Genomic DNA, 576,716 nt, shown 5'->3' on the forward strand with positions numbered 1-576,716 from the left:
ATAGGCTTTAAATTAAAAGCAAAGGCTGAGGATGTTTCACCCATTATCACTGTAGCTGTGACAAGTGGCGACAAATCTACATGCATCCCCAGACCAGTGTAGTCTACATTTAGCTTCTCATTCCCATCTGTCCAGAGCCCTGCACCTTTGGCAGTCAGGGGAGCTCCATGTGCAGGCAGCAGAGCAGGATGGTCACACAGTGATCACTGGAGACCAGAGAAAGTTGTTGAGTCCTTCCTTTGTTGTCTCTGTCTTTATTGCACCTCATTTAACTTCTCTCTTTGGAAGCCTTTTCAGGTGCATAGTCATACTGTGGGTGGGTGTGAAAGACAATCCCTGACAGGGTGGCTGTGGATCACATGGGGTAGGTTGAGACCATTCTGCGTGTCCATGCAGTCATAATTAATGCCGCATGTCCACGCAGTCATAATTAACCCAAAGATTTGCCAAAGTCAGTTTTTTACAGGACTGTGGATAGACCACTGAGTGCTGTCGTGAGAAATGGAGAGAGGCATCACCCTCGAGGGGATGCAGGCAGGTCCGGGGATGCACAGCTTGGCAAGTGCATGTCAGTGCCCTCTACCACCTTAGTTGGCCCCCCTTCTGCTGGGAGCAACCAGCACAGTTGTGTGGAGTAAAACTTGGGCTTTACTTCATCCCCACCTCTCCTGTTCCCCATGACATCTTGTTGTAAATCAAAAAACATATGACTTCTCAGACTTACATTGCAGTTCTATAAAACAAACTGAAAAAAAAAAAAAAAAAGCCTCTCCATCCCTTGTGTTGGAAGATGGTTGGTTCATCCTCAGGATGTATTTTAGAACTTGTACATCCATTGCCCTGGTGTGTCCCCTGAAACGCTGCCAGGAAGTTCTCATGTGCCATCTTTCTACAGTCAACTTTGATTTCAAAGTTTAAAAACAAAAATCTGTAATAAGTAAGGTAAAGTTGATAATCCCATTTATAACAGATATATCGTCATAGTCCATATCCTACCAAAATTAACCCATAAGGCTCTCTCAAGGATCGTTTCCCAGCATTTTCCTCCAGGGCTGGTTCTCTTTTCCAGCGATGAAGATTTAGAATGAGCTCCGCAATTTCTCAGGCTATCAGTTTGGGCCAAATCATAATAAAATTAGATCTTAGCTAGCAGAAAGATTTATGTGTTACTTGATTCTAGAGAGAATTATGCTCACACCTTTCTTCATTCTCATCCATCACACCCAAGCAGTGTAGGTACATAAAATAATGCCATTTGTATGTCAGTAGCACTGTCTCAACCAAGGGTCAGAAAATTACAGCTCTGGGCAAAATCTAGTCTGAAGCCTACTTTTGTAAAGATTTTATTGGAATACAGCCATGCCCTTTTGTTCATGTATTGTCCATGACTGCTTTCTTACTATAAGATCAGAAATTACAAAGAGACATTATCTAACTCACAAAGCCAAAATATTTACTATCTGGTCCTTTATCTAAAAAAAAAGAAAAGAAAAAAAGTTTTAAAACACCACTAATACACACTATCTTTTAATATCAATATGAACTCAATTTCTGGTCCATACCCCTATTGTGTGATTATGGGTAAATTGCCTTTCTGCACTACAGTTTCCTCATCTTGTTAAAATGGAGGTAACCATATCTCTCTGAGATAGTTGTAAGGATTAATTTAGTTAATAAATGCAAAGCACTTAGAGCCAGGCTTGGGACATGGGAAACACTCAGCAAATGTTAAGCTTGTTTGTCAAATCAATTGATTTTTTTGACCCTAAACATATGGCCCTATTACCAAGGACCAAGACATATTCAAAGCACTTGCTATATTATTTTGTTTCATTTTGGCAAGAACATGAAATAGGTCAGGATCCTAAAATCTCCCTTGACAAAAGAGTAAATACTGAGCCAAGGGGAGGAGTTTTTAATAAGTCTTCTTCTTGATTAGCATAAATTTGAGTCATTTTTTCAAAAACAGGATGGAGATTTTCTGAACAGATAAGACAGTGCCATGACGATTGATTTCAAGAGCAGTGGAAGGCACAATGTCCTGCAAGTAGTATACTTTGCAATATATTACAGAAGCCATTGTGGTCTAGTGGATGTTTAATGATCAATAATAATGATCAATAACACATAGGGAACAGATAAATGTATTTTCCCATAGCATGTGAACTCAAGCACCAAAGAAATAGAATATCTACCTGGTTCATTTCCCCATGGTTCAAATATGAAATTTGAAATGTATATTTTGACATTTAAACCAGGGGTTGGCAAATTTTTTTCTATGAAGATAGAAAATACTTTTGGCTTTGAGTGTGATCTAATCTCTGTTGCAACTGTTCAGCTCTTGTAGAACAAAAGTGGTCATCAAAAATCTATAAATGAATGAGCACGCTGTATTCCAATAAAACTTTATTTATAAAAACAGGTGGCGGCCAAATTTTCATATCCAGGATTTAAATAATTACAAACTGTATTTTTCTTCCTTGTTTATCTCTCTCTCTTATTCTTGGGTTATGCCACCTATTTACCCCATAAAGTGTTCTCATTTGCCAAGAACATAAAGAAGATCTATTGGAAGGAAAAGAGGTATATTGTGCTATCTAAACTTCAATTTGTTGTGTCAGAAATATTTTTATTTAATTGGCGGCTAGGGGATGAGTAATGCTGTGTTCTTCTAATAAGTCAAAATGAGATTATGAAACACTAATGGATAAAGAACCTATAATGGACTAAAGCTTAAAAGTTTCTCTGAACTCCGTTTCTTATTCTCATATTTTGAGAATGAAACTGAAAGGAAAACAGATAAATTGCCTAAGTAAATAAGTCCAGTGCATAAATTAATTCAGTAGTGTAGACTGTTTATGCTCAATTGGGCATCAGCAATTATGACAACTTGCTGTTTAACACTGCCTATATATATATAAGTACATAAAATAATACCATTTGTAGGTTAGTAGGACTGTCTCAACCAAGGGTTGGCAAATTACAGCTCTGGGCAAAATCTAATCTGAAGCCTACTATATATATATATATATACACACATATATATATATGTATTTTAAAATAATTTCCGTGGGATATTTTTGACATAAATTGTATATGTTTCTGGTACACAACTTGATCTGTGCTTATGTATAGAAATACTTTCTGAAAAGATCACAATCAAGAGAAATGACTTATCCATCACTATATAGTTACACTTGAGTATGTGTGGTAAGACTTAATTTAAAATCTATCCTTTTAGAAAATCTCAAGTATGGAATCTAACATTGCTAACTATCGTCACCATGCTGTACATTCGTTTTACAAAATGTATTCATTCTGCATAACTGATCCTTTGTACCCTTTTACTGATATCTCTCCATTTTCTCTCCCTCCCAGTCCCTGGCAACCACCATTCTACTCTCTGCTTTTATGAAATCTGCTTTTTTAGATTTTATGTATAAGTGTATCATGTGGTATATTTTCGTGTCTATCTTATTTCACCTACCATAATCTCCTCCAGCTATTTCCATGCTATTGTATACGGCAAGATTTTCTTCTTTTTCATGACTTAATAATATTCCATTGTTTATACCACCTTTTTTAATCCGTTCATCTATCTATGAACATTGAGGTTGTTTCCATAACTTGACTCTTGTGAATAGTGCTGAAGTGAACATTGGAGGGTAGATGTCTCTTTAAGATGCTGATTTCATTTCTAAAGACGTGAGTATCTTCTTAAATATGAGATAGTGTACTCTCCAGAACATGTTAATTAAATATTCAAATCATCTATCAAACTATATTGTTTTCTGATGCTACTTCCATGAATGTCCCAATTCGTCTACTTCCCACGTTTTTATGAATGTAGAAGAAGAAATATATTGAAAACCTCTGATTATTAGCTGAACTCCATATCTGCATGAACTGAAACATCAAAGTTTAAGTCAGAAACTCCAGGTAGAGCCTGTAAAGTTTTAGTTACTACAGGCTATTTACCAGGGAACCCAAACTAGAGCTCAGGAAGAAAGTCAGGGAAATCCTGAGTGTCATCACAACTAATCCTCTTGTCCCTGGCTCATGAGAGAACCTCTCTGGCCTCCCCCAAAGTTCAGAAAGTTTTAACTTAAGAAGACCTCTTTGCTTTTTTCCCGTGCTCACCATGACTTTTTATTTTTAACTGTTTATGAAGCATGACGCACATATAGAAGAGTATCTATACTATAAGTAGGCAGTGAGTTCAATGAGTTCACAGTGCCAGCTCCCCTCCCCCACCCCTATCCTCTCTCCTTCCCGCTGCCATCACTGCCCTGCAATGGTCAGGTCATCCTGACTTCCACTGGCGTAGGTTTGTGGAGCCTGTTTTGTAGTCTGTGTGCCACCTCATACAGTCCAGGGTCACAGTCCAGCCCCCTAGATTCAATATATTTGTAGGATCATCCATTTTGTCACATGGAGCTGCTGTTGGTTCTTTTCCATTGCCATATGGTATAAATGGTGGTGTAAATATACACCACACTATTTATCCATTCTATTGTCCATGGCCCTTTGGGAGTCTCCCATTTGGGACCATTAGAGATGCGGCGGCTGTGAGCTCCCTACTGTGTGTCTTTGGGGACCATAGTTGCACATTATCACTGAGTGTGCTCCACAAATGAAAACACTGGGTCATTGCATCTGAGAACACTCAGCTTCGATATTTTCTACCAAACAGTTGCCTGAAGCTCACTGCAATTTTTAAATAACAAATTGAAGGTCCTGCTAAAGGCAGGCATGTGGATGGCAGCTGTGATGACTGCTGGCATCACACCTAAGAATATGATATTAGAACAGAGTCTTGTTAGCACAGGGGCATTGCTGAACCTGGCAAGACCACAGTGACTAGTTTTAACTACATACACCTTGACTCACCAAGAATGTCAGACCACGACCAGTCAGGGTTCAATCCCTGGCTTCACTCAGTGGGTTAAGGATCTGGTGTTGGTGTGAGCTGTGGTGTAGGTCACAGACACAGCTTGGATCCCATGTTGCTGTGGCTGTGTTGTAGGCTGGCAGCTGTAGCTATGATTCAACCCCTAGCCTGGGGGTTTCCATACGCTGTGAGTGTGGCTGTGGGAGTTTCCATATGTTGTGAGTGCAGCTCTAAAAAGCCAAAAAAAAAAAAAAAAGGCAGTTTAAAGTACTTCAGAGCCTCAGTGGGTCTGGCACAAGTCACACGTCAGATGGCTTCCAAGGGAATGATAAGAGTCAGAGGCCCATGTTTTAGGCTCTGACTAAAGGTCAGATTCTTCCTCAATCCCTACATGTTTCTTATCTTTGGAGTAACTTTGAAAGGATCACAGGAGTTCCCTGGTGACCTAGTGGTTAAGGGTCTGGTGTTGTCACTGCTGTAGCTTGGGTCACTGGCCTGAGGACTTCTGCATGCCATGGGCATGGCCAAAAACAATAAAAAGAAGGATAACATCTCTCTCTGCATTTTAGATATGCAAAAACAGAGGCAATTAGACGCTAACTGGACCTTTCCCAGTACCATGTCAGCAGGTAGTAAAGCTCTGACCTTCACCAATTCCCTTTCCATCATCCTGCTCTTCAGTCAGGTAGGATTGGCAGAGGGTACATGTAAACCACACACAAATACAACAAGGACAGCTGGAAAAGGATAGGATGGTGGTAGGAGCAGACATACAGTGAACACCAAATGGGAAATCTGCAAAGAAAAACCACCTATGAAATGGGGCTGATGGATTTCACCTAACTTGTAGAGGCCCAGCCAGGGGTTCTTAACCCAGCTACACACAGAATCACCTGGGGCCCAGGCTTTAGTGTCTGTTTGGTTTGGGATGAAGGCCCAGCAGCAGTGTATTTGAAACATTTCCCAGATGATTCTCTGCTGCCAGAGTTGAAAACCACAGATTGAGATTAAATGCCTTTGTAGACTAAGCAATTAAATCTAAATCATGAACGTAATTTTTTTAAAAAAGCATATATGTGAAAGGGATCAACAAACTGCGTACTGTTCTACATATGGCCCTTTAATGAAGAGATAAATGGAGAAGAGCATAATTTAGTAAATAATTGGACACCTGGTCCACCGGTGCAGGGAAAGATCGAGCGTGTTGAAGGCTACTAAGAAGAAGGAATTTTTTGATGCTATGATTTGAAGCCAACCTTTCCTGGTAACTGGCCCATCACATGCTCTCTGGCCTCCACCGTACATAAAGGAAACTTGGAGTGAAAAGAAGCCAGCTGTATAAAGAGGTGGAGACAAGAGGCTGTCTGAGTTTTGGAGTCAGCCATACCAGGACTCCTCCCTGGATTGTTCTGCAAGTGGGGTAGTACCATGATTTCAGAAAGTAATTCCCAACATATTTTGGTGTGAGGCTCTAGGATTTGTCAAACCACACTGGAATTCACCATTTATAAAGAGGCTGGAACCTTAGAATTTTCGTTTTCAATAAGCCAGTTTTTAAAAGGAATTCTCCCCACCAGAAGTGCATTTCACAATCAGGGACGACACCTCTTTCAGAGCTCAGAGCTAAACCACTGTGTGAAGATACATACTTGAAATATGTCAGAGGGGAGCAGTTTCAGACACACACACACCGCATACATACACACATGCATAAATATACATATACGCATGTGCACATATAGATGCATGTACACATACATAAATACACACATAGAGTACACATATGCATGCATGCATACACACATGTGAACATACGTGTACACATGGATAAACACATGCATATACACACATAGACATACACATGCATATACACATATACGCATATACAATACACATATATACACATACTTACAGGTATATAAGTGCTTATTACTGTGAAAGTGACACAATGTGTAGCTTACAAGGTGGACACCCTTGTAACCACCACCATGGAAGGAGCTAGATTTGCCAAGTACCCCCGGAGCCCTCCACCTGTCTCTTCCCAAACACAACCTCTGCCCTGCTACCCACAAGAGGAGCCACTATCCTGACATTTATGGTAATCAACTGTTTGCTTTTCTTTGTTGTTTCTCACCCAAACATTAGAGTTAGCATTGTCTATTCTTATTTTTTAATATTCTTTAGATCTCTTTCCTCTATAATTTTGTCTGTTCATTTCTGTTTCCCTCCATTGCTCTTTATTTCCTGGGGAAACCAAGTCATCTCTTGTGGACTTTGCCTCAGCCTGTGCTACCTCCCACAGTGTGCTTTCACATCTGTGTCCCCAGCAAACTGGCTGCAGATCCAGAGGCTTAATCACATGCAGACCTGGTTGTTTGGGGGAAGACGTCTTTTTAGGTGGTGTCGTGTTCTTCATCAAAAGATCTGCACTATCTAATTTTCTCTTTATTTGTGGAAATAGCCACCGACTCTCAGTGCCTACATCTTTAATTCATTAGGAGTAAATGGTGATATTCTAATTCTTTCATTCTGTCTTCATTTATCTGTTGAAATATTTCTATACAAAGAAACTTCTCTTCTGTGATTTGGTTGACTGGTGGTATGGTTTGTAGAAAAAAGGATAAATGCTTGGGACTTCATTTTATTTACCAGTGGTCAACATAAAGAGACAGATCTGTAGCATTCTTCCAAAACCATCCTATTAATGTTTTCTCTCATTAGGAACTCATGAATACAAACACATTTGACCAGTTTCAATGTATCATTTAGTTGTGATTTACAATCTCTATTAGGAGAATGTTTTCTGGCTACACAATGGCCAAAACTACACCTATACAGACATGATCCCAGGAATGTGGAGCAAAACCAAAGGGGTCTGAAGGTTTCTACCCATCCACCTCTGATCCTTGAAAGTCCTGTGGCCACAGGAGGGAAGGTGGCAGATTAGAGTGAGTCCAGGTTTCAGAGTGGCAGGGGACCTTGGTTTGAATCTTGGCTGTTACTCCCTAGCTGTGTGACCTCGTATTTCTTCCTAAACCTCTCTGAAACTCCGTTTTCCTCATCTGTAAAGTGAGAGGAACAATGTTTGCCTTAGTTCTAGGTGTTGGTTGAGAATATGCACCAAGCACATGGCCCAGTGTCTGGCCCAGTGTCTGACCCAGAGTAGGGATTTGATACAAGTTCCTTCCCTTGCCTGACCTTCCCTGTAAAGCAGTGAGAAGGCAAGCCTGAGAAATGCCCATCCCTTTGGAAAAAAATTGCTCAAAGATTTCAGCCCAGTGCACGTAGTTATTTTTTTTTCTTCTCTGTCTTCTTTTTTGTTTTCACCTAAAGGAACTTTTCATTATTGCCATCCAGTAAGATGTTCTTTCATTCTGTTTGTTTTCTGAGGCAAGTTAACTGGTAATTCCTAGAAGCTTCTTAACTGTCACACAAACCAGCTTCTCCAGCTTTTGAAGAGGGTCGTCTTAACTAGAGTGCCATGTGCCTCCCAGGAAGAAGAGAGGCACCCCTACTTTCATCTCATTGAAAGGATTCCAGCTTCTAGGGAGGGCAGTTTTCTCTGGCTTTATTTCAGAAATGATGTGACAGTTGTCAGCCCTGATCTCCCCAACACATGCACGCACACATCCCACCTCTCACCTTGCTCTTTTGTTTCCCCTTAAGACTCCTGTAAAAACCCAGTGTGCTGTTTTTCATGTTCTGTGTTTCCCCAAATTGTTCCTTTTCACTTGTGTAGCTTAGACAGCTTAAAAATTGCCATTTATTGGGAGTTCCCACTGTGGTGCAGTGGAAATGAATCCAACTAGTATCCATGAGAATGCAGGTTCAATAGCTGGCCTCACTCAGTGGGTTAAGGATCCGGCATTGCCGTGAGCTATAGTGTAGGTTGCAGACATGGCTCAGATCTGGCATTGCTGTGGCTGTAGCTGTGGCTATGGCCAGCAGCTGCAGCTCAGATTCAACCCGTGGCCTGGGAACTTCCATGTGCCGTAAGCGTGGCCCTTAAAAAAAAAAATGTTTTCAAAGAAAAAGAAATTCTCTCTAGGAATAGGAAAGCTGTATGAAACCAGATGCAGCTGGGTAGGGCCCAACTAGTGGTTTCCCCAGGCTGGATGACTGGGTGACATCTGTCTACCTGTAGGAAAGGAGAATTCTGAGGCATTCTGCTGTAGAGACAAAAAACCTCATCAACACTTATATGTTTGTTCGTGAGCATAGTAGAAAGTCATTTCATTTGTGAAGGCCTGATGTTGCAGTAGGGTTTAAGTGAAGCTATGCAGAGAGTCAGGTGCATGTTTGCCTCTGATCCTAAGGAAGGCTAAGAACACACTTCTACTCCCAATTTATAACATAGAAAATCTAGGCTCAGAGAGGTGAACCAGGGTCCCAGAGCTGCTCCCACTCCCCACCCAGTGGTGTTTTTGTCACCCCATTCTAGGCCTCCAGTTCTCCCAAGGAAGCACCTTCACACATGCCTTGCTCCCCACTGAGAGGTCTCCTGGCCTCTACACTTGAACTTCCCACTGACGCAGGCACTTGAATCCAATCACTTACCCTTTCAGTCAACCCATCATGCAGTGTATTCATTCAATTCTAAGTACTTTTTCAGTACCTAGGGTTTGTCAAGCACTGTGCGCCAGTGTTGTAGCAAACAAAATGCTCTCAAGGTGCGTATAGTCAAGTGGAAGAATAATTTAGATATAGGTATACATATATAATATGTTTATGTCTGATGTTTCCTATTAAAATTGACTCTTAACAATCTTCTCTCCTGTAAGGAAATTAATACAACTAAAGCCCCTGGGTAAGAAAGTCCATGTATACCCATACATCATGTTGTAGTAAAGAGTAAGGAAGTCTCAAGTAACTTTCTTTTCATATTCAGTTACTACTGTAATAAAGAAAGAAGAGCGTGTCCAAGCAGAGAGTTGGAGAATAAGCACTTAACTGCTCTGAGTTGTTGGGTCAGAGCCATTTTGTCTTTACAATTTAACATCACACTAATGTGTTGTTTGGGCTATAAAATCAACAATGTACTTTACAGAACTTAATGCATCTCTTGGTGTGCAGACAAAGATCTAAGAGGGTTTGTTCCTTTTTGTTGCATCTCACTTGCCAGCCAGCTGTACTTTGCCCCCTCCTCCCTCCCACATCCCAAACCCATGTTCACAGAGTCTTCAAATAAAGCATGCTTTTGTTTTTGAAAATGGTCTTTTCTGGACAATTGAGTTGGCTCATGAAATCCACAACTTCAAGGCTTCGGGAAGTCCCGTTAAGTTTGTCAAAGAGTGTACCCCTGAATGGTTTTAGAATGCAGGCTTCTACATGTTCACCCTGCCAACTCATCCAAGGTTTTAGGATTCATACAAAGATAGCCAAGTGTGATCCTTGAAATGGAAGAAATATTAATCTAGGATCAAAAATAAAAGTATATCTATATAATGCAGCACACATATTTCATTTTAAAGCTATTGTTACTAAGCTCAAAGAAGACATTTGAGAAGAGTGTGTTGATTTTTCATTTTTTTCTATAGACAATTTTAATAGGGATATAAGATTATCTTAATGCATCTGTATCCTCTTACATAACAAGAAATCCACTATTTAACATGTTTTGTGAAACCCTTGTGTGCGGCCATTGATTAAATATTGTATTTGAACTGCCTTCGGACTCTTTCACCATAACTCTAGCTCAACCAGTCCTTTTGACAGCTGTATTTCCCTAACTGCATGCTTCAGCAGACACTACTAATAGACAATTTTCTTCTGTTTAGCAAAACAGAAAAAATTTTCTGTGTATAAGAATTCATCTTGCAATAGAATTAATCTTAGCTGCTGTATTTTTAACCAATATTTAGCAGTTACCAAAATTCTCTTGATCACTATTGTGAGTCTTTTGAAGAAAGCACTATATACAAGAAAGAAAACTAACTTATCCTGAGGTTACAAGACCCACATTCAAAAGCTAACTCAACCATTTATTCCTTATTTGATATTGGACAGTCAGCTCTTAAGTGGAAATGGTCGTTCATGGTCTTGACTATCTAATGGGGTCACTGATGCAGGTCAAGTGAAATGAATAAATAGCACTTGAAAAAGTGTAAAGCAATGAATTATGTAAGACATTATTATCTTTAGGTTTTGTTTTTTTCCACTTCTCACACACAAACACACACACACACATACAATGCTTAACAGCTCTGCAAATCTATTCCTTTTTAGTTGTAATTTATGCTCCACTTCCAAAAAAGTGTTTTAAAGAGCCAATATGATACAAGACACAGACATAATAGAATCAATCAAACAAGGATGCATGAACAGCAACCAGACAACAGATGAGAGAAATTAGAAACCACAGGCATTAAAGAAAGAAAGAAAGAAAAAAAAGAAAGAAAGAAAGAAAAAGAAAAAAGAAACTACAGGCATTAAGCATAAAATTCCCTGAGCTTCCAGAGACAAAAGGGGAAACACTATTTGCATGGCTTTTCTTTTTTTTTCTTTTTTTTTTTTTTTTCCTATTTCTTGGGCCGCTTCCGCGGCATATGGAGGTTCCCAGGCTAGGGGTCTAATCAGAGCTGAAGCCGCCGGCCTACACCAGGGTCACAGCAACGCTGGATCCGAGCCGCGTCTGCAACCTACACCACAGCTCACGGCAACGCCGGATCCTTAACCCACTGAGCAAGGGCAGGGACCGAACCCGCAACCTCATGGTTCCTAGTCGGATTCATTAACCACTGCGCCACGATGGGAACTCCTGCATGGCTTTTCCAGTCCAATTGAAAGAACCCTTTTGGTCCTTGCAGTATACCACAGCTAAAATAGGCTTCATAGATCATTACCAAATTCTTTTTTTAGGAAATCAAGATCTTTATCAAAATACCTCATTTGGTAAAGTGCTGTTGCTACTCATAAAACTGATTAATTCATTGTGAATCAGTCTTGCTCAAAGCTATTTTAAGATAGTGTTAAATGAAAGCTGCCTTTCTAGTGCTCTGTCCACACCTTGAATGAATGGAAAAAGTCCTTAGGGTTTAAGTCCTATGTTTCCATAACATGTTTATCACATGAAAGGTACGCATGTTCCTGCCATGTCTGTATTTGTATATTCAAAAATCGCCCTACCTATGAGTTGGGGTAATAGTTTTTAACATTTTTCCTGGATCTTTAGTGATATCTGGACCTCAGAAGTAATAGAGGAAGTGGGAAAATGAATCAGATTATTACCAAATTACGATGTACACTTAGGTTCAAGTTGAGGAGGAAACTTCACTCTAGTGACCCATGAAGTCCTAGAGGCTACATCCTTCACCAGACAGAGCCTCGTTTTATAGTCACATAGCAGGGAGTTTATTTCTAAGCTTTGCCTATATTGGGTGGCTTTAAAAGTAAGGTCACTTGGTGTATCTAACCTTTAATTTCTCCATCTGTAAAATATGGGTCTGCCAAATCCATCTTGCACAGTTGTTCCAACTATTACAGGTACAGCACCTACCATATACATGTTAATCCACACATATGGGGATAATTTCACCCTTATCTATAGATCCAACCCCCCAATTTTCCAGAATCCAGAAACATGTCTCATAACTTACCAAACAGCAAACTGTTGTCTAAAACTCAAGCATAATCTGACCTGAACTGATGTGAGGCTATTTAGAGTCTTTTGACTGTTAAGTGGAATTTTAAAGCAACAGCAGAAATGTTTATGCATTTGGTTATGGAGCACTGCCCCAGACACCACTGGGATCCTGCATCACAAATATGATAGCACACTAAAATGCCTTTCTAAACTCTGAAAAATTCTGAGTTTTCAAACATACCCAGCCCCAGTGGTTTTATAAGGGATCAATGACATATTTTATCACTGGGGCTGCAAATTTCCTTAACGTCTACCTTATCAGAACATGTATTGAAAAGGGAAATCGGAGTTCCCGTCGTGGCGCAGTGGTTAACGAATCCAACTAGGAACCATGAGGTTGCGGGTTCGGTCCCTGCCCTTGCTCAGTGGGTTAAGGATCCGGCGTTGCCGTGAGCTGTGGTGTAGGTTGCAGACGCGGCTCGGATCCAGCGTTGCTGTGGCTCTGGCGTAGGCCGGTGGCTACAGCTCCGATTCAACCCCTAGCCTGGGAACCTCCATATGCCGCGGGAGCGGCCCAAGAAATAGCAACAACAACAACAATAACAACAACAAAAAAGATAAAAAAAAAAAAGAAAAGGGAAATATACTCTTCTGCATCCCTAATACAGAATGACTTCCCTAGCCTTGTCCTATTTGTCCTGAGCTCTTTGGATTTGGGCAAGGTTTGTCTTTGGTCGTAGCCTGATTCCCCTCTGAAAGACTCAATAGTCACAAAATTCTTTCTTTCTTTCTTTTTTATTTCCCCAATACATTATTTTTTTTTCTACTGTACAGCATGGTGACCCAGTTACACATACATATACACATTCTTTTTTCTCATGTTATCAGGCTCCATCATAAGTGACTAGACATAGTTCCCAATGCTACACAGCAGAATCTCATTGCTAATCCATTCCAAAGGCAATAGTCTGCATCTGTTAACCCCAAGCTCCCCAATCACCCCACTCCCTCCCCCTCCTCCTTGGCAAACACAAGTCTATTCTCCAAATCCATGATTTTCTTTTCTGTGGAAAGTTTCATTTGTGCTGTATATGGGAATGTAAGCTGGTATAACCACTTTGGAGAACAGTATGGAGGTACCTTAGAAAATTATGCATAGAACTACCATATGACCCAGCAATCCTACACTTGGGCATGTATCCAGACAAAACTTTCCTTAAAAAAGACACATGCACCTGCATGTTCATTGCACCACTATTCACAATAGCCAAGACATGGAAACAACCCAAATGTCCATCGACATATGATTGGATTAGGAAGATGTGGTATACTACTCAGCCATAAAAAAAAAAAAGTTACAAAATTCTTCTTCATATTGAATTGAACTCTGCCTCCCTATAATTTCTCCTACTTGTCTCTATTCCTTAGATCTGAGAGAACAAGGAGAAGCCAATGCCCTCCCAAGTGACTGTGTGTCAAATACTTGAAAAATGTTATGCTCTTTCTTAAGTCTTCTTTTGTACAAGCAAACAATGTCATTTCTTACACCCAGTCTTTAGCTGATGCATTTCCAGCCTGCTTCTAAGCTTTCTTTATTTTGTCTGTTTTCCACTTACTGTGTTTGATCTAGAATCAGAAGTATTGTGGTCTCTGTCCTAAAAACTGTTTCCAATGACTGGTGATCAACATCATCTCTCTGGCCCCAAATAGTCTTCATAGGGACTGAAGTTTTGTACAGTGGATGGTTCAGGGCCAGTCAAATTCTGAGTCACCCATTTACTAGACCTTAGGTGAACTGTTTAAACTCTCAGACCCTCAGTCTCCTTATCTGTAAAATGGGGCTGATAAGGTGAGCTTTGTGGCTATAAGAATTGAAGGTACCCCTAAGAAGAGTCTAGCAGTATACCTGATGCACAGTAAGCAAGTAATAAATGGTAACAATCATAACTAGAAATGTAATAAATGACCCTCCTCTTCCTCATCATTATGCTTTATTGCTCTCTTAGGTTGATACTGGCACTGTCAAAATTCCATACACACCAAAGACATCAATGGGTTTATTGTTAGGTCTAGTCCATATGAAAGTAATCTGTCATTGTGAAAATGTAATTTGTATAATAAACAGTTTCTGCCAGCCTTAAAGGGAAGTCACGGGACTTCTTTCCCTCCCTCTTCCTTCTCATTTGAACAAAATGCAGCTTCTAGGACAACTTGATTGACACAAGCACTCAATTCTGTATCTTTCTGGCATCTCTGTAGAGATTTACATTAGAAATTCATTTTTCCAGCCTAGAAACCAAGTGGATTGCAGGATATCTTTTTTCTCATTTTCGCATACTGTGTGAATGTGTACACAGTAAAGCCATAAATTATATTTTGATCAGTGCCAAAAACTTAGTGCCAAAGAATGTCTTTACATTACTATTAGCATATGTTGTATCCCATAATTAAGCAGAATTGGCTTGTAGATGTGTTCTTCTGAAGACAGAGCCCTCCTTTCATGGGAGCATAATTGGAATGAGCTATTGCTCTCATTAAGTGACTTGGCAATACATCACCAGTGTGACCTGTCATTCTCATGATGCATTAGTGTAATTCATCAACAGGGTGAATCCCACTAATAAGGTGTTGCTCCAGAGACAGACCTACCCCAGGCAGAGAGCATCCAGGTGCAGATGTAGGTTGACTATAGCCCAAGGCCCAAGAAGCTTTATGTAATGGATTCCCCTATCCTTCTTTGAAGTTTAGCTATTTTTTTTTTTTTCAGCCATGCCTGCAGCATACAGAAGTTCCTGGGCCAGGGATCAAACCTGCATCACAGCAGTGACCTAAGCCACTAAAGTGAGAACGCCAGATCCTTAACCACTGCACAACCAGGGAACTGCTAAAGTTTAGCTATTTTTAAACTATCCAAGTAAATGCCCATATGTCCCCAGACTAGTCTAATTTTTTTTCCTTTCTGACCAACTCAGAGTTCTTTACTGGTCCAAGGAAATCTAGCTTTCATTCCTTTGTGTATATGATTGAGACATTTGGTTCTTTACTGAAAGAGTCACACTTCAAGAAACTTTAGTTTCATAGCTAACACTGTCAAAGTACTTCTGGATTTCTACATGCTTTATAACCAGCATGATTGTAAAATGGATAAGTTTTTTTAAAAGACTCGTTCATTGATGCCACTCCAATAAAAAGAAGATAGGAGATAATGTTACACTAAATCAAGGCTTTGCAACTAGTAGATAAGGCTTAAAGAGCCAATAATCAGCACAGGAGTACAGACGACAAACCACATTATATATATTAAGTCAGCTAAGAGACTAGATTTTAACTGTTCAAACCATTAGAAGAAATGGTAATTATTTGATGCAACAGAAGTGTCAACTTTTGCTACAGTGGCAACCATACTGCAGTATAAATCTGTCAAATCAATACATCATTCACCTTAAATTTAAACAATGACAATCATATCTCCAAAAAGAAAGTAAAAGATTCTCTGCCAAAAAGAAGAATTCAAGGCTAACATAGATAGTGCAATTGAATATTATATTTACCTCTGAGATTCCTGGCAGCAAAATCAAAAAGGAATGGAAAACATTTTGTTTGGAAACTTTCTAATATTAAGAGGATTTCTTTGGATTCCTATCTAAGGAAACTTAAGGAACTTCTTTGACTTTACCTTCAATGGTAAGATCACTGAAAATTTTCATAGTGATTTCATATTCTCATCCTATGATAAAGTCAAGGATATATTATAATTAAAACCTATTCATTTAAGGCATTTTCTGTGAAAAGCAAAGCTGATGTGGTTTGGGCATATGATTTACTTTAGGAATAGAGTTAGAAAACTTGTGGGGATGAATGGGGACATTTCTTTCTACTATTGTCCTCTAATACCATTTCTCTCCTCTGAACATTTTTTAAGAGGTGGATAACAACATACAAATTTTTTAAGCTTTATGGAGATATAATTTACAACCAAAAAAAATTCACCCTTTGTAAGTATACATTGTGATGAATTTTGGTAACTGTAAATAATCATGTAACTACTGCCACAATCAAGACATTGAGAGTTGCCATTGTGGCACAGTGGGTTAAGAATCTGACTGCAAGGGAGTTCCTGTTGTGGCGCAGTGGATAACGAATCCGACTGGGAACCATGAAGTTGCGGGTTCGATCCCTGGCCTTGCTCAGTGGGTTAAGGATCCGGCGTTGCCGTGAGCTGTGGTGTAGGTTGCAGACGCGGCTCGGATCCCGCGTTGCTGTGGCTCTGGCGTAGGCCGGTGGCTACAGCTCCGATTAGACCCCTGGCCTGGGAACCTCCATATGCCGCGGGAGCGGCCCAAGAAATAGCAACAACAACAACAAAAAAAAAAAAAAAAAAAAAAAAAGAATCTGACTGCAGCAGCTTGGGTCACTGAGGAGGTATCGGTTCAGTCCCTATCTTGCCACAGTGAGTTAAAGGATCTGGCGTTGCCGCAGTTGAATCAGACTTTGCAGCTGCACCTCAGATTCAGTCCCTGCCCTGTCCTGGGAACTTCCATAAGCTGTGGATGTAGCCATTACAAAAATTAAAAAAAAAAAAAGACATCAAAGAGTCTTATCATTGCTGAAAAGTCCCCCCCCCACCACCATGCTACTGGGCAGTGGGTCACCTCTCCTGATACCCCACTATCAGCAACCACTAGTCTCCTTTCTGCCACTACAATGTTGTCTTTTCTAGAATTCCAGATAAATAGAGTACACATGTAGTATTTTGAGTCTGACCTCTTTTATTTCACCTCTATGTTGTTGTATTATTTATGTTTTGTTCTTTTTTTTTTTTTTTTTTGCTGAGTAGTATCTACTTAGGATGTCTTTTTGTAAGAAAAGAGCTTAAAGGATATTAAGAGCAGTTGCTAGATAGAATATCCATATGAATTTAATAAGAAACATAGAGGTGGCAGTATGTATTCTTGCTGAAATAGAGAGCCAGTGCCTTCTATTCCAATATACACTTTAGTCCTTTACCAGGGCAAGCTTGAATGCTAAGTGATGGCAAGAACTGTGTCCCTAGCTTGCTTTCATGTCTGCAGTATCTAGACCAGTGTCTGCTTTTACCAGGTGCTTAATAAATCACTGCTAAATGAGTGAATGGAGACATTAATAGACACTCGTCATCCAACTACAACAGTCACATGAAGAGAGCAGTCACTCAAGATGAGGAACTGTAAAACACAAAGGGGAACATTACACTCATTACCACGTATTGGGCACTTGTCACAGAAGTGCTTGTAAAGTGACACATATTTCAGGTTCCTTACAGACTGGTTTTTAGCTCTATCACTTGGGCATTTTTATTAACCTTTCATGAAGATTTTAAAAGTCTACAAATAATAAATGATGGAGAAGCTGTGAAGAAAAAGGAATCTTTGTATACTGTTGGTAGGAAAGTAATTGGTACAGCTACTATGGAAAACAGTATGGAGGCTCCTCAAAAAGCTAGAAGTAGAACTGCCATATGATCTAGCAATCTCACTCCTGGGCATATATCCAGCCAAAACTTTCATTCAAAAAGATACCTGCACCCCTGTGTTCATAGCAGTATTATTTACAATAGTCAAGACGTGGAAGCAACCTAAATGTCCATCCATAGATGAAAGGATAAAGAATATGTGGTATATATACACTGTGGACTATTACTCAGCCATAAAAAATGAAAAAATGCCTTTTGTAGCAACATGGATGGACCTAGAGATTATTATACTAAGTAAAGTAAATCAAAGACAAATATATGATATCACTTAGATGTGAAATCTAAAAAAATGATACAAATGAACTTACACAAAACAGCAATAGACTCACCGACATAGAAAACAAACTTGTGGTTACCAAATGGGGAAAGGAGAAGGGATAAATTGGGAGTTTGGGATTAAAATATATACACCACTATATAAAAAATAGATAACCAACGAGGACCTACTATATAGCACAAGGAACTACACTCAATGTCTTGTAATAATCTATAATGAAAAATAATCTAAAAAAGAACATATAGGTGTTCCCTGGTAGCATAGTGGGTTAAGATTGGGTGTTGTCACTGCTGTGGCTCAGGTCGCTGCTGTGGCATGGGTTTGATCCCTAGCCCAGGAACTTCTGCATGTCATGGGAACAACCAAAACAATAAAATAAAATAAAGAAGAATATATAGGTGTGAGTCTATACATATATATAAATCATATATATATATATGTTATATATATATATATATATATATATATATGCCATACACCAGAATCACTGTGCAAATCAACTATATTGCAAGAAAAATTTAAGCAATATAAATAAAAAATTCTTTGTGATCCTGTGTATTTTATCACAAACTCCCAACTTTGCGATAATCAACTGTGTACATTTACGTCATCCTATCCTTTTAGTTTCCCTAAAACTATTTATAAATACATAGTAATTTTCTGAATCATGCATTCTCTTCATTTCCATGATTTCTTCTAAAGATATAAAAATATAACCAAGGAATGATGCACTTGAAAGCAGAACACCATAGAATGTTAACACTTAGAGTTGGTTTAGTCTAATGAATGTCCTCCTTTGAAAAGAAGAAGAAGCTGAGTCTAAATTGAGTTACCCCATTCATACATTTGGTGGCAAGTATTGTGCAACTGATGATAAATTTGTTAATAGCCTGTTAATCCCAATCTGTAAGCAGCTAGTTTGAAGAATTAAACTGAAAGCAAAAGAGAGATCTTTTAGTTTGCTTACGTGTTCATATTCAAACTTTGTGGAGGAGAATTGGGAGTGTGCAGTCTCTATTATACTGAGTGGTATTTTAGAACATGTCAAGGAAAAAAAAAATAGCTTTCGTAAGAAGAAGCTACATAGCTTGAATTAGAATCCATGTCAAAGCAAGAAAAACAAAAGAAGGCAAAATTCTGTACCAGAACACCCTGAACCTCAACTCAACCAGATATCTTAACAGATGCCAAAATCTATTAATTATATATGCCTTAAAACAAACCTTTATTTGACCTTTAAGATATATTCTCTCTGCCAAATCCCTAGCTATTCCAGAAATTAGGTTTTCAGATAGAATGCTTGTCTGAAATCTTGATAGGTTAATTTCAGCTCCTGTCATATACCTTATATATGAACATTAACATTCTCCAGGATTTGGATTCAGCAGATTAAAAAACTTTCAGATGCAGTCCCCAGTAATGCCCTGAATTTTGTAGATCTAATGAACCATTAAGATACAACATAATTATGTTAGTATTCAGCAAGCTGATACCTAAACCAGCGCTTTAGACACCCCCTTGTCACTAGATAAAATTCCAGCTTGTTCCATCTATCCATTCACCCACTAATGCAAAAATTATTTTTCAGATGCTTGCTAAGTGCCTAAGTGCTACAACACAGGAAAGAGTAAATACTCTGGTGGGGCAAGGGGAAGAACCATGGATCTCAGTGTGTGAAAGGAATTAAGGAAGGCCGCAAGAGAAGGTGGCTTGTGAGCTGGTCCTATATGAGGAGAAGCATCTTAGTAGCTTAACATGATGAAGGTAATTACTGGAGCTGCAAAGAAACTCAGAAAAGGGCATAAGCAAATTAGGTTCATTTTGGAAGGACATAAATTCTTCCAAAGAGAGGAAGTACTCATCAGTAGGCCAAAATGACTTAGTCATATTTCAACACCAAATACATGGAACTCAGCATCATTTAAGATTCTATACATTCTGGAATCCTTAAATTTCCAATAAGTATTATGCCATAACCACAGTGGTGAAGTCTCTCAAAATGAGATATTAATACTACAGAATGCCACCAATTGACCTTTTTTTTTAAAAAAAAAAAAAAAAGCATTACAACTCCTCGACATAGATGATATAAGCACGCACACATACACACACACACACACACACACACACACACACACACACACTTGTGATAGCCATAGCCACCCCAAAATTGTGACATACTCATTTCTGATTAATTTAGCAGTATGATGATAATTTTTGTTGGATTAAAAAAAAAACCACACAAAAAAAAAAAACCACAAAAAACAAAACACATTTTGGGAGTTCCCATCATGGCTTAGGTGTAATGAACCCACCTAGCATCCATGAGGACATGGCTTCAATCCCTGGCCTTGCTCAATGGGTTAAGGATCCAGTGTTGGTGTGAGCTGTGGTGTAGGTCGCAGACCTGGCTCAGATGCTGTATTGCTGTGGCTGTGGTGGAGGCTGGCAGCTACAGTTATAATTACATCTCTAGCCTGGGAATTTCCATATGCCACAGGTGTGACCCTATAAAGACAAAAAAAGGCAAGATTTGAACAACTTAGCACCCATTACAGATTTTTTTTATTGCAAAATTTTTTGGTCATCTTCCAAATAAGAATGCTTTTATTACCCTTAAAACCAGGAAGCATATAATAAAAGTAATTTTTAAGTATCTGGTGTTTTAAATGTTTGTAGGATGACTATAATCAATCAAGATAACGGTAACCTTTTTAGGCAAACTGCCCATATGAACATTCAGTTTTATATGATGCATAAAGGGAAGAAGTTTCACCTTTCTAAAAGTTTTGCCATTAGATTTTTTTAATGTTGTATTTTTATTTTGTTCATTTAGATCAGTACAGTTATGAATAGCTTCAGCCTTCACGTTTCCTCTATAAAAATTAGGCACTTCTATTACATTATCAAAGTGTATTGTATTGCATTGCATTGTATTGTATTGTACTTTTTGCCTTTTATGGCTGCACCCATGGCATATGGAGGTTTCCAGGCTAGGAGTTGAATTGGAGCTATAGCTGCTGGTCTACACCACAGCCACAGTAACACGGGATCTAAGACACATCTGTGACCCACACCATAGCTCCAGCAACACCGGATCCTTAACCCACTGGCCAGGGAACAAATCCATGTCCTCAAGGATGCTATTTGGGTTTGTTACCGCTGAGCCAGGATGGGAACTCCCATTATCAAAGTTTATTTTAATTGATAGTACAAGAGCCTTTATTAAACAAACAATGGATTACAGTTACTTTAAAATAGCAGTGAAGTAAAAAATAAAAGTAAAATAGCAGTGAAGTTGCTCAGATTTCAGAATAATTTCATTTTTACCCTCATATAATCCCATTACAATATTTCTCTTAGGGAAAAAGTACTAGAGTCAAGCTCCTTTGAAAGAGAACTTAAAATCAGCTTTATGATGAATATCCCAATCATTTTATGAAGATCTATCTCTACATAAGTTTTCTTAGGATTTTTTTTCATAGGAGAAAAATCTCAAAAACCTGCCAATCCTTATGTTTTAATATCATCTATAGTACATATATGACAGGTGAACAAGTACATCTGCTGAAGTACGTGAATTTGATTTTACATTCAGCTTGTCTCCAAGCAGGTTGCCTGCTGCCTGAATTGCTCATGATAGTCAATCAAAAAAAACGTGTCTACCTTCCCTTCTCTGGCAGGTTACCCTTACCTCCATGCCCTGTTTATCAGACTGTTCTGTGATGCAAACACAAGTAGACACAGTAGAAACTGATCAGGATGTGTCAGGTTCAGGAAGGTTGAATGAGGGGCTTTTGAGGACCCGGGCTATCCATAACTATATCTCAGAAAGACTTCATTCTGTGACTTTTCTCTTGAGTCAGGCCGTGTCACAGTGTAAGGGACTTGTATACAACAGCCCACTTTCAACCTTAGCGTGATTATTTTTGATAAATTTGATTAGGTGCTTTGTTTTCTTTGATGAGCCCAATTAGTCTACTTATTGTTTCAAGCTCTAGTTTTTATTCCAGAAGCTGATGTTTGGGTACTGTAAAGATATTGATTAGAGAGAGTCATAGAACAGAGAAAGTATGCATGCCATTTTTAATAGTTGGTTATTTGATAGGTTCCTAAGGTCACTGGTCAGGAATATATGTGGGTTGAGACAATATTTAAAAATTAAAGACTTGAGAAGTTCCTTTGTGGCTCAGTGGGTTAAGGATCCAGTGTTGTCACTGCAACAGCTCAGGACATGCTGTGGTGTGAGTTCAATCCCTGGCCCAGAAACTTGCACATGCCCCAAGTTTTGGGGAAAAATATATAAATAAGTAAAAATAACAAAGACTTGAGAGAAATAAACAGAAGTCTGAATATTTTACCTTGGATTAAAAAGTGGAAATATTTTCAAAAGAGTAAGCTATGCAATGAAATAGTCAAATCATCAGCCTGACAATTTGACACAGCATGGAAGATATAACATTTATTCATCCAAAATGGGGATATGTTTGATATTAATTATAAAAGTACAGCAGAAATTTCATATTGTTCATGAGAATAAATCAAAGGTTCCTTTTATTGCCATTTCTACTCCCCATTCCCCAAAGTTCACAATTAGGATCATACAACATGTGTACTTCTGTGACTATTTTTTCCACTTCATGTAAGTAGAGTTGACCCTTGAACGATATGAGTTTAAACTGTGTAGGTCCATGTATATGTGGATATTTTTCGGTAGTAAATACTGCAGTCCTGTATAGTCTGCTGTTGGTGGGATCTATGCTTGCAGAGAAACTGCAGACACAGGGGGCTAACTATAAATAATGCAGATCAAACCCCACCTTGTTCAGGGGCCGACAGTACTCCCCAGGCTCTTACATTGAGATACCCTCAGGATGTAATGTTTGAGTCTTGCATGGAAGATAAAGAAAGTGGCTCACTTATACTTCCTCCAATTCCCATCACACCATATTTTGTTGATTAGGTTTGTACTATAAATGTTTATGGCATTTGCATTCTTTGTAATCATAATTTCCATAGTGGTTTATCATTAAGTGTCTTCTAAATTCACACGGGCTCGGTTCTCACTGATCATCCTTTCATTTTACATTTTCCTTTCCCTGAGATGTACATCCTCTTGACTCGTTTCTTGATAGATTATATTCTAGTATCAACTCAATTTTTCCAATAGGTCACTTTTGTTTAGAATGACTTTGCCTTTAAAAGTGATTGAAATCTTGGCTAGATGTATTACTTTTGTTTTTCTTCTAGAAATCAGTAGACATTGCTTCTGTGCCTCCTCAGATTATGTGTTGCTCTGGGGAAATCTGAAGCTAGCCTGATTTTTATGTTTTATAAGTGATTTAATACTTTGTCGCAAACCTTCAGGTTTCTTTCTCTATCCTTGCAGTTCAAAATCCTCACAAGACTACATCATGTTGCTGATTATTCTCTCACTACTTTTTTTGTCCATGCCTATGGCATGTGGGGTTTCCCTGGGCCAGAGATTGAACCCAAGTCACAATAGTGACAACATCAAATCTTTAGCCACTAGGTACCAGGGAACTCCTCTATAATTATTTTTTATTAAAAACTGCTGTGCCATTGGCTCTAGTAATTTCTTTTTCATAAGAATTTTTTCTTCTATTATGTCTTTAAAAGTTGGTCTTTTTTTGTTGTTGTTTGTTTGTTTACTCATTAGTTCAGTTCTTTGAGGATTCTCTACTCTTCCATACCTAATATAACTTTCATTGATTTTTAGTTTTCCTTTGCATTTACAGCTGGCCCCTGGACAAAACAGGTTTGAACTCCCTGGGTCCACTTACATGTGGATTTTTTTTTTCATTAAATATAGTGAAACTTTTTTCAGAGATTTGTGAGAATTTGAAAAAAAACTCACAGATGAACCACATAGCTTAGAAGTACGAAAATTTTTAAAAATTTAGGTGTGTCACAAATGTAAAAATATATATAAATATTAGTCTTTTGATTTATTTTTTAACATAAAATATACACAAATCTATCATAAAAGGTTAAAATTTATCAAAACTTATGCACACACTTACATGGCATCATTCACAGTCAAGAAAAGCGTAAACAAATGTAAAGATGCAGTATTAAATGATTATTGCATAACATTAGCTACAGTACATACTGTACCAGTCACCATAGTAGCTTGGGAGCCACCTCCTATTGGATCATGGTGAGCTTAAGGGCTGTGAATATCCCTGCAACACTCATCAGCTTCACATGAGCAGTTCACCACTCCAGAATACTGCATATCTGTTGAGATTAAAAAAAAAATGATCTCTCTAGGTTCTCCCATATTTTTCATTGTGTTTAGTGCAATACCATAAACCTTGAATAACACCATGCAACCCATTTGAGGTGCCATTAGTGGTGCTGTACGTACTCCCAAGAAGCAGAGAAAAGTCATGACAGTACAAGAAAATGTTGAATTGCTTATGTACCATAGATTGAGGTCTGCAGCTTTGATGGACACCATTTCAAGATAAATAAATCCGGCATAAGAACCACTGTAAATAAAAAAAGAAAAGGAAATTTGTGAAGCCATCACCACAGACACACCAGTAGGCACGAAATCCTTGCACTTCTTGTGAAACACTTTTTTATCTTGTATTAAAAATACAAATTTTATGTGGGTGCAGCATTTCTAGAAGAAAGGCATACTCTGTAGACCCTAATATGAAAAATAAAGTCATAATATACAACCTAAAGCAAAAGGAAGGTGTAGGATATAAAGCTGGAGATTTTAAAGCTAGCCCAGGATTGTTTGGTAATTTTAGAAAAAGGTTTGGCTTTAAAAATGTCAAAGAGTTCCCTGGTGGCTCAGTGGGGTAAGGATTCAGTTTTGTCATTGCTGTGGTACATGTTCAATCTTTGGCCTAGGAACTTCCAAATACCATCAGTGCAGCCAAAAAAAGAAGTCAAGATAACAGGAGCAGCAGCTTATACCCTCCAAGAAGTGACAGATCAGTTCCCAGGCTCCATTAAGAAAATCGTTGAGAGGAGTTCCCATCGTGGCTCAGGGGTAACGAACCCAACTAAGATCCACAAGGATGTGGGTTTGATCCCTGTCTTCACTCGGGGGGGTTAAGGATCTGGTGCAGATGGGACTGGAATCCTGTGTTTACTGTGGCTGTGGCACAGCTGTAGCTCTGATTCAACCCCTAGCCTGGAAACTTGCATATGCCACAGGTGTGACCCTAAAAAGCAAAAAATAAAATAAATTTTTTGAAAAAGAAAATTATTGAGGACAAAAGATTTCTGTCTCAACAGGTTTTTATAAATGCAAATGAAAGTGCCCTATGCTGGGGGGGGGAAAAAAGCCACAAAGGATATTCATTAGTAAGGAAGAGAATCGAGCACTGGATTTAAGCCTGGAGGGTTAGGCTAACTCTACTGTTTTGTGCAACTGGGGTCGAGTTTATGGACAAGACTGCCCCCCTCTGTAAAGCTGCTGACCCTGAACCTAGAAGGGAAAAGATAAATACCAGCTGCTAGTCTTTAGGTTAGACAGTAAGAAGGCCTAGAAAACAAGGGCCTTTTTTTCTGGATTTGCTGCTTTGTCCCCGAAGTCAGGAAGTACCTTGCCAGTGAGGGACTGCCTTTTAAAGTTCATTTGACATTGGACAGTACCCACCTGCCACCCATAACCCTATGAATTCAGCACTGAAGGCTTCAAAGTTGTCTGCTTGCCCCAAACACGATTGCCTCTAATTCTGCCTCCAGATCATCGTGTCATAAGGATCACCTGTAAGGCTCATCACACACCATGTTCTATGGAAAGGATTGTCAATGCTATGGAAGAGATCCCAATCAAGAGAACATCATGAAAGCATGGGAGCATTACCTCATTGAAGATGCCATTGCTGTTATAGCAAAAGCTGTGAAAGCCATCAAGTCCAAAACAATAAATTCCTGTTGGAGAAAACTGTGTCCAGATGTTGTGCATGACTTCACATTGATTTGCAACAGAGCCAGTCAATGAAATTGTGAAAGAGATTGTGGATATTTCAAAAAACAGGTGGGGCCAGGCAGGAAGAGGGATAGGGATGCCCAGAGTTTCAAGGCATGGATCTTGGAGAATTAAGAGCTGACAGACACCACATTAGAGGAATTAACAAGATGACTGACAAAGATGAGGGCTTCTGAACCAGTGCCAGATAGTGAGGAAGAAGAGAGAGATGAAGCAGTGCCAGAAAACAAAATAACATCAGACAATCTGGCAGGAGGTTCCGATTACGCAAGACTACTTCTGACTTCTGTGATATAAGTTCTGAAACTAAAGCAAACAGTGAAGAAGTATTGGTACCATATAGAGACATTTTTAGAGAAATGAAAAGGCAACAAAGTCAGACAGAAATTACTATGTGTTTCTGAGAGTTACACCATGTGTGCCGGCATCTCCTGCCTCCCCTTCACCTCCTTTACCTCTTCCTCCTCTGCCACCTGAGGCAGCAGGGCCAACCCTTCTCTTCTTCTTCCTCCTCCTCAGCCTCCTGACGGTGAAGAGGACAAGGAGGATGCTGGCCTTTTAAAGGATCCACTTCCACTTAACGAACAGTAGACTCTCATCATGGCTTGCAGTCAATAAACTCGTCTGTTGTGTATGGGTGTGAGTGTCTTTGTGTGAAAATCTGTTAACTGCAGGGCAAGAACTATATGACACATTTTTGTGTCATCATAATCGCCTAAGTTTTCATTGTGTAGAACATCATATGCAAGACTTGTATTTCAGTGGACAGCGTAACATTAACTAGGTATTCATTGTCTTAACGTGTTATAACTTTGCTTTCAAAGACTTAAATAACTACAGTATGCCTCTCTCTTGCCAGTGGAGAAATTGTATCAGCCTATCATCCCAGGTAACTGGATTTTTTTTTAATGTAACCATGTTTCCAATATTGTATTATGACTATGACTGTAATACTATATGCTGTAAAGATTTTATAAGGATACATTCATTAGTGTATAGACCAGGCTGCCATGAAGCTAAGGTTTTGATTACATTAGGCTACCAAAAAGCAATCATGCTGCTTCTTTGTTAATGCATGAATTAGTACACCTGGAATAATATGAATTTCTTTTTCACATTATCTTTTCTTTTTCTTTTTTCTTTTTTTTTTTTTTTTGTCTTTTTGCTATTTCTTTGGGCCGCTCCCACGGCATATGGAGGTTCCCAGGCTAGGGGTCAAATCGGAGCTGTAGTGCCCAGCCTAAGCCAGAGCCACAGCAACACAGGATCCGAGCCGCGTCTGCGATCTACACCACAGCTCAAGGCAATGCCAGATCCTTAACCCACTGAGCAAGGGCAGGGACCGAACCCGCAACCTCATGGTTCCTTGTCAGATTCGTTAACCACTGCGCCACGACGGGAACTCCCTCTTTTCATTTTTGATATCTAATGTTAGTAATATGTATAATATCTATGTATATATAATAAGTTTTGTATGACATAAAACAATATGGATATAGGTACTGACAGATGATCCATCTTGTAAACAGATGACTTAAAATATCACTAAATACAGTAGAGTACTGTGAATGTATTTTCTCTTCCTTATTATTTTATTAATAACATTTTCTTTTCCTTAGCTTACTTTATTGTAAGAGTACAGTATATAATACAAATAACATACAAAATATGTGTTAATCAAAGTTTATGTTATTGGGAAGGCTTCTGGTCAATAGTAGGCTATTAGTAATTAAGTTTTCATGGAGTCAAAAGTTACATGTGGAGTTTGGACTGCATAGGGGGTCAGCATCCCTAACCTTTGTATTGTTCAAGGGCCATCTGTATGTTATTATCTTATGCTTATCCTCCATATGATTGCCTCTGTTTTTAGCAGGGTCCACTGTACTTTTGGCTGTTTCTGATGTGGTTTCCTTTTATTTGATAATGGTTTGTTGCTTTCTTTAATTTCTTTCCTAAGCATAGTCAGATTGTCTTTCATCTCTTTAATTATCTTATCTATTCTTTCATCAGTTGTATTGATCCTTAGGTATTCTCCCCACTTGCCAAAGAGACCACGGATCCTTCCATTTTCCTTAAGAGATAGAGGAATATTTACAGTCTTCCTTATTTCCATGTGTTGATGGAAATATGAAATGTGTTGATTGTCTCTTAGGTACCTTCTTGGCCTATTGCGGTGAGAGCTAAGGGAGTGTCAAGGTATCTACACACAGATGCCCCATGTGGATCCTTTTTGGGTGCTAGTCATGTGTGTGCGACTGTGTGCTCACCACTGGTGTAAGCAAAACTCCCATGTAGGGGGTGGGTTGAGACCAACAAGACACTCTCTCAGTAATGCACTTTCTGCTCTAGAAGAAGATTTCTCTTCTGGGAGAACAAATCACTGAGGCAGAGGTTAGAGTGACTCATGGTGAAGTTTTCCTCATAAAATTGCAATGGGTTTCTCTCCCTTTTCTTTCTTTCTTCTTTGTTTACCTGTCTCCAGTAAGTATCTTGGCTTTGCAAGGATCCAGAAGTCTCCAAAGAGATTTCTTTGTCCTGATGTCCTGTCCACTAATTCAGCACTCATCCCTCTAGGGGAAAAACCATTACCTGGGTCTCTCAGTCCCTACTAACTCACCTTCAGAAAAATGTGTGCCCTGCTGGAGAAGTTTGCAAGAATCTGTTGGCATATTTTTTTAATCAAAATGGAACAAACATCACTGTCAGGCAAACTGTCTTTGTAGCCTATGATTTGTGGTTGTAATTATTTTCTAATTTAATTATGAACTCTATTTCCTACCCTTTTTAAAATTCCTTTTGTTTGTTTCCATGAATTTCAGGAAAAAATGATGCACATAACTTTACTTCATCTCTACTTGTAGGAATTTCCTGTGACTTCTTAAAGGTGTACAAAATACAAAGACCCCTAAGTTGAATTTGATAAATGTGATAGAGTCCTTTTTCAAATCTCAAACCAGTAGAAAATTGTAATTCTCCATAAATTACCATCATTTGCAATGACTATTTACAAATTAGTGTCTTTTACTGATACTCTCCCACCCTAATATGTGGGTTAATGTTCCACCCTAGAAATCACTGGCTATACTGGGTAATGGTAAAGAGATGTGTGGACCTTTTGCTACTATTTTCCTATCGAAGATAAAGTGATAGATGTATATGTCAGTGAAATTAAGTTCTGTGTTTTAAATGGGTGTGTTTTTAAAAATGCAGCAGACTTTTTCTCCCTAGCAGTCATTGTTAGAAAGCATTAAATTGAGCATTCAAGATTAATTCTCTGGCAGGTCAAGAGGAGAACAGCATGCCGCCAATCCTACCTTAGTGTTCCTTCTTAATGTCTCCAACACAGTGTGAAAAAGTAAACAGTTGTGACAAGAGATGTAATGGATGAGTTGGATGTGACAGGTCACCCCAACTGAAGTTCATCCTCTCCTTAAGTATAGTCTGTAATGAAGTGGACTATAGTTTTTCAGATCATCAAAGACTTGTATTGTAAACCATATTTCTGGAGTAGGGAAGGATCTTGAGTAAATATATTATGAATGATGGTGCCTAGTGACACCAAAGGAATAAAAACAAATAATGAATAAAGTATGCATATCCTGAAGTGTTAGCCTAGGAACCCCTGGTCTTAGTGAGATCCCCTTCTCCTTGCTACATTTCTACTGCCGTTTTCTCTTATATAAAAATACTCTATTTAAAATGGTTGAATTTCTCGATAAGTATTTAGAGGAGAGAGTGATTTCATAACTATTGAGAACAGTAAGCTTGTATCATTTTTCCCCCCAAACCCAATACATCTCACACCTTTTCACACACAGGGAACACAGAGATACATAGACATGAAGTGAAGTAGTGGTCCAGCTGTCCTCCATGGAATTGTAATTTCATGGAATTATAGATAAAAATGGGATACTTTCCCTATCTCCCACTAACCCTACAATTTCAGGGAGATAGACTGATAGGAAGAAGTCAAAATAATGCTGTATTCACTGACATAAACTGTTACTCAAACCTGAAGTAGACTATTTCAAAGTTAAATTCTTTAGTCAAGTTATATTTGCCTCATGGTTAGTTTTTAACAATAACTATCATTGTAGTTAATATTTATTTAGTAGGTATATGTATCAGGCCCACTAATAAGCATTTTGCACACATCATCTCGTTTAATTTTCCCAGATGGGAAGCATTCTTTTCAGTTTTTAGAAACCTGAGGTTTGTTCTGGGTGATAGGATGAAAACCATAGTCTTCTGGACTCCAATACCCACAGCCTTTATTTCTATCCTCTGCAGTTGCAGTGCTGTCCTTTACGGTAGCCACTAACCACATGTAGCTATCGAGCACTAGAAATGTGGCTAATGTGGTAAGAAACTGAATTTTAAATTTTATTTAATTTTGGGGGGCTGAGCCTACAGTATGTGAAAGTTCCTGGGACAGGGATTGAATCTGCCCCCCCACAGCAGCAACCCAAGCCACAACAGTGACAATCTGATCCTTAATCTGCTGAGCCACTAGGGAACCCCTTAATTTTACATTTAAATAGAGCTACCATATTAGACAACACAGATCTAGCTATTTTCAAGATTTTTTTTTAAATTTTTGTTATGCAGCAGTAATTAATCAATATTCTGAATAAGAACTATGATATCTCTAAAGTCCTTGTATCTATCAGAGTTCCCTTGTGGCACAGTGGGTTAAGGACTTGGCATTGTCACTGGAGTCACTTAGGTCACTGCTGTGGCATGGATTCAACCCCTGGCCCAGGAACTTCCACATGCTATGGGCGAAGTCAAAAAATATCAATAACACTAAAATAAAATCCTTATATCTAAACTATTATGAAAATAAGAATATCTTTTACAAATACAGAAGTTGCTCTATAAGTTTATTGGTTCTCAGCTCCTAGCAATACCCCCTCCTTAAAACAAAGCAAACAAGTATTTAACATACAGTTTTCCAGAACAAACTGACACTTTGCTGTTAATATTTAAGGGTTATTCCAGAAAGACATTTGGAAGTAAGAACATAACATTTCCAGCATGTTTAGCTAAAAGGCTGTTCATCAATATACAGGAGACCAAAGCAATGCCTGCTTTTCTTAGGAAATAGAAGAATTCCCACCTTCTTTAAAGTTAGTTTGACTTATAACCACATCAGTCCTTCTAGTTTAGAAGCACCAAAGGCAAGGTCTTTCTTATTACTGACTCTCCTCCAGCATATCTAAGGTCAGACCCAGAAATCCTTGTAGACCTTTCGTGTTGCTTCCTCTTGGCCAAGCAACACTGTTAGAAAGTAGTCAATGCCCTGAGACCTTTTAGGTTATTCCTTTGAGCAGTCAAAACTGTAATAATAATTATCACTGTAAGAGTTCCAGTTTTTCGACATTTTGTCAGCAACTGGTAATTTTTTTTTTTACCGTACCCATTCTAGAGTGTCACGGTACCATTCGTGGTCTAAATTTGCATTTCCCAAGTGCCTAATGAAGTTGAGCATCTTTTCATGCCTTCACTTGTTATCCATATATCTTCTTTGAAGAGTCATTTCAACTTCTTTTGTGCATTTTTGAATTGGGTAGATTGCTTTCTTTTTGTTGGATTTTAAGAGTTCTTTGTATATTCAGCTCGTGAGGTCTATCCTGGAGATGCGATGTGCAAATATTTCCTTCCAGTCTTTGGCCAGTCTTCTCTGTCTCTCTCTGTCTCTCTGTCTCTCTCTCTCTGTTTCTCTCTCTCTCTCTCTCTCTCAATCTTTTTAGGGCTGCACCTGAAGCATATGGACGTTCCTAAGCTAGGGGTCAAGTCAGAACTATATCTGCCAGTCTATGCCAAAGCCGCAGCAACACCAGATTCGAGCTGTGACTTCAACCTCCACCACAGCTCATGGCAGTGCAAGATCCTTAACCAGCAATGCGAGATCCTTAACCCACTGAGCAAGGCCAGGGATTGAACCTGCATCCTCATGGAGACTAGTTGGGTTCATTTCTGCTGCGCCACAATGGGAACTCCCTTTTCTTTCTCTTGACACTGTTTTTCACAGTGCAAAAATTCTTAATTTTAATGAAGTCCAATTTATCATTTTTTTCTTTTGATATCATGTCCAAGACTGCATTTCCCAATAAAAGTGACAAAGATTTTCTTCTGAAAATCGTATAGCTTTATGTTTATCTTTTTTTTTTTTTCATTTTATGATCTCACCCATGCCTTATGGAAGTTCCTGGCCAGGGATAGAATCCAAGCCACAGCTACGACCTTTTCACAGCTGCAGCAATGCTGGATCCTTTAAGCCACTCCACTGGGCCAGGAATCAAACCTACATCTCCAAGACCCAACTATAGACTCAAGCCGCTGCAGTCAGGTTCTTAACCCACTGGGCCACAGTGGGAACTCCTATGTTTTCCATTTTCAAAATTTTGGCAATTTTAGTTTCTTTCACATTTCCAAATAAGTGTTAGAATAAGTTTCTTGGTGTCTTTAAAAGAAGATTCTCAATGTGATTCCATTGAGCCTATAGAACTATTTGGGAAGAATTGACATCTTGACAATACATAGTCTTCTCATCCATGAACATAGTATATCTCTTCATTTATTTAGGTTTTCTTTGAGGGGTTTTTTTGACCATTTTAAAAATAATTTTCAGCATACATCCTGCCCACGTATATTTTATATTTATGTTGAAATTTATTGATGCTATCATAAATTGTACTTCACAAAATCTTGATTCCCAAATATAGGAATGCAATGGATGTTTTAATATATTGACCTTGTATCCTGTGATCTTGCTAATATCACTTATTAGTTCTAGAAGTATATATGTGTATGTTTATAAATTCCTTTGGATTTTTCATATAGGAAATCATCTCTTGTATGAATAAAGACAGTTTTATTTCTTCCCTTCTAATCTGTATGCCTTTTTCTTCCTATATTGCACTGACTAGGACTTCCAGAACACGTTGAATGAGAATGATGAAGACAGACATACTTGTCCTGGCCCCATTATAAGGAAGAAAGTACTCAGTCTTTTATACTAAAATATATATGTAAGCTATAAAAATTTTAGATATGCTTTATAAGAGTAAGGGCATTATTTTTATTCCTGATTAGCTGAGAGGTTTTTTATAAATATATGTTGAATTTTGTAAAATGATTTTTCTATATCTATTGAGAGGATCACGTGTTTCTTCTTTAGCCTGTTAGTATCATGATAAGATTGATTTTGAAGGGACAAAATCAGCCTTGTTTCCCCAGGACAAGCCCAACTTTGTTGTGATGTGTTATTCTTTTTATATTCCTCTATACTATAATTTGCTAGTATTTTGTTGAGGATTTTGAGGTCTGGAGGGGATATCAGTCTGTAGTTTTCTCGTAATATCTTTCTCTTGTTTTGCTATCCAGGTAATTTTGGTTTTAAAATATGAATTGAAAAACATTACTTCCTGTTCTATTTTCTGGAAGATATTGTGTAAATTGCTGTTATTTCTTTTTTAAATATTTGTTAGAATTCAGCAGGGAAACCGTCTGAGTTTGGAATTTTCTTTGAAGGTAATTAAACTATAAACTCAATTTCTTTAATATCTATAGGCTATCCAGGTTATATATTTCTTCCTGAGTAAGATTTGATAGTTTGTCTTTAAAGGAATTGTTTCATTTCATCTCAGTTTTGGGTCTGTAGAATATATAGTGATATCCTTTCTTCATTCTTAATATTAGTAGTGTGTGTTCTTTTCTCTTTTTTGTTGATTAGTCTGTCTAGATACTTATCACTTTCATTAATCTTTACAAAAAACTAGCTTTTGTTTTTATTAATTTTCTCTATAAATTTTCTGTTTTCAATTTCATCTATTCTGCTCTTATCTTTACTATTTCCTTCTGTGTGTAGGGGGGAAATATTATTTTTCCTACTCCCATTCTAGAGTCTCCAACTGGGCCCTAAAAATTGAATTGACAAAAGACAGATTAATAAAAGATAAACATAATAATTTATTTAATACAAGTTTTGCATGAAACAAGAGGCTTCACAAGAAAAGTAATACCTGAATAAATGGTTAAACCTGAGCCTTTTAATGCTGGGTTTGGTGAAAAGTAGAAAGTGATGGGAAAGTAATCATAGGAAAAAAGGTTCGGCTAATCATGGTGAATGGTTGGCAACTTAACAAGGCCTGTTCACTCAGACAGTACTCTACTCCCTCCATCTCCAGAGATAAGGATGCTCCTTTCCATCAGATATAGGAAGGCCCCTCTTACACAAGTGTGCTGGGATGTTTTTCAGGGGAGAGTGGGGGTGGTTAGAGAGCCCTTCCAGCATTTTTGGCTTCTATGACTTTCTTCAAGGAAGGAAGGAAAGATCACAGAGTCCCAAACCACTTGCTGAAAAGACTGTCTTTTACCCAATTTATATTCTTGCCTCCTTTGTTGAAGATCAAGTGACTGTAGGTGTCAGGGTTTATTTCTGGGTTCTCTATTCTGTTCCCTTGGTCTCTATGTCTATTTTGGTACCAGTACCACACTGCTTTGATGACTGTGGCTCTGTAATATTGCCTCAAATCTAGGAGAGTTATGCTCCTGCTTGGTTTTTTTCCTCAGGATTGCTTTGGCAATTCTAGGTCTTTTGTGGTTTCATATAAATTTTTGGATTTTTTATTCTAGTTCTGTGAAAAATGTCATGGATAATTTGATAGGGTTGCACTGAATCTATAGATTGCTTTGGGTAGTATGGCCATTTTTACAATATTAATTTTTCCAACCCAAGAGCATGGAATATCTTTCCATTTCTTTGAATCCCCTTTAATTTCCTTGATTAAAGATTTATAGGAGTTCCCGTCATGGCACAGTGGTTAATGAATCTGACTAGAAACCATGAGGTTGCAGTTCAATCCCTGGCCTTGCTCAGTGGGTTAAGGATCCAGCGTTGCTGTGAGCTGTGGTGTAGATCACAGACATGGCTCTGATCTCACATTGCTGTGGCTCTGGTGCAGGCCAGTGGCTACACCTCTGATTAGACCCCTAGCCTGGAAACTTCCATATGCCATGGGTGTAGCCCTAGAAAAGACAAAAAGACAAAAAAAAAGATTTATAGTTCTCAGCATATAATTCTTTCACCTCCTTGGTCAGGTTTATTCCCAGGTATTTGATTCTTTGGGGTACAATTTTAAAAGGTATTATATTTTTGTATTCCTTTTCTAATATTTCATTGTTAGTATACAGAAATGTGACTTATTTCTGAATGTTAATCTTATATCCTGCTACTATGCTGAATTTGTTAATCAGTTAGAGTAGTTTTGGGGTTGAGTCCTTAAAGTTTTCTATATATGTAGTATCATGTCTTCTGCATAAATTGACAATTTTCCCTCTTCTCTTCCAATTTATATACCTTTTATTTCTTTTGTTTCTCTGATTGCTGTGGCTGGTACTTCCAATACTCTGTTGAATAAAAGTGGTGAAAGTGGGCATCCTTGTCTTGTTCCAGATTTTTAGCCATAAAAAAGAACAAAATAATGCCATTTTCAGCAACATGGATGGAAGTAGAGACTCTCATACTAAGTGAAGTAAGTCAGAAAGAGAAAGACAAATACCATATGATATCACTTATATCTGGAATCTAATATATGGCACACATTAACCTTTCCACAGAAAACAAAATCATGGTCATGGAGAACAAACTTGTAGTTGCCAAGGGGAAGGGGGCAGAAGTGGGATGGACTGGGAATTTGGGGTTAATAGATGCAAACTATTGCCTTTGGGATGGATAAGCAATGAGATGCTGCTGTATAGCACTGGGAACTATATCAAGTCACTTATGATGGAGCATGATAACATGAAAAAACAGAATGTATACATATATGTGTGACTGGGTCACCCTGAAGTACAGTAGAAAATTGACATAACACTGTAAACTAGCTATAATGGAAAAAAAAAAATCACAGTGGCCTACCTCCATTTGCCATTTCACAGATTCCTTCAGCTTAAAATATGCAACATGCCAAGGTGCCATGTTTTGGGGTAGCATGTTCTTAACCTCTCCTTTGCACCTGTTCCATGTCTGCATGGTATGGGGGTGAGCCTAGGACTTATATCCTTTTATAACATAGAATTCAAACTCTCCTTCTCCAGTCTTCTCTTCCCTGGGATCTTCCCCACACTCTGGTTCCAAAGGGACTCCATTTCCTCTTTCCTCTGGCCAGAAAGATGGGTTTCTCCCCCTAAACTCTTCCACTTTTCTGAACGACACCATTGGGTAAATCAATAAGAGATTGGAGGGAGGAAAAAAAATTCAAGGATTCCCACACACACGCTTTGGACCTCAGGGACCTCTTTTTCTGGTTCCTCTGGCCAGAGATGTAATTTTTCTTCTTAAAGTCTTTCTATCCATGCCGAAGCAGCCACTGTGATGTCACCACCACATTAGTTCAGCTTCATGGCTGGGACTATGCACAGAATAGGGGTGGGTGAGGGAAGAAAAAACCTCCAGGTATTCCCCCCTGTAACTTCTGGCTCACGGGGGCCCCATTTTCTGGTCAGAAAGAGGAGTTGCTCTTAATGTTTGCTCCTCGTACCCATTGCATTGTTTTGGAAATTCAGCACTTGAGCCCCCATCTGTAGATTCAATGATACTGGTTATTCTTCAAGTTTTAGCTTTGCTCTCTCTCTGTTTGCAGAGCATCTACTTTGCAGAGTCCTCAGATACTTGCTAAGCTCTGTCCGGGTGCTCTCCTTATGATAGGTACAGACAGAGTCTCAGGCAGACTAACAGCATCTTGGCAAGGATTGTACAATCTGACCATCAATATTTTTTTTTTCCTTCTAGGGCCAAACGGGTAGCATATAGAAGTTCCCAGTTTAGGGGCCTTGGGGTCCAATCAGACATACAGCTGCTAGCTTACACTACAGCCACAGCAACCCCAGATCCAAGCCGCAGCTGTGACATAAACCACAAGTCACAGCAATGCTGGATTCTTAACCCACTGAGCAAGGCCAGGGATCAAACCCGTGTCCTCATGGATACTAGTTGGGTTTGTTACCACTGAACCATGACAGGAACTCCTCACCATCAAATATCACAAGCAGAATCTTACTCAGAAGACTAGAGAAGGTTCTGGAAGTTGGGCTGAGAATGATAGTAGCAAACAATTAGAGACATTTGAGTGAGTGAAGATACTGAACTGAAGAAGCAGCCTCCTTATCCTCACCAAAAGAGGCTGGATATATTCTCAGAGCCCCAGCAAGGTTGAAGAATGTTTATTCTTCATCATGATTGAAGTTCAACTGCCTTTTCCCCTTTTCTGTGTCTGTAACAGTCATCATGCTTTTTCCTCACTTATATCGCAGACAAAACGTTCCATAGATGTAATAAGCAAGTCTGCTGTTTCATGTGGTTAACCACTTTTCTCTAACTTATTATGGCCCTTGGGTAAGGTTATAAGATAATAGGGCAGAGTGAAGAAACACACACACAGGTATACACATGGGGTGGAAATGTTTTGTTACAAAAGCCCTTCTTTGGCTACTATTCACTTTTTCATTTGTGCATTAAAATAGAAATAGAAATCTCATTATTTTCCCTGCATCACTTGTAACTGTGAAAAAGCAATACCAAAAAGTGATCCAATACTTATTCAGATTCAAGAGACATTCCTCACCTCTGTTTTTTACATTAACATCAACTCAAGAGTCAGGAATCCAACATCTCCAGATATCTTACAAGATCATCAACACCAAGTACAAGTAGACTGAGCAAAGGGTACATGTGAATTTTTTAGGGATCTTAGTTTTTATTCCATCTTTTTTGGCCTTTCTAAATATTCTCTTTGTATATTCCTCAGGAATACACATTTCTGATTTTTTATTCATGATGTGGTTATCTCATTGTATGAATGATCAGCCTTCTATTTATAGCTTTATGCCCTGCTTCCACTCATTCAACAAATATTAATTGTGCCAAGAAACAATGCTAATTGCTAGAATTAAGAAGTAATAAAAACAACAGATGTGATGGATCAGGGGGTACCCCACCTCCTTTTACTCATCAGCAGTGTTTAAGTTCCAGGTAATTTCAAAGACAGAGCAATCCTCTTTATTGTTACCTCAAAAATAACAGATGGGTAATAGCTTGCTTTTCCTTTCTCTGGTCAAATATTTATTCCACTGATTTTCTTCTTCTGAAAAGTCCTGACCCCTTGAAGTAAAAGTCATGAACAATATCTAAGTGGCCATGATGTTACCAGTAAAAAAGAATTGAAGGAAAGGATGGAGCAGAAGAGCCAGTGAAGGAGAGGAGGAAGGAGGAAAGAAAGAGGAGGAAGAGGGAAGGAAGAATAAGAAAATTATTTTTCCCTCACTGTGCACTTAATCAGTATGGACGAGCTGGTGCCACACACTATTAATATTAATATATGTGTGTGTGACAGAGAGAATAAATACCAAGTCTTCCATCAACATCCTTCTGCTGCCGTTTCAATGATCTAGCACTGCATGTAGAATTTAGTATTTGGTAGAGAGTATAAGAAAAAAAAAAAAAGATCAGAATTCTTCCTGGTGCAGCATATTTTATGAAAGGTGCTTGGACCATCTTGTAGTTTAGATATTGTTATTATTTATCTGGACGATCTTGTATTAATCCTTCTGGTTAATATACTTTTTTAACATTACAATTTTCATTAAAAAACCCAGAGACAATAGCATTTATCTAATAATTGTCTCCTCTCTTATCCTTCTGTTTCTCTACCTAAACACTGCTCTAAATACAAGCTATAAGCCTTCCACTATTGAGCTAATCAGACTTTCCACATTTTGATATTTTTCTGTACTTTTGGTATCGCTTGAAAGAGAGTATCTTATGCTATTATCATAATTGCCATCTTTCCATTTAATAAAGTTCTCTTTTTATCTGAAAAGATTTCCTTTAACAGTTAAAAGCTTTCCTGCCTTAATACCTCACTGCAGAAGGACTCTGAATAGAACAATACTCAGTATACTTTGGGTGATCTATTTAGAGAATTTGGTTACTAAAGAACCAAAATGAAAAAAAAAAGAACCAAAATTATTTCATAATAAGTTGATGTCATTCACTAAACACTTTCAGGGTAGCTTCCCCAAGCAACATTATAAAATGATTTTAAAGTAGCCAGAATATAATTTTAAAAAATATTCTGGTTTTTTTTCCTTTCTGTCATTCATTTTCTTCTTTTCACATTAATATTTCAAATAATATATGGCACTTTCCTATTGTAAAGTGAGGCAAAACTATACTCTAAAGAGTTCTTTATTTTACATAGGCTGGTAATCTTTGTTTAAAAATTATACTGCAGGAGTTCCCTCTGTGGCACAAAGGGTTAAGTTTCCCAGTGTTGCCACAGCTGTGGCATAGGATGCAGCTGTGGCTCAGATTCCATCCCTAGCCTGGAAACTTCCATATGCCACAAGTGCAGCCAAAAAAGAAAAAAAAAAATCTATTCCAAAAATACAGTGATGTATATTTAAGCTTTTGGACAGAAATTCAAATATACTTTTTCAAAATAATAGCTTTATTTAGATATAATTCACATATCATACTTTTTAAATTGTTCTATACAGTGGATTTTCATGTATTCATAGAGTTGTACAACCATCAACAATGTCTAATTCCAGGAGTTCTCGTTGTGGTGCAGTGGTTAACGAATCCGACTAGGAACGATGAGGTTGCGGGTTCGGTCCCTGCCCTTGCTCAGTGGGTTGAAGATCCGGCGTTGCCGTGAGCTGTGGTGTAGGTTGCAGACAGCGGCTCGGATACAGCGTTGCTGTGGCCCCAGCGTAGGCTTGGCAGCTACAGCTCCGATTCGACCCCTAGCCTGGGAAACTTCATATGCCGGGGGAGCAGCCCAAAGAAATAGTAAAAAGACAAAAAACAAAAACAAAAAACAAAAAACCATGTCTAATTCCAGAACATTTTTATTACCACAAAAAGAAACCTCATACCCATTAGCAGTCACTCTGCATTCCACCTCCTCTCAGTCCAGGCAATTGCTGATCTACCTTCTATCTCAATGGATTTGCCTATTCATTTTAATTGTCTCATGCATTATGTGGTCTTTCATGACTGGCTTTTTTTACTTATAATAATGTATTCAAGGCTCATTCATGTTGTAGAATGTATCGATACTTCATTCCCTTTTATGGCCAAATAATATTCCACTGCATGGATACAATGTTTTGTGTATCCATTCTTCAGTTGATGAACATTTGGATTGTTTCCATTCGATGGCTATTATGAGTAAAGCTGATATAAATATTTGTATACAAGCTTTTGTGTGGATACTTATTATCAATTCTCTTTTTGTATATCTAAGATTAGAATTGTTGAATTATATCATAGCTCTTTAACTTTTTGAGACAACCTTTCTTTTTAGAGCCACATCCATGGCATATGGAGGTTCCCAGTCTAGGGGTCAAATTGAAGCTGTAGCCACTGGCCTACACCACAGCCACAGCAATGCCAGTTCCAAACCATGTCTGTGACCTACACCACAGCTCATGGCAATGCTGGATCCTTAACCCACTGAGCAAGGCCAGGAATCGAACCTGCATCCTCATGGATGCTAGTCAGATTCCTTTCTACTAAGCCAGTATTGGAACTCTGAGGGACAACCTTTTTAACAGCAGCTACACAATTTACTTCTCACTAGCAATATATATTAGGATAACACACTCCAAGGTAAAGCTATCTGAAATAAAATATCAACCCTTTCAGTTGGCTAGCATAATATCATTAGACATATAATGAGTCACAGCAAAAGGAGTATAATATTAAAAATGTGTCACTGTTTCCCGAGCATTATCCAAAGGAGAGATACGTGTACCTGAGATATGCAGATCAAAGATATGCACTTATTATGCTGGATAGAGAGTGCAGAGAAGTGAACTCTTCTACACTGTTGTTGGGGATGTAAATTGGTGCAGCCACTACAGAGAACAGTACAGAGGTTCCTTAAAAAACTAAAAATAGAGCTACCATATGATCCAGCAATCCATATTCTCCTGGGTACATATCCAGAGAAAACCATAATTCAAAAATATACATGCACACCTATGTTCATAGCAGCACTAGTCACAATAGACAAGACATAGAAGCAACCTAAATTTCTATCAACAGATGAACAGTTATACACAATGGAATACTAGTCACAATAGACAAGACATAGAAGCAACCTAAATTTCTATCAACAGATGAACAGTTATACACAATGGAATACTAGTCACAATAGACAAGACATAGAAGCAACCTAAATTTCTATCAACAGATGAACAGTTATACACAATGGAATACTACTCAGCCATAAAAAAGAATGACATAATGCCATTTGCAGCAACATAGATGGACCTAGAGATTATCATACTATATAAGTCAGAAGTAGAAAGATAAATACCATATGATATCATTTATACGTGGAGTCTAAACAAATGATGCAAATGAACTTGTTTACAAAGCAGAAATAGACTTACAGACATAGAAAAACAACCTCTGATTACCAAAGGGGGAAGAGTGGTGGTAGGGTAAATTAGGATTTTGGAATTAAAATATACAAACTACTATATATAAAACTGATAACCAACAACCAAACTACTATATATAAAATAGATAACCTGCATAGCAGAGGGAGCTATAGTCAATATCCTATAATAACCAATAGTGGAAAAGAATATGCAAAAAGAATATATTCTCAAACAACTTCACCCCCCACATTTGCAGACACAGTAGATCAAGAAAAATATGAATTTTCTCTGGGGACAAGGACCTGGATATTTAATTTGTTATCAGGCCACGATGTGAATTCTTAGATCTACAGCCATCTCAGCAGTAGCTGGCAGTGGGCAATCAGAGATCATTCCTTGTGACAAAAACAATTTCTTTCCCTCATACCTTAAATATCATTATGAATTCTTCATGGGACTCTGTTATTATCTGCTCTGTGTCACTTTTGTGAATTTCCTCCCCTGCCTTCCTCATCCCTCAGAAAGGGTGCAATTACGAATTCACGAAACAATTGAACTGCGAGTTTGAAGCAGCATTTCACCCTTGGCAACCAGAATCCTTAATCATTATGCACCTTGTAAGTGAAAAAATAAAAGCTAATATTTTATAATGATGAATAAGAGTCAGTACTTGCCATATAGGGCTTTCACAGAGCTGATAATATGGGCAAAAATACCCTATAATTATAAATTTTGGCTGCAGATAGATTTTATATCATATTAGAGTGGTTTATGCATCACAATTTTGCGTATTAGTTAAGCTGCTAAAGTCCAAAGACAACTGGAACCTGGTCTTTTAAATATACAAATTACTGAAAAAATTAATTAAAAATGTTATTTTTTGGAGTTCTCATTGTGGTTCAACAGGGTAAGAACCCGACATTGTCTCTTTGAGGATGTAGGTTCAATCCCTGGTTCACTCACTGGGTTAAGGATCCGGTGTTACCACAAGCTGTGGTGTAGGTTGCAGGTGTGGCTTGGATCCCGAGTTGCTGTGGCTGTGGCATAGGCCGCAGCTGCAGCTTCAATTCGACCCCTAGCATGAGAACTTATATGTGCTACAGGTGCGGCAGTAAAAAGAGAAAAAAAAAAAAAAGATTTACTTTTATAGCTTTGGTCTGGGCAATAAAGGTCACTGTGCAGTGTGTGTGTTTGTAAATTCATTTATAGCGTTTCGTAAGATTTATTGACTTTTTAGTAGGACTTCTTATAGGTGCATTTTTCCTTCTAAATTTGTGACTATCTTTTGATCTATTTTGTAAATGTCTATATGGTTATAAATATGAGGAATGGTGTTACACATTGGCTGATCAAGACCTTAATTGTTTCAACAAGTGGGCGAAAGTATATATGTGTGCATGTTTAAACACCAAACCATGTAGTTGTTAGTTATGCAGAAATATTTGTTGAACCATTATTGTGTACTTGCTACTCTACTGTGATAGAAGCAGAAGAACCAATATTCTACAGAAAAGATGTGGCCCCTTTCTGCCATCAAGGAAATGCCAGTCTTTTAGAAGACAGGAACTAAACACACATACATGAACAGTCTGCAGAATATGTATTATCTTTATCTGCCCTTCTCATATTCCTTCAGGCTAGAAAACCATTTTCCTTTTTTGTGGCACCCGTGACACCCACACGATTTCCTCAAATGCAAGGACAACAAAGAGGGAAACCTTGTCTAATCATTAAGGAGGAATAAAGGAAATTAAAAAGCAATGGGGAGTTCTGTTGTGGCACAGTGGAAACAACCCGACTGGTATCCATGAGGATTCGAGTTCAGTCTGACTGCCTCGCTCAGTGAGCTAAGGATCCAGCATTGCCATGAGCTGTGGTGTAGGTTGCAGACACAGCTCAGATCCGAGTTGCTATTGCTATGGCACAGGCTGACAGCTGCAGCTCTGATTCGCCCTCTAGCCTGGGAACTTCCATATACCACAGTGTGGCCCTTTAAAAAAAAAAAAAAAAAGCAATTGATTAAAGAGGTAGATCCTATCAAGGGTGTCAGTGTTGTGTTAAAATTTATACAGAAAAAAAAAAAAAAAACACTGTCCTGAGAAATACCTCATAATCAAACATATAACTACAACTTTAGAATCTTTAAATATTTGAGCAAACGTTAGCCAAAATTTATGAGCCACAGTTCAAAAAAACAAGTCCTCTTCTCATAAAGGATATGAGGGTATCAAAAATAAAATTTTGGGAGTTCCTGCTGTGGCACAGTGAGTCAATGATCTGGCTCATCTGTATGGCATTGCCAGTGTGATCCCTGGCCTGGTGTAGTGGGTTAAGGAATCAGCGTTGCCACAGCTGTGGCATAAGTTGCAAATGCAGCTCTGATTGGATCCGTAGCCCAGGGAACTTCCATATGCCGCAGGTGCAGCTGAAAAAGAAGGGGAAGGAGGAAGGGAGGGAGGGAGGGAAGGAAGTTCTGGAGTTCCAGTCATGGCTCAGCAGTAATGATTCCTGAATAGTATCCATGAAGAAGGACACAGGTTCAATCCCTGACCTCGCTCAGTGGGTTAAGGGTCCAGCGTTGCATGAACTGTGGTGTAGGTCACAGACGTGGCTCAGATTTGGCGGGATGTGGCTGTGGCATAGGCTGGTGTCTACAGCTCAGAGTTGACCCCTAGCCTGGGAACCTCCTTATGCTGCGGATGTGACCCTAAAAAAGAAAAAAAAAAGAAAGAAAGCAAGAAAGAAAATTCTGACTATGTAATCAGTGGAGCAGAAAAGAAAAAGAAAACGCCAGAAACTAATTTAGCTGCCTATGGAGTTTTCTAATGATCCTGTATGTTAAAATGGAAGATGTTTAAGTATGGGGAAAGATAATACCCAAGGATGAAAGTAAAGAGAGTACCACAGCCTATTTTTGAAAGGTCTTGGGTGGTAGTTTATAAAGTTCTGTCTTAGCCTGTTTCATTATACACCATTATCAAGAGCTTAGAGGAGAGCATTGGCTTCACACTTGTAGTAATTGTCTCTAAAAAAAAAAAAAAAATTGCAAAACTAGGACTGTTCCAAAATCTCTTGAAAGCCTGGAAAAATGGACCAAATCTTACCAAGGGAAATGTAAATTGATCAAAGCAAAAGTATATGATCACATTCAAACAACAGCTGCCCCTAAATGGATAGGGAATGAGCTTACCAGCAGCACTGGTGGTGGCTGACAGGAAGTTCAGCATGACTCAGCCATGTGCTATGTCTGCTTGGTAACTTCATCTGATGCTCCAGTGCACATCAAAGGTTGTGCTAGTGAACCACACTTGGAGTAGCCTGTTCCGTCTGGGGACCACATTTAAAGGGAAAAGTTGACCAACTGGAATATCCAACCAGCACAGGGGACTATGATAACAATGAAAAGGTGGGTAAAACCATGCTCATAGCAAAAGCATGTATGAAGAGGGCTTTTATCCTGGAGAAGAAGAGTCATGAATACATGGAAAGTGACCTCAGGTTCCAGATGGGTTGATTTATGAAAAAGTGATTATGCTTGATCCTGTCTGGGAAAGTAGAACCAGGGCAGAAGAGTCGGAACTCAGGGGCAGCACCTTTGGGCTGAATACTGAGATAGACCTGGAGAACATCTAAAGTTGTTCAGATAGGAACTTGGCTTCCTCAGGAAGCCTATGCATTAGAGATGCTTACACTGAAGCCTCTTGCTCCAGGTGTGTGCTTGCTGCCTCCACCTTCCAGATGCTGTCTGCCTCTGTGCATAGAAGTCCTCCCAGACTCTCCCTTTCCTTCCTGCTTCTATTCATCCATCCCATTTCCTTCCATATTTCTCAGGCCCCTCATTCCTTCTCAACCCCCCAGGCCTCCTCCATTACTGTATCAGTGCCTATCCAAGCCCATGCCTAGAGATACACCTACCTCCCCCCTAGCTTTTCAGTCTGGAAAATTCAATGTTTTCTTTTTAAAATTTTTTTTATTATAGTTGACTTACAATTTTCTGTCAATTTCTTCTGTACAATAAAGTGACCCAGTCATTCATATATATATATATATATATATATATATATATATATATATATACATATACACACACACACATTCTTTTTCTCACATTATCCTCCATCATGTTCAACCTTTCCCATCAAAGTCCACATCACTGTCTAGAATTTCACTCAGTCCCTTCCTCAATTTGTATCACACATTCCCCAAATGAGCCACTGAGGTTTCAGGTGTACCTGTTAGAGCAGTTGTCATTACCTCGTCTAATCCACCCATCCTCAAATAAATACTTTGGTAAAGATGACTCCTCTATGTAAATAATACGGAAGATGTTAAAGCCATTCTGACTTTTATTTTAAACAAAACTTACTTTTATTTTATGCATGAATCAAGCCATCTCCCTTCTCAGCAGAGTCAGGGCTGTGGCCTCTGCTGCTGCTCTCCTATCAAGGTAGGAGATTGGAGCTTCTTTTCTGGGCAAGGGGGTGGAGGGGAAGCATTTTTTTTTTTCTCAGGTTTTGGCACTTGCATATCCATGATGGGGGCCAGCCAGCGTGGAGCCAGCTTCTCAGCCTGCCTTTTTCTCTCCTGGGTTTGTTTTTGGAACTTTTCTTCCCTTTCTCCTTCCCCCAGTGGTGTAAGTTCATGTGTGGCTGGTTTTCTTGGGCACAAGGCCCAGCTGAATTTCAGCTTTGTTTGTTGTTTGTACTGACTTGAGATCAGCCTCTGATACCCAGTGGTCAGAGTTCCCTGGGATAGGGGATCCCAACTGCATTTTTTTAGGCCTGCTTGGAAGACAGCAAATGCAAGAACACCAGGGCTTTGCAAGTCTGGGTTCACAGAGAAGAAAGCTACAGTACTGGTGCGGAATAAGAAATACACAGATGTGTGTTTTTGGAAACTCCATGCTCTGTTTTAAGCCAATAAAGAATTCTTTTCTTTTTTTTTTTTTTTTTTTTTTTTTTTTGCTTTTTAGGGCCACACCCACGGCATATGGAGGTTCCCAGGCTAGGGGTCTAATTGGAGCTACAGCTGCCGGCGTACACCAGAGCCACAGCAATGCAGGATCCAAGCCATGTCTGCAACCTATACCATAGCTCACGACAATACCAGATCCTTAACCCAGTGAGAGAGGCCAGGGATCCAACCCACAACCTCATGGTTCCTAGTCAGATTCATTTCCGCTGCACAATGACAGGAACTCCCCAATAAAAAACTCTAATTGAAAGATTTGTCCCAGATATTGGCCTACTGTTTACACAGAAACCAAATGACCAAAAAGTTCACTGAGTTAGGATTTGTTCACACTCCTTTTTAATGAGAGAAAACAGGCCCCTCAAAGGGCACAATCCCACAGACTCACCAGGCTCTCACAAAGAAGCCCAAGAGTCCACACCCCAGAAATAAGAACAAACCAGTATTGAACCAAGTCTTAAAAACCAGCCCAGCCTGATCCTTAATTGGCTTGGATCTCCCCCACTCCCCATTCACTTATCAGAGGAAAAGGGAACTTATGTCTTATGAGAGATGCCGTCTAGAGTCTTCTCCTTCAAGTTACCCTGGAATTGATTAGTTTCAATGTGCAGAACCATTCATTCACTCTGATCTCAGGTTTCCAGGCCCACCACCAAGGCTGGCTGACTCTGGGCAAGTTGCTTAACTCTGCTCATCCTTGGCTACCTGATCTAATTAATGAGGATGATGGCAGAGCTCACTCACTGGTTGATGTACCGTGAAAATCAAGGGAGATGAGAACAGCAGAGCTTAGTCTTCATCTTAGCTTAGAGGTTAAGACCATGGCTTCTAGAGAATCCCGGCTGTCACTTACTGAGCAATTTAGGGCAAGTTAACCTCTCTGTGTGTCTCTTATTTTATCTGTAAAATGGAACTAATAATAGTGTCTGCCTCATAGGGTTGTTATAAATTAAAAGAGTTAAAATTTATAAAGCACCCAGAGTCGTTTCTGGCGGGAACTGTATGCTATATACGGATTGGTTAAATAAACCCTAGTACTTGGCTCATAATGAATGCTTCAGAAGTGCTCATTGCTATTGTCCTTATAATTTCATGTCAATGATGGTCATGACCACCACGGCCGCAACCACCATGGCCGTGACCACCACCACCGTCAATCTCTTATCACCTTCCTCAACCCTACTCCATTTGACCCTCTGTCTCTTTCCATTCTTGAAATTCCCTATTCCCTTGACTCCTAGGATCCCACTCATGCTAGTTCTCCAGGCTGTTTCCTGCTCATTTCTCCTCCTCCATCTTTTTCAAGAACTTCTATTTTTGGAGCACATCTTACATGCTATGGTCTCCCAGGGTCCTATCCTCAGCCTACTGTTCTTCTCATTTGTGAGTGATATCATCCAGTTTTGTTATTCAAATTACCCCCCATATGCTGATGACAGCTCCTCATTCCAGATGTCAAAGCCATTTCAGTAGTCCAGGCCCCTGAAAGTTCCAGATGTGCCTACTTGGCTGCCTGCCGTGTCTCCATCTGGTGGTCCCAGATCACTCAGAAGGAAATTCGTCATCTTCCCTCTAAATCAGCTCCTCCTCCTCCATTTTATATATCATTTGTGAGGATGTTGATGTCCTGTCACTCAAGCTAGAAGAATAAATATTGATCTGGATTCCATATTTGTACTTGAGCCTCACATCCAAACCATCACTTGTTCTGCCAATTTTACTGGCTAGTATTTCCCAGATTGGTATTGTTCTTTCTCTTTGCATTCCCAGTGCCTTAATTCTGCCTCCACCACCTCTCACTTTGACCTCTTATGTAGTCTCCTTCTTGGCCTACCTTCTTCAAGCTCATCTTCCATCTAACTATCCCATTAATGTTTCCAAAACACAAAAATAATGCTGTTATTCCCTGGATTGAAGCCCCTCTGAGGCTCTCTCTTTTACAGGCCAATGATGACTCCCTATTATAGAAGTCATATTATCTATTGCAGCCTCGTCTCCAGTCATTGCATCCTCAGACTTTTTTCACTGGATCAATGAGACTGGTCTTTATCCAAAGCCACCAGAGTACACTCACTATACTGGTATCCACTGGTATGACCAATGTCTACTGGTCATGCAATAATACTTGGCTCAGTCATGACCCCTCCCAGAAGCTTCTCTCATCCCCATCACTCCTCTCGCTTTTGACATACCAGTTGGATTCTACCTCTGTATTAGTTTTACAACAAAGCACCACAAATGTACTGTTGTTAAAAAAAAGAAAAAAAAGAAAAACAACCACAATCTATTCTCTTACAGCTCTGCAGATCTGAAGTCTAGTATGTGTTTCATGGATAAGGATCAAAGCTTCAGCAAGGCTTTTCCTATTCTATAGGTTTCACATAAGATCTGTTTTTTTTTCCTTTTTCAGGTACTACAAAGCACCTTCATTCCTTGGCTTGTGGTCCCTTCCTCTCTTCAAGCCCAGCAATGGCTGGTTGAGTTGCCCTCACATCCCATCATTCTGACTTACTCTACTGCTTCCCTTTCCCACTTTTTAGGACTCTTCTGTTTACATTGGACCCACCTAGAAAATTCAGGATCATCTACCTATTTTTAATTAAAATTTTTTGGAGTATTTTGACTTAAAATATTGTGTTACTTTCAGGTATACAGTGAAGTGAATCAGTTATACATATACCTATATCCATTTCTTTCAGATTATTTTTGTATATAGATTATTACACAGTATTCAGTAGATTTCCCTGTTCTGTATAGTAAGGTCCTTGTTATTTGTCTATTTTATACATAGTTGTGTGTATATGTTAATCTCAACTTCCTAATTTATCCATCCCTCCCCACATTTCCCCTTTGGTAACCACAAGTTTTGTTTCAAAGTCTCTGAGTCTGCTTCTATTTTATGAATAAGTTCTTTTGATAATTTTCATTAAATTCCACATGTTAGTGATCTCACGTGGTATTTGTCTTTATCTGTTTTACGTCACTTAGTATGATAATCTCTAGGTCCATCCATGTTGCTGCAAATGGCATTGTTTCATTTTTCGATGGCTGAGTAATATTCCATTGGATCCATGAACCATGCCTTCTTTATCAAATCTTCTGTGGATGGACATTTCGGTTGCTTCCATCTCTTGGCTATTGTAATAGTGCTGCTACAAACATTTAGGTGCATGCATCTTTTCAAATTATGATTTTCTCTGGATATATGCCAAGAAGTAGGATTGCTAGATCATATGGTAGTTCTATTTTTAGTTTTTTAAGGAATCTCCATACTGATTTTCATAGCAGTTGCACCAGCTTACATTCCACAAACAATGTAGGAGGGTCCTAAGATCAGCTGTTTAGCAAACTTGATTCCTCTTTGACATATATGTAACATATTTGTAGATTCTAGCATTAGGACATGGACATCTTTGGATGTTATTCTGCCTACCGCAATGTCCCTTTCCATGTTCACATAGAACTCTATGCTTACTTCTGTCATTCCATGCAATAAATACTGTCATAGTATTTTGTGTGTTTTTTTAATTGAGATATAACTGACAAATAACATTGTGCAAATTTAAGGTGTACAACATGTTGATTTGATATATTCATATATTGCTGTAGTATTTGTATATTTGTCAGTCTCCCTGACTTAACTTTGGTTTTCTTTAGGGTCTATTCATTTTTTAATCCCTATATTAAGAACAAATAATAGACCCTTAGTAAACATTTTGGATCATTCAAATACTTAGGAATAGCCTAACTTCCCTTTTGGGATCAGCACAGATGAAGAATTAATTGGTGCCCAGTAATTAGTTATTCATGTCAATAATTCCACTTCATAGTTCCCATTGTCGCTCATTGAAAATGAATCTGATTAGCATCCATGAGGATGCAGATTCAATCTGTGGCCTCACTCAGTGGGTTAAGGATACACATTGCCGTGAACTATAGTGTAGGTTACAGACGGGGCTCAAACTGCCATTGCTGCAGCTGTGGCTATGGCCGGTGACTACAGCTCTGATTGGACCCCTAGCCTGGGAACCTCCATATACTACAGGTCTGGCCCTTAAAAAAAAATAAAAAAAGAAAAGAAAAGACAAATAATTCCACTTCTATGAAAATTGTTCAACCAATATATGATGTTAGGAATATACATTGTATTACTCTTATTGCTATACTAACATTTACTGTGTTTCTTATTATATATCAGACATTGTTCTTAGTGGTTTTCTTATGTTAATTCATTTAGTTTCTATGACAATCTTCTGATGTAGGTACAAGTATTGTTGTCCATTTCATGAATGTAGAAACTAAGTCAGGAGACATTAACTAACTCGCCTCGTGTCAGCCAGTTTAGTGTACAGAAACCCTGCATTAACCAGTTTGCTCTGCCAACTCAAACAACCCCTTCTGTGGCCAGTCTACATAAATGTAGTTAATTTGAAATTTTGTTTATTTCTCATGAAACTCAATAGCCTTTAGCCTCCTGGGTTTAAGGAAAGAACTGAGTGAATTAGCTGGCTCCATCTGAGATTTTTCAGCCAGGCAACTTCTAAGACAGATGCTATGAACCTCAAGTGTAAAAATGAGCTGCATATTATCTTTCAAAGCCATCTTGGTCTTTGGGAAAATCCTTGAGCCTAACTGTGAGTCCACGCATGATCATTGTGTCAGCTTGATGAGAGCCGGTCCCAGGGGAAGGCTGGCATGCCAGGGAGGAGAGATGGAGGGAAGGAGACCTTAAATCTGTGGTTGCTTACAGCATCTGCCTTTGATGCTGTCTCTGGGGGACGTACTGATCGCCTCCACTCAGTCAACAAAGTCTCTGTCTTCTCAGCAGTTCTGAAGGCGGAGAGCCCTGGAAGGCATTTTGCTCTGACAAGAGTATTTCTCTTAGAGCTCTGGAAGGGAATAGAAGCCATCAAAGGCAAAGGGGATTAGGAGCTTGTTTTGTGCAACAGCAACAGAATTCCTAAGTTTCCAGGCAACTCCCTCAGTTATATCCACAGTTCAAAGAGTGGTGAAAGAAACTAACATGAGTTGTTCATTTGGGTACTATTTTTTTCAGAGGATGATCTTGTTGTGTTGCAAACAACTTTGTTGAGAAAGCTGACGATATTTTTCACTGAGTTAGAAGCTCTTGCTAGACAGTAACCTGGTTGGTTTGTAATCTGAGAAAGTGGAGAGAAAAGTTTGAAGGACTTTAAGGGGACACCATCATCCCAGAGAATGGTGGGATGCTTTGGAGAACCTTCGGGGGAACCCTTCCCCTTCTTTTTCCTCCATGCTATAGACACGGTGGGCAAGAGCCACTCACCTTTCTCATGTGGGAAAATGGCTGAGGCCAGGCTTCCTGCCAAAGCTTGAAGGATGTTTTGTGGATTCAGTCTTTGTCTTGGTCTTCTGTTGCTATCATCCTCAGAGAGCTAACTGAATAACATGTTCACAGTTAACTTACCAAAATCACGTGTTGTTTTATTTTAGTTCCGGCCAATGTAAATGTTTATAAAATTTTAAATTTATGAAAATCATATAATCAGAGTAGAGAGGGAGGCCTTCTCCCTCTTGGCCACCTCAAGATGACGGACTGATTTGACCTTGAGTCAGTACTGATGAGGCACCTCCATTTTACTCCAACATTTTTTTTCTTTTTATGGCCATATCTACAGCATATGGAAATTCCTGGGCTAGGGGTCAAATCGGAGCTGCAGCTACCCACCTACACCACAGCCACAGCAACACAGGATTCTTAACCCATTGAGTGAGGCCAGGGCTCAAACCTGCATCCTCATGGAGACTAGTTGGGTTCTTAACCCGCTGAGCCACAATGGGAACTCCCATTTTCTTCCAACTTTATGTATAGAATCCATGGTATTAATTTTGAGCAGCTGTGGCATATTAGGCATTGTAGATAAATGGTGGCAGCCCAGCCTTGTAACTGTTCAAGCAGTGAAGGCCTCTCTTTAGAGGCCAAACAGTGGCCATTAGTCCCACCCTGGCCCCCAGTGCACTCCCTCTGCAGCCTCAAACTGATACGGCCTCATCTCTACTCAGGTGATTTCACTGATTTTATTTTTAGTCTCCCCAGGTTTAAACTATTTCCTAACCCTTCCACCTACTTCTTTGATCTGTCCTCATTTTATCACCTCTTGTTTTTAGGAATAAAATGCCATGCTTGACAGTGCGGGTTAGAGGCTGGAATTCTCCTGAACCCATCCTTTTCCACACTTGACTGAATTTATTTTTATTCTATAGAAAATATGACAGGAGCTTTTTGAAGAGAGATGTTTAATATTTGGGAATTATCTTGAAATACAGTTATTTAGATTTGGGAATTTTCAGAGCGGGAGTTCATCCTGTAGGAGGAGAGGGCTATAATTTGTGGTTACTCCAGTATTTGGTTAAAAATATGGAAAAAATCAGGCATTCCCTTCGTGGCTCAGTGGAAACAAAACTGAGTAGCATCCACAAGGATGCAGGTTCGATCCCTGGCCTCACTCAGTGGGATAAGGATCTAGCATTGCCGCAAGCTATGGTGTAGGTCACAGACATGGCTTGGATCCAGCATTGCTGTGGGTGTGGCGTATGCTGGCGACTACAACTCTGATTGGACCCCTAGCCTGGGAACCTCCATATGCCACTGGTGCACGTGGAAATATATATATATATATATAGACAAAAATCAGACTCTTATATATGATTTATATATGATAAAGGCATAGAATCAAATGCTGTCATTTCCAGTGTTTATGGATTGAGGTATTCTGAATTAACCATAGAAGTCCAATATGGAAAACTGACAAATGTATACCCATAATGCTAAAATTAATATATTTTCTTTATTTTGATAATTTCTCAAGGTTTCTGACAAATTTTAGGAAGGTTATATTTTTTTCCTAAATTCTCTGTGGTTCTAATATCAAATTTCTTAAAACTGTATCCTTGAATCGTAAAAATTTTTACCAAAATTTTATAACAAAGAAATTACAGGTACACCCATGGACCTTTTCGTTTAGAGAAGATTTGGTGGCCATCATTGGTTTTTAGAAAGAGCAAATGTATCCAGCATTAAAGGGCTTATGATTGGATGTAGAATAAATGAATCTCAGCATCCTGTTGGGTGTGTACATATGCAGATAAAGGCCCTAGAAAGTGCCTTACTCCCTGGGGTCTTCCTTTTTGTTCATAACATTTCTGATTCACAGTCTCCCAGGAAACGGAAACCCAAGTGCTGTGTGCTGTACCTAAGCAAGTCTGTGTTTTCCATATCATTTCCCCAACTCAGATCTTAGACGAGGTGTATTTCAGCCCTAGCCCCCAGCTGGGTCATTGCTTTTGATAAATCCCTGTCTTAGGAATTCAAGAAACTTGAATTTTAGTCCCCTCTCACTCTGTTGCACTCACCCTTCCTCCCTCAGGGCCTTTGCAATTGTTGTTCCCCTTGTCTGAGATGCTCTTTACCCATTGTTCAATTTTTTCATTTGATTCTGGTCTCTCTCAAACATCACCTTAACCTAGAAGCCTTCCCTGACAGTCCTGTATAAAATAGCTGCCCTTCCTCATACCTTAGAACCCCTTTCTCCTCTTACCTACTTTATTCTTCTTCCTGGTCCCCACCACTACTTGATATAGAAATTTTTATGCAGTTGCATGTTCACTGCCTGTCATACCCCCTCATCACCCATTAGAGCAAAGCTTTGTCCCTTTGTACAGCTAGAATCTGGAATAATACTGAGCACACGAGTGGTTCTCAGAAAGATTTGTGGAATACATGGATGTGATGCAAATATTTTCTTCCAGTAGTATGTAAGAATGCTGAATACTAAAAGTGATTATGACTTGCTTTGTTCCCTCAAGTAAACTGTCAGGCCAAGACAGTTGGTGTTGTGGAAGATAATTGTTCAGGTATGTTCCAAAATATATCTCATCTTTGGGCTATTAAATCATAAGTCATTACAGCCATATCGCTGGGTCGCTTCAGAAGAACACAGAGGAGTCATAAAAATGAGTCCATGAATCTCCTTAAATATTCTGAACTGAGAGATCACAAGCAATAATCTATCATTTATTGTTCCTCTAACATGGATATCCTGTAAGGTCAGTGGATCATTGACCAGCACTCATCACTGAGAAGCAGTAACAAAGACTTTAGACCTGACTGCCTGAGTTCAAATTCCATTTCTTCTGCTTAATAACTGCATGGCCCATGGCCAAGCTGGTTATCTCCTAGTTTAAGCATCAGTTTCCTCAACTATAAAATGGGAATACTAGCAAGACTTGCTTTGTAGAGCATATGTGAAGATCCAGTAAGTCTGTACATCTGTACTGCTTAGCACGGTAACTAGAATATGGCTGGCGTTCAATCACTTTAAATTGAAGAGCAGGAAGAATGACCAGTTATTAAAATAACAGTATAGCGTCACTTAACAGTTATTTTTAAGGACGTTATGACTCTGTTGTTAGATCTTAAAAGGTTTTTTAGCAAAATATCTATACTCTCCTTGACATTGTCATGTTTAAATGGTCAAGGATCTTGAATAAAAAATTCTTCAAAGAAGACATACAAATGGCAGCAAGTGTATGAAAATACGTTCACATCACTAATGATTAGGGAAATGCAAATCAAAACCAAAGTGAGGTACCACTTCATATCCATTAGAATGGCTATTATCCAGAAACAAATGAACAAAAACCAACAAAACCCCAAAAATAAGTGTTTGTGAGGAGGTAGAGAAATTGGAATCTTTGTGCATTGTTGGTGGGAATGTTAAATGGTACAGCCACCTGTGGAGAGCAATGTGGCAGTTTCTCAAAAAATTAAAAACAGAATTACTATAGGATTTGGCCATTCCACTTCTGAGTATAAACCCAAGGAATTGAAAGCAGGGACTCAAACAGATATGTTCAGAGCAGCATTATTTATAATAGCCAAAAAGTAGTAACAAGCCAAAATGTCCATAAGCAAAAGAATGAATAAACAAAATATGGTCTATGCACACATGAAATATTATTCAACCTTTAAAAAGAAGGAAATTCTGACATATGCTTCAATGTGGATGAACCTCAAGACATTATAATAAGTGAAATAAGCCATACACAAAAGGACAAATGTTGTATGAGTCTACTTATAATGAGGTACCTAGAATAGTCAAATTCACAGAGACAGAAAGTAGAATGTTGGTGGTCAGAGACTGGGGTGGGGGAAGGTAGGTGGGATGGGGAAATTGTGTTGGTGGGTGCAGAGTTGTGGTTTCGGAAGATGGAAAAATTCTGGAGATGAACAGTGATGATGGTTGCACCACAATGTGAATGCATTTAATGATATTGAACTGTCCAATTAAAAAAGTTAAAATGGCCAATCGTGTTTTATGTATATTTTACCACAATACAAATATGTGCATTTGACCCTTGAGCAAGTTTGAACTTCATGGATCCACTTATACCTGTTTTTTTTTTTCACTAAATACACACTACAGTTCTATATATTCCACCATTGGATAAGTCTACAGATGCACACCCACAGATACAGACAGCCAATTGCAAAGTTATACGTGAATTTTCCCCTTTGTGAATGGTCAGCGCCCCTAAACCTCAGTGATGTTCAAGCATCAATTCTGTGCATGTGTGTTTGTTTTAAGGAATGTCGTGTTTGGAGTTCCCATCATGGCTCAGGAGAAACAAATCTGACTACTATCCGTGAGGACACAGGTTCAATCCCTGACCTCACTCAGTGGGCTAAGGATCCAGCCTTGCCATGAACTGTGGTGTAGGTCCAGATGCAGCTCAGATCTGGTGTTGCTGTGGTTGTGGTGTAGGCCGGCAGCTGTAGCTCTGAGTAGACTCCTAGCCTGGGAACTTCCATAAGCCATTGGTTGGGCCCTAAAAAAGACAAAAAAAAAAGTCATGTTTGAGGCAAATGGAATGTGTCAATACTGGCTCAAATCCACCATGGACCTAAAACAGAAAGTCTATACACAGGACTTACTGGGAAAGAAGTAGGCATGGTATCACACCCTGTTAATTCACACCTGGGTAACACATTTAGTTTACAGCACACATAAACATGCCTTACCTGATGATGTTCTCACAGCCCTCTGTGCAATGATATTTTTCTTATCCCTATTATGCAGATCAGAAAAACGGATATCAGAGGAAGTGTGACGTGGTACCCGAGGTTACATTACTAGCAAGTCTGGCGTCGGGATCTCAGCCTCAGGAACCCTCTCCCATGCTTCCTCCTCTAAATCAACCCACTTCTTGACCAGATCTTCTTTCTTTCCTTAAATGAATCACCTGTTCCCCTTGTCAGGGAAATAGAAGTAATTCTCATGCCTGGGCTGGCAAAGAATCAAGGGCATCTTATAAACTGTTTTACAGTTTGTAAAGTGAAGTTGTAGAGATACTGCGACCACCACCAATGAAGGACCATGGCTTAAATTTATGATCCCTTCATTTTTGTTAGGGTAAATCAAGAGACACTGGCAAGCATTGAAGAATGAGATATAATATCAAGAGAGAGATGGCAGCGAGTTTGCCTTCCCATGGGCATGATACGGTTTTTCACATGCAAATTAAAGTGCTAACCAAAAATAACTGGCTGTTGGAATGTCATATAGGATAAGCGTGCCAATATCCCCAGCCTATCATCTGAGATGTGTGTCCCCAAAGATTGTCAGTTTCCTGAACCGAAAGAAGTGATCAGGAAAGTTTAGTCATGTTCCTTGGCCGCGGTCCTCTGCTTTAGGAGAATTTGGTGCTTTCTGTGTTTCTGGGAGAATTAAGTTGATACTGGCATTCAGATAATTTGCTTTTGGAAGAGTTTCCACAGAAAGGTTGTCAGTAGGTGAAACAATATTTCCATCATTCCTACAGCATGATTCTTTTAAGCATCTCAGAGCAAGGCAGTTGCTCTCAGATCCTTGCTATTCCTCAAACTCATTCTCATCATATACTTAACATGCAAGGCAAAAATTTTCTCATACAATGTAGTAAATCTATCTTATAAAGGAAAACCAAACACACAAAGCACTTTTTTTAAAAGATTAATGTTCCTGTGCTTTTATTGTCACAAACCACTGTCTGCTGAGGTTTTTTTTAATGTCTAATCTTGCTAAGCATAACATGAATAAGCAACAGCACAGTTTAAAATTAAAATTCGTGTCTTTATCAATCTACAAATTTTCTATCATCTACCTGGTTGGGATAGTTCTCAGAACTTCTTTTCATTGTTGGATACAGTGGCCACTAGCCATGTAGGGCTATTTAAATTGAAATATAAAGTAATTAAAGTGGAGTTCCCGTCGTGGCTCAGCAGAAACAAATCTCACTAGTATCCATGAGGACGCAGGTTCAATCCCTGACCTCACTCAGTGGGTTAAGGATCCGTCCTTGCCGTGAGTTATGATATAGGTCACAGACATGGCTCGGATCTGGCATTGCTGTGGCTGTGGCGTAGGCTGGCAGCTGTAGCTCTGATTCAACCCCTAGCCTGAGAACCTCCATATGCCGCAGGCGTGGCCCTAAAAAGACAAAAATAAATAAATAAAATAAAGTGAAATAAGAGCTAAAATTCACTTTCTTAGTTATATTTGCAACATTTTTAATACTCAAAATGTTCAGCCAGATTTGGCTGGAGGCAAAGTATCAGGCAGTACAGACATAGAATGTTTGGTCTTTGCAGAAAGTTCTATGGACAGGTCTATGCATGCTTCAAAGATCTGTTCCTGTTGGATTTTGTGCCATCCTGGTCACATGGAGGGGCTGGTGGGAGAATCCAACTTTGCACCACCTGAAACAAAGCTGGCATCAGCTGGTCAGGGCTGGTATATGCCATGATCTCCTTCTGTGGACACCAGTAAGGTGACTTTGCAACTCACCTCTGTCTGTCTAACAAAAACGTCTTGAGGTCAAGATCATATTGCTGGTTTTCTCTTCACCTCCTCAATAACAAAGGCCCTCCAGGGAGTTCCCGTTGTAGCTCAGCAGTATGGAACACAACTAGTATCCATGAGGACACAGGTTCAATCTCTGGCCTCACTCAGTGGGTTAAGGATCTGGTGTTGCTTTGAGCTGTGGTGTAGGTCTCATATGCAGCTCAGATCCCATGTTCCTGTGGCTGTGGCATAGGCCAGAAGCTACAGTTCCAATTTGACCCTTGCCTGGGAATTTCCATGTGCCTCTAAAAAGTGGTATGGCCGTAAAAAGACAGGGAAAAAAAAAAAAAAAGCCTCCATAAGAACTTGGACAAGGCAGTTATCTCAGGCAGGTCTGTGAACACTGAGTTTTCTGTAAGATCACTCCAAATTCTCAACTACAGAGTGGAATGACCTGGAGAGCTTCTGAAAATGCACATTTCTGGGTCCCATCCCCCAAGAGTCTTAATTATTCTGGTTTCCAGTCAGGATTTTCAGAAATTCCTCCAGATCTTCAAGTATGAAGGCAGGGTTGAGAACAACAACCCTGCCTGAGGTGTTCCTCGAACCTCAAGTAGTTTTATTCCAAGGCATGTCAGTCCCTGGATCAGCCATGGGTAGCACCAGGCAGGGACACAAGAGACCCAGGTTCGATTTCCCGCCCTCCCTCTGACTGGTTGTAGACCTTGGATGAGGCACTGTCTGCCTGGGCCTTGAGATCGTCCCCTGTTCATGAGAGGGTTGATTATCCTCACGCCCAAATTCTATCAGTCTATGCAATACCAGTTCCTACTTAACCTGATCAAATAGGACTCTTCCTATTAAGTCATGGGAAGAAATCTTCCTTCTTTTGACACCCCAGTTAGTTCCCAGGTACTTTATACCCACTAGAAGCTGATGCTATACAAGCCTCCGAGATCCCTGAGCTTGCCAAACAGCCCCAGACTATCTTGGTGTTCTGGGGGAGAGGCCACGGACACAGAGTGGTCCTAGGCACTGTTCAGAGTTCAGCTGAGGGTTTGGTGGCTTCTCTGTGGATTTACCTGTTGTATCGAGTGCAAAATCGTCACTGATGTTTGGGCCCCTAACAAAGAGCTCTAGCTGGCCTCAGCTGGTATGCATGATATGCGAATGCTTCTTTTTATGTCCCAAGTCTTTCCCAAGGCTCATTTGTGCAATCATTCCATTTCCTTCTCCAGAAGTTTTTACAGCCAGCCTTTAAAATCATCACCTAATGGGAACTGAGTTGAGAGTTATATTTACATGTTGTTCTAATCTGATTATGACTTGAGTTTCTTCCCTCCTGCTTTTTGCCAAACCAGGCTGGCTTCTTAGAGGCCACCTAATATGTCTTGGAACAGGCCCATCTCTCATGTGGTTAGAAGTGACATCTCCCAGCTCATCCCATCAGAGACAGTGATGGGATAACACCTTTCAAGGTGACAGTGTGTGTGACGGCAGGCAGAAAGGAGCGTGTGCTCACTGGCAAAGATAAGGAATGGGCTATCATTTGGTTTCATCACCATAACTGCTCATGGCTTCAAATGGCCCATGAATCACCCTGTAAGTGCCTCAGAATAGGGAAGCAGTTGCTAGCCAGCTCTTGATTCCCCTATTACAAATATTTCACTTCCTCAGTATCTGCCTGTCTCCTCTTATAATCCGCCACTGAATGTCTGGGCAATGCCTGGCCATCCAGCTTTTAGAAAGATCCTTTCCAAGCAACTCCAGGAGAGGGCTGCAGCCCTAAGCATGGCATTTAAGCCTCCACTCTACTCTCAGTGAATCCTTCTGGCCTGCCCCCGACCCTGTCCCTGCTGCTAGCCTCAGCAAGGATGTTTCTCACTCTTGGCTCTGGTCACATCATTTCATTGGCCTGGAGAACCCTGCAGCCCAGAGCTGCCTGACAGACATGTATCCTGTATCACCAAGGTATCATAAACTTTCTCATCACTGTGTTAAAAAGAATAAGCTAGAGAAATTCATTTCAACAATACGTTTTATCTAATTCAACATATTCAAAATACTCTTTCAACATGTAGCCAGTATAAAAATCATGAATGAAATAGTTTACATTCCCTGGTTCATACAAAGTCTTCAAAATCCAGTGTGTATTTTGCAGACATAAGATATCTTAGTTAGCCTAGACTCATTTCAAGTACTCACACATGGCTGATGACTATAGGTGACCCTGCTGGACAGGGCAGTTATACTCCCTCCCACCCTCCTCACCAGGTTTCTCCAGCTCACCTTGGAGGACTCAGATCAGGAACTAATTTTAGAAAGCTCAGCCCCCACACCCAACTGCTCAGTGGTTCTCAACATTTGCCACCCGTGAGAATCATCCAGGCTGGTGTTTAGAGAGAAGATGAGGCCTCTCTGCAGATCAATTGGATCTGAATCTCACCAGGATCCAGGCTTTGTTCAATGGGAGAGGGAAGTTCAACTCCCCAGGCAATTCCAGTATATAGCCATGGCTAGGATCCACTCTAGACCTAGTCAGTCACTCAGTTACCCACCCTTCAAAGTAATATTAGCTGAGCCCATTCCAGGAAGCAGGGGGAGGCACAGGAAATAAATAAATACATTGTGTGCAAAATGGTTCTCTATACTGCAAGGAAAAGTGAAGAATGACTTGCCAGTGGGGAATTTATACGGGGTCATCAGGGAAGGCTTCTTTTTCCCAGGGCTGCTGAGACAATGGGGAAACCAGAACAAATTTCTGGAGCCCTGCTGTCTGAAAATAAGACCTCAGTCAACCCTGCATGTTAGCTGTAATAATGCTGTGAAACAAGCAACCTCCAAGTTTCAGTGGTTTATGACACCAGGATGTTTTCCGTGGTGAGCTGGGCTCTGCAGGACCTTTCCGGGCTCAATGGGATTCGGACTTGTCCCAAGGTGCAAGCTGAGTTCTGCTTTGCTCCTCATGCACCAGCAGCTGCCTCTTTACACAGTCTTCCCAGGATGGTGGCAGAAGTATGAGGGGCAGGGGCAGAGGAAGCACTGAAGGTGGCTTAAGGCCTAGGTTTAGGACAGGCACACCATCACTTCTCCCCACATTCCACTGACCAAAGCAAGTCAGTAAACAATCTGGACAGCAATGGGGTGGAAGTGTCCTGTACCTACACTGACCATGGCAGGGCCAGCAGGGCAGGAGAAGGTGAGCCAATACTCAATGCCCTATACTGTCTAAGGATAATTGGGGGCCTGGGGGAGATCTTTGGCTTGGCAGCTTTAAATAAGACCTAAAGCCTCTTGCCCCATGCTGGCATGTACTCCTTCAGTGCCCTCTGAGGCTCTGTACCATCTCAGTCACTGCACTCACAGGCCTCCATGCAGCACCCTTAAGAGTTCAGAGTCCTGACTCTTGCAGTTCTGGATTTTTTAGCACCTGGCTCACTGCCTGTAACATTCAGAAGCCACCTCCCTATACCATCAGCCACAGGAAGACCCTGTGCTCTTCCCCCTTTGATAATATGTACCACCCTTAGGATCATGTATGTTCAGCAGTTTTATGCCCTACAGCCTAGAAGCTCCAGGAGTACAGTGATTGGGCCCACTCTGTTCCTGGCTGAATCTGAAAGCCGTGCTCAGGGACTCGCTAGCATCATCAATGTTTGTTAAATTGAATCATATTACCCTAAAATTGGTAGCAAAGTCAGAGCCATATAGAGGGTCTCATAGGAAATGAGAACCTCCCTAGCTCACTCAGTTTCCTCTTTAAAGTGAAGTTGGTGGGCTCCCTTCATGGCGCAGCAGAAACGAATCTGATTAGCCTCTCTCCGTGGGTTAAGGATCCAGCCTTACCATGAGCCGTGATGTAGGTCTCAGACACAGCTCGGATCCCATGTTGCTGTTCCTAGCCTGGGAACCTCCATATGCCGTGGTACAGCTCTAAAAGACAAAAAATAAAAATAAAAATAAATAATGTGAGGTTTGTAATCTGAAGTTTACATCATGGGAGATTATATAAGGATTAAATAACTCCTGTCAAAGCCCTAATATACATGTATATCATAAAAGCTCAATAAATAATTTGGTCACCTGTGGAATGGGAATATAAGAAACCAAATGAAGTAAAATATAATGGAAGGATTTCATTAGACTCATTTCATACCTTATTTTCCCTCTCTTACAACTATGGAGCTTGTCAAAGTAATCCCCAGGCCATTAGCTGCTACTTGAAAATTTTGGGGCAAAAGAAAACTGTCAGAAGATACTGCCCCTCTAAATTCAAAGAGTGATCATTGAATGAACACTTAGCATGGGAAAACAAACCCAGATCAAAAATCCATTTGCAGACACCTGACAGAGAGCAGGGTCTGGGGTAGGAAGCCTGATGGCTATGTGAAAAACAAGTTTTGTCAGATCAGTCTTCTCTCCCCATATGACTTGTTGACAGGTGTAGGGATCAAGAGAACTTGACCAATACGGTGTATCCTGACATTTCATAAACTGGAAATTTATGTCCTACCTCAAGCGCTGGTCATCTTTTCTGCTTGATAAGACTTTAGACAGGAAAGGAGAAAAGAAGAGAGGACAAAAAAAGTGAATGAATGGATAAATGAATGGATATTTGCATGGTTCAAAGTGTAGATAAAGGACATCTCTATTCAAGGCCAATAATAATAACAGCAAAGCCTATATCCATGTATTATCAGGTAACTTCAAGGAGCAGAACAGAGGCTTAAAGCTGTAAGGTATAAATTAAGATGGCACTGGTGAGGAAGAATTCAGGTGAGTTGTCTTAAGAATCCGCTGACTACATTGTGGAGTATTTGGGGTGGAGGGACATAGAGTCCAGGACCCTCTCAGCCACCCTAAAGCCACCCTGCACACCTCACTCAGAGAGCTCCAGGGGGGCACTTGCCAGAGAATTAAAGTAGTAAAGGGAAAACTTATGCATGAAATCTATGACTCAGAAGCCATAGGAGAATTCCTGCCCAGCTGAGTTTTCTCCAGATCACAGAAAGCAGTGGCTCTCAGACAGCAGTTTGTGAACTGGATTGGCCTCAGACATGAACACACAGGTGATTTTGCACCTCCTTTTCAGTCACTCCACCTCCCCCAAACACTGACTTCTGACAGCCTGCTTTTGTCATTTGTATAAATGGAGTTATACAGTATTTTCTCTTCCATGTCTGCCTCCTTTCACACATACAATGTTTGAGAGACTTAGCCTTTTTGTGCAGCTGATTGCAATTGTTTCGTTGTCATTGCTGCAAGGATGTAGTGTTACATTCGTGTGTGTTTCTTCATCCTGAGGATGGGCATTTGGGTTGCATCCACTTTGCAGTCATTGGGACCATTGTAGCTAATACCCATCTTATACATGCCTTTGGGGGCACATGTGTACATATTTCTGTGGGGTCACCTTTCTAGGCACCTGTTTAACTAAAGCTAGGAAATGAAATCCTCAATAGGTTTATTTTAAAGATTAAATGAGATAATCAATGTGAGCCTTTTGCAAACTTTAAATGTGATGCAGATATAAGAATTGCCATTTTCAGGGACATTCTAGTGTACCGTTTTTGCTGTACCTATCAAAAAGTCTAGCATCTTTCTTGAAACATTCCCTCTCTACTCTCAGGTTTTCCAAACCCATATTTTATATAGGATTTACAGCACTAGTTCTTGACTGTAGGCCAACATACACGGGTACACCAGTGTCCCTACTTGGGGGTGCTGCCGTATATCTGTTGACATGCAGATTTGATTTCTGCCACAGCTGAAACTCCATTAGGTCACAACACCCTCTATCAAAGAGAGACTGAGTGGGTCATATAAACAGGTGGAAACCAAGACAGAACCTACTCAAAGTAAGGGTAAGAGGGAGAGCCAAACATCAGGCCAAGCACAAAGGAAATTTATATATTTACCGGATTGTATGTGAAGTTGGCCTTACAAGCCTTTAAGAGAACAGAGTTGGGGCCGTGACATTCTGCTCAATCAGAAACACTAAAGGGACCATGTGTGAGAGCTAAATCTTTTGCACATTTAGGGGAATTCCAAGGTATGTGCCCATGGTGTCATTGTAATGATCCTTGATTTGTTTAGTGTGCAGCTTTTCTAAAACATTGAAGTATAGTTGATTTACAATGTAGTGTTAATTTCTGCTCTACATCAAAGTGATGCAGTTCTATATATATATATTCTTTTTCATATTATTTTCCATTATCGTTTACCACAGGATATTGACTATAGTTCCCCGTGCTATACATATATCCATCCTATATGCAGTAGTTTGCATCTGTTAACCCCAAACTTAGGGTTTAGTTTCTTTTAGGGCTCCAAGCGTGATACCACCATTTTAACGTTTGCACCCCAAACAATGTGCACCAGTGGGAGGTGCACTTGTAGCCAGTTATTGTATGTTCCTTCTCACATGGTGATGACAGCAATGCTGTACACTTGCACTAGGCTTTACGATTCCCATAACCCTCCTTCACACACCATCCCCTTGTGTCTTCACAGCCACCTGGAAATGGGGCAGGGTGTAGAATGTTTATATCCCTATTTCTCCTAAAACTGAAACTCAGAAAGTTGGCCTATCATATCCATGTGTCCAACGTCATCAAGTAGGAGGAGCAGACTTGCATCTTCTGCCTTCCCTCTGCCTCTCACTCACCACATGCCTCTTAGATGTGTATTCACCTCCCCTGCTTTACTATAAATGCCCTAAAAGCAGAGGGTACCCCTTATCCCATGTTCTGTTTCTCTTCGGCATCTACTCCTACATCTTAGAGTGGGTGCTTAAAGTTGGGATAAGAAACTCTTCTTCAGAGGCCAGTTGCAGGTTCAATAGGTTGCTCTAAGAACTCAGAATTGTTTGTAAAGAATAAAAGGCATTATTTTTTTAATAATTTTATTTATTTCTTTGGCTGTGCCCATGGCATGTCAAAGTTCCCATGCCGGGAATGGAACCTGCACCACGGTGGTGACAATGCCAGAGCTTTAACTGCTAGGCCACAAAGGAACTCCAAAAGGCACTCTTGACTGAGACAAGACCTTAAAGAATCTTTTGTCTCTGCAGGTTAGATCTCAGAGCACATCTAGGGAAGAGGCAGATTATTATCCATCCCTGGAAAAAGTATTTCTTCCTGGCAACTTGAAAGGAAGATTGGGACCTAAAGGGAGAAGATGGGAGAGATTAGAGTGTCTCTGAAAAAATATGGTGGATGACCAGGACTCAGGAGGAAATAGGACCAGTGATAAATTCTCTGTGGTGAGGATGCTCAAGTGCTGGTGAATATCCTATTGTGACTCAGTGGAAACTAATCAGACTAGTAACCATGAGGTTTCAGGTTCGATCCCCGGCCTCCCTCAGTGGGTTAAGGATCCACATTGCCGTGAGCTGTGGTGTAGGTCGCAGACTCGGCTTGGATCCTGCGTTGCTGTGGATGATTTTGCCCCAAACTTCGGTAAAATGAGATTATATATCCTGTGTCAGTGGTATTTTAGGAAATTGAGGAGGAGGGATTAGGTCAGTCTTTGGTCTGAGAAGGGAAAACAAGAGGTAGAGCAAGTGCTCCAGGAGGCAAGCCAGGAAGAGAAGGTTGAGAGATGAGTCAAGAACAGGACAAAAGTCTCCGGAGGAATGCTTAGAAAATTCGGGAAGGTGACAAGACTTGCTACAGAGCATGGGATATTGGGGGGCAAGTCATTTTAGTTGGATATTGAAAAGGTGGTGACCCCAGAAAGCTGGCAGTCTTGAAGACAAAAAGGTTACATCAATATCTATTAACTTTTCCAATTACAATTTCCAAAGGTCCTTCAATCTTTGAGAAGTTCACAGAGTTTTATTTTTTCATCTTCCATTGTATTTGCTGTTCCCCTGTGATCTCCATCTGGTCTGTAAATGACCAGATTTAACTTTCTTTGCTCGCTTGCTTGTTTGCTTCATAAACCAAGGACATATGCGAAGCCAAGAAGCCTAGTGATGTGGGGTTTTCCTATACTCCACCCGACCCTTGGTCTTAGAGTTTTGTGTGGGTGTGTGTGAGAGAGAGAGAGAGATGTGTAAGGGAGAGAATAAACAGGGTCACAGAAAGAAGGAAGATCACTTACCAGCTTAGGGATAAACTTGTTTACTCTTAAATATATTTTTATTTCAGAGTCAGCAAAAGCCAGCACCATCATGCCTATGAGACTGCATTTGCATTTATAGTACAAATAAGAAAAATGAATTCTAGCTGGAGCATGTCCTCAAAGAGATTATAAATCCACTCTTGACTGGAGCTCTAGGAAGGACTTGGGTTGGTGTTTGAGGATGTGTGTTGCAGTTGTAAGTTAAGGCCAGCAAGACATTGGGAAAGGAGCCAGTGGAGACGTTTCACCATGGAAACAATTTAGGCACAGACAGCCATCTCTTTTCTGTGGAAAACTGCTCGTACCTGCTCACTTTGTAGACATTTATTCCTCAATGAAGTTTGGCTTCTGGTGGGTTAATAATTAGATACTCTGTGTGTAGTTCAAGTGAAGGCCACTAGCTATGACTTCACTTTGGCTGGGGTTTCCCTGTAATCCATTTAGCAAATTAAAGAGATTACTTTGATTGGTGCCATTATCTCCTATTCTCTTGCGGGTGAACCACTTAACCTGTGCTTAATTGAAAGAGATAGAGAGGGTACAGTAACAAATACAATCAAAAGGAAGAGGCAATAGGATCTGTAGGCCAAACAAATGATGGCACCAGGCTAACAATAGCAGATTAGAGGTGAGATCAATTAATTAGAAGCTATTGTAGGCGTTGGGTGGTTGCCAAGGTTTCTAATAGCCTAAGCCGTCATGCCAGCTCTGTTTAGGAGGATTTTAATGACTGGGAGTTGATGTGGCTATTTCAATAATTACCTACTTTTATAATTACTTCATTAGAATACTAAATGTATTACTTCAATGAGAAAGTTCTTCACTCCCCAACACGTCCAGCCAGAGTGGAGGCTACATGTTCCCACAGAGAAGCCTCCTGTTTGGAAGAGGCAGTGGTTTGGAAATAATGGTGCTCACGTTGTGTTAAATAACATTTATGAAGTGCTTACTCTGTAAGGCCCTGGGCTAGGTGCTTGGAGTACAGAGATACTGAGGCCACCTCTTTGGGATGGGTGCAAACATAATTTCCATGCAATTGTGTGAAGACTAGAATAAAATTGGGCAAAGGGTATGCATCCATCAGTTTAATAGAGGAGAGAGCAGTCATTCTAGTTGTTTCAAACAGAAAGGGATTTAATATAGGGAATTAGGTTCCAGATCTGGCCTTTCATTACCCTATTGACCCCATCTCTTTCCACCCTCTCCATCCTTGGCCTCCTTTAGCCACGCTGGACTCCTTCCCACTCCATGGATTCCCCAGTCACACGCCCACTGAGAGGCCTTTCCACTGATAGTCTCCCCCTCCCCCCACCCCATCTAGAATGTTATTCCCTCATGGCCACCTCCTCTTCCTTCAGATATTTCCTCAAATATAACCTTTTCAAGTGAGGCTTACCCCAGCTGCTGGATTTTAAATTGTCACTCACTCTCACTCTCAGCACTTCTCGTTCCCCTTTCACTCTTTTACTTTTTCTGTTTTTCATAGCATTGAATAATGTTTAAAATACAAAATATTTATTTAAATATTTATTGGTTATTCCACACACACAGTAGAGTGTAAATTCTACAGATAGGATTCAGCCTCTCAATCACTAATGGGGCCCCAAGGACCTCAGTCAGTACCTGGACTATAGATGGTGTTTGATAAATATTTGCTGAGTGAGTTAAGTGCCTATGGCATGGCTGGAGAGGCCACTGGAGCACTGCCCCAGTCCAGTGGGTGGTGAGTCACACCACCACAACTGCAATCCATAGCCTAGGCAGCTGTTGCTGATATAGCACAGTGCATCCCTGGGGCGGGGTAGGGGGCTTGCCACCACAACAGGTGCATTTGGGGAGCTTCCTTGATGCCTTTCCTGCCACTGGAGGATGGCCTGTGCTTTGCTTCTACCTCCCAAGCCCCTAGGAAGACAAGCTGGCAAAAGTAATATTTATGTTTTAAATTTCTTCAAGTAGAAGGAGGTATAGTGAAGGCTGGGGAAGCCAACCCAACCATCGCCACAGGACCTTAAGGCACAAGGAAGAGGGCTACTATTCTCCCTTTGGATGGGCAGCCTGGGGATGAGGGCTATGTGATGGGCTGTGGGTCTCACAGCAGCAAGTAGGATCTCTTCATCCCAAAGCCTTTGCTTCACTCCACATCACCTCTGTGGGCTACTCACAGCATCGTACTAATAAGACCAAAGTCAGGAGCTGCTCAATGGGTTAAGGATCCGGCATTGCCATGAGCTGTGGTGTAGGTCACAGATGTGGCTCGGATCCTGCGTTTCTGTGGCTCTGGTGTAGGCCAGTGGCTACAGCTCCGATTAGATCCCTAGCCTGGGAACCTCCATAAGCCACAGGAGTGGCCCTAGAAAAGGCAAAAAGACAAAATAAATAAATAAATAAGACTAAAGTCAGGAGCTCAAGTTCCCAGGGAGATTCTGCCCTGCCCTAGAATTATGGCCGTAACCCTCACTTTTGCCAGCATGGACCCAGACCAGAAAGCAGAGCTAGGCTTAGAGAAACCCATCTAAGAACTCAAGAGTAGCAGGTCACAGCATGGCCGTCTCTGCAGTAGGTTCTTTGTTATCAGGCCCAGTCCACTTAGGTTGAAAACACTCAGTGACTTCCCTCTCTATTTGGGGCCTGACCCCAAGTAGGAATTCTTAGGTTCCTCTGTATCTCAACATTGGTGTCACATCCACCTGACAGGAGGCCGCATAATTGCTGAAATTAAAGCGTAATACCTGACACCTTAGAGGTGGCTTGCCAGAGTCTGTGAATATTTATTTAATGGAAATGGAGTAAGTATGACCTTGCTGGGTCAAACTGACTGTTTCTCTCCCTGACACACCTTGTGAAGAAACAGAAAAATTTTAAGCTGTGGATCAATAAGATCATTTGCTGTGGGGCTGCTGTTCCTAGCAGGATTATTCCATCATCAGGAAAAACCTCGAGGGACCAGTTGTGACTGGCAGTGGGTTAGGATCCAGTCAGATAGGACTAGGGATACAGTTGCTAAGTACCTCTACTGCTGGGCATTTGTATGGTGAGTGGGACAGGAAGCCACCTAAAATAACTCTCAATGTGCCCCCCTCCTGGTACTCACTCCCTTCTTTAACCCCATCCCCTTGCATGTGGACAGTGGACCTGGTGACTTTTCTGCTAATAAGCAACCTATGTGCAAAAGTGATGGGAGGTCATTTCCAAGGTCAGGTTATAAAAGACTGTGACTTTTCTTCTCTCTCTTCCAGGCAATCTCTCTCTCTCTCTCTCTCTCTCTCTCTCTCTCTCTCTCTCTCTCTCTCTCTCTCTCTCTCTCTCCCCCTCCCTCCCTCCCTCCCTCTTCCTCAACGTCAGGCTTGCTGTGATAAAGCAAGGAGCTGTGTTGGAGGGGCCTATGTGATCACAAACAGGGTGGCCTTCATCCAGTATCCTTCTAGAAATTGAGGCCCTTGATCCTCAAAAATAGGCAGGAATTTGAAAGTGAATCTTTTCCCAATTGGGTTGGGTCTAAGATGACTATGCCCCAGTCAAGACCTTGATTGCAGCCAGTAAGAAGCCTAGAAGTGGAGAACCCAGCGAAGCTATGCCCAGATTCCTAACCAAAAAGAGCTATGAAATTATAAATGTTTAAACCATTAAGCTCTGAGTAATGTTTCACACAGCAATAAATAATATAATGAGGGGGACAGAATTCTAAAGTATGAATATGCAGCGCCCCATAGATTCCTGGGCATTGAAAAGGTAGGTAGCAAAGTGTCTCAAGATGCTTAGTAAAACCACTAGGCTGTGCATTCAGGAGAATTCAGAACTATCAATCAAACCTTGACTCCTGTTGGAATACTAATTACATTTTCCAGTGCCCTTAGAGCAGCTCTGTGAGCTAGGTGCTCCAGGGTCCACTCATTCATGTGTTCACCCATTCCTCCCCTCCTGTAGTCACCTATGTATCTCCTGAATTCACTGTGTCTGAGGCATGGAGCTTCCAGTTTGGCAGGTAAGAGCAGCATTGCCTCAGTGATAACAACCAAAACCTGAGATGCTTCCCAAAGTAAATGAAGAGTCCTAACAAAGGAGCTTGACCCCTATCAGGGTGGGGCCAGGGCAGGCTTCCCTGAGGAAGTGACACGGTAAATATTGAAGAATGGGTTGAGAGGTGACCTGGGGAAGGAGAAGTGTTCCCACCAAAGGGAATAGGATATGTGGAGGCCAGGTTCTGGGAAAGCCAGGTTCAATGGCCCTCACGGTGGCAGGCTGTACAGAGGTTTGTAGGATACATAATAGGAAGCCATTGCAAGAGGCCACTTGGTGGTGACATTATCAGATTTGCACTTTGGAAGTGTCACTCTGGCTGTGGTGTGGAAAACAGTGGAGGGGAATTTGATCTCAGAAAATCAGTGAAGGTGCTCTTGCAGGTGAGAGAAGTACACTAAGATGAGGGCTGGGGGCTGGAGAACATTTTGAGAGAAACTTCTCCAGGTGAAGTAGGCAGGTGGAGTGGTGAGTTTTGGAGGTAATGCTGAGGCGGTGTAAGGTCTATCTCCACCTTACAGATGATCACGTACAGAGGGTGACAACTTGCCCAAAGTCAATGGCAGAGCCAAAGAGAAGAGCAAGATTATAGATGCTAAACTCTGTCTTAGACAACTGGGCTTGAGACTAGCCTTCCTCTTCCTACTGTCTCCATCCCTGTGTATCCCTGACACACACATACAAATACATTTGTACAGGCTTAAGCAGGCTATGTAACGTGGTGACCTCACAGACCCACATTCACATATCCGTGCATGCGGGCACACTCACACACACACACAAACTCAAATATACTTTCGAAACCCACTTTTTCTGCCCTCCCTATTTTGTTTCCTTTAACCCCTCTATTTCAGCCAAGGCCATTCTCTAGCCACCCTCTCCATCTGATGCATTGCTAACTCCTGACCCTTCTCTTGCCACGTCTCTCGAGTAGAGCGCCAGATTCTCTTATTCCCACTCTACTGCCACCCCCCAGCATGTTTGCAGTAATGGTTTCATGTGTCTCCTCCTCTCCAGCCTCTTTTTTCTCCAGTGTGTCCTGTACAGGGTCACTGGATTGATTTTTCTTCAACCACCTCTTTTGTCAGAACACACCCTGCTCAAAGACTTCCTGTGCCCTCACTACCTAAGCCTACAGCCCAACTTCTTCCACACGCTAGATGCAACTCCTTATGACTTTTATCTGTGATTCCTGGTTCCCCCAAATTTGCCAAATCTTTGTCCACCCCTAATTGGCCATTTGAGCATTTTAGTAATAGCTAAGCATCGACAGAGCTCTTTGCCATGTTCACAACAGCCCTGCAAGGTTAGTGTTTTCACGTTTCACAGAGGACTAAATCAAGATTCAAAGAGAACTTTACATCGTGGTAAATGGCACCTATAACTCTTTCAATACTCTTCTTTAAATAAACCTACGTTTTATAAGCAACTTTGTATAGCATGGCCACAAATGAAAAAAATCCCCATCACTTCTGATACTCTTTCTCTTCGTTAAGGGGAGATTGGAGAAGTAAAGACATATCACAATTATGAAGACTTTCTCCTGGCTAGACTCAAAAACTATGGAAGAGGCCATTGGTTTCCTTTTTTTTTTTTTTGTCTTTTCTAGGGCTGTACCCATAGCATATGGAGGTTCCCAGGCTAGGGATCTAATTGGAGCTGCTCTGCCAGCCTGCTACATAGCCACAGCATCACCAGATCTGAGCGGCATCTTCGACCTACACCACAGCTCATGGCAACACCGGATGCTTAACCCACTGAGCAAGACCGGGGATCGAACCCACAACCTCATGGTTCCTAGCTGGATTTGTTAACCACTGCACCACAATGGGAATGCCGCCATTGGTTTGTCACTGTAGGACTGTTTTCCCATTTGTTCTTGTGAACCTCATACATTGATTCACATTCTCCAAGTGACACAGGTCTCATATCTTGGGCAGAATTGCCTTACTGATATGCATATCTCCTTAAACAAAGTTAAGCAGCCATGGTGCTCCGCTATAGATCCTGGCATTCTCTTCCAGTGGACACTAAATGCATTCTCCTTCCTCCACCCAAAGTTCATTCCTGGCACAGCTTTGTTTTTTCCATATCCTCCGTATTCCCAACCACATTTCTTCCTATGTTTCCACTTTTAAGGAAGAGAAAGAAACTATATTTTTGGAATAAGCAATTTCTTTACAGAGATTCCCAAGCCTGCACTCATATCAAAGCTAAATCACCTCTCATTCTAAGGGATGTTGGTCCCTCAGGCCAGGGCTGAGGTCATTAGCAGGGCAGAAGGGGAAAGTGTGGATGGTAAATGCTTTCTTCATACATCCTGATCCACACACAAACCCTCAGCCTCCCTTAGCATGGGGCCAGCAGCCCATGCCCAGCATCAGGAGTCATTTTGCAAATTCCAGTTCCTTTTGTAGGAGTTCAAATATTTTTATAAAGCTTTCCCCTTTGTCAGCTGATGAAATGCATGAAAAACAATTTGTAAACCACAGTGTTCTACATGAATACAGTCTCCTGTATTTCATGTTTTTCACTATTCAGATTATTTTGAAAACTAAATTCAGGAAGGATGCAAAGAGACATTGTGAGAAATGACTGTAGCTCACGGTAGAGCCATCTCTCTTCCATTTGTTCTTAGCTAGAGTCACCTAGAGCTCAGTAACAGCAGATCAACGGTGATCCCAAACATTCAGGCAATACATGTAGGATCACAAATTTATACATTCAAGGTTCATAGTAAAGGGGCAGGGGAAGAAATTTTTCAATATTAAATTATCCACAAAGCTGGTGGCTTTTAAAAAGTAAAATCTATATTGAATAAAAATTAAATACTGTGTTTATCCAGCTAAAATATCACATTTAGTGGTAAACGTGAGTGGCAAAATACAGTAAACATTGCTAAAAAATTCAAGCTGCAAATATGGTAAGGCTGTCACAGGGGACTGTCTGAATGGGTTATAGGCAGTACCGCGTCTGGCTGTCGATGGTGTTTTTACTGTAGCCCCGGCTTGGAGAGAAAGGAGGGAAATGGATAGGATAATCTGGAATATAAAAAATAAATAACTAGCAGCAAAACAAAGAATCTAGAGAGACTTTGGAGCTGAGTTCCAAAGCAAATTTTAAGGCAGCTGAACACCACTTCTCCACCTAATCACATAGGGCTGGTGGTAGAAATAACTGTAAGCCTTTCTAAGGTGACAGAAGTAGAGAAAACACAGTGTGCTATTCTCTTTGGCGCAAAACATTCTCCATATTTTTGCTGCCCCTTGCAGTGAAATTCCAAGTTTTGTTCATTCAAATAACCCATGAACCCAAGAGTTGACTTGGGCCAATTTGCATATGTGAGGGACTCTGCCCCAGGTGGTATCCCTTTGGTGAATGATTATCTGGAGATGCTTCCATTCCTGATCCTCAGCAGAAATGCCTACAACAGAGACAATGAAAGACAGGCATCCCAGAGCCTCCATCTTTAAACAGAATTTGTCATGCTTTGGGGCTGTGCATTGTCTCCTAAAGATTAAATTTCTGTTTTCAACTGTCCCTGTGGACACTGAAACTTTACTTCTCCTTAACCCTCCCTTTTATGCAAGTTCCCATTCAATGGCAGGTTCCCAACAGGCAGAGGACCAGAACCCTCTGTCACTCCTCATTCCTTACACTTTGCCTATATCTGGAGGCCTGGACTTCTGGAAAAACAATCTCATGAGCCAAAAGTGATGTTAACTCAGTTATACTCTCCCACCACTGAGGCAGTACTCCATGGCATCAAAGCACACGCTGTTGCCTGGACCAGCCAAGAAGCCTGTTCAGATGTGCCCGGGAGTAGGTTAGAGCCCAGATTTGGAGCCAAAGCTGTATTCAGATATCAGCTCTCTCTCCCACAGGCTGTGGAATCCTGGTCAGGTTCCTTAGTGTGTCTGACCCTATAGCCTCATTTGCCAAAAATGATAAAAAGACTTCTTTCACAGGCATGCCGTGAGATTGAAATAAAATAAGTATATAAAATGCTGGGTACAATGGTGGACCACTGGGAAATGCTTTGTGTACTATGGACTGTCAAACAGATGGAGTATCCATTACCTATCCCCACCACCTGCCCCTCCAGCACAGAGAGTTACCTTTCTAAAAGAACAAGGTTGGAGTTCGCTGGTGGCTCAGCAGGTTAAGGAATCTGGCATTGTCACTGCCTTGGTTCAGGTCACTGCTCTGGCATAGCTTTGATCCCTGGCCTGAGAACCTCTGCATGCCACAGGCATGACCAAAAAATAAATAAATTAGTTAATTAGCAATAAAAGGCCAAGGTTATACACAGATGCCTTTATTGAGTATTTGTGTAGATAGTCTGACCAAACTGAGCTGCAAGGAGGTTTAGATCAACAGAATGGTATGTCATCCTTTACTAAACCTCCTCAAAAAGGGATTCTGTTCATCATAACTCTCATCCACTTGAAATAACCTCACTTGACTTCATTAAGCTTGAGGAATTGCACCTCTCCTTCACCCCTCTTCCTCAGACTTACTTACCCTTTACGGCTCAAGAGATAATTGCTCTATTAACAAATGTTTATAGCATAATAAAAGAGTAGGAGGCACAGGATTTCTTTTCTTTTTTTTCTTTTTTCTTTTTTTTTTTTTTCCCCCTGTCTGGGCCATTCCCTTCAGTTTCTTGGAAGTACTGGACAGCAATGGAATAAGCCATAAATTATTTTTGGAATTGAACCAAAGGATTCATTTTTCAGCCACTTGCAGACAGTTCTTAGCCAAAAGCCTCCAAGACCTTGTGGGGAATGAGACTACCAGGAATTCCGAGTGGCTGACAGGCTGTCACCACTTTCTGAGCTGTGAAGAAATCCTGGCTTTACTGGAAATCAGGAAAAGGCTCTGGCAGGTAGTGGCAGGGCTGTGGAAACTCCCTCTGGGGCCTGGGGTGGGGGTTGGAGAGAGACTTCTGCAGAACACACCCCTCTTCTTGGGGCCAGTGAAGGGTCCGACTGTTCCAATAGAAATTTCTTGTAACTATGTGTTACGGGCTGAACTGTGTCTCCTCAAAACTAAGGGTTTGAAGTCAAATATCCCAGCACCTAACACTGTGACTGACTGTCTTGGGAGAGAGACTTTAAAGAGATCACGAAGGCGACTGAGGTCACTGGGGTTTGCCCTGATCCAGTCTAAGTGGCATCCTTTATAAGATGAGAGTAGGACACAGGCACACATGGGAAGAAGACCATGAGAAGACACCCAGAGAAGAGGCTGTCTATGAGCCAAGGAGAGGGGCCCTGGAAGAAATAGCCCTGCTGGTGCCATGATCCTGGGTGCCCAGCCTCCAAACCGCAGTTGAAACTGCCCGGTCTGTGGCATTTTGTTAGCAGGCTGAGCTGACTAACACACTGTCATAAAGGACACGGGCCACATGTCCTGACTAGGGAAGAAGGTTCCTTCCTGGTCTCCCTCCTCTAGACACTCAGAAGATTTTACAAAGAACTCCTTGAGACCAGGAGGCTGTGAAAGGGCACATGGTTTAGGTTCAAGGTCAGGAGGGCCCCTACCCATGCAGTTCACCTCCTTGAAGAGACGGTGCCTTATGGGTTGACCCCCTGCCTCTTGAGCTGCATTGACCTCTTTCTAGGGCACCCTCCCCTTTTGAAGGGCTTGAGGCGTGTGTTCACTTCCTGCTCACTCCTCGGCTTCCTGCTCACCTTACCTCCTCTCTCCCTCTCCCCTAGCACGTAAACTGTGCTTTGTCTTTGACCCAGCAATGTTTTCCCTGAGAATTACCTGTGAAATTACCCTGTCATCAATTCCCAAGCCCTCTCCCCACCTCTGACCCTGGAATTTTCTATGGCCAGCTCATAGGGTAGGGGAATGGTGACAAGACAGCATTGTCTCTAAGATCCCTCCAGAATTAACATGCCGAGATTCTAATCCACCTGCTCAACAAAGACATGCACAAATATCCCCGTTGAGACACCCCCATCTCTCTTCCATGGGATCGTGAAGGCATGGCCATTTTTGAAGATCAATTTGAGTGCCAACACTTAATGCTGTTCATTCTGTAAAAAATTTAAGCAATACGCTATACTTTGAGAAACCAGCCATTAATGGTCCCAAATAGGACCATGAACATTCCTTTGTACTCCTATTTTGGAAGGGCTGTAAAAATGCTTACCCAACATCTTGCATATAAGAAGTCATAATTTAAGAGTGATGTGTGAAAATGCTTGAGCCAGATGTTGGACTTTTTTTTTAACAGACACGGCTTGTTTGCACACTGCCTTTTACCCAGTGCTGCGTTTGGCCTCTGAGGGTAACTAAGAAAAACCTCTGAGATTGTTGGAGGGGAGCTTCACCTGCCAGTCTGGGCTGCAGGATTGCTATAGCAACCAAATATAAATCAAGGAAATGGCCCCTTTTGTAAGTTGGTTAATAGGCACAACATGCTTCTTTAGAAAATCCAACCATTCTTTCAATAGACTTTGATTGAAAGTCAGCCTTTTCTTCAGACCCATTCACATTCACATCTAGTAGCAGCTTGTATGGCTGTCCACAGGCTAATTTATTACCCTTTAAAGATCTGGCAAAGAAAAAATGGCTCTCAGAACAATGTTTACATTCAGAGGCATAAGCACAGAGCCACAAAAGACCATCCTTTTGTTCTGAACTTGGAATATCAATCTTTAACCTGGGACTTTAACTTTTCCCCCTCTTAGGGGGTTCCTCTCATTAAATTTTTACCAATTTAATACGACTTTGTTTCTGATACGTGGGAAGGGGGCAGTAAGCCTCCCTCCCATTGTCTGGCCAAATCTTGGTAGAGATGAACTGTTTCTCAGACTCCTCACTCTTGGCTTCCAGAATCCCCTGCCTCAGGGACTGTGGATAAGGGAAGTTGGCTTTCTTGTCCCAAACAGAATTCAGCTAATTAACCAGACTACAGGGAGGCTCCTCCCTCCTCTTCATGAAGCTGGGCAAGGGCCCTCTGTGGATGGGTTGGCCCTCTTACACCCCCATCCCACCAAAATGGAATTTGGAAATAGATCCAAGACATGCCCAACCTGGGTCCAATCCTCCCAAAAGTCACAGAGGGTAAAGGCAAAGTGGGGACCCACCAAGCCCACCCCTCCTGTGGCCTGGGTCACATCACTCGACACACGAGCACATGCTCTTAAGGGGGGCAAAAACGCCAGGCCTTGTCTTCCTTTGAGGGAGGGAGAGAAGATGGGAAAACGCCTATAGAAAGCAACCTTTGTTGTTTTTGAAAGTCGATGATGAGATGGACAAGTACTTCTAAAACAAGAGGAGCTTGCGTCGCTCTGCCAAGCTTCACATCCCGGTGGAGCTGGATGAGAGAGGACTTAGGCGAATGTGTCCCTCCTTAGCTTTCTCAAGTCCTCAGGAACCCACCTCTTCAGAAGCCAGATGCTTCAGGCGCTCCTTCCCCCCCACCAGGCAGCTGTCCCCACTGACAAGAGAGCAATAAAGGGTTGATTTCCAAATGTGTATGTTTAAATGTGCCCTTTACATTAGTGGTAGCCCTGGGTTATAAGAAAAAGCTGTCTCCTGTTCTTCAGGGCTGGTCCCTTAGAAATAGCTTTTGCCTTAGCTTTAGCCTGAAAATAACTTTAGGGTCTGTGAGATGGAAGGGCCCCCCAAAGTGTAACCCAAACTAAGCCCAGTGTGTGAGAGAGCCCCTCATGAAGAGGAAAAGATCCTAGATGGCTGGCAAAGGGAGTTGGCCCACCATTCACATGGGACCAAAGGCGTGGTGATCTTTGCCCTATGGTCGCAGCCAGATTAGACAGTCCATGCATGATTTTTCCACCCTCTGCCTATATCCAAGTTGAGACACACTTTGGAGAGTCAATACAGTCCAGTAGTCAACCTTGTGGGCAAAGGCACCAAACTGTCAGACGCCAGCTCTGCCCACTCACTGAAGTTTCCTCATTGTAACATAAATTTCTAATAATACCTCCTTCATCAGGCTGTGAAGATCAGTGTGTTGCATAAACCACTTAAAACAGAGCCTGTCCTATTATGAGCCGTTGCAATTTAGTTGCTGTTAACATTGTAGCATATTGATACTATCTATGGGCTACAAGATGAATGAACATTACTGAACACACAACAACCGAACACACAACAAAACTTGTTCCAAGTTGAGGTGACACTGCAGAACACTGGACCAAAAAAAATAATAATTTTCTAAGACTGGAGTTACTCCATTAAGAAAATCAGCTTGTGTCCATTTCAACACCTCATCCCATTTACCTGAAACCATTATCACTTGGTATCTCCATCCCTGTCCACACTCCTATTTGACAGAAGAATCTCAGGCTCTGGAGTTCTGGTGGAAGATGCTGTGGGGTGTGTGTGTGTGTGTTGGGGGTTTTTTGCTTTTTTGTCTTTTTAGGGCAGCACCCATGGCATATGAAAATTCCCAGGCTAGGGGTTGAAGCAGAGCTGTAGCTGCTGGCCTATGCCACAGCCACAGTGTTACAGGATCCAGGATGCGTCTGTGACCTACACCACAGCTCACAGCAACACCGGATCCTTAACTCCCTGAGCAAGGAACCTGCATCCTCATGGATATTGGTTGGGTTTGTTACTGCTGAGCCACAACGGGAACTCCTGTGTGTATGTTTTGTGTGTGTGTGGTGTGTGTGTGCTGTGGCTGTGCAGTATGTGTGTGGTTGGTATGGGTGTGGGTATGTGGAAAGGGTTGTGGTGTGGGGTGTGTGTGTGTGTGTGTGTGCCTGTGTTGGAAGGGTATGTGGTGTGTGTGGTGTATGTTGTGTGTATGTGTGTTGTGTGTGGTGTAGGTGTGTGTCCTGTCTCTTCTCTGCCACCAGAATGAAGAACTGGTTCTCCCCACTCCCCTTGCCAGTCTCAGGGCCACAACCTAGTTGCATTTTTGCAGCCCTGTCCCTGGTTTCATATGTATCACAGAGAGGAGTGGTCAATCAGGGCTCTGTCCTGACCCTAATCATTTTTTCAAGGGCTTCGATCCCTGCAATGAGCCTCCTCAGTTTTGGCACAAGTATCAAGGAGACAGTACACTCAGAGGAGGTATGGAAGAGATACTCACCAAAGAATCCACCAAGGAAAATGCTACCTATTTGCCAGAAAAGAGCCCCACATCCATAAGAAGTTCATGAACAAATTGGAACTTGCCAAAAGAATCAATCGAATTAAAAAACTGAAGAGAACTGAGATTTTAAAAATATATATTTTGCTTTTTCTGTTAAGAATTAAATTTTAAACTTTGGGTCCTCACCAAGGAGGAACATTTCTAATGGGAGGGTTTGGTTTTGAAGAGAGACATGTTGTGCCCCAAGAACTGAACTTCAGTACATACCACGTGACCTTAGGCAAGTGCTAGTCTTGAATTCATTCCAGCCGTCGATCACTCAGTACCCAGTCAGGAGAAACACACACTATTCCGGTTACTTCTCACAGAGGAATTCAATAGAAGGAATTGGTTGTACAGCTTACGGAAGAGCTGAAAGAGGAACAAGAAAGCTGGGACAACCACATGTCAGCTTCCATGGGGAACAGAGGTGGGGGGAGCAAATCCCAGAGGAGGTTTAGTCACCCCAGAGAAGTAGCTCAGGCAGAAGGAGCCATGTCTAGGCTTCTCCCCTCCTCTGCCCCTGCTTGTGGAATCTTCTGGAAGCCAGTTGGCAATGTATTTCCACCTTCACAATATCCTCCCCTCCTGCTCCTGTAAAAAGTAAAGGAAAATTCACAGGCTTTGCTGATTGTCTCTCAGATTCATTCCCCACCCCTCTTCCGCTCTGCTTTTTATCATTGGGGTTCTATGGCATAGAGGCTGGTAACCCAGGCCCAATTAGCCCTGTGCTATGGAATCAGTCCTGTCCTCTAACCTCATAGGACACTAGGAAGTATTTCTATTTGTTTTCCCCTGAAGACATTCTTAATCTGTTCTTTTTCCCAAAAGAACCATCTATAACCCTAAGTGGTAGCTCTGTTTCCATCTCCCTTGTAACTTTCTTATGCTAGAGGCAACATAGTTAAGAATCATCCTTGGATGGCCTAAGAATCAGGTTAAGCCCTTGGATTCACATCCTGGCTGTACCTGCTGTGTGATGTTGGATAATTTAACTTCTGTCTTCCTCAATTTCCTCATTGTAAAGTGAGATTAAGAAGAGCCCCAATCTTTAGGCATTTTCTCTTCAATCTGCCTAATGATGCAGGGCTGTGTTCTTCCAAGTATTAACTGATATTTTTCTGAGGTCCTGTCTGAAGTTCTGATAACTCAGTGACCTGACTTTAGTGCTGAGTAGGATGATACCTGAGACTTGTTCTGCCTCCCTGTCAACTGAGGTACCAGTGTGCTGATAGGAGATCCAACCTACTTATGAGGCAGATTGTCAGAAGCAGAAAGGGATGTGCTGAGAAGAACTTCCATGACCGCTCACCCCATCACCACCAGCAGCCCCTGGAGGATCTGCAAGTATCAATAGGCAGAGCTTTGCCTCACATGCTAGAGGGTTTCTCAAAAGGTTGTCATGTTGACCAACTCAGTAAATATCCCTGGCTATTTTTTTATTTTTAACCCAACAAATTTTTTATTGAATTATAGTTGTTTTACAATGTGATGTTAGTTTCAGGTATACAGCAAAGTGATTCAGTTATACATACATATTTTTTTCACATTCTTTTTCCTTACAGGTTGAATATGGAATATAATTCCCTGTGCTATACAGTAGTACAGAAATATGTCCTTGTTATTTATCTATTTTATATATGGTAGTATGTATCTGTTAACCCCAAACTCTTAATTTATCTCTTCCCCTGCCTTTCCCCTTTGGTAAACATAAGTTTGTTTTCTATGTGATCTTCTTTCTGTTTTTTAAACAAGTTCATTTGTATCTCTTTTTTTTTCTCAAATTTCACAAATAAGCAGTATCATATGATATTTGTTTTTCTCTTTCTAGCTTACTTTGCTTAGTATGATCATCTTTAGGTCCATCTATGTTGCTGCAAATGGCATTATTTCATTATTTTTGTGGCTGAGTAATATTCCATTTTTATATATACCCCATCTTCTTTATCTATTCATCTGTTGATGGACATTTAGGTTGTTTGCATGTCTTGGCTATTGTAAATAGTGCTGCTCTGAACATTGAGATACATGTATCTTTTCAAATTATGGTTTTCTCTTGATGTATGCCCAGGAATGGAATTGCAGGATCATATTGTAATTCTTTTTAGTTTTTTAAGGAATCTCCATACTGTTCTCCATGGCAATTTACCTACCCGCCAACAGTGTAGTTCCCTTTTCTCCACACTCTCTCCAACATTTATTATTTGTAGACTTTTTGATGATAGCCTTTCTGAACAGAGTGATATGATACTTCATTATAGTTTTGACTTGCATTTCTCCGATAATTAGCAATGTTGAGCATCTTTTCACATGCCTACTGGCTGTCTATATGTCTTCTTTGGAGAAATATGTCCTTGGCTATTGACTATCTAAGAAAAGTACACTCAAGGATGCATAATCCAACATAATATAATAAATGCTGAGACAGTTAAATACCAAAAGAGGTAAAATTCAAGATAAGCTTTGAAAGAAGAAACTTAGAAAAAGATTAGAAGATGAAAACATCATGAAATGTCAAAAAAAAAAAAAAAGAGAGAGAGAGAGAGAAAGAGAGAAATCCTCTCACAGCAGAAAAGCTGAAGGACAAGCAGCCATAGAGTGTTCCCAAAAGACTTTCTGGGAATGAGGGTTTTGCTGGAAGCTTCTGCTTAAAGGAATATTGAGCTAGCCATATCCATAGGAAAAGGTGGATGGCAAATAAGTTCACCACAATTTTCTATCTTAGACCTCAGGCAAATTATGTCCCAGTGCCTCTGTGACATTATCTATAAGATTCTGATTTTTTTTTTTTTGGTCTTTTGTCTTTTGTCTTTTTAGGACTGCACCCAAGGCATATGGAATTTCCCAGGCTAGGGGTCAAATCAGAGCTACAGCTGCTGGCCTACACCACAGCTCACAGCAACGCTGGATCCTTAACCCACTGAGCGAGGCCAGGGATAGAACCTATAATCTCATGGTTCCCAGCTGGATTCGTTTCTGCTGCGCCATGACGGGTACTCCAAATTCTGATTTTAATTGTGCCTCTCTCTTGACACTGATGTGATGTTAAAATGAGTTTGTATGTGAGAGTACCTAGCATGGTACCTGGCAGGTAGTAAATATCCAAAATGTTTAGTTCAATCATTTTTAAATTATTTGGTGGTAAAGGTTTCGTGAATTATTCAAGGAAGAGAAGAATAGGAGTGATCTGGATCACTAGAGGAATAAACCTTATTCTACCTAGGAGTGTCAACTTATTCCCTGTCTAGGTGAATTCAAATTAATCCAGTGATTCTCAGCATGGCTCCAGCCTGACCCAAGAATTAGTCCATGTCATTATTACCAGTTATAATTTGGAAGTCCCATGACTTTTGTTTTCTTCAATCCATGCCATTGGTGCAGTGAACCGGCCGTTTCATTAGTGTGTCATCTACAGCAGTGCTTTACTTCCCAGCCGATTTGGAGAGGATGTTTCACTGGAACAAGGAGCTATTCCTTCAGTATCATGGGAGGTCTCGAGGCCCGTGGACCAAAATGGTTCCTGGAGACTGCATTTGGTATCAGGCTCTTATTCCCCATGTGGCCATCATCTAGAGAAAGAGTTAGATAGACTGCCAAGTAGCTCAAGACTCGGGCCCTCCATCTAACTTCTCTGGACTCCTAAGAGTTCTGTGTATAAAAACTTTAGGATACCCATGCGCCTCTGTGATGGCAGGCACGATGGTATGGGCTTAGGTACCTGTACATCTTTCTTAGGAGAGAATTCATTGCTTTCTTCATATTCTCAAATGGTTCACAATAATAACTTGTTTAGGATAAAGTCAGGAAATTAAAGTCTAGATTCCCCACCAGCAGAATGATCAGACCAATAACTGAAACAGTACACTGGAGAAAGAAAGGATATTATAATCAGTTCATGTAACCCTGCAACCTCCCCCTCCTGCCCCCTGACATTGCATAGGGAAAAAAAATGAGGATCCAGAAGCCGCTTTTCTTTTTCCCAACTTAGAGTTTACTTTTAATTTTATTTTGGATTTGGACTGGTCAAAGGCTTTACTGCCTTCTCTACAGAGCTGTAATATAATATGAACTTGTAAGAACCATGGTTTGTTTGTTTTGTTGTAATCTGAAGCAGCTTTTATCAAAAACCTAATTCATGAGAAGAAGATAATCATGTACAGGAAAAAGCAGATCTTTGTGAGTTGTTGGGTTTTTTGGTTTTGTTTTGTTTTTTTCCTTTCCTTTAAGATATCAAGGCTAGAAAGAATTTTTTTTCCTTTTGTTTTGTCCCCTCTTACAAGCAAGAGTCAACCCAATTTTTTTTCCTCGTCCCCCAGTCTAGTCTCACACATGGGATTAATTAGATAAGACAAAGCTCTTGAAAGAACATTTGTCTTTATCCACGAGATGGTTTTCAGAATTTTTTGAAGTTGTCCTAGCATTTCTACTTTTTTAGAGGCTTTTGTAATGACAGATAGGCTCAACTGCTCTTAATGCCTGGTAAGGCAAGCATTTGCTATGTGTTGTGTATCTGTCCATATGAGAAACATTAATTTTTAATTTACTCTGTTTACCTTGAGAAACTGCCAGTGGATGATTCAGATATTCCGAGGAAAGGGGCTTTTCTTTTGTAATATAGGACAAAGGACAGCTAAGCCCATGTTCTTTCTTCAAAGCGGAAGATCGGACAGAGGCAGCAATAGTGTTTATTTGTCCAGCTTATAAAAGAGCTGTTTTGATTATGTAAACATTCATATAATTTTATTAAGAGTTGCTACCACATCTTTTCATCCCGTGTATGCTTAAAAACCGGGCTTAGATACAGGGATAAAGCACCAGCATGAACTGTTCCCATATTCTTTTTACTGAATAGCGCATTGTGTGTCTAGCGTTTAAGAAACAAATCTCAGGACAATGATTTGGGCAGTGGTGAGTTTAGGCTGATTTGGGCAGTGGTGAGTTTAGGCTGGTCTCTAATTTCCTGTCCCAGGTGTGATACCATGTCAGGAATATCTGCCATCCTCCTCACCTGTCTTGAACCTGGGTGCCCCAGGAGGCTGGATGCACGGGATCTGCTGATTCCAAGAAGGAGCAGAACGTCCCAGCTTCCCTGGGAAAGATCGGAATGAAAACTAGAGATTTCCATTTGGGCTTTCTAATAACTGCTGTAGACAACCTGATTTAGGGAATCAGAGGCCTCTTCAACTTTCCCCAGGTTATCTAAGAACTACCAGGGGTTTGCTCAGATGAAAGAGCACAGTCCTGATTCCAAAAGCCACGAAGGAACTGGAGGAATCTGGGTGATCACTGATGTTGCAGCCTTGTGAGGCCTATGGCAGGGCTGCCCTGTCCAGTCATGCTGATGGGCACTGCACACGGGCAGCACATCTCAAGGGCCACTGTTCCCATCAGGATATCATTGACTTGTGCGGTAATTAAAAGGGTTTTTCTGGAGAATGGCCTTAAGGTGACTTGTTCTAACAAAATCGTTGTATTAGCTCAGTTTTAGGTGACATTAAAATAGTTGTTATTATTCATGCAGGCTTTGTTTTTATAGCAAATAATTAACATTTAGTGAGCATTTACTGGAGGATAGTGGTTAATTGCTTTTGACCTCTCCCTTCAGGACAGGCTTCTTAACACAGGGTCAGAGGATCCATCAGCTTTGAGAGGAAAACAAACAAAAAGTTGTGTCTTCATTATCACTTACTCCTAACTGAAATTTAGGATTATAGATGGAGGCAACCAACCACAATACCACCAGCAGCACCTGTGATTTTTTTCATATCACATTTAAGTTATTGCAGTATCTCAAAATACTACTCATGCTTATCACTATTTCAAAGTTATGCTGATTTGAAGACCTACCACTAATATGTTATTTAATGAGTTAATCAAGAAGAACATCTATTACTATGTCACAAATTTAAAAATATATATGTTAACTGTCTTTGAATAAAACTGGCTTCCTTTATGATACCATAGAGTTTATCTTATGAAACCCTGTTCTGAGAAGGTGTTCATGAGTCTCAAAGCCTACTGAAGAGTCTGTGGCACAAAAATCATGTTAAGAGATTTTGCTTTGCAAGTTCAAGTCTAGGAAATATTAATTCCTTTCTCTCTCCTCTTGGAGAATCATTTTCCCCTGGCTCCAACTGACTGTGGAAAGTCGTAATAATTGTGTGAATCCACCTGAACAGTTCGCCTCTGTGTCTAATTGCCATGCAACATAATTATGACTGTGCATGGCATTAAATATATGTCAAATCAATTTTTAGTTCATTTTCTTTGATTTCAACACCCAACTTGGTTCATTTCAGCAGATTTCATAGTGTCATAGTCTTTGCCTTAGTGAGATGTGGCTGGGGAGCGGATGATGTGGCATAAAGTCCCTTGAGAACCACGGCTCTACAATTTACCTTTCTTCCACTATCTCTGCTACAGCTTGTCTGATAAACACTCTCATGTGACAACAGATGACACGTTTTCTACGAAATGTCCTTGCATGATCATTTGTTCAGCACATGCTCCCAAATGTGGAAAAGAGATTAAGATGCTGTACAACATGGCACAACTTGTAGGTGGTACTTTTTGTTTTGTTTGTTTTTGAGGGGTTTGTTTTTTTTCATTTGTAATAGTTTTCATTGAAGTATAGTTGATTTACAATGTTGCAGTAATTTTTGCTGTATCTCAAACTGATCCATTTATACATATATACACACAGCCATCTTCTTCTTCTTCTTCTTCTTCTTCTTCTTCTTCTTCTTCTTCTTCTTCTTCTTCTTCTTCTTCTTCTTCTTCTTTTTCTTCTTCTTCCTTCTTCTTCTTCTTCTTCTTCTTCCTCTTCTTCTTCTTCTTCCTCTTCTTCTTCTTCTTCTTCTTCTTCCTCTTCTTCTTCCTCTTCTTCTTCTTCTTCTTCTTCTTCTTTTGGTCTTTTTAGAGCCACACCTGCAGCATATGGAAATTCCCAGTCTGGGGGTCCAATCAAAGCTGCAGCTGCTGGCCTACACCACATTGACAGCAACACCAGATCCAAGCCAAATCTATGACCCACACCACAGCTCACAGCAACACTGGATCCTTAACCCACTGAGCAAGGCCAAGGATTGACCTGCATCTTCATGGTTACTAGTCGGGTTCGTTACCACTGAGCCACAACAGGAATTCCCACACACCCATTCTTTTCCACTCTTTTCCCATACAGCTTATCACAGAATGTTGAGTAGACTTCCTTATGCTATACAGCATGTCCCTGTTGACCATCAATTCCATATACCTCAGTGTGCATATGCCACTCCCAAAATCCCTAGATGGTGCTAGATTGACACTCTCCTTTTCATGGGATGCAGGATGATTTCCTGTGCACACATGGCCTACGCACCCCACATGGCCTCCCAGTCTGACAATTAGTAGAGATGATTGAGTCTCTGAGTCATTCACTCCAGGGTCTAGAAGAAGGAATATGACTGTCCAAGCCTGATGTCCTCTGAGGTTCATTTGGGAATCCAAGGGGACCAGGTCTTATGGCACAAACAGTCCTGTGGGGTCCCCTGTGAGTGGAGGGCAGTTCTCTGAGAAGAAGCAAAGGAGCCAAAGCTTTCTGGAAGAGGGTCTGAAAGGCTTAAACAGGAGGGAAAATAATGATTCTCAGGGAAGCCATCCAGCCTGTGAGGATTGACAGTACATCCCCTTGATGTCTGGTACTGAGGCTGGGCATGAAGACCATGCTAGCAGTTCTTGATATTTTCAGATATCTATGCAGGGAATCCAGTAGGGCCTTTTACGTGAGTGACTCTGGTAGACAGTTTTTATGTACATCATCTCATTTAATCCTCAGATTTTCCCAGGCTCCACCTGCCAATATTTCCCTGATGTAAGTCTCCTTTTTGGAATTCCCTACAAGACTCTAGACCTCCCCTCTAATGCCAGCTATTTCCATGAGTCCCCAGCTTCACACTCAAAACAGTTTCCTAGCCTCTCCCATGAGTGTGTCACTCTTACTCACCAACTTTTTCCACATGGGTCATTTCCCTTCTCTTCTGCTTGGCCCCCTTGAATCATGGCTGAACGCCCCACTGTTTCTACTAGAAGATGTTTCTCCACCTCCATGATCCCAGTGCTGATGCCAGCAGTGCTACACCTGTGCCAAAGATTCCCTCCTCTGATCCAAAACTGGTGCCACCTCCCCTGTGGTCCAAGCCATTGGCAGTAGGAACATTAGCAGTAGCCAGTGCAAGAGCCTCAGATGCTGGGGACAGGAGCACGAGGGTCTTTGTCCTTCTCATCAAGACCAGGACCTTAAGTCCCACTGAGATTCTGAAATCCTGAACATTCTGAAGCTCTGCTGGATCTCTAATTCAAGACGATGGCTGGAACACTTGCAAAAAATCAACTCCTGACACATACCTACACACAATGAAGAAACAAGAAGTGTAACTGACGAACACATATCCATGCTCCACAACAAAACGGGAAGCAGGGATGTTTCCCACTAAGTAGAAAGAGAAGAAGCAGATAGATCCTCACATTATTAGCAGAAGGTGGCCATTCTTACACCACCTACAAGAGTTGTAAGTAACTCAGCACCTCCTAAGAGCCAGCCACACACAAGGCCACAGGACCACCAGGTCAAAACAGGCCATGCAAGAGGGCGTCCCCCTGTGGAAAATGAGCACAAAACTGAGAGCCCCAGGACTGTAGCAAGACCAACCCCACAAGAAGGAAACTGTGTGTTCAACAAATGGAAGAACCAATACCAAATGCAATAGAAATTCCAAGTAATTTTAAATTTAATTTAAATTAAAAAAAAAACTTAATAGCCTCTGAGACCTAAAGGAGGGGAATCTCGTTACTAAAATCAGAATAGGTTATAATAAAAAATAAATAAACAAACAAACAGAAGTTTCCTGGAGTCTCAGTGAGTTAGGGATCTGGCATTGTCACTGCTGTGGTTCAGCTCACTGCTGTGGCATGGGTGTTTGTTTGTTTGTTTCTTTTTAAAATTTATTTTATTGAAGTGCAGTTGATTTACAATGTTGTGTTAATTTCGCCTATACAGCAAAGTGACTCAATTATACATACGTATACATTCTTTTTCATATTCCTTTCCATTGTGTTTTATCACAGGATATTGAATATAACTCCCTGTGCCCATTACAGTTTATCACAGGATATTGAATATGTTCCCTGTGCTATACAATTGGCTCTTGTTGTTTATCCATCCTGTATATAATAGCTTGCCTCTGCTAATCCCAAAGTCCTGCATTGGTGATTCAGTGGTAGAATTCTCACCCGTCAAATTCTCAGTCCATCCCTCCCGCACTCCCCTTCCCCCTTGACAGCCACAACTCTGCCCTCTATATCTTTATCACATCAGCATCTTTTTGGGGGCAGTGCCTGGGGCATGTGGGAGTGCCCAGGCCAGGGATCGAACTCATGCCACAGCAGTAACAACATCAGATCCTTAACCCTGGCACAGGTTTGATCTCTGACCTGGGCACTCCTGCATGCCTTGGGCATAGCCAGAAATTTTTTTTTATTTTTTTTATTAATTTTTTTTTTAATTTAAAAAGAACAGAGTTGAAAAAAAACCCTCAGAGGTCTTAGAAATGAAAGTTAAAATTATGAAAGTTAAAAACTCAACAGGGAGTTCCCATCGTGGCGCAGTGGTTAACGAATCCGACTAGGAACCATGAGGTTGCGGGTTCGGTCCCTGCCCTTGCTCAGTGGGTTAAGGATCCGGCATTGCCATGAGCCGTGGTGTAGGTCGCAGACGCGGCTCGGATCCTCCGTTGCTGTGGCTCTGGCGTAGGTCGGTGACGACTACAGCTCCGATTCGACCCCTAGCCTGGGAACCTCCATATGCCGCGGGAGCGGCCCAAGAAATAGCAAAAAGACAAAAAAAAAAAAAACTCAACAGATAAGCTGAATAGCATACTAGACTCAAGTGAAGAATAAATCCCTCAGCTGGAAGGTAAATAATGAGATGGGAAGTATTTAAACATAGGTTATGAGGAAGTTCCCGGGAAACACAGTGAGTTAAGAATGTGGCGTTTAAAAATAAAAAATAAAAAAGGTTAAGACACCTGAGGACAGATCCAGAATTTCCAGTATTCATCTAATAAATGGTATAAAAATAGAAAGTATGCAAAAAAGGAGAAACAGTGGCCATGAACTTTTTAGGACATGAGTCCTCAGCTGAAGCTCACACAAATGCCAAGCTGAATAAATGCAAGTGAGTCATAATCACAGTGAGATCTTACTTTGCACTCACTAAGGTGGCAAAACCCAAAAAGTTGGACAACAACAGGTGAGCAAGGATGTGGAAACAATGGAACCTCATGCATCACAGTGGGGATTTTAAATAGTGCGACAGCTTTGGAAAAGACTCTGGCAGTTCTCACAAGTTAAACATAGAGTGAGCATATAAGCCAGCAATTCCACTCCTAAGACATAGCCGTGAGAACTGAAAATATGTTCACATAAAAACTTGAATGTGGAGAGTTCCCTTCGTGGCTCAGCAGTTAACGAACCCGATAGTATCCATGAGGACGCAGGTTCAATTCCTGGCCCTGCTCAACCAGTTAAGGATCTGGCATTGCCGTGAGCTGTGCAGATGCCACTCAGATCCCATGTTGCTATGGCTGTGGCTGGCAGCTAGAGCTCTGATTCTTTCCCTAGCCTAGGAACTTCCATGTGCTGTGGGTACAGCCCAAAAAGACCAAATTAAAAAAAAAAATTGAATGTGGGAGTTCTTGATGTAGCACAACAGGATCTGCAGTGTCCTTGCAGTGTCAGAATGCAGTTTCGATCCTGGGCCCAGTGCAGTGGGTTAAAGGAGCTGGCGTTGCCACAGCTGCAGCCTAGGTCGCAGCTACATCTCGGATCTGAACCCTGGCCTGAGAACTTCCATATGCCGCAGGGAAGCCAAAAAAAAAAAAAAAACCTGAATGTGAAAGTTCATGCGGCATTCATAATAGCCAAAAAGTGGAAACGACCCAAATGTTTATCACTTGTGAATGGCAAAAGAAATGTGGATGAATGGATAAACATAAAATGGAATATAATTCTGCCATAAAAAATACCAACACATGCTACAACATAGATGAACCTTGAAAACATGTTAGGTGAAAGAAGCCAGTCATAAAAGACCACATACTGTATGATTCCATTTAGACGAAATGTCCAAAATACATTAATATGACAAAAAGTAGATGAGTGATTGTCAGAGGCTGCGATAGGGCAAAATGGGGAGTTACTCTTCGTGGATACGGGTTTTCTTTGGGGGATGATGAAAAAGTTCCTGAGTTAGATAATAGCGATGGTCACACAACTTTGTGAATATACTTAAAACCACAGAATTGTATACCTTAAGCAGGTGCATTTTATGTTATGTGAATTATATTTCAATTAAACTATTAGAGCAAAAATTGAGTCCTCACCAAAGCTGGGCAGAGGGCACCCTAGGGCCCATAAGGAGAATCCCTCTCATTCAGCACTTGTGTGATTTGGTACTGTTCCCCAGACATGAAATGTGTATGTATGTAAGAGAGAGAGAAAGAGCTTGTTCGTTGTTTTGCTGCAGCCTCCATCCTCAGGGTCTAAGAGGCTGGCCTGAATAATAATATGAGGATAACCTGAATAGCAGGCTGGATGCCCTCCTTAAGATGGCTCTGACCCGCTGGGTCCTTCGGCACCTGTGTAGTTTCCCTTCCACAAACAGTGCCCCCAGCATGCACAGTGGTCCAGCCAGGAGTCTAGTCCACTCAGAAAACTTTGGGAGGTGTCCTTATCTCCATTTGCAGATGAGAGAAACCAAGCTCACTGGCAAACGCACACTGTGGTATCTGCAATGACTGGTCAGTGGGGGACCTGCTATAGAGCACAGGGAACTCTACCCTGTATTCTGTGATAATCTATATGGGGAAAGAATCTGAAAGTGAATGGATGCATGTACATGTATCACTGAATCACTTTGTTGCACAGCAGAAATTATCACAACATTGGAAATCGACTCTACTTCAATAAACCTTTGAAAATGGAAGGAAAAAAACACAAAGAAAATGGACCTTGATTTTAACCTCACAAGTTTGCCTACCCCCTTTAATCGGATTCTTCGAATTGCTCTTCACAGTGAATCCTTCTTGGCTAAATTTGCCACAAGCTTTCCTGCTTACTGATAACCACAATTAAGCTAGAACACGATTGTTGACAATAGCAAAGCTGAGCTTCGAGTAGTTTTTTGTGCTAGCCCAAAGAGTAAGTAAACCAGAGGGCCTGATGGGTGAGTGCCTCCAGAAAGGTCTGAGTCCTGTCTGATTTCTAGTTTTCTCTCTCATCCCCCACAACCTCAGCCAGGCGGGCACCCACGGGCACCCACCACTGTGCTGAACCCTCATCACGTACAGAAGATTCTTTTCCACATGGTGGTGTTCCTCATCTCTCTCCCCATGATAGACAGGGTATTTAGTGCTCAGGTTTCCCTCTTTGTGAAGCTTAGCTACAATAACAACTTACCGCAATCACTGGCAGAATTTCAGTAGAGATACTTTTGAGCCCCATAAAGCCACTGCCAGCCTGGCAGAATGTTTTTATTTAGTTTGGTTTGATCTTGGTTTGTTTCTTAATTGCAGACTGCTGTGTCCAGGATTCAAGGATGAATTGTGACCGTGGGTGGCCCACTGGTTTAACAAGGCTTGTGAATACTGTCAGGTCAGAGCCGGTGCAATCTTGAGGCTTGGGGGGTGCCTGGTATGGAAAAGAATACAGCATAGCTCCAAAGTTCCAGAAAAACTGAAAACATGGTAGTTCCTCCTGAGTCCATCTCACCTTTGCCACAGGACCCACGGACCTGCCCAAAAACACATTTAACCCCCTTTCCTTTGCTAAACTTAAAAATAAAATATCCTTTTAGCAGTATTTTTTGCATCTCCGCTCAAGCAAAAGAAATAAAAGCAACAATGAATAAATGGGATTAGTTAAACTTAAAAGCTTTTGCACAGCAAAGGAAACTATCTATAAAACAAAAGACAACCTATTGAATGGGAGAAAATATTTACAAATGATATGACCGATAAGGGGTTAATATTCAACGAATATATAAAGTTAAAATTGGGCAGAATACCTGAATAGATGTTTTTCCAAAGAATACACACAGATGGTCAATAGCACATGAAAAGATGCTCATCATCACTAATCATCAGGGAAATGCAAATCAAAACCACAATGAGATATCATCTCACACATGTCTGAATGGCTATCATCAAAAAGACACCAAATAGCGAGTTCCCGTCGTGGTGCAGTGGTTAACGAATCCGACTAGGAACCATGAGGTTGCGGGTTCGGTCCCTGACCTTGCTCAGTGGGTTAACGATCCGGCGTTGCCATGAGGTGTGGTGTAGGTTGCAGACGCGGCTCGGATCCAGCGTTTCTGTGGCCCTGGTGTAGGCCAGTGGCTTCAGCTCTGACTAGACCCCTAGCCTGGGAACTTCCATATGCCGAGGGAACAGCCCAAGAAATGGCAAAAAGACAAAAAAAAAAAAAAAAAGACACCAAATAAATGTGAGGATGTGGAGAAATGGGAACCCTCATACACTGTTGGTGGGAATGTAAATTGGTGCAGCCACTATGAAGGAAAACAAAAAAGTGTGGAGGTTCCTAAAAAAAACTAAAATCGGAACTACCATCTGATCCAGAAATTCCACTCCTGGATATATATTCGAAGAAAACAAAAGCACTAATTGAAAAAGACACGTGTACCTCAATGTTCACAGCAGCATTATTTACAATTGCCAAGACATGGAAGCAACCCAAATGCCCCTCAACAGATGAATGGATAAAGAAGTTATGACATATATATGTATATAGGTGTGTGTGTATGTGTGTGTATATGCACATACAATACTATATATATGTATCTATCTCCTTATAGCTTACTTATTTTATACACAGTAGTTTGTACCTCCTAATCCTTAATCCCATTTTCCTTCTTGCCTCTCCCCTCTTCCCTCGAATATAACCTTTCAATTCAGTTTTTTCATTTTCTTCCACCCAGGAGTGGAATTGCTGGATCATATGGTAACTCTATTCCTATTTTTTTAAGGAGACTCCATACTGTTCTCCGTAGTGGTTGCACCAATTTACATCTCCACCAGGAATGTAGGAGGGTTCCTTTTTCTCCACACTCTCTCCAGTTTGTTATTTGTAGAGTTTTTGATGATGGCCATCCTGACAGGTGAGGTGGCACCTCACTGTGGTTTTGATTTGCACCTATGGCTCCATCTTGAAAGTCCTCCAAAACCTACCCACTGCTCACCACCTGCACAGGTACAAGTTATCATTTGACCTGCCTCGGTGATTGTAATTATCACCCAGTAACTTTTCCTGCTTCCACTCTCGCCCATACTGACTGGCTTCCAGGGTCATCCTTTCAGATTGTAATTTCAGCCACTTTTCTGCCCTATTCAACCCCTCTAATGGCTTCCATCACCCAGAGGATTTAATTCAAAACCCACCAAGTTCTGCCAGGACACACGAGTGATTCAAACTTTCTTCATAGAGTTTGACTGTTCATATTAATAGAAACAGCTAGCATTCAAGTGTTTATATGAGGCACTGTTCTAAGCCTCTCACAGGTTTTCCATGTTAAAAAACTGTGGCACAAAGAGGTCAGGAGATTTCCACCAAGTCCACTGGCAGTAAGCAGTGAGGTAGGATTTGAACCCAGACCACCCTCTGGATCCCAGCCCCTTCTCTAGACACAGACCATACCAAGATGTGCAGCAACCCATGCCGCCAGACCCACATAGTAATTGCAAATCTTCCAGTAAGAAGCCCGGCTCTATTTGTTGTCTTATGTTTGCAAAGGCATCAATGTGTGACTTAAACCGTAGGTGGAAAGATTTTAAGGAAAGAAAAAGAGAAAAAGACTGGAGCCTGAATTAATTAGGGAAGTCCAGTCGCCCAGACAGCAATGCCTGGGAGCCAAGAAATTTGTTTTAAAAATATGATCTCTCCCAAGCTGAAGATTACGTCAAATATAGGCTGATATACCACCCAAAAGGCAAAAACCACAATTTGCTTGTTTAAAGGTTGTTTTAGGTTGGCTTGGCTGCTTCTCAGAGCTGCACCACAAGCCGTGGGCTGCAGTTCCTGGGCAGGAGTTGAAAAGTCATGTGGAAAAGAGGTGCTGTAGTCCCCCCCTCGCCCCCCAGACCGGAGGCTCTCTGCCTTCGGAAGTGCCCTGGGATCCAGACATCGTGTCACCACACTCCCTACCCGCAAGGGAGGAGAAGGCCCATTTGTGGAGTAGGACAAAGAGCTTGGGCTCTGACCAGAATTCCCTCAGGACGAGGAAAATGTCCCCCAGCAGTGTGACCGACAGGGATGGAGATGGGTCTTGGGGGATCAGTGTCACTGAAGAGTCAGGAATGGGCGGCAAGGGGTTGGTTGTTTGAAACAGTCACTCATTTCAGGTGATTAAGCCACCTGGTCCCCATCTTGTTTTCTGGGGCCCAAACTCCTCTGTGGATTCTGCAACATGAGTGACATGTGGATGGCCTACCTGGAGCCTATTGCCTCTGGAGAAAGGAGTTTAGGAGGCTCAGCCTGGCCCCTCCCCAACTGTATTACACAGTTGTTAATCTGAAACCATTGAGAACACGGCAAGGAGAGGCCATGACACTCCGGGCAGTGGCAGCGCTCGTTTTTGGCAAGCGGGAGTGAGCGCGCGGGCGTTGGGTTTCTTGATCAGGTCTCTGTGGCAGGCTGGCTGCCCCCCAGGAAGGCCTGGTATCCCTGTCCTCTGCGTGAACCTGCCTGAAAGGGATCCAGGAGTTATTGGGTAATCAGGACTTGTCAGCACCTCGGTTATGCAGGATGGTTCAATCCGATAATGTGAATGGGGCCTGTAATAGTGCTGATGAAAAGCGCTCCAGTTTCAAAAGGGCCTTGAATGATTTTTTGTTCATTTTCTGTTTACATGTAATGTGTTATTGATGTCATTACCTTATAATACAGCAGCTTGTTTCATAGAAAAACCAGGAATTATTCATTCTTTAAAAAAAAAAAAAAAAGACTTAGAAGAAGAAAGAAGAGAAGAAAGAAACCCTGTTACGTGAGGAAAATTGCATTCGAATGCTGCAACTGAAACATATTGATTTTCTGGCACCAGACTTTTTAGATTAAAAATGCCAATACTAAATCCTTTCATGACCCATAGTTCATATGAAGTTCGCATGTCATTTACTATTATTCTGTGCGGGGGAAAAAAAAAAAGCTGAATCTTTAATGAAAACATAGTTGGAAAGAATGTCTGCCGTTTCTACAATTTGCATACCATTATAATAATGCCTACTCACCAGCTAAGCATCCTGATAGTGGGGTGGGTTGAACATTTTTGTTAGTTCAAACCAAAAACCACGTGTCTCTGTTAATTCTCTGCCTGGCTTGGCCTCATCCTGGGTGAGGGCCATGCATAGACACCCTTGCATCATCCAGGCCATTCAGGTTGGCGTGTCAAGCTACGCAGTGGTAAGATACGTTCCTTCAAGTTCTATGAGTGTCAGAGACCTATGCCTTGCTCACTGTGATCTGGAAAACATCCATGGTACCTACTAGTTGTTAAGAACTGTGATATAGCCATATAAGTTCCTGACACAGTCCTGATTTTGCTGCATAGTTACTGCTAATCTCAGAAATCGCTGGGCCAATACATCAAAACCTCTGTGACATCCCTGGTTGCAGTTTTATTATGCTGCATGATGATCCAGGTTTGGAAGTCAAGCGAAAACGTCTTTCCTCAAAAACCATTTCCTTTTTCTCTCTTCTTCTGTGTTTTCAAGCCATTTTCACAAACCCAGGTGTCTTTCCAGAGTTCTCTCTACATCTTGCTAAGCCAGGGACTCTCTGGTCTTCTTGTCTTTGGACAGAGATGAGCACAGTCTCTAATTTTCTGGCCTTGGTGTCTTTATTGCTAGGAGGAGGATGAGACACTCAAAGAGTATAGATTTCTTTTGTAAGCAGCTTCTCTAACTAGAATCGTACTTAATGTTCACAGCAAGGGTTGGCAAGATCCACAAACCAAATCCAACCTGACGTGATGCCTGATTTTATAAATAAGGCTTTATTGGAACACAACTGTGTCCCTTTGTTTGCATATTGTCTATGGCTCTACAACAGCAGAGTTGAGGAGTTGCATACAGACTGCACGGCCAGCAAAGCCTGGAGTATTTTCTGTCTGGTCCTTCACAGAAAAAATGTTCCAACCCCTGGCCTATAGAATGGTGTTTCTCTGACATCTTCTCCTACATTATGGTGGCCAAGAGTAGGTACAGTTGCCTCTCAGAGCCACACTGCGAGCCATGAATATAATAATAGGTTATATCACGCGTTTAAAATCATGGCTTTTCAAGTGAGGTGGACTCTTAGAGACTACCTCGCCCTTCCTCTCATCTGACTGATGTTTGATTACCCTCAATAACATTTCCAGTATTGGAAGGACTATTAAATCCCCAAGCAGGCCATTCTGTATTTTGCTAGTCTGCTTAGGAATTCTTCCTTGTATCAGGTAAAAATCTAGCTCCTTGATGGTTCTTTTCATTTGGTCATATTCCTCTGCTTTGCAGGCATACAGACAAGTATGATCATTGCCTTCTCCATGCAATGATCATTCAGGTATTGAAAACTTGTTATTTTCTCCCTAAGTGTTTTCTTCTTCAAGTTAGATATTCCAGTTTACTTCCTCGGTTCCTTTTATGTTCAAGGACTGAGGCCTTTACCAATCTAGTCACGTTCCTTTGAGTGCATCAATCCATCACCAAGTACTAGTGCAATATTCCAGCTGTGGTTCCACCAATGTGGAGTTAGGCAGAGTCATCGTCTCCATCATTCTAGAATTAATACTTCGGTTACTGTAAATGAACACTTAACTTTCCTTTGGGGAGGCCACATCTCACTGTTGATTCAGACTGTATGTGAAATCAACTGTCTCAGTCTGATCTGGCTACTGAAACAAAATGCCATAGACTGGATGGCTTAAACCATAGGCACAGGTGTCTCATGATTCTGGAGGCTGGGAAATGTAAGATCAAAGTGCCAGTATATATGGCTCCTGTGAGAGCCCGCTGCCTGGTTTGTAGATGGGCGCCTTCCGACCGTGATCTTGTCCAGCCTCTCCTTGGTTGTGTGCATGTGAAGAGAGAGGTCTTTCTAGCTCCTCTTCTTATAAGGGCACTATCTAACCCCACTAGGAGGTCCAACCCTCATGGCTTCCTCTAAACATAATTACCTCCTCACTTCTAAACACCATCACACTGGGAGTTAGGGCTACACCCTATGAATCTGGGGGGACACAAACATTCAGCCCATAACATCAACTTTTTAAAAAACCCTTTCTCTAGGAAGTTATATTGCTGTTTTTCCTACTTTCATCCTTTTCCTACCCACAACCCCCCCTCCCCCACACACACACACATAGCCCTGGCATCATACCTGCCTGAACTATATCTGATTTTACAATGGAACTTGATTCTGTATCATTTGAGAGTTGCTTCTTAACTGGGAAGCAATAAAACAAATGTCTCTAAATCTTTCTCCCTTCATCCATCATTGTGAAACATGGCTTCTTCCTAACTATTTAGTCTTTTCCAACCTACTTAATCTGTTTCAAATGGAAGGAAAGTGGCTAAAACCAAATCTACCTCATGGGAGCCGCAAATGCTCTCCTACACATATTTCTGACTCACCACCTTTTGGCAGTGTGGTAACATTGCCAATGCTGGCTTCCTGTGGCTGGGCAGACCATATGATGAAAGCTGGTCAGTGACTCATGAACGCAGAAATGATGTGCATTGCTTCCATACCAAGCCTGGAACTGCCAGTTCAAAACCCTGCAACCCCCCCCTCTCTCTGGTGATTAGCAGTGTTCAAGATAGTGGCTGTTGTATGAGTCTGGGTCTCAAAATTTGGTGGCAGGGAGCAGATCCCCTGCTAAGGCAGGGTGGACATGAACCCTGAGTGAGAAGTAGTCCTTTGTTTCTGTAAGGGACTGAGATTAGTGGGCTTTGCTACATAGCCTGGCCTCTCTGACTTACACTCTCATTTTCTAGGCACTCATTCATTCAGCATTAGGCAACTCTTTGTTTGGTCTCCACTGTGTGAGAGTGCTTGGGCTATCACAGTGAACAAAACAAAAACCTCTCCTCTGGTGGAAATAGAGGGATTGGCATTTAATGCAGTGGCCACATCAGACCTGCAGAAATACAATGTGGCAGACAGAAGGAAACACATTCAGGCCGAGTGTCTTTAGATTATCAGTGAATACACTAGAGGTTGTCCAGGCTGAGAGTAGGAATGCCAGGGGTTAAGTATGGTTTGCCTCTGACCTAATATGGACTTTGGACTGACCACTTTACCTGTCTGGGTCTCCATTTCCTTTACCCCTTCCATTCATCTTTCATTCCATCCCATGCCATTCATACCAATGGTTGTCCAGCCTCTGCTTGAATACTTCCAGAAATAGGATCCTCGCCACTTCCCAAAGTAGTATTACATTTCTGAGCACCTGTGTCTACTTGAATGTTTTTCCTCTGAAGCTCTTAAGCTCAAGAAGCCTGGAGATGCAGCAGACTACATTTTGTGGTGCAACCGCCAAGGCCAGCATTTGTAGGTAAATCCATTTTGTTTGTTTTTTTTTTTTAAACTGAGTTCCTATTCTGTGCCAAGCACTGACTTGGACCAGACACTCTGGAACTTGGAGGAAAAGCATACACAATGGCCTTGAACTTCAAATTCAAGTAGACAGATAAGAGGGGCAGGTAGTCATGAGGGAACAACATAACAGTGTGTAGGTCTGAGTCAGGAGAAAGGAGGAGGATATACTCGAGCAGGGCTTCATGGAAGGCATTGGACTTGTATACAGCTTGGAAGGATTGTAGATTCTAAGGAGGTGGAGGACACCAGAGAGAGACATATCAGATAGGAAGAACAACCTTAGGGAAGGCAAGGAAACAGAGTGAGGTGTAGTATGGAAGCAGGACGTGGCCCTACTGGGCAAGAACATAGAATGAGAGTGAAAACCAGATTCTGACCAGTGCTGTGTGCAGTTATTAGACGAGGAGTCCACCCATAGAATGTGGAAAGACAGAACACCAGTCATCCAGACTGTCTTGGTGTGTAGTCAAGGATTTCTTCTTTTCCTTTTCAATTGAAAAGGCCTCCCATGGCTTTCAAAAAGAGCTTTACCAATCTGCCACAGCTGTGATAACACCAGATCCTTAACCAGTAAGCCACCAGGGAACTCCTGTTTCATTGTTGTTGTTGTTTTTTTAATTGTTATTTCCCCAATACAATTTTTTTTTCTACTGTACAGCATGGAGACCCAGTTACACATACATGTATACATTCTTTTTTCTCACATTATCATGCTCCATCATAAGTGACTAGACATAGACCCCAGTGCTACACAGCAGAGCTGTGAGTTTAAGTTTCTCATGTTTAAGTTTCTCATGTTACAACCAAATGGTTTGTCATCAGTGTCCTTAGTCTAAGGCATCTGAGGTGAAAGCCAACTGAAAAGGCACAGTAGAGAGCCATGTGTTAGTGCAGGCTATTCTGACACCAGGAAAAACCATTTTCACCTCTCTGAATGTCTGATAGGACTTTTAAAATGCATGGTAGTTCTTAGGGGCATAGGACAGCCTGATGCCTGCAGGATGGCTACTTAGTAAGCAGTGCTAGCAACTCTCCATCCTATGGCAACAACCAGATTCTACAGAGAAATAAATGAGCACCACACATGTATACCCCACTAGACACCAACTAAACCACCTTCTCCTAGCTAGCCCCCAAGTATGTCCCAGGCCATTTGAACGCCACCATTCGAAGAACTATAATAGAGGGGGCGTCAGGGTACAGAGACAGCAGTCATAACCACAACTTAGAATATTTTCCAAATTGCATCCATATGACCAAGTACACATGGGCCTTCCTAGGGCCCTGTAAAGGGGCTTCATGGTGAGAGGCCCTTAAGCCTGGGCCTCACTAACTTCCCTCTCAGTCCACTTCTGCCAGCCTGGTTTGGCCAGTAGGAGGCACTGGCAAGGGACGGGTAAGCTCCTGGCCTTTGTTCCCACTACCTCTGCCCTTTATCCCTCCCCCTTCTGGCCTGTGTTCCTTTCCATCCCCATCCCGTTCGGTTTTCAGCTCTTATAAAACATTTGTGACCGGTTGCCGTATCAAATTAATTCTACTGGATCATCTAGAATGGGATTGTTCTTCTAACTGGACCCAGAACTATACTCTTTTTCTGCTTGAAAGAATACGTTCGAAATTTTTGTATATTTCTGAATTTGGCCTAAAGATTTGTATAAATAGATCCCTTTGTCTTCAGTAAACTTTTTATATGTGGCACCAGGCTAAGCCCACAGGTTAGTCTGAGAGCCATTAAATCCACGTGTCTTTTTCATAGATTTATCTCATTTCTATTCTATCTGCTTATTGAGAGCTAGAAGAGTGTCATTTGTCTCCACATTTGCAGACACATGAAAGGTGACATATTCTATTAAAAGAAAGCCTTTATTGTGGGTGAGCATCACCCAGAACTCCCTAGAAGTACCTTATATAATACATGTAACAGGGCCAAGTTATAAAAAGTGCCAAAGAACCTAGTGGGATTAGAACTAGGAACAGAAAATTAAATTTTGTTTCATTTGGAAAAGCCTGCCTGGGGAAAATAACATATAATTCAGATCTATCAATAAAAGAGAAAAACCAGGATCGCGCTGAGGCCGAAAGAGGATTAAAGTAGCGGTGACAACATACTTGGTGTCGGCACCATAATCAGATGGTAGTAACGTTTCAACAGTGTAAACTAGACTGCAAGTTGAGGAAGGCACAGCAAATTTGTAAATGTAAAAGGTAAAAAGAAACGACAAAAGAGTATACATTGCACTGTGGAGGATTAATGAATCTGACGATGACATTTTGTACTTTTATGTCTTTTTTTTTCTTTTTTTTTTCTTTTTTTGCTTTTTAGGGCTGCACCTGATGCCTATGGAGGTTCCCAGGCTAGAGGTTGAATCAGAGGTATAGTTGCTGGCCTACACCACAGCCATAGCCACGCCAGATCCGAGCCATGTCATACCACAGCTCACAGCAATTCTGGGCCATGCTGTTTCCGGCTGAACACAGCAAAGACCTCATTGCACACACAAAAAAAGTCCAGTCTCATTTTCCTGTTGAGTAGACTTGAGATACCCAGAGAGCTGTCCAGGAGGTTCAGGAGCAGAGCTAGTAATCAATTGCCTAAAACTACAAACAAGATCTCGTTATCTATGACTAAGTGGAGGAACCCAGAAAGAGTGAAGAATCTGAATGATAGACCACAGCCTTACTGCCTTTGGATATGTACAGGAAAATGGAGTAGGCTAATAAAATATTATCTGAAAGAGATCATTGAGGAAGTTCCCATTGTGGCTCAATGGAAATGAATCCAACCAGTATCCCTAAGGATGCGGGTTCCATCCCTGGCCTTGCTCAGTGGGTTAAGGATCTGGTGTTGCCATGACCTGTGGTGTAGGTCTCAGATGTGGCTTAGATCTGGCATTGCTGTGGATGTGGTGTAGACTGGCAGCTATAGCTCCGATTCGACCCCTAGCCTGGGAACTCCCATATGCCTCAAGCACAGCCTTAAAAAAAGAGATTGTTGGGGGAAGCCTTTTTCATTAGTTGATAATAATGTGTAATTGTCATCTCAGTTATAAGTAAAAGGGGGCCTCCTACTTTAGGATGATTCTAGACAGTTCTCTGGTATAAAAACATTACACTGGCACTGCTTTCACGCTATTAATTAGATGTGCAGATGTTTTTCTTCACACCACATTCACTCAGGCTGAATTTTCACAAATGTGTAATTAGAGGAGGTCTGAATTAGTGATTTTTTTAGGACACCACAATTGTTGGAAACAGCAGACACCCTGTTGAACGGTTAACTGGAGAGCTTGAACACGTATCTCTGAGAAAAGATTTCATTTGAGTGTCTCTTCCCTCAGCAAAGTTTGTCTCTCTGATCATGGAATTGTTAATCGTATACATTTGTTAAGCTAATGAACAGATAACTCGAGGGAAGTCTGAAGTTTCTTTCCCTCTTTTTTCCCTCTTCACACATAGCTCAGTTCAGCCACCACCAGCACTCAATTTCATGCAGAGTTCACAGCCATCACAAGAGCTAGTGCAGTTTTAGGTTAAGCATATTTTACCCATAAATTGCTGTATTTGGTTCTCGAGTTATTATTGCAGTTCCTTGGGGTACATTTAAATCCACCTTATTGTAATAGATTATGGAATATAGTGGCTAATGTGTCTAATGTAAAATAAATGACTATAATGATTTATGATGCGACACTTCAATTTTATTGAACATAAGGATCATTGTACTGAAATGGATGGTGTATTGCTGGTTTAGCATAAAATACTGAATAACATATTCAGGAAAATGAATGGCTCGGCCAGTTCATAATATTCTGCCCCTTCAGCTGAGAGGTCTTTAATAAGCAAGAGTGTCATTACACTTGAAAATGTATGTATAGGTAATCCATTATCTAGAACAATGACAGGGATCTGCTCAAGTCCTTATAAAGAAGGAGCTCTTTAGAAGAAAATTCTCTGATCTTCCCAAAAGGGTGATTTCCACGTCAGCACACGGCACTTACAAAAGCGCTTAGCAGAATTGCAAGTGGCCCCTGCGTTTAAGCATTATCACCTTGAGACTCCCATGACCTAATAGGGGGATCAGGAAGATTTTGATTCTTTTAGCCCTGTCCTCAGACAATATCCTTGATGTCCTTTTCTCTCTGTGTTCATTCACCAACATTTTAACTCTTGCAATGCCCAGCACTTAGTATAATGCATGATGTGTCTTTCCTCTGCACTCGTGTTTGTGTTTGATTACCTAGTAACAAAGCAGAATTAAGAAGATCTGATTTAGGGAGTTCCATGGTTGCTCAGCAGGTTAAGGATCCAGCCTTGTCACTTCTGTGGTGTGGGTTCAATCCCTGGCCCAGGAACTTCTGCATGCCATAGATGAAGCCAAAAAAAAAAAAAAAAAGATCCAATTTAGCTGTTAATTTTTATCAACTACAATATTAAAGATGGTTTCTAGTGATATATTGGGTCAATATGTTTGTGTTCTCAGGCCTGGGAGATGAAAGGAAATTCTTCTGTGACAGATGGCAGGTTTAAATTAATGGTACAGCTCTATCTTCCAAAAAGTGGGGGGACAGGAGGAATAAGGGAATTGACGTGAGTGTTTTCTGACCCTCTCACCCTTGCCATCCTGTAAGGCTGCCATTACAGCCCACGATCCTCCTGGGATGCAGGTTGATGACAGAGGCAATTCCCACCTAATAACTAAATCCTCATGGAATTATCTTAATAGCATACATCTCATTCATGGGAAGGGTAGCTAGTTTGTCTCCTTTGGTGTGGCCATGCTGTCCTCAGGGGAGAGGAAACCAGGGTATTTTGAACCCAGCTGCTGTATACATGGCAGTTTAGATTCCCTTCTCTTCAACAGCAGATTTCGCTGCTGCCTAAGAAGGCCTGGGTCGTGATGAGAAAGTAATTTGACGACCAAGTGAACACTGTGTTTGTGGAGTTAAGGAGTTTCACATTCCAGAACAGAAAAATAATGTTGATAATAGATTCTGTACTGTGTGGATTTCAGACATTTATTTATTCAGGATACACTCTTGGGCCATTTTTTTTGGTATTATTATTGTTTTGAAAAGGTGACATAGCTTGGAACCATTCAGTGCAGAAAGTAACTAGAGATATCCTGATAACCTAACTTAATTGGGGAGGTCAAAGGCTTGTTGTATATCAGTCTATTTCTGGAACAGTGTGGATATTTTCTCTGTAATCAGCAACCCAAAATGAAAGTGATAAGGCCCATCTTTTTGCTAATGGTATGTTGCCTTTGGATCTCTTGATACATCAATCTGGAGAAGACCAAGGCGAGGGCTCTGGGATACCTCTGACCCCCCCAAGGTCCTCTGACCTTTAGAACCTGCCCACCCTCAGTTCCCAAACTTAAGGATTCCTTTCCATAATAAATTTTACACAGTCATCCAAGATAGTCAGGATGTTTCTATAAAGAACATTAGGGCATGTTCTTTGTTCTTCATGACTTCACTATTTTCCCTCCAAATGTTGCAGTAAATTTAAATGGGTCCTAAGGTCTTACCACTGCCCCACGAGACCTTGCTTTCTCTGCATTATGCTCTCACATCAGCTTAAGCTTGAGTCTCTCTCTGATCACTTCTGGAAACTGATCCCCACAGTGTTAGGACGACAGAAGAGCTTACCAGGACCCAAACAATCTATAACTTGGCCATTGCATGGCCTTCTTGCTCTGACTCCATGACTCGCTTACCAACCCCACCCAGTGTCCTGACATCTTTTCCCTTCTACCATCTCCTTGCACTGTGCTACCTGCACATCCCTGTGTTCTACATTCCTCACCATGTCAAATAGCTACTTGATTTCCTCTAAATTCTCATCTTACTTCTAACACCAAAGTAATATTTAGAATCCAGGCTTCAATTTATGTGGGTCCATGGGTAGAATTTCGAGGTCTTAATACGTTTCTCAAAAAAAAAGTGCTCAAGGGGCTTTTTCCAAAGCTAGGATTCACGTACATCATTTGACCAGAGATATCAGTTGGCTTCTTTCCCAGGGAATTCACCCAACTATTTCTTCTTTCAATCTTAAAGCATATAGTTAAGTCCCAGGTAAAGCCTCAGTGTTCATCACTTCATCCCTTCAAAACACTTTGATTTACAGAACAAGACTTATACCTGGGAAATTTTGAGGTATTCGCCAACATCAATATTTTAAAGTATTTTTTTTCTGTATATCCTCCTTCAAATTATAAGCCATATAAGCCCATCAAAGGAGCTTCAGATTTCTCTCTGAGAGCCTTGTTTCTCTGTCTTTGGGGAAATCGGCCTCAATTTAACAGGTAGACCTCCTGTGCTGTGCACAGTGGGCCCAGGACAAGTTGGGAAATCATCAAGTTGATTGAGACTGATTATACCTGAATTAAACAGTGCCAATGCCATGTTTGAAGGTATGTGTGTCACATTGAGACTGAGGACTTGACTAAAATGACTTCGAAACATCTGGGGAAAAGCCATAGGTTTATTTGCATAGGGCAGTAAGGTTTCCGCAAGCCAGAGGTAACTGAATATTTGCATTGCCTATCTTTTTTTTTTCTATCCCAAAAGTTAAAATATCTAGAGATAAACTCAACAGAGACAAATAAAGAAAAATTTTAAATTCTACCATCAGCCACAGTGGTTCTTGAAGAACTGCAAAAATACCTTGTTCTTAGGTAAGAGAGTCCAGTGTTATAAAGCTGTAACCTCTCCTCAGAATGAGCTGTAAGTTCAATGTGATGCCTCCCAAATGAAAAAAGATGTTTGGGGAATTTATGGAGGCAGGCAATCGAGGATGGATGCTGACTTGATGTAAAGGTTCTTAAGTCCATCTGGAAAAGTTAAAAAATGATAATAAAGGGGTAATAGTATAAAAAGAGGCAAAAAAAGAGAGAACTTCCTTTACATAATAAAATGCCTTATAAGCAATAGCTTTGAAAACAGTGAGTTACTGGTGCAGGATAAGCAAGATGAGTGGAGCAGTACTTCATCAAGAGGGTGTCCCCAGTACAGAAGGACAGGTAAATAACCTTCTAATGAAAGGTGGAAATGTTTACTGTTTAGTAAATGATGGGTGAGAAAACAAAGCAAGCTTCATACTTCACTTCTTCTACCAAAAAGAAAAAAAAAATTCTGACAACCCATAGAGGGATAAATGATTGTAATGGGGAAGAAAAAATTAATACCACAAAGTTGTAAAAGAAATCTTAGCTAGTATTTTATGCTAAAGAAGGGAAGACCTTTCTAAGAGTGACACAAAAGCCAAGATATCTTATAATGTAAGATATTGATATATCTGATTGGAAAAAAAAAAAAAAAAAAAAAAAACAGGCTCTCATCAAAAGTCAAAGGACAAACCACAAACTAGTGTAAGATATTTGTGATATATATTTCAAAGGTCTAATTTTCCTACTGAGCAAAGTAATTCATTTATATAGGAATATACAGGTAGGGATACACAACATATATAAATAAACATACCATTTTAGTTTCTACAGAAAGATTCTTAATATTTATGTGCTCTGGAAGGTATACATCAAATTTTTTCCATGCCTTTGGGACATTCTTTTATCTAATTTTCTGATCTTATTTTTATAATAGAACAAACAAGTATTATTTTTATAAACAAAAACTAAAAGCTATGTTGAATACTCTGTTTAACTTTGATCTATAAATCAATGATGCTTAGCCATTCTGGACACAAAAGTGTTTTTAAAGATCATGTGAAAGTTGTGGATTCCATCTCTTGACAAATGTGTCAAAGTACAGACACCCAAAATGCTGCATGAGTTACAAATCCCTGCTCTAAACTGTTCTTCTAAGGTATGTTAGTCATAGTTATCCAGTGATGCATAACTACCCCCAAATGCAGTGACTTAAAAACACAAACCATTATATTGTTCATGATTCTGTGGGTCAGAAATACCAGCAGGACTCAGTAGCTACTGCTTGCCTCTGCTTCAGGTGTGGTTGTCTGCCCATTCCTGGGGTCAGTGGACCCAGGGGACCTCACTTCCATGTCTGTGGGTGGGGCAGAACAGCAGACATGCGGTCTCTGAAGGCCTGGATCTGGCAGTCCCACAGTGTCATTTTCACCACCTCTGTTCATCAGAGCAAGTCACAGGGCCAGCCCAAACTTAAGGTGAAGAGAATAGACTTACAGTGGGAAGGATGGCATGGTCAGACAGCAAAGGACACACAGGATGGGGAATGGATTGCTGGGGCCAAATTTAAAACCAATCTACAATGGTAAGACTGAAAACCTGCCACGTTAAGCCAACAGATGAACTTGTCCATTTGTGTCCTAATACCCATGTTCAACAAAAGCAATCTAGGAGTGACTATAAGCTATAATAGTCATCTACTCAATTTAAATACCCAAGGAGTTTGGTGGTTTGGTTTTTTTTTTTTTTTTTGGAAATTTACTCAATATCCCCTCAAAATAAGAGCTAGGACTATGTGTATATGCATGGAATGGGAAAGGAGGTGCCATAACTTTGACTGATATCTTGTACTTCATGCATTTCAAAATAAAATATTTTGCCCATAATTGGAAAGCTCTAGTTTGCAAACTCTTCAGAAAACCCACAATCCAGGAAAATAAATGGCTGCGCATTTTGATGTTGGACCTCCAGGCCCACACTCAGAAGAAGAACTGCAGAAAAAACAGAAGCTCTGACACTAAAATGGATTAATTTGGTGATAAGATTTAAAAATTAAAGTTAACTTATGATCCTAAAGCCCAAGAGAACTTTCAGTTAAGTGTGTTAAATTTAACCCTAAGTTTATCTCCCTTCTAAAACACCACTCAAAACTAGTCCCTATTCCTAAATGACAGCAGAATATCAGGAATTACCAAGTATATGAGGAATGCTTCCAATGTAAAACAACAAAACAAAAAAGGAACCTAAAGAAAACAGAGATACTAAAGGAAATGGTAGAAAATAAAGAAAATTACTAAGTTGTAGTCTCTAATAAATTCGAAGATATTGTATGTTGATAAAGAGCAGAGAACTGAAAAAAAGACACGAAAAAGAACTGGAAATAGAAAAAATTGCTCAAGTGAAACAAGATGTGAAATTCAAATTTTCTTGTGGCCTCAGTTATAGCTAGATCCAAGATAAATGGATTCCAGATCACCTATTTAGTCCACACAAGAGGACATGAGATGGATTTCAACCCTCATAATCCTCATCTTTTTTTTATTTTATTATTATTATTATTATTTTGTCCTTTTGCTATTTCTTGGGCCGCTCCCTCGGAATATGGAGGTTCCCAGGCTAGGGGTCGAATCGGAGCCGTAGCCACCGGCCTACGCCAGAGCCACAGCAAAGCAGGATCCGAGCCGCGTCTGCAACCTACACCACAGCTCACGGCAACACCGGATCGTTAACCCACTGAGCAAGGGCAGGGACCGAACCCACAACCTCATGGTTCCTAGTCGGATTCGTTAACCACTGCACCACGACGGGAATTCCTGAGATTATTTTTATTTTTTTTAATTTTTTTAATTTTTTTTGTCTTTTTTTGTCTTTTTGCTATTTCTAGGGCTGCTCCCTCGGCACATGGAGGTTTCCAGGCTAGGGGTCCAATCAGAGCTGTAGCCTCCGGCCTACGCCAGAGCCACAGCAAAGCAGGATCCAAGCCGCGTCTGCAACCTACACCACAGCCCACGGCAACGCCGGATCGTTAACCCACTGAGCAAGGGCAGGGACCAAACCCGCAACCTCATGGTTCCTAATCGGATTCGTTAACCACTGCGCCACGACGGGAACTCCGAGACTATTTTTAATACCGGAGAGTGGCCCAAGTTCCTTTCAAGGGCAGGAATTCAAAATAATATGCTTGACAGACTATGGTATTAATAAAAATGATTTCCTGATTTCAGCCTAAGAAGTCCAACTTTTTTTCCAACATGCTAGTTCCACTTGTGGTTTCATCTTCCTCTAGCTCTCCTTAGTAGATCCGTAATTCCTGTTGTCAGCCACGAAACCTCTCCCAATACTCTGAGGCAATCTGAAAACTCACAATTAATATCTTTTTATAGAAATGAAAATATTTAATAGGGAACTAAGTGAGACTATTAAGAAACTTTCCCCAAATATAGAATAAAGGACAAAGGGTTTGCAAAATGAGAGGGAGGGAAAAAATTATTTGGACCAACACAGGAGGTTTAACATTTGACTATTAGTAATTCCAGAAAGAGAAAAAAGACAAAATGGATGGGAAGAAATGTTTTTAAATACAAAGTAAAGGAAAGTTTCCAAGATCTGAAGGACATGAATTTCCAGATGGAAAGAGCACAACAAATGCTTAGGTACAGTGACTGAAAAATCAGTAAATAAAAAGATCCACACCAAGGAACACTACTGGGATACTTCAAAATAACAGATGAAGACTCAGAAAGCATTCCAAAAAGGGGGGGGGAGGTCATACTCAAAGTAATTGAAACCAAAAAGACATTAGGCTTTTTAATAACCACAATTAGGAAAGAGAAAAACATAAAAGCAGTATTTTTATCATTCTGAGGGGAAGAGATTTTCAACCTAGAATTCTACACCTGCCTAAACTTTTAATCTAGTGTGAGCACAGAATAAAGCATTTTCAGATTATGCATGGTCTCGGAATATTTCTCCTTTGCACACTTTCCTAATCTGGCTCTGGAGTTTTGGCTTTATCACACAATTGGCAAATCACACAATTAATTCTGAAATACCAAGTGTCCATGAAATAGAGGATCCAAGAAATCAGAAATGTAGAACAATATTCAGATGATGGGAAAACTAAAGTCCCAGATGACAAATTGTGCCAATAGTCTAGAGAGAAAGAAGTTCAATTTAAAGCAAGTGAATGAATGGCTCTGGGAAGGAGTTCACCAAGGGAAGAAAAAAGGAATTGCTGTATTATCTGATCTATTTGACTATTGAAACTTATAAGAAGGCAGCTGAAAGATAATTAAGGATAGAAATACAGAAAACTAAGAAAATTTAATAAAAGAAGCAGTTGCGAAGTCATTGTACAAAAAATCAAAAATAATTATGGTACACTACCTGGCTCTGCTGTAAATAATGACAGTACTTAAAACATTGTTGATTTAACACAAGCTTTATTAGGAATTATAGATGTTCCTAGTATATCATTAGAAATATATATTCTTGAGTGGGGTGAGAAGGAAAATTATGTAAAAGCTAGATCCTCATGTCTCATAAAGGATATCTGCATACAAAATATAAAATTAATACACTAAGAAATATCAATATAAGAAATTTGGCAATCTGTAGGCCAGGATAAATTGCTAAAATGATTTAAGGGAAAGAGGTGGGAGTTTGGAGCATCCAGGGCAAGGGAGAGGGGTGTGCAAGTGTTATATTTCTTTTGTCACTTTTGTTTTTCTTAATAATGTATGTAACTTTGGCAAAGAAATAAAATGGAAGCATAGTGAAGAATATCCAACATGGTTTGAGTCAATTCAAGCTGACAATATTTGTTGGTCATCTTCTTTTTTCAACTCAGTGTGAGTGGTGTAGGATGTGAAGATAAGATACAGTCAGGTTCCTTGCGGGGTTACTTAGGGATGGAGACCATTAGGAGACTGGATAGGGCTCTGAGGTCCAGCCACCACCCATGCTGGGTGGCTGACTCTGGGCATCCTCTCTGCACCTCTTTCCTCATCTGTAATATGGAAATGGTAATAGAACAAACATGTCGTGCTGGCTTGTTAGGAAGATTATGTGAGTGGATGCATATCCAGTGCTTCAGTGCCCAGCACATACTCAATGCTCAATAAGCAGCAGTTAACAGTTTCTTTTAGCTGATAACACACACAATGAAATGGAGGAAGAATACAAGGAAGGTGTTTGAAATGCTTAGGAAGCAAAGCCATGGATATTTTAAAAATAATTCCCTGATAAAAAATCATTGTTAGTTACAAATCGTTATAGGACCCTGATTAGGAACAGAAAAGCTTTGCAAAAGCGATCCACCACTTGACAGACTTCCCAAGCGCAGCATGTGGGTGTGTCTGCTTGGCTTCTGTGTCCTGCGTTTTGCAGGTCAGGCCAGGTTTAGCACTTCATTACCTTTTCTTGGCTCCCCTGGTTTCATTGGTGTAGTGTGCAGTCGCCTCTTAAGGGTTTTGTTCCAGCATAACTGCTGACAGCATTCACCCCATCTGCCGGCTGTCAACCGAAAGGCCATGGAGAGTTGACTTCCTGAGGGGAGCCCTGCTGGAGAACAGATAACCCAGTCCAATAGCCAGAATCCCACATGTTTACTTTTTGCAAGGGCAGACAAGTAAATACTGAGTTTCTGCCTCTGAAGTTCTTATCTATATGTTCTCTGCTTTATTCTTTTCTTGAACTGATATTTTGTCACCTACATGACGAGGGAACAGTCTAAAGCAAAGCACAGTAGACAATGTGAAGCATCCAAGTATAGAAATTTTGTTGGACTCTGTAGTAATATGCTTTAAATAAACTTTCAGTCTAATCAATAAACCATTTGTTTATTATTTAGCCAATAAACAGAGGTTTTTAAAACATGCAAAACATACTTTGATCTTAACAGGAAGATAGGAAGTAAAATTATGTATTCCATAGGATCTTATCTATGTAAGAAGAAAAAAAAGACAACTGGAAGGAAATAAACCAAAATGTTAAGAGAGGTCTTTCTTGGTTCAAAGATTATGAATAGTTTTTATTTCCTTCCTTACTCCTTCTCTCTTCTTTTTGTGTTTATTTAGGAAGTCTATTGTTTTATCATGAGAAAAATACATATGATTTAAAAATAAGTAGTAACAGCCTCAGGATAAATAGCACAGGTTTAATTCCAAAAATATTTGAGTACTTATTTCCTAATACCATGATAAATGCTTTTAGAATTCAGTGCACTTTGGTGATGAAATTTATTGTATTCATTTAGAATTTAGTTTAATGGCATCTTATCATTGGAATTTTCCTCAGTAGATTTTATGCCTCTTGCAGGAAAGAACCAGCTCTTAGACCTCTCTGTAACACCATGGCCTGCCCAGCTCTCTTGGGATGTTAAATGCTTGTAAATATCCCAGCTTTGAAGGTGTGATGCTCTCACCAGTTTAAGGTTCTCAGTGTTACTATCCAGGGGCTCTTGGCCTTCTTAATCAATTGAAATTGATAAGAGGCCAGACCAAATTCAAGCAAGGCTTTACTGGGGCCCCTGCTGCAGCAGGGGGGAGCAGAAACAAACAATGGTTTCCCTTGCTTCCTGGCTCACAGGGAGGAGTAAACTGGTTCCTTTTATAGGGCAAGGGTGGGGATGGCTCCAGGTGGGCAGAGGGATGGTTTAGGTGGTCTGCCCACCCCTTTGGTGGTGTTGTGATAGGGGATCTGCCTAGTACCCTGCTTTTCCTTTTGCTCTCCCTGCTCTTCAGAAGTAGCAGTTGGATTTTTAGGCTTTTTGTTATATTCTTGCCCATAATTTGTCTCAACGGTGCATGTATGCAGTTACTTTTAGTCCCTTGTGGTTTCTTTGTATTTTGTTGCTCCAGATATTTGTCCAGGTGCAAGGACTGCAGCCACTGCAACAAAGATCCCAGGTCCCAGGCCCCGGCCTATTCGCATTAGAATGAATCCTCAACAATGACAGGCCTTTAGAGGAACGTGGCCCCTCTCATCCCCCAGACTCCTCTGAACTGTTCCTTAATGCCATCACCTGAATGTTAAAGGGGCTGGGCAGTACCCTGAGGATGGGTTTCCCAAGGAACGGCCCTTAGTACATCCTGTTCGGGATGAGAGGACATGACAGGGAGACCCAGAGTGACTTCTGGTCCTCTTCTCGACTGGTACCCTGCTCCATGAAGCTTAAAGGAGGAACTAGAAATGACCAGGGGGTAGATGAATCCAGGCAGAGTGTGTCCAGGTATTCAGCGACTATTTGCAAACCACCACGGATGCCAGGAGCAAACCCCTACCCTCAGGGAACCTGTGTTCCACTAGAGAAACTCCATCGGGTCCCAGGTGTTGGAACAGGTATCACTGTTAAATATATTTATTTATAGAGTGTGTGGGAAAAGGGTGCTTTGGGGCTATGGGCTAACTCAGAAAAGGCAGGAATTAGAAATGCACATTTTGTCCCTTTTTGGTATTTAGCTTTAGTTCTAGATAGGTCAACCACTAAGCCACCATCCTGCCCCCTCCTAACCCCTCCAACAGGAAATGAAAATATTAGTGCACGTTTACTGTAGAATCACCTGGGGAACCATTCCGTGTACCAACAATAATCATTTTATTTTTAGGAACATGGTTGTCTGATTCACTATCCTCATCACCACCATTGTAGCTATTTTAGGAAGCATTCAGTTCTTCAGAGAGAACTTAACAGCGTTGGTTTGAAAAGTCCCCTCCATCTGCTGGGAGGCTGAGACTTGAGGGCTTCAGCAAGGTGACATTAGCCTCATTCCTACACTTGCAGCCTTGTTCAGGCCCCTCTGGACCCTCAGCATCTTGATGTGAATTGAACACACCAGGATCATTCCCACTCAAAGCTTTTGCTTTGATTGTCCTCTCTGCCTGGAATGGATTCTGTCAAATATTGACAGGGCTCTCCCTTCACTGACCACCCACCCACCACTTATTGTGCTTAATTTTTCTTTAGAGTACTTACTGCTTCTTGAAATTGTAAGACAAATATTTACTTGTTTACTTATGTATCTGGTTTTTTCCCTAGAATATAACTTCCATGTGTATAGATTTCTTGTTTGCTCTCTTCCCATCCACATCCTGGAGCCTAAAAGAGTAGATAATGCAGAATGGATACTCAATAAATATTTGTCGAATGCATAAATGAATGAATTTAATTGAATTGAGTTTACCTAGAGATCATCATTGAAGGCCCAAGAGAATTAGACCTAAAAATCCTAAGTTACTTCTACACATAGTTAACACTAAATCTTTCACTGAATCATCGGCTTTAGAAATGGCATCACCATTACTGAGCACCCAAACATACACACATGAAGAATTAAGCAAAGTACTAAAATATAAAAGTTTTCTTGCGTCCACGTGCTCCATTTTGGTTACATAGATAATATGACCTGTAATTTCCCCTGGGAGAACTAGAGCTGTGGCAACTTGAGGTCATGTTTACTAAGGGAATGCTCTGGTCTGAGGGCCCCTGGCTATTGTCACACTGTTTGTTTTCCGTGATTGGAATGTGTGGAGGTGGGCTAGTGTCTAAATTGAATGGGTGAAGAGAAACAGACATTCTCTTTGCCACCTTTGCAGAAAGGCGGCTGGGGAATAAAGGTACTGAATTACCTGCTGTCAATTATTGATGGCTCTGGCTGGAATCATTTACCCTCTCCAGTTACATTGACATGTGGCCAAAAGGCAGCTGTCAGCCTGCTTGGTTCTTCAGCAACCTCTTATGCATAGGAAAGTTCCCAGGAAAAGGCTGAAATCAGCCTTAGAAGCTTCTGTAGATTTCTGGCAAACTCAGGACAACTTCATCATTCATAAGTTGTTATTTGTGTGTCATTCATCTATTCATTCATTTAAGTTTATCCATGAAAGAAAGTGAGGCTGATAGCGGTTTGGTTATTAAAAGAGTGAAATACAGTTGACCATTCAACAATGCCAGAGGGCTTAGGGGCCCTGACCCAGTGCCACTGAAAATCCACATATAACTCATATCCAAGGTTCCACATCTGTGGATTAAACCATTTGCAAATCACATAGATTTTTTCTACTATTGAAAAAATCCTCGTGTAAGTGGACCCATGCTGTCCAAACCTGTGTTGTTCAAGGGTCCACTATCCTGAGCCCCCCACCACTAAGATCTCCTGGGTTGACCCAAAAGAACTCCTCACCGACCCTTCCCCAAATCAGCACTCAACAGTTACTGCCTGACATAGCAGGGAGCCTCCTGGCACAGGTTAATTCTGAGTAGCAGTACCCACTACATTCCACATGAATATTTAAATATCAGGCTTCCTGAGACTGTAGCAACAACAAGACTTTCATTTGAAGGTTCTATGTCCTTTACTTCTTAACAATCCAAGGGTAGCTTAACAAGAGATGGAATTCACATCAAATGAAAATATTAAACCCTTTGGAGACATCCTATAGGAGAAACACTCCAGGGTCTCTTCCCACTGCCTTGCACTACCAAAACAAGCTTCATACCCTTTGCCTAACTGGAGAGCATTTTCAAAGAAAGGGTATTCCGGCTTTTTTTTTTTTTTTTTTGTCTTTTTTGCTTTTTGAGCCGCACCCTCAGCCTATGGAAGTTCTCAGGCTAGGGGTCAAATTGGAGCTGCAACTGCCAGCCTACACCACAGCCACAACAAGTGGGGATCTGAGCCAAGTCTGCGAATTATACCACAGCTCACGGCAACACTGGATTCGTAACCCACTGAGCAAGGCCAGGGATCAAACCCAAATCCTCATAAATACTAGTCGGATTCACTTTCACTGCACCACCCTGGGAACTCTCAAGGGTATTCTAGCTTTAACATCCACAAGTGAGCAAGGCTCTCTCCTCGCTCCTATGCAGCCTGTCTCCTGGGCTGGGATGCATGATTGCATCGTATTTCATCCCAGGCTCCCTGCACGGCACTTCCAGAGAAGGACTGAGGACAGGGTCCAGTTAATAACATAGCCTGCAATGCTTGGCAACCTGTTCATTTTCTGGAAAAGAACTTTGTCCTCGGCAGTTTCCACAGAACACTGCTTGAATCTCACCTAACTCTGGCCACCATCTCTGTGCTGTGATTTAGACAGTTTCTCAGAAATAAACTATTGAAAGGTGGAGACGACCATGAGCTTAAGACCTGCAGAGGTCCTGAGTGGGTGGAAAGGCCCTGCAAGGGCACGTGAAAAAGAAGACCTTCAGCCCACTAACCTTCGGAAACAGATGCCTAAAGTGAGAGGGGACGCTCAGGACAAAGGTCACTGACCCGAAATGCAGACTAGCTGCCACTGTCCTTCCTGTGAAGGAGGGGGATAGGGCCCCCCTCCTCCATCTCCATGCCAGGCTGATTCCACACACTTCCGAGGGCCATTGGAAGGGAAGGGAGATTTGCAGCCCTTCTGTGTTCACCTCATTGCCCTGGTCTAGGGAATTTTTCCCTGTAGGGGCTCCCCTGGTGAAAGGCTTTCACCTCCATGGGATAATAGATTAATCTCTCAATTACCTGAGTTCTAGATTCAACCACCCATCCATTCTGAGCCATGTTTCCTATAAAATTTAAAATCTGCTTTCAGGAGTTCCCGTCATGGCTCAGCAGTTAAGGAAGCTGACTAGCATCCATGAAGATGCAGATTCGATCCCTGGCCTTGCTCAGTGGGTTAAGGATCCGGCGTTGCCATGAGTTTGTGGTATAGGTTGCAGATGCAGCTCAGATCCTGCATTGCTGTGGCTGTGGCCTAGGCCGGCAGTTGCAGCTCTGATTGGACCCTTAGCCTGGGAATCTCCGTATGCCACTGGTGAGGCCTTAGAAAGAAAGAAATAAAATAAAATAAAATCTATTTTCAATACATGAGGAATGAGCCACCACCATCAAGCTCCCTTTCATAGAAAAAAAAAATAGAAATGTATATTGTTATTAGTTCTTATACCTCTGGTTTTATTTTCTAAGAACCCTGGATATGTGAATCACTGTGGTTCTGACAAAAAAAAAGAAAAGAAAGAAAGACTTAGAAAACACAGCAGTACTTTTTTTTTTTTCACTCAAAGGATATGGCTCCACAAAGTATGAAAGAAATACTTTGCCTCCCTTCAGTTTTGCTCTCCTTGGCCATTGACTTGGACAGACAGGTGATAGGACAGAAAGATTTGAGAGGGAAGCTCTGTCTTGGGAAGAAGGACGTAGGTCAAAATCCCAGCAGAGAATCTGAAGAGAGATCTTACTTTGGGGAAGCCATCACCAGAGCCCAAAGCAAGTGAAAACCAAGTGTGGATTGATTGGGCAAATAATTAGGAAGAATCAAGGCTCGTGGAATTGCTATTCTAGTGGCGGGTTATCAGAGTAAGTGCAGAGTCATTGTCATTAATCATTGACTATCAGAATTACCATCAGGAAGTCTTCTGCTAATATTCCCCTTACCACCATGAGTGCTGAGTCATGGACTAAATGGGCATTGCCTTGCTTCTCCATCTGTTTTCATTTGAAGGAACACACAAACAGCAGGAAATAATCAGTGCACACAGAAGGGTTCCCGCTACCACTCAGTTAGTACTGCCCCCAGGGTGAGCAGGAGATGGGGTTCTTGGACAGCACAGCTCTTTCCTTATTCTCATTCCCACTGTAGCATCTAAGACAGGGCCCATGCATGGACAGGTCAGAAGAAAGGAAGCAGGACATAGGGTACATGCAGTCTGGACATGTAGGTGGATGTGCACAGTGTCCTCTAGGGTGCCTTCAACCTGCAGAAAAGTGAAACAACACCGTCTATGCTTCCAGACTTCATGGCACCCTGCAGTTGGTGAAACGGTGAGTAGGAAAAGGTTATAGGACACACTGTTTAGCCAGGGTGCAAACCAGAGAGGATTTAGCCCCTATTTGGCAATTTTATTCAACAAACACTTCTACAAGAAGTGATTTTTAAAGGTCTCTGAATAAAGCAAAAAGGCTTGAAAAACATACCAAGGAAAAAGATTTGGGTGAAAGATGAACACGATTGATGTCATCTCCTTGTGGTGTGATTGAGTCCAGTAGGCATCTTTCCAGTCTTTGTTTAAATCCATGGTTCTGAACTGGGCACAGTTTTGCCCCCTTCCCCCCGCCCCCAAGGAATATTTGTCAATGTCTGGACCTATTTGGGGTTGTCACAATGGAGAGGGGAAAGCTATTGGCATTTAGCGGGAGGAGGCTAGGAATCTTGCTAACCACCCTACAATGCACAGGGCAGCCCCTACAGCAAAGACGTCGCTAACCCCAAGTGTCAGCAGTGCCAAGGCTGAGAAACTGTGGTTTCAGTGTACCTTGGGGAAGCCTCCCCTGACACACCTCAAACCACTCTAACTTCCTAGAATAGCCTCACCTCATCTGGTATTTCCCCTTTGTAGCATTTATCACACTCACAGTTAAGTAATTAATATTTGTCTCTTCCATTAAAAGTCAAACTTCCTAGAAAAGGAAACTATGTGCATCTCATTCACCACTATCTCCTAGCACCTCTCAGAGCATGTGACACATCGTAGAACACAAACACATATCTGTTGAATGAATGAATCAGCAAATGACTAATATTAGGAAATGAGCAACCTAGACACTCGAGTTGCAGTTTCACCAAGCATCTGAACTTTGTCAGGTAGGCTTGGAATTATCCTCTATTTCAGTTCAAGAAAGTGATGAGTTCACTGGTGGTATGAAGGTAAGGTGGAACTAATAGTCCTTTGTGCATATTCTTTTAATGTGTAGACTTAACACAGTATTTCCAGCACTTTAGCTCTTTATCAGCAAAGGAACTTGGATGTCAACCATGACAAAAAAAATCTCTGGAAGTTGAGCAAGGATTGATCTTGTGGCAAAGGCTCTTCAAGGGCTCCCCCAAGACCCATTTAGCCTTTGGTTTCGCCATGAAAGGGAGAAGCAGAGCAGGCACCAACCTTCTTGGTTCAGTTGGACCCAACATTAGCAAAATGCCTGTACCTGGACTAATGAGGTGGCAAGGAAGTGACCTGTCTTTGTTGGGGTCACTATACTAGGGTCTTCTACTACCTGCAGCTGAACATGGGTCTGCCTGATGCTACATCTTTCTGATGTGGCAGTTCATCTTTCTCTTTTTAATGATGTGAGAACAGAAACAGAAATGTTAGCTATCATAGTTTGACCTGAACTTAAATCTCATCTAAAGCACAAAGTAAATGAAAGAATCTAAGGTAGTAAAGACTGTGGCATTGACAATGAATGAGGAGTCCAGCCTACATGACAGAAAAACAATGAGTGCTAGGCCTATAGAATGTTCTCAGGCAATAGTTTCCCAAGTGAAAATTTGCAGTTTTTTCCCCTGTGGTCTCTAAAGTACATCATTGTGGAGAGAGAGAGAGGTATGAAAGTCTGGAGGAGGAAATTAATTTTTTTTCTCATCTCTGCTTTTTCACCTCAAGCCATAGTTCATGTATTTTGAATAGAAGGGAAGACAAAGCTCTTAATTAAGAGAAAATCTGAAGGAAAAAAACTTTATTCAAGAAAAGAGTATTTTGGGAGTTCCCATCTTGGCTCAGTGGTTAACGAACCTGACTAGCATCCATGAGAATACAGGTTTGATCCCTGGCCTAGCTCGGTGGGTTAAGGATGTGGCATTGCCGTGAGCTGTGGTGTAGGTCACAGATGAGGCTCGGATATAGAATTACTGTGGCTGTGGCATAGGCTGGCAGCTGCAGCTCCAATTGGACCCCTAGCCTAGAAACTTCCATATGCCACAGTTGGGGCCCTAAAAAGACAAAAGACAAAAAAAATTTTTTTTTTTAGTTTTGAAAAAAAAATTTCCCACACCCAGTTCTTTATTTTTTTATTAAAGTATAATTAATTTCAATACGAGTTTTTAGGTATATAATTAGAACCCAGTTCTTTAAATAAATAGCTTAGGAAATACTGAGTGAAACTGTTACTGCCTTTGCTAAGCCAGTATGTGCTGTGTTTTCCTGATAGATATATGGTTTGCTACTTTCCTAAGCCCTATTTAACTATGCAACCCCCCCCCAAAAAAAAAAAAGAAATTCCAGAGGTTAAAAAAAAAAAATCATGGGATAATTGTTACCCAATCATTTTCTCTCATGGCTGCAGTGGACCTATACAGCTCATGGCAAAGTTTGGGAACTACTGTCTTATATTATAAGGCTTATAGTGAGGAAAATAAAGGGAGTTTACAGGAAGAACTGACTGAAAGGACAGAAGAAGGCAATTCATAAAATAGAAACCTCGAGCAGACAGAAAGACACAGAATTTATGAGAGGAAAGCTTGAGTTTCCCACCTTCCATGACAGCCTCTAAGTGTGTGGCTTAACGTGGAGACCAAAGACGGCAGGTTGGCGACGTTTTAAGCTAAGAATCAGGAGCCTGGTATTATATTCCAGAAAATTCCTCTGACTGACTTGGATCACTTTTTGAAGCCAGTTGCCTAAATAAATCCTTCATTTCTTCTTTCATAAAATCGTATTTGAAAATAAGCTAGAAGCTCAAGTTGGCAGAGAACTTTTGAGCTATTCAAGAGTAAAGCAGCATATGATACTTTGTGAAAAGCAATTATGTTGACTAATTTCAGTCTGAGGTTCTGAGGATCTTGGGCAAGTCTTCATATGAACAAGTCAAGAACAATTCATGTCTGAATAATGTTTACATCAGAGGGATTACAAGCGGTCGGTTGATTAACAAAGAAACGAGCAGCAGCAAAATGCACATGCCGAAACCCCAACGTGGCCTGTGCAACGATCACAATCAAAGTCGTGATTGGTCAGAACGGGGCCCATCATTTGTGTTTCACAAGTGTCTAGTTTGATACCTAGTTACAAATTTTAAATTTCAAGTAAACAAACACCTGGTTTTTCCTTTGACAGAATCCGAAAGTTCCAAGATGTGAATCCTAACGCCGTAAACATTGACACAGCTTGGCGAGCTCCCCATTATGTAAATACCTTGTGAAAACAAACTTTGGCGCATAAAGTATTAATGCTGTTTGAGAAAAATCAGTTTTTGTTTGCTGTGTCTTTTGAAGCTAGTGTAACTCCTGGTCATTCTATATGACTATAAAAGCTCGTTGGAATCAAATCCTAATCCCGACATGTTTTTCTTGTTCATTTAAACCTTTTATATACATGTGGGAGCCCGAGAGAGTGGAAAGCTTTCAGGGCTTAAGCTTAAATTGTTTGTCGTTCTCATGCCTGCTCTCTGAAAAGTATTTGGCCTGCTTGTGTTTGTAAGGTAAAATATACATTGGTGTTCTTAAGCATTTTCTTTCTTTTTCCCTTTATGCCGGTTTATCTGGTTTACAGATATAGAGAGCAGACCTACTAAAGTTGGATTGTTACTGTGAGAGAGCAGACCTACTGAAGCTGGATTGTTTGACTTGCCACCTTGTAAAAAATGTCTATGGGAGTTGATTTGCTAGGTTAGCCCCTGACTCAAGCTTCCAAAAGAAAAAAATATTCTCAACCCAACTCAATGGTATTAAAACCCCAAAGAGCATTGAAAAAAAGAAAAGAAAAGAAAGAAACTAAACAAACACAACTCACCAAAGCTTTCTCCAGAGCTGCAGGAGTCCAACTTAACCTCTGGAGTATTTCTTGCTTTTAGTTTTGTCATGAACAAGAAGCAACTGCTGGGCACAAATTTGTGGTACTTTATTTTCCTCCAGTGGATATTACACCCATTAGCCGTACATTGGCCAATAGCATTAAGCTACATGAAATTCATCAAGGACTAAATTTAAATGGATGTAGGAAAAACTTAAAAAGATTTTTCCATATGTCAAAGCTGCAGATTGGAACAAATAAGTATTTGTTTCTCAAGAGGTGATTATGTGTGAAATGAAATACAGGTGACCTTTGAACAATACTGGGGGTTAGGAGCACCAACCCCTGCACCATCAAAAATCCACGTATAACATTACAGTCGGCCCTCCTCAGCCTCCACCCACCCCATCCAGGGCTTCAACCAACCACAGGTTGAGTAGCGTGGAGTACATGTCTAGTGGAAAACAACAACAACAACAAAAAATCTATGTAAAGTGGACCCATGCAGCTCAAACCTGTTTAAGGATCAACGGTATTGTCAGTTAGCTTTTGATGTGTAAAGAACTTCTCCACACCTAACCACCTTTAACTAGCTCATGACTCCATAAGCCTGCCTATGGGATAGGCTCTGATGAATGTTTCTTCTGATGGGGACTGGAAGTGACTGATCTCAGTTGAGTTCACCCACACATCTATGGTCAGCTGCTGGGTCAGTGAGGGACCATCTGGTCAGATGTGGCCAAAGCAAGGACACCTGAGACCTCTCCCCATGAGGCCTCTCAGCCTGGTCCATTATTGGGATAAAACTTGCATATCATTTCCATTTTGATTTATTTATTTAAAAAAAAAATTTTTTTCTTTTTAGGCTCACACCCACAGCATATGGAAGTTCACAGGTTAGAGGTCGAATCAGAGCTGTAGCCAAAGGCCTACGCCACAGCCACAGCAATGAGGGAAAGCCACGTCTGTGACCTACACCACAGCTCATGGCAATGCTGGATCCTTAACCCACTGAGCGAGGCCAGGGATCGAACCTGCATCTTCATGGTTGCTAGTCTTATTCGTTTCCACTGAGCCATGACAGGAACTCCCTCCATTTATTTTTAATCTGTCCATATATATAAATTCCTCTCGTAATTTCTTTAATTTGTGTCATATTAGAATATTCCTAAGGGCAGCATCCTCTCCTGGTTGCCTGAATTTTCTGCAGACAGGGAGTAGAGAGAAAGCCAACATTTCTCCTGACTTATTTTCCATAACTTTTAGGGTTATTTTATTTGTGTCTTTAATTGTCATCAGCCCCAAATGTTTTCAGGAAGGAACCACAGTCCAAACAAAACTAACTGATTCATTAATTAGATGGTCAAATGATTAAAAATTGATGGCTAAATGAATTAGCATTTTTATTGGATTTATTGCCTTTAATTTCTACTTCCCGTTTCCTGTACGTCTCAGAGAAGCTGACCCATCTCTGGCAGTTTTGGCCTTAGAAACTTCATCCCGAGGCCAACACAGACACTGCTGATCGATTCCACAGCCACAGCAGAATGTGCCCCAGTTGTTCCTCACCAGTTAATCCAGAAGCACAAAGTGATATTTTGATACACCTGTTTGAATGAGACTGTTTGAGGCCCTCTACAGGACTCACTGGCATTTGGGAGGGGGACATGGCCCAAGAATCAAGGTTTGAAAGCATCCACTCATCTCTCCTAAACAATAAATATTCAAATGCATATCAGAGCCCCTACTTCAGGCCAGGCCCTAAGGAGGAGACTGTGTGAGCAAAATTGAGGCCAGCTCAGCCCTCCTGAGGCTCTGATCAAATTGGTAAGAGAACTGTTCATTGTTAACCTTCCAGCTTGGTCAATAAAAGCTGTAATGCGTGTTCTGAAGAGAAAGCATTGAGAAGAGGGGTTTGAGGACAGGAAAGAAAGGTATATAATTGCAGTGGTTGAGAATGGAGGAGCAGGTTGACCAGGAGAACAGACCAGGTTACCAGGGCCTAACAGACACCATGAGGCTCCCAGGGATTCTCCTCTAGCAGGGCTCAGCCACCCAGATGCAGAGCTTTGGATACTGCCAGGACCAGGTCATACAAGTTGGATCTCATGAAATTATCAGGGCTTAAGGGAGTTTAAAACATGGGCAGGAGGAATTTCCCCTTGTGGCTCAGTGGTAATGAGCCCTACTAATATCCATGAGGATGCAGGTTCAATCCCTGGCCTTGCTCAACTGGGTTAAGATCCAGCATTGCAGTGAGCTGTGGTGTATGTCATAGATGTGGCTCATATCCTGCTGGGGCTGTAGGCTGGCATTTGTAGCTCTGGTATAACCCCTGGCCTGGGAACTTCTGTGGACTTCAGGGGAGACCCTAAAAAAAAAAAAATTCAAATAAAATTAAAAATAAAGCATGGGCAGGAGAGTTCTGAAAAGGTGAGCTGTGAAATGCATGCTCAATGGGGGATATGAGCGGAATAGGGATGTACTTCCTTTCCCTAACAGTAGACTAGACAGCAGTCTTGAGCCTGTGAAAAGGTAGATAGCTAGCCATCCTAATCTATAGATACCCCATCCAAGGACAATCACTGTCACCCACTTGAAAATGAACTCAAAAAGAACGCTCTAAAATTCCTTTTATTTCTTTTTCTTCTCTGATTGCCACATTAGGACTTTGCAACTATGTTGAATAAAAGTGGTGAGAGTGGACATCCTTGTCTTGTTCCAGATATTAGTGGAAATGCTTTCAGTGTTTCACCATTGAGAATGATGTTAGCTGTGGGTTTGTTATATGTAGCCATTATTATGTTGAGGTAGATTCCCTCTATGCCCACTTTCTGGAGAGTTTTTATTATAAATGGATGTTGGATTTTGTTAAAAGCTTTTTCCACATCTATTGAGGGGATCATATGGTTTTTATTCTTTAATTTGTTAACATGGTGCATCACACTGATTGATTTGCAAATATTGAAATATCCTTGTATCCCTGGGATAAATCCCACTTGATCATGGTGTATGATCCTTTTAATGTATTGTTGGATTCAGTTTGCAAGTATTTTGTTGTGGATATTTGCATCTATATTCAGAAGATGATATTATACATAGAAAATCCTAAAGATGCTAGAAAACTACCTGAGCTCATCAATGAATTTGGTAAAATTGCATGACATAGAATTTTTCTTTAAGTTTTATTGAAGTACAGTTGATTTACAATGATGTAATAATTTCTGCTGTGTTTCAATTATACATATGCACACATATATTCTTTTTCAGATTCTTTTCCCATATAGATTGGGCAAATAATTAGATTATCACAGAACATTGGGTAGAGTTCCCTGTTCTATACAGCAGGTCTCCATTAGCCAACCATTCCGTATACCACAGTGTGCATATGCCAGTCTCAAACCCTCAGTTCATCCCTCCCCCCACACCTGTCCCCTACGGTAACCACAAGATTGTTTTCAGTCATGGACATGGAGAACAGATTTGCAGTTGCCAAGCAGGAGGGGGAGGGAGTGGGATGGACTGGGAATTTGGCATTAATAGATGCAAATTATTGCCTTTGGACTGGATAAGCAATGAGATTCTGCTGTATAGCACTGGGAACTATATGATGAAGCATGATAATGTGAGAAAAAGGAATGTATACATGTATGTGTGACCTCACTGTACAGTGGAAAACTGTACAGAACACTGTAAACCAGCTATAATGGAAAAAAAATAAAAATCATTAAGAAAAAAAAAAAGATTATTTGCAAAATCTGAGTCTGGGGTTCCCATCATGGCTCAGCGATAACAAACTTGACTAGTATCTATGAGGATGTGCGTTCAATCCTTGGCCTTGCTCAGTGGATTAAGGATCTAGCTTTGCCATGAACTGTGGTATAAGTCACAGACACAGCTTGGATCCAGCATTGCTATATCTGTGGCATAGGGTGGCAGCTGCAACTCCAATTTGACCCCTACCCTGGGAACTTCCATAGGTTGCAGGTATGGCCCTAAAAAGAAAAAAAAAAAAAATCTGTGAGTTTGTTTCTGTTCCACAGATAAGAGCATTTGTATGCAGGATACAAAATTAATACACAGAAATCTTTATATTTCTATACACTAACAGATCAGAAAGAAAATTATCAATGATAGGCCACAAAGAATATTTTTTAAAAAGTTTTATTTTCTCTGTGTTATTTATTATTACCTTTTAATAAAATCCATTTTGATGAAATTCATTTTTCAGACACAGTGACAAAGGAATCTAAGTTAGCAGCCCCAAAGCAGTGAAAAGATGTGGCAATAATGGAAACTTCAGGTTTAGACATTTTGTAAAATCAGCAAAAGGCCTGAAAGCCTGTTTAATCCATATCATTCCAAGATTTGTATTTTATGAAGAAAAGAATCCATGTGATGCTATGAAGAAGTTCATAGAATGACTACTCCAATCATTCACACATGTTCATTCAATGCCTGCAAAACACATGGCAAATCCCGTTAACCAATACTGGGGATATCATTGGAAACTCTTCTCAGGAAAGTTCTGTCTTCTCTGGACTTACTGTCCGCAACTCTGGATTCTTTGAGAATATTCTGGTCCTGTCTTCCCAGAATTCCTGCAACCTCTGTGATTAACACAAATCTCCAAGCTGGTTCCAGTCTCATTTGGTTCACCTGTATCTCCCACTACAGTCTTCACAGGTTTCGTGATCCTAAAAGCCACATTTAAGCAGTCAGTAACCTGATAGCAATAGGTTATGAGATCCAACAGATGTTCCAGAGTTTAAATCATCCCCTTAGGGGAGTTGCTCTCATGGCTCAGTGGTTAACTAACCTGACTGGTCTCCATAAGGACTCAGGTTCGATCCCTGGTCGCACTTAGTGAGTTAAGGATCCGGCATTGCCGTGAGCTATGGTGTAGGTGGTCGCAGACGTGGCTCAGATCTCGCATTGCTGTGGCTGTGGTGTAGGCCAGCAGCTGTAGCACCAATTTGACCCCTAGCCTGGGAACCTCCAATATGCCACAGATGCAGCCCTAAAAGGCAAAATAAAGAATGTAAAAGAACACAGCAGTGTATGGTACTCGTGTCTTATCAATTTATCCTGTCAATATAAGGTATTTCAGACTGAGTTCCCAAGATATGCACAGAGTGTATACAAATGTACTTCTGTGCTAATATATATATATTTTTTCTCCTTTTTTGGCTATACCTACAGCATATGGAAGTTCCTGGGCCAGGGATCAAATCCAAGCTGGAGCTGCAACCAATGCCAAAGCTGAGGCAACCCCAGATCCTTAACCCACTCCTCTGGGCCAGGGATCCAACCAGTGCCTCCACAAAGACAAGTCAGATCATTAACCCACTGCACCACAGTAGGAACCCCTAATGTATTTTTATGTTATTAAACCATATACAGTAGCTATTTTAGGGGATGACATTAGGTGAAACAAACGACATCTTCAGTATTTTAAATTTCATGATATTAAATAAAATTGTATTCTGGTACTCACTAAAATATTATTTTCAATAATATCTATATTGGGGACAATGTTGTGACTCTCAAAAATGTGAGCAGATCAAGAAAGTGTCACCACTGCCCATTTTATTATTTGTTTCAGCTTGGCAGTTTCTTTGTAGGAATCCTTTAAACCACTTGGCCATTTGAGATAGGTTAGTGAAATTAAAACTAGGTAATATAACTTATAAATCTGCCAATGAACATTAAGTAAAGAGTAATCCTTTTAAATAAATTGAAAGTGAATGAAGGAGTGGAGATAAAAATTCAAATCCTTTGGCTTGTGCACAATGTCATATCACATAGGACACAAGACTCAAGAATCAAATGAGGACAGGAAAATTGATTGCATGTACATGTTAATAATGCTTAATGTTTTAACTCTTTAAATTACAAATAAATTTTTTCCAGAATTTTAATACTTGTATATGCATCAAAAATCAGCTGTCAGGCTCGTTAAATACTGAGCCCCAGCCCAGAATCTCTGATTCAGTCCATCTCAGGTGGGGCCCAAGAAGTTGCACATCTACCGAGTTCCCTGGTGATGCTGATGCTGCTGGTCTTATAACCACACTTTGAGAACCACTTGGATAGGTCATCTCGATATTGTATCCTCTCATGAATTTTGATACATGGAACACAAATGTAGTTAAGATCAATGCCCTCCAGAAGTGATGGTTCCCATTATATTCTGGTTTACAGGACCCATTCAAGCCCTAAATCTGTCCCCCTACTCCTCATCATCCACCACCATCCCCCAGCCATGGAGGCGGAAAGGGCCAGAGAGCAGGGGAAGGATGGCGCATCCTCTCTGAGAATGCAGCTGGCAATTTGCACTACCTGGTAAATTCATGGCCTCAGCATGTTTCCCCAGGGTAAATTAATTGCTTTGCTTTTCCTTTTCCTTTGCATAAAGCTAGGCAGATTTGTCCCCTGTTTGGACAAGACCTTGTTGCCAGCACTTTCCGAGGATGGCCAGAAACTGGCTGCTGTCTGAGGTTGATAGTGTTGTCAGGAATTCCAGGGTGGGGTATTGTCACTTAAGTTGGGAAATGCTAACTGAGGTCAACTCCAGTTCAGCTTCCTACCTACAGAATTATGGCAGGACGTGAGTTTGGCCCTCATGAGATGAATAGGTCAGCAGAAACATATTCTTGTCTTCCTAATAGCAGGCATCTCTATTTTTAAGCCTTAAGTCAGAACATATTTTTCCCCTATTTGAGATCCAGCAATTCATATCCTCAAGTGAGGTATTTTAAAAATCAAAGGAACAGAAATGAAACCAAGAAAAAGCTCAACTCGTGAAAAAATTTTCCACACCAAAATTGTGCATAAAACGTTATCACGATAGTATCTGAAATTGAAAGTCAGTGCTCTGGTTAGCTATTGCTGAACAACAAAACTATGCCAAAACCTGGTGGCTTCAGACACCAAACATTTTCTTTCATTGCTCCTGGTCCTGCAGTGTGTGCAGCTTTGGGTAGAGTGCCAGCCCCTGCTCCTTGCAGAGTGGGTGAGGCTGGAGAGCGGGATCACCCCCCCTCTGCTGGGGCCTGCATTTCCCTCTCTGTGGTCTCTGCCTAAGGCTAGATCGGGCCTCTCACAGCAGGGTGGGCTAAGGACAGAGGGCCCAGTGGGCAGAAGTAGAAACTACCAGGCCTTTTTGAGGATTAAGGTTTGAGAGAGTCGCAGGGCCAGCCCAATCCCGAAAGGCATGAATGGCAGGAAGGGAGGGGCCTTGGGGCCCAGAGCTGCCAGAGTCACAGGGACTGGATTTTCTCCTCCCTCCTGCTCCAGAGCACTTGCCTCCACACCCCAGTCAGGCTGGTCAGCAGGGCACAGAATGTCTCTCAGGACGGACGTCAGAGCCTCCCAAACAGGCAAAAATGGCTGTGATTTGATGTGACAGAACTGTCAGAGTACGAGGGCATCTCTGTTTAATATCCTGCCAAAACATTCCTCTGGTACATGCATTCTCTCCCCTGTTCCTGATGACTTTTTTCCTGCCTAGCGCTCACTGCTGCCTAACACTTCCCTAAGTTGTTTCCAGGGTTATTGTGTGTCCCCCACCATGGAAATGTTCTTGGAACGTACAACACCCATGGGAAGGCACTCAGTCCCCTTTGCTCTCTGCTGGGTGCCCAGCACCAACCACAGTGCCGGGCTCAGAGAAGGCCCTGCAAACAATGTTACTAAAGGAAGGAGAATAGAAATGTCACATTTGAGAATATGCCTTTGAGGCAGACATGGAAACCCCTAAATACATTGCCCTGATGTAAGGTTGCAGCTGGGCATGGGTCTCCGCTGCAGGCCCTGAGCCAGGCACCCCCTTGTTGCTGATGCTGGGTCCCCTCTGCTGTTTTTGGGGGGGGGGGATTCATTGTTCCCAGGTGTCAATGGACATCAATCACGGGTTTTCTGTGGAGCCTCCGGCTCCTTTATTTGGCCAATTAGGTTTTGTGTTCCTGTTTCCAAATACAGAGGTGGAAGAAACATGAACCTGGCTTTATCTAATGCCTTCGTCTTAAGGAACAGCCTCGGGTGCAGTGCTATGTTATTTCCAATTAGACCTTGGCGGTCCTCACCCCAGCTAGACCTGGTTAGTGAGCATTAGCTATTCATTCCTAAAAAGAGGCTTAACCAGATAGCTTTTCACTATGTCCTGCTTTTCACTGGGATGTAGGAGGAGCTTGCTGTCTTTCTTCCTTTCTCTCTCCTTTTCTTTCTTCCCTGCTTTGCTTTCTACCAGTCTCTATTTTTTTCTTGCTTTGTTTTTTTTTTCTCTAGCATCCCCTTGAAAACTGGGTCCTATAGGTTAGAATCCCCATTTGGGCCCAGCCTCCTGTCCATTTGCTCTTGTGATTGTGTATCGACCTCAGAAAAACAAATCAGATTTCTTTAATGAATGTTATGTGCTTGTGTCTGATTTGGTTACAAGTCACCTAGCTCTGTCGTTGGTGCCCTGCTGGTTCTTACCCATTAAGGAGTCTCCACCTGTATCCGTTCCTCCTGGCTTGGGGCACCTCATCAGAGTGGACCTAGGCTGCACTTTTCAGCTGTTTTCCCAGCCCAGAGACATCTGTGTGGTTGCAAATAAGGTTAAGAAATTGCTTTGAGAAAGCACTGTATATGTTTCTCTTGGACTGGGTCCTGGTTGTTTTCCTCCGTGGCTTTTTGTTTTCCCTCATTCCACCCCCACCCCCATTCCGCCTCTGCTTGTGTTACCAGAGTCTGATGACTCTCTCGGCCCGGCGGGAGCCTCAGCCCAGTCTGGGTGCAACAGGAGGGCATCTGGCTGAGCGTTCTTCAAAAGCATTCGTGTGAGTGCTGTTTCAGACTGCGATGACCGTAACCAAGGTCTTCAGACATGCCATAGCACCATCAGGGTTTCCTGAGGCATGTCAGACCCTAGGTGTGGAGTTCCTAGAACACAATGTGTGTTTTAAATGCAAATAAGAGACCCGTGGAGTTTGCACCTGGTATACAAACACCACTCCGTACCTCTTACCCAGAAACAGCCTTGAGTTTGTGAATCTGGAATTCAGCAATGAAGTCGTCCGGTGGTGCTCCTAAAAGCAAACCAAGGCAAGGCCATGGGCATGGCAGGACCTCAACACAAGAGAATGTGAACCCCTCTCCCCTTGGGAATCACCCCAGCTTCCTTTCTTTCTCTCTCCTCCTGAATCCCCATCTTTCCTGATGTCTCTGGCTTTCCCAAGCTGGAGAAGAAACCAATCCCAGAATCTTGGGTTTGGTAGGAGCCTCGAAGCCTTGACAATGGACCTCTACCAGAAGCTGGATTAAACCCACTTGTTATTTATCTCCTCGCCTCATATTTGGGGAGCAAGTGCATCTGTAGCTTTGCTTGTGTCTGATTTCTGTGAGCTTAACCTATCCCAATTTTTAAGGAACTTACTGTTTTCCTTTGTTTCTCTTTCTCTCCCATCTGGTTGCAGTTCAGTAACTATTTAGCTTATTGCTCCTTTTTCTTAAAACTGGTCCATTTAATGTTAGCAGGACAAAATTATTAGGCAGCTGTGAACAGGACAAAGTCCAACTTTACAAGCCCTCCTCTTCCATGATTTACTGCAACCATTTCAGTAAAAAGTCACTCATTACTTCTCCCCTCCCTGCTGGGTTATAGTGGGAAGTGTATAGTGGCCATAGTGTGTATCCTGGGAAGAATACTGGACTGAGGGCTGAAAAGTCTTGAATTCTAGACGTGGATCTGCAGATGTGAACTGTGCTACCTTTGGACATCTGATTACCTTCTTTAAGACTGAGTTTTTTTCACCTGCATAAAAAGAATAATCATGACCTCCCGGCAGATTACGGAGCCATTGAGCAACCAAGTGAAAAGCAGAAGGTTTTTATCTACTCAGAAAAGTGCTAACTGCATTTGCCATGTACCAAGTGACATTAGGCAGTTAGAACACAGATTTTATTTTATTTTTTATGACTTTTATTTTTTAACTATAGTTGATTTACAGTGTCTGTCAATTTCTACTGTACAGCAAAGTAACCTCGTCACAGACATATATATACATTTGTTTTTCTCACGTTATCCTACATCATACTCCATGACAACTGACTAGATATGGTTCCCAGTGCTACACAGCAGGATCTCATTGCTTATCCACTCCAAATGCAATAGTTTGCATCTGTTAACCCCAGACTCCCAGTCCATCCCACTCCCTTCCCCTCCCCCTTGGCAATCATAAGTCTGTTCTCCAAGTCCATGAGTTTTTTTTCTGTGGAAAGGTTCATGTGTGCCATATATTAGGTTCCAGATATAAGTGATATCATATGATATTTGTCTTTCTTTTGCTGACTTATTTCACTTAGTATGAGAGTCTCTAGTTCCATCCCCGCTGCTGCAAATGGCATTATTTTGTTCTTTTTGTGGCTGAGTAGTATTCCATTGTGTGTATATACCACATCTTCTTAATTAATTCATCTGTTGATGGACATTTAGGTTGTTTCCATGTCTTGGCTATTGTGAATAATGCTGCAATGAACATATGGGTACATGTATCTTTTCCAAGGAAAGTTCTGTCCAGATATATTCCCAAGAGTGGGATTGCTGGGTCATACAGTAGGTCTATATCTAGTTTTCACAGACTTTAAAGTGAAGGTTCTTGCCGCCTTTTGGAGGCTACTCATGGTCATCATCATTACCATCACACAGCTGCCTCTCCTGTAGTATTCAGACCCACAATAGTATGGAGCCCACAGTTAGCTCTTGGTTTCATTCGTCTCTTTCACTTGTCTGTGATGAAGCAGTTGATGCCAGTAGTAGCCAGGAAGCCAGACTCGGCGCTCTCACAGCTCTTTATTGTCACTCCTGGACACGATGTGTTGAGTCAGTGGAGTGTCCCCCATACCATAGAATTTGTCACAAAGTAGCATGTCCCCAGAAACTTGCTTAAATTAATCTACTAATAAATCATGAATGAGTTATTGGATGATGACATGTTACCCTGGACAATTTAAATTTTTTTCCTGGGCTTGGCCCTATCCATGGGGATTCCTGTGAAGGTCTTTTTTTTTTTTTTTTTTGGCCCTGTTTTATTGGATTCCAGTTAGTTTTCACTGGAAACTGATTTCCTCTTAACTCATTAAACTTAACTATAAGATGGTTAAGATTTTATCTCTGGAGATAAACTATTGGTGAGTTTTTTTGGTTTGGTTTGGTTTGGTTTTTTTGTTTGGTTTTTTTGTTTGTTTTTTGTCTTGCCCCAAGTAGATTCAGTAGTATTGTGGGGGGAAAAAGTAATTGAAACCAAAATTCAGATTATGCCTTGCCTCCCTGAGAATTCTTAACCATGGCTGGGTGTTTTCATGCTTCCTATCCCAGGGGACCAAGGGAAGAGGAGAGAGTTACGAGTTAAACACATTGGTCTTGACCCAGTTGCAGCAGTAAGCCCAGCCCTCCAGCAGTTCTACTGTATCATCTTAAGCTGCCTATGGAATTCCATTAGGACCTGAATGTATAACACAGTTTCTAAGGACAGGGAGTTACAAGATTTATGAAACCCATGAAGTAAAATGCAGTACATTGTAACAATATGCCCATGCATTTTTTCTGTGGTGTATATTCCTATTCCTCAGCCTCTCTCAGATTTTCAAATATTCTCAGAGGGAACCATGACCCTTTCCCTTCCACCACCAAAAAATAAAATGGTTAAGAACAGTTGATTGAAAGATCCTAGGCCATTTAAAGAATGTGATTTCTTATGAATAACATATTTTACTTTTCCCAGAACTGCTATGGAGCAGTAATAAAAATGTAACCCTCCCAACTGCCTGGCAGTAGACTTCCAATTAGACAAGTCTATCGTGTGACTCATGGAACTTTCTCATGCTTTTGCAGTCAATAATCAGGAAAATCCCGTGTAACTGTTTCATGCTTCTGAAGACCGTAATCAGGAAAATCCTTGAGGAGACTGTGGTTTGAAAGGATGCTAAGTCAGGTTATGGTCATGTGTACCCTGATAGTATGTTTTTCCTCTCTGGAATTTCCTCTTGGGGGTGGTCTGTGCTTCTCATTTCCAAAACTTGTATCAACATCCTCTTGGACCCAGAAGTGTAAGCTGCTAATTTATTTTATGTCATTTGTACAAAGGGGAAAAGGAACCATCATAAGCCATGGGAAACTTTCCCATGGGACAAGCAGAATCAGATTCTTAGCTCTCACCTTGCGCTGTAGACCTGGAAGCTAAATTCGCGGGTCTCCCCTCAATCCCTGCCTTGAGCCATTCTGTGTGAATGAAACTGTTCATCCCAGCCATCTATCTTGAGTGAAATGGCCAACGTACTTCACTTTGCCTTTGCAAAGTGATTTATTGGTGACAGAGTTGCGCACATTTAGGGAATGTGGAGGTGCTCAAAATACTTTTTAATACTTCAAAAACAGCCTGTGCTTTGCTGCTACTCTGCTGTCACAGGACAAAGAATGCTGTCTAGAGCTTCACGAAGTGGGGAAAGTAGGAGTTTTGAACCACAAAAACTCATCTGCAATGTCTTTCTTCCATTTTTTTTTCCAGCATTGCACAGTGACAGTGAATCACACTATGGATTGAGAATGTTTGGGTTTGAACCCTAGCTTTGCCACCCACGAGTTACGCCACTCTGGGCAAATTATAGGATCTCTGTGTCTACCATCCTCACCCAGAGAATAGAGATGCTGACACTGTCTACCTTACAGGATTTACAAGGAAAATGAAATATTTGTAAAGCTCTTAGAGGACTGCCTGACATGGACAAATTGCTATGTACATATTTTTTAAGTAAATCTGATTATGGAGGGTGATATTGGAATTTGTATGGATACATTTCACCAGGATCAAGCCCAACAAGCAGATTGCCACCACTGGACCAGTTGGTGGTAGTAGTTTTTTATTGTTTTGCTTTTGGGTTTTTGGTTTCTTTAATCTTATCCATCCATCTCTTCTGAGGGCACAGTTTTCCTTGGCTGGCTTCTCCATGCTCCAAGGGCTTTCAGATCTGAGATAATCTGATGGAATCTCTGTGTTTTAACCCCTTTGTCACACACTAAGTCATTTCAATCAAAGCCACTTAGCCTCTTCTTGACAGGAGTTTCTTTGGTGAGAAGGGTTTTGTTTGTTTTGGTTTGGGGTTTTTTTGTCCCCTCTTCCAACCATGGTTGACTTCCACTCCCAAACACTGAGCCTGATCTAACCCTTTTATTTTAATTTGAATGATTCCCCAGGCAGCATCCCCAAGTCAGTTTTGAGAAGAGCCTTTTGTAAGTCACCATAATATTCATGATTAAAAATAACTATGAGTAGACTTGAACAAAAAAGAAAGCAATCATTGTGGACACAATACTTTTCAACCTCATAATTACCTAAAATAGTTCTAATGTAAGAATAGCAAGATTCAGTTTAGTCATGCAAATTGTATCCTAGAGCCTCATGAAATAGGCTTATGCCAGAACACAGAGAATAATTTTGTTTGCTTTGTGATTAGGTCTCTTTTTTTTATGAGATGTATCTGTAATAGACTTAGCTATTATTAATTAGGAAAAAATGGTAAACAGGAACTCAGAAAAATACTCTTTTTAATCAGTCCTTACATAGAGAATGATTAGTATCACTCTTGGAAATTTCCTTTTATTTAAAAACATTTCTCTATTTGCAAGTTAATAGAAAGGAATTGTTGTAAGGATTACTGGCGGCAAGATTTATTCCTCACTGATATTCATTCTAATCACATGTAGGTTTAAGCAGAATAAATGTGTTTCCAGAAATTTTAGTGATGTAACAGAGCCATTCTGAATTTTTCAAAAAGAACTATTTGAAGAATTTTGGAATTGTCTAACCCAGTTCCTTTATCTTTGGGATGATAAACTTGAGACCCACAGAGCTCACTGATTGCACCCAGCTAAGAGAAAGCAGAGTACAAGAGCTAATTTTCTAGGAAATTACAAGAGGAGAATTTTTTAAGGTTTACATTTTTGCCTTTTTGACTTTTTGTTTATAATAAATAGTCATAGTGGGTTTCTTAATCTTTATTGAGGTGTAATTGACATCTAGCATTATTATTGGTTTTAGGCGTCCAGCATGATGATTCTATATTGGTACACATTGGGGAATGACAGCCACAATAAGTCTAGGTACCATCTGTCATCCTATAACTTTTAGGATTTACAACCTTAGCAACTTTCAGTTATGCAGTACAATATTATTGCCTATGGTTACCATGGTTACTGTGAAGTACATTACATCCCTATGTCTTTTTTTTTTGAGTTTGTACTTCTTGACCTTCTTCACCCCATTTAGCCCCCTCTCCTACCTTCTTCCCCTCTAGCAACCACAGTTCTGTTCTTTGTATCTATGGTTTTTGTTTTGTTTTGGGTTCATTTGTTTCTTTTTTTCTTTTTTTTTTCCTTTTAGGCCCAAACTATGGCATATAGAAGTTCCCAGGCTAGGGTTTGAACCTCCCAGCCTACACCACAGCCACAGCAACACCAGGTCTGAGCTTCATCTTCGATCTACACCACAGCTCACGGCAATGCTGGATCCTTTAACCCACTGAGCAAGGCCCTCGTCCTCATGGATACTAGTCAGGCTCATTACCATTAACCCACAATAGGAACCTCCCACTTGTTCATTTTTAGATTTGTTTGTTAGATTCCACATGTAAGTGAAATCATATACTAATTGTCTTTTTCTGACTTGTTTCATTTAGCATAATTCTTTCAAGGTCTATTGATATTGTCACAAATGGCATTATTTCATTCTCTGATAAAATATCTTCTTTATCCATTCCTCCATCAATGGGCACTTAGGTTATTTCCATATCTTAGCTATTGTAAATAATTCTGTGATACACATAGGGGTAAATCTTTTCAAATTGGTGTTTTTTTTTCTTTGGGTAAATACCTAGGAGTTGAATTGTTGGTTCATATGGTAGCTCTCATTTTAATTTTTTGAGAAATCTCCGTACTGTTTTCCTCCGTAGCTGCACCAATATATATTCCCACCAACAGTGCGCATGGTTTTCCTTTTCTCCACATCCTCACCAATACTTGTTATTTCTTGTCTTTTTGACAATAGCCATTCTGACAGGTATGCAGTGATATCTCATTGTGGTTGCGATTTGCATTTCCCTGATGACTAGCCATGTTGATTATCTTTTCTGCTTGAGCATCTGTATCTGTTTTTAAAATAATCTATTTAAAGAGAAAATTGGTTTGATGTGATTTACATGAAAGAGAAAATGAAAACAGAGCCTGGATTGGATGGCAAGTGTTGATGAATAAGAGGAAAAGAAATCAAAATCGTTGCATTCAAGCAATCTGCAGGTCTTGGCAACTGGAATATGAAAGCCTAAAGAAGAAGAGCTTAAACCAATATTTGGGGATTTTTTTTTTCATTTGGTGGGGAGGGGTCATGGCCGTGCCCACAGCATATGGAAGTCCCCAGGCCAAGAATCAAAACAGCCGCAGCAGTGACAATACCAGATCCTTAAGAGCTTGGCCACCAGGAAACTCCCAAACCCATACTTTGGGGGCCAATACAAGGATGCAAATTTGGATAGGATACAACTGGAGAATTTATTGTCCAGTAAAGAGAATGAGGAAACTATGTAGAAAACTAGAGTACAACGAGCAATGTAAAATTTTTCACTAGGTAAGTACAGCAGAATATTTTAGGGGATCAGAGAAGGGATGAAGGCTGTGGAGATGGCTCTCCTGCATAGCTTTAATTGATGGCTTCCAAATGTTTATCCCAGCTAAACCTTTTCCTGTATCTCCTGACTCCTCCAGCTGCCAGACAGCACCAGTTGGATATCTAAATCAGCAGAGCCAACGAGGAGTTCTCAGCTTGCCCCAGGAACCTACCCATCTCTGGGCTTTCCCACCTTGGTTGATAGAACCACCCTTCCAGTGTTCAGGCCAGATCTTGGCATCATCCTTGTCTCTCTCACACTTCCTCTGATGTGTGGGGAGATCCTATCCACTCTGCCTTAGACAATCCAGAATCAGACAGGTGCTCCACCCCAATTGCCCTGCCCCCTGCCGTTGTTCACAATTGTTAAAGCAGCCTACTGGCTGTCGTCCTTGCCTCCATTCTTTCCATACCTTACAGTGTGTCCTCAACACAACCCAAGTAAGAGCCCGTCATTCATTCCTCAGAATCCTCTCTGCTCCCATGTCTTCCAAAGTCCCCCGTGATCGGCAAAGCCTCTCGGCCTCATCCCCTCCTCCCTTCTCCTTCCCTGACTTTGCTACCACTGTACTGGCCCCCTGACTGTTCCTCTTACCTGCCAAGTAGACTCACACCTCAGGGACCTTTGTCCTGAGTTCCCCCCCAATCTGGAATGCCTTGCTCTCAGATTAGATCACTCCTTAATCATCATCAACTCTGTTCAAATTTATCTTCCAAAGAGAGCCTATCTGACCACTTTATTGAAAATTGAATTTCTTCCCCCCACCAGCACTTCTGACTCTCCTTATTGGCTCTATTTTCTCCACAGAACTTACCTTTTAGCATTCCATATAATGTAAATATCTAATTTTTGTTTATTATGTGATTTATTGTCTATATCCTCCTGCTAGAATATTAAGTTCCAAGGAGATCCAAGATAGTAGTACACCTGTCTTTTGTGTTCACTGCTGGATCCCAAGAGCCTGAAACACTACCTGGCACAGGGTGGGCATTCAGTCACATTTGTCAGTACCTGAATAAGTGGACTCATAAGGAAATGAGAGTTATTCCAAAAAAAAAAAAAAAAGGAAAGAGTGAGTAGTTTTTAAACAACCTTGAGTCACACCCACTCCATAAGTCTGATGAACCTTATGTACCACCTTCCCACCATGATGTGCATATACATATTTGCACAAAATTCTTCATCTACTTCCAGGAGGCTCATACAAACATCCTGAGACTAAGCCAAGAGTCCAAGATTAAGGGGCTGTGTTCCTGGCAGAAAGAATAACATAGACAAAGATTCAGAGGAGGAAGGTGTGGCTTGTGTTAGTGCTCAACCAGGAATCACATGTCTGGAGTGTGTAATAAAGCAGGAGGGTCATGAAGGTGAGAACGGGCTGTGCTATATAAGGCCTTCAAGTCTAGCAGAAGAGTTATTTTCTACATGATAAGGAAAGTGATGGGGAGCTGGGAGGAACCATGCCTGCGCTCACCTCCAGTTCATTACGAACCTTTGTACTCTGTCTTCATTTGCCTTTAAACAAGTGAAACTAATATAATGTTCAAAAGACAGTTACCAGCTCCCTCTTGCTGAAAAAGGTACAGGTAAGTACCTCATCATGATGACCATCAAAATGCATCCATGTTCCTATTAAAACTAATTTATCCAGTCACATTACAGTTTGGAGAATATGTCTTATTTATATCACTCTCCTACTGTTTGGTTATTAGTACTCACTTGATTCAGTGAGTACTAAGTTTCCAGTTTGATATTGTCCATCTCATGCTTTGGTTCTTTTTCTTTCTTTATCTTTCCTCCTTTTCTGCACCAAAGCTACTATCCTAGGTTTCTTCTTTTCTAGAATTTAGTATTCTGCTGTGGCCCCTAACTCATGCTTCGATTTGATTTTACTTTGGAGATGTCTAGAAGCTTCTCACCACTCAAAGGCCCCAAAACACTCTGAATACATAAAATGAGACCATCTGGGCTCCTAGTTCCTTAACCAGAATGTTCTCTGTATGTTGAAGAGGGTAATTAGGCATTCATGTTTGCTATCCCTCAAACCGAAAATATGTCCTCTGTTTTAGTTACACCTGTTATGTAACAAACCACCCCAAACCTTAGTGGTGTAAAGCCATCATTTACTATGCTCATAGACTCTGGGTTAGGAGAATGGACAGGGCACAACAGCAGTTGGCTTACTTCTGATCCACAATGTCTAACATCCTGCTAAATATACATAAATACCAAGAGTAACTTGAAGGCCGGAAATTGAAACACATGGAGAATAACTCTCTCACATGTGCCACACCTGGGCTGGGATTGTGAGATTTGAACTTCCTTGCAGCATGGAGGCCTCCAGGCAATCACAGGTGTTATGTGGCAGCTCCGCAAAACTGGACAAAGTGGAAGGTCAGCTTTGTAAGACCTACCTTGGAAACCACATGGCAACACTCATGCCATATGCTTTAATCTCACCAGGCCTCCAATCAAGGAGAGGGGGACAGAGAACCACTGCTCTATGGGAAGGTGTCAAAGGATAGTATGATCATTTCTTTTAAGCAACACACTCCTAAAAATGTAAACATCCTGGAGTTCCCCTTGTGGTGCATTAGAAACAAAACTGACTAGTATCCATGAAGTTAGGGTTTGATCCTTGGCCCCGCTCAGTGAGTTAAGGATCTGGCATTGCTGTGAACCTTGGTGTGGGTTGCAGACATGGTTTGGATCCCATGTTGCTGTGGCTGTAGTGTAGGTTGGCAGCTGTGGCTCCAATTCGACCCCTAGCCGGGGAACCTCCATATGCCACAGGTGCAGCCGCAAAAAAACAAACAAAAAAAGTAAGCATCCTTATGGAGACAGTTGGACAGATCAGGCACCACTGACTTTTTCCACATAGGTATGAGACATAGCTAGATTCACCATTTATTCAGTGCCTTCCCCAGAAGGCAACTGCCTTCTAATCATGTGAAACAAATGATCAGATTAACAGAAACAACTTATGTTTTGAGGAGCAATAGAATCTCTGTAGAATGCACTCAGATTCCCAGAAAACTGTTGGAATCAGACCTTTAAAATGGATAGAGGTGGGCATGAGCTGGACAACTAAATAGAAATGACATAATTCACAGGGAACAATCAAATTATTTATGGCTCATGGATCCTAAACACCTTTCAGCCACTCTTCAAAAGTTTACCTTTGTGATGGGGACTTGCTCTTAATCATCTATATTAAGAGTTACTATGGCAAAGAATCTGAAAAAGAATAGATATGTATGTATAACTAAATCCCTTTGCTGTACACCAGAAACTAATACAACATTTAAATTGCTGTACTTCAATTTAAAAAAAGGGGGGCTTAGTGTGGTGTCTACGTGTGTGGGGTGTCTGTGAATGCAAATGGACTCTCTGTGGGACAGAGAAAATAGGGTATTTCAAGGGTCTTGGGTGAGCAGATTTCCTCATCATTATCCCCACATTTGGAGCAGTTCATGGGCCTTACTTGACCTCGTGAGATAAGCAGATCATTCCCAGAGTGGTGGATGGGTAGTTAGGCCCAAACTTAGCCATTTCTGTTTCTGTGCAGCAGAAACTTCAGGGCTGTACCAACAGACAGATTGTCACTCTCAGTGAGAGAGAGGAAGTAGAGGATGACCCTAACTTAGACAGCCTGTTTCAAACCTTCTTTCAAGCCGAGAGTGCGTGCTCCATTGTGACCTTCCTGTCCATCTAAACACATGACACTGGGGTTCTAAAAAGACACTCAGAGTTCTCATGGGCTCATCAGGTTAAGAATCTGGCATTGTCACTGCTGTGGCTCAGGTTACTGCTGTGGCACAAGTTCCATCCCTGGGCTGGGGACTTCTGAATGCTGCAGGAGTGGCAAAAAAAAATAAAAATAAAAAGACTCTTTGCAACATTTCCTCAAGTTGGAATAACCAACAGGAAGAAGAAAAGGCAGACATGCTTATAAACATTCACTTGAAAATTGAGTTTTGTACGTTGGCAGAAAGCATTATTTTAGCAGAAAGCCCCAAGCTATGGTGGAAGTTGGGCTGTCTCCTTTGACACCAGCGTCATGGCTACAGTCACACTTTGTCATAAGAATTTTTTTCCCGTGTTCTGATTTTTGCCAGAAACTCCTCCCCCTGAAATGGCAGAGGGAGCCCAGGAATGAAATAACTTACAAGACAGCATTTCTGTTTTGTATCTTTTGTATCCTTTGACAAAGCACCTACCCCAGGGCTGAGCGCACAGTAGGCCCTCAGGAAATGCTGGTGAAATTGCATGAACCTCCTTGCCCAGGCCAAACGTGGCTAGCTTGGATCTCCTAGGAGAATTCCGGAAGAATCAGGCTGGCAGCTGATTTCCCAATACTGGGAAATTTTAGGTGACCATGTTTTCAGTCCTCCTCTGTGAAACAAGAAAATATAAGGAAATCTTTTTTAAAGATAAATTTTTTATAAATCTAATTTCTTCAAGCTAAAAGATTTCTCCTTATTCAGAGAATTATCTGACATTTTGGGGGGCATGGAGACCATAAAAATCATTCCTTTTATGAAATAGTGATGGCAGTAAATAATAGTTGTTTTTCCTTCCAAATGGCCTTCCTTGGCAAGCACGAAAAGTTGGCAAGCCATAGCAGACCTCAGATTTGTTTATTGGTTTTTGATCTTTTGATCATTCTATGAAATGTGAAGATCTGGGAACTTCTACAGTAGCAGTGAAGAATTCTGCTCTTGCCTTTTAGAGAAACTAAAGAATTCTTTAAACAATATATTTGGCAACAAAGCTGGTAATAAATAGCCCTACCAGAGTTCCCATCATGGCTCCAGTGGAAACGAATCTGACAGGTTCGATCCCTGGCCTCACTCAGTGGGTTAAGGATCTGGCATTGCTGTGAGCCGTGGTGTAGGTCAAAGACACGGCTCAAATCTGGTGTTGCTATGGCTGTAGCGTAGGCCGGTGGCTACAGCTCTGATTCGACTCCTGGCCTGGGAACCTCCATATGCCACAGGTGTGGCCCTAAAAAGACAAAAAAAAAAAAAAAAAAGCTGTACCACCTCATTTGAGAAAAAATTCAGTATTTATCATTCGTAACTAAGATGTATATTTTGTGTATAGCACTCATATACAAGCAGACAAGATCAAAAATGTTTATTGTAATAAATTATTTAAATATACATACACACTCTCTATTTTATACAGCTAAAGGCCAAAAATATACCCATAGGCAAATGAGGTGGCAATATGCTCATAAGGCATAGTGTGTGTTGTCATTGAAAGCACATGTCATCACGAGCCACTCCTCCCTCGTTCCTTTGCCTGAGCTGCAGACAGACAGACCTGGTTTTGATAGATGACTTCATTATCTCTTTCTAATTGCAAACAGATTTCCAGGTGTGTTCATTACATTTTAAATGAAATCTGCCTAATGTTACGTGATGCCAGCTCAGGGGCCCATCAGCAGGGCCTGCTGCTCTTGTCCTTTCCTTTCCTTGACCTCTCTGTCTTACCTGTAAATTGTAACAGATGATATGGATGTCTGAATAATTTGCCCCATATAGTCGACTGTGAACAGGCACCAATATGGGAACAGAGGTGGAGAAGCTGAGCCACATCGGGGTTTGGTGCTCTTAAAAAAACACAATTACAGGAGTTCCCTCATGGTGCAACAGGTTAAGGATCCAGTGTTGTCACTGCTGTGGTTCAGGTTTGATCCCTGGCCCAGGAACTTCTGCTTGCCACAGGCAAGGCCAAAAAAGAAAGCATAAGTACATATTTAAAATACTGGCTGCGTGAAATTGCCAGTTATAATTGTTTTCAATTGGGCAGTGGGAAAGTTCAATAACATCGTCTCCTCATTTTGGCTACATAGCATCTAGATGGTGATCTCAGAGAACTGAAAAGCAGAATACAGAGTAACAGTGATGAGCATATGCTTTCACTAACTCAACACTAAATAAGAATTTGGGGGCATTCCCTTCATGACTCAGCTTCGGATACATCTGACTAGTGACCATAAGGACACAGGTTCGATCCCTGACCTCACTCAATGGGTTAAGGATCTGGCGTTGCCATGAGCTGTGGTGTAGGTCACAGACGCACCTCAGATCCCACCTTGCTGTGGTATAGGTCCCTGGCTCACTTGGTAGGCAGTAGGCTCTGATCTAGCATTGCTGTGGCTGTGGCGTAGGCCAGTGACTACAGCTCCAATTTGACCCTTAGCCTGGGAACTTCCATGTGCCTTGGGTGCAGCCCTCAAAAGCCGAAAAAAAGAAAGAAAGAAAGAAAGAATTTTTGAGCTCTAGTTTTGTATACAACACTTATAGGCATTGAGCAGGAAAGAAGGAATTAGCTGCTAATTCTGCTCAGAGAAGCTTGCATTCTACTGAAACAGAGAAAATGTCATCCGTTCTTTAGATGTCTGTTGAATGCCCACCGCATTCCAGGCACTGTTCAAGGGAGCTGGGAGCACAAACAAGAATAGAGCAGATGCTGGTCCTCATGGCACTTCCATTCTACAGATAACTCTATAAAAACCCATAAAAGGGTTGCTCTCATTCCAATCCCATGGGGAAGGAACATTTGGCAGTGTTTTCTAAAATTAAAAATGGGTGACCATTCCAGCAATTCTGCTTTTATATCCACCATTAGGAGAGGCCAAAGGGACACTTGAGCTTTATCTGCAGTGCTCTTTTTATTTTGTTTTATTTATTTATTTATTTATTTTGTCTTTTTGCCTTTTCTAGGGCCACTCCCACGGCATATGGAGGTTCCCAGGCTAGGGGTCTAATCGGAGCTGTAGAAGCCGGCCTACGCCAGAGCCACAGCAACACAGGATCCGAGCCGCATCAGCAACTTACACTACAGCTCACGGCCATGCCAGATCCTTAACCCACTGAGCGAGGCCAGGGATTGAACCTGCAACCTCATGGTTCCTAGTCGAGTTGGTTAACCACTGAGCCATGATGGGAACTCCCACCACTTCTCTTTTTAAATGAGACTGTGTTCATGAAGTACTTTATAATGAACATTCATTAATAAAAGTCAATCATCAGAATACCGTAGCATAAGAGTTAGTGTTACAAGAAGGATATGTACTCCAAACTATGGAAATTCTACGAAGGAGTGATTGGTACTGTGAAGTAGTGAGGTGCCTACAGAAGGGCCTTAAATGGGAATGAGAAACCAAGGAAGTAGAATTAGGCCATAAAGTGTAAGTGGGGATTTTCTGGCTTAAGTAGGGTGGGAAGTGGGTGGAGGAACAAGCCTACAAAAGGAGCAGCTAGCGTATTCAAGGACAGTGAGTTTGGGGAGAATTAAAATAGTCACATTTGACTCAAGCATGGCTTGTGTGCCAGGCAAGTGTGGTGTGTGGGAAGCAGATACAGAACCAGGGATGAGACTGGAAAGCAGGCAGAGGCCACGACCAGGAGGGCCCTGAGTGACAGTCGGAAGAACTAGCTGTGTATCGTATAGGCACTTGTGTTAGTGTCCTGGGGCTGCCATAATATATGACCCAAAACTTGGTGGCTTAAAGCAACAGAAATTTATTCTGTCACAGTTCTGAAGGCTGGCAGGGTTGTGGCCCCTCAGGGGGCCTAGGGGAAACCCTTCCCTGCTTCTTCCAGCTTGTGATAGCTCCAGACATTTCTCGGCTGACAGCTGCCTATTCCCATCTCTCCTGCCTCTACCTAGGCCTCTCCTCCTCCATCTGTGCCTCTCCTGCATGTCCCTTATAAGGACACTAAGTCATTGGATTTAGGGCCTACCTGGCTGATCCAGGATGATCTCATCTAGAGCTTGTTCAGTTAATGACATCTCTAAAGCCCCCTTTTCCAATAAGGCCACATTCACAGGTTCTTGGGTTTGGGATACGGACAAATCCTTTTCAAAGGGTGGAGTGGGGTTGAGGGGATGGCATTCAACCCACTTTAGCGCTGACAGGGCAAATCATAAGCAGAGAAGTGATATTGTCATATTGGATTTCTTGGAAGGTGGTGTTGGCAAGTCAAGGATTAGAGATATTTCTTGGTCATTGTTAAGAGCAAAGCACCTTCCATGGTTTCTTACATTCTGCTTGTTGAAATAATGGACAAATAAATGAATTTGCAAGCAAACCAGTAAAGAAAAGATTACAAACAGTCAGAGATGAGAAGAGTGCCTGTCCTGAGGGAGGCATCCACAAAATGTTTTGGGAACAAATATTAGTCCTGGAACAAAAATTATTCTTATACTGCTGGGCTTCTACCTGGACAAAACAATGATTGAAAAGGGTACATGCACCCAGAGTTCACTGCAGCACTATTCACAATAGTCAAGACTTGGAAACAAGCTAAATATCCATCAACAGATGAATGGATAAACAAGAGGTGGTACATATACACAACAGAATACTAGTCAGCCATTAAAAAGAATGAAATAATGCCATTTACAGCAACATGCATGCAACTAGAGATTATCATACTAAGTGAAGTAGTTCAGATGGAGAAAGACAAATACTATTTTTTTGACAAATGTCATTTGACATCACTTATATGTGGAATGTAAAATATGGCACAAATGAACCTATCCACAAAATAGAAACAGACCCATCGACAAGGATAACAGACTTGTGGTTGCCAAAAGGGAGAGGGGGGAGAGCAATGGGCTGGGAGTTGAGTGTAGTAGATGCAAACTATTACATTCAGAATGGATAAGCAACGTGGTCCTACTGTATAGCCCAGGGAATTACATGCAATCTCCTGGAATAGCCATGATGGAAAAGAATATTTTTAAAAAGTAAATATGTGTGTAACTGAGTTACTTTGTTGTACAACAGAAATTAGCACAGCATTGTAGATCAACTATATTTTAATAATAAAAATAAATCATTCTTGAATTTAAGTGTTCTTTGATAGGGCACTCAAAAGCATGTGAAGCCAGTGAACCCTTACTCTTCAAATAAAGTTAATTCATTCAACAGTTATTATTGAGCACTTACTATAGATTTGTAGGTAAAGAGTGAAAATGTCCCTGGCTCTCATAAGCTAACAATCAATATATAAACAATATGTAAACCAGGAAATAGCAGAGTAATCAATGCAAAAAGAAAGAAAATATGATGGTGTGAAAGAAGGTACGCAAGAGGTGTTTGAGACCAAGTGATCAGGGGGAGGCCTCGCTGAGGAGGTGGCAGTTGACACTAAACCCTGGGAGAATCTGGGTGATGGGCATTTCAGGCTCAAAGCTACTTGAGGAACAGGACTGGTATGTTTGAAGGACAATGAGGATGTAAAAAAAGGGTACATGCCAAGGTCCAAGAGGTATAGTGGAACCACATCATTTTAAGGCCCTGCTGGCAGGCCATGTTAAAAAGTACAGGTTTGTTTTTTTTGGTGGGGTTTTTTTTGTTGTTGTTTTCTTTTTTTTTCTTTCTTTTTTTTTTTTTTTGTCTTTTTAGGGCCCCACCCACGGCATACGGAGGTTCTCAGGTTAGGGGTCGAATCAGATCTGTAGCTGCTGGCCTACACCACAGCAACAGCAATGCTGGATCCTTAACCCACTGAGCAAGGCCAGGGATCAAACCTGCAACCTCGTGGTTACTAGTCAGGTTTGTTAACCACTGAGCCATGACTGGAACTCTTTTTTTTTTTTCTTTTTTTTTTTAATATAAGCAGAATCCATTGAAGGATGTATGGCATGGTTTGATTTCCATTTAAATCAGGGTTTCTCAGCATCAGCACTGTTGGCATTTGGGTCCAGATAGTTCTTTGTTTGGGGGCTGCCCTGCCTTGTTTCCGAGTCTTGGCTGTTGTGAATAGTGCCTCCATAATCCCTGAGATGCATGTATCCCTTTGAATCATTGTTTTGTCCAGGTAGAAGCCCAGGAGTGTAAGAATCATTTTTGTTCTAGGACCAACAGAGGTTTAGTAGCTTTTTTGGCTGGAACCCATTCTTCCCAGTTGTGACAATGAAAAATATCTCCAGACGTGGTCAAATGTCCCCTGGGGGACAAAAGTCATCCCCAGATGAGAACCACGGGTTTAAATACATCACTCTCTGGCTACTACAAGGAGAACTTTTTGTAGGAGAGGTCACAGTGGAAGGCAAAAGGCCACTTAGGGGCTGTGGTGTGCTCCAAGCAAGAGAAAATGGTCTCTGACGGCAGGGAGAGAGCGAGGCAAGTGCCTTAGGAATAAGTGGCGGAGGTGGAATCCCGGGATTTACTGATGGATTAGAAATGTGGGTGTAAGAGAAAGAGAAAACTCAGACAGGGTTTGTGGCCTGAACACCTGGTAAATTGCGCTGTCTTTTACTGACACGGAGAAGAAGGACAGAGGGGCGAGATCAGGCGGAGGCGGAATGGGAAGGAAGGGCGCCTGTTCTGATCTGGGTGTGTGAGTGTGTGTATGTGTATGTGTGAAATCTCTATGACATCCTTGGAGAAAAGACGTCAAGCCGCCATTCGCTGTTCGATGTACCAGTCTGGAGTCCAGGAGAGAGGCAGGGCTCAGGGTATAGTTTCTGTATCATTAGCATGCAGATTTTTTTTTTTTTTGTCTTTTCTAGGGCCGCACCCATGGATATGGAGGTTCCCAAGCTAGGGGTCCAATTAGAGCTATAGCTGCCGGCCTATGCCAGAGCCACAGCAACACAGGATCCAAGCCATGTCTGCAACCTACACTATAGCTCACAGCAACGCCAGATCCTTAACCCACTGAGCGAGGCCAGGGATTGAACCAGCAACCTCATAGTTCCTAGTCAGATTCGTTAACCACTGAGCCATGATGGGAACTCCATCATGCAGATGTTTTTTAAAGCCGTGGTCAAAAGGCAATTTCTGAGGGAGAGCAGGAGGGAGGGAGGGCAGAAGCAGGGACAGAGGGGAGAGGTCAGGAGAGCAGAGAGGAGAAAGGGGTCCAGGACTGAGCTTGGGGTCCACACACTGGGAGTTCTGCCAGAGGAGAAGCCAACATAAGGCCAAGAAAGAGGGCCCAGTGAACAAGGCGGGTCCAGAAAAACAGACAAACATTAGAAGGCCCAGGAAAGATCTTGCTTTTGTTGTACCAGAAAGACCAGGAATGCTAAGCAGCTCCCAGAGGTCAGAATAAACAACCTTATTAGGGCTGAGAGATCCTACATGTTTCTTCTCCTCTAATCATTTCTAGCTAAAGTCCAGTCTGCTGGCCAGGTGCAGTGTTCTAAAGCTCTTAGAGAACTAATTGCTTCCTGGTCTTAAGATCTGCATTTTTGTGCAAATCAAAACCACAATGACCTACCACCTCATGCCTGTCAGAATGGCTATTGTCAAAAAGACCACAAGTAACAAATGCTGTCGAGGATGTGGAAAAAAGAGAACCTTGGTACATCATGGAATGTGAATAGTTTCAGCTACTGTGGAAAACAGTATGGAGGTTCCTCTAAAAACAGAATTACCATCTGATCCAGCAATTCCACTTCTGAATATATATTTGAAAACAACAAAAGCACTATTCTGAAAAGATACATGTGGAGTTCCCTGGTGGCCTAGCAGTTAAGGATCCAGCACTGTCTCTGCTGTGGCATAGGTTCAGTCCCTGGCCTAGGAACTTCCATATGCCATGAGGGCAGCCAAAAAACAAAAAGAAATAAAAAAACAATACATGCACCCCAGTGTTCGTAGAAGCATTTTTTTCACAATAGCCAAGATATGGAAGCAACCTAAGTGTCCACCAACAGATGAATGGATAAAGAAGATGTGGTACATATATACAATGGAATATTACTCAGCCATAAAAAAGAATGAAATCATGCCATTTGCAACATTATGGATGGACTTAGAGGGCATTATGCTAAGTGAAATAAGTCAGAGAAAGACAAAAACTGTATGATATATGTGAAATCTAAAAAATACAAACTAGTGAATATTACAAAAGGTAGACTCACAAGTACAGAGGACAAACTAGTGGTTACCAGTGGGAAGGGAGAAGCAGGGAAGGGCAAGATAGGGGTAGGGGAGTGAGAGGTACAAACTATTAGCTATAAAATAAGCTACAAAGATATATGGGACAACATGGAAAATGACCAAATTTTTATAATAACCAAAAATGAAATCTAACCTTTAAAATTTTTGGATAACTATATTGTACACATGTAACAAATAATATTGTACATCGACTATACTTCAATTTTAAAAAATCTGGAGGTCCTGCTGTGGCACAGTGGGTTAAGGAACTGATTGCAGCGGTTCAGGTTGCTACAGAGGCTGGGATTCGATCCCTGGCCTGGCAAGTGAGTTAAAGAATCTGTCATTATCGCAGCTGTGGCTGGGATTCAGTCCCTTGCTCGGCAATTTCCATATGCTACAGGCTGGGCCATTAAAAAAAGAAAGAAAGAAAGGAAAAGAAAAGAAAAGAAAAGAAAAATACAAGATCTGCATTTGGGATCTTCTTCTCTTCTGGCAATTAGGGGCCATGGACTCCCTTCCTCTCCTCAGGCAGGGATGGACCGCAGAACCTCTCACCATCACCATCCCTTCGAGCTCTGTGCTGATACCAAGCCATGACTGGTACCACGTCCAGACAGAGAAGCTATTTTTTCTCTGTGGTGGTTTGACCTTCCACCCCAGGCAATGGGAACAGATAGGCAGGAAAAGAAGGGACTCACAGATGAGAAGCCAGGGCCATACCTGGCTGGAGAGAGGACATGGTTGGGAAACTATGATATAGTAAATTACAAAAAAATAAAGGAAGCATATAATTATATTCAGCCCTTGGGTATGTTTTGAGATTTTGAGCTACTTTAAAAGTTAAGTTTCTTTGCATTCCTACTAAGCCTTCAGAGGCCCAGGCAGCAGGCTGGGCAGAATGAATGGTCAGAGTTAGGAAGGCTGGGTGGACAGAACGAGGTGTGGAAGCCAAGGACCTGTTGGCACCTAGACAACACAGTTGGATACAAAGACCCAGATCTTGAGGACTGAGGACAGATGGGCAAGTCTCAGGACCAATTGATCATCCCAGGAAAGGACTCTGCATCAGGTGAGTTCCCTGACGCAAAAAGGAACACTTCATTCTCATGCCTGATGGGGGGGAGGGGGCAGGAGACGAGGAGGCAGCTGCTGATGTGGCGCTGAAGCCTCCACAGCAGAGAACAGCAACCCCTCCCCAGTGGAATGGGAACCAGAGGACCCCCTTCCACCTGTCCATCAATCTCCATCCAGAGCCAGAGTAGATGGACCTCCTGGGACAAGAAAAGTGGGGAGAAGGTCAGAGGGACCCCTGAAGGCCATCCCCAGACCCCTTCTAGTGTGAACAGGTCCAGCCTAACATCTATGTTCTATCTTCACGCTGTACGACCTGTCTCTCCTCAGGTGTGAATGATTTTAGCAGAAATGTAGCTACACAGACTGCTTCAACCTTGACTTTGCCTAGGAACAAACTACAGAGCCACATCCAGAAAAACTCCATGAGGAAGACTCAAAGATTATTCTGTTTCTTCTTCTTTTTTCCCACCCTCTTTTCTGAAACCCATGCCATTTATTTAGTGCAGGATGCACTGGTTATCTTCCAGGTTGAGACTTTCCTGAGAATTTAAAGCAGAGAGAAATAAACCAGGTTGTCAAAAAAAAAAAAAAAAAAAAAAGATGAAAAATCATTACTCCAAGGGGCTAGCCACCAAAACTGTTACAGGGTATCTGCCAAGGAGAAAATAAAGCCTGGAAAATGATCCTCCATCAGCATATTCCACCTCTGAAAAATCGTTAGCTTCCAACAAGGCAATAAACATAAGACCCTACGCATAGTAGGTGAGCCATCGCCTTCTCAATGATAACGATGTATTTCTACCACCCTGTCGCTGGAGTTGAATTACCTCATAATGATGATCTATTTTCTGTCTATAGAACCATGAGATTCTAGGCAACATCACAGCCATTAATCCTTCACTGGGCAGTTTTCTGTACTAGATGCCATTGTTGTTTTAATAGCAATGGTTACCACCTTACTAAGCAGCTCTGCGGTAACAGGGTGATTGTTGAGTCAGGCAAAGTGATCATTCCTTGGGTCTTTCTGCTCTTATGACTAATTGTTGGGGTTCATTAAATACCATTTTACACTTTTGAGTTAAATAATGAACACATGTGTTTGAAGTAAACTTGAATATTTGGGGGTCTATATTTTGTTATCCATCAGTTAGCAGATGATCACCATCCACTGGGTGAGTGAATCTGTGCAATCCCTTAGACATAGCTCTAAATTCTATGATTACATGTAAACATGTCTATGTAGTCTGGGACACATACATCTTTGATTTTCATGATCAAAATTGAGCTTCTTTTTGTAACTGGCTATAGTCATTCAGCCTTACCACGTTTTTGAGTGAGTGATTCAAAGTATGGACTCCAAAGTCAGGCTCCCAGAATTCAAGTTTATACCCACCGTTTACTTTCTACCCTTGAGGGTCATTACTGAATCTCCCTGTGGTCCAACTGCCTCATCTATGAGATGATAGTAATGGGGAGTCCCCTTAAGAACCAGACATCGTGTCCATAAGGATAAAGGTTCAATGCCTGGCCTCACTCAGTGGGTTAAGGATCCAGTGTTGCCGCAAGCTGAGGCATAGGTTGCAGATGTGGCTCGAATCTGGCATTGCTGTGGCTATGATATAGGCCTCAGCTGCAGCTCTGATTCAACACCTAACAAAAACAAAGAAATAGAAATAACATTACAGCTACCACTCCAGAATTAATGAGGAATAAATGAGTTAATCCATGTAAAGCTCTTAAAACACCGCCTTTATTTTATTGCAGATCTGATATATTGTACTGTTTTGTTTTGTTTTTGACTGCACCCACAGCATGCGGAAATTCCCAAGCCAGAGATCAAACCCTGTGCCACGCTGTGCCAGTGCTGGGTCCTTAACCTGCTATGCCACTATATTGGACTGTTTTTTAAGAAAGCCTCAAATATGAGCTATTATTACTTACCTGTGTAAAATCAGCTACATCAAATGGTATATTTCTCACAACGCTTTTGGAGATCTTATCTTTCCTCCACCACCATAATATAGCCTCTCTCCCTCCCTCCCTGCAGGCTCATGGCAACCACCCAGAAGAGTGCCTGACATATAGCATATAATGGGGACTCCATGAATGTTTATGGCATGCATACAGTCCAATTTGTCTCAAAATGTTATCTTTTGTTGGTATAGAGAAAGTTGAGGAAAAAGAAGCTTTTGCCTCTGTGAGCAATTACCCATCCTTATGGCCTCAGATACAACCATGTCTTTCTGTTACCTTGTAATCCATGCCCTGCCCTGAAACTGAAGTCCTTCTGGGAGGGTCAACAATACACATGCTGTTCCTGAGTAGTGGAATATTTTATTTGGAAACAGGCATTTGCTGACAGATGTGTAAAAGTACGCCTACCTATACAAGTCCCCATCACCTCAACAGCTGTGCACCGCCAAGAAACCACACTCTTTCTGTTCACCTGGCATTCATGGACACTTGGATTTTGCCCCCAGGTCAACCTGTGTCTGATGCTGTCCAGCTGTCCCAAGGATTGTTTGGCTCATCACAGCCGTGTGGGTTTCCCACACCCCTGGTGGCAGCAGTTCCAACACAAATATTGAAGCCGTACAAATCTGAACTTCCATTTCCTTCTGGAGGAAATGAGAGCTACTAGGGCGTCCCTCATTAGGTGTTGGTCCTTTTTCCAACTTCTCGTGGTCCCCAGAGCCTACCCAGTATACAAGTGGGAAACATGGACTTGATGGAACTTGGGTGGGCTCATTTCACAATAATGAAAAATGCCTTGTTTTTCTTCTGCATAATCTTCTTTCCATTCATTATGTTGGCTCTTTTTTTTTTTTTTAATTTCAGTGTTGCTTGAGAAATACTAAGTGATTAATAACCCGTCTTGGTTTTGCTTTTGCTCTCGCTGGCTTGAAGAGAAATAATGTGACCTACAGATGTTTGGACAAATAGTACATTGTGTTAATGACAGATTCTGCTCAGACATGCCCCACACAATTGAGCTTATCAGCACTAAAAGAACAGGTATTCCTGGACTTTGTCTAATTGTCCTCTCTGGCTTTTCTTGTTAGACTGAATACCAACCATATTGAAAAGGAGACTGGACAAAACTGTGTTCAGAGCTGTGCACTGCTTTTGTCCCTTACAAGGCAGACAGAGGAGGAAATATGCAGATAGGGCATTTGTGGGGGTTGTGTAAACAGTTCTAACAGAATAGAAGCATCCTTACGTGCAAGGCATGTGGATGGCGCTGAGCACGTCACGCATCTCTTCATATAAATTGCTTTTTTATTTTTATTTAAAGTATGGGAAAAGGAAATAAGGTTTCTTAAGCAGATAAAAATTACCAGCCAGAGTTAATTAAGTCATCTTTTATAGTATGTGGTTTCATTAAAATTGGTGATTAATGATAACTGAAACTCTCTGGGTTGGTTTATATAAAGGTTCCGTTGGGATTGTAGAGTAAAGGAAAAAGGAGGAGACATAATTTCCAAATTGGGTTATGTTCCTGTCGACTAGAAAATATATATATATGCACAACCTAAAATTCGAGAGTTATGTTTTATTCAGTGGACAAAACTGAGGACTTAAGCCTGCAAAGTAGCATCTCAAACACCGAGAAAACTGCTCCAAGGAGGTGAGGGAAGAGCTAAGATAGAGAGGAGTTTTGCAACAAAGGGCAAAAGATTACTGTTGGAGCTCCTGCTGTGGCTCAAGGGGATTTTGGGTGTCACAGAGATGCAGGTTCAATCCCCAGTCCAGCACAGTGGGTTGAGGATCCGACATTGTTACAACTGTGGTGTAGGTCGAAACTTCGGCTTGGATCTGATAACTGGCCCAGGAACTCCATGTGCCTTGGGGTGGCCAAAAAAGGAAAACAAAAAGATTACTGTTAATAAAAGAAAAATAGATATCTCAAGTTAAGGAATTTTAGCACTTTTCTCCGTATGGGAAAATGCAAGAGTCAGGGCTCACTAAAATCATTCCTTTGATAGGCACCTCAGCTCTCTGGGGTATATCCTGTGTTTTTACATCCTGAGGGCTCACCCTGGGGAGTGGATGCCTCTGATGGCTGCTAGGTAGCAGAGATTCTTTGTTTCCTTTCTGAGTTCCCTCAGGGCTCACCAGCTAAGAGGTGGCTGCTATCACTGGTGACAGTGACATCCTTTGTTTACTGATACAGCAGCCAATATCTTATTTGTCATCCCTAGATAAGAAAATTCAAACAAGGTTAGAATTACCATTAGAAAAATATGGTTATAATTTAGAACGCAAGGTTTAGAACTGGCCAGGGGGCCTTTGAGTCACTTAGTCAACATGCCCATTTTACAAATGAGGAAAAAGAGGTCCAGGGATCCAGTCACATGGCTGGCTCTTCAGCAGCTGAGCAATAATTAGAACCCACATATTGATCTGGGATTCTTATATTTTTTTCCCACCACCTCTTCCTAGTCACTGTTTTTTCTAACGATTTTTATTTTTTCCATTATAGCTGGTTTACAGCGTTCTGTCATTTTCTACAGTACAGCAAAGAGACCCAGTCACACATACATATATGCATTATTTTTCTCCCATTATCCTCCACCATGCTCCATCATAAGCCTGGTCACAATTTTTTAATTGCAAAAATATGTGTTAAGCACATACCAGACCTAAGGACTGCATTGTGGCAGTTCAGGTGGGAAAGCAGAATGTAAGAATTCATCATGTCAGCCATCAAAGTTATGTTTTTCAACTTTGTAGGAGAGAGACAGCTGCACAGCATTTGATCTTAACAATGACAATGAAAATGAACCTTATTTGAAGTTGCAAAATCACCACATTGCATTAGCACAAGACTCTGGCATGCAGGCACGAGGGCCTTTTGCAGATGGCTTGCAGAGACTTCGTTTATGTAGGCACTTCAGGGAACAGATGGGACCCGTGATGTCCCAGGGCAGATGTGGATTTACAGCATCTCCTTCACAGGCCAGAGCGGCTCCCATCTACTTGAGGAAAGCCATGTCATGCCTCTGGACTGTGAGTCACCAGTAGAGGAGTCCTTAAAGAAACCTGTCCCCAGTGGCACCACTGGCTTCATCCCAGAGCCTGGCAATGCATCACGAGTGAGTGCTTGATGGCAGCAAAAGTTCCATTTCATTTGAAGTTTATAAAGAAAAAACAAGCATCACCCGGGAGGCTGGAAGCTTAAGGGAAAAAACCCACATTAGTTTAAATGTTCTCTGCTATTGTCATAAACCCAAGAGAGATAGTTTTTCTTTTTCCTCTAACTTGGGTTAAATATGTATGGTACCTGTCCCCTCCTCTGATTTACCTATCCCCTAGATAGTTTAAGCTCTGGAGATTTGAGAACTAAAGGAAAATACATGTAAAGCTGAGCTTCATGAAGACTCTGCCAAGAGGTCACTTCAGGGTCTTTAGTGTGTAAAATTCTGATAAAAATGTGTGTCTTGGTTCCTCCAAAGGTAGCATTTCAGCATCTCATAAAGAAGCTATCAGAGAAGATAGCCACTTGGGGAAAAAAAAAAATCCACACATGGTATCAAACAAAAACAATCAATGAGACAAATGTCGAAGCTATTCTGAGACTGTAGACTACCTGCTGTAGGACGGCGTCTCCCCTAATTATTTAAGATCGCTTGTAAAATTGATTTTGTGTAAACACAACCCTCAGCCCTGCTCGCCCCTCACTGGCAGCACAGGTTGTTGAGGATTTACTGACCTGTCGCTCCCAGTGTTACTTCATGACCACTTAATGGTCTGTTTAGATAGTCTTCGCGTGTACAAACTCCCTGCTAGCAGCTCCAGGCACCACATGCTGACAGGTAGCTGCCATGGAGATCTACAAGGCACCCCATGCCGGGGCATGCAAGACGCAGACACAGCCCTCATTTTCTAATCACATGCAGGGTTTGCTGCGGGAGCTGGGATGGGAAGTGAGGAATTCCTATCCGATACTTTCTTCTCCTTCCTGAACATGGAAACCACCTGAAAAAAGCCTCAATGCAGCCCTGGCTCCAGGTCCTAGTTTACACTCTTCCGGCGACCTGAGAGTGAGTGTATCAGATCACTTCTCTGAGCCTGGGACCAGTCATATGTAGGACAGGAAAAGTTCAGGTCCTGCCTGGCTCCTGAATTTCTTGGGAAAATTGAAGGACAAAGGGGGCATGTGGATTTTTTCGTGTAGCATACAAATGCTAGCTATGCAAATACATGATCTAACACTCCCTCTCTCTCTCTCTTTCAGTTCGTTCAAAATGGTTAGCAATTTGGGAAATCCAAAAAGCTTTTCTCTGCCTTGGGGTGGCCTAAGAGAAAAAGGCGACTGAGGCAGTCACTACTAGCAGAGAGCTTACCATTTAGGAGAGATGCATGCACGTAGCATGCACTCGAGGTGTTTATTTAACGTGGTAACACTCTGCATGTGAGATGTCTCACAACCAGCGGTGCAGCATGAATAAACAGACCTTTTCTCAGTGGCACGTGAAATTACGATGCCTGGTTCTTACACTCAGAGGTGGCTTGGTTTCAATGAAGTATCATGCTGTGGGCTCACAGAGAATTCTCATCCAGGATTGAAGGAGCTGGGGGAGGAGGGAGATGGAGTCCCACAGGGAAGATGCCAAAAGACTCTGCAGGAAAAGTGACTTTGTAAGCTGCATGGCTGGAAAATTAATGCTGAACTGGATAGGAGCTACTTTTGGAGGAAAGATCAATTTTGCAAGCATTCCATTCTAAAATTCAAGAGGTTCCTATTACGCCGAAAGAGAAATGTAAAGAAAAGAATCTGACCACTAATGGAGAAAGGGTGAATAAAAGGCGACCCTCCCCTGCCCCCCTCCCACCCCCGTCCTCTGCCACATAGTGGAACAGCCACCTTCCAGAGAGGTTCCAGAGTGGGGATGTTCCCAGGCAGGAGCCAAGCCCTCAGACGAGAACCAACCTCATCATCCACACTCTTTCCCGCGCTGTACCCCTTGGGTGACCCCAGCTCTAATCTAAACCAGAACGCTCGGAGTCTCCAGCTCTGAGACTGGCCTCTGGAGCGACCCCAACCCAATCCCAGGGCAGAGCAAACAGCCTCCGTGCAGGTTTGGTTTCTCGCAGGCCTTTGCTCTCAGGAATGCAGCTATGTCGCCACTTCCCTGACCTGGACCCTGTCATAATGAATCCTTCCTTCCCATTGAATTATTTTTTCCCTCTTTCCTCTAGAAGATTTATCCCATATGCCAACCTTGAGTGAAACTTCTTTTTATACCAGAAAAAATAAACAGGCAAGCAGGACTTGAGTGGCCAGGGTTGGGACAAAATCAAATAGCGTTTCCTGTATTTGAAAGATTGCAAAATACTCCAAGGATGAAGAATGTTGACCTAGCTTAAATGCCCGATTATAACAGGAGTTCAAAACCCAGCTGATGGCAACACTTGTCTCCTCCCCTCTTCAGCTCCCCTCCTCCTTATTTCCTGCGTTCTCTCTTCTTGCCTGGATTTACTCTGAGCTTTTAAATTTCTATTTTCTCGGTGTGACAGCTGCACACTTTGTTCTATCAAGCATGTTTAAGTCTCAGGACTGTTTCTCCTCGAAAATTCTGATTTCCCATGTTTGATCTACCTCAACCTTTCTATCTGGTTATTTCCACCCTTCTTCTTCTTGCTTTATTATTTTCTTCCACTTTATTATTTCTCTTCCTTCACCCAGGTTTCCATTTTTCTATTTGTCAAGTCATTCTACATATCTTGTAAAAGAATTCTTGAATCAAGGACACTTCTCAAATGACAGGGTACCTGCAAAGGAGAAGCTGTGCTCTGTGGCAGTTACGAGGTATAAAAATAAACTTGACTGAGGCTATCATCTGATAGCCTTGAGGCAGTAGCATCACAGGCAGGGATGCTCCAAACTTACCCTGAAAGGAGTATTGTCATTTGCCTGGGATGAGGACAAGACTGAGAAAGAAAGGGGGTTGGAGGGAGAGGCAGTGTGTATAGTGGTCACAGCCTCTGGTGCCAGAATTCCTGTGTTCAGATCCCAACTCTACTTCTAGCTCTAGCTGTGTAACCTGAGAAACTTACTTATCTGGCCTGCATTTGCCAAAAAGAGATAATAATCTAATACCACTCTTATACAAGTTTTATGAGACATAAACAAGTTCATACATTTAAGCACTTAAAACTGTGCCTATAACATAGTAAGTCTATGCATTAGGTAAGTCTTCACTATTGTGATTGCCTAAGTCACTTGAGTTGGTATTAGCCATAAGAAAATGCACATTTTAGGAAATACACCTCCTCTCTCATGTGTCCATCTGTATTCAAGTTTGAGAGGGCTTAAAAGGAGTGATTATCAAAGTTTAGGCCTTTGGACCACCAGCAGCAGCATTGAGGAAGCTATCAGAAATACAGATTATCGTGTGTGAGTGATTGGGTCACTTTGTTGTATAGCAAAACTTGATGAAACATTGTAAATCAACTACACTCTCATAGTAATAATAATAAAAGAAATAAAAAAAAACTATAAAAAAAATGAATATAGATTCTCAGGGACTACTTCTAACCCACCCCTGGCCAACTGAACTGGAAACTCTGAGAGTAGGGCCAGGCAATTCAAATTTTAACAAGCCCTTCAAGTGATTCTGATGGTGTTAAAGGGAGAACCATGGCACCATGGTGGATATTCTCTCTACTCTAAAGCTGTGTCCGGAATACCAAGTATAGGGGTTCCACCTCACCCCACCAGCAGGAGCAGCATGGTGAACATGGTCCACAGTCACGCTCTTTGGAGCAACTCAATAAGAGAGCGAGCTATGGGTGCAGGGTAGCAATACTCCACTGAGCATCACCTCTTCTGCTGCCCACAGTGGTGAATGGCTTGTTTCTTTTGGTCCAAAGGGCAGGAATCCAAGAACATATCGCAGGTAAGGAAGGATCAAAACAAGGAGATGTCGGAGTTCCCGCCGTGGATCAGTGGTTAACGAATCCAACTAGGAACCATGAGGTTGAGGGTTGGATCCCTGGCCTTGCCGTGAGCTGTGGTGTAGGTCACAGACATGGCTCAGATCCTACGTTGCTGTGGCTGTGGTGTAGGCTGGCAGCTACAGCTCCAATTGGACCCCTAGCCTGGGAACCTCCATATGCCGAGGGTGCAGCCCAAGAAATGGCAAAAAGACAAAAAAAAAAAAAAGTAAAAAGCCACATGTAGTAGTGGCTACCATACTAAACCACACAGGTTTATATGAGATCATTTCTTAGTTGAGTCTGAGCATGTATTCTACAAAAATGTCATTTAATCTATATCCCTTCAACCTCTCCGCCCAAACACACAAAATCCACTCTTAGCCCAAACATCCAGCTTGTCTTTTTTAAATGATCTGGGGTCTGTGTACCCCCAGCAGAGCCCCCATTACTACCCAGCGGTTGTGAAATTGTCTGATGGTTTTCTGAAGAGTCAGCACACAGGTTTAGTCTCTGAGAGCCAGCTTTATTGTTGTTATTTCCTATGAACCAACTGGGTGGGGTAAGAGCTAGTGGATGGACTGACAATGACAGGCTTGTCCTGGGGGTTGGGCAGAGGTCTTGGGTGAAGAATTATTAACTGCCTCTCAGCTCCTGCCTTTAAAGGGGAAAAGGCGTTGATGGTGGCTGGGCTACATAGTTGGCTGATGACAGGGTGTTAGAAATGGGGGCAGGAACCTGTTCCTCAGCTTTGTTTCTTTTTCCAAGCATCAGAACCCTGATGCTATCATCACCCCACCCCCACCACCCCGCCAGGACTGGCTTTCCTTTCCCCTCCTCACCTGAGACTGTTCTGTCCCCTGGGAATGCAGGTGCAGGGGGATGTGTGAGGTGTAATATGCTCACACCAACGAGTTATACTTGATTTCCTCTGTCCGTGTCCGCTCTTGAAAAGAGCAGTTTCCAACAGTGCAGCCTTCTGTATACTTGTAAGGGGAAAAGACCAGCTAGTCGAATTATTTTCCTTCAGAAAGCTGAAGAGGGAATAAGAAAGAAATAGGTTCCCTAGTTAAGGGCACTTCCTTCCTGCATCTGCATGCTGATGGTAAAATGTGAGGTGCACTGGGTCCCAATTACTACACACTGTATAGTATCGCCATCTGTGTTGCCTTAATACATCATAACTTTGACCTGGGGGATCACATACTGAGTGGTACCCATAGCCCTAAGGCTTGTCAGCAGAATAGGACACACATCCTTCCCCCTGTGTTTGTCCCTGGTGTACCTTCTGAGTTTGGGGGTTGGTCAGGCACCCCATTCATATGATGCCCTGGCCACGCACATCTACCGGGCATTTCTGGGATGTGCCCATTCTTTCTCCTGCGAGCTGGCACAGACTGGTCTCTTTGTCTCTGCTTGCCAAAGATTTGAAGAAAGAGATCCAGGCTCCACGGACCTACTCATGGATTCACACGTATGGAGCCCCTGCACTAAGTGTCAGTCACCAGGCAAGATGCCAACAATGAAAAGGTGACAGATGAAGTTCCTGTGTCCAGATTGGGCTGGTGCCTCCTAGCCAGATAACTTTGGGCATCAGTAAACCTGCCATGGGAAACCATGGGGGTGCCGCCTCCCCCTCAGACATGTGCTGCAGGACGTTTGGCGGAGGGACACTCAGCAGCGTGCTGGCTCGTGGTGAGCACCCCCCTCTACTTCCTTCCCCTTTAAAGCTCTGCTTGAATCGCACCTGTTTCCAGGACATGTCCGGAGCTGAGCTTGCCTAGTTAGAATTCATCGCTCCTTCCCCATCACGCCCCTCGCATGTTGCCTGAACTAAAGGAGAACAGATTTCTTTCTGTTTTGTGCCAGTTATTCACATGAACTTTAGCCTCCCTATGAGATTTCAAGTTCCTAGAGGAGACGGTCAGGTTCTGTGCTCTCTGTAAACCCTAGATCACTGATCTAAATTCTACAGATAATTTTTGACTACCTTCCACCTGCCAAGCACTGAGTTAGACAGGTCCCAGGAAGCAGGTCAATAAGCCACCTCCCCTGCCCACAGGGAAGTCACAACATAACCAGGAGACTGTATGGCTTAGAGTGTTCTCATCTGCTCAGCACCCATTCCTTTTTCGGGAAATGATCTTACCCTTCCTTAAAAAAATCATTGCTGTCGTCACTGGGATCACTGGCCCGGTCCTCACCCCCACCCTGTATCCACGCCCTTTGCCTTGTGACTTTGCTATACTGAAGTTCCCCATCCCTGGACTTCCCGCTCAGCCACATGACCTGCTTTAGCCCATAGAACAGTCTAGAATTCTGTGTGCCACTTCCAAGACCCACCAGGACTTCCATTCCCCTCCTGCACCTCTGTCACTGCCCTGAGAAGAGCTTCCCCATCAGCCTGGGGAGCAGAATAAAGCACATTGATGAAACAGGCCTGAACGGAACCCACCACCAGGAGCTTGGCCTAGCCCCGACCTAAAGCATAGATAACCGCCCATTGGCCAACATCCAGCCAACCTGCAGTTGCAGAAAAAGTAAATACCTACTGAACTTTCCCCCTGAGATGTTGTGGTTGTACGTTTTGCAACAATAGATGATCTGTATGTTGGGCCCTTCCCTTCTCTCCTTGTCCTCTGCCATGCTCCATCCTTTACACAGGAGCTTGAAGTGTGATCTGGATAGGATTGCCATCTTCCTATATCCTCCCTAAACCAGAGCCTCCGTCCTCTGTCTTAGGGTAACCAGGGGACCCAAGAAGGAACAAGCAGAATCCTTCCTTGAAACCTTTCACATTAAAACCCAGGAGAATGCTTAAGCCCCCCTGGCAAATATGATTCCATCTTTCTGGTGAGAGATGACACATCATGGACAGAAAAGAGGAGAGACTGTGACAGACAGAGGCAGGGAACAGAAACAGAGGGACACCCTAAGACCAGTGTTCAAGGCCCTAATGGAGAATCTGGGGGTCTGGGAGGGACCCTAATTCTGCTCTCCTCAAGCTTGGTGGTTCAACATCACCTGCAGTTTTGTGAGCCAACACAGGGTCCAGGGAACTTCCTTTTTAGCTTAAGTTGATTCAAGTTTCTGCAACCTTGAAAACTCTAGAGACAAAGATAAAGAGGCAATGGAGGGAGTTCCCGTTATGGCGCAGTGGAAACGAATGCAACTAGGAACCACGAGGTTTCGGGTTTTATCCCCAGCCTCGCTCAGTGGGTTAAGGATCCAGCTTTGCCCTGAGCTATGGCGTAGGTCACAGATGCGGCTCAGATCCTGTGTGGCTGTGGCTGTGGCGTAGGCGTAGGCGGGCAACTGTAGCTCCAATTGGACCCCTAGCCTGGGAACCTCCATATGCCACAGATACTGCCCTAAAAAAAAAAAAAAAAAGGCAATGGAGTCTGGGAAAGCTATCAAAGGGACACAAGGGGGGCCGGGGGAGCACAGGAAGGAAGGTCCCCAGCCCAGTTCAGAGAGTTAGAGAAGGTTCTGTAGGCAGGGGCAACTCAGCGGACACCTAAAGTGTCAGCAGGAGTTGGCCAGCAGAGATGCCAAAATGGAAGAGCCTCTGAAAGGCCTGGAGAAACAAGTTGGGGACGTGAACAAGGGCCAGCATGGGGGGGCCTTATACATCAAACTAAAGAGGTGGGGCTTCTCCTAACAGCAGGAAGGAGGCTTGATGGACCAAAGCAGGGTGGAGTAGCCTCTGAAAGGGCTTTTCTTCTGGCTGCGGGTGAAGAATGAGGTCAAGAATCTAGTTAGAAAGTTGTCGAAAGTCTCCAGACATGAGATGAAGGTCTCCTTGATTTGGGCAGAGGCCTTAGGCTTTCACATAGGGCTTACTCAGAGTCAGTATGTGACTGCAGAATTGAAAATGCAAAGGCATTTACTCAAACTCTCTTTGAGGGGGGCGGCACCTTCCACTTAAGATCACAAGGAACGGTGCTTTGGTGAGGGGGTGACTGTTGGGCCCCTTGCTCTCACTTCTCCTCCTGGGGGACTCTTCTGAACGGTACCACTAGGGATGTCACCGCCCTCGGGCCACCACCTCCTTCTCATTGCTCAAGATGTGCTGTGTTGCATTTACCCAGAATAAAATGATTGTCATTTACTTACCTAGCAGCTGTCAAAGCCTGAAATTTCATTCTGTAGGCGTAAGCAATTTTTACCCCCGGTAAATGTGGCTTCATCTCGAGTTTCTTATCTGCCAGCAGCCGTGAACAGAGCTGCTGTAGTGGCGCTTCCTTTTGCTACGAGCAACAATTAGAGACCAATTCTGCCCCAGTACAAATGCCTCTGTGAGTGATTGTCACTCTTGAGTCACGAGCTCAGGAGCTGGAATAGATTTGCCGGAAGACCTTGGATGAAGAAGCGGCTCAGTGAAATAGAACAGCACCCCATTGGGGAAAAAAACTGTTGGCTGCTCTCCTTTGGGAGCTGGCAGGGGGAAAAATTTCTGTTTCTTGGGGCAGACAAGTGGGACACTGGCTCTGGGAGAACTCAGGGTCCAACCCTTTATTGAAGAAGATGCATTCAAAAGGAATTTGTAAGGCAAAGCACTGCAATGAGCAGAATTGCATTTCCCTGAGTTGGCCTCCTTCCTCAGGCACCTCTGGATGCGAACATGCCAGCCAGATTGTACCCAGAAAGTGGAAGGGGAGAGGGTGAAGCAAGAAGGAGAGCACAGTTGGTTCCTGGGTTGTGCAGGCAATCACGCTGGTGTTCACTGGATCCACTCTCCCGGTGGTATCTCCTAGGCGTCTCCCTCCAGGCCCCAGTGTAGACAGGAACCAGACCAGCCCTGGGCACCTCCCAGCTGGCCTCCTGGATGCCAGAGGGCCTTGGCTTTGACATCCACAGGCAGCATCCCCTGGGAGGGGGTACAAGGGCTCACCACCGGGTCTTCTCCCCAACCCGGCCCGGGGGTCTCTTGCCCCATGCACATAATGAGGTCGCACTTCAGCAATGCCTTTGTTAGACCCCAATGATGTCCCCACCCTCCTGACAAAGCAGCTTTTGTGTCCTATGTCAAAATAATCACTTACCCAAAATGATGGCCAGGCTTAGAAATAGCCCTGCTTTATCCTCAGGGAATAGGGGAAAAAAAAAAAAAGAGTGTTAAATGTTTAACCTGGATTGATGAGGTTTGCTGAAACTATTGGAGAAAATGAAAACTTTCTTCAAGGCATAAATCACTGGGGAGATTTCCCTTCTCTCATTGATTTTTGGATTCGGTTAATGATTCCAGCACTGAGAGCATAAGGCTAGGTGGAAGTTAAAGAAATGGAAAGGCCACATTAACCTCTAAGTTTTACCTCTATGTTGATTTTTGACAGTGACATACTATAATTAACCTCGACTATTTTCCTAAGATTTAATTTTTTGCTGATGTTCAAAAGTATTTCAGAAAAGCTGATTCCTAATTATTACATACAGCATTGCATAAATTTCTTCCTAATTAAAAAGCCTCTAAATTCTAAATAATCAATTTACAAAGACATATGGTTTTGAAAAATTGGGCATTTAATTTCTAAAGATTTATTAGTAATTTTTACCATAGCTAATTAATTATTGTTATAATACTGTTGCAGTCAGAGTAGAGATTGATGGAATGGTACAATTGCAATTTTATTTTGATATGTCTTCTTTAATATCAGAGCATTACACTATACTTAGCTTTCTAGCCCCTTCTTAATTATGCTTGAAAGCATTAGTTTAATGAAAGATAAGAGGGCTTTGATAAGCGTACCATCAGATTTTATTTGAAAAACCATTGTCAACATAAAGCAAACAAATTGTTTTTTGCCAAAGCCAAATGAAATTTGTAGTTGGTCATAAATTAGATGACAGAAATGCCTTAAAATAAAACAGTATTTGATACAGAATTTCCTGTTAACCACTGTGGCAATTCACAGAGAACGTGGTGTGATGAGAAAGCAGTTAAACTGCACAAAGGAAGCCAGCTGACAAAAATGAATAGAACTCAACATAAACAGTGATGGCGGTGTAAATGTCCACAAACGCAGGAGATAAGTGGAGAAGTGTTTTTTCCTATTTCCTGTGAGTTTCTAGGCATTAAAGAAAACTCTAAAAAATGTTTTGGGTATTAGCAGGCTTGTCTTTGAAGTTGGAGGAGGAGAGAGCTTTTTAATTTAGTGGTAGAAAATGCCACTGATCTGTTTCACAGTAGAAACACATGATCCCTCTAAATAAACTGAAGGACAGAAACATAGAGCTGGTTACAAGAAGAAAGGAAAGGGAATAGCATGAAAGTCGCTTTGTAGAATGTGGGGAACTTGGCAAGGGGGTGCAGCAGGCCGGATTTGGGTTAGCAGAAGGAGGCACTTCCCTGAGGAATCCTTTGGAAAGGATGCTGGGGAGGTGGCAAAAATTCTTCAGCTGGACATCCTCCTGATAAAATTCCAGCTTTCAGTCGACTGGGCAACAGATCAAGTGTGGCAGCCCTGGCTTCCTTGTTTTACATGGTGACACGCTTGAGTCTTTTGTTCTGTGGCTTCTGCAGTGATATCCTTGGCTTAAATCGCTTTTGTTGCTGCTGCGGCTTTTACCATTTGTTTCACGTTTCTTCCCTCAGACTTTCCACAGCACAGCCATTCAGCCTTGCTGTGTGGCTTGGAGAAAGTTAGTAAACATCTCATAAGTCTCAGTTTCCCCTTCCATAAAAGGATGCCAGTATCAGCATCAGCTCCGCAGTGCTGTGGTGATGCTAAAACATCCAGCGTGTGGATGCCTGCTGGCTGTGCTTTGCACACACAGTGAGGAGTGGTGGGTGCAGAGGACCAGGTGTCTGATCTGTGTGGGAGGGGGGGGAGTGACATTTTTCATTCATTCATCTTATAAATACTTACTGTCCACTCTGTTTTTAGTGGGGCTTCTTTGCTATGGCTACAGAATAAATGAAATGTATAGTGTCTGTCCTCAGAATTCACAATCTAACAGAAAAGAAAGTAGTGCATGTAGAAATAATTGAAATAATAGTCTTAAGTGACAAAAATGATACAATTTAGTAACAAGTTAGATGTCATTTATTCAAGAGAAGCCAGTTGACGGATGAGAAACCAGAGCCTCACAAGCAGTGGAGCGCCGTTCCCTAGGGATCTGGGGCAAGAATGAGTTTTGTAGAAGAGGCAACACAGAAACAGGTCCGGGATTTCCCTGTGAGGCGGGCAGATCTCGCCTTCTAGAATAAGGTGAGCCTTCTGAAGCTGAGTTGGAAGGTTGTGATCAGTGTATGTTAGGATTGCTGGACAGGTGTTTCCCACAAGTGCAGGCTGACTGAGGTTGAATTCATGACATGGGCCGGGCCACAGGATGGCCTCCATTCTGTGGGTCCTGACATTTGCACTAACTTTATCAACAATTGTTCTGTGGTGGGTTGCATGGGGGCCCAGAGGGGAGAGCGTGAGGGAGCTTGTATAAGCCTAAAACAGAAGATGATAAATATTGGAGCCTTGAAAGAAGGCAGACCAGGTGGGAAGAGGACTGAAGCAGGTAGGAAAACAAGACCGAAGGTGCCAAGGAGCTTCATAGACGAGACTTGAGCTGGTGGTAGCTGGAGAGGCAAAGCGAGGCTGCTGAGAGAAGTGTCTGCAGGCTGCGGCAGACCCAGGGTTGTGCGCTGGGGCAAAGATGATCTGAGGTGTGAATATGCCAGTGGTACCTGTATGACGGTTAGTGGACACATTCACTTTTCCTCTTCAAAAATTAGCACAGGTTTTTAAATATGTATTTGGAAATCTACTCCAAATACAAACTAACCAAAGGCATATCCTATCATATTTGTCAAGCTTGGGCTTCAGAATAATAAAAGTCATCATCAAAGGAAAAAGTAATACAGTTTAAAAATTACTTTGGAGGTATTTCATTACATGTATGATAAAATTTTAACATGCACGCTCAGTCAACAAATGTTTTTTTTTTTTTTGCTTTTTTAGGGCCCCACCTGCAGCACATGGAGGTTCTCAGGCTAGGGGTAGAATTGGAGCTGTAGCCGCCAGCCTACACCACAGCCATAGTAACACCAGATCCTTAACCCACTGATCGAGGCCAGAGATTGAATCTGCATCCTCATAGATACTAGTCAGATTTGTAACCCGCTGAGCCACAATGGGAACTCCCAACAAAAGTTTAATTATTATGAGCTAGGTGGACATCTCATTAAACCCCTGATGACTTTATGAGTTTGACTTTTTCCCAGTTCAGTAAAACATGAATAATTTTGATAACAATTTTATATTGTTAGCTCTATTCTTTGTGTTTAATATACAAATTATTGAATATTGAATTTATTTTTAAACTGTTTATTGATTATCCATTCTGTCCCAAATAGGCACATATGTTTGTTCAGCAGTCAAGTTTCACATTATCATAATGTTTTCTGTATCCATGGCCAGGGATTAGAATGAACTGACTTGGGGTAAATAATCTCAATAGGCCTTGTTTTCCTCATCTATAAAATGAGCCCATCACATAGCTCTTTTCCAGCTCAAAGGTTGTGTGATTTTTGAAAATAGGTAGGCCTTTTTTTAGGAAAAATACATTTTCTGTCTAAGTCTCAAGGACTGATATATATAACCTTTAACTGAAGGTTGTAAGTTTCACATACTCTTCAACTGAAATTCCGGCTTAGATCAAGGTAATCTTTGAGCGAAGGTTGAATTTTGAATATTGTACAGTTTTTTTCTTCTTTTTTCTTTTTTCTTTTTTTTTTGCTTTTTAGGGTCGCACTCGAGGTGCATAGAGGTTCCCAGGCGACAGGTCCAATTGGAGCTAGCCACCGGCCTACACCACAGCCACAGCAACATCAGATCCAAGCCGTGTCTGCAACCTACACCACAACTCACAGCAATGCTGGATCCCTAACCCACTGAGGGGGGCCAGGGATTGAACCCACAACCTCATGGTTCCTAGTCAGATTCATTTCTGCTGTGCCATGACAGGAACTCCTATACAATTTTAAATAAAATCTGTTGCTATTCTACTTCAGTATGTATATCCATGCACTTGTTTCTGCCAAAACAAAACCTCCAGTCTGGGGCCTCACTGAAAGGGGTCAGCATCTTCCATTCCCACCGAGAGCTGAAATAATTGAGGCAGTCTCCTGAACTACAGGCCATGGTCTCAACCCTGGTCTTTCACCATTAACTACAGAAGCCACATAACCCCCCGAGGCTCCAGCATAACTCCCACTCTTATCTATAAAAGTTACATGACTAGACAGAGGGGAGAGAAAGGCCACAATAAGGCTTTTAAAAAGCTATTTAATACATCAGCTTTCACAAAGATAGACGAGATCACTAAGACAAAACAAGAAAAGATGTGCCCAACTTCGCAAGGTATTGGCACTGTTAATCATATTTGGAAATATTGTTGGCATATATCTTGGAAGACCTAACACATGTGCCATATTTCCAGTGGGAGAGGTGACAGTTTTAATGTTGAGATACACTGATAATTCCAAGCCATCATGTCCCCCCAGTAAATAAACCAAATATAAAATAAAATTAAAAATTAAAATAAACCAAAGAAGTAGATTAAGCAACCAGGTGGGGTCTAGAAGCTTAAGCACTAAAATTGAGTGCTGTCAATTCTGCCACATCCTATTACAAGGAAATCACAAAATTTCATTAACAAACAACTGCATACATATGTGTACGTGTATGCTATCATGTTATAAATTATCTACCTCAAGTATGTTTTATTTATACATACAAAATTTTAAAGCAGTATAAATTTATATACCTATGTAATTTTAGATGGACTTGTAAAAGTTTATTCAAATAATTAGCTGGTTTTGATTTCTACTTCTCCATTTCTGATTGTTTAATCTGTCATTGGAGACAACTAGAATGAATGGATCAGTAGATTATAAAATGTTTCCACATTCATTATTTTGATTTTCCCAGTTCTGTAGAGGGGGTGGGATCATTTCACCGATAAGGACTGTGATGCTAATACGTTGCCCAAGGTGCCTCAGATCATACCTATGTGGCAAGAGCAGATGTTCTGCATCTAAATTCAGTGCTCTTCACAGCACCTCGCCATGGCGCTAGGAGATCACGATCAAGTACAGGTGGGTAGATCCAGCACTTTGATCCAGGGGCCGCTGATTTCTTACTCCAGCCCTATGCATCTTCTGTGATGCTCAATGGGCCTGCTGGTCCTTGATGATGTCCTCTCCTCTGACCTCAGTTAAAACTTCAATAACTATGGCAGGAACTATAGGTTGCTATTGTTCTTTCTTTCTTCAGTGTAGCAATGTACCCATCTTCCAGACTTCTTACAGCCAGGGGTGGCTGTGGGACACAGTCCTGGCCAGCTGGATGTAAAGAAAATCCCTGGTGGGGGCTTCTAGGGAAGTATTTAAATGGAAACAGAATTGTTAGCTTTATTCTTTATCTGATCCTCTTTATCCCTCTTCTTCCTGTCTGAAATATACACAGACCAGAAGTGGTAGTAGCCAGCCTGCAAGCCAGACAATGAAAGTTACGTATTTCACTAATGGAATAGAAACACAGAAAGAGCCTGGGTGGTCAGGGCCTTGGGGAGCCTGTGGGAAACCTTACTGTCCGCCTCTGGGGGCTCATTCTAGGAAAACAGGCTCTGGCAGGTATAGCTGCTGTGACACAACTCAGTCCTTACAGGGTGACAAACTAGAAATTGGACAAAGAAAAATGGTAGATGGAACCAGAAGAAAACACATGGTTTGTCTCTCAGGCAGAGACTGTTGTATATAATCAGCAAGTCCCCCATCAGCTGCCCACCCCTGGCTAGGGTCCACAGTTAGCCCACCCCTGGCCAGGGTCTCAAGTTAGGATAAGGGCCCGCCCCTGTGAATAGTCTCAACTAAGGGTCTCAGCTGATGTTTCCAGAGAAGCGATCCTTGGGCTTGGGTTTTATGACTCTGCCACTCTATGCCTCTGTTTCTTTATTTGCACAGTGGGGACAGTAATACAATCTACCTCTTAGGATTGTTCGAAAGTTTTCATGAGGCAATGCATGAAATATGCTTAGAATAACGCCAGGCATACTGACAATTAATAATTGCTACTTGTTATCACTGATGGCTGGAATCATTACTTATAGACAAGAAGAATCAACTCCCCAAGGCACAGTCTCAGCCCTTTTCCCCTGGCCATAAACAGGGTGACTTCCCTACCCCTATTTTTGTCCATACACACTGAAATATGGGAGTTTGCCCATGGAGTGATTATGGCGGGGAAGGAAAAAAAAAGCTGAAAATACATGTTTGGTGATTTTGAGGTTCTAGCCTAAATATCAAACCTAGTTCTTCTCTTCAAGGTGGCTTTCAGTCTGGTTCAGGCAGGGAGGAGAGCCGTGTGTTAAACAGCTCTGTCCTTGTGACGTGTGGCCCAGCAGGTGCTGATAAGTAGCACACGAGGTCTCAGAGAAAGAGATCTCAATATTTGCCTGAGTCTTTTAGCAAATGTTGATTGGGGGTCTTTATCTAAATATCAACAATGAGCCAAAAAAGGATCAGAATGGAATGGAATCAGGTTCCCCCTAGAAGAGGTCTGATAGGTTGCGAATGCCCGCAGGGTCAGGATATTCTTATTCATATAAAAACCTCAGTACAAGTTTAGTTCCTGACCCACGGAATGAATTTCCCCAGTTGAGCTTTTGAGAGTTTTCTGTCTCTGGGATTTTGCTTTTGCAAAAACCACAGTCATTCAACACATCTACTCCTGGCTGTGATAAAGTAGCCTGTAGCAGACCCATGATTCTAGAAAGAACTAAAAGAGCCAGACAGAATTAAAATAAAAATCTGTTTGAAGGCATCAGAGACCTACCAAGGAATCCAAGACTTGAGGGGCCAGGCCCTCTGAGAAAGGAAGGTCCCTAGATCTTTCCCCCTCAGTAAGTTCTTCATTCTTAGTTGCATAAGGCACGAGGTTAAAAAGACAAGCAAAGGAAAACTGCTGAAGAGCAGTGTGTGGTTCTCAGAATCTCATGGTTCTAGAAGGGTGAAAATTAGAATTCAGGAAAGAGGCTCTTGTAAACACGCCAAGCTCTACCTGGAACCTCTAGAAAGCAAACCTCTGGAGATGGATGTACCCAAAATAGACCCAGCCTGAGAAAGATAAAACTTTCAGGGAGTTCCCGTCATGGCTCAGCAGTAACAAACCCAAGTAGTATCCATGAGGACTCGGATTCAATCCCTGCCCTCACTCAGTGGGTTAAGGAAACTGTGAGCTGTGATGTAGGTCACAGATGCTGCTCAGATCCCAAGTTGCTGTGGCTGTGGCCTAGGCTGGCAGCTGCAGCTCTGATTCGAACCCTAGCCTGGAAACTTCCATAGGCAACGGGTTTGGCCTTAAAAAACAATGACAACAACAAAAAACAACTTCCTCTAGGGTCAACTGAGCCCTTGGTTAGACTGAGGTAAGCTCTCCCTAGTCTAGATGTCTGGGTTTATTTATTCATTCATTTATTTAGACCACACCCGCAGCATGCAGAAGTTCCCTGGGCCAGGGATCCAACCCTCACCACAGCTGCAAACAGAGCCACGGCAGTGACAACACCAGATCCTTAACCTGCTGAGCCCCCAGGAACTCCTAGATATATAGGTTTATCTTTTACCTTCAGAGAGGATTTACTTGCTAAAGGAAGATAACATCAGTCACAGCCTCTAAAATTTTCATACAGTGTTCTTCATTCCATCACAACTTAATTAAAAACTAAGAAACTAATAGGGCCAAGAAGAAATAGATAATATAAACAGAACTATAGGTGATGCAGATACTGCTCTCATCTTTAAAGATAAGTGTAGTCTTTGTCTTTTAAATAAATAAAATAAGTATATTCAAGAATTAAATGGTAAGATGGAGAATTTTACCAGAAAACTAGACTCTATTAAAAAGAATCAAACAGAAATTCTGTAATGAATAACATTAATTGAAATGAAGATCTTAATAGGTAAGTTTAAAGCCGCTTGGACATAGGAGACATATTAAAAAAAATTAGCAGGAGTTCCTTGGTGGCTCAGTGGGTTAAGGATCCGGCATTGTTACTGCTGTGGCCTGGGTTCATTCCCTGGCTGGGGAACTTCCACATGCCATGGGCACAACCAAAAGAAAAAAGAAAAAACAAACAAACAAAACCAAGTTTTAGCATATATATTTGGATTCCCAGAAGGAGAGGAGAGAGAGAATGGGACCCAAGAAATTTTAAAGGCCAAAAAAGGCCATGAATTTTCCAAAATTGATGAAAGACATCACTTTAGGTTTAAAGAACATAATTTTAATCCCAAGCTGCATAAAACCCAACTACGCAAAGCCAATTTCATTCAACACTATTGATTTGTTCGTGGTGTAGAAGTAAAACCATGTGAAGCTTCATTGAGTACATGTGATTGAGGCTAGAGAGTGAGATAGTATTGTTAAACTTGACCTCAGCTTTGCCTTTAATCCAGAGTAAACCTGGGCAGATCAGGCTAGGATAAAGTTACGCTTGCTTAACTTTAGAACCAGAACCAAAATTAAAACCTCAGCTCTGTGATTTTTTTTTTTTTAATTTTCTCTGCAGTAAAAAGAGACTATGTCCCAAACAGTACTACCATCCTAGTAACTTTTCCAACTTTTTTATCAGTCTGATTTCATGGAAAATCTTGTCATCTTTGACTTTTGAGGGCTGGTACTTAGCACTTTTTCTTTTATGAAATCAGCCATCAACTTTATTTATTTATTTATTTATTTATTTTGAGATGCCAAGAGCTACGATCTGTGAATTCCTTTTTCTTAAAAACAAAACAAAACACTAGTTATTTTTTGCCCATAAGCTTATAGTTGAAGGGCAAATCCTCCCTAATAACTTTGTGCTGAATATTTCAGGATTTTTTTTTTTTTTTCCTGGATAGGACCCACCTGGAGCCTGTCAGAGGCTGCTGATAAGGCAGGGAAGAACCCAGTTGTGGACTGTGAAAACCTGATTAAAATTGCTTGTGCTTCCACTCCTTGATTCTGATTTGAGGAAAGCAGGGAGGAGTGATCTTTGTGAGCATGTCATTGGATTCACAGGTTGTTGTACACTTTGCTTGGCAGTCCTAGCTACTTCATTCCCTCCCGAAGGCTCTGCTCGCTGATGAGCAGAGCTGGCAGGGCACCAATTTTTTCCCTCCACGTTCTCAAGATGTGGGCTCTATGTGACACTCCAGCAGGGTTAGCTTAGCTGGCCTGGAGGGCTGTGTAGCCAAAGTAACACACTCCCTGGTAGAAGTTGACTTGCAAATGCTTATCCCCCTTTAACTCCCTGGAGCAGTGTTTTTGGTTTTTTTTGGGTTTTGTTTTTGTTTTTTTTTTCCCCAAGAGTTACTGTCCATTTACTGAAGGAGGACCAGAGAGCTGACTTACTATCCCCCATTTTTTGGAAGAATATGATTGCAGGGAATAGAAAATTGGCCCCGTGTAGAGAAGATAAGCACAAATATTCCTTACCATGCTCTCCTTCTCCTTCTTGAATAGACATTTTCTGAGCACCTACCAGTGGCAAAGTCCCCAGAGTTGGGGGTAAAGATGGGATGGGGGAAGGGAACCCTGATCAGTTAGGCACAGGCTCTGTATTTCAAGGACTGCCCAGAGCAAAAGACCTTTTTTTTTTTTTTTTTGGCTTTTTAAGGCAGCATCCATGGCATTTAGAAGTTCCCAGGCTAGGGGTCCAATCAGAGCTACAGCTGCCGGCCAACATCACAGCCACAGCAACGCAGGATGTGAGCTGCATCTGCAAATTACACCACAGCTTATGGTAACGCCAGATCCTTAACCAAGTGAGCAAGGTCAGAGATCAAACCCGCAACCTCATGGTTACTCGTCAGATTCGTTTCTGCTGAGCCAGGATGGGAACTTCTAGGAAAGATGCTCTTTGATGGTAGGTCGCTGTCACAGTTACAGTTACATGAAGCAAGTGAAGTTTTTCCAGGTTCCTGACTGGAAAGTCCATCCCCTATTCCTCTCTACTCCCTTGAGTTGTTGTTCACATCTCAAAAAGTAAAATTTGCTTGACTGCATTTTGTCTGGGATCCTCACAGTTCTCATGCCCTGTCAACATTTCTTCTATATTTTTTTAAATCTGCGGGAAAGATTTAAAAAGAGAGAAAATTGATTCTATAGGACCCGAGGAAAAAGCACAAGGAAGATGGTCCTATATCCTGTAAGGGAGACTGCAGGCCTGCTGAACTGGCATTTGCTCATCTGAGAGGTGGACCCAGATTCACTTCTCTCCCTCCTCCCTGAGACCTGGCCCCTTAGAAGCCATGGCTATATTTTAACCATCCCTTGCTCCCCAGAGACTGGAGCAGAGATCTGGTACCTAGTGGAACTCATGAGAGTTGTTAAAAGTTTTTCCTTTTGAGCCACAGGATTGACAAATAGTCTACTAGATCAATGATCCAAGACAAAGTGGCAACCATAATGTGCTCACAAACATGTTATGAGAATTGCTATAGGAGGACCTGCTGTGGCACAGTGTGTCAAGAATCTGACTACAATGGCCTGGGTTGCTGTAGAGGTGCAGGTTCCATCCCCAACCCAGCACAGTGAATTAAAGGATCTGGTGTTGCTGCAGCTGTGGCATAGTTCACAGCTGTGGTTCAGATTCAGTCCTTGGCCCAGGAAATTCCATATGCCGCAGGTTCGGCCATTAAAAAAAAAAAAAAAATTAAAGAATTGCTGTAGAGACTCACAGACAGAGAATAGACCTGTGGTGGCCAAGAGAGAGGGGAGTGGGGAGGGATGGCCTGGGGATTTGGGGTTAGCAGATGCAAACTATTATATATAGGATGGATAAACAACAAGTCTGACTGTATAACACAGAGATCTCTATTCAATATCCTGTGATAGGGAGTTCCCGTTGTGGCGCAGTCCGACTAGAACCACTCAGTAGGTTAAGGATCTGGCCTTGCTGTGAGCTGTGGTGTTGTTTGCAGACACAGCTTGCATCTGGCATTGCTGTGGCTGTGGTGTAGGCCAGCAGCTATAGCTCCGATTAAACATCTAGCCTGGGAACCTCCATATGCTGCGGGTGCAGCCCTAAAAAGCAAAATAGAAGGGAAAGAAAGAAAGAAAGAAAAATCCTGTGATAAACCATAATGGAAAAGAATATGAAAAAGAATATGATATATATATATAGAAATATATATGTGTGTGTGTGCGCCTGTGTGTGTTTTAACAGTCACTTTTCTGTACAGCAAAATTAACACAACATTGTAAATCAACTCTACTTCAATTTTTTAAAATGAAATTTAATTTAAAAAAAAAAAAAGAGGAGCTCTCTGGTGGCATAGTGGGTTAAGGACCTGGCATTGTCACTGCTGTGGCTTGAGGTCACCTCTATGGCACAGGTTCAATCTTTGGCATGCTGCAGATGCCACCAAAAAGAAAAAGACAAAGCAAAGAATGGGTATATATCAGGCACTGGCTTGGTAAGGTAGGAACAGAGACTTAGAGAACCTCTGTTCTCACCCACTTGTGTGAATGGAGAAGGAGGCACATTCAGAAATACCATCATCCAAAGCAGTGTGGGATGAGCCCAGCACTGGCGTAGCAAACACTCTAGATCTACGACGTCAAATACATTAGTCACTGGCAACATGTGGCCACTTAAATTAAAAATAAATTAACTGGGAGTTCCTGTCGTGGCACAATGGAAACAAATCTGTCTAGGAACCATGAGATTGCAGGTTTGATCCCTGGCCTCGCCCAGTGGGTTAAGGATCCTGCGTTGCCATGAGCTGTGGTGTAGGTCACAGACACAGCTTGGATCTGGCATTGCTGTGGTTGTGGCTGTGGCCAGCGGCTATAGCTCCGATTAGACCCATAGCCTAGGAACCTCCATGTGCTGTGGTTTCGGCCCTAAAAAGACAAAAAAAAAAAAATTAACCGAGTTAGAATTTAAAATTCTGCTCTTCAGTCACACTAGCTGCCTTTCAGGTACTCAATATTGACATGTGGCTAAGGCCTCGGGCATTGTAGAGCCCAGATAGATTTCCATCATCACAGGAAGGTCCGTGGGACAGTGGCTCTAGAAGTTCAGAAAGATGAGAAAATATTTGTTCTGTTGGTCACAGGAAGTCTCATGGTAGATGTGACATCGGAGCCAGCCCTTGGCAGAGGGGTGGGACATTGATGAGAAGTGGGGAGACTGTCCAGAGGGATGTCAAAAGCCAAAGGAACTGCTGGAGCCTGTGTGGTGGTAGCATCAGTACAGCAGTGCTGTGGGATCGCTCTAGGGTACCCCTGCTCTTGCTTCTTAGGTTGGCTCCATCATCTACCCATGAAGAGTACTGGCCTTGGTCCTCCCCCCTTTTCATGGGATTGCCATCTCTTCCTATGACTCTGACTATTACCAGCACGTCCAGGCATCCTGCCATACCCAGGACTGGCCACGCTCAGGTCACCAGTGGCAATGACCACCTACTTGATGTGCTTAAACTCTTTGGAAGTTCCAGGAGAGGTTGTCTGTGAGTCAGAACACATGGGAAGGCATGTGCTCTGAGGAAACACACAGCCTTCATCAGGGATGAGTTAGTTTGCTAGGGTTGCCGTGACAAAATACCATGGACTAGGTGGGACACTTAGTGTTTGACGGTGCTGAGGCTGGAAGTCCTAGATGGAGGTGTTGGCAGGGTTGGATTCCCCTGAGGCCTTTCTCCTTAAGCTGAGATTAGCCACCCTCTCACTGTAGCTTTCTATGGTCATCCCTCTGCTCACGGCCCCCGGCTCTCTTCCCCTTAGCAGGATATCAGGCAGATTGGATCAGGGCATCACCCTCACAACCTGATTTCAACAGCCTTAGTCACCTCTTTAAAGACCTTATCTCGAGGGGGAGGGACGGATGGGAGTCTGGGGTTAGTAGATGCAAAACTATTACATTTAGGATGGATAAACAACAAGGTCCGGAATTCCTTTGTGTTCCATTGTGGCTCAGCAGTTTAAGAACCCACTGTAATCTCCATGAGTTTGATCCCTGGCCTTGCTCAGTGTGTTAAGGATCCAATGTTGCCCCAAGCTGTGGTGTAGGTCACAGACACAGCTCTAATCTGGTGTGGCTGTGGCTGTGGCATAGGCTGGCACCTGCAGCTCTGATTCAACTCCTAGCCATATGCCTTGTATGCAGCAGTAAAAAGAAAAAAAAAAAAAAAAAAGGTCCTACTTTATAGTACAGGGAACTATATCCAATCTCCTGGAATAGACCACAATGAAAAAGAATATTAAAAAGAATGTATATGTACATATAACTGAGTCACTTTGCTGTACATCAGAAATTGGCATAACATTGCAAATCAACCATGCTTTAATAAAAATAATTTAAAAAAAAAAAACCACCTAAAAAAAAGATTAAAAAAAAAAAAAAGGAGTTCCCATTGTGGCTCAGGGGAAATGAATCCAACTAGTATTCATGAGGGCACAGTTCAATCCCTAGCCTTGTTCAGTGGGTTAAAGATCCAGCATTTTGGTGAGCTGTGGTGTAGGTCAAAGACGAGGCTCGGATCCCACGTTGCTGTGGCGGAGGTGTAGGCTGGCAGCTAGAGCTCCAATTCAGCCCCTAGCTGGGAACCTTCACATGCCGCTGGTGAGGCCCTACAAAGACAAAAATAAAAATAAAAAATAAAAAAGACCTTATCTCCCAATTTGGTTACCCTCTGAGGTACTGTGGTTTGAGACTCCAACACAGAAATTTAACACAATTCATCCCATAACAGGTATGAATAAAGACATCTGCCTTGCAGCCAGATCTGCCACAGCCATGAGCAGGTGACAGAGTCCCCAGCCAATCCTGTCCTGTCAGACCCTTCTGCTAGAAAACTTTGCATTGCCTGCCTCTGGGTGACAAGAGCTGGGCTCACAGTCACACCAAGGTGTCCTGATGGCAGCTCATGGCCCCACTCACCTTCCTTCTGACACCTCCGCTTTATCTTCGCTACCCTCTTCCTGCCTTTAATGTGGAGCAGTTTATCAAGTTTTTCTGGAGTCAACACTACCTTTCACAACTCTCTTTTTTTCTGTTTCTTCCAGCCACCTTTTTTGACAGTTCCCTAATCGGCTGTCTCCACCACGACTTTCCCAGACTGGTTTTGCCAGCCATGCCCTGGGCTAATGTGTGTTCCTGAAAATGCCTTCAGTGACTCTCCAGTATTTGCTGTGTTCCTTGGCAGAACCTAACCTTCTCTCTGCTCCAGGCCTCACTATAGATGAGCAGGTGGATTTGCCAGGCAGGATGAGAGCCTGACGAATACAGTCTTTAGAGTAAAACATTCTTGGATTTAAATGAAAATTACTGGCATTTTGTTTTAGTTTTTATTGAAATATAGTTGACTTATAAAGTTGTGTTAGTTTCAGGTGTATAGCAAAGTGATTCAGTTATATATACACACACACATACATATGATCTATTCTTTTTTGGATTCTTTTCGTTATAGGTCATTACAAGGTATTGAGTAGAGCTCCCTGTGCTATACAGTAGGTCCTTGTTGGTTATCTATTTTATGTATAGTAGTGTGTATCTGTTAATCCCAAACTGCTAATTTATCCCTCCCCCTTTCACCTTTGATATCCATAAGTTTGTTTTCTATGTCTTTGAGTCTATTTCTGCTTTGCAAATAAGTTCATTTGTATCACTTTTTTAAAGATTCATATGATATTTATCTTTTTCTGCCTGACTTACTTCATAGTGTGATAATTTCTGGGTCCATTCATGTTGCTGCAAATGGCATTATTTCATTCTTTTTATGGCCAAGTATTATTCCATTGTATATATGTACGACATCTTCTTTATTCACTCATCTGTCAATGACTCTCAGCTTGCTCCATAGCTAGCTTTTGCACAGCAAAGGAAACCATAAACAAAATCAAAAGCCAACCAAGGCGTTCCCGTCGTGGCACAGTGGTTAACGAATCCGACTAGGAACCATGAGGTTGCGGGTTCGGTCCCTGGCCTTGCTCAGTGGGTTAACGATCCAGCATTGCAGTGAGCTGTGGTGTAGGTTGCAGACGCGGCTCGGATCCCACGTTGCTGTGGCTCTGGCATAGGCCGGTGGCTACAGCTCCGATTAGACCCCTAGCCTGGGAACCTCCATGTGCCACGGGAGCGGCCCAAGAAATAGCAAAAAGACAAAAAAAAAAAGCCAACCTATGGAATGGGAGGAAAATATTTGCAAATGATGTGGCCAATAAGAGATTAATTTCCAAAATATACAAACACCTTATACAGCTCAATATCACAAAACCGAAGAACGCAGTAAAAAAAATGAACAAAACATCTAAATAAGCATTTCTCCAAAGACAGACAGGTGGCCAAAAAGCACAAGAAAAGATGCTCTAACATCACTAATTATTAGAGAAACTGCAAATCAAAACTGCAAACCAAAACTGCACTAGTCAGAATGGCCATCATCAAAAATTCTACAAAAAATAAATGCTGGAGAAGGTATGGAGAAAAAGGAACATGCCTGTACTGTTGGTAGGAATGTAAATTGGTATAGCCGCTATGGATAACAGTCTGGAGTTTCCCTATAAAATTAAAAATTGAGTTGCCATATGATCCACAAATCTCACTCCTGGGCATATATCCAGACAAAACTAGATAGAATTCAAGAAGATACACCTCAGAGTTTCCATCGTGTCTCAGCATTTAACAAACCCACCTAGGATCCATGAGGACACAGGTTCAATCCCTGGCCTCACTCAGTGGGTTAAGGATCCAGCGTTGCCCTGAGCTGTGGTGTAGGTCACAGATGTGGCTCAGGTCCTGAGTTGCTGTGGCTGTGGTGTAGGCAGGCAGCTATAGCTCCGATCTGACCCCAAGCCTGGGAACCTCCATATGTCACAGGTGTGGCCCTAAAAAGACAAAAGGACAAAAAAAGAAAAGAAAAGAAAAGAAAAAGATACACCTCCGTGTTCATTGAAGCCTATTTACTCACTGGCATTTGAGACATGTTGACTGAAACTGAGTTTCCTCTTCTGTAATATGAGAATAGCAACATTTGAATGTTGCTGGAGAAACAGTTTCTAATATGTACAAGGTGCCTACTTGACTACAGTACATTTTCAGTTAAAGGTATAATAATCATTACCATCCCTGACTCTACTCTGAATTTCCTCTTTCTGTACCTCTGAGCACTGTTCTACCAGCTGGCTGTGACCTCGCCCCTTTTCATGCCCATCTTAGTTCCATTCTTCAAGGTCCATCTTTTTTTATATCTGTACATGCTCACACACACACACACGCCTTCATTTCCTTTCACCCTCCCCTCTGCACAAACCAAAGGCTGCTTACATAACACCTGCAGCTCTCTGCCCAAAGGCATTTTTCCTGACCGTAAGAGCATCTTGGCTCTCAGGCCATGCAAAATGGAAGTGTCTGAAGATTAAACAGCTCTCAGAAAGGGCCCCTGGGAAGTTGGTGCATGAATCCTCCAGCCTTCTTGCTCTTTGCGGAGGATGGCTCTCAAGTGTGTTCTACACTTTCCCCCAAGACCCCTAGCAGGACTGAACTCCAGCTGCCCACGGGGCAACTTCGAAGTGACACAGCCTGTATCTGTATCACCTCCCTCACTGCCCACCACTGCTTCCTGAGATGCCCCATAGAAACTACATGCACTCAAAACCTTCTCTTGGTGTCTGTTTGTGGAGAACCCAACCTAAGACACAAACCTAACCTGTCATCTTTCATCAACCACACAGGATGCGCTCAGCTGCTCACTTCTTGACTCCTCAGTAACACCTGACTTAATGGGTGGTAAACAGTCGGTGCTCACTGCACACAGTTGCCATAGGACACTGGAGGTATGGTTCATGCAGTATCTCCAGTGCTACCCATTCTTTTTCCCTCAAAGAATCGTTAAGGGGTGATCTGCCTGACCCCAGGCAGCAAGCAAAGCAAGCAATAACAGCAAATGCCACTGTGGCATATAAAACGATAGATAACAACAGCAATAACAGCTCTGCTATTGAATACTTAGGTGGGAGAGCACCAGTGCAGCAGGTCCTTTGTGATTCTGCCTGACAACCTGGGCCCCTTGCCAAAGTAGCCTTAGCCCCCCAACATGAGCTCTCTGTCCTTTGTTCCTTGATACCAAGAAGAAAATATGTAGCTCATGAATTTCTTCTCCTGTAGCTCATGAATTGCTTCTCCTGATACAACAACAACAAAAAATTCTTTCACCTTTATTTTCTTGTTGTTTCCTCAAGAGACCATGCAACTGACTTTGCTTTTGTCATTAAGCATCTGCTCGGTATGGTTCCACGAACCTTCTCTCCCCTCATCAGATCGCGTGCCATATGCCATTTTCTGCAGGGCTTGCACATTTTCTTGGTTGACAGTCACCATAAACTTTTGCATGTCTGGAACACATTCATCATCAACTCAAGACTTTATTCAAAGTTGTGTTAACTCTGCCGTGTCATGCGTAGAAGGATCTTCCGTGAACAACTTGACTATTCAGGATTCATGGGGAATGTGAAATCCTAGAATGACAGTGGTCATTAGCATTAATTAAGGGACTATTCTTGAAATTTCTGAAGATTTGAAAGCGCTAAAGAGGGGTGCAGCGTTTAAATTGAACAAAACTTAGCTTCATTTATTGCAAAGGCCTCTGGTGGTGTCCCCTCTAATAGTATGCAACATTTAATGCCACAAATAGAACCCAGGGTCCATCACATCCAATCTCCAGAAATTTCACTCTTACTAACTCCATGGGTACCGAAGGTACTTTAATGCCTTTTATACAGTGAGGCCTTGCTTTCACATTGGGAACTGTTCCAGTGTTCTTTATTGGGAAGTTGCAACAACAGTGAAAACATGGCTAACTTTGGTCCTGGACAAATTCTAAATCAGATATGCATGGATTTACATCAGACAGTCTCTCAGTGCTACAGATCTTGATCCTTTTTTCATATTTGAGCACCATTTACACAAATCCAGTTCTTGTTTTCATCCATTCTCTTTGCTGATAATTCATCCACCAGTCCTCTTTTTGAGACTTTGTACTCTGACCAAACACGCTGTGTGGATCCCCCAGTCCTGAAATTGGTAATAGAACAACTGACTGTGGGTTACCTCATCACACAAGCAATTACAGGCTAAGCTGTGACCAAGCGGACACAGCCTGATGCCCAGGGATTCCAACTGGCTGGATAATCCAGTGGTCCTTTCCCAGGTGCTGCCCTTAAAAAGTTTTATAAAGCTGTCTCTAGAGTTTTCTCTCAAACCAGTGGCAGAATAAATACTGGCAACAAACTACCCTGTCCTCTGGTTCTCATGAACAAGGCAGTTCTTTTTATCCTGAAGTCTCAGCTGACATCAGCTGACTGTATAGAGAATTCTTTCATGCATATCTGTCTTCCTTCCCTTTGACTCTGAGCCTTGTGGTACCTATGTTACGCATAGTAAGCCATGACTTGTTTCATTTATTTATTCTTTGCTTAATTTACTTGATGGTCCCCTAAGCCCTAATAGAGAAAACCTAGGGGGAAAAAATGGGCTGGTGTCTGAGCTGAAATTCAATAGCCTAAGGGTCCTCAGATCCCCTTACTTGGGTCAATTTACAGGAGCTAATATTAGATATCTCTCTCCAACTCTGGATCCAGTGATGTCATGTTAGGTGATTCTTGAACTTGGCCATGGTCAGAGTATTTACTCCATGGAAATCAGCAAATACTGTGAATCAGAGCTTCTCCCCCACAGAGAGCCAGTTGTTAAATATTTACCAGCACACCACTGGGCAAAGGTCAGCTTATATTTGGCATAAAAATTTAAGATCTTACAAAAGCATTTGAGAAATTTTCCCAGGAATTGGAGTTTTTTTCTGTAAATTAGTGGATTCCAGCCCCTTGGGACTTGGTATCTCCACTATCTACTAATTTATAAAACATCCTATTTGGTTCTGAAATGAAATTCATAGATTAATATAATCTACCTGCATGAAACGTTAAAAAAAGAAATCATCATAATCTCCCAATGATAATGTAAAGGAAAAGTGAAATGAAAGTTATTTATAATAGGAGAACTTATATTTTAGTATGGAAATTTGGGCATGTCTCTGCTAGAAAACAAGATAAGGTAGCCTAATGTTTATATCTTTATAGAGAACCACAAAGAAAGCAGCAGCTATGATGCAAACTGAGAGGTGAGGTTTTGGCAAATCAACATGATTTTTCTGAAAGAATGAACAATTCTTAATAAAGTTCTGCACAATATGAAATAAGCTCCTCTAGAGTTCCCTGGTAGCCTAGCAACTAAGGATGTGGCATTGTCAGTGCTGTGGCTCAGGCTGCTGCTGTGGCACTGTTTCAGTCCCTGGCCCAGGAACTTCTGCATGCCATGGACACAGCCAAAAAAATAAAATAAAATGGTCTTCCCTTGATCCACAAGGGAATTGATTCTTAGAAGATCCAGAGCCTATTAAAACCAAGCAAAAAATAGTTTGTGTGTTTGGACAAGAAGAAATTTGTTTCTAGGTCCAGGTTACTTACCTTCATGGATTACCTACCTTCTAAGGTCACGTGCAACACGGGTAGTTCTCTACTGTACAAAACAGCTGACATTTCTAGCATCACCCACTAAATACCAGGAGTGCCCTCAGTCAAAGAGGCAACCAAAATATCTCCTAGAGACTCAAAAAACAGCCTAGGAGAGTACTGTCCCTAGTTGAGATCCAGTACTCTATACCAAGGTCAAGGAAAATGTCCTTCAGGGCCTGGCCCATACTCTTTCGTCTTGATGGGTTGGTACCAAAACAGAGAATTTATTGGCTGAAAGGACAGTGACCCCTGGGCATCCAGAGAGGAGGTCCCAAGCTACCCAGAACCTCAGCAAGCCCAGAAGACGCGGGGACCATTGGAAGAGACACAGGGGCTCCGAGGAAGAGGGAGGGAGCTGGAAAAATGCTTCCAGCGGGGGCAGTGCCACAGGAAGCTAGGAACTGAGGGCTGGGCGAAGACAGGATAGAGGCAGCTGACTTTGGGGAAATGGCCAAATGCAAGTGGAATCACCAGTCCTGCTTTCAAAAATTGTCTTTCATCTAGGACTTGTAAGTGGCACGAGGGATAGTGATCACAGGCTGGGCAGCCCCTGGAAATGAGTCTGTAAATTATCTAATCACTCTTGGCTTCTATTATTACACTGTGGTCAAAGTGCTTCTTGGTGGGGAATTGACAGCAATCAATTATCTAAAGGAAAATGGATATTTATTTTCTCTTTTGTCCTCTGTCCCTTCTTCCCTTTTTTCTCCTAAGTTTAATTTCTTGGGTATTTATTTAAAAGATAAAAATGATACCCTGTTATATTGAGGGCTTGTTGTTTCTTCATTAGGTGTTGCTATTAAATAAGAGACCCAGTTATGTACATGCTGACATGAGGTTTCAGCAAATGCTCTTTGTACTTTAGAGTTAAATATTCAAAGCTGGTTCTGTAGTGACCCCTGCCCCAGTCTCCCTGCCTCCCTTCCCGCCCCCCGCCCCCCGCCGTGTTTGACATGGTTGTGGTGCGGGCTCCTCACCTTCTCAAGATTGTTGACTGGAATAGTTGTTCTCAAACCTTTCAATCCAAGGATCGATTGAGAGAAATTTAAAAAAAAAAAACTGTCATTCATATGTCTCATCTATATTTTTTAAGTAAACACTTTATTGAAACATAGAAACAAGTGCACAAATCATAAGAATAGAGTTGGGAATTTTTTTTACAACTGACCATATACATTTTACTAGCAACCAGATCCAAGAAACAGAACACTGGGAGTTCACATTGTGGCTCAGCCAGTTAAGGACCCAACATTTTTTCTCCATCCCTGGCCTTACTCAATGGGTTAAGGATCCGGTGTTGCTGAAAGCTGTGGCATAGGTGGGAGGTACGGCTCAGATCCAGTGTTGCTGTGGGTGTGGCGCAGGCTGGCAGTTGCATCTGCAGCATATGGAAATTCCCAAGCTAGGGGAGCCACAGCTGCCAGTCTACACCAGAGCTACAGCAACGTGGGAGCCGAGCCGCATCTGTGACCTACACCACAGTTCATGGCATCCTTAACCCACTGAGAAAGTTCAGGGATCAAATCTGCGTCCTCATGGATACTAGTTGGGTTCATTACCACTAGGCCACTACAGGAACTCTGGCCGGCAGCTGCTTCTCTAATTTGACTCCTAGCCTAGGAACTTCCATATGCTTCAGGTGTGGCCCTAAAAAGAAAAAAAGAAAAAGACAGCTTTTTACCTCCTTCTGGTCACTAATCCTGACCCATGGGTGACAGGCATCCTAACTTATAACATCGTAGATTAATTAGCCCTATTTCTGAACTTTATAAAAATTGAAATGGCATTGTACTTTTTTGCACGTTTCTGGCTTCTCTCACTCAATTTTATGGCATTTGTGGCATTCATCCATGCCTTTGCATGTAGTTAAAATTCATTCATTCTCAGAGTTCCCTGGTGGCTCAGTGGGTTAAGGACCTGACCCTGTCACTGTTCTGGCACAGGTTCAATCTCTGGCCTTAGAAATTCCTCATGCCAGAAGTTCCCGTCGTGGTGCAGTGGTTAACGAATCAGACTAGGAACCATGAGGTTGCGGGTTCGGTCCCTGCCCTTGCTCAGTGGGTTAACGATCCGGCGTTGCCATGAGCTGTGGTGTAGGTTGCAGACGCAGCTCAGATCCCGCGTTGCTGTGGCTCTGGCGTAGGCTGGCAGCTACAGCTCTGATTGGACCCCTAGCCTGGGAATCTCCATATGCCGCGGGAGCAGCCCAAGAAATAGCAAAAATGACCAAAAAAAAAAAAAAAAGAAATTCCTCATGCCATAGCCAAAAAAATCATTCATTCTCATTACTCAGAAGTATTTAATGGTCAAATATATTATATTTATTAATTCCACCACTAGTGGATATTTGGTTAGTTTTCCATTTATGGCTATTATGATTAACCCTACCCTGACCATTTTTGGTGGTACATGTCTTTTAAGTGAACATATGTATGTTTCTATTGGATACATATGTAGGATTACAATCCCCAAATACTAGAGACTGATGTATATCAGATTTTAGTAGACACTGACAAATGGTTTTCCTATATAGCTATACAAATTTCTATTTCCATTGGCAGTGTATGAAAATTCAGATTTCTTCACATCTTTGCACACCCTTGGTATCATTTCTTGTTTGTTTTCATTTTAGCCACGTTGGTAGGTATACAGTGCAATTACATTGTGGTCTTAAATTTCATTCCCAGAAAACCAATGAAGTCGAGCAACTTTGCAAGCAAGGCTGGTTGATATTCAGTTGTACACACTGGCATGGCCAGCATTTATCCTCAAGAGTCAGTGCCTGAACTATACTGGGTAATAAATATTAAATACAGTTTTCTATGGCAGCTCCATTGAGGTATGATTGACATATATTGAACTGCATATATTTAAAGTGTAAAATTTGATGTTTTAACATATTATACACCTGTGAAATCATCACTAAAATCAAAATAATACAGCAAAGGAAACCAGTAACAAAATGAAATGGCAACCTATGGAACGAGAGAAAATATTACAAATCAAAAAATCTGATGAGGGATTAATATTCAAAATATATAAATAATACAATAACTCAGAGTTCCTGTTGTGGCTCAGTGGGTTAAGAGCCAGACATAGCATCCATGAGGATGAGGGATTTATCCCCAACCTTGCTCAGTGGGTTAAGCATTTGCTACAAGCTGTGACAGAAGTTGCAGATGCAGCTCATATTTGACCCTTAGCCAGGGAAATTCCTTATGCTGCAGGTGCAGCCATTTAAAAAAAAAAAAAAAAGAAAGATTAAAAATGGGTAAAGGAGTTCCTGTTGTGGCACAGCAGAAACAAAAATGACTAGTATCCATGAGGATGAAGGTTTGATCCCTGGCCTCTCTCAATGGGTCACTGTCATTGCTGCTGTGAGCTGTGGCATAGGCCGGAAGCTGTAGCTCTGAATCGACACCTAGCCTGGAAACTTCTATATGCCTTGAGTGCAGCCCTAGAAATAAAAATATAAATAAGGAGTTCCCGTCGTGGCTCAGTGGTTAACGAATCAGACTAGGAACCATGAGGTTGCGGGTTCGGTCCCTGCCCTTGCTCAGTGGGTTAAGGATCCGGCGTTGCCGTGAGCTGTGGTGTAGGCTGCAGACGCGGCTCGGATCCAGCGTTGCTGTGGCTCTGGCGTAGGCCGCTGGCTACAGCTCTGATTCGACCCCTAGCCTGGGAACCTCCATATGCCGCAGGAGCGGCCCAAGAAATAGCAAAAAGACAAAAATAAAATAAAATAAAATGGGTAGAGCATCTGAATAGACACTGAATAAACATTTTTCCAAAAATGACATATAGATAGATAGCCAGTGTATACATGCCATCACTTATCATCAAAGAAATACCAGTCAAAACCATTCCTTCATGGCTCAGAGGTTAAGGTTAAGGATGAGGCCTAGACTGCCATGGTTCTGGTTAGAGTTATAACATGGGTTCGATCCCTGGCCTGGGAACTTCCACATGCTTCAGGCACAGGAAAAAAAACAAAACCTACAATGAGATATCACTTCACACCTGTCAGAATGGCTATTATCAAAAAGGCAACAAATAACAAGTGTTGGTGAAGATGTGGAGAAAAAGGAACCCTTGCCCATTGTTGGCGGGAATGTAAACTAGTGCAGCTGCTGTGGGAAAAAGTATGGAGGTTCCTCAAGTTAAAAATAGAACTACCAGGGAGTTCCTCCTGTGGCGCAGTGGGTTAATGATCCGGTCATCTCTGTGGTGTTGCCAGTTCGATTCCCGACCCCATCCAGTGGGTTGAGGATCCCACAGCATACGTTACAGATGCAGCTCCGCGTCAGTCCCTGGTCTGGGAATTTTCATATGCTTCAGGTGCAGTTGAAAAAGGAAAAAAAAAAAAAAAAAAAAAAAAAGAACTACCATATGATCCAGAAATCCCACTTCTGTGTAATTATTCAGTAAAAATGAAAACAGTAACTTGAAAAGATATCTGCACCCCTATGTTCAGTGCAGCATTATTTTCAATAGCTAAGATGTAGAAACAGCCTAAGCGTCCATCAGTGGACGAACTGATTTTAAAATGTGATATATATATATATATATATATATATATATATATATATATATATATTAAGCCATAAAAAAGAAGGAAATCTTGCCATTTGCAACAACATGGATGGACCTTGGGAGTGTTATGATCAGGGAAACACATCGGACAGAAAAAGACAAAACCCATAAGATGTCACTTACATGAGGAATCTTACAAAAAGGAAAACCAAAAAACCAAAACCAAAACAAAAAAAACCCTGAACTTATAGGTACAGAGAACAGATTGGTAGTTGCCAGAGACAGGGGTTGGGGTACAGGCAAAGTGAGTGAAAGTCATCAAACGGTACAAACTTCCAGTTATAAAATAAATAAGGCCTGGGGCTCTGATGTACAGCCTGACAACTATAGCTAATAATACTGTATTATATATTTGAAAGTTGCTAAGCAAGTAAAATTAAAAAATTCAGGAGTTCCCACTGTGGCTCAGTGGATTAAGAATCTCACAGTCTCTGTGAGGATTCAGTTCGATCCCTGGCCTCGCTTAGCGAGTTAAGGATTTGGTGTTGCCCCAAGCTATGGTGTCAGTCACAGATGTGGCTCAGATCCAGTATTGCTATGGCTGTGGCATAGGCCAGCAGCTGCAGCTCTGCTTCAGCCTCAGCATGGGAACTGCCATATGCCACTGGTGTGGCTGTAAAAAATAAAAAATTCTCACTGTAAGAGAAAACAAATTTGTAACTACATATGGTGATGAATATTAACTACACTCATTGTAGTGATCATTTTGCAGTATATACAAATATGGAATCATTACATCGAATCTCTGACACTAATATAAGATTGTATGTGATTATATTTCAATAAAAAATAACAATTAACATATCTAGCACCATCCCCAGAAGTCCTTCTCCACGTGCTTCCATAATCTTATCCTACCTCTGCCTTGTCTTCCAAACCCTGACTTTAGGAAACCACTGATCTGCTTTCTCTACTGTATATTAGCTTGGGTTTCCTAGAATTTCCTTACATAAATGGAACCATACATGAAATACCATTTTGTGTCTGTCTTGTTTTGTTGTTATTAAATTTTGAAATTTCTCTGGTACTCTGGATACACATTCTTTTTCAGATATGTGCTTTTTCTCCTGGTCTATAGCTTGTCTTCTCATTCTTTTAGCAGGGTCTTTCAAAGGAAAGAAGTTTTTAATTGTGATGAAATCTTACATTATCTGTGTATATTTTTATGTGTCTTATTTTGGTGTCACATCTAAGAAAGCTGTGCCCAACCCAAGGTCATAAATCTTCTATTTTTTTTTTCATCTAAAATTTTATAGTTTTACGCCTTACATTTAGGCCTGTGATCCATACTGAGTTAATTTTTGTAAACGTGCTGGATCATTGTTTTTTGTTTGTTTGTTGTAATGGATATCTAATTGTTCCAGTGCTGTTTTGGGGAGAGGCTTTTTTCCTGGTCTAAAAAGAGGTCAAATGTCCTTATCAGTGAACTAAAAGCATAAAGTTTATGGCATAGATTTCAATTTTAAAATATATTTTAGTAATTAGTCCTAATTTTATTTTACCTTACAGTGAGGTCATTCAAATTGCCTTAAAACAGTAGCTTCTGCCAATTCTAAATTTCTACCAAGTTGTACATGGTAGTATCTTCCAAGAAATGCTTTTTGAAATATAGTTGATTTACAGTATTGTACTAGTTTCAGGTATACAGCAAAGTGATTCAGTTATATATCTATATCTCTATACATAGATATGGATATTCTTGTATTACATTCTCTTCCATTATAGGTTATTACAAGATATTGAGTATAGGTTACAGTGCTATATGGTAGGTCCTTTTTATATTTTATAACAGTAGTGTGATTATTTTAATTCCCAACCACCAATCCATCCCTCCCCCCCACCTTTTCCCCTTTGGTAACCATAAATTTGTTTTCTATGTCTGTGAGTCTATTTGTGTTTTGTAAATAAGTTCATTTGTATCATTTTTTAGATTCCTATGAGCAATATCATACAATATTTAATCTTTCTCTGATAATCTCTAGGTCCATCCATGTTGCTGCAAATGGCATTAGTTCATTCTTTTTTATGGCTGAGTAATATCTATTGTATAAATGTACCACATCTTTATTCATTCCCCTTTTTTTGTTTTGTTTTGTCTTTTTTTTTTTTTTTTTTTTAATGGCTGCTCTCATGGCATATGGAGGTTCCCGGGCTAGAGGTCAGATTGAAGCTGTAGCTGCTGGCCTACACCACAGCCACGGCAACATAGGATCTGAGCCGCATCTGCGACCTACACCACAGCTCACGGCCACACTGGATCCTCAACCCACTGAGTGAGGCCAGGGATCGAACCTGCGTCCTCATGGATGCTGGTCAGATTTGTTTCCGATGAGCCACGATGGAAACTCCTGTTTTGTTTTGTTTTGTTTTGTTTTTGCTTTTTAGGGCCACAGGTACAGCATATGGCAGTTCTAGGCTAGGGATTGAATCATAGCTACAGCTGCCAGCCTACACCACAGCCACAGCACTACCAGATCTAAGCCAGGTCTGTGAACTACACCATACCTCTCAGCAATGCAGGATCATTAACCTGCTGAGCTAGGCTGGAGATCAAACCCACATCCTCATGGATACTAGTTGGGTTCCAGTGAGCCACAATGGGAACACCTATCCATTCCTCTGTTGATGGACATTTATATTGCTCCATGTCTTGGCTATTGTAAATAGTGCTGCTATGAACATAGGGGTGCTTTTGTCTTTTCAAATTATAGTTTTCTCTGGATATATGCTTGGGAGTGGGATTGCTACATCACATGGTAACTCTATTTTTAGTTTTTTAAGGACCTCCATACTGTTCTCCATAGTGGTCACACCAGTTTACATTCCCACCTGCAGTGTAGGAGGGTTCCTTTTTCTATTATAGGACACATACAATAAAGAATAAGTGTATGCCGGGTAGAAATAAACTTTAAAATGTTGGGTCAAGGAACAGACAGTGAAGGACCTAGAGTTCTATTTTAAACAGGATCATTAGCATCTCAGTTCAAGCAACGTATTGTTCAGGTCTCCTAAAGATCTGAAGAAAGGAATGGAACAAGTCTTGCTGATATTCAAGCAAAGAGTATCCAGGCAGAGGAAAAATAAACTCAACGATGCTGAGGGAGTATATCTGGTGTGCTTAAAAAATAGCTGCAGGGGATTCTTGGGTGTATTTGAAATGAGAATTTTAGATCTTGAAGAAACCCTCAATACTATCCATTTGCAGGATTACTAGTGGATTGCTTCTTCAAAGCAAGTTCAAATGGATTAGTGGTAAATCCCTATCACAGGAATCAGTAATTTTTTTCTATCAAGGTCCAGATCATTGATATTTTCATCTTTGTGGGACATACCGTTTCTGTCACAATCACTAAACTTGGTCATTGGTTGAAATCAGCCATTAGATGACATATAAGCAAAGAAACGTGAGTGTGCAGTGCTTCAATAAAACTTATTTTACTGGATAAGCTGGATTTGCATAGTCTTCATTTTGCTGGTGGGCTGGATTTGGTTCTTGAAATCTACCAGTCTCGGAAGTAGCGTGGTGTTCGGCAGTCGTACCTGTATCTTTCAGGGGGACACAGTAGTAATTCTGCCATGGGCTCACATGGGGCACCTTAGCTGTGTATTTGCCACCATGAGTCAAAGAGCCTCCTCGTTTTACTGATTAGACCAAGCAAGTCTTCACAAGCTGTCCACGGAAAGTTAGCTCTCTTTTGTTAACTCGGTTTTGTTACACTAGCCTGCTCTCACTTCTCCAGGTTTGCCATCAATTTCTTGACCCATGGCACAGTAAGAGAGCTCTGAGGGCTTCCTTGCTTTCCCAGCACAGCCCACATTGCTAGAGCCAGCCTCAGCCTGGATGGGAGCTGATCCTAGGAAGCGGCTGATAACACCCAAACTTAGAGGTGAGTGAGGGCTTCTGCAGAGCTTCGTCACATTCAGTCACTGCCACTTAGAAAAACAGATGATAAACTCCATCTCTGAACCCACAGCATGTTTAGCATAGTTCCCTATGATTGTCTAGTCCTCTGAAAGAAAGAAGACCTTGGCCAAAAGAGAAAAGAAGGGCAGATCTTTCATGTTAGGCAGATCTCACTGAGGCTGGGCAGTTGCTTGAGGAATACCAAGATCACTGTTTCTCGGAGCTCCCATTGTGGCTCAGCGGGTTAAGGACCCATCGTTGTCTTCTGTGAGGATGTGGGTTTGATCCCTGGCTCCCTAAGTGGGTTAAGGATCCTACATTGCCATAATGTCTGGTGTAGGTTGCAGATGTGGCTTGGATCATCTGTTGCAGTGGCTGAGCCATTAAAAAAAAAAAAAAAACTTTTCTCTTTTTTAGAAATTTAAACACATCAAAGGAGATTTGATTAATTAGAATATGGACTATACTTGATTTCAAAAGAGACCCAAATTATGATGGCATAAATAAGAAGTTCTCTTCTCTCATGTGATGGTCTGCAGCAGAGCTAAATGGTCCAGGCTGGCTGGGTAGCTTTGCTCCATGTGGACATTCAGGGACTCAGGTTCCCTCCATTGTAAGGCTTTGCCCTCCCCAGGCTGCTGCCCTTATGTCTAGGGTCTCTGCCAGGTCCCACAGCATTTAAGTTGGCAGGAAAGGGGAAAGAGAGACAGTGGAAAATGGGAAATTACTTTTTCTGGAAGTGACATGGAACTTGCACACAGCACTTCTGATCACCTTTTGATGATAGCCACACCTGGCTGCCCTGAAGGCTGGGAAACACCATCTCTATCTGGAGAGATTGTGCTTAGCTAAAAGTCTATTATTGTAGATTTTTAAAGGGGTCTGTGAATTAAAAGGGAGGGTGGCATTAGCAGTTTGCCACAGAATTTATAAAAAGAGGTGAAAATTTTTTTGTCTGTTTTCACCTAATGTGTAAATAGTATCACCTCATATTACATAATACTCTTTAGAGATGTATAAATAAAAATCTTTCTCAGGAGTTCCCGTGGCTCAGAGGTAAGGAACTCGACTAGCATCCGTGAGGACAGAGGTTCCATCCCTGGCCTCGCTCAGTGGGTTAAGGATCTAATGTTGCCATGAGCTGTGGTGTAGGTTGCAGACACAGCTCGAATCTGGCATTGCTGTGGCTGTGGTGTGGTGTGGGCCAACAGCTCCGATTGGACCTCTAGCCTGAGAACTTCCATGTGCCGTAGGTGTGGCCCTAAAAAGAAAAAAAAAAATCTTTCTCATATGTTGTCCTTTAATTCTCCAACACTATCTTCCCTTGATGTAAATATTATCATTTGCGGTAGATATTATCTTCATTTCTGCGTAGACTAAGTGAGGCTCAGAAGGAGTGTGAGGTTACCAAAGCCACACAGCCACTCCATACAGAGCCCAGACCTCACTTCAGGCTCAGAACTCCACCATTTCCTTTCTTAACACCTAATTCCCTAAAGGCCTGCGTCTTGGTGTTCATCAGGTAGAAAGTCCCCTCAGAGCAGAGGGTATGACACTTTAGTATGCAAAGTACCTGATTACTTTACCCCAGCCCTAGAAATTGGCATTCCTTAGTCTTGAGTTTGAAGCCCTAGTGCTGTCCCACTTTGGAAATTGCTGCAGGGAGCTTACATTTTATTATTACATTTTACTTAAACAGAGAGGGGAGAGAGTTCCTATTTCTGTCCATTCTTTGCTTGTTTGTCTTCCCATGCTTCTATGTTAAGTTTTGGAACTCTTGCCTTCTGAAAAATCTCAGCTAATTACTTTGGAAGCATCTCTTAACTCAAAACAAAAAAGCAAACAATGATAAAATGTCAGAAACTAATTCTAGAAGCCACCATATAGACTCTCAAACAGATCTTCAAAGCCCTTGGTTGAGGGAGATATTGAGAATTTGACTTTATATTCTGCAGTTTCAAAGGGGGAAAACATAATCTTTTCACCAAAAATATTTATACTGTTTTCATGGTGTGTGTGTGTGTGTGTGTGTGTGTATGTAAATATACATACATATTGTTCCACCAACAGAGATTTCCTGGAGATTTCTATGTGGCTTTATGTTACCCTCAATTCCCACCCAATTTCATTGGGCTTTTTATTTGCCTTTTTCTCTGTCAGACACCAGGATGAATTTAAACCCCCTTCCCTCTCCAATGGCCTCTCTGATGTATTTGCTACATTTTACATTCCCTTTCCCTGTAGAATCTGATGGAAATTCCTTTGAGGCCTTTGAATCAGAAACTTTTGTGTTGCTAATAGAACTTGGCCTCATTAGCATTTCAAATCCTGCGATGTTCTGGGAGATCCGTGTCAGGTCTGAGGGCTCCCCAGCCACAACCTGATTTACCAGAACTGTTTAACTAAAATCCGCAGTGGCCAGTGCCTTTGACCTTATTTCTGCCAGCACATGTCATCAAGACATCCTTTTCAAGGATTCTAGAGAAAGACACATGCATAATCTGAGCTTTACTTTTGACCCTCTTCCTTCTCTAGATATAGTCTGCAAAAAAGCCACACTTCATGACTCTTGGATCTTGGGTGGATGATGGGTCAGAGGTAGAAGGGTGGATGGACAAGGAGTGGGTGGATAACTAGAAGGGTAGATGGATTGGTACATGGGTAATGGATGGGGGTCATGGGGGATGAAAGGTAAGGTAGACAAATGAATTGGTGAATGGGATGGATGGATGGATGGGAAGATAAGATAGATAAAAATTGCAAATCTGCCATCTTATACACTATCCTTGCCATTTAATTAACCATAATTGGTCTTATGTTCCTGAAGCTAAATACCACTTTGCAGAAAAGAACAAGCCACGTGATCTATTTTCTGCCTCTCACAGGAACAGCAGGGTGGGGCTTGTCAAATAGTTCACTGCCATTCTGACTCTGTGTCTGCTTTGTGAAATGAAAGGAACCATTCTTTTTCAAATTTAAGATATATAATACTGCTTCAATGCTGGAACTTAAACCAGGCATGTATAGCTAAATCTCCTGGCCCCACAGCCTGCGATGTGCATCCTTGTTGAAAACTACTGCCCTGACAGAAGATTCTCTGTATGTGGTACCAGAGATGGTTGAGGAGGGTTTGAGCTCTGTGTTCATGACTTTACTTTCTCCTTACAGACATTCCACTAACACTTTTAAAAGTACTTGTATCTCTGGAAATATTGTAAGTGCTTTTTACTTGTATTACCCCATTTAATATTTACCATACCCTTTAAGTTAGGAACCATTAATAACTGTGTTTCAGGAGTTTCCGTTTTGGTGCAGCAGAAATGAATCCAACTAGTATCCATGAGGTTGCGGGTTCCATCCCTGGCCTCACTATGTGGGTTAAGGATCCAGCGTTGCCGTGAGCTGTCGTGCAGATCACAGAAGAAGCTCAGATACGGCGTTGTTGTGGCTGTGGTGTAGGCTGACAGCTGTAGCTCCTATTAGACCCCTAGCCTGGGAACCTTCATATGCTGCAGGTGCAGCCCTAAAAAAAATTAAAATTAAAATTAAAAAAAGGCAAAAAAACAAACTGCATTTTACAGAGGAGGGAATTTAGGCATGTAGAGGTTAAGTAATTTGCCGGGATCACACAGCTGGTAAGAGATGAAGCTAGAGGGGGTGTTTTTGTTTTTGTTTTTAATAAATATTATTGGAGTTTATGCTTGACTTACAAGGTTGTGTTAGTTTCAGGTGTCCAGCAAAGTGAATCAGCCATTCATATACATATATAGCCATTCTTTTTCAGATTCTTTCCCCATACAAGCTATCACACAGTGTTGAATAGATTTCCCAAGCTCTATAGTATGTCCTTATTACTGATTCATTTTGTATAAAGAAGTGTATATATACCAATTCTAATCTCCCAATTCATCACTGCCCACAGGGTTTCCCCTTTGGTAACCATACGTTTGATCTCAAAATCTTTGCATCTGTCTCCATTTTGTGCATAAGTTGTTTTGTATCATTTTTTTATTAGATTCCACATATTAGTGATTTCATTTATTTGTCTTTCTCTGTCTGACTTACTTCATTTAGTATGATCATCTCTAGGTCCATCCATGTTGTTGCAAATGGAGATGAAGCTAGAGGTGAAACTCAGTTTCTATCCAGACTCCACAGTCCCACCTGCCAGGTCACACTGCCTCTCTGATCACTCAGCTCACTTCCCAGGCTAGGGGTCGAATTGGAGTACAGCTGCTGGCCTGCGCAGATCAGAACCGCCAAGTCTGCAATCTACACCACAGCTCATGGCAATGCTGGACCCCCAACCCACTGAGCCAGGCCAGGGATCGAACCTGCATTCTTATGGATACTAGTCAGGTTTGTTATCTGACTGAGCCTGCTGAGCCACAATGAGAACTCCAACTCAGCTCACCTTTTAAGCATGTTTTAAATTCTATGGCTCAACAGAATTTTCTGCAATGACAAAAATGTTCTGTATCTGCACTGTCCCATTAACATGATAGCCACAAGCCACGTGTGGCTTTCCAACACTTGAAATGTGGCTAGTATGACTAAGGAACTAAGTTTTTAATTGTATTGAATTCGAATTCATTTAAACAACTCAGTTTAAGAGCCAAATAATAGCCTCTGTTCATACAGATGATCTTTAAAAAATTAAGTGCTGAACGAGGCTCAAGGAAGGCATCTCAGCTATAGACATTAGCCTTTTCTAATCATATTAACATGAAATAATTACAAAGGACTCTGAGAATCCTTTGTGCTTCTTTCCATCCTGAAAAGAGTCTTGTGATTCTTCTAAGCGCTCTGCCAATGGGGTGGCATATCTACTCTTAGCTCGTTGGACAGTGTATTGAGATGAGACAAAACAAATAATTCAGGCAGCATAATACAGGCTGGTTGTAGCATGGTGGTGCCATTGGCACTTGTTCTCAGGAGCCAGTCTCATTTTCTATTTCCCCAAGATTGCCATCATGTATTAGGGGACGAGGGAGATGATGGAAGTAAACTTTTAAACACCATGGTCCAATAGAACTTTCTGCTGTGACAAAAATGTTCTATATCTGGATTTGGTAGTGGGGAAAAGGAGGCATAGGGGAGTTCCCATCGTGCCGCAGCAGATATGAATCCAGCTGGGAACCATGAGGTTGTGGGTTTGATTCCTGGCCTCGCTCGGTGGTCTAAGGATCAAGCATTGCCGTGAGCTGTGGTGTAGGTTGCAGATATGGCTCAGATCCCCCATTTCAGTGGCTGTGGTGCAGGCCAGCATCTGTAGCTCGGATTAGACCCCTAGCCTGGGAAACTCCATATGCTGTGGGTGAGGCCCTAAAAAAAAGAAAAAAAAAAGGAGGTACAGGGGCATGCAGGCTCATTTGAAGGAATGATGCAACCCCATACCTCTTCTTACAGAGGAAGTGAACAAAATGAGGCAGGAAAGTGGGAAATGACAAGCCAAGAGAGAACTAAAGATGGCTCTGGATGAAGTAATGAAACAGAAGAGCCGTATTATTCTTTCTTTCTTTCTTTCTTTTTTCCCTTTGTGACCATTCTGAGGCATATGGAGTTCCTGGCCACCAGGGATCAGATCCAAGCAGAAATTGTGACCTACGCCACAGCTGCAGCAACACCTGATCCTTAACCCACTATGCCAGGCCAGGGATCGAACCAGCATCCCAGAGCTGCAGAGACACTGCCGATCCCATGGTGCCACAATGGGAATGCCCGCATGTTATTCTTTGTGTAGTACATGAGTTGAAATTGGGTGAAGTTTTTAAAGGAGAAGGAAAATTAAAGTGTTAAGAAAACCCAGATGTACATGTCTAGGTTTTATAGATTCAATGAAATTGTTGAATATTGCTTTAGAACAGAGTTGGACAAAATGCAATTCATGGATCAACCCAGTCCACTCCTGGTTTTTGTAAATAAAATTTTGTTCAGCACACACATGTCCATTCATTTACATGCGGTCCTCGGCTCCTTGATACTACAGCAGCGGAGTTGAGCAGTTACAACCGAAACGCTCCAGCCTGCAAAGTCTAAAACATTTCCTATGCCCCTATACAGACAAAAAGTTCACCGACCTCTATTTTAGAAAAGTGGAATATATATTAGCAAAACCATTTTGGAGTACTATTTCATGTGGCCATCAAATTTTTAAATGCTCATCATCTTTAACCTTGCTCTATTGCTACTAAATTTTGCTCAGCAGATGTTTTCGTCACACATCTATAGGGTTCCTTCTAACACTGGAAAACTGGAAACAACCTAAATGTCCCATAGCTAAGCAGTGTTAAATGAATTACAGTGCATTCATGTAAAGGAATACTGTTCAGCTGTTGTTGTTTAATTGAAGTATGGTTGATTTACAATATTATGTTAGTTTTAGGTGTACAGCCTAGTGCTTCAGTTTTTTTGTTTGTTTGTTTTGTCTTTTGTCCTTTTAGGGCCGCACCCTCAGCATACGGAGGTTCCCAGGCTAGGGGTCTAATCAGAGCTGTTGCTGCCACCCTACACCACAGCCACAGCAACACCAGATCCAAGCCACATCTGCGACCTACACCACAAGCTCATGGCAACGCTGGATCCTTAACCCACTGAGCAAGGCCAGGGATCAAACCTACAATGTCATGGTTCCTAGTTGGATTTGTTTCTGCTGTGCCATGACGGCAACTCCCAGAATTTTTTTTAATTTAATTTTTATTTTATATTGGGGTGTAGTTGATTTTCAATGTTTTGTTACTTTCAAGTGTACAGCAAAGTGATTCAGCTATACATATAGTTATATCCAATCTCCTTCAGGTTCTTTTCCCATATAGGTTAGTACAGAATGTTGAGTAGAGTTCCCTATGCTATACAGTAGGTGCTTGTTGATAAACCGTTTTATGTACAGTAGTATGTATATGTTAATCCCAAACTCCTATTTTATCCCTCCTCCAATTCAGTATTTTTATACTGAAGTTATTACATTAAGTTATTACAAAATAATGGCTGTATTTCCCAATGCTGTACAATATATCTTTGTTGCTTATCTATTTTGTACAGAGTAGTTTGTATCTCTTAGTCACCTTCCCCTAGATTGTGCCTTCCACTTCCTCCTCCCCTTTGGTGACCACTAGTTTGTTTTTTGTGAGTCTGTTTCTGCTTTGTTATATACATTCGTTCGTTTTATTTTTAAAAATCTGCCTATAGGTAATAACATAGAGTATTTGTCTTTCTCTGTTTGACTTATTTCACTAAGTGTAATACTCTCTATGTCCACCCAAGTTGTTGCAAATGGCAGAATTAAATTCTTTTTTATGGCTGAGTAATATTCCATTCTATATATGTACCACATCTTCTTTATGCATTCATCTATTGATGGGCACCTGGGCTACTTCCAAGGTCTTGGCTTTGTAAATAGTACTGCTCTGAACATTGGGGAGCAGATGCTTTTTCAAATTAGTGTTTTCACTTTTAGGGAATATATATAGCCAGGAGTAGAACTGTTGGGTCATATAGCAATTCTATTTTTAGTTTTTGAGGAAACTCCATACTGTTTTCCATAGTGGCTGCACCAATTTCCATCCCCACCAACAGTGCATAGGGTTCCCTTTTCTCCACATCCTTGCCAATACTTGTTATTTGTGTTCTTTTTGATGATATCCATTCTGACAGAGGTGAGGTGACATATCTTATTTTTCTAAAGAAGACATAACAAGTGGCAAACAAGCTCATGAAAAGGGGCTCAACATCAATAACTATAAGAGAAATGCAAATTAAAATCACAATGATATCCCCTCACACCTTTTAATTTGCATTTCTCTAATAATTACTGACGTTAAGCCCCTTTTCATGTGCCTGTTTGCCACTTGTATGTTTTCTTTAGAAAAAAATGTCTATTCAGGTCTTTGGCCCATTTTTTTAAATTGGGTTGTACACTTTTTTTTTGATATTGAGCTATTTGTCATTCTTTTTGATATACATATTAAATATATATAATATATATGTACTGTTTATTACTAAATAGAAAAATTTGTAGAATGATGTGTATTATTTGATCTCATTTGAATAAAAACAACAAATAGTCCCCCAAAATATATAGGATAATGTGCCCAGCACCTGGCACAGGGCTCAACGTTTGATGAATGAATATACTTTTCACTTTTTATCTCTGAAATTAAACTCTGAGAGTTTATGAAAATATATTACTTTAAAAAAAAATCTGAATTAAAAGGGGGTAAAGATAGACAAGAAGAAATAGCCACAGATAGCACCCCCTTGCCCCCCACTGGGCTGGTGCCAGCAGCAGTGGCTGGGGACTGAGAACCGGCTAGAGCCCATTGCTAACACTGAGGGGCTCACAGGGGCAGGAATTCAGTGCCAAGTGAGACCAGCAGGAACTGGAGGGCTGGAAAGGCATCTTCCGTAAGCCATGCACAGCAAAAGGAGGGAGGTGAGAAAGAGGCCACAGGTATGGAAAGAGAAGGGACAGCCCCGTCCTGAGGACAATGCCTGTAAGTAACTGGTGGGAAAATTTTGTCCAGGAAACTAGAAAAAGCAGGAATCTGGAGAGAAAGGAACCAGGTGAAGGCAGGATGTGTGGCCAGCCCCCAAGGTGGGGAGACATTTCTGAGAAAGAACAAATGTTTCTGGCCCCTGAGAAGACCCGGTCTCTGTAGGGCTATATGGGTGCATGTTAGGGATATACCTTGCTGTCTGCCAATCAAAGATGCACAACACCACCAGTCTTGGTCCCTGAGCAGGTGTTCAAATGGACAGGCCAGGGCACTTTCTCGTGTTGATCAATGTTAGAATTTTCCCAGCTCCCAGCTCAGAAATTGGCTGGGTTTGTGGGTGCAAAAGCCCTGGGAACAGCTCAGCATTTGCCCTGTGCTGGCAACACACCCCTGCTTGGGCTGCCCTGATAAAGCCCACACTTCACTCAGTGATGGTCATTTATTTATTTATTTATTTGGCAGAATCGTGGCGTGAAATTGACAATGGAGGGGGACGTAAAAATAAATAAATAAAAGTAAAACAAACAAAAAACCATAAAAGAGGCAGGTGTGTCTTTTTAAAACCAACCCTGTCCACCTCCCTCCACCTCACCCCCACGTCTGCCTGCACTTTGCATGACTTGTGCCTGGGGTGGATGTGTCTGTGCCTGTGAGAATCTTTTTATTTAGACATCTCAAGGCACGTGACCAGTTTTGAACACGGCGGTTGCAATGCTGGTGCACAGAGACTACTGCTCCTTCTTCACAGAACTCTCCAGTTCAAACATGTTTGCAGAGCATGATTCATGGTGTTTCTTTCTGGATTGTCCAGTGGGTAATTGCTGTACAAAAACCAGAGAAACAGATGTAGACCCTGAACCCTGGCTATAAATTTTTGTTTTATGATTATGGGTTTCAAATGTGCTGTGTCACACTGACAAATATACGGTTACTCTGAAACAAAATGAATTTGGGGCTCAAACTTTTGCTTTCTTGCTTGTTTGTGGTTGGAAATACTTTTATTAGAGTTCCTTTCATCATTGATCAAACACAAAGAAAACAGAGGTGATGACACATATCAGAACATTATTTTATGCCTTACTGAGAGGATATTTAGGAAAGGGTTCTTCCAAATTAACTGTTTGATTAATGTTTAAAGTAGGTGTCGATAATTTAAACTTCATTAGCCACAAATTAACTAGGCCCTTTTTCACCTTCTACCTGTTCATTAATCTTTATGGTACATGGATATGTATTTAAAGAACTATGGCTGATTTGTATATCTCTCCTTAATTTTACCTGAGATAAAGAATTCAAAGGAAGAATCAAGTTTTCAAAAAGTATAAAAATTAGGTTTACGGTGGAGAAATGAAAAGAAACCAGTGGCTAAATTAGGGGGCTGTTTTATAAATTAACACTTAGATTAAACAATAGCTCTAACAGTTGCTATCCACACAATCCATTCACAATGAGAAAGGATGAAGTGACTCATGAGTACTGCTGCACTATTTAAAACAAAAAACAACCAAATTCACAATGTTCTCCTGACAAGGATTTAAGCACTGATCATTTCAAGGCTCAAGTTGATTTCCCTACAGTTAGGAGAACTGGGTTCTAAGATGAAAAGAAATTTGAAATGTCTTCATGAGGAGTTCCTAGCAACCTAGCAGGTTAGGGCCTCGGTGTTGTTACTAATGTAGCTTGGGTCACTGCTGTGGTACAGGTTCGATCCCTAGCCTAGGAACTTCTGCATGCCACCAGCATAGCCAAAAAAAAAAAAAGTATTCATGCAAAGAAAGAAAACACCAATTTCTAAACCCTTAACACACACACACATGCATACACATTTTCTTTGTTATTGTTTTTGCGCCTTGACAAAGTATTGAGGAACGATAATTGGGAGCAGTTGTCTCCCTTCCTAGATGAAGCTGACACTAGATTAAGAAATGAGAGAAAGAGAATTCGGGTGACATCATCCCTATAGCTACTTCCTTGTGCCCAGTGAGCCCTACCCTTTGGAGAGATGCTGAGCAAGTGCCATGGGTAACCTGCATACACACACCTGGCCGGGGCACTTGGTTTCTCATTTCTAACCTACTTCCTCCTGCAGTACTCTAAGTATAGCTGCCTCCTCCCCTCTCCTCAAACAACTTTTTCATCCACCTCCATGATTCTGTACAAAATGAGCCCAGTTTCCAAGGAACTCCAAGGACCTTAAATAAGCATTTGGAGCTCTAAGTCTTGCGGACCATGTAGAAATTGGCACACAATGTGGGACTTTATGTGTCTTTACAACTATCTTAATGACAGAGTGTTAAATGTTTTGTAAATTCCTCTGTGCTCCTTGCTTGAAATGTGTGCTTTCTCTGTAGTTGAAGGATTTCTTACAATAAATCTGTTAACAAAATGAAGGCCATATAAAAAAGAGAGAGAGAACAACAAACACATAGTTTTAGCAAAATCTTACCCATTTATTGTCCTGGATTTTTCAGTTGCTTGCTGGGCTGCATATTATTTGAATGTACCTTCCTGAAAGGGTCTTTGCCTTCCTAAGGGTGTGAGATGCATACTTCTCAAGTTACACCTGGAGCACCACTTCACAACTCTGCTGGCCCAGCAAAGGAGGTTGCATCGCCCATGCTCTTACCTGCAAGGGGCAAGAAAACCGGCCCCGTGCCCCCTCACCCTCCTGGTTTTGTGGGAGAGTTATTAGTCAACAGTGGAGACTCAGTAGAGGACCCAGGGTGTTCTAATTCCTCGCAGGAGCTTCCTTTCTTTGAAGTCCCTTGCATCCTTTAAGCAAATTGTGCAAAATGGCTGTGGGGTGCATTGGTTCTCCCCTTTCCAGCTTGCTGACAGGGTTTATTTGTAAACACTGCATCTGTCCTTCTCAGTGATGGCTGAAAAGCTTCTCCTTCCTCTGGGCTGGGTCAGTGTGGGAGGTACAAAAAATAACCCCTTTCTCTTAAAATTCCTCTCTTCCAATAGCCAAGTTAGGGCAGGGGCTGGCATGATGAAATGTGGCCCTTGGTGGCAGTGGTGTGTGTGTGTGTGTGTGATGACAGGGGTCACACACACACACACACACACACACGCTGTTCCAGAGCACTATAATTTTCACGTTGGGTTCTATCCTTGGCTCTGAGCTCTGGGACCCCAGGCAGTTCTCAGCCTCCCAGGGCTTCTCTTTCCCCAGTTGAAAAATAAGAGAACTAGTCCCAACTAATAGTTCTGGGGTGTGTACCGAGGGCCGCACAACACCATTTCTTTTTGTCCTCACAGTAACGCTCTGAGTAGTATATTCCTATTTTACAGATGAAGAAACCGAGGTGGAGGGGTTTGATACTGTGTGTCCCAGATCACACAGCTGCCAAGTGGTTGAACTGGGTCGGAATCTAGTTCAATTGGACTTTCACATCCACGCTTTTGCTCACGATGTTATGTTTTCTCAGACCAAGACCTGAAATCCCGTATATCTGTGCTATTATCTGTGTGTGTTTGAGGCAGGAGGAATTTTCTTGACTCCTTCATAAACTGCACGCCGACTTGGGAGAATTTTTCAGAAGCAACTGAATCCAGAAAGCTGGATGTTTACTCCCAAGCCAATGCCAGAGGGACACAGAGAAAAAGGCTCTCCGAAGGAAAGTTTCCCGATCCCGGGCTTCCCCGAGGGGCGGCTCTTCGTGCTCCAGTTCAGGGCGTGCGTGTGCTTTTGCGGGAGTGGAAAACCACACACACGCAGCGAGGAACTGAACAGACCGAAAGACGCGGGGAGGAATGTGAAGGCTGGGCGGGGGCTCTGGGGCGGCGGGCGAGAGCGCGGAGCCCCGCGAAGCGAGGCGCAAAGGGCGGGGGCCAGCGGGCGGCGGGCTCGCTGGGAGAGGCGTCCGGGCTCCAGCGGCTCCTCCCGGCCCCGCGCTCTCCTCCCGCCCCGCGCGCTCCTTCAGGCCCCGCGCGCTCCTCCCGGCCATCCCCGGCCCCGCGAGCTCGGAGCGGACACGCGGGGCGGGAGGAGCGCGCGCCCGGGTCGCTGGCCGCCCGCGCGGCGGGGCTGCTGGGAGAGCTGGGCTCTGTGAGAATCCTGGGAGCTGGTGATGTCAGACTCGCTGGGTCATTTGAAGGTTAGCAGCCCGGGAAGGGTTCACGGAAAGTTCACTCGCATATATTAGGCAATTCAATCTTTCATTCTGTGTGACAGAAGTAGTAGGAAGTGAGCTGTTCGGAGGCAGGAGGGTCTATTCTTTGCCAGAGGGGGGACCAGAGTCCCCGCGCGAGCCGCCTGAGGACGGGGATGCCGAGGACGCGCGCGAGCCGGGCAGGGCTGCTCTGGGCACCGTCCGGGTAGGACCCGCACCGCCTTCCCAAGGCTTTTGGCAGGCATCTGCTCGGAAGAAGAACTTGGGATCTTTCTGGGAACCCCCGCCCCGGCTGGATTGGCCGAGCAAGCCTGGAAAATGGTAAATGATCATTTGGATCAATTACAGGCTTTTAGCTGGCTTGTCTGTCATAATTCATGATTCGAGGCTGGGAAAAAGACCAACAGCCTACGTGCCAAAAAGGGGGCAGAGTTTGATGGAGTTGGGTGGACTTTCCTATGCCATTTGCCTCCACACCTAGAGGATAAGCACTTTTGCAGACATTCGGTGCAGGGGAGATCATGTTTGACTGTATGGATGTTCTGTCAGTGAGTCCTGGGCAAATCCTGGATTTCTACACTGCGAGCCCGTCTTCCTGCATGCTCCAGGAGAAAGCTCTCAAAGCATGCTTCAGTGGATTGACCCAAACCGAATGGCAGCATCGGCACACTGCTCAATGTAGGTTTATTTTTTCCCTTCTTCTACCAGGAAAAAAAATATGAATTGTCTCTCTTGCATGCAGTAAAGACGCTGGAAACAAACTGCATGGGTAGCCAGACAAAGGATTTAATGATTTAAGGCTGAAAGGGTGTGATATGCTGGTGTGCATATGGATTCCCTCTGCTGAAAATTTCCTGTTAGATGTTTTCTTCCCAAACAACCCCTCCCGACCCCTGCTCCTCTCCTTACCAGCCCTACAGTCCCTTGAAAACAGTTTTAAAAATGTGTGTGGAGGGGGGGGGAAAGTAGAGGGTGACCACAGGACTTTGAAACATTCTTCAAGTGAGACAATTTGACACATTTGTGCAGTTTTTACTAAGATGTGTACAGAGGGGAATTTAACTTTGCTGCTCTTTGGATTAGCGACTAGTTATGTATATATACCCCCCCCCCCCCGTGTGTGTGTTACAACAGTCCAGAGTAATTAAAATATGACATCTTCCTTGCAAGGAATTTAGCCTAATTAAGGTGGCTGCTACTCCTAAGGTTCATAAACCACCAGTTAAAGCCGCTACCTCCAATGTTTTCCTTGCGGAGGAAAGGCAATATTTCTTAGCATTGACCCTGCTGCCACCTTTCCAAGTCACTTTGTTGCTCTAAGAAGTTGCTGTTTTGCTAGAAAACTACTGGCAATGAACACCCCTTGGGCTGAGCCATCCATTATTTCCATATCTTGCAATTCAGCCGGGAACCTGGACGTTGGTTAAAAGGAAAGGAAATATAAGTAGGGTGGCCCAGTTTTTTAAAAAAATATTGACTATTTGGTTATCTGATGCTGACACGGCGCCGAGGCACTCACTGGTCAACAGTAGCCAGACTGCAGGCTTGAGAAATGACCAGAAGTCCCAGAAAATCCCACCTTCGGGTGGCTGTAGTGGGAGCCTGCAGGATGCATCCCTGCCCTGACAGTGATTTAGATAAATGGCTCAGCTATCTATCAAAATGTTTTTAGTACTTTATTTGACAATTCATTGGAGCATTAGCCTGAAAATGACATTTTAAATCTTTGTTTTCAAAGAGGTCAAAGTTTAACTGGGAGAAATTGAGTTTTCCTAATAACATGGTGGCTTATCTAAAGAGGGAGAAGAAAAGGGGGAGCGAGGGGACCATGACAAGATTTAAATTGCCCTCTCTGAAACTTTTCCTTAAGAATAAAGCCTTGCTTCTAGGGGCCAGGAAATCAACAGGTTTGGAGCTGAAAAATCAATAACCATTTGATGCCAACAGTCTGGCTGTCAGACTTAATATTTCGTAGAGCCATAACCAGGGTAAAAAAAGGAATCTTTTCAGAAGGCGCCTTTATCTTTGGCTACTCCCCAAATGCCTTTTATTTCCTGCTGCCTACTTTCCTTCTGGGAAACTCAAACTTTTACAAAATAATCTTCCAACCCGCTAAGGGATCTTTCAGACTTGTCCTCTCTGTAAAGCAGCATGAACAATTTTATTTGGAATCTCGGGGAACTAAGAGTCTCTAAAACTTTTTCTTGGGAGAGAAAATTTTCATGAAGCCTTTTTTTAATGACGGAAAGACAAAGCTCAGGACACTGGCGTCAAGCTATTAGACCTAATAGAGATTTTACAAGTAGGCATTCTTCCTTTTGTAATTAACCCTCCAAACATGCCTATTAAGTTGCAGGAGTGGGGGGAAAGCTTTGTTTGTTCTTGAACAAGTTAAACAGGAGATTTGCCTTATCTGCTGAGAGCTAGTGGTGAATGTGTCATTTGGCCAGCCGTAAGCAAGAAGTGTTGATAGCAGCAAAGTTCAGCTAATCAAAGAAACTTGCATTAGAAAAAGTAAATAAAGGTATCTGACAAAGGGATTTCAGAAATTTCAGTGTCCTATTTTTGTAAGCAGGGCAATTAGTGCTCCCTGTGGTCAGTTTCACTAGAGTTTGAACCCCAAACCTGACTCCAGGTTGCAAGAATAGAATGTAAATATCGCTTTTTGCCTCTGCAGAGTCACACAAACTGCTTTATGACTGGTTAGTTTAGTTGTTCAAGTGATTTAAGTTTTCAAGCATAAATAAAATTTCTAACAAAGCTCAGCCACGCGGTATTTGGTGCAGGTTGCTACAGCCAGTTAGGGCTTTTGAAGTAGAAGCATATTAGGGCTCCGTTTGTATAAGTACAGACATAAAAACCACAACCTTTTCCATTTGACTTAATGACTGTTTTGACAAGAAGCAGATCTGTTTGTGCTCTTAACACAGAGGAAACAGTGGGCAAGGAGAGGAAAAAATAGTACTAAATTCTAACCAAAACTATTTTCTGCTTTGAGATCCTACTAATTTTTTTATGATGTATGTGTGTGTATGTGTGTGTGTGCAGTGATTGGAGTAAGCCCTTTGTAAAACACACCAAAAGCACTCTTTAAAAGGTGCTAGGCTATTCTTTTTATTTTCCTTTTTAATTTTAAAGATAGAAAAATGATATGCCAACCAGCTGCCTGTTGGAGTAGGGCCTGTGAATTGCTTGTTCTAAAAATTCGAAGTAGCAGGTTACTAAGGGAATGTGGTATAAATAATACGATTTAAAACTGCCCCTGGAGGTGTCGGAGTCACTAAGTTTCTATTCAGATGCCTCCTGGATTATCTTGGGTTTAGGCCGCTCCAGATGTTTTCAGCATTAATTGCTCAGTGGGCATAGGATAAATCCTAATATTTGTGATCTAAATATAGTAGTTGCTTTTGGTAAAATCATGAGGGTGACAACTTCTTGGCCTTTTTCCCTGTCTTCTCCCTACTCGACACATCAAAAGGAAAAAGGGAAAAAAATCGGCCTTTTTAATGAGAAATAATCTTAAAAAAAAAAAAAAGTATCGATGTACGGTTAAGGAAGGAAAAAAAATCCCCTTCCCAAAGTGCTAGGACCTGAACTTTAAGTATTAAACAGTATCTAAATCCTCTCCTAGTGAGATATAAATTGGGGTCAAAGTGGCAAAATCAAAGATACCCTCTGAAAGAGAGACTAAATAAAGGCTGACAGCCACCGTACGAATTGAATGGGGTTTTGAATAAATATTTCGGTGAAAAGGCTCAATTGTTTTTCTAAAGTAGGACATAATTTTCTGTTCCTCGGCCACATGACAGTGGTAACTAACACCCTCAGAAAGAAGAGAAGGAAAGGAAATTCTGCTTAAATCCCAGAGAGTGCAGGACAAGGCCGCTTGAAAACGAGTGGAAGATTCATAAAGTTTTCCTTCAAAAGAAATACTGAAGTCTCGTCGGTATCCAGATATCTTGCTCCTGATGGACAATTTAGTAGCAACAATGCATACATTTAAGTTTTATTGCCAGGAAGGGGTAGATTTCAAAAAGTAGCTCAAAATGCTAGGAGAGGTAGACCTCTACCCTTCAAACTTGGGCTGCAGAATGGGTGTGAAGGCTCCCAGTTAGCATTTGATTTCCCAGACCAAACGCAAAACCCTCAGTAGATAAATGAACTGACCTAAACCAGAAGTTTTCTTCTCATTTTTGGAAGCCTGCCTTGACCGCATTTAACCAGTCGGTATTGTCATGAACTTTTCTTGAAAGCATAAAAGAAATCAGGTGTTTATAATTTACCTTCGACATGTTAAGCTCCTGAGATGGCTAAAAAGGAAAGAAAACCTTACTGTTTTCTCCTTCATACATTCTTATGGAATGTGGTTGATGGACAGTCTCAGAAGGGAAATACACAAGAAATGATAAAAGGTTATAAATTCTGCTCTCAAGGAATTTATAATCTTTAAAATAAAATTTAAAAATTTAAAGGCCAGGAATTTTTAAATTAGAAAGTCACTCTCTGGGAGGAAGACAAAGATATAACTCCAGCATGCAAAACAGAAAACTCCTCGAGTCAAATGGGACTTACTAAACAATAAATGCTGTGTTCATTTTAGTACATCTTAAAATTAATCTTCTATAGAGTTTGAGTTACATGTAAGTGCCAGTAAATTTATCCTTACATGACATTTTTATACTTTAAATGTTCTAGTATAAATTCAGTTAACTCTCAATTAAAATAGATTATTTCAGAAATGGGAGTTTTTTGATGAAGGTTAATCAAAAAAATCTTGGCTAAAAACCTCTCCAAGAGATATTACCATAGAATCTTGCCTTCCAAATGACAAGGTAGTTAAGGCAATTATACATCTCAGATTGTCTCGAATAACCCACTTTCAGATATACTGCCATGGTTCCCACATAAGTCATTGAAATATGCCAGATATTTCGATATTATGACATCTCCTAGGCTGCCCCTTGAACCCAGGAGTGGCACATAAAGTTTTTGGTTGCTATGGTTAATATAAATGAGAGCACTCTTGGCTTAATTTTTCCATTATGATTTGAAGTTCATCTTATGCTTTTGAGTCATCCTCCTGAACATGAATCCCTTTTGTGGCAAAGTGGAGATGTGTGAATAGAAGGAAGGCATCCCTTGCAAAATGGATTTAAGTATTCTGACCGTGGTTCTGATGCAGAGTATATGTGTGTATCCTGGGAGTGGGGGAGGGGCTAGAATCATACGTTGAATCGCTATGAACAAATCTCTGTCTGTTCTTGGCCAGCTTCTTCTGAAAAAGTTGGAGTTGGGGGTGATAGAGAGAGGAGAGTTAACTCAGGTTTCAGATTTATCAGTATCCTGTCTGTAAGTGGCTTGGCCTAAGCACCTCTTGTTAAATAGGAGATGAGATAACCTGCCCATCTGTAAGATCTAATAACACCACCTCATCACTCAATGTGTTGCCCTGAACGCTTCTCTTTCCTTCCTCCTTATGGTATCATTAAGAAGCGTGGTTCCTGTCCCATCCCAGCCCCTAAACCCCCCTTTCAATGAATTAAAAAATAAAGTTGCCAAAGTCGTCTCCACCTAGTAAGCAGTAGAGGGTGAGTCTGCAGGTGTTCTATTATTTATTTTGAGCTTTCAGAGCTTCTTAGATGGGAATTCAAGCAGACAGTGGAACCGCTGACTTGCCTTTTCTCTGGCCTTGCAGGGTGGGGAGCTCAAAGAGGGGCCACTCGTTAAGATAAGACTCTTGGTCCCCAGCACATTAAGGCAGGATAACAGGAACTGACGTCAGGAGACGACCCAGCCTGGCCAAGTGTTTCCTCCTGTCAGGCCGCTTGGATTCCAGGAGCCTCCAGGCTCCCTGACAGTGAAGGAGGGAGTGTTGGGCGGGGGTGGGGAGGGGAGCTAATTTTAACAGGGACATTTGTGGGTGACAATGTCCCTCATTCCCAAAAGGAGATTTCTCTCAACAGAACAAAGAGTAACTTGAGGGGAAAGAGTGATTTAAATAAATGCAGATTCTGAGATTCTTACTGCAGTTTTCGGTTGTCATGGACTAGACGTTTGTTTCCTAGCTGTCAGCAGTTTCCCTCTGAGGTCTCCTAAGACAGTCTCTCCAGCCGTCACCAGATATGATCACCCGCGAGCCTGCCAGCTTTCCATATAGAACAAAATGGGCGGGAACTCACCTTGTCTGAGTTAATCCCTTGGGACTTATATTTACTTTCCTAAAACCCCAGGTGCCTACCCTCACCGGCTTCATCTGACAGCAAGTTCAAGTCACTGCATTTTCTGCCAGCCCTGAAACCATCTGGCAGTTTTTCCTCTCCTCTTTCCTTCTTTCTTTTCTCTTAAACTCAGATTTTTTTCTTTTTCCTTCACAACTTGAGGTTTGGAGAAGGAGAAATTCTAAGGAAAGTGTCCTATTTTGTTTTTTTCAAGTGCAGGGGTTCTCAGTCTACTCTTTGCTTAGGAGTGCTTTTTTTTAAGTTTGAGTATTGAAGGAGTTATTCTCCTAATTCGATTCTGACATAGTGAAATTTGTGTCATTGTTGTTGATAGTGATCAATTACTCTTGGCCCCAGATTAGATTTTTATCAAATCAGAAAAAAAAAAAACCCTGAATTCAGAAGACTGTGGTAGAAATAATGCAGATAAGATCAGATGAGTGCATCAATTCACTTGAAAATGAAGATTCAGGTCACATTTATCCTAATATTTCTCTAATTTCCAGAGCAAACGAAGACCTCCATAATAAATAACTTCTTCAAAATATTAAAGCTTGCAGGGCTAAAGTACCTTTGTCTTGTCATCAAAGTCCATGATTATAAAAAGGCTGATGATGGGAAGGCTGTTTCAGCTTCAAAAGATTTTTTAGGGTCTGGCCTATTGGAAAGCTTGGGGGTATAATTAACTAAAATGGAAATGGAGGCAAACGAAATTTAGTTCCTGATGTTTTAATTTAGCTCAGTACTGCCATGTGTTATTGAAGAGAATTCTTAAAGGCAAACATAATTATTTCATTATGGTCCTCAGAATGCTTTCATTGGCTTTAATGACAAGAAGCTGTATAAAAAGGCATACATTTTAATTAGTCCTTCTTATATTTACTTCAGATAAATAACAAATAATTGATGAAAAACAAGTCTTTGGAATGGATGGTTTCACATAGTGCGCTGGTTACAGTTTAATGATGAAACACTTCTCTGTTGCTTTGCATTTTAATTATCCAGACATTACAGTAGTGGTGCTGTGGAGCTAAAATACTGTAGTTGCCATTTTAATACAAAAAAATTACAATTAATGCCTATGAATCGGAAGCAGGGAAAGGTAGCTAGAAGCACATCTCAGAGGAAGTAAATTGCCATTCCCATTAATTTTACTACATTTGTTAGCATTCATTTTGATCACTTTTCTCCTTTACGCTCCATCTTTTTAGATTAAGACTGCTGGGTTTCGCATGTGTTTTTATGATCACACCTCCTAAATACCGTTCTTTTCCTCTTGCTGCCTGTTTTGAGGATGTGCCTGAAAGTACCTTGCCAAATGCGTGCTGGAAATTCAGAGAGCTCTTTTTCCACGTGATAGGCACTCGTTGCCTTTGATCTTATACGAAAACCCATTTCACATGATTCATCTGTTTTGGTGTACAGAACACTAATTGTTATTATTGATTTTAAATTCCGTGACCATTACAAGTAACCCAGATGACTGGCAGATAAAGGGTAATAATCCATGGAGTTCTGGAACTGTTTCATGTTTGTCTGGAGTACTTTATGTGATCAATATTAACTGCCCCATTGAAACTAACTGCTGTATCAAATAACAGTCAATCAAATGAATGTGCTTAGAGATTATTTATTGAAAGCTTTAATTGTTCACTGGGGCCCTGCTTATCAGAGGAAACAATAGGAACTAGAGACAGGATGAACAGTTTTGGATTTACCGTGAAAGTTGGAGGATGTGATGAAGGCCATCTTTCTGCTACCGGGACAGGGTTTCCAGAAACCCATGTTGGGCTTCTAGCAGGCACAAGGTGCACATTCCCTTACAGAGGTTAGCTTACCGCCTGCATATCGAGAGCGCTCTCGAGAGGTCCATGTCATGGCTTCCTTGCCCTCAGACCGGAGGCTGTGAAGTTGTCACTCTGAGAGTTTTACTGCAGCCTCTCCGTGCGCCGGCGCACATCCATCACCCACCGAGCATCTCTCCACCTGTATCCTCCTGCGCTGCTGCTGGGCTGAGATAATGGAAATAGCCTGCCTTGACACGGGATCGATTTCTACAGCCATGAAATGGGACATGGCAGGATTTGTAGAAAGATGAGAGATAATGTAAATGAGGATTCTATTCTGCCCTGAAAACACACCGAAGTAGACCTTCTCTGGTTTCAGCGTGACACTGCGGCTTAGGCGCCTTCGCTAACCGCCACAGTGTTTGTGTAGTTGCTGTTGCTTTCCTCTGTGAAATCGTTCCTCTGCCTGTGGCTCATCACCTAGGGGACAGTCCCTCCCGGTTGTCACAGTGGTCCTAATGCGTTGGCACCCACTTACTAACCCCCTAGATTTAGTATAAATAATTGATTTTTACAGGTGAGCATTGTCATGTTTGTAGTTGTCATGGTACACTTTGCCCAAAGATGCTGTCAGGGGTGCAGCACATTTCTGTTCCTCACTGATGGATTAGATCTCACAGGGTCCTGTTCCACATGCTCCTGGGCATCTGCCATGTTCCAGGCTCCCGGATATGTTCTGTGGGGGCATCAGATGAAGCCCACACTGTCCCTGCTCTCTGGACTCGCAGTGTATGGGAGAGACAGGTCCACATATCACTGTGATACAGTCCCTTATAACAAAAGCACAAGACTCTCCTCAGGACTTTGGACCCGAGTTTGTTTATGGAAAGAATTAAAATCTACTGATGGAATTCCCTGATGGCCTAGTGGTTAAGGATTTGGCATTGTCATTGCTGTGGCTCGGGTTCGATCTCTGGCCCAGGAACTTTAGCATCCTGTGGTGCAACCAAAAAAAAATTCCACTGAGAACCAGGGCTGATACATCGGAGGAGGATCCCGTGGGTTATGCATTTTTGTCATAAGGAGCAGGCAAGACATTTTTCTGGGTTCAGGCCACACAGGTAATGTCTAAGTGTAGTTTACAAAGCAGAGTTTTAAACTCCGCAGTAGAATAAGTGCACACCTTCTGACTTGCTTCTTAAAGACTCATATGGATGTTTCTGGAGTGTTTGTTAAAATAAATACTGTTCTTTGGGGGGAGTCTGATTAGATTATATTTTTGAAAAGTTGCATCTTTTGGAACGTTTTTTTGATGTATCACTGTGTAACAAACTGCTCCAAACTTTGCAGCCAAACAATTTATGATCTCGTTATTCTGTGGATGGATTGGGCTCCACTGGGCAGATCTTCTGCTCCATGTGATATCAGCTGAGGCTGCACCCCCAGGGCTAACATGGGCTAGAAGTCATCACTGGCACCCAAGACTGGCGTGGATATTGGTTGCTGGCAGAGAGCGCAGCCAGGCTGTCATCTGGGGGTAGCTGCCTGTGCCTTGTTCCTGCGGTCACCCTCGGAAAGGCTAGAGCAGAGCTGGCCTGCCATCACTTTGACCACCTGCTGTCTGTTAAGTGTTACAGGCCAGCCCAGCTTCAGTCAGGCTACCTTGTCATGGGGAGGGACCAAGAACCCCGGGCCATCTTCCTCTACACAGCAGTTGTCACATCACATCTGTGCTTTGTAACATGACAGAAATGCTTGTCCTCTGACAGCAGAGACCAAGTTGAAGAGCTGTTGTAGGGTTTTTAGCTTGGTTTTCATCTGGTTAAATATTTAACAAGAGTCTACTCGAATGTCTGTACTGACATTATTATCCCATTCATGGGAGGAAGGTAAGATTTGCCTCTTCTTACAGGAGAGGAAATTGAGGCTCAGAGAAAGCGAGTTTGGCAGCAGTTTGATGCTGTCATCTGCCAGCTGAGTGAAGAATTCCTGGGGCCTTTTTAGGCCCTTCTAATATCAAGAAAGGACCACTGAGTGCTTTGGTTTGGGGGAAAGGTGGAAAAGAGAGAGGTAAAGAAGTGTGGCTTGGGATTTCCTCAGATTACATTGTTTCTCTCCTAGAAGCCACAGCATTTTAAATTGTGGAAGAAGCTTGGAGACTATTTCCTCTTTTGTCCTTTCGTTTTCCATCCTATTTGTTGTTGAAGTCTGCCCTGGCCCAGTCCCTTTATGGTTCACAGGGGTCAGGGTGGGGCTTAGCTTTGTGTTTCCTGAGGAATCTCAGGAAGGTGAGAGGTAAGTATAAGGTTTTTTCTATTATTCTGGCTCCCCCAGAATCTTCACCAGGAGATAGGCACCAGTGCTCTTTCCTCTTAGCCAGCCATTCGTTACTTTAAAAAAAGGGCGGGGGGAGTTCCCGTCATGGCACAGTCGAAACAAATCCAACTAGGAGCCATGGGATTGCTAGTTCGATCCCTGGCCTCGCTCAGTGGGTTAAGGATCTGGTGTTGCCATGAGCTGTGGTGTAGGTCACAGATGCGGCTCGGATTCCACATTGCTGTGGCTGTGGTGTAGGCCAGCGCCTGTAGCTCCAATTGAACCCCTAGCCTGGGAACCTCCATATGCCACAGGTGTGGACCTAAAATAAATAAATAAACAAAAAAAAAGAGAGGAGGTCCTTGATTGCCTAATGTGTTACAGATCTGGTGTTGTCATTGCTATGGCTTGGGTCACTGCTATGGCATGGGTTCAGTCCCTGGCCTGGGGATTTCCCACATGCCACAGGTATGGCCAGGGGTGGGGGTGGGGGACAAGAGAAAAGAAAACCCTCTGAGAGATAATGAGATTATGTTGATATTTTGCTATTTGCCACCTACTTTAAGTATCTGTTTGTTTAGAACTTGTGAAAATTGTGACTATTGAATGAAGTTGACGTTTAGTAAGAATGATGATGACTAGCCTCTCACATGGTACTCTTTATTATCAGCACTTTCAAATACACTTGGCTCTGGACTTCCCGTGTGGCTCACAAATACAGTTGGCTCTTCATATCTAGGAGGCCCACATATGTGGATTCAGTGATTCTCAGATTGAAATTATTCAGAAAAAAAAATTCCAGAAAGTTCCAAAGAGCAAAAACTTGAATTTGCTGTACAGCTAGCAACTATTTACATAGTATTTACATTGTATTAGGTTTATAAGGATTTTTGAGATGATTTAAAATATATGGAAGGATGTGTATGGTATATGCAAATACTACACCATTGTATATAATGGACTTGAGCCAGTGAGGATTTTGGTATCCACTGGTGTCCTAGACCAATGTCCTGCAGATGTTACAGGATGACTGTTATATTTGAAGTGCACTCTATTGTTCTGTATTGGGGATTTTTATAAACCGTGTTCATTTTGTTTGAAATCTAGTTGTTGCTGAATTATGGGTTTTGGGGAGATGTATGGGTGAACTGAAGTGACTTTCTTCAGGTCATCATCTAGTGGGTTCTCGACGATGCGCAATGCGTTTCCGTGTATATAGCAGAGTGCGGTGGAGCTGGGCTTTCCTCATGCACTGCCTCTGTGTGGGAGCAAGTGCTACAAGTTGCCTCAGTTGTTTTCATCTATACAATGGATCCATAGTGCTTACCTTGCAAGCTTATCATAAACTTTAATAAGAGAGTTTATCTAAAGTACCTGAGACCTAATGCTCAGTAAATAGATCCTCCCCATACTTTATTATGAAAATTAAAAAAAAAATTTTTTTTTTGGCTGCACCTACAGCATGCAGAAGTTTCCAGGCCAGAAGTTTCCAATCCAGGATTGAATCCATGCCATGGCACAGCAGTTACCTGAGCTACAGCAGTGACAATCCTGGATGCTTAACGCACTGAGCTACCAGGGAACTCTTGAGAAAAATTTTTTCTTCTTACTATGGCAGCATCTGCAGCATATGGAAGTTCCCAAGGTAGGGTCAAATCAGAGCTGCAGCTGCAGGCCACTGCAGAACCAGATCCGAGCTGCATCTCCACCTATGCTGCCATTTGTGGCAATGTCAGATCCTTGACCCACTGAGTGAGGGCAGGGATCAAACCCACATCCTCACAGACACTATGATGGTTCTTAACCCACTAAGCCACAACGGGAACTCCCTGAGAATTTATTTAATGCAAGAAAGTTGAAAGAATTTTACAGGGGACATGGTCTTACCACTGAATTTACCATTCAAGGTACCAGGTTTCCTGTTTCTACTCATTGCTCCTTTTTATGGTGTGTAGTTTGGTTTTGTTGATTCAGTTCCCTTACTAACCAGGGACGTCTTTGAGGGCAGATACTGTGTGCTTTGCCTCTGTCTTCCCAGTGGTAGTAAGTGTTGGTATAACTAGTATAGAACCTGGTCAACTCTCAGTTAACTGTGGTTGAATCAATGGATATAGAAATGCAGGCACAGAACCTCTTAACATGCTGCATATCAGCTCTCTCCAGTACGGCTTTCTACAAGGATGGAAACCATCGGTCATTTTGTGTTGTCCTGTATGGTCACTGCTGGCCATGTGGGGTCACTGAGCCCTTGAAATGTGGCAGATGTGTCTGAGGAACTGAATTTTTTATTCTGTTTAATTTTAGTTAGTTTAACTTTCCATAGCCATATGTGGCTGGTGGCTACTCTGTTGAACAACACAGCTTGATATACTTCAGCTATTAATATTTTTTCAATATTTGTACATACTCTTTATTTCCCTTTTCCCTTAGCCTTTATTCCTCTCTCCTATTGCTGTTCAGGAGCTGTAATTATCTCTTTATGTAGACAGTAAATAGACTGCAGGAGAATGTAAACAGAATACTGGAGGGTAGTGATTTCAGTCATTGTTTAACTTGTTTTCCTTCTGGGTGGAACTCTTTTTCCTGAGGCTTGCCAAGTACTTAGCACTTATTTTGCTAACACTGATTCTGCAGCGTTAAACCAAGATTTTCCCAGAATCCTGGTGGGCTGGACTTGAGTTCTGTTTCTTGCAGCAATCATATCGTGGGAGAATGCAATTTCTAGGCCTGTGCCCCACACCTGCGTGGTTTTCAAATAGACATAGGATATCTTCCAACCTTTTCCAGCTGCTTTCAGCTCTGCTTAAACATGTTAATCTGCAAGGAGGCAGAGAGGAACAGGCCATACTCTGGAAGCCTCAGTGTGTGTGTTCTAGAAGATACCTGCTTTCTCTCCCACAGGTACCTTCTGCTCATCAGTGTGTGCTCTACCTTGTAACTCAGTGCTGGGCACACAGTAGATGCTCAGGAGATATGCTGAGTATAGTTCAGGGAAAACGAACTTGAAATTAAGAACATCTCAAGTGGTCTCTGCCTTTGTTTCTTCGTATATTTTTGGTTTGGGGGTCACTCAAAACACCTGAAGTAAACTTGAGGGCGTGATCAGAACTTGGCAGATCCAAGCTGGCCATTATGGCAAGCCCTTGGAAACCTGGCAGCTGGAATATTGGCCTGAAAATATAAGAATGGGACATTTCCTTGAGCTTCTGATCCTCACTCTCATATCCTTGGAATAGATTTTCTGAGGGTATCTCCTGTTCACCTTGCCACTCCTCCCTTCCTTCCTTTTTGGGTCCATCCTTAGAAATGGGATGAAGAAAATAAAATAGAAATAAGACCAAGTCCACAATCAAAGGAAACTTTAAAAAGAATTATTTTTTTTGGAGTCTAGTTGACTTACAATGTTTTGTTAATTTCTGCTATACAGCAAGTAACGTAGTTATACATATATATTTTTTCTTTTTCAAATCCTTTCCCATTATGGTTTATCATAGGATATTGCTATCTGAGAGGACCTTGTTGTCTATCCATTCTATATATACTAGTTTGCACCTGCTAATCCCAAACTTCCAATCCTTCCTTCCCCCACCCTCTACCCTTGGCACCCACCAGTCTGTTCAGTCAAGAGAAACTTTTGAACCAAGATTTTTTATCCCCTGAGTGGTTTCAAATTGTGGCTGATTTTTATTAAAATGATACAATAAGCATCATCATAATTAATATTTATTAAGCACCCATTATCTGCATTTTATATCAAGTGTGTGAAACCAGTGATGTCACCTCATCCACATAGCAGACTGAAGAGAAAGGCACTGTTGTTGCTCCATCTGACAGATGAGACTCCCCAGGCACAGAGCAATTCAGGGGCCCAGGTCTGTGCTGTAGGAGAAAGCCGGTCCCAGTTCCCATCTCAGCTCTGCCTGACGTGGGTTTCCTTCCCTCTGCCAACTCTGCAAAGTTAACTCCCATTTTCTTTGCAGGGAGGGAGAAATGAAGAAGGTTGGGAGCCCCAGAACCCACAGGATAATAAAAGGGTTTCCAAGTGAAAGCTGGAAACAATACGTTTTTAACCAAATGGGCAGTTACTCTAATTGCTGTGCCCCTACTGTTCAATTCCTTTTTATGTCCTAGTTCATTAAATTATGTGCACACACAGGCTTATTATTTACAGATGTATGCACTTTTAACTGGCTCATATGAAACAGATGTTTCACGAAAGGTAACCAAGAGCAAGTGATCTAAACCCTCCTTTAGTGGGTATCAAGTGAGTATTCAGGCCCATTACCTGCAGGGTTTTTGCTATTATTTTGAATTGCAGTGTCCAGTGTGGGGAAAAGAATTCCTCCTGTCCCCTGGAGGAACAAATAAAATTACAACGACCCAATAAGCAGACATCTGCATCTCAAAATGACGGAGGGTGTGTGCAGGTGATAGGCAGGTGGTATCTGCCTGTGGGCTCAGGTGGATAGCAATGAGTTTTGTAAGCAATTTGAGAAAAAAAGACCCACTGCATTAGAGTGGACTTTTTTATTTTTAAGAGCCGTAATCTATTATATCAACCATTACAGGCTTTGAAATCATAGCTGACTGAACTATCATGCTCTTCTTTATCCAGAATTTCTTGGTTAATTGTTTTTAGATGGAATTACTCCATTGATCTTGTAGCTGGCAGGAATGTGTGCAAAGCTTGGATGGTGAATGTGATGTCAAATTACTGCCTCCCAGATTCTAAAAGAATTGGGATGGACTCTTTTCACAGATTCTTCATGACGCCACATAAATCATCTTCCATTAATAAAAACTACAGGATTAATTTCAGTTATGTATTGCTATGTAATAGACCAGCCCAAAACTTAATGGCTTAAAACATAACTTATTATTTGCTTTCAAGCTTCTGTCTTACTTAGGATCTTCCATGTGGCTACAGGTCAGATGGTTCTAGGGCAGGTCTCCTTTTAGAAGTGGACCAGGCTGGATGTACAGAATGGCTTCTCCATTCCATTTCCAGTTCCTCTGCTGATATTTCTGAAATAGCTGGAGGCTGCCTGAGCCTCTCTCTCTACGCCACCTCCTCTTGTGACATGGGCTTCCTCACAGAATGGTGGTCCCTGAGCTGTTCACATGGCTTCCCCCAGAAGCCAAGAAACCCAGATGGAAACTGCAAGCCCTCTTATGATCTAGCCTCATGAGTAACAGTGTTAATTTTGCTATATCCATTTGATCCATAAAAAAACACAGTAGCAGCTCAGATTCAAGGGGAAGGGCCTACACCACAGCGTGACTTCCTGGACATATGGGACATCAAGCAGGTCATCTTCGGAGATCACCTACACCCTAACTAGAAGTAAATGCACACCTCTTTTTCAGAACAAGGTGACATGGCCTGCTAAATTCACCTTGCCATAAACTGGGTTGCATATGTCAGTGAACAGCTATTTCAGTACTTACTCAGAATGTTGGGGAACAATAATAATCACCCCTCAAAGTCCACAATGAGATTTTCTGTTTATGAATTGTCAGGCGTTCTCTAAACAACAACCACAAAACGTTGGAGCAGAGATGGCTGAAATCATGTCCTTTTCTACGTTGAAACCTGGAAACCATCCCAATCGAAATATGAAATGGGACATGAAATATTAAGTGGCATATTAGTTTTATTGCATATATGACCATGAGAGTGCATTTTATTTTGTCTTATGGTGCTCTAAAAAAATCCATGTAAGGGATTAAAGGTATTAAAACTCCCATATTCTGCCTGGCTGTAGGCCAGGGAACCGGTCATGATAAATAATCCCAATAGACAGAATGTGTAGGAAGGAATTTTAAAATGTATTTATGATAGACATATTGACCTCCCTAACTAATAAAAATGTATACATGGGGTTAGTTTTGAAGGAAATGTGCAGACCTTACACGTTTATAGAGCATGTAAAGACTACATACACTGAAGTGTGCATCCTGAAAAGATTCCCACATCTCTGTGACATATGGCTATCATATTCTGTCTCTACCCTAGAAGCAAAGAAAAGCATGGATTTTATAGTACATGTGCCGTTACTCTAAGAAGGAATAGTTTTAATTTCCTTTATCTTAAAGCAGGGGTCAGGAAACTGAGCCAAATCTGGTCTGCTGCCTGTCTTTGTAAATAAAGTTTTATTGGAACATACCACGCTCCCCCCCCCCACCTCTTGTCTGCTTCCCTACAACAGCAGAGGTGAGTGGCTGTGACAGATACCATATGGCTCACAAAGCTTAACAGATTTACGATTGAGTCTTTTACAGAAAGAGTTTGTTGCTCTTGTCTTAAAACATTAAAAAATTGGTAGGATGGCTTACAGTAGAAACGAATGCTTTGTTTCTCGGTCATGATAATGTACATGGATTCAGGAGGCCAGTTCTGAATCAAGCTGTTTGCCAGCTATGTCACCTTGGCCAAGTCATCTAAATTCTCTAAGCCTCAGTTTCCTCCTGTGAGTAATGGAGATTGAACAACTGATCATAAGACTCATCCTTGCTCTTCTTCACCTTTTGGCCATGAGGGAGCAAGCCAGGGAATGCGATGAAAACACACCTGGAATCCTCTACCACTGTATGATGGGGGCTGTTGGCAGATTTTGCTGAACTGGCTGAAACGATCATCATGTGTTTGCATAGGATATCTATGCAGATTTCATTCTTTTTTTTAGTCTTTTTTGGTCTGTACCTGAGGCATATGGAGATTCCCAGGCTAGGGGTCGAATCGGAGCTGTAGCTGCAGCTACAGCAGTGTGGAATGGAGCTGCGTCTTCGACTTACACCACAGCTCATGGCAACACGGGATCTTTAACCCACTGAACGAGGCCGGGATCAGATCAAACCTGCTTCCTTATGGATGCTGGTCAGATTCGTTTCCACTGAGTCATGACGGGGACTCCTAGATTTCATTTTTTCACTAATTTTCCAGCCACATTTATTGAGCTCATGTTGTGTACTTTTAAGCACTAGTATTTAAAGCAGGGTTGCTGAAGCCTTTGTCACAAGCCCAGACATAGCAGCCTTGGGCACAATCAGATCCCAGCCTCCAGCTGGGGCCATTTTTGCTGCCTGGTATTTTTAGTTGTCCGTTTGTGTGGGCCAAGAACAGTGTCTTCTAACTTCTTTTTAACCCAGCATTTAGCATTGTGTCTGCCCCTGCCAGGTGCTCAGTAAATACATATCAGCAGTTGGATGTTGCTGGCTGATAATCATGTGCCCTGCCTCCCAGCCCCTGCACTGGTCCATCTAAAAGTTTGCGACTTTGGGTTCCAGAAGGCTCTCAAAGGGGAGCTGGCTGGGGGCTGGGGGGAGGGTCAAGGAGCTGTTTCTGAGCTTTCTGAGCACATGGACTGGGGATGGGCCAGGAAAATGCCAGAGGAGAGCAGTGTGGCAGTCCTTTGGGTAACTGCCCAGAGCCTGGGAGGGAAGGGACAGCTGAGTGGAAGTGTGAGGGGGCCAAGCTGACACAACGTGCTCTGCTCATATCAGCTTGTGGAGAATCTCATCAGGAGGGACAAGTGCTCTGACAGGGGAAAATGGAAATAAAGGTCAGCAAGTTGAGAAATGAGATGATGTGTAGGAGGAAGTGGGGGAGGTGAATAGCACAGGCTGGACCCTGAACCCATGACGATGATGACACTGCTGGTTCTACCTGTGCAGCAGGCGCTGGGTCCAGAGCTTTACAATGATCCACTGAGGGATATGCTATCATTTTACACAAGGAGAAATGGAGACCCGGAGACGTTAAGCAACTTGCCCAAAATCACACAGCTAGCGAGTAGTAGACTTGGGATTTGAATACAGGCAGATAGGTTCCAGAGTTCACGTTTTCCACCAAAGGGCTCAACTTGTCTCTAAGGATGGAAAATTCCCTGAAGGAAGGAATATCCCCAAAGACCCGAGCCTTGAGACCTGCTCACAGTTGGAAAATAGGTGAAAATTTCTTTGAATTACTTTTTTTCAAGTTTTCCTTAGGAACTTCTTTTTTAGGAGCTAAAATGAAAGCATTTTGAAACCATCATCCTACTCACATCAAGAAAGCATGAGAGGAGTTCCCTTCAAGACTCAGCGGAAATTAATCTGACTAGCATCCATGATGATGCAGGTTCAATCCCTGGACTCGCCCAGTGGGTTAAGGATCTGGCAGTGCCCTGAGCTGTGGTGTAGTTCACAGACATGCCTCAGATCTGGCATTGGTGTGGCTGTGTTGCAGGCCAGTGGCTACGGCTTCCATTCGAACCCTGGCCTGGGAATCTCCTTATGCCTTAGGTGCAGACCTAAAAAAACGAAAGAAAGGAAGAAAGAGTGAAAAATCCCCTCTTATGAAAGAAGAAAAATCAACAATGTTAAAGCTTTTCTCTAATCTGAACAATTCCACAGAGAAACTTAAGAATCTTTTAAAATATCCCCGATGTGTCCTTTCCATCCTATGTGTTACACAGTCTCTTGCAGTGACACAGTCATCGTTAGTCCACTAGAAGTTTGGGTGGGGACGCCTAACACACCCTGGTCCTCCTGGGAGGTGGTGATCTGGTTCTTCTCCAGGGCATCCCAGATTGGCAGACAAGGACACAAGAGTCATCACACAACTGGGTTCCATTCTTGTGCCAAATCCATTCTGGTTGAGGCAGTGTAAGTGGTCCACAGGTGAGAGAGGGAAAACGAGCAGAGGAGGGGGGCCAAGCCTTCCTCAGCCCCGCAGAGTCCCATGCTGGCGGTGCAGCCACACGTGGCCTGACACTGGGGAGTCACACGCCCTTGGGCCGCTGCCAGAGGCTCTTGGAACCTTGTCTGAGCTGCTGCCATGCCGCCTGCCTGCCGGCTGAGGCTGGTCTCTGGCAGGGAAGGTGCGGAGGGGTTCATGGGCGTGGTCTGTGTCTTCTCATTCCTGTGTTTGCTTCTGGGGACTTTCCTACGTTATTGCTCTGACCGGAAAGAAAAAGCACACTTTCTGTCTCCTTAGCATCTTTCTTTTTTAGTTTTCTGGTTTGACTTTGGGTCCTTATGCCTGGATGACTGCAGGGGTCTATTCAACATGGTCTATGTTTTCTCATACTTGCTGCCAGGGGACTCTGCCAGCCTCATGCCAAAGCAGTTCTATAGGATCTCAAGAGAGGATGTCATTGTCATCACCTGGGCCACATGCATTCTCTTGAACCCAATACCATTTGCTTGCAAATTCCTGGTTATCCACGCCCCTGTGTATGGCCTTGAGCAATTTCCCTAACCAGCCTGTGCTTCCAGTTTCTTGCCGGGAAATATTTCTTAGAAATGTTAAGACTAGCTATTTCAAGAGTTCCTGCTGTGGCACAGCAAAAACGAATCCAACTAGCAGCCATGAAGATTCGGGTTGGATCCCTGGCCTAGCTCAGTGGGTTAAGAATCTGGTGTTGCTATGGGCTGTGGTATAGGTGGCAGATGCAACTCAGATCCTGAGTTGTTGTGGCTGTGGCTGTGCTGTAGGTTGGCGGCTGTAGCTCCAATTTGACCTCTAGCCTGGGAACTTCCATATGCTGCACATGTGGCCCTAAACAGCAAAAGAAAAAAGAAAAAAAAGATCTGCTATTTCACAGGGCCGTTATGGGGGTCAAATGAATTAATTTATGTCAGATGCTTAGAACAGAATGGGGGTGGCTGCTCACCAGCAGTACCTGCTCCATAGACATCACTGTTAATATTGTCGTATTGTTATTATTTGACTGGACTCTGGAAGATTCACTCTCATTTTCTATTAGTTACATTAAGATATGGCTTACCCACCTGTTCCCATACTCTCCTAAGTAGTCAGATACTCTAGCTGTTATCTCCATGTGTTTTTATGGAGTCTTACAGTTTATAAAGTGTAAACCCTGCAGTGTGATATGCATACCTGTCATCCCCATGTCTCAGATTGGGAAACTGAGGCTCAGCAAGGTGAAGGGACCAGTAGTAAGAGTAGCATCAGGAACCAGGCTCCTGCCTCTGTCTCCTAGGACTGCATGGTTGCCACCTCTCCAGTGTCGTGGGAAATTATTTTTTTGTCCTAAAGTGTTCCCACAAGTAGCTCCCTTGTTGGTCATCCTCAGCATTATTTCTTTTTTGTCTATTTGTTTTTGGGCCACACCTGAAGCATGCATAAGTTCTGACGCTAGGGATGGAATTTTAACCACTAGGCCAGCAGGGACCTCCCTCAGCACTATTTTTAAATTGAGCCAAACAGTTCATTGTTGTTTGGCGGCAGGAGGGGGGCGCTGTCCTGTGCACTGTGGAATGTTTAGTCGCATCCCTGTCCCCACCCACTAAATGACAGCCAGAATCTCTCCAGACTTTGCCAAATGTCTCTTGGAGGACAAATTCGGTGTTGGCTAAGAACCACTGTCCTAGATTAAGGAAGGTGGAAGGGAAATGGGTGGGGGGAGGTCGGGGTGAGTACTACTTATTAAACACTATGTGCCAGGCAAGGGGCCAACATTGTCTTTCACCAACAGGAATTTTAGGATTGCCTGCATTTTTATGAAAGAGATACTAGTGCTCAGAGAAGGAAAGAAAACTCTATGGCCATTAAATTAGTAAGTGGCAGGAGAGGGATTTCAATCCAGGCTCATCTGGCAGCAAAGCCCAGTCCCTTCCCATCACTTCTTCACACAGTTTTCTGCAGGCTCCTGGCATTTTAGTTCTTTTTAGGAACCAAGAAAACCCACACAATGAGGATTAAATTAGTTTCAGTTATTTTGAGGCCACTAATATGAGTGTATACCTGTAGAATAACAACAAAATAAAATCAAAAACATTTCTTTGCAGAAAATGTCTTATTGAGTAAGTAGAGCATTACTTTGTTGCAAAAGAAGGGTTTGGCTAAATTTCTAGTGTATTTACCCTTGAATTTTCTTAGACCTTGGAGGAGTGGCAAAAATCCCTGTGTGACAAAGAGTAATTTCATTGTCATTTTTAAAAAATATCCCCCAAAGTATCTCCCCATTACTTTCTGTAAGGCTGGTACCGATGTGATTTTCAAATATATTTAAAGTATATAAGCAAAGACTTGTGTATCTGAGGTGATGTACATTTTAATCTCCTGTTTTAATCCACTGTGGGTGCAGAAAATTTGAACTGATACCAAGAATGTCATTTATTAGTGCAATAATTGCTTTTTAAAAATTATGGAACTCCTGATTGGAAGCGGAGTATGGAACTGAGTCATTTGGTGTGGAGATCAACACTTTAGGGACCTCACATTGCCATGCAATTAGCTTCATCCACACACTCCTCCTGAGACCAGTTCCAGTGTTTGTTCAGTTAACACACTTCCATTTCCGATGCCTCTCCGTTCAGATCATTAATACGTAGTTAGATGTGTCGGCCCGTTAAGTGATTCTAAGGGAGAATTTATTTGAACCTGTCATAAGCTATCTTAGTATGTCCTAGAAAATAGTGATCTAGAGCATCGTCTGTTAAAAACGTCACCTAAAACAACCTATGAGATAATTTTCGACTATGTTCCTTGAAGCAAGAAAGCATATTATAAAAATGAAATGTAGGTGTTGAATGTGTCATAGTCCCTTGGGAAAATATGATAGCACTTCCCACGGTAAAAGTCAGTCCCAGGAATGATTTCTGCTGCTGGCCGAGAGCCCAGGCAGGTGTAGGAGTGATTAGTGGGTCCTCAGCCCGGCTGCATCTCTTCTTACGGCCCAAACTATCTTGTCAAATTTAACCATGTCTTGAATCAAATCAGTGTTTGGGAAATTACAGCCATGAGTTAAAAGAAAGGAAAATACACAGCCATACAGTTCTCAAATTTGAGTAAATAAGCTGGACCAGACCACACCCAGTGATGTTTCTAGCAGAGGAAGTAAATAAGGGAGGTGGAAGATGAGAAGTTCAAAAGCTGTGGGTTTTAGTGAATATACAGTAAGCCATTTAAATCTCTTTTGAAAGGCTGAGAGTAAAGTTGGGTTTAAATTTCCCAATTTGGGATGAGTAAAAAGGACCTACTGTTACAGGGACCTCTACTCAACATTCTTTAATAGTCAATACCGGAAAGAATCTGAAAAGGAATGGCTATATGTATAACTGATTAAATTTTGCTGTATACTGAAACTAATGCAACATTGTTAAGTCAACTATACTCCAATAAAATTTTAAAAAATCGAATAATAATAAACAAATTAACCAATTCCAAGGTGCAGCTTCTGGGCCATTCCCCTCCCCTGTAGTTTAGGGGAGGGGTCAATGAGTTCTGTTCTTGCACACTAAGCAAACACTCAGCTCTTACTGGGCACATAGTAAGTGCTCAGTAAATAACAGATGCTATTAGTTCAGTTCATCTGGTGCAACATGGAACCCTCTGCCAACTAAAATCCACTGCCAAAATTCCGTGGGAGAGGAGGAAGCCTTCTGGTGAGCACAAACACAGCACAGTTCTAAGATCTTAATGCATTAAGCACTCAACAAGGTGGAGTATTTAGCCAGGACCTCTGCAAAGGGGAAGCCGACGGAGTTGCAGTGCCAAATTGACTCAGCAGATTGTCTGGGATTCCAGGGAGGTTAGGACAGTAAAAAGACATTTTTTATGTCACGGCGTCTCCGATGTTGTTAGTGTGCCATAGGAATGATCTGGAGATTTTGCTAAGATCCCTGTTTTGATTCAGAGGCATTTCTAGGGTGGAGCTGAGAGTCTTCATTGAAACGGGTTCCAGGTGGTGCTGATGCTGCGAGCCCGACCGCGCTTTGGAAAGCAAGGTTCTCTTTAAGAACTTACAAATCAGCCTTTTTGCCCAGCCCTTCTTTTGTCCTCTGCCTGTGCTCAGCACCTGTTGCGTGTGTGGTCAGAATAGCAGGGATTCTCATAACCTAGCCCCAGCCCTGGGCCAGGATCCCGGGTGACCCGGGCAAACACACACTCCTTCAGGGTCACGGGCAGGTTACTGAGTCACGACTGCCAGGGCCCTCCCCTCCCCTCCCCATACCCCGGGACTCATCTTGGAGCTGCTCAGTAATAACAAAGCCGGCCGCAGAGCAAGGCCGGGCAATTTCAAAGCCGAGTTTTTCTTGTTTGGCAATTACCTAATTTCAAAATACGATTCCCAGATTTGCAAAATCCCGTGTGTGCAACCCAACTGCTTCTCCTGAAAGATGATTAAAAGCAGGACACCCCCTCCCCCCGCTCACGGCAGGCGACTGGAAAATAAAATGAGCGACAGGACGGAGCCCCCCACCCCCACCGCCCACGCTCGGAGGCGCGTAAATTATATTTTCATAAAAGGGCCACGCGCGCACGCATGCGCACACTCGCGCAGCGGAGAATCTGGTTCTAATTACTTGTACTTTGGTTGAACTTTAGCGTTTCCTTTGACTTTTTCCCTAATGTATGTGAGCTGTGGGCCTTACGATCCTGCAGCGAATCCGCAGAAAAAGAGGGGAGAAAATCCAGACCGGCTCTCCTTGATGCCAACAAAAATGAAACCCAACTGAATGTTTTGACCAAATGCAACACTTTGCTATTCTCCCTTAATTAGCTGAAATTACTCCCTCCCACAGGGTCCCGGAGCTCTGGGCTCAAAATTCCCCCGGGGCCATGCAGGAAATGCCTTTTGCTTTACAACTTCTTTTTCTTTTAAGGCTCAGCTGCCCAGAGAGTGCATTAAAATACTGTCTTAATCATCGAAGATTCTAGTAAAAAGGCAGGGCTTTCATAACGCAGGATGCCTGCCTGCCCGCCTCTAATCAGGCCCAACATAAAATCCTGAAGTCTGTCAACATGGCTTAGCCAGCCATAAATTAGTTCTCACAGAGAAGAAGAAAAAAAACAAAACAGTATTCTGGGCCTTCTCTTAAAAATGTTATCTGCTACTTAATCTAACCTTTAGAAAAATGCCAAGCATGTTAGGAATTGTGAAGGGAGCTATTGTTAGACTTTGTGTGTGTTTAAATGACACTCAGGTGTGTTGTAACAACAAGGACATTTATACTGTGTTTTCTCAGGTGAGTTAAGTTCGTGAGTGCCAAGTCCTCTTAACAGGCAACAGTATTTGGGGGGGCTTTTATTTTGCGGGTGAATTAACCCCCAGAGTTGTGTCAGTGTTTAGGAAAGTGTGTCACTTGGCAGTGCTGGCATTCTGCTTTCCTGCAGAATCTCAGTTGGTGGAGATTTCATTTGGTTTGTTATTGTTTAGTCTGCAAAGCACCTCTGCATTTCGAGTCCTTCAGATCTGCTTCTCAGAGTGGCAGCTGAGGCCTGGCCAGTTCTCCAGGAGATAGGGCAACAATGAGAGCAAATGTTTAGAAACTTGAACAGCAGTTTGACAGCGTACTTTTATGTCTGATACAGCTCCGCAACCCACCGCTTAAGTTCTCAGCTTGTGTTTTGGGCATCTTTTTCTTTCTTTCCTTTTTTTTTTGTCTTTTCTAGGGCCACACCTGTGGCATATGGAGGTTCCCAGGCTAGGGGTCTAATTGGAGCTGTAGCCGCCGCCCTACCCCACAGCAACGTGGGATCCCAGCCAAGTCTGCGACCTACACCACAGGTCAGGGCTATGCCAGATCCTTAATCCACTGAGCAAGGCCAGGGATCAGACCTGCAACCTCATGGTTCCTAGTCGGATTCGTTAACCACTGAGCCACAATGGGAACTCCGGCATCTTTTTCTTAATTCCTTTTCTCTGGAGCTTCATTGTGTGTGTGTGTGTTTCTAGGGATTTGTTTGTATTGATCTTATCAATCTCTGGGGTGGGGGCGGGGAGGGAAATGGTTCTTCACCAGAGATAGTCTGAACATCACTAATTTAAAGCAAATGCCTTCCTCCCTGGGCCCGGAATTCTGCTGCTAGTTGCTGGTCTACACCACATTTTGAGGGGTTTAGCTTAAAGGCAAACAGGTCCTGCAATGAATTTTTCTGCAAGGAAGCTGATTCTAGCTTTACTTGCCCTCATGACAGCCACCTCTGTGTTGCGGGGATGTTGAGGTTTAAAATATGGGCTGGAAACTTCTGTCAGTGCAGGTTTGAATGGGGTGGGGGAGGGTCTTCTTTGGCAAGTGGGCAGCCCAGAGTAGCCCTCTTAGCACCTCTGGTACTGACTCAGCTCTGGACAGGGACCCTCTGAGCCAAGCATCCATCCCACCTGAGCAACAGCAGTTCCTGTGTTGGCTATACCCTGATGAAGCCAGGCAGCCCATTGGAGGCTGCTGCTGGTTGGGGATGCAGTCACCGAACAGAACTGAATAAGACAGTGAGCAAGGAAATAAATAAAAGCAGGAGGCAAAAAGCAGATCCAAATTACTCCTCAAAGACTGCTGCCCCAAACTGAAATCTCGACAGGATGGCTGGAGTGCAGTTGTTTTATTGAATGACACAAGCCTCCTTTCCCCCTGGGAAGTCTAAAAACTGCTTTTTTGGCCTGCCCGAGATCGCTGAATGAGCTAATACAGGACACGTTGTCTGCTGAGCCTGCAGAGTTTTCGAGCAAAAATTTTATCATTCCATAGACTGATTGTGCTTGCCTGGAATAAGGAACAGAATGTTTGAAGCCTCTCAAGGGCATTTGATGAATCTAACTCTAATTTAAAGGGACTAATAGATTATTGATTTAAGCAGGATGACAGTGAGCGGATCAATGGCCAGGCGCTCTGTAGCTGTCTTAAATACCAGGACTGAGTGGTGAAGGGAGCCCTTGTTTCCCACTGTCTTTATTGAGGGTGGAGAAGTGAGGGTGGGGACAGAAAAGGAAGAGAGCATGTTCCAAGTTGGCCAGAGTATGTTTTTGCTACGTTACCAAAAAGGCCAGAGGTTGCATTAAAGTTTGAATCTTCTTTTATGTTGATGCCATGTCTTGGTTGTAATTCTAGAACTTGTGTGGGCATGTTTCCTTAAGGCTAGCTTTAGCAATCTGAAGGCAGCACTGAGCTTTTTCTTTCTTGCTTTGCGTAGTTCTCAGCGTCGGGGGCCACACAGAGGAAGTAAGGGACTGAAGATGATCAATTTTGAAGGAATATTTGAATATATATAGTTAAATAGTTCTTTACCACCAATAAGAAATTTTTTCTGAAGATGATTTCTTGATAAATCTTTTCTATTTATGTCTGTAAGGGATGCATGTATGGCATTTGTAGGATTCACATTAGGAACCACAATAGACAGAATCAAATCATCCTTTAAAACAGCCTGGTCACCTCCCCTGGTCACCTCCCTTGCTTTCTCTGAGCTGAATAAGGCTTATAGCCCTCTCTGTTACTATATCCTCTTAGTGGCTCCCAAACTGCTGCAATTTGGATTCACCTGGAAATATACATATATATTTTTGGCCACACCCATAGCACGTAAAAGTTCCCAGGCCAGGAATTGAACTTGTGTGTCACAGCAGTAACCTGAGCCATAGCAGTGACAACACTGCGTCCTTAACCTACTGAGCCACCAGGGAACTCCACCTGGGAATATTTTTTAAAGAAACACTGATGCCTGGCTCCCACTCCCAGGTGTTCTGGTATAACAGGTCTGAGATATAACCTGAGTGTTAGGATGTTTAAAACTCCCCAGGTAGTTCTCATATACAACCTAATGTGAGAACCACCATATTGTATTCTAATTGTTAGTTTACTCTCTAGTAGGCCACACTTGTCAAGGCTAAAGGATTGTACCATGTATCATCCATAGCATATAACACAGGCTTGGCATGTTATAGTCACTCAGGGAATTAAACGACTGAACACACAAACATCCATCGTACAAATATGGGAAAGTTCATAGCACTACTGGTAAAATCATCACAGCCTTAATAAAAGCCCAGAGCCCACACTGTTGATTGCTTACCATACAACATTTTCATTCATGCCACTGTTCAGGAAAAGTCTTCTGATTCATTCCTTTGTTATAAGTGACTCTCATCCATAGGAAAAGGTTTTTACCAATCTTTATAACATGTTTCGGGACTCAGAGTCTCCCCCCTTTCGTGTGCTTTGCCTGAGTTTCTTGGGGATTAGGTTGCCTGCAGTTCTGTTTCCTCTCTTTGGGTGGGGGCGATGCTGGACTCCCTCAGTACATGTATTTGAAGTGGCATATTTATGGAAATTACCACCCACTTTAAAAATTCAGGCCATAGCTCTGACAGCTGAATCCAGCCCTAACAGAATTCTATTTACAACTTTCCTAGACAAGCCAGATTAGCTGTTCTACATGAGTGAGTGGAACATTAAAATACACTCTCCCCACGTTGCACGCAAGGCGGGGTTGAGCCTGGTGGTGAGGATAGGGCTTGGTCACTTGGGGGGAAGTGGAGGCCCATAAATAAAACCAATCCAAAAGTTCTGAGATTCTTTAGGGAAGAACTCACTGATGTAGACATCAGGGGTGTAAATTGACACAGCCTTTCTCAAAAGAACAAAGCATTCTTAAATAACCGTACCTTTAGAACTGATAATTCCACTTCTGAGAATTTATCTGAAGGAAATAGTCAGAGATGTGCTCAGATTAGCTGCAGAGATATTCATCATAATGGAATGTTTTGTGGGAGAAATATTTCTTGACAAGGAAACCAATTCATGACATAGTAAGTTAAACAAAGTCCCAAACAGAATCTACAGTATAATTCCACTTTGTTAAATAAACAAACAATCTCAAAACATTTATGTGCATAGTAAGATGTTTTGAAGGATAGATGCCAAGATGATAACAGTAGTCTTCTCTGAGTGAAAGGATTGTGGATGATTCTGTGTTTGTTTTCTTAGATTTTTTTTTTCTTTTTTGGCCTTCGAGCCAGGGATCAAACCCATGCCAGAGCAGCAACCCAAGCCACTGCAGTGACAATGCTAGATCCTTAACCCACTGAGCCACAAGAGAACTCCCATATAAATTTTTTATTTTTGCGGTGGCACCCAGAGCATATGGAAGTTCCCGGGCCAGGAACTGAATATAAGCTGCAGCTGTGACCTACACCACAGCTGTGGCAATGCTGGACCTTTAACCCACTGTGCTTGGCCAGGGATCAAACCCACCCTTCTGGCCAGACTCAAGCTGATGCAGTGGGATTCTTAACCCACAGCAGGAACTCCTAGACTTTTTGTTTTGTTTTGTTTTTTGTTTTTTTTTTTTTTGCTTTTATTTTTTAGGGCCACACCCATGGCATATGGAGGTTCCCAGGCTAGAGGTCCAGTCGGAGCTACAGCTGCTGGCCTACACCATAGCCACAGCAACGCCAGATCCTTTACCCACTGAGTGAGGCCAGGGATTGAACCCAGAACCTCATGGTTCCTAGTTGGATGTTTTTCCACTGTGCCATGATGGGAACTCCAGGAACTCCTAGACTTTTTTGATTGAAGTGTATTTGATGTACAATATTATATGTTACAGGTGTGTGATACAGATATTCATAATTTTTAAAGGTTATGTTTCATTTATACTTATAAAATATTGGTACTATTCCTCATGTTGTATAATATATCCTTGTAGCTTATTTTATATTGTTTTCTTAAATTTTTAACAAAGAACGACATATTACTTTGTGTTGTTTTCCTGCTGGTGTCATTATTATTCATTTGCTTTCATTGAAGCTGTTTAGTTTAGCGTGATGCATGCTTTTGCATTTGTAGCTTGATGGCTGATCTGATAAGCTTTTGTGATGTCTTAGATGCCAGCCTTCCTATACAACCCTTGCCACAATTGTGCCAAGTTACCGAGTCAGGGCTGTACTAGATTTATCTACTGGACCTGTACTACTCTAGGGAATTCATTCCAAGATTCGTCTGAATTATGAAAATACTATAATTATAGTTGATTCTGTTCCAGAGGGATAATTAATTACTTTTAAAGGGAGCAAATGAGTATATGAAAGCTAGTTGGTTTCGAATTTTACCGTTTAACAACTTGGAGGGGCCCTCAGTGCTTGGAATGAATATGAATAAGGAAAAGCTCATGTATGAATTCAACAAATATTTATTGATTTTCTACCTGCTATGTGCCAAGCCCTCTCTAGGCTTGGAAAAAATTATAAACAATTCACCTAAGTTCCTTGGTTTCACAAGAGCCATACTTGGAGGGTAGCAAGGGTAGAATATAAAATTGTAGACAAACAAAACTTTCTAAATGTAGGCAGTTAGTGGAGTATTACAGAAAATAAAATAAAATAATGAGATATAGTGACAAGGAATGGGAAGAGGAATTTTATTTAGAAAAGTCATCTCTGAGGAGGTTGACATTTGCTCTAAGATCTAAGAGACAAAAAGGAGCCAGACCTGTGAAGACCTGAGGATTTCCAGGTAGGGGACATGGTTAATGTGATACCCTTAAGTTGGTGTGAGAGCTTGCCCTGTTCAAGAGATGGAACAGAAATGCAGTGTTTCAAAGACAACAAATAAGGAGAATGGTTAAATCAGTGATGTTGCTAAAAGGTCATAGCATGAAAAGCCTTGTTGGACAAAGCAAGGAGTTTGACTCTGATCTCATCAGTGACTGTGGGAGGACTTTGGACAGGGAAGGGAGAGGGATTGATTTTAACTTTGGAGTAGTTCTCTGCCTGCATGCTTGCAGAGTGGACCTGAGGCTAGAAGAGCAGGCAAGAGAAGACCAGTGCAGAAGCTTCTCCAGTAGTTGAGGTGAGAGATGATGGCAGGCTGCTAGGCTGGAGTGGCAGCGGGATTGCAAGAATAGGGTGGGAAATTCCCGTCCTGGCGCAGCGGAAACGAATCTGACTAGGAACCAGGAGTTGTGGGTTCAATCCCTGGCCTCGCTCAGTGGGTTAAGGATCCAGCATTGCTGTGAGCTGTGGCGTAGGTTGCAGACGAGGCTCAGATCTGGAGTTGCTGTGGCTGTGGCCACAGCTCTGATTAAACCCCTAGCCTGGGAACCTCCATATGCCTCGTGTGACCCTAGAAAGAGAAAAAAAAAAAAAAAAAGGGTGCATTGACAGTCTGTGCAGGGGGTAGAGTTGACTTGCTGAAAGTTTGGCTATAGGACAGTCCAGTTGGTAGAATACATAACCTTGGAGTTTATAAACAGTAGAACAACTTTAGATTCCAGGAAATAGACTATATGTCATGATCTGGAGCCTGGAAGATTCTGGAACATTATTTGACCACTTTCGGTCACTCTCTTCACCACTTCCAGCACACTCTCTGAGGAGTTTTGCCTGTAATAGGAACAGGGCTAGCTTTTGCTTTGACTTGGAGCATAGATTGGGAGAGTGTGAATGGGAGAGTACTATAAATTCTCATTTCCCATGGATTTAGGGTGGTGAAATAATGAGGTAGAGGTTGTGTATTTGTAAATATAGAATAAAGAGCCTCATTGGTCTGTGCCATCGTTAGTGTAATACAGTGCTTTTCAAACATTAGTCATGTATTCAGGTACCTGGGGTGTTTGGTTAAGATGCAGATCTGGGAGTGCCCACTGTGGTGCAACAGGATCAGAGTGCTGGGACGCAGGTTCGATCCCAGGCCTGGCACAGTGAGTTAAAAATCTGGCCTTGTCGAAGCTTTGGCTCAGGTCGCAGCTATGCCTCAGATCTCAGCCCTGGCCTGGGAACCCCATATGCTGTGGGGTAGCCAAAAAAAAAAAAAAAAAAAAGGCACAGATCTGATTCCATGGGCTTGAGTTGGGGCCTGATAGCTTGTTTTCTTATCAGCTCTGACATGATGCCAAGGCTGCTGGTCCAAGGAGGACTCTGAGAGGCCAAGCTCTCATGGACAGGCTGTTCATGCAGCTCAGTTCTGGTGATATGCTCAAGGCCCTCCCTTGTCCATGGCTACTTTGGGCATCTCCTCATTTGTCCCAAGGAACATTCCTTCTGGTGCAATGAGAAACAGCATCCCACAGGTCATTTCAGAGACTCTAGGTGAACCACAGCTAAGGGAGACAGGAGGAGAAAGAGCCTGGGGCATGTGGTGGGCAGGTCAGACCTTGTGTCTTGGCTCTCCCACCCCCCTATGTATCCTGAACAAGTCACCACACTGGTCTGAGTTTCCTTTACCCTTCAGGGTAACATGGTGATGATGTTATCTCCCTCCTGGGCCATGTTACTCTGCCAAAGGGAGAGGCCTTTACAGTTTGTAAACTGTAAAGTACCACATTAGTGTCAGAATCCCCACTGCAGTGCCTACAAGGACAGCTTGTGCTTGTGGGCCCATCCTTGCTACGTTATGGCTGAATTGGGGGCAGAGGCACATGCACTCACTGGTGAAAAAGAAATGAACTGAAATACTTTTGGTCTTCTTTCTCCCCCACCTCATCTCCACTGTAGCGATTGAAACACAGAGCACCAGCTCCGAGGAACTGGTCCCAAGCCCTCCGTCTCCACTTCCTCCGCCTCGTGTGTACAAACCCTGCTTCGTCTGCCAGGACAAGTCATCGGGCTACCACTATGGGGTCAGCGCCTGTGAGGGCTGTAAGGTGAGTAACCAGCTTCCGGACAGGGCTGTTTTGACCTCTGTCGTGTCCCCTTCCACCAGTGGGGGAGGGGGGCTGGGTCATGTTTGAGGGTATCATTTCATCCTTGTATCTCACGGGTTAAAAATTCAGAAATTCCTACAAATGACTGATGAGGGCCAAATGTTCTAGGTCCCTTAGAATAACACATAACAGTTCTTTTCAGGTAACAAGGGCCCTCTGAAGGAGTCCTGAAAAGCATCACCCTGTTTCTTTTTAGAACATGCCGTCTGGTGTCTTTGTAGTTTTATTTTATTTTTAAATATGACTGACAATCCCCTGAATCAACTTGCAGAGAATCCAAGGTTGAAATTGGGATTTATCTTCTGGCTGTTTCCTCAGCCCTGTGGCCTTTGAATTACAGTTTTGATTTTCAGCCTAGAGGGACTTGCTACTGTATGTGCACGTCATAAATTCAGAGGAGCTGGATTTAAAATTCCAGCCTACAGAGTAGTGGAGGCTGAACATGTGTCAGAGAGTATATGGCTGCTTTGAATCAAACTAGACAATTGTAATCGAGTCCAACAGGCTTAATTGAGTGAAAGAGCTTCTTATTCTTTTAAAGAGAGAAAAGAAACAAAGAATGACTTCATAGGCAAATCCAGCTCATCCATACACAGTCTTTCGAAGGCTCTGTGGCCGCCTTGAACCAGCTTTTCCCTAGATACACAGCTTCTTTCTGTTCTCGCCGAGTGCAATTCACGTGTGTTGTTTGTGCATCTCAGTGACTGTGATGCATTGATCACTGTCAATGTGTTGGGTCATTACAGGTCCCCCCACCCCCAGCCCATGCTCTAAGGCATTTTATATTTGGCTTATCAGAGTTAGTACTTGCTGTTACTGATGTGTGTGACAAACCTTCCTAGAATGGAATGGCTTAAAGCAACACCCTTTTATTTGGCTTACAACTTGTGGGCCAGCGCTTCAGGCGAGGTTCCTTGGGGGTCTGCGTGGTCCTAATCATGCTCTGATTGGCTCTGCTCCCAATGAGGGGACCCTCAGCTCTCCTTCACATGGATTCTCATCCCTGTGGGGCTGGCCCCAGCCCTTGGCACAGGCAAGGTTCCAGAAGAGAGAACTGGGCCACTCCAGGTGTCCAGAGGCCTAGGCTCAGAGAGGCACAGTATCACTTCTGACATGTTCTGGTGGCCAAAGACATCAGCAGGCCAGTCCTTACTCAAGAGGTAGGCACATAAACTCAACTTCTTGACATGATGAGCGGTGCAGTCACAAGATCAGAGGTGGGAATGCAGGGGGAGGACAGCTGGGGTCATTTTTGCATTTGGCCTGCCACACGGCACATCCGATTGCCTGGGAACACGAGGTAGATGGGGACTCTGGAACCCTTGGCCAGCCGCTCCTCATACAGCCTGGTGCTTCAAGATGCAAATTGGACAGACTCCTAAGTGTTACTTTGCCCCTCGGGGAAATGATGTGAGTTTTCCTGTCTTTACAAATCATTCAAATAAGCATGTATTATTTTATAGGGTGAGGCCAGTTTAGGGAAATCCATTCCAGCCTTAGGAACATCTCTTCCTCTGGGATTGTGTTGGTTTGAAAGGAATGCCTTATCCTCCAGTAGCTTCTAAGACAGTGGTCCAGGAAGTGAACGCGGCAACCAGTTGGCAGCTGGATAAAAAGCGAAACATGTGTGCATCTAATTACTGGTTTATGATTGGTAACCCCTAGCTGAACCTACTTAAATTTATCTTGAGAGTTGGGAAGGTTTCAGCAGAACACCAGTTCACTTTGTCCACTCATTGTGCAATATATAAATAAATCATTTTTCTAGCACTCATTTGAAAGTTAGATGAAAAGACACTCCTTTATTTCAAAAAACTTTTAAGTCCTCTCAGGTCCAGAAAACCTTCATTTTTCTTCTAACTTAGCTCACCTATTCCTTTTCTGTCTTGGGAAAAGAAATTACCAGCATGTCTTCTTGTGCCAGATCCCAAGCCCTACACATTAAGCTGTTTCACAATCTGTACAGTACACACTGTTTTAATCAGCTCTTAGTCAGCTAATTCTCTGACTTCTTGTTTTAATTTGAGATTCTGACTCTTTTTAGGAAAAACCCCAACAAAAACAAAACCTATACCAGCACAAGCAAGTTTGATGAACTTGGTAAAGCTGTTCCGAGTCTTATTGTGGTGTATCGTATTAATAGAACTATGAGCCCGGTAAGGTCAGATGAGCTTGCCAGCCAGTTGTCCAACTTGAGGGTTTTTGAACTATGGGTAGGTCTCTGAAAATGTGGACTGCCTCTCCCCCTGGTTGTTGAGAAAGACTGGTCTGCATTTTGGCTTTCTGGGAAAACATAGTGACAAAATTCATGGAACTGAAAAACACGAGAAGGCAAAAGTATAACAACCAAAGGAAAAAATATGTAACTTTAAAAAGTTAAATATAAATTTATTACCATTTTAAAAATTACCAGAGTTCCTGATGTGGCTCAGTGGATTAAGAATTTGACTAGTATCGTGAGGATGGGGGTTCAATTCCTGACCTTGCTCAATGGGCTAAGGATCCAGTGTTGCCACAAGTTGTGGCATAGTCCCCAGCTACAGCTCCAGTTTGACCCCAGGCCCCAGAACTTCCATATGCTCAGGTGCAGCCCTAAAAAAAAAAAAACCAAAATAATAAAAATAAAAATTACCAATACAATGCAGAATTTATCATCTAAAAAAAAGAACATTAAAATAACCATAGTTCTACCCTGGGAGAAAACCTCCTCTTAAACCTCTTTTTCTATTAGTCTACGCATACTGTTATTATTTTTTTTTTGATATAATTTTTTTTTGTCTTTTTGCCATTTATTGGGCCACTCTCGTGGCATATGGAGGTTCCCAGGCTAGGGGTCTAATCGGAGCTATAGCCACCAGCCTACGCCAGAGCCACAGCAACGTGGGATCCGAGCCGCGTCTGCAACCTACGCCACAGCTCACGGCAGCGCCGGATCTTCAACCCACTGAGCAAGGCCGGGGATTGAACCCGCAACCTCATGGTTCCTAGTCGGATTCGTTAACCACTGTGCCACGATGGACATTCTTAATTTTGTTACAAGAATAGAATTTTATGTTATATACTGGTTTTAACTTTCTTTTTAAATTTAATCATCTTTTCATGACCAAAATTTAAACAACTGCATAGTTTTTATGGCCATTCCATTAATGTAGTGGTTTATGGTTATATCATCATTTATTTAATGAATCCCCTATTGTATAATTAAGATGTTTCCAATGTTTCTCTACCATCAACAATGTTTTAGTAAATAGCCTTTACATTTATCTCTGATAATTTGGGTAAATTAATAGAAGTGGAAATTCTAGGTTGAGGGCTCTGAATATTTTTAAGGCTTAAACAAATTGCCAAAATGCCCTCTAACAGAGGTATACCAATGTAAGCTCTGGTAGTCTGTAAAAAGTTAGTATTATTGAAGACTATCTATTAGGAACCTCTCCTTGTGATAATAAGATAATGAATCAAGAAACAGCATTGCTTCAGGAATTCTTCCTATCTTGAATTTGATTGTTTATAGTGGATCCCATGCCTGACACCTTTGGGGCTACCAGCAGATACACCATGGGCCCCTCGTTGACCTATAAGGGCTGGTCCATCCTTTGGCTGGAGATCAAGGTCGCTACCCTGGGCTGGGAACCCCTGCTCTAAAGTAGGATTCCCAAACAGAACCCAATTTGTATCTTTCGGAAGTAATATCCACAGTGCCTTTGCCTCTCATGCCAGAATGACCTCATTGACTGTTGTTTGGGAAATAGAACCTTCTGTCTCCCTAGGGACCAGGTGGCAGTATCAGCCTTAGCTGTTAACAAATAGGTTGTGATCTGCCTGGTAGGGAACGGCCAATGACTGCTGTGTTGACAGCATCACCATGGCAATATAACCACTAGATGGACCATAGGGATGTCGTCTTTAGGGGATTTCCAGCTATGCAATGGCAAATTTTTACAGGGGACAAAGAGTACATAAAATGAACACATAGTGTAGTTGGTCAGGAAGGTTTGACAATATAAAGTAATAAAGCTGATTTTCAGATGTCTTTATGAAACAGTTTCATTGTGCACAGCTAGAATTACTGCACAATTTTAGCCTTCTTTATATTTTACATTTCTGTTTTTGTAACTTTCAAAGAGTATGGGATTTAGAGAGAAAATACCAGGATTTGAATCCTAACTAGGCTTCTTGCTAGCTTCACAACCTTGGGCAAGCATCTTTAATTCTCTTTGTCTCTGTTTTCCCAATTGGAAAAATGGAGAGAATAATACCACTGCCTCATAATATTATTGTGAGGATAAAATGAGTTACATGAAAATATAATGAGCATATATCTGGCACGAAGTGATATATATGCTTAGTTATTGTTTGTATTATCATTAACTTATTACAGTTACTCTAGCACTCAGTGGTATAACATCAGTTATAATCTTAGTAGTCTTTCTGATAACATTCCTTTATGCCTTGATAAACACTGCCTCTTTCTTTCGAGACTCAGGTAAGCCTCAACCACTCCGTGGAACCTTCCCTGATTACCCTAGTATAGGAGCTAACAAAGTGATTCTGTAAAGAGCCAGATAGTAAATATTTCAGGCTTCGAAGGCCATATAGTTTCTGTTACAACTGCCACTGTAGCCTGAAAGGAGCCACAAATAATACATCAATGAATGAGCGAGGCCATGTTCCAATAAAACTTTATTTACAAAAACAAGCAGTGGGCCATGTTTCCTAACCTCTGAGAAAATCCATGGTGATATGTCCTGCCTTACAATTTCTAAAACTCAGAATGCTGGCCCAAAGCATTCATGCCAAAGGTGGCAGCAGCTGTTTCTGGTGTTCTGTGAGCCTCGGACGGCTGCCACTCTCACCACTCTCTGTCTGTTTTTCCTCTCACCCCTCCTCATGCTCAGCTCTCACCTCCTTACCATCCAAAGCCAGAAATTAGCAATTTCTTAATAAGTAAGCTACTTCCAGAAACACCTGGCACTTTACTTTGGAGAGGTTTGTGGAATGTATTTTATGATCTTTTTTATCAGTTAACTGCCTAATAAAAACCCCTAATGCTTCTTGGCTTAACACAATAGACATTTATTATTTGTTATAATTCTGGGCAGGTCTCATCTGGGCTGACTTGGCTCAGGCCAAGTGGACCTAGGATGGCCCTGCACACATGACCAAGGCCTGGGAGGGATGAATGGGTCCTTTAAGCTCATCACCCATGAGCGTAGCTTGCACTTATTCATGTGATGGTGAACAGGTTCCCACCAGTAAGATAGGACAAGCACAAGTGTGCAAACCTCTGCTTGCATCACATTTGCTAATGCCTCATTGGCCAAACAAGATGCGTGGTCAAGCCTGGATTCTGTGGGTAGAGAAACAGACACCATCTCCTACAGGGAAAGTGGCAGGGTCACCCAGCAAAACCGCGAGTATACCTGAGCCAGCATTTGATAACATACCACCCTATTTATTCCCTGGTTTCATGCGGAAGTATCTTCCCCAAACTGTATTCCACTCTGTCCTCCTCCTCATCATATGTTTATTGAACACCTGCTAAGTTTCAGGGCCTCTTCTGGGTGCCAGAGATACAGCAGTGAATGTGACAGGCAGGTTCCTCCTGGAACAAGGGGCAGGAGACAAGCAAATAGTTCAAAGTTGAGGGAAAAAATGAATAGAATGGTCTGGTAAAGAATACTGGAAGGGGACATGATTTGCTAGGGGGTCAGGTGAGAGCTCATGGCTAAGAAGGAGCCGGCTGGATAATAGGGGAAAGTATTTTCAGTTAGAAACTGAACATTTGCATCTTAGGGCCATTTCTTCCTTTGTTTGCTGTGTCCATTAACATCTCTGGGCTTCACCGAATCTGTAAAACTAAAACAGATCCACAAGTTTGAACGCAGTCCTTTCCCAGATGCACGTACTGCAACAGTGAACACAGTCTGTATGCTTTCTTGTTAGGGATGGTGTATGTGGCGTGGGAGTCCCTGAGGTTTACAAGTCCGTGGTAAGGGGAAGGAGAAAACTACCCTTTTTGGATACCTTCCCTGTACCAGGCACTGGGGCATTTTACACTCCTGCTTCATATAAATCTCATAACAGCCCTGCAGGGGGTAGGCTTTATGACTGCCGTTTTACAGATGAGAAAACTGTGGTTCAGAGAGGTTAAGGAGCTCAGCCAAGGTCACACAGCTGGCCTTTGCTAGGACTAAGATTGAAATCCTGTGCCTGTTTGGGAAGACCCCTCACTGCTTCGCCCACATTGAAACAGAGGGTAGGAAGCAGTGGTGTGTTATGTACTGCATCGGGGGTTTCATGGGGCAGCCAATTAAAAACAAAAACAGGTGGGAATATTTTTAAAAAGAGAAGCAACCCTACTGCCTTGATCATTTCATAAAAGAAATGAGATTTTTACATCAAGGAGTCCAAGAAGGAAGAGCCTACAGAGCAGGCTTCCCCAAGGAGGGACATGAACAGACGGACCCCACCCAAAGGCTTGCTCCTTGTTCTCTCCGTTGCCCCACCTATGGGTGGAAACTTCCGCTCCTGGAGCCAGCACACAGCCCCTGTGCGGAGCTGGGGTGAGGCCTCACCCTGGGGCTCGGAGGGATGCTTGCTCAGGGTCACGCTGGTAGCTGCCATTTAAAGCAGCTTTGAAGAGTTGAAACCTCCACTGGATCCCTCAATCCCTCAGGGTTAATTTGGTCCATTTTCTCCTCTGCCTTTGTTTTCCTCTCCTCTGAAGAAGGGAGGCCCTCCTCCCCCGGACAGTTTTCTGCTGCTGGGCTGGTTTGGGTTTTTTTTTCCTGGCAGACAGCAAGTAGTATGTTTCAGTCACCAAAAGTTTTGCAATCAGGAAGATGGATGTCTGCACTTAATTTTAGAACTTCTATTAAATACTATACATGTGCTTAGTGATTTTATTTGACTGAGGCCATTTAAGATGACATTAGGGTCTTTTTTTGTTTTTTATCAGCATCGATAAACACGAACATTATGCTCTGTTCGGAGACTATTTGGGGCTTTGCCCGCCCTTCAGAGTTGCTTCTGCTTAGAGGTCGCTGCAGTATCCAGTCCTGAGAACCATATGACACAAACCAGACAATGTCTGCATGCTGAAGTAGCTACCACTGAATTATGAAGTCTGCCATGAAGTTCATTATTTTAGGCCCTGAACTGCAAAGAGTAGGTCTCATCATAGACCCAAAGAACTATTCTTTACAAAATTGGCCAACAATGGAGAATTTATTTGTTCTCTCATTTATCAGACACTTTCTAGGAGAGTGGCTCCAGGTATAGAAATGAAAGGTTTTATGTATTTTGTTCCCAATGTTGTGTCCCAACGTTTAGAAAGTACATAGAACAGTGCCTGTTAGATAATACATACATTTTTTTAAATTTGTTTCATATATTTTTTATTTTTATTTTTTTTGTCTTTTGTCTTTTTAGGGCCGCACCAGCAGACTATGGAGGTTCCCAGGCTAGGAGTTGAATCAGAGCTGCAGCCACCAGTCTACATTCCAGTCACAGCAACACAGAACCCGAGCCATGTCTGCAACCTACACCACAACTCACAGCAACGCCAGATCCTTAACCCACTGAGCGAGGCCAGGGATTGAACCTGCGTCCTCATGGATGCCAGTCAGATTTGTTTCCGCTGAGCCACAAGGAGAACTCCCCTACATCTTAGATGTTTATGAGTGAGAGGCTGAATGTACAGACAAGGAGGAAGCCGTGCACATGCCCTGTGCTGGGACACTTGTGGTTGGGGGACTGGATGGGTGTAGAGAAGGCACAACCATCCCTCTGATGCTTTCAGGGAAGGCTTTAGAAAAGAGATGGTTTTATGGGTGCGTAAGAATTGTCCAGATGAGTAAAGGAAGAGGAGTGAAGGTAACTTGGGATAGCCCATGTGTTACATAGAAAAGTGGAAACTTGTCCCTTCTGTTAAGGAGGGTTTTGCATAGCCCTGGTTTTCTGCAGGCATCTGGGGATCAGCCGGGGAATTAAAGATGATCAGAAGGACCCTCTGTCCTTTTCTTTCAGAGCAGCCTTCCTTGGAACCCCTTAGTCCCTCCCCTTCACGTGTCCTTTGTAGCACGTATCCCAGCTGTCACTCACTGTTACAGGGTTACTTGTCTGCTGCTAGACTCTTCTGTTACACTATAAGCTGCAGGAAAGCTTTGGCTGGTTCTTTGTCCCCACTGCCTAGCATGGTGTTCTGCACACAGTAGGGCTGAATGAATAAGCGCTTTAATCATAAATTAGATCTCATATGTAGAAATTAATACAGTAATAAGTGACATGTAATATATCAGATGTGATATGTGGTAATGCTCACAGTGGTACATGACTTTATATGTTCTATCTAATTATATAATGAATTGCATCTAAATATGTAAGGTGGTTGGGATTGACATATACACACTACTATATACAAAATTAATAAATAACAAGGACCAACTGTACAGCACAGGGAAATCTACTCAATACTCTATGATAACCTATATGGGAAAAGAATCTGAAAAAGAATGGATATGCGTAAGTGTATAACAATCACTTCCCTGTACACGTGAACTAACATAACATTGTAACTCAAGTATACGCCAATAAAATTTTTAAAAAAGATATGTATAGTTTGTGATGATACATTCATAAAATTTTTATGAAACTTATAAGCAGGACAAGACCTTTGGTGGCCAAAATCCAACTCATTTTCTTCATAGTTTCTGCCTTTCACCTAGAGGCAGAAGATATAGTCTGCAAAAGATATGTTCTTTTTGATATTGTCTTGAAGCAAAGCCTTAAGGGTTAGCAATGGAAATGATATACTTGAAAACACTGTGGGCTCTTAGAAAATAAAAATCTCAACATCTAGAATCTACCTCCATATCTAGAAACACAAGACAGCTGAAACGACAATCTGGCTTTTTCTGGTTTTAGTTCCTACAGAAGGAGAAAAGTGTTTTTTCCTTCTGGACAAATGTCGCTCTAAATTGAGAGCTCATTTTGGATTAAAAAAGCAGGAAAACTCTGTCATTTTTTTTCCCCTTCTGATGTATGAATAAACAGGAAGCGGAGGGTGAATTCTGAATTAGCCTGCAATGCTATCATTTTTTTCTCATGTCGACTGAGTGAGAGTAGTTTATTTAATTTGGTGTTTTTAAGTGGTTTATAAATTTTTCAACGGTTAAAAGTTCATAAATGCTTGTTTAAATGCGTATTTTGCTTTTTCTTGTTTAAAAATATCTAGAACACTCTCATTTGCTGTTTTTGTTAAACAAGCTGCAAGTCTGTAATTTTTGGTAACACTTTCTCCCTTTGTCATACAGTAGAGAAACAAGCTGCAATTTTCATAGTTAATCTGTTGGCTTGAAAAAATGGCTTACCTCCCAATGATATCATAATTGTCTGTTTTATGAAGTTTTGGTCAATGAAAAATTTGACAAAAAATCAACTACTGTTTCTGATGTAAAGCAAATGCTGCCAGCGCGGGGGTACAAATAAGTTACTTTTACAAAATTCCTGGAGACCATCATCTAAAAAGGAATTGTGGAGTTTCCTGGTTGCTCAGTGGGTTAAGCAGTTGTCACTGCTGTGTCTCAGATTGCTACTGTAGTGTGGGTTCAATCTCTGGCCTTGGAATTTCCATATGCTACTGTAGTGTGGGTTCAATCTCTGGCCTTGGAATTTCCATATGCTGAGGGTGTGTCCAAAAAAACCAAAATCAAATCAAACCAAATCAGAAGGAATACTGACAATGTATTACGGTTTCACCAAAGTCAAAAATTTATTTTTGTCAGAGAAGTAAATGCATACTTTGAGGGTTTCCTGAGAGTGAGAGAAATTGCAGCTGAAATCTGAGCTCCCATTGTGGTGCAGTGGAAATGAATCCGACTAATTTCCATGAGGATGGGGTTCGATCCCTGGCCTCATTCAGTGGGTCGGGCATCTGGTGTTGCCGTGAACTGTCGTACAGATCGAAGATGTAGCTTTGATCCAGTGTGGCTGTGGCTGTGGCTGGCAGTCAGCTGTAACTCCAATTGGACCGCTAGCCTGGGAATGTCCATGTGCTGGGGGGGCATGACCCTAAAAAGCAAAAAGAAAGAAAGAAATAAATTACACCAGCATGGGTTATGATTTAGTTATTGGGATGCTGAACATTTCAGCCTTCTCTCTAAACCTTCTGCTGGAGAGGTTAAATAGAGAGCTGTCAGTTCTGTATTTCGTTCCCCTGGGTGAACGCTTGGCAAGAAATCGTGGAGTGGAATCGCCTGGCAAGGGCCCTCTTGTTTGGCCAGCCCCCGCATCGCTCTTCCCGAGGGCATGACTGTGCGTCCCTGGTCTTTCCTGTTCAGGGAGGTCTGGTTGTTTCTCTCCTAATCTGCATACCTATAGAAATTACAGAAACAGTAAAAATATCTTCTAATTATATTGCTTCTGAGTGTTTCTAAAGCACATATGCAGAATGAAATTCAGCTGAGCTTTGCAGCAGTTAGGAATAAGCCCTCCAAAGTGGGCCATGTTTTGTACAGAATTCCTGGCTGGTTCTGTCTTGCACACGTGATAGGCAACTCCAGTTCAGCACCCACTGGGCCCTTCGCCTCATCTGATTTTAAAGATCTGATTTCTTCCCAGGCAGACCGGAGAGGAGAGTACAAGGGAGGAGACATGGCTTCCACAAAGCCAGACCTGGAGGGTCTCAGAGCCTGAGCAGGAACTTGGTCACACCCCAGAACCAGCTGTGGGAAGGAGAGCCTAGCCATGTATGTGGGGACAGACCTAGATTAGCAGTAGGAAAGTAGTAGTTAGTTTGGTGGAGAGCTAGCCCTTCCTGCTTTAGGTGTTTTCCTTAATCCTCATAAAAATCAGAGAAGGGGGTGGAAGAGGTTTTTTTTCCCTCCATTTCACAGGTAAGAAAACGCAAGTTCTCCCATCCACCTCCCTGATGGAGAATCTGATGCTCTGGCTGCCATGGTTACTGTGGAAACCCGCTTGGCTCTATTATACATTTGTTCACTTAATTGTCCCTGAATCGTATCAAACTGTCTTTTGATTCTAAACAATTTCCATTCTGAGGGTGCTCTGTTTGGACATTTCGAGAGACAGGGAAGGCTTTCCCCAGGAGAAGCAGACCTTTATCAGGGCTTAGTGTCCAGTATCAGCCCTCATGGCAGAAAGCACATGGAGCCAGAATGACCCCAGACAATCCCTTCGGCAAGCAGACTGCTGGAGACTGACATATGTCCCTCATTAAGACAACAAAGCCACTTCTTCCTCCAGCTTTGGAAGCAGATTGCTGTCCCTTCTGCAGAGGACTAGATGAGATGGTTGTTTTCTATTTTCATGTTGTACCAAAAATACATGTCCTTGAGCACAAGAATCTTTACTAGTGCAACACAATGCTTGTGTCATGAAAAATCATACATCGTTCTAGATATTTCCTTGTTTCTGAGTTTCTTTTATCATATTCATTTCTTTGGATTGGGATTTCTCTTGTGCCGTTTATGAGCTGTGTCTTTTTTTTTTTTTTTTGGTTCAGTATTTTTCCGCTTCAGAAAGGCAGCTAGATGTGTCAGATGGATAAGCAATGCCAGAATGGGGACATTGTGGTTCTGGGGACCCTAGAACTCATCCCTGAAAAATATCTAGAAAGGGGAGTAAAAATCTGTGTGCCTCCCTTGACTGCACAATGCTCGCATTGTCTGGGGTGAAGGGGAAAGGCTGGGTGCTGGCAGTCCTGCCCCATTAAAGCCTGTTCCTTGTTCCATATTGAAAGGATGACATTCCTTTGCTAGCAATGTCCTGCCCAGATTTCTGGCACCAGTTCTGTGGCCTGCGCTGTTGCCTGGGGCATTTTTGTTTGGGTTGGTTTTGTTTTATTTCAAAAGCAGCAAAGTGCAGGCTGTGTAAGTGTGCAAGGTAGAACTGTTTTTATAGAGCTTGTCGTCAAACTTGTCAGCACAGTCAAGGTGGCCTGTCTGCCAGGGCGTCTGCTTCCTATTCAGTAGTGTCAAAATGCGAGAAGGCACATACAGTGAATGTAACTTCTTAGCTGTGCCCAAGTGTTGCTGAGGCAGCCTTTGGGTTTTAGCGCTGGTCCCCTCCTCCCTCTCAAGGTTTCATGTAATGCTTCATTTATAACAGAGATTGGTGGATTTGCAAAGTAAATAGTCCATTAAGGAAAAGCAAAATCTTTAGTGATCCTCTCCGTTCTGCTTCCACTCTTTCTGTGCTCAGAAAAAAAAAAAAAAGGAAAAAAAAATCCTTTATGTATTGACTGCATTTCTGAACTGGAGCATGTAAAATGTCCCTCTCAGGTTCTGTGAGCCTTCAAATAATGAGCGATGGAAAACTCTGAGGTAGGTCAGGGAGGGGGAGAAAACTTTGGTTTTATAAAGGGTTTTCATGGTTAAACAAATTTGGAGAAAGTAGAATGATCAGACAACGTTAATTCTGCTCTGCGCTTTTGAATCTGAAAATAGCGGCGTTCTCAGTACACAACACCACCATTCATACGGACTGGAAAGTCCCCCCAAATCATGAAAATTATCCTGATTAGTCAAACCCAGCAGGGATCAGCTGACTGGTCCTCAGGGAAATGAGAATTTCACTTCTGTATTGCACACTCAAATGGTCGGCAAGCTAGGCCGTAACTGGGGACTTTGGGAGTGGGTACACTTTTAGCCAAGAAATTCTTCTGCTGCTGCCCTCGCTTACATCACTCCTTATTAACATAAGCAATTAGTCTCATAATAATAGAACTTTAAGGGGGGGACCCACTTTTGGATATTTGTCAGTTTCCAGAATCCCCTCTCTTAGTTGCTCTTTCAACTGGTTGGTACCCTAAGTTAGAAAATGAATAGATCCAGTGCTCCATGAGATATGTTTTATTTTGTTTTTTAATTTTTTTAGGGCCACTCCTGCAGCATATGGAAGTTCCCAGGTGAGGGGTCGAATCAGAGCTGCAGCTGCTGGACTGCATCACAGCCATGGCAAAGTCAGATCTGAGCCACATCTATGACCTATGCTGCAGCTTGCGGCAGCGCCAGGTCCTTAAACCCACTGTGCAAGGCCTGGGACCAAACCCGCATCCTCTTGGATGCTAGTTGGATTGTTAACCCCCTGAGCCACAACACGAACTCCCACGAGATATATTTTGACAGCTTCCATTCTATTTGAAAGCACACTATATCATGTTTATGATTTCATCCAAAACATTATGCTAAAATGCTTGACTAGTTCTCAGTACATTTGTTGTATTGAACGGTGATGGAAAAAGTATGAAAGTCATTAGTCCAATGCCAGAAATTATGGCTGAGGGTGTTAGAAATTGACTCTACCAATTCTGGTTATTTCTCTAAAATGGAATTAAAATGCAAAATTCTCATCCCATTGTATTTTGGTCTTAAATGATTATTTCCTGTTTTAAGAGGTGGGAAATATGTTTTATTTCAATGAGCATTTGGTGCTAATTCTTACCTGTTGACCAAAAAAATTGAGTCTCATGTATATGTTGTACATACAGATATCAAATTTATTTCCATGAATATTTGTGGCAGGTGGGATCTGCACAAAATTATGAATTACATCAAAGCCTAAATTTGTCTAATAGTCACCACTGGGTATATATATTTGGTTTTAAACCCAAATAATGAAGTCATTTCTTTCAACTACATCCATGTACGGGGTGTTTGCACAGGATTAATATCATGGAACCAGTGGTTTAAGAAACCTAGAAGAATATTTTTTAATTAGTAAGTTTAGATTATGTTTTCCTTTACTATTAGATTCTGTTCTACCCATCTTATTCTTTGTGAGCCCTGGGCCTCAGAAATAGCTTTCCCATTCTCTATTAGAAAGAAGATCATTGGGAGTTTCTGTCATAGCCCAGCGAAGACAAATCCAACTAGGAACCATGAGGTTGCAGGTTTGATTCCTGGCCTCGCTCAGTGGGTTAAGGATCTAGTATTGCTGTGAGCTGTGGTATAGGTCCCAGAGGTGGCTCGGATCTGGCGTTGCTGTGGCTGTGATGTAGGTCGGCAGCTACAGTTCCAATTAGACCCTTAGCCTGGGAACCTCCATATGCCATGGGTGAGGCCCTAAAAAAGACAAAAAGACAAAAAAAAAATTAAAGAAATAATCATTGGAGGAGAGATGATGTCAGTGACCTCCAGGGAACTGATCTTGGCCTGTGTTATGTCAAGGTGGGTGGGCTGTTGTCAATTACCCTGGACAGGCCCCCATAATAGGGATGGAAACTGAAGGTGAGTTATGTTTAAGTATTTAGTAACTTATTTCAAAATAGTAAAGCTGGGGAGTTCCCTGGTGTCCTAGCAATTAAGGACTCAACATTGTCACTGCTGTGGCATGGGTTCAATCCCTCGCCCAGGAAAATCTACATGGTGTGGGTACGACCAAAAAAAAAGTAGAAAAAGATAGTAAAGAATGAAATTCCTACCAGGACGTATATAAGATAATTTAAATAAGACAGGAAAGATGATTTAGATAATTTTTTTCTTGGAGTTCCCGTCGTGGCGCAGTGGTTAACGAATCCGACTAGGAACCATGAGGTTGCAGGTTCGATCCCTGCCCTTGCTCAGTGGGTTAACGATCCGGCGTTGCCGTGAGCTGTGTTGTAGGTTGCAGACGCGGCTCGGATCCTGCGTTGCTGTGGCTCTGGCGTAGGCTGGTGGCTATAGCTCCGATTAGACCCCTAACCTGGGAACCTCCATATGCCGTGGGAGCGGCCCAAGAAATAGCAAAAAAATAAAAAAAATAAAAAATAGATAATTTTTTTCTTTTCTTTTTATGGCCAAACCTGTGACATATGGAAGTTACTAGGCTGGGGGTCCAATCAGAGCTGAAGCTGCTGGCCTACACCACAGCCACAGCAACTCCAGATCTGAACCATGTCTGTGACCTACACCATAGCTCACAGCAATGCCAGATCCTTAACCCACTGAGTGAGGCCAGGGATCGAACCTGAATGCTCATGGTTGCTATGTGGCGTTCTTAACCTGCTGAGCCACTATGGCAACTCCTAGATAAACTTTTGAAGCTTAGTATCTTTGTAACTCTTGTTTCTTTTTCTTCCAGCCACCTGGGGGCATGCAGGGGTGTGGGTAGGTGTGGTTCTGAGGCCCTGCTGAGATGCAGGCCCCTTTCTTCTCCCATCACTAAGGCCCACAGTCACTTCCACTCATAGTCCATTGACTAAAGCAGTTCACATGGCCCTACCTAATCCAGTGGAATGAAATGCAGTCCTACCATGTGTCTAGGAGAAGGGGGTAGACACTGTTAGTAAAACATTGCTGTTGTTTCCCTGGCTGTTTCCAGAATCGCCATAGTTGAGGTTCTGAATGCAGTTGCCTCATTGATATGTATGGCGAACGTGTATGGTTGGGTCAGACCTGCATTCCCAGGTAGTGGAAGACCAGTTCCCCCCCTGTCAGCATCACATTTTCCTGGGGCCTCAACAGGGGGTTTATGTAAAACCGCTTGAGTAAAAACACTCTTATTTGTGCCTTCTATTTTTTATGCCATTCTTCTCTGCTAAAAAAAAAAAAAAAAAAAAATGCTTACTGGTTCCTTAAGCATCCTTCACAGGATAAATTTGAGAAAAAATATTATTTTCCACTCAAAGTCACCTCTCTCTGAACTGAATGGATTTGGTCGTACCATATCTGTCATTTTATTTTTCAGTAATCTCCCCTGCCTCTTTGGGAACTCCCTGTCTTTATGTGAGAGACCCAGCCCTGGACCTATAGCTGTGTCATCATGGTTTCTCCTGTGTGGCCTGCTGAATCTTCACTGAGTTGAAGTGGTGGTGGCTGTCCTGACACGCCAGGGCTCCTGGAGTGCGCTGGACCTTCCTTAGTACTATCCGAAATTACCTCATTTATTGTCTACTTATTCACTGCTTTTGTCTTCCACTAGTGTCTAAGTACCATGACAACAAGGACTTTTGTAAGTCTTGTCTTCTTTTGTATTTCCAGTGCCTACAACAGAGCTTGGTAGCAATCACAGGATTTTTCATAATAAACCGAAGACATCTGCTCTTTCACTGGTGTATATGATGAATGGAAATGACCAAAACTTGAAATTCAAAACCAGTTCAAGGTGGGGCCAAGAAGTGACCTTAATAATTGATAAGAAAACAGTCATCCCTGGCAGACACCTACACACCATCTATCTCATTAGGTGGCGAACCGACCCCAAGTGTTGTTCTTACATCATCTATCGCATGCCAATGTTTGTTGAATGAATCTATTATAAACAAAATTGGAAGAGAGAGGGAAAAAGACAGACAGGATTGGTGGTACCCCATGGTTGTGTTAGTCTCTGCCCCATAATAACTTGGACCAAAGGGGCAGATAGAGGAAAGGACATTTAGGGTAATGTTGGCTGACTATGTCCTACCAGACGGGAAAGGAAGAGTGACAATTCCGGGAGGGCATCCTTACCCATGCTGTTTGCTTTCAGGAGGAGCATTCTGATCTGAGCACTCAGGAGTGTGCATAGGTATCCACCCCACTGTCCTGCTGTCTCTGCCCTACCACCCACTGCTGCACTGCTCTTGGCATGCGGTAGATGATGTAAGAACAACACTTGGGGTCGGTTCGCCACCTAATGAGATAGATGGTGTGTAGGTGTCTGCCAGGGATGACTGTTTTCTTATCAATTATTAAGGTCACTTCTTGGCCCCACCTTGAACTGGTTTTGAATTTCAAGTTTTGGTCATTTCCATTCATCATATACACCAGTGAAAGAGCAGATGTCTTCGGTTTATTATGAAAAATCCTGTGATTGCTAACAAGTGCAGGGCACACCACAGTGAAAATTTATGCAGACAGTATCTCCTGTGTAAATATAATAAATGTATTGTATGGGTAAGACAGAGCAGAATCCCTTATTTCTTGGGGTTTAAATCCTAAAATAATTGCAGGAGGTAAAAACTGTATGGGGTTGGAGTTCCCTGGTGGCTCAGCAGGGGAAGAATCAGGCATTGTCACTGCTGTGGCTCAGATAGCTGCCCTGGCCCAGAAACTTCTGCATGCCATGGGTGGAACCAAAAAAAAAGAGAGAGAGAAACAAATGTTGATTGTATACGGTTAAAATGACATTTACTCATCCAAACAGTGTGTTCCATTTACTAGTGCTGCCTAACAAACCATTACAAATGTTAGTGAGATAAAACTACATTTTTTTGGCCACACCTACAGTATGCAAAAGTTCCTCAGCCAGGGATCAAACCTGCACCACAGCAGCAATCTGAGCCACATCAGTGTCAATGAATTTTTTTTTTTGTTGTTGTCTTTTTGCCATTTTCTCGGGCCGCTCTGGCGGCATATGGAGGTTCCCAGGCTAGGGGTTGAATCGGAGCTGTAGCCACCGGCCTACGCCAGAGCCACAGCAACACGGGATCCGAGCCGCGTCTGCAACCTACACCACAGCTCACGGCAACGCCGGATCGTTAACCCACTGAGCAAGGGCAAGGATCGAACCCTCAACCTCATGGTTCCTAGTCAGGTTCGTTAACCACTGTGCCACGACAGGAACTCCTCAATGAATTCTTAACCTGCTACACCACCAGGGGAACTCCAACTTTTTTTTTTCTTACACTTTCTGTGGGTCAGGATTGTAGACAGGACTTGGTGGTGATGGCTCGTCTGTGCCTCACTGAGAAGACAGCTTTTGGCTGTGCCAAAAGTCTGAGAGGTGGTCTGGCAGGTGGAAGCCTTTGGAGGCATCTTGAGCTATGCAGCTGGTGGTCATGCTGCTTTTTGATGAGGACCTTGGCCAGAGCTATGGATCAGAGCTCCATTGGGACCTTGGCCAGAGCTATGGACCAGAGCTCCATTGGGACTTCTCATTGGGACCTCACAAGATGGTGACCTCACAGTCATCAGACTTACTCCATTGTGGCTCAGAGGTCAAAAGCAAGGTATGCACAAGATAAGGGGAAAGCCAGGTGGCCTTTTATTTGCTAGTCTTGGGCGTCCCAAGTGTCACAGATTCAGGGTAGGTGGCATCAACTCATCTCACTGGAGTAGAGCATATGGGGTGGGAGGGCATTGCTGTGGCCATCTTTGGGAAATCCAGTCAGCTGCAGCTGGGGTTCTAGTCTAAACCACAGACTCTCTCTTCAGTGAGATGCCACATGACGTAGATTGCTTGTTCTTAGGAGTCCGTTATAGGAAATTACACATCTTTATGTACTAGGAAGACACGTGGCTGACTTTGAAAAGGGGGAGCTGAGAGAGTCATCAGGCCTTTGGGTCCCACCATCCAACCTGACTTTAAGGCCTTCAGTCCCTGAGCTAAACAGCAGATGGGCCTTGCCTACCACCCACGTTTATGCTGCTGTGAGTGGGTTCTAATTTCACAGGTAACCAAAAAGAAGGAAGTATACTTAGGGTGCACATGATATCTGTGACAGCAGAAAGAGAGAAAAGTAAACCAGAAGGTCCAGGTGAGACCCAGCTCTGTTTCCAGGCGGCTATTCACCCCCTGCCCTCCCTGGGCTTGTGTCATATGATCATTATCTTATTGATTGTAAGCCACTGAATGAATTTTATTTTTATAAATGAGGATTCTAATATAAGATGTTCTCGTTCTTGTGCTTCCCCAAGCTCTCTGCCAAGAGAGTTATTTATTCCTTGTTGGGCAAGCTATTCCTGTGCATGGTCAGGAGACTGAACTCCCATTGACTTTGACTGAAATTCTCTTGGCCTCAGTTTGGAAGTTGTCTATGGGCCTTTAATTACACCCTCTGGCAAAGGAGAAAGAGCACTTGAAACATGCATAAATTCTGTACATATTTCCAAGGCTGGGCTGTTTAAAAAATGTTGTCTGTCTTTCATCTTCTTCTTCTTCTTCTTTCCCTTTGAACTTGAACATGAATTTTTGTAAAATACAGCATGTCAAGGGAAGGGCAGTGAGAAAATATGCAGGAGTATTTACTTAAAAATTACTCATCATATCCATCATGATATCCATCATGGTGCCTTCATTAGTTTTGGGGATGGTCTCCCATATTCTGAGATGAGATATATCCTCATTTAAATGGCTGCTTTTAAAAATCTCAACCTTGCTGTGCATAGTCTTATGCAATCTAAGCCCCTCTCTGGCCATAAATTTTATTTTCCTTTTTTAAATTTCCCATTAGATTAACCCCCCTCCAAACTTTTTATTAATTTGTTCCTATTTAAAATTTAAACACAGAACCAGAGCTCCTCTGTGGCTCAGTGGGTTATGAACCCAACTAGTATCCATGAGGAAGCAAGTTCGATCCCTGGCTCAGTGGGTTAAGGATCCAGCGTTGCTGTGAGCTATCCTGCTGGGCATAGACACGGCTCAGATCCCACGTTGTTGTGGCTGTGGCGTGGGCTGGCAGCTGCAGCTCCTATTCAACCCCTAGCCTGAGAATTTCCATATGCTGCAGGTATGGCCCTAAAAAAGCAAGAATGGAATGGAATAGAATAGCATAGAATAGAGTACACAGAACCATAAAATGTATTGAATTTTGTTTGGGTCCTTTTGAGTAAATATGTACTTGCAACAACTTTTTATTTTTATTTTTTTATTTTGGCATCCAGAGGTTCCTGGGCCAAGGCTCAAACTCGCGCCATAGCAAAGACCTCAGCCACAGCAGTGACAATGCTGGATCCTTAACCCGCAACCAGTGGACTCCAGCATCAACTTTTTAAAAAAATAATTAATTAATTAATTATTGGCCACACCTGAGACATATAGAAGTTCCCAGGCTAGGGATCAAATCCCAGCTGCAGCTGCAACCTATGGCGTAGCTGTGGCAACACTGGATCCATAACCTGCTGTGCTAGAATGGGAACTCTAACCACAACTTTTTAAATGATCAAATCTCATGGGTTTTAAATCTGTAGAATGTCAAAGTGTTTTGAAGGCTTTTTTTTTTTTTTTTTGCTTTTTAAGGCTGCACCTGTGGCATATGTAGATTCCCAGCCTAGGGGTCAAATCAGAGCTGTAGCCACTGGCCCACACCACAGTCACAGCAAGGCCAGATCCAAGCCACTTCTGCAAACTACAGCTCATGGCAACTCTGGGTCCTTAACCCACTGAGCGAGGCCAGGGATTGAACCTATGTCCTCATGGATCCTAGTCAGATTCGTTTCTGCTGAGCTACAATGGGAACTCCTTGATGGCTTTTAACTGTGACTCAGTGAAGCAGAACTGTGAGATTTTGGAAGTCCTCAAGTCCCTTACATGGTTTCACCTACCAGGCCTGAGCTATCTCTGCAAAGGAGGCTGGACGGTCCCTGGCCACGGAATTCATAGGCCATGTTGTTTCCACCCCTCCATTGCTGGGGTTTTGAAGGATTCACGTGGTTGGAAAATAGATTGCTTGCCTTCGTCTCCCCTCCCCCTTCTTGCATTACCTACATCGCAGCAACCAGGAAATTGGAAAAGAACCTTAATGACCCACAAACTGGCCGTATTCCTGAATAACAAAAGGTTGGTTGTGGGAGTTCCCATCATGTCTCAATGGTTAACAAACCCAAGTAGCATCCATGGGGACGCAGGTTTGATCCCTGGCCTCGCTCAGTGGGTTAAGGATGCAGCATTGCCATAAGCTATGATGTAGGTCACAGACACAGCTTGGATCCCACGTTGCTGTGGCTGTGGTGTAGGCTGGCAGCTGTAGTTCCAATTGGGCCCCAAGCCTGGGAACCTCCATATGCCACAGGTGTGGCCCCTAATAAAGACAAAAAGCAGAAAAAAAAAAAAAGTTGGTTGTATCCTTTGGAAAAGAGGTATTTGTATTCTTCACTGCAAGGTCAACCTTGGTGAGATGGAATATCACAGTCCTATGGGTCCTGCATCCCCTCAGCCTGTGTAAGTTATTCACTTACTGGAATCAGATTCTCGTTTACCCACGATCTTGGACAAGCCACTGAAACCTAGTTTCATAACATCTGAGTGTTAGGGTTATTTGAGAAACAAACACTGTAGTGCGTACCCAGTGTTTCCTTAGTGAGAAAAGCACTTACCTAGCACATACTCTGTGCTAGACACATAATTTTAACTCAGTTAAGCCTCACCATGGCTCTGTGAAGAAGCTATTACTCCCCACATTTTGCGGGTGAGACATCATTCCTGGGCTAAGCCAGAGGGCCCCAGCTTACTGCATGTTCTCTTTTCCTGTATGGACATGATTCTCCACCTGTGACAGGAGCCCCCACTTCTGGTCTGTATGCAGACAAAACTCTAGTTCAAAAAGATACATACAGAGGTCCCTGGTGGCCTAGTGGTTTGGGGCTCAGTGCTGTCCTTGCTGTGGTTCAGGTTTCTGCTGTGGCTCGAGTTCAGTCCCAGATCTGGGGACTTCCACAGGCAGCAGGTGTGGCCAAAAAAAGAAAAAAGATACATGCACCCAAATGTTCATTGCAGCACTGTTTATAATAGCCAAAATATGGAAGCAACCTAAATGTCCATCAACAGATGAATGGGTAAAGAAGATGTGGTACATATATGCAAGTGGAATATTACTCAGCTGTAAGAATGAAGTAATACCATTTGCAGCAACATGGATGGACCTAGAGATTATCATTCTAAGCAAAGTCAGAAAGAGAAGGACAAATACCATGTGATACACTTAAATGTAGCATCTAAAATATGACACAAATGAACTTATCTGCAAAGCAGAAACAGATTCACAGACATGAAGAACAGAATTGTGGTTGCCAAGCGGGGAGGGGTGGGTGGAAAGATTGGGAGTTTAGGATTAGCAGATGCAAACTGTTACATAGGGAATGGATAAACAACAAGATCCTACTGTATATCACAGGGAACTATATTCAATATCCTATGATAAGCTACGCTGGACAAGGGAAAAAGAAAGGTGCCTGATCATTTTCGGCAAAAATTAACCCCATTACAAAGTTGTTTGCACTTTTCTTACTGGAATTAGCTTTGTTAGTGGCATTTAGGATTTGGGTGTCTTTTGGGAGAGCCAGGCAGGTAAATGACTGATGTGGGCTAATCTGGGACGATAGAGAGTGGTGGGGAGTGTGACAAAGATAGCAACTGTCTCCTCACTGATTGCCACCCTGTATCAGTGGTGTTCAGGACTTAACATGGATCACACTCACCAGAATGGCTCGTTAACTGTAGATTGCCAGGTCCTGCCCCCAGAGTCTTGGGTTCAGGAGATCTGGGTGGCCCTGAGGATCTGCATGTGTAACATGCTCCCAGGTAATACAGGGTGCTGGTCCAGGGGCCACATTTGGAAAGTCACTGCCCTATGGGAATGTGGCACTTGCATTGCCTGATTTTCCAGTATTTCCAGTGAATCTTTCTACCCTGAGTATTGTGGCTCTTTCAAGGTCTTTTCTGGTTCTCAATTTGCTACTGAAAAATGCTCAGACACTACAATGATTAATCAAGAAAATATTAGGCAGAAACACCAAATCAATCTCTTTTGTAATTGAAATCTTCTACTTTTTAAATGTTGGCAACGAATTTAAAAGTTTTTAAACGACTGTGCTGGCCACCATTGAGCCAAAATAAACATATCTGTTGGCTCAATTCAGCATACAGATTAGTAGTTTGCAACTTCTGTTTTAGATGCTAAGAAGATATTGTGGATGAGAATAAAAGAAGGTTTTTGAATTTCTTCTCTGCAATTAAAAATGTTATGAGAAATTTTAGCAGAAGAAAAGCAAAGCTAGTCCAGAACCCCACAGCATGTCCTTTCCTTTTATAACTGGAAGTGGAAATCCATAAATTATTAAAATAATCTGATAGTTCCCTTGGTTAGGTGTATGCAGCCTGGAAGCTGGGGTCACTGTTGAAGGCTATCAGTCAATGACAGGCCTGGCTCCCATGAAAGGTCTTAGCAGGGCAGTGTAGCTTTCATCCTCGCCGTACCAGACCCCTGGTCCCTCTCAGGCTTGTTTCCTCTTCTCTCTACCTACATCCAACTTGCTTTCTTTCCTGGTCTCTCCCTACTTTTTGTTTCAGCTTCACTTGCACATTTTACTACCTCCAGTTGCGTTGTAGAATAATAATAGTAATAGCAGTTCATATTTTTAAGCATTTGGGCTGCCTTAGGCTCTTAACATACATTAGTTCACTAATTTTCCTAACTGCCCCATGAGATAGAAAACACCACTCTCCTCATTGCAAGATGAGAAAACATGGCACACAAAGATTGTGACTGGTCCAAGATCAATCACACAGTTAATAATGGGCAGAGATGGGAGAGTTCCATTGGTGGCTCAGTGGGTTAAGAACCTGACTAATATCCATGAGGATGCGTGGTCTCTCCCTGGCCTCACACAGTGGATTAATGGATCTGGTGTTGCTCTGAGCTGTGGTGTAGGTCACAGATGTGGCTAGGATCTGGCATTTCTGTGGCTGTGGCATGGCAGCTGCAGCTCTGATTTGACCCTGAGCCTGGGAACCTCCATATGCTGCAGGTGCGGCCCTAAAAAGAAAAAACAAAAACAAAAAACAGGCAGAGATGGGACTTGAACCCAGGCCATTCAGCAGCAGGACCCAGGCCCACAACCACTGGACTGCCTCTACATTAAGGCATCTATGCCCTTGTTTTCCCTGTGGGACTTGGGCTGCCAGGGAGGCTGAGGCCCACAACCCACACAGTCGTTTCCACTTGCCCTCTGCCTCCAAGAAGATGAACGTTTGGCTCATCAAACTTTATCTCAACACAAATATGATTATGCACAGCACGAAACCAGGTTTACTGCTCTTTGAAATGTCTGGAGTTGCCTGATGGGACTCATGCAGGATTTATTGGATCAAAAGCTTTACTTGATATGGCCTTTTAATAATCATCATTTTGGTCAGTAGCAGAGCAGGTACTCAATCAAAAATCCCCGGCATCATTGCATTTAAGACTCACTAGACCAGCGCCATCTGATCAGAATAGAGTGCCAGACACAATTCGAGTTAGATGTGTCCCTTATAGTGTTATGGTAGCCACGATTTTACAAAGTAAAAATAATATATGCTATCTGACTCCATACCTAATATATTATCATTTCCATAATCAAGTGATATAAAACCATTGAGAGATTTTTACATTATTTTTCTTAGTCTTCCAGATTTGAGGTTTCTTTCACACTTAGCCTGGACCAGCCCCATTTGAAATGCTCAGTAGCCACATACAGCCGGTGGCAACAGTGTGGACCTGGACCAAAAGGATGTGGGGGCCGCACACAGAGCCAAGCAACCCAAGGAGAAAACCCTGAAATGCCAAGTGCAGAAGGGGGAGGGCTAGAAGGCAGTTAAGAGTCAGGAAAGCATCTGGACACAGTTATTTTAAAGCAGTGATTTTGGAGGAAGATAATGGGAAATTTGGGGAAAATTTTACTAATCGGTTATAAAATCTCAGGGGGGAAAAATATATATATATATCCACTCTACTGATTTATTTAATGTTCATTTTTATTTGGAGCTAGGGAAAAAATTGCCTATACTACAGTTGAGGATGTCAGATCCTAATGAGAGAGAACTTTGGAAAGAGTTATTTGAAGACCAGAGTTAGTCCATTTGAGTGACTTACAGCTCCTTGACTGCTAGACCCTTTCAGTTTCCTAGACCAGAGAAGCATAATAAATTTTAAAATCATATTTCTTTCTTTTCTCCTAGCAAAAGAGTGCGCCTTCAGTTCTCCTTGAGGTTTGGATGCTGCAAATGAAGCATTGGCTTTCTGAGCCTTGTTTGGGTAGCATAGGGTTGGCGGGATAAGCAACCAAAGCCCTGAGATAAGAGCTCGGAGACTGAAGGATGTGATTATGAGTAAAACTTCTCTGGATGTGTAATGTCAGCAGCCCAACTGTTTTCATTCTCCATGTTAGTTAATGGCTAATCTAGAGATTGTACTGCCATTTGCTGATAGAGCACAGTTTAAAATATTTTATCATTAATGTGACAGGGAGTTGGATAAAGAAAATGAAGCGTGATTATAAAATGCTAATTATCGTTCTCAAGTGCATATTGGGCACTCACGAATATTTGCAGTGTAATTTGCTTTATTTATTATTTCAGTTTGGTTATAAATGTTAATTCAATTGCAGATGGTATGTTGGCAATTTACAGAGCCATAAAGTTATTTGGAAATCCTAATATTTTCAACCAAAATGTTCTGTGAGTGATGGATGGGCTAAATTAAAAAGCCCCTGCTCTTTAGAGTTAAATACATTAATTGGCAAGTAGGCTGCAGGGATTTCCAGATTCATACTGGCTAAGTGAACTCCTTAAAGGGGTAGAGGGCATGATTTGTAATTTAGGGTGGGAATTTTCTTCATGAGAAAGGATGGGAGGAAGGAGGTCTCTTTTTTCCTACCACTCTCGTGACGCTTCTTCAAGGCTAAGGTTTCTTTCATGATCAATTCATAGCACTAAAAACACGTGCTTGAAGCCACATTTTTCCTGTACCACATCCATGGTTTCAGAGACCCTGAGTGTTGATAATTAGGTGTACTTGTGCATGACTGTGTATTCGTGTGTGTCTGTGGGTGTGAAAGAGAGGCAGAAATTGTGTTTTCTCAAACCTCACTGATGACTTAAAAATACACATTAGTTTTAGACCAGAGGCTGCCAAAACGACAGCCCCAGGCCAAATCTGGTCCACCACCTGTTTTTGTATAGCTGAAAGCTAAGAATATTTTTTACATTTGAAAAACTTGAAAAAAATGTGAAAGAATATTTTATAACACATGAAAACTATATGAAATTCAGATTCAGTGTTCATGAATAAAGTTTTCTTGGAACACAGCCATGAGCTCTCATTTGTGAATTGTGCTGCGTTCACCCAGCCATGGCAGGCTTGAGCTTTTGCAGCAGAGACTGTATCGTTCACAGCCTCAAAGGTTTACATCTGACCTTTTACAGAGGGAGTTTGCCAAGCCCTAGATTACACCATCTAAGGTGTAGTTTCCAAAATAAAGCCTTAATTTAAAGAAAAATTCAGTTACAGAATTTATGGAACCATAAGAACTTTGGGGAGAAATAGTTTCAAAACTCAAATCTTCAGGAGTTCCCTGGTGGCGCAGTAGTTAATGATCTGGCTTTGTCACTACTGTGGCTAGGACTGGATCCCTGGCCCAGGAATTTCTGCATGCTATAGGTGCAGCCAAAAGAAGAAGAAGAATATATAATGAATGCTAAGTGAAAGAAGCCAAATACAGGCTATATAGTGAATGTGTGTGATAGTGTATGAATTCACCTGTATAAAAGTATCCAGAATAGGATTTCCCCTCGTGGCTCAGTGGTTAACAAATCTGACTAGGAACCATGAGGTTGTGGGTTCGATCTCTGGCCTTGCTCAGTGGGTTCAGGATCTGACATTGCCATGAGCTGTGGTGTAGGTCGCAGAGGCGGCTCAGATCCCGCATTGCTGTGGCTCTGGCATAGGCTGGCGGCTACAGCTCCAATTAGACCCCTAGCCTGGGAACCTCCATATGCCGTGGGTGCAGCCCTAAAAAAAAAAAAAAAGACAAAAAAAAAATTAAAATGTCCAGAATAGGCAAATCAATGGGCACAGCAAAAAAACAAAAAACAAACAAACAAACAACCCCAGAACTCTTCACATTTGAAAGCTGGGAAGGCAATTTTAAATATGAACTCTAGCTTCCTTCTTTTGTTTTGATATTGGTAGTTAAAAGAAGTGATATTATGTTATTCATGTAAATAATTTTTTGCTCATGTAAATAATTGTGTGGAGATAAATATATACATATGTAATACAAATGCTCAACATATTCTCTTTGCCCCCCAAATAAGGATAAAAGTAAAGGTTGTTTTCTTTTATTATCAAATTAAAAACATAAACTAAGCTGTGTTCCTGGATCATTCTATTTTTGTTAACAATTAAGGATCATGTGTGGAAGCACAGTAGTATCAGGAAACATGGCTCCCTTATATTACTCGTTTGGGGAAATGTCATTCTTTACTAAGAAATACTGTGCTTAATTAATTCTTGCTCCTAGGAGGTCATCTTGGGGCACTCATTATGGCCTTAATTGGTGGTATAAATCCTGAGACCCCGGAGGAAAACACATTGCGTGGTGAGGGGTCTCTGGCCCTTCGGGCGAGCATGCACCAGGGCCGTCCCATCTCGGAGAGTGACAGCTTCTGGTTTGATGGCTTCGGGTCTGGCTGCACTGATATTAGGTTTAAAGGCCAATGTGCAATAAGAAAAGAAATGCCATGACTGTCCCGGTGTTTTGCATTAAACAGTGTGAGACGACCCACTACCTTCTGACTCGGAAAAAAGATGTGTTTCTTTGAACTCCGGTTTTTCGTATTAAATTATAGTCATTATACGGCCCATCTGGAATCTCCTGCCAGGCCAAAAATCATCTTACAGACATTAGCAAAAGGAAGTTAAATGTCATTTTTTTTAATTGTACACTTTTCATTTCCATTTATTTTTTCTCTTTTATTGGAGAAAACCAGATGGGGAGGAAGGCAGGCGCCTCTCCCTCTCCGGGCTCCCTCCGGGACCAGAGGCTGAACCTTCCTGGCCGCTGCTCCCCCAACAGGCTCACTGAGGTGGTGAAGGGCTGTCTAGATGCCACGGATAATCTCTGGGAAGGTCAGGAGTTCGTATTGAAACTCACACCTGGTTGGGGTGGTGGGTTTGGAGAGTACAGACAGTGTAGGGGCCAACTTTGGGCCTTCATGGAAGCACATGCCACAAACTATATTTGATATCATGGAAGTGAAGCCCGTGAGCATGAAACGTGACGATGCTCATCCTTGCTGGGCACAGACTCGGTTGCTTTGCTGGGGTCTGTCCGCTGGATTTTGATGCAGTGCAAAGAGGACCCATGTCTGGCAGACTGGCTTTCGTCCTGTCTTTGCATCTTACCAAGCTAGACCCTCCCACAACAGGCATGACCTGAGCTCATTCTGGGGAGGTGGGAATGTGTTTCTTTGTTCAGATTCCTTGAAATCTCCAACTTTGGCCCCGGGAGATGATTTCAAATGTGTGACCTGGAACTGCAAGAATAGTTCAGCAGCTTGCCGGGTCCCACAGCCAGTGAGGGGCAGAGCGGAAACCACCTGCAGCCTTTTGGATAGACTGCCTCCTGGTGCTTTTCCTCTTGGTCATCTCGGTGCTCTGGCAGAGGTTGTTTGGCAAACTGAGTCATTCTCCTGTGTGACCCTCCACCCATCCAGATGAGCACATATTTAATGAAAGCCAAGTCAGGCACGGGATGTGATGCTGAGGATTCAAAAGGCTTATGACAAGTCTTTGACTTCATCAACCACATCAGAGTGATTCTATCGTCATGCTCTGTGGATTTGCCCGAATGAATTTCTGAGTTGCTGTGTTTGGAAGGGCCTTTTTGAATTCAGATCATGGTGAGACACTTTTTGACCACCTCCCAACATGTCCAGTACCCAGTGGGCATTTCCTGATGATGGTCTCGGGGCCCAAAAGGGAAGAGAGTGATAAGGGCTCATTTTGAATTTCTATAAATGAATCCTACATACAATTTTATTTCAATCCAGTTTCCAATCACAGATTTGTAAGTTTATTTTCTAAACCTATTTGCTTTGCTTTAAATATTTTCTTTAGTTAGGGAGTTTCTTTCATGGCTCAGTGGTTAAAGAACCCAACTAGGATCCATGAGGATGCGGGTTCAATCCCTGGCCTCTATCAGTGGGTTAAGGATCCGGCATTGCCATAAGCTGTGGTGTAGGTTGCAGAAGCAACTCGCATCCCATCTTGCTGTGGCTGTGGTGTAGGCTGGCAGCTATAGCTCCAATTTGACCCATGGCTTGGGAACCTCTATATGCCACAGGTGCAGCCCTAAAAAGCAAAAAAATAAAAATAAATAAATAAATATTTTCTTCAATTAGGGCAAGGTCTTCAAGTATCTCATCTTAGGACATGCTGGGCGACCCTGCCCCTTGTCACTCACACACAGTGGCTGCCTCTGTGCTAGATAAGTGACACTGCACTGGTCCCCTTGGCTGAGAGCCTCTTTAAGGAACCAGCTCTATCCTGCCGTCATATGTGTTTGACTCAGTAATAGACACACGTCCGAGACAAAAACAGTTAGTCCAGACTGCCCTTCCCTAGCTGCATGTTAAAGGTGCGTCCACTAAGGGGGTTACTTCAGCTTTAAATAAGACCCCATGGCTTCTCTGGTCCTCTGTATTGGAGGCAGTGTCGCATACCACTCTCCACTTTCAACAAAGGAGATAAGGTATCAGCACAATTAAAAGTGAAAAATAATCGGCCTGCTTTGCCGGTAGTGAATGCTTAAGGAACACACAGGGATACAATAGGTTTTGAATAATTCACATTCAGCACTTTTCCCCTCAATCTGTAAAGGGGGACACCTGATGCGTAAGGGCCACGGGACACTCTATCCCCCCATTCAGATAACAAGACAAGGGCCATGGCTCAGGTCGGGGTGTTTGCAGAGCACAACATGGAGGAAAAGCGAGGATGCTCTGAAAGGATGCTCAGGAAGTGAGCGCATAATAGGCACTCAGGAACCTGAAATTGCAGACTCATTCAGAATCTCCTTCGGGCGGGGGCTCTTGAATGTCCTTCTTGGTTTCTTGGTAGGATGGAAACACCCCTTTTGTGTCACTGCCTGGTGCTTTCACGGAGTGTGATCTAATGCTCGGTCCCAGTGTGTCTCTTGTACTGACTTTGTTTGAACCAGGTAAACTTCAGGGGATGTGAAAACACAATAGAAATTACCATGTGAGGTCTTCTCTCTTACTCCCATCAACACTTTAAATCTCAAACTACCCAAATCATGTGATCCACAGAAGCTTTTCTAGCCCCAAGGGTATGGCTGGTACCACCCTGAAGGATTTATCCAGCTGCTCTGTTGCCCCCACAAGTCCCCGAAGTCTCGAGACAGTCTGTCCCGCAGAAACAAAACTGCTAAACTGCTAACCTAAAGTCACTCAATCCTTTGGTGGTTCCGTGTCAGTTGGTCCTGATTTATGGGGGCCCAGCTCTTTTTCCTACACCTGCCTGTGGACATCTCCTAAGTATTCATTTGAGAAAACTCTGGATAAAAATATCAATCCTGAAAAACGTGTGTGTTCTGAGGAAGAAGGCTAGCCATGTCCAAGGAAATGTTCAGTCCTGTTTGATCTAAGGAAAATAATTCCCCAATTCCATATACAGGCAGCTGCTTGGGAGAGACTGAAGTTCTTTTCTGATGAATTCAAGATAAACACACCCTTCCAAGTTATCTTCTTTGTCCTTCTGGAGAAACTTGGAAGAGTAAATGAAGTTCCACAGAATGATCATCCAAAGAGAGCCGAAGCCGGGGAAGCACCCCAGAGTTCCCAGGGGAGCCATGGTGGTGGGGAGCATGGGACCCCACATCCATCCTCGGAAGCAGGGACCATGCCACAAGCCCATCCTGGGCAACTGAATCATTTGAGGCCCAGTGGGAAATAGCCCCTAAGGAAGAAAAGGTCATTTTGATCCAAGAAATGGGAGAACAGCTTTTCACTCGACATGTGTTTCTTCTGTCTCAAGCCAGCAACTTTGGAAAATGAAGCTAAGAGTTTGAAAATAAGGGCTCTGTGTGGAAAAATAAAACACATCCCCCTCCATCCATTAGCTGCCGTTAATTGAAAACTGGAGAACTGTCTAACTAATTGGCAGGCACCTCTTTTATGACTTGGAACTGTTTTACCCCTTCTCTTCAGTGAAATCAAAAGGCTGCTTCTCCTTTTATCAGCTCAAGTCAGGGATGAGATGGAAAAGCAGAGACGTAACACTTAAAAAATTAATTGTGTGTGTTCTGCCAAATTTTCTCTTATAAAATAGGCACAGAAAGCACAAAAGTTAAGGTCTCCAAGAGCAGCAGCTCCAAACGTGCCTTTTTATAATGCCTGGTGCTTGGGTGGGAGCTGTAATGTGCTAATTGCAGGCAAGTTCCTGCTGTTTAAAAGAATTTTACCTTTTGCGTCAGGGACCTATTCAATTTTGCATCTTGGCATGATGCTGACATAATACTGCAACATTAATTTTAAAGATCAAGAAAGAGGAGCTGGGGGTGAAATTTGAACTGATGTCTTGTTAATTTGGAGTAAGAAAGGAGGTTGGGATAAATCATGAAGTTGGCATTGCTGTCTGAATTTACAATTTTGGAGCTTCCTCTTTCCTTTTCCTTATGCTTAAAGAATTTCGGTAGTTGTTTCACTTACTGAATTCTTCTGTGCTGATCTTGCTTTTCCTCCATTTCCTTCTACATGGAATCTCCATATGGTATTTAAAAAGCAAAATAGGGGAGTTCCTATTGTGGCGCAGTGGTTAGCGAATCCGACTAGGAACCATGAGGTTGTGGGTTCTATCCCTGGCCTTGCTCAGTGGGTTAACGATCCGGCATTGCCATGAGCTGTGGTGTAGTTTACAGATGAGGCTCGGATCCCGCTTTGCGGTGGCTCTGGCATAGGCCGGTGGCTACAGCTCCGATTGGCCCCCTAGCCTGGAAACCTCCATGTGCCACGGTAGCGGCCCAAGAAATGGCAAAAAGACAAAAAAAAATTTTTTTTTTAATTAAAAAAATAAAAAGCAAAATAGGGGCTCCCACTGTGGCTTGATGGGTTAAGTACCCAACTAGTATCTGCAAGGATGCAGGATCAATCCCTGGTCTCCCTCAGTGGGTTAAGAATCTGGTGTTGCCATGAGCTGTTGCACATTTGGCTCGGATCTGGCATTGCTGTGGCTGTGGCTTAGGCGGGCAGCTGCAACTCAGATTTGAACCTAGCCTGGGGACTTCCATATGTTCAGAGTGTGGCCCTAAAAAGAAAAAAAAAAGGCAAAATAACTTGCACCGAGTTATTTGTTATGATAAAAGTTGCACATGCTCCATCACAAACATGATTAAGATACTGCCTGCAAGAGATTCCTCTTTTGAGGAAGGACATGAAGATCAAACAATTCAGTGTTATGGAATGAATGTTACTACAGCGTACGGATTCTAGGACAGGATTCCAGGTGTCCCACTCTCTTGGGAGGCTATAGCATGAACGAAAGGGCAAGGCAGGTGAGGACTTTTGAGTCTTAGGGAAGAGCATATACAAAGGCTCAGAGGAGAGAGACAAAGGACATAGGCAACTTTGGGGTAGCAGGCAGCGTTCTAAGCCATTTTGTTGATGACCCCCACGTGTAGAACACGTGGATTTGGGACACAGAGCTGTATCAGATTTCAGCCTGCAGTCACCATAGCTTTTCCATACAAGGACAGAATCCATTTTGAGAGCTGGAGCTCAAGCAGTATTTTCTCAACAAACTGTTTTTTGGGATTTTTTTGTTTTGCTTTTTTTTTTTTTTTTTTTTTTGTCTTTTTAGGGCCACACCCTTGGCATATGGAAGCTCCCAGGCTAGGAAGTTGAACTAGAGCTGTAGCCGCTGGCCTACACCACAGCCCCAGCAATGCAGGATCCAAGCCATGTCTGCGGCAACCTATGCCACAGCTCATGGCAATGTTGGATCTTTAACCCACTGAGGGAAACCAGGGATCAAAGCCTGGGTCCTCATGAATACCAGTCAGGTTTGTTACCGCTGAGCCATGAGGGAAACTCCTGAACAAACTGTTAGTGAGATTTTTACTCTGTCAGAGCAGTGTCTGTGGTGAGGAGAAGCAGAAACCTGCATCCAATAAATGCCCATCATTTTACAGTTGTCAGCCTCTCGAAGACTTGACCATGGATGCCGGACCGTCTTCCCTTCTCCCGATTCCACATCCTCTGTAATTTCTCCCTTTCCACTTCAGACTCAGGACATAACCATGTATAAAATAAGTGAGAAAAAGTCCAGCGAGAAGATCCCCAAATGGTCCTGAAAATGAAATTAGCTTGGAAAAAGTACAAAAAGTACCAGCATTCTTTTTCTTTTCTAATTTAGGTCCTTGCTAACATCACAGAACAATGCAAGTGCATCCTAATTATTGGTGTCTGTGAAGGACCTTTGAATTACTTGATATGCAGAGTTGACATGAGATGTACACTGTCCTCCACAGGCAGGTAATGACAGAGTCCAGGCCTGGCTTTGTTGATGGTGACATATTGCCTCCCAGACTTACAAGAGATTCCAAAATCCATGCTCCCCTGCAAAGAGTTGTCTCTTGCAGAGAGCCCTGTCGCCTTCTGTTTACCTTTCTCCCCGCTCTGCAGTACAGATGACAATCCTGAACTTGGGTCCAGATGAGATTTAGTAATTCATGTGCAAAGCAGCTGGGGGCTGCGAGCTTCTGGGCTGTGGATAAGGAGCTAGTCTGGTGTATTTTCTCAGTGAAAGAATTGAGAATTAGCAAACTTAGATGCATTGGCTTCTTGCCCTGTTATATTTAGAGTAATGCTGATGATAAATCGGTAACTATGGGTTTCACGGTGGAAGGGCGCAAAATAACTGACCGGAGTAATCTAGAAAACAGATGTCTTTAGTTGGTTTAAAGTAAATTCTCAAGACCAGATTTAAAGAAAGCTATGTGGAGGCCAGTGACCACGACCATTTTATTAGAGTTTTTTTCTCTCATACAGTTTTTCTTCCTACATGATTTCAACTCAGACTCTTGAGATAAGGAGAAGGATCTCCAGGATACTGTATTTGTGATATTTTGCCGCTATACAGAAATTCTTTATCTAACAGATTAGCTGCTCAACCTCATAGTCCTCAGCTTCTTTCTACTTTTTATTTCAGTGGCTCCCAAGTGGGAGTTAGAGACACTAAGAGGCATCTGGATTCCCTCCTGAATACATAGGCTTTTTGGGAGGAAAGTTTACCCATTTCTGAAAAAGTTCTTAATATCCTTTCTGCTCTTCCCAGCCATCTCCAGAGCCCTGTATCCAAGTGGGAAATAAAGGCCGATGTAGGACATCAAATACCCCTTGAATGGAATTCCCTCTGGCTTGTTCTGGGGCCACTGAATCACTCAGAAGCATTGCAGGGAGAACCTGGGGAGAATAAGTGTGACTGTGGTAAACTTGCTTAGTTTTGTCTGATCTCCAGTCTCAAAACTAGCCTCAGGGAGTTCCCTGGTGGCTTCAGGGTTAAGGATATGGTGTTGTTACTGCTGTGGCTCCAGTTGCTGCTGTGGCGAGAGTTTGATCCCTGGCCTGGGAAATTCTACATGCTGCAGGAGAGGCCAAAAACAAAAAGAAAAAACCTAGCCTCAAGGTTAACTAGAGGAGAAGTCTTACCCAAGATTTTCAGGTCCTTATGGAGGAAGAAGCTTGGAAAACTTTGCTGGAGATGGTATTACAGAGCCAGAACTGGCTGCTTTATTTACAAGACCCGATGCAAAATGAAAAGTCTCCCCTCTTGGGAGTTCCCGTCGTGGCGCAGCAGAAACAAATCCAACTAGGAACCATGAGGTTGTGGGTTTGATCCCTGGCCTTGCTCAGTGGATTAAGTGTCCGGCATTGCCGTGAGCTGTGGTGTAGGTCACAGACGCGGCTCAGATCCCGCATTGCTGTGACTCTGGCATAGGCCGACAGCTACAGCTCTGATTAGACCCCTAGCCTGGGGACTACCATATGCCGTGGGTACAGCCCTAAAAGGACAAAAAGACCAAAAAAAAAAAAAGAAGAAGAAGAAGAAGAAGAAGAAAGATTGAAAAGGCTCCCCTCTTGTCCAAAAATGGTTCAGACTTTCAAGACAATGACAGCAGAGTGATAAACCGAATGACGCAAGACTTTTTTAGAGATGGGGCTCTGTGCGGCTTGCCCAGGCCACATGCTTGGGAAGCTGGCCCTACCCAGAGCAGATCCCTTCACATTTGAAAAACAGCCAGTTTAACCAGTAGTGTTTACTTGCCTTGTGAAACTCTGTCCCCCAAATTTCATCTGTGGTTATTGTTTGTGATAGATTAGCTGCCTACCAGTTAGATTGGTGTTATAATAATCCATCAGATGTACATGATAGCTGGACACTTTCAAAAACTCTTATTTGATCTGAGGTCATGCTTTAGGATTATAAAAAGCTATTTTGCACCTAAATGAAAAGACATTTTGTCCAAACAATCTCCTCTTATGAGTTGGTCCCCAGTTGGTATCACATGGTGGCATCTCTTCCCTAGATCATGTTTCTCTAAAATAAAGAATATTGTAGGAGTTCCCATCGTGGCTCAGCTCAGGACACACAACTAGTATCCATGAGGACGTAGGTTCCATCCCTGGCCTCAATCAGTGGGTTAAGATCTGGTGTTGCCATGAGCTTTGAGGTAGGTCACAGATTCGGCTTGGATCCCGTGTGGCTGTGGCTGTGGTGTAGGCTGGCGGCTATTGCTTCAATTGGACCCCTAGCCTGGGAACCTCCATATGCCAGAGGTATGGCCATAAAAAGCAGATAAACAAACAAACAAACACTGTGGACTGAGTGTTTTGGCTCCCTGCCCATCCTGGGACGTGGAAGACAGAGGGAGGTTTAAACCTTGATCTCTCACATTGTGAGTTCAGGTTTGAAGTTAGGAACACAAGCTGGCTTTCCGTTGATGCTCCTGGGGAGTTTTAATTAACTGGGGATTAGAAGGATTGAAAGCGGTGGCCTCCAGGTCAAACAGGGGGTGAGCTCTCAGGGGTTCACCTGACAAAGTCCAGGCAGAGGCCATCACCACACTCTTCTGGAAAGACAAGTTCCCACAGAGATGATGTTTTTGCTTCAGAACCATCTTTCTAGGCATCTCCCAAACTAAAGCCTTGCCTTTCTAATTTAGGCAGGAGGAAATATGCTCAGGAAACTTCCCTTCCAGGGGAGCTGAAAAGAGATAGCTGGGCCTGAAATGCATGCTCAGGTTCCCAGGGAAAGGACAGAAGGGACCCTTTCCCAGGGAGCAGACGAGAGGTGCCTTATAGAAGCCACAGCTGTCAGACGTTGAGGTGCTCAACCTTCACCACTGTCACCCATTCAACTTGACCGAATTCCCAACAGTGGGACCCTTGCCCAGGCTGGGACTTTTTTTTTTTTTTTTTTAAACAAAAAAGGAACAGCGGTAAGCCTATCCCCCTTGGGACAACTTGACTTTCTTGGTGGTGTATGAATCTTACATTGTTTTCCTTTCGTGGCTCAGAGCAGCCCCCAGCTTGACTTGTCCAGTGTTTTCTGTGTTACACGCACGCCCACCCTCCCTGCTGGGGAGGAAGCTTTCTGTGTGTCATCAAAATAGTGGACTGTTTTTCTACTTTCTCCCTCCCTTGTACCATTGTCTTTCAGTGGGGTGAAAAGGTCTTCACTTTTCTCTTTCTCCCGCCCCAAATCTGGCTATTAATAACTTTGCAGACGTTGTCACGCATAGACTTCCACTCACTGTGGAGGGTGTTTTTTGTTTGTTTAAGGCAACGTGTTTCCTGGTATGAAAACCATGTTTCCCAAAGTAGCTGTGATGGGATTATTCCACACTTACCTCCTACTGGCAGCATCTCTGCTTCTGGCTGGAAACGGGAGTTGCAGGTCCATGCTGGCCTGACCTGGACCTTGCCACGCTGGCCGTGCTAGCCAGGGAGGGTGCCTACGTGGGCAGCCGCCTGCTTGATCTTTTTTCAAAAAAATTGACTGAAGTATAGTTGATTTACAGTGTTGTGTTAATTTCTACTGTACAGCAAAGTGACTCAGTTATAATACATACATTCTTTTTCATATTCTTTTCCATTATGGTTTATCATAAGCTGTTGAATATAGTTCCCTGTGCTGTACAGTAGGAACTTGCTCTTTGTTTATTCAGTCTATGTGTAATCATTTGCTAATCCCAAACTCCCAATCCTTCCCTCTTGCACCCCTCTTCAGCTTGGCAGCCACAAGTCTGTTTTCTATGTCTCTTTTTGTTTCATAGGTATGTTCATTTATGCCATATTTTAGATTCTGCATATAAGTGATATCATATGGTATTTGTCTTTCTCTTTCTGACTCACTACACTTAGTATGATAATCTTTAGGTCCACCCACGTTGCTGCAAATGACATTATTTCATTTTTGTGGCTGAGTAATATTCCATTTGTAGATGTATGTATGTACCACATCTTCTTTATCCATTCCTTGGTCGATGTTGTTTTCATATCTTGGCTATTGTTAGTAGTGCTGCAGTGAACATAGGGGTGCATGTGTCTTTTTGAATTAAAGTTTTGTCTGGATAGATGCCCAGGATTAGAATTGCTGGATCATATGGTAGTTCTATTTTTAGTTTTTGAGGAACCTCCATACTGTTTTCCCTAGTGGTTGTACCAGTTTACATTCTCACTGACGGTATAGGGGGGTTCCTTTTTCTCCTCACCCTCTCCAGCATTTATTTGTAGACTTTTTAATGATGACCATTCAGATACCTACTTACCTTTTGATTGAGATGGGGTTGAGATATAGCCCTTTTAATGACTGAGGAGAAACAACTAAGTAACCCTCCTGACTTTTTCTCTCTTCTCTCACTCTAAAAAGAGAAATTATCCTTTTGAACTTTGCATGGGATAGAAATTAACTCTGCAGAAGCCAAGTGCAAACAGATGTACTTCCCACACTATTTTTGGGGGTGAATTTCTCCCACCCCTTGCTTTTTTATGACTAATATGGGTCCAAGTTGCCTTTAAAAAAAAAAAAGAAGTTTTTACTTAGTGCCTTTCTTCAAAAGGTCGTGGTGCTTTCTGTACTTGGATGCAAATGGCTCTAAGGCAACTTCCATCCAAAACACTGCAGTGTGAATTCTCACAGATAACTTCATGATTAAACACAAGTCTGCAGATTGCACCATCATTTCAGAAATTAAAGATTCTTGGGCTACATTCGTGCTTGGACCTGAGGGTAGGCTCAGAGTTTTTAGGTTTTGTATTGATACCCAGAGTTCACAGTCTGCTGCAGTAAGCGGTAAAGCAACACCTCCTGAAATCAGCAATTCACAGCTTCCTGAACAATCCTGGAAGAGTGTATTCTGACCCTAGTCCTCTCCTGCACAGAAGAATTAGGGCCTTCCCAGGAAACGCCTGGTGTGGCCTTTGTGATCTAACCCAGTTTGCACATCAGCCAGCTGTTCCAGCTGTGTCACACACTCTCCTTGTCACTGTGTCTGCAGCCTGGACCCTGGCCCTTCCCTGTCCTTTCTCACCCCTTACTGCCGCTTACCCGTAAAGCTCCTTGGAAGAAAGCATGCTGTTCAGATCCTATCCCTCCGTTAGAGCTGGGATCAAGTGCCACCTTCTTGGTATTGCAATGGCCTTTACTCAGTCAATAATTTGCGTGTGCCTACTATGTGCCAGGCACTGTACCAGGCACCTTTCACTCTCTGCTTCCACACTGCTTGGTTCACTTGACTCAACACCCCTGGTAGCTTGAGAAAGGGCTGGAGCCAGGCCATGTCCATCTTTCTGTGCCCCAACAGAGCCCACCACCACCGCCCCAGCTGATGGACATTGAGTGAATGGATTGATCCATAAGGGGTCCTTGGAATCATCAAAGCTGTCTGCCCACAAGAACCTCTGTTGTTCAGAGATTCAGAACAGGGTCCTGTCCTATTGGGGAGTCTTTATTTTAAACACAAAATGGATGTTGAAAATTGCCCAGAAGAAAGCTTTGGAAGGAGTTCCCATTGTGGCTCAGCAGTAATGAACCCAACTAGTATCCATGAGGACACAGGTTCAATCCCTGGCCTCGCTCAGTAGGTTAAGGATCCGGCGTTGCCGTGAGCTGTGGCGTAGATTGCAGACTTGGCTTGGATCCCATGTTGCTGTGGCTATAATGTAGGCTGGCAGCTGCAGCTCTGATTCAACCCTTAGCCTGGGAACTTCCATATGCTGTGGGTGCATCCCTAAAAAGCAAAATAAATAAATAAATAAATACATGTAAAAAAATTTAAAAAGAGAAAGCTTTTGAAAAAGAGGTTTTGCCAGTAACAAAAGCTGCCATTCCCTGGGCACTTGCTGGGCTTGGTGCTAACACCATGTGTGCATTCCCTGGCTGGATGCTGCTCTGAGTGGTCCTGTGGAGCAGGTATCTCCTTACCCTCATTTTACAGATGAGGAGATGGAGGCTTTGGTGTAACTTGCTCACTTTCATGTGGAGAGCAAGTGGCAGAGTCAGAGTTTAAATCCATGTGAACCTGAGCTAAAGCCTAATTCTTACCACCAGCCTAACTCAAAACTCCCGCCCTTTGGAGAGAGTGAGGAATATGATGTGTGATATCTGAAAACTAGAAGGTGAAACAGGGCCCACGAATGGGGAAGAGGACAAGAAATAGAGCCATCATTTCAGATGTTAGAGGAGGGGAACCTCGGATCCCCTCAAAATATGAAGGGAGTGAGAGAATCCACTTGTCTCCGTGTCCTGTTTAGATTTGGGACATTTGACTGGTCCATCAAGGGCATTATGAATTTTAAGTATGTAGGTATAGGACAATATGCAGATTTAGAAGGGACAGTTACTTTCCCTTCTGATTTGGGGTTGTTTCTGCCCCGTGGATAGTAGATTAGTTAGAACAGTGGTACCTCCTATCCCCAAGGGAGACAGAAGTACTCTGAGTGGGGTACGGGCCTTCCATGGTCACGGCTAAGATGTGAAGGAAACAACTCTCCTGCATGTGAGTATTTTTTTCTTTTTAATTAGACCCAAGTTCTTTGATAGCAAAAGTAAAAGAGGGTGAGGGAAGAAAGGTTGATAAATCCATGGTTAGGAAACACGGTGATTGAGTTTGGGATGCAGGTCTATCATTTTGATCTAGGTAATTAGGGGTTAATTGTGTTGCTTGCCTTGATTGTCACACTCATTAGAAGTCACGCTTAGGCTGCAGAAGCCATGATTAGACACCAGAAGTCAGGGTTCACCAATAGTTAACCAGCAGAAGTTAATCAACAGGAGTCCTGATTAACCCACAGAAGCTAAAATTAGCAACAGAAGTCATAGTTAACACAGATCAAGGCTAACCAACAGAAGTCCTGATTGACGAGCCTGATTACAACTCAGATTAGTCCATCTTCTACTAACCTCAGAGAAATTTGGTTGCTTACTTTCATAAGTACAAATAATAGCATCTTCGAGGAGTACATTAACATTGAGGAATGTTTTATGGAATTAAAATGTAGTCCACCCAGAGTGTCACTCTGGCTCTGCTTTTAGCTGAGGGGGCCAATTGTTCATTCATTCCATCAACAACTCTTTATTGGCTTACCTACCATGGGTCAGGTTCTGTCCCAGCCCTGAGGATATGCAGCTGATATGTACCAATTCAGTTTTACTAGGTGTTGAAATGTTGAAGTAATTTCCTACCTGTTGTCAACTAACTATTGCCTTGAGTCTTTGTTATCCACACCCGAGTACACGGTGTTGATTCCCGGGGGGAACACATCAAGCATAGCTTTGAGGCCACTGTAGAAGCCACCATCCTGCCCACCCTGGTTCTGGGGAGCAGGCCCCCATACCTCTTCTTCTCCTCTGTCAAGGAGGCTAGAATCCCAGCAAGAAAGATGTCCTGCTTAGATGTCCCCACTTGGCTCCCGTGATACCCAGTTGTGAAAATCTCTGAAGCCCACTTGGGTCCCTGAGACTGGGCCTGCTGGCCACAGGCTGGCATTCCCTCACGTTGCCCACATAACTCCTGAAGTGGATGGTACTATTGTTTAATATTTTAAGGATCACTCTAATTGGTGTGATCTAGAAGGAAAAGCAAAAGACCCAGGTTATCTAAAAGAGGCAGCATGCATGTGTGCTTGGATCAGTCAGAGAAGGCTTCCTGGTTGAGGTGACTTATATCTTGAAGGCCGTGATAGAAGTTTTCTGTGTTTACTGGGAAAGGATATTTCTGGGAAGTGGAAGAGTAAAATTGTGGCAGCAGTGACCCTAGACCAGGGAACTCCTATATACATTCTTTTTCACATTCTTTTCCATAATGATTTACCATAGGAGATTGGCTATAGTTCCCTGGGCTATACAGTAGGACCTTGTTGTTTATCCATCCTATATATACTAGTTTGCATCTGCAAATCTCCAACTCCCTCTCCCGTCCACCTCCCCCTTGGCACCCATACATCTGTTCTTTGTGTCTCTGAGTCTGGAGAAATTGCAGCTGTTACCCATACAGGTGGAGGAGCCCTCGATCCTTTGTCTTCAAACACCGCCTCCTCCGTGGTGATTTTCTTTGCCTACAGAGGCCCCTCCTCCTCACTCGAGACTTTCCAACTTGTCCCTTCCTGGTGCAATGTATATAGCTGGAAAGGGTCTTGAAAATGAGCCACCCAGACCTTCACTTAGGAGGTGAGTGCCTGACCCCAAGGCTGTGACTCCTCCAGCCCCCAGCTTCCTTTCCAGGGCTTTTCCCCTGCACCCTCTGTTACCTCTCTGCCCTGAAGCTGCTCCTCCAAATAGGACCAAATCCTTCATCTGTACAAGCTCAGCTTTCCTGTCTTTCCTCCTCCAGATGTGTCTCTACCCATCAACCAGCCTTAAGAACTCAGTTTTGGAGTTCCCGTTGTGGCTCAGTGGTTAACAAATCTGACTAGGAACCATGAGGTTGCTGGTTTGATCCCTGGCCTTGCTCAGTGGGTTGACAATCCGGCATTGCCATGAGCTGTGGTGTAGGTCACAGACGAGGCTCGGATCCCGAGCTGCTGTGGCTCTGGCATAGGCCAGTGGCTACAGCTCCGATTTGACCCCTAGCCTGGGAACCTCCATATGTCATGGGAGCAGCCCTAGAAAAGGCAAAAAAGCAAAAAGGCAAAAAAAAAAAAAAAAAAACTCAGTTTTACTATGACAGGTTTGTTTCCCAAACTATGAGGCTCCCAGTTTTAGATGGGATGAATTCACAGCTTTAAACCTCCTTGAATCACGTAGTGAGAAACATGTTTATCTTCTCTGAAATCCCCAATAAGAAGTCTCAAGGCAGTGCCAATCTATTCCTAAGGCTTGCTTCACTCCTTATCAGCCAGGGTTCCCAGCCTTTACCAGATTTGGGATCCAGCAAGAATGAGAAAGCATCTGATTATTGTTTTGTTCAACTTCATTTTATTCATTTTATGAGGGCCTTTTAATATTGACAGACAGTGCTGGTTTGCACATTGAGCCAGAGGTTAAAAGTTTCTATTTTAAATAATGTTAAAAATAAAAGAGAGTTCCCTAGTGGCTCAGTGGGTTAAGGAGCAGTTAGCACTACTGTGGTACAGGTTTGATCCCTGGCCTGGGAACTTCCACATGCTGTGGGCCTGGCCAAAAAAATAAATAAGTAAATGAAGAATCACCCCCCCAAAAAAAATATTAAGTAGATGAAGTTTTGGTAGTGTGGGGCTATGGTGCCACATGGATGCCTGAGGCCCCCACAGTGGTGGAGCCCAAGGAAACATGATTTACAGGAGTATCCACTGCAGAGGAGGAGGGTTTAGACAATTCAGGCCTCTCTTGGGCCTCAGAGGGCATTTCTGTTTACCCAGTTCATGTATAAGAATACCTCACAGCATATATTTTAGTCAGCAAGTATTCTACCTTGGTGGGGATGATTTGCTGAAACTTAGACCTTCTCCTGAAATCCAGCCAAAACTCTGATTTGGAAAACCAAGAAGTCCTATTCAGTTACTGCCGTTGTTGTTACTGAGTTACCCGGACTGGGTAATTTGTGACATATGAAGTTCTTAATTCTCTCTTCTTCTTTCATCCAGAGGTCAAGAGGTTAGTTTCCTCTCCTCTGTGCTCACTCCCTAAGAGTTTGCTGAACTGAATATTCAGTTTTAAATAAATGGAGGAGGTCACTCTGTCCATACCTCTCTTGCTTCACACTTGCAAAGAGACCAGATCGTCCACGTGTCAGTGTTTCTCGGCAGGAGAGCCATGAAGTTTCTGTAAATTGAGCTTGTACATCTGGCAGCCAAAAGTGTCCTGTAGGTATTTTTTGCAGGAAAGGATATGTTTGAGGTAACCACTGTGCACAGATTCTCTAAGAGGTTCGGGGTATTTATAACCTGGTATTTTAGATGCTGAGCGTATTTGTAGCTCCAGAGGTATAAAAATAAACCGTGTTTTCTTGGAAAATGTGTGTCTGGGATGTGACAGGAGTTGCAACCTTAAACAAGATTTCCAGGCATTTCCAGTTGAACCATGCCAGCAAAAATATGTTTATTTAGACGTGAAAATCCTGGGGTGCCCACGTAAATATCCTAAACAAAGTGTGTTACACGAGTTTTCTTGGCTAATGTGCTTTAGCTATGAGGGCTTTTAGTTCTGGCTCCCGGAGTGTTAATGTACTTCAGAGAAAGTTGAACTCAGGTGGCGAGTCTTATTTGCTATTCAACGCATTTGGTGGTGTGTTTCTTACACTGAAGAGAATTGTTTCTAACAGAGGTAAAAGTCACATCACAATTGACAAGGTAAAACTCCTTGCTTTTATTTTATTTTTTTGGCCCCAGCTGCAGAAATGGAAATTCCTGAGCCTGAGATTGAACCCACGTCACAGCAGTGACAATGCAAGCCTTAACCCACTAGGCCACCAGGGAACTCCAAAACTCCTTGCTTTGAATACTCATAGCAGCATAGAGGTTTTGTTGGATGATTAGAAGAGAGAAAAGACAGCAAGTTTACCCAGCACTCATCTGTGTATTAACTCTTCATTCGTCTGTGTATTAAGCAGCACCCCTCAGTTATCCATCTTTGTAAAGCTGTGTGGAGAGATGGGGAGCCAGAGAAGAAGGTGGGGTCCCTGTGCTTGTGGAGCCTAAAGTCAGCTTTATTTCATCCATGTTTCACAAATATCAGGATAAATTGCTTCTTTGGTCAAAATATAATTTTCAAAAAGTTAAAAAACAGTAACTTATTCAAATAGGCAATAAGCCCATGTTGAAGATTGATTTAACACATTCATGAGGGAAACGGTAGGATGACAAAGCCGGTTCAAAGAAGGATATGAGAAAAAAAATACCCAAGTAGATAGGTAGGTAGGTAGACAGTCAGACAGACAGATAGATAGGGTGATAGGAAAAAAGAATGTTGAATATGATTGCAAAGTGACTCACAACTGGCTAATGTCCTACAAGACAATAAAACAAGAATCCCTGGTTATATTTCAACCAGGCAGCGATCTGTACTCATCTTTGCACCTGTACTAGACAAGTATGATTTGTAATTTAAAAGTTTCTACCATCTTTACGGAGTCAGGGTCCAATCGATAACAAATAGTAAGTCAAAAAGGGAGTTACATTTCCCGAGACTGTTAGATGACTCAGGTAAGCGTGTCAGCCAGTGCTGTGAATACACTGCCCACAGGAACTTCTGCGATGATGAAGATATTCTGCACGTGTGTTGTCCAGTGTGGTGGCCACTGAACCCTTATGACTATTGAGCATTTGAAATGTGGCTAGTCCAAGCGAGGAAATGAATTTTTAATTTTATTTAATTTTCATTAATTTTGACTTAAATAGCCACATGTGATTAGTAGCCACATATTGGCCAGCCCAGCTCTGATATGCCATTAAGTCAGCAGACAGTCGAGTTTCTGCCTTGTTTCCAATCTTGGATAATATTTTTCTGAACACTTTGTAAATGAAATTTTGTTTTAAATATGATTATAAGAGTTCAATGTGTAAAAGAATTTGGAGACAACTCCTTTGAAAAGACCTATTTCTTGCATGAAGCATATAATTTCTTCTGCAAATAATGCTTCACCTATTGGGTTTCTTGATAGTGGACCCCTCTGAAATAATTCTGGCCAGCAAGAGAGCCACTGAGGAAGTTAAGCCTATTTGGAAGGACCCAACTCTGCATTACATTTTCCAAGTGGATCTGCTGGGTATTAATTTTCTTTTAGAAAGATGATAACAGTCAGGTCCGGTTTTGATTAAAAGAGCTTTCTGGTTTGCAGCAAAGGGAGAACCAACTATTAATATTTCTCAAGGATTTTCAGGCTTAACTTAGTTAACGTTTTTGCTGCCATCACTTCATTACTCTGATCGAGCAGTCAACGCATTGATAAGGTTGGCTTTGATTTCTCATGAAGCTCAGTAGTTTTGCTCAGTTTTTTCATCTCCTTGCTTGCTTGCAGGGGTTTTTCCGCAGAAGTATTCAGAAGAACATGATTTACACTTGTCACCGAGATAAGAACTGTGTTATTAATAAAGTCACCAGGAATCGATGCCAGTACTGTCGACTCCAGAAGTGCTTTGAAGTGGGAATGTCCAAAGAATGTAAGTGGAGTCTCAAAAAAAATTTTTTTTTCTCTTTGCCTTATCTATAAATATGATTGCTCAGCGTCTAAAATCAAGTCGTGGAGGACCTCAGCGTGTGGAATTCAGACATGACACTGATGATATATTGCCAAGGGTAGGGGTAAACAGAGGAGACATGAAAATAGAATAACTGTGGGGAGTTTCAGATAAAACTTGAGTGGCAGTTGGTGAAAAGACAGGAGCTGGGTGTTGAGGACAGTGGGCTTCTATCCCTGAGCAGCTGCAGGCCACCTCTGTGTCTCCACATCATCACAACACAAGCGTGTCCCATAGCCACTTGGAGACAATGTTTCTCCATCTTGACAGTAGGAATAAAGGGCTTTGCTGGAGTTGATGAGAATAAAATGAGACTAGAGGCATGAATATTAACTGTAGTAGTAACGTGCCCTTTTTCAGAGGGGAGGGAGCATAAAACTTTTGTTGTCAAAGAAACATTTAGACACTTGGAATGTTGGAATTTTTCCAAACTTGATTCATCTTTTGTCCTCCCCACCATCCTCTTCTCCAAACAATTGTACCCTTTATTCATTCAGAAGAGAACATCTGAATAGATTAAAGATGAGTGGGGAATTCCCTGGTGGCACAGCAGTTTAAGGATCTGGTGTTGTCACTGCTGCAGTGTGGCTTCAATCTTTGGCCAGGAAGCTTCTGCATGCCATGGGCGCAGCCAAAAAAAAAAAGAGTGGTCCATCATCATCTGATTGTAGGGGTTTGGTCATATGTGCTTTAAATAGAGGCAGAGCATGTATAGCACCCAAAAATCATTAGTTATATTCTCTGCTTGATGCCTTCAAATGAAGGGAACAATAAAGTACCTGCAGATGGCCCGGCTGGGGCAGGTCTAAAGAGGGTGCAAGGATGTGTGCCAGGTGGGGTGCTCAGTGGAACTGCTGCTTGCCATGCAATCCTTTGCTTGGGGATCTGAGTGAGGCACTGGCCTAGGTGCTCTGAGGGGCTCTGAGATGCTGAGCCCTGCTCACTGTCTTCTACCACTGCAGGATGAAAAGCACTGTCCAACAGTAGGATTTGAAGACTTGTGTTGGTCAGAGGCTCTTGGATTTTGGAACTGGGACCTGTGTCCATGGTGGCGAAGGCCTGAGGGTGCATGACTGGCTGACTGGTGCTCTCCTGGGAGCTGCAACTAGGGGGTATTTCTTGGTGGCCTCCATCCTGTCCCTCACCTTTCCCATTGATACCCAGGGTCTAAATAGGCTTTTCCACCTCTTGGGTTTGTAGCACTTCAGGGAAGGAATCAAAGTCGGATCATTTCATTTGAATCAAGCCAATCAGTATGTTCTGTCCCAGCCACAGTCACCAGTTCATGATGAATGTGTAACCTGGGCTGGTCCCCTGAGGCTGAGTTCAAGACTCATGCTCATGAGCCATAAAGGAAAAAATGGTCAACTAGACTTCATCAAAATTAGAAATGTCTGCCATTCAAAAGACACTGTAAAATCAATGAAAAAACAAGCCAGAGGTGAGGAGAAAATATTTACAAAGCGCATGTCTAATAAGGACTTATATCTAGAATATGGAAAAGCCCTGAAATCTTGATGATAAAAAAGCAAATAACACAATTAAAAAACAAAACAAAATGAACTAGTACTCTTCAAAAATGCCAAAACTATGAAAGACAGACAGAGGTATGGCAGCTCAGTACACAGCACCCTCCCCGTGACCCTGGAGCTGAGGGAATTATAGGAACAGTTATTGAAATTTGAACATAGATTGTGGATTAGAATAACCCATTGAATAAACTTTAAAATAACTTCCTGACTTGTACCATCATGGTATTTTTATGCAAGAGATTGTTCTTATTCTTGATATCTACAACTGATTTCATTGGTCAAAAGGTGTGTGTGTGTAAGAGAGAGAGAAAGAGAAAAAAAAAATGTGGCAAGATATTAAGAACTGTGAATCTGATGAAAGGATACACAGTGAAAGAGTTCCTTGTACTATTCTTGCAACTTTTCAGCCAATTTCAAATTTTAGCAAAGGAAAATTACTAAAAAGAAAGACTTAATGATTAGAATATTGGGGCAGAAGTGTCCCGACTTCTGATGCATGTGGACAAGGAAGCTAGAGCCACAACCCCCTGGTTGCTCTCATCCATCCCCAAGGGAATTCAGCTCTAAGATGGAGCAGGCCCTGTAGGTGTGGATGGACAGAACTCAGGCCCTGACTGGCACCCCTAAATTGCTGAACCAACTGACCCTGGAACTGCTGCTTCCAGATCATTTTTTTATATTTGCCAGGAAATGCTCATTAAGGCCATTGGGGCCAGAGTCTTATTCATAATTAAGATCTTGATGAACCAGCATGGCCTGGAGCACCAGACAGGGAAGCATCCTGAGTGTCCCAGCTCTTCTGGGAGGGTCCCATCCTCTGGGGGGTTCTCTCTGCAGATGATGAACCAGGTGACCACATTTCAGTCTATTTCCATTGGTCCCCTCCACACTTGAGAGCTGTTGAATTACTTAAAAATCAGTGAATGTGAAGACACAAAGCTAATCTTTCCTTAGCTCAGGCCCTGAACCCTGCCATTAAAGAGAAAAGCATGATGCTGACCTGAAACAGGCAAATTATTTATATGTGTAAGCGAGACTCACAGGAGGATCCCCCAGCCACCCACAACTCCCCATTTTTGGTTGGACATTCTATAGATATGAATATTACTGTGGTTCTGTGGGAGAATTTCAGTTCAGGCTAAAATTATAAATGAGTAAGCCAGATGTGGACTCAGGGTAAATCAGTACTTTTGCATTTATTTTGTGTGGGCTGGAGACCCATTTCCTGCTTATATTACTTAAAACCCATATCCTGCTGCTCTGTAAAAACTGGCAGCTTGGTTGCCAATTTAAAAAAATAGTGTTTACACCCACAGGAAAACTAGTTTCAACCCTCAAGGAACTTATCACCTTAATTAGATTTAAAAATATAGAAATGGGAAGAAAATGGGATCATTATGCCCAAATATACAAAAATAAATTATTTTCTTCAGTAGGAAATTGAAGGGGAAGAAATAAACACTTGGAGTATAGTGACTGAGAGTCTAATAGAAAATTTTAGAAGTTGAAACAGAAGGAAGCAGGAAAATATGAGAATCGGTAACCAATTATACCACAGTATACACAACTGAAATGAACCCAGGAATAGTAGAGCCTCATAGGATGTTAGAGGTGAAAACAGATCTTAGAGATTGATTTTCACTCACCTCTCTCATTTGACACACAAGTACACCAGGGCCCAGAAAGATGACACGGTTTTCCTAGCAATCCCCAACTGGCTGAGGACAGAGCCAGGATTATAGTTCAAGTCTGCCACCGTCCTTGCCCTGCCTTCTCTGTGGTGCCAAGGTTAGTGAGGTTTGCCTTTAGTTCTGGCCATAGGTCATGTCAGTTCATTAGTATATATCAGAGGTCTTTGGATGCAAGTGACAGAAAGCCCAGCTCAAACTTGGTAGCAGCTGAAAAATCAGTGCATATGATAGACAGTCCGGATCACATAGCTGGAGCCAGAGGCTCACATTTGCTCTTGCAGGGGCAGGGTATTCTTATTGTTTCCCTTCATCTGTCATGGCTCTCTCTCTCTCTCTCTTTTTTTTTTTTTAATGGCTGCACATGGGGAATATGGAAATTCATGGGCCATGGGTCCAATCGGAACTACAGCTGCTGGTCTAGACCACATCCACAGCACCACTGGATCTGAGCCACATCTGTGACCTACACCACAGCTCATGGCAACACTGGATTCTTAACCCACTGAGTGAGGCCAGTGATCGAACCCTCGTCCTCACAGACATTATGTCAGGTTCTTAATCCACTGAGCCACAATGGGAACTCCTCATGGCTGACTTTTGCCATGTTGGTTTTGTTCCTGGGAAGATGTTTTAAATGGCAAATGAAGGGAGTTCCTGTCATGGGTCAGCAAGTTAAGAACCCAACTAGTATCCATGAGGATGCAGGTTCAATACATGGCCTCATTCAGTGGGTAAAGGATCCGGCTTTGCTGTGAGCTGTAGTGAAGGTCACAGATGCAGCTCAGATCCATGTTGTGGCTGTGGTGTAGGCTGGGCAGCTACAGCTCCAATTTGACCCCTAGCCTGGGAACTTCCATGTGCCGTGGGTTTGGCCCTCAAAAGACCAAAAAAAAAAAAAAAAAAATTGATGAATAAAGATGGCCACCAACAACTCCAGCCAATGGTCTACCCAGATCCCGAACCTCCTGTCCATGCCAAGGAACTGATTCTCATTGCCTGACCTGGGTCATGCGCCCCTCTGTGCATACAAGACCTTGGGGACCATGGGGGTAGAATACTGTGTGTGACTAGAGCCCAGGACTGAGGTTGACGCCACCCAGACCGCATGAGCTGAGAGTGTACAAGGAAGTGTTTCTCAGTGAAGAACCAAACAGACAGGACTCATGATCACTGTGAAATAGCCAATCCCCCAGCACTGTTTCCACTACGTTCTTATTCTTTATGCTGAGGAAGGAAAAGAAGGAAAGCAACCTCAGAATTACACTGTAGTAGCAGCTAACATACACGAGGTGTTTTGTATGTACCAGGCACTGCATTAACCACTTTTAATACTTAACACCGCTTGATTCTCATGACAACTCTTTCAGGCAGGTTACTTTTAATTCCTCTCTCCCCCTTTTTTGGGAAGATGTAGAAGCTGAGGCCCAGCAAGGTTAACTTTCTCAAGGTAACACACTTGGTTGGGGCAGTGCTGGGGTTTGGACGCGGGCAGTAATATATACTGCATGCCATAAAAAGCATCTTTGGGAGTTCTCGTCGTGCCGCAGTGGTTAACGAATCCGACTAGGAACCATGAGGTTGCGGGTTCGGTCCCTGCCCTTGCTCAGTGGGTTAACGATCCGGCGTTGCCGTGAGCTGTGGTGTAGATTGCAGACGCGGCTCGGATCCCGCGTTGCTGTGGCTCTGGCGTAGGCCGGTGGCTACGGCTCCGATTCAACCCCTAGCCTGGGAACCTCCATATGCCTCAGAAGCGGCCCAAGAAATAGCAACAACAACAACAACAACAACAACAACAACAAAAAAGCATCTTTGAAAACTCAGTGTTCCCACAGACTCACTGTATGCCTGTGGTTAATGAGACAATAATCACACTCCTTGATGTCTATTAGAGATGGACACCCTAGAAAATCATGTGCAGATTTCATTTTTATAGATCAAAGTTGGTTGTAAGTGTATAAGGGGATGTACTAGTAAAGGAAAGCCTTTGGTGTGGCCCATCAGAACAGGACAATTATGTCTTCATTTTTCTGTTCTATAAATGCTGGTGGGTATGCCTTCTATTTTCCAAGGGCTTTGTACAGGAGGGGAACTTTTTTTTTCAGAGGAGTAGCTATTTGTCAGAGCACGGGGTTTGAAATCAGTAACAGCAAGGGGAAAAAATCGATTTTCAGCTGCATTCTAAAAGTGGTACCAAAATTTTGGAAGAACCTGGAGAGGAGGCAAAGGAAGTAACATGACTTGAAGTTGAGTGATGAACTCCTGCTGTTGGGCAGGAAGCCTGGAACGATGTCAGCAGAGGAAAGTGTGCAGCAAAGCCTGAAAGTAAAAACAAGAAGAAGAAAAAAATATATGTATGTCAACAGTCAATGAACATGACGACACACAATTTGGGACTGAGAACAAGAGGTGTAGAAGAGCTTCTGATCCAGAGAACCAGCTCATTGTGTGTGGTGGGAAAGAAGTGGGTTGAGACCATGGGAGGGAAAACCAACCCTCTGCCTTCGAGTCACTTACAGAAAATCCCAGTGATGGTTCAGAACTCTTAGCCAGAGAGCAGCAAACATTTTAAAAAGGGTCAGATGGAAAATGTGTTAGCTTTGTGGGTCTTATCTTAATTCCTTAGCTCTGCCCTTGGAGCACAAAGCAGCTACAGAAAATATGTAAGCCAAGAGGTGTGGTTGTGTTCCAATACAACTTTTTTTTTTCATTCTTTAAAGTTTTATTGAAGTATAGTTGATTTACAATGTTGTGATAATTTCTGCCGTATAGCAAAGTGACTCAGGAGTTCCTGTCATGGCGCAGAGGTTAACAAATCCAACTAGGAACCACGAGATTGTGGGTTCAATCCCTGGCCTTGCTCAGTGGGTTAAGGATCTGGCGTTGCTGTGAGCTGTGATGTAGGTTGCAGATTCGGCTCGGATCCTGCATTGCTGTGGCTATGTAGTAGGCCAGCGGCTACAGCTCTGATTAGACCCCTAGCCTTGGAACCTCCATATGCCACAAGAAGTGGCCCTAGAAAAGGCAAAAGGCAAAAGGCAAAAGGCAAAAAAAAAGTGACTCAGTTATACATAGACACACATCCATTCTCTTTCAGATTCTTTCCCCACATAGATGATCACAGAATACCAGGTAGAGTTCTCTGTGCAATACAGCAGGTCCCCACTGGCCAGCCATTCCATATACCTCAGTGTGCACACGACAATCCTAACTCCCAGTCCATCCCTCCCTCCCCACTTCCCCACTATCCCCTTTGGTAACCGTAAGTTTTCCAAGTCTGTGAATCTGTTTCTGTTCTGCAAATAAGTTCAAATGAACTTATTTCCAATACCACAATACAGCATTATTTATGAAAGTGGGTGTAGGGCTGGATTTGGCCCAGAGGCTGGAGTTTTGGACCTCTACTTGAAGCAGCTTCCCCAGTGGTCAGCTGTGCCTTCTGGCTGCTTTGTGACTTTCCCCCCAGATCCCCCACCCCGACCCCACCCTCATCTGTTCTCCTACTGACACTCCAGCTTCCAGCCGCTCTGGAGCCTGCTGACTGCGAGCCTCATACCTCCACACTCTGGCAGGCTCTGTCCTGGGGATGGATTTCCATCTCCTTCCCCTTCAGATGTCCCTTCCTCTTTGAAGCCTTGCCTGAAGCCCACCCCACCCTCCGGCACAGTTATCCACTCTTCCCCCGCTGCTTCCAAGGGGGCTCTGAACCTCAGACTTCTCGTATTCTACTGTGAGGCTTCATACACCAGTGAGGGATGCTTCCTGACTTGCTTAGACACTCCTAAAAGGCAAGCATCTGGTCTTGCTCACCTTGTAGCCCCAGAAGCTAGCATGATGCTCAGCAAAGTGAGATGGGTCAGGTGGTTTAAATGTGGCTATATTAAGAGCATCTCCATGGCTTTACCTCTTGAGAAGCTGTCTGGCACAGGACTGTTCTGGGCATATCTATTGCCCCATTGGTCACCCACTGCAGCGCTCAGGCCCAGAACAAGTTATGCAACCCCCCTGGGGTTGTGTTTTCTACCTGGACAAGAGGAGCATTACCATTGACCAACAGCCCAGGTGGGATGTGAGAATGGATACTTTCCATCCTGCTTAGACAACTGTGTTTCCACAGTTGACTTCCTCTTGCCAGGTCCCTCTCCTGGAAAACATCAAATCTTCTAGTGTGTCGTCTGGGGAAGAGCCTTGGAGCTAAGCAGGCATCATGCGTGACTGTGCAGAAGAGCCCAGTGAAGTTCTCCTTGTGGCTTAGCGGGTTAAGAACCCAACTATGAGGATACATGTTTGATCCCTGGCCTCGCTCAGTGGGTTAAGGATCCAGCATTGCCATGAGCTGTGGTATAGATCACAGATGTGGCTTAGATCCTGCGTTGCTGTGGCTGTGGTGTAGGCTAGCAGCTGTAGCTCTGATTTGACTCCTAGGCTGGGAACCTCCATAAGCTGCAGGTGTGGCAGAAAGAAAGAAAGGAAGGAAAGAAAGAAAGGAAGGAAGGAAGGAGGGAAGGAAGGAAAGAAAGGAAGGAAGAAGGAAGGAAGGAAGGAAGAAAGAAAGGAAGAAAGGAAGAAAGAAAAGGAAATAGACAAAGGAGGCTCACTTTTGCCAAACCTTGGCCATGGAGTCACTCGCCAGCAAAGGGCAGGAGTCCGGGATCAGGCTCGGTATGGGAGTCGGAGCTGAAAGGAAAGTAGAAGATGAGAATTAGCCTGAACCAAGACTTGTGAGCTGTGATGAGGGGAGAGTGGGGGTCCGCCCCTGGTGCCTTTAATGCCTGCCCAGGTGCCCCTGCGCCTCTGGCTTTCAGGTCGGGTACCCTCCACCCCATAACAAAGACGTCAGGGAGGTGTCGAGGCGGCCAGCTCCTTCAGTTTCTCCTTTCCTTCCTGAAAACCACTGGCCTTCCAGTTACAACGGAACCTCTTTGCATTGCTCTTTGAGCTTATATTTATGTCATCCATACCTTTGAGGGGTAGGTAAGGCATGTCTTTGATTTTGTCTGAGAATCCGTGTTTATTTCACAGCATTTTTTTTCTATGACAGTTTCATAAGTGTTTTTGTAGAATCAAGCAATTGAATAATCTCTGAATTTAAGAGTCCCTAAGCCCTCATTGACAACTTCTCATTTGGGGCACATTGAGCTTAAAAACAGCTTTTTATAAAGTCTCTAAATTCCAATTTATACCTTAGACGAGAATGTCCCCATGGGTGGATTGGAGGCAATGAATGTGCTTTGTACAGACACTTCAGTACTTCCACACGAGGCTTTTGTTGTTCTTGGTTTCTCTCATTTCCCCTTTAATGTTAAACTTACATTAAAACAAACCTTTTGGATTAAAGGCACTTAACCTCAGTTAAAATCACTTTGCTTCATGCACAAATTATATCGATGTGCTCATTGGTTCTATGGCTGGATTTTACTGGCTTAATAACGAGGAAATTCATATTGTAGGTTGCCCCGTGCACTTGGAAAATTACATAAAAATCATCATCAGGGCACTTAATGTCTTTCTAATTTCAGTTTATTTCTTCATTTGTTCCCATGTCCTAGCCTGTTCCTACATTTCCGAGGTTCTCTATAATATTTTGTTCTGTTCAGACATGCGGCATTAACTCTGCCTTCTCCCTCACCCCATCACACATAACCCCCCCAAAAGCATCTCTCCCCAGTAGTAAGTGATAGACAAGAAGCTTTATATTTTTATGTCTAAAAATGTCATGGAAGCAGGAAAATAAAAACCGGCTGCCCCATTCCACTCGCCAAATGTAAATGCTTTCCTGCATCTGTCCAGGAGATAAAACAACAGATTCCATTTGGGCACTAGCAACAAGTGATGCCAGTGCCATCGTGGGACTTGAAGCCCCTTAGTGCTCTGACTGCAAAGGAAGTATTAAAATTCCTACAGCTTGATATTGAAAAACTTATGGTCTCTGGAGGAGACAGTTTGGGGGGTGGGGGGATGTGCCTGGGCTGTGGGATGGAAATCCTGTGAAATCAGATTATTATGATCATTATACAACTACAGATGTGATAAATTCATTTGAGTAATAAAAAAAAATGGAAAAAAAAATAAAAAAATAAAGTTCCTACAGCTTTACGTACACAGGTCTCCCCAAAGCCTGTCTCCTGGACCCAACACATTCTCACCTTAGAAAAAGGAGAAATTTTCATTGCACAACAGGACAGAGCAGAGGAAGGGACCAAGAGTCTGAGCTGGGTTCAGATCTGGCCCTACCCTCCAGCTGTCCTGTCTTGGGCAGGACATGTGACTTTGCTGCTCAGGGCCAAGCTGACTACAGTGAGGGCAGCATTGCTGGTGTGGCTTGTACCCTGGAGCTCATGAGGGGATGTGCGTATTTAGCACCCTGCCTAGCACCCTGCCTTAGCACAGGTACTAGCTAAATGGTACCAGTTCTCTCGGGTTCTTTCTCTGGTACTGGTGCTGCTGCCATGGCTGTTTATTGTTTTATTTTTTTATTTTTATTTTTTTGTCTTTTGAGGCCCGCACCCATGGCATATAGAGGTTCCCAGGTGAGGGGTTGAAATGGAGCTACAGCTGCTGGCCTACGCCACAGCCACAGCATCATGGGATCTGAGCCGCATCTGTGACCTACACCACAGCTCACAGCAATGCTGGATCCCTAACCCACTGAGCGAGGGCAGGGATCGAACCTGCATCCTCATGGGTGCCAGTCAGGTTCACTAACCACTGAGCCATAATGGGAACTCCCTGTTTTTTATTTTAATAACTATAGCCTTGATCCTCCTTTAGGACAAAAGTGAAGCATAGAGGTACTGTTCACATTGAAGTGTTTAGAACGCAGCAGCATGGATGGACGGCCCCAAATGTTATGCCACAGCGTTCAGAAGAAAGCTTGCAGGCATAGTTTCTAAAATAAATATCCACCTTCCTTGGCTACGGTGAACTTGGAGGCAAATGGCTCCCTTGCCTGGAGATGCTGGGGCATGTGTAACTAGAAAGTGGGGCAGGATTCCAGCATCGTGGAACCTGCATAGGAAAGGGTGCCTCCCTCCATCGTCAGGTCAAGGTGAGGCTGTGGAGGTCTCCAGGCAGCACCAGACCAGAGCCAAACTGCCACGGAGGCAAAGCCCCCTCCCTCCAGCATCCTCTTTCCTGCCCAGTCAGCACCTCCCATCTCTTTGCATCCTTTATTTAGGGCTCTGCGGCCTGCCTTTCCCCTGATCCATCATCTCCTTTCTTCCAATCAGATCTATCACCCTTTGGCCTCTTGACCAGCACTGCTTTTGCCATCAGTCATGTGGGAGGAAGGCTGGGAAGGGCTTGGGTGAGAATGCAATGGTCGATAGTCACAAAGCGCTTTACTGACAGCAGAGTCTTCCAGGACTTAGGCTCATCCTGTGTGCTGCATAGGACAGGGAGAGAATTCTGACCTTCAGTGTCCTAAGATTGAGAAAGGCAGAGATCCGCCTAAGTCCCAGTGCTGGCTTCAACCCACCGGTCCAGTCCCAGGTCCCAGGATCTTTTCAAGCTTCACTTTGCTTTTCTAACAATAAAGTTCTTGTGCACAGTTAATGTTATGTTTCAGTATCTTCACCCATCTTTGCTCCCAAGTCACGTATTCCATCATTTACATTTGTGATTTGATTTGGTATCTGTGCTTCTTTAATACAGTATTTCCCATAGTGTAAACACTGCACACAGTGATGTGAAATGTAATTTTAGGGAGTACTGAATTTAGCATTGAATAATATCAACTCTGGAGTTCCCTGGTGGCTCAGTGGGTTAAGGATCTGGTGTTCTCACCGCTATGGTTCAGGTTTGATCCCTGGGAGCTTCCACATGCTGTGGCGCGGCCAAAAAAAGCCATCAAGTCATATGATGATAGAGTTCTTCCCTTTTTGATCAGTATTCCCTTTCTTTTTAACAGAAAAAGGGACCAGCAACTGTCCCTACTTAGGACTAAGTTGTACAAACTTTCTTAAGTGGCCAGAAAGTACATATTTTCAGCTTTATAGGCCATTGAATGTCAGCTTCCAGTGCTTTACCATTTCTTCGTGAAAGCTTCATGAAGGAGCATGGCTTTGTTCCAATAAAGCTTTATTTACAAACTCAGGAGGTTGACCCGAAAACACTTTATTTTTCACTCTTCCCTCCTATTTATGGCCAGTGCTGCTACTTTCCCTGTTAGAGTAATACACTCAAATTATCTAAAATTTATTTAACCCAAAAAATTAATTTAGACAGAAATTATCAGAGTATACCTGCCTGTGAGTCTGTGAAAAACCATGAAGATAGTTGTGGACTGAAGTTTAAGAAACCCTGGTTTTCTGTGCCAGCTGGTCAAAGGTCCTCATACCTGGACAGGCGTGGAAAAGCGTCTTGGTCTGGGTCCCCCTAACCTGGCCCTGTCCTGCCCTCTCCCCACCCCGAGCTGCCCACAAGTGGAGGGGATGGCCCAGCTTTGCTTGGATCCTCAGGTTCATCCTGTCCTGGTGCAGGGAAGGGTCAGTAACAGGTGGATCTGTGGGGGTGGGATTTTATGCACCCAAATGAACTGGAAGGGGTGTGTGAGAAAGCAGGGAGGCTTCCAGGGTGGGTTATTTGTCTCCAAACTTCTTTTTTTATTTGATTTTGTTGAACTATAGTTGATTTGCAGTGTTAACTTCTGCTGGACAGCAGAGTGACTCAGTTATACATATATGTATATGTATGAAAAATATACTCTTTTCCATTATGATTTATCACAGGATATCGAGTAGAGTTCCCTGGGCCATGCAGTAGGACCTTGTTGTTTGTCCATCCTGTATATACTAGTTTGCCTCTGCTAACCCCAAACTCCCAATCTTTCCCTCCCCCATTCCCCTCCCCCTTGGCAACCACAAATATGTTCTCTATGTCTGAGTCTGTTTCTGTTTCATAGATAGGTTCATTTGTGTCATATTTTAGATCCCACATATAAGTGATCTCATATGGTGGTTGTCTTTGTCTGTCTGACTAATTTCACTCCGGATGATCATCTCTAGGTCTGTCCATGCCGCTGCAAATGCCATTATTTCCTTCTTTTGTCTCCCTGTTTCTGAAGAGCAGCTTGGCAGTGTTGTGGTGAAGACATGAGGGCAGATGGGATTCAGACCTCAGCCCAGCACTTCCTGGCTCTGAGCCATCTCAGGCAGGTTCCTTTGCGTCACATCTCTGTGCCTCCGCTTCCTTGTCTCTAACACAGAGATCATCATAGCACCTACCTCCGCTGGCCTCTGTGAGGAATAAATGGATTCAATTATGGCAGGGACTGAAGATGTTTCTCAGCTAAGCCTTAGCTCTCCTGCTGCCGTAACGACACGGCCTGGCCTCCAGAAAATGGCCTGTTGGAGCATCAGTATGGTCCTCAGTGACTGTGCAGGACAACCCAGACTCCTTCCAGCCCAGGGGTCCATTTATTCAAATCAAGAGGGACTCTTCAATTCGATGTTCATCCTTGGGGATGAACCCACACAGCAGAGTGCCAGCACTGGGCCAGGTGACCTCAGGCCAGGAGTCAGGGCCCTTCACCATCTCCAGAATCAGCCTGAGAGCCAAACCCAGCCGACTCAGCAAGCCCGCCCCGGATACTGGCCATTTGTGGTGCTCCCCAAAAGCCCCCCACAGGAGTTGCCACTGAGGAGAGTGCTGTCATGTGATGCAGCCTCGGGGTGGGGGTGCTGTCCTTGCCTTCCCCCCCAATCCTAACTGCCCTCCCTCCTAATGTTAGTGCAAGTCCCCAGTCCCTGTGCCCAATGCACAGTGAGGCCAAACAAACCAAAACGTCAGAGTTGGGTGCACAGAAAGGTATTATTGCAGGGCCATGCAAGGAAACAGGTGGCTTGTGTCCTCTAAATATTCCGAACTCCCCAAACCAAAATTGCAAAGTATGTTTAAAGGCAAGGCGAGGGAGGGGTGTGGTTGGTTTCTGCAAACTTCTTGGTGCAGAAATCCTTTGTTCTTGTTGCCGTCCACAGAGGTCAGGTTACAATGTCCCTTTAAACCTCCAACAAGATACATGTTAAACTTCAGAGAGGAGCTAAATCAGAGGATACGGGGGATGGGCCTGCCCTGTTGGGTCCTTCTCGGTTACAGGTTACAATGTCCCTTTAAACCTCCAACAAGATACATGTTAAACTTCAGAGAGGAGCTAAATCAGAGGATACAGGGGATGGGCCTGCCCTGTTGGGTCCTTCTCGGTTACGCTAAGCACGCAATAAGCTTCTCCAGCAGGTACAGGTAGGGGTTACCCACCCACAGTGTGACACACTAGTGGCACCTCTGTTGGATGAATTTCAAAGTCAAACTTGTTTTGAGTTTAGGGGGTGTGGGTGTGTGTGTGTGAGAGAGAGAGAGAGAGGGTGGGGGGACAGATGTTTCCTATACTGGTTGTGACCATCCTGAGGGCAGGCACAGACTTTTTTTCTGGGTGCTCAGCTTTATGTCTTGTATTAAATAGATAGTGCTGGAATGTGTTGGAGGGAAAAAGAACTTGAGGAGTAGAGATTTTGAATCAGGAAATTTGATCTTCCCAAGAGCTAGAGATTTGGATCAATATATTGATATGTTGAACCCATTTCCCCCCTTTCCTTTTTGCTTCCTCCCCTAGTTTGCACCCTGTGAGTACTAGCATTTTGGCCCTTTGATGACATCAAGCCTTGCAATCATTTGTTCTATGGTGGATGCAACCAGATAGAACTTGCCAGTAGGTCCTAACAGAGAAGATTCACTTTCTCTCAAAACTGTACACATGTATACAGTATATTTCGTCAAGTCTGTAATTTCTTTCTTTCTTTTTTTTTTTTCAAAGGCCACTCTTGCAGCATATGGAAGTTCCCAGGCTAGGAGTTGAATCAAAGCTGTAGCTGCCAGCCTGCACCACAGCCTCAGCAATGCCAGATCCAAGCCGCATCTGCAACCTACATCATAGCTCACGGCAACGCCTGATCCTTAACCCACTGAGCGAGGCCAGGGATCGAACCCACACACTCATGGATCCTAGTTGGGTTCATTAAACACTGAGCCATGACAGAAACTCCAAGTCTGTAATTTCTTAAGGTGCACTCTAATGTTATAAACCACTGGAAAAAAAAAAAAAAAAAAAACAGCCCCTTTAAACTAAGACACACTGAAGATTGAAGGCAGGTGGCAATGTCAGGGAAGGAGAGGGGGGAAACCAAATATCAGCTCTGTAAGGAAAGGTAGCGTTTCACATTCTAGGCTGGAAATATCCTCTGTTTTCATCTTGAGCTATTTTTCATTCTGCTTTAAATAGATATTGATGATAAAACCTCAGTGCCCAAAGACAATTCCTAACACAGAGAGTTGGCTGAATAAGTATGCAAGTACCTCTCAAATAGCTGGCAGAGAGCCCTTTGTTTGGAAACAGATGTCTCCGTGAAAATAGCAACGCAAAATTCCCCTGCAGTCCCTGTGTTCTGGGCAATGAACATGTCCCTGTAAGTACCTTCTCCCAGTGGCAGCAATTCTCTGGAGGGTGACCCCCTAAATTGCTCAATAAATCTGTGCATACAGTTCAGTTTGGAATTTGCCCTTCCTAGAGTGGTGCTGAGCACTTAAACCAGTCTGCCATCAAGAATATGGACCATCGCAGTGTGGTTATTTTCCTGTCCTTCTCTCTTTCACACTGGAAAACAAAGAGTTGTGTTGATCCAATGAACAAGGCTAATGGAGACAAGCATCTTTTAGTGCCAGAACCAAGAAGAGAACATTCTATTTCCTCAAGAGAAGTGTTTTTGTCCCAAATTTACACTTGCTTGTCCCCAAACTTCATTTCACCAATATAACGTACCACTGTGACTTTAAAAAAAATTGATTGTTTTATTTTCAAAGTGATTTTAGGGATTGTTTTATTTTCAAAGTGATTTTAGGACAGAAATATTCCATTTTGATGTTTGAGGATCCAAGTCCCCTCTTCTTTGCTTGTTTCTTTTGGGAGTGTTTAATAACATCACTTGGTTGGACTTAGACACAGCATTTTGATTCAGCAACACTGTTTAAATCTTTAAAAAGGAGGAAGGGATTTCACTGGCCTTTCACAATGGACCCACTCAGAAGGCAGCTGTGACATAGCCCTTCCAAAGGGAAAGATAAAAATTGTTTCTAGTAAACTCTGTCAACTCTAGGATTTAATGAGGACAGAAAGAGAAACAAGTAGGAACGGTAATGCGTGAAGGATTCCCACTTTGTGGCTTGGAAGTGTCGGGACAAAGCGCTTGAGCAACTTTGAATGGAAACTTGGAGGTGGTGCCCTAGGACTCGGAGCTCTCAAAGATGTGAAAATATGCAGCTCTGAGTGCTTTCCCTCCCCCCAGGAAGGGAGACGTCAGGACTTCCTCCTGCTTTCTGGGGCCTAGCCAATACTTGGAGGTGATCACAGGAGGATGATGGGATCTAAGACGGCAGAACACAAACCCCGGTGTGGTTTTGCAAATAGTGCCTTTGCGTGGTTCTGTGTTCTTGCATAATAGAATGATGTCCATCAAATTGAATTATGGTTCTTTACTCCACCAGAAAAGTGGACATTAAAAGGATTAAAAATACCAAGTGTTGGTGAGATGTGAATGATGCAGCTGAACTCTCATGCATCACTGGTGGAAGTAAAACTTGAGACAGAGTTTGGAAAACTGTTTGGCAATATCTACTAAAGGTAAACATACGGTTACCAAATGCAAGTTTGTCTGCCTGATGCATGGTGAGGCCAAACAAAACAAAATGTTGGAGTTAGGAGCAGAGAAGGATTTATTGCAGGACCAAGCAAGGAGAACGAGGGGCGCATGCCCCCCAAATCCTGAACTCCTCAAAGGGTTTCAGCAAAGCATTTTTAAAGGCAAAGTGAGGGAAGAGCATGGTTGCTTTTGCAAACTTCATGCTGGAATCCTTTGTTCTTGCAGCTGTCCAGGTAGGTCAGGTCACAATGTTCCTGTAAACCTCCAAGAAGGAAAATGTCATTCTCTGTTCTGCAACTTTCTATCTGTATGTGAATGGAAAAATGTTATTCCCTTAAAGGTCAGAGACTTGAGGATGGACTGTCCTATACATTTTAGGCTCTAGGCAATGAAGCAAAAGCAATACAACACAAAGGTTAAAGTAAAAGCAACAGATGCAATATGGAGTCAGATTTGTTCTTCCCTATTACAAAGGGACCCAGGGATTCCACTATTGGGAAGAGTCTCAGAAGTGAGTGCCTAGGCTCCCAAAAGATAGACACACAATGTTCACAGTGGCTTCATGCATGATAGCCCAAAGCTGGAAATAGCCCACGTGTTCATTGGTGGTAGAATGTGTCCATAAACTATGACCTATTCAAATAATGGGAAATGCATAGCAAATAAAAAAGGAACTAACTGCTGGTAAATGTGACAGCGTGGCTGAATCTCATAGACGTAAGGTTGAATAAAAGAACACGGAACAAAAGAGAAAATTCTGTATAATTCCATTTGGATAGGAGTTCCCGTCGTGGCACAGTGGTTGACAAATCCGACTAGGAACCATGAGGTTGCGGGTTCGGTCCCTGCCCTTGCTTAGTGGGTTAAGCATCCGGCATTGCCGTGAGCTGTGGTGTAGGCTGCAGACGTGGCTCGGATCCCGCGTTGCTGTGGCTCTGGCGTAGGCTGGTGGCTACAGCTCTGATTCGACCCCTAGCCTGGGAACCTCCATATGCCGCGGGAGTGGCCCAAGAGATAGCAAAAAGACAAAAAAAAAAAAAAAAAGAAAGAAAAGAAAATTCCATTTGGATAAAGATTTAAAGTGGACAAAACGAATCCAGGTGATAGAGATGAGTATGACTATCTCCCCAGGACTCTTGTGGATGCTGGATGTTTTAATAAACATTGGTGAGGTGTGTACAAAACCGTGTGTGTTTACTTTACCTAAATAAGAAAGAAAAAAAGATTGAAATATGGAAGTAGACTCTACGGCCATACCACCCTGAACGCACCTGATCTCATCTGAAATATGGAAGTAGGCTTGGAGAGGGCCAGGAATGGCCAATCCTTCCTGTGCAGAGAGAGATGATCACAGATGAGAAATGCAACATCCTCTCGGAGCAGGATCCTCCTCCCTGCACTGACATTTCTTCTGCCATTTCCTCTGATTTGGGACCTTTTTCACTTGCAGCTCTGAATACTTCAGGAGCACTGGAAATGGGATGTTATCCCTGCTTTGCTCTGAGTTCTCTGAGGATGGTTACGTAATACCTGTGATCGCTTCAACCCAAATGAGCTTCTCCCTTTGGTGCCATGCACTGCAAATTAATAGCCCATGGAGCCATTTACAGCTTCTTGTGTTTTGCAAAACTGTTTCACCCATCAAATAATAAACAGCTTAAGAAGGATTGTTATATTTAAATGTTATCATTAAATTCCTCTCAGGTATGTATGGAATCGAAACGTGATTTATGATCCAGTGTAGATTCTAGTTTAATAATTAGTTGCCATCTCTTTTTTCTGTAACAAAAAAAAAATTAAAAGATGTCTTTTCATTTTTATTCATTCATTCAAGGCAAATGGGACTTTAAAGTAGTGAGATCAGATTGAGACTAGTTTAGACAAGTTAACAAAAAGGTATGCCAGGTAAGCAGACAACCTACATCTTTTCACAGCCATCAGAGTAATTTCTCTGTGAGAATGTTCACATTGAAAGGAAAAGTTCTGGATTTACAGAAAGTCCATCTTAATATCCTTGTCCTTTTAAAAAATTTTAATACATGTTGGTGACAGAGGGAAGACAGTAAAAATGGCAAATCCTTTCTTAATACCAGTTGGCAGAATGTGAACAATTAATTCAGCTTCTGAAATGTAAACATAAAGAAATTGAATTTGTGGCTTAGTATGCTGGTGTGTTAAAAATTTGATTTAGGATAAGGAATATTACTTTAAACATATCAAAACTAATGGAAGTTTCATTTCTGCCAAAAGGCAAATATAAACAAACTCCAACCCCTTTTAGAGAGATATATTTCTCTCTTAATGCCATCTTCAAAGGATGCAAGGGAGTTTACAAAAGTATTGCTAAAAAATAATTACAACTCAACAATAAAAAGACAACCTATTTCAAAAGTGGGCGGGGGAGGGGGAGGGAGTGGGATGGATGGGGAGTTTGGGGTTAGTAGGTACAAACGATTACACTTAAACTGGATGAGCAATGAGGTCCTACTCTACAGCCCAGGGAACTATATCCAGTCTCTTGGGATAGGACATGATGGCAGATAATAGAAAAAGAATGTGTGTGTACGTATGACTGGGTCACTTTGCTATACAGCAGAAATTGGCATAACATTGTTAATCAACCATACTTTAATAAAAAAATTAAGTGGACAATAGATTTGAATAGACATTTCACTAAAGAAGATATACAAGTATCTAGTGAACACACAAAATGACAATATGTTTAGTCATCAGGAAAATGCAAATCAAAATATGTGAGTTACCACTTTATACTACATCAAAAAGATAGGCAGTAATAAGAGTGCAGAAATATTTGCAGAAATCTGAACCCTCACATCCTATGGGTAGAAATGTAAAATGGGCACAGCCACTTTGGAAAGTAGTTTGGCAGTTCCTCAAAAAGTTACACATAGAGTAATGGTATCACCCATCATTTCTATCCCAGACATATACTCAGAAGAAATGAAAACCTGCACCTCACAAAAACTGGACAGAAACGTTCATGGCAGCATTATTCATAAGATCCAAAAAGTGGAAACAATCCAAATGTCTGCTGACTGATGAAAATAAAATGTGGTCTCTCCATATAATGAAATATTATTCAGCCATAAAAAGGGATGAGGGAGTTCCCGTCGTGGCACAGTGGTTAACGAATCCGACTAGGAACCATGAGGTTGCGGGTTCGGTCCCTGCCCCTGCTCAGTGGGTTAACGATCCGGTGTTGCCGTGAGCTGTGGTGTAGGTTGCAGACGTGGCTCGGATCCCGCGTTGCTGTGGCTCTGGCGTAGTAGGCCGGTGGCTACAGCTCCGATTCAACCCCTAGCCTGGGAACCTCCATATGCCGCGGGAGCAGCCCAAAGAAATAGCAAAAAGACCAAAAAAAAAAAAAAAAGGGATGAAATACTGATACATGGTACAATGTAGATGGCTCTTGAAAATAACATACTAAGTGAAAGAAGCCAGACACAAAAGCTACATTGCATATGAATTCACCTATGTAAAATGTCTAGAATGGGCAAATTCAGAGAGACAGAATCAAAGAATATACCTGTGTGTGTGTGTGTTTATGTGTGTGTGTGTGTGTCTGAATCACTTGGTATATACCTGAAACTAACACAACATTGTAAATCAACTATATTTAATTTTTGGGAAAGTTTAATTAAAAATTAAAACATAGAGGAGTTCCTGCCATGGCTCAGCTGTAATGAACCCAGCTAGTATCCATGAGGATGCATGTTCGATCCCTGGCCTCACTCAGTGGATTAAGGATCCAGCATTGCCGTGAGCTATGGTGTAGGGTGCAGACTCGCCTCGGGTCCAGGTTGCTGTGGCTGTGGCGTAGGCTGGCAGCTGCGGTTCCCATTAAACCCCTGGGCCGGGTACTTCCATATGCCGCGAACTTTCATATGCTGCATGTGTGGCCCTAAAATAAAAATAAAGTAGAAAATTAAAACATAGAGACAGAGGTATATGAGGAGTGGCCGTAGGCTAAGGCGACAGGGGAAATCTGCTAATGGGTTTCTTCTTGGGATTGGTGGTGTTACAACTTTGTGAATATATAAAAACCTACTGAATTACATACTTTAAAAGGTCAGTTTTATAGTAAGTGAATTATATCTTAATTTTTAAAACATGAAAGGATTTTTAAAACATTGGGCTAACTGACTTATTTGGGAAAATAGGAGAATAAACCTTGGAGTCACATTAGCTCACTGAGGTATGTGCAGCCTAGATAAGTGTTCTGGTGATTCTAGTTCTGGTGATCCTTGTTAGAAACAGCCAGGGAAGAAGGAGGCAGAGACAGGAGCAATGAGATCTCAAGCAGGTTTATTGATCAACAGAGTGGCCAGGAACACTGAGCAGAGAGAACTCATGCCCCCTGCAGTTTAGGGAGCAGCTAGTTATATAGGGAAAGGGGTAGTTTCTATTTCTAGCACATTTTTGTGTGTGTGTGTGTCTTTTTGTTGTTGTTGTTGTTGTTGCTATTTCTTGGGCCGCTCCCTCGGCATATGGAGGTTCCCAGGCTAGGGGTTGAATCGGAGCGGTAGCCACCAGCCTACGCCAGAGCCGCAGCAACGCGGGATCCGAGCCACGTCTGCAACCTACACCACAGCTCACGGCAACGCCGGATTGTTAACCCACTGAGCAGGGGCAGGGACCGAACCCGCAACCTCATGGTTCCTAGTCGGATTCGTTAACCCGCAACCTCATGGTTCCTAGTCGGATTTGTTAACCACTGCGCCACGACGGGAACTCCTAGCACATTCTACTATTAGCACAGGTTCAAGTGATGGAGTCAGAAACAGGAAAGATACAAGTTATATTGTTACAATTTAACAGTTTCTTCAACTATTCTTGTCTTACAGCTTTGCCTTTCATTTGGTACAGTTACCACCTAAACTAGTAGAGGGAAAAAGGGATCCAACAGCATTCTGGTGGTTCTAGTTCTAGTGATCCTGGTGGAGCAAAAAAGCGATGCAATCAGTGGCAGAGTCCTCATGGTTCAGCAGAAGCTCCAGTTTTCCAAATACTGATGTTGGAAATGCATGTGTCCCACGGGCTCTTCCAAAGAGTGTCCTGGGAGTGTCACTTAGGCTATGCTTGACATTTTTCCTTGCTCTTTCATGGGACATCCTTCCATGTAGTTAAATCTCATCTGTTTTCCACACTGCAATTAAAAGGCCATGACTGAGCCCCCCCAAAGAAGTAACTGTGGCCTGGAAATTAAAAGGAGTATGATAGAGACGATCAGAGAAAACTAGGTGGCTCTCCTCCTTGTTTCATTGCAAATCTTATCATTTACAGCTCTTTCCTTCCCTTTCTTAGGAAAAGTCAACTATATTTTAGAATGTTTTTGTCTTTATTAGAATATAATTTGTATATCTTAATGTACAGATCTTTGGTGTACTGTTTCATAAGTTGAGATAAATGTATGCATCCTTCTAACCACCTTCCAAATCAAGGTATTAGAATGAGATGGTATGAACTTTCTGGGGCTGGAACATTCCATATCTGGATTTGGGTATTCGTTACATTTAAGGTAACTGTTCTGATGTCTGTCACCAGAGGTGCGTTTATCTGTTGGACTTCATATGCATGGAACTGTAAAGCGTGTATCATTATGTTCACAGGATTTTTTCCATGTTAGTGCATGAGTTGGTTATTTGCTCATTTTGCTGAGTAGTATCCCCCTGGATAGATAGGCAGTTCTCACCTTCATGGCTGTTTGGGTTTCTTCTAGTTTGGGGCTATTTTGAATAAAACTACCATGAACATCCTTGTTCATGCTTTGTGGGGGACATAGACACTTATTTCTCTTCAGTAAATACTCAAGTAGAATTAGTGGGTCATAAAGGACATGTGCGTTTAATTTTATTTTAAAAAATGACTCATTTTCCAGAGTGGTTTTAACTATGATTTCACACTCCATCAGTGCTGTATTCTTGTCAAACCTTGATATTTGTCTTTTTGAATTTAGACGTCTTGCTGTGTTTGAAGTGATATCTCACTATGGTTTTAGTTTGCATTTTCATGATCACCAATGCCACTACCTTTCTTTTTAAGGAAAGCTCAATTTGTTATTAAGTTAGACAATATCAAATAAAACATGTTCATATTTGTAAAAACAAAGTTTGGAAGATCTAGCTCAAAATGTTAAAAGCTATTGTAACATTCTTATTTGAGCTTATCTGTGTTGTTTTTTTTTTTTTAATTATTTAACCTGAGTGGACATTTGTTAGTAGTGTGATAAAGAAGAAAAGTTTACCAAAAAAAAGAAGAGGTTATAATTCTCTGATTGATTAAGGTAGAACCTCTGTTTTCCTAATTGTTTAACACTAAGTAATGTTGGGTACTGACAATGTTTTAGATGGAAGTGGCTGAGAACATAGATGCTAATACAATTTTGCATTTGTCTGTGTCCCTAGGGAGAAACAAATCCATTCCTTTACATTTAGACATCTTGATATCGGAGAATTATATCCATATTTGCCCCAGTTTAACAGACCGCAAACCAGGGGTCAGCAAAATGAAGCTTATCAAATCTGGCCAGATGCCTGTTTTTATCCATAAAATTTTATTGGGGCACAGCCACATAGAATTATTGACATAACATCTTCCTTGCTATGACAGTAGAGTTGAAGAGTTCCTGTTGTGTGGTGCAGCAGAAACAAATCCAACTAGGAACCATGAGGTTTTGGGTTCAATCCCTGGCCTCACTCTGCGGGTTAAGGATCCGGCGGCTTGGATCTGGCATTGCTGTGGTTGAGGCGTAGGCCAGCAGCAACATCTTTGATTAGACCCCTAGCCTGGGAACCACCACATGCCACAGGTGAAGCCCTAAAAAGCAAAAAAACAAACAAACAAACAAAAACCAGAAAAACAGTAGAGTTGAGTAGTAGTGACAGAGGCCATGTAGCCTGCAAAGCTTAAAACATTTACTCTCTGGCCCTTTACAGGAGTTTGCCCACCCCTGCCATGATCCATTCACTCTCCTTAAATTTTCTTTCTTTTTTTTAAATGATTTTAATTTTTTCCATTATAGTTGATTTACAGTGTTCTGTCAGTTTCTACTGTACAGCAAAGTGACCCAGTCATATATGTATATATTTTTTCTTTTTCTCACATTATCCTCCAGCAGTTTAGTTCCATACCAAACATATGTGCAATTTGTAACTGCACCTATCCAATTCATACAACCACTTTGATTTTGCGCCTTAACATCCTGTCTTGATAATTCAGCAGGGACCATCTAATTTCAACTTTGGACTGAAAATTCATAAACACATCCTTTCCTAGCAGCACCTCCAAATCCTTTCATGTTAGATGCAGGAAAAATAAAAGGATTTTGCTCTGGACAGAAATGTAGCTAATTGTAAAGCCATGTGACTTTTTCTTACCACATACATATGAGAACTTTAATATCCAACTGATAATTTTTTTGTCTTTTTAATTTTTCAAAAATTTTTACAAGTTATTTATTACTGTTGTTATTCCTTATTATTATTGTGACTTGATGTGGGATCTCAGTCCCCAGACCAGGTATGGAACCCAGGCTGCAGTGTTGAAAGCACTGAATCCTAACCACTAGACTGCAAGCAACTCCCATGATAACTCTTTTTTATTTTATTTTATATTTACTTTTTGCTTTTCAGGGCCACAGGTGTGGCATATGGAAGTTCCCAGGCTAGAAGTTGAATAGGAGGTGCAGCTGCCAGCCTATGCCACAGCCGAAGCAATGCCAGATCCAAGCTGCATCTGCAACCTACACCACAGCTCACGGCAATGCCAGCATCCTTAACCCACTCAGTGAGGCCAGGCATCAAACCCATATCCTCATGGATCCTAATCAGATTCATTACTGCTGAGCCACAATGGGAAATCTGATAACTCTTTTAGATAAAAGAAATAATGACTCCATATAAATGAGCTTAATTTTCTTGTCTAGAAATTGGCTTTGAAAACAATCCTGAAAGAAGGGAGAGAAAACTGTTGTAAGTAGCAGCACCAAAGTTAGAACATCTCAGAATTACTTTCTTTGTCTAACTGGTCATGTTATATTAAACTTCATACATTATAGTGAAGTGCATTAACAGTTACATCAACTCATGGCAAACTTGTTACCCTTTATCATTTATAAACTACGAAGGAGGAACTTAACTACACATAAACAAACTAGCATTCTGTCCTGGACCATTTTAAAGATGGGCCCAAGGCAGCAGAATGCCACTGCCTCCATTTTGTATCTTGTAATAAGAAGATATATATTCCTGGAGTTCCTGTTGTGGTCCGTGGTAATGAACCCGAATAGTATCCATGAGGATGTAGGTTCGATTCCTGGCCTCTCTCAGTGGGTTAAGGATCTGGCGTTGCTATGGCCGTGGTGTAGGCTGGCAGTTGCAGCTCTGGTTCAACCCCAAGCCTGGGAACTTCCATATAACGTGGGTGTGGCCCTAAAAAGACCAAAAAAAAAAAAAAAAGAGAGATATAGGAGTTCCCACTTGGCTCAGTGGTTAATGAACCTGACTAGTATCCATGAAGATGTAGGTTTGATCCCTGGCCTTGATCAGTGGCTTAAGGATCCAGCATTGTTGTGAGCTGTAGCGTAGGCCAGCAGCTGCAGCTCCAATTCAACCCCTAGCCTGGGAACTTCCATATGCCATGGATGTAGCCCTATAAAAAAAAAAAAAAAAAGGATTTTATACATTCCTGCCCTTTCCACATCTAAGGGAGTTTGTGAGAACCAAATATTGGGAGTACAGAAAAAACTGTGGAAGTGCTCCAACACCACATCAAAATGCTTGAAAAGCAGAATATATAACTGTGGTTAATTGTATTGACGCAACGCTGCAGAAGAACCTTGGTCTGGTACTCTCTCCATCAGGCAGGGGTCAGGTGTTACTTTTCTCCTGAAATCCACATTGCCCAAGACCTTCCCTCTGCACAATGCAGAACCCATCTCCAATGGAGAAATGCACTCTATGCATATTCCTGTCCCAGTAGAACTTGCCCAACCTACTTAGCTTCCAAACTTTGCTCTTCTAAAAGATACTACCATCGCTCTCAGAATTTCCTCCTGGAACCTAATTAATATGAAACCGAGGATGCACCAATCATCACCTCACATCCAAACTCATCACAGGGCTTCCTGCTTCAAGGGCAGATCAACCTGAGCACTTGGTTACTGCAGGGAGCTGAAGGGTTCTTTTCAGTTATTCCTGGTGTCTCTAACAGTTTCTACAATGTCTTTGTAGGGAAGGAATAACAAGAAATGAGATGCATTGGGGCTTTAGTTCTGCTGGACTATAATTCCTAAATGAGAAGAGAAGAGATCCAGGCAGTAGGCGTTCGTGCACCTGCCATAACCCATTTGAGAGCAGTCTGTTACCACACCCAGATCCCAAAGGTGAGACCTGGGGGCCAGCTATGCCCCTGGCTGGGTGGGTGACCTGCACAACTCGCTCACCCTCTCTAGGCATTATACATCTGTCAGACACAGCGTGGAGGCAGGTAGGATCCCTTCCAGACATCGCATGATCTGAGACAAGAGACTATAACATCCCTTTAGTTAGAGTAGGTAAGACCTCGTCATTGGAAATTGTATTTGTTTCCAGGACACAATTATAGGGAAACGTAATTGGTACCATGCTCTGCTCTTAATAAAGTAGACAGAGGGGGACTGAAGTGGTTTGGGAACACAGTGATTTGCCAAGTTGACTTTTCTCTCTACTTTCTCTTCATTTGTCACCTTTTTGTGGGGGGAGCTCTGAACATGCTGGCTGTGGCATGTTACAAAAGAGTATCATCATTTTAGAGAGGAAACACCTCAACACAGAGAGGCTAATTACATCGTCCAGAATCCTTCAAGCAGAGTGGTTGGAAGGAGGAGCTGGTCTGCTTGGTGTGGGAGATAAGAAAGGTCAAGTTGTAATTACGCATGCCTCGACCTCTAGAGATCTAGCACGAGTACTTAGAATTAAAAATCCATGAGAAGAAAGGATAACCAGCAAGGTCTTACTGTAGAGCACAGGAAACTATATCCAATCTCCTGGGATAGACCATGATGGAAAAGACTATTTAAAAAAAGAATGTATATATATATGTGTGTGTGTGTGTGTGTATGACTGAGTCACTTTGCTGTGCAGAAGGAACTGGCACAACATTGTATACTGGCACAACTCAACTATACTTTAATTTTTAAAAATTACCAAAGAAAATCCATGGAAGAAAGGATAAACAACAAGGTCCTACAGTATAGCACAGAAAACTGTATCTAATCTCCTGGGATAGCCTATGATGGAAAAGAATATAAAAAAGAATGTGTGTGTGTGTGTGTGTGTGTGTGTACACACATATGACTGAGTCATTTTGCTGTACAGCAGCAATTGGCACAGCATTGTAAGTCAACTATACTTCAATTTTAAAAATTATTTTAAAAATCCATGAGAAGATTTGACCTTGCTCTGTCCCTAGGCTTCCCTAGACTGTAGGGGGAAGTGAGAAACTAAGAATGGGCATGAACAAGCCCTTGGTGGGCACAGGGGGCTGGCATGGGCACATCTGTAAGCAGGTGACACTTCACATCCAACCCACACCCCGAGCCCCACGCCAAGCCCACTCATCACTGACATCCCACCCTTACATTTAAAGGGTTCTTCACTTAGTAGGACAGTTTTCTTCATCATCCCATGAATATGGGAGTTCTCCGGGAAAGGGGCCAGGTTAATGCTGTTGAGGAAATAGTGTTGGCTCCCAGAATTTGGCAGCAGGAGGGAAGGAGAAAGAAGGTGTGTGGGGGCTTTGGGGAAGGAGCAAAGCTGGCGAACACCTGCAAGATCTAGCCCAGAATCAACCACAGCACAAAATTCCAGTCTGGAAACTCAGCCCCAGGGGATGAGTGGTCTGCAGCCCCCTCAGAGACCCTGTCCCCAGCACTGCCATCCCGAAGTGCCCCCATCTGGCCCCGTCACCCACATCTGTGGTGGACTCTGAGAAGTGTTGGGTGTTCAGGGTGACAGCCATTGACTCTTGGCTCAGCGTTCCATCCATAGAGCAAAGGAGCCAAGCTGATTAGTCTCCAAGTTCCCATCCCATCCAGCCTGGCCTCAGTGAGCACTGGATAAGGAACCAACAAACATGTGATCAGAATCTAGTTTAATGTGCTCTATTTTTAGGATGGTGTCTAGAAGTTTCTCTCATTCACCAGAGCTCATATTTAAGACAAGGAAATGTTTCAATGGCTGACACCTTTGCTTAAAAATGCAGCACCTAACACATCGTGGTAGCACAATTAGCATGTACCTGCATGTACTGAGAATGTCACTGTTTCCATTAGGTTCTGCAGACACATAAGAAGCATCATCTCTTTACAAATGAGCAGTTGAGGAAAATGTCTGCATAAAGGGATGGTTCTCTGTCCTTGTTTCTACTTGAATTTTTTTTTTTTTTTTTTTTTTTTTTTGCTTTGCCTGCTGCATGTAGAAGTCCTGGGCCAGGGATTGAACCCTTGCCACAGCAGTGACCAGAGCTGCTACAGTGACCGTGCTGGATCCTTAACCCACTAAGCCACCAGGGAACTCCTCTACTTGATTTCTTGAATTCTGGCCCTTTGAAGGACAATTCAAATCCTTATACATAGAAGGACTTTTTTTTTTTTTTTTTCCAGATATAAGGTGGAGGGATCACTGTTTAAAGAAAGTGTCGGGTAGGGTTTTTTGTAAGGTAAATGGGCTTTTTATAACACAAGCCTTCACCTTCAGGTAATTGGATCTTAGCAAGAATCATGTGAAACAAGTAAGGGTTACTAAAAACTCCTACCTAAAGGTTCGGGAATATGAAATTTGTAGAACTGAAATGACTTGTCCAATGTCAATGGCTAATAGTGGCTGTGCCAGAAATAGAACTTGGGTGTCCTGATTCTAAGGGGAAGTACCCTTATTACTATAGCGTCCTGCTCCTGGGAGAACATTTTCATCAGCTGAGCTGAACAAACTACAAATGAGGAGCATCTAGAAGTCAGGGGCCATGTCTACCCCACACACATTATGCAATTCCCTCAAAAAAAAAAATGCTTAACAAGTGCTTTCTGAAAACGATGAGAAAATAACTCACCTATCACTTCTGTATTTGAATAGAGAGCATCCACCCTTGCTCACACTTCCAGAATTTAAAGGGGGAAAGGAGTCACCATAAAACTTGTGCAGTGATTTTTACAAACCCTTTTTCTTTTGCACAGTTCCTATTGGTAACATTGCATAATTTTTAAAACAAGCCATTTTTAGCAATAGAAGTTAGGGGGAAAAAATCTCTCATTCCCGGAATTCCCATATAAAGTACGATTTGAAAATTGCTTCTTAAAAAGCTCTAGCATTACATCCTGTGGGCAATGCCTAAGGCTGGTACACATTTAATTTTCCATGGGGTTTTGCTGCTGTGCCCTCAGTACAGATGAGGCTGCTCAGTGCAGCGAGAAGGGGATGTGTTTAAAAGGGGAGTTGGAGTTCCCTTCATGGCTCAGTGGTTAAGGAATTTGACTAGTATCCTTGAGGTTGTGGGTTCGATCGCTGGCCTAGCTCAGTGGGTTAAGGATCCGGCATTGCTGTGAGCTGTTGTGTAAGTCACAGACCTCAGATCTGGCATTGCTGTGGCAGTGGTGTAGGCTGGCGGCTATAGCTCTGATTCCACCCCTAGCCTGGGAACCTCCATATGCAGCAGATGCCTCCCTGAAAAGACAAAAAGAAAAACAAGTGAAGGGGAGTCTTTGAGGTATCTGAGAAGCATCTTGCAGGCCAAGCTAAGTGGGAGGCTGCCTTTCTCTCTGCACACTGTGTGGCTGATGCAAACACTGCTTTCAGAGGAGTGTAAGCTGGGTGCTGCCTGACAGTTCTGGTGGAGTCAGACGCACCAAAGCAGGGTGACCTACTTCTGTTACCACGGCACCCAGATAAATGCTCATTTGTAACTATCTCCTTTAAAAAGCAGATTGAACAAAAGGTAAAGTGCATTAGTCGTCTTAAGGTCTCTTTAGTCAAGGTGTTGGCCAGAAAAAGAAGATCAAAGGATAATTTAATCAGAACCTTTTTCCTGCAGGAATTTAGGGTTCAATTTGAAATGTACGTAGATTTTAAAAGGCCTGCTGTTACTGCCCTCTTCTCCATCTTGGTTGGAATAAAGACAAGGCTCCTGAGAGATGTAGTACAAGTCGTTTTCATCTCATAAAAGTTAAGGATTAAAACCGCAGACGCACAAACACCTTCAAAGAGGGCTTTTCTCTCCCTGTCTCTCTCTCCATTTTGGAAAGATTTGCTTTTGTCGCTCTGGGGATTCAATCAGAAATCATACTTTATGTGGAAGGTTTTTTAATTTGCAACTTACAGCACACTTTCATAAAGTGTTCTGACAAAGCTCTTCAAAATTTTACACACATAGTTGCAGTGTTAAATGGATGGGTGGAGGGGGGAACCACTCAAAGATCTTTCTGTCATGAAAATAAAATTCCCAGGATGCTAGGTTATCCTGTTCATCTTGGAGCAAAATGCCCAGTATTCATTTGAAGGCAAATCCAAGACAAAATTAAAAGTCTGGTTTCACTTGGAGTTGAGAGGCCGAGGACAGACGTGGCAAAGAGCTGGTGCTGGGGCGGGGTAGGGTATGCAGATTGGAGTGCTAAGTGATGCCCAATTGCCTCTGTCCCTTGTCCTCAGTAGTTCCTTGAGGCCAGAAATTTTACCTGCACTGTCTTCATAGACCCCTCAGTAAACACTGTTTCTGTTTCATGCCTTCTGAGCTCACTCAATTATTCACATATTCCCAGAGTAGTTGCTATTTAGTCTCTCAACAAAACATATTTATTGAGTGCCTACTATCCACCAGATGCTGTTTCAGGTCCACCTGGAGGCCAGTCCCTGATGTCATGAGGCATCCTTTGGGGTGGGGGAGGGTAGGCAGAAGAAAGTAATCAGCAAGTTGGCAGAATGTGCCGGGTGGTCCTCACAACACAGACTGCTGAGCCCTTGAAATATAAAGAAAGTCATAAAGCAGAGCATTGAGGGGCTGGTGGAGCCTCTGATGAAGGATGATCAGGGAATGTCTATATGGCAAGAGAATGTTTGGGGGGGATGTAAAGGAAGTAAAGGAGTGAGGCAGGTAGATGTTAGAGCAAGAGTGTTCCAGGCAGAGGAGCAGCAGGTGCCACACTCTGTGCTTTGAGCTCAGGGTTGAGTTCTTGCAGAACTTTCATCCTGGGGAGACAGGACACTGAGGCCTTTTTGCCAGGAAGCAGCATTTATTCGTGCCGGCACTGCTCAGTGGATTCATATCCAAAGCGGGCGCTGTCTTATATACCCTCCATTATTTTTTCTTTTACGCCTTGGTCCCTTGGTCCCCCTTATAAGGTAACATGCATTCTGTAAATTCTGGTTGGATGGTCTGTGCTACAAAGTTGTACATGGATACTGATTATATCATAAAAGTTGCACATGTGCACAAAGATGCTGGCTGTGCAGGTTGCCTTCCCTTTGTTCTGGGAGGACCCCTGCCACAGAGTGGTTAACAAAGCAGACACACTCATGGTCTGTGCACTTAGAACTTTCAGTTTACAGGTCAGGTAGACATTAAAGTAGGTAGCAAAAACAAAAACAAAAACACATGGAGCTGAAAATCAAGCTGTGATAGCAAACAAGTAGGATAAGGGACTTAGAAGTGGCTGATGAGAGTAGTCCTCAGTGAGGAGGTGTGAAGTCTGAGAAGGAAGGAGCTGACCTTGCATATGGTTGGGGTGGGGTGGCGGTGGTGGGAACAGCAAGGGAGAAGGTGTTGAATAAGTCTGTCTTGAATAAGTGGAACCCAGATGACCACTGGGGTTGGTCATAGAGAGCAAGGAGTGGTCCAGCATGCCACTGGACAGGAAGCCAGAGGCCAGATTGGGAGCCCACCTGAAGGAGTTTGATTTTGTTCTCCATGTCACAAGGGCCCACTGATAAGTGATCACCATGGAGCGACATGATTGCATTTCCAGGTTTAAGATGTCGATTGATCAGTCTCCTTTGTGGGGAAGGAGCTGGGCAGAAAGTGGGGAGACTAGCTAAGAATAGGCAGATGATGATGATTTGGAATGACATGGTAGTGGCGGAGATAAAAAAGTGAAAAGAGGAGATCCCATTGTGGTGCAGCGGAAAGGAATTCAACTAGGAACCATTAGGTTGCTGGTTCGATCTTTGGCCTTACTCAGTGGGTTAAGGATCTGGCGTTGCCGTGAGCTGTGGTGTAGGTCAAAGACGCAGCTCAGATGCTGCGTTGCTGTGGCTGTGGTGTAGGCCGGCGGCTACAGCTCTGACTTGACCTCTAGCCTGGGAACCTCCATATGCTGTGGGTGCAGCCGTAAAATGACACACACAAAAAAGTGAAAAGTAAAATTTTAAAATGAAGATAAATGTATGGATTTTGATAAATAAATTGGATGTAGAACCAACAGGACCTTACATAGAAGGCACATGGGAAATGTTGGATGAACTCATGGATGGATGGATGGGTAGGTGAGTATTTAGGTGGAAAGATGGGTTGGGGGGGCAGTAAATGGATGGGTAGTTACTAGTTCTCTGCCTTTCAATACAGTTCTGGCAGACCAGACTCAGCCTTTAACAGGGTGATATCTAAGCTGGTTTCTAAACATGTTCCCCTTCCTCAGGTGGGTCCCTAGTTTCCTATGATTCCTCACTCATGATCTTTGTGATGGACTTCTGCTGGTGAAGGATTTACATCATTTACCTGTGATCTTACCAGAAAACCCTACTTGTGGTTAAGCAGGCAACGGGTGGCGGTCCTGGGTGTATAGTTTCCTGGGAGCAGGGAGTAGAGGCTGTGTTGGGCCAGTGTGCTGGCTATTTTTATAGGCTACTTCAGCTGGTCCTTAGGATACCCTATGAGGGTGACACCACCCAGCCCCCTGTACAGAAGGCAGGTCACCTGCTTGAGGTCACAGTGGGCCAGTGGCAGGAATGGTTTCCTCCCAGATCCAGATGTGTGGTTGAGAACATCCAAGGTCTGTTTCTAACTAGCCAGCACTCCAAATTCCAGTCTCTGTGGTGATGTGGTGGTCACAGTTTTGCATCTCATCCCTGAACACTTACTATTGGAGCATCATTCCTCAGTGAGACAAAGGCTCCAGAGATCCCCTGGGAGGCACTTGCCCTTGTAAACCCAGTTGTGGGCCCTTGTCCGTGACTTGATTTCCTCCCAGGGAGACCTGCTGGGAAGACTGATTGTCAACGGTGGTGAAAGGTCACTGTATGTTTCTCAAGTATACGCATTCCTTTTAGATGGAGGTCAAGAAAGCTGGGCTTTAAAGTCAGTCAGCTGTGGGCTCAATTCCAGCTCCAAGCATCTGTAGATTGGAATTTCCTTAAGGACAAAATGGGGCTAAGGTGCCCTCAGTAATTTGTTGTGAGAGGAGCTGCTCAGACAGGAATCATTTAGTCCAGAACCTTCCAGGGTAACTGGACTAGAGAACTATAATAGTCTCATATCTTTTTTTTTTGCCTTTTCTAGCACTGCACCCATGGCATATGGAGGTTCCCAGGCTAGGGGTCAAATCAGAGCTGTAGCCATCGGCCTACACCATAGCCACAGCCACACGGGATCTGAGCAGCATCTATGACCTACACCACCGCTCATGGCAACGCTGGATCCTTAACCCACTGAGCGAGGCCAGGGATTGAACCTGCAACCTCATGGTTCCTAGTTGGATTCGTTAACCACTGAGCCACGACAGGAACTCCCCAATACTCTCATGTCTTGAGGCAAGGGGAGCTTTCTGAAAGGTAACTAGATGTTCTTGGCATGCCTCTAACAAACCAAAATGTGATGACTGCTTCTTGAGTGAATAAAAATCAACCATAAGTAATTAGCTTCACCTCCATAGAACTTAAGAGAAAAAAGCAATTCACCCTGTCAACTTCAGAAGAAAAGCCTTTTCCCCCAGATTTCTCGCGTTTGTTTCCTGACCTCAGTCTTCCCTGTTTAAAGCATAATGAGCACTGCTTTGGCGGTAGCTCCAAGGTGGGCAGGAGGCCTGTGGATGGAGCCCTCGCTGAGTTGAGCCAGAAGCCTCACAAAAACACTTGCCAAACACGGATGCTCGCTAATTGGTAATGTCTGGGGAGTTGGCACCAGGAGAAAAGGGAGCCAAGAGGCTGGTGGACATGGAGGAAAGAAGAGGGACAGCCTTGAGTCAAGCATGGAGGCCCTGGAGCAAGAGCCTGGCCCGCATGGAGCTCAGGAAGGTTTGTCAGACTGCTTTGAAATGGCCCATTAACACCCTGGGGACTGGGGACAGCATGTCCAGGTTCCAGAGTCAGCTCAGCTTGGCGGGGCTGGACTGCAGGGCAGGTGGAAGGGAAGGTGGCCCAGGTGCACCCTGGAGGCCAGGCCACCCGAGGCCTTGGGGGTCAGGAGGAATCTTGCAGCAGCCATGCCTTGTGGGGAACCAGCCCTCCTCTCACAGCCAGGTGTCCCCTCTTTTCAAGCTCAGTTTTGTCTGGAGCAGGAGTGGAGGAGGGGAAGGATGGCTCTCGGCCCTGCAATTCCGCCCTGGCCGCTTCGGTTGCTGGACAGGCTGTGTCTCTCCTGTGAGCTTCCCTCACCTCTGGGCCCTCACAAACCCCCTGTGGGGGAGGGGGGTCCTGCAACCCAGAATGACCTAGCATGTCCCCTTCCAAAGGGGAGCTGGCAGCTCTTAAAAGGTTGACTTTCTTCTTCAAATGGAAACATAAAAGAGTTCTCGCTATCTCACAAGGGGATCAGCCATGTCGCTGCAGCGCCAAGATGCAGGTTCAATCCCCAGCCTGGCACAGTGGGTTAAAGGATCTGGCATTGCCACAGCTACAGCATAGGTAACAGCTGTGGCTCAGATCTGATTCTTGGCCCAGGAACTTCCATATGCAATGGGGCATCCAAAAAATAAAAATTAAATAAAATTTTAAAATGGAAACATCAAGACCTACCTCACGAGGAATGATCTAATCTCTCCACATTAGAGTTTTCTGCCCTTGATGCTTGTCAGCCGTGACATTTTCTCATATTCTCTCTCTGTCATAGTGGTCTTTCTGCAGCCAAAGAAAAAGTCATGACTCTTCTGCAAATTGTTCAACAGGACAATGAGATGAGGAGTAATTGGAATATTATTCACAGCTGTTTGGATAGTGACTGGCTGCAGCAGATTTAAAAGCGAATTGAGCTCTGAAGGGGCAAACGGGATAACCAGGATCCAGCAACAGTTCTCTCTCTGTACTGTAGGTATAGAAATACCTAGTGTCGGTATATATATTTTTTTCTACTACAAAAATGTGTATCCGAATGTCCTTAGCAACACTATTCAGAATAGCAAAATGCTAGAAACAATTCAAATTTCCACAGTGGTAGAATGCATAAATTCAAACAATGAAATTTTCCCATGGAGAACATGGATGCTTCTCATCCCGACATAGGATTTAGTCAATGAAAATAGGGATGTTTTCATTCCTATACATTTCAAAACATGCAGGACAAAACGGCCTTTTCTTTGTGGATGGAAAGGTGGTAAAATTACAAAAGAAACCAAGGAAATGACAAACACAAGATTTAGAGAAGGGTTATTCCTGAGGATGAGGAATTGGGAAAGGAACAGGGAGGGGCAGCCGGGAGACTCCCAGGAGGAATCAGGATGGAAAGATTGGGGGTGGCAGAACGATTCTGTGACTTGGTCTTGATGGTGTTTACATGACTGTGTGCATTCGTCAAAATTCAAGAACTGTATACCAAAAAGTGTGAATTTTGTAGGATGTAAATTATGGCTCCATTGGAAAAACACTAGTTAAAGTGTATGGTAGGCACACAGGTGTGCTTATTATGTCGTGATTTCCTCATACTTTGTGTAATTTTTTTCCTTTTAAGCTGCTCCATGTACTCAAAGCAATTCTTAAAACTCCTCAGTGAGGAGTTCCTTGGTGGCTTATCAGGTTAAGGACTCAGTGTTGTCACTGCTATAGCAAGGGTTCGATCCCTGGCCTGGAAACTTCCACCTGACACAGACGCAGCCAAAAAAAAAGCAAAAACACCCCCTCCATGGATTGCCATGTTCCTTATGCAGACACGTGGCTTCCTGTCCTGACCCCTGCCTGCCTCTCCTGTCCTTTGGTGCCTGTCCCCAGGCTGACCATCCCCCTGTTGCCTCTCCTCTTCTTCACGGTGGCCTTGCTAAATTGTAGTCATCAGTGGGCCCCCTGGACTGAAAGTTGCCTAAGGGTTATCTGCCCTACCTCCTCCCCGACCCCTGTTCCAACTTGTGGTCTGGAAGTTTAGCACAAATGTGTGCCATTTCCTTGCCCTACAGGCATCCTCTTTGATTCTGCAGGAGGAAAGGTAATGGGAAGAAATAGGTTGAGGATGAAGTTCCTTCAAAAAACGGTTCTGGAAGCCTGATGTCTGAAATGGGTCTTGCTGGGTTACAGCCAGGGTGTTGGCAGGACTGCATTCCTTCTGGAGGCGCTGGAAGAGAATGCATTTCCTTGCCAGCTCCTCGGGCTGCCTGTACTCCTTGACTTGCCACCCTTTTCCATCTGCAAAGCCAGCAGTGGAGGTCCTGTCTCTTACTTGTCCCAATGAGTCTAGCTTTTCGGCCCTCCTCCTCCTCATTTAGAGGACCCTTGTAATTTCCTTGGTACACCTCGATAACCCCGGATAGTCTCCGTTTTTTTGTTTTTTTTTAAGGTTTTTTTTTTTTTTTGAAGTAGAGTTGATTTACAATGTTATGATAATCTCTGCTGTACAACAAAATGATTCAGTTATACCCATATCCCTTCTGCTTCAGGTTCTTTTCCCATATGGATTATCACAGAATAGGAGTAGAGTTCCCTGTGCTCCACAGCAGGTCCCCGTTGACCAGTCAGTCAAAATACAATGAAGATCAGTTGATTAGCACCCTGAATTCCCCATGCCATGTAACATTCTGGGGATTAGCATGGGGACCTTTGGGGGTGGGCACAAGGTAGTATTCTTCGTACCCCACATGGTGAAGAACTAATGATATTCCCCACTGAAGTGTAAGAGAGTGAGTGACAGCAAAGGCTTCCTTCCAGTTTCGGGATCTCATCGGACTTCAGTCTTAGTTTTTGCACCCTGGAAGGAGACCCTGGCATGAGAATTTGAGGTTTTCTGGGTTTTTAAGATAATCCCTTAACACCAGTGGTAAGTGGAGGGAGGTAGGGAGGAGGAAACCAACAATAAAGAGTATGTTCTGAGTTCCTGTTGCGGCTCAGCAGTAACAAACCCAACTAGTATGCACAAGGACGTGAGTTCTATCCCTGGCCTTGAACAGTGGGTTAAGGATCCAGCATTGCTGTGAGCTGTGGTATAGGTCACAGATGTGGCTCAGATCTGGCATGGCTGTGGTGTAGGCCAGCAGCTGCAGCTCTCATTGGACCCCTAGCCTGGAAACTTCCATATGCCAAGGGTGGGCAGCCTTAAAAAGACAACAACAAAGATGAGTGTGTTCTCAAAGTGGCAGCCCTGGAAATTCCTGTTGCACAGAGGGTTAAGGATCTGGTATTACTGCAGTGGTGTTGCAGGTTGCAACTGCGGCTTGGGTTCAATGCCTGGCCTGGGAATTTCCACATGCCATGAACGTGGACAAAAAAAAACAGTCAAGATGGCAGCCCTGTGTGCTGGTGGTATCCATGCTGGGGAACGTGAATCTCATGTCATCCACCAACAAGTGCTAGTTTTTTGGTTGAGGGCTGCTGTTGGGGAAACTCACTTCCCACGACCTGTGTACTCATGCACTCCAGGGCCAAGGAAAGCTGTCAAGCAGAGAGAGGAAAGGGTTGGCAGTTGGAGGTTGGGTTAGAAACACTGCAAGAGTCAAGGCCAAGAGGGTGAGGCACCAGCAGTTGTCTGTTACAACCTGCATTGGCATCTGGAAACCTGAATTTACTGAAGTCATGATACTAAGTAACTAAACAGGGTCCTTTAATGACAGTTCAGGAACTTCCCAATGTGTTTTCTGAAGGATCCTGCAGAGAAGCCCCAGGACTCCTTGCGGTAAAGTCCCTTGTCCAACCTAACCAGAGGCACTCAGCGTTCTGTTTTCTATTTTGACAGAGTTTATGTGAGAAAAAGAAAAGATACAGATACTTAAAACAGAAAACCACTTTCTTGCCCTGCCAATTATGAAAAATTGTATGTCAGGCGTCTTTTCTGCCAGGTAGGAATTCGAGAGAGCAGGGAAGGGCTCGGTTTAATTTCCCTCAGGGTCGTGCTGAAGGGACAAGCAAAAATCTGGATTTTGTTTTGTTGGTAAAACTAATCTTCCCACCCAGAAAAATGTAAAAAGCTACATTGTTTGGGATCTTTGGATTTAAATTCATTTCAGCACCGGCTGGGAGGTAGCAGTGGGGAGGGGAGATTTTGAGCTGTTTAGTTTTAATGAAATGTTTAAGGCTGAAATAATGGCTCTATATAGCTTTTGACATAATTTATTCTATTTTGTGTCAATTTGCCTGAAGAGTGTAATGTTGTGTGGGGGAGGGGGAAGCTGCAAAGGGCTCTCACTGAGTCATGGATTATAATTTACAAGTAGAAAGTCTACATATTCCATAATTATGGTGTGCTATGAATTAATAGAGTAATATTGAATATCTCCAAACCCCTTATTATGGCTTCTCACTTGAAATATGTTTTCAATATGCATTTATTCAGCAGTGCTTAAACATGGCAAGTCATAAACACATGCTTTTTAAATCATGTGGCTACATTTTCTTCCTGCTTAAATGTAAGATCAGATGTTATTAACAGCAGAGGCGGGGGGTAGGGTGGGTAACGAGGAGCTGTTAAAAAACAAATAGTATTTTTTATTTTAAAAGAAATATCTTATATTTATGATACTGTTTCCCCACAGCAAAAGAGTAAAGAGTACTTAGAGGCTTTGGGTAGTTTCTCTGGTGATGATCTGTTTTATTTTTGTAGCACTCTGCCTCCCAAGAGCAATGTATATTTGAAATCTGCCATATATTATGTGAATATACTTGACCAACTGATTTGGTTAGTAGATGTTCTTGGGCTAAGATCCAAGAAGAAGAAGAGCTAAAGATCCAGCTCTCAGATAATTAAGAACATGGTCCAAATGGCTGGAGCCTGAAGAGGCTTTCCATAACTGTCTCAAAAGTGAGAATTTACCTTCCTGTTTTGTGGCAAGTGGCCCAGGCACTGAGCCACAAGATGAGGGAATTCCTCCCAGTCAGTGTGATGAAGTATTTTGGAAAAGGAGGCTTTGCTCTCCAAGACATTTAAAGTTCACTTTAAAGGCCAGCCTTTCCATATCTTATGCCAAACAGGCCTGAGTCCTATGCTTGCAATTTCACATGCTGACACCAGGTGGCAGCAATACTGAGGTTGTGCCTGATTTGCTTTTTGTTTGTTTGTTTTGTTTTGTTTTTTGTTTTTTTAGGGCCGAATTCATAGCATGTAAAGTTCCCAGGCTAGGGGTCGAACCAGAGCTGCAGCTTCCAGCCTAGGCCACAGCCACAGCAACACCAGACTGGAGCCACATTTGTGACCTACACCACAGCTCATGACAACGCTGGGTCCTTAACCCACTGAACAAAGCCAGGGATCAAACCTGCGTCCTCATGGATACTAGTTGGGTTCTTTTCATTGCGCCACAATAGGAATGATTTCCTCTTTCCCTAATTTCCTCTGCTACATACCTGGGGATCCCTTCAGTACAGGTACTGAGTTGGTAGGTATTTGAAGAATCTAAAGAGATTCTTTATGAAAGAAGAACACTTGCTGAAAGCACTACAGAGGCTGCCTCCACTTACAAATCTAATGCATTCATTGTAAAGGCCATGTCAACATACATTAACAAAAAGCTATATTTTTAAAATACATCTGAAATAATTATAGTGTGGTTTTATAGAGGGGAACAATATTGTGTTTATATAAACATAATATGCTCTAGGGAGTTCCTGTCATGGCTCAGTGGTTAACGAACCCAGCTAGTATCCATGAGGACTAGGGTTCAATCCCTGTTCCTGCTCAGTGGGTTAAGGATCCTGCATTGCTGTGGCTGTGGTGTAGGCCGGCAGCTACATCTCCGATTCAACCCCTAGCCTGAGAGTCTCCATATACTGCGGGAGTTGCCTAAAAAGACAAAAACAACAAGAAAAACATAATGTGCCCTATACCACAACTCAACAAGATGTATCAAGTTCTGGATACATATTTTACTAACCCGAATAAGAAATCCCACAGATGAAATAAATATACTGGTATCAGGAAATACTAGAACGATGATAACAGTAGTAAAGTAAATCTAAAACATTAAGATAATGGGCCAGACTTAATGCCTAATAAGCTGCTTGGCTTGTGGCTTATTATTTCACAAGAGAATAGAATAGTTTATTATTTTTGCATCTTGTGCTTTTAGTTTTCCATGGGTAATCCAAGGACATGGATTATGTTTGGATATGTTTCATTGTTGAGCAGGGAGAGGGGAGATGGCATTTTCTAAGTGCCAGCAAATAAAGCAAGCACTGACTTTGCAAATGATATATCTAGGTTTCTGCTTTGTTGGTTCAATTCTGCTGAGTCTTGGCAGGAATCATAAAATGATCTGATAGAAGGAGCAAAAAGTAACCTGTAGAACTAGCGTAGACAGTGCTAAGTGAATAAGAAAACCAATTACAAAATTTGAGTTAAAAGCAGAACTGTCTAATTAAAAAGATATTAAGTTATATAATTGAGAGCATGATTTCAAGAAATATGAACTCCTGGGCAAAATTAAATGCCTTACTTCCTAACACTTTATCTCTTCTGAATTGGTCTTAATTTAAACCCTGGCTTCCTCTCGCGTGGGTAGTGACACAGACTCCACTGAGTCTTAGCGTTCTTCTGGGGCTTCCCAGAGTTCCTCCCTAGAAGAAAAGTTGAGTCCTTCCTTGTGTCTGCCCATGTATCCTCACTTAAGAAATGCTTTCTCCATGTGCCACGCTTGAAGGAACTCCCAGATCATGTTTTATTCAACTCAGCTCTAACTTCTTACCATAGTCAAGGTCCAGTTTAACCCTTTCATAACCAATTATCAGAAAGCAAGATAAGATTCAGTCTATTTGAGTTAGAAGCCCAGCTTTACTATTTGCTGGCCATGAAACCTTCAGCAAATAACCAAGAGCATTTGTAAAATTAGAGTAAAATAATGCCCACCTTGAAGATGGAGAAGGAGGGATGGGAACTATGTGTAGTGCTTAGGTTCTGTGTATACCTGGTTCATAGTTAAGTATGCAACTCAATAAATGTAGTTATTATTAATAGTGCTATTATTAATAATAATGGGTCTTCAATTACCTTTTCTGAATATGAGGGTTACTCAGGGTTCTTAAACTTGCTTTTTTTTTCCCTCTCTTTTTTTAATTGAAGTATAGTTGATTTACAGTGTTGCAGATGTATAGCAAAGTGATTCATATATATGCAATACATTCATTTTCAGATTTTTTTCCATGATATATTATTGTAAGACATTGAATATAGCTCCCTGTGCTATACAGTTGGGCCCTGTTGTTATCTGTTGTATATATAGTCGTGTGTATCTGTTAATCCCAAATTCCCAATTTCTCTCTCACCCACTACCCCTTTGGTAACCATAAGTTTGTTTTCTATGTCTGTGAGTCTATTTCTGTTTTGTAAGATCACCTGAACTGTTTTTTTAGATTCCACATATAAGTGAGGTCATATGATAGTTGTCTTTCTCTGACTTCCTTCACTTGGTAGGATAATCTCTGGGTCCATCCATGTTGTTGCAAATGGCAGTGTTTTATATGGCTGCGTAATAGTCCATTGTGTATATGGACCACATCGTCTTGATCCATTTATCTATCAATGGACACTTGCATTGCTTCCATGTCTTGGCTGTTGTAAATAGGACCGCTGTGAACACCGGGTGCATGTATCTTTTCAAATTAGTTTTTGCCTTTTTCAGATATATGTCCGGGGGTGGGACTGCTGAATCATATGGTAGCTCTGCTTTTAGTTTTTTTTAAGGATCTTGTTTTTATACTACTAAGTAAAAGCAGAGAAAGGGCCCTGCTTCACAAATCCTGTGGGACTACCACACCTTCTCTTTCCATTCAGTATCTAAATGTCAGCATACAACCAGGGACCTTAGCAGTAGCTTTGTTGGGCTCCTCTGGCATGGTATTTGCTGAACACACCTGTTTATTTATTGATTTTTTATTATTATTTTGTTTTTTTAGGGCCATACCAACAGCACATGGAGGTTCCCAGGCTAGGGGTTGAATCAGAGCTGTAGCTGCTGGCCTGGGCCACAGCCATAGCAACACAGAATCCGAACCATGTCTGTGACCTATAGCACAGCTCATGGCAATGCCAGATTGTTAACCCACTGAGCAAGGCCAGGGATTGAACCTGTGTCCTCATGGATGCTAGTCAGATTCGTTAACCAGTGAGCCACAATAGGAACCTCCAGAACACACCTGTTTAGATGCAGGCTTTTTCTTGTCAGAAGACATATTTCTTTTCAAAGAAAACATTATAAACAAACACATTAACCATGTTTCAGGTTTGTGTTTTGTTTTGTTTAAAGAGTCCTCATGTGGTGCAGAAAGACTCGTCAGAGTCAAAAAGGGAGGGGGGTTGCTACTTTATAATAGGTGTTGTCAGTCTTCCCATAAACCCCCACACTGGAATCTGTCTTGGCTGAAAAATATGCCTACATACCCAGGAAGGCCCTGGGTTTGATCAGGTGTGAGAAACAAAGCAGGGTAACTGGCCAGGGGAAAGCAAAGACCCCGAAGACCTGCCCCTGTATTAGTGATTTAAATCACCCCTTTGGCACACTTCCCACAAGCAGGGCGTCCAAACTCCTCTCTGAATGTGCTGTTTTGCTTCTAAACTGTTTCCCTGTGTGCTCTCCCACATGTGCTGTGCTTATGATAATAAACTTTGTGCCTTTTTTTACAAAAAAAAAAGAAAAAGAAAAAGTACTTCTGTGTTGGCTTTGGGATTAGCACCTAAACGATGCTCATTTTTAACTAAAAGGACAGATGAATGCAGAGTTGCCAGTGTACTGAAAATTAACAAGTTCCTGCTTCTGCCTCTGGGCAGAGCTATGGGGTGCCTAGTTAGCCCCTGCAAAGACTCCTCCTTCAGGAGGGCCCTGCTGTGTTACTTGGAAGCCTAAACCATATTCCGTAGGCTTGCCAAAAATGTGAAGGCAATGGGCCAGCATTGGTGTGGCTGTGGGAGCTTGGGGTGATGTCAGGGAGGACAGCATTGTCTCCTGTTAGGAGCCTGATCTGGCTTTAGCTTCTGGCTGTGACCTTGGGCAGATAAGCTCTGCATGCTTCAGTGTCCTTGTCTATAAAGTGGGAGAATAGAAAGTCCTACCTCACTAGGCTGCTGTGCAAATGAAATGAGTTATATGGAGAAGTGCTTGGAGAGGGCAGAGTACCAAGGAAGCTGATTATAAGTGTCAGCCAAGGGAGGAGGCTACTGAGGATGGGGACAACGATCCCAGGGTCACCATCCACTGTCACCCCCACTACACAAAACAGTCTGTTTTCCCTACATGCTGTTTTACCCAAGTGTTAGGGTTGATGGGAACACAGAAAAGTATCTAATCTCATGATTATGAAAGAGAAGCTAAAGCCAAGAATGGTTGTGTCTTTTTTTTTTCTTTCTTTCTTTTTAGGGTCACATGTGTGGCATATGGAAGTTCCCAGGTTAGGGGTTGAATCAGAGCTGCAGCTGCCCCCCTGTGCCACAGCCACAGCAACGCAGGATCCGAGCCACATCTATGACCTGTACTGCAACTCTGTATCCTTAATCCATTGAACAAGGCCAGGGGTTGGACACTCATCCTCATGGAACGAGTCAGATTCCTAACCCACTGAGCCACAATGGGAACTCCAGGCTGTGTCTTTTCTAAAGGCACACAGTTGGTTAGCTGTGGCCCACAGAATTCCAGTATGGTGCTAATGACATCTGCGGTGCCACATGCCCCCGGGGAATGAGGAATTTTTAATGTGTAAATGCCCAGGACGACTTGGCAGGTCTAGTTTCTTCCACCTGGGAGCTTAAATGGAAGTTAAATGAAGCCAGTTCATTCCAACCACACAGCGAGTTTATAGCGAAGCCCATGAAGGAGGGAAGAGACAAAAACAGAACGGAGACAGGGAGAGGATGGGGAAAGTCAAACCATTCCTCGCAGAGTGGAGTGCAAAACTAGGATTTCAAAACAAAAGCAAAGAGTTTTTTAGTCTCTGGGGTCTGGTGAAAATGGGGCATTTAGTTTGGTATAGCTGAAAAAGGCAAACTGCAGTGAGATATAAAATGCACAAGGATGGCTGTTCTGAACAAAGGAAGCTGGGTGTTTCTGGAAGAAATAATATCTCAGGCACTCATTGATGGATGGAGGCGTGTGGGATGAGGTCTGGGAGGTGATGGTGGGAAGTTAGCTTGTGAATTTTAGGAGCTCCTGGGAGGGGAAGGGCTGTTATCATGAAACAAGAACTTCAGAAGCCTGAGAAAAAAGAAAGGGGGAGGGTCCAGTGAAATTTTGAATTGAGAAAGAAAATAAACCCACATTCTGCCAAACAAGATGGCGGATCCAGTTCAGAGAAATTAGGAGACTAAATTCCCAGAATCACGAGAAAACCTTGTCAAAGTCTTCCCTGGGGACCCCCGGAGGGACAGGCCAATGCAGAACCTTCTGCAGCTTACTAGCATGAGGCTGGGGCTACTGTACTTGGAGGTTGGAAGGGGCAGCCTGGAGCCCCGTCAGGAAGAGACCCCAAACCTTCAGAGGTGGAGGGAGTTGAGTCTGTGGTTTGGCCTCATGGAAACGAGGGAGTCTGGTCAAGAGAGCCCTGTTAACAGAAGAGCGGCTGAAAGCAAGAAGCATCTGGAAAGGGCCATTTAATGCTTTAAACTCATGCCAAGCTAATTGAGTAATGTGAGCATATGTTCTTGTAAATTATTTCAACTCTGTGTCGTTCTTCCCCTGAGATTGCCTTCCTCTGCAGTTCAAGAGCGGTCGCGTGTTTGAAGAAGCTCTGAGGGGGCGGTGTATGTGTGTGTATGTATGTGGTGTGTGTGTGTGTAGTGTGTGTGAGGCGTGTATGCCCACTCTTGCACACACATGGCTTTTTGATCATAGTCTGTGTTCCCAAGTGCTACGCCCTTACTGAGTCGATGTTCCCAGTTGATTCCTTTACATGGCAGATGTTATAATTCCCATATTGCAGATGTATACGCTGAGGTGCTTTGGCTGTGGTGCTTTTAATTGCTAACGTCATGCTGCCGTACTGTGAAAATGCTTGTGAAGGAGAGGATTTTCTGGAGGAGTGAGTGTTTCTGAGCTCTTTGATCAAGAGGACTCTTCTCTCTGCCTAGCCTTGAGCAGTGTCATCATTTGACTTCCGAGCCCCTCTGGAAAGCCTAGACTGGACCCCCCCACCCCCAGTTCCTGACACTGGGGTGAACATTGTGGCCGTCGTCAGAATGAGGCCTCTTACTGGTCTTCACGTGGGACCTGCCCCCATCCCTGGTTCCCGCCCCTTGCCTCTCCCAGACAGCGCCTGAGATCTCAGCCAGCCGATTTTGTTTCTGCATGAAAGTGAGAGAATCTAGGTCAGTTTATCCAAGTAGAAAGTGTTATTTTATTGCATGAACTCTGTGCACACGGCTGCCTCAGTGCTTTATAGAAACAAAGTCCCTTGTGTCTGGGGCATGTTCTCAGGCAGTTTTCAGCAGCCTCCAGGTAATCACTTAGATTTAAAATCAACAATGAAAACTCTTCTTTTTTTTAGAAATGGTGGTTCCCAGTAACAAGTGTCTTTTTAACTGTTTTGTCAGACACTAAATCAATCCGGCTTTTGGGGTCATGAAAGGACTTGACATGAGATGGCCTATGCTCCTGTGCCAACATCCAGAAAGACTGACCAAAGGGGAGCCCAGACCCCTTGCTGATGCAGAATTTCCCAGGCATTCCCACCATCTGATCCAGGAAAGATCCCAAAACAAAAAGAGAAAGGGATCCTTTTGGTTGCTAAACTCCATTTTGAGTTCCACTATCTTCTCATCAGGGTTTTGGATGTCTTATATGTGTGATTTTTTTTTAATGTCTTCACAGCATAGTAATGCTGTTTTGTAATAATGCTTTTCAGCACTTCAGTGTAGAGTTAATTAAAGTGTGGTCTGCGGACCAGAGCTGAGCAGGGAACTGTAACCAGACCAGAAAGATAAGTATTATAGGAATAAGGAACAGACATTTAGAAACTGAGCCATTTGATACTCCTAACATCCGAGCAGCATTTCATTTTTCTAGTGATTCATCATTATTGTATTTTATAAAAGTATTCATCTATTACACATTAGAACTGGACAACACAAACAAATAAACAAGCCCAATCCTGGTCCTTGCCCAAGGATAGGTTGACAAAAACTGTTGTAAGAGCATCCAACCTCTCATTTGATCCTGCCTCCAGTTTTGTGAAGGAGACAGGGATTGTGTTTTAGATCCTATTTTACAGGTAAAGAAATCCAGAGAAGTAAACACAGCTGGCCTGTCCCAGGTGTGCTGTCTCCATTGCATGCTTCTTTCCCCAAGCCGGCAGGTTCACAAGATACCACTCTGCCCATCACAGACAAGTTAAAGCAAGCTCATCTGCAAATCCTCCTGCCTTAGGTTTGTTTAAAGAGATAGTTCTGCATACAGTTGACCTTGAATGACCTAGGAGCAGATAACTTTTGATAACATTGGAATTCCCCTATTTCATAAAACCATTTAGACCCCAACAGACTGGCCTGTGCCCTGTGTTCTCCAAAGCAATTGAAAGATGACCACTGCACAGAAGCTTAAGGTTTTGGGAGGAGACCCTGGGGGCCCATGCAGCCCTTGGCATTGACCTGCACAGTGGACATGTACCACGGGAGGAAGGCAGCATGGCAGACAGCATTATGTTGAGAGGCCCAAGGACAGTCAGGCCCACCTCTGTTTCACTAAGTCTTATCCATCAGCCCTAGGTCTACCTCCTCAGGAAACTGAGAATGAGTCCCAGTGTTTGGTCGTAGGCACTATGCCCCCTCTGAATCTTCTTCCTTGTGTGGTACAGCTTCCATACCCCTCCCTTAGGCTTACCATGCTCCTCACCCCCACTCTCTGCATTCTGCTTAGTCAATGTCCACCCTAACATGGGTGCGTCCCTCCAGAATGACCCTGACATTCCTAAGATGGTCTGTGCAGAATATAGGAAAATGACCACCTCCCTCAGGCCACATTTTGTATGTCTTATAATGCCATCAAAGACTATATTACTGATTTTGCAGCCACATCACATCACCGTCCTGTAATAGGTAACAATACTAAATCCCTTTAATATGAACACCTTCAATTGGCAAGTTGTCATATATTATCCCACACTAATTTATTCATTGATTGATTCCTTATTTCACCCATCGTCTAACCAAGCATCCAACCAACCACAGTGGAATTCTGTGATACCTGCTTCAGGGTTTTCTTTTCTTTTCTTTTCTTTTTTTTTTTCTTGCTTGTTAGGGCTGAATCCGTGGCATATGGAGGTTCCCAGCTAGGAGCTGCCAGCCTTCACCACAGCAACACCAGATCTGAGCCAAGTCTGTGACCTATACCACATCTCATGGCAACACCAGGTTCCCAACCCACTGAGCGAGGCAAGGGATCAAACCCACATCATCATGGATATTAGTCGGGTTTGTTACCACTGAGCTAAAACAGGAACTCCCTACTTTGGGATTTTAATCCTATAATTTATGTTAAGAAGAAGTCATGCTCAGTGGAAGGAAAGCCTTTAATCATCCCATTTAATTTGCTCTGTAGGCTCAGTGTCTGGGAACCAGCAGACTGGTCCATACTTCAGAGTAAGTTTGGCCAGCTTACGGAATTCCCAGCTTCCTGCTGGACTGGAGAATCTGAGTTTATCAGTGAGCCCCCCAGATAGTCACTTCATTGGTTTCAGCTGCCTGCGTCATTCTCTTTTCCTTTAAGAACTGCTGGTCAAGGAGGTCTCTTTGCTTTGACCTTTGTGACGTCTGTTTCCGTAACATGCAGACTGCACATCTGATGGTACTCACCATGCCAGCCTCTGATGGTGTGGCTACCCCATCCCGGGACCATTCCAGGCACTTTATGTGGGTAGCCTTGAGGGGCTGGGGATGGAAAAAGAGTGGGAGGGAATCATTAACATTATCGTTTTGCATGTTATAATAAACACATATGATTTCTATAAGTGCAAAAAGAAATAATAGAAAAGATGAAAGAGAGAAGAAAGAAATCATCCCTCCTCGCATGATGGCTGGAGTTCAGTTCCTAGTGGAACGCGCCTCTTTGGGGGCTGCCTGACTTACTCATGACCCAGTCACTTCCTAACCCCTTGCATCCTGGCTTTTACCCCAGCCACCCTAAAGAGGGAAGAAAAGCACTTTTTCCAAGTTTATTAATGACCTGATTCAGAGGTCAGCAAACCACAGCCTGTGGGCCAGATCCAGCAGGTCACCTGGGTTTTACTGGCACAGCCATGCCCGTTTGTTTCCACTCTTTATCTATGGCTGCTTTCCCATGGACCACAGAATTGAATTGTTCTGACAGAGACTAGACGGCCCAAAGAGCCTGAAATATTTATTCTCTGGTTCTTTACAGAAATCAGTCTGCTGACCCCTGCCCTGTGTTAATAAATCCATAGATCTAGCCCCCTGGGTCCTGGCTCCCTTTGGCACTCATGACCACCCTTCGTGATGACATCCTCCCTCAATCTGTAAGCGCAAATCCTCGCTGTCCTCTCCTGATCCCTCTGACCATGCTTTTCCTGTCTTCTGCTGTCCCTGCTTCAACTGGAAACATGCACAGAGGCACAGGTGTTGGTCTTTTGGTTCCCTACTGTCTCCCCAGGGCCTAGGACAGTGCCTGGCACCCATGTGTGGTGGGTGCATGAGCGAATCATGCTCTGTCTGGAGGCACGTTTGACCAGAGCTCACCTTGCAGAAAAGTCCTGTTTAGGCCTCCCAGGTGAACAGGTGGATCCTCCAAGAGCTTAGCTTGGAGTCACGAAGAGTCTTCCTTACAGAGCCAAGTCACTGGAACTTCAAGGAATTGCTTGCCATTTCATTGGCCCCAATTTGAGCCCCCTCTTCTTACTTATTATGGTTGTGATGCTTGAAGATAGTGATGCTTCTGTAAATGTCTTTCTATTCATCTAACTAGGCCCAGTCTCCTCGACTACATAGAGTGGCTGAGACCCAATGAGGGTCACAAGAAGAGTATGTAGAACAGCTGAGTACATCACAAACTGGGCCCCTCTTTGTCCAGCACCATAGTACCAGACCAGGACTCTGCATGTACCTGGTGGAAGGTGGCTGGTTTTCCTCCAGTCTTTATATTGCTGATTTAGCTCATGTTTGTCAAATGGATTATCGTCTGAAGAAAGAAGGGAGGGAGGAAAGGTTGGAAAAAGAAAAGAAAGGAAATATAATTTAAGCCTTTTAACATCAAGGTCAGGGTTGGCAAAGAAGTTTTGTTTTGTTTGGTTTTGTTTTCCTTTTTTGGCTACCCTCTGGCAAATGGAGAGTCCCAGCCCAGGGATCTGATTAGTTGCAACCTGCACTGGAGCTGCAGCAGTGCTGGATCTTTTAACCTACTGTGCCAGGGATCAAACCTGGGTCCTGACACTGCAGAGACACCACTGATCCTGTTGCACCACAGCGTGAACTCCAAAGAGGTTTTTATTTTCTATTCTATTGATCAGGTAGAGGTTCCTGGGATCTGCTTGGGTCACTGTGTTCAGGAGGATTCTAAGGCTGCATTCAGGTTCTGTTTATCAATAAAAAGAGCTACAATCAATTAGTGATATCTGCAGCTCCTGTCGTGGCTCAGGGGTTAATGAACATGACTAGCATCCACGAGGACACAGGTTCGATCCCTGGCCTTGCTCAGTGGGTTAAGGATCTGGCGTTGCCATGAGCTGTGGTGTAGGTCACAGACGCGGCTCGGATCCCACATCACTGTGGCTGTGGCGTAAGCCAGCAGCTATAGCTCCGATTCAACCCCTAGCCTGGGAACCTCCATATGCCATGGGCGTGGCCCTAAAAAGACCAAAAAGAGAAAAAAATTAGTGATATCTGCCATGGGTTATGGCTTGCAGGCCGTGTTTTCCATCTCATTTTTAGGCTATTAATGTCTAGGATTTCCCATTGTGGCTCAGTGGTAACAAATACAACTAGTATCCATGAGGATGTGGGTTCAATTCCTGGCCTTGCTCGGTGGGTTAAGGATCTGGCATTGCTGTGTTGGCAATCTGCAACACTGCTCACAGCAATGCCAGATCCTTAGCCCATGGTGCAAGGCCAGGGATTGAACCCACATCCTCATGGATACTGGTCGGGTTTGTTACTGCTGAGCCACAATGGAAACTTGCAAACAGGGCATTTCTGATGGTGCCTGTTGCCTCTCCACAAGGTGACACATAAGGAAAACCCATCCAGAGGCAGTCAGATTAGTCATTTATTCATTCCACAAGCATTTGTTTCTGCTTGCTCTGTACCACTCAGCAATTTAGGCCCCAGGTACACAGACAGGAAAATGGCCCTCAGAAAAATGGTGTTCCAGTGGGAAGAGACAGACAATACCCAGATATGTAAATGATAGGCCAAATTAATTAGTGATCAATGCTCAGGAGAAAAAATAGGCACAGGAGGAAGCGAGCCTGTGCAGGGGCTTGGGGAGTGGTTGCTGGCTTAGGGCACATAGGGAGGAGAGTGATGGCCTGGAGGGAGGAATCAGGGATGAGACCCTGTAAGTTCAAAGGCCCTGAGGTGGTCAGGGACCAGCAAAGCTAGAACAGAGTGAGTCAAAGGGAGAGTAGGAGGAGACAGGCATCAGGGAGGTAACAAAGGGCAGCGTGAGCAAAGGCAAGCAGTTGAAATCAGTACAGTTCTGTTCCTGAGCCAAGAAAACATATATATGATCTTGGAAATTTGGACCATCTGTCCACTGATTAGAAACTTTATCTTTAGAGATGTTAGAGATGCAGCAGAGATCATCATCAATAGAGAGAACGGCTGAACAGGTGATGTAAAGTTTAGAGTTTAAGTGCAGAGTTTAGAGTCTCCGTATGTGTGGCATTTAAGATGACAAAATAGCAATAACAAGAGTTTTCCTTGTGATGCTGTTTCACTCTTGTGTTCCAGTCGCATTTAAACCAGCTCAGAGTGGCTCTCCTGTTTTTCCATATTTCTTTCACTTTGACTATCTCCGTACTTTTCTTTTTTTCTCCCCAGAGTTTTCGGTGGGCATCGATTTATTGGGGTGGCCTGGTTATAAGAAACAGAAACAAACTTGGCCCACTCAAGCAAAGAAGAATTAATTAGAAACCTACTGGGGTTCCCAGAGTGGACTAGAGGCTAGAGAACCAGGTGTGGGGAAGATATGGAGCCAAGGGGCCCCAGGAGGCTGGAAGGAGGCCCCCTTGTGGAGAGATTGGCCAGAATGCCACTGGTAGGAGGACTCAACCCCATATGTCTTGTCTTCCAGATTCTCAGACCCAGGAGAGACTGGGGCTCTGCCTGATCGTCCAGGGGAAAAGCTGGGTGGGTCTCCTCACCTCTGTGCTGAAAAGCAGGCAGACACCTCTTTTGCATCCCATCAGAATCATATGCGATGGGGAGTTCCCCTGTGGGAAAAACTGCCCAGATGAAATTGGAAAACCGAGGAAGTTTTCCAGATTCCATCACAGTCATCCCCAAAATACAGCTCCAGTAAATAAACATTTCAGGCAACATCTCTAAGGGACTGCTACCTTCTCTGAACATTTCCAAATGCCTTTCTTTTTTTTCTTTTCTTTTCTTTTTTTGGCCGTGTCCATGCCATACAGAATTTCCCAGGCCAGGGATAAACCCCAAGCCACAGCAGTGACAATGCCAGATCCTTAACCCACTAGGCCACCAGGGAGCTCCAAATGCTCTTCTTTAAGGCCTCAGTCTGGAGTATTTAGATTTTTGTTCTAGACTGAACAGCAGCCAAGGGCAGACTCTATGGTTGTCATAGGTGTATTAAGTTCACCTGAGTTCTTGGTTTAGAGAATTCTTTGTCCTCCTTACCTCTAAAGGTGCCCCAGTGGTGGCACTATGGGATTGACAGTGGCTTGGGAGTGCAGGGACATGGGTTCAATCCCCAGCTTGGCACAGAGGGATAAGGATTTGGTGTTGCTGCAGCTGCAGCTTAGTTCACAACTGTGACTCAGATCCGATCCCTGGCCTGGGAGCTCCAGGGTGGCCAAAAATGAAAGGAAAAAATAAAGATGCCCCAGTAGCTTGGCTTCAGCCCAGGTCAGGCCTCTTCCCTGGCGTGGTTTGTTGTCATGTCTTCACCCAAAGCAGACAGCAAGGAGGACAGGGCTAAGGGGGGTTAACATGCTGTGACTGGAGTGGAAGTTCCTCCATGGGCCCCGCCAGGGATCAGAGGTCCACAGGCTCCTCACCCTTGTGCCCCCTTGGCCATGCACGGTTGGCATCATCCCAAGTAGCTGGTGAAGATACGGAGGCAGGGCTTTCAGGGTCCAGCACGAGAACTGTGAGTTTGTAGACCCGGGACTATGCCCAGCACCCCTGGCTGGCACCTGCCTCCCTTCCAGAGCCTTCAGCCACAACAAGGACTGTCCAGAGCCCTCAATGTCCCAGCACTGTGCTGAGCACTAGCCAGAGTATGTGAAAAATTCCTAAAATTTCTGCCCTCAGTAGTTTACTTTCAGTGGGAGGGGATAGAGCATAAAAAGCAAAAGCAGGAAAAGATGTAGGACTGTTGGAGGTAGGGTTTTCAACTTTTGATGAAGCAATCAAGGCAGGCCTCATGAGAAAATGACATCTGAATGAAAACAGAAGGAGGTGAGGGAGAAAGCCGAGGGTCTCTGGAGGAGAGCCCTCCAGGCAGAGGGAACAGCCAGTGCAAAGGTCCTGAGGTGGGAGCATTCCCCAGCATGTCTGAGGACTGAGGAGGAAGCCAGTTGTCAAGAGGGGCATAATCCGACATGTCTAAGACGGGAGATGGAATCAGGGAGGCACAGGGGTTTTGTCTAGGTTGTGGGTCTCGCTCCACGTTTGATAGGAGGCTGTCAGGTATTTGGGCAGAAGGGGGACATACCTGGATTTTAATAGCTCCAAGATGGTTGTTACATGGAGACTGTGCTATAGGGGAGGTCAGGGCAGAAGCAAAGGGAGCTACAGAGAAGCTCCAGAAGTAACCAGGAGACCAGTGGGAGTGGCGAGGCAGTGGGGGTTGACTTTGCAGTCATTACAGGCCTTTGTCTCCTGACAGATTCAGAGCCAGTTGAGAAGTGGTTGCATGAATCAAAAGATCAACCCATCAGAGGCTAATTTCTATACCTTTTTTTTCTTTCTTTCTCATGAGCAGCTTGTTTCTGAGAGTCACCTTATAGTCTGATAATCTCAGTGTTAAAGAAAAGCTACTTTCCTTTGAAAGGGAAGAACCCAAAAATTGCATTTTAAAAAATAGTTGAGGAGTTCTCTGGCGGCTCAGTGGGTTAAGGTTCCAGCATTGTCGCTGCTGTGGCTCAGGTCATAACTGTGGCACGGGATCGATCCCTGGCCCAAGAACTTCTGCATGCCATGGGCATAGCCAAAAGAATGCAAGCCAGTAATAATTGAAGCAACACTGGCTCACTGTAGACAATTTGGAAAGTACTGAAATTTATAAAGAAGAAAATATAAATCTCAATTAATCTCATGTCCCAGATGGAAATCTCACTGATCTTTTGATTAATTATTCTGCTTCTTTTCCTATACATATACGTATGTATCACCATCTTTCTGTCCTTATTTTTCAGTTACACTTAACATCATGAATATTTAACTTTGTCAGAAAAGTAGTCTTTGGAAAGATTATTTTTAATGACAGCATAATGTTCCTTCCTATGGACATGCATTAATTTATAAACCCATTTGCTTGATGTGCAGCCCCATGATTGGTGGCTTCCTGGACTCCACCCCTGGATGCGATGAGCTTCTTGTCACAGATGGCGCTGATACCCAAAGGCCTTCTTGCTCCTGGAAGCATCTGCACCCTGAAAAGCTAGCCACGAGCCTTTTGCGGCAGGGAGGTGGGGAGACAGAGAAGGTCTAGGAGAGCTTCACCCCAGAGCATTCAGTACCTCGCTCAGACTCAACTCCTCCCAGGAAAATGAGAAGGAGAGGTGAGGAGAGAGCTGAGTGTCCCTGCTGAACCACCCAAGGCCCAGGAAACAAAGGGGCCCCCATCACTGAGGATTTAGCGAGCGATAGATGTCAAGTTCTCATTTGTGGCACACATTCCATCTTCCCCCTTCCCTGACCATTGCCAGGAACATGCCAGAATTCCATGAAGTCCATATTCACATGTGCCATCCTCAGGGGCCAGGCTGACTTAGGGAAGCCATACTTATTAGTGCCAGCCTAGTGACCCCTCCACAGCATGTAGGGGAAGCATCCCTTGGATGTAACTTCATGAGCCATCCTCCGTACCTTGTACCAGTTAAATGTACTCAAGAGAACAAGAGTCCTGCACTGGCCAGTCTCCTGGTGACCTCAGTTGGAGTTCGGTTAACTGTTGCTTGATGGGTGAATGGGTCAGGAGATGGGCGGGTGGGAGAGAGGAAAGGAAGAAGGACAGGGTGGGGAAGGGGAAGGAAGGGTAAATGAACAGTCATTGCACCTTTTGTGTGTGGTTTTTTGGGGTTTTTTTTATTTTTTATTTTTTATTTTTTTTGCTTTTCAGGGCTGCCCTTGTGGAATATGGAAGTTCCCAGGCCAAGGGTTGAATCAGAGCTGAAGCTGCTGGTCTATGCCACAGCCACAGCCACAGCAATTCCTCATCTGGGACCTACACCACAGCTCACGCCAACACTGGATCCTTAACCTCACCTTTTTTTTTTTTTTCCTTTCTTGTGAGCAGAACAATGTTTTTACATTAGCCAGTCTTTTCCTCTTTTTTCTTTGGTGAAATAAAAACCCAGTAGGGAAATTCCTAATTTTGGTGGGAAGAATGTAAGGAGCCACATATGCTCTAAGTAGTATATTTAAACTGAGCTGGGGGAGGAAGATGGGTAATTTCCTAGCTTGAGTGACATAAATCTGTGCCCCTCCCCCCAGAAATATATTGTTATTGCTGTGATTCATTTGGCTTTTTTTTTAAGTGGACTATGGTTTGTGTGCAGCGGATGGAGTAATTGGAGTGAGTGCTTCTCCCTGGAGACAGAATCAATCACCGTGGTAGAAGATGGTGACATTTTAGAAAGAAACTCTGAGGAAAATGTCATGCTTAAAAAATTAGATTTAAACACACTGGTTCCAGATTGATTTTTATTACACTCAGATGGATAACCTGATTGATTATCAGTCTTACAAATGTTTAGCACATTTCTCACTTCTCTAATAATCAGAATAATCTCATTTTCAATGTCATTTAATGTACTCTATTCAAGGTTATAATAGATCATATTTCTAATAAAACACAGCAATTATGTAATGAATAATACAGGAAGACCAGCATTCAGATTGCCGGGATTTGAAGCAGCATCGAGGGAAAGTCTTAGATGAGCCCATTCCTTTCAATGTGATGTACATCCTGGGCCCTGACTGCCTCTCAGAGGGTGCTTTTTTCCCTGCCAGTGATCTGAATGGACGTTTGCCAGACTTGACCCCCCAAAAAAAAAAAAAAAATCTTGGGAATAAGCCGCAAGGTTTGAATCCTTCTAATATATGTTATCAGTGCACCTGGAGAAAAGTGACAGGTTGCCAGCTTATTTATTGAGTTTCTCTAGTAATTGCTGCATTCTCCCCATTTTTAATATACATCCCTTGGAGAAATACCATATTTTAGTTCTAAATATTTTTCCAATATCCATTGAAGCAGCAGCTGACATTACAGATGTTTCAGGGCAAGCCACGGGATCTCTAATTTTGAGGAGGTTTGCCTCTATATTTAGAGCCCAACACCTGAGTATGTTTATCTTGGTTTCCTATTTTTTAAGGCCTACTCACTTCTTTGGGAAGTATGTTGCGCTTTTTATACTTGTGGCTTCCAGTCGTGTTGGCATCTCGGTGTGTGACAGTGGATCTCTTGGCTTGTGACTCAGGTGGACAGACTGGCGTGGGACATGCTGTCAGGCCCGGCCACCTGAGGAACGGGAGCCCTTCCTGCCTGGCTCTCTAGAGAGGCGCTGAGCAGCCCCAGGCAGGACAGAGGAGGCTGCAGAACTGTCGGTCCTCAGGTCAGTTAGACTAAGGGGAGAGGCCTTAGGAGGCTCACCCCTGGCGGGTCCTGGATGTGAACCTGGCAGAAGAGAGCTTCAGAGGAGCTGAAGCTTTTTGGAGATCTCAGCAAAAGCAAGTGCCAGGGTACAGACAAGACGTGCTTCACAGAAATGAGGTTTCCTGACACAGCGACATCAGGACGTGGTTGGGAGGACAGGCTGGGTGGACAGAGTCAAGGGGCTGATGGCCACAGGCTTTTTCTGAGCCAGCTCCTTCCCTCCTAAGGTTTTCAGTTAATCTGGTCACAGAAGACCACCAGGACGCTCTGAATTCATGGCCAGCCAGTCAGAGCACATATTGGAACATTATTGGGTTATGTTCTGAGCATCACACTATAAGAGGGAAGTTATCAAGAACAGAACATTATCCAAAGCAGGTTGAGCGAGAGGTCATGAGACCAAGCTGTCTGCAAGAAGATATGATGGAACATACCAGAAATTCAGAGGGTGGAGAAATTCAAACGTAGGGAGAAGATAATTGCTCTAAACTGTTTGGGGGGCCATGAGCAAAAAAGAAAGTCATAAAGTTTGCTACCATTGTGGAACACCAGATCTTTGTAACACCTCTGTTACATTGTTACCATGCCCAAATGGTCATGGCCACTAACCCTGAGAGAGGCCAGGTAGACAGGCCAGGTTTACTCAACTACTGAGCCACTGTCTAGATGTCAACCCAGCTCTGTCCCCCAGCACCTGTGACCTGTGCCATAACCGAGACCTCTGAAGACTGATTCTAGGTGATCAGTAAGGTCCCTTCCAGCTCTAGGCCTCCATTCAGGACACAAGTTCAAAGCCATTTCTTGATGTTTGGAAATATCCCAAGCATAAGGATGGGGTCTTCTCCCAGTACCCCAAATAAGGTGAGGGTGGCCTGGAAACACTTGCTGCTTAAAAGGCGTGTTGAGAACTGAGGGCCCTTTGCAGTTAAGGTCTTTGGCAGTAAAACCTGTCTACACTGTTGCAAGTGGCTGGCTTACCATCCTGCAACTTCCTGGAGCCTGGAGGAAAGGGAGTGAGTGAGTAAGTGTGTGCGTGTATGTGTGTGTGTGTTTGGCTGTCTGTCTGCCGGCCTGTCTGTCTTAAGGCGTTGAGAAGGGGATGGCCTACAAAATTAATGAGAAATATCATCTGTGAAGACTTTAGGGACAGGGTCTCAGCAGGGTAAGAGACCCTGCTGGAAAGGAGAGATGTTAGATGATGTCCTGTCCTGTGATGATGACCTAAGGTCATCTGAGAGGTTCCCTGATGGGGCCCAGCAAGAGAGGACGAGGAAGGATGCCTCTGGGGAAAGGTAGCTTATTTTAGCTCTAGCAGGACTATTTCTACTTGACTTTTCATTGCTTTATATTGTGTTTTTGGGGGCGTTGTTGTTGTTATTTTGTCTTTTTAGGGCTATACCTGCGGCATATGGAGGTTCCCAGGCTAGGGGTCCAATGGGAGCTATAGCTGCTGGCTTGCACCACAGTAACACCAGATCTGAGCCAGTCTGTGACCTACACCACAACTCATGGCAACACAGGATCCTTAACCCACTGAGCGAGGCCAGGGATCAAACCTGCGTTCTTGTGGATGCTAGTCAGATTAGTTTCCTCGGAGCCACAATGGGAACTTCATATTGTATTTTACTACCTTTCACAGTGAGCTGGTATATGTAAAATGTCATCCACAGTGAGTTTGGAGGTACACAGAGCTGACCTTGGCAATGACATAGGATGAGGCAGAGAGGGGGACGGATCTGCCTCTGACACGGGGGACTTGGGCCTCTGGACCAGTTTTGGGTCCACTTGCTGAGATGGCAGTGCTGAAGGGGAAGGAGTCCTGTAAGGGGATCTGGAGAGTCCCTTTTAAGAGGGGATGGATGTGAGGGGCTGAATGGTGTCTGGTGGACTGTCAGATGCACTGGTCTCCTGCCTAGGGGAAAGGTCAAGACTGGAACCTTCTGGATGTTCGTGCCTGGTGGTGGAGGGCTTGACACCTGAAGGGTGACACCTAAAATGTGAGGAGAGGCCCAGGGATGCTCCCAGGGGTAGGGGGTCCTTTAAGTGGGCCGCCAGCCAGCCCTCGTGGGGACCCCAGCATGCCACTGTCTCTAGGTCCGTGTTTCTTAGCTTTCTCAAACAGGCCCTCAGTGTCCCTGCTATAAATAAACCTAGGAGTCAGAGAGAGTTCTCAGTGAGGAGTGGCTCAGTCCACATACACAAGCATTCCTCTTTTTTTTTTTGTCTTTTTAGGGCCACATCCATGGCATATGGAGGTTCCCAGGCTAGGGGTCGAATCGGAGCTGTAGCTGCCAGCCTATACCACAGCCACAGCAACTCAGGATCTGAGCTGCATCTGTGACCTACACCACAGCTCACGGCAACACTAGATCCCTAACCCGCTGAGCAAGGCCAGGGATCGAACCTGCATCCTCATGGATACTAGTCTGATTTGTATCTGCTGAGCCACAATAGGAACTACAAGCATTACTCTTTTGAAGTCAATTAGCTCAAGGCACTTTTTAATAATGTTTCATAATTCTTGCTATTTTTTAAAAGTCCGGACCCATCCTGAGAAAGTCCCGTAACCTACCAACCTTTCCATGTTTTGAAATAAAGTGACTCTCAGTGAGAGCTCTGGGATGAGAAAGTCAGGCTGATAACCAGGGTTGACTATAGGCCCCTCTTCAGTTAAGGTGCATGGTAGCAAAAAGTCTGCATGATTTAAAATGGCAGTTCCTGGAGTTCCCATCATGGCCCAGGGGTTAACGAACCCAATTAGCACCCATGAGGATGCAGGTTAGATCCCTGGCCTCGCTCAGTGAGTTAGGGATCTGGCATTGCCATGAGCTGTGGTGTAGGTCGCAGATGCAGCTCGGATCCCATGTGGCTGTGGCTGTGGCATAGGCCGACAGCTACAGCTCTGATTTGACCCCTAGCCTGGGAACCTCCATAGGCCACGGGTATGGCCTTAAAAAGACAAATAAAATAAAATAAATGGCAGTTCCTGTTGCTGACCAACCATTGTGCAATTTCCTGAATTCAGTCAAAAGATGATGGGGTAAGTGGTGGAACAGGCTGGGCAGGGGATCTGGCGGAATTAATGAGAAAAGTATTACTTCAGAGCCCAGCATTCCTTTCCAGCTTAAGGTCTGACCAACCCGAAATGCATGCAAAGTTCTGCCGTTTGTCTCAAGACAATGGAAATGGCTGGGTAGGTGGGTCTGGTGGCTCTGGTTGTTAAGGGGAAAGGGAACATTCTTTTCTCAGTGGCTGGTTGGGGCAGTGTGACCTCTCTGCTTGCGTTCTGGACGTTTCCAGGGCAGCTGTCTGCCTTGAGCACACGGAAATCACCATCTCTCTCGGTGGAGTCAGGCTACCAGGTTTTTAGGTCAGTTCTCCCCCTTGAACCTCTCTCCCTACAGAAATCTTCATGAAAGAAATAAAATGTCACCCCTCTAAACTGAAGCCAGCATGTGGGAAAAAAAAGGAAAAAAAAGTTAGGAAAGGAGTTGGAAACATTTACAGATGAAAGCATGCCATGTCTAGGGTTTGCTTTAGAATCCTCTGGAGGGAGGGGGGGTGGAGAGGAAGCAGGATTGGCCTCTAGTTGATAATTGAAGCTGGGTGTTGACTGGGGCTGGTTCGATCATTTTTTTCTACTTTTCGTATGTCTGACATTTTCCGTCATAGATACGTTTCAATATAAATACACATTCCAGGTGGCAGGACAGGAAAAATTAATGACATACCCTTTAAGGTGTAACTTTGTGTGTTGAAGCTTTGAAATGAAAAACAAATCTTACAGAGGAAGATGTGCAAAGTATAATTTGCTTGGTGAAATTTATGAAATACGGGAAAAGTAACAGTGTTCAAATATCTTAAAATTTTAGTTCTAGGAAGAGGATATGTTTCTCATCATTTGCAGTTTTTTTTTTTTCTGGAAAGCCTTGGGTAAATAAAACAGAACTCTATCTGTTCTGTTGCCTTTTCTGGCTGTCAGGTCTGTCACTGCACTTCCCTGTGGATGTGAGGGAAGTCCTCTCCAGCATCACTTAGGAAGGACAGGCAGGGCAGCAGCTACGTTTTCTTTAGAGAATCTCTGAGATCTTGACATCGCTCCTCTTCAGCTCCCTGTGAATGAGGCTTAGCTGTTTGGGAAGCTCCCTTTTAGACTAAGCCCCCTTCCAAAAGAGCAGCAGGTAATGTGATACCTTTGGAGAAATGGGAATACCTATTCAGGAAGAATAAGGATTTTGCAGGGAGAACCCCTCTACTCCCCTACCCCCCAAAATCATTGGACATGTTGCTTCAAAAGATTTAGGAGCAGTGAATGCCCTCATTTATTATCATGTCTTCTCGTGTGTCCACGCTCCCTCCCCCTCAACGATGCCTGCTATTGAATGCACTTGCAGCTGTTGTCACTGGATGTGACCACCTGTTTGGAGGCCAAACCTTGTGAGAGTAGAATACCCACCATGTCTCTAGACCACCTCTCAGAACACCACGACCTCAGGTTCCGAGTCTCTTTCTGCTCCCAAGATCTTTGCTCATGCTTCCCCAAAGCCCGGAATGTTCTTTACCTAGTGAACTGCTGTCAGCTCAGTGTGTCCTTCCCCTGGGACTCCCGACTCCACCGACCCCTGACTCCACTATTCCCTGCTGCTCTTGGGGAGACACCACTTTAATCCGTGTGCAGTGAAGGGATGAGGGGGTCCGGACACACTGCAGGCCACAGTCAGGGGTGGGAGTCAGTCTGTGGGTGCATAGGGATTTGTTGCTGGGCAGAAAAATATAGCTGACATCACTATGTTGCCTGATAACTGAAATAAAATGAAAAAACAAACACAGGAGAGTGGGTGTGAATTTTTTTCTTTTTTTGTTAAAAATACTTTCTTCCCTAATTTGGATTTAATGTATAAACATCTTGAAAATCAAGGACATTTTTTAGAGCATGAGTCTGTGAACTACAACCTCTGGGCCAAATCCAACTGCAGCTTCTTTCGGTAAAGAAAGTTGTTTTTTGAAAAAAAAAAATTTTTTTTAAATGGAAGTATAGTTAATTTACAATGTTGTGCTAACTTCAGGTGTATAGCAAAGTGTTTCAGTTATACATCCATATATTTTATAAATTTTTTTCTATTATAGGTTATTTTAAGACATTGAATATAGTTCCCTGTGCTATGCATTAGGTCCTTGTTGTTTATCTATTTTATATATAACAGTGTGTATGTGTTAATCCCAAACTCCTAATTTATCTCCCCTACCTCTGTGTCCCCTTTGGTAACCATGTTTGTTTTCTGTTTGTGAGTCTGTTTCTGTTTTACAACTTAAGTTTATTTCTGTATATAAGTGATATCATATGATATTTGTCTTTCTCTGTCTGACTTACTTTGCTTAGTATGATCATCTCTAGGTCCATCCATGTTGCTGCAAAGGACTTTTTCTTTTTTATGGCTGAGTAATATTCCATTGTATATATATACATTTTCTTTATCCATTCCTCTGTCAGTGGGCACATAGGTTGCTTCCATGTCTTGGCTATTGTGAATAGTGCTGTCATAAACATTGGGGTGCATATATCTTTTCAAAAGGGCTGTAAAACCTACAATATTTACTGTCTGGCCTTTTACAGAACAAGTGTGCCAGCCTGATTAGACTGGGGCTACATTTTGAAGCCCTACAGCTGCTTCCTCCCCATGAACATCTCCAGCAGCTGTCACAGTGCTGGGCACAACAAATATTTGAATAAAATTATTAACTGAATGAATGAGTGAGTTAACACACACCTAATCTAGCTTGTATTTTTTTTCCAGTCTTGCCCTGGGCTTGCGGAAGTTCCCAGGCCAGGGATTGAACCCGTGCCATCGCAGCAACAATACCAGATCCTTAACCTGCTGAGTCACCAAGGAACTCTATAATCTAGCTCATATCTTTAATTTAATTTAGAAGCTCTTTTGCCCCAATATATGCAATCCTTTTTGCCCCTAATCCTTTTACAGGACCTGCTCTGGCCCCTCTTCCAGCTTCCCTCAAACATCCCAGCATCACAGAGGCCTTGCCACCCCCACACACTCTCTTGTCTCTCCCTCCCCTGCATGCTCTTTCTCCTAACACCATCATCATCTCATGTTACATTGTACATGTATTTGGTTATTGTCCACCTTCCCAAAAAGAAAAAAAAAGAAATTCCAAGAAGCCTGGGACATCCCTTTACCCACTGTTGCATCCCCAGCTCCTGGCAGTGCCTGCAACAGAATGGGTGCTCAGGACATATTCTTTTTTTTTTTTTGTCTTTTTGCCTTTTCTAGTGCTGCACCCACTGCATGTGGAGGTTCTCAGGCTAGAGGTAGAATTGGAGCCGTAGCCACCGGCCTACACCACAGCCACAGCAACGTGGGATCCTTAACCCACTGAGGGAGGCCAGGGATTGAACCCGCAACCTCATGGTTCCTAGTCGGATTCATTAACCACTGAGCCACAATGGGAACTCCTGCTCAGGACATATTCTTAAGTTCAAGATCACATTTAGAACTGATTGCAGAAGAGTTCCCGTCATGGCTCAGTGGGTTAGGAACCCTACATGGTGTCCCTGAAGATGTGGATTCAGTCCCTGGCCTCGCTCAGTGGACATAGGTTGCAGACATGGCTCAGATCTGGTGTTGCTATGGCTGAGGCATAGGCTGGCAGCTGCAGCTTCGATTTGACTCCTAGCCCAGGAACTTCCATAAGCCACAGGTATGGCTGTAAAAAGAATAATAATAATTAATAAATAATAGAATTGATTGTAGTCAGGAGTTTCCTGGTGGCTCAGTTGGCTAAGGATCTGGCATTGTCACTGCTGTGGTGCAGGTTCTATCCCTGGCCCAGGAACCGTATGCCATGGGGCGCGGCCAAGAAAAAAAAAGAACTGATTGTAGGTGACTCACGACTTCCCTGAGTGTTCTCCCATGTTTCTTAAATGTGAACCATCGGCTCTGCAGACCCAGTGCTGTCTGGTTTTGCACCCGGGTCTGAGTTGGGACTGAACCCATAGCCACAGGGAGGTTGGGACCCTGCATCACTTTCTGTTTGAGGCCCTGCTTTCTTCTGTCCCCTGGGTCTTGAGGCTGCCTGCACCCTGGAAGCCATTAGCAGACATTCTTTTCATTAAAAGGAAAGGAGAGCACGGTGTGGATGTGAGTTTAGAGGAGGGGGACACAGGGCAGAGGGGCATGGGCTGTGCGGGGCTGGCAGGCATGGCATGTGGTACTTCGTGAACTTGTTGCATTTGTTCTGACTCCTCTGCTGAAGCTTCCTGGCCACGGCAATTCGCTTGTCTGTTTATGTGGCTGTGAGCTGTGCAAGGGATGGTGAAGAGGGTTTGTTTTCTTTTCCAGATGACTCTCTGGAGAAATCAATACCTGAGAATTAAAGTTCTATAGGGCAGGAGGAGGATTTTTGTGAACTAAACAGGATTTTAGCAGTCCTTCCCAGACAAAGGCAGTTTGGGCTGATCTATTTGTGTTGAGAAACTGTTCACTGAGGAAGGTGAGGTTGGCCAGATTCCGACCACCACTTCACACACTGAGATTGATGGCGGGCAGGGGCTTGGTTCTGTTGTTTCATTTCTAACATTTTCCTTTAGTCACACGTGTGGCCTGTGAGTAACCCCTCGATGGCATTCAGGGCAGCCAAGGTCAAGTAGAAAAATTCCTTAAATATAGTCCCCATTACATTCTGGTTATTAACAATAATCTTTTTTTTTTTTTTTTTTTTGAAAGAACACTGATTTGAAAATTCTTCTGTGAGCACTATAGAGTTTGGAGCTAAAATTGGGTTTGAAATCTGGCCCTGTTGATAACAGCTGTGTGGCATTTAGCCTCCCTCTTCAAGTGCAGATTGAGGAGTACTAGTACCTGCCCCCTTCCTTTTAGAGTGACTGTGAGAATTAAATGAGATAATAGATGTTGGGCACTTGGCACAGTGCATCCCTGGAGGGATGGGGCTGCCCTTGGCCTTGATATTTCCTGTTGAAGAGTCAAGGTCCAGATTGGGAAGCTGGTCTGTGACAGGGGGACAATGTGAGTGAGAATTGGTATTTCTCTCATCTTTGCATTCCAAAGCCAAGGGCAAGGAGCAGTCAGTGTTTTCTCACAGACAGTTTCTGATATCCAAGGTCGACCAGTTATGCTCTGGGTTCAGGTGGGGCCCTGCAGTGCAGTTGAAGCTGGTTCCTTCCTGTGCACTTTGCCCCTGTAGTACAGCACCCCTACCCGGTCCTTTCTAGGAAAGCAGGGATGTCGCTACATTTCCCTGCTGCCTCCCCAGTGCTGAATCAGGGCCTGACACGCAGAGCTGCTGGTTACAGCCCAGGAACCCTCAGCAGGATAGCAAGTTCCAATTGCTGCATCTACTTCACATGAAGTTGATTCCTAGATGTCAAGAACTGGAAGAGCAATTCCTGTTGTGGCTCAGCAGGTTAAGAACCCAACTAGTATCCATGAAGATGTGGGTTCAATCCCTGGCCTCAGTCAGTGGGTTAAGGATCCGGGGTGGCCGTGAGCTGTGTGTAGGTCGCAGATGCAGCTTATATCCCATGTTGCTGTGGCTGTGGTGTAGGCCACAGCTACAACTCTTATTCAACTCCTAGTCTGTTCGACTTCCATATGCTGCAGCTGTGGTCCTAAAAAAAAAAAACTGGAAGAAACAAGTCCAGAGGGGAAGGGGTTTACCATCACCTCCATGGCTGCCCTTCCCATCAGCAGGCTTTCCCTGAAGCCCCATCTTCAGCCAGTCACGTCTCCCGAGCCCCAGAAAGCCAATTGCTCTCCATATACCCCGGGCAGTGCATGTGGGGGGCACACAGCCTGCACCACCTGTTCTGTTCCTTCCCTATCATGCCACCTGGAAACCAGCTTGTCACCCCTCGACCCTTCAAACAGCCCAGTGCCCTGTATCCCTCCCCTGGGTCCCTCCCACAGGCCCTCTGCTCTCACTGGGAACTCTCAGCAGCCAAGTGAGCACTTTCTCCACCCGCAGTCACTTCTCCATTAACCGAGCTGCCCTTGTGAAAGGCAACCTTGATCATACGGCTCTACTGCCACCCCAGGAAACCTAACCCCAGTCCTCTTGGCAAGGTTCAGGCCACGTGACCTGGGTCCAGCCTGAACCCAGAGCTGAGCCCTGGCCCTATTCTTTGCAAAACTTCAAAGCAGCCCTGTTGCATCCAGCCAGGCTTTCAGACCTGTCCTGTCTTCTATGGGGAATGCCCTCCCATCTTCCTACCTGTGGTCCGACAAAGCCCTCTGTGGCTTTGGTTCTCTGCTTAGATGGACCATTGTCACCTTCCAGGCAGCCCCTTGACAAATGAACCATCTCGGATTCTCTGGTGAACACGGGTGGTTTTGCAGGTGTCTCTTATAGGTTTGATTATGGAAAGATAAGGTTGCAAGTGCCTGGGCCCAAGTTAATTTCCTAGGTTGATTTTTGAAGGGCTTTCCCTGGCCTCCTCTTAAAAGCACACCCCCTGCCCCGACTCCCATCCTCATTGCTCTGCTGTAAATGTTTTATTGAAACTCACCGCTTTCTCAGTTACCAGACCCATGAACTTTGCTCCCTCTACCTTCTTTCTGACTGTCAGCTCCACTGGATACTTGGCCAGGCTTCTCTGTGATTTTTCTTTTCTTTTTTTCTTTCTTTTTTTTTTTTTTTTTTCTTTTTAGGGCCTCATCTGTGGCCTATGGAGGTTCCCAGGCTAGGGGTCTAATCAGAGCTGCAGCCATCAGCCTACACCACAGCCACAGCAATGCGGGATCAAAGCCACATTTGCGACCTACACCACATCTCAAGGCAATGCCGGATCCTTAACCCACTGAGCAGGGCCAGGAATCAAACCCGCATCTTCATGGATCCCAGTGGGGTTAGTTACCACTGAGCCATGATGGGAACTCCCTCTCTGTGATTTTCTGTCATCCCAGCTTTCCTGCCCACTAGCCCTCTGCTCCCATCACAGCACCCTCTTCCCTTTCCCACCAGCTCCAGGAAATGCCCGGAGACCAGTTCTCCCTCCTCTCACCTCAGCCTGCTCACCCCCACTCCTTAGGAGGTTTCTACTCCTAAGCCTCTCACTTCACCCCGACCTCTCGGCAGATCCAGGCACTGTCTCTCCAGCAGCCTCTGGGGTGGCTGCCTGATTTGTGACTCACCGCTCCCCCCTTATGCCAGACTCATTGTTTCCCTGCCAAAAACGAAGTTATCGTTTCCCTGCCAAAAACGAGATCCCTATTGCATACCAGCAACCGTAGTTTTCTTCTCTTTATGACACCCTCACCGTCCAAGTACTGCTGTGACATCTGGTCAGGACCTCTGAGCCTCCTTCTCTCCCCTATCCTCGTCCATCACCAGGTCCTGCTGATTTTCCTCACTCTGCCTCCCTGCACAGCCCTCCTTCTTGCTCTTTCCTTATATCAATCCAGTCTTTTCTCTGCCCCCCACCCCTGTCCCCAGCCTCCACTTTTCCCTCTAGTCACATCAGCTACCCTCTGTTCCTACAAACCCGAGGCAGTCATGCCTAGAAGGAGGTCCTTGTATCTCCCACCTTAAGAATGATCTGCCCAGAGCTTCCGCTGAGGTGCAGTGGGTTAAGATTCTGACTTTAGTGGCTCTGATTGCTGTGGAGGTGCAAGTTCTATCCCTGGCCCAGTACAGTGGGTTAAAGGATCCAGTGTTGCCGCAGCCCGCAGGCTAGGTAGCAGCTGTATCTCGGATTCAGTCCCTGGCCAGAGAAATTACATATGCTGTGAGTATGGTCAGGAACAACAACAACAAAAAAGAATATTCCTTCCCTCCTGTCTGCCTCCCCCAAGACCCAGCCTTTAAAGACCATCACAGAGCTACTTTCCCCACATGGCTGTGTCATGCCCAACTTATAGCCCTGTTCATCCCCGTGGGGCACTAAGGTGCTGTCATGACCCCACATACTGAGCTGTCGTATCTATGGGACCAAGTACCATCTCATAACCTACTCCTTAGACTTGTAGTCCTATTGTTTAAGTCAGTGAATGAATATCTTTCTTCTGGCATCTAGCTCACCGAATGATCGTTGTTTAGATGACTGTATTTTTTACTGGAATGTGAGTCTTTTGAAATGATACCCTCTCACTCTTGTTTCTTTAACATCTGCAACAGTGTCTGGTACAGTGTAAGTCTATTTAAACAGACCGAAAAATAGATGCATGGATAGATGGGCAGATAAATAGGGGATAGTTGAATAGATGGACAGATTGGATGAATGGACAGATTAAATGATGAAAGAATAGACAGATGGACAAATGGATGGATAGGTCGATGGACATATCAATTGAGGAAAAATGGGACAGATGGATGGATGGATGGATGGAAGGAAAGGAGGATGGATAGATGGGTGGATGAAAGAAAAAGCATTCAGTTAAGAGAGACTTCAGTGGGTATCCTTCCACCCATTATAAGAATTCCTTTAAATATAACCTTGAGAGCTAAGCCAGCCTTCAAAACACTTAACAGTAAATTGAAATTTATCCGTAATTATTAAGAAAACAAGTTATGGTTAACTGACTAATCATATCCAAATATGGGCTAGCATACATCTCATACATGGATTGTCGATCCTCTAAAAATTAAAATTAATATAATTCATTTACAACAAAGGCAATACTTCAGTATACTTACTTGGTGATTCTGAAAACCCTTAGAAACCTTAGTGCTTCCAGTAGCCCAGGGGGAATCCTTTAAGGGTATACAGGCTGATAGAAACTATTTAAATGCCTTGAAGTCCAAGTTCTTCATTTAAACTAAGTCTGTCATATCAACACCCACACCTTCACATGTAGACCAATTCTGTAATGACTTGGGTTTCTAAAATTTATTTGACAAGATGCAGGAGCTTCTCTGCATTAATAACCTGAATATGGTATTTGGCAAACATGGGGCAGACTTGCAGACCATTTGTCTGTCTCTCATTGACACTCAGACAAAGTCATTGAGCGTGTCAAGCAGTATCTTAATAAGTTAGATCCCAAGGAGGTGAATACAGTCATATCTGTTTACTAAGCCAACCTCACAAGCAAAGTCCTGCCATAAGAAATAAACCCACTGAAAGTTTTAAAACAATCCAGCTCCATCTTTCCCCTAATCGCTAGTTACATACATGGCTCAGGTGGGACACTGGTCCTGCCTGGGACAAAAATTCTTTCTTCTCTCTCATTTTATCCCTCCTCCTGCTTGACTTCCTTCCTTCTTTACTTTCTTTCTGTCTCCTTTGCTTCCTTCCCTGCTGCCTTAGCATTTTCAAAGCAGTTCCTGTATATCAAACTCTTAGAGTCTATATTACATAACACAGGCGTTTTCTTCATGGAGAGAGAAACCTTGCTTTGTTTGACTCAGTATCTTCAGTAGCTATAAGACTGTTTGGTGAATAAACAAATTGGTGAGGAGTTCCACTGTTTCAGGACTGTTACACTGTGTCGCAGTTATTTACATGTCTACATATATATCAGCATCCTGTGCGTGGGATGGAAAATTTTATTTATCCATTTTTCAGATGGGAAACTGAAGCTCATAGGGAAGAATATATGTGATACAGAGCAGGATACAGGTTTATCTAGAACTGTCTGCTGGGAAATTTCTCCTGATTAAAAAGCAGAGGGCCAGCCTCAATGTTTTCAGTTTCCATTTTTCAGCATCCAGTCTTAGAGTATCAGTAAAGTCCTTCATCTCAGGCCTGATCATGATGAATGGCTCTACCACAGACAGACCAGGGGGACACAATGCCTCCAGTGGACTGGATTTGGGGAAAGGCATGCTACCAGGGCCTTTTGATGCCAGAGGCAAGGAGCAGAGAAGGGTGGTAGAGAATGGCTTCTCAGAGGCAGGTGTGCACTTTCCTAGCTGCTCATGGTCAGGCTCCCGCTTTGATCCATCAGGCAGGAAAGTTTGTCCCTGGAGTTGAACTTAGGATATTTCCTGTAGTTCATCTGAGACTCTTCTCCAAAAGAAAGGATATTGTCCCGTATCACAGAGCCTCTAAACCACAAAGCCCTGGCCTTTCAAGGAAAGCTGCCACCCTGGGCCTGCCCAAAGCAAACACAGCCACGACAGGCTGCCCACGCCAGCCCAGACGGGAGGAAGAGTGTTGGGATTTATGAGACAGAAGGAACACTGTTCACCCACGAGGAGGTAAAAGCTCCATAACTGAAAGCAACCCGGGAGAGGAAAATATGTTTGAAATGGTTTGGAAAGTTTTATGAGGAGAATATACCACTTTAACTAAAAGAAGTATTTGGCCTTTGTATGTTCTGATATTTGGGGATTTTCTATAAGTGCCTGGAATAACTTGAAGAAGCTGGGCTAGGCTGGTAGATCCTTGTTAAACTCTCAGAATGCGATGTCCAGACTCTTTGCCCCCAGACTTGCATATTTAATATTCTGTAAAAATTCTAAGTATGCTCCCTGCTTGGTCACCGGCAACCACAAGCGCCAGGCCATTCCCGATACGTGGCGCTTGTGCAGGGCCTACAGCCCCCTCTGAAGTCCGAGTGCTACGAGGCCACGTGGCGGATCAGGAGGGTCCCACAGGATGCAGTTTCGACCACCCTTTCACAACCCTGTCCAAGCCCAAGCACAGAACGGGATTTATTTAACAGACACTCATGGGTGCCTTGCCCTCATCCACTAGCCTCCCATCTCTGTGTATGTGTTCAGATTTCTACCAGCGCCTCCGTGGCGACTGCTGTACTGGGAGAAAGATACAGTCTTCACCGTTAAGGAGGTTCTGACGTTTCACTCACCCCAGCCCTGCCCAACATCGCAGTGGGACCTACCATGTTAATTGCTTGAGCCCCAACCCCACATACTGAAATGACAGGAAAACGATTTCCCTCTTAGTAACACATCCGTCTGCCTTCGAGTCCAGGGATAGTTCACTTATGTAATTAGTCCAGAGAATGAAGATTAGACTCCATTTCTGTGCTTTGTAGTAGTAGGTGGGTATGTTAGTGACAGCCCCTCCACTACTCACTGCAACTGGATAGCTCTCATCACTGACTGGGGCCCATTATTCTTGTAGTTAGTAAGGAGGTGAAGAGCCAAGATGAAGGAATTCCAGGCTTTAAAATTCAAACAAGAATAAATAGACCATTATGCTTCCTTTGCTAGACTGAATATAGAGAGTTTTAATGGACAGAAACACTGTGGATTGTATGCCCCCCCCTTTTTTTGAGGTGAAGGAATTTCTAGTGAAGCATTGTTTCATCTCTTCCTGAATCCGAGTGAAATCTCTATGTCTGGCATGTTTCCTGCATTACATTTTTATCGGGTGCATAGGAATCAATATTCCAGATACATGCACAAGTGCACACATTGAAATGAACATGACTTCATTTATTTTCATGATTAGACATTCAAATAAAAGTGCTTGGGTGTCTGTTTTCATATTCATAGGTCGAGATCCGTACATCAGAGGTATTTGTATAAGTGACACTTTTATTACATTCATTTCATTTGCAATATGATAGTGGGTCATAAATATGTTACTTTTATGCCACCAAATCTGATTTGTAGCACTTAGCCCTCACAAGGAGAATACTTGATATTTTATGGAGCACCTTTCGTCCACGAAGCGCTTTGCAGACGTGGGGCCAGGCTCTAGCAGGTGTGTAAATCACACTCATGACCGTTCAGATGCCCCCTGCTTTATCAACCTCCTGGCTCCTACTTTCAGGGCCAGGAGTGGCCATGAGTCCCCTGCAGGCCCAGAGGGGATGAAGAAACCTCTCATTTCTAGAAGAGGAAGTTCCTATGTGACACAGGGGTTAAGGATTTGGCACTGCTGCAGCTTTGGTACAGGTTGCAACTTTGGCGCAGTTTCATTCCCTGGCCCAGAAACTTCCACGTGCCATGGGTGCAGCCAAAAAAAAAATGTGTTTTGGGAATAAAATTCTCAGATAAGTTTTCCATTGCCACACCCAGGCCCTGACGGCCACCAAAGCCCCGCATTCGTCACATGCTCACCCTTCACTATGGACCAGATGATGCAGCAGGCCCTGGGGACCTGGAGACAAGTAAAATATGGCCCTTGCCTTCCAGATACTCACAGACTAGAGGAGAAGGCAGTGTGGAAGAGAGGCAGAGGTGACTCCAGGGATGTACTGTGCCTGAAAGCAGTTTGTCGAACCCCAGGTGCCAGTTGCAATCAGAGTGAAAGACCAACCATCACTCATCATAGGTGGCCTTTTGGGCTGAGCTCCTCCCACCCCAGATTGCAGAGAAAAGAATCACAGGCTCTCTGCCCCCCAGCCCATCCCTCCATCCCTCCTCTCTAATCCCCTTCCCCTTTCTCCAGCATCAGTTCCCAATCCTGGACCAGCTACCTGCCCTCTCCATGCTCACACACATACACACCCCAGTAATATACCTGCAGTGATCCTGCAGCCCCCTTCATAGCAATGTCGCCATATGGTGCATCACGTGCAAGAGTGACAGATATCGCTGAGGGCCCTAGCACCAGGTTTTCTGAGGTCAAAGCTCTGCTACATCACTTAAAATTGGGGCACTTTCTGTGCCTCAATTTTCTCATCTGTAAAATGGGCATAAGAGTGGTACTTCCATATCAAGTGGTTGTGAGGACTAAATGACCTACTAGGAATAGCGGGCTTCAACGAGTGCCCCATGGCTGCTGTGAAAGTGGTATTTGCATTTTAAATCTTGTAATAACACTCCAGTACAAGGTGCAGTGCATATAATAATAACGCCAACAGTCTTATCACCTCCACTGTCATCACATGATTCATGTCTGTTTCCCAACATAAGTGAATGCTGTGGCAGCGGGAACTGTCTGTGTGGCTTCCCATTTCATATCCATAGCAGACAGCACAGAGTAAATGCTCACAAAATAATTTGCTGAATGAATGAATGAATGAGTGGACAAAACAATGGTCCACCTGCTCGTGGGGCATCGATACCAGGCAGTTTCTTTGAAAGCAGAATGGCCACTTACAGCCACGGACCCACGATGCTGCCCACAGATCCTCAGTGTCCAGGTCCACCTGCATCCACAGGGAAGGGCTTCAGTCCTTCCTCCTTGGTGACAAGCCAGCAGAAGTCTTCACAGAAGACTCTTCCTCCCCACACCAGCCCACTACCCTCATGTCTTTGGGGAGCTGCTCCCCAGAAGAGGTTCTGAGAGGGGCCAACTCCTCTGGGATGAGTGGTCAGATCTCTGAGCCCCTGTGTGTCTGTTGCCCCCTGCCCCACACTGGTGCCCTGCAAGGAGGCAGCTTCTGCTGACCGTGGGTCCCTGGGAGCAGGATGGAGCCGCCATCTCCAGGCTCTGCACTGCATCATCCCTTGCTCCTGGTTTTTGGCAGCCATCCCCATGCCTGGCCCAGACACCATGTCTGCGTTCCATAGCACTTTAAAACCATTGAGCAAAGCAAGCTGCTGAAGCCAATGTTTAGAAAATCTGTCCATCAACTTACAAACCTCTACATAATTAGGGTGTTATTGCCCAGGGGGTGTTGCATTGTGCAGTTGCAGAGGAGTTGCCAGCAGTCCCAGGAGTCCTTTGGTGATGGAGACAGTGTGTAAGGGGCAGGCTTAGCTTTGGGAAGGCGGGAGCCGTCTGGAAAGGAGCATGAGGTTACGTGTTGGTCCCCTGACAACCAGCCAGCTGCTAAGAGTGCCCCAAGCTTGGGTCCCAGAGCACAGCAGATGGAGCTCTGGCTTTGCAGCTGGTGGGTGTTGTCACTGAACAACCTGGACTGAGCCCCCTACCTGTGCCCTGCTGCACTGAGGTCCTCCCCACCTGACTTCATCTGTACATCTGACAGAGATACTCAAAAGTGGCAGCTCACAGCGTCCCCACCCCCCAGGTAACCCTCTCGAGCTGGGGTTGCTCCTCTGAGTTTAATTTTCCAAGGGGCCACCTGCAGAGGTTTTTCTTTTTCAACATAGCCACTTGCTTAAGAATAAGTGAGCACACATGAGGAAGGGACTTGCCCACTGTGCGGACATGGCACATTCTTTAGCCTCTCTGAGGCTCCTTTTCTTCATCTGTAAAATAGGTTTAATATTGCCTACCTCACAAAGGGATTAAATGAGATACTGTGTATGCTGCTCCCAGTCCAATGCTGAAGATACTCAAAAATATGCATTTTTCTCTCAGTGCCCCCCACCCCCCACTCCAGGTGTGACTGGGTTATACAGACTCCAGGGCTTTTCAGTACAACTCATCCTCCCTCTCCCCTGCTCCCCACCTCCCTCCCATCTCTTTCACCATTTCTCCTCTCCCAGGCCTGAGGCTTCCTTTCACTCTGCCCTCAGGACCTGCCCTGGGCAGTCTTGTAGCCCCTGACTGGGAGTTGCCAGTTATCAGATGGCCTAGGGCTCTCTGGGAGGACCAGGTCAAATCCTCTTAGGGCAGATCGGATTATGTCCTGGGTCCTTTGCAGCACAGACTCCCAGGTCAGGGCTGTGGGAGACACGGCATGTGGTGTCCAGCCTGGCAGGTCTGGGTTCACAGGCAGCGTGGGTGGCATGGGCTAGTTTTACCTGTTCCCCTCCCCTTGAGTTCTGGTTTCCTTCCTCAAGAGACTTTCACCAGAGCCAGAGCTCTGAGTGGCCTCAGATCTGAGTCATCTAAGAGGCTGTGCTCTGGGGGAGCCACGACTGCCCCCCACCAAGGCCAAGACCATGTGTGGGAGGCTCAGGGCCACACAAGGTGTGGAGGCCAGGGCTGCTGGAGGACAAGGGCTGAATGAATGGATGGCTTTCCAGGCCGAGGATTCAAGATGCATGGATTATTATTTTAAAAATCTTACAAACTAATAAAAGACTATATGACTAATATGGAGAGTTTAGAAAGCAAAAAAAAAAAAACAGAGACAAAACCCTAAATTCTATTACCTTGAAGATGAATTTCTTCAAAATTACCAGTTAATTCAGAAAACTAAAGGAGTTCCCGTCCTGGCTCAGAGGTAATGAACCCAACTAGGATCCATGAGCTTGCAGTTTCAATCCCTGGCCTCGCCCAGTGGGTTAAGGATCCGGCATTGCAGTGAGCTGTGGTGTAGGTCGCAGATGTAGCTCTTATCTGGTGTTGCTGTGGTGTAGGCCTGCAGCTGTATCTCCAATTGGATCCCTAGCCTGGGAACCTCCATATACCCAGGGTGTGGCCAAAAAAGAAAAAGAAAACCAAAACGCAGAACAAGGAACCACAAGGCCCAGCTAGGAACCACGGGCCCTGTTCAGGGGCTTGCCTAGTAGGCAAAAGAGGTTTCCTTGGAGCACCTCCCGGGCCATCCCCTCTGGAATTGGGGAAACGCACCTGGAAAAATTCTCTCCTTAAGGAACCCGTCCACATAAAAAGCTCCCTCCAAACAGGCTCTTGGCCCTTGGGGTGCACCATGCTTCTCCTAGGAACTGGCTGGCGGCTGCAGAGCAGAAAGACAAGCCTTCTGGCCACCAACCCTCTCTTTCCTCTTCCTGCCACGAGTGACCCCAGTGTGTCTGCTCTCATTTGCAGCCGTCAGGAATGACAGGAACAAGAAAAAGAAGGAGCCTTCGAAGCAGGAATGCACAGAGAGCTACGAAATGACAGCCGAGCTGGACGACCTCACAGAGAAGATCCGAAAAGCTCACCAGGAAACCTTCCCCTCTCTCTGCCAGCTGGGCAAGTACACCACGGTGAGAGCACTGCGCCCCACCCACGCCGGAGGGGTGGGGGCGCGCAGGCGCATACAGACACACGTGCGCATGCACACGCTCTCGCCCCGCCCAGGGCTTGGTTAGATGATGGTAGTGGGGCAGTCGGGCCACCACCTTTGCACCGAGGTTTCAGACAGCTCTGAGTAAGGTGAGCGTTTCTTCCCACTCAGTCGCTCTAGAAGCAAGGCTCTGGCACTCGTCACAAGCCCAGCCGCGTGTGAGACGCTGGGACCCGGGTAGTGGGCACGAGTAAAGCCAGGGAGGAGTCCAGGGGTCGTGGAGGTCAGGGCTCAGCCGTTCACAGTCTCCCCTCCAGCTGGAAGAGCCCACTCAAGTGACTGGGGCCTCCCCCGCCTGGGGGTCTGGCTCCAGAGAAGGTGTTGGGGGTGGGGCAAGGGGTGGGCTCTGACCTTCCCCAGCAGAGAAGGGCGTCGGGGGAGGCCCCCTTGTGCTCCCCTGGGAGTGGTCTCCTCGCTGTGACTAGAAATCAAAGAGAAGGCGGAGGGAGAGAGGTGGGATCAGAAGGCAAAAAGCTGGGTTGGCTGGTCTGGATGCACCCTTGGAAATGAAGGTTCTTTAATTTTTTAAAGTGCTTTTTGCACGTATTAGGTTCACTGATGTATATTCCTGGTATAGTATTAGGGGCTTAATAAATATTTGTCAGTTAAATGAGTGTAACTAGAATGTTGTTCTGACTTCTTAAGTGGTTCATGTTGCTTGCCTAACATGCTGATAAACCTACTTTTTGAAAAATCCAAATATTGCTGCATTTGCTGGTTCAATGACTGGTGTGCTAGAAAAAGAATAGTATGAAATATCATGAAGATAAAAAGATGAAATGACATGCCAGAAAAGAAAAACAAAAACCAGCAATGGGACATGGAAGCTGTACAGTGGGTGGCACCAGCTTTTAAAGAGCTGGCACTGGACTTAGATGGCAGCACTCCTGGCTGACCTGGCAGCAGAGGAAGAACCTGGAGCAGTGCCTCCCAAACTCCAGCGTGCTTACAAAGCACCTGGCAGTTATTAAAGTGTAGGTTCTGATTCAGCAGGGGTGGGCAGGGCGTTTCTCACAAGCTCCAGGTGCTGCTTGCTGGTCTGCAGACCTCCTGAGTAGCAAAGGCCATGAGCCATATCAAGTGGCAAGACCCAAGGCCCTGGTGTCAGGGAGAAGGCAGAGCTGGCGTACTTCACCAGCCAGTCTGTGAAGCTGCTGTTCTGGCCTGCTGTTGACTCAGTGGATGAGTTCCCCTTGAGTTCAGGGACACCCTCCAGCCCAGAGCAGACACAAGGCTGGGCAGCATAAGGAGCCTTGATGTCACTTCTTAAAGGAAAGCAGGGGACCAGGAGGTGGGAGTGTGATGGTGTTGATCAAGAGCAACTGTACTGGAATCAGCTGAATGTGGCTTACATCCTGCTCAGCCACCAGTCAGCCTTGGAACTGTGTGTATATGGCTTACCTTCTGTCAGCCTCATTTTCGTGTTTTAGTTTGTAAGTAATGGAGAAAAATGGACAGTTTGTGATCAGGAGTCTCTGTTATTACTCCATGAGTCCAGCCAATACTCCCTGAGCACTTACTGCATACCTGGGACCATGCTAAGCACTCTTGCCACCTGAATTCTTTAACTCCCTATAACACCCCCCTATCACGGAGGAATAAATGACTTTCCCCATATTCCAGAGACAAGGAGTGGACCTGGACTCTGAAGCAGCTCTTTAAACCCCACATGGTACACTGTATGTCAGGAGGTGGGTGAGAAGGCCACTGGGCATCTAGTTGGGGAGGGGGGGGGGGCATGTTGTCCAGGAATAAATCGAGCTTTTCACTCCAGAAGACAGAGTAAAAGAGAGCAGTCACCACAGGGAGGCTTCATGGAAATGGAAACTTGAGCCAGATCTCTTGTGGGGCTGTTGGCTACTGCACTGGGGGTGAGTGGTCTTAGTGTGGCCTCATGTATCCCCCAGACTCTGACTCATCCGATAACCAAGTAAAGTGGTGCCCACTCTAGTCTGGAGGAGAGCAGGGCAAACACAAGTATATATAGCATTTGCCCTCCTGGAACAAATGCCCTGGTGTAGCCTGGGACCAAAACGCCTCTTTGGGACCATCCTTCCTCTGTTGGTCAGCACAGCCAGGGACTAGTCGGCCTCTCTGGGCCCTTCCCCACCTTTCCTCTCCAGAACCTCCCTCTAGAATCTGGGAGCCTCTCCTTTTGTTTTCTGTTGTTGTTGTTTTATTACTCAATGAATTTATCACATTTATAGTTTTGCAGTGATCATCACAATCCAATTTTATAGGATTTCCAACCCACTGGGAGCCTCTCCTTTTGAATTGCTGTTGTGCCAGAGGTCTGACTCCAGCTGCTTCCAGGCCTGCCCCGCCTCTGTCAAGGCCCTGCTTGCATCCCACGTCCCTGTGGCTCACACTGCAGACCTGTGACCCTGCCTCCAGGCTTCCTGTGATGATGGGGGAGGGGGGGGATGCTTACCATCCTGGGAGCAGCCCCCACTCCTCTCCCAGTGCTTCCCAAGAGCTCTTCCCAAATAAGCTTGTGCTTGAATCCTAGGCCTAGGGTCTGCTCCCAGCACCTCCCTACCCAGAGCCACGTGCCCCTTCCCTGCTCCCTAGGTCCCCAGCAAGGACCTGTCACCCTAAGCACTTTGCAGGGACTTTCTGCACCTCTTTTGATCCAGCAGGGAAAGTGGACAATTGCTAACTGCAGGCAGCCTGGCCCTCTTGCAGAAGCCGCTGCTCATGCGTGGGAACCTGGCTACTGGGATGCAGCCTCCCTCTGCTTTTCTCTCTATTTCTCCTCTCTGTGCACAGATCTAGCTGTTTTTATTGTAAGCAACTTCCAGTCCTTTCTGGAAGTAGATTTATAAATAACAGGCATGATACATTCTTTGCAAGTTCTTGGTTGGGGCAAGCATTTTCTATAAGGAGCTTCTCAGACAGGCAGCTACTTCCACTGCAAGGGACCTTCCGGCTGCCTTCAGCAGACTGGCATCTCTGGCACATGCCTCTGGAATAAGTGGGTGGAGAGGAATTAAAAAGGCAGCCAGCCATCTGCCCACCTACAGATCCTTGAAAGAGAAGTTCTGGTTTCTTCCCTAATTGTGGTGGATTTGGGACACTGGTCAGGCCCCAGGAGACAGCAGGAGAGGGTGGGGCAGCAGCCTGGGCGTGGCGCTCACCTGTGTGCTCAGAGCTGGGCTCCTTGGGAGGCTTTTAACCAGTGACCTTTCTCAACATCAAGAGGGGAGGAGAGATTCCTTGTGGGGAGCAGGGGCTCTGAGGATGTTTACTCTGGTTCCTAAGTGACTGAGGCATTTGGGCTTAAGGCCTCCTAGACTCAGGTTCAGGTCATGCTTGTGCTGCTTGGGAGTTCTATGACGTTAGCCCGTCATCTGTGTGCTGGGATCAGAGCTGTTTAACTCCATCACGGGGCTGCTGGGAAGATTAAATGAGGAGAATGGACCTAAGTGCCTTGTACCATTTTTGGCACAGAGACATACAGAGTGGACAGGTCTCTTGCTCTTGACCTTGTGTGAATGCCTTGTCCTTCTATAGAGCCACATGCCCAGTCCTGGCAGAGTGAGTGTGGGTGGGACAGCGAGGGGGTTTCCAGGAGGCATGGCCCCAGCCTGGGCTGTCTGCTCGACTTCCCGCCGTGGGCGGCTGCTGGTCCCCTTGCAGCTCCACAGGACACAAGCTACCCTCCCAGGGGCTCAGGAGGTGGAGCAGTAGAGACATAAGGAGCCCTTAATCCTCTCAGAAGAGTGACCACCCACAGGATCGTGAAGCCACCCCACATCTTGCATTTGGAACACTAGTCAATGTCTATCCTGCAGCTGATGCCCTGAGGCCACACCCTGCTCTCCACCAGGGCCCCTGAGTTCTGAGACCACCAAGCTGCTCAGAGGGGCTCCTCCAGGTTCCTATCCTGACCCAGACATCTTAGGGGAGTCTGGTAGCACCCCTGGAACAGCATCTTAGATGAGAGGGTCCAGAAGCAGCCCTGAAACAGCATCTTAGACCAGGGGGTCTGGGAATAGCCCCAGAACAGCATCTTAGATGAGGGGGTCTGGGAGCACCCCTGACACCTTACTTTCTGAGAAGTCCTGCAGCATCACCCATGTTCCTAGCCAGATGTCCAGGAAACACTTGGAGGCCCTCACCTCCTGCCTGTCCCTCTCTTGCCCGGAGTGGCGGGGTGGTTGCCAGACTCCGTCTTCCCAACTTGTCAGAAGCATCTGGGTCTGAGGACCATGCCGCATGTGTGTTGGGGCCTCTGTGCTTCGTCCCCCATGGGCGGACATGCCCCATTGGGTCCATTCACCTATGTTTGGACCACAGAGAGATGCTGGCCTGTGGATCACATCCTCCTCGTGGCAGTGCTGGGCCTCTTTCAGCATCTTAGGTTTCCAGCAGGAAAATGGGCTTCGGGAGAATGAAAGGTCAGGCTGGGAAGGAGGCTGTGTGGTGCCCCGAGAAGGTGGGCCTGGTGCACAGCACGAGCTGGCCTCAGCCTCCACCTTTACAGGTGGGGCCGTGAGACACTGTGCCTGGCTCCAGGTAAGCCCCATAGAAGTGGCTGTGCCCTAAGAACACACCCAATGGAGAGGCGGGACGTGGACCGCGGGAACTTTGTATGAAGGGAACTTGAAAGGGCTGAAGGGCAGAGAATCTGGGCCTGGGTGAAGACACAACCCCAGTGGGTGCCCCAGCCACCCCAGTGAACCTTCAGTCTCTGTTCCTGTCAAGAAATTCTGCATTTCCTCCTTAGCTAAGGAGGAGACTGCAGCCCTGGTTAAGCACTGAGGTGCTGGGAGCCGCCACAGAGGGGCTTAAAGACGTGACTCCTTCTCCACTTACGGGCCCTGTTCTGAAAGTCATACTGGTCAGAAAAGCATCAGTGGCAGGAGGAAGGGATCCACTGGCCTGACCAAGATGGTCATTTAATTGGATTTCAGAGTGGATGTGGGCTTAGCTGCTGCTCAGGATGATGGGGGTGGTGGTGGCTATGGGGGACCCTGCGTTCAGTGTGGGATGGTGGGCTGGGCCCCTGCCCACAAAGGAGGTTGGGGCTGCCTCTGTTGGCTCTGCTGCTCAGAGCTGTGGGGAAGGGCCCTGCCCACCCCCAGCCTCTCCTCTCCCTCCCTCCCTGGTCTCAGAACCACCCCTCCACACCCAGTGCTGCCCATAACCACTTCTGTTACCAAGCCAAGCAGGCCAGGCTCTCCAGTCACTGCTCTGGAAGGTAATATATAAGCCGTCTTAAACCTTGTGCCTGTGAATCCAGCAATCGGAGTAATAAAACACCAGGTTGTTTTGTGTTTTATTAACTACCCCTTGCCTTCTGTTTGCATAATGGTAAATTAGATTTACATGCCCGTAGACAGCCAGGCATTACTTGTGATGGAAGGACAGCAGGCCCAGGGCAGGAGGCAGTAGCCCCCTCCCAGGCTGGTGAAGGGAGGGCTCCCTCCTTCCATTTTGAACCAGACAAATTGACGATTATGTTTAGTTCCAGGCCCAGTGGCCGCACACCTTGGCCTTGAGCTCCCTAGTTGCATGGCGTCCCCAAGTGCACTGCGTCCCCAGATTACGGTGACATAATCTGCAGGATGCTTGCCTGCTTCCTGCAAGGAACACTGTGGAAGGCAGCCAGTCACCACCTTTCTTAGAGCTTCTGCAGCATCCCTTATGCAAACTTTCCAGCCTTCCCCACCAATCTTAACAAAAAAAAAAGCCCACTTTATGGATTCTGTGGAGTGATTTTCACTGAAATGAGTAACCAGCACTGAGGGTTTAGGGTGCGTGATGTCATGTGTGTCCAGTGCCAGCAAGGTTGTGGCCCAGGGCAGCCCCAGCCTCACGTGGTAGTTGTCCTGAGACATTTGACATAGCATGTACTTGTAGAAGCTTCATTTGCTCGCTGCTTCATCTCAACATGTATATGTATTTTTTTGTCTTTTTGTCTTTTTAGGGCTGCACCCATGGCATATGGAAGTTCCCAGGCTAGGGGTCCAGTCAGAGCTGTAGCCACTGGCCTACACCACAGTCACAGCAACACGGGATCTGAGCCGTGTCTCTGACCTACACCACAGCTCAGGGCTACACCAGATCCTTAACCCCCTGGGCAAGTCCAGGGATCGAACCTGTGTCCTCATGGATGATAGTCAGGTTTGCTGACTGTTGAGCCATGACAGGAACTCTGCAACAAATATTTTTGAGCCCCTCCTGTGTGCCAGGCACTGTTCTGAACTACAGCAGAGCTGTAAGTGAGACAACAGAGAAAGGGAGGGCCAGAAACGCACAGCAGGTGTGGGTGCAGGTGGCAGGAACTGCGGTTGTCAGAGAAGTTTGGGGTGGTAGGGGACACTCACGTTTGTCCAGACTGGAAGGAATGAAGGGTGAGTCTGGGGGCAAAGCAGGCCAGGTGAAGGGGCAGCCTGTGCAAAGGCCAGGAGGCAGGGCCACACCTGTTCATGCCAGGATAGGGTGGTGGTGCCTTGGAGCTGGGGTAGATGGAGTCAGAGCAGGATGGCCTTACAGGCCATAGAGGACTTGGCCTTTTAATCTGAGTGAGATGAGCCTAGACTTGTGTTTTCAAAGGATCCCTTTATTCCTTTGGTGAAAGAACAGAGTGCGGAGACCAGGGAGGAATGAGAGAGACCAGGGGAGGGGCTGTTACATGATCCAGGCAGGAGGTGATGGTGGTCATGGGGTGGGGCCTCTTCTCTAATTTGGGGGGAGAATGTGAAACTCTCAGGCCTAAAGCATCTCAAGCCGTACCCGAACATGAGTGAGAGTTCTTCCTGCTGCAGGTAATAGAAGCCAAACTCAAATGTACTTAGACTAAAAAGTAAAATCCTGGTGTGGACCTGGCATGGTTGATCCAGCATCTCTGTATCCTCAGGAAGGGCCTGTCTTCCCCTGGTTCATCTCATCTTTTCTCTGAATTGGGTAGCACCATCAACCCATCAAGGTTATGAAACGCTGACTCCTTCCATCATTCCTTCATTTATTAGCTGGAGGACTGCATAAGGAGAGATTCCCCACAGGCGTTACTTGATGATCCAGTGGTACAGGGATAAGATTTTGAGATGGCCGGAAGCTAAAAAACTCCGCCCCACCCGCTGGAGGCTCCCTGGTGAAGGCTGAAGTGTCAGCCTGTTTGTTAGGAAACATGCCAAGTGCCCTACTTCTGCTGGGCTTCCCACCACTCCCCCAACACTGTTTTCTCTCCCTCGTAGAATTCCAGTGCTGACCATCGAGTCCGACTGGACCTGGGCCTCTGGGACAAATTCAGTGAGCTGGCCACCAAGTGCATTATTAAGATCGTGGAGTTTGCTAAACGTCTGCCAGGCTTCACCGGCTTGACCATTGCAGACCAAATCACCCTGCTGAAGGCCGCCTGCCTGGACATCCTGGTATGTGCCCTCTGACCACTTGAGGCGGGTGGGACTGAGAGGAGAAAATGGGGGGAGGCTGGCCCTCAGGGATGCATCAGAATGTGGGGAAAGTAAAATAAGCTTTTGAGGTGCTTTGAAAGCCTAGATTGTTCTTTTTGTTACAAGTTTCATGCCTTTGGGTATAAACAATTGTGCAAAGCAGATACAGTGACATAATGAGACACACACCCACAGTCCCTCTCAAGAGGACTCTGGGTGGGGCGGGGGTAGTTGTGCAGGAAGCTTGAAGGTGTGTGTGTCCTTCCACTGGGAGTTGGATCTTAGGAGTAGCGGTAGCGGTTACTCTGTAACCTGCAGGTGCCAGGGATCTTGGAAGTGTACATGGTATCTTTTCTTGTCATGAAATCAGAGGCTAGGGGATGAACCTAGGAATATCCTGGAGAAAACAAAGCACCTGAATAGCATCAGCTGACTGGCCCAAACCTTGTAGAGTTTGTACACTTCAGCTCACTTGAGCCTCCCAGGACCAAGTGAGCAGGGGGCGGAGTGGGGGGGATAAATGCAGCCCCCTTTACAGGAGGAGCTGGTGGCCAGGTGAGCCACCCAGTCACATGAGTGCTGGAGCCAAAACCCAGATGCAGGTGGTTCGCTGAAGGCATGAGAGGCGGTGCAGGCATGGGGCAGTAGAAAGACATTGGGGGTGGGGGGCATCTGAAGCATGGACCTGGAGACAGAGCCACCTGGCCACCTGAGATTAGGGGCGACCTAGGCCCTAATCACGATGATGAGCTTCAGGAATCATGAAGGACGCGGTGCGGGTTTTTAAAGCTTTTCTCATAAAAGCTTAACATGAGATACTTAGACTGCCGCCTGAGCCCCATACAGCCCACATCATCACCACTGCATGTGAGGTGGCACCAGATGTGGCTCCTGACCCCACACCACATGGCCACTGAGGACTGGGAGCCTCTGACACCCTGTCTTTGGCTTCTCTTGTTCCCTGGTCCTCCTTTTGGTTGCCTGGTGGTGTCAGTTTGCAGTCTTCTCACCACCTTTTGGGAAAGGGAAGAGGATGCTTTGAGGTCCTCAGGGGTCTTGTTTCCACAGCAGCAGGTGCTCAGGGCCCCTCAAGTCTCCAGCCCTACTTTGCACAAGCCTCCTTTAAGCCCTCTGCCAGTGGTGGCGTCAGGTAGGATGGATCCAGTTCTACAATCTCTCCCAACCTCAGTTTACCTATGTGTACGCCGGGAGGGCAAATCAACAGGGGGAGCCCCTCAGCAGGCTCACGCACAGGCCTGGGTGGAGCAGCGGTAACAGCCGATTGGGACCAGCCTGGCCTGTCAGGTGACTGTGGGCTCTGGGCTGGGAGACTTCCCACGCTCCCTGCTGGCCTGTTCAGGGTGCAGCATGGGGTTGGGGTGCAGGTGGCTGAGGGCAGGGGGCCCTAGCAGAGTCAGGGCAAGGCCTCCAGTCAGATGAGACAGGGCAGGAGGAAACTTACTTGGCCCCCAGACAAGAGCTCATGTCCAAACATTCGTAGCAAAGGCAATTTAGACACAAGGTGCTGGAAAATGTACAGCTTTAAAGAGTGTCTTGCAGGTGAGAACGTCGACTGGCTGAGCATTTAGAGGAATCTCCTTATCAAAGCCTTTGGAGTGTGGGTAGAGGGGCCAGGGAGACCGAAAGGATGGACAGACAGTCAGCCCCTGGGAAGGAAGGTCAAGACTGTCCTGCTGGCCCTGACTGATTACCACCCCTCCATGGCCACCAACACCCTATGCCATGTCTCTTGTAGGATGGAGTCGGGGGCTGGAGGGGGGGTGCTGGGGGTGCTGGCTGACAATCCCCAGGGCACACCCCCAATGCACCCTCAGTCCAGCAGCTCCTTGCTCCCAGCCATGCTGCAGGGACAGCCCTGCATGACTTCCAGCACAATTTGTGGCTCAGGGCCCCACCATGGAGGGCAGTTCCCACATGAACCCGACCCCCTAGAGACTTGGTGGAGACAGGACCCAGGCTCAAGGAGAGTCAGCTCTGCCCTAGGAGCCCTAACTACCTGTGCCATCTTGGGTCCCAGGTCCCTGTGAAAAAGGCCTCCACCTCTGGCCTCTGGGTACAGAGTGGTTACCACAAGGCAGACAGTGCAGTGGCAAGGGGTAGGTGCCGTGACCAGACCCCTGGGCTCAAACCTAGCTCTGTGCCTTGTAGGCAGCACGACCTTTCCGGTGAAATGGGCTACTGTGGATCCTCCACAGTAAGGCTGCTGGAAAAACTGATGGGTTAATGCATGTGGAGTGCTTGGCTCAGTACCTGGCGTTTATCAAGGGTTCCTTTTCCTTAGTGGTCCTCCCCTCCCCCGCCTCTCCACCCCATCATCAGCACCAAATTCAGAGCATCTCTGTGAACTGTTCGCGTATGTGTAAACGTGTCTACACAGACGTCCACACACTCTGTTGGGAGCTGCGCTGCCAGGACGTTGCCCACACACCACCTGAAGTCCACGAGCGATGGCTGTAAAGGAAATGCTCCCTTTCAAAGACCTGGAATTTAATAATGTAAAATATCTCCTTAATGAGTCTTTATGTTGATTGTGCATTGAAACAGGATTTCAGGTCGATTCAGTTAACTGAAATATATAATTAAGTTTAATTCCACCTGTTCCTCCTAATGTTTTAAACGGTTGCTCCTGAGCCCTGGCCTCAGAGGCTGCACAGGGAGGAGGCCCATGCGCCCAGCTCAGCATTTCCTTTCCAGGGCGCAGGCTGGTGGCAGGTCACACCGGGAAAACACTTGTCGAGAGCTCATAGCGGCAGGCACAGTGCGCTGCCGGGGACGGCCGGGCAGACGAAGGTCTGTGTGTGTTTATTGTCGCCACTGCAACATTCTCACAAGCACCAGAGGATATGTGGTTCAAATCATATGGGGACCTGTCCCCAGACTGCCCCGTACAGTTACTACAGAGACAGTGGTGAGGGAGCACTTTGAGCTTCCTCCTCTGCCAAAAAGCTTCAGAATCCCTGGATTTCGTAAGCCTCCTTGAGCGGATTACGAGGTGGGCGAGGTTCTGATTAGGGAATCCAGTTCATTAATAAGTGGCTGAATATTCATTAGTCACCTGCTCTGTGGACCACACTGCCCTAGATGCCAAGGCCAGGAGCAAGACAGAGTCTCCTGGAAGCACATCTTCTTGTGGGGGGGAGGGGCGAGATCAGAAAGCTGGAAAGCAGCAACGTTCTGAGGAGAGTCCAGAGGAGTGACAGGTGGGATGTGGACACCACACGGCAGGGACAGAGATGCTCCCTGAGCCGGTATGGGGTCTCCCAGCCACCGTGTGCAGTGAATAGGAGCTGGACTGGACTGTGTGGTTCCGTTCACCCGAAGGTCAAGAACCAGGCAGAACTGATCTGTAGGTTCAGAGATGAAAATACTGGAGGCTTCTGGGGACCAGGGCAGTTGGTGCCTCAGTCTGGTGGTCCTCACGGGAAGCGCTTGGAGGAATGCATCCAGCTGCGTGGACACTGGGGTGTGCACACAGCCCATGGCAAGTATGTTGTGTTAGTTGGCTTTTGCTGCTCCCAGACATAGCAGCTTTAAACACTAAGTGTCCATCATGCCATCCCTGCTGGTCAGGAACTTACTGAACCAGGGGTGGGTGCTGCAGGGTAGTGGGGGTCCTGCCTCAGGGGCACTTGTGAGGTTGCTGTCCAGGCGGCACGGAGCTGCCTCATCTGCGTGCTTGACCGGGGCTGGACGGGCCTCTCCAGGACGGCTCATCACACTTGCCCGGCGGGCTGGTGCTTCTGTTGACTGAAAGACTGGGCTCCTAGCGGCGTGGACATTCCAGGGGGCCACCTTCCTGTGACAAGATGAAGCTCCTGGGTTCGGGTCTGGTTTCCCCAGAACTGGCAAGAAAGAGGCCTCTATGCCTCTTGTGGCCTCGATGCACCCTGATCAGGAATAGAGATTTGGGGGGCATGTTGTAAAACCACTTCACATGTTACACCTTAATTTTTCAGCAATTTTATTTCATGTTTTTTTTAAAAAAATGGGGGAAGTAATATCAAGTAATCAAGCTCACTTTTTAGGAAGTGAGCTTTCTGAGGAGGCGATGCTGAGCTGAGCCCTGAATAGAAAGTCAGCCACATGAAGGTCAGTGGACAAGTGTGAAAGGCCAAGGGAACAGCACATGCAAAGGCTTTGTCGTGAAGCTAAAAGAGGAGGCCATGGGGAGACATTAATGGGCAGGGATGGAGGAGCCACAGAAAGAAGCTTGAGTCCATGGGTCTGGAGAGGATTGGAAACCACTGAGGGTCATCAGGGAGCCTGGATCATCTGAGATGACCATGTTGGCAGCAGCTCTAGCTACAGAGGCCAGGGCGGCTTGGGTGGGGTGGCCTCGGGGACAACAACAGTAGACAAGGGCCACTCTGCCCTGAATCCCACTCCTTGGCCCCAGCAGGCAGTGGACGAAACTCAGTGTCCTTGAGGGGGACAGGCCCCTCCTGCCCTGAGGGTGGCCCGCTCAGCCCGTCAGCAGCCTGTGTTGTCTGCCAGCCCCGCCTTGGGGAGTCAGCCTGCAGGGCTATTTTTACCCATCTCGTGGGACCTGCGTGCTCCTCTTTCCAGATAATGTACCCTCTTTTCAAACAGAGGGCCTTTTATCCTGGAGAAGCACTTGCTGGCTGTTGCTGGCATCTGACTTTCATGTGACAAGATGAAATTCCTGGGTTCGAGTCCAGGGGCAGCCCCATCAGAACGTGGGGAGGACATGGCCATACAGGCGGGGACCCTTCCTCCCTCCGGCCTGCACATGGTTTGGTTTTGAACTTTCTGGAGAGAGAAGCAATAGGACAGACAGTGTCAGTGCCTCATCAGAGTCCAAATATTTCCCGACTTTGGAGTAGTTTGGGAGAGAGTTGTGTGCTGCCCCGGAACAGGGATCTCTGAGTGAGCTGAGGACCCACACACACACACACCTTGCTCCTCCCCTTCCTCCTCCTGCCTCAGCACCCCTGCTTGTGGAGCTGAGCCCTCTGTGCTGTTGGAGTACTGTACTGTCAGCAGAAACTTGTTTGGTGCCTGTTTGATGGAAAGGGAACCGTGTCTGGAGACTCTGAGCACAGCTACGAGAGACTCCCCCCCACCCCAGCCGAGGGTCAGGCCTCCTGCGTGTGCTGGTACTGATGGAGCCCTGGGATTTGGGGTCCTGTCTACCTGGAAACACCAAGATGCCACAATCCCCCCACTCCAGGGCTTTTGGGGGAACAGAGCTACCCCCAGTGACTCCTGGCTCCTCTGATGCTCTGACACTGGGGGGCTGCAGACCACAGCAGCCACTGAGCCAGCCAGTCATGAGCTGATGGGATGCCAAGCCCAGGGAGGCCCCCTGGGGAAGGGGCCCTGTGCCATCCTGACACTTCCTCACCTGCACGAGCAGCTGCTGCTGCGGGTCACATGATAGGCACGGGCAGAAGTCTGAGGACAGGTCCTGATTCATACCCTGCCCCTCTTGTGTCATGGGAAGTCTATAGAATGTTCTGTTTCCAGGCCACTGTCCATGTGCGCCTATGGTTGCCTCGAATAGCCATGTGGGCTGGGAGCTGCAAGAGGCACCCACCCCAGATTCAGGGCCAGTGTCCAGCCGATGCAGATTCAGAGGTCACCTCACTGGAGAGAGGAGTTGATAGAAGTTTTTTCAGGAGCCCTGGTGATTAGGTTTGGTAGTGACCTGAAAAGCAAAGAGGCCACCGTGGAGCAGAGGTAAAGAGCACAGGCTCTGGGGACCGACAGCCTGAAGTGGATGATGCCACCTAGGACGTAGGTGACCTAGGACAAACTGTTGGCATTTGTTTCCCCTCTGTAGAGTGGGGGTAACTATAGTGTCCAACTTGTGGGTTGACAGGAAACTTAAGTCATATATTGAAACACTTAGCATGGCATCTGGCACGTAGTCCATGATCAGTCAGAAATGAACTACTGTCACGTGCTGGGGGTGAGATGTGCTGGGGGTGAGATGTGCTGACATTCTCCCTCCGTTCAGATGCCTTCTAACCAGGAAGATGTGGGAATCAGGCTTTCTTATCAACAAAGCCCCTTGCTCTGGCTCCACCAGGCACTTGGTGCTTCCACTGTAGTGCTGCCTGTAGGAGGAGAGCTGGCCATTAGCTCTGTCTCCTGGAGGTTCCCAGAACACCAGGGCAGTGACACCCACGCAGCAGCCCTGCCCCTGCTTACTGTGGCCGAGGGGCTGTGAGGCTCTTGCACCACACTGCCCATCAGACAGGGGTGGGGTGGGGGTCTTCCCCACAGAAGCATCCTTGTCCCAAACCCCAGCGCTTCCCTGACAAGATGCAGGAGTTGAAAGAAGTTTTTTCAGGAGACCTGGTGGGATCGGGGGTGGGGCGGGGCTGTACCCCAGGAGCTCCCTCCCACAGGGGTGTCTGTGGCTTTCTCAGAGGGCCTGCCCCCCTGCGCTTGGACTCCTCCAGGCTAACTCTAGGTAGGACTTGGCGGGATCATGCCTGGTCACACTGAATATCTGGAGGAAATCCTCCGCTCCCTCTGCCTACCGGCTTATTCACTTTTGTCCAGTCAGGATTAACTAACTCCCCAAGCAGCTTGAGGCCTTGTCAGAAGGAAAAGTCAGGTGTGGGGTCTGGAGGTGCAGAACTGAGGTTCTGAGCAGATGAGTGCCTGAGGGTGCGTGGAGCCCCTCAGGGGCAGTGTTTGCTGCCAATGGGTACAGACCAAGGGCATGTCTGCTGGGGTAGAGGACTGTGGCGGAGGACCCAGCCTCTTTTCTCAAGAAACCCCACCCAGACCTCCAGGTTTAGCCCAAATGCCGCCTCTTGTCCACAGATTTTCCCTGGCTTTCTGCCAGCTTTCTGAGTCCCTCATCCTCCAAGAGCCAGCACTGTGCTGTCCTCCCTGGTCCATGGAGCTGTGTGATCAGAGGCCTCACAAAGGGGAGCCTGGCTGGGGTGAGCTAGAGCCGGCTTTGGCCTGTGGGATGCTGAGCCCTCAGCCCCTCAGCTGTAAAGTGAGAATCAAACACACCTACTTGTTCAAAAGGACCATGAGGGAGGACCATGCTTAACAATATACACTTGGCATTTAGTAAGTGCTAAGTATTGGCCTTTTCTTTGGTAGACTTTAAGCTCTTTAAAAAAAAAAAAAAAAAAAAGTCTTTTTCCTCTTTTCATCTCCAGCACCTGGCACAGTGCCTGGGACATAAGTAGATACTCAGTAAATGTTTATTTGAATCAAATGAATTACTTTTAGCATAAACAGATATTTCTCAAAATTTCTCGTGTCTTATTTATTATCCCCTAAACAACTTTAGCCTGTGTTTTGACTCTTGTGGTCTTTTGAAGGAAGAGCTGGAGGAGACACGTCCAAAAGGGAAGCAGAGCAGCTCACACAAAAATCTTCATGTGGTTTCCCACCCCACCTGATGGATGCTGTCCGGTCAGGCTCGCTTTGATGACCCATCTTGGTTGTTTTCTTCCAGATCCTTAGAATCTGCACCAGGTATACCCCAGAGCAGGACACCATGACGTTTTCAGATGGCCTGACCCTGAACCGAACCCAGATGCACAATGCCGGGTTCGGCCCCCTGACCGACCTTGTGTTCACCTTCGCCAGCCAGCTCCTGCCCTTGGAGATGGATGACACAGAGACGGGCCTTCTCAGCGCCATCTGCTTGATCTGTGGAGGTACCAACCACCCAGAAAACCCTCGTGAGAGTCCATGGAGAACAACTTACACTTGTAATTTATGGGAAGTTCTTCACCTCCATTTTGGAGTTATTTTGCATGGAAAAAGACATGAAAAAAGCCAGGCATGCATCTGTAGAGTTTTGCTGCATTTTAGAGCCTTTCTGCTCTGGAATATCAAAATGCTGTTTCTCTGGTTGCCCCAGGTGCTTTTTTAAAGGCAGGATCAGATTATTGTAAAATAAATTGCCTAGGGGCACAGTAAGGAAGCGCCAAGGAACTTGCATGTGCTGTTTGCTAATTTAGGGGCTGGGGCGCAAGTCATTGTGTGGGGGCCTACCAACCTTTGGCGGACTCAGATGGAAGTCAGCTGCCCCTTTTGTGGTGACCCCCCTGGCTCACAGAAGGCTGAATCATAGGTGGTTAAGGAGTAACTGGCTTAATTGGGGGATGATTTGCCTTGCTTGTTTAACCATCCGGCTCAGGGTTTCCTTTAATTCAGTTCAGTAGCGACACCTTCTGGTCACGAGAAGAAATTCTGTGCCAGGGACAAAAGCCGCCAGCCAACAAAATGTGATTTTGACCCACAAAGGCAGTTATTTTCAAGTATCACTGTTTAAAGCAGTTGCACATACCTTTGAACTTGTTTATGGGATTGACTCTTCAAATTAATAAAGTAATGATGTAGTGGAAACTAGAAAAGGGAAAATGGGTAGAAACTCCGTAGCCTGCAAAGTGTCTAGTGCTTTCTGTCCTGATACTAACTGTTAAATACTTGATTCCTGGAATCTAGACCGCCAGGACCTTGAAGAACCAACAAAAGTAGATAAACTACAAGAACCACTGCTGGAAGCACTAAAAATTTATATCAGAAGGAGACGACCCAGCAAGCCTCACATGTTTCCAAAGATCTTAATGAAAATTACAGATCTCCGCAGCATCAGTGCTAAAGGTATGCCCTTAAGAGTCTGCATGTGCTCGCCCACCAAGTGGACCTGCGGTCCTGACCACGTCCCCCGCCTTTTGAAACCCTGTGTTCTAATTCAGTATGTTTGATATTAGCTGTCTTTTTGTTATTATTGTGGAATTCATTTCTCACTGAAATCAAAGGGAATTAAATAGTACTACCCTTGGGGAAAAAAGAAAACTTCAAATCCTACCCTAAAAATAGACTGAAATTAATAGATTACCAATAAATTATTAATAGATCATCATTAATATATTATGAGAGTTTTAATATTCAGGTGACCGAGTGATTAGAAAAACTGTTTTCAAGAGAACATACTGTATGTGACACAGGCTTTTAAGTTTTCCAGTTTTATATATTCTTCCCAGCTTCCCATACATACTGCAGTGTGTATAAACTTGATTCCAGTTTTTCCTGAACATCCAAACCTCAGGAAAAATGTGTAGTGCTTGGGGGTAACTGTCCTGGTTCCATTTCTCTCCGTCAGCCTAGATCTTGTGTGTCAGCAGACTTACTCCCACACACCTTAAAGTGGAGAAATCCTTGCTTTCCTGAGAGGTGTTAACTATTTTGCCTGGTAATTTCCAGTTTAAATGGAGCAATTACAGAAGTGCCTCCAGCCATGTGACAGTTGTGTCAGAGCTGGGTTTTCCCAATATAGAGAAAGCTCAGCAGCTGTCCCTTGCCCCAGACGTGCCGTTACTTGTCACTCCTTTTTCCCATTCATTGCTCTGTCCCTGAAGACCTTGGTGAGCCAAGGAACAAACTCGATTTCAGAAAGTTGGAGTTCCCGTTGTGGCTCAGTGGAATATCGAATCTGTTATCCATGAGGAAGCAGGTTTGATCCTTGGCCTTGTTTAGTGGGTTAAGGATCCAGCATTGCTGTGGCTGTGGTGTAGGCCGACAGCTGCAGCTCTGATTTGACCCCTAGCCTGAGAACCTCCATATGCTATGGTGTGGCCCTAAAAAAAGACAAAAAAAAAGGCAAAAAACAGTGAACTTGTTTGACAAGGGGTGTCAATTCTTGGGCTCCTTCCAAGAGGTTTCTTGAACAAGACACTGAGTTCATCCATAGCATGGATTAAATGTAGAAGATACCAGTGCTTAATTTTGGCTTTGCTTTTAAAGCAATGAGACTGTCTGATGTCATCTTGTCACTCCCTATATCGACATTGGTAATGAGTTTGCTCCGATCATGGAGACATTCTGTAGCCTGCACTGTCCAGCTTACTGGCCACATGTGCCACTAGCCACATGTGCTCTCCAGCACTTGAAACGTGGCCAGTGCCATTGAGGCACCATTAGTTTAACAGATTTTTTTTTTTTTCCTTTTCCGGCCACACCTGCAGGATAAGGAATTCCCAGGTCAGTGATGGAATTCAAGCTGCAGCTGCAACCTGCACCACAGCTGCAGAACCACTAGTCCTTAACCCACTGTGCTGGGCCAGGGATCCAACCCGAGCCTCTGTAGCAACAGGAGCAGCTGCCATCAGGTTCTTAACCTACTGCACCACAGTGGGAACTCCAAACAAATTTAAATTTTTTTTCTTCTTGTCTTTTAGGGCTGAACTGGCGGCATATGGAGGTTCCCAGGCTAGGGGTCTAATTGGAGCTGTAGCTGCTGGCCTTTACCACAGCCACAGCAACACTGGACCCGAGCTGCATCTGTGACCCACACCACAGCTCATGGAAATGCTGGATCCTTAACCCAATGAGCAAGGCCAGGGATTGAACCTGCAACCTCATGGATCCCAGTCAGTTTTGCTTCCACTGCACCACAACAGGAACTCCCAAACAGATTTAAATTTAAATAGCCACCTGTAGCTAGTGGCTGCCCTATGGGGCAATGCGGTGCTACCTTAAGCTGGTAACATTTATTACTCATCCCTTTCTCTGTTCATAGGTAACTGCTGTCCTTCTAGTTGTCTTACCTTCAAGATATATACTCTTTGGTCTTTTAACAGGAACTTCTCTTTGTAAAAATTATGTTGAGTAAATATGTACAGATATTTACTAAAACTGATTGAGACATGGGATTACCACATTTTGACATGTCATATACTATTTACTCTTCCACGGATAAAGTAGAAAAGTTGTCCTGTTGCCAAATTAAGACAGCCTCTGGGGGCGCTGGTTAAAGTGGATGAAAGCTGCCCCTCCTGCTCACCTCCAGTCCTTATCACTACCACATTTCTGTTATCTTTTTTTTAAAGGTGCAGAACGTGTAATTACCTTGAAAATGGAAATTCCTGGATCAATGCCACCTCTCATTCAGGAAATGCTGGAGAATTCTGAAGGACATGAACCCTTGACCCCAAGCTCAAGTGGGAACACAGCCGAGCACAGCCCCAGCATCTCACCCAGCTCAGTGGAGAACAGCGGTGTCAGTCAGTCACCGCTGGTGCAGTAGGACACTCTCCAGCAACTTCAGACATTCCCCAGTACCTTCACTTCCAGAATTTAAAATGCAAGGAAAAACATTTTTACTGCTGCTTAGTTTTTGAACTGAAACTATATTAAATCTCAAGAAGGACCAAGAAGTTTTCATATGTATCAATATATACCCCTCAATGTCTAACTTACCTAGAAATACAAACTTTTTAAATTCTAAAAATCAGCCATTTCATGCATCCCGAAACTAGTTAAAAGCTTCTATTTTCCTCTTTGAACACTCAAGATTGCATGGCAAAGACCCAGTCAAAATGATTTACCCCTGGTTAAGTTTCTGAAGACTCTGTACATACACAAGTATGGCTCTGTTCTTTCTATACTATATGTTTGGTGCTTTCCTTTTGTCTTGCATACTCCAAATAACCAAGACACCAAGGTTATGAAACAGACTACTGTACGTGTCCAGTTAAGGTCCAAAAAGATAACTGTCTTGCTTTCAGAGAATAATCAAGACGTCAAGGTAAGGAAATGGGACTGTTGTACAGTGTGACAAGATAAGGCTAAAGATATCCTAATTTAGTTAGTATAGAAGCTTGTCCTTGCTCTTTTTGATGCTCTCAAACTGCATCTTTTATTTCATGTTGCCCAGTAAAGGTATACAAATTCACTGCACTAGCAGAAGAGAATTCTGTATCAGTGTAACTGCCAGTTCAGTTCATCAAATGTCATTTGTTCAATTGTTAATGTCACTTTAAATTAAAAGTGGTTTATTACTTGTTTAATGACATAACTACACAGTTTTTTAAAAAAAGATACATTTTTACAGTAATGATAGCCTCCAAGGCAGAAACACTTTTCAGTGTTAATAAGTTTTTGTTTACCTGTTCACAAGCCATGAGGGAGGTTGTGGGATAACGCCAGGCAGGTCTACCACCTGTACCATGTAATGCTAGTATCCTTCCCGAGTCCTGCTTGATGCGAGGGTTTCCATTAACTCCCAAAGACACAGGCAGAGACTCTGTGGCCTCTGGCCTGGCTCAGTCACTAGGAAGCAGAGTGGAAGCTGGGTGGAATGGTTAGCAGATACAAGTGTCAGTTCCTTAGTTCTCATTTAAGCACTAGTGGAATTTTTTTTTTTTTTTTTTTGATATATTAGCAAGTCTGTGATGTACTTTCACTGGCTCTGTTTGTACATGGAGATTGTTTAACAATGCTTTCTATGTTCATATACTGTTTACCTTTTTCCATGGAGTCTCCTGGCAAAGAATAAAATATATTTATTTTAAAGGTGTACGGGAGCTTTTACCACACTTTCATCTTCAGTCAAGAGACAGAGAACACAGTTCCATTTTTAATGTTTAAATTTCATTTCAAAAAGCAGGTCTGTAATCTGCAGTCAGGACAGTTAAAATCTGTGCTAATGCACAACAGTCTATAACAATTCTACAAGCCAATCAGACAGTACATGACATTTCAATGAGTAAAAAAGAGCATAAAACTGTATGTGTAAGAACAAAATGTTAAAAGGCCTACCACAATAATAAAAAACCATCAATTACATCATCACATTAAAATAAGCCAGATGTACAAAAGTCTGAGACAGAAAAGACAAAAAGACAACACAAGTTATCTGCTGAAAAATGTTTCTGTGCTCTTTGGGCACTTAATTAAACATTGCAAAATCAACATCTTCTTCTTCATCAGACTCTGCAAAATATTTTACTTCTTTCCTAGCCCGACCGGTCCGTGGCAGAGAAGGTGGTTCAGAAGTGAAGTCTGATGGGAAGAGGTCCACATCTGAATCCTGATCAAAAGATGTTTTCTTCGGTTTCTAGACATTTTTTTTTTTTTAAGAGATTTAAAACCCCAAAGTTAAAATAAGAACAAAAACAAAACTAGTGTTAAAAAGACTTCACTTACATTTGGGAAATACTGCAAATAATGGTTCTTTTCAAACCCGAATATTATGCTAACTTAAGTGTGAGGCCAGCTACCTAATCCTTTGTATGAAGGGAAAAGGAGGATTAAGTATAATTTGCTACCTCGGGCAGCTCAAATTATCACCATTATGTCTTTCTTTTTGAACTTACGTATTACCCAGCAAATACGCACAATGCACAGGTTAGTAAAAATTCAAGTTGTCTTATTGGGAAGTACCTACAGCTCATGAGAGGAAAACAAGATTTATGGACAGGATGCAGTACACACTATAAGTTTATAAAAACAGAGAGAAGAGTTAGCAGAGGGGAGCAGAGTCATAGCAGACAAGTGGGTGGAAAAGGTCAATTTAGAGAGCACAACTAAAGTCCTCTATGTTTGTATTTTTAGGTTTTAATCGGAAGAGAAAGAAAAGGGGGCCATTTTGATGTTAGACCTGAAAGAGATAATGTACCTCTGGAGAAGGGTCAGACTAATTGGGAAAATCAGCCACAGTGAAATGAATTCAAGTTAGAAAAAAATCAAATTAGTTCTGGTCAAATAAATCCAGGTTAAAAAGAAATAGCCTTTATTGGGTCTGAAAATTAATACTTCAGACAGCATGTAACGTCTGCTCACTGGATGAAGTGGAAAACTCTTAAGTAGGCTAATTTATGCCATACTTTTATCCAAGAGATAGTTCTGATTATATAAATTTTATACCTGGGTAATTTTTTAACCATATACAAGCCCCCGTGGATAAGAGATGTTAGGATTAAGCCTGTTACAAGACATTATAGTAATAAGCAAACTAAGCCAGTCTGTTTTAGTGCACTGAAAAGATGCTCCTAATTACCTTGCTTGTTGTTTTGGATGTTCTCCTGCCGGGGTTATAATCGCCTTCATTTTCAGAGCCAGATGCTTTCCTTTTCTTTGCTCCTCGGCCTTTACCTAAAAATGATTAGAAAGGGTTTTTTTCTCCCAAGGTTAAGTGCAATATAAAAAGATAAATGCCAAAACATCACACTTTACTTCTTTGGTCAATTGGTACTGCAATCCTGATCTCTTGCTATGACTGACAGAGAAAAAATTTGGCAGCAGAGTTTCAGTTCTTGGGTTGACATGACTAAAGAGTATTTCACAAACATGCTTAAACTAGTTGGAAGGTCCCGGTGACAAATTTTAATGACTGACTACCTAATGCATAAAAGAAAACATTTGCATTTTGTACATGTGGTTCTTAGGACTGAAAAGAAAATCTCTTAGAAGAGTATTTTTTAAATTGTATTTGATGAAAAAGACTAGGTTTTTTTTTGTCATGGACCAGTACTTCTAAAAATATAATAATGACTAGAAAAGTAATACTTATTAATACAAATTATAAAGGTTCAAATGCTTATTTCTAAATATTACATATTATATACACTAATAACCAAATGGACATCCCATTTTAAGTAGCACAATCTTAAACTAAATCCCCCCAGTATTCATCCTGAGACAACCTATCAAATCCATATTCCTTCTCAGACTAGAATAACTACATGCAGCCTATTTTTTTTTTTTTTTCATTTACCTAGCCTCTCTTTCTCATTGGAGGGGGAAAGGGAAGAGGTAATACATAAATGATGACCAAACAATGATGCCAGTAGAAGAGAAAATGGCACTAAATTGCAATTCTAAATTTTTTAAAGTTTAAGAGCTATGGCTCAAACTAGTTAGATTGTACTAGTAAGAAAAGACTGCCTAAATGGTCTTGGGATATCATATTTGATCAAATGAATCAGTGAAATGGCACTCGAGTTTATAAAGGTTTCAAACCTCACCTACCCTAAGCAATGACCCCTCCCTAGTCATGATGTGTCTTTTCTGCCCCCCATTCTTCCTCGTTTCCATGTAAGTCAATACCTCCTTATCCCAACCACTATTTTAAGAAATGAACACACTGATGATAATACCAATGAAAGATTGACCAGTTACCCTTAAAGAAAAACATGGCTCAGACATTATTTTTAAGCATCTTTAAGGATTTCTAGATTTTGGAAGCAAAGAGAAGATAGCAGAGAGAAGAACTGGTGACTGGTGCTGGGGCCCTTGGGGGACCCCAACTACAGTATTTCATTTCTCAGATGAGGAAAAAGCTCTGGTCTGAGTCCTCACTCCAGTCCATTCCAATGAGATCACTTTGACAAGGAGCCCTCAACCTGCCTTTTTAACAACTTTTCATAAGTCCACTGTACAGGTCTTTGAACCATTCTTTGATATGCAAGTTGCTTACTTAACCTCTTTGAATCTCGATTTCTTGATGTGTAAAACAAAATGCCTGCACTCCCTTTGGACTCTGATTCAGCACTGATTCTTAGACACATTGCTTATTGAGAAGTAAAGCATTTAAAATAAAATACGTATCCAATCTCTCTAAATTCAGTGAGTAGAAGCGACTAAATATTTTCCATATGGAATATCCAAGAGGGTTATACAAAGATAATCCTCACCTTTTTTTTTTAATGTTTATTTTTTAATTTTATTTATTTATTTATTTATTTTTATTATTGATAATCCTCACCTTTTGGTGCCGTCTTCTTTGGAATGCCAAATTCAGAATCCGAGTCAGAGTTGATGGTCTCTACTTTCTTCTGTTTGGGGGTTCTCTTGGGCTTAGGGGTTGTATCTAAAGATGGTTTTCCTATTAAGCAAATTTCCATTTCATTGGTCAATGCAATATACTTACCAACAAACCAAGCTGAAGTGAGTCCTATAACGATAGAATTCTTATTGCTAATATGAAACTGAGGAGCCTTAAATAATGATATCTTTCTATTTGGTGCCAGTGTAAAGGCAAACAACTGCTCAGAGATGACAAAATGCTTTTTGTTTAATTATGCATGATTTGCCCATTGATAATTCAAATGATGTATTTTAAACAAAGGCCATTAAAATGAATTATGTAATATTTTTTAAAAGCATTAGTAAAGATATAGTCATGACAAAAAAAGTAACATATCTGACATAGTAATGACAACCCTTGTGTAAGTTGGGTTAGGTTCTAACTTTTAAAATGTTTTAAAAGGAAAAAAATTTTTTCTCAGACCCTCAGATCCAATGAATGGAAACCAATTCACTTCCATTCAAAAGCTAAAATCAAAGACTTGGTACTTCCATGTGAAAAGAAATATGAAAATTTTAGATAAGTAGACAATAGATCCAAAGGCCTATTTGGGGAGTTCCTGTTACAGCGTGGCAGGTTGAGAACCCAACATAGTATCCATGAGGATGAAGGTTTGATCCCTGGTCTCAGGCAGTGGGTTAAGGATCCAGCTTTGCCACAAGTTGCAGCATAGGTCACAGATGTGGCTCTTATTTGGCATTGCTATGGCTGTGGCATAGGCCTGCAGTGGCACCTCCAATTCAACCTCTAGCCTGGAAACTTCCATATGCCACATGTGTGGCCATAAAAATAAAAAAAATAAAAAACAAAGGCCTACTTTGAAGAGCTCTATTTTTAAAACATCTTATTTATAGATAAATAGGATAAAAGACCAAAAACCTTTATTTTGATGATTTTTGTTTTTAAAGACCTTTTAATGTATGAAAACTGATAAAACAGTCTTTACTTATGTGACTAGTAAACCCTAACCCTAATTTGGGGGGAAAAAAAAAAAAGTGTTGAATTAATCAGACTTTTCCATTTAAAAACTTCAACAACACACTAATTCTATGGAAAATGTATTCCCAGCCCCAATCTGAGGTGCTAGTGGTAAGGTCCCTCATGAGAACAGGAGGAGGAGCCCAGGGTCTTATGGCAGCAGCAGCCATAGATCTTGTTGATTTTCCCTCCTTAGTCCTCCTAACTAAATCTACTGCAAGGGCCACATGGCAGCTCCTCAAAGTGCAGGCCTGACACAACAGGATGTTCCAGGGACCACTTTTTTTCTTGGGACCGTTCCAGGATAGCAGTGTTAGGTGGCACTTGTAATGCTGCTGGGGAAATATAGGTCAACTATCTGAGTACTATGGGCTGCCTTTTTGCTGAAATCTACTGGAGCTACAGATTTTTGTGTGTGTGTGTGTCTTTTTGCCATTTCTTCGGCCGCTCCCGTGGCACATGGAGGTTCCCAGGCTAGGGGTTTAATCTGAGCTGTAGCCACCAGCCTACACCAGAGCCACAGCAATGCAGGGTCCGAGCCGCGTCTGCAACCTACACCACAGCTCACGGCAACGCTGGATCGTTAACCCACTGAGCAAGGGCAGGGATCCAACCCGCAACCTCATGGTTCCTAGTCGGATTCGTTAACCACTGCGCCATGATGGGAACTCCCAGAATTTTAACATGTATAATAATTTATGTAAGTTGGAGCTAACATAAATGATCTCACAGAGGGACATGAAGCATCCTCTCCTTGAAATGACATTTTGTGGGAACTGTATTTTTTGAGGCTAGGGGAAGGGATAAGGGCTTGCTGGTGCCCCTGAAGTCATACCACACAGGTGTCGCCCATTGAAATGACAAAAGGTTAGTTCAGCTACTGGTAAAATAACCAAATAGGACAGGTGCCAGTTAGTGGTATGCTAAATTCTAACTCTTAGGTTAAACAGGAGTGAACACCTTGAGGAGGGAAACAGTCTGATATGTTCAAGGAGTGATACGGCTTCCAAGTTTTCAGGGTGGTTAGAATATGCTCATATCAACACAGCAATTAGACAAACAAAAGAAATAAAAGGCATCCATATAGGAAGAGAAGAGATAAAACTGTCACTGTATGCAGATGACATGATACTATACATAGAAAACCCTAAGGACTCAACCCCAAAACTACTTGAACTGATTCATAAATTCAGCAAAGTAGCAGGATATAAGATTAACATTCAGAAGTCAGTGGCATTTCTGTATACCAGCAATGAAATATTAGAAAAGGAATACAAAAATACAATACCTTTTAAAATTGCACCTCACAAAATCAAACACCTCGGAATACACCTGACCAAGGAGGTAAAGGACCTATATGCCGAGAACTATAAAACTTTAATCAAAGAAATCAAAGAAGATGTAAAGAAATGGAAAGAGGAGTTCCCGTCGTGGCCAGTGGTTAACGAATCCGACTAGGAACCATGAGGTTGTGGGTTGGATCCCTGCCCTTGCTCAGTGGGTTAACGATCCAGCGTTGCCGTGAGCTGTGGTGTAGGTTGCAGACGCGGCTCGGATCCCGCATTGCTGTGGCTCTGGTGTAGGCCGGTGGCTACAGCTCTGATTCAACCCCTAGCCTGGGAACCTCCATATGCCGAGGGAGCGGCCCAAGAAATAGCAACAACAACAACAACAACAACAACAAAAAGACAAAAAAAAACAAAAAGAAATGGAAAGATATTCCATGTTCCTGGATTGAGAAAAATCAATATTGTAAAAATGGCCATACTACCCAAAGCAATCTACAGATTCAATGCAATCCCTATCAAATTACCCAGGACATTTTTCACAGAACTAGAACAAACAATCCAAACATTTATATGGAACCACAAAAGACCCAGAATCGCCAAAGCAATCCTGAGAAACAAAAACCAAGCAGGAGGCATCACTCTCCCAGACTTCAAGAAATACTACAAAGCCACAGTCATCAAAACAGTGTGGTACTGGTATCAAAACAGACAGACAGACCAATGGAACAGAATAGAGAATCCGGAAATAAACCCTGACACCTATGGTCAATTAATCTTTGACAAGGGAGGCAAGAACATAAAATGGGAAAAAGTCTATTCAGCAAGCATTGCTGGGAAATCTGGACAGCTGCATGCAAAGCAATGAAACTAGAACACACCCTCACACCATGCACAAAATAAACTCCAAATGGCTGAAAGACTTAAATATACGACAGGACACCATCAAACTCCTAGAAGAAAACATAGGCAAAACACTCTCTGACATCAACATCATGAATATTTTCTCAGGTCAGTCTCCCAAAGCAATAGAAATTAGAGCAAAGATAAACCCATGGGACCTCATCAAACTGAAAAGCTTTTGCACAGCAAAGGAAACCCAAAAGAAAACCAAAAGACAACTTACAGAATGGGAGAAAATAGTTTCAAATGATGCAACCGACAAGGGCTTAATCTCTAGAATATATAAACAACTTATACAACCCAACAGCAAAAAAGCCAATCAATCAATGGAAAAATGGGCAAAAGACCTGAATAGACATTTCTCCAAAGAAGATATACAGATGGCCAACAAACACATGAAAAAATGCTCAACATCGCTGGTTATAAGAGAAATGCAAATCAAAACTACCATGAGATATCACTTGGAGTTCCCGTGGTGGCGCAGTGGTTAACGAATCTGACTAGGAACCATGAGGTTGCGGGTTCGGTCCCTGCCCTTGCTTAGCGGGTTAACGATCCGGCATTGCCGTGAGCTGTGGTGTAGGTTGCAGACGCGGCTCAGATCCTGCGTTGCTGTGGCTCTGGCGTAGGCCAGTGGCTGTGGCTCCGATTCGACCCCTAGCCTGGGAACCTCCATATGCCGTGGGAGCGGCCCAAGAAATGGCAAAAAGACCGAAAAAAAAAAAAAAAGATATCACCTCACACCAGTCAGAATGGCCATCATTAATAAATCCACAAATAGCAAGTGCTGGAGGGGCTGTGGAGAAAAGGGAACCCTCCTACACTGTTGATGGGAATGTAAACTGGTACAGCCACTATGGAGAACACTTTGGAGATACCTTAGAAATCTATACATAGAACTTCCATATGACCCCGCAATCCCACTCTTGGGCATCTATCCGGACAAAACTCTACTTAAAAGAGACACGTGCACCCGCATGTTCATTGCAGCACTATTCACAATAGCCAAGACATGGAAACAACCCAATGTCCATCGACAGATGATTGGATTCGGAAGAGGTGGTATATATACACAATGGAATACTACTCAGCCATAAAAAAGAATGACATAATGCCATTTGCAGCCACATGGATGGAGCTAGAGAATCTCATACTGAGTGAAATGAGCCAGAAAGACAAAGACAAATACCATATGATATCACTTATAATGGGAATCTAATATCCAGCACAAATGAACATCTCCTTAGAAAAGAAAATCATGGACTTGGAGAAGAGACTTGTGGCTGCCTGATGGGAGGGGGAGGGAGTGGGAGGGATCGGGAGCTTGGGCTTATGAGACACAACTTAGAATAGATTTCCAAGGAGATCCTGCTGAATAGCATTGAGAACTTTGTCTAGATACTCATGTTGCAACAGAAGAAAGGCTGGGGGAAAAACGTACTTGTAATGTATACATGTAAGGATAACCTGACCCCCTTGCTGTACAGTGGGGGGGAAAAAAAAAAAAAGAATATGCGCATATCGAAATAAGAAAAGGTGCTTAAAAAGAAGTTATAGAGCTTGTCTCAGTTTGAGTGCCCCAGAAGTAGAACCCACCTGATGCTAGCACAAAGACTCAAGTTACAAGTATCTATCCGGGAGGTGAAGGAAAAGGAGTGAAAAGAATGAGACAATGAAGAAAGGACAGCCAGTAATGGGTAGGTTATCAAGCCTGTCATCACTCTGGAAGCCTAACTGCATGAGAAATCTCAGAGAGCTGGTATAAAACATATCCCAGAGTGAGCTAACCTGAGGGGAAGAGCACTGAGATATGTGCAGACTAGCTTTCCTCAATCACTGGTAAAGGGTGGCAGGGTTGGGTAGGGGAGAGTGTTAATAGTTCAGCACAGCAACAAAGAGAAAGCAAAGAAATACAGACAAGGGCCAATGTGTGCTGAAGTGGTAAGGACAGAGGGTATGGGCGGGGCCTCTAATGTGTCAGCTAGAGGGGCTCCTGTAGCCAACCAACTTCTCACCTCCGTCCAAGGGTGTTCAGAGGAAGTAGGGACTTTCATTGTTGTTGTGCTACATCTAATACATGTGTGTCTACAATGTATGTCTGTTGTGCATTTTAAGATCCTAAAGGGACATTCCATACTGTTTATTTACTTGCTAGGTAAGTAGTAATTATCTTTAAACATAAAAAATATTCATACTGACCTCTTTCAAAAATACCAAGGTATGTACCTTGGTAATAGTAACAGATTCCTGAATCAACTCAAATCAATTTATTTATAAACAATCTAAGATTATGGAAAAGAAAGCAGCTACATGACTCACAAAGAAAAAGAGGATCCCATTGAACAGGAGGAGTTAAGGCATGACCTACATAGATAACACAATCAGCTACTACCAGGACAGAATTTCAATCAACTTCACAACCCAACAACCAAAAGTGAGCTTCACTTGAAAGCTTTCTTTAGATATCAATGGCATGGGATTATTTTATAATTACAAAAGCTTTAAAATGAGGTCTTATAGACATTTTAATAATTACCTCACATGGTTAGAAAACAGGAACGATTGACCTTATGCACACTTATACTTTATTTCCTACTGAAGTCCTAGTGCAAATAGTTTCAAATTATATTAAACTTCCTTTAACATCAACCATCCCTAGACGGTTTATGCAATGCTTAACAAAATTAAATATAAGTACATACCCTTTTTAGCAGCTACTGTTTTACTTGGAACTTTTTCTGTTTGTTTCAGACCAAATGATGGTGAAAAAACAGAAGCAGAATCTTCTTCATTACTGTCAAATTTGGCTGAATCTAAAAATTACAAAGCTTTTTTTCAGCGAAGGGATTCTGTAAAGACCACTAATAGAAAGAAACTGAAGACAACTCTTTAGCTAGATAATAGCTCTTAAAAGTTTCTACTTTATGATTAATAATCCACAACATACAAACAGCTAAAAATAAAAAACATAACAATGCTCTATTTTAAAACTATTGTAAAACAATATAGAAATATACAGAGTAATAAAAACTCTGAATAGCCCCAAATGCTAATCATTTAAAACATAACTGACCAATTCAAAAATAAATATTGATGATTTTTGGACGAGATATTGAAAAGTTGTTTTTGGTTGTTTTTTTTTTTTTGCTTTTTAGGGCCACACCCATGGCATATGGAGGTTCCCAGGCTAGAGGCTGAATCTGAGCTATAGCTGCCGGCCTCCACCATAGCCACAGCAACTTGGGATCCGAGCTGAGTCTGCAACCTACACCACAGCTCATGGCAACGCCAGATCCCCTACCCACTGAGCAAGGCCAGGGATCGAACCAGCGTCGTCATGGATACTAGTCAAGATTCATTTCCACTGTGCCCCAACAGGCACTCCCTCTGTGATTATTTTAGTACCTACACACCTAATTAACCATTTCAGGAAATGAGTAATGTTTATCAGTTTTACATCATTAAAGATTAATTTAGGAGTTCCCATCTTGGCTCAGCAGAAATTACTCTGACTAGTATCCACGAATACACAGGTTCAATCCCTGGCCTCACTCAATGGGTTAAGGATCAGGTGTTGCCTTGAGCTGTGGTGCAGTTCGCAGATGTGGCTCAGATCTAGTGTTGCCATGGCTGTCGCATAAGCTAGAGGCTACAGCTTCGATTTGACCCCTAGCCTGGGAAACTCCATATACCTCAGATACGGCCCTAAAAAAACAAAAACAAAAAAATTAAAAGGCACATAGGCTTAGCTTTAGTTTACTTTTATGCTCTAATTAATCAATTCCTCCTTCTATCCTTCACTCCCTCAATCCAAAACAGGGACTCCAGATGCTTTCAAAAATGCACATCTATCTATACATACCAGCCATGTACCAGATCTATATATGCCTATCTACATGCATGTGTTTGTTAAAAATGGAAAACAGTGACTCAGTTAAATCTAACTAGATTGTTTTGAGCTTAAAAATTCTACACACAGAAATACGGGCAATAAAAAAAAGTATACATGCTGCTTAAATTTGTTTCTATGAAGGTGTTACTCTCTCAGCTAAAACAGATCTGCATGTTGGTACACTTGTAGATTTAAAAAACTTGTCATATATCCATTCACATTGTCATGAAAGTTAAATTCTGATCTTCCAAAACTTCTCTGTCTATACTTTTTTTTCCTCTCCTTAAAACACCACCCGCACACTCTCCCCACCCTACTCCCCCCAGGTTATTAGCATCTGCCTCTCCATCTAAAGACTTCTAAATGTCAATTTTGACCAGTCAGCTGGGAATCACCTCAGGAAAACTAAATAAACCTTATTACACTGAGGAAAATGTACAGAGAAGGTAAGTTTTCCACTCATTAAAAAAAAAAAATCCATAGCAATAATAAAGTAAGTAACCAATAAAAACACTAAATGAGCATACCATCTTCTGACTTCTGAGAGTATGAAGGAAATGAGAAGAGATTCCCAAAATCCTGACTTTTCTTATCATGGGAAGACTTTCTATTAGAGAGAAAGAAAAAATGAACACCATAATATATATCAATATATATCTGATTTCAATCTTGATAAACTATATTTATATTATATACTGCATAATAATATGTACTGCAGGATTATAATCACAGAATGAAATTTTAGTTCTCTCATTTGTTTCTTTGCTATAGGCCACCAAATTCCTTTTTCCTCTCTCTTAAGCATGAGTGTACACACATGCACAGAGACACACCAGGCAAACTAGTGATTTAACATAAAAGCAAAGGTTAAAAGTTATTCAAAATATCACTGATTTTTTGGTTTATAGAACAATTCCAGAATTTAACATTAGTAAATTACTGGCAAAAACCCAAGGAGCTAGTCCAAACCTCCATCAGAGTAGGCAATAATCTGACTTCCGATACTAGACTACATGTGGTCAACTATTTCTTTAAAATAGGTGGTAAAGTACTTCCTTAAAAGTCTGAAAGAGTTCACAAACTTCACTCTGTATGTTAAGTGTTTACACTCACCAGAGGCAAGAAAAATCAATCAAGACCAAAGTTTGGGAGGAAAATTACATCTCCCAATTCTAAAGATTGAATAACTTCTCTCTCAACCAGGGGTTGTCAAACTATGTCCCACATGCCTGCTGTCTAATTTTATAAATAAAATTTTATTGGGATACAGCTACACTCATTCATTTACAGATTATTTATGGCGGCCTTCTTGCTACAATGGTAGAATTGAATAGTTGCAGCAGAGACCCTACGGCCTGCTAAGCCTAAAATATTTAGTATCCAACCCTTACTGGAAAAAATATGCCAACCCATGTTCTAAACTATAGCAACAGCTACATAAACAGCTGCAGTATTAACCAGATTTATCCCTTTGTGAGGACTTTCCGTGGAAAGATTTCTTAGAGCTTACTCTTAAGATTTCTGAGAGATGCCTAGACAACTAACTACACCTTCTGAGGAGCAATAGCGTCATTACTTACTCTGGAGTAGCTTTTGATTTGCCTGGTGAAAATGTATATTCATCTTTATCGAGGCCATCTGAAGGAACAGACTCATCTTCCCCGTCATTTGTCACGGGGGATGCTTTAACTTTCAATTCTTCTAAGTCATTATTGTCCTCGTCATCATCAGCATCCTCATCTTCTTCTTCTGAGAAATCAAATGTGTACTTCGGCCTTTCAGCTAGGAGAAAAATAAAAGTGGATGTCAAACTCATCCAGCTTTATCAACACGAAATAGTATTCCAAACAATGCACTTGAAAAATATTCCAGCTGTCTCTAAAAATATACAAGGCAAAGACAAGCACTTAGAGAATAAAAGTCAACAACTTTGGCCTCAGTTATTCTAATAGTGTTAACATCTATCCTGTACTTCCCCCAGGAGGCTACAGGCAATGCCACATGCCTTAGTAGAACATAATCTGATGACATTATTAAGATGCTGCTTGTCATACTTAAATATGACTCAAAAAACAGTGAGGAAAGCAGTCATTACGGCCACTACAAAAGTGACTGCTAATATAAGATTTCCCATTTCTGCTCATACAGGAAGACAAATTTTTTATAGGTCTTTAAAAAGTGCTACATTTCCTCTAAATCTCTTGTATAAAAACTTCTACTCTTCACAGTAGTTTTATTATGAAATAATAGAAATTGTAATTTTTCAGATGAATAGAGATGACTTCAATATATTAGCAACATAATAATTTAATATGTAAAAAGGTACCAACTATGGAGAAAAGCACATTGGTATAATGAAAATAAGTTTTACTATAATTTCTAGCATATACTAGAGAATAAAATGTTAAAGTCATTTAGGTGCTGTGCAATTTTACACTTTGTTTTAAATGTGTGGGAAAAACCTAAATACAATTTTGAAGCATTTAGTAAATTAATTTTCATGTAACACGTGTTAAAAAAAACCCTATATTATACTACCTATGCATATTAGGCAAAGAAATCCAATCATGTAGTGATTTAAGGCCTGAGATATAATTTTACAAGTATCTCCCAGAGATAAAACAATCATAATGTTTTATCATTCATTTTATGTAAATTAGGACTTAATAAAATTTGAGAAGAAATAGGACACTCATCACTTTTTAATTATTTGAAGACTTAAACTAATGAATATTCACAAAGGATCAAATCACATACTTAAGAGTAATATACATTAGCAAAATGGGATTTTGCAGCCTAATTCTAGCACTGTAATTATCTAAATTATGCTATGTGCATATGGAACCATACTCCTAGAGCAGGGGGGAATTTTTCATGATACAAGGGGTATCATAAACAAAAAGAAAACTATGAAGCACTTCCATGGATCCATCACTGTTGGTATACTACACCAAGGTACATTTTTTACCAAATATCTTCAAACTATGGAGGGACTATAACCCAAATTTTATAATAAAAGTAAATATGAAAACATGATTTACTTTAGAGAAATTTGTTTTATGTCCAACTTTGCTAGAAAAGATCATTCCATAAGGCAGATCTGTTTTCAGGAACTATAACTTCTGAAATGTTTAACAGTTTAAGTACTTCAGTAACACTGATAATACTAGTGATACCAATTCATAGGAGTAATACTAACTTTGTCAAACCATAACATATGATAAAGTTAATATAAAATGCATTAGAATACCAGCAGCTCTTCTAAGTAAAGAATCTCTTGGAATAACCACTGGTTCGGTTTCTTCCAAGTCACTTTCTGACTTGGATTCATCATCTGACCAAGGATTCCGTTTCTTCACTTTCTTTGCACTGGGTTTACCAGATGATGTAGGTGTTTTTCTCACCCTGGTACCTAAAAACAAAAGCGCAACAGTAAGATATGTATCAACATTTTCCAAATGTCATTAGTAAAAATAAAATCACTATGACAAAAAGTTCGTTATAAAATGACAAAGGTCGGAGTTCCCGTCGTGGCGCAGTGGTTAACGAATCCGACTAGGAACCATGAGGTTGCAGGTTCGGTCCCTGCCCTTGCTCAGTGGGTTAACGATCCGGCGTTGCCGTGAGCTGTGGTGTAGGCTGCAGACGCGGCTCGGATCCCGCGTTGCTGTGGCTCTGGCGTAGGCCGGTGGCTACGGCTCCGATTCAACCCCTAGCCTGGGAACCTCCATATGCCGCGGGAGCGGCCCAAGAAATAGCAGCAACAACAACAACAACAACAACAAAAAAGACAAAAGACAAAAAAAAAAAAAAGACAAAGGTCTGTGAAAACCGAAGACATTACTTCAATTACTAGAAAAAATGCATAATCAAAGCACAATTAAAAGAATCTAGTGATACCCTGTACAAAAACATTCTTTCTCTCTCTCTCTCTCTCACACACACACACACATACACACACAAAACCTTTGTGATAATTCCTCACCAGGCTCCTTTTTCTCCCTTTTGGGTTTGGGACCTTTATTTATAGGAGCTGACTGGATCAATGCCTCTTCTCCTGTACCTTCCACCGGAGTTCCACTGAATTCTTCATCAAACTCCACTTTTACTGCTGTGGTATCAAGATCACCCTACACATGAAAAATAAAACGAAACTATGAGTAAAAATAAAAGTTAAGGAGTTCCTGTCATGGCTCAGCAGTAATGAAACCAACTAGTATCCATGGGGACTAGAGTTTGATCCTTTGCCCCGCTCGGTGGGCTATGGTGTGGGGTGCAGACACAGCTCAGATCTGGTGTTGCTGTGGCTATAGCGTGGGCTGGAAGCTGCAGCTCCAGTTTGACCCCTAGCCTGGGAACCTTCATATGCCATGGGTGGGGCCCTACACACCCAGAGCATGTAGAAGTTCCTGGGCCAGGGATCGAACCCATACCACAGCAGAGACCTGAGCCACATCAGTGAAAACACAAGATCCTTAACCAAATGAGCCATCAGAGAACTCCAACACCATATATTTTAGAGATACCTTTCCAGCCAATAGATCCCTTCTTCATCAGCCAACAGAACCCTTCTTATCAGATGAGCAGAAAAATAATAAAATGCGATTCTATTGAGGTCATAAGAGATGACTTTGATCAGGTATTTTACTTTATCTCATTGATTTGTAGCAAGTAATTTTGCTTACCACTCTAATCTTCTGGTACATGCTATGAGATGACAGCTACTATAAATATAAGAAGGCAGCTTTTAATTATTAAAGGGTCTTTCAGACTCATACCTAAGTACACTAAAAGGTACCTGAAAAAAAAAAATTCCTAAAGCTTAGGCCTCTATGTACTAGAAAAAAAATCTTCAGATTATTGAAGGAAAATAAGCAACCTATGTTATGTACTAATAGACATTATGAGTCAAAGTCCCCTAACTCTTAAGAGAGACGGAGGGAGAACAGTGACCCATGAGAAGTGAGCAATCCTGCCTAGGATAGGGTCAGGGAAGGCACCACGGAGAAGGTGTCTTTCTAGCTGGGCTTTGAAGAATCATGTATGTTTGCCATGTGAGGGAGGGAAGATGAAGGGTCTTCCAGGCACTCACTCACAATCTGCAAGGATTCAAGGACAGGTGAGAGGAAAGAGCAGCTGGACAGAAGCACAGGGAGGGATGCAGGTGCTGCACCACTGTACACTAGGAGTCACTGTACAAGAACCAGGCTTACTGGAATTCCTGTCATGGCTCAGCAGAAATGAATCTGACTAGGATGCATGAGGATGCAGGTTCAATCCCTGGCCTTGCTCAGTGGGTTAAGGATCCAGTGTTGCCATGAGCTGTGGTCTAGGCTGCAGATGTGGCTCAGATCTGGCACTGCTGTGGTGTAGGCCAATGGCTGCAGTTCTGATCAGACCCCTAGCATGGGAACCTTCATATGCCGTGCATACAGCCCTAAAAAGACAAAAAAAAAAAAAAAGAATTAGGCTTATTGTTTGGAAACGTCAACCTGGTAGTGAGAGAAGACAGAAATGAAGGAAGAAGGCTGAAGCCATGATGAGATGATTAGCGAAAGGAAGACAAGCTACACAGATCACCTGAAGTCACCTCAGAGAAAACAAACTGAATCCTAAGACAGAGTCAGTGGGGACCAAGATAAGAGGGTGGATTTTGAAACATTTCATAGATAGTCAATAGGTTTTAGTTACTGATTAAATGAGAAAGCTCCCAGGTTTTTGGCCTATGTTAATGATGGCTGATAGTGCCAGGAACTGAGAGAGAGGTCAGGCACAGAGACGGGAGAGCAGGTTCTGAAACCAGTTCAGTGGGTCACTGCAGGCATGCTGAGTTTGCAGGCCTGGGACATTCCAATGGCTGTATTAGTCTGGCATTCCTGACAACATTACAGCTCAAGGACATTGATTAAACAGTCATCAGTGTAAGTGAAAAAAGCTCTAGACATAAATGAGGTCACTCAGGGAGACTATGTAAGGTGAACTGATCCTGACAAACACCACCTAAAGGAGAGAAGTTGTTTCCTAAGGAGAGCACAAGTTCTGTGAGAAGGTAAGCCTGGGAGCAGTGGGAAGCTGCACAGACCCCTGTTTACTAGAACAGGAGAAGAGAGGCAGCTCCCTGACATCACAATGCCCTATACATCAAGTACTAGTTCTGCACAGAGAACTCTTCAACCTCTCCCCAGCTCTTATGCTCATTTTCATGCTATAATGAGACCGCTGGACATACCTGCCTATATATTCCCTGGGTTCTAAAAGCAGCCTGCCTAGAAAAGTCAGTCTCTGTCCTTCAGACCATCATACCTCCTGCTTCCTTAGCTCTGAACTGCCTTCTTGAGGTTTCCTTCCTTTGGCTACCTCCTGCCCACCCTGCTGGAGGGAAGGTAAGTCTCATGCTTTTAAAATCCTTATAACCCTGATCAATGGCAATGATATACACTGTGTTTGATGATTCTTTTTAACTAAGAGTAAAAACAAATAAATACTAAAAGAGTTTACTCTGAAAGCCAAACAGGCCCTTTTCTACAGTAACACTTCCTTAATTGGTCATGATACAGAACTAAAGTTTATATTTTAAAGTTTAGCTACTTTTTCATGTTGTTGTTCCATGACTTTAATTTAGAGTGCTAAGTAGAGTATTTCTCTGTTTTAAAAGTGGAATAAAGTAGCTCTTTACATATATATGGATCAACTGCTTTCATAGAACAAATGTTACCCCACCATAGTGAAATATATTAGAAACAAAAAATAAAGCATGACTTACGTACACAGCAACATTAAAATACAGATATATACATCATTATGGAGGTGGAATCTACCAATGAGCTACAAGAAGAGAGCTGCCACACCTTTTTCTTCTTCAGTAACTTTTTACTGGCATCTGCCTTCATAGCAGTAATTTCAGGAACTATTCTTCTCCCAAAAGGTGAGGGCATTGTCTCTTCCAGTTGAAGTTTCTTCACCTTAGGTTTGCCAATTTTTCCTTTTATTGCTTTTCCAGCCATTCCAGCCAGAACATCTTCTCGTTCTTGCGCTTCCACTTTCTGAAGTGTAATTATAAAGGATAGGGAAGAGGACAGGTATGTAAACAGCTCATAAGAAAAAAGGGTTACTACTGCATAAGAAATGAAAACTCATTTTATTCGTTCAGTGAGGAACAAAGCTTTCCTTTCAGGTGATCTAAGAAAAAGATAAGTAATTCTAAGTCAGAAGATCTGGGCTATAGTCCCAATTCTAACTAGTTTTTCATTGGTACGACAAAGGGCAGTGTCTAAATGACCTACATGGTTCCTTCCAATTCTAGGAATCTATCACGAATTATGGGATCAGGAATTCTGATGACCTGGTGTCATTGGAATCTCAGCAAATCATAAGAAAAGGTAGTTCTGTTAACAAACATGAAGCTATTCTTTACTCTTGCTTTAGCTTGCTTCATTTTTAATGGATAGTAATTTTTAAATGCATAAGTCACCAGAAACAAAGGATCTCAAATTTTGTAAAAATTTAATTCATAACAATGTAAGAAAAGTATAAATCAAGGCATAATTATATTGTGGTACTTGAAAGATCATTAAGGAAACCAGAACAATAGCACTAAAAAATTTCAGAAATTTTATTAGGCAACTAATACACCACATTCATTCTTAAGAGTTCTAATTCTGACTTAGGCTATGGAAATAAAGCTAGAGCATGTGGACAATAAATCAATGAAACAACTAAATATTAATAAGTAATATCATGAGTAATAATAAACAGTACCTCAAAATCAGATGATCAGACTACTACCATGAATTTAATTCTAAAGGTTTAAGCTAGTTAACTGCTTCAAAAATACACAGGCTTTTTTTTTTTTTTGTCCTAAGGGCCAAGCCCTATGGCATCCAAGTTCCTGGGCCAGGGACAGAATCCAAGCCACAGCTACAATCTACACAGAAGCTGTGGCAACATCAGATGCTTTAACCCCCTGAACTGGTCAGGGATTGAACAGAACCTGTGCCTCCAGAGTAAATGAACTGCTGCGGCTGGATTCTGAACCCACTGCACCACAGCAAGAACTCCAAAATTAGGCAATTTTAGAAAAAAATCTTTCTCTACATTTTTTCTTCTACTTTTCATTTGGAATTCTACCTAGAGAAAAGTAAGACATAAGAAAATATATTAAAATTTCTCTGTTAAAAGTCTAAAGACATTATCATTCTACTTTTTAAAAATCAAAGTACCTAATATTCAATCATATGCACATTACTTTTACCTCTTTTGGGGGGAGACCAAATTGAGTCAATAAGCTATTATTAAGTCAGTTAAGAAATTTTAACTAATATAGAAAGTATTAGAATTTAATTTATTCTAAATTTCAACTCCATAGCTTTTATTCATCTACACGACATAACTTTCCTTTATGACTTTACAGAGGTAGATGCTTAATCCTAAATGCACCTTATAAACACATTAATGTTTATGAAATTAGAGGATAAACTCTAAGATAGTTTAAAATTTTTTTCATTCTTATTTCATAATATTACATTTCCAAATAATTTTAATGGAGACTTAACCTACATCCAGTTCTTCAACAAAAGCTGCTAAATCTTCTTTCCAAAGATCTGAAGGAGATTTTCTTTTAAGATCATTGACCTCTCGCCCCTATAACAAAAAAGTAGCATGATTTAAACATTCAATAATTTTTAAATGTATATATAAAGGGTAAATCAAAGTATTTTTGGAAAAGAAAAAGATGTGAATAACACTCAAATAGTTTCAAATTATTTAACCCACAAAGGTTCATACTTTTGCATCTCTCTGTTTAATCAGTTCTTCAACTTTTTCTTTAGTAAGAGACCATAGGGACATATTTAAAATATAATTAAAATCAGGGCCTGAAGGTGTTCCTGAGTCAGAGGAACTATCATCATGCTGGTTTTGTGTTTCTTCCTCTTCTGCTGCCTGCAAAAAATAATAAACTTTATATTAAAGTCCTGTATAATGTTAAATCAATGTTGAATTTTATTGAATACTGAGTTTAAAATTCTATACATGCTTTTTATTCTTAATGCTACATCTTCAGGGTTGTGGGTTTATTTTAGGTATCTGCAAGATTATCTATGAAAATATATTTCCTAAAAAATGTTCAAATTTTCCAAAAATGCACAATAAAGTCCTCAAAAGGAATGGTGTATTCAGTCCCTATTTATCCAGGAATCTGATGAAAAATTAACTGCTTGAGAAGATACCATATCTTAAAATTAACAGAGCAGAACTAATGTTTTATCACTGCATCTTGTCAGATTTTTATACTGGTGAGTGAATGAATAATTTGAAAGCTAAAATAAATATCTGTTTTATAGTAATAATAAATATGCTAAGTCACTAAGAACTGAATTCTTAATAAAAATTCTTTCAAGTAAGAATACTCATGTAAAGATTAAGAAAAAGTTCACTTAAGAATTTAAGAGCTGGTGAGTTAAAGTAAAAATTTTAAGAGCTATTCTAAAATGTTATTCATAAGGTCTTTTTTCATAAAGATAGTTGTAATTAAAAAATCTTCTTATGCTAATATTAAATTTCAAAATCCAATGAATTTAATAGAAGTTTTATAGGTGACATCACCTTTAAATTTTTAAAAATCACAACAGCTATTAAATAAAATTGCATCTAAATTGTTAAAGGCACTCAGATAATTAAAAATGACTGAGTTAACCATATACTCCATAAAACAAAGTTCTAGTAACAAAAAAAAGAAAAAAAAATCTCTACAATTTAAAATTTTCAGTAAAATAATGTATATATACAAAGTAAAATTTAAGTGTATTTTAGAAGCAAATGGATAAAAATTAAAATTGCAAAGTAAGATGCTTCACTACATAAACAAATTCAATTAAGTAACATTAGCTAAATAAGGAATGCTGTTGTTGAGCTGATTAATAAGTACCTAGATAATTTATGACAAATTAATACAGTCTATAGTCTTTAAAATTTCTTCATGAAATAGTATGTTGCTATGGAATATTTAGGTTGTTACACTACTACTAAATATTATGTGGGTGTCATAAAATGCTGTTTAGACCCACACTTTATAAGTCTGTTCTAGGTTTTGATGACACACCAAGTACTGTTAATGAAAGCTCCATGAATATATGCATCTTCAGTGTTAACATGAAGATGACTAAGGATACTTTCAGAAGTAAGGAAAAAAACCTAAATTCCAATGAAAGAATTCTACTATGTTTTTAATCTTCTAATTATCTGCTTTAGAATTCTCTCTTCTCCAACTCTACACAACAGGACATTCTTGTAAAAACAATTCCTTTTGTTTCTCACACCCCCAAAGTTAACACACAGTCAAGATGCTGAAAAAATTTTGAGGATAACAATGAAACTATTGAAACCCATGAAGTCTACTTTTACCAAGAGGGCATTCTCAAACCCTGAACACATTTTTAAAAATTAAACATCAAATTAATTAGCTTAATAGCTAATTTTTTAAGATATAATTTAAACCAACAGTGATACGGAAGGGCAAGTAGTATATAAACCATTTAGGGTTTAAGAATGCAATAAAACACACCGAAAGGAAAGTCCTTGAATCATCTTAATTTCGAACACTCCTCCCCACCTTGTCCTACTCCATTTTCCTCAATGAATAAACGGATTATCTTAATACATAATTACTAAATATATAATTTATTCTAATTTTACTCACTCTAGTATATGGCATTCTATTGACTGTTCAAAATTGAAATAAACCTAAATAATGTAAATGAAAGCAGTATTTCAGTGCAGTTGGATGAAAAATATAAAAAACATTATGGTTGAGAACTCATAAATGTTGGGAAGTTTAAAGTTTCAGCTCAAGTTATGTCACATAATCATAACTAAAGACAGTAACATCAGGGTGTGTGTATATACACACACACAATATTCTAATTAAGTATTATTTCCTTTTATACATTTGTGTTCTCAATCACAATGCTGTATTGCCTTTTTAAATTTTCATTTAAATCATACATAATATTAAGAAGCTAATTCTTGAGAGGAATCCCAAAGTTTCAATATTCCATTCACTGAATATTAGTATTCTACAATCCAAAATGGACAACTTAATTGATAAAACATCAGATTTTAATCTGAAGTTCCAGGGTTTAAATCTTCAGCAAAAGATCAGCTATAGGTCACAGCACATACTTGGTACTCAATAAACATTGGTAAGTAATGAACATTTTGTCTCTAGTCTTGCCAGCATAAACTGAAACCAGATCAAGTGATCGGTGACTGGATACCATATGGTGACCATAAGCTGACCAGGGAGAAATGTTTTACGAGCTACCAGTATAGTTCCCAGACAGTACACACACACCTCACAAAGCACTACCACAATAGTCCTTTAACGGCAGGCTCAGCAAAAAAGCTGAGGAGACAGAGCAACCTTCTCAAACCCAGAGTCACGTCTCTAGGCCCTGGCTGGACCACAATGGCAAAGTGCTTTGCAGTGAGTATGCACTGCAAATTCCTGTACCATATCTGTTTTGTGAATTAACAGAAGACTTCAGTCTCCAGACTACTTAGCACCTTTAGCAGTACTAAATTCAAAACTTAGGGGATGGGTTTTTTGTTTGCTTTGGAAGTTGTTTTTAAAAGCTTCTCTGAATGTCTTGTTCTGCAAATGATTACCTTTTCTTGTGCTTCTTTCCAGGCTTTCACTGGGTCAGATTCATAACCTCTCTGGACTAACATTTGAATCAAATCTTTCTTTGACCTATTCTCTATGTGAGGGAAAAATAAAGTTAGGATCAAGAAAAGAGATTCAATTTGTATTTGTTTATATTCTACTGATAAAAATGTCTTCTATTAATTAAGTTTTTTTCCATTTTAACTAATGTTCAAATTTTTAAATGTTGCATCTTACCTATAGTAATTTTTCCTTGTATCTTCTCTAAAATGAAACGGGCTTGATTGTTAAGCTTTGTAGATTCTGCTCCCAACATTCCTACAAGCCATTCCTTACGTAAACCATAATAGCTTAATCGTAAATCAAAGAATTCTTTCAAAATATCTTGCACAGTTTCGTACTTCTTCAGACATCCCATATGATCAAAGAGTACCTAAGCAAAACATAGTTTTTGTTGGTATTTTTAATTTGTATGATATATACAGTACTTAAAATAATCATAATACACTTACATGAACACATGCTGCCCCCAAAAGCCAAAACCAAATTTATTAAGCACGTTTTTGTAAATATTCCTTTGGTGACTCTCAGAAATGGATAAAATTCTCAAAACTATGAAAATACTTAAAATAGGAATAGGAGTTCCTGTTATGGCATGGCAGAAACAAATCCAACTAGTATCCATAAAATAGGAATAATTTTGAAAGATAAAAATAGGTCCTTAAATAAAAGGTCCTTAGGAGTTCCCATCGTGGCTCAATGGAAACAAATCTGACCAGCACCCATGAGGACGCATGTGTGAGTTAACAATCTGGCATTGCTGTAAGCTGTGGTGTAGGTTTCAGACACGGCTCAGATCCTGTGTGGCTGTGGCTGTGGCATAGGCCAGCGGCTACAGCTCTGATTTGACCCCTAGCTTGGGAACCTCCATATGCCATGGGTATGGCCCTAAAAAAAGACCAAAAAAAAAAAAGTCCTTATCTAAAACTATAACCACCTAATTTTTTTCAAACTAAAAATAAACATTCTATCTAAGTTTAAAAATACTAAAGTTCTCTCTCTCCCAGTTACTAAGGATATGTGCATTTGCCTTTCATTTTTTACCAATGTGCTACAATTCACTCAAACTTCAATCTGGGGGGGTGGAATTTTACTTCTCTTTTTTCTTCTTTTTCTACCAGCCTTGCTTGGCAGGTTATGGCACTTTTTTGTCAGTCACTGATATTGCTGTATTTCTTATACTCTTTCTAAAAGCTAATTTGGAATGGAACAGGATAATCATATATATTCGCTTTTTACCTTCCTCCCCAATTATACACGTTTAATAAAGCAGATTAGAATTATGAGACTATAAGTACTCCACAATTAAATGCTAATAGAAACAGGCATACGGCCCACCAAAATCCTGCAATGACCACTCTCATAACTTTCATTCAGGGTGTGAAGGTACATATATCCTGTGTGTTCAAGCCTACATGCACAAATGCAGAGTTGCAATTAGAGTAGAGGATACCTTTAGAGGAAAAGGAATGTACCTCTAGATTCTTTAGCAGATATACAGAGGGGAAACACAGACTTCTACAGCCACTCCCATCATGCAGTCAACTATAAAAATCCAACTTACAGCATGCAAGAAAGGTTAAATTCATAGTAAATCTAGTCAATTACCATGGAATTACAAGTAAGAGTAGTTTGAAGTTTAAAAACTTTGTGCAATCCAGCAGCTTCTGCTTGCGCTAGTTTCTCCTCAGTCATTTTCACCACAAATTTCACAGTTGTATCAGTATGATATTCTTTATAATCAGAAATTAATGCTGGTGTTTTATCTGTTCCATTTAGCATAGGTTCTAAAACCTGTTCTTTATATACCTAGAAAAGATTTAAAAATAAATAATTCTTTCATGGCACACATTCATGTTCTCATACCATGAAGTTATGAAATTTTTTAAAAACTCTCAATTCCACTGGGGAGAAAAAGAAAAAAGCTCCATCCCTATTATATCCTGCCCAGTCATGATAGCACACAATATATGGGGACCTCAGTGGGAAAAGCAATACCAGGTAATGGTCTGACTGCTCACACTCAAGGGCAAGAGGATAGAGAGAACAAAGAGGATGACATCAACTAGAACTGACGAGATGAAGCCCACACTTTTTCATCTGATGCTGACTGACGTGAATTTACTGACCACACTTATAAGGGTTCAAAGCACATGTTCTTACATAGGAGTTTACTCATTTCAACATAAAGTCTTTTTTAAACCTAATTAAGTCATTCTACATTTGGGTAAGTTAAACTTTTAAATTACCTTTTGAATGGTAAGCACAAATTCAAATGAATGAGTCAAAATGTATATGGGACTGTGAACACTATACAGACTCAGGGCAAACAATTATGGCATCATATTCTTACCGGAAAGGAAGTGCCCTCCTCACAGGCAATTCACATACTTATACCAACCTGTGTCCATGTTCTGACTGGAAGCTCTGTAATCTCCACTGTGTTTCTATCCACCACAAATATTTCGCCACTGACTGCATATTGATTTTGACCAAGTTCTTGGATTGTTCCTTTAAAGTTTTTGTAGTTTGGAAGCTGCAGAGGAAAATAAAAATACATTAAGGCCCTGACTTCTCACTTTTTGTTTTTGTTTTGTTTTTGGCCCCACCTGCAGCATATGGAAGTTTCCAGAACAGGGACTAAATCTGAGCCACAGCTGAGACCTACACCACAGCAATATCAGATCCTTAACCCACTGTGCCATATGCAGAACTCCCCTGCCTTCTCACTTTGAATTCCCCTTAGTTGAAGTTCTGTTGCTACTGACAGGTTCACACAATTGAAACTAAATCCCTCTCACCCACACTAGGCCCTCTCCAAATAATCACTCAATCTTGAATACACATCTCAACATACCCCAGACTCAAAACCTTAGCATCATAGTTCCCAGTGTGGCCCAAGGATCCAGAGTTGCCACAGCTGCAGCATAGGTCACAGATGCAGCTCAGATTCAACCTCTGGCCTGGAAATTTCCATATGCCATGGTGCAGCCAAACAAACAAAAAAAAACCCAAAACAGAAAAACCTTAGCGTCATACTAACAACATGTAGCGTCTTTCCTACTCTTCCGAAAATATTACTTTTTTCTTCCAACCTATTACTTCCATATTTCCTTCTCTAGAAGATTAAAAATGCTTTAAATTCAAAATCCTCAGACATTACATTAAATGCCTTCCACAGTCTGGACCTAATCTAGCTTTCCAACTTTTCTCCAATGATTTGCCTTTTAGACCATGACTCTTCCTCCACATTTCTCTTTGATATTTTGAATATTCACTATCACTCACTCAATCCACCAGCTGTGACAATGACTCAGCTCCCCACACCCCACTGATCTTTATCAATCTTACTCAGCCTTCTCAGCCTAATTACAATTTCTTCCTCTTCTAAAATTCGTATTTGTTATTTTCACTAAGAAGTTAGGGATACATCATGGGACATTCCTTCTGGCACACTGAGCAAATATTAACACCTTTTGTCACTATAAACTTCATGCCCAGATGTCTTGCCTTGACAACATATTAACTTTTTGAGAACAGGAACAATAGTTCTTTATCTCATCATTTAGTACAGTATCATATATAGAAGATACATATATGTGTGTATATATATGAAACAGGTAATAATCAAATACACTACGCATTCTAAAATGTATCTGAAATGCATTCTAAAATGTATCTGAAACATGTAATGATCAAATATACTAAGCATTCTAAAATGTATCTGAAAAGCTCTAATTATGAAAAGTAGAAATAGTATGTATATACATGTATGTGCAACTTGGTCCCCATGCTATACAGCAGAAAAAAATAAAAATAAAAACAAAATAAATTAAAAAAAAGGCAAGCAACACATGGGGAGAAAATATTTGCAAAACACCTATGTGATAAAGTACTTGTTTCCAGAATATAACCCCTGCTCAAATTTCAATAATAAGAAAATGAAAAAACTAATTATAAAAAAAAAAAAGTAAATTGATACCTTGGTTAAAGATATTTTAAAGTACTTTAAAATATTCAGGGGAAAAAGATTTTCAATCATAGTCATCTAATTTCTTCCTTTAAAATATAAAAATTAAATAAAACTTAAATACATAAAAACATTAAGTTTGCTTCTAATATATGAAATATTTTTCATCTTTGCTTATTTATATTTTCTACAATGAGTACTACCATTATAATAAAAATAATAAAAATATACTTCTACTTTTGTGTATCATGATAAATGGAAATCTCTGATTTAAATCATGTATAAGAGTGTAAGTTTTTTGAGAGGCTTTTCTTGAAAGAGTTTGGGGGAAGAACAGAACACAATGAGTAACATAAGGAAAAGGCAAAACTAAAAAACATGGGGATATATTAAAATATATATAATGTGTTTTTATGCATTCTGACAACTCTAATACAATTCAGAAGTTTAAGAACGATAACAAAATGGCACATAACTTTGTCATAAAAGCCTTATTTTTTTTTAATTTAGATTTTTTTTTTTTTTTGGTCTTTGTAGGGCCACACCCATGGCATATGAGGTTCACAGGCTAGGGGTCAGATCAGAACTACAGCTGCCAGCCTATACCACAGCCATTGCAACACGGGACCTGAGCCACGTCTGTGACCTATGCCACAGCTCACGGTAATACCAGATCTTTAACCCACTGAGTAAGGCCAGAGATCACTCATGGATACCAGTCAGGTTCGTACCACTGAGCCTCGACGGGAACTCCAATTTAGACATCTGAAATAGGGTATTGAAAATTTCAATAGTTTCTCCCCATAAACTTTATCTCTAGGCTTTTTCCAAATTGTTTATCTTTTACTGTAAGCACATATCAAGTTACACACTAATGGGGTCTTTATTGTTTACAATATGTTCTAAAATCAAAATGGCTCCATTACTTTTCTAAAATGACTGGCCTTTGCAGTTTACACATTTCTTTAAAACAATATTAAGTTCTCCAGAATTACCATGGGATGAGGATCCAAGCCATCCAGCATTCGTCTGACATTGTTCACAATTTCCCTAGCATCATAGTTGGGTAGTTTACATGCCCATCCTGTACCAATACCCTCAGCACCATTTATTAGAACCATGGGAATTATGGGAATATACCACTCAGGCTCTACACGTTGATTATCATCATAGAGGAATTTAAGCAGGTTGTCATCCACAGCAGGAAAAAGCAGTCTTGCTAAAGAGCTAATAAAAGGAAAAAGAAAAACATGGAACAATGTCATAGTTTTAGGGAACAAAACTTTATACATAATTACTTCATATCTCAAAAAAAACTTTTAAAAAGAATGCATTTTTAAAGAATTTTGGTTACATGTGCTTAATTTAAACTTAATAAAATATACCTAATGTTATTACCAAATATATTTCTCTCAGGCACAAAACCAAAAATAAAATAGCCCTATTTGACTTGTGTTACTGACTTACCTGCCTAAGTTCTTAGCACTGACAAATAACTTTTTAAGGATTTCCTCTTATTCTGACTAAAACACAAAACTCATGTTCAGCCTAAAAAATAAAGTTGGGTCAGAAAAAACCCTTACCTTCATTAGAACTGGTTTCACCAATAATTCTTAAAAATTGAGATGAACAAATTTCATTCCATATGTGATCAATTTGAAACATTCACCCTCAACATAATACCTAATTGTATCTCTCCATAGTTACAATTTTATTACACATTTCATTATTTCCAATAAACTTCAAATAGAACTTTATACCAAGGCATCAGCAATTACCTTAACATTGTGAAAATATAACGAGGGCTTGCAGCATCTTTGCCACCATGAAGCCGAGTTCCAAACTGACCGATAGGCTGAAGCAAGTTAATGTTGTTACTTCCCACAAAGTTCTGAGCCAAATTCACAATAGTCATCATCAATGCTTGCTATAGAACAGGAACAGACAGAACATTAATATTCTAAATTTTATATATATATCTTAATTTTTATTAAAATCCAAACTCTCAATTCTCTTACATTTCCAAAGGCCTTATAAAAATATTTTATTATGCTTAATCTATCATTCTAGTACCATCCCTCATGCCAATAAGTATAGTTCTTAACTAATTCCACTCTTAATGCTTACTTCTCCATGATGATAAGCAGACATCTCAGCAACAGATCCAGCCAACTGGGCAACTTTTACTTCACGTTTATCATTCCTCTTGAAACAGGTAAATAAAACTTTTCGTTGGCCTGGCTTAAAGCCTGTTTTTAAAAAGAACAACCTTCTTTTAAAACACTACTCAAGCTATAGTTGTAATGTTTATTTTAGTGATGACAATGTTCTGTATGTTCAAGAGTAAAAAGAGACAGTTTGCTTCTTGAAAATAATTAAAATTGTTTACTTGACATTTTGTAACAAAATGAGTATACACTCATACATTTTACACAATCTCAATCTATTTCAAAATCAGATACCAACTGAAAAACCCCCTTCGGGTCTTAAATAACTGCTCGGTGGCACCAAATTCCTTTTGTAGGAGTTCCCAAATGCTCATATGCCCAAAATGTCAGTTGATTAAAAGTGCCAGCAAGCCATCAATGACCTGAAAACTATTATTATCCTAAATTAGGAAAACTCTTATAAAGAAGAGATGTGTTCTTCTAGTTAAAAATGTAGGCTTTAGAATCTTACCTATCTGGATACTCTTCTCAACTTGGCCATGTGACTTTTCACAACTTATTAAACCAATTAAGTCTCAGTGTCCTCATCAGTATAACAGAAATAAAGGGTGATCATAGTATTACATGAGATAATGAAAGCAAAACACTCTGCTTCCCTATCTTTCTTCTTGATCTAGGCCGATGAGCAGAGTAATAAACTTTTCAGTATACGCTAGCTAACATCAGCATCATTGTGGGCTCAGAGCACAGCAGAAACAAGAGGATGATAAAATCTGGCCACTTTCCTTAAGAATTTTATCTAATTGAGGAGGCAATATTAAGATGAATAAAAGGCATACAATTATTGGCATAGAAATTTATAGACATCTGAGACCAATTTAAACACGAGTATCAGAGAAGACTTCAGAGAAGGGATGTAACTTAAAGCTAGAACTAGATGGATTAGTAGATCTGTTACTATCTAAAAAATCAAGGTACATAAAAATTGACTAACTTCTTTGGCACAGCAAAGGAAACCAAAAAGAGAAAAAAAGACAACTTACAGAATGGGAGAAAATAGTTTCAAATGATGCAACTGACAAGGGCCTAGTCTCTAAATTATACAAGCAACTTACACAACTCAACAGCAAAAAAGCCAACAACCCAATAGAAAAATGGGCAAAAGACCTGAATAGACATTTCTCCAAGGAAGATACACAGATGGCCAACAAGCACATGAAAAAATGCTCAATATCCCTGATTATTAGAGAAATGCAAATCAAAACTACCATGAGATACCACCTCACACCACTCAGAATGGCCATCATTAATAAGTCCACAAATAACAAATGCTCGAGGGGGTATGGAGAAAAGGGAACCCTTCTAGACTGTTGGTGGGAGTGTAAGCTGGTACAACCACTATGGAGAACAATATGGAGGTACCTTAGAAATGGTACATAGAACTACCATATGACCCAGCAATCCCACTCATGGGCATATATCCAGACAAAACTTTCCTTAAAAAAGACACATGCACCTGCATGTTCACTGCAGCACTATCCACAATAGCCAAGACATGGAAACAACCCAAATGTCCATTGACAGATGATTGGAATAGGAAGATATGGTATATATACACATGGAATACTACTCAGCCATAAAAAAGAACAAAATAATGTCATTTGCAGCAACATGGATGGAACTAGAGACTCTCATACTGAATGGAATAAGTCAGAAAGAGAAAGACAAATACGATACAATATCACTTACCTCTGGAATCTAATATATGGCACAAAGAAACCTTTCCACAGAAAAGAAAATCATGGACTTGGAAAACAGACTTGTGGTTGCCAAGAGGGAGGGAATGGGATAGATTGGGAGCTTGGGGTTAACAGATGCAAACTATTGCTTTTGGAATGGATTAGCAATGAGATCCTGCTGTGTAGCACTGAGAACAATGTTTAGTCACTTCTGATGGAGCATGATAATGGGAGAAAAAAGAATGTAGACATGTATGTGTAACTGGGTCACCATGCTGTACAGCAGGAAAAAAATTATATTGGGGAAATAACAATTAAAAAAAATTTAAAAAAAAAATCAACTAACTTGTTAAAAGTTATAAAATCAGGAGTTCCCGTCGTGGCGCAGTGGTTAATGAATCCGACTAGGAACCATGAGGTTGCGGGTTTGGTCCCTGCCCTTGCTCAGTGGGTTAACGATCCGGCGTTGCCGTGAGCTGTGGTGTAGGTTGCAGACACGGCTCAGATCCCGCGTTGCTGTGGCTCTGGTATAGGCAGGGGGCTACAGCTCGATTCGACCCCTAGCCTGGGAACCTCCATATGCCGTGGGAGCAGCCCAAAGAAATAGCAAAAAGACAAAAAAAAAAAAGTTATAAAATCAAAATCAAAAAGCTCTAGATAGAAGACTAAAATCTTCTCTTGATTACTAGGTAGCCATTTCTAAATATTTTTGTCAAATTAAATAAGTTAAAAGCATTAGGTTTTTGGGTACTGAGGATTAAAGGCACTTTTAAAATTCAGTCTCTAATAGATACTTTAGAACTTATCAAAATCACATTTTACTTTCTAGTTTAAAACTCTCCAACAACTTGGGACAAAGGCTTTAAAAATTTGCAAGTTAATTTTCTTTAAAAACTCAAAAACGGTTTAAAGGATTCAAATTAAAGGATATAAAATATTTCAGAACTACTAAATCATCTAAAGATCAATTTCAGAATTTTAAAATTTATTTTAAGGATGGCTTTAAGCACATGGAATTAAAATCTACCCAATAACATACAAAAAATGAAAAAGATTCTTAAAAACTACTCACCATCAACCAGAGACGGTATAGATCTTTCATTGTCTGAGTTTGAGAAGAGAATCAATTCCTTGTTGATGAAATCATTGTAAGTCAAATGCTTTGTTGCTGTACCATATAAAAATTGCTGAGAGAAAAGTTATATGGCAATTATGTCATTATTGCATGAATTTTAGTTTCTTTCTCTTTCTTCCCCCAGACATGATTCTTTAGGACTAACCTCTGGTAAGCCATGTAATCTACGCTGTCTCCGATCTTCCATAAAATTTGTTAACCATTCTTTTCTGTCATCGATCTTCTTTTTACTGAATGCCTGAGAGATTACAAGTTACAATTTCACACATTAAAAATAAAATGAATTTCATTACAAGATTAAAATTTATAAAGGCAAATAAATATTAGTTTCTGGGAAATTAAGGCTTTTTCTAATATGCCTTTATGAGAAGTACACTTGAACAGAGGTCTTTGAATTAAAGAGCTATGAAGGCAGGGCATACTCTGGGGTGATGAGGAATGACACCAAGATTAACTAGGTTGGGCAGGAGAATTCAAAAGAGACTTGTCACAGAAAACCAAGATTGGAAAGAAAAGTTAGACAGAGAGAGGGAATGGATATTAGGAGAGACTTTTAAAAATTAACTTTATTACCAAGGTAATGGCAGCATCATCTTCAGGACCAGCATATCTAAATAAGATGCGGTGCCTTTCCATATCAGCAAAATATTCCTTTGCTTCCTTAGCGGTACTGGTACCCAACCCTGCACAATTTTAAAAATAAAAGTGAACATAAGCCAAACACTGTATGATTTCACTTATACATGGAATCTAAAAAACTCATAGAGAGTAGAATGGTGGTTGCCAGGGGCTGGGAGGAAGAGGGAAATGGGAAGATGTCTGTTAAAGGGTACAAACTTTCAGTTATGAGCAAGCTGTAGGGAAGCTAATGCACAACATAATGCCTCTAGTCCATAATACTCTATACTGTATACTTGGAAACTGCTAAGAAAATAGATCTTAAATATTCTCTCCACACAGGAAAAAAAATGTAGCTGTGAGAAAATCAGTGTGTCAACTTGATTTTGGTAATCATTTCGCAATATATACATATATTAAATCATCATATTTACACCTTAACCACATACAATTTTATTTTGTCAATTATACTGCAATAAAGCTGAAAAAGATTTTTAAATCATGAACATCAATGATGATCTAAAAGCACTAAGTGAAAAGCAGATGGATCAAGCTGGAAATGCCTATACAATTGCAAGGAAAAAATATGACAAGAGAAACAGTATGTTAAGGTTTAACAGAATTATCAACTAAATGCAATGTGTGGATTTGCTTATCCTCTGATTCAAAAACGGGGGGGGGGGGGGAGGGGAAAGCTGTAATGGAGTTCCCTGGTGGCTCAAGAGGTTAAGGACATGGCATTGTCACTGTTGTAGCTCTGGTTAGCTGTGGTATGGGTTTGTTCCCTGGCCTGGGAACTTCTGCATGCCATAGTTATAGGGGAACAAAAAGAAACTATAAAAAAAAAACAAACACTTTTAATACATTCAGGAGATTTTTTTTTTTTTTTGTCTTTTTAGAGCCTCATCTGCCACATATGGAGGTTCCCAGGCTAGGGGTCCAATTGGAACTGTAGCCACTGGCCTACGCCAGAGCCACAGCAACGCAGGATCCGTGCCGCGTATGCGACCTACACCACAACTCATGACAATGCCAGATCCTTAACCCACTTATTGAGGCCAGAGATAGAACCCGCATCCTCATGGATGCTAGCTGGGTTTTATAACCGTTAAATCATGACAGGAGCTCCACATTCAGGAGAATTTTAACATGGACTGAATATTTAAGGTTATTAAAGAAAGGTATGATAATGGTATTACAGGCAAGAAAAAAAATTCTCTTAGGGAATTTCCATTGTGGCTCAGCAGTAACAAACCCAACTACTACCCACGAGGATGTGGGTTCAATCCCTGGTCTTGCTCAGTGGGTTAAGAATCCAGCATTGCTATGAGCTGTGGCATAGGCCAGCAGATGTAGCTCCAATTTAACCCCTAGCCTGGGAACTTCCATATGTCATAGGTACAGCCTTAAAAAAGACAAAAAAAAAAAAAGACTTTTTTTAGAGATACATACTAGAGTATTATAGAAATAATTAATATCTGGAAGTTATTTCAAACTAGTGGGGTGGCGATGAGAAGAATTACAATGAAAAAAGATTGGCCATGAGACAGTAACTGCTTAGGTAAGTGCCCATTATACTACTCTCTACTTACTTAAAATTTTCCAGTACAATTCTTTAAAAATCAGCAATAGCTATTTTTGAAGGCTAAAAAAGACAAACTTTCAAAACATTTTAAAATGCTCTTATAAAAATAAATGTAAATCAGCAGTAACTTAACAAAATTTTAGAATACAAACCTTTGTAGTATTTTATTTTCCAGGCTTTCTGGTTTTCTATATGTTTTTTCCACTCGTCAAATTCAGGAATACTGTAGAAGGCAAGTTCCTGCTTATTTTTGCTAGCCTTAAATGAATAATTTTTAAAAAAAAAGTTAGTTTTTCTGCTACTCTTTAAGACAACAGTATAAAAATATATTGATATAAGTAGTACCTTTACAATAGGAGTAATGAACTCTTCAAGAAAACCATGCTTCAAAAGTGATGGCCAATTGTGATGGATGAAATTAATAAGCAGGCCTTTTATGTGAGAACCATCTTGATCCTAAACAAATGTTAGCAAAGAGTGCTATAATAATTTTGTGAAATATTAAAAAAATTACATAACCAAATTTTTAAGTGCAGGAATGCAGTAAGGAGGCAAAATGTCATTCAAAATTTATAACTGTGTTTTACAAAACAGAAGAGATTATTCTTTGGATGATCACAGTACAGAATTTTCTTAAAATTCAAATAAACAACATACCTAAGTGATAGACTGAATCTTTCTATGATTATAAAATATAATACCCTATCTTTTTTGTAGTTCACCCAGATTTCACTAGAAGAATGACTGAATACATGAAACATTGTTATGATGCCACTGCACTGGAAGGACTCCCATGGAGTACCATTACTCACAAATCTCTTGGCATCAAAATTGATAAATTTCTGCTTAAAAATACAGAGTAGCTTCTCAGTTGAAGGCTTTCTCTGCAAATGCTTTCAGTTAGAGTACAAGAGACAAGGTGTTGAATGCATATGAAAACTCTTCCTTTTCAATTTTCTAGTTCTTTCCTAATTAGTAACATTTTACTTTTCAAGACCTCATAGTTTTTGTGTATCCCAAATTATGTCATCATATACAAATATTAGCCATTATTCTATTGATTAATGTTTCTTACTTGTATTTTTCACCATTTCTTTCCTGCTTAGATGTAGACTTCAACCCCATAATACTACAGTATTTTCTACTCTTCCAATATTTACTGCATTTAAAAACATTTTTAAAATAATAAAAAAATGGTTACCATAAATTAGATAATGTAAAATGTGCTTCACACAAACAGTGCCACTAAACAACAATTTTCCCCCGATATACAATCACTTTCACTTGTACTATCTTGGAAAAAATATCAAACAGAAACAGATAGCAAAAGGACATTATGGAAAAGATAAGTGTTAACATGTGGCTTTTAAACCAACCTGGTCAGTCATAATCATAATCTTTCCATAGCGTAAAGTTTTCAGAGATTCTGCATCATCATAACTTTTCTTATATTGCAGGCCAACTATTTTAATAATATTGTTTATTTCTGCATTTTCCATAATCTGTGCAAAAATGAAAAGAATTGAAAGTATTTTAAAGTATCAAAATTTACAAAAGGTGAGTCAGAATTTACATGTAAAAATTTAATTGTTTTAGTAAAGTTTTACACTGTGATATGTGTGGGCCTATGTGTACACACAGATACAGACAAGTACCTGTTTATGAGAAGCCTCCCGCACATTAAGAATCTTCCCCCTGAGGGGAAAGACCCCGTATCTGTCTCTCCCGATCACTCCTAGCCCAGACACGGCCAGCGACTTGGCCGAGTCCCCTTCCGTCAATATCAGTGTGCACTCCAGTGAGTGTTTGCCACCTGAGAGAAACCAAAAATGATAGACATTCCAAATTTCTCAGTTTTACCAAAGAAAAATATGAAGCAAAAAAAAAAAAAAATCAGTAATCACAATGATAACGAAAAACTGTAAGTCATCTTATATTATGCTCAGTATAATTTAAATATTAAATATATTTTACTGAATTTCTATTCCCCCAAAGTTAATAATACGCAGCATATGTGGCAATTTTAACAAAGTAAAATTATACTCAACATAAAATCCCAGAGTCTACTTATGGAAAATTAAAACAGTCCATAACTAACTAAATAAAAACTTCAATCAAAATTTAAAAGATCTGACACTTACCAGCATCATTAGCATCATCCAGTTTGGGAATACCCTTGATTTTACTGTACTTTACTGATGAACACTTCTTGTTCAGCTGTGTCTGAGCCTTAAATTTCACCCAGTTCAGGATACTTTCTACAATGCCACAGTTAGAGGCCTAAAAATGAAAGAGTAATGATATACAAGCAAGTCAGAAGTTCATACACTTAACTAAAATTAATGTACTTGGAATCTAAGAGTTACAAGGCAAAATAATAAGTGATAATAATAATGATGTATGGCAAAATAATAAGTGATAATAATGATGTATGTTGGTAAATAGTCTAATTAGGGTAAAACTAACTCAGGCGGCTATTCACGATGACCCACTGCACTGAGATATAAAAACATGACGAAAGGGTGATTTTACTGCACATGAAAAAGAAATTATAATAAACTCCATAACAAACATTTTTGTTACAAATTAATTTTGCTTTTGTTACAAATTAATTTTGTAATAGCTTTTGTTACAATTTTGTTAAATTTTAACAAAGTAAAAGCTGATCCACCCATGAATTTACTACTTCAGAGATTCTAGACATTGACATTTCTGACATTCCCTCAATACAGAAATGTGACTCTTGAATTCGCTATGACAAAAAATATTAACCTGAAGGGAACATTAGGATACATTCAAGAACTTATAAATAGCCTTATTTCGTAACAAGTTTGGTAATGAGGATTTCAACATTATACTTGTATGTGTCATATATGTGTCATTCTATAGTGAATCAACATGTGACAAGATGTCAAACTGCCCTCCCCCCAAAAAAATAAAGCATCCGAAGTTGGAGTTATTTATTTTTAATCAACCTAGGTAGTTTGATTTAGATGTATGAAATATTTTTCTGGAATATTTGAGTTTTTGTTTGTTTTGTTTGCTTTTTAGGGCCACACGTGTGGCATATGGAGGTTCCCAGGCCAGGGGTCAAACTGGAGCTGCAACTGCCAACCTACACCATAGCCACAGCCATGCAGGATCCAAGCCGTGTCTTCGACCTACACCACAGCTCATGGCAACCCTAGATCCCTGGCCCACTGACATGGATACTAGTCCAATTAGTTTCTGCTGCACCACAAAGGGAACTGCCATGGAGTATGAGATGTAAACAGAGGTGAACTATGTTGCCAGATGTAAACTCCCTCTGCCAAAAGTGAAAGAATGTAAAAATCTAAAATCAAATCACGTCATGATAAGGACTGTTATTTATAATTTGGGAAATCAAAACATAGTGTCATTTGTATTCAGAATTTGTTATGTTTAGACCCCAAAGTACTACTCTATAGGCCTTTAGCTAATACCTAAAGAATAATTTGTTTTTGTTTATGAGGCCCTGTCTTTGAAATTCCAGTACTGGAATTTGGTAAATACGTAACCTCTATTGCAGTTACACGCTACTCCTTCAACGAACTATAAGCTTCCAAAGAGGACGAGCTGTAATTCATTCATCTTTACATTCCCAGTACCAACATTTAAAGGTATTTTAAGTATGATTATTTAATATATATTTGATGGTATTGGTGAACAAGAGAATTGAGGCAAATCTTGCTTACTCATGAGGTTATGATTATTATTAGCAGCCATAAGGCTAGTTATAAATCTAAGATTTTTTATTTATTTATACTCTCATCTTGTTTCATAAGAGTTAAAGACAAAATAAATATGTACAAAGTAAAATAAAATTTTAAAATACATAGGATATGATAAATTTATGTTTTGCATATGTTACCACCATTTAAAAAAGCTATATAAAGGTAAAAATAGATGAATTTGAATTGAGTATAAAAAATGAAATCAGGAGTCCTATAAAGACCTATGCATTTGTTAGAGGTAAATCTGGCTTTTCATAAAAGCTGGCCAGTGAAAAGCTAAAAACACAAATTAGTTACATGATTCCCTATTTTAATGCCTGGCAAAATAATCATTTCATGAGATACTGTCTAACCATTGAAGTTTTCAGAATCAAGCATATTAGTTTTTAGTATAAGTATGCCTGCACCCACAGTTAATACAAGAAAGAAACATCAAAATTAGAACAAATTACAATAATTTATCATAATAAATCAAGAAAACTACATAACTCTCAATTTTTAAAAACGCTGAAAAATAATATAGATTTTACTCACTGCTTTAAAAAACTTTTCTGACAGCTGACATTTGGACCCAAAGCTTTTGGGCTGCAGAGTCATGTTTTCTTTAGTTTGAGAATCAAAAGTTGGATTTTCGATAAGGCAATTAATGAAAACCCATATGTGGTTTTTTACCTGTTGAAAACATATCCAAAAAAGGTCAACATGAGAACAAAATTATTTAATAATTCAACAGAATATATAAAACATCACTTACTTGAAAAGGTTTCACTGACACACCAGCTTTGTTCTTTTTCTTAACTACTTCAATCAGTTTACCGACAACTTGGTCGACTACATAATCCACATGCCGTCCACCCTAAAGGAAGAAAAAATAGAATCCAAAATCTTCTACAGTTAAGGTAGCAAAATACTTACATATTCATTTTTTTCTAGAATGAGCACTTAATCTTCACAAGAGCTTGTGAAGTCAATATTACATTATCAACCCTTATTTTCCAGAAGACTAAGATGAGACAGAGTTGTGATTTTAAAAATAAAGTCTTTTTGGTCATAAAGCTAATTAGTAACTCCATAAAACTAATAAAAAGACACACGAAAGTGAGAATGAACACTGGCCTGGTGGCGGTAATGACACAAGATTTACACTTAGGAACTATGGCAGCCAATCCACAGTTGTCCATCCAATAACCATTTTCCCCTTCTACCTTATTGACAAACCCAAATTTGTTTAACTGGCAACAAGCCCAATTAAAAAGATTCACCAATCTAGACTCCCTGGCAGCTAGAGGTAACCACCTGACCTAGTTCTAACCAGAGTCATTAGCAGAGGTCTACTGGATGGGAGTTCCAGGAAAGCTATTGTATTTTTGTAAAAGGGGGAGAGATTTAGTTGGCACATGCAACTGACAAACTTCATTCTCTTTCCCTAGAACCTGGAAGGGCTCAGCAGGCATCATCATAAAGACATGAGAATGAAAGGCAGGAAGAGCACAGGTCCCTGATGACACTATGGAATCACAGTACTAGATTAAGATGCCTACCTACCACCAGTCAGTCCCCAGTCTTAAGAGAAAAAAGAAAACCTTTACATGTTTACAAGCCACTGTATATTAGGTTTCTATTACATATAATAAAAAGAAATCATATCTAATACAAGATATCTATTGACTAAAAAAAGTGATGCTAGATTATTAAAAAAAAAAAAAAAAGAGTTAAGGGAGCTTGCATTGTGGCTCAGTGCATTAGGAACCTGACTAATATTCATGAGGATGTTAAAGGACCCGGAGCTGCAGTGTAGGTCGCAGATGCGGCTTGGATCTGGTGTTGCCATGGCTATGGCATAGGCCAGCAGCTGCAGCTCCAATTCAACCCCTAGGCCCAGGAACTTCCACATGCCACAGTATAGCCCTTTAACAAAAAAAAAAAAAAAAAAAGTTAAAACTTGACAAATCTCTACTCTAGATCATTCTAAAATATAGGCTAGTATAGACTAATACTGCATTATGGTCAATGGCTAAGTGCTTATAAGTGAGAAGAATTTTACTTGATTTTCAAATTCAAACAGAAAAGGGTCCAAACTCCTTAGAAGAGCAGACAATGCATTACACAATCTGACCCCAACACAGATTCATGTCTTATCATTTATTTTTACACTCTAAACTCAGAACACAGAATAAGGAGTTTGTTTTCATTCTAAATTTCATAAAATATAAATGTATTCAATTATAAATACTAATCATACAAACTTATTTCTCAATGGACGTTTAAACTATAAAACAGCTATTTCATAGAAAATAAGCTTTTATTTTCATAAGTCAATTTGGATTTCACAAAGCAGTTTGGGTTTTTGTTGTTTTTAATGTAACATTGTTCTACCATTGACTTGGAAACAAAGAATTGGGGTACTCACTTTTGTTGTTGCAATACTATTTACAAAGCTGATTTGCTGGAATCCTTTCTCACTCAATGTGAGACAAACATCCCATCTTTCATTTGCAAGTTCATGAATAACTTTCAGGGCCACTCCAGTTTCATCCAATTTGTCTTTCACATAAAGATCTACATAACTGCGAAACCCATTTACCTAATAATTTGGAAAACAAAAACAATAAACTGAAAGCTGGACTAGGTGCCTGCCTTCAGGTACTCTCCCACTTCCCCTCACTCACAATAGCTCTCTATCTGCACATCCAAACCTTCATATCTTCCCCTTACTCCACTCCTTGATTTCCTCCCTTTAAAAAGGTCTTCATTCCCATATGCACTTGATGAAGAGAGGTTGTGAAGGGACAGCTGGACAAATAAATTATAAAATCTTTCAAAAGTTTAGATTTTAAAATGACAAAGTTGACTTCCAGTTTGAGTTCAGACATGTAGAGGGCTGAAAGAAGCAGCAGCAACAGCACCCTTACCAGAAAACAGCTGTAAAAACACTGAAGTGAGTCTTCAAAAATCTTAGATAAGGTCCTATGAATCTTAAACTAGAAGTTCTGACAAAGTGCTATAGGACAAGTGTGGACTAGTATGAGTGTGTGAAGTACCTAAGTGCTATAATCAAGAGGTTCTTACTCTTTTTGCAGGTGTTTCCTCCAGGACCCCCAGCAGGTTTTCACAGGGAAGATCAGAGAGAATCTAGAAAAAGTTCCAACCCCCTCATGGGAATGGACTGGAGAATAGCAGCCACAGAGAACTCTACCCATACCCATCTTCCTTACCCAAAAAAAAAAAAAAAAAAAAAAAAAAGCTTAATTTACAGGGGAAAGGGTATTGCTAGAAAGCTGTGGTAAAATGTTACCACTGGGATCAAGTAATTCACCCAGCCACACTCACACCACCCCCATCTTAATTAATTTTTAAAAAAGCTTATTCTGCAGGGTGAGAGCCTGAAGGATACCGAATGAAAGCACTGGTAGTCATCGCCTGCTGCAACTAGAGAAAAATAGAGGACAAAGGAAAAATCTCTACTTTTACAGTAGGGACAGACACTCCTCTGACCTCTGAAGGCCAAACCCTGAGGCAGGTCCACAGCACCCAACAAAGTCTGAGACTGAATCAGACACAAAAGTCTCCCTCAACCTACAACCAGACCAGGAGGCCTCCAGTATTAACAGGGGTTTTCAGCTGAAAGAGCTGCAAGACAGAGACCCTACTAAGCAGCAGCTCAAAGGGGAGGCCCAAAGTAAAAACAAATGATAAAAACAAAAAAGAATTTGAAGTATCTGGTGCCCACAGCAACAACAAACTTCAACACTAGTGACAACAGTAACAACAGATTACAAGCACAGCTCATTTCCTGTACAGATTAACATAAATCCTCATACTAAAGCTTATTCACTCCATATCTACTACTCTACACAACATAGTTGATTTTCAACAAAATCTTACAAGGCATGCCAAAAGGCAGGAAAAAAAACAGTCTAAAAAGACAAAGCAACCATCAGAACCATACTTGTATATTCACTGAGGACAACTATCGGATATGAAATCTAAAATAACTGTGACTAATATGTTAAAGTCTCTAATGGAAAAGGTAGATAACTTGCAACTTCAGCAGGGAGATGGAAACTCTAAGAATGAATCAAATGAAAGTGCTAGAAATCAAACACAGTAAAAGATATGAAGAATGCCTTTGGCAGGCTCTGCAGTATACCTGACACAGTAAAGGAAAAAAAAATCCATGAAATTGAAAATACAGCAACAGAAATTAAACTAAAACACTAAGAGAAAACAGTGAATAAAGCAGAGCAAAATATCCAAGTACTTGGGACCCTACAATATATGCATATTTGGAATACCAGAAGGAAAAGAAAGAACAGTAGTAAAAGAAATATTTGAGGAGTTCCCGTCATGGCTCAGTGGTTAACAAATCCAACTAGGAACTATGAGGTTGCAGGTTCAATCCCTGGCCTTGCTCAGTGGGTTAAGGATTTGGTGTTGTCGTGAGCTATGGTATAGGTCTCAGACATGGCTCAGATCTTGTGTTGCTGTGGCTCTGGCATAGGCTGGTGGCTACAGCTCTGATTAGACCCCTAGCCTGGGAATCTCCATATGCCACGGGTGTGGCCCTAGAAAAGACAAAAAAAAAAAAAAGAAAGAAAGAAATATTTGTGGAAATAACAGCCAAAAATTTTCCAATATTAGTGACAGACACCAAACAACAGATCCAACAAGCTCAGGAAACAAACAGAATAAGTGCTAACAAACAAACAAACAAAAAAAACTATATACACACCTACATATCATACTCAAAAACCAAAGACAAATAGAAAATCTTCAACACAGCCAGAGGAAAAAGAAACATCTTACCAACAGAGGAAAAAGGATATGACCTATAGCAGAAACCATGCAAACAAGACAACAGTGACATTTTTAAAGTGCTGGAAAAAACCTGTCAATCCATAATTCTATATCCAGTGAAATTCTATTTCCTTTGAAAGTGAGGAAAAAAGGGCTCTCTCAGACAAATGTAAGCTGAGGGAATTTACCTGCCAGCAGGCCTACCATACAGGAAATAAATATCAAAGAAAAATCTCCAGGCAGAAGGAATATGGTTAAGATTAGAAACTTAGATATACAACAAGAAATTAAGAGCATGGAAATGGAATAAGTGAAGGTAAAATATAACTTTTTAGTGTATTTTTCATTGCATTAAAAGATAACTGACTGTTTAAAGCAATAATGTCACTAATTGTGGAAAAATTTCTGCCATCAAATATTTCTTGCACTTTCTTCTTTCCTCTTCTGTTGTTAATAGCATAGGTAACATGAAATGTATGATGACACTGACACAAGGGGATGGAAAGAAGGGACTTTGCTGTTATAAAATCTTTTTGCTACATATGAAGTGATAAATTATTTGAAGGTGGACTCAAATCATTTACAAGTGTATATTATAAACCCCAGGGCACCCAACGAAGTTTTAACAAGTATAATAATAAGTAAACTGAGGAGGTAAAATGGAATCATTTAAAAAATGTTCAATTAAAACCAGAGAAGGCAGCATGAGAGGAAATAAAAAAGAATACAATGAGTAAAAATCAGATAGCAAGATGGTAAATTTAATCCAAATATATCAACATCAAATATATCATCATTTTAGTCATTTAAACCTATCAGTTTAAAAAGATTAACAGAATAGGAGTTCCCCTCATGGGCAACGCAATGGAAACGAATCTGACTAGAAACCATGAGGTTGCTGGTTCAATCCGCGGCTTCGCTCAGTGGGTTAAGGATCCAGAGTTGCCTTGAGCTGTGGTATAGGTCTCAGACACTGCTCAGCTCAAATATGGCTCTGGTGTAGGCCGGCAGCTGTAGCTCCAATTGGACCCCTAGCCTGGGAACCTCCATATACCGTGGTGTAGCCCTAAAAAGCAAAAAAAATTTAAAAAGTAAAATAAAAAGATTAACAGATTAGATTTAAAAGCAAAATCTAACTATAAGCTATTTACAAACTGACAAAGCATTAACTATTATATAAGACACTTACAGGCAATTTCTTTCCATTAAACATAACCTTGACTCCTTTGCATGAACCAGCCAAATCATAAGCTCTTCTGGTCATGAGAGCCACAATATCTTTGTCAAGTTTTTCCATCTTAAATTTGGCCAGATCTGGTTGGAATGTTATACATGTGTAATCTTCACCATCAAAATGTTTAATTTTGGCTTCAGAAGTCTTCATCATATTATTCATCCATGTCTTTAAAAGAAAAAACATTCAAATATTTCTATAATGGTTCTATCTTTGATAATATATAAATACCATCTAATGAAATACATTTACCACAACTATATCCATTTTCCGGCTTCCCAACAGACCAAACGATACCTTGAAACTGATATTAGAAATGAAAAAAAAATTAAACACTACTATTAAAACAACCTCATGGGGTTCCCTTACAGTGCAAGCAGGTTAAGGATCTGGCACTGTCACAGCAAGCAGCTCGGGTCACTACGGTGCTAGTTTGATCCCTGGCCAAGGAACTTCCACATGCCATGGGCGCAACAAAAACAAATAGACAAGCAAACAAAAATCCCACAACCTCATGCTAAAAATAAGCAAAATAAACTGCACAACTTTATACACTGTTAAACATTCTTCAACATGACCATACAGAATTTTACAAAAATAAAAAGGTATTATGCCTTTCCTAACAAAATTATTCTAGCTTATGTAAAATGTCAAACCATTTTCAAAGGTCTTAAAAAGTGAAATACGATAAAATTTTGAAATATAAATTTGATAAATCAATGAAGAATTTTTCACATATGCTAAGTAGATGCATTTCAATTATCTTGGGAGATTTCAGGACATTTTCTCTATTACTTAAATGGGTTAAAGGAAAAGTCTGTTAAACAGAGTATTTTGTTTTAAAAGAATGGGATGAGAGAAAGATAGGTTTATATAAAATCTTCCAGGCATTCTGAAGTCTTTTTACTTTGACGACTTGCTTAATGATTAAAAAAAAAAAAAAAAAAAGTTATATAGGTATCATTGCAATTTACCTAAGGTTCTATTATCTTAGTAAAACAACAAACACAATTTTTAAAAAAAGAATTAAGCACATTTTTATCATACCTGCTTAAAACTATGTTTGTATTCTTTGCAAGCAGTTTCTACTGTAAATTTTGTACTGAAAATATTACAAAGTTTTGCACCATAACCATTGCGACCACCTGTAAGAACAATTAAATGTGAAAGGTTTAATGAAATGATTTTAAAGGAACTTCATTAAGTAACCTACCGTAGGGCAGGTCTACTGCAAAACAGTTTCCATTTATTGCAGTATCTTAATCATCAACTGAATATTTCAAAGCATATTTAGATTTTTAAAGAAAAATATGATTAAGATTTAGCACATATGGTAATATAATTAAAACACATTTTGTAGATTCATTATCTTCACACTTCAAAAAATTAAGCTTTGTATTTCCTATAATCCAGTAAGCTTTCTATCACATTCACTTCTCTATTATAAAATTTAAATCTATAACTTCCTAGAGCCTTGGTTTTGGGAAAAAAAAAAAAACAACTATCAATCTACTTAGGAAATATAAATAAATAGACAAACATCTGGTTTTTGGTCACAGCACAACTCTATTTATAATCTGGACTTTTAATCTTGACCCTCTTAAACAGTTTAAAAGTAATTTAATTGATACCAAAAGACATGGTACTTATGTAAAAACAAATTCACTTATACAGAAATCATACACATAAATTAAATTCAAAACTCAAACTATTAGCCAGGTTAGAGTTCCAGGAGTTCTGGCATAAGTCAATGTAACTCAATAGCTAAGCTTTTAAAATGTCTCTATTAGGCTATAATCAAGACAATAGTTATACATGACAGTTGTTTATATATATTAATTCTGAAAAGGATTTTCTCACAACAAAATTATACAGATTTCCTTTTCTGTACTATTATAGAAATAATAGTAAGAGATTTTATGTTAAGAGAACAATATTTTTCAATTAAAAATTCTGATCAACCATTTGGACTTTACCTGTTACTTTTTTCTCATCGTCATCATAGTTACTGGATGTTAAAAGCTGTCCAAAAATTAATGCAGGAACATAAACTTTCTCTACTTTGTGTTCTACTACTGGAATGCCTTTCCCATTATTCCAAATGCTTATAATGTTAGATTCACTGTAAATAAATAAGCAGAGTTAAGGGCTTAAAATAGCTTAAAGATGTATCAATTAATTTCCATCAAAAGTAACCAGAATAAATCCGAGTAATTATAAGCCAAATGCCAGCCATTACCAACTGGAGACATTCACTCATCTTTCAAGAAAATACTTGCTGTAAGACACACATTCTATCCCTGATTCATAACTCAAATAAGGATCACCAAGATCTGTAAGTAATATTGCAAACTTTTTCAGGAAAAGAAACTCTTCTCAACAGTAAAAAGCAATGAAGCTTTTATTAGAACCCAGCTATCAATTCCATTTTCTTTTCATACACGTCAGCCATGACCTTCCTGCTTCATTCTGCCCGTCAACCACCTGTGAACTACAAACTCTGCAGGGTCAGTGGCCATGGACATTTTCATTTCCCACCTGACTGCTGAGCAGTACAGACAGAAAAGGAAAAACAGCCTGAAATGTATTCTATTCTCTGCCTAAATGTGAGAAGGTTGTTTACATTGTGTCCAACATTTTTATAAACTAACTTTACTGGTTTTAAAACATGTTAAGTATCACTATTTTAGGTCTTCTAGGTATTTCTATCACAAAACCATCCATTTTAGTCCTAAATGGTATGAAGTATATGCTTCCTACAGCTAATAACAACTTGCCATAGGCAGTGGTCCTAATGGAAAAATTTGCCTGCCTTACTGTTTTAGGTAGTATATACCATGATGCCTTTACCCATTTAAGAGCCAAATTTGCAAAGAAGCACAGCTTCATAATCAACACTGAGAACTGTCTTCAAAAGCTACTATTTGGGACTTCCCATTGTGGCTGAGTAGGTTAAGAACCAGACATAGTCTCCACAAGGATGCTGGTTCAATCCCTTGCTCAGTGAATTAAGGATCCAGCATTCCCACAGAGGTCCCATATGGTGCTTGGATCTGACGTTGCTGTGGCTGTGCCTGCAGCAGCAGCTCCAATTTGACCCATAGCTTGGAAACTTCCATATGCCACCAAGTGAGGCCCTTAGAATTTTTTTTTAAAAAGCCACCATTTGCCAATCTAATAAACAATTATTCTGTTTCACCCGCATATACATAGGTTAATTTCTCTAGAGTTACAACTAAAAAAAAAAAGTTACAAAAGCAAAAATGAAAATCAAAGATCCAAGAGGAAGTTAATTAAATCAAAAAAGCTTTTTTTAAAAAGAAACTAGAAAATAACTTTTAACACATATTCTTTCCCCAAATCAGCAAAACAACTTCTCTTTCCCTCACTCTACAATATGGGTTCAACTCTCTGAATCACCAAGACTCATATCTTGCTATCATTTCTATTCATATCTTCCTGTTCATTCTTTAAAGTCATTTAGTTATGAATATATTAGCTTGTCCTTTCAGATTCACTTAATCAGTATCTAATCTTCCTTCATTCCAAGTGCCACTATGAGTCTAAATTAATATCACCTTAAATACTGATTACAGCAACAGCTCTAACCATGGAGTTATCCACTCCCCTTAAACAATATTCTGCATACATAACAATGATGGACTCTCCACAGCTTTCATAACATTATTTTTTGCTCCAGTACACAGCAATAGTTCCATGTTTTCTATAAAATCAAGGTTAATAGTCCTCTATTGCACATTCAAATCTCATCATCCATACATATCCCTACTTACAGTCAAATTTAACTACCACCATTCTGCATCATGCATTATATTTCCCTTCAAATCAGTTTTTTTACTTGTCCACGTTCATTCTCAATTCTTCCATTTTTTTGTTTATTGGTCTTTCTCCCTTGCCCATAATATCTTTTTCCTCTCTTTGTCTAGCCTTAACCTCAAGGATCAATTTAAAACTTCAGTTCTCCCACAAGCCCTCTGTCCAGCCTAAAACAATGTTTCTCAACCTTCCTTATGTTGAAATGTGCAAAAAATCTAAATTACTAACTGGGGACCTTAGGACATAATTAGGTTGTGCCAATTGTGGGTAAACACTCTGGACATACAGAGTACACAGCTGAATACTTAAGTATGTAACAGTTTCAAATCAGCTACTGTACTTTACCTTGTGTGTTCTCTCTCCACAGGTAAATACAATGGGCCTTAGCAATAAGGGCTGTGTTTTGCACTACCCTTTTAGACTTCCAAATAGTTCCTAACTTGGGCTTAAAACCTATAACTTATTAAGTACTTTTTTTTTCTCTATTAAGCTCCAAGACATTTCATGGAGCTTAACAGAGAAGAATTCTGAAGGAACTAAAGACAGACAACAATTGGAAGATTACAGATCTTAAACATCTGACACAAAAGTCAATATACTCACGAGAAAACCCTAATTTTTAAAAAATCTTACTTAGCATATGTGGTACTATAATTAAAATAAGCCAGTCTGTAAATTCATTATCTTCATCACAGTTTCAAAAAAATTAAGGCTTAATACCTCATACATTCCATAAGCCTAGATGTGTACGAAACAAACTTCCTATCAGAATCACTGCTCTATTGGGAAATTCCAATTTATTTCACTTCCTAGATCTGGTGCTAATTTCTGTAATCTCTAAACAATGATTTGGAATTCTACAACTGAATTATTTGCTCCGTCAATAATGTTCACAGAAGTACTAAGAATGATGTGTTTGAATAGAAATAAAGTTTCAAAGTGATTAAAGCTAAAAAGAAATATGGAAAATAATCTAAATACCCAAGATTCATCATTAGAAAGAAGTTAAATAAATTATGATATACCGACCTAATAAAATGCTTAGGAATAGTTAAAAAGCATTAAGGAGATCTGTGTATGTTAATAAGGTAGGCTGTCCACAGTATGTCAAACAAAAATAAAGAGATAAAAATAGTATAGAGAAGGCCAATTTTTAAAATGTATACATACATGTAAATATATTTCAGTATGAGTATTACTTTTTGAAAGCTACAGCTTTAAGAGTTCCAGCTCTAAACTAACAAAAATACTTAGGCTAGAGAAATAAAACTCTGGTTAATTTGTTTTCCATGTTGGTTTTTAATCAAACAGTTGGCAGCAAGTAAGCTGTTTCAATACTATTATATGTTCAACAGATTTTAAGCACCCTTGTAAGAAGTTGCTTCAAATTCTCTTTCTAGAATTGCTACCCAAATTCTGCATGGCATCCCTTATTAACCTATTCCTATGTCTTTTAAAACCATGGCTGTTTACTTAAATTTTATCCTCACATCACAGAGTATTATTGAAAGAGAAAGAATAAAAGCTAAGCTGTGCTGTATATCCTTTATAATTAACCTGTTAACTATCAAAATTTAGCCTCTTTTACATAAAGAGTTCATGTACACACATGAAGAAAAGTAAAATCTGCTATACAAAAATGAAGAATTAAACTCAAAGAATATAAAAATTAACAGCAGAGAAAAATGTGTCAGTAAAATAAACAGCCCAACGGCACTGACCCCCATCTGATTCTGCTTGAAAATGACTTGTTAGAAATCTAAGTTAGGCAAAACGCACATCTCTAAAATAAAACTTATTTTTTAAAAAAAACAGCATTAATTCTGTAATATATGTAGTATAGAAAAATATAAGGAATGACTTTACAGGAGAAAATTCACAAAAGACAAAATGTTATTGTTAAAATTGAGAAATGAAATATAAATAAATAATAAGGATCAGCAACGTCTACCAAAACTGTTGTCTACTGCCAATTTTAAGTGTGTGTGTGTGTATAGAATAAATACCTTAAATAAAAGCATCAGAAAGATTCAAGATTCTTTCATCAGCAACTTGGATATAATGGAAAAATAAAAATGGGAAAGGAGAGGCGAAAAATATACCCTACCTTCAACCTTTCTTTCTTAGAGTAGTTGAGAATGAATTTTTGTTTTATATTGAAATAAAAGAATCTGCTCTCTAGCACAGTTAAAATGATGTCAAGATAAATCAAGAAAAAGAAACTGTTATCAGATTACAATTAAAAACCAAATAAGGAGTTCCCGTCGTGGCACAGTGGTTAACGAATCCGACTAGGAACCATGAGGTTGCGGGTTCGGTCCCTGCCCTTGCTCAGTGGGTTAACGATCCGGCGTTGCCGTGAGCTGTGGTGTAGGTTGCAGACGCGGCTCGGATCCTGCGTTGCTGTGGCTCTGGCGTAGGCCGGTGGCTACAGCTCCGATGCGACCCCTAGCCTGGGAACCTCCATATGCCGCGGGAGCGGCCCAAGAAATAGCAACAACAACAACAGACAAAAGACAAAACAAACAAACAAACAAACAAATAAACTGAGTTATAATTCTATGTCACACTTATGCCCACACAAAAGTGTCTGGTGAGTTCCCATCGTGGCTCAGCAGTAACAAATCCGACTAGGATCCATGAGGATGCTGGTTTGGTCCCTGGCCTCACTCAGTGGGATAAGGATCCAGATCGGGCATTGCCATGAGCTGTGGTGTAGGTTGCAGATGCAGCTCAGATACCACATTGCTGTGGCTGTGGTATAGGCCCGCAGCTGTAGCTGTTCAACCTCTAGCCTGGGAATTTCCATATGCCATGGGTGTGGCCCTAAGAATCCACAAAAAGAAAAAGTTTTGTTGAATGAAAAGGGATTGAGGAAGAGAATAATTTGGTACAGAGTTGTTTTAAAGCTCACTTCTTTTTTTATTTTGATTTGTTTGGCCACACCTATGGCACATGGAATTTCCCATGCCACAGCAGCAACCCAAGGCACTGCAATGATAACACTGGATCCTTAACCCACTGTTAAGGCAACTTCCAATACAGCTCACTTCTTGATCACTTCATTATGATGGGATTTTATGTAAGCTGTTTTTTAAATCCACATTGTTAGATCAATGTGGCCAAAAGAATTACTGTAAAAGATCCAAATTTAATCATAACCATGTCCATCAAGAAAGTATTTAAGACCCTCTTCCTTAGTTTTTAGTGGGAGTCTTTCATTTACAACGTTTTAAAAGCTTAGATATCAAACATTCAACATCTGTTACTCTTTACTAGCTCCCCTAAAACATAAATCATTTTTAATTAATAATTTCTTAATACAGAAGAAATCTTAACAGTGAAAATTCCCTTATCTTAAATGTCTCCATCAGTGGCAACTTTTAAGTGTCCTGTGCATCTTAATACATAAATTCTCAAAAATGTATTTGTTACAGAAATGATGCAAGTGAAAAATAAACAAGAAAAGGAAGAAAAAGAAAAATCAAGAACAGTATAGCTATGCAGTAATATTTTCATATAAGATACAGTCAACTTCATGGTATAAGCAAACAGAAATTACTATCTTATCATTTATCTTAACTATGTCCTCTGAAATTAGATTATTGACAGTAAAGCTAGAACAGAACTATTAAATTTTCATGTTAATGAAAAATTTTTAAGTCATGCTAAATTACTGATGAAATTATAAAGGGTAAATGTAATGTAATATCTTACAAAAGGTATACTGGTGAAAACACGATAAATGTAACAACTATATTTCTATCTTAAAAACTTTATTATTTGCCCTCCCCCTCAGCCCTCTGGAAAAAATGACCGCAGTGATTAACTGAACAACTGGTATATATTCTATAATACTAGCAGCTCCCAATTAACAACTGATATTGTAAATAATGGAAAAGGCCAAATACTGATCATAAAAAAAAGTAAATTTAAGCCACAATTAACTGGAACAACACTAGCAATAGCCCTTAGCCTTGTGCACCAAAGCAAAAGTAAGAAAGAAAAGATTGGGAGCCTTGTGCACCAAAGCAAAAGTAAGAAAAAGATCATGGCTCAGTGGAAATGAATCTATCATCCATGAGGACACAGGTCCGATCCCTGGCCTTGCTCAGTGGGTTAAGGATGCAGAGTTGCTCTTAGCTGTGGTGTAGGTCACAGACGCAGCCAGGATCTGTTGTTACTGTGGCTGTGGTGTAGTCCAGTGGTTGCAGCTCCGATTTGACCCCTAGCCTGGGAATCTCCATATGCCACAGGTGTGGCCCTAAAAAGACAAAAAAAAAAGAAAGAAAGAAAGAAAGAAAGAAAAGATTGCGTGATTATCCGAGCACCTGAAGCAACATCTACAGCATCAAAGGAAAAAAGTGGGGGGGCCTGCCCGCTGCAGAGGCACCGAGTTTGATCCTGACCTGGCACAATGTGTTAAAGGATGTGGCATTGCCACAGCTGTGGTATGGCTCATGGTTGCAGCTCAGATTCAGTCCCTGGCCTGGGAACTTCCTTATGCCATGGATAAAGCCACGAATAAAGAAATTTTTTTTTTAATTTATAAGGGAGGAAAATGGTCTCCAAGCCACTCCCATAAGGAAGTAATTTGGAGGGAAAAAAAACATGAATGACAGAGGAAGCTATAAGAGGATGGCATTCTGGCCAAAAGAGGCAAAAATAGCAAGGTCTCAAACAACAGGAAACTAAAGAGTACTAACTCTACAAATTACTCATTTGAGGAATGTTCATAAGTTGGGAACTATCTGAATAAAACAACTTAGCCTAAAAAATTAAACTTGAAATATACTTACGGATCAATAGAAACTTTAATGCAGGTCATGTTCTTATCCCTCTGTTTATTGTCAGCTGCATTAACTACAAAATTAAAAAGTTACAATAAATAAATACAACATGGATACAGCTACATGTGATCACTAATATAAACATTTACATGTGGTAATAGTTAATCGAAATAAACACTGCTAACTTCTAATACAAAACCTTTTTTTCCAAATAATGGTCCAATGTTTTCTAAATAATGCTATCTTCTAATAAAAAACCTTTTTTTCCAAATAATAGTCCAATGTTTTCTAAATAATTTCATATTGCACCAAGTCAGTTACATCTTCTACCATGAAACAAGGTTGCAGGGGGGAGTGATTTTGTGATATACAAAAACAAACATGAAAACATTTGTAGTTCACAATCCCCTATACAGGCCTAAAAGTAAAAAAATAAATTTTAATTAATTTTAGCTTGGTAACAAATAACTACTTTCTCTCAATCTCCTTCAATTAACTAGTGATTTTTATAGACAGATTGAGCTGAAATTAGTTATTTTTTCATTAGAAAGGCAGTCTTTGGCAGCCTTAGAAATCAGAATTTTAAATCTTATGAACTATATAAGGAAATCAAAAGGGAAATTAAAAAATACCTCAAGACAAATGATAATGAAAATACAACATTCAAAATAAATGGGATGCCACAAAAGCAGTTCTTAGAGGGAAATTCGTAGCAACAGGCTTTCTAAAAAAAGAAGAAAAATGTCAAATCCACAGCTTAACCTACCACATAAGAGAATTAGAAAAAGAACACACAAAACCTAAAGTCAGCAGAAGGAAGGAAATTATAAAAATCAGAAAGGAAATCAATAGAGACTCAAAAAAACAATAGGGAAAAAAATCAATAAAACTAAAAGTTGGTTCTTTGAAAGGATAAACAAAATTGACAAACCTCTGGTCAGACTCAGCAAGAAGATAAGAAAAAGAACTCAAAGTAAGAAATGAAAAAGGAGAAATCTCAACAGATACTGCAGAAATACAAAAAAACCATAGCAAATACAATGAGCAATTATATGCCAGCAAATTTGACAACCTAGAAGAAATGGACAACTTTTCTAGAGACATACAGCCTACCAAAAGTGAATCAAGAATAGATCAACTGAACAGATTGATCACTAGAAATGAAATTGAATATGTAATAAAAACTCTCTCTACAAACAAAAGTGCAGGACCAGATGACTTCACAGGCAAATTCTACCAAACATAAAAGAAGAACATATACCCATCCTTCTTAAACTTTTCCAAAAGGTTCAATAAGAAGGATACTCCCAAAGACATTTTATGAAGCCACCATAACCCTAATACCAAAACCAGACAAAGATACTACAAAAAAGAAAATTATAGGCAAACATCTTTATATGGATACAAAAATTCTCAACAAAATTTTAGCTAATCAAATCCAACAACATATAAAAGATCATACACCACAACCAGTGGGGTTTATCCCAAATTCATAAGGATGGTTCAACATAGGAAAAATTAATCAATGTCATATACCACATTAACAAAAGAAAAGTCAAATACCTCATGGTCATCTCAATAGATGCAGAAAAAGCATGTGACAAAATCCAACATACATTCACAATTAAAAACTCTTACCAAAGTTGGTATTGAGGGACCATAACATAATCAAAGCCATTGACAAACCCACAGCCAGCGTCAATATTCAAGGGAGAAAAGCTGAGAACCTTTCTGCTAAAATCTGGAACAAGACAAGGATGCCCACTCTTACCACTTATATTCAACATAGTATTGGAAGTCCTAGCCACAGCAATCAATTAGACAAACAAAAGAAATAAAAGGTATCCAAAATGGAAGAGAAGAGGTAAAATTGTCACTCTATGCAGATGACATGATACTATATATAGAAAACCCTAAGGACTCCACAGAAAAACTATTCAAACTGATCAATGAATTCAGCAAAGTAGTAGAATGCAAGATTGACAGTCAGAAATTGCTGTGTACTAAAAATGAAACATTAGAAAAGGAATATAAAAATACAATACCTTTTAAAAATCACACCCAAAAAGATTAAATACCTAGGAATAAATCTGACCAAGAAGGTGAAAGACATATGCTGAGAACTATAAAACATTAGTCAAGGAAATAAAAGACAATTCAAAGAAATGGAAAGACATTCCAAGCTCCTGGACTGGAAGAATTAATATCGTTAAAAAGACTATACTACCCAAAGCAAACTACAGATTCAGTGAAATCTCTATCAAATTAGTCATGACATTTTTCACACAACAATACAAAAATTTATATGGAACCATAAAGACCCAGAATTGCCAAAGCAATCCTGAGTAACAAAAACCAAGCAGGAGTCGGGAGTTCCTGTTGTGGCTCAGTGGTTAATGAATCTGACTAGGAACCATGAGGTTGCAGGTTTGATCCCTGGCCTTGCTCAGTGGGTTAAGGATCCCGCGTTGCTGCATAGGCTGGCAGCTACAGCTCTGATTCCACCGCTAGCCTGGGAACCTCCACATGCCACAGGAAGTGGCCTACGAAATCGCAAAAAGACAAAAAAAACAAAAAAAAAAAACAAAAAAAACACCAAGCAGGAGGCATAACTCTCCCAGACTTCAGACAATATTACAAAGCTACAGTAATCAAGACAGTGTGGTACTGGTACCAAAATAGACACAGACAAATGGAACAGAATAAAGAACCCAGAAATAAACTCAGACACCTGTGGTCAATTAATCTTAGACAAAGGAGACAAGAATATAAAGTGGGAATACGACACTCTCTTCAACAATTGGTGCTGGGAAAACTGGACAGCTGCATGTAAATCAATGACACCAGAATACACCCTTGCACCATGAACAAAAATAAACTCAAAATGGCTTAAAGACTTAATAAGACAAGACACCATTAAACTCCTAGAAGAGAACACAGGCAAAAAACTCTCTGACGTCAACCATACAAATGTGTTCTTAGGTCAGTCTCCCCAAAGCAATAGAAATAAAAACAGGAGTTCCCATCGTGGTGCAGCAAAAATGAATCCAACTAGGAATCATGTGGTTGTGGGTTCGATCCCTGGCCTCGCTCAGTGGTTATGGATCCAGCATTGTCATGAGCTGTGGTGCAGGTTGCAGATGCAGCTCACATCTGGCATTGCTGTGGCATAGGTTGGCAGCTGTAGCTCCAATGAGACTTCTAGCCTGGAAACCTCCATATGCCTTGGGTGTGGCCCTAAAATGCAAAACAAACAAACAAACAAAAACCCTATAAAACAGGAGAAAATAGTTTCAAATGATGCAACTGACAAGGGCCTAAAGTCCAAAATATACAAACAACTTATACAACTCAACAGCCACAAAAAAAAACAAACAAACCAAAAAAAACCCAACCCTACTGAATAATGGGGAGAAGAATGGAGTAGAGATTTCTCCAAAGAAGATATACAGATGGCCAACAGACACATGAAAAAATGACATCACTAATTATTAGAGAAATGCAAATCAAAACTACAATGAGGTACCACTTCACACTGGTCAAAATGGCCATCATTATTAAGTCTACAAATAACAAATGCTGGAGAGGGTCTGGAGAAAAGGGTACCCTTCTTCACTGTTGGTGAGAATGTAAATTGGTTCAACCGCTATGGAAAATGGCATGGAGGTACCTTAGAAAACTAAATATGATCCAGCAATCCCACTCCTGGGCATCTAATCCAGACAAAACTTTCATTGAAAAAGATACATGCCCCCCCCCCCCAAAAAAGGGAGTTCCCATCGTGGTGCAGTGGTTAAGGAATCCGACTAGGAACCATGAGGTTGCAGGTTCGGTCCCTGCCCTTGCTCAGTGGGTTAACGATCCGGCGTTGCCGTGAGCTGTGGTGTAGGTTGCAGACGCGGCTTGGATCCCGCGTTGCTGTGGCTCTGGCGTAGGCCGGTGGCTACAGCTCCGATTCAACCCCTAGCCTGGGAACCTCCATATGCCGTGGCAGCGGCCCAAAGAAATAGCAAAAAGACCAAAAAAAGAAAAAGATACATGCACCTCTATGTTCATTGCAGCACTATTCACAATAGCTAAGAGATGGAAACAACCTAAATGTCCATCGACGGATGAATGAAATAAGATGATGTGGTATATATACACAATGGACTACTCAGCCATAAAAAGAACAAAATAGTGCCATTTGCAACAACAGAGATGGAACTAGAGACTCTCATACTAAGTGAAGTTCAGAAAGAGAAAGACAAATACTATATAATATCACATATCTGGAATCTAATATATGGCACAAATGGACCTATCTACAGAAAAGAAACTCATGGACATGGAGAACAGACTTGTGGTTGCCAAGGGGGAGGGAGTGGGATGGACTGGGAGTCTGGGGTTAGCAGATGCAAACTATTATATTTAGAATGGATAAGCAATGAGATCCTGCTATAAAGTACAGGGAACTGTATCTAATCACTTGTGATGGAACATGATGGAGGATAATGCGAGAAAAAGTATATATATATATATCTGGGTCACTTTCCTATATAGCGGAAATTGACAGAACATTGTAAATTAACTATAATAAAAATTAAAAAAACAAAATTAACCTTACAAATTATAACTAATAACATGTTTATATATATTAACCACTGCTTCAGTAAAATGTGAACACAAGCTAGCTATCAAACTGAACTTCAATAATAAGAGGAAAATGTTCCTGATACTGTGTAGTCTAAAAGTAAAGCTGATGGACAATTGGCAGACAAAAGTGAAAGATACAAAATATAAGCAACCAGTTTTAGTCTCCCATTCTTTTCCCAAAGACCAAAATAAGCTTCAAGAGATCCACACAACCCTGTAGGAAACCTCAAGTGGCACTGATGAGGCAGGAGAACATGGAGTCTCCATAGAGAATCCTTGGCTAAAAACACTTCCCAAGTGCAAGCATTCCCCAAGAGTCAATTAGGCATCCACACTTCATTGTGATTTAATTAATCATATAATTTGGAAAGAATACAGATATTTGGAATAATGGCTGTTAAACCTGGTTGCCCAACAGAAATGCCTAATTTCTTGATGAAAAACACAAGTTTGTATGTCTCACCTCAAACTAACTTTATCAGCCCTCCCAGGTGACTGGGATGTAGGGAACCCCCAGATGACTGCACATACAAGACCACAGACTAACCTTGGGATTACTGACAAATACAAGACATTCATCTTACAGATGAACAAACACAAAAATATGGTGTTCCTAGACAGGAGAATATTATAGCAGATAGTATTTAAGTTTTTTAATAACATTTATACTCAACATAGATGACTTTACAATTTATAAGTCTGGCTTTATATATATATACAGAGTATTATGATTATCAATAGAAACAGATACATTAAATCTTAAGCAAGTACTCACCCAAAATCTCATCAAAGATCTTGTATAAACCTGGCACAAAAGTAACTTCTCTGCAATTCATTCCTACATCTTCATCATACACCCACATTAGCTGCATTGAGAGAAAAATTCAAAAGAACTTATAAGGTAAAAAAGTGCTTAACATCACCAACTTTGTCACTTAGTGTGCAGATACGTAGATCTTCAAGCTAGGAAAATGTATACTATTTCAGTTGCAGTCAATCTCACTGTATTCATATTCAACTTAATTTCAAAGTTGAAAAATTGTTTCGTATCAACTCTGTATTTTTACTCAAACATAAAAGTCAGCCTTCATAGTAGGCACCAAGAATTATTAGAAACAGTATTTAAGGAGTTACCATCACAGTTCAGTGGAAATCAATTATGACTAGCACCATGAGGACAGAGGTTCGATCCCTGGCCTCGCTCAGTGGCTTAAGGATCCGGCAATGCCATGAGCTGTGTGTGGTGCAGATCGCAGACCCAGCTCAGATCTGGTGTGGCTGTGGCGTAGGCCAGCAGCTACATCTCCGATTTGACCTCTAGCCTGGGAACCTCCACATGCTGCAGGTGTGGCCCTAAAAAAATAGACCCAAAAAAAAGAAAAAAGAAAAAAAGAAACAGTATTTAAATAAAATAGGGAAAAAATTACATTTACTTTCCCCTTTTACTTCACATGTTGTATTTTTCTATAGTATAAGCAGCAGGGTAAAAGAATATGAACACGGCATTACTATGGAGTCAGACGCCTACCTTTGAATCCTATTTCTCACTAGTTGAAAGATCTGAGCAAGTCACTTAAATTTATTTAAGCTTCAGGGTCCTCATTTACAAAATGGAAATAATAGTACCTACTTCCCAAAATTGCTGTAATAAGGTAATTTGTGCAAGCCAAGTCCATAGCAAGCTCTAATTAACAATCTTAATGTACATATATAAATTCTAGAATTTAAATTAACCACAGTATGAACTTACGAACTAATTTAAGAACTTTTAAACAGTTCATATGGCATCATTCTACTGTCCAATTCTTCTCTATACTCTATACTTCTGATGGTTTTTATCTCCTAACTTTTTTAATCTCTAGTAGGAAATAAAGGAGTCCCTTTGTGGCTCAATGGGTTAAGAACCTGACTATATCCATGAGGATGCAGGTTTGATCCCTGGCCTCACTCAGTGGGTTAATGATCCAACATGGCCTCAAGCTGTGGCATAGACATAGGTCGCAGATGCAGCTTGGATCTGGCATTGCTATGGCTGTAGCATAGGCCAGCAGCTGCAGCTCCAATCCCACCCCCCAGCTTGGGAACTTCCATATGCCAAAGGTACGACCCTAAAAAGAAAAAAAAAAAAAAAAAAGAAATGAAAACATTTCTACCTCTTGGATTGCTCTCCCTACTTTGCATATTATCAGACACATGAAATTATGTACTCTCAAAGCACATACTCACAAAAACTTTATTAAAAAGTAGATACAGATACACAACTCCTAATTCCAATAAAATTTAATAATTACCTGTGTCAATGGCTCCACTGACCCAATGTACGTATCAGGACGAAGGAGGATATGTTCAAGTTGTGTTTTTTTCTGATACACTCTCTCAACAGATAACTTCTTTGAAGAATCATTTTTGTTTGCAGTTTCTGACTCTTCCTTTTTTGCAGCATTGTTCTGATCAAAAAGAGTCTAAAATTAACCAAAAAATCAAATTTAAATAACCTACCAAGGGGTAAACTAAAATGTATATGGACACATGATATAGGTTTTCTCTTTGACAACAAAATTATCTTTCAGACTGAATTTTAAGTTCTAGAGAACTACAGCTCTATTTACTGACAGCTGAACTCTTTTTATAACATAATGTGAAACTTCAGTTTTGACTGAGCCCCAAAATGTAGGTATACATAGTTACCAGAATAGCTAGAACAGCTTATAATTAATTAAAAGAAGAAATATTTCCCAATTATGTAAGATACCAGGCTAATTTTTGTGATCCTAAAAACTTTCCAAGGAATGTGAGTTCTGATCAGGTTTTAGGTTGACGATGACTAAAGTTGGTGGCTGCAGGAGTCCCCAAAGCTTCCAGATTTAAGTCCCCTGCCATTAAGCTTCTGAAGACTATAATAAATAAAAAGTGGGCAAAAATAACCTAAAGGAAATAGTAGGTTATTGTAAGTATATGTACATACATATATGTAGCATGTACTGACATGGTTGAGGATGCTAAAATGGTTTTATGAATCTCAAAGTTCACACTTTTGTAGGTCAAGCCAATAATTCCTTACATCCAGCACTAGGTGCCCCATTACTGAGGCATCCTATGATTCCAGTTTCTCTACCAATTCCAAAGAGGCAGAAGTTGGTGATCCTAATTCTAATTCCTACAGCAGATAAGGATCCCAAACAAAAACTCCCACAGTTTGGAGATTTCCCTGTCTTCTTTAAAAAGCAGCAGAGAACACATTTCTCTCCTTCTGGAATTCCCTAATACTGACAAATAAGACACCCCACTAAAAGAAAGTTATTATGATGGTCTGTTTTTTTTTTTTAAGTCCAAAAAATAACTCAAATATAAGACACAATGAGATAGTTTCATAGGTGTTTGAATTGCAGTATAAATGAAACAATAACAAATAATGGGAGACTATTTTAATAAGCAATATACTACTTCAAGACTGAGGCACAATCATCAACTTTGTTATTATTTTTAAAAACATGTCAAATAAACAGTTAAAAATCAAAATATATATAACTTCTGAGTACTCTAAACCAGGAAAATAATTTTGACAAACACTATGAAAGTTCAAACATCAATTATAATCTTCTAATGCCATAAATTTTACATAAAATTAAAGAGATTTTCTTATACATTCTTTCCCTTATAAAGTTACCATTAACACTGCTCAGAGTCAATTAAGAATAGCTTTGGACATAAGACAATAATTCTGTTTCATAAGTCTTCATATTATATTTCTCTCAAAAGTCAGACAATGAACTAGCTGACCAGAATAATTAATTCAATCTTTTAAATTGCCAGATAGTCTCCAAATTTTTAATCATGTTCCTTGCTTTTCATGATAAGATCATTGATTTATAGAAACAAAGTTGAACAACAAAAATGCAACTGAGGAGTTCCCGTCGTGGCGCAGTGGTTAACGAATCTGACTAGGAACCATGAGGTTGCGGGTTCGGTCCCTGCCCTTGCTCAGTGGGTTAACGATCCGGTGTTGCCGTGAGCTGTGGTGTAGGTCGCAGACGCGGCTCAGATCCCGCGTTGCTGTGGCTCTGGCGTAGGCCGGTGGCTACAGCTCCGATTCAACCCCTAGCCTGGGAATCTCCATATGCCGCGGGAGCGGCCCAAGAAATAGCAACAACAACAACAACAACAGACAAAAAGACAAAAAAGACAAAAGACAAAAAAAAAAAAGCAACTGATTTTTTAAATGGGTCCTCAAAATAAAACAAAGATCATAATGACTAAGATAACACTCTAAAAAAATGCTTAAGCATGATAAATGGTATCCATTCAAAGGTGGATAACAGCAACTTCTCATCCTTTAACTTAGAACTGTTCACAATTTTGGCATAAAGTTTCAGGAACTTGAAATAACCATGCAAGTCAAGGTTTTCCTAGCCCAAGCAAATCCTCCAAAACAAATCCCACCACAGAGAAAACATTTTTAAGATTAAACTCAAACAGAAGCTAATTGGGATGAGTTAACACTGAGCTAAAGTGATACACAGGTATGCAAAACAGAGGGTGAAGCCCTACTTCAGTCCTTCTTCTTCAAGATTGTAAACTTTGCTACATCCCCTTACAACCATTTGCTACCTCTTCTTCCCAAATGGGTACATAAGAATAAGGAATGTTTAGTTTACACCTACCAGATCCCCAACAAGTTCAAAAAGTTGTCATTCTTGCTAAATAATGTCTCAAAAAGCAGAGATTATGTAAATGTAGTCAGCTTTGTCAGATTATAATTTGTGCTTTTCTCTATATAATATATATAAACATTATATATATATATATAATGTTTTAATTATAATATATATATAAACATTATAATATATATATTATAATATATATATAATATATATTATAATATATATATAAACATTATAAACATCTATAAAAATATATAAACATTAAAAAATAAGCGTGACAATATGCTTAAAACATTTTATGCCAAAATATTTTTTCCTAAGCATCATATGAAAAGTGCTGAGGAAAGAAAAAAAGGTACCATTCTATTTCATGTAATGAAAAGGAATATGTATTATTTATAGAATATAATACAATAGGTGATTTGTAGATATTTCAAATTAACTCTCAATTATGATACCATATAATTTCTAAAACTTCATATAAACCTTTAAGCCTGGATATTTTACTGAGTAAATATTTTCATTACCTATACCAAGGAATAAATAGGTGTGTTAATTATAAACTTCTATTACTATAACTTTTATATAAAATTATGTTAAAAATATATAAATTTATATATTATATATAATTATATATTATAAAGTTATATATAATCAGGTTTGTTTTTGTTTTTTAGGGATGCACCTGTGGCATAGGGGATGAATCAAAACTATAGCTAGAAGCCTACACCACAGCTTCAGCAACACAGGATGTGAGCCATGTCTGTGACTGGCACCGCAAGCACAGCAATGCTGGATCTTTAACCCACTGAGGGAGGCCAGGGATTGAATCCATATTCTCATGGATACTAGTCAGGTTTTTAATCCACTGAGCCAAGACACAAACTCCATCAGGCATTTTTAAATTAGTAGCTGATTAAAACTATACTGTTCAGTGAACAAAGTTATGAGGAAGAGTATAAAAATATGAGTCCATTTTCATCAGAAAAAATATATATATACATGTCTAGGAAAAAATGTGAACTATACCCAATAGAATATCAATACAAATTATTTGTGGGAAGTAGAAATATTTTTCATTTTCTTTTCTGATAGGCCTTTTCTAATTTTCTACAATGAACATATATTTTAAAAGCTTAGTAATCCATACATGTCAAAACATAATTAAGCTAGAATAAAACTGAAGATTACTTTTTTCTAGAGGCACTGTTTGTACTTTCTTATGACTTGTGCAGTTCCAATTTATTTACTAGAATCTAGGCAAAACATAAGTGAAACCAAAACAAAGAAGCCTGGAGGTCCTGACAGTGTAGAAGAAGTGGATACTGTGGCCGGGTTTGCCTCATACCTGCCTATTCTCAACTCAAAAGACAGTCTGCATGCTCACTGACCCATGGGCAGCAAACAGGAGGTTCTCTCCTGAGAAGACTGTTAGATTTTCTGACAGAAGCCTGGATTGTCTCTTGCACCTCCTACTTACTAGCAGAAGTGCCCCCTGAGTATCGTTCAGGCTGCAAAAAAATCTGAGGGTAAGGGGAGAGAGGGCAACTCCCTCCCCCCATTCAATGGGATGACCCCATCCCTAGAACAAACGAGCCTGAACACTAACACCCTTGGCCTGAGAACAGAAAAGTTAGGAGAAAAAAATGTATTGATCACCTTCTCTGCAATTATTAATAATAGCTCTTTAAAAGTCACTGAACAGAAATTCAGTTTAAACACTGTTGCTGATAATATTTAGAAAAGAGATTAATTAGCTTCAACAAAAACAGCCCAGCAAACTTTTATCTACACATTTATAAAAGCACTCTCAATCCCACAGATGAAGAGTGATATATACTTGATACCTATAGGCTGAGAGAATTTGCTCATTTTAAGTGTTGGAATATTTTTTAAATGATTTAACCTTTTCTTATATGTTAATAATATGATATATTGTACTACAGTAGCTGCACTAAGTATTGCACATTGAATAAAAATTAATGGTATGACCTTGAAAATAGTCAATTACCAAGAGCATTCTGAATAAATTAAGGTCTGATAAAATTGAAATCTTATAAGTTTGTTTGTAATTTAGTTTACTGCCTTTGTGTGGACAAATTACTAAACTATTTATAGTCATAAAAAATTCCAGCACCCAATTACACAGGAATCTAAGCACTCAGGGCAACATTTTCATTTCCATACAAAACTAAAGACAGTGAACATGCAGAATAAACCCATATTAAGATAAATATCCTCCACATAACTAAAAAAAAGTTAATTCTATTATTTGTGATTTACATATTTGATGATGCCATAATTGACTTTTGCTAAACTTCAAAAGTTTACTACCATGTTGAGCAATGCATTATTGAAATTTTTAAAATTTTAACAAAATATCAAAATACATAAAATCTATTTTAGTGTGTTTACAGCACTTTTGCAACATTGCTAACTCCTAATAAAATATTGATTCAATACATAAAATTCAACCTTTATCAAGGATATTTCTAATCAACTATACCCCAATAAAATTAAATTCCAACAAAACAAATTCCTAATTTCCGAAAGAGTAGTGTACCAAGATCATTCTGTAAAAATAAAGACTTCTATTCACAGAGTGGTCACCTGAGATAGCAATTTGGGGCGATCACCCAGTTTCTGTTTTTCTGTATGAGAATGAATTGCTGCCAAAGAGGAGAAAAGAGATGGTCTGCCAGTTGGTGCAAAAAAAGGAACTGAGCCACTCATTCACAAAAATCTCACCATCACCAAGCCAACAAGAGTGGGACTAGCAAAAGCTTAGCAATAAGCCTCTTCTCCTATCTTCTAAAAATGACTCCCTCAGATTTCATTTTATCCTTTTATAACATCTCCTCTTCTTTCCTCCCTCAAAGCTACCATGCTTTGATATTCAGTTTAGCCATATTTCACTCAGATAATCATGGAGAGAGGCATGTTACCTGCCCACCATTCATGGGAAAAAAAACAAAAACAAAACAACCTATCAATGCTTCTTTCATCAATGTGCCTCCAGAAATGCCCTTCCAAACCAAGGGACAAGGAGAGAGGTAGAAGACAAGAGATGTTTATTTAATATTATAAGAAATGCTTAAATGTCCATGGTGGGGGGAAAAAAAAAAAAAAAACTTTCTCTTAAAGGCATCCAAATCAGAAAAAACAAGTGAAACTGTCACTAATTACAGAGGAAATGATATTACATAGAGTAAACCCTAAAAACATCATAAAACTATTAGAATAAACAAATTTACTAAAGTTGTAGAATACAAAGTCAATATACAAAAATCTGTTGTGTTTCTATAAACTAACAATGATCAGAAAGAAATTGAGAAAACAATTATAATTGCATCATTTTACAATCACTTTTTATTGTTACAACTGCAACAAAAATAAAAATGCCTAGAAATAAATTTAACCAAAGAGGTAAAAAAACAAACAAACAAAAAAGCCTGTATACTGAAAACTTTAAGACATTGACAAAAGGAAAATAAATGGAAAGATAGTCTATGTGCATGGATTAAAAGAATTATTGTTAAAATATCCATACTTCCCAGGGCGATCTGCACATTCAACACAATCTCTATCAAAACTCCAACATTTTTTTCACAGAAATAGGTAATCTTAAAATTTATATGGAACCACAAATGACTTCAAATTGCCAAAGCAGTCTTGAGAAGGAAGAACAAAGCTGGAGGCATCACACTTCTGAATTTCAAACTATATTATGAAGTGATATAGTAATGAAAACCGTATGGTAATGGCATTAAAAAAAAAAAAGACACATAGATTAACGGAACAGAATAGAGAGCCCAGAAATAAACCCATGCATATATATTCAATTACTTTACGACAAAGGATTCAAGAACATACAAGTGTGAGAGCGCAATTTCTTCAATAGGTGGTGTTGAAAAAAATTGGACAGCCACATGCAAAAGAATGAAATTGGACTCCATCTTACATCTTACATCACACACACAAAGTAACCTAAAAAATAAACATCACACACAAAAAGTAACTCAAAAATAAACAAATGGGAATACATCAAACTAAAATGCTACTGCACAGCAAAGGAAACCATCAACAAAATTAAAAGGCAACCTACCAAATGGGGAGAAAATATTTGTAAATCATGTATCTGATAAGAAGTTAATATTCAAAATACATAAAGAACTCATACAACTCGACAGCAAAAAAACAAAAACAACAACTTGTTAAAAAATGGGCAGAGGATCTAAGCTGAAATTTTTCCAAAGACATACAGATGGCCAACAGCTGTATGAAAAGGTGCTCAACATCACTCGTCTCAGGGAAATGCAAATCAAAACCACAATGAGCTATTACCTCACACCTGGTAGAATGGTTATTTTCAAAAAGGCAAAAAATAAGTGTTGGCAAGAATGTGGAGAAAAGGAACCCTTGTGTACATTGGTGGGACTGCAAACTGGTGCAGTCACTATCTAAAACAGTATGAAAGTCCCTCAAAAAACTTAAAAACAGAATTACCATATGATCCAGCAATTCCATTCCTGGGTATTTGTATGAAGAAAATGGAACATTAATTTGAAAAGATACATGCACCCCCCCCCCTTGTTCCCTGAAGCACTGTTTACAATAGTTAAAACAAGGAAGCAACATAAATGTTCATCAGTGGTTGAATGGATAAAGAACATGTGTTTATACATAATGGAGTATCATTCAGCTTTAAAAAAGAACGAAGTGTTGGAGTTTCCATGGTGGCACAGTGGTTAATGAATCCAACTACAAACCATGAGGTTGCGGGTTCAATCCCTGGCCTTGCTCGGGTGGGTTAAGGATCCGGTGTTGCCATGAGCTGTGGTGTAGGTCGCAGACATGGCTCGGATCCTGCGTTGCTATGGCTCTGGCATAGGCCAGTGGCTACAGCTCTGATTAGACCCCTAGCCTGAGAATCTCCATATGCCGTGGGAGCGGCCCAAGAAATGGCAAAAAAGACAAAAATAAAAAATAAAAAATAAATAAAAAAGAACCAAGTGTTGCCATTTGGGACAACATGGAAAGACCTAAAGGGTATTATGCTTGGTGAAATAAGTCACAGAGAGAAAGACAAATACTGTACAATCTCAGTTACATGTGGAATCTAGCATAAAACAACCAAACTCACAGATACAGAGAACAGATTAGTTTTGCCAGTCAGTAGGAGGCAGGGGCAAAATGGAGTGATGGTGGTCAAAACATAAAAACTTCCAGTTATAAAATAAGTAATCCTAGGGATGTAGGTGACTATAGTTAATAATGCTGTGCTGTATATCTGAAAGGATAGATTTTAAAAGTTCTCATCACAAGGAAAAAATTATGTAACTACGCATGGTGATGAATGTTAACTAGACTTATTGCGATCATTTTACAATATAAAAAAATTCTCAAAAAATTTAATAAGAAAATTTCCTCAGATAAAAGAAGTAAAAATACTTACCACCAGATTTTTTTTTTTAAAGATATGTATACTCATCTAAGAGCTTACTATGTGCAAAGAAAGCATCACAGGAATTATATGAATATTCTCAACCCTCATAAAAGCCCCATGAAGTAGACCCCATTACTAACAATTCTCTTTTACCAGCAAAGAAACTGAGGTCTGGAGAATTTAAGCTAACAAAGCTAATACCTGAAGAAGCTGAATTATGAAACCAGGTTATATGACTTTCTAGCCCATACTTTCAAAGAGCACTATATGCATGTCAAGATAATATATACCCTGAAGAGGAAGTGTACTCTCTAGCTTTTCCCGAGAAGGTGAAATAAAGGTTGGTAGAAGGAAATATATAGGTACTCCCCAGGAAGGTTTTTTTAATCCAGTGATATCAAGGTGGAAAAGACAAATTGTGTTGGTTTTTAATGTTTTTAAGGAGGGGGAATGTATAAATGATGGTTAAGGACATAGGCCTGGTTTAGGAGTTCCTGCCATGGCTCAATGGAAATGAATCTGACTAGCATCCATGAGAATGCAGGTTCCATCCCTGGCCTCGCTCAGTGGGCTAAGGATCCAGCGTTGCCATGACCTGTGGTGTAGGTGGCAAACATGGCTTGGATCTGGCACTGTTGTGGCTGTGGTGTAGGCCAGCGGCTACAGCTCCGATTTGTCCCCTAGCCTGGGAACTTCCACATGCCTCTGGTGCAACCCTAAGAAGACTAAAAAGAAAAAAAAAGAAGAAGAAAAAGAAGAAGAAGAACAACAAAAACAACAACATAAGCCTATTTAAATCCCACCTTTGCCTTAGCCATGTGTCTAATAGTTAATTACTTAATCTCCAACCCTCTGTTTCCTTCTCTGCAAATGGGAATAATTATAAAGATTTCTTCTTGAAAGATGGACCCCATTTGTATTAAGATTTTTTAAAATACAAAAGAAAAATATAAAAATAAAAAATGTTTAAAAGAGGGTTTTTAAAAAACATACTTAGTAAAATGCAACTGTTGCTAACTACTGGTGAACACACCTACTTCTATTCAAAAAAGTTAGCAACAGTTCACAAAAATTGTTTCTAAATACTGCCCCAAGAATGTATCTAAAGAACACTGCTACTTAACCACTTGTCCTAATAATGAGGGAAGACTTCTCAGTAAGTTAGTATGTCAATTATCTAATTAGTAACAGTAACTGAGGTGGGATTATGTATCCAGCTCTTTGCCAAGACCTATAAAGGATACAAACAAGTAAAATACATGGTCTCTGACTTCAGTTTATAATCTAATGGTTAAAAGTATCACACGTGAAAGTTACATTAAAAGGAAAGACCTGATGTTTTATGCTCCCTAAGGGTAACAGAAAAGGATGAGTATAAACTGAAGGAAAAAAGTTTGGTGAGACTTTGAGCTAGCCTTGAAGAGAAATTAAGATTTAGACTGGTAAAGAAAAGAGAAAGAGATATTCCCAAGGGAAGATGAGCATGCAAAGTGAGAAAAACAAACATGATGTGCAGGGGACAGTAAAGAGGTAAATCTAACTAGGAGCACTATAGGGAATAAATTTTAACTGGCACACAGCTTATGAAAGAACTGACTTGAAAAGTCTGGTTGAGAATTTTAGACTTGCCATTAATGAGCCAGTAAAGTTCTTAAACCAAATCTTTAAACAACACTAAATATACAGTGATGTTTCCTGAATTAGAAATATTCACAGTCAAAAACACATTTTATATTTCATTGATTGTTACTTAAAAAAAAAAAAAAACCTACAATGTGGAGTTTGCACTGTGGTACAGTAGCCATGAGAGCGTGGGTTCGATCCCTGGCCTTGCTCAATAGGGTCTGGGATCCATTATTGCCGTGAGCTGTGGTGTAAATTGCAGATGGAGCTTGAATCCCGCATTGGTGGGGCTGTGGTATAGGCCAGAAGCTGTAGCTACAATTAGACCCCTAGCCTGGGAACTTCCATATATCAAAGGTGTAGCCTTAAAAACTAAAAAGCAAAACAAAAAAAAAAACAAAAACAAACAAAACACACCTACAATGTTAGGGAGAAACACTGAAAATACTTAGGAATGAAGTGATGTATAATTGATATAATTGCTGGGTTTGCTTTGCTTCAAAATACTGAGAAGGGGAAAGGTAGGCGACCTTGAGTTGATAACTACTGAAGCCTGATGATAAAGGGTGGCTCATGATTTTATAAGCTTAATATTTTCCATTGAAATATTTGTTTTAATCTACCGAATTAGCATAGTACTGGGAAAAGATCAATATTCACATAGCAATTAACTCTATTTTAACATTTCCACAAATTTATTTTTTGCAACCACTGAAACATGATAAAAAACTGACTAAAGAAAAATTATTGGGGTGTACAAATCAAAGCTTTACAAACTAAAAGTTAATTCAAGAAATTCTGCTTGATTCAGAGAAGCCTTCATAGCTGCTGTCAGTTTTAACTCAAAATAGTTTTACCCAAGAACTTCTATTTTTCAGTTTTTAATTAAAAAAAAAAACTTCAGATACACAAATCAAACACAAACCCAATATACGATTAAAAGAAGTTAATGTCCATCTTAAACCATTTTGGTTTGGGATTTCAGATACTGAAAAGTAAACTTTTGTGCAGTAATGATATTAACACTACATAGTAGCACACATCCCAAAAGAAGTTAACACCAGCAACACATGGCATTACCACCCCCAGCCCCCTACAAAGAACAGTATCAGGGACTAATTACACCTTTTTTCTGTTACCCCTAAAAAAGGAAGCAATATAACACATTCCAATAAAGAAGAGACTAGGTTGAGAAACAGATGACCTCTGCAACAAACCCCTGAACTCTTGCAAAGGAGTAATCTGCTTTCATTCTGGCTCAAAGATATTTTATGCAAAAGCAACTCTGTTCTTCTCAGTGTTCATTTCTTGAACTTCATCAATAAAAACAAACATTTAGGAAGCCTAGAACTATGCTATGAATATTATCTCATTTAATTATCAAAGCAACTTTAACAAATGAAGAAACAAACTTATACAGATTAGGTCCCTTTGTGCAAAGTCCTGATGACTATGCGTCAGACAGGATCTGAATCTACGTCTGACATCAAAGTCCACACTCTTAAACACCTCTCTTGTACTGCTCCTCAAATAATTAAACTTTGGTCTATGGTCAATGATGTATATTAAGGACACAAAAATATTCATATAATCTGACAAATTTAAAGCAAGCATCAAATCTTAAGGCAGATTTATGGAGTGACTGTCTTTTCAATAAATTTCTAATTAAACAAGAGAATAAGTTATATATAAAAGATTAAGTGGTCTTTACTTATTTTACTATATTTCCCATAACAGTTTTATAATAAAAATATTGAATCAATAAGTCGATTTTAGTTTCAAATGAATTTTTCTGATACTGAATGAGACCCTCTAAGTTTCATGAAATTTCTTAGTAAATTAAGGGAAAATTTCCTATGGAGCTTGAATGAAAAAGTGGTCATTCAATCGTCTTCAAAGTTAGGTGACAGTAAACTAAAATACTGCTATTAAATGGTAAAGCTAACCAATTCAATCTCGGAGCAAAATGTTTATACCATTACAGAGAATCAGAGGTCCTCAAAGGAAACACTGATCAGGCCTCAACACTTCCAAACAGTGAATGAGAACCATCTGGCTAAGTTCATTTTCAGAAGTTGTTTGATTTCAGTAACAAGGTTAAAGGCCATCAATTTTAGAAAATGCTTCTTTTCCATTTATGCATGCCTCCTCCACCTCATGTTCACATGGACTGTTAACTTATTATCTGACATTTTATCCCTCCTGGCTCTAGTCTGTTCATACTACATTACTGAAATAACCTACAAAATTTGGCGAGATCCAAAAATAAGAGTCTGGCGAGTTATTTTGCAAAGCATCTTGGCATACAAACATGAACAGTTAAAATATTTTTGTTATCAGTAACATGCTTGTTACAAAGAATACTTGCCAATACAGCAGAACTGCTACTCGACTCACCTAAAGCTCATCCAAACAAAGAGAAAAATGAAGAACTTAATAAAAAATGCCAATTTGAAAGTTTACCTAGGTGTTTTGAAAAAGCGAAGGTCCACTGAAAGTCCCTGAGAAACGCAACGCATTTTTCTCCTGGATACCTAGTCAGTTGGCTGAGCTGGACTTTCCGTGCGTGTAGGAAATGACCCTGGTCTGAACTCTATGCTGAGCAAGTGAAATGCGGGTGAATTATCGATCCGCCGTGGGAATCAGACCTCTCTAGGTCTTCCCTCCTCTACTACTTCCTGGCAGGAAGTGAGCGCCAAAACCCTTTAACTCCTGAACAAATGACTTTGGTCGCCAATCCAACAATCTCCATTCAGCCCCCACCCGGTTTCACCTGCGATGCTGACGCAGGTGAGCCCTTCTTGGAATAATCCCACTGTGACAGATGGACGATCTACAGTATATCAACTGCTGTGAAAGGGCCACCCCGAATGCACTGTCGACTAAGACTCTCCGAACCGCAGTGAAAAAACTGCTGTAGCCGAATTCCCCACCAAATCCATTCTTCTTTGAGAGATGAGAGCGTCAGGAATGGTTGCATTTGCAACACATACGCGCGCGCCCCTCTCCCCGGGATTATTTTAGGGCACATTGGAGAAAGTGCTGACCCACATGGACACACATGCATTACTGCCATCGGATCATCTCAGGTGCCTGCCCTGGAAAGATGAGGCGGGGCGCCTGTCCTGTCCCTGGCTGGTCCCCCAAAGTTTCAAGTGCACAGGACACTCCCGAATCCCGAGCCTCCGGAGGCAGAGAAGAAAGAAGGGCGGGAGCTGAGGTTCTGCAGCGGGAGCCCCGACCGGCCCAGCTCAGGACCGGACTTCCCCGCCCCCGCCCGGGAACAATGCCTCGCCCCGACCCCCGCGCCGCCCGCCACTCACCACCCAAGTCAGCGCCGCGTCGCCGCCGACTCCCGCGCCTCCGCCGCCCGCCTTGGCCATGGCGCCCGCTCCCGGGCCGAAGCCGCGCCGCCTCCCGCGCTGCCGCTCCGCACCACCGCCCGGCTGCCGAGCCCTAGCGGCGCCGCCCCCCGCGCCCCATCGCCGAGGCCCGGGCGCTCGCCTAGCTGAGCCCGCCGAGGAGGCCGCGCCGCTCGCAGCCCTCAAACTCGAGGCGCGCGGCCGCGCCGCCCGGGCCTAGCGCGGCCGCCCAGGCGGAGGCGCGCGAGCAGGAAGCGGGCGGCAGCGGCGGCAGCTGGGCGGCGGCGCGGCCTCCTGCCCGGGGCCCGAGCGCAGGCGGCGAGCGGCCGGCAACCCGGCGTCCGGACGTGGCGAGAACGAGGAGGCGCCCGGTCCTTCCTCAAGCTCCTCGAAGGCCGCCGCCCGGGGAGCAGGAGCGGATGGCCGCTGCCACAGAAGGCGCCCGCGTCGGCGGATCGGCAGCTGGACTTCCTCACACACAGTCGCCGAGAGGGACAATGAGCAGATCCGCCGCTGCCGCGGTCGCCTCCCTCTCGTCCGGCATAACACCGCACACACTCTCACTTGGGGGAGGGCTGGGGGGCCGCGGGAGGGAGGGCGCGGCGGCCGGCTGTCAGTCACGCCGCAGCGTCCAATAGGGGCCCTGTTGGCCAACCTGCCGACCAATCACAAAATTCTATGCCCCCGGAGGGGCGGCACCCAAGGGCACACGTCATTGCGGGTAGCAACCGAAGGGAAGACTTGAGGCTTTTTTGTTTGTGTGTGTGGCCATTTGAAGGGAGAGCAGGGGCTGCTGTCAAGGGTCGTTGGAGGGCGGCTAAAGGAAAGGGTCGAATTGGTCTTTGGTTGTTTTTAATCCTTCAAGCGTGCCTTTTAAGATCTGCTGGCGAAGCCAAGGAGCTTCTTTGCCCGGGGCCGCGGGGGCGGAAGGGGGGGCGGGGGCAGGAAGGAGCCGGAGGCCGTCCCGAAGGGGAAAGTATTTTTAAAGAGCGGTTGTAAACCACAGGCAGCACGTTGCAGATCGCTGGTGCAAGGAGGGCCTATGACCTCCGCTCCCCAAGGCCCCGGGTGGACGCTGCTGTAAAAGAATTCTTGCTCAGACCTTCCCCTCCTCCATCTCTTTTCTCCCTGTCCTTCCCTTACCTCAAAAGAAAACTGGTTTAGTTTCAAGAAAACTGCTTTTAAAGAACTTAAATGGTAACAGAGGCACGGAGAACGTTCTCAGGAAAGAATGCCAGGTGGGTTGAAGGTTCTATGCTACCCTTTGATGACCTTCTCTCTCCTCTGAACAATGCAGAGATGTCACTGTCACGTCTCATTCTCTTCTGTCCAGAACTGTGCCCGCTGCCTCTAAGCGCTCTAATTTTTTAATTTTCAAATGCACACTAAGGAATGATTTCGTGCACATTAAAGCTTTCTAAGAAAGAAATTACCCACACAGCCTCACCATAGTCTGGCAGACGGAAGATGGCTTTACTTTGCCCTGCTTTTCTATGTAACTCCATCGTGTGCCAGGCTCTGCCATGGGCTCGAGACAGTAACGGGTCCCCTAATTTCAAGTCATTTATACCGTGGCTCATGAAACAGACTAAAGGGGAGTTAACTGTCACCAAAATGAGTACTTGAGGGCATGAAGTGCCACCAAATACTTGTGACAAGAGAGTTTTTAAGATGAAAGCTTTATTGCTGCCTTATGAAAAGGTGTTTTTGTGAACTTCCAACTGTGGATTTCCTCTCGAGGGAAAACAAAAAATGGCTCAAGTCACATCTTTCAACTGACTTCTGAGTCCAAGAGGTGGGGAACTCTGAAACATGGAAATAATTTAAACAGTTTTTTTTTAATTAGCTCTCTAGTGGCCATGTAATTTTGGCATATTTGGGACTTTAGTTCAGAACAGTGAAGCCTTTCTTTACCTTGAAGTGCCAGCTTGTGAATCACAGACCAAGGGCTACTCCAGGCTCTGAACCTATTCAAATAAGTATCTGGGCCTTGTTATTTAACTTCACCTGCCTCTGTTTGGACCTCCTTAAATGGAGGGTTTTATTCTTGCACTTACTGTGACTTTACATCTTCACAGTACATATCTATTCTACAAGTTTGAAAAGGGGTAAATAATTTTGAATCCCATCAAGTTTTTAAATAAAGATTATGCATAAAATAGAAGCCAAGCTATAAAATATGTACCCGTCTTTTTTAAACTTCAGTTTTCAAAGCTTTTCAGTCTCAGCTTTTGAAATGAATAAAACCCTATATTCAAAAGTCAGATGAGTGAATTAATTGAAATTCATGCCCATCTTTTCACTTGCCCCGAAGTTGAGGCATTGAGTTCTTTAGCCTTCTAAGCATGAAGATCATCTAGTAAATGTAACTCAGTTTATTCTTATAAAACCACTGACTTACCTCAAACAATAAAGGAGTTGTTCAATATAAATGCAAATCAACAGTTTAAAGCAGAGATTCGTGATGAATAGAAGATACCTAGACAAGTATCTCAGCTCCTGAAGACACCTTGACCTGTTTAACCTCTTGCAGCAGACTTAACAAATATTTATGATAAAAGTGATTGTATCCAACTTCAGTGGAACTTTCCCTTCTGGGGTTTTATCCAGTAATTTTCATTTACAGAATAATTATACTAATAACTGCTGCATTAAAAAGCTCCTATGTCAAGTTTTGTCTCATTTGGAATAAACACATGAATAAAGTAATATTCCATTTAAAGACTAAATTTCCACCCCATAGCAAGCACTAGCCAAAGTGAAAAATAGTTGAAATCAAAGTCAATTCCATTAACTGTAAAAAATAAAGGCCTTTATTTAAGCAAACTTTCTGAATAGCTCCCATGGGAGCTTATCCTAATTACTTTAGAATTTTTATTCTTAGATCTTATGTTTCCCTATTATAGAAATAAAAAAATTATTAAATGCCTACTACGTGTTAGGTATTTAGCAGGACTTAAGAATTCAAAAGGAGATGAGGATGTCACTGCCTTGAGTTTGCACCCTGTATAATATAGTTTCAAGCTAATCTTTTAAGTCAAAAGCAATTTATATGTATTCATTTGCTATTTAATACCGGTGAGTCACATCTATCATTGCACTTATACACAGCAGGTAGTTTAATCAATAGATAAGAAGATAGTAACTCAAAACTATACATTTAAATAGCTGGCAAAGTTTCAACAGAGTTGCCTCTTAAATCATGTCTTGTTCCAACACTGAGATTCATCTTTAACCCAGTGAACACTTAAAGAAGTTAATATTTGAATTTAAAATTCCATTTCTGCAATTTTACCTCTCCTTTTCTCTCACTGTGTTTGTGTATGGATCATTAAAATATACAAAGATGCTAGGCAAAAAAAAAAAAATAGAAAATATTCAGTAAATTCAATAAATGTTTTCCCAGATAATGACTATTAAGTGTTTTCAATGTAAATTACTTTGGTTATATCTCTTTGTGAAGTGAATGTTCAAGTTACGCAAGAAAGTTACCATCATGTAGCCATTTGAGTTTCAGCATTTCTATAGTAAACATCATAATAGATTATTAACTGATTATTTTGGGGGGTTCCACCTGCAGCATGTGCAAGTTCCCAGGCCAGGGAACAAACCTGCACTGCAACAGTGACCTGAGCCACGGCAGTGACACCAGATCCTTAACCTGCTGTGCCACCAGGCAACTCCTTAACTCTAATTTTTGAGACTGCCCAGTTGCTACAAATATATTTTTACTTATAAAAAATACTTAAGGAGTTCTCTGGTGGTGCAGCAGGTTAAGGATCCGGCATTGTCACTGCTGTGGCGAGGGTTCAATCCCTGGCTAGGAACTTCCGCATATCACAGGCACAGCTAAAATAAAATAAAACGCTATAACAAGTTTTGGGCGGGGGGGGGGGGGGGAAGATACTTAAGCACTAAAGGTAACAGATGTTTATTAATGGCTGAAGACATCAATGACTACCACACTCCTGAGTATCTTCACCACTGGAAAGACAGATAAAGGCTAAGTCTTCGATATCTACCTGTATTAACTATGGGGTGTTCATTTTATTTGACTTTTGGTTTGGAGGAGTTTTTGATTGGTATTGCCCAAGAAAGCTATGCTGATCCTTGGGTGATATCTCTAATTACTTGGACAGACAGAATGGACATTTTCCCTTATTTTAGATGAAATAGACCAGACCTCTTCACTACTCTACTAAATAACATACTAAGGAAAATGTAATAAGCATGCGTTTAGCATATCCTTTAGTTAAAAGGCTGCTATTAGGCTTTGAAAGGGCATAACATTAGGTTTGGACTTTCAAAGAAGCATTTCTCCTAAGAAAACCCCACTTTGGGGCACATGAGGTGCCATCATTCACCTAACCTTCACCAAAAGAATCTGATATGACCCTAGTATGTGTGTTCTTGAGTGTTTTTGAAGTCTCTGGTTGCTCAGTGTCATTGAATTTGATGATTCAGTAATGTTGTGAGATACAGACCTAAATAAGACAGCAGTGCTTTCCTAACTCAACTGTTTGCATTTCAAAAGAGCTGGGAACAATAAAGCTACAATTAGCAAGTTGTTCTCATTCTGTAGTATATTTTTCTTTTTATGGCTGCACCTGCGGCCTATGAAAGTTCCCCAGCTAGGGGTCGAATTGGAGCTGCAGCTGCTGGTCTACACCACAGCCATGGAAAGTGGCCCCCACAGCCACTGAGTGAGGCCAGGGATCAAACCTGCATCCTCATGAAAACTATGTCAGGTTCTTAACCCACTGAGCCACAAGAGAAACTCCTGTAGTATACTTTAAAATGTAGTGGGGTTTGTGTATCTTTTTCCAATTATTGTTTTGTCTGGATACATTTCCAGGAGTGGGATTGCTGGACCATATGCTAATTCTATTTTTTAGTTTTCTGAGGAAACTCCATATTATTTTCCAAAGATACATGTGCTCCTATGTTCAGAACAGCACTATTCACAATGGCCAAGACAAGGAAATGACCTAAATGTCTATCAACAGAGGAATAAATTAAGAAAGATGTGGTACATACATACAATGGAATACTACTCAGCCATAAAAAACAATGAAATCATGCCTTACAGCAACAAGGATGTAACTAGAGATTTTATACTCTTTCTGAAGTTAGAGAAGGACAAACCCTATGATACCACTTATATGGGGAATCTAAAATATGGCACAAATGAACCTATCTATAGACATAGAAAACAGACTTGTAGTTGCCAAGGGAGGGGGAGTGGTGGAAAGGAAGGATGGACTGGTTTGGGGTTAGTAGATGCAATCTACTATATTTAGAAAGGAGGAACAACAAAGTCTTGCAGTATAGCACAGGGAACTATAGCCAATCTCCTGGGATAGACCATGATGGAAAATATATATGGCTGAGTCCCTTTGCTGTACAGCAGAAATTGGCACATTGTAAAATCAACTATAGGAGTTCTTGTCATGACTCAGTGGAAATGAATCTGACTAGTATCCATGAGGAAGCAGGTTCAACCCCTGGCCTCGCTAAGTGGATTAAGGGTCCAGCATTGCCAAGAGCTGTGGTGTAGGCTGCAGATGTGCCTCAGATCTGGCATTGCTGTGGCTGTGGTATAGGCCAGCAGCTACAGCTCTGATTTGACCCCTAACCTGGGAACCTCCACATGCCACGGGTGTGGCCCTTTTGAAAACAACAACAACAAAAAAAGGGACACACAAAAAAGTAAAATCAACTACATAAATTTTTTTCTTTTTTTTATGGCTGCACCTGCAGCACATAGAGGTTCCTTGGCAGAGACTGACACCTATGCCACACCTGCAGCAACTCCAGATCCTTTAACCTACTGCCCCTGGCCCAGGATCGTACCCTCATCTCTGCAGTGACCTAAGCCACTGCAGTCAGAAACTTAACCCACTGTGCCACAGTAAAAATTCCTATATTTTAATTTAAAAAAAATTTTTAAAGTAATATTGATGGGGCAGAGGGCTGTGAGGGGGGGAAATCAGGGCAGGAAGTATGAAAAATATGTACCAGAAGAAGTACCAAAAGAATCTATACTTGGAAAGCCTTCAAGTCAGAAGGTTTCTGGAACAGAGCAAAATTTTATCTGTAGGTTACCTAAAGTGATAATTAAAAATCAGAACTTTGAAAACATACTATCTTTTAGTGTGAAAATTAGCAAACAGCAACTGTTCCCTATTTCCAACACAGTTGAAGTATAAATATCTTATATAGGAGTTCGCATTGTGGCTCAGAAGCTTACGAACACGACTAGTATCCATGAAGATGCAGGTTTGATCCCCAGCCTCTATCAGTGGGTTCAGGATCTGGAGTTGTTGCAAGCTGAGGTTTAAGTTGCAGCTGCAGCTTGGATCTGATGTCACCATGGCTGTGGCATAAGCCTGCAACAGCAGCTCTAATTAGACCTCTAGCCCAGGAACTTTCATATGCCAAGAGGTGCAGCTGTAAAAAGAAAAAGAGAAAAAACTGGTTAAAGCTTGTTCTTCTTTAGTAATGAAAAACAGAATAGCATAAGGAGGGAAGGAGAGATTACATACCAGAAGAAAGAACTGGGGTAGGTACAGAGAAGAGAGATAACCTGCCTGGAGAAAGTAAACAATTCTGTCTATGGAAGTAGATCAGCTTCCACTTCCCAGCCAAAGCTTCCACTTCATTTGGTGAGGAAAGAAAACCCCATTTATCGAGAACCCAGCTATCTGTTTAGTACTGTGCTGGGCAGGGGCTTTCACACAATTATTAGCTTAATTAACTTTCAACAACCCTAAGAGAGATTTTACCATGCTTATTTCACAGTCAAGGAAATCAAGTGTCATAGAAAATCAGAGAGCAGAGTTAAGTGGTAGAGGTGAAATTCAAACCCAAGTCTCTCTTCCTCCAAACCACACCCTTCTGTCAGGCTGCCAAGTTGGCTAACATACTTGGCAATATAGCATATTTGGCAATGCGTTAGGAAGTTGGCAATAGTGCTGAATAATTCTGGCCCTCAGTAAAACCCTTTTGGTTGTTACATTTTATTGCTGACCTATGGTGACAAGCATCCACGCTTTGTATGACTGCTTAGAACTTCTCTTTGAAACTAGCCTGAATTTGCTTTATCCTACCTTGTTACAAAATTAGTTGCTTTTGAGAGTCCAAAGGATCAAAGACTACCTGAGGTCCAAGATCCTATGGGTCCTAGGACATCTCTCCATCTGTATGATTTTACTTATTTTTGGGGCCTCACCCATGGTGTGCAGAAGTTCCCAGACCAGGGATCGAACCTGTGCCACAGCAGCAACCCAAACCACTGTAGTGATACTGCCATATCCTCAACCCTCTATGTCACAGCAGAATTCCATCTATATGATTTTACTCACTATAATATAAATCCAGTCTTACAATTATAGAAGACGCTCAAATTTCTAACTTTGAAATGTAGGAGGGAAAATACAGAAGTACCATGGGCTTAGACTCCTGGATTCACATTTTGGACAACTTCAAATTCACAGAAAAAGATACTTAAAGCAGCATAAAAAATTCTTGAAGTGTTCAGTCATACAAGGAAGATGTTTGTGGACACCCCATCTATTATAGAATTATTTGCCTTTTTAAATCTATTTTTATGTAACATATTTTTTCATCTTCCATTCCAGCATTTTGCAAATAATGTTTCTCAGTATACTAGCTCCTTGAGGTACAAATAGGTATTTTGGAAATTATAAATTTATGAAACCATGTACATTATTGTCTAGTGCCCATGCATAAGAAATTCATAAATACATTAGCATTTTATGCCTCTGAGCAACCCTGCAGTGAACAAGTCAAATTTATTTAGCCTTGAAACTATTTGTGGGAATATCTATTAACATTGTTGAACTTTTAATGAGAGACTTTGGGAAATGCTGCCACTTTTTATATTATTTCTGTTACTACATGTTTGTTTTGCAAGTTTAGAAAGTATTGATAAATGTAAAACAAACAACAACATGACCCTACAATTACATCACTCAGTTACTACTAACAATTTGGTGACTATCATTCCACTCCTTTTGTAAATGCTCAAAAACATACTTTAAAAAAAGGGGATGGGGGACAGTAGGTGCTAATGAATTATTTAAAATTTTAAAATGAGTTCCATCCCATCAACTGGCTAAATTTAAAATCCCAACTGTTGTTGAGGATGTGGAGCAATAGAAGCTCTCAAATATTGTTGGTGGTATATAGCTTAGTAAAACCATTTTGGAAAACTGTTTAGTAGTATCTAGTAAAGCTAAAACATTTATGTATTAACATGAACCAAAATTCTACTCCTAGGTATAAATATAAATGCATACTTCTATGGACCAAAAACATGTACAGAAATGTACACAACAATGCTATTTGCAGTGGCCCCAAATTAGAAAATCCTCCAGTCAGTCAGTGGTGGAATGGATGTGTCCTGTGCACACATAACAACATATGGTCAGCAGTGACAATGAGAAGTCACCGTTCCACCTACAGTGTATGAGTTTCACACATGGAATGTTAAGCTAAAGAAGTCAAACAGCAAATAATACATGTGGTATGATGCCCCTTATATACAACTTAGACACAAGCAATACTAATCTATGATGTTAGAAGTCAGGATGTGGTTACCTGTGGGAGGATTCTAGGAGCTGGTAATTTCTATTTTTTGAACTAGGTGGTGAACACATGATTATGTTCATTTTGAAAATTCATCCAGCTGTACACATTTGAATTTTATACTTTTCCTTTTCAAATTTATAATTGATTTACAATGTTCTTGTCAATTTCTGCCATACAGCAAAGTGACCCAGTTATACATATATATACATTCTTTTCCTCGCATTATTCTCCATCATGTTCCTCACAAGTGACTAGATATAGTTCCCTGTGCTACACAGCAGGATCTCATGGCTTATCCATTCCAAAGGCAATAGTTTGCAACTACTGACCCCAAACTCCCAGTCCATCCCACTCCCCTCCGCCCAACCCCACCCCCGGCAACCACAAGTCTGTTCTCCAAGTCCATGAGTTTGTTTCTTTTCTGTAGAGAGGTTCAATTTGTGCCATTTATTAGAGTCCAGATATAAGTGATATTATATGGTATTTGTCTTCCTCTGTCTGACTGACTTCACTTAGTGTGAGAGTCCCTAGTTCCACCTATGTTGCTGCAAATGGCATTATTTTGTTCTTCTTATGGCTGAGTAGTATTCCATTGTGTATATATACTACATCTTCTTAATCCATTCAACTGTCAAATGGACATTTAGGTTTTTTCCATGTCTTAACTACTGTGCTACTGTGAATAGTGCTGCCATTCATAGGGGTGCATGTATCTTTTTCAATGAAAGTTTTGTCTGGATATATGCCCAGGAGTGGGATTGCTGGGTCATATGGTAGTTCCGTATTTTGTTTTCTGAGGTACCTCCACACTGTTTTCCATAGCGGTTGCACCAATTTACATTTCCACCAACAGTATGTGTGTGTGTGGGGGGGGTTCCCTCTTTTCCACACCCTCTCCAGCGTTTGTTATTTGTAGACTTACTAATGATGGCCATTCTGACCCGTGTGAAGCAGTACCTCATTGTTCTAAATGAACATTAGACTTTAATTAAAACATTAAATTTAGAAATGCTGTTACCTCTGACACTTGATAGAAATAAGGATGAGCGGGTGTGGAAAGACAGGCTCACTGATGCCATCTGAGCTGATGACTGATTTAGACGATTTATATTCTGAATATGAAGTGGTAGGAACACCCTTACCAATTTATTTCATGTATGTTTTCCTTTTTATGTGTGCCCAGAAAAGTGATGTTTAATATTAGACAGTTCTTTTAATAAGCCCACACAAAAAAAAACTTGTGTGATAAAAAATGATGCCACATCTGAAGTTCTACAATATCATAAATGCCACAATATCACGAATTCTTTTAATGACCATATTCACCTGCATATCTTCATTTCCTAAACCCCTCAGTTTTCAAGATAGAAATAAAAAATTATCCTAATAAACAATCATTATAACTTTTTTTTAGGGCCACACCCAAGACATATGGAAGTTCCCAGGCTAGGGGTCAAATTGGAGCTACAGCTGCCTGCCTATGCCACAGCAACGCAGGATCAAGCCACATCTGTGACCTACACCAGAGCTCATGGCAATGCTGTATCCTTAACCCACTGAGCAAGGCTAGGGATCAACCCAATCCTCATGGATCCCAGTCCGGTTCATTAACCGCTGAGCCATGAGGGAACTCCCTCATAACTTTTTTATGGGCACTTATTCTATATTGGCACTGTGCTAACATTTTGCTTTCATTGTCTAGTTTAATTCTTAAAAGGAACAGTATGCATTAGAAATTTGTTTTCAAAATTATAAAGGTAATACCTTCTGGTTGTAAAAACCACATTCAGAAAAAAAAATGCAAACACTCTGTAACATGTCTTTTCCCCATAGACATCACTAACAAGCTGATGTGTCCTTCCAGATCTTTTATATGTCTGTGGAAACACACACATGTACACAGAAGAGAAGTAGTACTTAATGGAATCATATTGAAACTATGTCTCTGGGAGTCACTTTACTTAGCGTCCCGTGGAAACCCTTCTCTGTGTCTGTGCAAAGACTTTTCTCATTCTTTTAATGACTGCACTCATTATTTAACCATTTCACTATAAACAGGCTCCCCAACCAGGAGCAATATTGACTTTTCAGACTGGATGATTCAAGATCTGTCCTACGTATTGTGAGATGTTTACCAGCATTCCTGGCCTCAACCCACTAGAAGCCAGTAGCAAACCACCTCTTCCCTCCCCACCCACTCACCCCTCACTGTGACAAACAAAAACATCTCCAGACATTTCGTCCTCTGAGAGACAAAACCCTCCCCTCCCACCACCCATTAGAACCACTGGTATAGAAGGATATTTATGTAGTTATTTTCAACAATGTGAAAGGGATTTGATGAACATCTTGGTATTATTTATTATAAGCCACTTTTTACAGATGAGAAAACGGAAGCTGGGAAGGTTGATCTCCCACAACTCTAAGTAGTTGAGGTGACATAGGAGCCCAGTTCTGTTCCTGTCTCAAGAGTCTGTGATTTTAATCTTTTCAATTCTATTACAATTTGACGATCCAGAGGTTGTTCTAGAAGCCACGCTAAAGGAGACAGTCTGAACAGTGAACATTACTATGTGCTGAGAGTAAAATAAAGATCAAAGCAAACTGAGCTCTAACAAACATCCTTCAGCATCTTCTGAAAAAACCAGGTGTAAGTTTTTTTCAGTTTTCTGAAGTTTCCCATAGCAAAACAAGTCATTTCTAAATCAGTATTTAAACTAAGTGGAAACCTTTATGAATTTTGAAAACAGATAGGCACCGTAGTATTACCATAGCTATTATATTCAACCATGATGAAGTGCCCTGAAAGCAAGCCTAGTTTATATTGGTAGCAGGTGCAAGGTCAGGATGTTAGACCTGTCAGCAGCAGTCAGTATGGATGTGCACCAAGTTCCCACTGTAGCCGGTAGCACATGCTAGTCTCCAGTGCTGGGCAGACACCCTGGACTCTGAGCAATTGAGAACAAGGCCAATCAAGCAGCAGAGGAAGAGTGAAATAAATTCAAACTTAATCTAACTGTTGATATTGATTATGTACCTGGTACCACAAATTTTATTCTATTTTATTTTTGCTTTTTAGGGCTGCATGGAGGTTCCCAGGCTAGGGTTCTAATCTGAGCTATAGCTGCTGACCTACGCCGCAGCCACATGGGGGACCCAAGCCACGTCTGCAACCTACACCACAGCTCACAGCAACACGGGATTGTCAACCCAATGAGTGAGGCCAGGGATCAAACTCAAAACCTCATGGTTCCTAGTCAGATTCGTTTCCACTGCACCATAATGGGAACTCCGGTACCACAAATTTTAAATCAGCTGTTACCTCATTCCATCCCTCAAATATTTAAGCACTTCCTATGTCATGTGGGGCACCAGGTGCTACAGATAAGGAGTAAACCAGAGGCGTAAAGTGTGCCTCTGCGAAAGCATGTGAAAGACAGTAAATCACCAGCTGCTTAAATAACTGATCAGTGAGGAGAAATGTAATGAGATAGGGGATGGGAGAGGCTTTCTGCAAAAACACATTGAGCTCTGAGGATGGAATGTGAATTCATATTCAGGACAGGCCATGGCAGGTGTGTAACTTTGGGCAGTATGGCTCACAATGTAGCTCAGGAAGTGAAGAGAGGACCACTATTGTCAGAGATAGATAAATCAAGACATGGAGGTCCTATTACAGATTTCTGTCTTTGCCCCTAAAAAGTCCATGGTAAAACCTATGGACGTTTCCTAAGGAGTTTCCTAGTCTTTTTGCTCTAATATTATTACTGCTGTCTTACTCTTACAGAAAAGGAAATCAAGAGACCAGTTCTTAGAGATTAGACCAACTTGCCCACTACCACATACTCTTTCACTACTAGAAAAAGAAGATAAAGTGGGGCAGGGTAATTGCTGTTTCCCTCTTATTAACAAGAAATGGCTCAAACTGGAGTAACCACTATGGAGAACAGTGTTGAGGTTCCTCAAAAAGACTAAAATTGTAGTTGCCATATGATCCAGCAATCCCACTCCTCAGCATAGACCCAGAGAAAACCATAACTTGAAAAGATACATGTACCCCAATGTTCGCTGCAGCATTATTCATAATCGCCAAGACATGGAAGCAACCTAATGTCCATGAACAAAGGAATGGTACACTTATACAAGTGGAATTATTACTCAGCCATAAAAAAAGAACGAAATGCCATTTGCTGCAGCATGGATGGGCCTAGAGATCGTCATACTAAGTGCAGTCAGAGAAAGATACCATACATCACTTATATGCAGAAGCAAAAATAATACAGAACATATTTCTAAAACAAAAACAAACACAGATATTAAAACCAAACTTATGGTTATCACAGGAGAAACCATGGAGGGGAGGGAAGAAGTACGAGGATGGAATAACATAGACACACTGCTGTATATAATAGATAAGTAACAAGGACCAACTATATAGCACAGGGAAATCCACTCGAATAGCTTGTAATAATCCATATGGGAAACAAGAACAGATCTATGTATATGTATTACTGAGTCACTCTGCTGCACACCTGAAACTAATACAACGTTGTAAATCAACTGTACACCAATAAAATTTATAAACAAACAGAAAACAAGCAATGGCTCCTTCATAGGAGTGACCTTAAAAGTCTTCCCTTACTAGGGATTTTTGGGACCCCTGGTTAAACATGAATCAAAATGTTTCTATTGAAGGATATGTTGCTATTGATTCCCTGCTTCTATTTTGTTCTTTAGTTTTCACACCTGTAAAACAAGAATAGTCCTTCCGATGAATCCTCTGGTGAAGAATAATCTGATGAATATAAGAGTGACTGCTAATAGAGTTCTAAAACCAAAAAATTCTCAGTGATTCTAAGTCCAAGCATCCACCACTTAGGGGCTGTCCTTTTGAAACCTGTCTCCCTAAACACCTCATCCATAACTTCACTGCTTTCTTATATTAATAATGATGAAACATTCTCCTTAACATCTGAGCTGACCCTTTCCAGAGCATCTCTGACAACCACATAATGATTGCTTCACTTGATTGTGGACACCTGATAACTTTAGACAGACAGTAAAAGCCTGAAGTGTTTTGCCATTGCCTTGGTCATAATTTTCTTTATGATACTGCACAATCCCTGCTTTTTAATTAAGCCATCTCCCGCCTTCATTCATTCATTCATATAGTTTTTTTCTCCCGTCTTTTGTCTTTTTAGGGCCGCACCCTCGGCATATGGAGGTTCCCAAGCTAGGGGTCTAATCAGCTGTTGCCACCGGCCTATGCCACAGCCACAGGCACGCCAGATCCGAACCGCATCTGCTACCTACATCACAGCTCATGGCAACCCCAGATCCTTAACCCACTGAGCAAAGACAGGGATCGAACCCACAACCTCGTGGTTCCTAGTCAGGTTCATTTCCACTGTGCCACAACACGAACCCCCATATTACATTTCCTATTTGTTCTATGGTCTTCAGGAATTTAACTGTGAACACTGTTTTTCACAGCTGCTTTTAATTCTCTGGCCTCAGTTTTACAGGTTTTGTTGGTTAAATCATTTGTTTTGAAGTATAGTTTCTCTGGGTTTCTAGCTTCCTCATCTGTACAGTTAAAGAATTTGGATTCAACCCTCCCTTCTCAACATTTCTGGCTTCTTTCAGTCTTCCCATTATTCAAATTTAAGAATAATTCAAGAATAATTTGAGAAATATGACCAATGAGTTGCATTTGCCTCTTCACAGCTTTAGAGAACTACTTTTTTTCCTGTAACTTGATACCAAACACTGCATATTTTGCCCACATTCTTGGCTTTTGAAAGAATGAATACAGCCAGGCTTCTTTTAGCAGCCCTAAATAAGAGCATCCATTGTTTGTCAGTAGGGCTCAAAAAGCAAATATTCTAGTTTAACAGTTAGGAGATGATCATGTGACTAGATCCATTTTGTGGTTTTGGTAATGTCAAAAATGCATTTTACTGTTAAAATATTATTTGGGTATCTTCTCCCTTTATTAGAATGTCTCCTACAAAGGTCATGGAGAGAAAAAGCCACGCCTCTGAGAAACCAGTTTCACCTCCTCTCATCATTCAGCTTCTTGCACTGAAAGAGCTGAACCATAAGTCCAACAAGAGAGATACCTTAGCTCAGGGCTCTTCCGGCCCTGTGTGAACTCACTCTTCATTTCATTTCGGCCCCAGAAAGAACCATCTAGATTTTCCCTATCCCTTCAAGGCCTCTACATGGACTAGGTGTGTTTTTATTGACTCGATTTGTTTTCATTTCTGAAGTTCCTCTGTTCTACCCCTTTACTGATTTTTTTTTTTTTTAGGTTAAATTTTAATCAGCTTAAAACATATCACAAAATTACTTGCTAATAAGTTGTAGCAAAGTCAAGAATTAAAAACACGAAAATTGACATAGACTCCAGTAACTTGCAATCATTCTATTTTCATGTTTAGAGAGTTGTTATCTCCAGTACAAAAAAAAAATCCTCTTGGAGACTGTGATAACCAAGACTAGCAGTCACATTTTTAGGCTTTATAGTTGGGCCTGAATTCTGTTGATATTTTCCATCTGTCCACTCTGTTCTCCTTGAAGCTAGCTAATCTCCTTCCTCTTCCCACACCAACTTCCAGTACCAGATCTAAAGCCAAAAAGGCATCAATAACCCAAAGTTGATGCTTTCCTCCCTCCTTCTATTTGATTTAGAATCAAACAGAAGAGGTATAATCAAGTTCGTCACCAGGCAAACAATAAAATCAGAGGCATTAAGGATCATTTATTTGAAATAAATTCCATACCTACTCACTACCCTCTGTGACAAAGCTCCAAAATTAATTAGAATGCCTTTTAGTCCATATTTAGAAAGGATAGAAAAATTGCAAATATCACTGCTATAACTTGTTGACTCAATCTTACTCTATTATTAATTTTTGCTTTTTAGGGCTGCACCTGCAGCATGTAGACGTTCCCAGGCTAGGGGTCAAATCGGAGCTGCAGCTGCTGGCCTACAACAGCCACACAGGATCTAAGCCATGTCTGTGACCTACACTAAAGCTCACGGCAATGCTGGATCCTTAACCCACTGAGTGAGGCCAGGGATCAAACCTACATCCTCATGGATACTAGCTGGGTTCGTTACTGCTGAGCCACAACAGGAAGTCTGAAAATCTGACTCAGTCTTACTCTACATTGTACTATTGTTCCTATGCTTGTACCCCTGCCCCCGATGTGTATGCTCATTTCCTAATGCCCAATGTGATGGTGTTAGGAGGTAGGACCTTTGGGAGATGTTTAAGACCTGAGGAACTCCTCTCAGGAACGAGATTAATGCCCTTATAAAAAAGGCCTAGCAACTCAATATGACATGGTCTTGTCCTTGAGGAAATTACAAACCAGGGAGAACAATCTATACAACTAATTCTAAGTTTTAAATATGTTATAATTCTAATATAATTATGTTTATTAATAAAAATAAAATATACAAATGTCCTTGTTATCATCCATTGGTGCAGTATATCTGGCATTTGAAAGTGCATTGATGCTACTCAGAAATAAACTAGATGCCAAGGGAAATTAACAAGGGCAAGGAGGGGAAAGAGGCGTGACACAGAGCTCCACATGAGGGCACAGCAAAAAAAGTTGGCATTCTGCAACCCAGAAGAAGGCCTTGACTAGACACTAAATCTGGAAGTGCCATTATCCTGGATTTACTGTCCTCCAGAACTGTGAGAAACATACGTTTCTTGTTTATCATTCATCCAGTTTCTGGCATTTTGTTATAGCAGCTCAAACAGACTGCCATTACTTTTCCAGAAAGTTGGTTTTGTCAGGACAGACTAGTATTTTAGAAGGAGGGAATGAGTTACCGGGAAAGGCAGAAAAAAAGACTTAGGAGAACACTGGAGATAAATTGCCTGACTACAAAGCTGGCCTGCAGGCAGCTTGGAGTGTGGTTTAGGTAGGTAGAATGCTTGAATCCACTCTGTCTCAATTCAATCTCCAGGGTTCCTTTGAATCAGACAGAAATATGAAGCGTACAGGTAGAGCATATGCAAAACAAAATAAATACTATATCCCTTCTTTAGGGAACAAAGCAATTTTACACTTGAGTTATGTATGTACCATGCTATGTATTTTATATTAAGTCCATTTTTAAGTGATGAAACATAGATCCAGGGAGGCCATTATACATGTTCACTATCACGCAAGTAATATGCACAGAGCTGTGATTCAAATATGAATACGCCCAACTCCAAGCCATATCATCTTTTTATACCTCACCTTCCTAAACTTAAAACTGGAGTAGGCTTATTCATTTAATAGTTCCTCAAGGTCCCTTTCTCCAGTCTTGAATGACATACTCTTATCATTCTACAGTATTGATATCAACACTTAGGATATTTAATTCAAGAGGAAAAAAAAATAAGCAAAAGGCAGTATTTTACTGGATGAATTTAAATGTCACTTTCAAAAAGAACTACTTTCACTGGCACTTAGACTTCATTTTACAATATTATGACCAAACGTTATAATGTCTACTCTAGGCAAAATTACGAAATAGCCCAACTGTGCCCTTCAAGACTCTGGCCACATAAATTCTGTGTCTTATCACACCTGAAGAATAATCTGAAAATCATTCAGGATTAAGTATTTCAAAATAGACAAGAGGCTTTGCTTTCTGTAGAATTTAAAGTTTCGAGGTGCTTCCTGACTTCTGATTGTTCTATCTTTTTCAGGGCTCGTGAAGTTTTAAGACAGGAAACATCTTCCAAAATTCTTGATACAATACTTTTTTCTCCATGTAGAATCTCAGGGAATCCATTTTGGGAAGTTCTGTAGGAGACCAGCCAAGTTTTCCCTGGCTACAACAATTGAATTTTCCTCTATGTCCCTAATTAAGTAAGAACTATAAATGAAAGATCCAAAAATGAAATTAAGAAAACAATTCCATTAAAAATAAAATACTTTGGAATAAAGGTGACAAAAGAAGTACCAACTTATACTCTGAAAACTATAAAACATTGTTGAAAGAAATTAAACAAGATCTAAGTAATGGAAGGCATCTCATGTTCATGGATTAGAAGACAATATTGTTAGAACAATAATTCCCAAATTGATTTACAGAATCAATGTAATCCCTAGCAAAATTCAATGGGCTTCTTTGTAAAAACTGAAACTGATCCTAAAATTCACATGAAACTCAAGGGATTTAGAACAAAGTTGGAAGGACCCCAAATCCCAGTTTCAAAACTTAATACAAAACAACACTAATCAAGAATGTGTCGGAGTTCCCATTGTGGCTCAGGGGTTAACAAATCCGACTAGGAACTATGAGGTTGTGGGTTTGATCCCCGGCCTTGCTCAGTGGGTTAAGGATCCGGTGTTGCTGTGAGCTATGGTGTAGGTTGCAGAAGTGGCTCGGATCCCACATTGCTGTGGCTCTGGAGTAGGCTGGTGGCTACAGCTTTGATTAAACCCCTAGCCTGGGAACCTCCATATGCCACGGGAGCAGCCCTAGAAAAGGCAAAAAGACCAAAAAAAAAAAAAAAAGACTGTGTCATCCAACAATTCCATGCCTGGGTATATATCTGGACAAAACTATAATTCAAAAAGATTCATGCACCCCTATGTTCATTGCAGCACTATTTACAATAGCCAAGACATAGAAATAACCGAAGTGTCCACCAACACTTATTCATCAACAGATGAATGGATTAAGAAGATGCGCACATATATACAATGGAATATATTCAGCCATAAAAAAGAATGAAATGCCATTTGCAGCAACATAGATACAACCAGAGTTTATCATACTAAGTGAGGTAAGTCAAAGAAAGACAAATATCATATGATACCACTTATATATGGAATCTAAAATATGGCACACATTGTAAATCAGCTATAATAGAAAAATAAAAATCTTACCAAAAAAATTAAATAAAATATGGCACACATGAACCTGTCTACTTAGAGAACAAACGTGTAGTTGCCAAGGGGAGAGGGGAGGGAGTAGGGTAAACTAGGATTTGGGGGTTAGTAGATACCAACTGTTACAGTTACAATGGGTAAACAAGGTCCTACTGTAGAGCACAGGGAATTACATCCAATCTCCTGGGATAGACCATGATGGAAAAGAACATAGAAAAGAATTTCTAATAAGGGACTTGTTGTCAGAATATATAAAGAACTTTTCTAATTCCCAATAAATAAAAAGATAATCCGATATTTGAAAGGGCAAAGAAAAAAATCTGAATTATTTCTTCAGATTAATAACCACTAATTTAATTAATTCTTATTAATAACCACTAATTTAATTAATTTAATTAATTCTTATGAACAGATACTTAGTTTTACTAGGGAAATGCAAATCAAAATTCCTGATACCACTTCACATCCAGTAGGATGGCTAAAATCAAGAAGTCATAAATAATGAGCTCAGCAAAATGTAGAGAAATCAGAATCCTCATACTCAGCTTATGAACAGATACTTAGTTTTACTAGGGAAATGCAAATCAAAATTCCTGATACCACTTCACATCCAGTAGGATGGCTAAAATCAAGAAGTCATAAATAATGAGCTCAGCAAAATGTAGAGAAATCAGAATCCTCATACTCAGCTTTAAGAACATAAAATAATGCAGCCGCACTGGAAAACAATCTGACAATTTCTCAGCGATTAAAGGTATAATTACCATTTGACTCAGAAATTCTATTTCTAATTATATACCCAAGAGAAATGAAAATACACATCCACACAAAAGCTTATACATCAATGTACAGCAGCATTTATAGTAACCAAAAGGTGGAAAATACACATCTGTCCATCAATTGATAAATGAATAAACAAACTATATCTATATAGTGGAATGTTACTGGTCATAAAAGGAATGAAGCACTACAACATGGAAAAACTTTTTAAAATATTATGCTAAGTGAAAGAAGACAATCACAGAAGATCATGTATATGTGATTCCATTTATAGGAAAATCTATAGTGATGGAATAGTGATCAACAGGGAGAAGGAGAGACAAGGAGCCCTGGTGAGTAAATAGCTAGAGAAATAGTGAGTTTCTTTTGGAGGTGATGAAAATGTTCTAATATTGATTTTGGTAAAGGTTGTAGAGTCTGAGTATACTTTTTATGAACTCAGATGAATTTTAAGGGATTCAAATACCAGGGATTGACTCAGGTATCTGATTATAGCTCAGTAAAGTTCTTCCAAAAAAAATTAATTAGCGCAGATATTCAAAATGTGGTTAGTGGAATAGTGCCTTCCATGAACTGTTTGTTGGTAGTCAATGAAGAGTTTGCGAGCTTGCACCCAAATATAAAATTATAGCAAGACTTTCTCAAAAAGGAAATTGTGCATTGATTATCCAAGCATCTCATCTCATACATAGGCTCCTTTTGAGTAGCACTCATCTACAGCCTCTCACACTTGAAACACAATGACTTCCAGTATCTTTGGCTAGGAGGGCTAGGGATTTTGTAAGAGGGGCTACTTCAAAGTTTCTGTGCTGTCAGGTAGATCCTAGGGGCCATGAGGGAGAGAAGAGACCCTTGAAGTGCTAGAGCGGGAGCAGAGGTAGGGTGGGGAGGGATCAGCAGAAAGGAAAGAATAGGAACAGAAATGTAAAGATACAGTGAGAGGGAAAGTAAAACAAGAAAACCAGAGCTAAGACAACAGCAATAACAGTATATCCAAGCTTAGCTTCTTTAAAAAGCTTAAGGAGGAGTTTCCGTTGTGGCTCAGTGACTTAAAAATCATGAGGATGCAGATTTGATCCCTGGCCTCCCCCTGCAGGTTAAGTATCTGGCATTGCCTCAAGCTGCGGCGTAAGCTGCAGATAGGGCTTGGATCTGATGTTGGCTTGGATCTTATGTTGCCTTGGCTATGGTATGGGCCAGCAGCTGCAACCTTAAAGATGCTGGTGCCAGGAGGTCCTTCGGTGGAGCAGCGGGTTAAGAATCTGAATGCAGTGGGTGGCTATGGAGGTGGGGGTTTGATCCCTAGCCCAGAGCCATGGTTTAAAGGATGTGGAGTTGCCTCAGCTGCAGTGTAGGTCACAGCTGCGGCTTGGATTCAATCCCTGGCCCAGGAACTGCAGGTGACAACCTGCAGCCCCCCCTGCCCTGGTGGGGATACACAAGATCTGAAATCAGGGTCAGGAATCTATACCACAAGCACTCCCAGACACTTACAATGCAAGTGATTCTTAAATTCCACATTTTAAATAGCGAACCCGAGTAAGAAACAGAAAAAAAAAAATGCACCCAGCAGTATAGGAATGATTTCTGGAATTTTATGGAATCTGTAATAGTCACAAGAGAACTCTTAAAATTGAAGCCGAGTCATTTTTCTTTCCACAAGAGAAATCTATGCTTAAACATTTTGCAATAGCAGCTTTTTGAGTTTTTCTTACTCTAATCAGAAATCAGGGTTTTAAACAAGTTCCTATTTTTAATTCAAACATTAAAAATAGAAGGTAGTAATAAAAGATGTTAGGATGTAGTAATACAATTAAAGTAAAAGCTATAGCTTAAATGATTTTCAGCTTCTCTCAATTTAAAGTTCTAGAGGTGTACTTCATTGGTAATCTGTTACAATTAAAATAATTTCAATTAAGCTAAATATTGGGTTAGAGTAAAAAGAGCTGCCGGTGGGGCTCACATTTAAAGACAGCTACAAACACAAGGAGCCCAGGCTTTAAATAATCAACAACCAATCTACAAGTGTTAACTGAACACCAACCACGTAACCATTGTTATATAGGCACAATGAAAAAGAAGACAAAATTTAAAATTTTGTCCTTGGCTCCAAGGATACTATAAATATGGAGACAAGACATTTAATAATAAATGAGAATCATTCATTCACTCAACAAACATTTACTGAGTACATACTGGGCAGAAGACTCATGAACATGAAAGAACAGTTATTTTGTGTTTGTTGCATTATTCTTTATGCCTTTTTTGATGCCTGAAATAGTTCATGATATGTGATTTTAAAGCAGAAATTGTTCAGTTTTAGTGTTGGTAACTAACAACTGCCAATAAAATTGATTTCAGGCTTTGAAAAAGAAATCTAGCACTCAAAGCAGAGTTAGGATGAACGCTAATCGGAAATTATGACTTCGAGCTGATCCTAAAGCCAAAAAACCTGGTAACTACTTTTTGTTCTGAATTACTTGGACTTTTCAAGATACCTGTAGTATGAGTTCCTCATTTTTTTTTTCTAATCTTGGTACTCAATAAACTTATTACCTGGTGTTATTGGTTAGATTTTTACAAAAGTGTCTCTTAGTCTGAATAGAGTCAAGGGGAGGGGCCCTCCTTAGGCCATTTTGTATTCTCATCATGCAGCACCATGTCCTAAAGACTGCTTAAGAATGATTCCTCCAAATATAAAAGATCTTTGTTACAAAAACGATATAATTGGACAGTGTAATTGTTAGACTATGAGCTTGCTATGTATTTCAATCTTTTACTCAACAAGGTTATGTTTTTAAGAACGGGTGACACCCATTCAAAAGAAAAACAACTGTGAAACAATGTAAATATGATGGTAACAGGTTTTTCTGGAAAAAAGAATGATTAGAGTCACGGATCATTTAAGACCATACACTTGCCTAGAAGAAAAGTGTTTCAAAATGTTCATCAACCACTATCAACATATTGCAATGTACCTGTATACATGTCAATCCCAAAGCAAAATCTCTGCCTAGTAGAAATTTAAAATCCAGAACAAAGATAAGAGGGAAAACGGAGGCAGTTAATTAAAAAGAGGGGAAGAATTTTAATGCACTTGGTTTAACTTGTGTGTGTTTAATGTGTGTATATACATATACATATATGACTGGGTCATTTTGCTGTATAGCAGAAATCGACAGAACATTGTAAATCAACTATAATAGAAAAAATAAAAATCTTATTTTAAAAAAAGGCAATATAAGCTGACGAGGGGCAGTGTTTTTCTTCCGCTCTCTCTTGTATGCCAGTATTAGAAGCTGTAGTAAACGCTCAGCTTCCAGAACCCGCATCAGCGCTGGGACCTGTCTTGCTGAGCATATCTGAGAGCTTGCACTTACCTTAGGTTCCGAGTCCTTCAGGCTCACCCATCAGATCCTCCTTCCATCTCGGACAAGTCGTTCTCCATCCCGGTCAGACCAGAGCTCCTTGCCGCGGCCGGCCAGGCTTTCCCACCTCCTCAACTTCACTTTCCCCTTCTCCTTCTATTGAGCCCACCTGACAACACTTTGGCCCCGCCTCCCACGCTCGCCTGGCCCGCCTGTGACCGCAAGGCCACCGGTGATGTTAGAGCAAATTCCCTGGACGCCTTCAACTCAGAGACCCGCAGCATCAGCATCGGTCTTATCGCGAGATTGCAGGGCTTCCAATCTCAGGCCCGAGGAATCAGAAATCAGTTTAGGAAGATCCCAGGTGATCCCTATGCACGTGAAAATTGGCACGCTAAACACAAAACACTGGTGCTGCTACAAGAACCAGTCTCCAGTCACAATTGGCCTCAGTCACCTCTGACAACTAAGGCAGGCTTCCCTGGGCTGTGTGTCATCTCATTCCCTAGAGCTGTGCCTTCAAACTTGATGTGCTCTTTGGAAATTCATCCATCACTTTCCCCCATTTGTCAGCCAACAGCATTACCTCTTCCTTTATTACCAAGAAAACCCCCGTGAAGTGGAGCCACTTGAGTTTTGAGCAAGAGCAATGTGTTCTGGCTTGATTCCCATCTGTCCAGACTCTACCCTCCCCAGCCTGCCCCTAGGCCTGAGCTCCACCCCTCTGACTCTTACAGACCCATTCTCTTCTTAGGGTTCATAGGTCCCCCAAGACTCCAATGTTAAATACACCATTATTCTGTGTAAGATTTCTGATAGGTCATTGTATAATACTGTAACCATAGTTCTAAAATTAAGTTTCCAAATCCAACAAGTAGTAAGAATACTTCAGATCTACGGGTTGCGTTTAAAAAATAAAATGCAGGAATTGGCTTAGAATCAAAATAACAGAGGTCTGAAAGTAATATATTCAGGTCTTTTCAAATTCCCCAGTGGTTTAGTGTGTTAAGGATCCAGGGTTGTCACTGCTGTGGTTCGGGTTTGATCCTTGGCCTGGGGACTTCAGCAAGCCATGGGCAAGGCCAAGAAAAAAAAAAGGAAAAAATATATCAGGTCTTTCTGTGTTGCAAAAATGTCTTTATCACAAAGTGTGAATTGCCTGCGTGTTCTGTTATAGATCCAAGATGACTTTACAGGAAGTACAAAAATCATGATTTAACAGGAGAAGAAACTGAGGCCAGGAAAACGAGGTGACCGGGTTCGGCTCACACAGCTAAGAGGAACACAAGCTCTTTCCCGGCTCCTTTCTTTTTCTTCTTTAACATCACCTCCCAGAAAAGCCAAACCTCAACAGGTGCGCCTTTATTTTATGACAATCTTTGTTGGTTGAAGAAATAAAAACCAGAGCACCATGTTCTTTTTGAGGGAGGGAAGGTCTTTGAAAGCCCCTGGAACCTGCCAAGCCATCAAGGCACTCTCCGGGGTCAAGTCACAGCAGGAGCCTGCCCCACAACTCAGACCTCCTCAAACAGCTCAGCCCTGCAGGCAAGGTTTAATTACTCCTAATCCTATAGTTCTTTCCCAGCTGAGGCAGATGATTTTCCTATTCAATGTCACATTGGTTTTATATTAGTCCCAAAGGGAATCTGCAGCCTGCTTTGTGGACACTCTCAAAAAAATTTGCCCCTGTGGCACACCAAATTAAAGTTCTGGTGTTGCCTCTGCTATGGGACAGGTTCAATCCCTAGGCTGGCCCAAGGCATTAAGGATCTGGCATTGCAGCAGCTGCAGCTCAGATTTGATCCCTGGCCTGGGAACTTCCATATGCTATGGGTGTAGACAAAAAAGAAAAGGAAGGCATATACTGAGATAATGCTCTAAATACAAGTTCCTCCCACAGAAGGAGGAGGGATGGACATTTAGAAGAAGCATGCATATCCCAGGGAAACTGGTTATTCAAGAAATGTTTAAAATATCTCAGTACATACAAAGAAAATAGCACACCCTGTCATTAATTACCTAAAGAACTATTCTTATCCCAGGCCCATATCTGGCATCATCACTGATGGATAAGTGAAGGAACATGTCCCATCCTGAAGCCCTGCACTTCTGAGCACAATGACTTAGATCATAAGGTTACTGATGAGTACATGAGACAATGCCGGCCTGAATTTTGATGCAGTGATTAGCCTCTGCTGAGAGGAATAGGCAAGAGACTCCAGGTTCTTGGCTTTTTTTTTATCCCTAAAAGGATCTTAGGGTCTTGACAATAATCGAAGAAGATACAGATTTGAGAAAGAAGTAGGTGAATCCCATCTGGGACATCTAAGTGAATATCTCCACTAAATGGGAGGAAAAGGTCTGGAACTCAGGATAGAGATCTGAGCTGCAGATGAAAGTTTGCAGCATGCCAGCACAGGTTTACTAGGTGAGGCTGGGAAGCACAGGCCCAGGAAGAGCATGCAAAGGGGAAAGAGGCTGTCAGGCAGGGTAATCTGCCTGATGAATCGCAGGTGTGAAAGGGGAGAATGAACCAGTGAGAGATGAGAGTGGGCAGAGTGAGGCAGAAGCTGAAAGAGTTGGTCCAGAGGCTGGGCTGGGTGGGAAGGGAAGCAAAGTCATGAGCAGGTTGAGAGGCTTGGAGAATCCGAAGAAGTCCAAGGACTTACTAGCTGTGTAGCCTTGAGCCTTAATTCTAAATGTTAATATCCCTCCAAAAACTTGTCTAACCTCTGCTATTTCAGATATATATACCCATCAAAGTGGGTATAAGTTCATGCATATCTTGTACGAAACCTAGGAGTTGCAAGACCCATATTTCTGGCAGCAGAAATAAGCAAAGAGGCCCTCTTCTCCCATAAACTTGACATTTTTCTTCCAGCTGTATGCCAGACCAACACTAAGCAAACTATACTACTCCCTCAGGACAAGCAGGAATGTGAAAATAGAACAGGGCTGAAATCTATTAAGATTTATATCCATAGATGTTTCATGAAGCTAACAGAAGACATTAGAAAAAACTATAACTGTAGCACAACCCCCAGTCTGTACATGGCTTAGAGGTTGAATCAAAGTGCTTGAGTTAATTAGAATTTCCTTTTTGGGCAAGAGTACACAGTTCAACAAAGTATTAGTTGTTTAGATATTGGAAGAGAAACTCAGTCCTATATTAAGCATTGGAGAAAAGTAATAAAACCCACACATGAATTGAATCCTGAAAACCTCAATACCCCAATTTATTTAATCATGGATTCTCTTCTTAATATGTTGCAAACACTGGAAAAGGAGAGAAAAAGGCAAAGCTATACTTCTGCTCTGGAAACCTAAACGTCTATCCTAATACTTGTCTGTGTTTGCTGTTTTGGCCTTGTGCTACTGGTCTCCAAAACTGGGATGAAATATATACATATTTTTGAGTTTGAAACACTTAAAAAGTCTCTTTAAAGACAACAATAATCATAGAATGATACTGAATTGTAGAAAATAAGACTTTTTAACTTCTGGTGATTTTTGTTGTTGTTGTCTTTTTTAGGGCCACACCCATGGCATGTGCAAGTTCCCAGGCTAAGGGCCAAATCGGAACCTACACCACAGCCACAGCCACACCAGATCCAAGTCTCATCTGCAAACTGCACCACAGCTCATGGCAATGCGGGATCCTTAACCCAAGCAGCAAGGCCAGGGATCAAAACTGCATCTTCATGGATCCTAGTCGGATTCGCTACTGCTGAGCCAAACAGGAACTCCTTAACCTCCAGTCTTTTCAGAGGTACCCAACCTAGTTTGTCAGTGCTCAACTATCTTGTAGCTAGTAACACAAATACCCAAATCTGAGTGAGGCAGACTTTCTAGAATTCCCAGCACCTCTCTGCCTAGTTGTATCAAGAAATCTCTCTGGTTCTCAGACCTCCCAGGAAACGTGAGTGCTGGTAGAGGGAGTGCTAGGGTTTGAATATTTGTGCCCATACAACCCCCCCCCCCAATTAACTTGTTGAAATCCTAATGTCTGATGTGATGGTCTTAGTAGGTGGGGCCTTTGAGGGGTGCTTAAATCACGAGGGTGGAGCCCTTGTGGATAGGATTCATGCTCCAGAGAGCTCTCTTCTGGATAAGGCTTCTGAAGAAGCATGCAGCCCAGGAGAGGGCCCTCACCTGGCCCAAGGGCCCTGACTTCCAGCCTCCAGGGCTGGAAGCAATACATGCCTGTTGTTTATAAGCCGTCTGTGTTACCATATTTTGCTATAGCAGAGAATGTACAAAGATAGGGAGGGAAACTTGGTCCAAACAGAGAGAAAAGTTAAAATCCTAGAGAGGAAGGCTTAGATTGTGTGTGGTGCTGGGGGCAGGAGGGAGGTGTGTTTATTTCAATATGCCCAGTACTGGCACACACTCTGCAAATGTTTCCATAAACTTAACAAACTGATTCTACTTCCCATTTTGCTGTTAACCTATTATGTGACTTCAGGCAAGTGATTCTGCTTGACCCTCAGTTTCTTCATCTGTAAAGTTGGGTCAACTCTTGAGGTAACTGCCACAAACATTTATGAACTCTGAAGTTCTGGGCATGTAAAGAGATAAAGAGGAAGACTTGTCTCTGTTTTGCTTCTTCTCAAGCACTGACAGATATCAAACTCTCTGGTCAAAAACACTGCCAATATATTCAGCGCTTTCTTCTAATCAACAAGATTCATTAGCTTGTAAAAATACGTATTCTTTCCCAAAGGCTAAATTTAGTTTCATTATAAAATTTTTAAAAGTTGGTCTAAAGTATCTTCATTTTTTGGGAAGTGAACCTTATTATTATTGTTTTTGGCCAAGCCTGTGGCATGCAAAAGCTTCTAGGCCAGGGATTGAACCTGCACCACAGCAGTGACAAGGCTGGATCCCTAACCCACTGCCCTACCAGGCAACCCCTGAACTTTAAGAAGAAAATCTTGTTCATTTTGGTTTTAAATGTGATGGGATTTCCAGGCTGCTTCACCAAAAAATTCATTTTATTTATTTATTTTTGGCTATATCCACGGCATGCAAAAGTTCCCAGGCCAGGGATGTAACCTGTGCCACAGCAGTGACAATGCAACATCCTTAACCAGCTAGGCCAGGGAGGAACTCCCAAAACTCATTTTAATGCATAGTGTAGTAACCTACATTCCTGCAATTAATTCTAAGTTCTGACAACAGCTGCAGCTACATCTCTTACTACCAGTCTATTACTGTAATTAATTGACTATTTACTATGTCTCATATGCTATGCTTTGCATTTTATATATATTCCCTTTAAGCTTTGTAACAACTCAGTAGGGAAGATATTATTCCTTTCTCACACATGCTTAAAAGGGGCTGTGAAAGGTTAAAGGAATTTATCGAACCAAGCAATAATAGAACCAAGTTTTAACCAGGTCTGGCTTATTAAAAAGCCCTTGGTTTTTCCATTACGACAACCAACGGACTTCAAAACAGGCCGTGGAACACAAGACATCAGTCAACAAAAATCTGTATTTATGAATATCAAAAACATTGATTTATTTACAAAAGAAGAAAAAAGACCTTGTAATATGTATTTTTTCTAAAAATATCTCCAACATATGCAGATATGTTACCACACTTAAGGCTCTTCATTGTTTGAAAAACTGAATCAAATCAACAACATATTCTCTTTTGACAGTTACTAATTCAAATAACAAAACAGCCTTGATAATACTAAAATGAATGTTAAAAAAAGCCCTTTGAAGTAAACAATGCTCCCTGTGAAAAAAATAACCCTTAAAAGATTAAAAAAAAAATAATGCCCACTATCAGGCATACAAAGAAGTCCCTGCATTTTTCCTCTTTACATCATATATTTCCACTTCCACAGGGAATAACTTGTTTTGTGGCAGCTGTTGGGTCTTTTGAGATTCTACTATAGGTGTTGTCTTGTACTTAAGAATAAATGACTTTTGGAATTATCACACTGGCTGCAGGCAAGATCGTCAAGAAACATGCAATAGAAGTTGGCTTGAAGCCCTTTGAACATATAATTACTCTCTAAAGTTCCAAACTACACAACAACAATTTATAGTAGCAACATCATTCCAGCACACTGAGAGAAATGTTAAATTTAGCTTATTGGCAAGGATAGCCTACCACAGCTTAAAAAGTTACACAAGTTTTAAATAACTTTGAAACACAAGCTAACTTCCCACATTTCTTCCCAGTCTGTTTGGAATAGAAGCAACTTGACACTCAGCCTACAATTAGAAGGTGGAGAGTGTGCCATCAGAGGAGCTGAAAGACCTTCCAACTATGACCCAAAGAAGTATGCAGTCAACATTCAGGAGTGAATTATTCAGAGTCATCTACTATCAGCCAGGGTAGACTGAGCTAATCTACTTCATTTCCCTCATTTTCAGTCATTGATCATCAAGTGTACATCTTTCAGGAGTAATTATGAAAATTAAACTGAGAGAAAAAAAGCAAACTCTTCCATCAGCTAATATTTAAGGCTCTAAAATATAGCTCTGATAAAGAATTGGGGTAACAGGGAGTTCCTGCTGAGGTGCAGTAGGTTAGGGATCTGGTGTGGCTGCAACTATGGCTCAGATTCAGTCCCTGGGCTGGGTACTTCCCTATGCTGCAGGTGCAGCCGGAAAAAAAGAAAAAAAAAAAAAAAAGAATAGGGGTAATGGAAGGGAGATAATGCACCAGAATCCTGCTAGGAATTTGGCAGGATTGGTTTTGGCTCATTGATTTTGCTCCATTTGTGAATTTTGACTCTATGGATCATTTTGAGATGGGCTATATGTTTAAAGTTCTTGCAAATCCTAAATGGGGTGGGGGTGGGGAGTGGAGAAGAGGAGAAATCACTTCCACTCCAAATGCAAATAGTTAACATTTCATGTAAAACTTCTACTCAGCATAAAATAACACTCTGTGCTCAATGAGTTCAACGATTTACAAACATTTATGCATCAGCCAAAACCCAGAATGTTACCATCTTGTTTAGTGGTGGGCTGGCTCAGGAGCAGCTCGCAGACAGATGATTGGCAGGTTGGCTGAGTCTAAAAATAAAAAGAGGAAGAGCTGAGCATTCACAGGACATACAAAATAATGAGGCTGATTTGCAAGTGAGGATTATGAAAATCAGTGTCTTCACCTGAAGACACACACTGTGAAATATTCAAATATTAGGGATGTGCGTGTTAGATCTTGATTCCAAATTATTTCACAGATAGAAGTGTCCTTAAAGCTTTCATCTCCTTAGTTTATTTCACTTTCAAAAATCATTTTACAATGCCACAGTACATTTAATCATTGTAAATGAAAATAACCTAGGAGTTCCCAGATTTCCTAGTGTTTAGAATTTGTGTTTTCACTGCTGTGGAACTGAGACCTCACATCAACCTACAGCACACCCACAGCCAAAAAGTAAATAAATAAATAAAGGAAAAGAAAAAAAAGAAAAAAATTAAAAAGAAAATAACTTTATAGTTCCTTAGTTATGAGTTCAAGAGTAACTCACATTTTGGAAGCCAATCACATAGTTTCTTTATCAGGCATTCAAAACTTCTTAAAAACTTACCATGAGCCAGGAATTAAATGTGTAGGGAATCAGGGGCAAGTTGGAACTGGGTATTGATCTGATGAAATGAATGTTTGTTTGTTTTTGTCTTTTTGTCTTTTTGCCTTTGGTAGGGCGCCTCCCGCAGCATATGGAGGTTCCCAGGCTAGGGGTCCAATTGGAGCTGCCGCCACTGGCCTACGCCAGAGCCACAGCAACACAGGATCCGAGCCACATCTGCGACCTACACCACAGCTCACGGCAATGCCGGATCCTTAACCCACTGAGCAAGGCCTGGGATTGAACTCGCAACCTCATGGTTCCTAGTCGGATTTGTTAACCACTGCGCCAGGATGGGAACTCTGAAATGAATGTTTTAGAAATATCACTATCACATTAGCGGTGATATATGGAATATCTTAGAAAAAGCAGAGACCAGAGACACAGGAACCAATTAGGAAGGGATGAGGGCTTGGGTCCTGTTGTGGGATTGGAAAGGAATATGTGCAAGAGAGAAATGTTTTAAAGGAATAACCAACAAAAAGGACTTGGAGTTCCTGTCATGGCTCAACAGTAATGAACCCCGCTAGGATCCATGAGGACACGGGTTTGATCCCTGGCCTCGATCTATGGGTCAGAGATCTGGTGTTGCCGTGAGCTGTGGTGTAGGTTGCAGATGCAGCTCAGATCCCACATTACTGTGGCTGTGGCCTAGGCCAGCAGCTGCAGCTCCCATTTTGACCCCCTTAGGTTATGCTGCAGAGTGTGGCCCTAAAAAGCAAAAAACACCATGAGGGACTCAAAATTTCATAATAAATTGGTATTATTGATAGAAATAGGAAAGGTGAGAAAGGAAAACATTTGGAGATAAGGAGGTGGATTTGTGGATGGGATAGAATATAGTTTAAGATGATGTTGGCTCATCCAAATGATTACCGAATTGATTTAATTAACTATGAAATCCAAAGTACATGTAATTCCTTCCCAAAGGTGCCTACCATAATTTATGCAGTGATTACTTTTGAAAGAAACAATCTATTGCTTATATTTTTTATGCATTTACCTTCTCTTAATTGATACTGATCTGGTACAGCATCTCTTACAGAAAGCTGAGATTTAACTGATCTTTGAAACCTTATTTTCTTCTACAATGAACTTTGTCTACATCTTATCAATTTACAGTCAAGAGGTTCAAACGTCACACATGCTGGCAGCTTGTCGGGAAATTGGGGTCTACACCTGTGCTGCATAACAGTGAGTTAATTACAGCATGTCATTCCCTTTAAAATGGCTCATGGCTCCATGTGGATCTCTGAACTCTAAGAATAAGAGCCTCCACCTCTATGCTCTGTTGTACACAGGCCAAAGCTCCAGGACCACCAGGCCTATACTCAGCCATCAGGCTCTCTGTTAATCTGACTTCCTTTTCAAAATTACTGTCATCCTACAATGCCAAACATATCTGCCACACATAACAGAAGTTCTTTCCAATTCTTATAATGTTCATCTGTTACATGAGGATAAGCAATGAAATTGTGTATTGTTCTATATACATAAGTAAGTAGGAAACAAGAAGTCTAGAATATGGTATGTTTGATGTTCTATATTTTGAGACTAGTCAGTAAATTTGAGGCTCAGATTTTAAAAACATCTCATTACCAATTACATCTGTACCAAAAAATCTGGCTGATTTTTTTGGGGGGGCGGGGAGGGGGAGCTGTGCCTGTGGCATGCAGAATTTTTCAGATCAGAGACTGAACCTGAGCCACAGCAGTGACAATGCTGGATCATTAACCTGCTGAGCCACCAGGAACTCCAAAATCTGGCTGATTTAATTTATATTAGAGTAAATAAAAAATGTCTTTTTATTTAATCTTATTTTTTTATCGTTGCATCCGTGACATATGGAAGTTTCTGGGCAAGGGACTGAATCTAAGCCACAGCTGTGGCAACCCAGGATACTTCAACCCACTGCACCTGGCTGGGAATGGAACCCATGCCTCCCAGGGACTCAAGCTGCTACAATCAGATTCTTAAGCCACTGCACCACAGTGAGAACTCTTTAAAACGTCTTTTTAAAATTTCTGCTTAAATATTTTCTCCCCTAACGGTATTAGTCCTGTGCTGAGGAGCCGAATAGCTTCTTGAAGGCTGTGCTGGTACCCTCAGTTCCCATTAGAGTGCTCAGTATATGGGAGCTGTTCAGTCAGGAGGAATGAAGTGTTTGTAGTGATTGCAATGAATTGGTTACATCTTGAAGATGTTTCTAAAAGTATGGGAAACTAGACAGATCGGTATCACCTCAGGACATGTTGCTGGTATTTTGATTTTTTTTGGAGGGGGGATATTTGCTAAGAGATATTTTTTCATGTACCTCTTTCTCTTAAAAAACTTGGCAAGAATAAAAACCAAATGACAAACTAAGCAAATCATTAAAAAATCCAAGATATTAGTTGCTTCAAATTACAATGCATTTGTATTACTATGCCATCACAAAAGTGGAAAACATATTATGATTCACAAACAAATTATGAAACATGATGTGTAATGAAATTCTACTTTAGAAAAAAAAGATAAACTTTAAAATTTGGGTCCATATTTATATAGACATATTCACTTGTATGTGTAATATAGTAAAAATGATATAAAATAATTTATTTATAAAACAGAAACAAACTCACAGACTTTGATATCAAACTTGGTTATCAAAGGGGAAACTGTTGAGGGGAGGGATAAATTAGGAGGAAGGGAGTAACATATACACATTACTATATATAAAAATAGATAGTCTCCCAAGGCAACAGAAATTGAAACAAAAATAAATAGGACCTAATCAAACTGACAAGCTTTTGCATAGCAAAGAAAACCATAAAAAAAAAAAAAAGACAACCTATGGAATGGGAGAAAATCCTTTCGAACAATGCAACTAACAAGGGATTAATCTCTAAAATATACAAACAATTTATACAACTCAACAGCCAAAAAAACCCCAAAAAATCAACAACCCAATCAAAAAATGGGCAAAAGACCTGAATAGACTTTTTTCTAAAGAAGATATACAGATGGCCTACAGGCACAAGAAAAAATGATCAACATTAGTAATTATTAGAGAAATGCAAATCAAAACTACAATGATGTACCACCCCACACCACTCAGGAATGGCCATCACTTATAAGTCAACAAGTAACAAACGCTGGAGAGTGTGTGGAGAAAAGGGTACCCTTCTTCACTGTTGGTGGGAATGTAAATTGGCACAACCACTATGGAAAACAGTATGGAGGTACCTCAGAAAACGAAATATAAAGCTACCATATGACCCAGCAATCCCACTCCTGGGTGTATATCTGGACAAAACTTTCATTCAAAAAATACATGCACCCCCATGTTCAGTGCAGCACTATTCACAATAGCCAGGACATACAAATAACCTAAATGTCCACTGACAGATGAATGGATTAAGAAGATGTGATATATATACACAATGGAATACCACTCAGCCATAAGAAGAACAAAATAATGCCATTTGCAGCAACATGGATGGAACTAGAGACTCATACTAAGTAAGTCAGCAAGAGAAAGACAAATACCATATGATATTACTTATATCTGGAACCCAATATATAGCACAAATGAACCTATATACAGAAAAGAAACAAACTCATGGATATGGAGAACAGAGTTGTGGTTGCCAAGGGGGAGGAGGAGGGAGTGGGATGGGCTGGGGTTAGTAGATGCAAACTATTGCATTTGGAATGGATAAGCATTGAGATCCTATTGTATAGCACATGAAACTATATCTAGTCATTTGCGATGGCACATGATAGAGGATAATGTGAGAAAAAGAATGTATATATATCTATATCTATATTTATATCTATATATGTATGACTGGGTCACTTCTCTATACAGCAGAAATTGACAGAAGATTATAAATCAACTATAATAGAAAAAATAAAAATCTTAAAAAAAAATAGATGACTAACAAGGACCTACTGTATAGCACAAGGAAATATACTCAATACTTTGGAATAAACTACATGGCCTCAACCCCAGGATTTTGACTTAAAATCTCCTACAAGAGGCCTGGAGACCTGCATTTCAAGCAAGACCCTCAGAAAGTGTAATACAGTCCTTACTCTGGGAAACACTGCCCAAAACATCCTATGCTCTTTGTGAGTCTCTCCAAGTACACGAGAGAAATCGCAGAAATATCCAATACACAGCTTGTGACGTCTTTCTTTTTTCTATTTATATATTCCCATTGTGATACACTCACTAATAGTTTAAAGTAGGAATTATTTCATAAATAGTATAATTTAATCTGTGGGCAATTCCTTCTGCAGTGAGTGAAATCAAAATTATACTTTATTTTTCAGAAAATGGGCCTTAAACACATTCAAACTAAGAAAAATAATTAAATTGTATTCACAAAGCCAAATGAAAAGTCTCTCCCAAATATCACAATTTATGAATTATGATATGGAGAGTCTGAGAACTCAAATGTAGGCTATTACCATTGTCCTAATGAAAACACGTTTTTAAAGCAGTGATTATTTAACATGTATACCTATTTGGTAACAAGGCATTCCTGCAGCTCCCTGGGCACATGGGGCTGGGAGTATTCTACACAGAGTGGATATAAGGGAGGAGGGCCACCTGCCTCTGGCTGGCGAGTGGGACAGCACAGGAACCTCTGGGTAGAGGCCTATTCCCATACATCTGAACAAGAAAAAATGGTGCTTAGGTTTGCACTGTGCCTTTTGGGCAACTCCTCCACCACCTGATGTTTATAGGGTAATAGTATTTTATTAAGAAAAATACCTTATTTTTCCTTGGTGGCAAAGATGTGCGACACAATAGCATGAACATTTGGTACTAACTCTCCTTATCCAATGAGGTGATTTGACTCCAGCCAACATCACAATGCTCTCTTTTTCAGCCATGAATTTTTTGAAATTCAACTACTTCATGATTCATTTTACAAAGTTTTCCTGCCTTCCTTCCCCCTTAGCATTTAATCTCTTTCAAATTTAAGTTTACAAGTACAAGAGCTTTGATGGTTTCATATTTATTAAGTGAAGATCAAAGGCCTTCTTTGCTGCTTTTAGTCTTTTACATCTGCAAGAGATAACATTTGAGATGACAGTTTTTCTTTTCACCAAAGAATTTAGGATGAGAATGCCTTCATTTTCAAGCATTTATTTTTCTCTAAGCCTAAATGTTCTCCAAATTATAAGCATACTGCCATCATACATGGAATTTCATTCAGCGTTATATTTCAAGAACACCAGGAATTCAACACACCATTCTCTACTGCCACCAGATAGAGATTTGTCCCTGTTCTTCCTATAAAGCCCCTCTCCTAGTAAGACTGGTTTTGGGGCTCATAAAAAGGTATAAATCAAAGGGTGTTACTTTCCTAAATAGGCCTTATAGAGATGATGACTTTTTGTGGTGTTATGCTTTTTTGTTTGACAAAGGATTGTCCACATACTTAACAAAGATGGATCACAAGTGGATAAAAACATAAAACAGGCAAAATATCCAAACAGGCAATCACAGAGCAGGGCAGCCAAATGACCAATAAATGTAAAAGGATATGCTAACTCACCCATCATCAGAAAAACGCAAAGTAAAACAACAAAATACCATTTCACACATATCATAACGGCAAAGTTTAGTCAATGGGAATATAAGTTGGTGCAGCCATTATGGAAGAGTATCCAGGTTCCTTAAGAAAATTAAATATAGATCTACCATATGATCCAGCAATCCCACTCCTGGGCATAAATCCAGAGAAAAACATAATTTGAAAAGATGCATGCACCCCAATGTTTATTGCAGCACTATTTACAATAGCCAAGACATGGAAGCAATCTAAATATCCATTGATGGATGAAAAGATAAAGATGTAAACATTACTCAGCTATAAAAAAGAATGAAATAATTCTATTTGCAGCAATATGGGTGTAACTACAGATTATCACACTATGTGAAGTCACAGGAAGACAAACATCATGATATCATTTATATGTGGAATCTAAAAAAAGTTTCAAATTAAAGAGACTCACAGACATAGGTAACAAACTTATGGTAACCCAAGGGGAAAGGTGGGGCGAGGGATAAATTAGGAATTTGGAACTAACATATACACACTACTACAAATAAAACAGATAACCAAAAAGGACCTGCTATACATCACAGGAAAATATATTCATTATCTTGTAATAACCTATATAGAAAAGCATTTTAAAAAAAGTATATATGTGTATGTATAACTGAGTCACTTTGCTGTATACCTGAAAATATCAAAATATTGTAAATCAACTATACTTCAAAAATTATAAAATTTAACAATAATTTAACAACAAAAATTATAAAATTTAACTCCAGGGTATGGAGAAGCAGGAATTGGAGTAAAATGCCAATTGTACTATAACTTGGCACTGAACATCTTGGAGAAAAATTGGCAATAAATTTGAAAGTATACATATCCAGTGAGTCAGCAACTCTATATCTAGGAATATATCCTAGAGAAACTGCACTTTTCCACACAGAAACACAGATAACATTTGTTATAATTGCAATAATAACTGCTTGTAATAAACAGAGGACAAGCCAAATATCCATCAGGTTGGTAAGGGAGAAATAAATTGTGATGCTGTTAAATGATGGAATGAGTATAGCAGTTAAGATAATTAAGATATATATGTATCAACATGGATACAGAAAATGACTGAAAAAGGAAATTATTGAACAGTATGTACTATTTATAATACTATTTATGTAGATTTGAAACTATATGATCAATATTATATATTAGTAGATATATGTACATAGTAAAAGTGGGAAAAAAAATACAATAAATAACCTCTAGGTTCCTGATTGTAGGTGCTTGTGGGGGAGGAGGAGGAGGAGTGGTCTGAAGAGGGTCCACAGCGGCTTCAACTCTATAGGTGCTGTTTTGATTTTCCTTAGCAGATGAAGCAAATAAAACAAAATGTTGATACATTTCACTTTTTTTTTGTCTTTTTGCCATTTCTTGGGCCGCTCCGGTGGCATATGGAGGTTCCCACGCTAGGGGTCGAATCGGAGCTGTAGCTGCCAGCCTACGCCAGAGCCACAGCAACGCAGGATCTGAGCCGTGTCTGCGACCTACACCACAGCTCACGGCAATGCCGGATCTTTAACCCACTGAGCAAGGGCAGGGATCAAACCCGCAACCTCATGGTTCCTAGTAGGATTCGTTAACCACTGCGCCACGACGGGAACTCCAATACATTTCACTTTTGGGTGGAGAGTACGTCAGTTTTTGTTAAATCGTTCTTTGTACTTCCCCGTATTTAAAAAAAAATTTCTTTAGTAAAATATTGGTGTTCCCTTGTGGCTCAGACAGTTAAGGACCTGGGGTTGTCACTTCAGTGGCTCAGGTTGCTGCTGTGGCATGGGTTGGATCTCTGGCCCCAGAACCTTTGCTTGTTGTGGGTGCAAATTTTATTTATTTATTTATTTATTTATTTTAATTAACAAGTAGGGACCTCCCACTGTCGCTTAGCAGTAATGAACCTGACTAGTATCCTTGAGGATGTGGGTTTGGTCCCTGGCCTCACTCAGTGGGTTAAGGATCTGGTGTTGCCGTAAACTGTGGTATAATTTGCAGACGTGACTTGGGTCCTGTGTCGCTGTGGTGTAGGCTGGCAGCTGCAGCTCTGGCTGGACCCCTAGCCTGGAGCTTCCATGTGCAACAGATGCAGCCCTAAATAGCAAATAATAATAAAAATAAAAAATTTAAAAAATAAAAATTAACGAGTAACAGGAGGGGTAACTGGGAAAAAAACTACAGTTACTAATCCATAGTGAGAGTGCTATGATGGGACTGGCCACTCTGTAGTGATATTTACAAAGCATTCCAAAAAACTGTTCATGACAAGGATCCAAAGACAGCTACAGGAACTGAGCTTTGCCTCACAGAACACTCAAAGAAGTTGGGGATTATAGAAATAAAAATACAAAAATTAAGTCTCCTACACTTTGTATTTGATACAGAAATAATCTCTACCACCTTAAGCAACTTGCGAATGGATTCTAAGTTCCTAAAAATTCAAAGAACCTCTCCTCAAGCTATTCAACATAGCAAATTATCTTGCTCTAAGTAATTTGTAATATAAAGCAATTAGTTGAAACTTGACTAAAACATGTAAATAAAATAGTACACTCCTTTAGGGCAGTCACAAACTCCATCACATACAGGCAGATAACTTCTATGAGTAAAGTGACTGTAGGTAAAAACAAATTAATTCGTAAATAAAGCCATGCAATCCATTACTCTAACTTTATAATCTTGGTAAACATGGGAACAGAAGAATATTTCTCTAAGAAGAAAAGTAGTTTGAGTATTACTGCAAACAGTGACTGGTGCTAGGATGCAGCAGCAGAACTGGGGCAGAGTTTGGGTTGATGGTGACCGTGCCCCTTATAATGGGGATGCAGTTCCTGCCTTAAAGAAAGTGCAGCTGCTAGGCAGTCTCCACCGACTGCTGTCATTGTGTATACAGAAGCTAAAATCCTGATTTTGTGCTATATCTGTGAACATAATTTTAAACTGCTGGTTGAATAAGACTGGAGACATCCCAAATGTGAACTACCTTGAACTGAAAGGAATATTATGTACTTGTAGAGAGGCCTAGGAACTTTCACATGTTGTGGATATGGCCAAAAAATCTTTCATTCAATAAAAATAAAAAATACTCAGAAAAAAAAATTCATGTAAGTTCCAAAAAGCAAAGCTTGAGTTTGCCTCATGCCAGCAACTATATATATAGCATCTACATTGTATCAGGTACTATGAGCATTTTCTAGAGATGAGCGTTCTAGAGATGATCTAGTATGAGAGGATGTGTGTAGGTTTTGTGCAAATACTACACCGTTTTCTAAAAGGGACTTGAGCATCCTTGGATTCTCGTGTCTGTGGAGAGTCCTGGAACCAATCCCCTGTAGATAGTGTAGTGAGCGATGACTGTTTTATATATAGAACATTTGAATAACAAAACTGGCTAATGAACTTAATAGTAACCAAGGAAATGAAAGTTAAAATTAGATGTTTTTCACCCTTTAGATCAGCAAAAAGAGCAGTGCTCTTTTAATTGATTATCCTACTTTGGACTGCAGTAACAAATTACATAGACTGGGGCTTGAACAACAAACGTTTCTCACAGTTGTGGAAGCTGGAAGCCTGAGATCAGGCCAGGTTCCTAGTTAAGACCCTTCCCCTATTCCTGGTTGAGGGATGGCCTCGTCCATTGTTCTCACTGCTGGGGTGAGTGAGAGGAAGCAAGCGATCTTCTCCTCTCCTAAGTGCATTAATCCCCTGCATGAAGGCTCCACCCTCATGACCTAATTATCTCCCAAAGGCCCCCACCTCCTAGTACCATCAGATTGGGGGTTAGGATTTCAACATATGAATTTGGGGAGGAGGGGTACATAAACATTCAGTCCATAACAGTAATCTAACAGTCTAATGCTGTATAAACAAATAACTCTTAAAATGACTTTAGAAAAAAAATCAGAGCTTCCTTGTGGCCTAGTAGTTAAGGATCTGGTATTGTCTCTGCAGTAGTGTGGGTTTGAATCCCTGTCCTGGGAACTTTCACATGCTGTGGATGTGGAGAAAAAAAAATTCCAGATGACTGCTATACAAAGGGTAGCTAATATTAGGCCAGTTTATTGAGGGGATCTGTATACTGTTAGCCCTTCTTTGCCTCAGTTACTTTTGCCTTACTAGTTTATCGTCACTAAGCTGTACATATAATTGAGAATTGCTTTGTCTCATAATTCTGTACTATTTCCAAACTTGTCTGCAAAATAAAGTATCAATTAACATGCGCCAGGTACACTGAAGTTGAAACTCTCACAGAACACATTTCAGGAAAAGTGTGCAACTAGTTTTCAACACTTCAACTCTATAAAAAAAAAGGACACCTGAACTTTAATTACATTTCTACTTAAAGCCTTAGTAAAAATTAGAATGTTTCATTTTCAGAGATAAATTATATTCAGTTTATTTCAAATATCACCTTTATAAGACTGCTTGTCGAGCTCCAGGTGTTCTCATGAAGAATGCTGGTCCACTTGATGATCCAAATACTCACCGTGCCAAAACCAGTTACTTTAAGACAGGTAAGAGTCAAGTCTCTCCAATTTTATGTATTTGGCCACTATATAATGCTGTAATTAAGAGTTTGACAGTTCCAGAAACTTTCTAATATCAAGACATTGATAAATTTAGATGCGCAAGCTATTTTTCTTTTAAATGTAACTTTTTAGCAAGAAAGTGGTCCTCAACAGGGTTTGACTACAATTGAAACAAAACTATAAGACCTTTGTTTCAGAATGTTAGTACATATTTAATAATGCATATAAATGTATTACTGAGTTGCACAGGGTGAGAATGTCTAAGAATGTGCTTTTCTTGTCTGAAGAGTTGAGAACTCACTTTGCAGAATGTCACAAAGGCATGCAGAGGATGGAGCTGCGGTCATCTCCATCACCGCCTCCCTGCGGGTGCTATGACAACGCTTTTTCACACAAAGACTCAATAAATGTTCACTAAATTTAATTGGAGAGGTTCTAGGGAACACACACAAAAACTCTTGATACACTATATAAATTCTGAATAATATAGTTACATAGTTTCAAAGTCAAGAATAAACATTTTTTAAAAAAGAATAAACATTTTACTCAATGAGGTAGATAAAAACACTCAAAAGTAAACTCCAAAGTAAAGCATTTTCTGAAGTGTCCACATATTATGGTTTTATAACTTATCTGTAAATTTATGCTAAATGTTTTCATAATTCATCTCAAGTGGATTCTAATGTTTAGCATACTTATGATTTTTATTTAAACAAAGTAACCACTAAAAAGATATAAAGCAAAATAATTCATTTTATTTCTTAAATGCCTACATATTTACAATCATAAAAATTTTCATGCATTATAACTTATGAGATAGCACACTTTCACATTTATTAAAAATTTAAAAACTTAGGAAATCTATTTCAATCACTTATGGAGAAATTAATCTGATCAGAAACTGTGAAATTACTATTATTAGCTTAAGATTTCATCATAATAGCCTTAATCATAAATACCTTCATTTTACTTTCAAAACCATACTTACAATTTTTAGATTAAAATCTCATAATGGGGCAGTAAGACTTTACTCCAAATTATAGTCACATATGGAAGGGAGCATTTAATTCAAGGTGTCATTATGGTCCATAGTATAAAGATATATTTTCATGAACATTACATGATGGAGAGCCAACAAGGAAATACACTAGTACAGGGTAGCAAACTGCCAACTAAGCATGCACAGAACCAACAGATTACTTTAGAACATGCTAAGTTCTTGATTATTGCCAGCTTTTCCATAATGTTCAGATCCTCAAAGGTCAATGAATTTTATAATTATCTCCAAACAATTTTCTTCATGGTCATTTAAGCTTTGTCTAAACAGCTGGGTGTGTTGCCAAGCAACACCACCATCTCCTCCGCTTAATTCTGCTTCTAAAATAACTTCAGTGGCACCAGAAAAATCATGATAGGAGTGAAGAGTTTTATCTGTCGGAAGAAAAAAAAAATTCACTTTGCTTTTGGTAAGAACATAAAGACAGTGTTTTGGAATGTATTTTATATACCTGCCTTACAGGTAAAAACCAACCCTCAAAAATAAATACAAATTAGAGCTTCTGCTATGGTGCAGTGGGTTAAGGCTCCTGTGTTGCTGCAGTTGTGGCACAGGTAACAGCTGTGGCTTGGATTTGATCCTTAGCCCAGGAACTTACATATGCCATGGGTGCATCCATAAAAAGAAAAATACATACATACATACAGAATATTCTTTATGGAGGAAATGCTTTCTCTGAAAAAGAAATGATTTTTCTCTTTCCCTTTCTGTTTCACAATAAAAAACATAAGTCCTGCTATTACAATGAACTTGTACAGTTTTTAACTTGAACAATTTTTACTGCAATAGTATGAATAACTCTTAGGTAAGAAAACTCTGACTATATCGCAAACAAGTACAATTACTTTTCAGAGTCTTAAACACACTTCATGATTTAATTCTCCAAATGCTTACCGCCTGTCAGTTCCACTTGTGCTGTATCAGATCGCAATTTCCACTGTACTGTTCCAGTCTCAAAGGTCTGACTACTTGTCCTAATGGAAATGCTATCTACTTTCAGACCAACTGACCCACATTCAAACTTCCAGGAAATGTAAGCATAAGACGATCCTTCCTTTCGGGCTAAATACACCTATAATGTAAGAGGGGTAAAAGGAACTGTCAGAAATAATGAAACAGCATAGAAAGCACATACAAAGTCTTACTGTCACAGTTGCTATGCATGAATGGTTATTACAACCCTAATTTTTCCCCACTGAAAATATTTTTTCATTACAAATTTTTCCTATAGCATCTTTTCTAAGGATGAAAGATATCTGAGTACAGGTGCCTCAGTAAGCACAGCCCTAAGGCTGCATGCTAACCAAATTTTGGCAAATCATATTCTCTTTTAAATTAATACATATAGCTACTTAAAATGGACTTTATGATGAATTCAGGTGGAAATGAAGGGTCCTTTTAAATGCAATTATCTTTATATTTTCTAAGTCAATTTTCAGACACTTTCCTAGAATGAGATGGGCCATTTCCTCTAAAACCAAGCAAATAGTTCCGTCACTGCTGAGTAAGAGTGATGGTTTAAAGGTAATATCCACATTACCTGCTCACCTCTCTAAACAGCAGGCTCCCCATGCCTTCGTCATCCCTGCCCTACCCACTTTAAATGTCCTATTGAGGCATCCAAGCTTACTGGCTGCCTCCAGCCCATCTTCTTTCATAGTTTCATCTACACTCAAAACATGAAAACTGACATCCACTGCCTTGGTCTTTCACAGGTAACTGCACTCACCCAGGCTCAAGTCCCTAAGAATCTGACTCTTTAATCATTTATCCCTAATGTTCAAACCCATGCATTTCTTTGAACTAAGTCTTACAAACAAAAACAAAAACAAAAACCAACTTTCCTCATTTATATTGCACTTACCACTACACTCAGGACTTTACACTCATCTTTCTGCAACTGCCTAATTAAAAATCCTACTTCCTTCATATTGTTTGCCTGGTCTGGAACATACAACAAGTACCTGCCTCTTGCATTAAATCCAAACTCTTAGTTTTCATGGTCCTTCAGAATTTCATCCCACCTTGACTGCCAATACTCCCTTACCCAAATGTAACTTTCTTTTCTTTTTTTTTTTTTTTTGGCTTTTTAGGGCTGCACCCGCAGCATGTGGATGTTCCCAGGCTAGGGGTCGAATTGGAGCTACTGCTGCTGGCCTATGCCACAGCCACACAATGCCAGATCCTTAACCCACTGAGTGAGGCCAGGGATCAAACCCGCAACCACATGGTTCCTAGTCAGATTCATTTCTGCTGTGCCAGATGGGACCTCCAAATGTAACTATTTAAATACAAGGTGCACTTGTATTATCTAACTTAACCAAACCATAAACTCTCTGATGGCAGAGGCTCTGATTTATGGGATTTAATAAACAGTATTTAAGTATTAGGAATCAGCACAAGCATGCACACATTCTTCCCGAAACACCTATTCTACTTCTCAGGAGCAAATAGCTGGAAGTAACACATGAAACACATCTGCCATGGGGACATCCTACTCTGTGCCATTCTAGTCTGCAGTCATCAAGTAAAAAGTCAATCACTGCTAATATTCTATTCATATTCTATGCCATTTGGCAACCTATAGCTAGTTTTCTTCCAGGTTAAATGTCAGCTAATTTAATTTGAATCTTTAGAATCACTGAGCCATAAACGACTCACTCTCCAAGGAAAATGACTTAATCTCCTTAGATATGTCTAATTGCCACTGCTGTCTGTGTAACAAGCTTAGATGAGTGCCTGCCCCACTCAAGCCCAGCAACCCCACCCTACCACCTCTCTGGTGCATGTGCCCCTACCACACACTCATCACAGCTGTCTGTCCCAAAACCCAGGGCTTAGGGCTGCACTAACACACCTGGGGAGCTGTTAGTTTCACCTCTGCTAAGCTACTGGGCATCAAGGGATTACCCAAAACTTAATTACTCCTCCGAAGGAGTGGTTAGTAACAGGGGTGTCTGGAAAAGATGAGCCAAACAGAGGGGTTACTGGAAGAAAGGTGGTTGGAAGAAATTAAAAGATTGTAGGAAAGTAATCTTAAACGATAAATAAATACATTTAAATTTATATCTCAATATACGTCTTCCATGTCTTGTATGTTTTCAGAGCTCAATAGTTTCAAATGTCCCCCCCTAAAAGTGTGGGCATAAAATATGATAGGCTGAAGTCAGGTTAACCTCACATTTCTAGTTTAACCCAACTACTGCCTCGATTATATCAGGTAAGTCTTAGCCTGAACTGTTTTTAAGGGTCATAGAAGGTTTAAAATAGCTGTTGAACATGTCTGAGAATTGCTTTCTCTTAAGATTAACATTTTTAAGTCCTAAAGGTATTAAATTAGTTTTTACCTCCAAAAAGTTAAAAGATAAGATGGAATTCATTGCTGAATTCTTATATGCTTAAATAAAACTTTACATGTTATGTGAGCAAATAAAAGCTCTCTTAGGCTAATGAAATAGCATATGGAGATAAAACAGACCCTATTTATGTTGAAAATTCATGAAATCTTTTGATAACAGTCCATTTTGTCTAAAGCATTTTTTTTTTTTTGGTTTGCTACTTTTTAAATTATTCATTTATTTATTATTTTGCTTTTTAGGGCCTCACTTGCAGCATATGGAGGTTCCCAGCCTCGTGGCTGAATTAGAGCTGTAGCTGCTGGCCTATACCATAGCAGTGCAGGATCTGGGCTGTGTCTGCAACCTACACCACAGCTCATGACAACTCCAGATCCTTAACCCACTGAGCGAGGCCAGGGATCGAATCTGCAATCTCATGGTTCCTAGTTGGATTCCTTTCCACTGTGCCACGACAGGAACTCCCATATCATTTTAACCAACTTACTGAACTCAGCGTTTTTGGAGGTGGTAGGATGTTACCAAAATATGTATACTCAGTTTGGTAATTTGAAATGTACCAAAACAACAGGAGTTACATAAACCTCCAACTGTGGTCCCATCTAGGTATAAAACCAATAGAACCAGTAATTTATTTAGGAGGAAAAAAAATTATAACCTCTCAAATAGTCAACTGTTTGCTCTAAAGGGGGGAAAAACTTTTTTTTTGTAACTGTTGATTGTTCATAACATCTTGATTTATCTCAAATGTTTGCCTGTTGGCTTTTTAAATTCATAGGTAGATCCCTTCCTAGCACCTGTAAGGACAAAACGGCACACCACAATCTGTGGTGCACTGGCACAACACCAGTGCATCTGTGGTTTCAGGTCTAAGTTACACTGCTCACAACTTACACAGATGAAACTCGTCCTTTGGGGTGTGGCTGTGACCACTATTTCAACACTCAACACAAGTGGAACATCACCCTTCTTTCTGTACTTCACATTCTCAGGAAGATCTTCACTTAAAGATTTTCTATTCATGTGCCAGACTAGTCAGTCTGCTGCTACAGTCTCCTGGAGGTCATTCTTTACTGTACGGTTTGAAGCTATTCTTGAGAATGCTTTTAAAACTAATATTCTGCTGAGGCCGCCAAGATGAACTCTAAGTAAATCCACCATACAGCAGACACCATGCAGTCATTCCCACAGATCTCCAGCAGTGCAGCTATATTTCAAGAAGTTTTAACGCAGTGCTGGTAAACTGTTCTTGCTCATGTATTTTATCTTCGGTTTTTCCATTTGCTCATTGAAGTCCAACTCAGGTGTTCCCACTCTACTTAAATCCTTCTAGACTATACTTCCCATTTATTCCCTTTGCAGCCTCTGGATCACTAGGGTGATCATGTTCTTCCTTTGCCTGAACTCCTGCCTGGCTTCCTATTGGGTCACTGCGAGGTCATCAAAGGCCCTGGGGCCTGACAACTAACTGTTCACCCCTCTAGTCTTATTTCCCACTTGTTTTCCCTCATACGCTCTACTACTTCCTCTTCTCTACACATGCCAGATGTTCCTCACTTTGGTGCGTTTGCACACACTACCTCTCATGCCCACATCCTGTCCCCACTCTGAGACCTCTCCCTCTGTTACATCCTCCAAAAGCCCACTCAGATAATCGCTTCTTCTGCAAGGTCTCTCTGACTCAAGACAGTGGCTCTTCCTTCCATCTCACACACAGACCATATCCTTCCAGCACTCACCTCACTAATATCAACAGTTGGCCCATGTGTCTTCCACCTACACAAGTCCATGCTCCCTTGGGTTTGTCTTACTCACTTACCATTACATCCTAAGTGCCGAGCATGTCAGCTGAATGACTGAGTGAATCAATTCTGGACATAATGCCATGCACCAAAAGTGCTAAAATGACTCTAGTGACAAAGGGAATGATAAAACTGCTCAAAAATGCAAAGTTTCTAAAAACATCCAAGGGACACAGTCTGAACAAAGAGAGAGTACCTATGGTGGTGCAGAATTTATGCCATATACATGCAACCATTCTTTTTCATACCCATCAATCTCTACTAATACCTTTACTATGCACTATAATGTATGAATATTGAGAGTACTAAAGTGAGCAGAAATATCAAGGGGTCTGCCCAGGAAACATTTACAGTCTAGTAGGAGAGAGGCAAATCTCTTCTCACACATATTAGAACACAGGTCAGGAAGGGGATACAGAGCGTGCAGTGAGTCAGGCAAGGGGAAAAAGGAGCCAGCTGGCTGAGACCAGAAGGGATGAGGCTTACACCAATTTCTAAGGATAAGTTAATCTAACAAAAGGCAAAGAAAAGAGACTCTGTGGAGAGGGGGAGCAGGGCAGGGCAGCTTCAAAGCAGAGAGCAAGTGAGGAGCCTGTGCAAGGCCAGGGCACAGACGAGACTTGAACTGCTTTTTTTCTTACCCTAAGTTTACTCAGTAGCAAATGGGATTTTTTTGTCTTATTAGGACCACATCCGTGACATATAGAGGTTCCCAGGCTAGGAGTTGAATCAGAGCTGTAGCCGCTGGCCTCCACCACAGCCACAGCAACATGGGCCATGTCTGCAACCTGCAGCTCAAGGTAACACCAGAAGCTTAACACACTGAGCAAGGCTAGGATTGAACTTGAATCCTCATGGGTTCGTTAACCGCTGATGGGAACTCCTTCATTTATGGTATTTTGAAAATTTTTTTTGGCTACAGTGTGGAGGACATCTTTGAAGGGACCAAGACAATGCAGATGGATGAGTCAGGAAGCTGTTAACACCGCTTTTGTCAGGGAGTTCTTACTGTGGCTCAGTGGGTTATGAACCCAACTGGTATCTACGAGGATGCGGGTTTGATCCCTGGCCTCACTCAGTGCATTAAGGATCTAGCTTTGCTGTGGCTGTGGTGTAGGCTGGCAGCTGCAGGTCCAATTCAGTCCCTAGCCTGGGAACCTCCATATGCCATAGGTGTGTCCCTAAAAAGAAAAAAACACATCACTTTCATCAAAGTGTTATTACTTGCCTCCTAACAAGTAGACTCTTGATTTAGCTTTCTATACTCCCTTCAAATTCATACACTCCTGAACAATGTATCTGCTAAGCAGTAAAATTTAGTTCTTCTCTCTGCTCCTGGGAGACTACCTGCTTGAGAGGGTAAGAATCTATTCTAAATGTCCAGGCTGGAGATACTGAGGAAAGGTGTGGTGCAAAACAAACTCCTACTTTATAGTGGATTTAGAGAATCCCTAATTGGGGGCATCCTAGAACATAACTGATAATACTAACTTAGGTGAAAATTTCACATTTTAATGGCAATATATTACTTCAGAGTTATTTATTTTTTCCCCTGTTGTTGGTGAAGTTCTTTTTTTTTTTTTTTAATTGTTATTTCCCAATAAGAGTTATTTTTACTGGTCTCTACAAGTGTAGTCACAATTCTGGTACTTTTCATTTAATACTAAATATTTTAACTGGAAATGGAGTCATTAAGCTTTTTTTAATTTAAGGTACCCTTTGTAAAAGTATTTGAAGGCATAAACTTTACTTGAGTAGGCACCTGTGTTGTAGGAATGGCCCTCACATCTCATTTACATTATTTAAAGCCTCCTCATACAATATACCCTCTGCACCCCACATGCTGCCCTGTAGCTCCCTTGCTTACAAACACCTACTCAGAACACCTACTCTTCTCTCCATGTCCAGTATTACCTGCTCTGTGGGGCTTTGCCTAGCTCCCATGCCAGGGCTACTTATCCACACCCCGTGTTGCTATAGCAACGTGCTGATGTCCTTATCACAGCACTCAGCATTGTGGCCAAGATGGCTAAGCTTCAGCGTCCTCTGTTAGATTGTGAGGGCAGAAACAGCATCTTCACGTTCTTACCATGCAGCTGATGACAGACAGCGCCTGGCAGGACAGGCACTCAGTACTGGTTTGCAGATGAACAAATGCATGAACAGGACCAAGAATAAGCCATAGACTAGACCTATTCTTCAGCACATCACTGTTTTCTCCAACAGGACTACAGTTAGAAAGGTGTCATGCTTTTTTCACTAGTTCAGCAAGCACAGACTAGTCCTTGGATAAATACCATGTCTATCCTATCTGCTTTCTGTTCAGAGAGACTTTTTATTTTTATTTTTATTTTTTTGCTTTTTAGGGCCACACCCATGGCATATGGAGGTTCCCAGGCTAGCGGCAGAATCAGAGCTACAGCTGCCAGGCTACACCACAGCCACAGCAATGCCAGATCTGAGCCGCATCTGTGACCTACACCACAGCTCATGGCAATACCAGATCCTTAACCCACTGAGTGAGGCCAGGGATCAAACCTGCAACCTCATGGTTCCTGGTCAGATTCGTTTCTTCTGTGCCATGATGGGAACTACCTGTTCAAAGTAATTTTTAAGGTAAAGATAGTCTTCCAGAAAATCATCCTCTCTTATCAACCAGATAGTCAATTACAGATACACACATCTTTAAATTTTAACTCTTATCTTGTTTTATATGCCCTTCTTTAACCGAAGAAGAAAATTCCTATATCTACAATCTCAATAATCCTATAAATTATTCTTGGCTTAATGCAAAAAAGATAGTCAAAATAAGCACCAAGATAAGTTTAGAGCCAAACCTATGGGGGAATAAAACAGAAAGAAAGGACTTCATCTTTGAATGTCTCTAGTCTGATCAGTTCCTAGCACAAGATAAGGATGCTCCTAAACACCAGCAGCTCAATCTGTGACTTTTTTTTTTTAAATTTATGTATTTATTTATTTATTGGCTGTGCTCATGGCAAGCAGAAATTTCTGGGCAGGGACTAAACCTGTGCCACAACAGTACAAAACAAGATCCTAAACCCACTGCACCGCCAGGGAACTCTCTGTGCCTCACTTTTTAAAACTACTGGGGTATGTCTTACCAGGGAACAACTTCCCTTCTCACTCTTCACTTGGTGAGTTCATTCACTCCAATGAAATTTACTGACAATGTGGTAGGTCTGCTTAAGTTATGTGAGTAGCTCTGAGCTTATTTTCCCTGTCTAAGGGGTAGGGCAGTTTAAAAGCAAATTTTATTGTTACAGATGACATGTGACAACAATGTACAAGTTGCTATAATGAGCTACTACAGTCCTAGCATCCATTTCTTTCTTTGTTTTTTAGGACACAGAGACAAAGTAACCAATATTGCTACATGATCATCCACATTCTTATGAAAGGAAAGCACAGGAGATGGTTGGCTCTTGGGACTGTAGACTAATCTGCCATAGTCCCTAACAGTTTGCCTTTCAGTAGGCAATCAATATATACCCATGAAGGAACTGGATAACAACATACTCTATATATTTACGTAAAAACTTGCCATAGGGTTGGTCATAGACTTATTTTTCCCCATAAAAGAACTAAATCCTGCCTCTTTGATGAAAATGGATACTTCCTTGATATAAACACACAAACTTCTAATGGACTTTTGATTAAATGTTGGGAGCAGGATTTTCTTTTACAAGTTTAGAGATTACTAAAAGTAATTTTGATATCATTTTTTACATTACACACAGCTGAAAAATGAAGTTCATGGTTTAATCAATGACTAGGTTTTAAACAGTTTCATGCATTGTTACCATGTTCCAGTCTGTTTCAACTTTTCTGAATATGGATTCCATTTTCCACACACCATTCTCCCATCCATCAAGAATTTGGTTATTACTTGAAACTCGGACATAATGATTTTTTACAGTATTGTAGCAAAGGTGGAGCTGCTTAGAAATCTTCTCTTCTTCAGAGGGGATGAACAGGATTTCTTTACTCTTAAAAAGAAAGCAGAATTAGTTTTTCAACATAATAGAAAATAGCTACACAAAAGAGGTACTCCTATGTATAGTGGTTAAGAGGTTTCTTCAACTTCAAAATGAAAAATTGGTGCTATTGAAAAATTTGGGAAACATTTTATAGGTTAAATATGATCAGTGCAATGCTAAGCACCGAACATTACTAGACAGAAAACAAGAAATAAAAAATGTAGCTCTGACTTATACTTTTGTGATTCTGTGTCAACAAGAATTCAGTTCCACCCCTACCACCACCACCTTAAACTGGACTATTGTAATTGCTTCCTAAATTGACTCTCAGCTTTGAACTCTCTCTCTCTCTCTCTTTTTTTTTTTTTTTTTTATGGTCTTTTTAGGGCCACATCCATGGCATATGGAGATTCTCAGGCTAGGGGTCAAATTGGAACTGTAGCCACCGGCCTACATCCCAGCCATGGCAATGCTGGATCTGAGCCCTGTCTGCAACCTACAGGTCATGGCAAAGCTGGATCCTTAACCCACTGAGCGAGGTAGATCAGACCTGAATACTCATGGATACTAGTCAGATTCGTTTACGCTAAGCCACAATGGGAACTCCCTAGCTTTCAAGACTTAAGCACCCCACATAGTAATGAAAGGGACTGTTAAAAATGTGAAGTGGGATACATCACTTTCTTGCTTATCTCATTCCACTGACTTCCTACAGTGCTGAAACTCTAACCCCTACAAGGCAGTCCCCTGCCTGCTTCTTCCACCAGGTCTCACTTCACTCTTCCCTTCTACCTCTACACTCCTACAATGTTACTTTTCCCTTAGTTACTTAAAAGTGCCCAGCTTGTTCCTACCTTGGGGCCTTGACACAAGCCCTTCCCTCTGTTTGGAATGCTGCTTTCTACTTGCCATATGCTTGATTGTTTCTCATTCTTTGGGCCTTAGCCAAAAGCCATTTTACCAGTATCCTTTCCTGATAACTGAAGCTAGGAGGTATACCTGCAAACAGTTTTCTGCACCTGTGAAATCTGCTACAAAAGCTCATGTTTCACCTTAAAATTCCATACAAATTTTGCACTCTATTACAAAATAAATCAATGTTTACTTTAATGTAAAAGAGTCCCCTGAAATCGCTGAGTGAATCTAAAGCTTGAGAAAGACGATATCCTACATCTTTATGTGCCACTATCACAGTGTCCCCTCTTCCTTAAACATGAGCACAGCAGCACTGTGGGTCAGGTAACTCCTCCTGGCAGGGGCTGCCCTGTGCACTGCAGGTTGTCTGGCAGCATCCCTGGCCTCCACCCACCAGATGCCAGTGGTATCTCTCCTCTCAGATGAAGCACCTCGAATGTCCCCAGATGTTGCCAAATGTCTCCTTGGAAGGCAAAATTATCTACCACTGAGAACCATGCTCTAGTCTGTGCCAACATCTTGCTTTTTACTAATTAATCAAGATAGTAGGTAAACCATTTTTTGTTAAACATTGGGAACTAGATATCAAATAATATAAAAACTTGAAATGTATAAGAATCAATATGTACAACATAAAACATCTTAGATATAGAAAGATAAATTTATAAATGTAAGAATAAAAAGATAATTCCTTAGATTTGTGAATATTACTGCCAAGAAGATAAGGTTAAAAAAAAGCAGCTTATTATTTTTAGAAGATGACTTTCTAACTATGAATTATGCTTAACTTTAGAATAAGCATGTAACAATACTTTCCCATTCTTCTCTTCTTTATCAAAGATATTCAGAGTGCTGACATAAACCAAATGGAATTAAGATTTTAAATTAGGAGTTCCCGTCGTGGCGCAGTGGTTAATGAATCCGACTAGGAACCATGAGGTTGCGGGTTCGATCCCTGCCCTTGCTCAGTGGGTTAACGATCCGGCATTGCCGTGAGCTGTGGTGTAGGTTGCAGATGCGGCTCGGATCCCGCGTTGCTGTGGCTCTGGCGTAGGCCAGTGGCTACAGCTCCGATTCAACCCCTAGCCTGGGAACCTCCATATGCCGCGGGAGCGGCCCAAGAAATAGCAACAACAACAGCAATAACAACAACAAAAGACAAAAAAAAAAGATTTTAAATTAACACTATCTACTATTTTACCAAGTATAACTAATTATCAAATGGAAAAGAAAAATGTGTTACTGAACATATCATTTATAACAATATTTCACAAATGCTTTAAAATCTAAGATTAAGATAAAAATTTTCTTTCTGAAAATGGTATCACCAATGTTTCTTTTTTCACTTGACTTCAAGGTATAGTTCCCTAATTTTTTAGCACAGACACTTAATCCATGGCCCTACTATGGTCTCCAGAAATTTAGAAATTAAAAATTTTTTCAAAAGGGAAAACAATCTGGGTATATGACCCAAATCATATTTTTAAAGTTTAATCAACTTATGTGCCATGCAAGAGGAAGCACACTCATCCATAAAAAGAAAATGAAGACTTAAATACCCATGTTTTAAATTGAACACAGCTGTGAATTACATTAGCTCTTTTCAATGGGCTTCATTTAGATTTATACTTGTAACTTGTGCTGTATCAGCAGTGATCTGAATTATTTGTTGAATTTAGATCTTGCAATTCTATGGCTGAATCAACACTTCTAGTGCTAAAGATGATGGGATAGATGAAAAAATAAAAGTTTATCAGGGATAATTCACCCCTTTGGGACATACTCCTTTATTAGAGAAATAAGTTGTAACAATGGCAAATTTAGAAAAAGTAGATATAGGAGTTCCCATCATGGTGCAGCAGACACGAATTCGACTAGGAACCATGAGGTTGTGGGTTTGATCCCTGGCCTCACTCAGTGGGTTAAGGATCCAGCGTTGCCGTAAGCTGTGGTGGAGGTCACAGACGTGGCTCAGATCCTGCATTGCTGTGGCTGTGGCATAGGCTGGCAGCCGTAGCTCCAATTTGACCTCTAGCCTGGGAACCTTCATATGCAGTGGGTATGGCCCTAAAAAAAACCAAAACAAACAAATAGAAAAAGTAAGATATAAAACAGTTTTGAACTGTTTGATATTGCTATTGTGACAGATTATTTCCCTTTCAAGCATTTTTCATTACATATCTTCTTAGATATTTATATTAAATCCCTTCTTGTGAGTCAATTTTAAGGTCACTAAGGGCTAAGGACAGTCTATTGTATTAATGTCCATTACAGACCACATTGCTTTTCAGCTAGCTCCTAACTCTAGAAATTATATTTCCATTGTTCATTATTTAATTTGGGGAGATTAATCAAGGGATTATATCTTAGAATAAGTCTGACCACATAATAGTACTCGTACCAATAACAATTTCTAGCCAAAACCGGATGTATGCAAGTATGTAATAAGAAATAAACACGTTCATTAGCTGAACTACCCAGATTCTATTTTTTTCCCCACTGTACTTTACAGCATTTTCATAGCACTGAATACGACTTCACAAAAGAGGATATCCAAAATTTTAAAGAACAGACATTCTACTTCATTAGTAAGCATCAATATGCAAATTTAAAACCACAATCTACTATATACCATCCAGGAACATTAACATGAAAAAGATAAGAAACTACGAAGATGTAGGAAAATCTCATTTAATTGTAGGGAGAGTGTAAACTGGCATAACCACTTTAGAAAATTGTTTGGCAGCATTTGCTAAAGCTGAACATACTCCATGTATATATGTATGAACAGCCTACTACTCTGTGATCCAGCTATTCAGCTCCTAAATATGTACCTATCTAAAACATACATACACATTTACTGAAAATATGTCTGTGTATCTTCACAGCAGCACAATTTTTTTGGCTATGTCCACACCATGCAGAAGTTCCCGGGCCAGGGATTGAACCTGCACCACGGCGGTGACAACAGTGGATCCTTAACCCACTATGCCACTAGGGAACTCTACAATTTTTTTAAAAAATTGAAGTATAGTTGATATTGTATTAGTTTCAGGTATAATGCAAAGTGATTCAGTTATACATATTCTTTTCCAGATTTTTTTATATTATAGGTTATTATAAGATATTAATATAGTTCCCTGTGCTATACAGTGGGTCCTTATTGGTTATCCATTTTATGTATGGTAATGTATCTCTTAATCCCACATTCCTAACTTATGCTCCTGCTTCCCCTTTGTGTAACCGTTTGTTTTCTGTTTTTGACTGTTTTGTAAATAGATTCATTTGTATCTTTTTTTATATCCTACATATACATAATATCATATGGTATTTGCCCTTCTCTTTCTGACTTACTTCACTTAGTATGATAATGTCTAGTTGCATCCATGTTGCTGCAAATGGCATTATTTCATTTTTCTATGGCTGAGTAATATTCCATTGTACATACGCACATTTTTTTTTCTTTTCCTTTTTATGGCTGTACCTGCAGCATATGAAAGTTCTTGGGCCAGGGGTCAAATTGGAGCTGCAGCTGGAGCCTATGCCATGGCAATGGCAACACCAGATCCGAACCATATCTGCAAACTCTGCCAGAGCTTGTGGCATGCCAGCTCCTTAACCCACTGAACCAAGCCAGAGACTGAACCCACATCCTCACAGAGACAACACTGGGTTCTTTACCCACTGAGCCATAATGTGAACTCTTAATCCACATCTTCTTAATCCATTCATCTGCTGATAGATATTTAGGTTGTTTCTATATCTTGGCTATTGGGAATAGCAGAGTAGCATCATTTTTAACCAAAACTGACAAACAACCCAGGTACCCAATACTACCATGGATAAATCATAGTATATTTACACAGTGGAATATTATATAGCAATGAGAATAAATTATTACAAACATGCAGCAACAAGCATGAATCTAAGTAATGTTAAAAGAAAGAAATCATCAACAAAAGAGTATATTCTATAAGATTTCATTTACATAAAGAACAGATAAAACTAGTCCACGATGTTAAAAGCCAGGACAATGGTCACTCTGGGGGTGAAAGGCACTGATTGGAAGGGAACTTTGGTTATTTCTGATGTCTGGTTGACTCTTTCTTTCTTCTTTTTGTTTTGCTTTTTAGGGCTTCAATTGTGGCATATGGAATTTCCCAGACCAAGAGTCAAACTGGAGGTACAGCTGCTGGCCTATACCACAGCCACAGCTATGCCAGATCTGAGCTGCATCTGCAACCTACACCACAGGTCAAGGAAATGCTGGATCCCCAACCCACTGAGCAAGGCCAGGGATCAAACCCACATCCTCATGGATACAGTGGGATTCATTTCTGCTGTGCCACAACAGGAACTTCCTGGTTGTTTATTTCTTAATCTGGACAGTGGTTACATGAGGAACCACAATTTGTGAAAATCTGTTACTCTGTATACATATAATTTGTGCATTTTTATACACTTCAGTAAAAGTTATACTGTACTAGAAATTTACATAAGAAAAATAATAAAAAATGCCATTTTAATTGCTTTGCTAACTCATGTAATTATACTATGTCGATCAATTACTGGTTCTCTTCAAATGTTTACATTTTTTCATAAGACTCTGAAAAGTTCATTGAAAGGTCATGGTCAATGCATTTTTCTGTACATGAATGGCACAGGAGAGGAAGTGAGAAAAGTGAGAAGATCATCATCTGTATGAATTAAATACCTCTGGACCCATTTCTCCTCGGGCCACTCTCCAGGCCACGGACCCAGATATCCTTCCGCCAAGTTCTCCAGGCTTAGGGCTTCGGGGAGATATAAATTCAACAAGCTCCACAATTATCCTTTGGAGAAGTTCTTTTCTTCTGTTTTCTGACAAAGATATTTGCCTCTGTAATTCATGTTAAAAAAAAGTCAAGATCAGGAGAATGAGAGGTCCATCTCTAAGTATGAATGTCATTAAGACATTTGGATTGTAATGGGATCTTAAAAGAACTAACTTTATTTTCAACCATATACATATTTGGAAAATAGAAAGGACACTGTAGAAATGTAAAATAGTTTTACAAATTTTATGTTAAGCAATCACTTAACACCCACATCCAACTTTCCATGCCCTTTGCTGGCCTAGATTTAAAACAGAGGCAGCAGCTTCTGTTTCTGGATGTGATAGACTAGCTTGTGTCAGACCAACTGTCCTGCTGAGAAAGGCAAGGACAGCAGTGGACAACACACACAGACACCCCAACACTTGCTTGAGTGTAACAGAGAGCTACCAAAGTAGCTCAAACTGAAGAAGCTAAGATTCCAAGGGAAGAAATAAACTGAGTTGACCTGAACTGCACCTCTCCTCCCTTTCAGGCACTGCCAATTATTAAGTGGCATGAGGAGCCAAGCTCAAATCAGGCCAGAGAGCTGAAATGCAAAGCAAAGTTTGAAGTAGAATTGTCAGTGCTGGGGAGTAAATCGCTGGAGCTCAAGTAATACCCTAGGTTTTCAGCCTCAGATCTTGGAAGGTCTATACACTATAAGTAAGGTGAAATCCCAGTACAAGACAACTCACCTTGAATCTCAGTCACTGTAAGGTGATTGACCCTATTCTAACTGCTTGCCAGAAGCAAAATTAGTTGTTTTTTAAAACGTGAAAAATAATAAACACACATGGCAAAAAAAATTCAGTACTACAAAAGGGGTATAAAAATAAAAGCTGAAACTTTCCTCTTGGACCCCCAGTTCCTCTTTTCAAAAATAGTCACTGTTAATAATTTCCTGTGCCTTATTTCAGAAATTTCCATACTTGGAGGGGGATGTGTGTGTAATTATAACTCAAGACTCCTTTACTTCAAAAAATAAGACAACATACATTTTACATCGAGTATTAAACAAATTGAGACATTGTTTCACTAAACTTTGAGATATGACAATTTAATGCAGAAATGAAAACCTCCCACAATATTTAAAATGAGTTCTTAAGGAGATTTTCAAAGAACAAAAAGACATTTAATACACTTAAATATTTTTGTTTCCAAAATAATGCTACTACTTTAGGAACTTCAATGGGTTAAAAAATGGCTATTCTTTCATTGTATAAAAGAAATCGCAAATGTTCTCGCAAAAATGACAAATGCCCATCACATACCTGCTTATTAAGTCCATTAATAGTTTCTCGAAGTAACTCTTCTTTAATTTGAGTTCTTCTGGAGATTACCTCTTCATGTTTACAAGAATATCGCCAAGTGACATCAACCACCTCGAATTATAGGATATAAATATTTAATAAGATTACAACCATCAGCCTTGATTGCTAAATACCTAAAACGCATGCAATTCTTAAACAGAATTTTTTAAATGCTATCCTTTGAAGTTTAAAAACCTGCTAAAAAAATTAGAGAATATGTTTTTTAATTTATTTTCTAATTGGTACACTTCCAAGAAAGACTGAATACGAGATGAAATTTTCATAGAACATAGAACATTTCATAGAACATTTAGCTGATTTCACAAAATTCAACAAAACTCCATTTTTATTGTGTTGAACATATAAATTATAAATGTACATAAATATAGTACAGATTTTTTTTTTGGGGGGGGGGCTGTGGCATATGAAAATTCCCAGGCCAGGGGCTGAACCTGCTCTACAGCAGAGAAAACACGGGCCCCTAACTGCTACACCACCAGGGAACTTCCTGGAACTGATTTTTAACAAAGGTGCAAAGATAATTCAATGGAGAAAGGATAATTTTTTCAACTAGTGGTTCCAAAACAATTTATTATTTATATGCAAAATAATTTCAATTCACACCTTGGACTACATATAAAAATTAACCACAAATGGCTCAAAGACACAAATGTAAAACTACAACTACACACTTTTAAAAGAAAATGGGGGAGAAAGTCCTTTTGGCTTGGGCTAGGTAAACATCTCTTAGATATAACATCAAAAAGCAAGATCCAGGAGTTCCCGTCGTGGCTCAGTGGTTAACGAATCTGACTAGGAACCACGAGGTTGTGGGTTTGATCCCTGGCCTTGCTCAGTGGGTTAAGGATCCGGCGTTGCTGTGAGCTGTGGTGTAGGTTGCAGACGCGGCTCGGATCCCATGTTGCTGTGGCTCTGGTGTAGGCTGGCGGCTACAGCTCCGATTAGACCCCTAGCCTGGGAACCTCCATATGCCGCGGGTGCAGCCCTAGAAAAGGCGAAAACGCAAAAAGACAAAAAAAAAAAAAAGCAAGATCCATAAAATAACAATTTGATTAAGTGGACTTCATCAATTTCTTCTCTTCAAAAATCACTGGGAGAATAAAAAGCCAAGCCACAAACAGGAACAAAGTCTTTGCAAAACATAATTTGAAAAAGAACTTGTATTCAGAATACATAAAGAACTCTCAAAGACCCAACAAGAAAATGAACCCAATTTTAAAAAATGTGCAAAGCAGACAAATGGATGACAAATAAGCACATAAAAGAATGCTCAATATTCATCCTTAGGGAAATATAAATGAAATCACAATGCAATACCACCACTTATCTATCAAAAGGGTGAAAATGAGAAAGTCAGACCACACTATTAGGAGGAATATGGAGAAACTGAGAATCCTCACATACTGCTGGTGAGAAGCTAAAATGGCTCCATCCCTTTGGAAAACAGTTTAGCAGTTACTTAAAAAGACACTGGAATTCCCGTTGTGGCTCAGTGCATTACAAACCTGAATAGTATTCATGAGGACGCAGGATGGATCCCTGGCCTCACTCAGTGGGTTAAGAATCTGGCGTTGCTGTGAGCTATTGTGTAGGTCTCAGACGTGGCTCAGATCCTATGTTGCTGTAGCTGTAGTGTAGGCCAGCAGCTGTAGCTCTGATTCAACCCCTAGCCTGGAAACTTCCATATGCTGTGTGTGTGACCCTAAAAAGATTAAAAAAAAAAAAAAAAGTTAAGACATACACCTATAATATGACTCAGTCATTCCATTTCAGGCATTTAACAAAGGGAAAAGAAAGCATATACCCATATAAAGACTTGTCCCTCAATGTTAATAGCAACTTTATTTGAAATAGTAAAACTGGAAAACATCCCAATGTCCATCAACAGGCAAATGGATAAACAAACTATGGTCCATTCATACAATGAAAAGAATCAACTACTGATACAGGAAAAAACAAGGGTGAATCTCAAAATAATTATGCTGAGCAAAACGATCCCCCCTCAATCAAAAGGAGTACATGTGATTCCATTCATATAAAACTTTAGAAATGCATATTAATCTATAGTCTCAGAAAATAAGTTTGTGGCTGTCTGGAGAAGGGCAAGAAAGGATAATGCAGAACTCAAGGGATAAGGAATGTGCTCACTACCTCAATTGCAAAGGTGATTCCATGGGTGAATACAGAGGACAACATTTATTAAGTTGTCCACTTTAAATACACGCTGCTTATTTTATGTCAACTATACCTTCAAAAGCTATCAAAAAAGGAAAAATAATCTGATGCTTAGAAAACATTTTTTTCTCATAGGAGCTACCTCATCTTTAGAAAATGCAATGACATAGGACAGCTTCTTGCCCCACCCTATTTCATAGAGGAGGGGCTTGTCGCAGACATCTTCACAGGGATCACAGTGCAGCCAACGCTGCTGAGAAGGGGAATAGACTTCAGTCCAGACGTGGTCTGCTCAAGTGAGAGAAAGGACAGAGAGAGAAAGAGGAAACCAGAGTCAATTTTATAAAAGCAGAAAGACTTCCAATAACTATGGAATGCCTAAGATGAGAACCATATAATAATATGCAACATTCTAAATTTTAATTAATAAGACCAAGCATTTTGAGGCCCACAAGACTCTAGAACATTTGTTTTAATTTTTCTGTCTCCTTGAAATCCTTGAAAATGTTTTGGAAAATCTCCTTTAATATAATCAGTTTTAGGCTTAATTAAAAAATAATGTGAGCTGGGAGTTCCCTTCGTGGCTCAGTGGTTAACCAATCTGACTAGGAACCATGAGGTTTCAGGTTCGATCCCTGGCCTTGCTCAGTGGGTTAAGGATCCGGCGTTGCCATGAACTGTGATGTAGGTTGCAGACATGGCTCAGATCTGGTGTTGCTGTGGCTCTGGCGTAGGCCAGCAGCAACAGCTCCCATTAGACCCCTAGCCTGGGAACCTCCATATGCCACGGGTGAGGCCCTAAAAAAGACAAAAAGACAAAAAATAAATAAAAAATGTGAGCTATAACTTTAAAAAAGTAAACATATTGAACAACAGCACCAAGAACATAGGACCAATGCATGGTTTGCTAATGTAAAGGAGTTAGTTCCACTATAAAACTGCAGTTTCTCTAGACCTCTAAGGCCTAGATCAGCTGAGGGCTAACAGAGGAGCTCTGGTTAATGATGTCTGATGTGTGACTGTCAGAGAACAATTAACTATTAGGTGAAGATTTCATTTTATTCTAACAAGACAACAGAAACAAACAAAAATCTAAAAAGGAAAACTTTTTAAATATGTAAAGTACACAAGTCGTAACTAAATAAGGACCATATAAACGTCACATAACTTTTTATTAATTTTTATTGTATACTGAGTTAAGATTACTAAATCTTTTATACTAATCTCTATAATAATGAAGACATCTACAGTAATTATTACATGTATTAATATATAAACAGCATAACTAAAAATGTCATGATAAATGTTAATAAAAAATGTTTATAGGGAGTTCCCGTCGTGGCGCAGTGGTTAACGAATCCGACTAGGAACCATGAGGTTGCGGGTTCGGTCCCTGCCCTTGCTCAGTGGGTTAACAATCCGGTGTTGCCGTGAGCTGTAGTGTAGGTCGCAGACGCGGCTCAGATCCCGCGTTGCTATGGCTCTGGTGTAGGCCGGTGGCTACAGCTCTGATTCGACCCCTAGCCTGGGAACCTCCATATGCCGCGGAAGCGGCCCAAGAAATAGCAAAAAGACAAAAAAAAAAAAAAAGTTTATAGTGCAAAGTATCAGGCAAAATGCTCAGGATACTACAAAAGATTTGTACTCCCCATAAAAAACCTGTGAGGCTGATACTACTATTATTTACAGAAGGCAAATGGAAACTCAGACTGACAAGGCCAGAAAGTGACAGAAAACAAGACTGGACTGGACACCAATCCTTAAGTTTGCAAAGCTCCCCTGGTCTCTGTTCATCACATTCGCACCTGTGTAATCCCAAACATAGCGAGCTTCAAAGCCTAAGGCTCGGCAGCACAGGGTGAAACAATTGGCCCACTCGCCACAGCGTCCACATCTTGTCTCCAAAAGCTTCTCAGGATTATTATACCTGGTTTAAAATAACACAAAAAGCTTTGCTTCATTATCGCAATCGAGAATTTTAAAGAATTTATATTACCTTTGTGATAAACAGCACTATTTCTTAACTTCATATTCTTAAATAATGATTAGAGAGCCTGGAACATATGAGGTATGGTGCTAGAATCTTGGGTGAAAAATGATTAAGCAGTGGTACAGCCTTCAAGGAGCTTACAGTACTAAGAGAGACAAGGAAAGAACGCAAATGATTTTAATACCTGGCAGAATGTGATATAAACCATACAACAAGTTGGAATTAGTGCTGTGGGAGAGGGTTGGGGAGGAGAGCTTGTATTTGAACTGGGTATTGAAGGATGGGCAGGTTTTGGACAGGCAGAAATTCTCTAGGAAATCTGCTTCTTAAGCATTAGAATTATTCTAACAAGTAATTCTAAAAAGCAACAGGTAATTAACAAGCTCATTGTACTTAAAAGGTAAAAACTTCAACACACTAAAGATTTTAAAACTTACTTAACTTTATATAAAATATTATTTTTCTAAGTTTTTTTTTTTTTTTTTTTCCTTTTTAGGGCTGCACCTGCAGCATACGGAAGTTCCTGGCCTAGGGGTCGAATTGGAGTTGCAGCTGCTGGCCTACGCCACAGCCACACCAGATCCAAGCTGCATCTGCAACCTATGCTGCACCTTGCAGCAATGCTGGATCTTAACCCACTGAGCAAGGCCAGGGATCAATCCCGCATCCTTATGGATACTAGTCTGGTTCTTAACCTGCTGAGCCATAATGGGAATTCCTTTTAATGATCATTTTGATTGAAATTTTAGTCTTCTGAACTACTTAAAAGTGTTGCTAATTTTGAAGTTGCTATTTGAAATATGTTTGCAACATTCTCCCCCCCCTACCCCGGGGCCATGCCCTCAGGATGCAGAAGTCCCCATGCCAGGGATGGAACCTGACGCACAGCAGTGACAACACGAGACCCTTAACTCATTGAAGAACCACCAGGGAATTCCTACAACATTCGTTTAAAGTTACTCCAATTACAAAATTGGAGTGAAAAATCCTGGTAGGAAGGAAACAGTTTTCTGAATGAATTGGGCCTGCAGTGACAAACTGGTCTTAAATTAAGCAGATGCTCTTGCTTGAACTAAGTTAAATGACTTATCATTTTGGTAATGTAGCTGCTGAAAAAAGTTGTCTATTTAGATGAAGAAGTAACAACAGCATAATTAGAGCATGCTATGCCTGGCACCACTTGTGCCAAGCTGAAAGGTCAGCTTAGTCCCTAATTAACAGTGTTCATACTCCCAGCCCCTTATACAGAGAACAGCTAACAGTGAGACAAGTATATGATTAGAAGGGAAACAAATAACGCTCTGTATAAATACCTTTGTTAGCCTCTGACCTTCCACACTGCAGTTATCAGTCTATATCCTAGGGTTTATGAGGAGAGGGGTTTAATTATATATATTAATTATGTATAATTAATATATATATATTTTACCTTCAAACATTTCCAAAGTACCTGTGCAAATGTATGCTGAATGAAAAAATAACTCTATTATTTTAGAGAATTATTGAATACTGAATTCTTTTTATCTTATCACAGGACTGATTCCTAGTTAGGAAAGAACTGAGTTCCTAAGCCCCCAAAATTAAGTACTGCAAAAACTTGGTATCTTTTTTTGCCTGATGATACAACCAAACTTTACAAGCAGTGCCAATTAAGAATATCTGATAAAAGACTTACAAATTGAAGGATAGAAAAAGTTAAAAGTTCCAATTCCCTCAGTTTAAAATTTAGTGATATGAAGGCAGGTTAAGTTGGTGGGGGAGGCACGTAATTGAAACAAACTTCTGTCATTTAAAATAAAATATGTGGTACCACACTGTACTATACTTTCACCTTCTATACCACCACCTGATGATTTTAAGTACGGCACAGTGATCAGTATTAATGTTTTAGCATCACTTTTATTTGCTACCGGTATTATTAAAGTTATCAAAATGTTACCATTTATGTATTAAAAGAAGAAAAATACAAGATTTACAGCATTAAATTCCTAGGACTAAACTCAATTTATATTCAAGAGTCAACAAACTTTTCCTCTAAAAAGCCAGACGGTAAATATTTTAGATTTTGCAGGCCATATGGTTTCTGTTGCCAGTATTCAACTCTGCCATGAAAATGTGAAAACAGTCACAGACCATAAGTTAATGGAGCAGCATGGATGTGTTGGAATAAAATTTTATTTACAAGACAGGATGTGGGCTGAATTTAGCCCATCAGCCATAGCTTGATGACCCCTTTCCTAGAGTAGTATATTTCTAATAATTAAAATGAAGGTTAAAAGTTGATTTAATAAAATTCTCTTCTAACCGTTTGGACTGTGGTCCATAGGCTACTCACCTTGGGAATCGATTGCTGAGCTGGCAGGCGTCACAGTAGTGATCTTCTACTCTGTCTGCACCCCACTTCCGCTCATCATCACTGGGGAACAATGAGGTGCCTCTAGACTTTGTCCGGCCACCACATTTACTGCATGCAATGTCATTCACCCAGTGGAAAAATTCTTCCTTAAACCAGTGTAAAAGCTCCAGCAAAAGAAAATCCTCCTCATTTAAATGAGTACCTGAGGAGTTGAAACAGAACTAAGTAAGATTTTAAGCAGAAAAAATAAAAACACTCACATATATTTTATTCACAAATATGAAGCCGAAATATATGAAAACAGAAGATCTAAAAGGCCTTCAAAAATAAGATGTGGAGAGAATTGTCAGTGTATTGTGAAGTAGGCTGAATACAATGATGTGATCCACTGCACATTGAAGGCAGTCGGACTTGACTATTGCATCCTCTAACCTCCACCATGCGTTTACATGGGAGCTGAACAAAATCTCTTAGGGAACTGCTGTCAGTTTGGAATTCATCCCAAAGCATGAGAGAGGTAAGAAAATAAGTCTGATTTTGAAAAACATTTTTAAATGACCACATTAAATTGTTATCAGATATATACAAAAGTAAATATGAAACAATCACAAAATTACAGGCAGAAATTACAGAATTCTGGACACTTTAAAAATCATCCTATTAGTTTTTCTGTTAGTGCTTCTACTGTAGAATATAATTCATCTGTGAATACTCACCACAAAACACATAAAAACAAACCATGTCAACAATATAGTTTTTTAAAAATGTTTTGAATTTTTTTAAATATTTTTTTTTATTTGGCAGATTTCAAACTTAAAGTTGCAAGAACAGTAAAAAGAAATCTATATTCTTCCCCCAGAATCCACTTAAATTTTGCCAATTTTCCCAGTAATGCCATTTAGTAACAAAGAATCTAATCCAAGGACACATGTTGCACTCGGTTGTGTTTCCAGGCTCTTTATTCAGGAACAATACATATAGTTTTATATTGTAAGCATGTAAGCATGACATGTTATATCCATTTTATCAAATAAAAAGATCTTTCTTGATCATATTCAAGAGCACAGTATCCCTAGGAAGAAGGAAAGGGGAGGGGAAAAGAATACTGGGGGTTCTCATTTCTATCTTTAATATTTTATTATTAAAAAGTAATAAAAAATGTATATGAAGAAAACATGGCATAACGTTAAGATTAATAAAGTCTGATGCTGGTCACAGGTGTTTGAGATGTTACATTTTATTCCTGTAATTATGTTTGCTATATTTCACAATAAAAAACTACAGAGGAAAATAACTACAGAGAATATTAAAAGGCCAAAATACATTATGTTCTTGAACAGGAAAATTCAGTATTCACAAACTGCTAATTCTCCACAACTAATTTGTACTTTAATGCAATCTCAACTGAAATTATAAAATAATTTTTCATAAAAGTTGACAAGCTAACTGCAAAATTCTTGTGAAAGAGAAAATGCATAAAATAGTCTACACAACTTAGACTAAGAATGAGATAAAGAATGTATACATGTATGTATAACTGGGTCACCATATTATACAGCAGAAAATTGACAGAACACTGTAAACCAGCTATAATGGAAAAAAATAAAAATCATTATATTAAAAAAAATGAGATAAATGTCTACTACACATCAAAATACATTACAAAGTTCTAATAATTAAACAGTTCTGTTATTGGTAAAGGAGAGACAAATAGATCAATGAAATGAAACAGTCATGAAAGACAGATTTCTAAGTGACACACTATATAAAACTATAAAGTAGTTCTAAGAGGATGTTCAATAAATAGTACTGGGACAGGTACCATCCAAATATATTGATTCCTACTCCATTCATTTCAATACATGTGTGTATAAATATATACATACATATTTATATATATATTATATATTCAGAGAGGGGATATTATAAAAGTAACAGTAGAAGTTTTTGGTTATTATTTTGGGATAGAAAACAAAACATAACTGTAAAAATAATGAAATAATGGGAAACTTCATTCTTAAATTGTATAACGTTTGAATTTCAAAAGATGAACTAAATTAAATTAAACAAAGAATTCTGGGAGAAAGATATAATGTGTCTAACAAAGAAAAGTATCCAGGATATATTAAGAGCTTCTACAAATCAGTAAGAATATTAACAAACACATTAGAAAAATTAGTAAGGTCCGCAAAAGAAGTTCAATAATTTCACTGTCAAAAAAAATACTCTCAGACACTTATGGTATAAAGTGGAAGGCAGTCTGTTTGGCAGGGATCTGCTATAGTATAAAAGATCCCTTGCAACTCATATCTTTCTTATAGTATAAAAGAAAACTCTTGACACTCTTATATCTATTCCAAATAAACATCTGTTCATGTATGCCCAGGCATGTTTTCTTGACAAGGATCTTTACTGTAGCAGTTTTTAGAACAGGGAAAAATGGTAAGCAATCTCAATGTCCATCAGTGGGGAACTGTATAAATAACACTGCTTACGTACCAGAGCACTAGGGAGGGTGGAAATGATTTCCAAGACACATTAGTAAACAAAAAAACACCAAGGAGCTGAATATACAGATCATAAATTTTACATAAACCCATGAAACTTAAAACTATTTTTATAGATGACTACTTATGGGTGTACATACACAGGAAAAGATATGAAAAGGAACACATCAGGTGATAATAGCTGTTATCTCTGTAAGAGGAGGAGCAGGACTGACTGGCAGGGAGAGCTTAGCATTTCCTGTACAGAGCAAAGTTTTTCCCCAAGAAAATTTTCATGAATGTTATAGACTAAAAATGACCTTTTTAAAAATACAGCACTGCCAGAGTTCCCATCATGGCTCAGCAGTAATGAATCGGACTAGCATCCATGAGGACACAGGCTAGATTCCCGGCCTCACTGTGAGCTGTGGTGTAGGTTTCAGACACAGCTAAGATCCCATGTTGCTGTGGCTGTGGTGTAGGCCAGCAGCTGCAGCTCCAATTCAACCCCTAGCCTGGGAACTTTCATATGCCGTGGCATTAAAAAGACAAAAAAACAGCCAGCCCCTTTGGTAGGCTGGAAAATGGCCCGCCAAAAGATGTTCATTTTCTACCCTTGGTGCTTGTGAATGTTACAAAAAAAAAAAAAAAAAAAAGAAAAAGAAAGAAAGAAAGAAAGAAAAGAAATCCTTTGCAGATATGATTAAGGATTCTGGGATGGGGAGATTACCCTGATTACATGTGGTCCTTCAATGCAATGACATGTGTCCTTTTAAGAGGGAAGCAGTGGGAAATTTTACACAGAGAAGGTGATGTGGAGGAAATTTGAAGATGCTGATCTTGAAGACTGGAGTGATGCAGCCACAAGCCAAAGACTGCAAGCAGCCAGCAGAAGCTGGCAGAGGCAAGGAAAAGATTCTCCCCTAGAAGCCTCCAGGGTGTGTGGCCTGACCATCACCTTAATTTTCGCCCAATGATACTGATTATGGACTTCCAGAACTGTGAGAGAGTACATTTCTGTTGTTTTGAGGAACCAAGTTTGTGATGATTTGTTACAGCAGCAACAGAAGACTAATATACCCACTCCTTTGCCTCTCTGAGTCTTATTCCTTCTGCTACAGCCACAATGCCTTCCCTGCCACCCCTTAAACATGCCAAGTTCACTCCCATGCAGGGAGCCTTTGCAGCTGTTGGTGCCCAGTGAAAAGGAAATCACTGCTTTTAAGAAAACCCTTTCTTGGAGTTCCCATCATGGCTCAGTGGTTAACGAATCGGACTAGGAACCATAAGATTGTGGGTTTGATCCCTGGCCTTGCTCAGTGGGTTAAGGATCTGGCGTTGCCGTGAGCTGTGGTGTAGGTCACAGACTTGGCTCGGGTCCTGCGTTGCTGTGGCTGTGGTGTAGGCCTGTGGCTACAGCTCCAATTAGACCCCTAGCCTGGGAACCTCCATATGCCTCGGGAGTGGCCCTAGAAAAGGCAAAAAGACAAAAAAAAAAGAAAAAAAGAAAAGAAAACCCTTTTTTGATAACCCCACACCAAAGCACATCTTTCCTAATCACTCTCTATTGTGTTATTCTGACTTGTCTTTCCATCACGTATTATTACCTGTCACATTTCAGTGTTTGTTTTTAGCTGTCTCACCAGAGAGCAAGGACTTTGTTTTGTTCGTTGTTATGTTTCCAAGACCTAGAGCTATGCTTGTTATACAGTTAAGTACTCAGTAAATACTGGAATGATGACAGGAGGACTGAACAAACAAACAAGCCTCATGCTACTACTTAGATTCAATACTGCTCGTTCAACAGTCATAATCAAGATGGGAAAGGCAGGGAAGACAGCCTACTTTTGCTCGATGCATGTGGGCTCCTGGGTGCGGTAGCAGCTTCCCACAAGGAGGACTAGTGCACAGACAGGGAGGCCCATCTGAGGGTCCATGTTCCTTGGTTCTTCAAGATCCTAAATATTATCTCAGAGAAATCAAAGTGGAGTCCTGCCTGTATAAGATAAGCTCAAAGACACAGGGGTTAAAGGAAGGTCTGACTTAGATGCTAAATTCTGTGAAGAGAATACTCAGAGTGTGGAGAGCATATTTTTCAATTATAACCCAGGCTTTAAATTACTTAATTTTGCATCTTCAAACATACCATATAAATAGATTTCTGGTAACTTTTCACGACAAAACTAAAATGAACAAGTTTAGGCTTTAACTCCATCCTATGAAACCATAGACATCAATGCACAAAAAGAGATGGAATAAGAAGAAAACCAGTAAAAACATCAGAAGAAGATGCCTCATCCTCAGACACAGCTTTAAGCTCAATATTCTGCCTCCCACGTCTTCATAGTCAACCTAGTAAGCCAAAGTAAATTTTCCAAAATGATAGGACTCTTTCTCTTCTAAAAAGGTGTTTCATTTGTGGGTGGAACAATCACACACAACAAACCCTCAGTCTTCCAGGCCAGAACCATCAAACCATACTTCTCTGAGCCTTACCCATCTCTGGAGTTGCCTCAGGGGCAGGGCTCTATGCCCCCATTTTGCTTCAAACCAGAACACTTTTTCTCATCCAGAAATTCAGAAAAAAATTTTGTCTGGAGGGGAAAAAAAGATGTCATTTCATGAGGAAAGAATATCACCAGCCCGGGAATTCCTGTTGTGGCTCAGTGGTAATGAACTTGAATAGTATCTGTGAAGACTCAGGTTCAATCCCTGGCCTCACTTAGTGGGTTAAGGATATGGCATGAGCTGTGGTATATGTCGCAGACATGGCTCAGGTCCTGTACTGCTGTGGCTGTGGCACAGGTGGGCAGCTGCACCTCCGATTCAGCTCCTAGCCAGGAAACTTCCACATGCTGCATATGTGGCCTTAAAAACGCAAAACAAAACAAACAAAAAAAAGAGAGAGGAAAAAAATCACTAGCCTGGACAGAGAAGGCCTTGTCATCACCATCTTAGTGCCACACAAGAAAAAGCCAAAAAAAAAAAAAACTTGAAGGCAAGAAAAAAGTTTATGGCAGGCATATTACCATAAACAATACAGGCAACAGAGTAAGGGGAATATTTAAAGTGTCGCTGACAGAAAAAAACCACCAACCTAGAATTCTATTATCCCGGTAATTGCATCCCCCATCAGTGAAGGAGAAATAGACTTTCTCAGGCAAAGAAAAACTGAGGGACTTCAACTCTAGTAGACCTGCCCTGCAAGAAATAGTAATGGGAGTTCTTCAGGAAGAAGAAAAGTGATAGTCATAAACTGGAGTCTGCATAAAGGAAGAGCATCAGAGAAGGAATGAATAAAGATAACAGAAGATCTGTTATTGTTATTTTCTTACTTATTCTAAAAAGTAACCACTTAAATTAACAAACTGGGAGATTACAGTAACTGGATAAGTGCAATAAGCAATGGCAGAGTCTTCAGGGAAGGAGACAATTCTGTGAAGAGGTATCTGCACCATACATGAAGCCATATGTTTCTGAGGATGAACAGATTAGCTAATGTTTACTGCAAACTAGGGTAATCAAAAATATTGCAGAACCCTATAGAAAACACAGTTAAGAAATGACAACACATTATAGAATGAGTGTGTGTATATAATGTATATATATGCATAACTGAATCACTTTGCTGTACAGCAGAAATTAACAAGAGTGTAAATCAACTTTACTTCAATTAAAAAAGAATGACTTAACAGGAGTTCCCGTTGTGGTGCAGTGGTTAACGAATCCGACTAGGAACCATGAGGTTGCGGGTTCGGTCCCTGCCCTTGCTCAGTGGGTTGATGATCCCGCGTTGCTGTGGCTCTGGTGTAGGCCGGTGGCTACAGCTCCGATTGGACCCCTAGCCTGGGAACCTCCATATGCCATGGGAGCGGCCCAAGAAATAGCTAAAAAGACAAAAAAAAAAAAAAGAATGACTTAACAGATTAAAAACCAATTACATAAAAACTAAAAAAAAAAAAAAAAACAAAACCCAATTACATAAAAACTCAAAAAAGCTGAAGTTGGAAAATTTTAACAACTAAAATCCTAGGACCATTAATGAAAACAACAAGTAATTACTGGTTGATGACTGTGGCCCGTGTTGTTCTAAGACATTTACATGTCCTATTTCTTTATTTCTTAAAAATATCATTCCTATTTTTGAATGTAGAAACTGAGGTGTAGAGACTAAATCACCAGTGTGGTGATGCCTGGGAAGAGGCAGAGCTGGATTTACACCAGGCACACTTCACTATCCACACTCTTCATCAGTAACTATCTATTAAAGTGAGTCAGTCAACAACCTAACCAGAGGAATTAATTTTGAATATGGCTTTTCTCAGATTCACATTAAAATTCACTAATAATGCCATCATATATTCCATGGACTAAAGTTCTACCATATCTAAAAAAAAAAAAACAAACCACAAACAAACAAAACACATACAATGATTAAACTGCAAATACATATTTGAGTTTAAAAAAAAAGTTAAAATTTTAACAGATGTATGCAGGAGGTATATGCAATAAAACAAACTATTGTTGTACTTCTTAAAAATACAAATAGAACTAGGTTACATATTTATAACGTATAGAGCAAAAGGCACCATTTCAGGATTTATTTAGCATATTTTTAATACTGAATGGTTATGTAAAACCACTACCTTCATCCAATTTTCTAGCTCTAGATAACTTTTCTTGTGATCTTCGTTTTAGTTCTTGGACTGGAATACAAGCCAGTGCTTTCTCCTGGAGAGCAAGGTTCTCATATACCAGCACATGCTGAATGTTGGACCGGAGAACTTTTAGAATGACTGAATCACCAGTAACCTAATAGAAAGAAAGTAGTGAATTAGCTTTTCTCCATATGCCATAAAAATAACATAATTAAAAAAAAACTGGTTCTGTGCTTTCATAAATAAAGAGAAATGTATGGATTCACTGAAATATAGAAATTATACACAAAACCCTTATAAAATTAGTATTAGGAGACAGCCATATCTGTGTTACTAAGATATATCTATATTTTCATCTCAATATATTATGTTACTGAGCATGTATTTGGATATATTTCAGCAGGGATATACTGAATTCTTGACCACAAGCTTGGATCAAGACAGTAGTCTTAGCAATGCCATTGACAGACTTTTCAGTTTCAAATCCCTATAAACAACATTTTTTTAAAAAATAACTTTATACAGCATTAGCTTAAGGAGGACTATTCCTAAGGGGTCAGGAAATTTTGAGAAATTCCTCAAAGAGGAAAGGCAGATATGAATGGACTAAAGAAAGGAACTATTCAGTATGCCCTCTAGAAGAACTGGTTATAAAAGCTAAAAAAAAAGTTCTCAAAACAATCCCAAGGAAGGGGCCTTGGAGTAAGCACTAAGACTGCCAGGCTCTGCAGGTGAGACAACTGGACATTTTGCCTCTCTCCCTCCCCGCCCCGTCACTCCTTATCAACAAAAAGTGTGTCTCTGAGCAGTGGGGACGATGCTTAGATTCCCAAAAGCAAAGAGAATCATCCCAGCTCAGAAGTGGTGTGCTCTGGCATAGCCTGCCTTGCCTGTTCTGTTCCTCTCCACAAGTGCTAGAACCAGATGTGGTATTCACAGACAGGGCAGCAGGAACTCAAATTCCTAAGAATCTACAACAACCTGTACTGTTGGGAAGATGTTCTAAGATAAACAGCAGAAAGAGATACGCTGTAGCAATGGCAGCAAAAGGCAGAAAAAGAATAAAATGTCTCTCTTTAGATACTTAAGAGTATACTATACTCAGAGAAAGGAAACCATGCCTCCTGGAAATTAAATATTTAAGCACCAAAATAAAGAGGCTCTGATGGTGTCAAACAGCAGAATAAATACAGCCAAGTGATCAATTAGAAGACTGAGCCAAGACATTTTCTGAAAATGCAGCACAAAAGAACATATATACACTGAGGATAAACCCAACATTTCACAAAAATTCGCAAACAGGAATCCTAGAAAGTAGAGTCAAAAAAATGGAAGAGAAAAACTTTTCAAAGAAATAACAGAAAATTTCTGAGAGATGAAGAAAAAGCCAGTATGAATGGGAAAACCAAAACCAAAACCTAAACCAGATATGTAATAGTGACATTTTGTAACTTACTGTTAAAACAAAATCCTAAAAGCCTTTAATGCTATCAGACATCTTATTGGAAACAATGAAGCAAAATCTCTGAAAGACTAAGAGAAAAAGAGAACATACAATTCATATCTCTTCAAACTAATTACATACAAGAACAAAATAAACACATTTTATTTCTTTCCTTTTTTCTTTTTCTTTTTGGCCATGCTCTTAGCATGCAGAAGTTCCTGGGCTAGGGACTGAACCTGTACCACAGAAGTAACAATGCCAGATCCTCAACCCATTAGGCTGCCAGGAAACTCCATTAAACACATTTTCTGACATCTAACAATGCAGAAAATATATCACTCCCAAATTCTATCTAAAAAAAATTATTATAAAAGTTATTGTTGGAGTTCCCCAGTTAAGGATCCAGTGATGTCACTGCTGTGGCTCTGGTTACAGCTGTGGCACCAGGAGGTTCAATCTCTGGCGAACACCAAGGAGTGGAACCTGGAATGAAAAGAAGCAGGGGTGAGTTAAATAAAAACCAAACGAACTTGTAAAATTTAAGTTCTCATTGTTATAAATAAATAATAATTGAAAACAAAAATCTCATTAAGGTAGGTAGCAGGGAAAGGAGCAGACAATTAAAGCCTTCCTGAGGGTCCTGTCTTAAGACGGTGGTAGAAAAATATAAAGTAAATATCTGGATTAAAAATTTAGAAAATACTAATAAAAAGGATATTTAACTTCCTAACCTTTAGAGGGAAAATAATAGAAGAAAACTTGATCAATCTAAACAACAACAGTAAAAGAAAAAAATAAGAACTACAGTAAATAGGAATGGACAAAATGTGTATTAAAATGTATTAAAAGAAAGAGTAATTAAAAAATTAACCAAAATCTTATTTAATGTTAGGCACTGCACTAAGCACTAGGGATGGCTGCATAGACAGACAATCCCTTACGGTCTAAGGGGGAAAGGCATTAAGCAAATAATGACAGAATCATCACATTAAGTCAACAAATGTTTGTATATAAATATGTCTGCGTATATGTGATATATGCTGGAAAAATAATGGAGACCCAAACAGACAAAGATAGTATCCTCACAGAGTAAATAGTTCACAGACACAGAAACAAACAAATATTGCTATGACAATGTTACTCTAATAGTTAATGAGCCTTTATTATTTGTTAGGGACTAGGGACATGTATGGTTAAGAGTTACACAGCAAATATAGAAGACAGTGAAACTGTACAACGGGGGTTCTAAAACTAGCATTCTCTGAAGAAATGGTATTTGTGGTAAAATAGGAAGGATGAGAAGCTAGTAAACAGAAAAGGGAAAAGACTGTTCCTGGGAGAAGGAACTTGTAGGGAGCTGGCGAGTGTACGCAGGGGGATACCCTGAACATGCCATGGAGGATCAGAGAGAAGTCAGGTGTCTGGAGCACAGAAAACCAAGGGGAAATGGATGGAGAGAGAAAGCTGAGGAGGAGGTTTGGCTTGGAAGCAGCTTCATCTTTCGTGTCTTTCCATTGTACTGGGACGCTATCTAAGAGACCAATCAAGGGAGTAAATTGGTCAGATCCGTGCTTTCAAAATATCACTTGAGCTTCAGTGTGAAGCAAGCAGGTATTAGACGGCTCAGTAGGGGACCACTGCAGGACTGAGGGGGCAGTGGCTTCAGCTAAGATGGCAGAAAAGTGCATGGATATTAAAAAAATGCAGGTGGTAGAATCAACAGGTCCTGGTGACTGAACTGTGGAGTCAGGAGGCAGTTCGAAAAGTAGAAAAATAAATTGAAATGATCTACAGATTTTCCATATGAGCAACTGAGTCAAGAGTTGAACCACTTATAGCAGGAGAAAAACCAGGAAATGGCCAAATGAATGGTCAAGTAAAAATGAACTGAAAATGAAAATGTTCAAGTAAAAGTGAACTGAAAAAGTCCACTAAATTTAGTAGTATTGAGATTGTTGATGATCTTAGTAATAAGTTTGGTAATAGTGTTAATAAGGAAAGCAAGTTGTAAGAGATTGATGGTATAAGTGGTGTCCCAATCGAGCTGTACAAAAATGGCCCACTGGGATGTGACGGAAAACATTACAATTTCTATTCATTTTCTGTCTGAAAAGTAAAGCAATTAAATTACAATAATATTTAATATTTGCATTAATAGTGACCCCCCCGCACCCCCAAAGCTACGAAAGCTATCCTGAGGGAAGAAAGCACTACAGAGCAGAGGGGTTCACCATGGTACACTCAGTTCTACTTCTGCTCTCATCACCTCACAATATCTGCAGTTCAAGTGCACACATGTGGAGTGCTTCCAAGCAAACAGCAGAGCTATCACACCTACAGTTTTTACTATAAGACACTTCAACAGCTATATTTTAATGCAAAAATTAAAAATCACAATGTACTGAGATCTGACAAAGTGATTCGAATTGAAAATTATTCAAATTCAAAATTATAAGATTATTTAAAATACACATTTATGTGTGCATTCATTAAATGATATAGCGTTAATAATTTTTTTGGCTGTGTCCACAGAATGCAGCAGTTCTAGGGCCAGGAATTGAACACATGCCACAGCAGCAACCTGAACCACAGCAGTGACAATGCCAGATCCTTAACCCACTGAGCCACAAGGGAATTCCAATACATTTTTAAAATTAAAAATGTTTTTACTTTCTAGCTCCTCTTTACATTGTTTCATAATGTAACTAGTACAATGGCGTATTAGTGCATGTCTATAATTTATACATAAATAAGTGAATATTGAAAGGATATACTCAGAAATATTTTATTGATAGGGCATATAATTAAAGGATGGAGACCCGCTAGATAAATATGTGAGGAGTACAGATGGAGGAATGAGTACCAGGGACTCTTCCTGAAAACTGCTGTGAGGAGAAAGTGAGTAAAACAGGACACACAGGATCTAGGGATATTTGTGTCCTGGCTTGATTCTAAGAGCTTACAGGAAAGGTCTGTAAAGTTAATCTGCTGGTGAAAAGCGCAGGTTTCCAAGCCCCCCCATCCCCATACCTTTCCAGTTCATCCGGTCTGGGGTTTGTCCAGGAATCCGCACGTCATTTAAGGTTAGACATTGAAATGTCTAACCTTAAATGAAAACTGGCCCAAAGCAAGGTTTAAAACCCACTCAGAAGAATCTCCAAGAAAAGAAACAGGTCAAGACTGCACAGTCCCTGTTCAATCCAATCCCTCAGTGACAGAGGAGGGTCAGCCTCTATTAGGAGCAGACACATTTACTCCACCAACAATAACGAAGAGAGTTAATGCAGACCTGGTGATGAGAAACCTAGGGCATTCACAACAGGAAGGAGTATGCCTCTGACCAGAATTTATACAGAAACATAAAGAATGAAATGTCTGCATTTTTATTTGAAAGAATTCCTAAAGATGAAACACATACAATAGTTTATTTTTTTAGTGTAAACTTTCTCTTAGTGAGAGGATAAGAACTCATCCAAAGAATTTTTATTTTCAATTTAGTACTTTTCACTCTGGAAATTGCCTTCTTCACTGTGTTTTTAAATGGCACTCAAACAATCTGGAACAATAAAGTTTATTTTCTTGCCTTATTTCTTTACATATTCATTGGCACAACTCCAAAAAAATTAAGTCATAAAAATAGAAGTTTGCTGATTGCATGGTGATTATAGCAGCTGGGTAACCATGTACATAAGGCAACAGTTAACTGCCTAAGAGTTAAAGTTATTTGAAGTACGATAGAATTTTAAAATGTGAAATCTGTCCATTTGAAATCAAAAAGATTTTTTTTTCTCTTGGCCACCCCATGACACATGGAAGTTCCCGGGCCAGGGATTCTGAATCTGAGCCAGAGCTGCGACCTACACCATAGCTGCAGCAATGCTGGATCCTTAATCCACTTGCTGGGCTGGGGATCTGGAACTGGACCCTCCACAGAGATAAGCCAGATCATTAACCCACTACGTCACAAAGGGAACTCCCCAATTTGTGGTTATTCTTCACTAAGCACATTTGAATTCCACTTATTTAGTTTTGAAGGTGAGATATTTAAGTCTCATTATAAGAGAAAAATCCACGATGTGTATTGTGGCCAAATTGTGACAGAACCAGTAGAAGTTGGAGCAAATTCACTTCTTTAGTAAGGGACAAAGCTTCCTTAAGCCCACTAGCCCTCTACCTTTTTACAACCCTTTGCCTCTGTGGCTTTTAAGTTTAGAACCTGTTTTTAAACATAATTCTGTTTGATGATTTTTTTCCTTTTTAGGCCACACATGAGGCATATAGAAGTTCCCAGGCTAAGGGTTGAACTGGAGCTGCAACTGCCAGCCTACATACAGCCACAGAAGCCTATGCCACAGCCTTTACCCACTAAGCAGGGACAGGGATCGAATCCATATCCTCATGGACACTCCGTCAGGTTCCTACCTGCTGAGTGACCACAACAGAACTACTGTTTAATACATTTTTTGTACTCTTTTTTTTTTTTTTGTCTTTTGTCATGTTGTTGTTGTTGCTATTTCTTGGGCCGCTCCCACGGCATATGGAGGTTCCCAGGCTAGGGGTTGAATCGGAGCTGTAGCCACCGGCCTACACCAGAGCCACAGCAACGCGGGATCCGAGCCGCGTCTGCAACCTACACCACAGCTCACGGCAACGCCAGATCGTTAACCCACTGAGCAAGGGCAGGGACCGAACCCGCAACCTCATGGTTCCTAGTCGGATTCGTTAACCACTGCGCCACGACGGGAACTCCTATTTAATACATTTTTAATGATAGTCTAAATCAACTTGTGACTTCATTAAAAGTTTTAAGGGGTTTTATTTCTTAAAAACTGCTTTTTTCTATTTATAATAATAAATGTTATAAAAAATTTCAGGAAATTCTAAATAATATAAATAATATCAAATTACTATAATTTCACCACTCAGAAGAAATTATGGCTAAGATACCTGTATACAGCTTTCCAGACCTTTTAGAAATGAACGTATTTATGTTCATTTTTAATAAGAAAAATTAAAATATTGCACACATACACACAACATATGTTGTTTAATTTTGGAATTCTTAGTTTACCTTTTTCCCCATATAATAATTCTCTTCATGTCAAAATAGACCACATCATCTTTTTTTAACAGATACTGAGAATGCCAATTTAAAGATGCGTTGGAATTTAATTCCCTATTGAAAGGTTTGTAGATTTTACTTTTAAGATTGCTTCATAATCAAGAAACTAAACATTTAAATCTTTTTTTTTGTCTTTTTTTGCCATTTCTTGGGCTGCTCCCACGGCACATGGAGGTTCCCAGGTCAGGGGTCGAACCGGAGCCATAGCCACCGGCCTACGCCAGAGCCACAGCAATGCAGGATCCGAGCCGTGTCTGCAACCTACACCACAGCTCACAGCAACGCTGGATCCCAAACCCACTGGGCAAGGTCAGGGATGGAACCCGCAACCCCATGGCTCCTAGTCGGATCCGTTAACCACTGCACCATGACAGGAACTCCTAAACATTTAAATATCATGTCCAAATTGCAGATTTCTTCTGTTATAAAGATCACATATAGATCCAGACTAAGAGATGTTTTATGAGATCAGTTTAAAAATAAACTAACTCATTTTACTATCATTATCTAATACTATTATTTTTATAATTTCAGTGAAATAACCTCAAATGATAATTCTTTATTTTTTTAATTTATATTTTTATTGCTATTTCCCCCAACACACTTTTTTTTTCCCCCCACTGTACAGCATGGGCACTCAGTTATAATAATTCTTTTAAATATATATGTACTCATATACACAAAGAGCAATCATTTCTAGAGTGATAAGAGTTGATGGAAAATCCTCAACAATTTCATACACATTCTAAAAGCAATCACCTGTTAAATAAAAGCATATAATTTATTTATTTATTTTTTGTCTTTTGTCTTTTTAGGGCTGCTCCCGTGGCATATGGAGGTTCCCAGGCTAGGGGTCGAATCAGAGCTACAGCTGCTGGCCTATGCCACAGCCACATCCATGCCAGATCTGAGCTGTGTCTGCAACCCACACCATAGCTCACAGCAACACTGGATACTTAACCCACTGAGCGAGGCCAGGGATTGAACCCGTGACACCTCATGGTTCCTAGTCGGATTCGTTTCCGCTGTGCCAAGACGGGAACTCCTAAAAGCATATATTTAGACTGGCGTGTAATAACTGCCAAATGCTTACTTTAAGCAAATTATACTTCAGAATCATGTTTTCAACCTAAAGTTGCAAAATTAGAAAATAATGCTTCTAACATTCTGAGGCTCTGTCTTTGAAAAACTGTCTTTGCTGTTTTGAATCTGTTTTTGGATGGCAAAGGCTGTAAAAATTTATAAAGGGTTATCACAGGAAGTTATTTCATATAGGAATACTAAATACTCAGCATGTATAACCAGCAAATTTAAGAATCAGTTGGGTCATTAGGGAAATGCAAATTAAAGCCACAGAGAGATGCTACTTAACATTTACTAAAACAGCTACAATAAAAAAGACAGTAACAAGTATCAGTGAGGATCTTGAGACACTGGCACCTTCACACTCTGCTGGTGAGAATGTAAATGGTACAACAGTTACAGAAAACAGCTTGCGATTTCCTAAAACATTCAACATAAACTTGCCATACAACCCAGTGGGTTCCACTCCTAGGAATATACCCAAGAGAAATGAAAACATCTGTCCACACAAAGCCTGCTGCGTGGACCTTCATAGAAGCATTGTTCCTAACAGACAGACAGGAAGCCCAGATGCCCACCAAAGAAAACCATTCAGCAATAAAAAGGAACAAAATACTGACACAACCTACAATATGGATAAACTTCAAAAACACACAAAGTAAAAGAAGACAGAAACAAAAGACTAGACAATGTATAATTCCATTTACATAAAATACTGAGCAAAAGCAGCAAAATTAATTTCTAACTAAATCATTATTCACTGAGCACCAATATATTCCAGTACTCTGTATCTTATGGGAATAGCTTATTGGCAAATTTCAACATCAGTGACTGTCACCTAGTCTTATATTTCAAAATTTTACTTGATACAGTTTTAACCACAGAAATATTATATTAGCTATGAAGCTCATCGCTGCTCAGGATTTGTCTAGGTTATATGCAGTTAAATGCTTTGTTTGACTTGGTCCATTTTAATTCTCAGTATCTCCACTCAAAATGGGAAAGGTAGGAGAGTATAACTGTCAAACTCTGTAGTGAAGTAACTAGCAGTGATAAAAGCTTGAATAACAAAATACTTTTTAAAATGTGTATTTCAGTGACCTATGAAACCAGGAATTAGTTATAAAAACAAGATTCATTCTAATTGCTTCCTACTCCCTTAAGGAACACAAAAAAGATACTTTATCCCGGGGACTAAAAAAATAAGGAATAAATATACATTAGCCTTCTAAGATCTTATGTGTTTGAGAAAGACATTTTCTTCCAAATTCTAAATTTGTTCTGACAACAGAATGACCTTTTTAATGTAGCAGCCAGATATTTTCTGATAACTAACAAAGTTTTAAAGACCTCAATCTATATCTGAATTGCAAAGTTAAGAATAAAAAGGAAAGAGGTTAAAGAAAATCCAAATGGATTTCCAGACCTGGAACACTAACAAAATACTACTTAGTCCAGAAAAGAGCTATTTTGTAAAATAAAATGTTTTCTGTATTATGTGCTTTGCTGTAAGGCTGGTTAGTACTGAGCATTTTAAACTGCAAAACTAAGATTCAACAAAAGATAAGGCAGGAGATCTTAAAAGATATAAAGATTTAATTAGAAAATTCATAAATACTTAAAAAAAACAAGAAAGAGTTAAAAAATATGCTTCTGCATCAACCTTAACTGTGAAACTGATGGAGACCCAGTTATCCCAAGAGGTAATGACATGCTCAAGAGAGGACACATAGAATCCACCCTTTAATCTTGCACATGACTGCTGAATAACATACATGTTAGTACACAAGTAAACTCATAAACAAATACACTTATTAAATTATATACTCAACATTTTATCACTGGTGTGTGTGTGGAGGGAGGGGGGAGTTCCTGGGTAGTCCAGTGCTTAGAACTCAGCATTTTCACTGCTGTAGCCTGGGTTCAATCTCTGGTCTAAGAACTGAGATCTCACATCAAGCTGCTGTATACCCTGATGCAGCAGCCAAAAAATAATAATAAAATTATAGAGAAGGAATAAAGATAGACATTAAAAAAAAAAAAAAAAAAGTGGAAACCACGGTCCTTAGAACTAGACTGCCTAGGATTACTATTGTCTTGTTATAGTCCCACTTTTCTGTGACTCTGTGATAGCTTTGTACTGAATGAAGCAGCACCGATACCTTATAGAAAGAATTAACTGTTACAAAGGCAAACCTTTAGAGTCCTCTACAGTTTATAGAGCTTTCGCATATGCTATCTCATCTAATGTCCGGAATAATTTAATATCATTACTAGTGGAGCCAATAGTATCTGTCCACTAACAGTTTCTCAGAAGCAGTCATAAAAAATAATTTATTATTATTATAAACAAATATGAAGCTAATGAGAGGAGAAAGTATTTTAAATGCTTAAAAGTGAAACTAAGTCAACCGAAGCACAAAAGAATATGTTTTATAAGAGTTAAGCCTGGAGTTCCCGCTGTTGTGCAACAGGATTAGTGTCATTTCTGCAGTTCCAGGCCATGGGTTGGATCCCCAGCCTGGCACAGTGGGTTAAATGATCCAGCATTGTTGCAAGTGGGGCATAGGTTGCAACTGTGGCTCAGATCGATCCCTGACCTAGGAAATCCACATGCTCCAGGGCAGTCAAAACAGAAAAACAAAAAAGAGAAAAAAGAAAAGATTTAATCCTCCACCAAAAAAAATATTGGAAAATCATCAAGAATTATGTAAGAGGACAGTAACTGTGTGTCTTCACCCCTGACAGCCTCTGGCACCTTTACCCTTTATTTTTTAAAATACAAACTTAGGGCCTCCCCAGCCTACACCAAGGAACAACTGCACATCAACTGAAAATAAGGGATGTGAAAATAAAGGCTCTATATATTAAACAACTGACTTTATATAATAAAGTTCCACTATATGGAGGAGAGAAACAAGGTGAGTTTAAGTTGGCTACTGATAAAATTACTATAGAAAAAAAATCACAAAAATATTTCTGATAGCGAAAATTTAGGAGTGAAATATTTAAGGAACTTTACTAAAAGGTTGTTGTAAACAGGACAATTTCCTACTAAATGAGATCATTTAAGCATACTGAGAATGCCTGCAAAACATCGGAAATAGGTGACAGCAGGTCTGAGTCCGGTTTCTAAGTTGGAAGTAGGCCAACTCCACTCAGTTGCGGAAGCCAGTTTGGGAAAGAGAAATGCTCAAAGTCTGAAAGCTTATGATGCAAAGCTACTGAACTGGAATCCAAGGAGATGTTCCCACGACCTCCAGAGACAGCAAGAAGGCAGCAAGCTCCAGGGGATCAATAGGTGACTAGAGAAGGAGACCAGATGGCAGAGTAGAAGGACTTGAACTCATCTCCTCTCACAAAAACACCAAAATCACAACTAATCACCACTGATAAAAATGACTGGAAACTACCAAAAATGATATTCTACACATAAAGACAAAAAGGAAGCCATAACAAGATGGCAGGACGAATGCTTTTCCAATATAAGCAAATCCCATACCTGCTGGGTGACGATGACCCACAAACCTGAAAATAACTATACTGCAGAGGTTCTCCCACAGGAGTGAGAATTCTGAGCCCCACATCAGACTCCCAAGCTTGGGTGTCTGGCTTGGAAAGAGGAGCTCCCAGAGCATTTGGCATTGAAAGCCAGTACTGTTTGAGTGCAGAAGCTCCATTGGACTAGCGAAAACAGAGACTACACCCTTGGAAGGAGACCTTTTAAGGTTTCATGTACAATGGATCCTACGGCAAAGCAGTGACTCTCTAAGAATCTGGGCCAGACCTACTTGTGGGTCTTGGAGGGTCTCCTCTGACTCATTATGAAGACAGGACACTGGTTGCAGAGGCCTCAGGGAATAACCAGTGTAAGCTCCCCTGGAGGTCACCATTTGGGAGACAAGACTTGGCCTCACCCAACAGCCTACATGCTCTAGTGCTAGGAAGCCTCAGGCCAAACAACCAACAAGGTGGGAACACAGTCCAACCCATGAGCCAACAGGCTGCCTAAAGACATGCTAGGCACACAGCCACCTCTAAACACACCACTTGACACGGTCCTGCACACTAGAGGGACAAGATTTAGCTCCACCCACCAGTGGGCTGGCACCAGTCCCTCCTACTAGGAAGCATGTGCAACCCCTGGGTCAACTTCACCCACCAGGGGGCAAATACTGGAAGCAAGAAGGGCTACAACTCAGCATCCTGAGGAAAAAAAGACCACAGGCACAGAAATTTAAATAAGACAGCAGAGAAATATGTTCCAGATTAAAGAACAAGACAAGACCCCAGAAGAGCAACTAGATGAAAGGGAGATAGGTAACCTACTTAAAAAATATTCAGAGTAATGATATTAAAGATGATCAAAGATGTCAGAAAAAAAAAGAAAGTGCGGAATGAGAAATTACAAGAAATGTTTAACAAAGACCTAGATGATTTAAAGAGCAAATCAATAACAAATGAAAAATACACTAGAAGGAATCAGTAACAATATATGAGGCAGAAGAATGAATACATGAGCTGGAAGACAAGTCAATGGAAATCACTGCTGGGGAAGTAAAATATTGAAAAGAAATGAAGACAGTCTAAGAGATCTCTGGGATAACATTAAACACATCAACATTCATATTATAGGGTCCCTGAAGGAGGAGAAAGAGGTGGAGAAAATATCTGAAGAGATAATAGCCAAAAACTTCCCAAACTTGGGAGAGGAAAACACTCAAGTCCAGGAAACACAGAGTCTCAAACAGGATAAACCCAAAGGGGGACATTCTGAGACACAAATTAATGAAATTATCCATTCTGGACACAAAACCAAAAACAAAGAGAAATATTAAAAGCACCCAGGGAAAAGTAACAAATAACATACAAGGGAACCTCCTTGAGGTTATCAGCCAACTTGTCAGCTGAAACTCTGGATACCAGAAATTTAAAATGAAGGGAAAAAACCTTCAGTGATGAATACTCTACCCAGCAAGTCTATTATTCAGATTTGACAGAAAAAGCAAAAGCTAAGAGAATTCAGCACCACCAAACCATCTTTACAACAAATGCTAAGGGAACTTCTGCAGGCAGAAAAGAAAAGGCCACAAGAAGAAAAATAAAATGATTAATGGGAAAGATTACCAGTAAAAAAAAATATAAAGGTAGGAAATCATCTACACACAAATATGATGTACAAAAATCAGCAAGTGTGAGGAGAGTATAAATGCAGGATATTGGAAAGGCATTTGAAATTAAGAGATCAGTAACTCAAAACAATCTTGTATGTGTGTGTACAGTTGGCTATAACAAAACCTCATTGTAATCACAAACCAAAAACATAGAATAAAGACATATACAAAAAAGGCAATTCAAACACTATAAGATAGTCTTCAAATCACAAGGGAACAAAAGGGGAAGGAAAGAAAAAAGACCTACAAAACCAAATCAAAAAACAATATGGCAATAAGAACATACATATTGATAATTACCTTAAGTGTAAGTGGATTAACTGCTCCAACCAAAAGACATAGACTCTCTGAATGGATACAAAAACAAGACCCACATATACGCTGTCTGCAGAGACCCACTTCAGATCTAGGGACACATACAGACTGAAAGTGAGGGGATGGAAAAAAGGTATTCTATGCAAATTGAAATCAACAGAAGCCTGGAATAGCCTACTCATATCAGTAGAAACTGATTTTAAAATAAAGATGGTTTTAGTAGACAAAGAAAGGCACTATATAATGATTAAAGGTTCAATCAAAGAAGATGTAACAATTTTAAATATATATGTACCCAACATAGGATCATCTCAATATATAAGGCAAATGCTATCAGTCATAAAAGGAGAAATCACCAGGAACAACAATAGTAGGGAACTTTAACACCCGACTTACATCAGTGAACAGATCATCCTGACAGAAAATCAATAAGGAAACACAGGCCTTAAGTGATACATTAGTCCAGATGAACTTAAATGATATTTATAGAACATTCCACCTGAAAGCAGAAGAATACATTCTTCTTAAGTGCATGCGGAACATTCTCCAGGACAGATCACATGCTGGGCCACAAATCAAGCCTCAGTAAATTTAAGGAAACTGAAACCGTAACAAGCATCTTTTCCAACCACAATGACACAGAAATCAACTGAAGAAGGAAGTTCCCTTGTGGAGCAGCAGGTTAAGGATCCAGCATTACAGCAGCTGTGGGCAGGTCTGATCCCTGGTCTTCTTGGAACTTTTACATGCTGCGGGCACAGCCAAAGAAAAAAAAAATCACCAAAGAAAAGAACTGCAAAAAATAAACATGTGGAGACTAAACTAACGGATCACTGAAGAAATCAAAGAGGAAGTCAAGAAATACCTAGAGACAAATGAAAATACGACAATCCAAAGCATAAAGGACACAGCAAAAGCAGTTCTAAGAGGGAGGTTTATAGCAATACAATCTTACCTCAGGAAATAAGAAAAATCTCAAACAACCTAAACTTATACCTAAAGCAACTAGAGAAAGAAGAACAAACAAAATTCAAAGTCAGTAGAATGAAAAAAATCATAAATATCAGAGCAGAAATAAATGAAATATAGACAAAGAAAACAGACCATTCCCAGCAACACAAATGCAACTAGAGATTAACATTATAAGTGAAGTTAAGTTGGAAAGAGAAGGGCAAATACCATATAGTATCACTTTCATGTGGAATCTAAAATATGGTACAAATAAACATATCTACAAAACAGAAAAAATTTCACAGACAAGAGTCTTGTGTTTGCCAAAGGGGAAGGGAAGGGAGTGGAATAGACTGGGAATTTGGGGTTAACAGATGCAAACTATTACACTTAGAATGGATAGACAATAAGGTACTACTGTATAGCACAGGGAACTATATCCAATCTCCTGTGATGGAAAATGATGACAAAAAGAGAGAGAGAGAATGTATATGTATGTATGATTGAGTTATTTTGCTGTACAGAAGAAACTGGCACAACACTGTAAATCAACTATATTTTAATTGAAAAAATAGGAATAAATTACAAAATCTGGAGTTCTCATCGTGGCCTAGTGGTACAAACCTGACTTGTATCTGTGACGGCGTTTGTTCAATCCCTGTCCTCTCTCAGTGGATTAAGGATCTGGCATTGCTGTGAGCTGTGGTGTAGGTTACCGACGCGGCTCAGATCCAGTGTTACTGTGGCTGTAGCATAGGCCGGCAGTTGTAGTTTCAACCCTAGCCTGAGAACTTCCATATGCCACAAGTGTGGCCCTAAAAAGACCCCCCAAAAAAAGAAAAGAAATTATAATATCTGGTAGCAGTGAAACCAAAAGTTGGTTCTTTGAAAAAAAAAAAAAAGAATTGATAAACATGTAGTCAGATTCATCAAGAAAAAAAGGGAGAGGGCTCAAATCAATTAAGTAAGATGCATCATAAGCGACTACTATAAGCAACTATATGCCGCTAAAATGGACAACCTAGAAGAAACGGACAAATTCTTAGAAAGGTATAATATACCAAAACCGAACCAGAAAGAAATAGGAAATAAGAACAGACCAATCACAAGTACTGAAACTGTGATTTTAAAATGCCCAATAACAAAAGTTCAGGACCAGAGGGCTTCATGGGTGAATTCTATCAAACATTTAGAGAAGAGTTAACACCTCTCCTTTTAAAACTATTACAAAAAATTGCAGAGGAGGGAACATTTTCAGACTCCTTCTGTGAGGTAATCATCATCCTGAAACTAAAGCTAGACCAAGATACCATAAAAAAAAAAAAGAAAGAAAATTACATGCCAATATCACTGATGAACACAGATGCAAAAATTCTCAAAAAAAAAAAAAATACTAGCAAACCAAATCCAACAATACATGAAAAGTATCATACACCATGATTAAGTGGGATTTATCCCAGGAATGCAAGAATTTTTCAGTATTTGCAAATCCGTGTGATATACTACATTAACAAACTGAAGAATAAAATTTGTTCTCAATGGATGCAAAAAAAAACCTCTGGACAAAATTCAACACCCATTTATGGTAAAAAGCCTTCAAAAAGTGGGCATAAAGGGAACCTACCTCACATAACAAAAACCATATATGACAAACCCACAACTAACATCATACTCAACAGTGAAAAGCTGAAAGCCTTTCCTCTAAGATCAGGAACAAGACAAGGATGTCCACTCTCACCACTTTTATTCAACACAGTTTTAGAAGTCCTAGCCACAGCGATCAGAGAAGAAAAAGAAGTAGAAGGAATTCAAATTGGAAAAGAAGTAAAACTATCACTGTCTGAAGATGACATGATATTACACACAGAAAATCTAAAAGATGTTATCAGAAAAAGACTAGAGTTCATCAATAAATTTGGTAAGCCTGTAAGATACAAAATTAGTACACAGAAATCACTTGCATTTGTATACACTAAAAATGAAAATCCGAAAGAGAAATTAAGGAAACAATCCCATTTGCCATTGCATGAAAGGGAATAAAATACCAATAGAAAAACCTACTATAAGGAGGCAAAAGATCTGTATTCTAAAAATAAGATACTGATGAAAGAACTCAAAGATGACACAAACAGATGGGAAGACATACTATGTTCTTGAATGGAAGAATCAATATTTTCAAAATGACTATACTATCCAAAGCAATCTACAGATTTAATGCAATCATTATCAAATTACCAATGGCATTTTTCACAGAACTAGAACAAAGAATGTTAAAACCTGTATGGAGACAGAAAAGACCTCAAAGAGTCAAAGCCATCCTGAGAAAGAAAAATGGAGCTGGAGAAATCTGTCTCCCTGAATTCAGACTATACTACAAAGCTATGGTAATCAAAACAGTATGGTACTGGCACCAAAATAAAAATATAGGCCAATGGAACAGTGCAGAAAGCCCAGAAATAAACCTATCCACCCATGGTCAACTAATCAATGACAAAGAAGCCAAGAACATACAATGGAGAAAATACTGTCTCAGAGTTCCCATCATGGCCCAGTGGTAATGAAACTGACTACTATCCATGAGGACAAGGATTTGATCCCTGGACTCACTCAGTGGGTTAAGGATCTGGCATTGCCATGAGCTATGGTGTTGGTCAAGACATGGCTCAGACCTGGCATTGCTGTGGCTTTAGTGTAGGCTGATAACTGCAACTCCAATTCAGCCCAGGAATTTCCATATGCCATGGGTGCAGTACTTAAAACAAACAAACAAACAAAAAAAAACCAAAAACAGTCTCTTCAACTGGTGCTGAGAAAACTGGACAGCTACATGTAAAAGAATGAGATTAGAACATTCTCTAACACCATACACAAAAATAAACTCAAAATGGATTAAAGTTCTAAATGTAAGACCAGATACTATAAAACTCTTAGAGGAAAATATAGGCAGAACCCTCTTTGACATAAATCACAGCAGTATCTTTTTGGATCCACCTCCTAGAGTAATGAAAATAAAAATAAACAAATCGGACCTAATTAAACTTAAAACCCAAAGTTTTAAGCATATCAACATATACTACAAATAAAACAAAAAGATAACTCAGAGAATGGGAGAAAATATTTGCAAGTGAAGGGATTGAAAAGGGATTTGTTTCCAAAATATACAAACAACTCATGCATGCAGCTGAATATTAAAAACCAAACAACCTAATCAAAAAATGGGCAGAAGATCTAAGTAGACATTTATCCAAAGAAGACAGGCAGATGGCCATAAAGCATATGAAAAGATGGTAAACATCACTAATTATTAGAGAAATGCAAATCAAAGCTACAATGAGGTATCAGTTCATACCAGTCAGAATAACCATCATCAAAACACCTACAAACAAATGCTGGAAAGAGTGTGGAGAAAAGGGAACCCTCCTACACTGTTGGTGGTAATGTAAATTGGTACAACCACTATGGAAAACAGTATGGAGGTTCTTCTAAAATCTAAAAACAGAACTACCACACGATCCTGCAATCCCACTCCTGGGCATATACTGAGAGAAAGCTGTAATTCAAAAAGATACATACACCCCAATGTTCATTGCAGCACTATATACAACAGTCAAGACATGGAACCAACATAAATGTCCACCAACAGAGGAATGGATGAAGAAGATGTGGTACATATACACAATGGAATATTACTCAGCCATAAAAAGAATGAAATTATGCCATTTACAGCAGCATGGATGGACCTGAATATTATCGTACTAAGTGAAATAAGTCAGAGACAGACAAACATTATATAGTATCACTTATAGGTGGAATCTAAAAATGCTCCAAATGGACTTATTAACAAAACAGAAACAGACTCACTGACTTCAAAAACAAATAGTATGTTTACCAAAGGGGAAAGGTGTGTAGGGGGGGGTTAAGGGTGAGAGATGGACTGGGGACATCCCTATTGGCATATGTACACTATAATATATGGAATGGATAGTCAATGGGGACTTGCTGTACAGCACAGGGAACTCTACTCAATATTCTGTGATAATCTATATGAGAAAAGAATCTGAAAAAGAATAGATATGTGTATACGTATAAATGAGTTACTTTGCTGTACTGCAGAAATTAACACATTACAGAGCAGTTAACTTTAATAAAATTTTTAAAAAGAAAAAAGACATCAGAAACTTGATTTCAGTTCTTCAGAAGTATATTTGTGTATTCTAATAACTAAACTTCACTAATTTGTTAGCAGCACTATCAGTAAATTAATGATTATTGACCTTAAGCCTAATGAAGCTGATTTTTTTTACTGAATTGAAACACTGATAATGGTTAGGTTGTTGGAATTAATAATTCCTGTAGTGAATAACAGCAGGAAAAGTTTTTTGTTTTTGCTTTTTTTAAGGGCTGCTCCTGTGGCTGAATTTCCCAGGCCAGGGGTCAAATCAGAGCTATAGCTGCTGGCCTACACTGCAGCCACAGCAACATGGGATCCCCAATCCACTGAGCAAGGCCAGGGATCACACACAGCAGGTAAAGTTTACAAGTTTTGAAGGAGTAGAGGAAATCTTATTTGATGGCCATACATTTTTTGGTTAAAGGCTTATGCTAATTTTTGTAACTGATTTAAGTACCAAGGTAACGGGTACATTTACAAATGATAAATAAAACGTAGCCTGCCTCAGAAAGAGTAAGCCACAAGATAAGATCCTGAAGTATAAACAGGAGTTGTTGTGTGGCTCAACAGGTTAAGGATCTGGCACAGGCACTGTAATGGCTTGGGTCTCTGCTGTGGCACAGGTAGGATCCCTGGCCTAGGACCATCCCCATGCAGTGGGTGCAGCAAAAAAATTAAATTAAAAAAAATGAAAGACAGTCATTTCCCCACTTTTGCTATTAATCTGACAATTTTTTTAAAGAACTGAGGAAATCTGAATATATTAGAACTGTAAGAACCAAGAATGACTGGGACATAAATTCCAGAATAATTCATAACATATTTCAAAGCTTCTGATATTTCAACACTTGAAAGGAATAGTCAAGGAAAGTTCAATTTTAACATTACCATTGGGGCAGATGGTGGATTTGATGACTGCCCTCCACTGTTCCCTGGGTGCTGGGTTAACCCATTACGATTTGAAGACTGTGTTGTAGGAAGCGGGGTACTGGTTTCAAGTTGCTGAGATACATCTACTTTGGGGCTCTTATTTGATCCATCCAGTCTGCTACTTCTCTCTATGGCAATCAGGTCACGAATTTTTTGCAGCTGCTCCACTGAAGCTTTTTTAGGAAAGATAAGATGCGTTTCTCCCTAGAATTTATAAAATCAGGAAAAATTTTAATCTTTGCTTTATACTGACAGTCATTCTTACATAGTATATATAAAACAGAGCCAATACTATAGAAGATGTCATATTTTAACAATCATTCTGCTTTCTTAACATTATGGGCATCTTTTTAAAATACAGGCAAAGGTATACCAAAAAATTAAGAAAATATGTCTCCATGTTAGCATAAAATGTTTAGCCTATTTTATTGGAAAATATTGTATCTTTTAGGAATATTGTAGTAAGTCAGAAAGCTTCATAAAAGGTGCAAAAATACACATTCCTATCTTCTCTATAATAGTACATGATACTACCATTCTCCATGAAATTCCCTATGAAATGATATAGATATAGCCATTCAAAATGATCACTGGTCACATAAAAGCATTAAGAAGTTACATAACAACCTTTGAGGGTTTTTTTTTTTTTTTTTGCCACATCCATGGTATATGGAAGTTCCTTGGGGCCAGGGATTGAACTTGCACCACAGCAGTGACTGGAGCCACAGCAGCGACAATGCCAGATCCTTAATCATCAGGCCACAAGAGGACCCCGTTTGAATCTACTAAACTCAAGTCTGTAAGAACAGCTATGTGCCAAGAGGTCTGTATACAGGTTCACTAATTCTTCCAAGATAACAGAATATAGTCAATTCAAAACTTTTGATTGTTCTTAGTAACACAAAAGTGATTCAACCAAGACAATAAAAATCCACTTAAGAAGTGATTTGTTAATGAATTCTTATAATAGAAAACTTTGAGATATAATAAACATTATAACAATGCTCACAATGCAAAATAGTTAGCAAATCATATAAAAGTAAAATGAAAATATATATTCAAACGAGTATTCAAGTGTTGAGAAGCAAGTGTTAAAACAGTAATTCCATCAACTGCAAATGAGAAAAATCACTTGTTATAATAGGCAGTTGTCCAACTTTTAGATTGTGAGCATTTAAACTCCATAATTGAGAACGACCTTATTTCACTGGTGATACAGACCTACAGGAATCAACTGACCAAGACATTACTCAAGAATGACCTGAAAATCAATTTATTGTGAATCTTTTTTAAAAAGCTGGGTGAGGCCAGCAATCTCTATATATTACCCAAAATAGCTATAAAAAAAGACTACCCGACCATTTATTGTGTTTATGGGTTCTAGATACTGTGCTAAGCATTATATATATAAATATATATATATATATATATATTCTCACAACTGTCCTGAAAGGTAGCTATTAGGTTTATCCCCACTTTTCATGTAAAAATACAAAGGCTCAGAGAAGTCAAATAACCTGCCTGATGCTTCAGAATGACTGTCACAGCAACGATTCAAACTGCATGACCTTAATCATTAAGCTATAACTGACTCCATTTGAGTCTGAAGAGAGATCAAAATCCACAAGCTGTACAGTTGGAAGAGTTGATCAAAAAAAAAATATTTCTACCTTTGTGATGATTACATATGCGATAACTAGGAGAAATTGGAACATGGTGAATGTTCCAGCATTAGAAGGAGCCACCTCAATCTATGATGAAGCCTGGGAAGAGAAACCAGACTCCTGGTTTGAAACCAAATACAGATGCCTCTCATCTCTCTCTGGGTGGAATGCAGAGGGAGGTAGATGACATCGTGGACAGAGAAGAAAGAAGAGCGAGACAGGCATGTGGATCTGACCTGGTCCACGCCCCGGAGAGGCTATGCTGCCCCTGCCTTGCTCTCTGTCCTTCCAATTTTCAGGATGCATGATTACAGCCAAAATATCTGCACCCAAAAGCTTAATCAACAGCACTGTATTTTCATAAAAGGAAAAACTTAAAGGCTTAACGCACTAGACCCAATAACATTTTAGGAAATCAATGAGGATTCTAGCTAGCATTTAACAAATCTATGTTTCTCAACTCATTCTTGCTTCGACAATTCTAATCACCAGCTCCAAGTCAACCTGGCCCCTTTCAACTAAATGCTGGTAATATCTTCTGGTCACCAAGACAACCAAAACTTCCTCCCTCAGATGCCCCATCCTCACTGGGTTGGGTACTGCTCCCAGGGTGAACCATTCCACTAAACTAGCCTGATGGGTCACATACCCACCTGAATCTCAGTCTAATTCTCCTCCTCAGAATTTTCATAAAAAAAGAATGCATCCCTCAGGGATGAGTGGGCCCAAAAGCATCCAGGATCTTAATGTCAAGTATACACAAATTGAGGATAGGTCTTGGAATCTTCCTTCATCTCAAAGCCCAGCAAGTTTCCTTCTGGTGGGAGAGTTCAGTTTCGGCTCTGTTGGCTAACACTTCATATAGGTCCTTAAGTGTGAAATCCAAGGCCAGTCAGAAACTAAGTATAAATTAGTCTCAAAACATGAAAATCTTTTCTAAAATTGTGACCCTGTTTGCACCAAATGCCACTACAAGTCCCAATGTGGCTTGTTACCTCTGGTGTGACCAACCTACAAGTCTGCATGGGACTGAGGGGTTTTCTGCAGTGTGGGAATTTCACTGCTAAAACCAGGACTGTCCCAGGAAAACTAGAGTGGGTGGTTACCCTTCCTGGCAACTTAAGTATTTGCTGAATGAAAGACAAATCTGATTCCACTTCAGCAATGAGAAATAAGCATAGTTTCCAGTTGTCATTTATTTAATTTTCCTGTCATTTGACTCTCAAAAATTTTCATTTCCTTGAATGAAATCAACAATAGTCTCAATTTTCCCCATCTATAGTTTTAAATTCTTTATGTTCAGAAATCTATGAGTAACTACAAGTAGAGGATACCCTAACTTACCTCCACCCTGATCTCTCCTTTTGAATTATAGACTCATATATCCAACTCTTTACTTGACAGTTCTTCCTGAATACTTAACAATATATCAGTTATAATTGTCCAAAAGACAGGAAGCTTTCTTTCTCCCCTGATACATGCTACTCTCCAAGATTTTTCAGTCTCAATGAGTGGAGATCCACTTGGTTCTTCACACCAAAACCTAGAAGTCATCCTAGATTCCTGCCTTGCCCTTATACTCCACATCTAACTCATCAGCATGTCTGGGAAGCAAAGCAGAAAAGCAGAAGAAATGCATACTCCAGAGCAACCTGGCCTCTCTCATTAATAGCTGCTATGGCCTCATTGGTTCTTACGGTTACTGATGGCTGAGTCTCTAGGGCTTTACGATATTCTGTGAACTAGAAATGGCCAAGCAAATACACATAGAGAAAACTCATTACCTTGACAACTACTATCACTGTGTCACAAAATGAAACTATACCACAAGATCCCATAAGACAGAAACACCAGATTTTCTTTTGACCTAAAAACCAAACAAAAAAACACTAAGGTTCTTCTCACCTTTTACACAATAGAACCCTTATGTGTGGTAACTAAATTCGACTTTTCTGTTTCTCATTTCTCTTTCCATTTCTTACTGGCGACTGGTTGGACCACATTAGTAATTCGTATGTGATCACAAACTAGGTTTTTGCTAAAAGTCTAAAGAGAACCACAATTTAGTCCTTGGTTTAAATATCTGATCTCCGTATTCTAAAGGGCTGAGATTGTAACAATTCTCCCTGAGGAAGGGTTGTCATATTTTGCTGTGAGTTAAAGTATATTTACTGTAACTTTTAAACTATCCAGTAAGCGGGCAAATAGTTCCAGTTTGCCAAAATGAATCTATTAAAAAATATTACCTTATTTAGAAATTATCTGTCAACACTATAATGAATGCTTTGTACATGAACTGGGGAGGAAAAAACCCTTGAACATACCTCTTCAAAGCCCATTTCAAATAAACATTCAACAGCTCCTCTGACAGGCAAAAGTCTAGTAGAAAAAGTTGTGTTTCCAATCCGGATAGATCTATATTTTTCATCATTAGGGTTTCTGATTTAAAAAAAAAAAAAAAACAACTTTGATTATACATAACAATTTATATTTTCACCATGTTTTTACATTTCTTTTCCCATTTTATACTGGCTACACTCCTGCAAAGTAGTAACAATCCCAAAATTAAAGAAAGAAGAAGCACAGACGGCTTAACTTTGTGGTTCCTACCTCAGTACACACTTACCATATCACGGCTGATCTTATCAATGTTGTCATAGGGAAATTCATGAGACTTTCTATTTCTCTGCTGTTAAAGCTAGGGACTTTTACAAGTTTTTGGGCTGCTAAGAAAAAAATACATTCAAGTTCCAGACAGGGGCAGGTTTTGTCTATTTTGTTCTGATGGATCTCAATCATTAAAAACAGCACCTGATGTGTCTATAGACGGTAATTAATAAATACTCATGAGGAGTTCCTGTCATGGCTCAGTGGAAATGAATCTGACTAGTATCCATGAGGATGCAGGTTTGCTCCCTGGCCTTGCTCAGTAGGTTAAGGATCCGGTGTTGCCGTGAGCGAGCTGTAGGGTAGGTCGCAGATGCAGCTTGGATCTGGCATTGCTGTGGCTATGGTGAAGGCCTGCAGCTACAGCTCTGATTGGACCCATAGCCTGGGAACCTCCATATGCCGCAAGTGTGGTCCTAAAAAATAAATAAATAAATACTCATGAAATGAATGAATAAAAGAAATGAAGGAGCTATATAAAAGTGAATCAAAGTTCCTGACCAACATGAAGCGAAGTGTACCTTTATAGTTACTTGATTGTTCTTTCTTCCCTAGACCAATGATTGATTTTACTATAAGTTCTGTTTTAGCTCAAAATATATATTTTGTCACTGCAAGCATGGCAATATAATGAAGACAAAAATTTCTTTTACAATGATTATGATTTTGAAAAATTTTAATCAGTACATGAAAAATCTTTGACTTCAGATTTTTAATAACATTGACAAATTAGAAAGGCTGTAAAAAAAAAAATTCAGAAAATAGTAGTGGCTTCCATTAATACCACACTGAGGATTCTGAGGCTGTGTTGTGGGTCTAGAGAAGGAGTGCTGAGGCATGGAATGATGCATGGGCAAATGCAAGCAAAGGACTAACCATCCTTGTCCTAAATTTACATGTGTTCTCTAGATACCATGATATAAAAATAGAACAAGGAGATCCCTGGTGGCCTATCAGGTTAAGAATCACAAGCATTGTCACTGCTGTGGCACAGGTTTGATCCCTAGCCAGGGAATTTCCTCATGCTGCAGTGAGGCCAAAACCAAAAAGAAAATATTTTTTAATTGTGGAAGTCTTAACAAGCTTCACATTTGTTTTCCATTAAGCAATTCCCATTGGCAAATTGTCACACACACGCTTGAATCTTTTTTAAACCTCTTTAATTCCAAAAATTAAACAAATTTATTACAGAATATTCAGGCTCAAATGCTCTAAAATAGCGTTACTTAAAATGTCCAGACTGGTGCTAATCTACAAACTCTCTGCTACTCATTCAAGAGGAGTGCAGAAATTGAGAGTATTCAATAATTATTACAGCTATTTGACACTGACATGAAATTTTCATTGTATTTTACAAAAGTTATAGGACCACACAAAGGACTTGAAATTAAAAACAACATTCTTCACAAGTCATTTGAAAATCACAGGTAACTGAGAAACACAAAGAGAAACAGATGCCTCACTCTTTTATTCTGTGTTCAGAAACCTGTGTGATCAGGGTTTCTAGACCTTGGCAGTATGGATCTGAGGGCCCCAGTGTGGCATCCCTGGCTACTATGCCACACTGCATCATAAATGCACCTTTCCTTCATACCACTTTAACATTAAGCAATAAATAATCCCACCTTTATCAAAGCTACTTACAGAGAAATGATACATCTTTTCAGGATACCCAACACATTCCCCTGGGTGATAAATATATCAGTAGCACCAGGATGGTCTATCATACTGGTGCAAAACTGCTTGAATTATTTTTTCCCAATAGTTTCCAGATTTCTATATAATCAACATCTTTCACTGGGCTTAATTTTCTATTTTTTCTTCTCCTTTTCACTAGTTTTAAAATCCTTATAAAACTTACACCAGCTGTTCTGATATAGATTATTTTGATACATGGTTTTCAAAGTAACTGTCAATGTAGCTTCTTTGTTACCAGCTTTGTATAGTTTAGATTTTCCTCTTTAGTGTCTTTTTTTTTTTTTTTTTGGCTACCCTACAGCATATGGAGTTCACCAGCCAGGGATCAGATCCCAGCCACAGCTGCAACCTATGGTACAACTGTGGCAACACCAGAACATATAACCCACTGTGCCAGGTGGGATCGAACCTATGTCCAAGAGCTCCAGAGACACTGCTGATCCCATTGTGCCACAGCAGGAACTCCTCTATTTTGGTTTCTACTGAGCAATTTTCTACCTTTGTACAGTGTCTGTGGACCTCGTATATCGTTTCTCTCTCTTTTCTCACTAAAAGCATATTGAAAATCAAAACATTAAAAAAAATAAATAAATAAAGGGCAGTAATGTCCAGTTACCCAAATCCTATCTCCCTGTTTTTAGATCTGTGGAATAGACCAGCCAGTCTTGAGCAGAGATTGATGTGAAAGTCAGGCCCCAAAGCTCTCAAAGGCTTAGAGAACTTGGGCACAAGAGCTATGATACCTCAAATCAGCTTCCATTGCATGCCCCTGGAAGAGTGCCACACCGGCACTTCTGAATCTCAGGCTTCAAGCATCATCCCACGGTGGGCACTTACTCTGGGCTCATTACTACTCTCCTTATCTTGTGGTGTCTAAAGCACCCTGAAAGGGCACCTTTAGTTTTGTTTGATATTTTTCTTCCATTAATTTAATTTTCTCTGCAGATTTTTCTCAAATATTTTTTGCTATAACTCTTTGGCTTTTTTTTTTTTTCTATCTTTACTGACCATTAACTATTCCTACAACTTTTAATATTTGTCTTGCTTGTTAACAATTACCTTTTATTTTCACTTGAGAGTTGTTTTCCTGGTTGTTGAGTGATGATGATAATGAATGGGGTTTGAAAGGGCAACAAAACTTCTTGTACCTTAGTCAACCATCACTGAACATACTGTCCTGTCTTCCTAGTTGTCTTACCCACGGATATCTACCAAACTGTTTCATTTATAGAAAATTAGTTTTCACAAATGCATAGGAGGAAAAAAATCCTGCTTTTTTCAACTTAAAATCATAATCTACCATACTTCTAAGATTTTAAGACATGTTACCAGTAAGCCTCCCACTGAGTCACAGCATTCATTTTCTCAGAAGAGGAAAACTGTCTCTATTTCAGAATTCCAGAAATGCTGAGAATTAAAAATATCTGATCATTTACTAGCCTTCTTCCTCTTTAGAAAGCATAATCCAGAAAGAGTTCTCAGAAATATAAATTTAGTACATGACTACATCCTATAATCTTGTATTTCTATTACTAATCACAAAAGTTGGTTTGCAGGTCATTTGAAAAACTATTTCTGGTCCTTTTAAAGGTTTGTTATTCTGACATGTAAAAATCTGAAAAACATCTATCTGCCTTTAGAACCATCTGGGAACCATCTCTGGCCCTAACTCTACCACTCTCTGTACCTGACAACAAGGGAAACCTGTACAGTCTAACTTAACAAGAAAAACTGAGGAAGAGTAACAAATAACACATGTGCCATGTCCTTTATTTATTACTATCTTTTGCAACAATCTTGTAATGTAGGCATTGTTCTTTTGTTTTAAAAACGAGGAAACTGAGGCCCAGAACGTTTTCCTAAATCGCCTATAATCACGTTCTTCGGAATGGCTGACTGGGATTTAACCCCCTTGGTTTGAAAACAAAGCTTACATACTCTGCACCATACAAGAGGCCAACAAACTCACCCATTCTCAGTTAACAACCTCTCAATTTCTCCAGGTGTTAGTAGTAACCCAGGTGAGCAGTGTGGGAGTTATTCTCTCCTCCCATTACCAACTCTTGGCATTCAGTATTCAAGAACTGCCAATCCATGCCAATTCCTATCCTCTCTCCATTCCATGAACAGCTAGGCTTGTGCTAACTGCAATAGCTTCAGAAATGAATTCCACGCCTCAAATCTTCTTATATCATTATTATACATGAAACCCTATGCTTGTTTTTGAGTCTAGAAACTGACAAATGCTCGCTCTTACCTATCATGTCAAACACATGTTCTCTTATCAAACCTTTGTTCTGAAAACTTCTCATTAGGCCCCCCTGCTATCATCTCAAGTAAACGTGTAAGTGCTTAAAAGTCATCTTGGAATTGTTCTCTAGATTTTATGCAGTTTCCCTCTCCCAAGCATATTTATTTTCTTTAAAGGAAGGAACCACTTTCCATTCCTGGCTCCTCCCAATCACACCCAGCACAATTTGTAACCAGTTAATCGTGTGCAATTTGCAAAGGAAATTAGTGGGAAATCGGAAAAAAAAAATTTTTTTTTTGGTTGCATCCTAGGCATGCAGAAGTTCTCAGGCCAGGGATGGAACCTGAGCCACAGAAGTGACAATGCCAGATCTTTAACCCAATCCTTAACCTGATAAGCCATGAGGGAACTCCCATCAAATTTTTTTTTTTTTAAATGAACAAAGCACATTTTCTAGGGAACCCATGTGAAAGGCCAGTAAAACTATTATAGACTTTTAAAAAGCAGATACTGAAGTAGATATTCACTTTTATCTATAAGTTAATGAACTGAAAAAATGGTTTAAACCATAGCATATTGGGCATGCACATTAGTACATACTTCAGTCAGCAATTTCATTAGCTTTATGACTCTTAGTTGGGGAACAGAAATAAACACCTGGAGCAGAAATTTAACTTAACCCAAAGTATTATTTTCACCTGTGTATAGTGAGGAACGTTGCTGTTAAAAAACAAAACAAAACAAAAAACTGCCAATGAAACTCTCATCCTATAAACACTATGTCAGATCTTGAGGTAGGAGCAAGTGATTTCAAGACTACAATCTCTTGTACAGTCCCTTATCTTTAACACTAATAAATTTCCCAAAACAGCAAATGAAACAGAAAATTGTGGTTTTTCTCTACTCTCAAATAAGTTAGATTAGCATACCTGTAATGCAGTGTGGCTAAGGGGTCAAAAAGTGATCCAGGGTTTTTCTCTTAAGAGACAAGCAAGTCACTGGACTTGGAAGGGAAAGAAAAGGTGGCTGCTTCTCCCCTCTGAAGACCGAAGGAGCTTGAATTATAAGAATATGAGGGCAGGATTTAATACTCTTACCTAAGACAAACTAGAAAGGGTAGTTTTTTATACCATCTCCACTTATATGAGTTCCAGACTAATTCCCTTTTTAGATAAAAACCTTTCAAGAAACATAAGCCATATAAAGACTGTGACCTGAATTGACAGCATGCCTCGCTTTTTCTTAGTTTGGTAAACATTCATAATGATTATAATGCAAAGGATTTCCGTCCTCAAAACACCTTGATCTCATCACTCGTGGTTTCACTGGACTGAAAGCAGAACTGAATCCTCATTACAAGGCCACCTCCCTTTTCTGAATAGTTAGGTTTAAATAGTTTGGTGGCTTTCCAGGTGGGAGGTCCTGGCTCTGGAGAACTCAGCCTGAGAGTTCATTCAAGCAGAGTCCTCCAGCATCCTTGCACTCTGAAGAGCTGTGAGACCTCCCAGGGAAGAGAAGGTGATAGGAGAAGGTGTCACAGAAGAGGAAAGCAGTCCCCACATAGGTCACAATTGTGCAGCCATGTGCACTGTGTACACTGCAACCCTCAAAATATCTGGCACATAATAAGGGCTCAATGTTTTTCCTTCAATTCATTTTAAAACCATTGTTACCTATACAAACGCTATTATAACTGCCATAGGTTAAAACACTGCACTTGTAACGAATGGCTCTAAAACTGTGTCAAGTGAAATCTATAACCTTGAAATTGAGAAGGATTTCCTTTTAGACTTCAAACCAATATAGCTACCGCTTAGAAGAGTCAGCGCACCAGGGGCGAGGGGGGCACCAAGAGCCCATGTAATCACGGTGATCTGATGATAAACGAGGTGACACCACTCAAGTACCTGGCACCTGTGCTCCTTTAACCCGGGCTCTGCTTCCCTCCCCACATCAAGTCCCTCAAGACACATTATTTGATCTAAGAGGTGAGGGAGGTGATGATTCAAAATGAATAATAAGCTTATTTCCCAGTTCCCCAAATCTGTAAAGTCGCTCAGAGATCTAGAAGTATGCTAGTGTTCCCAGGAAAATGAAACAAACTACTTTTCGCCAAGGGTATCTTCGCTAATACTACAGTAGTACTATGCTTTACTGTTAGGATATTCACAAAACGCTGGGCAGAAAAATTTCGTCCGTAACTTCTGAAAAGCGTGTGGCAACTGAAAGCACCTGCTGGGTAAAATTCTCGCAGTGTGAATGAAACCCTGTTACCGCTTCTGTCCCGAAACGAAGACGGTTCAACGCCGGACCCGAGACCACCGCCCGGGCGTCCCTTCCCCTCGCCCCAACAGAGACCCAATCCTACCCGCTCCCCGATAGCGGGTGTCAGGTCCCAGAAGCAGCGAGACACCCCGACGCCCATTCCGGCTGGGCTTGGGCCGGCCGCGCCCATCCCGGCCTCACCCCACCAGGGCCGACCGGGCCCCCCGAGACCCAGACCGAGCAGATGCCCCGCCCGCTGCCTCGCACCTGAGGATGTTATCCGCGTAGGTGAGCAACAGCTTGGAGGCCTCCAGGAAGGTCTCCGGGGTGTTCTGGCAGAGCTCGGCCACGGCCGGGGAAGCGGACCCGGAGGAACTGCCCAGCGCTGCCGCCGCCATGCCTGAGCGCCGCGGCCGCCGCCCCCCCACGCCGGGTCCGCACTGAGCAGGCGCCTCCGCGGCCGCGCGTCTGAGGAGAGCGGGAGGGCGGGGGCTCGGCCGAAGGGCGGGGGCTGGTCTCCAGGGCGGGGCGGGGGGGTGGTTGGCCTGGAGAGGGGATCGGCAGGGAGGCGGGGGCTACCCTCGGGCAGGGTCTGGGACCGAGCTTTTCTAGGAAGGACGGGGGAGCTCGGCTGGGTGGGCTGGGGGTTGTCTGGGGAGTGTCAGGGGTTTGGACCATGAGGGGCCAGGTCGTCAGGGCCCAGGAACTTCGACCAGAAGACGGCAGGGTCTTGGTCGTCCTGGTCCAGGGGCTTTGGCCACGGGTGTCTGCTGGGAGGGGGCCGCGGGGGGGGTGGTTGGAAGGGCTGGTGGGGAGGAGCGGGAAGCTAGGGCCAGGGCTGACGGGTGCTGGCTTTTGCATAACAGAAACCCAGGTTCCTCTGCGCCCCCAGGCCATCCTCAATTAATCCGGCCAGGAAGGTGGGGAAACCCCCTTTCCCCGAATGAAACTGTCTTAGAGCTTCCTCCTCGCAGATTGTCAGGCCTTGCTAAATAAATGTGGATGAACGACCCCAGAAGGAAGCAGCTAACCATGTTCATGACCAACCGCATGGCCATAAACTACGCTGGGTTCTTCCTGTATGGATTTTTTTTTTTTCTAAAGAAATAAATGATTGAAAATTTCTGGCCTAAGTCCCAGCTCAGATAGGACGATGCCACTGTAAAGAAGTGATTTTCAAAACTGCAGATTGCAGCTTAGTGGGTTGAAAACTCTATCGACCAAAATAAAACACATACTCAATAAGGACAAAATAGAATGAAGGGGAAAGGAAAGACAGAAAAATCATGCATCCTATATTGTAAGGGTATGTATCAATTTGTGGCTTTGTTTTGCCAGTAGATCAGCATCCTTTATTCCTCTTAGAAGATGAAGCCTAAACAATTTAATCCACCCTCTACCTCACCATGCCCTTGAAAGTATACTTTACCAATGGCTTCTTTCTTTGCAGAAATTTCTTTCCAAATCTCAGCAAATGCTTTTCTTGACTGTATTTTTTTTTGTCTTTTTTTTTTTTTTTTAGCTATTTCTTGGGCCGCTCCCGCGGCATATGGAGGTTCCCAGGCTAGGGGTTGAATCGGAGCTGCAGCCACCGGCCTACGCCAGAGCCACAGCAACGCTGGATCCGAGCCGCGTCTGCAACCTACACCACAGCTCACGGCAACGCCGGATCGTTAACCCATTGAGCAAGGCCAGGGACCGAACCTGCAACCTCATGGTTCCTAGTTGGATTCGTTAACCACTGCGCCACGACGGGAACTCCTTGACATTGTATTTTTGAGATGGATGCTTAAGCACCTTCTTTAAATGTTCTTGATGCTTTATCTTCAGTTTGATTTTTAAATTTGGAATTTTCTTCCAATATCTCTAAGCAAGACCCTGAACCACATCTCCCACTTCAGTTACCATTCATTTGCCAGATATATGTGAGAAGTTCTTAATAAATATGTAGGTTTTTGGACCAGCTTCCAAGAATAGTGTATTTAACTGACAGTGTGTTGCTAACTCCTATAAATAAATTTTCAGTGACTCTGTAGAATAGAGGTCAGTGAACATTTTCTATTATCAGTGCCAGATAATAAATGTTTAAGGCTTTGTGGCCATAGGGTCTCTTTTTCAATTATTTAACTCTGCCTCTGCAATTGTGGAGCTGTAGGCAGTACAGTTTACCCTTGAACAAGTGTGATATTAGTGGCACCAACCCTTTGCACAGTTCTCTGTACACATATGAGGTTCCTCTGTATCTGTGGTTTCCAATCTGGATTCAACCAACAGTGGACCTTGTAGTACTGTAGTATTTACTATTGAAAAAAATCCACATGTAAATGGACCCATGGAGTTCAAACCTGCATTGTTCAAGGATCAACTGGGCTTTAAAATGAATGGGTATGATTGTGTTCCAATGAAACTATTTACAAAAACAAGCAGCCTTCTGGATTTAGCTTATAGTTTGCCAACTACTGCTATATAGCCTCAGAGACTTTTGCATTTAGTTAGTGGTTGGGAAAAGAGAGGGCATAACTGTTTCTTAACCACAAGGGCCCAGAAATGACAAACAGCATTTTCTCTACTGTATCACTGATGAAAATGAAGCCATCTAGATAAAATGGGGCCGGGGGGGGGGGGGGGGCGGGGGAGAAGGCTGGGAAATGTAGTCCCTAGCTGGACAGGCACCAACCACAACTCCGAAGGATGGAAAATGCGGGGATTAGGGTTTGTAACTAGCTGTCTCCATCACAAACTATATTCCCCTTGGGTTTTGTTTTGTTTTTTTCCATCAGCATGTTATTTATGTTTATATTAACTGCGTAAGGTTGTTATATACCATCTATTATTTACGATTTTTTTTAAAGCAAGTGAACACTTTTTCCAATAAAATCTTAAGAGGAACCCCAGTATATACAAAAATTCTATGAAGTCCTTTAGGATTGAAACAAGTGTGCTGTGTGGTGGGGAGAGGAACAGAATGCTAACAACTCAGCTTTCCCCTTCAAAGAGATAACAGCCTTAGGGTACTTTTGTGAGGAACATACAACCACAATGTGAAAAACCAATGCCATGAAATTCATCATGTACAGTCTATAAAATCATAGAATTCTTCATTTCAAGCGTAATTCAGTAACTGTTTATTTTAATTCACTTGAAATTTAAATCCTTACCAATTACTCTTTACTTTGAGTAACTACAATCTCTCTTTGACACCATAATTTGTGAAGCTATTAAGGGAATTTATTATAATAAGGAAGTTGACTCATTCTTTTCCTTGTCTGCTTCTTCCTCTTAAGTCAAGTTGAAGATATTTTGATTTTCAATTTCCTTTAGAAAACTTGAAGATATTAAGCTATTCAATCACTTTATACACACCATTGCTGCAAACACATAAATGTTCTTTCACTTGATTTTTTTTTTTTTTGCTTCAAAAGAATGATTTCTTTTTAGGATTCCAACTTTATTAAGAACATCATCTTTAGAGTTGACATATGGTGGCACTATTCTTAAATGATATAAAGAAATAACTCACTAAAATTTCCCAGGGATAGGTCTTGTCATAGAAAAGAGAATGTTGACCCTAATAAAGACTATTACTGTGAGTTAAGAATCCAAGTGCTGGCAGCCTGGGTCACCATGGAAGCACAGGTTTGATTCCTGCCCCAGGAACTTCCATATGTCCAGGGTACGGCCATTTAAAAAAATAATAACAATAAAAAGAGGAGTTCCAGAGTTCCCATCATGGCTCAGTGGTTAACGAATCTGACTAGGAACCATGAGGTTGCAGGTTCGATCCCTGGCCTTGCTCAGTGGATTAAGGATCCGGTGTTGCCGTGAGCCGTGGTGTAGGTTGCAGACGAGGTTCGGATCCCATATTGCTGTGGCTCTGATGTAGGCCAGTGGCTACAGCTCCGGTTAGACCCCTAGCCTGGGAACCTCCATATGCCTCGGGAGCGACCCTAGAAAACGGCAAAAAGACAGAAAAAAAAAAGAGGAGTTTCCATCGTGGCTCAGCGGAAATGAATCTGACTAGCATCCATGAGGAGGCAGGTTTGATCCCTAGCCTTGCTCAGTGGGTTAAGGATCCAGTGTTGCCGTGAGCTGTGCTGTAGGTTGCAGACGAGGCTCGGATCCAGCGTTGCTGTAGCCTGAGAACCTCCATATGCCTTGGGCGTGGGCCTAAAAAGACAAAAAGAGAGGTGTTGAAGCCTTTCAGGAGTTGATGTGGTGATTCACTATTTATTTATTTTAGGGCCCACCTGCAGCATATGGAAGTCCTGGGCTTAGGGGTCGAATTGGAGCTACAGCTGCCAACCACAGCCACAGCCACAGCAATGCAGGATCCGAGCAGCAGGTGTGACCTACAACACAGCTTGCAGCAACACGCCAGATCCTTAACCCACTGAGTGAGGCCAGGGATCGAACCCACATCCTCATGGTTACTAGTCAGGTTCTTAACTTGCTGAGCCACAATGGGAACTCCACGATTTACTATTGTGTGATTGCACGAAGTAATTAACCAACTACTATTTATTGAGCACCTGCTGTGTTCAAAGCAGTCTGAGATAGATGACATAAGAAACGTTTAATTACTGGGAAAGACAAAACAATAATACATTACACACAAATAGCCCTTTAGTTGAATAAACAAAAGAGTTATTCTGAAAAGAAAACAAGTCGTTTGTAAGAAATGCACAGTGGCATATGTATATTAGCCAATATAAGGGGATATGTTTATAAATTCATTCTGTAATTCACTTTTTCATCAAATGTTTATGAAGTGACTACTAAAAGCCAAGGACTGTGCCAGGCACTGCGAAGCAGTAGATATAAACACAGACCCTGCTGCCTTCATGGGAGTCACTGTGAGTTTAAGCTCGGGTTAGATCAGGAGTATCAGTATCACCAGAGAATCTGTCAGAATATTCTCAAGCTCTGTCTTTAAAAGTGGGATCTAGCAAGCTGTGTGGTAAGCCCTTCAGGTGATTTTGGTACAGCGTAAAGTTTGAGAACTACTAGTTTAGAGGAAGAAAAATTCCACTATGGTTACAGTTTCATGGAAGAGGAATAAATTGAATTAAATTTAGTGAGGAAGGGGGACCTTACATGTCTGAAGTAAGGTCCTAGAGTGACAACCCTCTAGGTGCAGTAGTGAACTAAATTCCCAGCTGTGGGAGAATTCCCGACAGCTCCCCACCAGTTAAATCAGGGACAGCATCCTAACAATGTTTCCTCTTCAGCATCATCTCAGCTCTCCTCCTTGCCTTAGTTCCTTAGTTTAGGGCCTCATCAGTCTTAACTCTCTTCCCCACATCCATTCCCACCCACATCCTTGAACCCCCCCTGTACATGCTGCAACGGTGATCTTTATAAACCACCAATCTGGTATCATTCTTCTGGTAACCAGTCTTTCATGGTTACCCTTGCCCACACTCTACAGTCAAATGATGTCAGGAGTCAGGCAGGTAACTTGAATGTACCAAGTGACTTGGTTCGAGACAAAAGAGGGTAGCAGGTGAAGGGAATGAGAGAATTGATCATGTCCTTCCCAGAAGAATTTAGATGCAACAGAAGAACGTTTGCAGTTCATGTTAGACTAGGGCTGCCCACTATCATCTCTGACCTACAGCATCAAATCCAAAATCTCTGGCATAGCACCCAAGATTTTTTCTGGTCGGCCCCTGCTTCACTCTCACGCTTTTATTGTTGCTTTGTCTCACACCTTAAATCCAACATTGGCCACACTGAATTGTTACTAGCCATTTGTGGAACTCCAGGTCTTTGTTCTACAATGCCTGTCAAGCTGCCCTTTCCCACCAAATTTACCAGACAAACATTTACTCATTTTCAAGACACAGTTCAAAGTTCACTTTTTGAAAGTCTCTCCTGACTTTGGAAGGTAGTATTTGACCCAGTTGTCTCCCTTGCATTATTATCCAAAAAAACCCCATTGTTTTATTCTTCTATTGTAGCACCTGTTTCAGTAGTTTGCACATATTTGTCTCCGAGAATTCTACTAGACTGGGAACTATATTTGGAAAGATAAGTTTTGAATCAGATTCCAAAAACTTAAGTAAACTTAAGTCAGGGAATTACCTGGCTCAGAAGGTGGCTCAGAAGGTTAGTGTTTCAGCATTGTCACCAGTGTGGGGCAGGTTCCATCACTGGCCTGGGAACTTCTGCATGTCTTGAGCACCACCGAAGAGGAAACAAAACAAAACAAAACAAGGAGTTCCCGTCGTGGCGCAGTGGTTAACGAATCCGACTAGGAACCATGAGGTTGCGGGTTCGGTCCCTGCCTTTGCTCAGTGGGTTAACGATCCGGCGTTGCCATGAGCTGTGGTGTAGGCTGCAGACGCGGCTCGGATCCCGCGTTGCTGTGGCTCTGGCGTAGGCCGGTGGCTACAGCTCCAATTGGACCCCTAGCCTGGGAACCTCCATATGCCGCGGGAGCGGCCCAAGAAATAGCAACAACAACAACAACAAAAGACAAAAAAACAAAACAAAAGTCTGATCAAGAGGCTTTTTGTTTGTTTGTTTTAGGGCAACACCCCAGCATTCAGAAGTTCTCAGGCTAGGGGTGAAATTGGAGCTGTAGCTGCTGGCCACAGCTACAGCCACAGCCACAGCCACGAGGGATTTGAGCCTTGTTGTAACCTACACCATAGCTCTTGACAACGCTGAATCCTTAACCCACTGAGGGAGGCCAGGGCTTGAACCCAAGTCCTCAGAGATACTAGTCAGATTCGTTTCTGAGGTGCCACAACAGGGACTCCAAGAGGCTGTGTTGAGTAGAGCCCATTTGACGATTTTGGTCCAAGAAAATACCACGGTATTTTAAGAAAGGAATATGATACTAAATCATATAGAGCTATTAGAATATCATAAAACTTTTCACCTCTTTCCAGACCAAAGCAAAGATTATAGGTAAAAATAAAAATGAAATGACTTTTTTGGTGGCTTTAATTTTCTGCAATATTTTAATTGACTTGTCACTTCTTTTTTTTTTGCTATTTCTTTGGGCAGCTCCCGCAGCATATGGAGGTTCCCAGGCTAGGGGTCCAATTGGAGCTGTAGCCACCGGCCTACGCCAGAGCCACAGCAACACGGGATCCGAGCCGCGTCTGCAACCTACACCACAGCTCACGGCAACGCCGGATCGTTAACCCACTGAGCAAGGGCAGGGACCGAACCCGCAACCTCATGGTTCCTAGTCGGATTCGTTAACCACTGCGCCACGACGGGAACTCCTGAATTGTCACTTCTTATCCGAGATAATTTTGTGATGTTACAAAAGAAAAAAGAACAGCATGTTAAAACTGTTAAAACTGTTTCGATATAAGCTTGGCTTAAAAGAAAACACTGTAGGTCTTTTCACACCATGATTTTAAAATATTGTATAGCAACAAAGAGAGGAGAGAGCAAGTCTGGGTTCTGATCCTTAAGTTTTAATTGTACTTTCCTTTTAAAGTAACTCTGTTGTCACTGAATGAAGGCCAGGCTAAGAGGTGACTGAAGAGGCCTTGGATTAAAGATGACTCAAGTCTTCTTTTAACCATTTTAGAAAAAGTCTATTTCCATATATACTTAAATTCTGTATTAACCAGGAAAAGCTAAGCTCCCAAATTCTTTAGAGCTGGGAAAGAATGCAAAACACTGTACATAGAAACAATTGCTTCAAAAGACATTTCTTAGAAAGAAACAAATATGCTGGGAGGTTTAGGTGTAGATTACAGGGTCAACCCTTTAGACCATATGGAAAAATGACACAAGACTCACACCTGGGACAGCATGTGAGCAACAAACTGTCATCTAAATAAATATTACATTGCTGATTTCTTGCTTCTTTATATTTTCATGGTTTTTTTCCCCTTACTAGAGTCAGTCAACTCTGAACAAATGAAAGTTATTAAAGTTTTCAGAAACAAACCAATGTCTCCATTCTTGTCAGACATTGGGTGTGGTATTTTGAGCACTGCCCCACATCTGAAAATAATTTTTTAAATGTAAAAGTAACTTTATGATTACAAAAGCATTATTTGTATACTGCAGAAGAGAATAAATAAAGCTAAGCAAAAATAAGAAAAACATCACGAACCTTGTACATGCTTGCAGACCTTCCCCCCAGTCGCTTTTTTTTGTTGTTGTTGTTGTTGTTGTCTTTTCTTGGGCCGCTCTCGCGGCATATGGAGGTTCCCAGGCTAGGGGTCTAATTGGAGCTGTAGCCACCGGCCTACGCCAGAGCCATAGCAACGCTGGATCCGAGCCGCGTCTGCAGCCTACACCACAGCTCATGGCAACGCCGGATCGTTAACCCACTGAGCAAGGCCAGGGACCGAACCTGCAACCTCATGGTTCCTAGTTGGATTCGTTAACCACTGCACCACGACGGGAACTCCCCAAAATAAGAAAAACATCATGATCCTTGTACATGCTTGCAGACCCCCCCCAAAATCGCTTTTTTTTGAAAATGGAAAAATACAAGTTACGACTTGTAACTCCTAACAGTTTCCATATTAATAAATATTCACTTATAAAATTATTTTAAATGGATGCACAGTATTTCGATGTACCGCAAAGTACACAACCGATTTCCTAATGATGGGTATCTTGGTTAGTTCTACTTTCCTACTATAAACAGCTTTGGAAGATACAGCAATAACTCTAAGGATACAATAACTTCTTTCTTCTTCCCTGGAATTCCAAGAGACTATGATGGCGTCCCTTTTCCCACAACGGCGGAATATGTGGACATGATTGTTAGGAAAAAAAAAAAAAATTCCCTTTTTGATAGTAGGCTATTTCCCCGCACTGTGCGCACGTTCTAGCTAGTCCTCCACCCGCTGGGGCTGCGCGACAGACTTTTCAGCCCTGGAAGCCCAGGGGTTAGGCCTCCTCCACTGTCTGACCTCCGCCAAGGTGACGCAGAGGAAGGGAACCCGGCCCACTACGAGGACGTCAGGCGTGCGTGTGTGCGTGCGCGTCCCCTCGCGGGACGTGTGTGTGCGCGCGCGCCCCCCGCGGGCCTGCGCGTGCGTCGAGAACCGCGGCTACGCGGGCGGCGGGAGACGAGGTTCAGGTACCCACTGCTCGCTGCTCTCTTCTTCCCTCCCTGCATCGCCTGATCGGGTCGGGGTTGCTGGGGGAGAGGAGCATGGAGGACGTGGGTCTGGTTTCTTCTCCTCTTGCCATGCTTTCTCGGGTGCCGAGGGCGGTGCGTGGAGTCGGCCACACATCCCCCCGCCCCCTCCCGCGCCTCCCCCCGTCCGGCACCCCCCCTCCCGCCCCCCCCCCGCGCCTCCCCCCCTCCGACCGCCTTTGACCTTACCTCCATGTTGAAGATCAAAAAAAGTCCACTCCCTACCCCAAAGAATAGGCCCTGAAATGTGTTTTGTGCCACCCACTCCAGAAATACTGCTTATAATAAGGCCTCGGCGATCCTGAAAAAGGATGCTTCCTGCAGCCTGTACCAGGCTAGCAGTGCATACATTCTCATTCTGTAGTTCTGTTGTGTTGAATCAAAAGAATCATCTTTTCACCTCTTTATCTTGGAATGTCTGAGGGTACTTAGAGTCAAAAACGAGTGCATTCCAAACAGGCAGTTTGATGACAAGTATAAATTAAAATCACGTAACCTTATTTTACCTGTACTCCTTAGCAGCTCACATGGAGCACCTGAAAAAACACCTCAGATATTGTTTCATAGGCTTTTAAGCTGTTTAAACAACAGTGAGAACCTGCCAAGCATAGTGTTGTGATTTTTTACAGGAAATTTGCCGATATCTAAATCTCAACCATGCTGTCAAACTGCTTGCAAAATTTCCTGAAAATGGCAAACCCTCGTCTAATATATACAAGATTGTACCAGCGAGTAATTAGTGAAAGGAAGTTTTTTGGAACTGTACCAACATCCAGATCGCGCAGGCGTGTTGTCATTACAGGCATTGGCTTAGTAACTCCTCTTGGTGTTGGAACTCAACTGGTATGGGATCGTCTTATCCAGGGAGAGAGTGGAATCGTTTCGCTGGTTGGTGAAGAGTATAAGAGTATTCCTTGCAGTGTGGCTGCTTATGTGCCAAGAGGTTGTGATGAAGGTCAATTCAATGAACAAAACTTTGTGCCCAAATCAGACATCAAGTCCATGTCTTCTCCCACCATTATGGCCATTGGGGCTGCAGAGTTAGCCATGAAAGACTCCTGCTGGCATCCTCAGTCAGAAGCTGATCAAGTGGCTACAGGTGTTGCAATTGGCATGGGAATGGTTCCTCTAGAAGTTATTTCTGAAACTGCTTTGATGTTTCAGATGAAAGGTTACAATAAAGTCAGCCCATTCTTTGTCCCTAAGATTCTGGTCAATATGGCAGCAGGCCAGGTCAGCATTCGATATAAACTCAAAGGCCCCAATCATGCAGTATCCACAGCCTGTACCACAGGAGCTCATGCAGTGGGAGACTCTTTTAGATTTATAGCCCATGGCGATGCTGATGTGATGGTGGCTGGAGGTACAGATTCTTGCATTAGCCCCTTATCACTTGCGGGGTTTTCCAGAGCCCGGGCTCTGAGCGCAAACTCTGATCCTGCGTTGGCATGTCGACCGTTTCATCCAAAGAGAGATGGTTTTGTCATGGGAGAAGGTGCAGCTGTGCTGGTGCTAGAAGAACGTGAGCATGCTGTTAAGAGAGGGGCACGGATCTATGCAGAAATTTTGGGCTACGGACTCTCAGGTGATGCTGGTCACATAACTGCCCCTGATCCTGGAGGAGAAGGTGCTTTAAGGTAAAGACTGATTATTTGGAGTATTTCTTGAGGAGTTCCCACTGTGGCTCAGTGGTTACAAACCCAACTAGTATCCAAGAGAATGTGGGTTCAGTCTGTGGTCCCACTCAGTGGGTTAAGGATCCAGTGTTGCCATGAGCCGCGGTGTAGGTTGCAGACAACGCTTGGATCCTGAGTTGCTATGGCTGTGGTATAGGTCAGCAGCTACAGCTCCAATTTGACCCCTAGCCTGGGAATTTCCATGTGCCTCAAGTGCGGCCCTAAAAAACCAAAAATAAATAAATAAATAAATAAAAGTATTTCTTAAGATAAGGCTCTTCAGGAGATCCCGTCTTGGCTCAGTGGTTAATGAATCCAACTAGGAACCATGTGGTTCCCTGACCTCGCCCAGTGGGTTAGGGATCTGTGAGCTGTGCTATTAGTCACAGATGTGGCTTGGATCCCGTGTTGCCTGGCTCTGGTGTAGGTTGGTGGCTACAGCTCCGGTTAGACCCCTAGCCTGGGAACCTCCGCACGCCATGGGTGTGGTCCTAGAAAAGACAAAAAAAAAAAAAAAAGATAAGACTCTTCATTGGAGTCTTAATGTAGGGGAAATTGTAATATTTGGCTTTGGTGTATTGTATGTCTGTTGTGTTCCCATTTTAGACCAAACATGTTTTTTAATTCTTTGCTTTACCATGTTTGAAACATTTGAGTATCCATGCAAAAAATGTTTTTAGTTAAGGTCAGTGAAGTTGTGAAGAAGGCCATGTATGTCTTTGCCATCTTTTCAACCCTTCAGTTGTGCTCAACAGCTGTCGGCATGTTTCTTCCCGCAGCCCACCTCTTTGGCCCTTTATCAGACTTGGACAGTGAAGTTAAACCTTTGTTCCAGATGCATCTGGTCTCTGCTCCAGGGTTCTGCTGTTATTAAATTTGCTCTTCCCAGAGTTCCCTGGTAGCCAAGCAGTTTAAGGATCCAGCATTGCCACTCCTGTGGCTCTTGGTGGCTGCTGTGGCATGGGTTTGATCCCTGGACTGAGAGCTTCTCCATACCACGGGCATGCCAAAATAAATAAATAAGTAAGTAAGTAAGTAAAAATGCAGATGCTAACTCCATCTATAGGTATAGGTTGGGGCCTGAAAGTCTGCACCCACAGCTGTATATGGGAGTTCTTAGGCTAGGGAACCAATTGGAGCTGCAGCTGCCAGCCGACGCCACAGCCACAGCAACCAGGATCTGAACTGCACCTATGACCTATACCACAGCTCACGGCAACACCTGGATCCTTAACCCACTGAGTGAGGCCAGGGATCAAACCCTCATCTTCACGGATACTAGTCAGGTATGTTACCACTTAGCCGCAATGGGAACTCCAAGTCTGCATTTCTAACAAGCTCCTAGGTTTTGCTGATGCTGCTCATCTTAGGACTACACATTGAAAAGCAAGTTACTTTTATTGTAAGAGAGAGTGAGTAAAGTTAAACAAAACAAAACAAAGCCCAAAACAAAAGCAAAAAACCCCTCTGGTAATATGTTAGTATGTTAGTAAATAGTTTAGCCTGCTTAGATCATCTTATGTTTTAACCAGTTAAATTAGCCAGAAGTTGGTGAATCTTTTCTGCAAAGGAACAAATAATAAATATTTTCAGCTTTGTGGGCCACTGGGTCTCTGTGACAGCTACTCATTCACAAGCTCTGCTTTTTAAGTGAGAGTAGCCTTAGACAGTATATAAATGAATGGATGTGTTCCAGTGAAACCACATTTGACCCCTGAGTAACACAGGTGTGAACTGGACGGATTTTTTCCTAACCACATGCTGTAGGACTATAGGAGCCAACGTTGGCTGAATCCATGGATGTGGAATTGGGGATGCGGAAGGCTGACTGTAAAGTTAGAGGAGAATTTTCCACCCTGTGGAGGGTCAGCACCCCTAACCCCCATATTGTTCTTGGCTGAATATAGTTACAAAAACAGGCACCTGGCCAGGGTCATAATTCACTAACCCCCTAATTATACTTTTGAGTTTTAGTGAGTAGTTGCTTGAAATGTCAAACATAGTGGCCAGCTAGAGGAGGAAGTTGTTCTGCTTATGTGAGGCCTTTTAGCACACTTCAAATTATGCTCTGAGCTGCCTCTTAAGGAAATATATGCAGCCCAGAGATCAAGAATGAAAAAAGATGTTAATACCCATGAGATTTTCAAAGATTTTCCAGAGAAATGTTTTATTTTGGGATTTGTTTGTTTTTTGGTTTGGCTTTGTACTTCATTTGTTTAGAGTTCTATAGCCTGAATTAGAGGATTTTGAAAGCTCATTTGAAGCATTACAGTAATGGTACAGATATTTTTAAAATTTGGGGGAAATATGCCAAGTATTACATTTAAACATGAAAGAAAAAATAAAACATTGTTATAATAAATTGTTTCTCCACAGTTTACACACACACACACACCACTGGTAAGAAATTACTTGAAGAAAATTTTTTTTAAGTTTTATCGAAGTGTAGTTAATTTACAAGCTTGTGATGATTTCTGCTGTACAACAAAATGACCCAGTCATGCATATGCACATATCCATTCTCTCATCAGAGTCTTTTTTTTTTTTTTTTTCACTTTTTAGGGCCGCACCTGCAGCATATGGAAATTCCCAGGCTAAGAGTCGAATTGGAGCTGCAGCTGCCAGCCTATACCACAGCCACAGCAATGCCAGATCCGAGCCACTTCTGCTGCCTATACCACAGCTCGCAGCTACACCGGATCCTTACCCCACTGAGCGAGGCCAGAGATCAAACCCATGTTCCTCATGGATACTAGTTGGCTTCATTACCGCTGAGTCACAAGGGAAACTCTGTCTCTTCAGATTCTTTTCCCATATAGATTATCGCAGAATACTGAGTAGAGTTCTCTGTGCTGTATTGCAGGTTCCTGTTGGCCAATCATTTAGAAAAATTATTCTGGGCTTGAGTCTATGTTGCTTTTTCCTCAAGGAAGAAAGGACAATTCAAATAAAATAGAAATATATATTATTTTTGCCTTTTCTTGGACCGCTCCCACGGCATATGGAGGTTCTCAGTCTAGGGGTCTAAACGGAGCCGTAGCTGCCGGCCTATGCCAGAATCACAGCAATGCAGGATCCAAGCCACGTCTGCGACCTACACCACAGCTCACGGCAATGCCAGGTCCTTAACCCACTGAGCAGGGGCAGGGCTCGAACCCTCATGGTTCCTAGTCAGATTTGTTAACCACTGCGCCACAACGGGAACTTTGAGAAGTATATTTTTTTAGAGACTAAAATCCATAGGCTTGTATGTTTATCTCATGGTGATGAATTGGTACGTGGCTTGGGGGTGAGCATTTGTTCCCATGCATCTAACTCATCTGGCAGGTGGGCAAAGATGTTCTTCTGTTATTAGAGCATAAAGGATTCTTCGCATCCAGTGTACTTGGGTATTTCTTTTACTTAAGCCATACAGATAATGAATTCCTTGTTAAAATTAAATGTAATCATGATGAATTCAATTTCTTATTTTATTAGGTGTATGGCCGCTGCTATAAAAGATGCAGGTGTACAACCTGAAGAGATATCCTATATCAACGCACATGCTACTTCCACACCGTTAGGAGACGCTGCAGAAAACAGAGCTATCAAACATCTTTTCAAAGACCACGCACATGCCCTTGCCATCTCATCCACCAAGGGGGCCACAGGACATCTGCTGGGAGCTGCAGGGGCTGCTGAAGCAGCCTTTACTGCCCTGGCTTGTTACTATCGAAAGCTGCCGCCTACTTTAAACCTGGATTGTACAGAACCACAATTTGATCTCAATTATGTTCCACTCAAGGCACAGGAATGGAAAACTGAGAAAAGATGTATTGGACTCACCAATTCCTTTGGTTTTGGTGGTACTAATGCAACACTTTGTATTGCTGGCATGTAGGACAAATCATTTGTAATTAAACACTGATTTTTTTAGTGCTATAAACTACACTAAGTAGAGAAATAATATGTTGATATAAATGCATGTTTTTGTGTATCGATATCCAGGTATGCTTTGTCTTTGTCAGGGTTTCTCAGTGGTGGCACTCTTGCTATCTCGGGCAGGATATTTCTTTGTTGAAGAAAGGAGGGCTGTCCTGTATATTGTAAGATGTTTAGCAGCATCCTAGTCTCTACCCCCACATAAGAAGCAAAGATCTATGAATGCTCTAGGTCCAATAGTTTATTACGACATTTCTCCTGCTCTCGTCCCTTCCACAAATATTTGGTGGGTAGCTCCTCTGTGCTGAGTACGCCAACTCCAGACTCACCTTTTCCATGCAATGTATCAAGAAGGAATACAAATACAGCCAGAAGTTTAGTATCATTAATAATAAACTTCCTTGAATATAGCAGTCATCCAGCAGTGATCTATTTACCCCTTGCCCAGATAGCTCTTTTCTTCATATTAATCTGCACTGTAATTCAGCAAAACAAAAGAATTTCTCTAAACTTACAAGCTATCAGTTCTCTGAAAGAAGGAAATGAAATTGCTGTGGCATTTCTTACTCCTTTTGTGTTTATGGTGATGCCAAGTGAGTAGCGGAGAGAAAAGTGGGATGTGGAACAGAAAGTGGTGATTCGAACCCTATCACCTTGCCCACCTCTTTGCTGCTGCTTTGGGAGATAGTTTTTGTGTGCTTCCATCATCCCACCACAAGTGCTGGTGGCGCTCCTCTACTTTTCCATCTCAGGGCTTTCTCTGAAGCTGAGTGTTCTCCATCTGGCCAGCATTGTTGGGAGCAGAAGTTCCTTAGAGGCGACCCTCAACCAGTGGGCTGGGAGCACTGGATAAGAGCACTGGATAAGAGCCTCAGCATCCTGTCAGAACAATTTCTAAGGTTGTGAACAGCTCTCAGGTTTCTGGTGAGATAGAGCTTCAGTCTGACAACATTAACTAGCACAATAACATCCTGTGGGAGTCCCCGATGTGGTTCGATAGGATGGGCGGTATCTCTGGAGTACTGGGACACAAGTTCAATCCCCAGCCCAGCACAGTGGGTTAAGGATCGGGTGTTGTTGCAGCTGCAGTGTGGGTTGTAACTGTGGCTCAAATCTGTTCCCTGGCCCTGAAACTCCATGTGCTGTGGGGCAGCCAAAAAAAGGAGGGAAAAAACAAAACAAAACAAAAAACAAACCCTTTACCAGCTTTTTTCCTGCTCCCAGATTTTTCATCCTCTCAGGAATCACCTCCCAAACAAACCAACTTGTTTCAGGTTCTGCTTTTTGGGGGATTCAAGACAGGAAGTTGTGTTGTAGGGGGGTTTATGTATCCAAGGGATAGAATGAGTAAATGGGTAAATGGAATGTGGGTATTTCTGCAGAAGTAAACTGCATTGCCCAAATTAATAGCCTACAGACATTGCCTGCCTGCTGAACTTTGTTATAGCACTTTATCCCTACATGGCTAAGACTCCAGCTATGTTCATTCAAGTTATAATCAGCTTTAATTCATATTTGCACACAGTTTGTTCATATTTCTCCAAATTACCTGTGGACTTGGTTTTGTACTGGCCACCAACAGTAAAGTGATATGTCAGGGCAGGTTTCCTAAAAGCAGCTGAGACCTTAAGGGTTAATAGGTCTCAGTCAAATTTAAGGGGAAGGAAGAGTATTCTAACTAGGAGGTTTAGTGTGGAAAGGCTGGGAAATTTAGGGAGAACATCAGTACTAAACATAAATGCATAAACCCTGAGATGGGAGTAGGAGCTAACGCCAGAAAATCTGGTGGAAATCAGGTTCCAAAGAAAACTTTTAAGTTCTTTTAAGGCAGTGAGATTAATGGGAAGCCATGTAAGGTTTGGGGTGTTATGATGGTTTTGTGATGTGTCAAGTTGGCTAGGCTGAATTACATTCCTCAGAATTCTCTTTACCATATGTTTTTAGTTTGAGCTGGCTGTGGGAGATTCTTGTAGGTTTGTGGGCTGGTTGTGAAGCAACAACCGTTTTGTAGCTCGTGGCTTTGCTGGCTGGCTTCCTGAGCTGAGGCAGAGACTGAGTCTGTGACTTCTTCACCTGCCCCTGGATGCTCCTTCTGTTTCCCTGGCTCCTGGCTCAGGTTTGTTTAGCTTCATGAGTGGCCCATCCTCTGTCCCATGCCACCAAGAGTAGAGGCAGCAAGAACTGACAGCTTTAGGTTCATTCCTGTTTTTGTGTTTTTCAGCTGGTTCTTAGAGCTTGACAGCCCTCTTCCCTTCTTTCTCTGCCCTGCAGACTTTAGTATCTAGCAGCAGAAGGTAGTAGGTTGACATGACAGCCTTACAGAGACTGTTGGGCCAGTTCTCATAAGTGTGCAGCACAAATCCCTACAAGCATCTATATCTAGATCTGGCTTAGAGGTTCTCTTTCCCTGACTGATACACAGAAAGAAGATAGCAGTTATCATGAGTAATATAATCACATTTCCTTTTAGAAACATCGCTCTGGCTGCAGAGCAAAGAACAGATTGGAGGGAAGCTGGATAACTATAAAAGAATTCAATAAGAATGGTATAGCAAAATCCAGGTAAGAAAAGATGATGGCCTGGGTGAAGCAGAATTTTTTTTTTTTTTTTGGCTGTGTCTGCAGCATGTGGAAGTTTCCGGGCCAGGGATTGAATCTTCACTGCAGCAGTGACAATGCTGACTCCTTAACCACTAGGCCATCAGGGAACTCCCTCCTTACCAATTGCATTAAAATGAACTCTCATCATATCTTTAATCATAGCCATTTTTAAATCTTCTTTGTCATTTGTAGACATTTGTCATGCTCTGCTGCTTTTGCAAAAAAATGTTCCTGTAAGAGTGCTTCGTCTTCAAGGAGATATGTGGAAAAGTATATGTTCTGATAACTAAGATCATACCACTAAATTGAATAAGAATTTGGAGTTCCCGTCATGGCTCAGCAAAAACGGATCTGACTAGTATGCATGAGAACGCCGGTTCAGTCCCTGGCCTTGCTCAGTGGATTAAGGATCCAGTGTTTCTGTGTTGGAAATTACAATAATTCTGGCTCAGGTCGTCAGTGTCAGAAAGTGAGATATGTGGGCAGGAGAAATCTCAACATGGCTCTTTACTTCTGCGGAAGGGTGCGGGCACTCCAAAAAGTGTGCACACTGAACAAAGGACCCTCCCCTATTTATCCCTAACGCAGGTGATGTACCTGTCCACTTCCCATTGGTCAGGTCAGGGCGCACACTCTTCCCAGTTGGCTAATTTGAAACAAATTGTTACTGGGAGAAGAGGGAAAGAGGAGGGGTGGGGGTCGCAGGAAGGCAGAAACAGGAGCAAAATGGAGTAACTGAGATTTCCTTTGATAGAAAAGACATTATGTTACTTTCCACAGCTGTGGTGTAGGTTACAGAAGTGGCTCTGATCCTGTGTTGCTGTGGCTGTGGCTTTAGGTGTAGTTGTAGCTCTGATTTGACCCCTAGCCTGGAAACTTCCATATGCCATGATTGTGGCCCTGAAAAAAAAAAAAAGAATTTATAGAACTCTAATGGAAAAACTGATGAGGATCACTACAGTGTTCTCTTCTCTCTCTCTTTTTTTTTTAATTGGAAACATTGGTGTTTCCTTTACATTTTGTTTTCCCAGACTTAAGAAAACCAATTTTCTTTTCTCTTAAAACTAGCTGCAATTTGCTAACATATACCATTGTGAATGAAGATGAAACATTTATCTTTTTCTCCCTACCTGATCTCTCCAGAATACAGAAAGTCCTAGAATGAATATTCTTATTTTCATGGCAATATAGTTATTTGCCTAACTTCAATAAAAATCTTTTCTTGTAAACAGTAATGAATTGCAACAGCCAGTGGGCTGAACTCAGCATTTGGCTGGTGATCAATCAATCCTGAGCCCTGGCTGTTAAGACTTTGCCCTGACAGTTGGGCTGTTCTTACTTTTTTGAGAGGAGAGGGGTGCACTTACAGCATGCGGAAGATCCCAGGCCAGGGACTGAACCTGTGCCACAGAAGTGACCTGAGCCACAGCAGTGACAACACCAGATCCTTAACCCACTGAGCCATCAGAGAACTCCAATGTGTCTTCTTTATTAGATCACATGGGGATTCAAGGGATCACTGTGAGTGATCAACCTGTAGCCTAGGAGATTTAGTAAGTCAGTGGTTTGGATCATGGGACTCTTGGTGGAAAAAGTTACTAACTTATTGGGGAATTATTATTATTATTATTGTCTTTTTGCCTTTTCTAGGGCTGCTTCCTGTGGCATATGGAGGTTCTCAGGCTAGGGGTCTCATCAGAGCTGTAGCCACTGGCCTATGCCAGAACCATAGCAACGTGGGATCTGAGCCGCGTCTGTGACCCACACCACAGCTCACAGCAACACTGGATCCTTAACCCACTGAGCAAGGCCAGAGATCAAACCCGCAACCTCATGGTTCCTAGTTGGATTCGTTAACCACTGAGCCATGATGGGAACTCTGGGAATCATTATTTTGACCTATATGTTTTCTTGTCTGTGCCTATATTGCTGTTGTGGCATCTGCCTCCAGTCTAGCCAGATGGCTGCCCAACAAGCCATCTCCATACCAGTGACACCCCTTGCTGACCTCTCAGGGCCCATTGTGGAAGGGGGGGTGGGGCATGTGAGATTGTAAGAGGCCAGTCAGGAGGCTGGATCGTTGGAAAAGGTCATCACAAGGATGTGAACTCTGGTTGACCCTTGAGCTGGCCTGGGGCAATCTGAGGTTCCTCATCCCCTCCCCTCTTCTTGAAATGTACCTTCCACTCACCATTCCCATAGTGGGAGCTGTTTGCAAGGATGCAGACTTGAGAGAGCAGTGTAGTGTTGAGACCATCTGACCTGAGCAAGGTCTCTGTATCAACTTTAAGAACTGGCAGGTGAGTGGGTAGATTTTGAATTGTAGTGATCAAGACGAGCCTCCTATGTAAGTTCCCTTGCTTATTACACCTGCCACCAACCCAGCTGGAGAGGGCTGCCTCTTTCTTTGGTCCCTCCTTTCCCTCTGTGTGTGGGGGCCAGTTTCAGCTCTCCCACCGCCCTGGGAAGCACCTGAATTTTTGAGCTGGCACTCAGAAGCTGTGTTGTAAAGGATTCCATGCCTGTGCACCTGCCAATAGTGGTGTGGCTGAGGCACTATGGCAGGAAAGGCAAACCTACCCCTAAAATTGGCATCTATTCCTATGAGGATGAACCACCAGTCCTTCCTCTGAGTTTGGCTGGTTAGTCCGAGGCAGCAGGGCCTGGTCTGAGCTAAGTAAGTGGAGGCAGCAGGAGCTGGATCCATCTTGGTCAGTACCACCCACATTGTTGGGCCTACAGGTGGCCTCCACCTCTGCCACTGTGACAACTTCCTTCACAGACTGTTCCTGTAAGTTCTGGGTGGCCAATGACAAAGACTAATAGTGTCAACTGACAGAGTCATTTTGTCTCCTTGGTTGTTCACGTGTTCTCTGGTGGGTGCAAATGTGTGATACAAAAGTCTAAACTCCATATATTCATCAGCATGCATCTACTCCAGACAGACTCATCTCTGATCTAGGAGTTTTCCTTCCAGACTTGACTAATAGCCAGACTTCTGGCCACTGTCCAGGTATATTTATGTATTCTCACTTCTTAGGCTACTTGATTATACAAAGTGGATAATCAGGTGCACTGTTTTCTGCTCTGCCCATCAGGAGCATTTTGCCTCATCAGGGTCTTTCAAATCTCCTCCTTGGAAGATAAACTGAGGCATATTAAACATTTTAAGAGTTTATTTGAGGAGTTCCCTGCTGGCTCAGGGGGGTTAAGGATCCAGCATTGTCACTGCTGTGGCTCTAGTTACAGTTGTGGCTCAGGTTCAATCCCTGGCCCTGGAATTTTGCATGCCACAGGCCTGACCAAAAAAAAAAAAAAAAAAGAGTTTATTTGAATTTTTTTGATTCCATCAACAAGAGCTCAGGGACAGACTTCCATAGAAAGGAAGCAAAGCAAAGGAAGGATGTTATTGATTGGCTATGTCTTAAAGCCTAGATGGCCCTTTGGGATTGGTTGTCCTTAGTTTCCATTTAATAATCTCGAAGTGTTTCAGGCTTAGAATATGGTTGGCTTACTTAGGCTGCCAGGATACTGGAGCCACTTCAGTCTAACAGTCTCCTGTTTGATTACCTTAACACCCTGAGTATGGTTTTAACACAGTTGTCATCTATTTTCACCTTGAACCACTGTAAGGAGAACGAAATCAGAGGATTTGGAAAATGGTTCTTTCAGTCCGCTTTCCCTTTTCTTTCTTTTCTTTTCTTTTTTGGCTGTGCCTGCCGTATACAAAATTTCCTGGGCCAAGGATCGAACCTGTGCCACAGCAGTGACAATGCTGGATCCTTAACCTAGGCCACCAGGGAACTCAATCTTCTGTATATTCTATCCCCTCCTAGAATATAAATTTGTCAGAGTAGCAGAGTTCCCACTGTGGCTCAGAAGGTTAAGACTTGACATTGTCTCTGTGAGGACGTAGGTTTGATTCCTGGCCTTTCCCAGTGGGTTACGGATTTGGCATTGCTGCAAACTGTGGCATAGGTCACAGATGTGGCTTGATGTGGTGTTGCTGCGGCAGCTGCATCTCAGATTTGACCCCTGGCCTGGGAACTTCCATATGTCACAGGTGCTGCTGTAAAAAGAAAAAGAACTTCACCAGAGTAGGGATTTTTGCTGCTTACTTTACTGCTGTAGTTCCTGGTGCCTAGAACGGTACTTGGCACAAAGTGTGTCCCCAATAAATATTTGTTGGATGGAGAAACTAGTGAATCTTAGAAAGTTGCTCCACAGGCAACAAGGCTGGTAAGAGGCACCTCGATTCCCCCATCCCTGCTCTCCTACATCTACTTCCAAAACTCCACCTGATAGTAGCACCAAACACCCCCTGCAGGGAGCTGCCCTTCCCCTCCACTGCTGCTGTCAGTCTCCCCAAGTTGCTGCAGCTTTTTGGTCTTCCTGCCTCCACTTTGCATTGCTTCCCAAACACCCTTCATTTTAATCATAACTGCCAGGTTGATTTTTTTATGATGTAAATCAGATCAGGTCCTCTCTCTGCTGGAAAGCATCCCATGGCTTCCTATTCGACAGCAGGTAGCATATAAACACCTTACCAAGGCCTGTGATTGGCCCCGACTCCCCTCCAATCCTACCTCCTACTGCTTGCATGCCAAACTGCTGTTCTTTTTCTTCCTCTAATATAACAAGCTCTTTTCTGCCTCTATACTTGCTCTTCTCTGGTTGTTTTTCATTTATGTGCAAATTGGCTTCCTCCAGTTACTCTGGTTTCAGCACTGTTGTCTTCTGGGGGGTGCCTTCCCAGCTGCCCACTCTCCAGTGGCCTTCTCTCTTCCTTCTAATCTCTCTCCATTCCAGAGCCCTGTTTTGTTTTTTCATATCTCTTATCACTACCAGAAACAACCTCCTTTTTAAAATTCTTTGGCTGTGCCTGCTGCATGCAAAAGTTCCCCAGGCCAGGGATCCAAGCCATGCCACAACAATAACCTGAGCTATAGCAGGGACAATGCCAGATTCTTAACCTGTGATCCACCAGAGAACTCCAGAAATAATCTTTAAAAAATATGTTTTTCTGGGCTTTTTTTCCCCCCTTTGTTAGAATGTAAATTTTGTTTGTTTGTTTTGTTTTTTTGTCTTTTAGGGCCACACCCGCAGCATATGAAGTCCTCGGGGTAGGAGTCAAATTGGAGCTATAAGCTGCCGGCCTATGCCACAGCCACAGCAATGCCTGATCCAAGCCGCATTTGCAACCTACACCACAGCTCACAGCAATGCCGGATCTTTAACCCACTGAGCGAGGCTAGGGATCAATCCCAGATCCTCATGGATGCTAGCCAGGTTTGTTACTGCTGAGCCACAGTGGGAACTCCAGAATGTATGTTTTATGCGAAGAGAAATCTTATTGATCTTGGGAACAAAAATCCTATTTCCAAAATCCAACGAAGTCTGTGGGCACACCACATTTGCACACGTACACCAACACAAAGAGAAAAAAATGTTAGTTCTAACAGTGACTGAAAATATCTCTGTTTCAGGCAGAGAGCAAGGAAGAGCAGTTTGTTCATGGTCTTAGAAAATCGAGAGAGTTGTCATCACCCTAGAGAGTAAGTACAGGGGATGAAACTCATAGCTGTAATTAGTGGGGGCTGTGATACTTTTTCTCTGTCTAGTTGCTTGAGACTCAACTTTGATTTTTGGGACCAAGGGTCCTGGTTACTTCGCAGTTTCTTTAGAATTGCTTAAAAGCAATGTCGTTTGTTGTTTTAAACAAAAACACCTTTGGCTCAGGGTTTAATCAGTTTTTTTCTGTAAAGGGCTGGTTCGAAAATACAGAAGATGGAGTTCCCAGGCTAGGGGTTGAATTGGAGCTACAGCTGCCAGCCTATGCCACAGCCATAGCAACATGGGATATGAGCGGCATCAGTGACCTACACTACAGCTCATGGCAAGGCCAGATCCCCAACCCTGAGTGAGGCCAGAGACTGAACTCGCATCCTCATGGATACTAGTCAGATTTGTTTCTGCTGCACCACAACGGGAACTCCCTGAATGAAAGTTTTGTCTGGATATGCCCAGGAGTGGGATTGCTGGATCATATGGCAGTTCTATATTTAGTTTTCTGAGGAACCTCCATATTGTTTTCCATAGTGGAAAATGTACATTCCCACAAACATTGTAAGCAGCATCTCATTGTGGTTTTGATTAGCATTTCTGTAATAATTAGTGATGTTGAACATCTTATCATGTACTTGTTGACCATCTGTGTCTTCTTTGGAGAAATGTCTGTTTAGATCTTCTGTCCATTTTTTTTAATTGGAATGTTTATTTATTTATTTTATTGTTATTGAGTTGTATGACTGTTGTTTGTATACTTTGGAGATTAAACCCTTGTCAGTTGCATCATTTGCAAATATTTTCTCCCAGTATGAATATTATCTTTTTGTTTTGTTTATGGTTTCCTTTACTGTGCAAAAGGTTTTAACCTTGATTGGGTTCCATTTATTTATTTTTGCTTTTATTTCTAACCTAAGAAAACATTGCTATGATTTATATCAGAAAATGTTTTGCCTATGTTCTCTTCTAAGAGTTTTATGGTATCATGTCATAAGTCTTTAAGCCATTTTGAGTTTATTTTTGCGTATCGTGTGAGGGTGTGTTCTAACTTCACTGATTTACATGTAGCTCTCCACCTTTCCTAACACCACTTGTTGAAGAGACTTTTTCCCACTATATTCTTGCCTCCTTTGTCTAAGATTAGTTGTCCATAGGTATGTGGGTTTATTTCTGGATTCTCTATTCTGTTCTATAATGTCTGTTTTTGTGCCAGTACCATGGCATTTAATGGCTACAGGTTTGTAGTGTTATCTGAAGTCTTGGGAGGGTTATGCCTCCTGCTTTGCTCTTTTTCTTCAGGATTGCTTTGGCAATTCTGGGTCTTTTACCACTCTCTATAAATTTTAGGATTACTTATTCTAGTTCTATGAAAGGAAAGAATTTTTAAAGGCAGGGTGAAGGAGGGCAGTCACAGGGTGTGTGAACAGCTTGTGTGCAGTTCTCTCTCCGACTGGCTGATGGTGAGGTAACACAATGGTGTCATGGAGGTTAACATCATTAATCCCTGAGCTCCAATAGGCCTGAGGACCCTGTGCTCATGGTCATCAAGTAATTCATGTCTTCCATTTGGTGGGGGTTTTAGCATCTGTAAAACAACTCAGGAATGTGCATCAGATACTGTTTTCTAGGTACTTCAGGGAGGAACCAAAGCAGAGGACATGGAATATACCACCTGCCCAAAGACCAATGGTAGAGGCTTCCTACCAAGGGAAATTTATAGGGAGGGGCAGAGCTATCTCTTTTGGACCTTACTCTGAATTGGGAGAAGGAATAATGCCAAGTTTCAAGAATGTCTCCTTTTGTTTCCTGAATGTCTCCTTTTGTTTATTTGGAAAGACGTGACCTATTTTGTTTTTGCAGGTAATGGTACATTAAAATAGAGTATATAAAGACTGGTAACCAAACTTCAACTTGAAAATCAAAATGACCCTTCCTTAAGTGTGTATGTATACATACTCTACTCTTTCCAGGTTTAAGTATATCTTTATAATTAAAACAGGATTCAGAGTACTCCGGTGGCCAACGGGTTAAGGACTTGCCATCATCACTGCTGTGGCTTGGGTTGCTGCTGTGGTGCAAGTTCCATCCCTGGCCTGGGAACTTCTGCATGCTGCATGCACAGCCAAAAAAAAAAAAAAATCATCACAGTATCTTTTTTTTTTTTTGTCTTTTTGCTATTTCTTGGGCCGCTCCCTCGGCATATGGAGGTTCCCAGGCTAGGGGTCCAATTGGAGCTGTAGTCTCTGGCCTACGCCAGAGCCACAGCAACGCGGGATCCGAGCCGCATCTGCAACCTACACCACAGCTCACGGCAACGCCGGATCGTTAACCCACTGAGCAAGGGCAGGGACCGAACCCGCAACCTCATGGTTCCTGGTCGGATTCGTTAACCACTGCGCCACAACGGGAACTCCATCACAGTATCTTAATAGAAGTCCCTATTAATTTATAGGTAAAAACACTGATGATACATTTTTCATATACCACCAAGTGGTATTTATAAATCAGCCCATTTTCCACAACCCTCACCATTGGCTTATAACCTCAGAGTAACTGAAGCATGTGTTGCAATTTTGGTCTGGCCTAACTTTAGCAAAAAGCGCATGAGAAGTTCCTTTATCCTTTTGTTACCCAGCAAGCAATCTTGTGCTGTGGTTCAGAGAGCTGATAGCTGACATTTGCAGTAAAGTAAGGGTTTATCTGTGGTGCCAAACTAGGAGAATGGGCAGCTCATGCTCAAAGGATCTGAATTCCCATATGGCTTTTAGGCTCAAAGGATCTGAATTCCCATATGGCTTTTAGGCAAGGATTTGTTTGTTTGTTTGTTTGTTTATTGTCATGGTTGCATCTGCAGCATGTGGAAGTTCCCCGCCTAAGGGTTGATTTGGAGCTGCAGCTGCCTGCAGCCACAGCAATGCCAGATCCAAGCTGCATCTGTGACCTAAGCCACAGCTTGCAGAAATGCCAGATACTTAACTCATTGAGTGATGTCAGAGATCAAAACCTCATCTTCATGGCAACTATGTCAGGTACTTATCCCACTGAACTACACTGGGAACTTCCCAGGCAAAGGTTTTTAAAGACAGTGTTAGGGGAGAGGGTTGTAGAATACATTATCAACTTGTGGACTTTCTTCTGCTTGGTTGATGGTGAGATAACAGAGAATCTCAACCTTCTGGTTCCAACCAGCCTGGGGTCTATGTACTTGTGCTCACACGTAGTCACCATCTACCACCTGGGAAAGTGTCTTAGTTTCTGCAGAACAACTCAAAGATCTGAACCAGATTGTTATCTATATCCCCTCAGGAGGAACTAGGAGTCCTGTGACTATTGACCTAATCATTAACTGCTTGAGCCTGCTCTTTGGAACTCAAGGAAGGCCTAGGAGGCTGAAGTCATTTTCCTACAAAGAAGAATTGGGGAACGTGGAGTTTCCTGGTGGTCTACTGGCTAAGGATGTCACTGCTGTGGCTTGGGTTCAGTCCCTGGCCCTGGAACTTCTATATGCTGTAGGCATGGCCAGAAGCAAAGAAGAAATGGGAAGCACAGAAAGGCTTTTGTATCTGGCAGCCTCCTGCAGGGTCCTGCTTGGTTTGAATGTCCCCTTTTCTTCAATACCCCTCAATCTTGAGGGGAACAGGGGCAGGAAAGGAAAGGGAACGCAGTTTTGGAAAGAAAGATTAATCATAAACTCAGCAGGGAACTTGGTTTCATTTTCACTGCTTAATTCCACAGAGCTGTGGTGAATAACCAACCCACTTTGCTCTCCAGAGTGATGTGGCAGGGAGAGTGGGAGGTTTGGGCTCAATAGACCTAGGTTTAAATCACTATCACTGGGCCTCCTTTTTCTCATCTGTAAATAGGACTGTTATTGGACCAAACTTGGGTCTGCTTGTCCACTGCAGCAAAGCCAATTTACTGACACCAGGTTATGATGAAGGAAAGTATGGCATTCATTGCAGGGCAGCATGCAAGGAGAATGGGCTGCTTCTGTGCTCAAAAAACCCAAACAAAGAAAAAAAAGAAAAAAGGAGTTCCTGTCATGGCACAGCGGAAACGAACCCGACTAGGAACCATGAGGTTGTGGGTTTGATACCTGGCCTTGCTCAGTGGGTTAAGGATCCGGCATTGCTGTGAGTTGTGGTATGGCTTGCAGATGCAGCTCAAATCTGGTGTTGCTGTGGGTGTGTAGTAGGCTGGCAGCTGTAGCTCTGATTAGATCCCTAGCATGGGAATCTCCATATGCTGTGGGTGCGGCCCTGAAAAGACAGAAAAAACCAAAAACCAAAAACAAACACAAACACCCTGATGGTCTTCAGGGAAGAATTTTTTTTTTTTGTCTTTTTAGGGATGTACCCATGGCAGGTGGAAGTTCCCAGGCTAAGGGTCAAATTGGAGCTACAGCTGCCCACCTATGTTTCAGCAACGGCAATACTGGATCCAAGCTGCATCTTCAACCTACATCAGAGGTCACAGCAATGCCAGATCCTTAACCCACTGAGCGAGGCCAGGAATTGAACCCGTGTCCTCATGGATACTAGTCAAATTCATTTCCGCTGAGCCACAAGGGGAACTCCTTCAGGGAAGAATTTTTAAAGGCAACGTTTGGGTGAGGGCTGCAGGGTGCATGACTTTCTTCTGATTGGTTGGTGGGGAGGTAACAGCGTGGTGCTCCAGGAATCTTAATCATCATCCTTCTGGTTCCAACCAGCCTGGGGTCAGTGCTAGTGTGTCCTCCTCCTGGATGGAGGTGGTCGTAGTTTCTGCAGAACAGCTCAAAGGTGTGTGTCAAATTGTGTGTATATGCCTTGAGGAGGAACTAGGGCTATTTTATTGCTGTACTATTGTCATAACTTTTCTTATTTAACTGCTTTTCCTTTGTTTCTGTGATCCCTCACTTTTCCTAATTTCTCTTGTTCTTTCTCTTTGGAACTCTGGGAAGGACTAGGAGAATAAAGTCTTTTTCTACAAACAAGAAATGGAGACATGGAGAGGTCTTTGTATCCAGGAGGGGCTGCTGAGTACTGCTTGATTTTAGAGTCAATAACATTGCCCATGCAACAATGGTTTTGAGCCTCAAATAAGGTTATCTATACACTAAGTGTATCCTCTATACAGAGAGTGGCTGTTTTGTTAAGAGATGAGTGTGGGCTTTTCCATATTCATGAATTCTCTAGGAGCTTGGTTGCTAAGTCCAGAAAATGGGATTGGTTTGGGATTTCATTATTATTTTCACATTTCTATATTGATGTAGATTTTATTATTATTATTATTATTGTTGTTAGTGTCATCCACGTGACCTGTTTTTAAATAGGAAAAAAGCTTTGTCAAGGTAAAAAGTCCCATATCCAGACTCTAGAATTTTCCCCTAAAATAAGCAGTGTGAAGAAGAGAAATATTAACAAAGAAGCTTAAGACATTTCCTCTAAAGCAATGAAAGATTAGAAAGCTGCCACTTTTGGCTGGCTCAGGCCCTCCCCTTCCCAGCAGCATCATGGAATTAGGTGACCTCTCAAGGTTCCTTGTAGCTTGCGATTTTGTTTTTTGATGTCTGTTTAAAGATTATGCTAAT

At 41.6% G+C, this 576,716-nt stretch overlaps 4 protein-coding genes and 1 long non-coding RNA gene across 10 annotated transcripts in view; 3 read left to right on the forward strand and 2 right to left on the reverse strand.

Moving 5' to 3' along the window:
* The first annotated feature begins 204,878 nt into the window (after positions 1-204,878).
* Positions 204,879-375,701, forward strand: RARB (retinoic acid receptor beta). 3 transcript variants are annotated; one of them, XM_047769206.1, is made up of 8 exons: positions 204,879-204,975; positions 236,530-236,678; positions 281,714-281,855; positions 355,736-355,896; positions 363,179-363,355; positions 370,848-371,052; positions 371,846-372,004; positions 374,233-375,701. In XM_047769206.1, exons 3-8 carry the CDS (start codon positions 281,744-281,746, stop codon positions 374,427-374,429), a joined length of 1,011 nt encoding a protein of 336 aa, XP_047625162.1. In that variant the 5' UTR covers positions 204,879-204,975; positions 236,530-236,678; positions 281,714-281,743; the 3' UTR covers positions 374,430-375,701. The 3 variants fall into 3 exon arrangements, with proteins under 3 accessions (XP_047625162.1, XP_047625154.1, XP_047625159.1); XM_047769198.1 differs by lacking the exon at positions 204,879-204,975 and adding an exon at positions 204,982-205,668; XM_047769203.1 differs by lacking the exon at positions 204,879-204,975 and adding an exon at positions 204,982-205,311.
* Positions 375,702-375,748: 47 nt separating this feature from the next.
* Positions 375,749-447,164, reverse strand: TOP2B (DNA topoisomerase II beta). Of its 2 annotated transcripts, none has more exons than XM_047769194.1 (36): positions 447,090-447,164; positions 434,328-434,483; positions 432,812-432,902; positions 427,411-427,474; positions 420,751-420,896; positions 419,822-419,919; positions 418,730-418,942; positions 415,154-415,327; positions 413,498-413,599; positions 413,278-413,415; positions 411,130-411,268; positions 410,644-410,801; positions 410,365-410,490; positions 409,334-409,444; positions 409,141-409,246; positions 407,359-407,468; positions 406,931-407,023; positions 406,723-406,837; positions 403,871-403,992; positions 403,522-403,670; positions 402,739-402,970; positions 400,175-400,309; positions 399,382-399,582; positions 397,951-398,146; positions 397,716-397,807; positions 394,836-394,991; positions 394,608-394,691; positions 392,900-393,094; positions 390,037-390,181; positions 389,302-389,463; positions 387,632-387,833; positions 386,579-386,658; positions 384,862-384,972; positions 378,891-379,010; positions 377,184-377,278; positions 375,749-376,241 (listed from the first exon to the last, which is right to left on the reverse strand). In XM_047769194.1, exons 1-36 carry the CDS (start codon positions 447,147-447,149, stop codon positions 376,074-376,076), a joined length of 4,845 nt encoding a protein of 1,614 aa, XP_047625150.1. In that variant the 5' UTR covers positions 447,150-447,164; the 3' UTR covers positions 375,749-376,073. The 2 variants fall into 2 exon arrangements, with proteins under 2 accessions (XP_047625150.1, XP_047625146.1); XM_047769190.1 differs by having other exon boundaries at positions 434,328-434,498.
* Positions 447,165-487,940: 40,776 nt separating this feature from the next.
* Positions 487,941-556,428, reverse strand: NGLY1 (N-glycanase 1). 2 transcript variants are annotated; one of them, XM_047769216.1, is made up of 12 exons: positions 556,341-556,428; positions 541,698-541,812; positions 537,668-537,913; positions 518,508-518,673; positions 511,355-511,577; positions 508,835-508,956; positions 507,172-507,317; positions 504,795-504,905; positions 503,382-503,546; positions 497,576-497,761; positions 489,488-489,665; positions 487,941-488,967 (listed from the first exon to the last, which is right to left on the reverse strand). In XM_047769216.1, exons 2-12 carry the CDS (start codon positions 541,710-541,712, stop codon positions 488,792-488,794), a joined length of 1,734 nt encoding a protein of 577 aa, XP_047625172.1. In that variant the 5' UTR covers positions 541,713-541,812; positions 556,341-556,428; the 3' UTR covers positions 487,941-488,791. The 2 variants fall into 2 exon arrangements, with proteins under 2 accessions (XP_047625172.1, XP_047625169.1); XM_047769213.1 differs by lacking the exon at positions 556,341-556,428 and adding an exon at positions 548,522-548,692.
* An 817-nt stretch (positions 556,429-557,245) lies between these two features.
* OXSM (3-oxoacyl-ACP synthase, mitochondrial) lies at positions 557,246-563,388 on the forward strand. 2 transcript variants are annotated; one of them, XM_047769230.1, is made up of 3 exons: positions 557,246-557,321; positions 558,791-559,018; positions 562,535-563,388. In XM_047769230.1, the coding sequence occupies exons 2-3, from the start codon at positions 558,867-558,869 to the stop codon at positions 562,935-562,937; spliced, it is 555 nt and encodes a 184-aa protein (XP_047625186.1). In that variant the 5' UTR covers positions 557,246-557,321; positions 558,791-558,866; the 3' UTR covers positions 562,938-563,388. The 2 variants fall into 2 exon arrangements, with proteins under 2 accessions (XP_047625186.1, XP_047625180.1); XM_047769224.1 differs by having other exon boundaries at positions 557,259-557,321; positions 558,011-559,018.
* Positions 563,389-570,856: 7,468 nt separating this feature from the next.
* LOC125120821 (uncharacterized) overlaps positions 570,857-576,716 on the forward strand; it is a 117,763-nt gene continuing 111,903 nt past the window's right edge. Inside the window, exon 1 of the long non-coding RNA XR_007133355.1 lies at positions 570,857-571,134. This is a non-coding gene — a long non-coding RNA (uncharacterized LOC125120821). The remainder of the gene's footprint in view (positions 571,135-576,716) is intronic.

Source organism: Phacochoerus africanus, chromosome 1, assembly GCF_016906955.1.
Source record: "Phacochoerus africanus isolate WHEZ1 chromosome 1, ROS_Pafr_v1, whole genome shotgun sequence".
Classification (NCBI taxonomy): Eukaryota; Metazoa; Chordata; class Mammalia; order Artiodactyla; family Suidae; genus Phacochoerus; species Phacochoerus africanus.

What these genes read in the sequence shown, in the direction of transcription:
- NGLY1 (XM_047769213.1), bottom strand. Translation starts at nt 548,652, where the DNA reads ATGGCGGCGGCAGCGCTGGGCAGTTCCTCCGGGTCCGCTTCCCCGGCC. An exon ending in GAGGAGAAATGGGTCCAGAG is followed by an intron (nt 497,762 to 503,381) that starts GTATTTAATTCA and finishes TTTCTTTTTAAG; the next exon opens with AGTAAAGAAATCCTGTTCAT. An exon ending in ACAAGTGGAACTGACAGGCG is followed by an intron (nt 488,968 to 489,487) that starts GTAAGCATTTGG and finishes TTCTTCCGACAG; the next exon opens with ATAAAACTCTTCACTCCTAT.
- RARB (XM_047769198.1), top strand. Translation starts at nt 205,512, where the DNA reads ATGTTTGACTGTATGGATGTTCTGTCAGTGAGTCCTGGGCAAATCCTG. An exon ending in AGCTGGGCAAGTACACCACG is followed by an intron (nt 355,897 to 363,178) that starts GTGAGAGCACTG and finishes TCTCCCTCGTAG; the next exon opens with AATTCCAGTGCTGACCATCG. An exon ending in CCGCAGCATCAGTGCTAAAG is followed by an intron (nt 372,005 to 374,232) that starts GTATGCCCTTAA and finishes TTTTTTTTAAAG; the next exon opens with GTGCAGAACGTGTAATTACC.
- OXSM (XM_047769224.1), top strand. Translation starts at nt 558,039, where the DNA reads ATGCTGTCAAACTGCTTGCAAAATTTCCTGAAAATGGCAAACCCTCGT. An exon ending in GGAGGAGAAGGTGCTTTAAG is followed by an intron (nt 559,019 to 562,534) that starts GTAAAGACTGAT and finishes TTATTTTATTAG; the next exon opens with GTGTATGGCCGCTGCTATAA.
- TOP2B (XM_047769190.1), bottom strand. Translation starts at nt 447,149, where the DNA reads ATGGCCAAGGCGGGCGGCGGAGGCGCGGGAGTCGGCGGCGACGCGGCG. An exon ending in CAGTCAGAACATGGACACAG is followed by an intron (nt 399,583 to 400,174) that starts GTTGGTATAAGT and finishes AATCTTTTCTAG; the next exon opens with GTATATAAAGAACAGGTTTT. An exon ending in AACAGTAGCTGCTAAAAAGG is followed by an intron (nt 379,011 to 384,861) that starts GTATGTACTTAT and finishes TTTGCTTAATAG; the next exon opens with GAAAACCATCTTTAGATACA.